The sequence below is a fragment of the Macaca thibetana genome, chromosome 17, assembly GCF_024542745.1.
Source record: "Macaca thibetana thibetana isolate TM-01 chromosome 17, ASM2454274v1, whole genome shotgun sequence".
NCBI lineage: Eukaryota > Metazoa > Chordata > Mammalia > Primates > Cercopithecidae > Macaca > Macaca thibetana.
Window position 1 is genome coordinate 3,017,000 of NC_065594.1, and position 517,601 is coordinate 3,534,600.

Here is a 517,601-nt window from a genome sequence, read left to right on the forward strand (position 1 = left end):
ATACAGTTAAATTTTAATGTATACAATGAAATACTGTATTTATAGTATTATTTCAAACATACCATAGTCTAACAAAATATCAATAATTGTATAAGAGATTTTAGCTATTCTTGCACCCAGCCTCAGATTTTTAAATAAGCACTTTTTAGATTTATAAGTAACACTGAAGGAATGTCTCTAAGAACTTATCAGATTAATATACATGATTTCTGTCACTTCCATGCTCATAAAATTAAGAAACTCTCAAATGTCATTTCTGATTAAATATCAAAAATTACTCATAAAAATACCATAACTTGGAAATTGGGAAGTTACTGAATTTTATAGCAAGAAAGTGTATAACCTCCTCTTTAAAAATAAAAGTGAAATATATTGTACTTATTCCAGGGTATATTTTTTTCTTTTCTTTTTTTTTTTTGAGACAGAGTCTCGCTCTGTCGCCCAGACTGGAGGGCAGTTGCCAGATCTCAGCTCACTGCAAGCTCCGCCTCCCGGGTTTACGTCATTCTCCTGCCTCAGCCTCCCGAGAAGCTGGGACTACAGGTGCCCGCCACCTCGCCCGGCTAGTTTTTTGTATTTTTTAGTAGAGACGGGGTTTCACCGTGTTAGCCAGGATGGTCTCGATCTCCTGACCTCATGATCCGCCCATCTCGGCCTCCCAAAGTGCTGGGATTACAGGCTTGAGCCACTGTGCCCCGCTTATTTTTTTCTTTTCTTTCTTTTTTTTTTTTTTTTTGAGATGGAGTCTTGCTCTGTTGCCCAGGCTGGAGTACAGCAGTGCAATCTCGGCTCACTGCAAGCTCTGCCTCCCGGGTTCATGCCATTCTCCTGCCTCAGCCTCCCAAGTAGCTGGAACTACAGGTGCCCGCCACCATGCCCGGCTAATTTTTTTGTATTTTTAGTAGAAATGGGGTTTCACCATATTAGGCAGGATGGTCTCGAACTCTTGACCTTGTGATCCACCTGCCTTGGCCTTCCAAAGTGCTGGGATTACAGGGGTGAGCCACCGCGCCCAGCCATTCCAGGGTATATTTAAAGAACAATATAATGAAGCAATGTTAAACAATCAAAAACAAGACTTTTTGGATATTATATAGAATTATGTGTTTTTATTATTTTAGCTCATTCAGAATATAGTGGTGTAGGCATTTTCTAGAAGATACATATAATCCAACAATATGTTACTGTTATTTTCTTAGATTAAATGAGATTTGCTATTAGATGAACAATTATGACTTACTTTATATGATGGTTCAAATATAATTTTAGGCCGGGTGCGGTGGCTCATGCCTGTAATCCCAGCACTTTGGGAGGTTGAGGCAGGTGGATCATGAGGTCAGGAGATAGAGACCATCCTGGCCAACATGGTGAAACCCCATCTCTACTTAAAAATACAAAAATTAGCTGGGCATGGTGGTGCACACCTGTAGTCCCAGCTACCCAGGAGGCTGAGGCAGGAAAATTGCTTGAACCCAGGAAGTGGATGTTGCAGTGAGCCAAGATCGTGCCACTGCACTCCAGCCTGGTGACAGAGTGAGATTCCGTCTCAAGAAAAAGGTTAGGCCTGGTGCGGTGGCTCATGCCTGTAATTCCAGCACTTTGCAAGGCTGAGGTGGGTGGATCATGAGGTCAAGAGATTGAGACCATCCTGGTGAACATGGTGAAACCCCGTCTACTAAAAATACAAAAATTAGCTGGGTGTGGTGGCGTGCATCTGTAGTCCCAGCTACTCAGGAGGCTGAGGCAGGAGAATTGCTTGAACCCAGGACGCAGAAATTGCAGTGAGCTGAGATTGTGCCACTGCACTCCAGCCTGGCGACAGATTGAGACTCCAACTAACAAAATAAAAATAAATAAATAAAAATAAATAAAAATAAACAGGTTAAAGAAAGAATACTTTTTTAAAAATTAAAGGAATGAGGAAGTCTGGAGAGAGTAGCACAATCCCCAAAACTCTCGCAATCCAGATGGTCGCTGGGCCAGGGTTAGGTCTTGTGTCCCAGCCCTTCTAGATGTTCAAAAAATCTGCAACACAGACACGAGTTCTAGAGTCCTTGGGGCGGGGCGGGGAGGGGAGGGTGACACAGACGAGGAGGGAGGAGGGGCTCCCTTGAGTGGGTGTGCAGGTCTCAGAGGGCTCCTCAAGCCCTGCAAGGTGGCCTTGGGCCCCTGGCATCCCCAGAGTCCATCCACAGGGCACTGGGGCCTGTGTGCTCCTCTCTGCTGAGCGGGTTGACTGGCACAGAGTGTCTATAAATGTTCTACAGGAGGCACTGAACCCAGGTACGCACAAGGGCACCTTCAGGGGGCTGGATCCTGGATACTGAAACAGATGTAGAGGGACTGGGAAGCTCAAGGATCAACAGGCAGAGTCCCATGGCCCCGGGCCCTGGGAGGAGCAGCTAGTCTGTCGACACATGGCGAGATGGGGACCTGCCCCTCCACCTGGTCCCTCCATGCCATGCAGACAGAGGAGCTGCACGTTAAATGTGTGCAGCTTCCTGGAGCACGTCATTATTATTGTCTAATGAGACTTGACCTTTCCAACATCCCCACCAACCCTGTCTATGCATTTTAATTTTAAAAATCATTATATTTTGGTAAAACACACATTTCTCACTTAAAACATTCCAGCATAAAAGGATTACAGAAAACACTTATGTTTTAAAGAGTAAAAAACAGGATGTGTGTGTGTGTATATATATATAATACACATAAACACACATTCATATATGTGTTAATTTCATATTGGAAAATACATTTAAAACAGCGGCTCTCTGAATCCTACCCCTCAACTCCTCCCGTTAGCCTGGCCCTGACTTGTCTTCAGGGATTTGTTTTGTTGGCATCTGACACAGACACAAAACTATCGATGCCCGAGCCCGTGCTCTCTACACACAGAAGCCTCCAACTTCATCTTGAGAAATGGGGCCATGAGGCCACCTCGGGCCCCCAGGTCTCCAAGGAGGCTGAGGGGTCCCTGGGACTGGGCACATGCCAGCGGATCCTGGATTCTGGCCTTTCCCCTACTTGATGCCAGGACCTACTGAGTGCCCGCAGGGGTGCCATGCTGGGCTGCACAGGTTGTGTGGCAAGAAGCCTGGGGACGCCTCCCTCCCTCTCACACTTTCCCAGGAAGCATGAAATGGGGATTCATGTGTCTCCTCATGATGAACTAGTGATGCTCCCTGTTGCTTCTGGGGGCTGGGAGGGCAGGGCTGGGTCCCCTCAAATGAGCTCAAGTGGCACTGCAGACAAGAACACAGGGCATGGCCCTTGGAATCCTGCACATGGCAGCCTGACCAGCACCTCAATCTTTCCCTCATTAAAGCAGCCTGTGGAGGGCTAGGCCCAGCAGGCCCAGGGCATCTTCACTTGCCTGTAGACTCAGGGGCTGCTATGAAGAGGGTGTCTGTTCCTTGGAGGATGTTCTCCTCCAAGGCATCCTTTACTTGCCTGAAGGGATTTCTAGCATTTAAAAGAAAGTCCACAGCCGGGCGCAGTGGCTCACGCCTGTGATCACAGGACTTTGGGAGGCCGAGGCAGGTGGATCACGAGGTCAGGAGATCGAGACCATCCTGGCTAATCTGGTGAAACCCCATCTCTACTAAAAATACAAAAAATTAGCTGGGTGTGGTGATGGGCGCTTGTAGTCCCAGCTACTCGGGAGGCAGAAGTGGAAGAATGGCGTGAACATGCGAGGTGGAGCTTGCAGTGAGCCGAGATGGTGCCACTGCATTCCAGCCTGAGCGACAGAGTGAGACTCCGTCTCAAAAAAACAAACAACAAAACAAACAAACACACACACACACACACACACACACACACACAAACAAAAGTCACAATAGGTCAGATCAGGCTCTTCAGCATCCTCATCCTCACTGAACTCGCTGGGTTTCCTGACGGGACAAGAGAGTGAGGGCAGCCATGGGAACACGGGCTCTTGTCTGCCTTCCCCAGGTCATGCTGCACCTGCACACTCACATTTCTTCTGCCGTTCAGGCTTTGTCTCTATTGCTTTTTCCGCAGGTGCTGGGAGAGGACTTGTTGGCATCTGGAAGGAAGAAAACAACTGCACAGGTCCACAGACCCCAGGGCAGCAAAAGCCTTTTTTTTTTTTTTTTTTTTTTGGGGGGGGAGGAGCGGTTTGCCCAGAGCAGACCCGGATGTCACTGGGAACCTCTCCAGCAGGATAGGGACAAGCTCTTTTGATCTCAGCCCAGCTCCCTGCCTGGATCCTGCAGTGTTGCTCAACAGGATTCAATGCTACAGCCTGGGGGCCAGGAATCAGGGCAATGCTGGGAGAGCAGGCAGGAGGGCTGCAGAGGGACTTTACAGACACTGAAGACCCGGGACATCGACTGCCACGATGAGACCAGGTGCTTCAGGGGGCTGATGATAAGACGGAAAGAGAGAGGGGGCCAGAGCTAGAGGAGGAGCTCATTAGTCAGAGGGTGAGAGAGAGAAGGAAGCAGATCAGTTACATGCCGATGGTCGTCTGCATGGTGGGACTCCTCCACATCTGCTCCAGAAGCTTCAGGGTGTCCAGAGCGGCAGCGGTGATGGGTCAGCCATGGGAAGGAAAGGGGAGAGTTAGAGTGGAGAAGGCACTTGGATCCTGTTGTCCTGGGGCTATGGAACCCCACAGCCTCTGGTGTGCTCATCTCCAGGGCCTTCTCCACAACCTGGATCACTTCCTCCCTGCAGCTAGGGAGGGGCCTCTGACTTCCCACACTTTCCCAGCCCTCACATTTCATAACTGTGTCCAGACAGGGAAAGCCATGTCATCCGGTTCCTCCACGAGGTGGCTACCCTCCACAGGACGCTGTGCACGACATGCGATTCCCTCCCTCCTCCTCCTCCTTTAGGACATGTTTCTGCTCTTCTGACGAGTGCCATGTCCTTCCTCCCTGTTGATCACCAATTCCACTGCTCTCTGACATAAGAACATAGGAGGGAAGGGCAGGGCTGCACTGCCAGGCCCTCTGTAAGTCCACGGATTGCACCGTAGGTTGGCAGCACCTGCCACAGGCCTGGGGCTGAGTTGGGGTCTGTGGGAGGCGATGACAACCGATGTCACAGGCTAAGTGACTGTTGTATGCCTAGGATGACCTTAGGGACTTGGAAAATACTCAACCCTCACAAGAATCCCACAAGCTTCTGAAAGCTTAGAAGCGCTGTAATGGGACTCTAGGAAAAGCCCCTTGTCCCACTGCCTTAATCCGCAGGTGAGGCCACAGTTGTCAGCACAGGAATGAAGGGGCCCTGCTGGGGCTTGCCTGAGCTGTGGAAGGACTGGGCAGGAGGGCACCTGGCAGGCCTGAAACAGGGAACAAGCTGGGCCTGACTGCAGTGTGTTCAGCAAGACAAACCTGTCAGAGCAGAGAGGAGAGTGTGATGACAAGGGACCCCCGTGCCAGCTGCCCAGCGGCTCCAGCCTGGGCCCAGCCGCTCCAAGAACCAGGTTGTAAGGAGGGTAAGAGCCACCGCCTGCAGCGACACAGAAGTCTCTCCACACACACACCCGGATTCCTGCTGGCCACGGAGGGCCTTGGTGACAGCTGGACACTGAATTCTCAAATGAAAGCCAACTGAGGATCCATTCCTAGCCCAAGGATTTGGGATTGGGCGAGAAGTGAGGCCAGAACCGTGCTTGAGCACGGGATCCCCCCTCGGGTCTCTAGGACGGGGGACACTTAGTAATACCAGAGGAGGATTCTCTACCTCAGGAGACGAAGGGAGTGCCCTGTGACCAGGAGCAGATGGTGAGGGCTGGACAGGAAGGCGCTGCTATAGGTCCCGAGAGTGCAGAGGGAGAGGGTGGACCCCTCCCACCTCCCGGCACATGCATTAAGAACTTTGTCTCCAGGGTCACATAGCGTCTGTGAGGGGCTGTGTCCCACTCCACTCCCCGCACAGCACTCAATGCCATACCTGCATACTCACCTCTTATTCTCCATTCACAAAGGATGCTACCCGCTCCCACCCTCCAAAACCCAGGACTTTGGTGCTTGCTGTGGCACAGGCAGGAGAGATCTGGCCTTCTGGAAAACGTCATCTGTGCACACCAGGGAGAGAATCGTGGGGACCAGCAGAGTACACGTGATGCCCATGGAAACAAAACTCCTACTGCTTTCTCATTAAGATGCACAAAGAACAAACCACACCTCTACACCTATTTCCTTTTATATTTACTGACTTCACAGCTCCCAGCTGAGGCTCCAAAGCCACAGGTGTAACCCAACTGCCCCCAAAAACCCTGTGCCACGGGCCCCACCTGGAGTGTCTCTGCTATTTGAAGAGTTGTTATAATTGGTTTCAGAAAAGCTGTCCTCAGAGCTACAGACACACAAACATCAGAGAAAGGTGACTTCAGAGTGACATCCAGCACTCCTGCTCCATGCACACCACACTGGATGACAGCAGATGCCCTGCTCTATCCTCTGTGATCTCAGACTTTCCCTGGGCCTGAAAGAAACCTGAAAAAATCCCCTTTCACCCATTCACCTTCACTGGCCCATTATGGCTCTCAGCTCCACTCTGAGAACCCCGAGTTTCCAACATAGATGCACACGTGTTGAGTTAGGTGAGTGCAGTGAGCGGAGAACCCCGAGTTTCCAACATAGATGCACACGTGTTGCGTTAGGTGAGTGCAGTGAACGGAGAACCCCGAGTTTCCAATATAGATGCACACGTGTTGCGTTAGGTGAGTGCAGTGAGCGGAGAACCCCGAGTTTCCAACATAGATGCACACGTGTTGCGTTAGGTGAGTGCAGTGAACGGAGAACCCCGAGTTTCCAACACAGATGCACACGTGTTGCGTTAGGTGAGTGCAGTGAACGGAGATCCCTGAGTTTCCAACACAGATGCACACGTGTTGAGTTAGGTGACTGCAGTGAACGGAGAACCCCGAGTTTCCAACACAGATGCACACGTGTTGAGTTAGGTGACTGCAGTGAACGGAGAACCCCGAGTTTCCAACACAGATGCACACGTGTTGAGTTAGGTGACTGCAGTGAACGGAGAACCCCGAGTTTCCAACACAGATGCACACGTGTTGCGTTAGGTGAGTGCAGTGAACGGAGAACCCCGAGTTTCCAACACAGATGCACACGTGTTGCGTTAGGTGAGTGCAGTGAGCGGAACCCAGGCCAGGCTCATGGCAGCTGGCCCGTTCTGGGAGGACGGCAATGCTCGCTGCAGTTGAAGCATTGGGCTACTGGGTAACTCGAAGCATGGCTCTCCAGAGGAAGTTTTGAATTTTTAATATTATTTATCAAAATTAGTTTAAATGTAAATAGGCATAAATGCTCCTGAGACCCACACTGAAATACACAGGTTTAAAGACGAAGATGAGAAAGACTTCACTCCCCTGCCCTGGTGCTTCCTGGCAGAGCAGCTTGCTGCTCTGATCTGGTCATCCACGGATGGGTACTTCCCGGGCACATGCACAAGCAGCAGGCCCCTGTGAGGCCTGGGGATGCTAACACACGGAGGACAGCAGCCCGGTCCAGAGGGCTCCCCAGCAGGGGCTGCCTTGTGACAGAGAAAGAGCGTCCCCTGCAACACTATCCAGACAGGAGCAGAGCAGCAGCAGCAAGGGGAAACCTCACCGTCTTCAGGAGCCCGTCCTAGATGAGAACCCACGCAGGCCTCTGGATCAGCGGGGGCTCAACAGACTGCACAGGTGAGCAGGGAAACTTCACGCTTTGCTAGATCTCAGCACGGGGCTGTACGCATTATAACGTCACTGCGGCTCAGATAAGCTGCCCAGGGCTGATGTGCCTGAGATGAGAAGGAATGAGGAGGACACAGCCCCTGTGCTCATGGTGACCAGCCATGGCCAAGATTCTTCCAGCCAGGAGTGAGAAAACACAGACTTTAGGAATGATGATTTCAAGATGATCTCAGAGAAACTCTCAACCTGATGTCTTGTGGATTATACAAGAGACTTAAATGGTGTCATTGCCATCAACGACAGAAAGAAGAAGACATGGAGGAAAAACAAGTTCCTCTCCCTCAGTGCCCAGGAAGACTGCCAGGCAGTGCTCAGACCAGCCACAAAGTCCAAGCTCTGTTCCCTTTCCCTCAGATGGGGCCTGAACAATCTGGCTGGACCCAGGACATGACATTGAAGTGACTCTCCAGCCCTTGCAAACTTGGCTTCCCCCCATGACTTGGGTGCCCTCATGCCTGCCTTCTGCCCCTTGAAATCATGCTCCTTTTCAGGCCCAGGCCAAGGCTGTGCCTCCCTCTGTTCTCTCTCTCTCTCTCTCTCTGAGACCACTGGGCAGCCGGCCATAAATTCTTAGAATCCCCTCTCCCTCTCCCTACACCACCCCCCTCCTCAGAGCCCACTGGGCAGCCGGCCATAAATTCTTAGAACCTCAATGTTGGTAACACTGATTTGTACCTTTAATCGCACACAGCAGAGGACCCCCTCAGAACCACAGACAAACTGTGACCTAGAAATTAAAGACAACTAGGGGAATTCAGTTATGAGGAGACAGGTTCTGGGGCAAACAAGGGACATTTTAAAATCATGCAGCCTCACCATATTGAGAAGAGGGAAAAATATCATCACCTACAGAGCAATCCAATTCAAATTACATACAATACGCTTCCACCAAGTGCATACTCCACAAGAAACTCAAACCACAATTTGCCTCGTTTTATATACATACGGATTGAAACCAACCACTTTGACATAGTTTTTGCACAGGCTTTCAGAGTCGAACAAGAACCTTTATCAACAGTGGGTTCAACAAGGACATCATGGAACCTCTGCTGTAGAAAAGGCTTGTGAAGAATGGAAGTGGCAACAGTGAGGTGTCATGACCACTTCAATGCCAGGAGGAAATAGGACGGTCTGTTACCAGGTGAGGTTTATTGAACAATGAGGTTTAGAAGGGGATTCCCAATGAAAAAAAATCAATCAGTAGGGATCCTGAGAGAGTTTTGTTCTATTACTACCCAATTAACATGTGCCTGGGTGTTGACAGGATTTCCTTTGGATTAACCGCAGTGTCCTCTGCATGCAATAAACTACACACATCATAAGCTTACATTTTCACTAATAATTACCTATGCCTCTCATCAGGCTGCAAGAGTGATGGCATTTTTAATTCATAATGTGGACACTAATAAGGGGGAGACACACACACACCCCCAGGCACAGTCAGCACCACACTACATGCATGCACACACACACACACACACACACACACACCAGTCCAGTGCACACAACCCCACCCCACATACAAAGAATGCAGCTGCTCTCAGGGACTGCAGAATGTGCCCATTGATTCTTATCTGGAACAACCATTTGTCCCATCACAACCTAGGTCCTCATTCACAACAGGGAGCTCAACTCCAGCTGCCTGCGTACAGGAAAGCCAGTGAGATGGTGCCATATTCCTCATCATCTGCATGATTCATCCACACAGGAGGGATTGCCCCATACAACCATTGTCCTGCACTCCCGGGGCTGCCTGTGATAACAGAAAACCTATTGCTATGAGCACCAGACCATGCCACGTCCTCTGTGTGCAGGTCTTTTCCTAACTTGGTGACATTGGAAAACCAGATGGCAAACAGTGCTCAGGTCAAAGGAACCCAAAAGAACAACAGGACAAACCAGCTCATGCTGAAGACACAAGTTCGTTTTGTAGGATGCTTCCTCTAAGTCCATGTTGCTTGGCAAGTAAGTAATTTGCTTCCAAGAATTAAATCAAGCTGCTAAGGAAAAAGCTCACTGCCACACAGTGTGTGACGGGTGCTGCCGTGTCTGTGGAGCCCAGTGCTGCTGCCATTCACACTGGCTTCAACACATCCTGTCATGGGGGAGCGTGTGGGGGCGCTGACCCTCTCTAACTCAGCTGTTAGAGATATGAGCAGGGAAGATGGGCACCAGGCTAACAGCCAACTTGTTTTTGAGATCACATATCGGGTGCTGTCTCTTGGGTGTGTGTGTTACTAAGCTGGAGTTCTAAGGCTCGTAGTCATGATTTTTGTTTTGGTTTGGTTTTTTGTGACAGGGTCTCACTCTGTTACTCAGATGGAGTGCAGTGGCAAAATCATGGCTCACTGCAGCCTCAAACTGCCAGGCCAAAGCAATCCTCCCACCTCAGCCTCCTGAGGAACTGGGACTACAGGATCACGTCACCACGCATGGCTAATTTTTGTATTTTTTGCAGAGACGTGGTTTTACCATGCTGCTTAGGCTGGTATTAAACTCCTGGGCGCAAGTGATCTTCCTGCCTCAACCTCCCAAAGTGCTGGGATTACAGGCATGAGCCTCTGCATTGGGTCCAATCATATCTTTAAATACAGTAAGACATGTCCCTGATTATTCTCTGCTTTTGAACAGGAGCTGAGAAATGACCCCACCATTGCAGCCAAAAGCCTGTGACTCCCCTATGAGTGTTTCACATTAATGACCACCCCAAGGTCCACTGTATTGCTACCCTGCCTTACACCATCACTGACAACAACTTATAACAATGGGCAGTGTCTGGGATCTCTCTAGGCTGTCATATTCCACATGCACACACAGTTGCTGGAACTCCCTGGTATGGTGACAAGTTTCACCAGGGCTGTCTGATGAATGCAGAGTAGTAGTTCATCACGCCAACCTTTTACCCATTCCTGAGTTCATATTTGCCTTTTCCATTCAGGAAACTGAGAGCTTGGGAAATTCATCTCTCCACTGTCTCCAATCTGAGAACTAGGGATATTCAACTAACCTTCAGGTACAGCTATGGTGAAGGATGAAAGGGTTGACTGATGTCAAGTGTACAATGGGGATGGAATTTTGTTTCTAGAACACCAATCTTTGGGTCATGCTTTGCATAGGGGAACATGCTTTCTAGAGAAAAGGATGCAGACTCCCAAAGACAGTCACAGTCACTCCACATGGACTCTCTCTTCCATACCTCCCCACCCTGATGCACCCCTATGCCTATTTAAATGACATCACTGCCTCTGGGAACTAGAGTGGATGGCCACAGTTGTTGATTAAATTCTTCATTTTTTTTTTTTTTCACCAAACTTCCCAAACCTCATTTCCAGCAGGAAGCTCAAACTAGGAGGGCTGTCAAGCAAAAGCAGGGAGGAAAGTATCAGCTTTCTCAACACTAAGATTTTTCCTTAGCAAAGGGATGATCTCAGAGTACGCACCTCCTGCCTGAATTGCTGAGTCCATCTGCAGAGAGAAAGGAAACACTGTGAGCATCAGACCATGCTGTGTCCTGCGCGCATGGGCCTTTTGTTTACTTGGTGACCTTAGAAAACCGGTTGGAACATGTTGCTTGTGGCAATGGCTCCCAAGAAAGCCTAGAAGGCACTTGTGGAAAGGCACAAGAAAACCTGTTTTGCTAAGATTTTCCAAATGATTTTGGGTGCAAAGTCACCACTATTTTCAAGAAGAATGAGTTTCTCCTGAGGAAAGTGCTCTCTGCCATGCAGATTGTCACTGAAGCTGTCATCTATGAGAGCCATCTGGAACAAGCTCCAAGTTGGTAATGGACTCTCACATACATTTGCCCACCAAGATATTCTGTAACTCATCTATAATGTCCGTGGTAAGATGTGCGTATCTTAATTCAAATCAAAGAGAAAGAAGCCAAAAGAAATAAAATTCCCATCTCAAGACAAAGAAAGAAGACTTTACCGAGTGATCAGTCGGAACCTGTTCTAAGGAAGTCTTGCTGGTCCACTCCCCCACCAGGTTGTCCTGGAAATCTAGGAAACACAAAGTCACTGTCAGCCATGGGAACTGCTGACAGACCTCTGGCAGCCTTGTGTGGAGGACACAGGGCTGACATGTGCGAAGGAGGTGGGGTAAGAATATGGGCTGAACTGCTGCTGGGCTACCCTCCTTGGTGGTGAAGGAAAGCAAAGGAGACCATCAGGATAGCCATGGGAAACAGGGGCTTGGGTCTCAGGCTAAGCCACCCTCATCACTGTGAAGGAGGCAGTGTTCACACAGGCAGCATACAAATGCACACATCACTCCAGGACAGGGTCTCCTCACAAAAAGACGCCTGGTAAATATTCTCCTTTTAAAAAAAGTTACAATGTTTAACTTTCTTGAATCTACATATGCTCCTTCTGCACGTATCATCTATATTACTGGATTTTAAATCATTATTGTGGTAAAAAAAAAATACACAATATATGTAATATTGATTATTAAATGCAAACTTCAGTGGCATTAGTTTCATTCACAATGCTATGTAGAAAAGTAAAAACAGGCCGGGCACAGTGGTTCACGCCTGTAATCCAAGCACTCTGGGGGCGGGTGGATCATTTGAGGTCAAGAGTTTGAGACCAGCCTGACCAACATGGTGAAATCCCATCTCTACTAAAAATACAAAAATTATCCAGGTGTGGCGGCAGGTGCCTGTAATCCCTGGTGGCAGGCGCCTGTAATCCCAGCTTTTTGGGAGGTTGAGGCAGGAGAACTGCTTGAACCCAGGAGGCGGAGGTTGCAGTGAGCTGAGATCATGCTACTACACTGCAGCCTAGGTGACAGAGTGAGATTCTGTCTCAATGAAAAAAAAAAAAAAAAAAAGAAAGAAAGAAAGGAAACTAAAAACAATCTTATTTCGGTTTTCTTACCTTCCATTTTAGGAAACTAGAGAAAAAAGTATAGTGTAATGTAAACCAGACACAAAAATAAAATTAAAAAAACCACCAATATTTGCAGAAATCATTATAATAGAAATAAGAAACAGAACAAAACCAAAAGCTGCTTCATAGGAAAGATAAATAGAATTGATAAACCTCCAGCCATCTAACTGCAAAGAAAAGATAGAAGATACAATTTACAAATAAAATAAATAAAAGAGGAATCATTCCTGCTAATCCCAAACAATTAAGAGGATAATAAAGGAATACTTAGAATAAATCTATGCTCACAAATTTGACAGCTTAGATGAAAACGACAAATTCCTTCAAAGGCAGAAACTATCATAACTACCCAATGGAGACTCAGATAATCTGACTAGGCTTATGTCTATTATATGAAACTGAATCAATAAGAACTTTTTAAAAATGCCCAGGTGATTTTACTGAATTCTACCTAATTCTTACAAAGGAAGACATAGTCTTATTACATAAACAACTGATTAAAATTCTAAACATTTACCCAGTTGCATTTTAAAATTATGCCCATTGCAAAATCTGCACAAGAATGAGGGCAACTGTATTCATAACTGCTGGAACTGGAAGCAGCTGAGATGCTCTGTAGGCAGTGAGTGCACAAACCCATACTGTTACGTGGATTCTACAGAATATGATTCACTGATAAAAATTAGTAGACCATTAAACTACAAAAAGGTATAAAAAATCTTGCACGTATATTGCTAAGAGAAATCAGTCCTAAGTGGCTGCATACTATATGATTCCAATTCTATAGAATTCTGGGAAAGAAAATCTATAGAGACAGTAAAATAAATGATCTATAATAGTCGGGGGTCCTGAGAAAAGAAAGGGATTAAGAGGTGGAGCACCAGTCATGTTTTGGATGTGAAACTCTTCTGTCTGGGTGATTAATGACATTATGAGTTTGTCAAAATCATAATAATTTTGGCTGAACACCACAGGGTGAGCCTTAATGCAAACTCTAGACTTCATTAATAAGATATCACTACTGGATCAGCCACTGCAACAAATGCACCACATTCATGTAAGATGTGATCAAAAGAAAAGATACTGAGCAGGGAGGGTATATGGAAACTTTCTGTTCCCCTTCAATTTTTACGTTCATTTAGAAGTTTCACGTCATGTCCATTTGTTTGAAAATGTGGCAACACGATCTCAGGAAGAGTTCGATTTTAAGAACTTGCACTGTGAGTTGCACTTAAAACTGTGCAGACCGACTGTGTAGGCAAATCCCTGTACTGAGATGAGACAATGTAGAAACGTAGCAGATGGGAGTGACCAAGACCACAGGGCCTGGTGCACAAAGGTCTGGGCTCAAGTCCTTATTGGAAGCTACATGAAACTGAGAAGTTCTATAGACCCTTCTGTTTCTCAGTTCCCTCTTCTGAGTGTGGAAATGTTTATAATGGGCCGTGTTATGTTACAAGAGTAAAAGTAATTAAACAGAGGTAAAGCCTAAAGGAACTGGGTGCTTCCTGAGTGCCATAAAGTGTTCAATCATTTTATGTCTGAAAGATTAAGCCAGGCCCTTGGTAGTGGGTAACATAGAGAAAGTGCTTGGGGAGGATGAAATTTTCTTTCTCCTTCACATGGGCCTGATGCTTTAGAGCTCATGGACAGTTTTTGTTATTTCCTGTGATGCCCACATCATCCTGGTGGGATGGGCAGGGCAGGGGCTGCCACTGATAGTTGACAGCTCAGGGAAGTGAAACGAGAGATTTGAAGTGACCTGACCAGAGTCACAGCACTCAGGAATGATGGATCTGGGACAAGAATGTAGATGGCTTTCTGGGGCAGAGGTCCCTGAACACCCGAGACCTAAATCATGGCCTGGACCCTGAACCAGGAGCTCTTTTCACTCCCTTTCTCAATCCTCCTGCTCCAAGGGATCTTCAGGAAGGTGGATGCCTGGAGGTAGCTAAATCCAGAGAAGAGGTCAAATCATTAAAACAAAACTTATGTCTCTAGATTTTAATTCTTGACCTAAAATATGGCACTTTTCTGCAAACAAAGCCTCTCTGATGAACAAATTCAAATGTCTGGACATCCTCCCCAGCAGCTTCACACTGCCTGGCGGTGAGCAGCCCATGACCAATGACTACCCCAAGGGCCCCCGAGATGGCTCAGATCTCAGAACATTCAAAGCCAACTACCACCTGATGGCTGTGCCAAGAATCGACTTCCCTTCAACTGACCAACCCTGCATGAGCAGTTAACTGAAAATGGGGCCATCAGGGCTGGGGCTTAAGTGACTCAGTGAATTAAACCTGTGACCCTCACTGTCTCACTGACTACTCATCTGAGCAACTATCTGAGCAGGCTCAACTAAGGCCTGCCTGAGAGTGGGTAGTGTCTAAATGAAGTCTACTGAGTAACCTGGAAGTCACACTTGATGAGAAGGTTACTGGAATTTAATGAGACACAGTGTGAGTTCAGACACGAGTGAATATTGTATTATAGCGTAACGTAAACAGAAGAGCTAGTAACTGAAGCAGGGGGATAGCTGGCTCTAAGTAACAGCGTGGGCGGTTTCCTGGTCACCTGAAACAATTGAGATGTATCAAAAAGCCAAGAGTAGAAAATCATGTTACATCTGAGACAAACAATATTTTAGACCTTTAAAAATAACCATTTTAGTATTACAGCAGCAGAATTAGAACCAAGGGGGAGAAGATAAGGGAGCTGATGAAAATTTGAAGGAGCGTTATCATCCAAGCCAAGTATAAAGATGCACCTTTTCCAGGGGAAAAGAAACAAGGCAATGATGTGGGCCCTATATATTACGTGTAAACCGACACAGTAAAAGTTGAACTTCTGAGGTATAAATCTGAGAAGTTTTAAAACAATAGATTTCAGAATGAAAAATTATTACTCTTGTAATTTCATTGAGAGCAAATTAATATCTTAAGAAGAGCTAATTTTTTTAAACCAAAATTTTAATTTGCTATTAGTGTGTTTTTATATTATAGTTAATTTTAATAAGGCCTTATAAACAAATCTATCTAACCCATTTTGATTGCAAAGTAAGATTTTCATAAACCTTTTATAACCTCTAATTTTTTTAAAAGTTTGTAACTTTTTATATCTACTCGATTGTATTTACCTTTTAAAAATGTCTTTAATTCAAAACAATCCCTCAAAACCTCTTAACTAGGCTATGTTTCCCATTAGAAAATTTCAGTTTATTTTCTAAAAATCTCTAGATTTAAACTGTTCCAGTATTTGATTTCAGATTTCCACATCTCTATTCAGGAGACTTTGGCCTGTAATCTGACTTTCATGGACTGTCTCATTCCGTATTTAGTATCAAGATCTCCTGATACGATGAAGGCAGTGGTGTTGTGTTTTTTCTGGATCTATTCTATGAAAGGGTATGTACAAAATTGACCTGGGAAACAGTACATCTTTCTAAACAGAGAAAAACGTTTAAGGCAAAAAGCTTGATAGCATAATCAAAAATGCAATTTGAGTCATAAAACTAAAACAAATTTATAAATCTGTAGAAAAACTGGAGTTTGGGAGATAAAAAAAAAATCAGGATGACATTTTAAGTACCCGTCTCATCCGAAGAAACTGCAATGAAAGATGGAGATAAACGCGCCTTCAGTGCAGCAGCAAAGGCTGCCTCCCATCTTTACCAGGAGTCTCCCAGCTGCCAGTGCAAACACAGTGGCAGTTGGGAGAGAAGTCAGAATACACATCATCACATGACCTCAGTGATAGGTCATCACACAATGCTCCAATGAACACAGGAACACGTGCTATACTCGGGGGTCCAACTGCCGATGTCTAGACCAGAGCACTTTCACAAGGACAAGGGGTCCACTCAGAGTCCATGCTTCATTTCAAAATCTGAATCCCAGATCCACAGTATTATTCTGTGTATGAAAGCAATGTTACATGAGGAAAAAAAAAAAAAAAAAAAAAACAGATCTGCCTTCCAAATACATTTGAGAGTGAAAATTTCAGGGTGAAGAGCGTCAAAACTAACACGTTCAGAATAAAAAAAAGAGGTTCCATCCTTGATTTGAAATACCATTCCCATCCATTTTTACTATTCCTGAGTCATCAGAAATTTGTATATTCAGGAATTTTAAATTTGTTCCAGACTAAAGTTTAAAATGCCTTAGTATAAATCCAATTTTTAAGCGACCTCTAAGAATATAACTCAGTCATTGTTTAAAATCTTCTCTTACCGGCTATCTATATTATCTACTGTTTTTCTCTGTATGCAACCAAGCTTGCATACTTACTAATTTCTGAAACTCTTTGAGTTCACTGAGAGATTTCTCTGAATGTATTCATGAAAGACTGGCAATTCACCCAGAGATGAAGAAAAAAGCAGCATTACATGTTCACCAATGTGCTGTTTGAAAATATATAAAGAATGATTTTCTAAATGGAGAGGTCTGATAACCTCAGACTCCAGGATTAAATGTCTTCTGGCTCATCAATCAACACCCAGTTACACCCATTCTTATTATCTGGTCATGAGAATTAGCACTTGGAAGTCAACTGACAAGCCCCACAAAACATGGAACAACTGAAAATTAAGAGAATAAAAACGAGAGCGTTATCATGTTTAAAACAAAGTAGAGGCCAGGCGCAGGGGCTCACATCTGTAATCCCAGGACTTTGGGAGGGCAAGGCAGGTGGATCACCTGAGGTCAGGAGTTCCAGACGAGCCTGGCCAACATGGCAAAACCGTCTCTACTAAAAATACAAAATATTAGCCAGGTGTGGTGGCGGGCACCTGTAATCCCAGCAACTTGGGAGGCTGAGGCAGGAGACATCACTTAAACCTGGGATGTAGAGGTTGCAGTGAGCCAAGATCGCACCATTGCAACAAGAGCAAAACTCCATCTCAGACAACACCACCAACAAAAAACAAAGCAGATACTCATTAAGATACGAAATGGTTCAGTGCAAATTTCCATCACTGCAGATTGATCACAAGCTTTAAGAATTACTAAATCAAATGGTGCACTGATGAGGTACAAAAACTGCATTAATACAGATGCTGCCATTTTTTTCAGAGGGGAGCAAGGTCCCTGAGGCCCCCAGGATCACACAGCTAGGAGATCAGAGGTCCGTGGAGGCCCAGGGATCATCTGCTCAGAGACATCCACAGGCCTGGGCCTGACCCTAGAGCTCTGGGAGGGGAGACCAAGGCTGGGAGAGAAGGCACGAACCCAGGGGCTGCCAAGTGTCATCGAGCTTGGGTCAGAGCAGGGCCCATCCTCTAAGGTCCCCTGGGAGAAGTGAAGTCTCCCTCAGGGGGCACAGCATCACCTCCCTCAACCCCAAGCCTGGCTGCCTTTCTGAAGGGGGAGCCAAATGGGCTCTGAAAGGCCTGGAACCTTCTCACGCCTCCCAGCACCAAAGGGTGCAGTTCCTGCATCACGGCCCCCAGGGAACCCCGATCTCAACTTCCACTAGTCACACTGACCCGCAGGCTCCTGGGGGCCGAAGACCCCCATCCCATCGAGCACAGAAGATGGCCCTGGCAGGCCCAGGGGAAGACAGGCAGGGAGAGAGGGCCCCACTGCTGTGGTCCGCTGCAGCCACTGCTGGGGCGCACTCCCTGTTTGGCAGCCATCGCTTAGACCCTCGCACCTTGCCACACGTGTGTGGAAGAAATCATGACACAAGGTCTTGACTGAGGCTTCTCCCTGCCATGTGACAGCTCCTGAGGTCCCTGCATCAGTCTTCCCACTGCGTCCCCAGCCCTAGCGCAGCCCGGCAGGAGCTGAGGCTCCCGGAGGAGTCCCCCTGGGCTGCCCACAGCTACTGTTAAAGATTCTCTGATGTCACTCACAGGGAAACCAATGCAGAGAGGAAAGGAAGTGGGGGCCACAGAGAGGGCACACCCGGGGTCAGGGACACAGCACCAGCACCAGAAGTGGCCTCCTTGCACCTGCACAAGGGGGCTGCCGCAGTGGAAACGCAGCCACTTCCACAAGATGGAGGATGTGAGGGCCTGGGCTGCGCTCCACTCCGTCTTTGTTCCCGGCCTTTTCTCCCAGGCTGTGCTAGGGCATGGGAGGAGGACTCTGTCCTGGACAAGGAAACACAGCAGCACTTCTGCCCCCAAAACGGAGCCCCCGACCCTCCCCACTGTCCTCAGCACAGCAGCACCCCTGCCCTGACTCCTAGCTCCTGCACCCTGCCCTTTTGCTAACTTGGGATTAAAATCATCATAAAACTGTTAGCTGGTTTGTATCATTGTTAACTAAAGGCTCCCACAGACAAGATATTGTGCACCTGTTTTGATTTGTCCTTTGACCTGAGGTCAACTTTCCTTAATTGTATTCATCAAATTTTATTTACTTTAGATAAAAGAGAACGTTTAGCTACTACAAATTCTGAGGCAAAACCTAAATCTATTTTATCAAAATCTGGATTTTAAATATTTCCAGCTGATTCACATGCACATTAATGATTGTTAAGTGAAGGAATTCTAGTCTTAAAAGGGGAAAAGATTACACGGGTATACTGATTTGTCAAAAAGATACAGTTAAGATTGTATGTCTCAATGCATACACATCTTACCTCACCAAAAAATTAGTAAAAGGAATAATAAAGTTGGGGGGGGGCAATGGGTTGAAGTATAGATAAAACAAAAATGGCACATGATGATAGTTGTTAAGGCTGGGTGTCAGTTCTACTCCACTATTTTGTATATCTTTCAAACGCTCTGTAATAAAACACACACACACACACACACACACACACACACGCACATTTCTTTCCAGAGTTAAATTTATATTGAAAAATTTTCCTGATGTGGAGGTCCCTACATCCTTCATTTCTACTGCTTTATTAGAAGCAGAATGTTTCATTTCAATGGTAGGCTGAATGGGCTTTGAAACAAAATAATGTATGATGTGTATGTCATACAATATTTAGTTAATAATTCAAGATGAAAATATAGAAGTTATTACCTTCAAATGAAGATATTTCTCAGGAGACTCTAAAAAGCAAATGAGACATATAATAAAATTATATGCAAATATGAAAAAACTAGCCATATACTCATGCAGAATTAGTATTGGGCTAAATCCTCAGAGTTAACTTTGATGACTTTTGGTCTGGAGATGCGCTTTTTGTTATGGCAGCAACATGACAGAAATATACTGAGAAAAAATATAAATTTAGGTTTCATAAAACATGCAGATAACATATCAAAAGGGAGATTAGGTTTCCAACGACTGCAACTAAAATAGAAAAGTGTACATATGTCAACAGGAATCTGATAATTAATAAGAAGAAAAATTATCTTTAACCAGAGGAGCAAATAATGATCCTGAGAAGATTAAATGTCAAAGTTGATAATGGAATGGAATAGCATGCCTTTCATGCAACACATTAGAATAATTTATATCATTATACTACAAGTATTTATTGTATTCTTTAATTTCCCCTGTGATTTAGAAAGGACACAGTTGTAATGACAGTTCAGTTGAATGTATAATTCATCATCAAAGAAAGTGTTCTGAATTGGTCAGCCTGGATATGCATATAGAATAACAGTTAATTTTAAAAGTTCATTTATTTCCATACCCATATGTGCTACTGGTATGCCTATGTTTCTTGTATCCTCCAGTTGAGCCATTTTTAAATTTCTTGATTAACTAATGTAAGAAGGTATATAAAAAAACAACAGAGATATATTTCTCCAGAAAGAAAAAAACTGTTACAAAATTATTAGATATTAATAACCTTTTGAATTTCAAATTCAGTGCAATATTCCTTGAAAATAATAATTTTAATGTTCAAAGGATTAACTCTATAATTTGTGTTTCTAAAATTAGCTTTGTTTGGTATATCATGTTAGTATTTAAAGAATGTTTATGAAACAGCTATCTTATCAAAAAATCACCTAACGGCCAATGTTTCTGTATTTAGATTAATCTCATTTGATTAAGTAACATCAATGCAACATATATTGTTCATTCCTGATAAGTTATGGAGGAAGAGATGAGTCACTATGTTTTACTACAATCTGAGCACTCCCTCTTGCCTTCAGTAATGTATGCAGTAGCAAAAATCTCATTATCTGTTTAAGTGTGAATACACTGAAGCCATTGGAAGTGAGTTTTCTCAAGTTCCCTCTTCATTTACTTCAAAATTACCAGGCTACCTTATTTCTTTCCTCCTTTCTACCACCCTCACAATTCCTCTTCCTTTTCAAAAGTAATCCCTAGATCTGTGGTTATGATTTCTTCCCTTCTATATTCTTTTTATGGACTATTCCCATGACAAGTTTCCTCTTAATTTACTGGTAGGATCTTACATCTATGGTTTCTATTTCTTTATCTCTTTGATTCTTCCCCTCTGAATACAAATACATTCAGAAATAAATGCAAAATAATGCTTTCCATTGATCCTGTTATGTCTTGAACTGCTAGTCAATGCCCCTTCTCCCAAATTTCTCTAAAGGGAAGCTATACCCTTGCTACTCAGTGTGTGGTCCAAGGACCAGCAGCATTGGCATCACCTGAAAACTTAAGAGATGGAGAATCCCAGACCTGCTGAAACAGATTGTGCATTCTTTTTTTTTTTTTTTTTTTTTGAGACGGAGTCTCGCTTTGTCGCCCAGGCTGGAGTGCGGTGGCCGGATCTCAGCTCACTGCAAGCTCCGCCTCCCGGGTTTACGCCATTCTCCTGCCTCAGCCTCCCGAGTAGCTGGGACTACAGGCGCCCACCACCTCGCCCGGCTAGTTTTTTGTATTTTTAGTAGAGACGGGGTTTCACCATATTAGCCAGGATGGTCTCGATCTCCTGACCTCGTGATCCGCCCGTCTCGGCCTCCCAAAGTGCTGGGATTACAGGCTTGAGCCACCGCGCCCGGCCAGATTGTTCATTCTTAACAAGGTCCCCAGCTGACTGATTACAATTTGAGAGAGATGCTCTGGTCTACACTGAATGTGCTTCCACATTCCTTTTACCTTTTTGGATTCTTTTTTTTTTTTTTTTTTTTTTCCCTTTCCTTCTATCTTAACCTTTTATTTATATATTTATTTTTAATTTATTTATTATTATTATACTTTAAGTTCTAGGGTACATGTGCATAACGTGCAGGTTTGTTACATATGTATACTTGTGCCATGTTGGTGTGCTGCACCCATCAACTCATCCTTCCCTAATATGTTCCTTAAGTTGAGACGTTACAAGTCATACAATTGCTAATGGACTCTTTACGTGGCTATAACTTCCTTGAATTCTCCATAACTAACACTATGCTCTTCTTTCCAATTTTCTTCTTTTGGCTTATATGATGGTATCCTATGAAAAAACTTTTTTTTTTTTTGAGACTGTCTTGCTCTGTCACCCAAGGTGGAGTACAGTGGCACAATCTTGGCTCACTGCAACCTCTGTCTCCTGGGTTCAAATGATTCTCGTGCCTCAGCCTTCCAAGTATCTGGGATTACAGGTGCCTGCCACCATGCCCAGCTAATTTTTGTATTTTTAGTAAAAGAGACAGTGTTTCACCATGTTGGCCAGGCTGGTCTCAAACTCCTGACCTCAGGTGATCTGCCTGCTTCAGCCTCCCAAAGTGCTGGGATTACAGGCATGAGCCATCGCGCCCAGCCTAAAAGTAACATTTTATGACATTAAATTATAGACATGTATGGCTGACCATATATGCTTATGTTCATCTATGGTAGATGCAGAGCTCTGCATGATCGGGAACCTGGATCCTTAATACTGCCAAAATGGTGAGGAAGACAGCAAGAGATGAAAATTTTGTGCCCCTTCCTTGACAAGTTTCGGTAGCGAAAACTCACCTTGTATTGTTTCTGCCTTTTTAATACCCCACACTTTCTTGCTCTGAAAAATTATTTCATTTTACCACCCTCTATAATATATATCTGCTTCTTTTCCCTTCATTCTTTTCCCCTTACTCCCTGTACTCTCTGCCTTCCTCATTCAACATTTTCTCTTTTACTCCTTTTCTCTTTCTTCTTTCCTTACTTTCCTTAGTGTTTACAGCTTCTTGAAATGAAACTAATAGTTCAGCTCCTTTATTAGCACTCTCAATTTAATTTGTTGCTGACACCTAATAAGATATATGACTTAACATTTCGCCTCTCTTTTTTCTTACTATGCATTTAATAGGTGATTTTCTTCGGCTATTGGAATATATCAGTGATGATGTTTTAAAACAAATATTCTGTAAATGATTTTTAAGTGAAATACGGTTTTTACCTCTTAGCTGTTCATTTAGTGTAATTTTTCCTTTCTGTTCTGCAGCCCCAGATAATTCACCAAATACTTCTGTGAAAGATTCTCAGAGATACTCTGTTCAAATTAATATCAACAAGGAGTTTCAATTAAAAGATAATACAAGTTCCACAAAAATTTTCTAATAACTTTCTTGAAACAATTGAATTTCCTATTTTAAAAGGCTAAAAAATAAGAGAAGCATATATTGAAAACTCAAACATTTCAATAGAGAACCTCATATATGCTCACAAATCAAGCTTATCTTTTATCTTTATATGGCTACTGACTCTGTAAACCAAGCATGGAAGGCCAAAGGAAACACATTCACAGTCAAATATTAGCTTATGTGCTTATTTCAGCTAAAAAAAAAAAAAAACCTGACTTCAAAATACCTCACTCTACTTTGCATTCCCCACCAAAAATAAGACATTTAAAAAATATAATACACTTACTATAATAGTTACAGCATTAAACATTTAAAATGTTTCTAACTATAGAATTTTTAGTGTTAAAATAAGATACTTAGCATGACAGGAAACTTCAGCATTTGCCATGTTGAGTATAAACAGAAGATTATCGAAGCTGCTTCATTTAGGCACACAAGGAGTTGGAAAAATCTAAATACTTTTTGGTAAAAAATATTTACTGACAGAAAAAGTGCTTGAATAAAATGACAAAGTAGTAGTAAACATTTCCTTAGATTATGTTTAAATAAAAGGAAGCAAATATTAGCAATACTAAGCAACACTTTCCAAAATAAGAAATCACCTCAAAAATATAGTAAGCCTTAATTTTTTTTTTTTTTTTGAGACGGAGTCTCGCTCTGTTGCCCAGTGCTGGACTGCAGTGGTGCAATCTAGGCTCACAGCAAGCTCCACCTCCCAGGTTCACGCCATTCTCCTGCCTCAGACTCCTGAGTAGCTGGGACTACAGGCGCCCGCCACCGCGCCGGCTAATTTTTTGTATTTTTAGTAGAGACGGAGTTTCACCGTGTTAGCCAGGATGGTCTCGATCTCCTGAGTAAGCCTTAATTTTAAGAAAGGAAGAGTAAGAACATTTATTTATGAATCATCAAAAATCCACTAGGCACTTATTTGCATATTTTCTTTCCTAAACATTATAATAAAAATGATTATAATGATGGTTACCCCACTTCCTGGTCATTCAATGATGTAAGAATAAAATAATGAACAGATATGATCCATTTTTCTCTCTGTCCAGATTTCCTTTTCCTAGGCTTTCACATAGCTGGCTCTTTCTCAATTTTTAATTGATAGATTACATTTCACATGCATAAAGATCTTCTCTGACTACAGAATTTCACTCCCACTCCCATCCTAACTATAAACTGCTTCAATAACATCTAACCTAAAATTCTGTTTTCCTTATAGAAAGCATGTACAGTAACTTACAATTGTTAGCTGTTTGCTTGTTTTTCTCTTAGTACTATAGCATGAGCCCTCACCCTGTATATTCTGTGTCTAACTGCCTAGCACATAGTTGGTACTCAGAAACAGAAAGGTATTCAATCTCAAAAGATTTTAAAATCTCTTGGGAAGATCTTAAGTGCTAAATCACTATATTGCTATATAATATCTCTAGCCATAGTCTGCTGAAACTTATAATACCCCGAATTAGAAATCCACTTGCGCCTTCTAACTTTCCATTCTTTCTTGACACTGCTGCCAATTTACTGTCCTTCAGGTTTACACAAAACATCTCCAATATTTATCAAGTCACTGAATGCCACTGGGACCATTTTATCTTACATTTGTATACATACTTACCAGTTAACAAAATGTTTTTCTATTTCTTACCATATTTGCTCATTACACATACCTAAAGGGTACATTCCAGTATTGTTTTTATAAAGGCAGTAACTGATGTTCAAATAGGTTAAATAATTTTTTTACAAGAATCCACTGATACTAAGAAAAAGAACAAAGACAGTAACATGTTTTGACTTCAGCTTGGTGCTGGGTAGCAGCTGCTTCTGTCTAAGAGGTCGAGCCTTTCCCATGTCTTTCCATGGGTGTCACCTTAGAACGTCATCATTTGCCACAAAGATACCCAATGCGTTCTATTTTTTAAAAAGATTTCTACTTATTAAAACAACATTAAACCAAATTGTTATTATTATAGCACGAAGTATTTACTATTCTCCATGCTTTTCTTTCTCCTGAAATATTCCTTGCAGATCTATACTGGATAATCCAAATTCACTAATGCTTTCAAGTCCCAGGAATTACCTCTTCAAGTTCGAAGTTGTGAAAAACTACAGTCCAAACGGTTTTTCTCTGAATCTCATTAGAGATGAGATATACCACACACATCCAGATATACCATACAGTCATACATGTGGCCCTGCATTGACCTGGAATAATTCTTTAGCTTTTACACAAACTTAACTTCATAACCCAAATTGATTCCTTCTGACTTTTAAGCCTTTATTTTTTCACTGTATTACCCTGGCTTTTTAAATGAACCCCGCAAATTAGAAGAATTCTACTATGAGGCGAGAAAGTAAAGTCAAAGCATCCTCTTTTATGATTTAACATCACAGAATGGTTTTATTTTTTTATATAACAACAAAAAAACAACAGCTAATACTTCATAACCCAAAAGTGATTCTATATTGCCCTCTTGTCCTGATCCTGATGAGGACACTGCAGCTGTAAAATGTTATAAGATGTTATTCACAGATACATTCATGAGAGAACATTTATCACTCTGAATTTTAAATACATATGCAATGCTATATCCATTCATAAATATTTCAATAAAATGAAAGAGCAACAAAGAAATTCAGAGGGTTGAAGTAGATTTATGAAAAAGAAGTTGGCACTATGAAGAAAGGCATGAAAAAAATCTAGAAGAAATGGATTTTATATTTGAGTCTACATATTTAAGTAAGTTTTTTAAAATAGCATTTAAGCATTAAAAAATTATCAGAGATATTCAGTAAATTAAATTTAAATTCTTACTATTTGTGTGCTCTCATGGGGTGCGTTCAATAATATCAGTACCATTTTGTCTTTTTCCATTTGCTGGCTTAGCTGCTCCATCCTGTTAAAAACAAAGCAAAAAAAAAAAAAAAAAAAGAAAAGAAAAAAAAGAACTTCAGGGATGTATTCACTCACTCCCCCACTCAGTCAACCAGTTAAGACAATAAACATTCACTGTGTCTATCAAATCATAGGCAATATCCTGGGAAAAGCTGAAAATACATATAAAAGACAGATTCTGCCTTATATTTGAGTGAGAATAAAAATATATAAAAAACAGAAACAAAAGTCTAATTCACTAGTAATAAAAGAGAAGTGAATAAAGTACAGTAAGGGCACAAAAGGGACAACAGTCGGTTCTGCCCGAGAAGCTGAAAAACTGCTGCGAATATAGGCCCTATTTTGAAAGGGAGACAAAGTGCAGAGTGAGGGTAGGAAGGTTCCTAGACAGGGCAGCATGAGCAAAAATAAAAAGCTTCTGCACAGCAAAAAAAACCAATAATAATAATAATCAGCGGAGTAAACAGACAACCTACAGAGTGGGAGAAAATCTTCACAAACTACGAACCCAATGAAGGACTAATATCCAGCATCTACAAGGAACTCAAAGCAGCAAGAAAAAAAATCAAATAATCCCACCAAAAAGTGGGCAAAGGACAGGAATACACATTTCTCCAAAGAAGATACACAAACGGCTGACAAACAAATGAAACAATGCTCAACATCACTAATTATCAGGAAAATGCAAATCAAAACCACAATGCGATGCTACCTTACTCCTGCAAGAGTGGCCATAATCTAAAAATTAAAAAAAAAAAAAAAAAAAAGATGTTGAAGTGAATGTGGTGAAAGGGGAACATCTTTACACTTCTGCTGGGAATGTAAACTAATACAATCGCCATGGAAAATAGCATGGAGATTCCTTAAAGTACTAAAAGTAGATCTACCATTTTATCCAGCAATCCCACTACTAGGTGTCTACCCAGAGAAAAAGAACTCATTATGTTAAAAAGACACTTGCACACACGTTTATAGCAGCACAACTCACAGCTGCAAAAATACAGAACCAACCCAAATGCCCATCAATCAATGAGTAGACAAAGAAAATGTGGCACATATATACCATGGAATAATACTCATCCATAAAAAGGAATGAAATAATGGTATTCCCAGCAACCTGGATGGAGTTGGAGACCATTATTTTAAGTGAAGTAACCCAGAAATGGAAAACCAAACATTGTATGTTCTCACTCAGAAGTGGGAGCTAAGCTATGAGGACTCAAAAGCACAAGAATAATACAATGGACTTTGAAACTCAGGAGAAACCAGAGGGTGACAGATAGAAGACTACATTCTTGGTACAATGTACACTGCTTGGGTGATGGGTACCCCAAAATCTCAGAAATCACCACTAAATAATTAATTCATGTAACCAAACAATACCTGTTCCCCCCAAAATAATCAAAATAAAAACTGAAGGAATCTAGCATAAAAATAAAGCTGTGATTATCCAAGTTGATGATTTAAGAAAATGTGGTACATATACACACCATGAAATACTATGCAGCCATACAAAATTGTGAGATTATGTATGTTCTTTGCAGGAACGTGAATGGAGTTAGAGGACATCATCTTTAGCAAACTAACACAGGAGCAGAAAGCCAAATACCGCATGTTCTTACTTATAAGTCAGAGCTAAATGATGAGAGTAAATGGACACAGAGAGGGGAACAGCCGACACTGGAATGTACTGTGGGTAGGAGGAAGGAAAGGATCACGAAAAATACTAATGATTATTAGGTTTAATACCTGGGTGATAATATGTAAAACAAGCCCTCGTGACACTAGTTTTCCTCTCTATCTAACCTGCACATGTACCCCCTAAACTTAAAATAAAAGTTTCTAAAACAGAACAGTTTTCAAATACATCTATAATTATCAAGCAAGCCCTAAGACAAAATAATCAAGTACAGTATGGTTAATGGAGAAACAGATACACAAAAGAGACTTCTGTCTATAGTGTCACCTAGATAACACTGTTCAGTATTTACAATCAGTGTTTTGTAAATATTGCTGTAATAAAGAGTTTAATTTTACACTCTAAAATGATACATTAGTTAAACATGATCAGCTACCACTACCTGAAAGCTGGAACATTATTACTACAGAGAGAGAAAAATGGAAAAAGAAATGTTCCATCGACTCTCCACTTGGACAAAGAATTAGTAATTGGAATTCTACAGAGTAATGTATGGCTTGAAAAGATCGATTTGCTAGAACATGAGTTGGGGCTCAAGAAAGTTTAAATTTTTTAATCTAAAATTCTAAGCTTAAGAGTTGAAAGATACTAGGAAATACACTGTAACCATCTTTTCTATTGATAGTATATTTCTAATTCACGTCCTTCTTATTTATGACATATTTTTACAGCATAACACATCTGAATTTATACATCCTAAACATTAAAAGGCTATATCAGATTAAGCCATATTTTAGAAATGCAAGAGATTTAATTATTGAGTAAGTTATGCATATTATGTTACCTCTAATACTCCACTACATAAAAATCCATTTGTCCATTTATGTATTTACATTCAAAATATTATAATGCTTGTTACATGCAAGATGTATTCTACGTACTCCAGGATACAAACAAATATGTTTCCTAACCTCCAGTAGTTCATACTAATGCAAGAGTGTTTAAATGATTATTTAAATAGTGAAATACAAAAACTTCTGAAATTTAAAATTTAAGAATACAAGAATTTTGAGTTGATATTTTCACAAACTACAATACAAAAAAACTGAAGTTAAAGTCTTATATATGATTATCAAAGAGTCTGCTTCTAGAATTGTTATTTTGGGCAAAATATGTATTATTCAATTAGATGAAGAATTTTGAGTATATTCTTAATGAAATGACTTAGAAAACACAGTGGAATACCTTTGTAATACAGATTTTGAGAGAGGAAGTTTACATTTCTAAAATTCCACATTTTTTTTAATTAGTAAAAAGGTCTCACTCTGTTAATCAGCCTGGTCTTTAACTCCTGGGTTCAAGAAATTCTCCCACGTCAGCCTCCTCAATAGTTGCAGCTGCAGGCGTGTGCCACAATTCCCAACTAAATTTCCATAATTTCTAATATGATTTTATTCTAATTACAGAACCAAGGATAGAAACAGAAAATAAACTTCTCTTCTAAGAAGTGTATGATACCAAAAAAAGGAGGCAAGCAAAATGGCAGAATAAAAGGCTCCATCAATTATTTCCCAACAAGGACACCAATCTAACAACTACCTACAGAAATAAAACACCTTTGTAAGAACCAAAAATCAGGTGAACACTGAAAGCGCCTGGTTTTAACTTCTGACGACTACAAGAGGCACTGAAGAGGTAGGAAAAACAGTCTTGAATCATCGATGTTAACACTCCCACATCCCCCAGCAGTGGTAGCATGGTACAGAGAGAATCTGAGCACTTGGGAGAGGGTAAAGCAATTGTGAGATGTTGCATTAAACTCAGTGTTGCCCTATTACAGCAAAAAGCAAAACTGGAATAAACTTAGCTGATGCTCACCCACAGGGAGAGCATTTAAACCAGCCCTGGCCAAAGGGGAATCACCCATCCCAGTAACCACAACTTGAGTTCCCACAAGCCTTGTCACCAGCATGCTAAATTGTCCCAGGGCCCTACTTAAAACTTGAAAGGCAGTCTAAGCCACAAGGACTCCAATTCCCAGGTGGGTCCAAGTGCTGAACTGTGCTATAAGCCAGAGGACGATGGGGCGGGGCATGTACAAAAGTGCTGGTGCTACTCCTCCTCCAATCCCAGGCTGAACAGCTTGGGGCACCAAAAGAGACACCTTCCTTCCGCTTGAGGAGTGGAAAGGAAACAGTGAGTAGACTTTGTCTTGTATCTTAAATACCAGCTCAGCTACAACAGAGTAGGATACTGGTCAGAGTCATGAGTCCCCCCTTACAGGCCTTAGTTCTGATATGGTGTTTCTAGATACTCCCTGGGCCACAGGGAACTCCCTGGAGAGGGGAAGAACTCATTTCGTGGCAATATTCATCGCCTACTAACTGAAGAGCCCATGGACCCTGAATAACCAGCAGTGACACACAGGTATTACGTTGAGGTCCTGGGTGAAACACTGACACTAGCCTCAGGTGAGACAGGATATTTCCAGCTGTAATGGCTAGAAGGAAAGACTCCTTCTGCTTGAGAAAGGCAGAGGGAAAAGTAAAGGGGCCTTTGACTTGCATCTTAGGTACCAGCTGGACCACGAAGGCTAGAGCACCAAGCAGGCCCCTGGGGTCCCCAATTCCAGTCCTTGGCTCTTGGACAGCATTTCTGGACCATCCCTGGGCCAAATGGGAGCCCACTCCCCTGAAGGGTGCCAGGCCAGGCAACATTCACCACGAGCTAACTGAAGAGCCCTCAGGCCTTACCAGAACATCAGCAGTAGCCTGGCAGTGCTCCCTAAGAACCTGTGGACATCAGCGGTAGCCTGGCAGTGCTCCCTAAGAACCTGTGGACATCAGCGGTAGCCTGGCAGTGCTCCCTAAGAACCTGTGGTAGCACTGGCCACAGGGCGAGTCTCCTCGGCCATCCGACAGGAGAGGTAAGAGTGGGAAGCACTGCACCTTGCGGTGTGAGGCCCAGCTCAGCCACAGTACAACAGAACACCAAGTAAAATTCTGAGGTTTTTCACTCTAGTCCCTGACTCCCAGATAGCACTTCTGCAAAGATACGGAACCAACCTAAGTGCCCACTAACCAATGAGTGGATAAAGAAAATCTGGTATATAGACACCATGGAATACACTCATACATAAAAATGAAGGAAATAATGTCTTTTGCAGCAACTTGAATGGAGCCGGAGGCCATTATTCTAAGTAAAGTTAACTCAGGAAAACTAAATACTGTATGTTCTGTGGGAGCTAAGCTAGGAGGACACAAAGGCATAAGAATAATATAATGGCCTCTGGGGAGGTGGGGAGGAAGGGTGGGAAGGTGTTGGAAGATAAAAGACTGCACGTTGGGTACAGTGTACACTGCTCAGGTGACGGATGCACTAATTGCGAAATCACCATGTAAGAACTTATCCATGTAACCAAAACCAACCTGTACTCCAAAAACTATTGAAATTTTTTTTTCAAATGTAAGGAAAATGTCATTTGCAATAACAGGATTAAACTAGAGATCATTATGTTAAGTCAAATAAATCAGACACAGAAAGAAAAATATTGCCCACTTATCTATGGGTTCAAAAAATCAAAACAATTCAATATATTGAGATAGGGAGAATAAGGATCATTACCAGAGGATGGGAAGTATAGTTGTAGAGTGTGGGGTTGGCGGACGATTGAAGTGTACCAAAAAACCAGAAGGTATAAGGCCTGGGATTTGCTAGCACAACAGGACGACTACAGTAAAAGACAACTTAATTGTACATTTTAAAATAGCTAAAAGAATATAATTGGATTATGTGAAGCACAAAGGATGAATGCTCAAGGTGATCAATACAGTTTATCCTGATGTGATTATTACATATTGCATGTCTGTATTAAAATAGCTCAAGTAACTCATAAATATATACACTTACTATGTACTCAACAAAAATTAAAATAAAAACATTTTGAAAATGTATGATACCAAAATAATAAGTGTTCAAGAAAAAAAGAATATGCTATCTACTGTTCAGTTTTAGAAATGAAAAGCACCAGAGAGATTCCATGATTACTGTAAGTAACTGTGTCCATTAAAGATTTAGTTAATGGTAAGTTTTATAAGTCATGTTAGCATGATTGATTGATTGATTTTGAGATAGAGTCTCATTCTGATGCCCAGGCTGGAGTGCAGTGGCGCCATCTTGGCTCACTGCAACCTCTGCTTCCTGGATTCAAGTGATTCTCCTGCCTCAGCCTCCCGAGTAGCTGGGATTACAGTTATCCGCCACCACACCTGGTTAATTTTTGTACTTTTAGTAGAGACAGGGTTTCACCATGTTGGTCAGGCTGGTCTCGAACTCCTGACCTCAGGTGATCTGCCTACCTCGGCCTCTCTTAAGTGCAAGGATTACAGGTGTGAGCCACCACACTGGGCCTGTTTGCATGAATTAAAAGTCACAGTAAAAATACTTATCCAAATAAACCTTGGCCACATTTCATATTTCTTCTATGGTAAGAAAGCTTAGCCTACTATAACTGTTGTATCACAATGTATTTAAAAGCCCATTATTTTCATCTCTACCCCCTCTTAGTATTTACCAATCCTTTTACTTAAGAATCCAAACTCATTCCTTGTGACTTCTGAGCTTTGTTTTTGAACTGTACTACACTGGCTTCTTAAATGAATTCTGCAAATTAGCCAAATTGTACTATGCAGTAGCAATATACTCAGTCCATAACTGCTTTATTAGTTAGGGGCTGAAAACGTAAGAAAATAATTCCTTATAAGCACAAACAGCGGTGAGAAAGCAAAGTGAAAGTATCTTCTTTAACGTTTTAACATCACTAATGCTTATATTTTAAAATGGTAACAACAAAAACAATAGACAATACCTCAGAATCCAAAAGTGATTCCATATTTCTGTCTTGTCCGGATCCTGATGTGGCTGTTGTATCTGTAAAACATTATGAACAAAGAGAGTTATGAGAATACTTACCACCCTGAATTTTAAATACATAAACAAGGCTGCACGCATTCACAAATATCTCAATAAAGTAGAACAGCAAAATAGAAATTCAGAGGATTAAAGTAGATTTAGGAAGAAATTGGAATATGAAGAAAGACCGTAAAAATATTTCAAAGAGCTGAATATTGTATTTGAGTCTCACATACTTTAATGTGTTTTAATAATAGCATGTAAGCATTAAAAAATTCTTACAGATATTCACTAACTTACCACTTCTGTTGTTTTTGTCAACAAAAATTAAACTGTCATTATTTGTGTATTCTTGTGGGGCACTTGCAATAACACCAGTATCATTTTGTCTTTGTCCATTTGCTGGCTTAATTGGTCCATCCTATTAAAAAACAACAACAACAACAAACTTCAGGAAACATTGTGTTTATTCACTCTACCACTCAATCATTCAACCAGTAAGACCTCAAACATTCACTGTGTCTATCAAATCATAGGCAATATCCTGCGAGAAGTTGAATATGTATATACAAGATAGATTCTGCCTTATAGTTGATTGAGGGTAGAAATATATGAAAACAAATAAAAACAGAAAAGCATAATTCACTAGTTCTACAACTGAAGTGAACCAAGTACAGTAAGGGCACAAAAGGGCTAACAGTCAGCTCTACCTGAGAAGTTCAGGAAATGCTGCAAAGATAGGGACTATTTTGAAAGAGAGACAAAGTGTAGAGTGAGGACATTAGGGTTCCTATACAGGACAGCATGAGAAAAAAAAGTAAAAAAAAAAAAAAAAAAAAAAAAAAAAAGAGGCATGGCGAATGAGGGCTACCAAAGTAATGATAAAACTGGAACACAGAGTGAATGAGATAAAGAGATAAAATGGGAGAATCAGGCCAAAACACAAAAATATGTATCCTGTGTATCCTGCTACACTGTGAGCTTTCCCCAGGATGTAATAAGGATCCACGCAAAAGCAGATGAGTTAGATCATAATAAAAATATGTTAGAAAGGTCACCTTGGCAGCAATGTACAGTTACACGAACAGAACATGGTGAGGGGGACAAAACTAGACAAGAGTATTTCAAAATTATGGGTCAGAGAGTGAATTACAGTAGTAAGATATAAAAATAGTAAGCTCGTGGAAAATATGGAGCTTGGTGAGTGACTGGACTGGTGATTTGAGGGAGGGCTGAAACCCAAAACTTCTTCCACTTCGACATTTCAGTGCTACTTACTAGGTATTATTTACTAGGATAGAAAAACCAGATGATAGCAGGTCCCAAAAAGTCAAAAGGGTCAAAATCAGTAGAATTACATCATGCAAGCCTATAGAGAACTCTGAAATTTTGAAAATGAAAATAAGTACAAAAAATAAATTATGAGATTCAATTTTGCAATTACATATTTCAACATTTTTTTCAAAAATATAAGATACACTTTTATTAATACATGCAAACATTTATTTCTGGAATATTGTGGTAACATGCACTTCAAATTGAGTCAAAAATTTTAATTTTAAAACATCAATTCAAAATGCTGCCAGAACATTCCTTTTTAAAAATTCTGAAGTTTGAAACTGTAGAAGAGAAATGCTTCTGTGATTACAGAATGATGAGGCATTTTTCAGCACTAGTATAACATAAGAGAGAAATGTAAAGCCCTGTTTTTAAAATTGCATAGCTTTCTTATTCCCCTGTAAACAACATACTAATAATTCTAATCTCCTATTTACACCATATAGAATGGTACCTAAAAATTGGAGAAAGGATCTAGCATAAAAAATTAGGCTAAGATTACCCAAGCTGATGATTTAAGTTTTCAAATACATCTATAATTTTCAAGCAGGAACCAAGGAAATATCATCAAGTACAGGAAGGTTCATGGAAAAATACAGATATATCATAGAGACCTCTGTTCATAGTATATCCCTAACAATACTGATCAGTATTTACTCCAAAATTAGTGTTTCGTAAATATTGCTGTAATAAAGAGTTTAATTTTATACTATAAAACGATATATTAAATTAGTTAAACATGATCAGCTACCACTACCTGAAAGCTGGAACAGTATTACTATAGAGAGAGAAAAATGGAAAAAGAAACGCTCCACTTGGACAAAGAATTAGTAATTGGAATTCTACAGAGTAACGTATGGCTTGAAAAGACAGATTTGCTAGAACATGAGTTGGGGCTCAAGAAAGTTTAAATTTTTTAATCTAAAATTCTAATCTAAGCTTAGAGTTGAAAGATACTAGAAAATATACTGTGATCATCTTTTCTAGTGATAGCATATTTCTAATTCATTTCCTTCTTATTTATGGCATATGTTTACAATATAACACATCTGAATTTATGCATCGTATACATTAAAAGGAAATACAGGCCGGGCATGGTGGCTCATGCCTGTAATCACAGCACATTGGGAGTCGAAGGCGGGTAGATCACTTGAAGTCAGGAATTTGAAACCAGCCTGGACAGCATGGCGGGTGCATGCCTGTAATCCCAGATACTCAGGAGGTGGAAGCAGGAAAATCACTTAAACTAAGGAGGTGGAGGTGCAGTGAGCCAAGATTGTACCACTCCGCACTCCAGCCTGATTGACGCAGTGAGACTCTGTCTCACACACAAAAAAGGGAAATACAAATATAAGCTATATTTTAGAAATGTAATAGATTTATTAGTTATGTATATTATGTTACTTGTAACCCTTCATTGTATAGAAATCCATTTGTCCATGAATTTATTTACATTCCAAAATATTAGAAGCTTGTTACATGCAAGATGTTATTCTAGGTACTCCGGGATACAAACAAATATTTTTCCTAACCTCCAGTAGCTCATACTAATGCAGGAGTTTTTAAATGATTACTTAAGTAGCTAAATACAAAAACTTCTGAAATTTAAAATTTAAGTACATAATACAAGGATTTTGAGTTGATATTTTCACAAACTACAATGCAAAAAAAATGAAATTAAAGTCTTCTATGGTTATTAAGAGTCTCTGCTTCTAGAACTGGCTGTTATATTGGGCAAAATATGTATTCTTCATTTAGATGAAGAGTTTTAAAAGTGTATTCTTAATGAAATGACTTGGAAAACGCAGTGGAATCTCTTTGTAATACAGATTTTGAGAAGAAAATGTACATTTCTAATTTTCCACAATTGTTTTTAATTAGAGAAAAGGTCTTGCTATGTTGGCCAGCCTGGTCTTTAACTCCTGGGCTCAATAAATTCTCCCACCTCAACCTCAACCTCTCTAATAGCTGGGACTGTAGGCATGTGCCACAATACTCAACTAAATTTCCACATTTTTTTTTTTTTTTTTTTTGAGACAGAGTCTCACTCTGTCACCAGTCTGGGGTGCAGGGCTATGATCTCAGCTCACTGCAACCTTCGCCTCCTGGGTTCAAGTGATTCTCCTGCCTCAGCTTCTCGAGTAGCTGGGATTACAGACGTGTACCACCATACCTGGCTAGTTTGTGTATTTTTTGTAGACACAGGGTTTCAACATGTAGGCCAGGCTGGTGTGATCTTGGCTCACCTCCTGGGCTCAAGCTATCCTCCCACCTCAGTCTTCCAAGTAGATGGGACTACAGGTGTGTATGTCACCAAGTGTGGCTATATTTTGCAGGTCTCAAACTCCTGGTCTCAAGTGATCCGCCTGCCTCAGCCTCCCAAAGTGCTGGGATCACAGGCGTGAGCCACTGCGCCTGGCCAAATTTCTGTAATTTCTAATATTATTTTAGTCTAACTACTCAATCAAGGATAGAAACAGAGAAAAAGCTTTCTCTTAACAAGTACATGATACCAAAATAGTAAGTGTCCAAGGAAAAAAAGAAATGATATGCTCTCTTCTGTATAGGTTTGACAATGAAAGGCATCCGGGAGATTCCACGATTACTATAATAAGTAATTGGATCCATTAAAGATTTCATTAGCCATAAGTATCATAAAGGTGTGTATGATTTAAAAGCCACAGTAAGAATACTTATCAAAATAAACCTTGATCATGTGTCAAATTTCCTCTATGGTAAGAAAGCTTAACCTAATTTCCCTGCTACATTGTATTTTCCAGGCCATTCTTGTTTTACCCTCACCCTGTTAGTATTTAACGATCATTTGTTATTTACCAAAGTAAAAAAAAAAAAAAAATTAACTCAACTAGTTGTATTTCTAAAAAAGGCTTTCTCTAACCAACTATTCATTACAAACATAAAACAATAAGTAGACCACTGCTAAATTTTTAAAGTAAATATAGAAACCTAGATTCAGAATGAGAAAATTAATTTCATTAGAGCATTTTTACCTTGATATCAGAATCAATGTCTTCATAATTTGATGTAGGCAATAAATAATCAATAGTTTGTTTGCCAGAAAACCTTTGGAGCAAAAATATACATAAAAATTAGTGCATTCATTTCTTTAAAAATAATTTCCAAGATCATATCTGGATGTCTCCTCAAAAAAAAAAAAAACAAACAGGTGAGAGGTCAGCTATCTGTGTATTAAATAATATTTCTTAATACAATTAAAATTTAACCTGTTACAAGAGATTTTAGTTACCTCCTTCCACCTCTCCCAACATATCAAATATAGTCAATGAAGACACCTTCAGTTCCAGAACAAATCATGACAGCCAGAGCTATTGGCAGAGCCTGAGAATAATAGGTCTTCACAAACTGTATGTCCTGGAGGCTGAACTGAAAATCCAATTAACAGCTTACATAATTTTTGTTACCTGAACTGTAACAAATCTGATAACCTTAAAAAAGGTAGAAAGATACAGTGTCTCAGCCAGGCACAGTAGTTCATGCCTGTAATCCCAGCAATTTGAGAGGCTGAGGTGGGTGGATTGCTTGAGACCAGGAGTTGGAGACCAGCCTGGGCAACATGACGAGAACCCAGCCCTGAAAAAAAATAGCCAGGCATGGTGACACACATACCTGTAGTCACAATTACTTGGGAAGCTGTTGTGAGAGGACAGTTTGAACCCAGGAGGTGGAGGCCGCAGTGAGCCAAGATCACACCACTGTACTCCAGCCTGGGCAACAGAGTGAGACTCTGAGGAAGAAAGAAAGAAAAAAGAAAGGGAGGGAAAAGAAGGAAAAAAAGGAACAGAAAGGGAGGGGAGGGGAAGAAAGGGAAGGGAGGAAGGAAGGAAGGAAAAATGGAGGGAGGGAGGGAACAAAGAAAGAAAAAAAAAGAAGGAAAGAAAAAAGAAAAAACTGTCTTTTCTCCATTATCTATCTCTGGTTCAAAGATTAATCTGTGTCACTTGAAAGTGGCAGTCTCGGTTCTTCGGTGTGAAAATCAATTCAGAAGGCCTTATTGCTTCCCTTTACCCTGAAACAGTACAAGGAATCTAAAAGCTAAATATATAAAAGTCAAAGGACAAATGTATGTTGTTATTAAAAATACTATTCCCAGAAGGATTAAAACAGTAAAAATTATAAAATCCAATTACTTTCCCTGTGTAAGTCCTGCCCTATTCAGGTTCACATAAACTAGCAAGCCCTTTAAAAACTCAGAGGCTCTCAGATAACCGAGGAGAGAGATTGCTGGAAAAACACAGTCCTGGTAGTTGTACCTCTGTTTCCCTAAGGACTATCTATCTTCCTTCCTATGGGCTCCCACCTGTAGATTCCTCTTCTGCAAGGCTCTGTGGCAACCTCCACCTTTAAATATTCAGCCAGTGGAAGTACAAACTCCTAAAGGGGTGGGTTCCAATGACCAAAACCAGGAGTTCTCTATTTCCTGGAAAACAAGCTAAAGGGAATCTGTCATCTGCCCCAGCATAGATGCGGTAACAACGACTCAACTGAAGCTCCATGACTTATTTGCCAGCCAATCCCACCCCTGCCCTAGCCTACATGGGCATGGGAAGGATGTCAGTGGATTAGAAAAAGAGGCAGGTGAGAGGACACCTGTCCTGGGCCACAGATCTATGTAGTTCAGCAACCTCCAGGCCCCTGGTACTGGAGGGGCTCTGAGACACCCTCCGCAAGTTGTGGTGAAACCTTGAAGTGTGTCACTTGCTCCAATTTAACAAACAAAAAGGCAGCAACTTGTCCAGGACTCCTTGAACCTATTTTAATATGCCTTTCTAGATAACTCCCAATGTCCTGTATGCTTCATTCCTGTAACTTATCTTTATCAAATTTGTCATAAACCCTAATATTCTGATCTCTTTTCTATAACCCTTATTCCTACCTAACTCAGTGTTGTTTCTCTTCAAACTAGGCCTTTCTCTGCTAATTTCATACTTATCCTCTACCATTACGTTCACCAGTTAATTCCATCTTTTCTTCTTCCACTGTTTTCCCTATTCCCACTTTCCCTTTCCATTATTAAAAAAACCTACCAACAGGATGATAAAAAAAAGGAAGAACACTGAGCTTTCAAAGGAGTTCAGGAGTTCCACTCTCATTTCTGCTACTTCCTATAAACAAATAAGTAACTTTAACCTCTTTCAGTTTCAGGTTCTCCATCTGAGCAACCAATTGACCAGGGTGTTAAACACAGATTGAAGTACTAGAGGATATTTCAATTTCTCACTAAGATTCCTTAAAATCCTGAAATTCTATGTGCTTTTGATTCTGTCTCTAGAGAAAGGGGGAATACTTAGCTGGAAGAAATGGAAAAAAAATAACAGAAAAAAAAAAACACCAAGAAAAGCAGAGAGGAAGGTTAAAACTCAAGAAAAGATTATAGAAAAATCAGATTTTGAGGAAAAAGTTTCATGGAACTAGGCAGGGCAAACTAAAGAGAAAACTAAACTGGGAAGTCAGTAAGTAGAGAAATCAATTAGAAACAGCCTCTAACTAGATGTGAAATATACTTATCATAACATGGTCTATATGTAGATACCCTTCACTTACAAGAAAATAATTCCTCTTCAGGACTTGCCTGGTCTTGCTTATGTAAAACCCATGGTCCTGTGGCTATAGCTAAATGAGACCTGCCCTGAAACCTTTGAGGGTAAAAATGAGGCACTGGTTACCACCGAAATTGTTCAGTATATTAGGACAAACTCTTGAATTAAACAGGCTTCTAAGGAAAAGTGTGTAAGCCAGAGTTAATATATAACTAGATCTGACTTTCTGAATTCATCTAATTTGTACCTGTACCTTGATCCCAGGGCTGCACGGTATCTATCAGTCTATGCTGAGGGACAGAGAAGGAGCTTGGGAGTCCAGCAAGCTGATGGTCAAATCATAGGTCAGCTGCTTGTTAATTATCGGATCATGGCCAGTTAACTTCTCTGAACCACAGTTGCTTAATTAGTAAAAAGTTGGTTATAATAGCCTGGATAGTTTGCAAAGCTGTTATGATGACTGTATGAGTTAAGCATATAATATGGTTTCTAGCCCAGAGTACAACACTCAACAGATGTTAGTTTCTTTTCTCTGTATTACCTTAGTTAACATATAATTTTTAAAAATCTGTGAATCCTACCTGACAGCAGAGTCTTCAGAACGCCCATCCACTATTTTTAAAAAAAAGTAAAATGCATTTTAATCAACAATAGAAAAACGTAGAATATTGAAAGCCTAAAAGGGCCTGGCGGTACCTGCTTGTAATCTTAGCTACTCAGGAGGCTGAGGCTGAGGCTGAAAGATTGCTTGAGGAGCCCAGGAGTTGGAGACCAAAGTGGATAATATAACAAGACTCTGCCATCTTCATTTTTAAAAGTTATGCACACTTTGATGAATGCTTTAGACCTTGTTTTTTAATGTTTTTTAAAGCATAAGATTAATGCTTTCTTACCAAGTATTCTTTTTCAGATTATACCTGGAGACTATACTAAAATTAATATTAATTACATTATTGACAGCCAATTAATAATTTAAGAATTCTTACTTTCCCTTCTTTGCATCTATCAAATTCAATAGAGAATGGGATTTATAAAAATGTGATACCTACAAGTGAACTGCTGTGTTCAATAATCATAATCCTAACTGAACTCTGTCAAATTGACTGGTATTATTAGCAAAATCTGTATTGTAAGCGAACAGTATCAAACTCAAATAGCAAAAAAAAAATTCACAATAACACAAAGATTAACTCAGAATCAAGCAGAAATTCTGAAATAGAAAAATGCAACTGGCATACTATAGAATGCATCAGAGTCTTTTAGTAAAATAATAAATCAAGCAGAAGAAAAAAATTGTGAGCTTGAAGATGGGCTATTTGAGAATATACAGAGGACACAAAAGTATCAGGATATTTATCATACTAATATGCTTCCCAAGCTCCAAAAAGAGAAACAGTTATCCTAAGCTAATCACAGTAACTCCATTTGCTTTCCCAGTGCCTGGTTAGGAAAGAACATGTGATGTTACTCAGCCCATAAAATGTTGCAGGAAGTCCACTGCATAATTCTGAGATTTCTCTCTATTTCAAAAAAACGTGAAGAAAATCAGCCCTTCTAGCCTTTGGATATTGTATTGTGAGAACACGATTTTTGGAGCTGTTGCTAATTAGCCAGTCTCGAAAGGGGACATGAACAATACACGGACAACAGCATAGCTGAAAGAGGGACAAGTGGAATCTGATGATATCACCAAACCACCAAAACAACTCTAGTCCCTACTGTTTTAGCCACTTTTATTTATCTCATCTAGTATTTGCAGCCCAAAGCATTCTACCTGGTAAATTTCTCATGGTCTACAGGATAAGATCTACTCACCTCTATAGTATAAAAAAGGCAGTCATAAATTTGCCTTAGCTAGGTATTCACTTTATTCCCAACCACTCACATCTCACACTTTTCACATTAGCAAAAGGGAAGTGCTCGTAAACCCTGCAAAGTTTACTTAAGCATATTACCTTTTACACTTGCTGCTCCTTCTGCCACAACGTCATTAGATGTTCCTTCTGCCAAACACACAATCTTGTAAGATGTTCCTTCTGCCAAAAGTGCAATCTCATTAGATGTTAGTTCTGCCATACAGTCTTGTTAGATATTCCTTCTTTAAACACCATTCTCTGCTTCCTGACCTATAAAAGTTCAACTAGCCCTGCCTTCTTACCTTAAGTCCTACCCACTTAAAGCTCTCATTTCTCACCACGTAAAGTGTCTGGCACATATTGAATAATAAATATGTAATAAAGGACAATTATAAGCTTCCAGAGGGCATCTTAGCACACAGTAAGCACTTAATAAAGTAGCAAGTTATTACTTGATTACTTGATAACATTATTAGATGATAATAAGAGGCTCCTGCATGTAGTTTTTGTTTCTGTTTTGAAACAGAGTCTTGCTGGGTCACCCAGGCTGGAGAGCAGTGGCATAATCTCAGCTGATGGCAACCTCTGCCTCCCAGATTCAAACGATTCTTGTGCCTCAGCCTCCCAAGTAGCTGGGATTACAGGCATGGACCACCATGCCCGGCTAATTTTTGTATTTTCAGTAGAGACGGCATTTCACCATGTTGGCCAGGCTGGTCTCAAACTCCTGGCCTCAAGTGATCCACCTGCATCAGCCTCCCAAAGTGCTGGAATTACAGGTGTGAGCCACCATGCCTGGCCCTGACTGTATTTTTAAATGTTTGTATTCTGTGACATTAGAAAAATGCTTAACATCTGAAAGACACTTGACAGTTATTTCTTAAGTGGACAGCTCCATAAATGAATAAAAACACTGTTTTTTGGGAAATTCTGTTGAAAAACACAAATGAAATAGAGACAGCTCTATTCCATTATGAGCACCTTAAACACCAAAACTATGTCTACCCCATCTTTGTCTTCTGCAACATGCAAAATCTAACTTACAGAAGTACCTTGAAAAATATGCAAGAAATTAAAGGTATACTGACACTGTTCAGATTGTATAGTGTATTAGGTGTTACATGCACATAGCAAAGTAGCATTTTTGTTATTGTGAAACATTTTTGTACTTTTGTTATAATTTGTTGAGCCTATAGTTGGGCAATTTGAATACTGATTATGATAATCTTTTGGCTAATGATATCAGTATCTTGTTCAAACAAAATTACTTTTACCATGACAATTGACCAGCAGGTAGAAGAACACATCTTGTTCTAAGAAAGTTAATATATGGCATTCAATTTTAAATTAGGAGTAATGAAGTCAATAATGGTGTGACCTTGTTGCTGGAAGAATATGTAACATGGCCTATGCTTCTTAACGAGGAATTGCTTTTCTGACTTCTGGACTCAGCAGGTATCTTTGAAAAATAATTTCCTATTGGTATTGGTGCACACTGGCTAAGTCTTGCAGTTCTTATTACCATTTGCTTATGGTAACAAAAAGGCATTGTTGGGTTTTCAATTTTAAAGACAGTTACTTTTTTAGTGACAGAAAACACTGTTTTCCACAGTTTCAATAGCTTCTCTATCTAGTGAAGCTAGATATTAGATTGTGAACAGGTTTGAGTCAGGGGCTGAATGGTGAATTGTGGCTGAATAAAAACCCAGTGTGTTGGAGAATGTTTGTAATTTGAACTGCAGGGGTCTACTTATACACAGATTGTCTTCCACTTCTGGCACCTCAGACAGCAAGACCAATACTGCTCTTTCTCCTTTTCCTCAGCTTGACCAACTTGAAAACTATGAGAATAAAGACTTATCATGATCCACTTCCACTTAATGAATAGGACACATTTTCTTCCATATGATTATCCTAATAACAGTTTATCTTCTCTAGTTTACTTTATCTTAAGAATACAGTATATAATATATATAGCATACCGAATATGTCTTAACTAACTATGTTATCAGTAAGGTTTCTGGGCAACAGTAGACTATTAGTAGCTAAGTTTTGGGGAAAATAAAAAATCATACACAAATTTTCAACTTCACAAGGGATTGGCAACCCTAAATCCCACACTGTTCAAGAACCAACTATAATATTCATTTACTAAATGCAAACCACTTATTTTACAAATTAAATCGAATATTTAATTTTATAACAACTTCAATTTATAATATGACTATAAAGAAAATACACAACATCCTAAAAGTATTTTTTTCTTATTTATACAGAGATATTATACAGAATTTTAGGAACCATAATTAAATAATTTTTTTCAGACAATACTGTTTGCCATTATAAATTACCTACAATGAAGTTCTTAAATATTTCTGAAATCTACTGAGGAAAAAATTAAGAATGTGCAATTTACAAAGGAATTTCTCAAACTTCTCTTACTTTTTTATCTGTGGTACAACCACCAAGAGTAATTCACTATCAGAAGTCTTACCTAGATCGCTATTTTGAGAAGTGTTTCTTGGTATATTTTTTTCTTTGTAGTCAGAAAGTTGTTGGCAAATTCTAAGTATAAAAAATAAATAAAATTACTATTAATATTTTAATACCAATATAAAATATTTACCACATATATTAAATTCTTCTAAAAAGTGAGGATTTTGTTGCCTTATTTCGGTAGGTGATTACAGAGACTGAATGAGATTAACATTTTTTAAATTTGAAGCAATAAAATAATCTGTTCTTAAGCTTTATTGCTGAAACTATCTTGGAATTCCAAATAAAACCCAATGTGTGTTTTTTCATAGGTTCTAATATTCTAATATTAGAATATTCTAATATTAATCCTAATTAATACAATATTAGGTTCTAATATTGTAATCTTCAGAAAATGTTTTTAAGTCCTAATTTTACAAAAAAATAAGAGTCCTAATTTTGCTTATTAGTTGTCTTATTCTTTGTGGCTTGTAATTCAGGGATTCTCAATATCACCCTCTGCATAAGAGAGAATTGAGACTTTTTACCACCTGAGAAAAGACATTGTAAGGATAAAAAGGAGCTGCAGGGTACAGATCTGGTAGCAAAGAAAAGAAACTCTGAATGTCAAAACCTGGCTTACACTACTATTCCTTCTCTACAGACTCAAACTCTGAACAAGCAGACCTTTATTACAGTGATGCTTAATCTCCACATTCATTTCCAACTGACATGGAAGACAAAATGTATTTGTAAAGGAGATGTATGTCGACATTTTCTTATTTCTGAGGGACATACTCACAATACATTTCCACACAACATCTCAAGTGTTACTCAGCTTCGTTCTCATCTTATAGATCACCTTACATGAATATTTTTGTAGTGTAAATCACAAAGACTCACACTGTCTCCTCAGGGTTAGCCAGCAAATAGTCAAATGATCTCCCAGTGACTGTGCAAGATATGTAGCACTTTCAAAATTTATGTGTCATCCTTATGCAGGGGCCATGCAAATTTTCTCTGTATTGTTCCAATTTTAGGATATGTGCTGCCAAAGGAAGCACAAAGCCCTATTTTTGTATATGGATAGTGATGAGTCACAGATGAGCCTTGACTCTGATAAATCCAACTAACCTACTGAGATTCCAAGAATTCTACTGAATGGATTCCTATGAGGTAAAATTTGAAAATATTTTTAAAACTTCAGGTAGAGATGTAAGCAGTTTGGGAGATTTTCAATACTGTGGAAAACAACTGTCTTGAGGGGCCCACTGCTCTGCATAAGGGTGATATGAGACTTTTTACCACCCAAGAAAAGACATTATAAGGATAAAAAGGAGCTTCAAGATACAGATCTGGTAGCAAAGAAAAGAAACTCTGATCTCTTTCTACAACATGATTTGAACCTCTCTGACAGTTTAGAACAACCCTAACTAATATTCACACTAAAGAAAAGGTCAACAAGGGCTTCAAAGGATAACATACCATGAAGGTCTTAGCTATGTCTAGGCTAAGATGTGGGCTCCACATAGGTTTTACATGTCGGGGGAAGGGTCATGTGCTGTTTGTGGTTAAAGCTAGAAGGTCCAGCTGCCAGAACAGGGTGCTGGTGCTTTGGGAACAATGGTGTAGGAACAATGGGAACACATAAGCTTAGGTATGTGAACTAAAACAGCTGTAACTTTGAAGTCTATGCATGTATCACCATGAGGACTGAGGGTTCTGAATCCAGTGAAGCCATCCTGGTGGCAAAGGTCAATCATTAATAGACTGCAAGACCAGTTTCAATGGCATCAATGCAGCAACAGGATCGACAAAAAGAACAGACTGACTAGAATGTCCTTTTTCTCTCCTCCTTCTGACTTGTAAAAAGATTTTCTACCTTGTAATTAGGGAACCCCTTCGGTTCTTGAAAAAATCAAAGAGGAGGATATAGGAGATAGCCCACAGAAGACAGTACAAGACTTTCTGCTAAACTGTCCATTTCAAGACCCAAATAACTAATTAGAAAAATAAAAAATGTTACACTATTTGTATCCCTTGTACAAGGGTTACTCTTGGAATAAAATGGACAACATTGAGATTCCTAAAGATAAAGGTTAAAAGTCCTGAGATAAAGAATCCTGCATCAATTGCCACTTCTATCTAGTCTAGCCTTTTGCTTGATTTCTGGCTGATGAAGTAGACTAAATCACTGCCTCTCCTGAACTGAACTAAGAAATATCATACAAGATTTGATAGTTATAAGTATTTTAAACCTTAACATTTTGTGTTAATAGCCTTTTAATGTAAACACTTACTTAATATAATGCCTAGAAACAGCATAGTCTTCTGCTGTTCGTCCATATATATCTTGAGAAAAGACATCAATATTTAGCTGAAGAAGAATGCTGACCATAATTTCTGATCCACAACATACAGCAAGTATGAGGGCTGTTCTAAAATAACAGAGATAAACTTCACTCTTAGGGACTCTAAATTTTAAAAGCTAATTTGGTATGCCTTACCAATTTAATATCTTACCTGTCCATGTAGAATTAAACATTTACATGTGTTAACATACATAAGCATCAGAGGTGCAGAAGCCTTTGTCTTTGTAAATTACCACCAAGGCTAAAACGAAGGGACAAAGAGGAAGCCTCTTGTCCCAGTCAACTATTACATAATAGAAGTTGCTAAATAAAGTCCTTTGATGGGCAAGAAACCATGCTGTGGTCACTTATCTAAAGTAGGCAAAGTTTTAAGTAAAGATTTCTCCACTGCTTTCCTGGACTTACATGTTGTAATTAAAAATAAACTAAGGGACCTATCAGTAAGAGCTGTTTGGAAGGTGAAAGCAGTAACATTAATAATTATGGTAATAATAGTAGTCATAGGATTTTCAGTTAATGATGATGGTAACCTAGCATGTGCTAGGAACCACATTACATGCTATATATATAATCTTTTTTTCTTACACACAGCCACCCATGAAGGATATATTATCCTTCTTTATTATCCTCTTCATACAGGACAACATATTTGGTGATAAGTAATGTTTCCAAGGTGATATGGCTTGGCTGTGTCCCCACCCAAATCTCACCTTGAATTGTAGTAATCCCCACATGTCAAGGGCAGGACCAGGTGGAGATAATTAAATCATGGGGGCACTTTCCCCTATACTTGTCTCATGGTAGACAGTAAGTCTCATGAGATCTGATGGTTTTATAAATGGAAGCTCCCCTGCACAAGCTCTCTTGCCTGCTGCCATGTAAGACTTTGCTCCTCATTCACCTTCCACCATGATTGTGAGGCCTCCCTAGCCATGCAGAATGGTGAGTAAATTAAACCTCTTTCCTTTATAAATTACACAGTCTCAGGTATGTCTTTATTAGCAGCATGCAAACAGCAACGTCACACACCTAGCAAGTGGGAAAGCTAGGAATTAAACCCAGTCTTGTAAGAATCTAAAGCTTAGCTCTATTCTCTTTATCACCCACCTACAATTTTCCTTCATTAAAGGAAAAGTGTATCCACTTAAAACTATCTTCACTCCCTCTGCCCACACAAACTAAAAATAAAAACATCAAAATACACTAGAGATAAAAAAGAAAAAAAAAAGATGAACCCACAGTATCTGGTAATAGCAATTAACCATCATGTAGAAATAACTTGTCATCAATATTCTTCAAAGAATGCAACTTAGCGCAGAGTCCTCCAAAAGGCAAAATGATTTTCCCCTCCTATTTATGGTTAATAGAGAATATTTAATGGAAAAGAATATAAGAAGAAGTTAAAAGCCACTATAAAAGCGTTATGAATCCGTTCAATACTGAGTCAGAAAGTAAAAGTTCGCACTTCAGAAAACTAACAAAACTAATATGAAATCCCTTTAGCTAATATAAGTTCATATGACAAAAACATCACATCACAAATAATAAACATCAGTCAACATAATAAGAGAAGATGAGTCCTATATATGCCCTTCTTCACACTCCCCAGTCCAAATAATTGTCTATTTAACCGATAATTTGTGTTGGTATTTTTTACTATATCCCAATAAGTTAATCTTCTTATTAATTTATTATTTCTGACTTGAGTGACTGTTACTACTCTAGAGCAATACAAGTTTAAAAACAACAACAACAACTAGTTGAGGACTAAGCTCTGATTTTTTTTTTTCTTTCCCAAATTCCTATCTAAGGGGTCTGGTGAGTCATGCCTTACAAACCATAAATTCTCATCAGATGGGCTTTATTGAACCCTATATATCAGGACTTACTTTCCAACCTGACTTTGGCATAACACTATGAGACAAGGGAAAAAATCAAAATATTTTATTCCCAAAAACATTTCTTTGCCATAGCTTGAAACGGCCCTGCAAAGCTGTCCTTTGTGGGGGAAAATTTGCATCTGTAAAGAATCTCTATTAACACAGCAAGATCTTTTTCTTCCAGGCCCTCCCAACGCTAAAGAGATTAACTAATAGTCTACCATCTTTTAAAGATCTGGGCCGGGTGCAGTGTGGCTCACGCCTGTAATTCCAGCACTTTGGGAGGCTGAGATGGGAGGATCATGAGATCAGAAGATCGAGACCATCCTGACTAACACAGTGAAACCCCGCCTCTCCTAAAAATACAAAAAAATTAGCCGGGCGTGGTGGTGGGCGCCGGTAGTCCCAGCTACTTGGGAGGCTGAGGCAGGAGAAGGGCGTGAACCCAGGAGGCGGAGCTCGCAGTGAGCCCAGATCGTGCCACTGCACTCCAGACTGGGCGACAGAGTGAGATTCTGTCTCAAAAAATAAAAATAAAAATAAAAGATCTGAATAGGAAACATTTGTCATCTATTGTCTCTAAGGGCAACCAATATAAGATATCAAAAGAACCTTGGTCTCTACAATCTTTTATCTTAACCTGAACATTTCCCAGGTCTTTAGACAAACTCAACCAATTAACCAACTGTCAACCAGAAAAGTTTAAATTTACCTATACCCTGGAACCCCCTGCCCTTTGAATTGTTCTGCCTTTCTGGATCAAACCAATGTATTTCTTAAACATATTTGATTGATGGCTCATGCCTCCCTAAAATGTATAAAACCAAGCTGTGCTTCCATCACCTTGGGCCCATGTTCTCAGGACCTCCTAAGGGCTATGTCATGGTCACTCACATGTGGCTCAGAATAAATTTCTTCAAATAGTTTACAGTTTGACTCTCTTTGTCAACATAGTGTACCTTTTAAAGTTGTCAACAGCATTTAAATTTGCTTTCTTCTTCACTAAAAATTCTACCATTTGCTGTTTTTGTTCAAGTACGGCAAGTAAAAATGGTGTAAGTCCACCCTGTGAAAAAGCAAAAACAAAAAAGATACTTGTACATTCATGTTTATATCAGCACAATTCACAATTGTAAAAATACGAAACCAGCCCACATGTCCATTAATCAACAAGCAAATATATACACATACACACACCACTGATTGCTACTCAGTCATAAGAAGGAATGAAATAAAGGCATTCATGCTGGATGGAATTTGAGAGCATTATTCTAACTGAAGTAACTCAGGAATGGTAAACCAAACATTACATGTTCTCACTCACAAGTAGGAGCTAAGCTATGATGGCTGCACTAAAATCGCAGAAATCACCACTAAAGAACTTATTCATGTACAAAAATAAATAAGTAAAATAAAAATATCAATATTTAAAGTAAAATCTTAATTATTTCTAAATATTTTTATTCAGGTTTTGCTTCCAAATATGTAAAGCTGACCCTCAACATAGGTCAATGTTAAAAGAAATGCCCATCAATCAATGAGTGGATAAAGAAACTGTGATATATATATATATATACAATGGAATACTACTCAGCCATAAAAGGAATGAATTAATGGCATTTGCCACAACCTGGATGGGATTGCAGACTATTTTCTTAGTGAAGTAACTCAGAACTGGAAAATCATACATCTTATGTTCTCAGTCATAATGGGAGCTAAGCTATGAGAATGCAGAGGCATAAGAATGACACAATGGACTTTGGAGACTCAGCGGGGAAGGCTGGGAAGGGAGTGAGGGATAAAAGACCACAAATTGGGTTCAGTATATACTGCTCGGGAGATGGGTGCACCAAAATCTCACACATCACCACTACTAAGAACTTACTCATGTAACCAAATACCACCTGTTCCCCGAAAATCCATGGAAATTAAAAGTTTAAAAATAAATAAATGCATTTCAAATATTTTGAAAACAAAACTAGTTGATCTATACCTTGTTTTCTGATTCAATATTTGCACCATAAGAAAGTAGTATTTTTGTCATTGATTTATCCTCATTATAGATGGCATAATGTAGAGTAGTGTTGCCATAGACATCTGGGATATTTGGATCAGCGCCATGTTCTAGCAAAATATTTGCACATTCCTCTTTCTGACATTGGACAGCCTGTCAGTATTAGACCAAGAAATATATCGTAAATTCTAGGAAGTGAAAACAAACATTCCACAGGTTTGACCAACTAGTTATACTCAAATGAGATAAATACATTTTTATTCTATATACTGAATTCAAATCCATCTCATGCTGAAATAGTTGGCTAGTATATACCTTTATGAGAGCTGTCCTCTTTTCCCCGTCCAAGACGTGAAGTTGACAGTTTCTGTGCAGCAGGAGTTTTACCACTTCTGGATGGCCATTGGCACAGGCCAAATGTAGAGCCGTCCTGAGAGTGGGAAGACTTTTTAGTCATAGTGCATTATCTAAAAACATACAATGATTCATTGTAAACACTGAATAGCTTGCTATTCCTCTGCCTTCAAAACAAATATTTAATTTTCTTGTGAAAAAAGCACAGTATTTATTAGCTTTTACTACTCACTACATTAATAAAAGAGCAGCCAATTTGAATAGAAAGATTGTGGCCCTCAGATTCCATTCAACTCGGGCTGCAGTCCTACTTTAAATTAAACTCTGTCACTTCCTAGCTATGGCTTAGCTATTTTGTGCCTGAATTTCTTCATCAATAAAATGAGAATGAAAATAGTAGCGCTCTCCATTGAAAACCACTATGATGCCTAAACGAGACTTTATGCAAAACATTAGAACAGTTCCCAGCACAAGTAACAGCTCAATAATTATTAGATATTATAATTTTTGCTATTACTAAGGGAGAAGACCACCCCTCATATTGTCTTATGCCCAATTTCTGCCTCCAAAGAAAGAAGAAGTAAAAACTACAAAGGCAGAAATGAAATCCACAGGCAGACAGCCCAGCGCCGCACCCTGGGCCTAGTAGTTAAAGATCGACCCCTGACCTAACCAGTTATATTATCTATAAATTCCACACATTATATGGAGAAGCACTGTAAAAATCCCTGTCCTGTTCTCTTCTGATCTGATTACCAGTGCATGCAGCCCCCAGTCATGTACCCACTGCTTAATCAATCAATCACGACCCTCTCTCGTGGACCCTCTTAGAGTTGTGAGCCCTTAAAAGGGACAGGAATTGCTCACTCAGGGAGCTCGGCTCTTGAGACAGGAGTCTTACCAATGCTCCCAGCCGAATAAACCCCCTCCTTCTTTAACTCGGTGTCTGAGGAGTTTTGTCTGCGACTCATCCTGCTACATTACTACTACTTAACAAAGACAGTTTAATTAAGTAAAATAATACAATTATACCTACACTTTGAGGTATGTTTTAAAGATTAGAGCTGATACTGTATGTCAATAATTCTAACATGCTCATTTTCTATTTTAACATTTCTCACATTGGTATGCCACTTATAATTCATAACTTATTATAACTATAATTGGCAATACTTAAAAAATTCCCTTATTAATAATACATAAGACTAATGGGGCATCATACAATTCATGGTGCCTCACATTAAGTAGAGTATGATATATACAATAGGTCTAGGACAGTTCTACCAAGATGACTGGCATTTAAATAAATTTTAGTTCTAAAAAGTACTATAGCAAAAGAGGGCTGGAGTTAAAACAACAACAAATTTTTTAAACAAGTAATTCCTATTTTTATTTTCAAAAATATTTAAGCCAACAGAAACTCTGGAGTCAAATGAATAGTTATGGCTTATTTAATTTGGTACTTAGATTTACAGAATGTATGTAAATCAGATATTTCCAATGACTAATACTAGGATTTAAATTTTCAAAATGGCAATTGAAGGTTCTCTTTTACTATTTTCTACCTTCAGAAATGCTTTTGTACGAAAGGAGGGAGGAAAAGCTTCTGCTGGGACGAAGTCCTCATACTGCAATGTTAAGTCTCTTCAGCTTGCTCAGCCTAGGCAGGTACACACAAAGTTTTTAAGGATGGAAGGTCCTGACAGTAGTAGAGCTTATGGTCCACAACCAGGAAAATTAAGGAGCACGGACACAAAGGGTGAGGTTGGGGCAAAAGTTTAATAAGCCAAAGAATAAAGCTCTCTGTAGTGGAGAGGGGTGTCTGAGTGGACTGCCAGATTACAGTTGAATTAAAAAGATTTTATAAAAAACTGCTCTCATTTCTGTAACTGCTTGAGTAACTTTTCTTAACTATAAAACTGTCTTCAGAACTCCCCCTCATCTATGTAGGTGTGGGTATGTCTCTAGACAAGCATAAAGCACTGCTTCTTTTGTTTGTACAACTGTGGGTTTGTTTTAGGTAGGCACCCCGCCTCCCTGTGCAAGTTCCCACCGTGTATATGCCTGAAAAGTGGAGGAAACTTTTTCCTGGGACCTCGCTAATCACACAAAGAACAAAGGGACTTTGCCTGCCTTGTCTGCTTATCTGGGCAGGTGCACTGCAGGCTGTCATTCAACAGGCAGGCAGCTTCTGCAGTCTGAGTTTTTCTCCAAGCTGCTCTATTTTGCAGCTGTGCACTGTAGCTGTGATTTTTCAGGCAGACAGCATTCCTGAGGACCAGCTTTAACTGTTTATCTATTTCTTCCTTTTCCTCTCCCTCAATATGTCTGTATCTATTGGCACCTTCAATGGCTACATATTATTCCATCCTATGCGTGCACTGAAATTTGTTGATAAAATCCACTATATGAGTTCTTCTTAAAACATTGCTATTTTCAGCAGTACTAAGGAAAACAAATTACATGTATCTAATAATTTCCTAAAGATACTTCAGTATCATGGAATTGGTGCACAAAGGGCATATACATTTTTAATGTAGCACTTACCACCAAATTGTCTATTTGAAAAGCCATCAGCAACGCTTTTTACTCAGCCTTATAAGTACCAATGCTCTTCATCCTCACAACTTTGTAGATAAAAAACAGTATTTTATTCTTCTTTTAACTTAAATTTCTTCTCTTACTAGAAACACTAAATATGTGCATAGGTCAATTATAGAGCTGTGTTTTCCTATGTGTGTAGGTCAACTGCAGAGCTGCAGAAAAGTACTTTGCCCAATTTTAAGCTTATTTCCTTGTTGATTTCAAAGAATTCTCTGTAAAATGAAAATACATGGTTCATCTGATATGTGTATATACATGTACGTTGTAAATACATTGCAAATATGTTGCGTTTTATCAATTTTTTTCTTATATATGGGGTGTTTCCATTTCTATTTTGCTAAACCAACCTTCAAAATGCTTGCTTGTGAGTTCCTTAGGAAGGTCTTTGTCAACATAAAAATGTGTCTGTATAAACAGGCCACTTGTGTTTTCTTCTAGTAGTTTTCTTTTTGTATATTAAACATTTTTTAATCTACATTCCATCCAGAACCTATTTTTGTGACATATTTAGCTAGTTTTCGCCAAACAGCAGGCACTCCATTTACAAATAATTCATCTTTTTCTACTAATATGAAATGCCACCATTATCAAGTGCTATATTCTTTTTTATATTTGGGTGTTTCTGGATTTTGTATTCTATTCCATTTATGTACGTCTTCCAGCTGTTAGTAAACCATTTGTAGAAATTAAAAGCACATTTTGATATCTGCGAAGGCAAATTGGTTTTCACTGCATTACAAAAAAATTTTAATGTCATCATAACAATAAAATATAGCATGTGCAATTTTTAAATGTTAAAGCTTTGGTGTTTTTCTTTGGGGTAGGTGACATTGATAAACACAGAAAGAGCTCCCATCTTGAAAGAAATAATTCTTCCTATTCAAGAACACGAACCATCTTCCCACTTTAATGTTTCCTTCTAAGGTTCCTCAGTAAAGTATATATTTACATAGGGGTACATGGCTATAAAATGGATATTGGATTTTATCCAAAGAATTTTTAGCCCAGAAGTTAATATATTATGGGAACTGTTTCTCTCATTACATACACTTTTCTATAATGTGAATAACATGTTTTAAAGTGTGCACTTGAAAAATAAAATATCGGGCCAGGTGCAATGGCTCACGCCTGTAATCCCAGCACTTTGGGAGGCCAAGGGGGAGCGGATCATCTGAAGGTCAGGAGCGCGAGACCAGCCTGGCCAACATGGCAAAACCTCGTCTCTACTAAAAGCAGGAAAAAGTTAGCCAGGCGGGTTGGTGTGCGCCTGTAATCCCAGCACTTTAGGAGGCTGAGGGCGGGGGCCGGGGATCATCTGAAGGCCAGGAGTTCGAGACCAGCCTGGCCAACATGGTGAAAACCCGTCTCTTCTAAAAAGAGGAAAAAATCATGTTGGTGAGCGCCTGTAGTCAAAGGTACTTGGGAGGCTGAGGCAGGAGAATCGCTTGAACCCGGGAGGCCGAAATCAGGCCACTGCACTCCAGCCTGGGTGACAAGAGCCAGATTCCGTCTCAAAAAATAAACAAAAAATAAAATACATAGACTTAATTTTGGAAGTTAAATCACTTTAAAGCTGTCTCTGAAGTGCACTACAGGGAAATCATGGCAGCGTGTGGTTTTCGTTCTGGGGCTCATGAAGAGGCCCGGGCCCTGACTCCTCCAAGGCTCCCACATCCCCGGTGCTGCGGGGCCTGCGGAGGCGAGGAAGCTGGGCCGGTGACAGGAGGGCTCCCTGACCCCGTCCCCAGGGGAGGGCTTCTCCCAGTTCCCCACCCTCCCAGCCCCCGCCCGGCCCGTTACCTCTTCTTCTTGTCTCTCTTGTCCAAGCCAGGGTCCCTGAGCATGAGGATGAGCTCCACTCTGGGGACTGTGCCCCACCAGGCAGCTCTGTGGAGATCGTCGAGATCTTCCGGGCAGACGTCGTACCCAGGCTCCAGGAAGGCGCTGTCACAGTGCTCTACTCCGCCGCCCGCGCCGTCCTGGCTGCAGCTCCCGCAGCAGGGGAAGCAGCGGCAGCACCATCTGCCCACGCCGCTCCCAAAGCCAGAGGTCTTCAAGGCAGACGTTGTCGGCTTCTGAGAAACCTCAGTCCCCATCTGCTTTTCCCAGCCTCGGGAGCCTCCTATCGAATGCATCACCTCAGCCACCACCTCCAAGCCGGAAACGCAGTTTCCACACTGGCCGAAGAGTAGCGCCAAACCCAGCAGTTACAAGCGAGCGGCGCGCGCACCTCTGGGGCCTCACTGCACGTGGCGGCAACTTCCGGTGGGTGGTCAACTGCTCTCGGAGCCGGTCAACGGCAACTGAGCGTGCCCGCGCGAGGCTCTGGCGTCACCCGTGTCAGCGACAGCTTGTCACCGGCCCTGCGTTCTGCCAAAGCTCGTGGGAGCTGGCCCGGCGTTTGGGCCATGGAGAAGGACAGGCGGCCTGTGGGAAAGCTGTCTCGACGCAGGACGGGGCTAGAGCGGCTGGAACCTGAGAATGCCGAGGCCTCCTCTGGAGAAAGCCAGACCCTCTGGCGGTGGCTCTGCGTGCCAGCGAGGCTGCCATTCCCGCGTCCCTGGCGGGCAGGGCTCGCCTCAGCCAGCCTCAGAGTCAGGGGTGCGCAGCCCGCCCGGCCTGAGGGCCCGCTCTTCCTTGGTCCCCGCCCAGACCACAGGGGTCGTGGGCGCTGGGCACTCGGAGGTCACCAAGTCGGGGCTGGGCGGTTGGTTCCCACCTGGTGCCGCTGCCGCGGGGCCAACTACCCGGCTGGGCCACGGCCTGGGCTTCGGCCCGGGGTCTGCGCTTCGTGCGCGCCATAGGGGCGGAGTTGCCGCCCACCCTCTAAGCAGGCCGGCGGTGAGCTCCGAGGAGGAGCACCTGCAGGAGGCGGCAGGAAGAAGGAGCCGGGTGTGGAAGTTCTGGGACCCAGAACTCTGCCAGTGCTGCGAGGCCAGACCCGGCTCCAGGCGCAGGACCCACAGCAGGGCCGCCACCCTCCTGCCACGCAGCCCCGGAGGCTGCTTCACCCGGACTGTGGGCGCTTTGGTCCAAGAGTGGAAAGTGGGGCCGGGCGCAGTGGGTCTCACGCCTGTCTTCTCAACCCTTTGGGAGGCCGAGGCGGGCGGATCATTTGAGGTCCGGAGTTCGAGACCAGCCTGAGCAACATGGTGAAACCCCGTTTCTACTAAAAATACAAAATAGCTGCGTGTGGTAGCGGACGCCTGTAGTCCCCAACTACTCAGGAATCTGAGGCAAGAGAGTCGCTTGAACCCGGGAGGCAGAGGTTGAAGTGAGACGAGACTGAGCCACTGCACTCCAGCCTGTGCGACAGAGCGAGACTCCATCTTATTTTATTTTATTTTTTTGGAGACGCAGTCTCGCTCTGTCTCCTTATCCCCCTATTGATCGCTGCACATCCCTGACCCCAGAAGATCTCCATGGTTTCAGAGGTTGCCAACAGACTAGGTAACAACGGAAAACAATGTGGAGGCCGAGAACTTACTAACATAGCAGAAGCTATACAAACCAATGAGATTCAATAGGAATTATTAAACAAATGGCTCAGGAAAAAATCAACTAAGAAGAAGGCATGACTACACACGTCACAACACATATACCAAAATAAACTCCAAAAGAGATAGTAAAATAGCTGAGCAGGAATGTTTTAGGATGAATATCTAAGGACTCTGGAATTTCACAGCTCTGATTTCTTATGCTATGCTCTCTGGCGCAGGAATATCGGTAAAGTCTCAGTAAAGAGAAAAAATAAAATGAATGTCTGGTCCTAATGCTATATATTAAGCCTTAATATTGTCTATTCTGTCACTGAAAAAATGTATCTGAAAAATGTATAGCATCTGTAACTTAAGCCACAAAAGTCTTGTTTTATAATAGTTTTATAGTCATGGTATTCAGGCCCTATTTCAAATGAACTAAAGTTTGAAGACTGAAATTCTGCAGTGTGTAGAACGAACACCCATAACATGAGTTTACCTACGTAACAAACCTGCACATGTGCCTCTGAACTTAAAACTAAAGTTTAAAAAAATTTTAAAAAATTCTGCAGTGCAGCTCTGTTAACTTCACAAATAAAAAGATTATTGGGGCTAAGCCTCATGGCTAAGAGCACAGCCTGGGACTAAAGGTATATTGACTGAGACCAAAGCCTATTCCACCTCTTAACAGATTTGTAATATTTCTGAATTTCACTGTTTTGGTTTCTCATTTGTAAAACAGTGTTAATATAAACTAACTTCCGGGAAAAAGCACTTTAGACTAACAAAAGTGTTCAGTCTTTTAAATGAAACCATTATACAAATAAACATTTCAGAAGAAAATATAGATTAACATTTATGGATAAGTGGTAGAAGATTCTTCAAAGAAAACAACAGGAATTACAAAAGACAATATTGATATACTGACCTTATTGGAAAACTTATTAACATACATAAATAATAAAACACTTGTGTTTTTACAATAAAAGAACTGATACATGATCAAAGAATATAATCAGTTCACAAAGCAACCATAAGTACCACAAACTTTCTACTCTTATTTGATAAGGACAACACTTCAACTTCACCATCTTGCCTCAAGACATTTGCTCTTCAGTTCTGTGTCATAATTTAAATCACTGGGACCTTCACATTCTCACCACCTTACAGGGCATCAAATTTACCCATTATGTACATGAATTCATGTACTTAGGCACACAGGAAATAGGAGACAGTTTGAAAGTCCTGGTAAAAATTTTTTTTCCCACTGTTTTATGATTCAGGTCAAACTCAGACCAAATCAGTTTTACCTATTTTGATTTAAGATATATTTCCTCAAAGTTAAACAGAAATTCAAAATATTGCATTGGTATCACATGTAACTTCTTAAATATAACGTTAATAATATAATTGATTTTCAGAGTGAACAAAAGTGGATAAAACAAAATTTATGATTAGGGATAGTTAGAAGCATAGCCTAGTAGTAACATCTCACTTTTTAGAAATAAATGTTTTATAAAATCTTTTCAGTAACGACATTCTTTTTGCCTTCTACGTAATCCTCTAACAACTCTGTTTCTTCAAATTTTATGTGAGATAATTTTATGACATCTTAGGACACTAAGAAGCAGCATTTATATAAAAATCTTAAAATCAAACAAGAATGAAAAAGTATATAGAAAGTCTTACATGGAGCAGACTCACCAGCAAAGACATGCCCTCTGCCAACTTCCCAAGCAGGAAAAAAAAAAACCAACTTTTAGTTACATGATATAATAACGAAAGTATATAAATTAGTCATACAAATTTGAAAAAGTCCAGCTTCTTTGTGTGATAACAGTATAAAAGATGTTATTTTTCCTCTAAATTTAAGATAAGCTGGGAACCCCTGCCGTTCAGACACTGGCTGGTGCACTGTCGCAAAGTTGCACTCCAGTCTTCTCACTTCTTGCATGCTAATTTCTTCCCAGGCACTCCTGTTGAGTTTGAGCCTCAACAAGAAACTCAAGGAGGTGACAATTAAAACAACACTGCAACATCTGTGCCTGCCTGATTTGCAAGATTAAAAAGGACTGCTACAATTTACTGTTGGTGAAGGCTACAGGCACTGTCTTGCTACCCACCCCTACACCCAGACTCTGACCCTGACGTCATCCCACGCTTCCCCACAATCCCTTAGGTACGTCCCATTTCTGCTAAATTTTATCTTGCAAACTTCTAACCCTTAATACTCTAAATACTAAACCAACCCATTTTCAATCTCATCCCAATTTAAGACTAAATCACACTAGGACATGACATCACAAGAGCAGAAAAGTATAGATCAATGTCTGGTATAATTATACAATTAATAATGCTCAACAAAATAATTATAATCGATACTAGCACATATTTAAAGAATTACACACCATGATCACTAAATACTTTTCTCAGAAAATCAAGCTCGTTTTGCATACTAAAGCCATCCCTGCAAATAAACACCAAATAAACAGAATGAAGAAACCCACATAATCATCTCCATAGATGCAGGAAGTACTTTCAACAAAGTCAACACCATTTCATCATAAAAACACCTGACAAACTAGGGATAGGAATTTTCTTAACACAGCAATCGGCCTTTGTGCCAAACCCATAGCTAGCACCATCTCCATTGTTAGGGCCCAATGCCTTACTCCTGAGATCAGGAACAGGGCATCAATGTTCATTTTCATCACTGCATTCAACACTGTACTGGAAGTTCCATCCAGAACAAATAGGAGAGAAAAAGAAGTAAAGAGCATTCATACCTGTAAGGAAGCAGTAAAACTGTCCATTCACAGACCACACAATCTATCTTATGTACAGAAAATCATGAGGAACGTCCAAAATATTATTTAAACCAGTGAACAAATTCAGCCAAGTTACAGCACAAAATGTCAACACATGGTAATCTGTTGTATTTCTAGACACTAGCAACAAACATGAGAATGTAATTATGAAAACAATTCCCGGCTGGAGGTGGTGGCTCATGCCTGTAATCCCAGCACTTTGAGAGGCTGAGGTTGGAGGCCTGCTTGAACCCAGGAGTTTGAGGTCAGTCTGGGCAACTCAAGAAAACCCTGTCTGTACAAATAATTTAAAAATTAGCTGAGTGTGGTGGTTCATGTCTGTAGTACTAGTTACTCAGGAGACAGAGGAGGTTAGGATTGCTTGAGCCTGGGAGGTCGAGGCTGCAGTAAGCCGTGTTCACACCACTGCACTCCAACCTGGGCAACAGAGTGAATCCCTGCCTCAAAAAAAAAAAAAAAAAAAAAAAAAAAAGAGGAGAGGAGAGAAAGAAGAAAAAGAAAATCCACTTTTAAAAATCAACAGGCCAGAACACCCATCATCTCAATGCTTTGGGAGGCCAAGAGAGGAGTATCACTTGAGGCCAGGAGTTCGAGGCCAGCCTGGGCAAGATAGCAAGATTCCACCTCTACAAAAAAATAAAAAAATTTGCCACGTGTGGTGGTGCATACCTGTAGTCCCAGCTACTTGGTAGGCTGAAGCAGGAGGATCACTTGAGCCCAGGAGACAGATGCTGCAGTGAGCCATAAACGTGCCACTGTACTCCAGCCTGGGAGACAGAGTGAGTCTCCCTGCCTCAAAAAAAAAAAAAAAATCAGTATGGGTTTATTTCTGGACTCAACATTCGGTTCCATTGATCTATACATGTGTCCTTATGCCAGCGTCATGCTGTTTTTATTGCTGTTGCTTTGTAGTAAGATTTGAAATTTGGAAATGTGCGCCTCTGAGTTGGTCATTTTTCTGACATTATTTTGACTATTCTGGATCCCTTGAAATTTCATATAAATGTTAAGATCAGCTTATGAATTTCTGTCAGAAGGACTTTGGGGTTTTAACAGGAATTACAATAAATTTGTAGGTTGCTTTGTGTAGTACTGTCATCTTAAAAATTAAGTCTTCTAGTTGATGAACATGAGGTGTCTTTCCATTTATTTATGCTTTCTTGAATTTATTTCAGCAATGTTTTGACATTTTCCATGTTCCAGCCTTGTACCTTGGTTAAATTTATTCCTAAGAATATGAGTATTGCTGATTATTTTCTGAGAGAGCCTCACACTGTTGCCCAGGCTGGAATGCAGTGGCACGATACTAGCTCTGCAGCCCTCAATCTCCTGGGCTCCAAAGATCCACCCACCTCAGCCTCCAGAGTAACTGGAACTACACATGCGTGCCACCACGACCAGCTAATTGTTAAAAATATTTTTGTAGGGACAGTGTCTGGCTATGTTGCCCAGATTTCATTATACAATTTTTTTAAATTCTAAAATTTTTGCCATGAATTACTGTGATAGTTAAGTCTAGGTGTCAACATGACTGGATAAAGGATACACAGAGAGCTGTTAAAGCACTATGTCTGGGTATGTCTGTGAGGGTGTTTTCAGAAGAGGTATCATACTGCTGTGACATATCATGACATACTGTCATACTGATATGACACCCATAAGACTGATATGATGCCCACAATACTGATGTGACATCCAAAGACTGATAGAACACCTGCAATACAGATGTGACACCCCAATACAAATGTGACACCTGCAACACAGATGTGACACTCACAAGACATCCGTGACACCAACAAGACTGGCGGGACACCCACAACACTGATGGGACATCCACAATACAGATGACATCCACAGGAGTGCCATGATGCCCGTAAGACGGATGTGATTCCCGCAATACAGAACGACACCCACAAGACTGATATGACACCCACAATACAGATGATACCCGCAGGAGTGCCATGACGCCCGTAAGATGGATGTGATGCCCGCAATACAGATACGACACCCACAAGATTCCTGTGACACTCCTAAGACTCATATCACCCCCATAAGACTGATATGATGCCTGCAATGCTGATGACACGTGTAAGACTGATCTGACACCCGCAATACTGATATGACCCCCACCATACAGATATGACACCCCCAATACTGATATGACACCCGCAATACAGATATGACCCCCGCAATACAGATATGACACCCGCAATACAGATATGACACCCGCAATACTGATATGACCCCCGCAATACAGATATGACACCCGCAATACTGATATGACACTCGCAATACAGATATGACACAGGCAATACTGATATCTACAATACCACTATGACACTTGCGAGACTGCTGTGACACCCTAAGACTCTTATGACACCCATAATACTGACACCTGCAAGACTGACGTGACGCCTGCAATATTAACATGTCAGCTGCAACACTGATACAGCATCCAGACTCTCACCAGGGCGCTTGGTACACAGCTTCCACTGACCTTGACTTGGGTCGGGCTTGGAGTTTGATGAATGAAGTTTGATGTTGTAATGAAGTTTGTAATGAAGTTTGATGTTGTCTCTGCTTTACTGACATGGTATTGATGTGATTGTTTATAATTTACTCTCCGGTCATTTCATACTTCTGGGACTCTTGCACTAGCAGTGCAAAGTATAACTTATCCCTTCTCTCAGATTGCCAGCAGTTACTGCAACTCCATGCAAAATACTCCAGTGTATTTTACCCAAAGCAAGGAAGCTCTCCCAGCTAACCACCACATAACTCCCAAATCAGGAAACACAAGGCTTCTACCTGACAATCTAATCCACAGATTCATTTCAGTTCACCACCTGCCCCAACTGGGAGAAAAATGTCTCTATTTGGATTCAGTTTTCTTTTTTCTGGAATGTTCTTGAGCTGCCCCTCAATTTCACAGCTTTGGCAAATGACTTCCAAACTGGGTCTGCCCCGTGTTTCCTCCAGAGCAGATGCAGATCCTGCATTCCTAGTGGAAACACCCCAGGCTGATGCGGTGCTCGCCTCAGTGCAACCCAGCAGCAGGAGCACAAATCCACCTGCCCACCACTGGTCATCTCAACTTGAGAATGGAAAAATACTCATTTACAAACTGAAGGTTCATCATGTCTCTCTCTGATTTAACTTTTCCAGTGGGATAATGGCACAACTGATTACTGAAATTTAATAAGAATATACTGAGTTGGGTGTGGTGGCTCATGCCTATAATCCCAGCACTTTGAGGGGTCTGAGGCTGGTCTGGGCAACATGGCACAACTTCATCTCTACAAAAAATATGAAAATTAGCCTGTCATGGTTGTGTGTGCTAGCCCCAGCTAGTTAGGAGACTGAGGTGGGAGGATGGCTTGAGCCCAGGAGGTTGCAGTGAGCCAAGATTGTGCCACCGCACTCCAGCCTGGGCAACAGAGCCAAACCTTGTCTAAAACAAACAAACAAACAAACAAACAAACAAAAAAACCACCCACTCTCCTTCTGACTGTCTTCAGGGAGCCAGCCAGAGAATTCTCTCTTGTGCTGCCTCCCTTATGTTTGAACCTAAGGCCCTAAATAAAAGCTTTGTCTAGGAAACTTTCTCCGGACTCATGTCAATTTGTATTACAGGAGGGTCAAGAACCTGGGGTCAGTAACAATAGCACTGAGAGCTGGGTCCTGCAAAAGGTGTTTTATTTGCTTAAATTTATTATATTACTTTATTTGTTTCATTATTAGTATGAGTTCAAGCTGGGAAATTTTTTCCCTTAAATATTTCTATCACTTTTTAAATCTTTACTGCTTGATCGTTTGTCTACTTCAGCGCCTTGCTTTTTATCAAGTCATTTAAAATTCAAGTATGGGCAGAAAATCTTTATCAAATGTAGTGTTATATCTTGATCACATAAGATGAACCTTTTATATATATATATATTTTTATGGAGTAGCATCTGAAATCCTTTTGAGTAAAAAGAATAAAGATTCATTCAAATTACTTCCAGTGATGAAAGCTTCTTTTAAGAATATTCATGCACAGGAGTTTGAGACAAGCCTGGCCAACATGGTGAAACCCTGTCTCTATTAAAAATCAGCCGGGCGTTGTGGTGCAGGCCTGTAATCCCAGCTACTCAGGAGGCCGAGGCAGGAGAATCGCTTGAACCTGGGAGGCAAAGGTTGCAGTGAGTTGATACTGTGCTTGCCTAGGTGACAAGAGTGAAACTCCATCTTAAAAAAAAAAAAAAGGTAAATACATGTAAAGATAGTTCAGGAAACTATGATATATAGTCAGATATTGGAAGGTCATTCTGGAGCCAGGGCAAGTTCACAGCAAAGTGTTCTTGTCACCGTGCCCAGCAGCAGATGTTCACAGATTCCTCTTCTGCCTGGAACTCAACTTCTCCTCTGCCTGGTTTCAGGCGGTGCCTTCTGCCCCCGGCTGCTTTAAGGAGTTGCTAATCACTGGCATCTGCTTCATCAGGGCTCACACTGTCCCATGCCCTCTGTGGTCTTCCTTTTCTCAGAATGTCCTCCAGCTTTCCTCCCACTATCAACGAGTTGACTTCTTCATAAAATTTCCCTTCTCAACCCCAGAACAGGTTCAGCTACTGTCATCACAATTAAAGAAAAAAAAATTAGAAGCCAAACACCAAGTGGGCCCCTGGCCAACCTTTGGATTGCCTGCCCTGGGCTCGGGTGCCCTCCCCTGGAACCAAGAGATGTGAACAAGGTGCCAGGGTGATGAGCAGCAGGCCACGTCGGGCCCGTTGCTCTCCAGGGCCTCTGAGTACGAAAAGTTTAATCATAATGAGGCCGCGGGTTTGCCAGGCGTCGTGAGTATTGTCCCGTATGGTAGAAGCATCAAAAGTCTCATGTTTCACTAATCAATGATAAATATATTTTCCCTCTAGGTGACCAAAGCCATTGTGTATATAGAAGAAATGAGCAGCACGGCAGATGTCACTTTTCCTTCTGCTCCTCAAATTGTGTCCTTGTTGATGTATGACGATGCTTGCAAGCTAGGAATGGGTTTTGTATTTTTAATGTTTGGGGAAAAAAGACAAAACAATAGAAGACTATTTTTGACACATGAAGATGGTATGAAATTCAAATCCATTGCCCAGAATAAAGTTTTATTGCACACAGTTACGTTTATTCCTTCACACAGTAGTGGCTTTCACTCTGAATGCTGAATGGCAGCCCTGAACAGTCAACACAGACCTCAAGACCCACAATCCTAAAATATTTACTATTTGGTCCTTTACAGAACAAATTTTCAGTCCTCAGCTTGTACAATATAGTGGTGATAGTTTTCACCTTTTTTTTTTTTCTTTTGAGGGGGCAGTCTTGCTCTGTTACCCAGGTTGGAGTGCAGTGGTGTGATCTCAGCTCGTTGCAACCTCCACCTCCTACGTTTAAGTGATTATCATGCCTCAGCCTCCCAAGCAGCTGGGATTACAGGTGTGCTCCACCATGCCCAGCTAACTTTTGTATTTTTAGTAGAGACAAGGTTTCATTATGTTGACCAGGCTGGTCTCGAACACCTGACCTCAACTGATCTGCCCACCTCGACCTCCCAAAGTGCTGGGATTACAGGCGTCAGTCACCACGCATGACCAGTTTTCAACTTTTATGGTCCAGGACATCTTAGAAATTATTGAAAATCTCAAAGACATTTTGTTTATGTGGGTGATATCTATAAATATTTACTGGATTTTAAGTTAAAACTGAGGAATTGTTAAATATTCACTTATCTAAAAATAACAAAAATAAATACATTACATATTAACATGAAATACATCTTTTTAAAAAAACTATGATATGAAACAAAAAATAGTAAGAGTGGCACTTTAATATTTTTGAAGGTATTGTTAACGTCTGACTTAACAGAAGATAACTGGATTCTCCGCTTCTGCAGTCAATCAATTCCAATTTATCATATCCTGTAGCCTCTGAGAAACTGCACTTGTGAGAGAATATGGGTGGCAAAGTCAAATAATAACTTAGTATCATTATGAAAATAGCTCTTATGGTTCTCTTGAAAACTTCCTAGGGAATCCCAGGGTTCTTAGGCTCCTTAGCACTTCAATCATCACTGCTGTGCAGTATATTCTATCACACTTGTTTTCTCAAGAGATAAAGGCCTTTTAAAGTGTTCGAAATTCTTAGCTACCTGAATGTAAACAATGATTTCAATTCATCATAGGCATGCTCCCCATGATCTTCACTAGAGAGCTTTCCAACTTTAAGCTCACCCTCAGCCCTGATGGCACAAGACTTGGAAACCACAAGTGCTCCAACCTCCTGGATTATACTGAAGTGAAGACCTGTCATGATTTCTTGACTGATGCCACAAAAAATCCAGAAATAATTGGAGGGAAATATCCTTACCAGTACAGCTCACCTATCAGAAGTTCCCATACTTTATGCTTCTACTGAAACCAGAACATAGAGGCCTGCTTATGGGGCGTTTATCAGCTACTATGACATGTCAGAACTCCTTGCTGACTGTGGTGGCACCACTGGAATGGATGGACAGGTACAGACTTATAATATCTGAGTTTGGCCAGTGGATAAGCCAATTGGTTTGTTTTGTCGCATAGATTTGTACTAAACCCCAACTCCAGTTTTCCATCTTGGTGGTGTAGGTCATTAGTGACAACAGGGGACCAGACAACTGGCATGGATGGTGTGAAAATCTATGTCTATTTCTGGAACAATGGACCAGAATATATACAGTCTTTGACAATGGTTTAGAAACATTATGTCAAAAGGATGCTGTATAATTATTGCCTTAAGCTCCAAATCTACTCTGATATTATAAAAATCCAAATACTGACTTCTATTCAAAGTAAACACTATCATTTTTGTGTGTCTATGTATAGATGCCTGTGACGTTGTATCATGAACCATGTAAAGTGAGGTTTTACAATCCTGGGAGTCAGTCTAATTTTTCTCCGTTTTCTAACTCTCTTCTTCCCTTACCTTTTACAAAACTTCCTCTTGTTCTTGCCCCTTGTTTTGCTCTCCTTCCTTTTCTGTGCTTCTGCTCTTCCCCTCTCTCTGATTCATTTCTCCATCATTAACATAGTCAAAAGTATTTACATTAAAAGCTTATTATTTCCACTCTACAATTACTGATTCTTCTTCACACTACACAGACATTTACCATTTACACATAAAATATATATCCACACACACAATCGTCATCCCCACCCCATCATCAGCAACAAAGTTGTTAAAATGATATGGAAGCAACATCTTCATCAGGGTTATAAAAGAGAATCTAAAACATGTAGGGCATATTTTACTTTTTTTAGTTTGCCTCTCAGAATGTAATCTTGACAATATTTTCATGTTTTCCTTGCTACTCAATCTCTGACACAGAGCAAAGCTGGGAAGGTAATTAATATTTTCAGTGTATAAAATAAAGTACTTTCTGAATAACTATTCTACTATAGTCACTATGCTAAGGCTGAGACCAAATTAGTAAAAATAATAGACATGACTTTGTCCACATAGACCATAGATTATTCTTGGGAAGCTTATGTTTATTCATTTCTTTTGAAAACTGTATTAAAGATACTGAGAAGACATTTCTATTTGAAAAGACTGAATTCTGCATTCTCTTTTAAAATTGGTTATTAACATCAGCATCCATAGGTTCTCGCTGTTTCTTTGAGGGATTTATTCCTGATCTGAGGAGGGATCTTTGGTCTGGATTTGCTTCTAGTCTGAAGACAGATCTTCAATGTTTTCTTTGTTCTAGGTGTTTTTGCCTGGACTAACCTACAATTCTTTTATTCTTCATTGCCCTAGATTTGATGATGATGGACATTTATTAACAGTGAACTCAAAATCCACATATCTTTTTTCCATAAACATGATGCCACCTATGCAAATAAATGTGATTTTGCAGTTGGTGCAAAGTGAAGAGCTTGGGCGGGAAGAAATAGGGTTTCTCAAGGCTACATTCTAGATGAACAAAAGAGACACGTGCTTCAATGCAAGGAGGTACTTTGTCAGTGAATGAACATGTTCTTAAAAATATTAACTCATGATTTTAAGTAAGACAATTTCTAACATATAAGAGAATATTCAATCAAAATTTTTGAAATGTGATCACTATTCTATTGATATGCTGATCTTTATGTATCTTCTTGCCATTGGCTTTGGCTTTGGAAAAGAAAATATTCCTGTACCCATTGAAGTTAAACTAACACATAGTTACCTCTCATCCAGATCTTCCCATTGGATATTTTCCTTCACTTCTCCTACCCAACACATCATCTCCATTTTAATTTTTTTCTTTGTTTAGAGTATATTTTATTTTTAATATTAAAATGTCTAATCAACCTGGAATATTTTTGTACATTGTATGTGGCAGAAATGTTTATTAAATTTTCCAAAAATCCAACTAATTCTTACATCATTTATCGAACATTACATTCTTTTCCTATTAATTTGAAATATTGCCTTCACCTTAATTTTTAAATTTTTATGTGCATAAGATTTTATTATGTTGATCTAGCTTTTTTTCTTTCAAACTTTTGTTCTAGGTTCAGGGGGTACATGTGCAGGTTACACAGGTAAACTACAAGTTGCAGAGGGTTGGTGTACAGACTATTTTGTTACCCAGGTAATGAGTGTAGTACCCAATTGGTAGTTTTTAATCCTCACCCTCCTCCCACCCGCCATCCCCAAGAAGGCCCCAGTGTCTATCGTTTCCTTCTTTGTGCCCATGGATACTCAGTGTTTTGCTACCACTTATACGTGAGAATATGCAATATTTGGTTTTCTGTTCCTGTGTTAAACTAAGTAGCTTCTGCACAGCAAAAGAAACTCTCAACAGTGTAAACAGACAATCTACACATGAGAAAAAATATTTGCAAGCCATGCATCCAACAAAAGTCTAATATCCAGAATCTAAGAAACTTAAATCAATAAGCAAAAAAAAAAAAACCATTTTTTAAAAAGGGCAAAGGACATGAACAGACACTTCTCAAAAGAAGACATACACATGGCCAAGAAGCATATGAAAAAATGTTCAACATCACTCATCATTAGAGAAATGCAAATCAAAACCACAATGAAATACCATCTCACAACAGTCAGAATAGCTATTATTAAAAAGTCAGAAAATAACAGATACCAGCAAGGTTGCAGAGAAAAGGAAACACATATACACTGTTCATGGGAATGTAAGTTAGTTTAGCCACTGTGAAAACCAGTTTGGAGATTTTTCAGAGTACTTAAATAATAGAGCTACCATTTAACCCAGCATTCCTATTACTGGGTATACTCAAAGGAATAGAGATTGTTCTACTGAAAAGACATACACATGTATGATCATTACAGCACTATTCACTATAGCAAAGTCATAGAATCAACCTAGAAGTCCATCAATGGTGGACTGGATAAAGAAAATGTAGTATTAATACATATGCACTGTGGAATAGCATGTAGCCATGAAGAGAACAAAATCATGTCCTTTGCAGCAACATGGACAGAGCTGAAGACAATTATCCTTGGTGAATTTTTTTTATGTTAAAATCTTGAAAATCTGTTCTAATTATTAAGTCTATAACCTGTTTCCACCTAAAGTATTCCTTCATTTAACACCCTTGCCACATCTAAGTGTAATTTTTGAAATACACCTACAAAGTCCTTGGGGCTTTTCAAACATTTTTATCCCCATGTTGCCATTCTAACTATTCATGTTTTTTTTCAATTTGGGAAAGGGAAAATATGCTCAAAAACAAGGAATTACATTCATGTATCATATCAGCAGGAAAGACTCGTCCAAGCTGTATAGGAATGAACACTGGTTATCCAAATTAAAGACTTGGGAATAGAAGAAGTTAGGAATTGAGCACATGGCTTAAGCTTTATTATGCTGGGATTAAGAGCTTTCTGAACAACAGTTTTTCACAGTTTAAATACAGTGAAGAAACTAACCTGTGCTCAAAACTATAACCTAAGATCTTAAAAAAGGGAGAATTCTGTAAACATTGTTTATATTCCTAGTCTTTGAAATGTATTGAAGGCCTCCCAATTAATCTGCTACCTCTGTAGTTGGCATGCTACAAAAGAGAACATCTCCATGCCTACAAACGAGTAGCACAACATGTATTTGCAAGTAACATGAAAAAAATTTTGACTGTGCCCTGTCACTGAATGATGACTCTAGAACTCATATTTAGATAAATGAATGTATGGAATGTAGGTGTGCAAACCATTCATAACTTTTCACTCTCTATGCAAAACCAGAAATACTACACACTAAAGTATTCTTTTGTAGGCCATGATTTGAGAGAATATTTTACTCACAGCTCCATATTGACTCAAACTTTATTAACACAAGAAAGAGAGAGAGAGAGAGAAAGAGAGAGAGAGAAAGAAAGAAAGAAAGAAAGAAAGAAAGAAAGAAAGAAAGAAAGAAAGAAAGAAAGAAGAAAGAAAGAAAGAAAGAAAGAAAGAAAGAAAGAAAGAAAGAAAGAAAGAAAGAAAGACGAAGGAAGGAAGGAAGGAGGGAGGGAGGAAGGAAGGAAAGCTTGTATCAGAAAAGAGAGTGGAAATTCTTATAGTGGCCAATCATTTCGATCAATATAAGCAAATTCACACTAAAGTTCAATTATGTCAATGGTATCCGTGTGGAAAAGCCTTTAGTCAACATTCTAACCTTAGGCAAGAAGAAAGAACTCACTCTGGAGATACATTTCATGAATTCCATTAATGTGGAAAATTCTGTAGTCACACTCTGGCCTTAGAAAGCACAAGATAATTCACACTGCAGTGATATAACATTCATGCCTTCTATGTGAGAAAGCCTTTAGTCATTCTTATTTTAGAGGCCATGAGAGAAATCTCACCAGGGTGAAACCATATGAATGGCACCTATGTGGGAAAGCCTCCAGTCACAGTTCTGTTCTTAGAAACCACACTGAAATTCACACTGGAGAAAACCATATGAATGTCAACAATATGGGAAAGGCTTTAGTCAGTGTGTTGTTATTAGGCAACCTGAGAGAACTCACACAGGAGAGAAACCATACGAACACCTTCCATGTGGGAAAACCTTCATTCAATGTTCTCACCTTACACAACATGAGAAAACTCACACAGGAGAGAAACTATATGAATTAAGCTATGTGGGAAAGGCTTCAGTGAAAGTTGGGTCCTGGAATGACATGAGAGAATTCACACTGGAGAGCAGCCTTGTAGATGTCGTCTATGTGGAAAATCCTCCAGTCACCATTCTTTCCTTAAATGGCATGAGAGAACTCAACACCAAAGAGACAATTAGAAATATCTTCAGAAAATATTCTGAACTTCGATGACATAGCGTTAGAAATGTAATTAGTGTGGATGAAAATTCAGCCATAGTTTTAATAGTTAACCACAGTGGAAAACTACAACATTGAAGAAACACTGTCTACAGTCAGTGTGGAAATTTTTTCAGTTATCCCTACTCCTGAGTTGACATAAACACATTCATTCATACTTAAACTGTGCACCAAAGCCTTTATTAAGTGATGATGTGGTTTGGATCTGTGTCCCCACCAAAATCTCACGTTAAATTGTAATCTCCAATGTTAGAGGAGGGACCTCATGGGAGGTGATTAGATCACAGGGGCAGATTTCCTCCTGTGACAGTGAGTGAGTTCTCATGAGACCTGGCTGTTTAAAAGTGTGCAGCACCTCTCCCACTCTCTCTCTCTCTCTCTCTTCCTCCTTTTCCAGCCATGTAAGACGGGGCTCCTTCATCCTTGCCATCTGCCATGATTGTAAGTTTCATGAGGTCTCCCCAGCCATGCTTCCTATACAGCCTGTGGAACCCAGAGCCAAGCAAAACTTTACTTTTTATAAATTACCCAGTCTCACATGGTTCTTGATAGCAATGTGAGAATAGACTAACACAAGTGGTCTGATCATAAATGACGTGAGAAAATGCAAACTGCTAACGTAATGAATGTAAGTCTTTAACTACAAATCAAAACTGAAAACACACTAGGGAATCAGGAGGGAGAACCTTCAGTTCTATCATCAGTATGACAGTGTCTTTATTTATAATTCATTCTTCAGCAACATGAGAAAAACTCCACTTGGTAGAACATCTAGGTCTAGAATCACTTTAAACAAACATTCAGCCCAGCACCAGCCTTCTCGTGCACAAGAAAACTTATTAAGGAATAACTTGTCAAACAGGAAATGAGAGGAAAGTCTTACTGGGAACCTCTTGATAAATATCAAATATTTCTTAGTTGAAAAGTTATTCAAAACATTATGATAAATCTTTTATTTTTAGAGCAATAGCGATGGCACATGTAAGCCTTCACCCTGGGAAAATCCCTCTCAGTGTCAAGACTGAAGGGAAGTCTTCAGGTATCGTTTACTTTCGAGTCAATGTTAATGTTCTAACACTAAAGAGATACCAGTCATACCGTAACTATGCAGAACCTCCTACTAGATTTCACATCGGAGAACTGACACTAGTGATGAACCACAAACCTGGGAAGGAGGCCGTTATTTTCTCTTGGAAAATAGAGTCAGTGTTTGTGCAGGTGACAGAACTAAAAGGTACCATGAGACCCTGGGTCAGCCATCTGGCCTTGGGCCAGAGGCACTGTGATCTATAGACCAGAACTTTTGGTCTCCAACCCAAGCTGAATAGTGTATGACATCACTAGAAAATACAGCCATATTTCTTCTCTGCTTAAAAGCTCAGAGAGGTTGCAATTAGATAGAATTTGAGTGAAAGGCTACTTGTTGTCACTGGGTCTGTTAGGCTCGGGAGACCTTATTTGTCCCAAAACACCCCCCAAATGTCCCCTGCTTTCTCCTAGAGTTGGGGCTAGACCGCACTGAAACACTGAGAAAACAAATGACTCAGCAGTCAGGATTCCAATGAACTTCTGCGTCCTCACACTAGATCGGTGGGACAAATCTCTTTGGGGTCTCAGAGTTTTAGAACTGCTGCTCTCCAGAAACAGCATAGCACTGTCACTCTGGAGTACTTTACACGTACAGACACAAGTAAAGACATAACTAAAACTATAGCTACACACGTGAACACAGCTGTGTACTTTAAATATGTAAAGGAATACTTTACACATTTACTTACACATCTACAAATAGGTAAAAATGTACTTAAAATATGTATATATGAACTGGCAGTGCTGTTGGCCAGTCTAGAGCAGTTTTATTCAGGCAGGTGAGAAGAAAACATACAGATTGATAGACACACATTAGTGTAGGCATATTATATATATTCAGAAATAAAACATATTATACATATATGATTACATGTATGCATATACATGTAATACCTATAAATAAAATATATATGTAGAAAATACATATAAATACTATCTATAAATAAAAACCACAGACACATTCACACATTGCTGTCTGTCACTATGCAGTGGTTCACATACAGACACAAGTAAAGGCATAGCTGAAAATACACACATGTGACTAAAGCTGCACATATAAAAATACATAAAAAATATATAACATGCAAATTTATACAGAAAGATATTTATGAAAAATATTAAAATTTACATATTAATATACATTAACTTGTAGCATTGTATGCCAGGCTCTGGTAGTCTTTCGCCAGGCATGCAAGAGAAAAAATATACGTGTGTGTATATATATGTGTGTGTGCATGTGTATATATACACACACACAATGTATATACATTGGGTATATTTATATATAAAAAAACTATTATATATTATTAGAAATGCATAGTTAAATAATATATCACATCAATGTGTACACATTGTGTATATTTACACACATCAATGTATACACATTGGATATATTTATAAATAAGTAAATATACATCATTAGAAATACATAGTTAAATAATATTTATGGTAATATCCACAAATAAAAATATATATTCATAACAGGAACTCAAACCCAAAATAACACACAAACACACAGACACATGCACACACACATAGACACAGATGCCCTTACATTTATATCAGGAACCCTTCAGTCCTTTTGCAAGCTTTTTAGTGAAGGGAACCAAATGTTTCACAGAGGTTTTTCCCTGCCTTTTACATGGGACCTTCAGTTGATTGCAAACACCTGGCCAATGACCATTACCCACAGCCAGCTTAAATGCCCTCAGCCACCAGATGATGTTTGATTACTTTTCTTCTCTTGGAAGGAAAAAACAAAAACAAATAAAAACCAATTAGTATATCTAAAGACATTCAAAATGAGGACTGAAACTTGGTATGTTTTCACTGAGGGAAAAAGACAGAAAATTGCCTCCCATTTCATGGTATTCTTCTCAAATGCTGAATATGGCACAATCTACTTACCTAATTATATATGATTTATGACCACTTCCACTGAAGCTACAGAGAGGAAGCTTGTTTGTGAAGACAATATTCAGTTTTATGAAACTCAGCAGGTACCTCATAAGGCTGCTTTTTACTGCAAAAGGCATAATTACTTGTCTAGAAATGAGAGTGTGAGAGAACTGATGGGAAAAAAAATATTAAAGTGAAATACTTTAGAAACTTAGTGATTTACAGATGCTGTTAAGCACATTTATAAATGTGGCCAAGGTGAATAGACTGTGTGTAAACTTCAAACACAGACACTTAAAGAAGAAAGATGAGGACTCCAAATGCCTTTGCCAGTGACTCGTCTTTGAGATGTTGCCAACTAGGGGAGGTCAGCATCTCTGGGCTTCCCTTCTTGCCTGGGTAGCAAATCAAAGCCTCGCTTATTGAGCTGGCATTAATTGTACGGAAATAGCTCTGTAGACTGTCTTTGACCTCACACTTTCTCAGCTGTTTTCTTCATGAAGTAAACACTTTTGTTTTAGGACTCACATCTATTTCCCATTACAATGTTCCCAAGAAACTCTCACATTGAAGAAAGGTTGGTTTGTGCAATTTAGTCATCATGGCCTCTATATTTCACATTTATTTCTCTTAGGCACAAACAATTCACTTGGTCTCACGTTTTTGTACTCCCTTCTGTTAGAAATCCTGTGCTCAGAAGGTTTGCTCAACACAATATAAAATGGGCACTTTAGCTACCGCAGAATATAAGTTTCATTTGCCTCTTAGCTCTTCCTGAAGCATACAATCAGGGGTAAAGTCACAGCATGGTGTAAACAACCAAGTAAGAGCAATAAAGAGAAAAACATCACGTTGTGATTTTGGTACAAATGGTAGAAAAAGAAACTGTGTTACATGTATCTGATTATAAATATGAGAAATCCTTCATTGACTTCCAGCTTTAACTATAAAATTTCCTTGAAAATGAATTTGTACTCTTTTTATACTGTTCACTATCTTCCAAAACATTTTTATTGTATATATTTAAAGTGTACAACATGATGTTTTGATATACCTATACATAGTGAAATGTCAAGCAAATTAACATATCTATCCTCCCCAATACTTGCCTTTTTGTGTGTGTCATAAAAGTACCCAAAATCTACTGTCTTAGCAAATTTCCAGCATACAATACAATATTATTAATGATAGCCTTCATGGTATACATTACGTCCCTGGACCTATTCATCCTTACAGCTGCAACCTTGTACTTTTTCCCATAAATAACAAAACTTTGGCTGAAAACTAATAACACCAAATTTTGAGAAAATAGCAGCAAAATTCCTCAAGTGAAGACAAAGGCTTTTTAAAAACATAGAATAAGTAGTAGTTAAATGCATTTGGGTAGATTTTAGAGCTCTCAGATTTCTAAGATATTTCAGTAAGTCACCTTGGAAAATTATTTTATATATTCGATAACTTGAGTCTAGAGAGGTTGGGGCTTTCACAGGAGAGGGCGGTGGAGTGAAAATTAAAACATAAAAATGTAAACCTCTGGAAACATTTCTTCTCCACAGAAAGACCTTTATCATCAACTGGTTATACGTTGTTTTAATTTCTTCAGAAAAACTCCTATACTATCCTTGTGTCAGTCTGTTCTAATGTTGCTATAAAGAAATATCTGAGGCTGGGTAATTTATAAAGAAAAGAGTTTTAATTGGCCCATCGTTCTGCAGGCTGTAGAGGAAGCATGGCGCCAGCATCTGCTTGGCTTCTGGGGAGGCCTCAGGGAGCTTCGACTCATGGCAGAAGCCTGAGCTTACACATCACATGGCGAGAGCTGAAGCAAGAGAGGGGATGGGAGGTGCACACAATTTTTTTTTTTTTTTTGAGATGGAGTCTTGCTCTGTTGCCCAGGCTGGAGTACAGTGGCTTGATCTTGGCTCACTGCAACCTCCACCTCACAGGTTCAAGCAATTCTCCTGCCTCAGCCCCCTGAGTAGCTTGGATTATAGGTGTGCGCCACCACACCCAGCTAATTTTTTGTATTTTTAACAGAGACGGGATTTCATCATATAGGTCAGACTGGTCTTGAACTCCTGACCTTGTGATCCTCCCGCCTCAGCCTCCCAAAGTGCTGGGATTACAGGTGTGAGCCAACATGCCTGGCCCACACACTTTTAAATAACCACATCTTGCATGAACTCACTCATCACCAAGGGGATGGCACTAAATCATTCATGAGGGGTACACCCCCATGATCTCAACACCTCCCACCAGACCCCATCTCTATAACACTAGGGCCTGGTAGGAGGTGTTTCTCCCACCATTTCAACACGTGATTTGAAGGAGACATCCAAACTCTATCAGTCCATAAAATATATCCCCAGCTTCTGAATTCTTTTTATAGCTTTTTGTACAATAATTTTTTCTGCCTGTTCTATAACATTTATCCATTTATCCTTGCTAATTGTAACCCTCAAAATTATTTATAATAATAAGGAATAATTATATTTGATCTACTCTTTTAAGGTAGAATTACTACTTAAAGGTACAAATAAAGCACAGCAAAAAACAAATACGTTTAAATGGTAGCATCTCCTGTTTTGCATCTAAATTTTAAATTTGCGTTTACTAGTTAATTGTAGCATTTTGTAGCTAATGATGATCCTAACTGGAAAAAACATCACATTACAGTTGTGGTTTGACCATTTCCTACATGGTCCACAATCATCTGGTTCAACCAGCCAGCTCTTCCATTCATTTAGCTAATATTTATTGAGCATTTTCAATTTGTGTCAAGGACACCAACCTATCTATCTGCACCTGTCTATCTACCTATCACTCCCACACACTCTTCATTCTGGAAGAGTTATGATTTGGTTAGAAAATGTTAAGCTTATATTTGAATTATAACATGAATATACAATGGGTCTTAACCCACCCAGGAAGGTATAAAACACAGAGAACCAGAGGGAAAACCAGGCAACACGTTAGCCAGTGACGTGAGTGAACATATAGCAGATACTTTACATGTTTTATTCAGATGCTGCAGCTGAAAAGATCATGAGTGTCTGGATGATGGAATTTTTTTTAAGTTAGAAAAATTGATCAAATGTAAAGAGATGAACTTTAGGAGAAATAAATACATGCATTTGGTTTCAAGAAAGTGCTGCATGAATAGAGGATGATAAAACTGTGGAATCAGAAATAGCAGCGGTGCTAGCTGGCAGTGACTATGATAGCAGTGGCCTTCAAGAATCACCACAGGAAGCATTGACGTGGTATGATCTAATAGACAAGTACCAAGCCTATTGGGGCTGCATCAGAGAAAGAAAAGAAATATTTCAGCCATGACCAGACAAGTGACCAAATTTGTTTACAAATATATATGGACTGCCCTGTGGAGAGACTTGAATAAAGAAAAGTGTGAGGCAATTGCCTGCTCTAATGGTAGATGAGGAAAAAACATACAGGAGGGAGAATTGAGAGAATGTTTATTCAGGAAACAAGATATGAAATGGGGAGAATTGCTATGTGAAAAAGTAGAACTAGACCAATCATAGTAGCAGAATAGAAGTAGATTCCTAGGGTTGCTGAGATTCTCTCGAAGCAAGAAGTTTCTGGGTTTTATCTTTGAGATACTTAAAAAAAAAATTGGGAGGAGGATAGCCCAGGCATCTGAAAACAATACCAATTTCCTTAGGTGACCTTGAGAGTTTGCATAAGCCTGAATTCTGGAACTTTATTATTACATGCTTACATTTCTTTTTACCCTAACATTATCAGCTCTTTGAGGGAAAAAGTAGGTCTCAAAATACGCATGCCAAGATTCTCAAGAGCATCAGCTACCATGTTTTGTGTACCTGCTCCTCATTTATTTTATCTACTCTTCATTGAAACCCTCAAAGTTGAGGTATTGATAAACCTCTTGGAGATGAAGAAAGGGGATGGAAAGGAGTTAAGCACTTGGCCAAAATCACACAGCTAGTATCAGGTCTTCCTAAAACCACAGTCATGCTTTTTTATCTTCGTTTTGCTTTCTGAGCTATGTAACCAGATTACGTAGTTGATAAAATAATTTAAATGTCATAACGTTGTAAAAGGAAGACAAAATTTTGTAAAAGTAGCATTGCAATTTCAATAATTAATCTTAAATGCTAAACAATTGTTAAGTGAAGGTTTTACACAATTTATGTAATTCAACACCATTGTCTTCCCTGGATATTTAGTTAGTTTTTCTATTTAGCATGTTTGCTGTGTGCTTTTAGTTTATTACTCTAACTTACAAACTCTTATTTCAACATTTACTTATTTTCTTTCATATAGTATTGCATTGAAATTTCTTGGTTCTTAAGAAGAAACTCTTATTTGTATTCCTATGACAGGATTAAAGAGGTTTGCTAAACAGAGTTGGTGAAACTAAAAGAGACCAATAACGGGTCAATTGTGACTGCCATTTTTTCAGAGTTTTGAATTAAACTACTCTAAAATTTTGCATTATACCTTGAATAGATATTTTAGAAATGGAAGGCTTCAACTTTTATTTTCCCTCAGAAATGTTTGGGAATACTGACTTCATTCAAAATCCCCCTCTTTCCCCCACAGAATCTGGAGTAACGAATTCCTGTAGAGATGATAAATATCTGTTGCTTTCGGAGGACAATTTGCAGACCTTATCTTATTTCTTATTTCACCTCACTAAAGAAGTAGAGATATTCTTCTTAATCTACTTTTAGCTAATGAGGTAATTGAAGCTTAGGGAGTTGAAGAACTTGCCCAAGATCAATGGCTTTCAGGTGGTGGAGCTGTCGTCCTAATAAAGCTGACTACAAAACCCATATTCATAGCTCCTACAATAGAAAGGCAAGGGACATTGAATATCACAAATGTGTGTGGTGGTCTTAATACAAATTATGGAGCACAGATCAGTGATTGAGGAGTAGAAGACACACATCAACCCAAGACACAAGCTGGTAACTTACAGTATATACATAAGCAAGTGCACACACACATTCGCACACGCAAGTCTTGTCGTTGATGGTGTTGCTATACAAATGGACCCATACACTACACATTGTTCTGTAACGTGCCTATTTTTTGCTCAGGAATCAAAGACCTTTCAAAATCAGCCTATGTAAATCCTATCATTCCTTTGATCTCTGTAAAGTATATCACTGTATATTTTTCAGCATTTCCTCAATTAATGAAACTTTAAATTACATCCAATCAGTTACTCAATATTGCATTTAATTAATTTCCAATTGGTTTTGCAATTTTTTCTGTGTATTTATAGATCTTTTCAATCTTGCAAATATTTCTGTAAGATAAATTCTTACAAGAGGCATTCCTGAGGTATAGGTTTGCACATTTAAAATATTGATGGATACTGACCAATATAATTCTCTCTATGCAGAAGTGGATATAAGTATGTATTTTTACATACTCTTGCCAATCATAATTTTTTCTAATATTCTATTCACAGAATATTTAGTTTTAATTTGCATTTTTTCATTAATGTGGTATAGTACATTCCATTTGTGAATTAAATGTACAAATCTTTTCTCATTTTGGGTTACTTGGTTTATTTTTTATTTTTAGGGTTTTTTTTTATATATAATTTATGTAACCTGTTTTAAAGCCTTGTGTATATTTTTAAAATCTGTCTTTCATCTTTTTTAACATAAAACATCTTTTACTTGTTAGAAAACTTTATATTAGTTTGTGGTTCTATTTCCTATTTTTTCTCTTGGACATTGATTTGATGCCTAGAAAAGATGACTATCCTAAGATTATATGAAATTATTTACTTATATTTGATTTTTAAAATATGGTATTCAGTTCTTTATTAGAAATTCCTCTGTATGGGGAAAAATGGGGATATAATTTGATTTTCTTCTAAATAGATATTCTACATTACCGACATGTGTTAGCAAAACATTTTTATAGTCTTAGCTCAGATTCCCCAGAAGCAGATTCTAAAATAAGGATTTCTATGTAAGTAATTTATTAACACGTTATGCCTAGTAGTAGGAAGTAGAAGAAGCAGGAAAAGGAGGGGACATAAGCCAAACAAGGTAAAGTTCAAGGCTCAGCCTGATCCCACGAGAAGCCTCAGAACATATATTTCACTGTGGAGTTTGGTGCATGTTGAGGCAAAGAAGCTGGGCTTTCATCCCCTTTCAGCAGTCAGCCATTGGAAATGGGCTACCTGGAAGGAAATGGAACTGCCAGACACTTCCGGCTCTTGGTGCAACAGAGGAAGCAACTCCAATAACCTAAAAGTAACCCTTAAAAGAAGTTTGCAAGTCCTTTCGAGAAGTTTGCAAGTTTGCGGCCGGGCATGGTGGCTCACGCCTGTAATCCCAGCACTTTAACAGGCCGAGGCGGGTGGATCAAGAGGCCAGGAGATCCAGACCATCCTGACTAACACGGTGAAACCCCGTTTGTACTAACAACATGCTAATTTGTAATGGCTTAAGAGCCTTGCAAGCATCAGGGAGGAGGCCCTCACCGTAATTGTAATTCTTCATCACTGTCTGACTCCCCCATAGGACCGCGAGCTGCAGGAGGGCAGGAGCAGTGTCTGTGTTGTTGACTGCCATCTCTCCCCCTCAAAAATTGTGCCAGGAAAATAAAACACATAGCAAAAAAAGTGAGAGGTGAGAAGGTGAAGGAAAATGCATTTTAAAAATTAGGTAATTGTGTTTATAAAGAACTAAAGCTAAATGTTTCTGGAAACTTCTTTTGTCTCAGTCCATGTTCTGTTGCTTGTAACAGCTTATAACAGAATACCTGCAACTGGGTAATTTATAAAGAAAGAGAATTTATTTCCTACAGTTATGGAGGAAAATATACATTATATATATACAGGCACTCTCGCATGTGTGGCAGAGCTAGTTTGATCTAAACACCTCCCTGTCTGCTGCCACATACATATATATAGAGAGAATATAATATAAAGGGGAGTTTAAGTATTAATAATATAGTTTATATTATATATATTTTATATAATACATATACTATTAGATCTGTCCCTCTAGAGAACGCTGACTATTACACTATCCCTGTCCGTGCTCCACCAAAGTCATTCCCACGCCAAACCCTCGAGGCTTTTTTCATCTGCATATACATTTTTCTTTGTGTGATTATTTTGAATATTTTCCACTCTGATTTTGTGCTCTCTCATTATATGCGATTAATAATTATGCATATTGATTTTGTCCTGTACTTCATTCGGCATCATTTATGTCATTGTCCTTTGTGCAAAATTCTCTAAGAGGGCCTAGAAGCTTAGGCATTTTGTCCTGAAATTTCTTCTTTGCCTCATGGGTTACTTCGAATTATGTGAAGCGGGTGGTCTTTTTTTTTTTTTCTCATTTTGACCACTTACAATGATTAATGCATGCATTATTAGGGTTGGGTTTAAGCTATTATCTTGCTACATATTTTCTGCTTGCCCTATAGGGTCATTGTCCTTTTCCCCCTTTTTCTTTACCTTCTTAGGGATTTGAATAATATTAATAATTACATTTTATGTTACTAGTTATATTTCTTTGTTACAGATTCCACTTTTATATATATTACAAACCCCCAATATATTATTTTTAATAGCAATGATCGTTTAAAGAGATTCCAAATACAAAGGGAAAAGCCGTATTTACCTACATATTTATCATTTCTAGTACTCTTTTTTGCTTGTTTGTTTGCTTGTTTTTGAGAAAGAGTCTCACTCTGTGACCCAGGCTGTAGTGCAGTGGTGTGATCTCAGCTCACTGCAACCTCCACCTCCCAGGCTCAAGTAATTCTCCTGCCTCAGCCTCCCGAGTAGCTGGGACTACAGGCGCCACCACCACGCCCGGCTAATTTTTTGTATTTTTAGTAGAGACGGGGTTTCACCGTGTTAGCCAGGATGGTCTCGATCTCCTGACCTCGTGATCCGCCCGCCTCGGCCTCCCAGAGTGCTGGGATTACAGGCCTGAGCCACTGCGCCCGGCTGACTTGGTAGTTTTTTACTCAGAGCGTGTTCTTATTTTTATATATGTTCCTGTGTATGTACTTTTTTCCTGGATGTCGTAGGGTTTGTTCAGTTTTCTCCGTGTTTCTTGTGCTTTGTTGGGTATCTTGGATCTGTGGTGTTCTGGGTTTTCATCAAACTTGGAAAAACATGGCTTATGATTTCTTCACATTTTTTTTCTTTCACCTTGTATCCCTCTTTTCTGGACTCCAGTTTTACTAAGCTGTTTGCTGTTGTCTTTGAGTTCACGCACACACTTCATGCTTTTCCAGGCGTTGTCTGCTTCTCACAGTGCATGGCTTCTATTATTATGCATAAAAGTTAATTAATCTTTGCTTCCACAGTGACCTGCCTTTAATTATATCAGCATTTTTTACTTGAGACATTATATTTTTCATCTCTAGAAGTTTGATCTCTGGCTTCATTATATAGTCCAGTTCTTTGATCATCATGTTAACATTTCTTCCACCTTCTTAAACACGAGTATGTTTATAGTAGTTGTTTTAACGTTGTTTTCTGACGGTGACATCACCTGAATTATTTATGTGTCTGCTTCTACTGGGTTAGTTTTTCTCCTGGCTGTAGGTCGTACTTTCCTGCTTCTTTGATTGCTTGGTAATTTTTAATTGGATGTTGGGCACTAGTTTTTTTGTTTTTTGTGTTTTTTGTACTGTGTGGTTGCTAAATTTTTCATATTCTTTTAAATATTGAACTCTTTTTCTGAGCCACGATTAAGTTACTTAGAATCATTTTTGTCTTTTAGGTATGCTACTAAGACTTGTTTGCTTAGAACCAGCAGCCTATAGTATGGGGCTACTTCTGTCGCCCCATTAAAGCAATACCGTTCTGAGATTCTATTCAGTGGCCCATGTGTTAGGAGGTCTGTGCTCTCCATTTCGTGTGAACCTGCATGAATGCATTTGTATGGTCACACTGGTACACACAGTGTAATTACACACAATGTATCACAGACTGTAATTCCACGCACACTGTGAATTGCACACACTGTATCACACACACGGTGTAATTGTACACACTGCATTACAGTGTGATTACACACAATCACGCACTGTAACTGCACACGCTGCATCACACACGGTGTGATTACACACACACTGTACCACACACTGTGTCATTGCACACCCTGTATCTCACACACACAGCATAACTATACACACTGTACCACACTGCAATTGCACACACTGTATCACACAGTGTGACTGCACACATACTGTATCACAATTGCACACACTGTATAACACACATTGTGTAATTGCACATGCTGTATCACACACACGGTGTGAGCTGTGGGGATTGTTTGGCCGCTCCTTTCTGATGGCTCTTTCCAGACTCTTGGTAGATCCCACCCATCCATGCTCATCCAGTGCTAAATCAAAGACCAGAGGAGAGCACTCTACAAATCTCCAGACCTCTTTCCCTCTCCAGCATTTTGTCCTGCAAATTCCAGACACTGCGGCTCCTCTAGTTCTGAACTCAGTTTCCCCAAGTCAGGGAGCTCACTGGACTCTCTTTGGATCCCTCCTGTGCTGCAGACCAGAAACTCTCCAGGAAGCACACGGCACTTCTAAGCCTTGTCTTATTTGCCATCTCTTAGCAATGTTGGCCAACATCTGAAATCTATCGTTTTATGCATTTTGCCCAGTTTTCCACTTGTTCAAGGTAGAAGTTGAAATCTGGTCTCTGTTATTTCATTGCAGCTGGTAATTTTTTTTTTTTCCTAAATTGGTGAGATGTAAGTGGACACAAGTACAACCCATATGTATTTAGACAATAGGCAAAATTAAGCTATTAGAGTGACAAGTGCTTTCATACACTATTTAGGGTATGCGTATTGGTATGGTTCCTGAAACAGCATATATCCTGGAGAGCCATATAAAGAGTTACATTTCTATCCAACCAGTAAGGATGATTCCTGTTGCTTATAAAACAGTGGGGAAGGACTTCATGTCCAAAAAGAACTTGTGTTTAACATTTTTTGATATTTGTTTATAAATTTTGATATTAAAATTAAATAATCCAATGAAAATAATGTGTTAAAACTATGTAATGAGAAGGACCTATGTTTATAATAAACTGTTACAGGAAAACATGAACTTCCAAGACACCCTCTCTTTTCCTCTTTCTTTCTGCATTTGGGAAATACAGTCTTAGTGACTTAGGTGACTGCAGCATTAATTTACAAATTTGAAAAAAAGATTTAATAATTCATGAAGGTTATCTGAAAGGGTAAGATATAATAAACAACAGATCCGCTTCTGAAAGAGCACATGATGCCACTGGACACACCTCTAAAGAATACATTTTATTGCATTAAGCACATTTATGGTGCTTTATTATCTCATTATATAAATATATAATCTTATCAAGGTTCATTTTCTATTTAAGAATAATCCACTTTTTATTAATAAATTGAATACCAATAGGAAACTAATAGCATGGGAAAATCTAATCAATGGGTAACTGAGGCCTAAAACAAAATTAGATTATTTTGCAAGATGTAATCCCAAAGGAAATTAGATTCTGTATCTTGTTTTTATAATTCTCATTTTAAGAAATTAAAAATGTTGTATTAAAATATTAGATACATCCTATGATCATTTTGGGTATCTTATTATATCTGTCAAAAATTCTACTTAAAAATGTATAATAATTCCTCACATGCTAATTTGTAATGTTTACGCTTGTATTTGAGTCTATTAACGAATTTTATATGGCTCTATCAATCATTACAAAAGATATAATCACCAAACCCTAAAAGTAAGTCCCAAAGATAAAAACAAATCAAGAGAACTGTAAAACATATTAATTTTTGGGTCTAAAGAAAGTCAAGCGATAGAATTACAATTCATTCAAAAAACTATTTTCATTTTTACTCTGTTTCCAAGGCTTTGTGAGAATTCCAAGAGGTATCAGACACAATCCTATTTCAAGTACTCAGTAGAAAAAGGGAGTTGGTTTAGAATCAAACAGACTTCGTTTTGAACTTAAATTCATTTTTTGCCTTATTGGCTTTTGACTTTTCAGTTTATTTTCCTGGATTTCCATTTTCTCATCTATAAAATAGGGATTCTGGCTTATCTCATTGCCTAGTACATCATAAGAGCTCAGTAAAGCTGCTAACTTACTGAAGAAAAATATATTTCTAATGTCAGTGCCATGGTGACAACAGCATCATAGTAAACAAAAAGGACTAAAAGCTCAGGTGGTTGGAGGGCTGGTGTAAATGTGCGGTCCATGCTCATCATCACTGCCATCTAGTGGCAATGTGACAAACCGCACTGTGTAAACCCTACTGGGCATATACTGTATGTAAATCATTTCCATTCTCTGCACGATGGTATTAAGAACACTTCCATTACAGAGCATAATTTGTTAGTTTATTTCAGAATTATTTCTCTAAAACAAGGTTAGGATCACAGAAAGGCCACTCATATCTCTTTTCAGTGTTCTATTAAATACAGTGAAATTACAACACTTTACACATAAGAAGGGATCAATGTTTTTTAAGTGACAATATTTCCAGTGTAGAAATTGCAATGGCAGGCCGGGCGCAGTGGCTCAAGCCTGTAATCCCAGCACTTTGGGAGGCCGAGGCGGGGGGATCACGAGGTCAGGAGATCGAGACCATCCTGGCTAACACGGTGAAACCCCGTCTCTACTAAAAATACAAAAAATTAGCCGGGCGTGGTGGCGGCACCTGTAGTCCCAGCTACTCGGGAGGCTGAGGCAGGAGAATGGCGGGAACCCGGGGGGCGGAGCTTGCAGTGAGCCGAGATCGCACCACTGCCCTCCAGCCTGGGCGTCAGAGCGAGACACTGTCTCTAAATAAATAAATAAATAAATAAATAAATAAAATAAAAATAAACTGCAATGAGAAATCCACAGTATAGAATCAAGTGTGAGGCTCAGGGTCCTGAAAAAGAAAACAAAGTTTTATATAAAGACATAGAAACTATCCACAAAATAGAAATTGATGAAGCAGACTTCCAAGAAGTAGTTTTTTAAGATGCCCAGTAGAAGAAAGGAAAATTTATTTCAAGCAGAGGTTATTTTCTGTTTTAAAAACTGATTAAAACCATCATATTTTTCTAATAGAAACAGATGCAGCTGAAGAGAAACACAAACAAAGAAAAAAGACACCACGACTACCACCACCTAGTCCCTAAACGGGCTAAAGACCAAGAATCGTGAGGCCAGGGGTCTGGACAAGATTTGGGGAAAAAAAGAAAGGAGACAACCAGTACCTTGGGAATCGAAGCCACAGGGGTCAGCAGAAACGCTGTACCTTCAAGGGCTTAAGAGCCTTGCAAGCATCAGGGAGGGGGGTTCCCTTTTCACAGCTCTCACTGTAATTATAATTCTTCATTACTGTCTGAATCTCCCATGGGACCGTGAGCTGTAGGAGGGCAGGAGCAGTGCCTGTGTTCTTGACTGCCATCTCTCCCCACAAAAAAATTGTGCCAGGGAAATAAAACACATAATAGAAAAAGTGAGAGAAGGTGAGAAGGTGAAGGAAAATGCATTTTAAAAATTAGGTAATTGTGTTTACAAAGAACTAAATGTTTCTGGAAACTTCTTTTGTCTCAGTCCGTGTTCTGTTGCTTATCACAGAATACCTGCAACTGGGTAATTTATAAAGAAAGAGAATTTATTTCCTACAGTTATGGAGTCTGAGAAGTCCAAGTCAGGCTACCTCTGGTGAGAGCCTTCTTCGTATGCAGAGTCCTGAGGTAGCAGTGGGCACCATCTGGCAAGGGGACCGTGCATGCTCATGTGCTCAGTACTCTCTTCCTCTTCTTATAAAGCCACCAGTCCCATTCCTGTGACAACCCACTAATCCATTAACCCACACATCTATGAATGGATTAATCCCTTCCTGAGGACTCTGCCCTCAGGACCCAATCACCTTTCAAACGCCCCCACCTCTCACTTCTGCCACGTGGAGGAATAAATTTCAAGATGAGTTTTGGAGGCTACAGATAAACAAACCCCAGTAGTTTGGTGATAAGGAGAATTTTAATAATATCGTATAATTTTATGATAAAATATGACTATTTAATTAATGGTGGGCTGCTTAACAAAGGTAAAAATTTCTCTCTAAATGTGATCATCATAGCAAACCGAGGTTTCGCTGACAAAGTAAGTTTCATCTCCTGAGTAACTTCATAAATCAATGGAAATTATCTTTTTTCTGTATCTAGTAGACATACTGACTATTCCTTTGAAGCCAAATAGTGCCAGGACTTTTTCCTGTGAAGTGGTGTGAGAAGTAAATCCTTTCTGTGTAACACTGGCTATGAAAATTATACTACAGTTTTTAGTTTATCCAATTAAAGAAATTCTCTTTAAGAGATTATTTTTACAAAATTTAATGGCATATTGGTAGTACATTCCTTTAAACAGGTCAAAATTTAGTTATTTATTAAGCTGATAATAAGAGTTGTATAATCTTTTCCATATTTTATTAATTTAGGATCTCACTGAACATATTTGTTTTAAACACATTATGTTTTTGGGATGTGTTTAGACATACAAAAGGGATTTATTTTGTTGATTTTCCCTATTCTAATTTTTCCATAGTCTTCCATTAAGGGCTCCTCTTTGAGTGATTATTTTAAAATTTACCTTCCTCCTACATTATTTTCCAAATCAGTCTTTTTCCCTTTCTAAAATAGTACTTTTATTTAGTTAAAATAAATGTCATAGTGGGAATGTTATCAACACAGAATAGTAGTATATAACAGGTTTTGATTTTGTTTGCATGAATCCTGGTCAATATTGCCTCTAAAACTTCAAAAACTAACCAGTTAATAAACATTAGCCATTTTCACCTTAGCAATTTCACATGAATCCATGGAAAACATATGCTCCTGACATATTCATATATCCTCAAACGCTTTTGTGCTATATGTCTATTGACAATTCGTATGGTATCACATTTTGATTATGCAAAATGGCATACAGAGTAATTTATTCCTAGGTTAGAGATAGAAAAGTTACCTAATCCATAAGCCCCAGGGTACTGTTAGCAGTGTCTACTCACAATAATCACAATGAATTTGATGCCTGTGGCCTATTTTCACACTGCAGTATTCTGGGCCGGGAGCTCAGACAAGCTGTTCTGCTCTGAGCCACGCATAACAACTAGCAACAAACATTTGGGGCTTCCTATTGAACATCTGTTGCAAGAGCAGAGAGATATAATTACAACGCAGTGTCCCATTTCTTTGCTCCTAATCCACCAAGAATCATTTTAATAGTTTTTTTCTATCATTTACATGGTTTAAGTAAATTATGCGAGGAGATGTGGATTGTAGAATGGTTCTTTTGTTCCCAACCTGTTTTCCTTGGTTCGTTGTCAGGTGACCTGAGGTCCGATGCCTTTATTCCAGCTCATCAGTGTCCCCCTTTCCTCTCTCTCTTTTTTAGTATTTTGTTACTCTTCCACAGACCTTTTTTCCCTACCTATAAAAGTGACCTCATATTATTACTATTCTCAATATCTTCTAAAACATGAGGTCTTTTCTTTTCATACTTAGCACATTTACACAGGGCTTCCTTTATATAGACTGTGCAAAGCCACTGATTGGTTTTCTCTTTCCACTTCCTTCTTTTTTAAAAAAATTAATCTGGGGGAAGGAATATAAGCTTCCTCCCAGGGACAGTGTATGCAGGAGACGCTGCTACTCACTATCTTCACTTCAACAGCCTCACCAATACTCACACCAACATGCACGCACACACACATGCATGCATAAACAGGAACACACAGCACACACACCACACACATGCACATACACATCACACACCACACACATGCACACGCACATGCACACACACCACACATGCACACACACACGCACACACACACAATCTGTCTTTAGTCCTCACTCATCATCTAAAATTGCTTTCAAAAATGTCACTCAGGGTGTCTTTATGTAAAGTGAAAAATATATATTTTGTACTTATTTAATCTATTTTTTTTTTCTGAAATGCTCTCTTCCCTCCGCTTCTAAAACACCACCTCCTCTTAAGTTTTCTCCTAGCCATTCTGGACACCTTTCTCTCTTAACAGTGATATTCCTCAGGATCTCTTCTTTTCTCATTCTATGCTGTTGAAATTCAACCAGAGATGAACTTGAGAATCACAGATGCCAGATGTCACTACATTCGAACTGAATGTGAACACAGAGGGGCGTGTCCTTGACACAGACATTTAAAGAAAGCCACCCATGCACATTTGTTTCTTTTTTGGTTGTTTGTTTGAGATAGAGTCTCACTCTGCCACCCAGGCTGGAGTGCAGTGGTGCGATCTGGGCTCTCTGCAAATTCCGCCTCCTGGGTTCAAGTGATTCTCATGCCTCAGCCTCCAGAGTAGCTGGGACTACAGGTGTGCACCACCACATCTGGCTACTTTTTGTATTTTTAGTAGATACGGGGTTTCACCATGTTGGCCAGGCTGGTCTCTAACTCCTGACCTCAGGTCATCTGCTCACCTCAGCCTCCCAAAGTACTGGGATTATAGGCATGAGCCACCACACCCAGCCCTCATGCACATTTAAGTTTTCATCTGGGAATATTTTCCTTCTCTGAAAAGAATATGCTTAATGTTTCTCTTAGTGCAGATGTGCTGATAATAATTTGTATCAATTTTTAAAATTTTTTCTCTTTCAAATGAATTTTTAAGCACATTGTTGTTGAAGTAAACATTGAATTCTATGTTGACATTATTTTATTTAAATCTATTATTCCATTGACTTCTGACTTCCATTTATCATGTTAAGAAGAGACATTTCACAACTTATTTCACATCCACTAGAATGACTATATTAAAAAAAAATAGGGAACAACAAGTGTTGCCAGAACCCTCATACACTGATGATGAGAATGTAAAATTGAACCACGACTTTGGAAAACATTTGAGCAGTTTCTCCAAAAGCTAAACATACAGTTATCATGGACCCAGCTATTTTACTTCTTCCGTATTTACCCAAGATACGTGAAAACATATGTTCACCCCCAAATTATAAACAAATATTCACAGCAGCATTATTCATAATAGCCAAAATGTAGAAATAATCCAAATGCCCATCAAATGATGAATGGATAAACAAGATAGAATATCATTCAGTCATACAAAGGATTCAGAACTTCATAGTTCTGATACAATGTAGATGAAACTTAAAACATTTTGCTAAGTGAAAGAAGCCAGAGAACACCACAGATTACATAATTCCACTTATGTGAAATTTCCAAAACAGGAAATGATACAGACAGAAAGTAGATGAGTGGTTACATAGGACTTGGGGACAGAAGGATTAGGGGTGACAGCTGAGGGATATGGGGTATAAATGTTTAGAAGTTGTGTTGATGATTGCAAAACTGTGTAAATATACTAAAAAAATCATTAAGTTACACACTTTAAATAGATAAACTACATGGTATATAAACACATTTCAGTAAAGATGTTACCAAAAAAAGAAGCCAGGTAGATGTCTAAAACCTTGTTACTGTAAAAATGTATATTTTCTTGAGTTTAACATTTTATTTTTGTCTTTGTTTTTCTGGTTTTATTATGGTATGCCTAGATGTGATTTATGTCATATTTATTGTATTTATTGTATGTAGACCTTTTTAAGTCCATGATTGGTTGACTTCCTCCAGTTTTATAAAATTTTCAACCATAATAACTTCAAATATTGCTACCATCCAATTTTTATCTTTCACCTCTTCTGGTTACCTTTTGGACTTTCTCACTATATTCTAGATGTAATTACTGTCTTTGGTACTTCTCTCTGTGTCTCTCTCCCCATCCATCCCTTCTTCTCTATATTTAGATATAGAAAGATACATACATATATATTATATATATACACACAGAGATACTTGCATATTTAGACACATATATAGCCTATTCTTATCTATGTATTAATAAACAGCTGTTAAAACTGTAGACTGAGTTCTTAATTTCAGTTATTTTATGTTTCAGACTTAAAACTTGATCTTGATTATACTTTTTAGAGTTGACAATTCTCTGCTGAGACTCTCAGTCTTGTATTTCACATCTGTGAGCGCAATATTCACAGTTATATTGAAGTCTGTATTGGTTTATATTAAAACTTGAAGTTTTATGGCTCCTTTTGGGTTCTAATGTACACTGTCTTGTCACCTACACCGTTTGATGCAGTCCTATATCTGGTTAATGCTATTTTCCTCCAGAGAGGATTCCTGACTGGGGTCCTAGAGGTGCAGGACCCCACCAGACTGGTCCTGGAAAGTGTGGATGCAGTCGTTGCGAGGACCGTGTTACCCCTGTTACTCTTGTTTGTAAGCTTCAGCTCTCAGCATCTCAACTCAAAAGCCTGGAGGTTTTACCAGGATCCTCTATCATTATATTAATGACCTCTGGCTTCCAATTTCAGTCGCTCACCCAGCCTTGGGAGTTTGTTGGAGATGCTACCCAGCCTTCCATCTGTACATTTCTATAATCCGCAGTCAGCAAACAACCCCCTAGAAACAGGGATCCCTTTTCTGAATTTCTGTGTCTCAAATTTTGGTAGGTAATTTTTCAATGTATTTTTAGCCATTCTGTGCTTTCAAAGAGGTTTTCCCCACCAGCTTTGCTACTTTTCTCAGCAGGGTAAGGGATTCTAAATTACCTAACGCACCAGCACTGAAAGCAGCAGTCTGTCCTCCCAACTTCATTTCAGCTAAAGGGTAAGTTGTACCCTTTAAACAAATCTTTGACATTTTCAGGTGTTTATATAGTATAGTTCTGCGAGATAAGATTTTCTCCTTCCTTCTGTTGCCTAAGTGAACGGTAAAAAGGAAATTTCTTTCAAGTAATTGGAAAGCACTTAAAGTAGATTTTTAGCTATAAGTAATAAATGAAAGTACATACCTTAATGTGGCCTGAAGCCCCGTCCTTCCTGTGGCTGTCCATGCCTGTTTCTCACTGCACTATGCCACTCCTGCTTCATTTCACACGTGGGCACGCTGCATTACTGGACGCTGTTATGTTCTGATTCAAAGGAAAAAGGAAGTGACAAGGAGGCAGAAGTGGGAAAATTATCTGCCTCCAATGTATTATCCACATAAAAAGTGAACTGCAGGATTTTTTGTTGATTCAAATCCCAAGTCTCTAATGGGGGTCGGGGGGTGACACGATTTGGATTTGTGTTCCCACCCAAATCTCATGTCGAATTGTAAACCCCAGTGTTGGAGGAGGGGCCTGGTGGTGGGTGATTAGATCACGGGGGTGATTTCCCTCTTGCTGTTCTTGTGATAGTGACTGAATTCTCACGAGATCTGACTGTGGAAGAGTATGTAGTACCTCCCTCTTGCCCCTCTCCCTCCTGCTCCTGCCATGCAGGACGTATCTGCTTCCCCTTCACCCTCAGCCATGATTTTAAGCTTTCTGAGGCCTCCCAAACCGTGCTTCCTGTACAGCCTGTGGAACCATGAGCCAACGAAACCTCTTTTCTTTAAAAGTTACCCAGTCTCAGGCAGTTCTTTACAGCAATGTGAGAATATAGACTAATACGGCGGGGGATACAGAGCGAGTAGAGAGAAGCCTCTCCTTACTCCTTACCTTGCTGTTTGTGTTGCTGTCTTTCTGCTCTATGACAAGCCAGCCAACTATCAGTCACTTCTGTTTGTTGTAAATGGGTCTAAATGAGTCCATGATTCTTCAAAGAGATTAGAAAGATATCAATTTATATTCCCAATGTTGTTGCAAATCTACATCTCTTGCCTGGTTTCTTGGTGTTTCTGTGGAAAAAGTAAATCTATCCAAGTCAACAAGCTAAAAGCATGACCTGAAAATCAGATCTTTATTAATTATAATTTTTTTCTTCACTCTAACAAAAACGAATGTAGAATAGCAAAGGTTGTTGCAACACAATTAGAATATATAATTGCACACTGGGAAAGCTAAAAGCAATTTGGTATTTTAAACAATGTTTGTGATTGTGCAAGCATGTCTCACGTCTACTATCATTAAATAGTCAAATACACACATCTGTGGCTATCTAAACTCTCTCAATCCAAACTCAGTAACTAAACAAATCTGGATAATGGGAAATACGTGTGTACCTAATCCATGTAGCCATTGTCTTTCTTTTCAGTTGTCCTGCATGTATCAAGTAACAACAGTTCAAAGAATGCCTGCTGAATAAGAGAACAGTTACATTATTTAATTAAACAGCTAACCAATCAAATCAATCTATTTATAGCATTTCCTGAATGTTGATGGCTTTGCAGAAGTTCATTCTAATTAGGTCATTTGGTTACCACTTATAGAGACTACCTAAAAGAAATGAGAAATGGTAAACAGATATGAGGCAAAGCTGAAGGCAGATACAGGTAAATATGTCCATATTTTTGGAAATTCTGGACACACATGGAAGAACTTACCTCATTTCAAAGATCAAAACAAACGCTCATATTAAAATTATGCTGTAGATCTCAAATAAATCAATAAACTACACAGCTCATTAATTTTTCTAAGGTTTTCTAGTACTAGACAAAACAGTGATACGCTACATCCAAATTCTTCATTTTCTTGATCTCTTTTTTTTTTTGAGATGGAGTCTCACTCTGACACCCAGGCTGGAGTGCAGTGCCACAATCTTGGCTCACTGCAACCTCTGTCTCCTAGGTTCAAGCAATTCTCCTGCCTCAGCCTCCCAAGTAACTGGGATCATAGGCGACCGCCACCATGCCTGGCTTATTTTTTGTGGAGAAAGGGTTTCACCATGTTGGCCAGGCTGGTCTCGAAATTCTGACCTCAAGTGATCCATTCGCCTTGGCCTCCCAAAGTGCTGGGATTACAGGCCTGAGCCACCATGCCCAGGCTTCTTCATCTCTTGATATGAGCAAGAGCTGAAAATCCTGGACAGGAATACTTGACAGTAAAATGGACATTGATAAAAATCCATGAACTCTATATTTGCAAAACTGCAACATGCTTTCATTCAAATATTAGATATTATAAGTTGATCAAAACACTAAACTCAATGTCTTTTTAGCTGTTTTTTCTAACAAAATATTCTATTATCTAAACATATCATTTCTGACCAAAAATTCAGTGTGGATAGGACTAAATGTGTGAAGGTTTAGTGCTCCAAATACAAGCTCCAGGATAATTAAAATAGCAAAGAATCATTTGTTTTTAATTTATTATCCTATCGGGGATAATTGGTCTATTTCAAGAATAAAGTCATTTAATATTGCCAGGAGAAAAAGAAGTGGGTTGGGTGCTGGAATGTACCTTCAGGCAAAGATTGCTATCATAGAGTTAACTATAGGACTGTGTTTAATTAAACTGTATTACTTTATTTGCTTTCTATCACATGAAGGGAAATAATTTGCATTAAATTGTTAGTCATTTAAAGATTATCTGTGTTGACCAAACACACATTGTGTATGTAAATGACACCTCCTCCATTCAGCCCTGCCTGGAGTTGTGCAAAGACCTAAAATTAGGCTCAAATTCGAGCAGTTCTGAAACTCTTTGGCTACTAAGGTAAGCTCTGGAAAAATTAAGGGTCAGTGAGGAACGAGACAGAAGTCAGAATTTGAAAACCAGATTAGAACCAGAGAAATATCTCAGTCAAAACATGAGCACAGAGGATGCAATACTCAGTCCAATTTAACCAGGTTCCAGATCACCAGGCTTTCATTCTCATTTAGTCAACCATGCCAATGCTCCGGCCCTAGAAGGACTAAAAGGCACTGCAATAGCTTGAATGTTTGTCCCCTCCAAATCTCATGTTGAAATTTAATCCCCAATGTTGGAGGTGGGACCTAATGGGGAGGATTTTGGTCATGGGGTGAATCCCTATTGAATAGATTATTACGGGGAGGGGGGTGAGTGAGTTCTTGCTCTATTCGTTCCAACAACAGCTGGTTATTAAAAAGAGCCTGGCATCTCCATCCTCTGTCTTGTTTCCTCTGACCAAGTGATCCCCACAGGCTGGCTCCCCTTCACCCCATGCCATGAGTGGAAGCAGACTGCAGCCCTCCCCAGAAGCAGATGCTGGCGCCATGCTTCTTGTGCAGCCTGCAGAACTGTGAGCCAAATAACCCTCTTTTCTTTATAAATTACCCAACCTCAGGTATTCCTTTATGGCAACACAAATGGACTAAGACAGGCACTTAGCGGCTTCTGACAAAGACAAGATTCTAGTGCACGAGGAGAAACCAAGAGAAAATCAGTACTGAAAGGAGAAATCCAAATACATAAGAAAACACTTGCCCTATGAGATGACTTATTAACTATGGTGAAGACCAGAAAAGATGAGCCACAGATTGGAGAAAGATATCTGCAAGGCAAAACCAATACAGGAATATTATACAGGATACATATATGTTTTATTAACCTCATACAAATGGGGGCAAGGAAAAGACAAACTAGTCAATGTTATATCAGCCAATATACTTTCAGAGGATACAGTGGGCATCCACAGAACTTGAAAACTATACTGCCAACAAACAGATTTTTAAAATGTTCAAACTCTCTTATAATCAAATCAAAAAGATAATATTTTACAGTCATCTGATTGAAAGAAACAAGTTTGATAGTACCAAATGTAGATAAGAATGTGTGGGAATAGCAATTGTATTATTCTGGTGAGAATGCCAATTCGTACCTCTACTTTGGAAAATAATTTAGTAATAGCCATGAAATTAAAGATGAGAATATCCAACAATCCAACAATTGCAGGTCTAGAGATGACCACACATTCACATGGAGAACATACTGGGGTGTTCATTACAGAACTTGCTGTGAGGCAGGAAGAAAAGGGAGATTCTATAATTGTCCCTCAGTTGGGAACTGGGCAAGGGCACTGTGGCATTCATACAATGGAGACCAATGAAGTTGCTGAAACAAAAAGTCCAGAGAACAGCCTTTATTTATTTATTTTATTTTATTTTATTGAGATGGAGTCTCTCTGTGTCACCCAGGCTGGACTGCAGTGGCGCGATCTCAGCTCACTGCAACCTCCGCCTCCCGAGTTCAAGAGATTCTCTACCTCAGCCCTCCTAAGAAGCTGAGATTACAGGCACATGCCACCAAGCTCTGCTAATTCTCGTATTTTTAGTAGAAATGGGGTTTCACCATGTTGGCCAGGGTGGTCTCTATCTCTTGACCTCCTAATCCGCCTGCCTCGGCCTCCAAAAGGCTGGGTGTGAGCCACTGTGCCTGGCCAGATCATGGATTTTCAAAAGTGTGAAGAAAGTATACTAAGACTAGTCACAGATATTTAAAAAGCAATTTCTCTTTTGTGTACGTATGTAGACTACATAGTTTTTTAAATATATGGTAGTTTATGTTCATGTCTAGAGTTGTGTGAGCTGGTAACAAGCAACTCTGTGAATAACTGCCTACTAAGGAATGGAAAGAAAGTGATCCAATGGGGCTGGTTGGGGGGGCTAATGCCTGTAATCCCAGCACTTTGGGAGGCCGAGGCCGGTGGATCACTTGAGGTCAGGAGTTCGAGACCAGCCTGGCCAACATGACGAAACCCCATCTCTACTAAAAATACAAAAATTAGCTGGGTGTGGTGGTGTGTGCCTGTAAGATCAGCTACTTGGGAGGCTGAGGTAGAGCATCCCTTGAACTCAGGAAGTGGAGGTTGCAGTGAGCTGAGATTGCACCACTGCACTCCAGCCTGGGCGATAGAGTGAGACTCCATCTCAACAACAACAACAAAAAAAAAAGAAAAAAAGGAAAAGAAAGGGATCTGATGGGAGTGTGGAGTTAAGTTGCATATGTAAATCTTTATTTTCTTAAATTGAAGCAAAATCATTAAAACATCTGTAAAAACTATGATAAATGTTAAACCAGATTTGTCAAATCTGGTTGATGTGACATATGTCTGATATATAATGTTATTTTCATTTGAAATATTTCATATTATACAGTTACAAATTTAAATTATTTAATAAAGAAAAATTACTGCAGTGCTTTATTTCCTCAATAAAAGCCTAAGAGGCAGAAGAGTTAATAATGGTTCATATAACTAAAGGAGGCATTGTATTTAAGGGAGAACTTCTTAAAAGTGAGATTTCCAAAACAGTCATTATTGATGTAGGACAAATGCTATTTTACTAGGTTTATCAAAGATTAGGCTGTCTACAAACTTATGTATCATTCTAATAAATATTTTAATACAGAATATTCTAAATTTTAATAGGAAAATAATACTTAAGTTCCTTCCATGTGCCATGCATAATCTTGTATAAAGTGTAATTTCATTTTTATAACATTTCTGTGCCTTACCTCTTGCTTCCCTCCAATTCACAAATGAAGCAAGTAGTTACACCACCCTTCATTCATGTACAAGGGGAGGGTTTGAATCCAGGTCTCTAGGAACCCAAAAGTCAAGCACCTTCCAAGGCAAAAGAGATTACCATGTTATAACACAAATAAAAACATCATAGAATTAGGAATTGGATAAATATAGAGGGTTGAATAGTGTTCCCCCAAAATTCCTCTCAACACTGAAGCTCAGAATGTGACCTTATTTGGAGATAGGATCTCCAAAGGTAATGCAGATGTGATCAGTTAAGATGAGGTCATACTGGATTAATTTGGGTCCTAAATCTAATGGCTGGTATCCTTTTAAGAAGAAGAGAAAACACAGGACACAGACACAAGGAAGCAGCAAACGTGAAGACAGAGGCTGGGGGTGCAGTGACACAGCTACAAGCCGTGGGGCCACCGGAGGCTGGGAAGGGGAAAGCAGGGACCCTTCCCCAGAGCCTCCAGAGGGAGCAGCTGACACCTGGAATTCGGACTTCCAGCCTCGAGAACAGTGAGAAGATATTTCTGTGGTTTGAAGCCATGCAATCTGTAGTACTCTGTTGTAGCAGCCCTAGGAAACTAATACAGGGATACAGTTGAGACCCCAAATGTACTGAGGTCATATTTAATTTTCACAACATTTTGCTCAGTTCCATCTTGCTTTCCTTCAGCTTGGAGATGAAAAAACATAGTCCCTACCTTCGTGCATGTACAAGGGTGAGGATCTGAATCCGGTTCTCTAGGAATTCCAAATTCCTGCCGGTTCCAAGGCAAAATAGTTCACCGTATTATGACATTTGTGGAAATGCAAAATAACAAAGAATTAGATAAGCAATTTAAAATAGTCATCCTAATAATTCCTAATGAATAATAATGATGATAGCTGTTAGTGAAATCCATAAAAGAAATGTTTTATTTACATGACTTAGATCTGTTCTACAACAATCTTTATTTTCAAGACTTAAGCAATAAAAATTTACTAATTTCATATTTTCTGCCATCACCATAAAACAGAATCAATCTCATGTGATTAAATTTGTGGCATGTAACATATAAATCATGTCCTCATTCTATTAATAAGATGCTATTTGACTTGTAGAAGTTTGTGGATCATTTAAAATTGAATAAATGGTTTGCTTTCAGAACTATGAAGAGTACAAACTGGTATTTGGCAAACTGTTTATTTTTTTCAAAACACAGAAATCTGCTGTTTTAAGTTTTTGTTCGGATTTCAAAATTAACTTCTTATTGGAGAGAACCAGTTTAATTATGTTCTGATTTTCTCTCTTCTCCTTTCAAGAGCCATAGTTTATTATGAATTCAGGAAAGCTTAAGTTTCTATTACCCCTTCAAATGAATTGGAACTAATTGGTCAATAGTCCTTGGCAATAATGAGTTGAAACTAGCATTACTTTCCTAGTGAATTATACAGATGCACTATCCCGACTGTGAAACTCCATTAGAGTTGGGATCAGACTGCACTGGCTTTCACCGATAATGTCTCAATGGCATTTAATTGAGAGGTAGAGAGAAGTCAAGGGCTGCCCTTATTAGAAAACCCTGATTGGCATCAAAAAGGCACAATAGTATATTTGTTAAGTACTTTGGAATTAGCTATACCTGGTACAAATACCAGTACTTTCCCTTATTTTCCGCACTGGTCAGGTCTATGCAAGCCTACTCCCAAAAGTCCAAGGAAGCTGAGAGTTTGAAGGAGGAGGCTGACAAATCTAGTCTCTTAGAAATAAACATTTAGTAAGGACTTACAAAAGGAGGCCATGCCTCTGTCTTGGACAGTCACGGGACAAGATGGTGGATCCCCGCACCGTTACCCTTCAGACCCAGGGCTATTGTACCACAGGGAAAGGGTGTACATACTTCACAAGGGAGGTTTAGGACAATTGAAGTACAGTCACATGAAGGGATTGCACCTTGGGAATTATGGTAAGTAAATTTAGGATTTACGGTAAGTCCCTGCTCATACACAAGAAACACAAGGAATAATAGATAAACTGGAAATCCTAGAGACCCTCCCAGAATGGGTTAATCAGAAGCCAACATGGCACATTAGCCTCCAAGATGAGTTGCTATGGTGTCTACACCTTACAAGCTGTAAGACCTGGGAAAAGGAGGCAACAGCCTCTCTAAGCCTAATTCCCCCTCTGTGTATTGAATTCATAAAAGTACCTACCAACGACTTACCAACGACAAGGAAGGCGGAGTGATCGGCCCAGAATGGAAGGCTAGTTAATTTTTATCACTGACATTGTTTAGAAATGCTGGTATATGCAATAATAACAAGCAGAATAACTGTTGTTGTTGTTTTTAATTTCTCCACGGCCATGTACTCACTTCTTTACTGTTCCCACCACTCCACTCCAGGCTAGCAACTAGGACTCACTTCCCAATGTTACTACAGGGATGAAATGGGCAGTCCTGGTGACACTGTCCTGGAGTCACTGCCAAGGGCAGAGGTAGGACATTGTATTTAACAAGATCCCTGGGAAAAGTGAAATCAGACAGGCAGGACTGTTTTCTCAGGAGCAGGAAACTGGTACCTAGGCAGCACTTCCCAGGGCCTGCTCATGGCCACAGGACATGACGACATGATGTGAGAGAAGCACTGACTTTGGAGCAAGTGAGGTGCGGTCAGCACATGGGTGGAAGCCTGTTTGTGTGACATCTCATAGTATCCGGAAGTTTACATTACATGCGCCACAAAACATTCAGGTCTTGTGGAATATTTTCATAGAAATCAATAAATGGATATAGTCTTCTGACTATGGACAAAGGGCAGGACCAAGAGGGCCGGGAGGGAAAGAGAGGAAAGGAAGCATAAGGAATTAGGCTAGATAATTGGTTTAAATGTTGCTAATGCCAAGATACTCTCTGACAAGGAAGATTAAATAATGTAAACAGTAATAACTTAACATGAAGGCAGATTTAAAATCTAGATATCAACAAAGATAACATGAGTGGGGAGAAGAGCGGATGCTGTTGCGTTCATATTCCTTTTTCCCCACAGGGAATTTCTAGCCCAGCGCTGAGAGAGACAGGCAGAGAGAGAAATATATGTGCGTGCACATAAATAGCTGAAAATCACAAAGAAACTCCGGGAATAAAAACCAGAATGATCAGCTTTCAAATCACCAAGGAAAAGAAATGAGAAAGGAAATGTAGTATGTGAATAAATAGACATAAAAAACAAAGTACAGAACAAGGTGAGAGAAGATTCACAAGGAACAGCCAGTTGTCACGCTAAAGTAATTTCTAAGATAAGACACAATTTAAGAATCATGTCCCTGAGGGGAAAAAGAGTATCAACCTTGTCTATCACTCCATTTCTAGCTTGGGGAACAGAGTGCCCTATGCCAGTGCCCAGTGATTCCCGAATTGGATGTAACTAAAAAGCCAAAGCCTAACGACATTTCCTATAATTTTTATACATAGACATTGAGGCTGGATTTGCTAGTATTTTGTGAAGTTTAGCGCATCTTTGAGAGGAAAGATTGAACGAGAATTTCTCTTTCTTGTTTTACCATTTTCAGCTTTTGGCATCAAGGTTAGTCTTATAAAATAATGTGAGAAAGCACTGCCTCCTTTTCCATTCTCTCAAAAAGTCTGTATAAGAATGTAAGTATTGGGTTGGGCGCAGTGGCTCAGGCCTGTAATCCCAGCACTTTGGGAGGCCAAGGCAGGTGGATCACCTGAGGTCAGGAGATTGAGACAAGCCTGACCAATATGGGGAAACCCCGTCTCTACTAAAAATACAAAAATTAGCCAGGTGTGGTGGCAGGAGCCTGTAATCCCAGCTACTTGGGAGACTGAGGCAGGAGAATCACTTGAACCTGGGAGCTGGAGATTGCAGTGAGCCAACATAGCGCCACTGCACTCCAACCTGGGTGACAGAGGGGGACACCATCTCAAAAAAAAAAAAAAAAAAAAAAATACTTGTTCTTTGAATGATTAGTAGAATTCTCTAGTAAAATAATGGGGGATTATGTTCTTGGTGTGAATCGATTTTTAAGTAAACACTTGGTTTATTTAATTACTATAGATCTTTCTATGTAGGTTTTTCGATTGCCTTTTAAATCAATTTTTTCTGTTATATTTTTCTAGGAAATTGTCTATTTTATCTAACTTGTAAACATATTAGTCATTAATTTATTCATAAGTAGTCTCTCAGAGTTTTATCTCTGCTGTACCTGGTTATGTTTCCTTTTTCATATTCAATATTATTTATTTGTGCTTTTTCTATTTTCTTCCTCTGCAATCTTGCCAAGAGTTCATACTTTTTATCTGGCAAAGAACCAAGTTCTGGTTTTGCTAATTCTCTGTAATTAATTCTTTGAGTTCGTTTCATTCATTTCTGCTTGTACTTGTATTATTTCATTTCTTCTACTTTATTCTTCCCTAATTTCTTAAACTGCACACTTAGCTTCATTGGCAGTTATTTCCTCTTTTATAAGCATTTAAAACTATAAATTTCCCTTGAAATACTCTTCTCCAACATTTGTTTAATAAGGTGGGTAAGGTGTGTGAAAAGACACTTTAGTACAGATTTTCTAATTTCTATTTTTTTGAAGATTACAAGTAGGATTTCGCTGTCTTGTTCTCTCATTTCTAACTTAATAGCACTATTGTAAGAGAGCATGATTAGTTTGACACTACTTCTTAGAAAGGCTTGGAAACTATCTTTTCTCGTGGCTAGGTGTGGTGGCTGACACCTGTAATCCCAGCACTTTGGGAGGCCAAGGCGTGCGGATCACTTGAGGCCAGGAGTTCTAGACCAGCCTAGCCAACATGGAGAAACTCCGTCTCTACTAAAAACAGAAAAATTAGCTGGGTGTGGTGGTGAGCACCTGTGGTCCCAGCTACTCCAGAGGCTGAGCCATGAGAATTGCTTGAACTCCAGGAGGCAGAGGTTGCAGTGAGCTGACATCACACCACTGCACTCCAGCCTGAGTGACAGAGTGAGACCTTGTCTCAAAACAAAAAAACAAGTAAGTGGCTAATTTTCCTAAGCGTTTAATGCACGTTTCAAAAAGGGCATATTTTCTAATCATTAATTGAAAGATTTTATATACTTTTATTAGGTCAATCAAAGCACATTAGTTTTGCTGTTCAAATTTTGTTGGTCTCTTCATAAATTAATTACTTAAAGAGATACATCAATTAATTCAATAGATGTGTTAACATCTCCCACTAGGTATATTTGTAGCTCTTTTCAAGTCTCTCAATTTTCACTTTCTGTATTTAAAGCTATGTAATTGGGTTACAAGTTCAGAATTATTATAACTTTTTCTGAATTATACTTTTGCAAATTATTGACCTTCATACCTAATATTACTTTTTAGTGTCTATTTCATATATTTCTTCTTAAAAATATCTGTCATGTTTTATTTTATAACATAAAATTAATTGACTTACTATTTAAAAATTATCTTAGTAAAAAACTATTTTTGACTTAGAAATGCCTTTGAGAAAAATAAAAATTAAATTCCAACACTCAGAAATTAGACTTTTATGTCTATTATTTCATCTTTTTCTATTCATACATATAATGAATGTATATACATTTATAAAATGTATATATACTACATATAATTTACACATATAAGTTATATATGTATTATATGTAATTTTTTAAACAAAATGAGATTATACCATATGTAGCATTTTACACTGTCTTTTTTCATTTGACAACATCCATCTTTCTCCATTTATGTTCATGATTTTCTTGCTCAAAATCAGCAACTAGTGGCTGGACACAGTGGTTCACACCTGTAATCCCAGGACTTTGGGAGGTTGAAGCAAGCAGAATCACATCACGAGGTCAGCAGTTCAGGACCAGCCTGACCAACATGGTGAAACCCAGTCTCTACCAAAAAATACAAAAATTAGCCGGGTGTGGTGGCGTGCACCTGTAATCCCAGCTACACGGGGGGCCGAGGCAGGAGAATCACTTGAACCCGGGAGGCAGAGGTTGCAGTGAGCTGAGATTGCACCATTGCACTATACAGCCTGGGTGACAGAGCTACGCTCTGTCTCAAATAAATAAATAAATAAATATCAGCAACTAATTCAGGCTCATACATTGTATCTGGTGATATACTTCAGAAGAAAGAAAGAATAAAGCAAATAGTATAATAAATTCTAATATATCCATCAATCCACTTCAGAAGAGTATATCAGAAGAAAATTTTGCAACATGTGACTAGAGTAAGATGAGAACAAATCACAAAATAATATATGAGTTGCCAAACATATTAGATTTTTATGAAAAAAAGTTGTCTAAATTAAGAAAAGCATGTAGAAACGTGGAATCTTATCATGAGCTGAACGTAACTTCCCACAATATCCAATTATATCTCTAATTGGAACCTGGGGGATGATTAGTTCTCTAAGCCCCTATTATTATCCTCAATCAGTCTATCACTCCCCGTAACATTTCTGAAATCTCCCATCAGCCCAAAGTGTATTGTTCAATGGCAGCTTTCACGTTCTTGGTCAATAAGGCGTACCTGAGATAAAGAGGTGTTTGTCCTTACATTCTTGTATATATACTTGGATGTTGCAAAACACTCTACTATTCAGAATTTTTATTTTTGATTTACTTTTTAAGGTGTTCTAAGGTCAGATGTTCTGTTTCTACACTACTGAGATGTACCTAAGACACTGGTACCCAAAATCTCTTTCTTGAAAGATAAGAAGTAAACAGAATCCCAGGAATATATTACCTTTTTTTTTTTTTTTTTTTTTTTTTTTGAGCTGGAGTCTCGCTCTGTTGCCCAGATTGGAGTGCAGTGGTGTGATCTCAGCTCACTGCAAGCTCCGCCTCCTGGGTTCATGCATTCTCCTGCCTCAGCCTCCCGAGTAGCTGGGACTACAGGCGTGTGCCACCATGCCTGGCTAATTTTTTGTATTGTTAGTAAAGACGGGGTTTCACCTTGTTGGCCAGGATGGTCTTGATCTCCTGACCTCGTGATCCACCCACCTCGGCTTCCCAAAGTGCTCGGATTACAGGGGTGAGCCACCACACCTGGCCCGGAATATAACTTTTTAGTGTCTATTTTATATATTTATTTTTTTAAAAAAATCTGTCATGTTTTACTTTATAAATAGAGGAAAATTCTATTATTAACAAATGTCTTTCAGGAAAAATCACTTAAATACTTCAGGAAAACTACACTTTTATTTTTTAAAATCTTATTATATATGATGACTAGTACTATCTTGAGTATGTTTTCCATGATTATTTGCATTACTCAGTGTGCTGGGATGTATATACAGATTGACAGTCAGTAAAAGTGCTGCTGCCGATATTGGTGATTTTTGGAGATTTCAATGAAGACATCTTTTAAGGTCATGAGTTCAAACTGAATGCTCCAAATTAGCACATTATGCTTCTATTTTTATAGCAAGAAGTTTCATTGGTAAGACTTTCTAAGGCGTCGTCACACAAAATTTTCTTAATAATGTTAACAGTGTTTGGGGAAGGATTTAAAGTGAATGATTTTAACTCTTGCAAAGTTATCTTAAAATTTTACCTAAAATTACACAAAATAAATAAAATGTTACAGAGAATAGTGCATTAAATGACATAAAATTAGATGGAGACACACCAAGTATAGTTACCATAAATGACTAATTTCTCCCATTGAAGCATAGTCTTTCAGACAGGTTTTCAAAAAATCGAATATTGACAATCTTAAAATACAGAAAAATTTTAAAGTTAAATGAGAACAGTCATGATTGAAATATTCATCATTAAATTAATGTCAGACTTGCTTTCACACAATGATGTTTCCTCATCCAGAACATGGTAGGTGTCCAATACATGCTTTTTGGCTGACACACTGAATGAATAAATGCATGAAGGAAGGAATGAATGATGAATAAAATAGCACTATGATCTAATAAGGAAGTTTTCCAGGAAGAGTGAGGTCTTGAACTTAGATATCAAGCAATAGAATAACAGGACTTGCTAGAAAGAAGTACGGGGAAGGCGAGGGCCCCTATATCCTGAAAAGCATTAAGTTCAAAAAGCAGATGGCTTGAACCGGAAGGTTGCTTGGTGGAACACAGTTGAGGAGACCATCACAGTGGTTATGGGAGAATATGAGCTGTGTGGAAAAGTCCCTAATGACTGGGCCTAGCAGTGTATAGTTCGTTAAGGAAAATGAGTGAAAGCGATCTAGTAACAGAGAACGCACATCTAACGTAGAGTCAGAATGAAAGCAGTGGTTCACACGACGTGGTCCCCAGATCAGCAGCATCAGCATCTCCTGGGAATTTGTTAGAAATGTGATTCAGGGGCCTCGCTCCAGACATCATGAATCAGACATTTTGAAGCGGACCCAGTAATCCTTTTTAACGAGCCCTCTAAGTAATTCTGATGAACTCAAAAATTGGAGAGCCACTATTTTAAAGTATTTGTCTTTTATCACAGTTTACTCACTGTGTGCCATACAGTGGTGCTCGTAACGCTTGTTGACTAAATGAGCAAATAAAAGAATAATAAGAAATTAGTGTAGAATATGATAAAACATGTATAACAGTTGTATATTTTAAATAGGAAACGCTGTAAGCTTCAATCAAGTAAGAATGCATTAAGCACTTATTCTGGAGGAAAACATGTAGCATGGAAAATATAAGACATGTAAAGCACGTTCCTTACCTGGAAGAAACTTGAATACAGTCAAGAAAAGATACGACATTTCAGGAGATTAGTAGCCCAGTGAGACAGTGTACGATAATGCCACATCAGTGGTATAGAAAATAAGCTTCATTTCTTTGCCCTCTAGACCTGATTGAAAGTTTCAGTTTGAGCAAACTACCTATGGCATAGGTTAAAATGGGAAGGCTTTCAGGGTAAAGGAAGGAAGTGTAAACTGAGGAAGCGTCTGCACCTGTAAGGAAGGAAGACATGTAGGAAGACATGCTAGATGAAGGGAGCAAAGTGTAGAAAATTATGACCAAAAAAAATCTGGGCAGAGGTTGTAAAACCATAAACACGCAAGTTTTGTTAGATTGTGGAAGGCTTGTGTAAAGGAAGAATTATAAAGTGACACATTATATTGAGACCACATTTGAGAGCTCCAAATTAACAGAAAAAGAGCTCCTGCCTGATCCTTCAGGCACATGGTTTGGAAAAAGAAACAAAATAATGAAAATGTAAGTTTTATTGTTTACATCTTAAAATGTTGGAGATGTTTAGCTAAAAGCAGAATAGTTTTAGGTTCCCTATGTATCCTTCCTCTCCTCTCCCACACCCCTCCAGACTTATAATTTTGCAGTCGTAACAAGACTAATCCTTCTGTTGAATTCCATTAGCATTTCAGGGGATACTTTCTTTATTTCAAATTCATCATCAGTTGGTGATCTTCACACTTAGCTCCATTCTTTGTCCTCTAGACTTGATGCCTGGAAATCAATTGTCTGGAAAACACAGAGGTGCTGATGGCAGTTGTATTATGGGAAACTCTAAATTCTGTGAAGTGAAAACTGCTTTAAAGGAGTGAATATTCTTTCTCCTATATTCCTTTTTGTGAGTCCAATTGTTGTATATCAGATTCTTTAAAGTAAGTAATACCAGAAGGAAAGTTAAAAGCAGTCCACACTTCATTCAAACACAGATTGTGATTCACACAAGATTTACAGATGAATTAACTTGTCTTAAATGACTCACTATTCCACTCCCACCAGTGCTCAATTATTTTTTGGTATAACAAATACAGCCCACAATAGAGAATCCAGAAGCACAAATCCACCCTGAGCAGTTGCAGACTCAAAAAAAAAAAAAAAAAAAAAAAAAGTAAAACAGTGACATCTGCAGAATGAAGAAAAATTATATTTAGATGATTCCATTGTTGTAGAAGAAAGCACTACAGGATGACAGACAACTATTTAGAAACCTATTTAATACCTTTCTAAGCCACCAGGCCCAGCTAATTTTTTGTATTTTTAGTAGAGAGGGTTTCACCATGTTAGTCAGGATGGTCTCAATCTCCTGACCTTGTGATCCGCCTGCCTCGGCCTCCCAAAGTGCTGGGATTACGGGTGTGAGCCACTGCGCCCGGCTGAATCTTCTCTTATTCCTTAATCTAAGAAGAAATTTGTCAATTTTGTTGATTCTTTTTAAGAACTGACTTGCTTTTATTAATTTTCTCTACTGTTTTTCTATTCTTAATTTCATTTATCTCTAATTTTTATTATTTCCTTCCTATTCTAGCTTTGGTTTCATTTTTTTCTTCTTTTTAAGTTCCTTAACATATAAAGTTAGACTGTTGTTTTGAGATCATCCTTCTCTTTTAATGTAAGCATTTAAAGCTATAACTTTCCTCTTAGCATTGCTTTGGCTTCATTCCATAAGTTTTGGTATGTTGTTCTCTTGTTTTTGCCTCAAGATATTCTCTAATTTCCCTTGTGATTTCTTGTTTGACCCATTGTTGTTTAGGACTGTGTTGATTAATGTCCACATATTTATGAACTTTCCAGCACTTGGATGAAATATTCATTGCCAAAAAAGTGGCCAACTAAAAGTATTATACACAACAAGACTGTACCTCAAAAATAACGAAAAATTAAGACTTTCCCTGACAAGTCAAAGCTAAGGGAGTTTCTTAACATTAGACCTGCCCAAGAAAAAATGCTAAAGAGATCCCAGCTACTGGTGAGGCTGAGGCGGGATTATTACTTGAGCACAGCCACACCTGTGAATAGCCACTACTGAAGTCTAGCCTGGGCAAGATAGTGAGACCCTGTCTCTAAAAAACATTTTAAAAAGTCAAAAATAAATGTTTAAAAAGATATGATACAAAAAACAATTAACAAAATGGCAGTAGTAAGTCCTTCCCTAGCAGTAATAACTTTATAGATGGATTGCCCTCCCTAATCAAAAGACATAATTTGGTTAAATGGATTTTTAAAATTCAATGATATGCTGTCTATAGGAGATGCACTTTAGAAACAATAACACGCATAAGCTGAAAATGAGAATTTTAAAAATCCTAAACTTCTAGTTTTCTAAAAAAAAAAAAAAAAAAAAAAAGATGGGTCTCACTTTGTTGCCTAGGCTTGAGTGCAATAGCATGATCATAGCTCACTGGTGCCTTGAATTCCTGGGCTCATGGGATCCTCTTGCCTCAACCTCCTGAATAGCAGGGACTATAGGCATGCACTGCCATGCCCAGCTAGTTTTAAAATTTTTTTTATAGAAATGGTATCTCATCATCTTGCCCAGGCTGGTCTGAAACTCTGGGGCTCAAGTGATCCTCCCTCTTTGGCCTACCGTAGTGCTAGGATTACAGGCATGAGCCACCTCTCCCAGCCTCATCTAGTTTTAAGAGATGCTAATGCCTCTAAAGATTATTTGACAACATCATTGTGAAGAAACTAGTAACGTAATTCAAATTAAAACACAAGATGTAATATTCCAAATGAACACTCTAAAGATAGACAGTGAGATAGATAAGATGCTGAACCAACAAAAATGTAGACTTCAATAAGTAAATGAAGATTCTTCAGATTTATTTCAAATGGCAATTCCTATAGCAGATACTTATCATGTATTTATTGGATAAATACTTATGTTTATGTATGACTCTGTATTTTTCCCATATATATTGTCTTTATTTTTCAAGCATTTTAATTGTGTTTTTACATCTTTTCTCTCATTTTATCTTCCTCTCAGCCCTATGAAGAATCAGGATATTTATTATCATCACCATTTAGCCTAGGAAAAATTTATGTATGAGTTGATTATGTTTAACTACTCATATGTCTAGAAATTCATTTAACAAATATTTAATCTGGCATCCATTATTGGTCTGTTATTATTGGATGGAACTTAATCTTATTTATAGTAGCTTTATGGTGAGATTCAAATTTATTTGTCATATGTAGTCCTCATACTCACCTGTATAGTTATCACTGATTAGCAATAATAAGTCTATATGATTAAACCATCCAAGAGACACAGCTGACCCTTGAATCTTGAACAATGCAGGGGTTAGTGGCATTACCTCCCCACACAATAAAAAATAAAACTTTTCATTCCCCCAAAACTTAACATTACTGATAACATAAACAGTCAATGAACACTTCTTTTTATGTTATATGTATTATATACTATGTTGCTACAATAAAGTAAGCTGGAGAAAAGAAAATGTAATCAAGAAAATCATAAGGAGGAGAAAATATATTCACCATTAAGTCAAAGTGAATCACCATAAAGGCCATCATGCTTGTTGTCTGCACTGAGTAGGCTGAGGAGGAGGAGAAAGAGGAGGAGTTGATGTTGCTGTCTCAGGTGTGGAAGAACTGTAAGAAAATTTACATATATGTGGATCTGGGCACTTCAAATCCATGCTATGCATGAGCCAGCTGTATTTCTATAGCCTGGTACCACAATAGGCATGCAGAAAGCAGTGGTAACAAGATAAACACTGGCCTCACCTAATATGAACTTTCAGTATAGTGAAGAACACAATTATCAAACAAGCCTAATAACTGTAATACATACATATACAAATTCATGTATACACACACAGACACATATATATAGTGAAAAGGTATTGCAAGTGTTGTGTGAACCTGTAACACGTCAATTCTAGATATCATAAAGGAACTGAGAGCAAATAATTTTTAGCTGAAACTGGTTAGGTGAATAGAAGCTAGCCAAGGGAAGAGTAAAAAGAAGGATGGCAGGTTGGGGAGCACTCTAGGAAAAGGGAGGTGTATAGTTGGCAGTTCTTTCATTGCTATAAAGAAATACCTGCAACTAGGTAACGTATAAAGAAAAGAAGAGGTTTAATTGGCTCATGGTTCCTCAGGCTGTACCGGAAGGATAGCACTAGCACCTGCTTCTTTGGAGGCCTTAGGAAACTTACAATCATGCAGGAAGATAAAGGGTGAACAGGTGGGAGCCAGAGTAAGAGAGAGCGGGAGGTGCCACACACTTTTAAACAACTAGAACTAGATCTCACATGAGCTCACTCATCACCAAGAGGATGGTGTGAGGCCATTCATGAGAGATCCGCTCCAATGATCCAAACAGCTCCCACCAAGCCCTACCTGCCACAGTGAGGATTACATTTCAATATGGGGCTTGGCAGGGACACAGATCCAAATCATATCAGGAGGGAAAAGTTTGGAATAACTAAACATACAGCATAGCCAGAAGGATAGGATGAGGAGAAGAGTGCATTCAGAAAGGCTGGAGAGGCAGCAGAGGCAGCTCCCAGAAGGGCTTGTGAAGCATGTTAAGAAACATGGATTTCAAGGGAAATGGAAAGCCTTTGAAAGGCAACAGTGAAATCACAGGATCGGGTTTTCATTTTCATGAGCATTTCAGCTCACTGTGGCTGATCAATGGAAAAGAAAGTCAAGAAGACCAGTGCTTAAGCATGTGTGTTTTTAAAGTGGTATGACTTTAGGTTCCAGTTGCTCAACTGCTTCATTTGTTGTTTTCATGATGTTTAGCAGGTCACTTGAACCTTGTTAAGTCCCAGTTTTCTCAGTTACAAATTATGGATGACTGTAATGTTTACCTCAGAAGACATTTCCAAGATCACATGAATTAATACATATAAAGAACTTACTGGCCAGCCGTGGTGGCTCATGCCTGTAATCCCAGCACTTTGGGAGGCTGAGGCGGGTGGATCACGGGGTCAGGAGATTGAGACCATCCTGGCTAACACGGTGAAACCCCGTCTCTACTAAAAATACAAAAAATTAGACAGGCGTGGTGGCGGATGCCTGTAGTCCCAGCTACTCAGGAGGCTGAGGCAGAAGAATGGCGTGAACCCGGGAGGCGGAGCTTGCAGTGAGCTGAGATTGTGCCACTGCACTCCAGCCTGGGTGACAGAGCAAGACTCCGTCTCAAAAAAACAAAACAAAAACAAAAAACAAACAAAAAAAAACTTAGCATCCCAGAACCTGGCAATAAGTAAGAATCCAGTAAATGTTACCTCTTACCATCACATTATTTTTTTTTCTAAATAATTGGCGTGTTAGTCTATTTTTCATTGCTATGAAGGAATACCTGAGGCTGGGTAATTTATAAAAAAAAGAAGTTTATTTGTTTCACAGTTCTGCAGCCTGTAAAGCATAGCACCAGCAACGGCTTGACTTCTGGTGAGACTTCAGAAAGCTTCCAATCATGGTGGAAGGCAAAGGGGGAGCCAGCATGTCACATGCTCAAAAGCAGCAAGAGAAAGTGAGCAAAGATGAGAGGAGGAGGTCCCAGGGTCTTTTAAATGATCAGCTCTCATGTGAACTCATTACTGCACGGCGGACACCAAATCATTCATGGAAGATCCACCCCCATGACTCAAATGCCTCTTGCTAGGCCCCACCTCCAACACTGGGGATCACAGTTCAGCATGAGATTTGCAGAGGACAAAAATACAAATGATATCAATTGGGCATCAAAAATAAATGGTTATTACCCCAAATCCTTATATCATCCAGTGCATTTATAGATTACCTTAGAAATATGTTCATAGGCCGGGCGCGGTGGCTCAAGCCTGTAATCCCAGCACTTTGGGAGGCCGAGATGGGCGGATCACGAGGTCAGGAGATCAAGACCATCCTGGCTAACACGGTGAAACCCCGTCTCTACTAAAAAATACAAAAAACTAGCCGGGCGAGGTAGCAGGCGCCTGTGGTCTCAGCTACTCAGGAGGCTGAGTCAGGAGGATGGCGTAAACCCGGAAGGAGGAGCTTGTAGTGAGCTGAGATCCGGCCACTGCACTCCAGCCTGGGCGACAGAGGGAGACTCCATCTCAAAAAAATATATATATATATATATGTTCATAGAATAAACATATAAATCAATACCAAGAGGAACCTTCAAGCCAAATGAAGACATAGCAACTAAATAACTTGCTCCTGGATGACTTTTGGGTAAACACGAAATTAAGGCAAGAATCAAAAAATTCTTTGAAACAAATGAAAATAGAGACAAAATGATACGGTTTTGAATGTGTGTCCCCTTCAGATCTCATGTTGAAATGTAATCCCCAATGTTGGAGACGGGGCTTAGGGGGAGGTGTTGATCTCAGGGGTGGGTTCCTCATGACTGGCTTAGCACCATCCCTTTGGTGATGAGTGAGTTCTCGTCCAGTTAGTTCGTGCACGAGCTGGTTGTGTAAAGGAGCCGGAAACCTCTCCCTTCTCTTGCTCCTGTTCTCACTATGTGAGACCCTGGCTCCCTTTCGCCTTCCATCAGGACTGAAAGCTTCCTGAGACCTTCATCAGAAGCAGATGCCAGCACTATTCTTCGTGTACAGCCTGTGGAACCATGAGCCTAATAACCTTTTTTCGTTATAAATTACTCAATCTCAGGTATTCCTTTATAGAAGTGCTAAATGGACCAACACATACAGCATACCAAAACCTCTGAGATGTGGCAAAAGCAGTGTTTAAGGGAAAATGTACAATGCTAAATGCCTACATGTATAAGATAGATTAGAATTAACAACCTAAACTTGCACCTAAAGGAACTAAAAAGAAAAGAACTAACTAAAATCAGCAGAATTAAGTGAAATTGTGACCTAAAAAAACCATACAAAGGATCAACATGAAAAGCTGGTTATCTGAAAGGATAAACAAGGTTGACAGACCACTAGCTAGATTAACAAAGAAAAGAGAGAAAGAACCAATAAGCACAACCGGAAATTTAAAAGATGACATCACAACTGATCCCACAGAAATATGAAAATCCCCAGAGATTGCTATAACTATATACCTGCATACAAACTAGAAATTCTAGAGGAAAAGGTTAAATTCCTGGAAACACACAACCTGCGAAGACTGAACAAGGAAAAAACCAAAATCCTGAACAGACCAATAATGAGTAATGAAACTGAATCATTAGTAAAAAGTCTACTATCCACAAAAAGTCCTAGACTAGATACAGCTGAATTCTACCAGATGTACAAAGAAGAGCTACTACCAATCCTACTGAAACTATTCAAAAAATTGAGGAGGTGTGACTCCTCCCTAACTCTGTTTTGTTTTTTTGTTTTTTGTTTTGTTTTGTTCTGAGACAGAGTTTTGCTCTTGTCGCCCAGGCTGGAGTGCAATGGCGCGATCTTGGCTCACTGCAATCTCCGCCTCCTGGGTTCAAGCAATTCTACTGCCTCAGCCTCCCAAGTAGCTGGCATTACAGGTGCCTGCGATCACACCTGGCTAATTTTTGTATTTTTTAGTAGAGACAGGGTTTCACCACGTTGGCCAGGCTGGTCTTGAACCCCTGACCTCAGGTGATCCACCCACCTCGGCCTCCCAAAGTGCTGTGATTACAGGCATGAGCCACCATGCCTGGCCTACTCCTCCCTAACTCTGAATGAAACCAGTATTATCTGCATACCAAAATATGACAAGGACATAACAAAAAAGAAAACTACAAGTCTACATTCCTGATGACCATAGATGTAAAAATCCTCAATAAATTACTAGTGAACCAAATCCAGTAGCACATCAAAAATTTAATTCATCATGCTCAAGTGGTCTTTATTCACAGAATAAAAGGATGGTTCAACATATAGAAATCAATAAATGTGATTCACCACATAAATACAATTAAAAACAAAAACCATATGATCATCTCAATAGATGTAGGAAAAGTATTTGATAAAATCCAACATCCCTTTATGATAAAAATCCTCAAAAACCTAGGCACTGAAGAAACATACCTCAGAATAATAAGAGGTATCTATGACAAACCCACAGCCAACATCATACTGAACAGGCAAAAGTAAGAAGCATTTCCCTTAAGAACTGCAATATGAAAAGATGTCTGCTCTTACCATTCCCATTCAACTTAGTATTGGAAGTCCTAGCAAAAGTAATCAGACAAGACAAAAAAAAAAGGCATCCAATTAGAAAAATGGGAAGCCAAATTATCTCTCTTTGCTGATGATATGATTCGATACATAGGAAACCCTAAAGATTTTGCCAAAAGACTCTTATTACCTGATAAACGACTTCAGCAAAATCTCAGGATACAAAAATCAATAACATTTCTGTACACCAATAATGTCCAAGCTGAGTACCAAATGAAGAATGCAGTCCCCTTTAAAATGCACACCAAAAAATAATAAAATACTTAAGCAGACGTCTAACCAAGGAAGTAAAAGATCTCTATAAGAAGATCCATAAAACACTGCTGAAAGAAATCACAGATGACACCATCAAATGGAAAAGCATTCCATGCTCATGGTTTGGAAGAATCAATATTGTTAAGATGACTATACTTCCTAAAACAATCTACACATTCAACATTATTCCTGTCAAATTACCAACATCATTTTTCACAGAATTAGAAGCATATTTTCTAGAATTAATATGGAACCAAAATAGAGCCCAAATAGCCAAGGCACTCCTAAGCAAAAAGAATAAAGCAAGAGGCAGCATATTATCTAAGTTCAAACTATTCTACAAGGTTACGGTGAGGCAGGAGAATGGCGTAAACCCGGGGGGCGGAGCTTGCAGTGAGCTGAGATCCGGCCACTGCACTCCAGCCCGGGCGACAGAGCCAGACTCCGTCTCAAAAAAAAATAGACACATAGATCAATGGAACAGAATAGAGACTCATGAAATAAAGACACACACCTACAACCGATTATATTCGACAAAGTCAACAAAAATAAGCAATGGAAGAAAAAATACTCTGTCCAAAAAAATGGTGCTTGTAAAACTGGCTAAGTATAAACAGAAGAATGAAACTGGACCCTTACCTCTCACACTATACAAAAAAAATAACCAAGATGGATTAAAGACTTAAATTTGAGACTTCAAACTATAAAATTCCTAAAAGAACACCTAGGAAATACTTTTAGACATTGGCCTAGGCAAAGAATTTACGACTAAGTCCTCAAAAGCAAATGCCACACAAACAAAAACTAACAAACGGGATCTAATTAAAAAGATTCTACACAACAAAAGAAACTATCAACAGAGTAAACAACGTACAGAAAGGGGTTGGAATATTTGCAAACTATGCATCCAACGAATGACTAATATCCAGAATCTATATAGAACTTAAGTAAAAAGATAACCCCAAACAACAAACAAAGTGTTCTACCAAAAAGACACCCATACTCTTATGTTCACTGCAGCACCATTTACAAGAGCAAAGACATGGAATTAACGCAGGTGCCCATCAATGGTGGATTGGATAACAAACATGTAGTACATATACAACATGGACTACTACACATTAAAAAGAAAGAATGAAAAAGTGGGCAAGAGACATGAACAGATGTTTAAAAGAAGACATACAAGCAGCCAACAAACGTATGAGAAAATGCTCAACATCACTAATTTATCAGAGAGATGCAAATCAAAACCACAATGAGATACCATCTCACACCCGTCAGAATGATCATTATTAAAGGTGAGGCTGCAGAAAAAAGGAAATGTTTATACACTGTTAGTGGGAATGCAAATTAGTTCAACCACTGTGCAAAGTCATGTGGAGATTTCTCAAAGAATTAAAAATGGAACTACCATTCAGCTCAGCAACCCCATTACTGGGTATCTGCACAAAGGAAAAGAAATTGTTTCACCAAAAAGACACCTGCACTTATATGTTCATAGCAGCACTATTTACGATGGCAAAGACATGGAATCAACCTACAGAATCAACCTACGTGCCCATCAATGGTGGAATGGCTAAAGAAAATGCAGTAGTACAACATGGACTACAACACAGCCATAAAAAAGAATGAAATCATGTCCTTTGCAGCAACATGGATGCATCTAGAGGCCATTATCCTAAGCAAATCAACACACACAGAAAACCAAATACTACGTGTTCTCGCTTGTAAGTGGGAGCTAAACATTGGATATACACAGACACAAAGATGAAAACAATAGACAGCGGGAATGTCAAAAGGGGAAAAGAAGGGAGGAAGGGAAGGGTTGAAAAACTACCTATGGGGTACTACATTCTCTGCTTGGGTGACAGGATCGTTAGAAGCCCAAACCTCAGCATCACACAATGTATCATATAACAAATCTGCACATATACTTCCTGAATCTAAAGTTTAAAAGCCACTGCTGGGTGCAGTGGCTCATGCCTGTAATCCCAGAACTTTGGGAGGCCAAGGTAGGTGGATCACTTGAGGCCAGGAGTTCAAGACCAGCCTGGCCAACATGGTGAAACCCTGATTTTACTAAAAATGCAAAAATTAGCTGGGCATGGTTGCACGTGCCTGTAATCCCAGCTACTTTGGAGGCTGAGGCACAAGAATCACTTGAACCAGGGAGGCAGAAGTGGCAGTGAGCCCAGATCGCACCATTCCAACCTAGGTGACAGAGAGAGACTCCATCTCAAAAATAAAATACAATTTAAAACAATAATAAAAATTTAAAAATAAATTCATACCTCAGAACTCTTAAATATAATTTAGTCAACTCTAAAATTTATTGACAAATTAACACACCGATCTTAACTTAAATTTTTTAATATGAAAAAATACAACGTTTGCCTGAACTCACAAATTTTGATGTTTAAAAAAATATGTCTAAATAGTCTCGATCTAGTTACAAAGTTGTGACTGAAAACTGAACAGGCAGACATGATCAACTAACCTCTCAGTCATTCCATACTACATAAAAGCAGCAGATTTTCCTAAACTCCTTCCAAAAGATATATTTCACTAGACAAATCCATGAACTATACACAACTTCAAGTATTTTAAAAATAGGCCAGGTGCAGTGGCTCACGCCTGTAATCCCAGCACTTTGGGAGGCCGAGGCAGGCGGATCACAAGGTCAGGAGATCGAGACCATCCTGGCTAACACGGTGAAACCCCGTCTCTACTAAAAATACAAAAATAAATTAGCCGGGCGAGGTGGCGGCACCTGCAGGCCCAGCTACTCGGGAGGCTGAGGCAGGAGAATGGCGGAACCCGGGAGGCGGAGCTTGCAGTGAGCTGAGATCCGGCCACTGCACTCCAGCCTGGGCGACAGAACGAGACTCCGTCTCAAAAAAATAAATAAAAATAAAAATAAAAATCTCACTCTTGATATTGAGATGGAAAATGACATATTTTGTTTGTTTCTTGATTGAACTGATTTTCAACAATGTAGCTTAGGCGCTACTCAAAAACTGGTTATATATCTATATTTTGATCATCTTTTCTTTTTTATTCTGATAGAATCAACTTGATTTCTTTTTTTTTTTTTTTTTTTTCCGAGACGGAGTCTCGCTCTGTGGCCCAGGCTGGAGTGCGGTGGCACGACCTCGGCTCACTGCAAGCTCCGCCTCCCGGGTTCCCGCCATTCTCCTGCCTCAGTCTCCCGAGTAGCTGGGACTACAGGCGCCGCCACCGCGCCCGGCTAATTTTTTGCATTTTTAGTAGAGACGGGGTTTCACCGTGTTAGCCAGGATGGTCTCGATCTCCTGACCTCGTGATCCGCCTGCCTGGGCCTCCCAAAGTGCTGGGATTACAGGCGTGAGCCACCGCGCCCGGCAATCAACTTGATTTCTAATAGCTATGTTAAAATAAGTGGTTAAATATTAATAAGAATAAATATATAAATGAATAAAACTATAGACAGTCATTTACAAATAGCTTCAGTAAATGTCAGTATTCGTCAAACATTATACATGAGTGAGACATGTCAGAGAAAAAAGTGACACCAACTCACGAGCTTACACAACTCATCCTTCCTTCCCCTTGGCTATGCAATTTCTAATCATGCACACAGACTTCATGCACCTGAAGGAGTTATTAAACCTTTTAAGTCAATATGTGGCAGGCCAGGACTCACTAACAACTCTTTCAGTACTGACTAAGTCATTAAGTTAAATATTACAAGCCAGCGCCCTTAGACAAAGGCTGGGAGGTAACAAAAGCCCATCAAGAGTTTTGCCTAGGCCTTTCCTGGGCCTTAAAGCATGACAACATAACAAGGAATTCTTAACAGGACCCATTTAGGATTAAATAAGTTTTATTGTGGGTCTGAAGAAACTCCCCAGGACTCCACAAACAAGTTTACTGGGGGCTACAGAAAAAAAACTCGCTTCCTCCCCAGTTCATCTGCCTCTCATGATTAGGCCAAGAAATAGCAGCCCGACCCTCAGTTTGGTCCAGGAACAATTAGAATGGCAGTTCCAAAACGCAGGAAGAGAAACAAACATAGTGCTTAATACTCCACGTTTCTTTTAGATTAAAATACCTTGAAGAAGTTTCAATCCTGGCTATAACTGAATATAATTGGAAGAGTTTTCTTAGTGACATATAATACAATAGTACCAGGTCATTAAACTCACACAAACACAAAAACAAATGGCGTTTCAGCTGTTTCACTGGTAGTATCTGCTCTTAAGCATGTAGGAGAACTTCTTTAAGCTATACAAATATAGTAATATTAACCACAACTCCTTAGTTCTGATTCTCATGCAAAAAAATGTAATTTTAATATTTATTATATGCATAGCTAATGGATTCACTGATGCAGATTTTGAAACTTTCCTACATTAAAAGAAATATAGAAAATTTCAGGAATAAAATGGAGCTTTTCAACTTAACGAAAAGTAGAGATGATAAGGTGATTTTTCTGATTCTCCTGCTAAACTCTTAGCATCCTACATGCAGTGTCACTAAGGGCTGGAAAAATGTGTGCTGAGTTTGTTAAAGGCCATCAGCGTTGCTTATGAAACACATGGTCACTCTGGTGTCATGCATACACCAGACATCAGAATTCAACCTAATACTATGGCATAGAGGCCAAGTTTAAGCTTCAAGGACACATTTATTTCCAATAACAAGTTTCAGTTTTGATTTTGGTGTTCAATGTGATTAACATGATCAATCTCAACTCTTCATCCTTAGAGCAAAGCCTCTGCCTCAACATCATCTCTTCATCTTAGAAATAAATATAATGATGGTCATATTCCTGCTTCTTCTGTACAAATTAGTGGCAAATACAAAGATATTTACTGGTCATCAATTATTCACAACATCGCATTGCTGACTCACATTAAGTTGTCCCAGAAGAGGCCTTTAACAATTTTTTCCAGAAACAATTCCTTTACCTGAAAACTATGACAAAAATAGTGGGAATTTCAAACACTGTGGCAAGGTAAAAAAGGACGTACTGGTGTGCAGATAATTTGACTAGTTCTTGCAAAACCAACAGACCGCACGACTCACTGTAATTACCTCAGTACGAAGATAATTTTAAGTTTTTTTAACATGTATTTTCAAGTAATAGCAAATCTCATTGTCCGTTGAAGGAAAGTATTTCAGAACTTACAGAGAGAGCAGATCCTGGGCCGTACATCAATGAGGTTCATTTTTCAGCTTTAACTTTCAAATTAGATTTTTGCTTGAGTTGGCAGCAGGGCAATTGAGTTGCAAACCAGGTTTTATGAAAAAAGGAGTTTTAAAATTATTTTACGTATAAAGAATTCATGCCTAGAGGATTTACGTCACAGAGTTTCTTCAGAAAATTTAAAGAAGTTCTTTCTTTCTCCTATGAATATATACTATAAAGTTGTTTCCCAAGGCTAAGTAAAAGACAGCATTTGGGGAAAGAAAAGCTCATAACCTGATGACTTTCTGTCCTAAGGGAGGCGGGAGGAGGAGGAGGAAAGAGATAGAGATAGAGAAGTCAGGCATAGGCATATCAGCCCCACCACCCTCGACATCCAATTCTGTGGTAAGAGGCACGCTTTGTAGGAAGAGCCTAAATATCAGAGTTGGCGGCCTGTTTCCCTTGGCAAACACAGGGGAGGGGCTTAATGCTACAGGGCTGTTTCCTACCTTACAGCAAGAGATGGCTCAGAGGTAGCACACAGAGGAAAGAAGTAAGCGGCAATGATGAGGTAGTGTTGCTGTCCCCAGGTCCTGTGTGCCAAGTTCAGGAGACTCAGAATTCTGCAGTAACTTCAAGGGTGATGCTATCAGGATTGCAGGGACACCATCGGAGGTATGGGTTCAAAGCCAAGAAAGCCAATTTTCAATTTACCTTATAGAACAAAACCCAACTCTATGCTATATATAAGAGACAACCTAAAACAAAGTGATTCAGAAGTGTTACAAACAAAGGAATAGGTAAAGGCATGCCAGGAACATGGAAATAATCAGAAAATAAAAGAAGTAATCCAGATATCAGATAAAGTAGAATTCAAGACAGAAACACTACATGTGATGACAAAGTCACATTTTTTTGTTTTTTGGTTTTTTTGAAATGACATCTCACTCTGTTGCCCAGGCTGGAGTATAGTGGTACGATCTCGGCTCACTGCAACCTCCGCCTCCTGGGTTCAAGCGATTCTCATGCCTCAGCCTCCCAAGTAGCTGGGATTACAGGCGCCTGCCACCAGGCCTGGCTACTTTTTGTATTTTTAGTAGAGAGGGGGTTTCACCACGTTGGCCAGTCTGGTCTCGAACTCCTGACCTCAAGTGATCCACCCACCTCAACCTCCCAAAGTGCTGGGATTACAGGCGTGAGCCACTGAGCCCAGCAAAAGGCGGTTTTTTTTTTTTTTTTTTTTTTTGAGACGAAGTCTTGCCCTGCCGCCCAGGCTGGAGTGCAGTGGCGTAATCTCGGCTCACTGCAAGCTCCCGCGAAAGGCGTATTTTAATGCTAAAAGCCATAATGCACACTCGGAAGATAACTTTTAGGAAAATTAATGAACCAAATAACATCAGCAATCACCTTTATGATGCAAAAACTATGGGAGATTCAAGGAGACAAAGAAACAACACACTCATAACAGGAGACAGCCCGTCTTTGGTTTCACTTCCTTGTTTTTTCTTAAAACAGGCACTGAATATAAAACAATATAAAACAATATAAAACAATATGAGAGGGTCTCTCTCTTCCCTCACTTTCACAGGAAAATTCTACCAAATATTTAAGGCCCAAAGAGTTTCAATACTCTATAGGCTGTTCAAGAACATTTTAAATGAAGAAAGCTTTTCTAATACTTTTTGTGAAACAAGTGTAACATTAATACTTATACTAAATAAGAAGAATAACAAAATTACAAAGCAGTGCAACTGATACTGATGTAAATAAGAAAAAATTAGAGAACAGTACACCATGGCGCAATGGGAATCACAAGAATGCAAGATTGGCTCACTATGAACAAAACCGTTCATGACTTAATAACAGTTCTAAGAAGAAATACATGAGTTATCTTCAACATGTTGGCAAAGCCTTTGAAAAAGTTCAACACACCTTCTTGATGAAAACTCCCGAGGAAATAGGAATTAATAGATGCTTTCTTACTATAAACAAACACACAGGTCTTAGTCGTTGTAAAGGCAGCATTTTACTTGATAGAGAAACACAGGAGGCGTTGACACTAAGATCAAAACAAAGCAAGCAGTTCAGGGTGGATCCCTGCGTGTGGTGAAGAGGCTGCAGCCAGCCTCACTCCAGGTCTGTGCTCATCAGATCTCAGCCGTCTGCCCCTTGGACCCACCAGGCTTCCACCTCAGCTCCTGATCAGGCTGCCAAGTCCTCGCCTTGGACGATATCCTCATTGTCCCAGTGGAGCAGGTCACTTTGCCCTCACTGTGGGGACCCCCTGTCTTCCTCCCTATCAAGTCCAACAGCCTCAGACTCCCTCAGCTATCTGGACCATTTTTGGCCAGGAGCTCTGGAAGTAAATAAGGGAATTTCAGCCTTTACTAGACACCACAGGAGCAGTGGTTAGTGGAGCAGAGTTTATTTCTGGTTTATCTGCTATCTATCTATTTATCTTTTTTTTTTTTTTTTTAAGACAGAGTCTCACTCTGTCGCCCAGGCTGGAGTGCAGTGGTGCGATCTCGGCTCACTGCAACCTCCCCCTTCTCGTGGATTCAAGTGATCCTCCTACCTCAGCCCCCTACCCCTGAGTACCTGGGACGACAGGCGCTTACCACCACTCCCGGATCATTTTTGTGTTTTTGTATAGACGGGGCTTCTCCATGTTGGTCAGGCTGGTCTCAAACTCCTAACCTCGAGTGATCCACCTGCCTCAACCTCCCAAAGTGCTGGGATTACAGGCCTGAGCCACGGTGCCCAGGCTGCCTATCCTTTTTAACCACTCTCCGGCACTATACAGACTGGCAGCGTGCTGACTGAGGAGGATTCACTAGGGGAAGGAGGATTCACTAGGGGACGGTACTTTCCCCAGCCAACGCCCCCAACAGGCAGGAAGCAAAGCTCCTCGCCACCAAACTGTTTTCATCAAACCCTTCTTAGTGGTTTCACTGTGACTCCACTTTTCCTCACCCCAGAGATTTTAGCCTTGAGAAGGTAGTTATCAACGGATTTTTCTCCTTTCTTGTTCTGTGCTCTGGATTCTCGCCACAGCAGTTGAAGGGAGCTTTGCTCTGTCTACGTCTTTCCTATCTCTCCTATTTTCTTTGATACTCTCCACCCCTTGCTGAATAAGAAGCCACATGTTCTAGACTAAAGGTCAACAGGACTGTAGGGAAAGGCTGGGACGGGGAGCTGGGTTACCAAAATTAAGAAATACCATCGAGACCGGGCACGGTGGTTCACGCTGGTAATCCCAACACTTTGGGAGGGTGAGGCGAGCGGATCACCTGTGGTCAGGAGTTCGAGACCAGCCTGGCCAACACGGTGAAACCCCATCAATACAAAAATTAGTCGGGCGTGGTGGTGTGTGCCTGTTAATCCCAGCTAGTCTACTTGGGAGGTTGAGGCAGGAGTATCGCTGGAACCTGGGAAGCAGAGACTGCAGTGAGCCGAGATCGCACCACTGCACTCCAGCCTGGGCGACAGAGCATGACTCCGTCTCTAAAAAAGTAAATAAATAAATAAATAACATTGAAAACACTAAAATATCTCCGTTGTACAAAAGGAAACAGTCTTGGCTTCACACTGTGACATAACTGTGAGGATCTAAAGTCTGGAAAAGGCTGAGATGGAAGAGAGGGCCATGCTGCCTCCAGCTGCAGAGGGGTACAGGTACTCTTCAAGTAATGGCCATGCATAAAAACAGGCAATGTCACTGATTTTTGTCTAGAGTGACTAAATTTGGTGCATGAGAGGGTCATAGGAGAGGCAGTTTCACAACACAGAATATGAATGGCAGAGCTGCCAGAAGAAAACCCAGCCAACACAACTGTGGGAATTGTGGTTGCGGCCCAGAATGTCCATGGTTGGAAGATAAAGTGTGTTATTAACTTTACACTCTTTACTTTGGTTAAATAAAAATTAAAATTTGGGAAAAAGATAAGTAGGGGAATATATAAAAGGGTTGACTATCTTCATGGGTTGGAGCTAATAAACAAAGTTGAAACCTGTAATTAAAAAATAATAAGTTTAATCCTTAATGTTTTGTTTTTCAAAACCTTTTTCTTTCTTTGAAAGGTATCTCACAAGAACCAAAATTTCAGGGCCGGGCGCGGTGGCTCACGCCTGTAATCCCAGCACTTTGGGAGGCCGAGGCGGGTGGGTCACGAGGTCAGGAGATCGAGACCATCCTGGCTAACACGGTGAAACCCTGTCTCTACTAAAAATACAAAAAATTAGCCGGGCGTGGTGGCGGTGCCTGTGGTCCCAGCTACTCGGGAGGCTGAGGCAGGAGAGTGGCCTGAACCCGGGAGACGGAGCTTGCAGTGAGCCGAGATCACGCCAATAGACTCCAGCCTGGGTGACAGAGAGAGACTCCGTCTCAAAAAAAAAAGAGAGAACCAAAATATTTTCACTTAGGTTTTCTTTCTTTTGCATTTGAATAAAAATGAATTTAATACTTTTTAAAATTCAAGGAGTAATATCTTTGTAAATTACTTCTCTCTGTTTCTTTTCTATAACAGAGAGATTGAGCATTTCCAAAATACTGACGATGGCCGGGCGCTGTGGCTCATGCCTATAATCCCAACACTTTGGGAGGCCGAGGAGGGCAGATCACCTAAGGTTGGGAGTTCAAGACCAGCCTGACCAACATGGAGAAACTCCGTCTCTACTGAAAATACAAAATTAGCCGGGCATGGTGGCGCATGCCTGTAATCCCAGCTACTCGGGAGGCTGAGGCAGGAGAATCTCTTGAACCAGCAGGTGGTGGTTGCAATGAGCCAAGATCACGGATTGTGCCATTGCACTCCAGCCTGGGCAACAAGAGTGAAACTCCGTCTCAAAAAAAAAAAAAAAAAAAAAAAAAATACTGATGATAGTTATTTTGGGCTACAGAATTTATAGGATGTTTAAATTTTTTAACTGTTTTTTATTTTTAAATATTTTATAATAAACAATCATTAGTTAGGCCGGGAGCAGTGGCTCAGGCCTGTAATCCCAGCACTTTGGGAGGCTAAGGCAGGCAGATCACCTGAGGTCAGGAGTTCAAGACCAGCAGGCCAACATGGTGAAACCCCTTCTCTACTAAAAATACAAAAATTAGCCAGAATTAGCCAGGTGTGGTGGCAGGCACCTGTGATCCCAGTTGCTCGGGAGGCTGAGGCAGGAGAATCGCTTGAACCCGGGAGGCAGAGGTTGCAGGGAGTCAAGATCGTGCCATTGTGCTCCAGCCTGAGTGACAAAAGCAAGACTTTGTCTCAAAAAAAAAAAAGAAAGAAAGAAAAAAAAAAGAATTAGTTTGACAAAATTTAAAGGATATATTGTAATCAAGTGAAATTTTCTAAAGTTAATAATATTAGTTGCTGTTAAGATAAAATTTAACTGCCCATCATTAGTGTTAAAAAGCTTTGCTCTGCAAAAGACCCTGCAAAGAGGGTAAAAGGACATGCTACAAAGCTGGGAGAAACAAAGAATTCCCTATTACCATGTATATACTGATAAAGGACTTATATCTAGAATATAGAAAGAACTCTCAAAATTCAACAGTTAAAAAAAATCAAATTAAAAAATAAGCAAAATAAAGAAGCATTTCAGATGGCAGATAAGCACATGAAAAGGTGTTTAACATCATTTGCCATTAAGGAAATGCACAAACCAAAATAAGATCTCACTACATACCTATCAGATTGGTTAAGATAAAAAATACCAAACACTGATGAGAATGCAGAGACACTAGATTCATCCAGGGCTGGTGGGAATGTAAAATGGCATAAAGCCACTCAGGAAAACAGTGGGAAGTTTCTTATAAAACTAAACATGCAACCATCACACGACCCAGCAATTACACTCTGGGCATTTATCCCAGTTAAAGGTAGACTTATGTTGATGAAAAAGTCTGTACATGAGTGTCTATAGCCACTTTACTCATAATAGCCAGAAACTAGAAACAATCCAAATGCCCTTTAATGAACGGTTAAACAATGCCCTTTAATGAACGGTACATCACTACTATGGGATACTACTCAGCAATAAAAATGAGAGAAGATTGGTATCTACAACTTGGACGGATCTCAAGGAAATCATACTGAGTGAAAAAAGCCACTCTCAAAAATTCACATAACTTACGCTTCCATTTATATAACATCCTTGTAATAAGAAAATCACAAAAAGAGAGAGTAGACTAGTGGTTGCCAGGAGGCAAGGAAGGAGTGGGGAAGAGGTGGCTCTATGGGGAAGAACAGGGAACCCTGTGATATAGGAACTGTTCTGTGTCTTGACTGTGATGTTTTTACACAAATCTACATATGTGATAAAATTGCACAAAACTGTTCATGCACACAAATAAGTGCACTTAAGTAAAATCAGAATAAGCTCTGTGGGTTGTGCCAATGTCAGTTTCTTCATTTCGATATTGTCTAGGTGAAAGGTACAGGAGACATCCCTGTATATTTTTTTGTTTTCAACTTCCTATGAATTTGTAATTATTTAAAAATAAGTTGTTTAGAACCATACAAATCAGACAAAAATAATCAAGTGAAGCTATACATACATATATATGTATTTAAAAAAATTTTTTTTAAATTAATTTATTTTTTTGAGATGGAGTCTCGCTTTGACGCCCAGGCTGGAGTGTAGTGGCATGATCTCGGCTCACTGTAACCTCTGCCTCCCGGGTTCAAGCGATTCTCCTGCCTCAGCCTCCCGAGTAGCTGGGACTACAGGTGTGAGCCACCAGCCCAGCTAATTTTTTGTATTTTTAGTAGAGATGTGTTAGCCAGGATGGTCTCAATATATCTCCTGACCTCGTGATCTGCCCGCCTCAGTCTCCCAAAGTGCTGGGATTACAGGCGTGAGCCACTGCAATCAGCAATATGGAGAAGATAAAATCAATGATGTAGCTAAAACAATCATCTCTGAAGCATATATAATTATCTCAAATTATGTATTGCAAAACTTGTTAGAAACACTGAAGGCACAGATAAAGCCACAATCACTAAGGAAGACTTGAATGTGTCTAGTGGACAATGACAAATCAAGTATTTTTTAAAGTCAGAATTTAAAGCATTTGCATAATGTAATTCATAAGCTTTAATAGATGTGCATTTTCCATATTGGTATCCTTTTGAATACAGTTCTGAGAAATGTAAATAGTTTCATGGTCAGTGACTTACGGAAAATTCTATATGTTATCTTCCTCCTGTAGATTCAGAATACACTGTTTAAAAGTAAAAAGGATCTTCTAAACAGACACATATATGTCTCGTCTTAACCTAACCTTAGGGTACCAGAATGCTCACTTTCCGTGTGGGATTTGCTAAGACCATTTCTTTAATGTAAAACTGAACAAGTTGGCTAGGATTTGGAGTATTACCAATAGGTGGTTTTTTTTTGGTTTTTTTTTTGTTTGTTTGTTTTTTTGAGACGGAGTCTTGCTCTGTCGCCCGGGCTGGAGTGCAGTGGTGCAATCGCAGCTCACTGCAAGCTCCGCCTCGTGGGTTTACGCCATTCTCCTGCCTCAGCCTCCCGAGTAGCTGGGACTGCAGGTGCCCGCCACCATGCCCAGCTGATTTTTTGTATTTTTAATAGAGATGGGGTTTCATCGTGTTAGCCAGGATGGTCTCGATCTCCTGACCTCATGATCCACCCGCCTCAGCCTCCCAAAGTCCTGGGATTACAGGTGTGAGCCACCATGCCCGGCCACCAATAAGTGTTTTAAAAAATGAAATGCAGAAGGGAAGAAAACAAGACAGATATACAAAGACCAGAAAATAAAAGGTAAGATAGAAAGATGGACAGAGAAATGGAAGTGAAGGAGAAAGAAAAAAATGGAGGGAGGGCGGGGCAAACTGTATGCTACATAGCTCTTCATCATTAGACAACAGCCCATTTGTTTTGTTATAACATGAAGTTCAAAGAAGGATGTGCTGACCAGCTGATCACCCTAATCGGTGGATGTACTTATATACTTATCTCACATTTGGAAAGCCAAGCATTGTTAATGTTACTGTATGCAAATATTCTAAAATATTCCACTGATTATTTTGTTTAATCAGCCTATTGTAAACATTGCTCATCTCTATAGAAATATTTTATTTATTTATTCATTTATTTATTTATTTATGAAAACATATTCTCGTTCTGTTGCCCAGGCTGGAGTGCAGTGGCATGATCTCGGCTCCCTGCACCCTCTGCCTCGTGGGTTCAAGTGATTCTCGTGCTTCAGCCTCCGGAGTTGCTAGGACCATAGGCACGCATACCACACCTGGTTAATTTTTGTATTTTTAGTAGAAACAGGGTTTCGCCGTGTTGGCCAGGATAATCTCAAACTCCTGACTGCAAGTGATCCACCCACCTCAGCCTCCCAAAGTGCTGGGATTACAGACGTGAGCCACCATGCCCGGCCAGAAATGAAATTTTTTAAAAATAAATTTTTGTTTTAAAAATGTATAAAAAGTTTGAATAATTCAAAAGTCTTGCATCATTTTTACAAAAAAGTCAACACATTTATATTTTTGCGAGGGACACCAGTTCCTTCAATTATAGAGTAAATTTAAAAATACTGAAATGAACATCAAACTTTGACTCCTGATAATTGTTGAGATATCTCTAAATATATCAGGCAACGAGGGCCTCGAAGAAGCCACAGCATACCCATTTTATAAAAGACCATGGAAAAATTACTTTCAGCTCTGCTTTCTGTTTGAAAGCACAAGGTTAACAGGTTTTGGTTCATGTCCCGACTTATCATAAATTCATTGCGCAACCTTGAGCAAGTCACTTAACCTGTGCGAACAATTCACCTGCCTTGGTCTTGTTGTAAAGAATAAATGAGAATGAATGTGAATACCCTTTGAGAACTGTAAGAGCACTCAGCACTATTGCTGAGGCCAACATTTATCAAGAACGGCACAAGGAAACAAAGATCCACACTTCCGTATCTGCAACATAGAGTGTGCATCGCAGGGTTTCTTTCTGCACTTAGGCTGAACTCAGCTGCACAAAACAATACACGAAATTGTCTTCTCTTCTACTAGCACTGAACACTGTGAAAAGAATGGCTATGTGATTTAATAAAGACTGCTAACAAACAAATAGTAAAAATAGATAATAGATTATAAAACGATTATCTGTAATTATGTTTATTTTCTTAACAAATACCTCTTCATTGCTATTCTTTTTAGCTTTGGTGCTAGTTTCAGGGAATAATTTTCAGCCTAGAAGGGCAGCCTAATACATTTGTAGACATAATTATAACCACAAGCGAATTTCAATTGGTAAATCTGCAATTTTAAAAAATCAGAGTATCTTGGAGAAGCTTCAAAAGGTAAAGTGGTGGCAAAACTGTAAATAGTAAGTTACAAATTAGAAAAGTGTGTCCTTTTTTTCAATGGTAAGATTTTTTTAAGCTATGATTTTTGCTTTTTAACCATGAATAAATTAAAAATAAAAAACTTTAAGTTTTCTCAGGCATTGTGTACAATACTTAAAAGTTCTTCTTCAATATATTGATAGTCCAGCTAAGTGAACAACTCAGCTCCATATGTCTTTTGATATGTTTGTTATTTTTTGCCAGATTCTCATGGAACTGTTTTCTGAAGGAGAAATTATAGGTGCTATGTGCTAACATTTTTTCTATAACTCAATGTTAAGATTCTCTCCTTCTGTATGTTGATTTTAAAATAATTTGGAAAAGTTTATTTCAAATATCAATTACAGAATTTTTATAGAATACACAAAAGAAAACTAATGCATTTTATATGAATTATACTATTTTTAGAAAAGAAGTAAAAATTTGACATTATCATGCTTTTGTTTATATGGTCTATTCTCTCGAATCATTACATTAATACTTAAAGACAAAAATAGCTTGTGGTCATTCTTTCAAAGAGAATCTGTGGATGGTCTGCTTTGCCCTTAATTTCATTTTTGGTTTTTTTTTTTTTTTTTTTTTTTTTTAGACAGAGTCCCGCTCTGCCACCCAAGCTGGAGTGCAGTGGTGTGATCTCATCTCACTGCAACCTCTGCCTCCCAGGTTCAAGCAATTCCCCTGCCTCAGCCTCCTGAGTAGCTGGGACTACAGGTGCACACCAACATGCCCAGCTAATTTTTTTTTTTTTTTTTTTTTTTTTTTTTCAGTAGAGGCAGGGGTTTCACCATATTGACCAGGCTGGTCTCAAACTCCTGACCTCAGATGATCCGCCCACTTCGGCCTCCCAACATACTGGGATTATAAGCATGAGCCACCGTGCCTGGCCTGCCCTTCATTTCTCTCACCACCTCCGTGGAACTCTGCATCCCTGCCTTTTGCTTCAGAACTTTAGAAAGCTCTCAGGGCCTAAATAAATTGGTTCCTTTAAGATTTTTTCTGAAACTTGCTAAGCATGACAGAATTTCAGGTCTTCTCAAGGCATCTAACCTACTGATTGCAAAAGAGAAGCACCAAGTTAGGGCACAAATTTCCCATGTAAATTACCTACATAATGCCAGCTCATCCTTTGACCAGCCTTATAACCTTAGAGAAACTATTCTCTGAGCGTCAGTTTCCTCAGGGTGAAATAGAGTTAATAATGCCATCTAATTCTGAGTTGCATTAGTTAATAAGAATACTAAATTCCCTTAACTAATACTTAACTACATCACAATTAACTAATACCCTTCATTAAAAATACCCTTAATTAAGTGCATTCAAAGCCCTTATTGTACTTGGCATGTTGTAAGTTCTCAATAAATGCCAGACGGAGTTGCCAGGGTGAAGCTGGCAGCATTTCCTCAGGACAGAAGGCCATCATTATCACCTCACTTATTATTTGAGTTCCAGTTTTCCTTACAGATTACCAATACATCAGAAAATTCACCCTCTGTGCCAAAATGTCACTTTATAAATATTTTCTAAAATTCCGTAATTTCGTCTTCTACACCGAAAAACAACTGTTCAAGTTTGTAAATGTAGAAGACAAAATTATAGAATTTAAGAACTGAAACAGACCATTTTTATTATCTTCCCACAATTCTGTGCTGCCTCTATCTACACTTTCATTCAGCTCAATTAAACATCTATTAAGGATACACAATGTGGAGACCCTAAATCAATCCATGAATTGATACTGTGAATAATCAACTTATCCTGGCACTGCCAACTGAGGGGAAAAAGATAGTATGGGGGCTCAAGCATTAGGTCATAGAAGTCCCTGATCTATAAAAACAGTAAAACAGCAGACTTAAATTTGAGCTAAACTCAAGTCTAATTTTTCACATTCTTCACTCTCCACGGCTACATGAACACAAGAAGAGGACATTCTGCAGATTCTGCAGACACCAAATTAAAAATTCTCTCTATTTCTCCCAGCCTTGGTCTCTCACTTAATACACACATGCGTTGTTAGCTTGTTCCCACCACCCATCCCCTAGTCATTATTATTTTGCCATGTACATGAAACCCAAGGAGTACCTGCTGTCTAGAGTCACTCCCCGGCACTATGCCTCAAGCCTGTAGTGCTTGCTTGTCCATAGACGACTAAGAACATGACTGTTTCTGTGTGCTCCGATGGAGGCTGCTGGAGGCACATTGCTACCAGTCTGCCCAGCCATGGTCGCAAGCCCTAACACTCTCTAGGGGTGTCTAGGGGCGGTCACCAGTGTGCCTGCTCTTTCCTGACACGTGCGTGGCTATGTTTTCAGTATACAAAACTGAAGGAAATGTGACAATAGCTGCCAAGACCGAGCAAATAATTGTATTTATTTGTTTAACAAATGATACCCATAACTCACCAGGCACTTGGGATGCCGCCGTGGTAAACCAGACGTGTCTGTTGCCATAGAGCGTACGTTCCAGCAGGGAGTAAATAAATACATATTTAATATGTCAGGTGGTGTCAGAGTGTGAGGAAATCAACACAGTGCAAGAGCCAGAGATGCAGGGAGACTGTGTTTGAATAAGATTGTCAGGGAAGAAGGCACTGGAGCAAAGACATGGATAAAGAGAGACCAAGCCCTGCTGATACGGGGCAGGGAACATGTGCCGGGAAAAGGGAGACCAAGCGTGACATCTCTGGAGGCTGCAGCCGACTTTAGTTGTTTAAAGAAGATCAGAGGGAGCAAGATGACCCAGAGCAAGGGATGCAAGGAGCAGGTGGGAGATGATAGCTACATCATGGTGGGTGCTATCGGCCAAGGTAAGAGCTTTAGATTTTACTGGGAGTGAGATAGAAGGTCCCTAGGAAGCAAGGCTAGAGCAGAGAAGCAACATGATCGGTCTTGAGTTTTAGGAGAATCTTTCTGGCTGTTGGTCTGGAAAAGAGACTGTTAGGGACTAAGGGTAGAAGCAAGGAGACCTGACTCATTACATTCACATCACCCGTGGCCTTTGATGTTAGGTCTCTATGAAATTATTACTCTACTTACACGTGGCTCATTTATGTTTACAATGCTTTGTGCCAGGCATCATGTTACACACCAGGGCCAAGAAGGAGATCCAGGCACACTTCCTGCTGTCTAAGGACTTACAATGTAATGGAAGACACTGATAAAATAATAATAACAACACTCAGTATAGGTGCTATAATAGAGTGTTGTACCAAACATTATCAGAGGAATAATACTTTCTACTAGTTCTTTCTATTCTAATAATTTCTATTACTACTACTTTGAATAAAGGAGAAAAGGGAAACTAGAACTGTGAACTCTGACTTGCCAACCAGGTACAGAAAGAAAGTGAAGATTTCAGCAGGTTCCCAAGTGCACAAAGAATGCAGCCATGCAGACTTCCTCTGAATATATCTGTCCATATTTGAAAGTTATGACTTATTAAAACATAACATAGGCATGATGGAAAAAGTACTCGAAAATAAGAGAAAGAAAGCACCATGCTGAAGGCCTTGAAGTAGAACAGATCTATGCCCCTCCTTCCCTGCAGGAGCCAGAGAAAGAGTTCAGAAAGTGATTTGTGTACTCAAGGGTTCTGGAAGACCACCACGCAAGAAGAACCCCACTGAAAATACAAGCTGAGATGAACAGAACACAGGGACATGTCTTAAATTATATTCTACCAGCTTGAAAGAGCAAATGCTTCTTCTCAAAACTTCATTGACCTCCAGTCACTGTGGATCAGTGATGGGCCCCACAGAGACTGGAAAGGATGACTCAAGATGGGGAACACGGTGGTGCTCATTAGCAGACGTAGTTGTGGCACGAAGAGTGGAAAATGAAGAGGTGGAAAGAGGCATGTCAGGCAACTGCTATAAAAATGAAAATTGGCTTGGAAAAATGTACATAGAACAAAATTGAATACAAGGTCAAAGTATTTACTATGATGAGGACCAATGCCTTATCTTGATGACAATGCACTTTGTCAGGAAGTCAACAAAATTAAAGACTAAACGACGTAGCACTGAAATATATAAAGCAAACGTTTTCAAAAATACAAAGAGAAACTGGCAAAACCAGAGCCAAGGAGGAGGAAAACAACTAGCTCCCAGAAAATGGAAAATCAGATAGAAAAAAACAACATAAAGAATTGAATATCACAAATATCCAGTTTGATGTGATACATACAAACACAGACACACACATGCACACACACACACATATATATATATATAGTTATGTACACCATGGATCATTTACAACAGTTAGCCAAGTGTTAGGTTACCAAAAAATTCTAAATGAAGTTCCCAAAGCAGTAGCCAAGTTCTGATTACAATATCATGAAACCAGAAAGTATACAACCAAAGGCTAGCCCAAAAGAAACTTTCCACTTAGAAATGTCAAATTACTCTTCTAAATAACTTGTGGATAAAGAAAACCTCAAAACCAACATTACAAACTATTCAGAAATGAGTGAGAATAAAAGTACTATATATTGAAACAGAATTTGGACAAAGCAGTAATCAAGGAAAATTTGACTATAAAGGCATGGATTAGAAACCGAGAAAGATAGATAATAACTGAGCAAAAGAGTCAATTCAATAGAGTAGAAATAGAATAGTCTAAACCCAAAGCAAGGCATGTTAGCCAAAGGTAAAGTGAGTGAGCTCAGGAACCAGATTATCTAGGATAGAAACCTGACTCCACCGCTTTCCATCTTGGTCTTCGGTAAAATTATTTGACCTGTCAGTGCCTCAATTTTCTCATCAGCAAATTGTGGACTCTCATCGTCTTGTTAAATGGATTAAATGAGATTGTACTGGTAAGGTACTTAGGAGAGTGCATGGCACACAGTAAGCATCAAATAAATATAAGCTTATTTTAAGAAGAAGAAAATAATATAATTCAATTAGTCAAGGATTCGTTTTCTAATAGCAGAGGTAGGACAAGAGAAGTTTCTATTTTCTGTAAATAAATGCCTTTTGCCACAATCTTAGATCCTCCATGCATGCCCAGGTAGAGAGTATGTTGATGTTGAAGCAATCTGGATGGCTTCAGCAGTGAAATCTACCAAACATTTAGAGAGAAATTAATACTAAATTTTCTTTTTGTTTCTAGAGTAAATCCAATTCTAGAATAAACCTACAAAACATAGGCAAAATTTATACACAGAAAGTTTAAAATACTAAAAGAATTTTTTTAAATGATGTAGAAGAAATAGAGGGATATACTATGTTCATAGATTGGAGGAGGCAATACTGTAGAGATCTTAATTCTTATTTTTATAGTCCACAATAATGTCATTCAAAATTCAAATGGATTCCTTTGTGAATTTTTTTTTTTTTTTTTTGAGACCGAGTCTCGCTCTGTCACCCAGGTTGGAGTGCAGTGGCACAATCTCGGCTCACTGCACCCTCCGCCTCCCGGGTTCAAATGATTCTCCTGCCTCAGCCTCCAGAGTAGCTGGGACTACAGGCTTGTGCCACCATGCCTGGCTAATTTTTTGTATTTTTAGTAGAGATGGGGTTTCACCGTGTTAGCCAGGATGGTCTCAATCTCCTGACCTCATGATCCATCCGCCTTGGCCTTCCAAAGTGCAGGGATTACAGGCGTGAGCCACCATGCCCGGCCGTGAAATGTATTTCACAAAGGAATAGGAAATCTATTTCACAAAGGCAGCTGGTTCTAAAATTTATATGGGACATGAAGGACCAAGATTAGCTAAGAGTCTCTTTGAAAAGAACGAGGTGGAGGGACTTGTTCTAACAAATATCAAGGTGTATTTTAAAGCCACAGTAATTAAGTAGTATGGTATTGGGCGTAGAGATTGGCAGACCAAAAGGCAGAAGTGAGAGCCCTTATATGAACCCACATACATGGACACTTAATCTGTAACAAAGATGGCATTGTAAAGCACAGCATATGGTCTCTGAAATAAATAGGGCTGGTAAATTTTGTATATGAATATCAAAAAAACATGAAACAATCTCTAATTCATACCAGATTATTAGATCTAATGATATATAAGTTGTTCATGACTTTATCACAATCAGTATCCTCAGATTGATAAGGGCTAAAATCTGATCAGCATGGATTCAAGCGAGAATGCGGAGGAAGAAATTGTGACAGAAAATACAGACAACTCCTTCCAGAAGTTTTGCTGTAAATGAGAGTTTTAAAAACTAGGTTGACAAAAATGGAATCAAGAGATCCCATTTTTGCTTTTTTAATTTTGGTTTTTTGCTTTTTTGCATTTGCTTTTTTAACTTTGTTTTTTTTGTTTTTTTTTTTTTTGCTTTTTTAGTGAGAGGGATGACAGCATATTTGTAAGTGAATGGGCCTGATCCAAAACAGAAAGAAAAGCAGCTGAAAGCTAAAGAGGGGAATTAGGAAATAGGCAGGTTTAGAGAGAGTGAGGCAGGAGTTAAATCCTAGAAGAATGACCCGAGTTAGTGACAATGGGTAACAATGGATGATACAATCTGATAATATGAGATTCAAACCAGTGTTTTAGGAAGAAATGAAAGAAACTGCTTTGTAATTAACAAAATTAATTCCTAATTAACAACAGGAACTACAGGACTTTTATCCCATCTTTAGGCCCAATGATTCAAGGGCTATGGAAGAAAAAGAGTCACCCTTGACAGGGTGTTCTTATGGGAGAAGTGGCTTCTTGTTAGATCAAAAAATAACAGAAGGGCTTAGAAAATGGGTTGAGGTTACTAACGATATTGCTGATAATGAACCATGAATTCCAGAGAGCAGAGTTGACAAGAAATCCCAGGATATTTATGACAACCAGGGTAAAAGACACAATAAATGTGGTCCCAGTGAATTAAAGGCAGATGATCTACCAAAGAAGAAAATGTTCTATCTAGATATTGCATCTAGCACAAAGTACAGAATTCCTGAATGATAAAGAGTCCTCTCCACCACGTATGAATATGGCTCCTTGCAGTACAGGAACCTATGAACTAAAAAGGCCAATTATCTGCTCACTCCAACAGAGACATTCAATACACAACAAAAGAACAAGGGCATGAGTACTTCTATTTGAGGAAAGAGAAGAGTGGGAAACACTCAGCAGCCACTGGTCCATAGTAATTACTAAATCCTGCAATAGGCACATGATCTGCCTTCAACTTCATGGCAAACAACAATTTTACAAGTGTTTTACGTCTGTAAAACTTGGGCTTCTATCTTCCTAGCCTTCCATATCATGGGCTTACTAACTTTGGGCCAACCACGAAGACAATGCCACATAGTTTAGGTTTTGTTACAGCAGTAAGTACCCCACTTCAGGATACCCACTTCTACACCTATTCAATAAATACTAGCTTCCATAATAAACTACAAAATCTCAGTGGGCTAACCTTTTGATTTTTTTTTTTCTTGCTCAGGTAACAGACGCATATTTCGCTGGTTGGGAGGATCTTTAAGCAAAATCATAGACACACACCCATTTCAGGGAGTGGCTCTGCCACTCTTAACAGGGGCCCAGAAGATCATGCTTAGAGTTGTCTTCATTTTTCTTCACAAGGCAAGAAAATGGATGAATGAGCAAATATGGGTGATTTTATGGATTATGCCTGGAAGTGAAGTACGTTACTTGTACTTGTAATCAGCCGATAGAACTCAGTCTTATGGCCACACCAAACCACAAGAGAGGCTACACAAAGATAGTCTAGTATATCAAGGGAGAAGAGGAGAAGGGTTTGGTCACCAAATACCAGTTTCTATCACACTATCATAAATATTTCTGGAAAGTAAGAACTATGAGTGGAACTTGCCCGTCCACTTAAAGATAATTAAACCCAGGAGACTTGGGTGATGAGATAAATCTATAGACAGGAAGGTCACTTAACTTTTGTGCAAACTGGAACATGTTCAAGAGTGAAAAGCTGTCTTAAAAATTCAAATTATTGGCCAGGTGCAGGGCCTGTCATCCCAGCACTTTGGGAGGCCGAGGCGGGTGGATCACAAGGTCAGGAGATCGAGACCATCCCGGCTAACATGGTGAAACCCCGTCTCTACTAAAAATACAAAAAATTAGCCAAGCGTGGTGGCAGGTGCCTGTAGTCCCAGCTACTTGGGAGGCTGAGGCAGGAGAATGGCGTGAACCAGGAATGCGGACCTTGCAGTGAGCCAAGATCGCACCATTGCACTCCAGCCTGGGCGACAGAGCAAGACTCCATCTCAAAAAAAAAAAAAAAGAATATCAAACAAATTCAATTAGAAAATTAGCTCTATTTGTTTAACTAAGTTATATTCTAAAGATAAGGAAATTGAGGGAAAAACAAATGACATAAATTTCCCAGCAATGAGCAGCCAGTTACAGACAGGGCAAAGTCTTAAACACAGTCCTCTTCGTTCTAAATCCTGAAAACTGGTAAACAAAGCACCGTGTATCAGCATGATCCAGATCTTCAGGGATAAACTTCTAACAAGAGTTGTTTGTTTTTGTTTTATTTTGTTTTTACCTAACACGTATTAATAATTCACTACAATGAAAGTTAACATCACTTTTTCTCTTCACTACTAACAAAATAATATCTTCCTTGTTTCAGTTTGATTTGCAGTTTCTTAGCCCAAATTCCTTTCCCTTCTCTATTATGTTGTAATATATTACTCCAAGCCATCTTTGCATAAACACATCAAAAGCCAATTTGGCTGGTGTGGGGAATTCTTAGGCAGATAGGAGCAGAAACACCTGCTGCAGTCCTCTCTAATGGGCTCTAAATTAAGATTGTCAGAAACTTGCCTCAAGTAAAATCAGACAGGAGAAATGTTCCAAATCCATCTGGGATGACTGTCAGCTGGTAACAGGTGCGTCTTAGTGCATTTGGGCTGCTATAATACCCTTAACTGCGTGGCTTATAAACAACAGAAATTGATTTCTCACAGTTCTGGAGGCTGAGAAGTGCGAGAGCAAGGTGCCAGCAGATTCAGTGCCTGGTGAAGGCTCACTTTCTTTTTCATGGATGGTGCCTTCTCACTGTTTCATCACATGGTGAAAGGGGGGAGAGATCTCGCTTCATCTTTTATGAGGGCACTAATCCCATCCATGAGGGCTCCACTCCCATGACCTAATCACCTCCCAAAGGTCCTACCTCCTAATGCCATCACCTTCGGGGTTAAGATTTCAACATACTTATTTTGCAGGAAACACAAACATTCAGACCAGAGCAAATGGAAAACCATACCTTACAGCTGGAGGAATTGGACGTCTGGATGAAGTACCACTGGTACTTTTAGAAACGTGCTGTGACAGTATCATAGTGCGCCTTAAAAAGTGTCATTGACATTCTATAGCTTCATGAACCTATGGAGAATGTAGTGAATAATGTAGAAGTTTTATCAAGGAATAATTCAACTTTATTTCAGATTTAGAGTATTTGAAAGTTTAAGCAAAACAAATCAGTACTTTGTACAAGCACATTTATTCTAGTCTCATGATTTTAAAAATGAGAATTTCCAATTTAAAGGAAATAAGCAGGTGACAAATTATTTAGCACTAACTAAGAATTTTGTTTCATGAAGCTTTTTTTTTTTTTCTTTCTTTTCCTGAGATGGAGTTTCACTCAGTCGCCCAGGCTGGACTGCAGTGGTGCGATCTCAGCTCACTGCAACCTTCACCTCCCAAGTTCAAACAATTCTCCTATCTCAGCCTCCCGAGTAGCTGGGATTACAGGTGCCCGCCATCAAGCCTGGCTAATTTTTTTTGTTTTTTTGTATTTTTAATAGAGATGGGGTTATACATGTTGGCCAGGCTGGTCCCAAGAAGCTTTAACACACAAATGCACCCCTTCAGTATGTTATGTCTATAGATTTTAATCCAAGAAACACAAAAATTCTTCTTAAATCTATTCAACTAAGTAATTGCCCAGCAATTTAATATTTAAGATGATTTTGAAAACAAAGGAACATCTCTGGGCAAGGACTGATTGAGACATTACATTCTTCTTCTTTTAAAAATGTATTAATGTAATTTTAAAGGATTTCTGAAATTCAAGAAATATGGCTTTACAGTTGCTTAAAGGATCATAATCCTAGAACCTTTTCAGGAAAGGCACTTTGTACCTCAGCACAAAGATGGAAAGCAGACCAGTAGCCAGGTCAGTAGCAGCAACCAAGTGACTTAGCTCATCTGGAAAGGGACAGGGAGGCAAATGTACAGTGAGAAATCCATACTGAGATAAGAACATGGAGTCAAAATTTAAATCCAAGCAGTATCTTTTTCCCACTAGCATAATAGTTCTGCATAATAACTTTATTTTTGTCTTCAGCTCATGCTGCTGACTCCACACATAATATGCAATCTGTTCGTAATGTAATAAATCAATTATTATCTTGCTAAGTATTAGGGACAATTAACCAAAACCTTTTATTTAAATTTTTAAAAGATTTTTTTTTCACTTTTGTTGGAGCTGTATGGGAAAATGGTAAAGCAGTACTCATTTGTATTTCTCCCCTTCCTGAACAAACTGCCAAAATGCACAAAAAGCAGTCAAAAGTAGGGAAGAAAAGTTTATCTATACTGAAAAAAGGGTATGTCACAGCTCCACAGTGCAAAATCAGAGAATATTTGCCAAATTCTGCCACTTTGGGTGAGATAGAAAGAGGGAGCTTAAAATCAACATATGCTCTCTTTACGTGTAAGCACAAAGGTACAGAGAGGCGAAAGTTCTAGATAAAAGAATGAAGCTTCTTTTGTCTCTTCTAGCCATTTACGCTTTCTTTTGCTGAACAAACTTTATGACTATGACTTATATAACATGAATGGACCCACTGTAACTGAATAGCTTGATGCGATATGACAAATTCATGCACCTATGTGAATACCAAGACATCAAGATACGGCCATTTTTATCACCCACAAAACTCCCATGGACTAATTTGCATTATCCCTGGTCCGTTTTCTGTGACGTGAATGAGTTTTATGTTTTTGTTTTTGTTTTTTTTGAGACTCGGTTTCACTCTTGATCCCCAGGCTGGAGTGCAATGGTATGCTCTCAAATCACCGCAACCTCTGCATCCCGGGTTCAAGCAATTCTCCTGCTTCAGCCTCCCAAGTAGCTGGGATTACAGGCACCTGCCACCACACCTAATTTTTGTATTTTTAGTAATGACGGGGTTTCACCATGTTGGCCAGGCTGGTCTTGAACTCCTGACCTCAAGTGATCCACCCACCTCGGCCTCCTAAAGTGCTGGGATTATAGGCGTGAGCCACCGCGCCCAGCCGGAAAAGATAAGTTTTTAATTTTGACAAAGACCAATGTATCATTTTTTTCTTTTATGGCTTGTGCTTTAGGGTTATATAAATCTTTGCCTCCAAGATTACAGCTATATACATTTCCCTCTCAACTGTGTTTCTTCATTATCATTCAGTTCAAAACATTTTATCATTTCCCATTTGATATCTTATTTGACCCATGGATTACTTAGAATTGTGCTGCTGAATTTTCAAACATTTGGAGATGTTAAAAAATTTTTTATTTTTAAATTTCTAATATAATCCTATTATGGTCAGAGAAAATACTCTGTAATTTCAATAGTTTTAAGTTATCAAGTCTTGTTTGATAGTACAGCATATAGGGTCTATATTTGGTGAAAATTTAAGGTGCATTTGTGAAGAGGGTGTATTGTGCTTCTCTTGAATAGCATGATCCACAAAAGTCAATTTGATTAGGTTGATTGATAGTGTTATTCCATTAATTTATATATTAATTATCTGTGTCCTTATTCTATTAATTTCTGAGAAGTGTTTATTTCTCTTTCGGCATGTATGTTTTTTCTTCATGTATATTTATGCTTTATTATAGATATACGCACATTTAATATACTTATACATTCTTGCTGAATTGACCTCTGTGTCTTTTTCAAGTGTCCCTCTTTATGCATGACAGTATTCCTTTCTGAATTCTACTTTTTTCATATTAATATAGTCACCCTAGTTTTCTTGTGATTTGCATTAGCATGATATAACTTAATATTGTTAGTTTAATCCATCCACTTATTTATAAAATTAGATTTCAAGAACCCTGTAGTTTTTAAACTCCTTACACAGAAATATGTGTATATATATAAATTCAACTCAGTTTCCCCATGTATTAACTTTGCACAATAGACTGTTAAAGACCTTTTGCTTTTGTTTCTTGTACTTTATAAAACCTACAAAGAACTTGTTTCTCCTATTTCTTATTCCACTCTTTGAATCATTCTGAAAGGAGTTGTGATAACTGAGGTTTATTCATTTATTTTTATTTACTATGAATTGAAATGCATAGACAAGATCACATGAATGGATTCAGAAGGGTTTGTGTCCTTCCTGGATTATGAAAAAACTCAATTTAGTCCCTAAAAGGGAGGTGGAAATGATAGACAGCAAACCAGACTGCATGATTTTTTTTTGCAACTACAGATGTATTGCTTTCACGTAAACTCATAATAGGCCAAACAGTGAATAAAAATAAATTTACACAAAGAAAACTATCTTTTGGGTTGGGCGCGGTGGCTCACGCCTGTAATCCCAGCACTTTGGGAGGCCGACTTGGGCGGATCACGAGGTCAGCAGATCGAAACCATCCTGGCTAACACGGTGAAACCCTGTTTCTACTAAAAAATACAAAAAAATGAGCTGGATGCAGTAGCAGCGCCTGTAATCCCAGCTGCTGGGGAGGCTGAGGCAGCAAAATGGTGTGAACCTGGGAGGCGGACCTTGCAGTGAGCCGAGATCGCGCCACTGCCCTCCAGCCAGGGCGAAAGTACGAGATTCCGTCTCAAAAACAAAAAACAAAAAACAAAAACAAAAACAAACTATCTTTCACTTGGTATATAGGAAACATTTGTGCACAACACAGAAAGTGCCTCCACACAAAATGGAGATTTTGAATACACATTATGGATGTGTACACATTAGAGATGCTACTGAAAACACATTAGGGATGCTTTTGAATACACATTATGGAGTGGTTCATGTATTTCTTCAAAAATTGAAAATGAATACAATTACACAGACTGGAGAATGCTTACCTAGCAAGGCACGCCCCATCTTCTAGGACAAGATAATCATAAAATAGGCCAGGCACGGTGGCTCACGCCTGTAATCCCAGAATTTTGGGAGACCGAGGCAGGTGGATCACCTGAGGTCAGGAGTTTGAGACCAGCCTGGCCAACATGGTGAAACTCTGTCTCTACCAAAAATACAAAAATTAGCTGGGCATGGTGGCAGGCGCCTGTAATCCCAGCTACTTGGGAGACAGACAGGAGAATTGCTTGAACCTGGAAGGCGGAGATTGCAGTGAGCCGAGATGGTGCCACTGCACTCCAGCCTGGATAACAAGAGCAAAACTCCATCTCAAAAAAAGAAAAGAAAAAAAGATAATCATAAAATACTGTTGATAATTCTGTATGGTCAACCTTTTCCCTGACCCTCCTCATTCCAGGGCTAGAGACCTTGCACGGGCAAAAGCTCCAGTGACAGGACCTCTGCATCTGTCTTTTCTATTTTATAGTGAGTCCACGCCGCCGTTTATTCTGCATCATTCCTACCAGCATCGCCTCCTCCTGTGCAGGGAGTGAAAAGCAGGCGTTGTCTTCCGACGACACGAAGCAGTGTAAGCACCAGCGTGGCCTCTTCCTCACCCTGTAGCCAGGGCACCTGGAACACAGCAGACCCTTGTCACATGCTGAATTATGGCCAACTCGTGGTCTGAGGAATTGGGACTCGCTAATGTCGGCCTCAGACACAGTATCTAAGGTCATGCAGCGCGGATGAATCATGTCGAGCATGGTGCTCTTTCATAGTTTGGCATTGATTTTCCTAACAAATCTGGTTAAACACATTCAGCGCTCTTCTTGAGCAAATCAGGGACAGAGAAAAAAAGCTAACGGAAGGAGATGCTGAGGCTAATTAGCAGCCTGGGATTTTGCTGTTATCTCTCCTCTGAAGGTTCCGTAACTGTTTTGACCTCTGGCCCTAGAAGGCCCATATCTCTTGGCTCTAGTTTTTAAATCTCACCACTATTTTAATGCGTATAATTTCCAGTCCCTTAGCCTTAAAGTCCTAAAACCCCGGCCATCTCAGCTCTCCATCCCCTAAGCCCCGACGTGCTCTGCTCTGTGGGTGTGTTCTGGTCCCTGCTAATGATCCCTTTCCCCTCTCTGAAACACGTGCATCGGGGGCTGTGGGTCCTCATCCCACACCAGCTGGAGCTGAAGTGAGACACTGCAGCCCTCTCCCAAAGTCTTGAAAAGCAGGTGTTTGTTGCAGGCTTTCCTAGAGGGACGACAGATCAAGAGTGTAACCGTGCCTCCAACAGCAATGCTGGCTTAAAATAACCCTCCCTAGGAGAGCCAGTTTCACACTCTCAGCAGCATCTCCCACTCTTCCCCCAGGCAGGCTTCTCACCTCTCTGGTGCTCCCTTCTTCCTCCTCCTCAGGCAAATGTGCCCACGTTGTCGCCTCTAAAGCCGGCTCCTGAGCCCCCGTCGTTCTCCAGGGGAAGCAGGAAAGCACTCCTCCGTTGACCGCCTTCTTAGGGACGAACTCCCTGGGGGTCTGGAGAGCACCCTGCCTTCCTGCACTCTCTGTGCTGTTGTGTAAAGCTGCCTCTACAAAAGCCCTAAGTCTCCTCCAATCACTCCGGAATCCTCACAAAGCCAGGGCCACTGTTTTTACTCTATTCTTTTTTTTTTTTTGAGACAGAGTCTTGCTCTGTCGCCCAGGCTGGGGTGCAGTGGCCGGATCTCAGCTCACTGCAAGCTCCGCCTCCCGGGTTTAGACCATTCTCCTGCCTCAGCCTCCCGAGTAGCTGGGACTACAGGCGCCCGCCACCTCGCCCGGCTAGTTTTTTGTATTTTTTAGTAGAGACGGGGTTTCACCGTGTTAGCCAGGATGGTCTCGATCTCCTGACCTCGTGATCCGCCCGTCTCGGCCTCCCAAAGTGCTGGGATTACAGGCTTGAGCCACCGCGCCCGGCCTACTCTATTCTTTAAACTGTCACATGACGTAAAAACCGGTATACAGATATGAAAGGGTTTTAATTTTTAAATTTATTTATACTTTAACTCACAAAGTTTTATATCAACACATAACAGTCTTTTAAATTCCTTTTCTTGATTCTTTAGACTTTCTTCCTTCACCTACATGGGGTTTGCCCAACACAATAAACAAGGTAAGGCCCTCCTGAGGGTCTTCCCAGGTTTATCTGTGCTTGCAGAATCCCTACACACATGGACAAAAACCAATGCACTGCGACAGCTGCTCTTTGTTTTAGAAAATTGGCGTCCTACTATACATACTTTTCTGCATGTTGGTTTTCTAATTCAACAGTACCTTGTGAAAAACATTTTCAAGACACCAGATATAGTTTTAAGTTATACTTTATTTTTTATTTTTTCTTTTTATTTTTTGAGATGGAGTCTTGCTCTGTCACCCAGGCTGGAGTGCAGTGATACAATCTTGGCTCACTACAACCTCTGCCTCCCGGGTTCAAGCAATTCTCCTGCCTCAGCCCTCCAAGTAGCTAGGATTACTGGTGCCCACCACCATGCCTGGCTAATTTTTGTATGTTTAGTAGAGATGGGTTTTCACCATGTTGGCCAGGCTGGCCTTGAACTCCTGACCTCAGGTGATCCACCAACCTTGGCCTCCCAAAGTGCTGGGATTATAGGCATGAGCCACCGTGCCGGGCCTACATTTTTTAATGACTATTTTATTCATGCTGCACATCAGGACTTTGTAACATGAGCACTATGATTTTAGGCTGGAAACCACTGTGGTGGGGGCTGCCCTGTGCACTGGGGGTGTTTAGCAGTACCCCTGACCTCCATCCTCTAGACGCTAGGAGCACCACTGCCCCCTTCCAACTGTGACAACCAAAAATGTCTCCAGACATTGCTAAATCTCCCCTGGAGGTTAAAATCACCCAGGCTGAGAAACACCGGTGTATCTATAATGGATTCATCCATTCCTTTACGGAAAGGCAACCCACTTTTTGGCCACCACAATGAAATGCAGTAATAGATATATTTGTACATATTTTTGATAAAAATTATCTTATCAAATAGTTTTAAACATACCTTGTGTCAAAACCTTGGATCTGGAAATAAGCTTTCTAAACTAATGGAAAGTATTCACCGTGTTCGCCATGTAAGCTAGTTAGCAAAGCCAATCTTCATTGTCAAACCAATTAAACAAATAAGTCTTCTAAATAAAGTTTCAAAATGTAAGTAAGCATGTTTAACACGTGAGAGGAATATCTCGAACTGAGAAAATCGAATTCTTACTGCAAGATGGACTACTAAAAGCAGTCAGGAATAACTTTATTTTATTTCAGTCTAATTCATCTATGCATTTTATAAGTTATAAAGTTAAAAGCATAAATCTATATACTGTCTTAGATACATAATTCTAAGCAATACAATATAATGTGTACAAAAATAACACTACTTACAAAGCTAAAAATGTAATTCAAAGCACGATATTCAGCGAATATAAGTGTACATGGGCATGAATTCTGGTAACTGGCTTTGGGAATAAAAAGAAAAAATCTATCAAACACTTTAGATTTGTGATACATTTTAACAAAGATTTTTGTATGTATGTTTAATGAAGGAGAAAGGAATATACTATAAAAATCTGAGTCGAGCTGTTAGCACATTTCACACGGCACATTGCAAAAACAAAAGAAGACACAAAAAGGGAGGAGGGAAAGAAGGTCTCAAACAAGACTGGGGAGAGGGGCAGGGGCCAGATCATGAAGGAGCTTCTGGGCTGCATAAAGGATTTGGGCCTCTATCAGGGAAGCAATGTGAACGTATTGAAGAGCCTTAATTAAGTAGAGGAGTGGCATCTTATATGTGCATACTTTAAAAGTTGACTGTTATTAATCATAGAGAATCAATCAGAGGGTGACATGAGAAGATGCCAGAGAACAGTCCTGAGATTACTTTAAACCAGAAATGGTGAAAACTTGGGTTAAGGTGGCGAATGCAGAGCTGACAGAAATGAGGGTTTGATTATTTAGTGCAGGGACTGTCCTCAGAACATAGTGGTGAGTACAGCCATACAGCAAGGATGGTTAAAGCCCTAAGAAAAGATGGAACCACTTGGACTGCATAGCAGGTGGGGCCCAGGACCAAGCTGTGGGGAGCTCCAGCATTCAGGGGCCAAGAGCGGACCCAGCGAGTGGAACACACGGAGGCGGTATGGCAGAGACCAGGCAGGAAACCTGGCGAGTGCAGCGTCCTGCGGGCTGAGGGAAGGGCACTTCAAGAGTGTCAGGAGTAAGTGTTGGGGCTCAGAGAACAATACCCTAAATGAAGGCTTCAGAACCAGCTGTCTCTGACCTTCTCCCACCCTCCTGTCCCTGGCTCCTCTTTCTCACCTGGGGCTAGCCCCAGAAACTAGAATCCCTCTTCACCAAGGCAGGGTCATAGAAACCAGAACCTCTCTTCCCCCCCGACCATACACAACACCTAAAGACAGTGCTCTGACTTTCCCGCTGCCTTTCTGTGTAAAATCTGGTCATAAATAAATTCTCTGACCTACCTTGTTTGACAGTAGGTTACAAGACCCCCATTCCAGGCCGGGCGCGGTGGCTCACGCCTGTAATCCCAGCACTTTGGGAGGCCGAGGCGGGTGGATCACGAGGTCAGGAGATCGAGACCATCCTGGCTAACATGGTGAAACCCCGTCTCTACTAAAAATATTAAAAAAAAAAAAAAAAAAAAAAAAAAAAAAAAAAGACAGACGTGGTGGCAGCACCTGTAGTCCCAGCTACTCGGGAGGCTGAGGCAGGAGAATGGCGGGAACCCGGGAGGCGGAGCTTGCAGTGAGCCAAGATGGCGCCGCTCACTCCAGCCTGGGCGACAGAGAGAGACTCCGCCTCAAAAAAAAAAAAAAAAATAAAAAGGCCCCCATTCCAGAAAGGGTTCTGCCCCACACCCAGAAAGGTACTCAGAGAGGCCAGGAAGAATCCAGATGGACAAGCCTCACTGGGTTTCCCCACTCAGTCTATTAGCATTAGGTCATGCCTTTTTTTTTTTTTTTTTTTTGAGACGGAGTCTCGCTCTGTCGCCCAGGCTGGAGTGAGCGGCGCCATCTTGGTTCACTGCAAGCTCCGCCTCCCGGGTTCCCGCCATTCTCCTGCCTCAGCCTCCCGAGTAGCTGGGACCACAGGCGCCGCCACCGCGCCCGGCTAATTTTTTTGTTTTTTGTAGAGATGGGGTTTCACCGTGTTAGCCAGGATGGTCTTGATCTGACCTCGAGATCTGCCAGCCTCGGCCTCCCAAAGTGCTGGGATTCCAGGCGTGACCCACTGTGTCCAGCCGGTCATACCCTTTTTGTCCAGTCAAATTTCTACATGGCTGTCCATATTTTGTTGAACTTCAATACAAAAATGGACAATTTCCCCTTTATCTTTGAGTCTTCATTCTGAAGGCTCCCATTTGAAATAAAGATACAATAAGCTTGCATGCCTTTTCACCTATTGAGCTGCCTTTTGTCCAGCTGGTTTTCAGAGACCCTTCAGAGGAAGAAGGGAACATGTTCTCTCGGCCCTTACATAAGAATGCTACTAATACAGTGGTAAGAAAAAATGAAGCCAAATTCTCCTTTGTTTCATTTGTCCTGTTAAAGAGTGAAAACAGTCAAAGACATACCTTTTCATTAGAGTCTTGTTTTTGCTATGTCTTTTAAGTTTTTATATGCAGTGTTCTCATTAATTATCTAAATCATCAACAATTGCAGCTATTTCCTCTCTACCAAACAGTTATTTTAGAGAATGTTTTTTAATTTTCAAGTGATTGCATTTTTAATTTAAATAGTCATCAGTCTACAGAGAAAGGATTTTTTTAGGATTCTTTTGAAGTTCCTTGATTAAGAGAGGTGTTTTTCCCTCCTGTAAGGTTGGAATTAAGTTGACTTTTCTTCCACAATGATCTCATTTAGACCTTCATTTAAAGAAATTCAACAAAATTCTAATGCCAACTCCCTTTCCCTAGTTTCTAGCACTAGCTAATTAGAGCTTTTTCCTATTTTGATGAAAATCTGGAAATAATTAGGTGTGCATTCAGGTCACTCTCTTGTTCAGCAGCCAGTTGCAAGTAACAGTTTAGCTGCCTGATGCTACAGCTCTCTTCTCTAATGTAAACCATTGTGTTTTTTGCCTCTTTGTTCTTTCCAGCACAGTGTTCTGTGATCATGGCAATTACCAGAAGCATTTTAAATTCCTTTTGAAGAAAAAGACACTCTGCTTAGAATTTAAGCTGGAAACCAACAGCAAACCTCCTTGTTGCTGTGCCATGTTTTTTTCCTACATCGTGTGATCGCAGAAGCCTACCAGCAACAATAACTCAGGAGTAACCTGAGGAAACATCTGTTTAATTGCTTCACGCCCAGTGTCAGATAGACAGTAATAGCAGCAGCACAAAGGACCTGAGAGATCATTCAATTAGTACAAGCCCCCTGTTTTGTAGATGAGGAAAATGAGTCATTGCTAAGACTTTCACACGGTTATTTAGCGGAAAATTTGCATTCATATTTACACAAAGAGCAATGCCTTACATAATAGAAAACTAACGACTTACTATGATTTATGGAAATTTAATTTTTGAAAGAGCTACCCATAAGCTCAGGTTCTTCAGAAACCAGGAAGAATAGAAATGGCTTTGTCAGCCTTTAAAAATAGCTATTAATTTGCTATTCCAAATGTCAGCAGGTAAGTTACTCCAGAGAGTACGGCATGAAAAGCACCCAAAAGACATGGAGAAGATTTACACTTGAGTTCTTGTATTTCAAACTCATTGTATTTTCTTGATGATGAAGACAAATGATTTTTGTAAAACATACGTTTGTAATTTAAAGACAGATAGATGCTGACTCATTACGTGGATTAAAATACTCTCCACATAAAGAGTAGTCATCTGCCATAGCACCACCTGCCTCTACTCCACTTTCAACCTCTTTTTTCCTTGTTTTCCTTCCAACATTTAGACATGAGATTTCACTCTTGGGCTTAAAGTCGGCCCCCAGTAATAATGCTAATACTATTCTGATGGCCTTTTCATTCTAACTCTGATTTTAATTCTAATTCTAATACTAGCTAAAGTTTATTGAGTGCGCTTACTTGATACTCTAAATGCTTTACATGAACTATCTAATTTAACAGAAATAGCAACCTACTACAATCTCTCTCCATTTTACAGATTAAGAAACTGAGGCACAGACAGGTTGTATCTGTAGGAAGTGGCAGAATGAGCCATCTACCCAGGCAGTCAGGGTCTCGATAGAATCTGCAGTCTGTTTGAACCACTGAGCTCTACAACCCCACCCAGTGGCCCCACTCAGTGGGAAGGGGCCATGGAACCAGTTTTTCTTATAAAAAGAAGTTCACTTCCCCAAACTTGACCATGCATGCCACAGCGATGACAGTGCTATACATGATTTTTCATGAGCAGAGAGAAATGTACTGCATAAATCTTAACCTCCAGTTGTTCAATTTGAGAAGGAATTAAAAGATCCAGAAGGAAAAGTAGATCCCATTCAGACAGTTTATAAACATTTAACCAGTGCTCACAGCCCCATGCAAAAGGACAGGAAACTCACATCAGACCTACACAGGGTTTTGTCAGATGGTGGCTTTTCAGGGTAAAATAGTGGACCTTATTTGGAAATACTTTCTCCTTTATCTCATAACCTTTGGTCAACTTTAAGAGGGTATTCTTAATGGTTATTCCCATTGGTGTCAGATGAAGACTGAAAACATCCATTGAATTTCACAGATAGGAGGTTGTTAATGGAGATAATTTCAGTGGATCGGTGAAGGCCACAGCAGGTATCAGATTTAGAACTGAATGGAAATTATAAAGAGAACAGTCTTTTAGACTGTCTTGTTTTTCGGACATGGAGAAAGAACTTTGGGCTTCCTTGGATAGCTAAAGAGAAAATAGAGGCAAAGTGGCAGATATTTTAAGATTCTTGAGCATAATTAAAGTGACAAAGGTGATAGGGAAAGGACAAAATAATCAATGCCACAGACTCTAAAGGAACTGAGGGCACAGGCACAGGACAGGGAGAGACAAACCTGTGGATGTTGACGGAAAGTCCCCTTAACAGATCAGGGCAGGGAATGAGAAAGGCAAGAGGCTGAGATCATCTCCTCCATATTTGTTTATTTCCTGGTGAAGTCCACATGGCTTGGGCAATATTCACTGATTTCAATGGCATTGATTGGTAGTTGGAATTCTTTTAAATTTGTAATGAGTATTCTGAAATAAATATTAGGGTAAATAGTACAAAATTGGTCAAGGTTTTGTCAGCTACAGGGAAGGGCAGAAAGGCAGAACCGAGATAGCAGTAAAATGGTGCCAATTAAGGTCTTATATATTTTATTTTATAATTTTTTTTTTTTTTTTGAGACAGAGTCTCACTCTGTTGCTCAGGCTGGAGTGCAGTGGCATGACCTTGGCTCACTGCAACCTCCACCTCCTAGATTCAACCAATTCTCCCTGCCTCACTCTCCCGAGTAGCTGGGATCACGGTGTGTGCCACCACACTGGTCTAATTTTTGTATTTTTAGTCAAGATGGAGTGTCACCATATTGGCCAGGCTGGTCTTGAACTCCTGACCTCAAGTGATCCACCCGTCTCAGCCTCTGAAAGTGCTAGGATTATAGGCATGAGCCACCATGCCTGGCCGGATATTTTATATTGAATGTTTGATTAACAGAAGCATAGTTTGGACATCCTAGTGCATAAATGGTAAACAGCTTTGCATGGCCTGCAGATCTCATGCAGCCTGTCACATCACTATCACCATCCACAATTTCTTTATGTGTGTGATCTTTTATTCTTTGATTAACTTGAACGAAAAAAAAAAATTTCAGTTTCCTAAGTCCTGCAGTCGGGTGATCTATGTTCAAAGTCATGTCTCAAAACATCTCCAAAAACAGTGAAATAGAAAAGCAGTTTCTTGTCAGAGTAACACAAAAGTGTATCAGTATTATTTGAAATACCTCCTTGTAGTATTTAGGACTTTTGACATCTGTTTGAAAAATGAAAAGTGACTTTTTAAGTGGCCAGGTATATTTTTCTTCAAACATGAAAAGCAGCTTAGTTTAATGGTGAAGTGTGTCCCGGCTTAGGCTATAAGATAGTACCCATTCTCGACTTTCATGCTAAGCATGTATACAAAGCAGGAGTGGCTGCTTTCACTAGAATATTTTCAAGAAGCTTAGCTTTTCAGGATCTGGGGGGCAGATACATCTTAATCATGTAGAAAAATTGTAACCACAGTTCTGACGTTTTCGTTTCATACTGCTGGCAGTGAAGCCCTTTTCTGTGAAAAACATTATATAAATCTTCTCTTGACTCAAATGAATTCTGGTCTCTCACACACTCTCATTTCACTGAGTAACTTTCCAAATTACAAGTTTGTTTTCTGATAAGCAAATTCAACAAAATCCAACATGCACGAACAAGTCTGAATTCTGAATTTTTTTTTTTTTGAGACGGAGTCTTGCTCTGTCGCCCAGGCTGGAGTGCAGCGGCGCGATCTCCACTCACTGCAACCTCCGCCTCCCGGGTTCAAGCGACTCTCCTTCCTCAGCCTCTCGAGTAGCTGGAATTACAGGTACCCACCACGATGCCCAGCTAATTTTTTTGTATTTTTAATAGAGACGTGGTTTCACCATGTTGGCCAGGCTGGTCTTGAACTCCTGACCTCAGGTGATCCGCCCACCATGCCCTCCCTAAGTGCTGGGATTACAGGCATGAGACACCCCGCCTGGCCAAATATTTTACAATTTTAATAGGTGTCAACTAATAACAAAGAAATGCTAAGTCTCTCTACAGTGGTTTACTGCAAGTTATTTGCATTTTTATTCACACACTATTCCAAGAGTTCCTGACATTTGTCTGTCCCATCAACCCTAATACCAGATTTGTTTGACAAATACAATTTCCACCAAACCTTCCCATTTGTTTTCCCTCTACCATAAACACCAACACTCATCCTGCTTCTCGCCTCTCCTATAGATTGAAGTATGGAAATACAAAGTTTCCTTCTCGTTAATGGTGAGAGTGAGAATGTCTATTTGTAAGACAAAAAAAAAAAAAAATCACCAGAATTTACTGAATTTTTTTTTTGAGACGGAGTACAAATAGACATTATTTGATTGACTGTATGTGAAAAACTGAGCTAATTTTTTTTTTTTTTTTTTTTTTTTTTTTGAGAAGGAGTCTCGCTGTGGTGCTCAAGCTGTAGTGCAGTGGAGCAATCTTGGCTCACTCCAACCTCCATCTCCTGGGTTCAAGCGATTCTCCCTGCCTCAGCCTCCTGAATAGCTGGGATTACAGGCACACACCACCATGCCAGGCTAATTTTTGTATTTTTAGTAGAGACATGGTTTCACCATGTTGGCCAGGCTGGTCTTGAACTCCTGACCTCAGGTGATCCACCTGCCTCAACCTCCCAACATGCTGGGATTACAGGTGTGTGCCACCGCGTCTGGCCTAAATTTTTTTACACAGATGAAGAATTCTCTTTACAAACAGGATTAGTATTCCCACTTTACAGATTAGGTCATTGAGGCTCAGGGAAGTCATGTGCTTCCCAAGAAACACTCAGGCAGGCATGCCCCCTCCCATACCTGGGGACCTCCCTTTTCCCTCACTGAGAAAAGTGATATCAGCCAACTGCTAAACTTTACCTCATTCCCCCCTTCATCTGTCCTTACATGTTCTGTCCCCTCTCCTGATACAGATAAAAACGTTTCCTGAGCCTATCAAAACTGAACCTTTCCATTTCAGCCCTGGGTCCCAGCCCCTCTCCCTTTCTGGAGAACTGTATCCAGTCTATAGTTAACGTTTCAAATTCCCCACCATTCATTCTCTCTTTACCACACTCCAGCCTGGCTTCTGCCCTTGCCACTCCTCAGAGTGGGCTCTCGTGGAGGTCTATAATCACCATGCAGCCAAATGCAGCAGGTGTTTCCTGCCTCACTTTCCCTGAGCTCCGTACCTGAGGGAGAACTACACCAACAGCAGGATTATGGAGGACCCTATGTCCCCAACAGAGTTTTCTGATATGGTTTGGCTGTGTCCCCACCCAAATCTCACCTAGAATTGTAATCTCCATAATCCCCACATGTCAAGGGTGGGACCGGGTGGAGGTAATTGGATCACGGGGCTGGTTTCCTCCACGCTGTTCTCATGATAGCGAGTGAGTCTCCTGAGAGCTGCAGGTTTTATGAGCATCTGGCATTTCCCCTGCTTGCACTCATTCCATCCTGCCACCCTGTGAAGAAGATGCCTGCTTCTCCTTTGCTTTCTGCCATGATTTTAAGTTTCCTGAGGCCTCCCCGGCCATGCTTAACAGAGTCAATTAAGCCTCTTTCCTTTATAAATTACCCAGTCTTGGGTATTTCTTCATAGCAGCATGACAATGCACTAATGTACTTTTTATCATGTCTAGTGCCATGAACATAATGAAATCTTCCACATCAGTGTTACTGTACTGTGAAAAACAGTCCTGCAGGAAGACTCATACAACATGAGAAATGACACTCAGGCGTCTAAAGAAGTCCCACACTTTCAAAGTGGTACCAGCTTTGGATGTATACATGCAGTATGGCTGTAAGGGTTGTAATTTCAGAAGAAATTGATTTTGTAATAGAAAGCATATGATAAAAAATAGAAGATTATGGGAAATAGAAAAATAAATTATCCCTGAAGGTGAGGCTACACTCACCTATCAGAACCTCAAATGCTAAATGCACATGCCCGTCAAGAGATCTTGGCCTGTAGAACATGAATATCACTACCAGAGAAACTGAGTACTCCTTGAGTGGCCGAAAAACTTAGGGAGTGAAAATTAGATACTATTACAATGTTCATAACCTCAAAAGGACAAATAGGATCCAAACCAAATCATGCATACAGAGCAAATTCCAAGGTCACATTCTACCCAAGACGGAGTTTGAATGATGGGCTCATGATGCCAGTGCTGGGGCCACTCTCAGACAAGCCCAAGCACCATTTGTGGAAACAACAGGATGGTCTGGACTCAGATGAACTGCTAACAAAATAAGGGAGGAAATTCAGCTGCTGGTATGGAAAGGTGGAAATGGCTTCCATGGGCATCCAGCATTCCTGATGTTACTGAGGCAGCCTCTGAAGCAGTGGCTCTTTGGAATAAGTTAGCAACCCCAATCATCAATTAAAGTTGTATCCCAGTTAACTACTGCATGAATTTTGACAACAAAAATAGACCATAAATACAAAACTCCTGGAACAAAACAAAGGAAATTCAGGACCTTCAGGAAGAACACAGGAAAATTTCAGTCAGGACCAAGGGTTGTTAGTGAGGATTTTATTACGAGGAAGTGGTAGCACCCTTCAGCTCTCTGGAGAGCAAAAACTCAAGAGAAAAGAGTGTCCTTATGAGTTTTTCATCATTCATTTTTCTTTCCCAGACCCAAATCTTAAATAACCTCACACCTAAACTCTACAGCAATCTCCCTGGTAGGATTATCTGGGCATCAGTAACTCCTCCCACCCTTACCTTTAAACTAGTCTGTACTTAAATTTTTTGCATATCAGCAAGATATTTTTATTTACTCTTGACACAAAATGGATTCATTGAGCCCTCAGAGCTTAATTCTCTCCCTATCCTTTTTTCTCTTTTGAGACAGAGTCTTCACTCTGTCACCCAGGTTGGAGTGCAGTGGCGCAATCTTGGCTCACTGCAAGCTCTGCCTTCCGGGTTCACGCCATTCTCCTGCCTCAGCCTCCTGAGTAGCTGGGACTACAGGCGCCCGCCACCACGCCCAGCTAATTTTTTGTATTTTTTAGTAGAGACAGGGTTTCACCATGCTAACCAGCCAGGATGGTCTTGATCTCCTGACCTCATGATCTGCCCGCCTTAGCCTCCCAAAGTGCTGGGATTACAGGCATGAGCCACCGTGCCCAGCCAATTCTCTCCCTATCCTTCTTTGTCTTCTGAGGATGTGGATAGTACAAGTATCAACCATATCCAGTCTTTCACCCATGAAGATTGTCTTTGAGTATTATTCCATAATTTCTAATTTCTATTACGTGTCTCTTTCCCAACTAGGTCATGACATTTTTTGAAAATCGTGTATTATTTACTTCAGGATAGGATATATTTAAAATCCCTTTCTAAGCATGAATTCCCGATTTTATCTGCCTTTTTAAAATCCTCAATCCAAAACCCGCTGTTCCAAGAACCTATGCACTGAAAGATTCTTGCTTCTGTCTGTCTCTAAGACAATCAACATATTGGATGCAGTCAATCTGATCAGAAAACTACACTCATGTTAAACTCTGACAATCTCCTTCTCCTAAAGGCCATGTTTTTATACCTGGAGACAGAGGAGGGTATACACCCTGCAATCTTATCTCCTTTGGGAAAAGGAACTATGCTTTTCTCCAGGAGATATGAACACCCTTATTTCACCTATTTAAAAGCAAGGAAACGACCAGGCGCTGTGGCTCATGCCTTTAATTGTAGCACTATTGGGAGGCCGAGCTGGGCGGATCACGAAGTCAGGAGATCGAGACCATCCTGGCTAACACAGTGAAACCCCGTCTCTACTAAAAAATACAAAAAATTGGCCAGGCGTGGTGGCTGGTGCCTGTAGTCCCAGCTACTCAGGAGGCTGAGGCAGGAGAATGGCACGAACCCGGGAGGCAGACCTTGCAGTGAGCCAAGATCGTGCCACTGCACTCCAGCCTGGGTGACAGAGCAAGATTCCATCTCAAAATAAATAAATTAATTAAATAAAAGCAAGGAAACTTTACGATTTGGGTCAAGATCTCCATGCCATAAATGCACTAGGATTGCCTTCTATTCTGATTGCCCCGATATCAGCTTTTGCTTTTCCGTACATCCGACCCTGCCAGCCACTCCTATTTGCTTCTATATTACAGTCTCTAGAATACTTGGCCCTGACACTTAGAGTCTTTTGTGATTCTCTCCATAGAAATTCTTAGAAGGGACGTACTGTATGTCCAGTTACTCTATATTTGCTCACTACATCAATGTGATAACATAGGCTGTCTACAAACAAGGTTACTTTCCCTCCAGTCAATGAGAAGTACGAACAAAACATAAAGCAAATATAGGTTTACCTTGAGATGGTCACATAGAACACGTTTCTGCTGTAAGTTGACCTTCTGTACTTCTTCCCAGAAGAATTAGAGGACAGTTTTTCTGTCTCCTGAAGATGCTAACTTAGGATGATGTGTGGAGGGAACAGACTTAGTTTTTAATGTTTGTCTCCTCAAAAACTCATGTTGAAATTTAATTGCCAGTGTAACAGTATTAAGAGGTAGAGCCTTTAAGAGGTGCTTGGGCTATGAGGGCCTCACCCTCATGGGTGGATTTAATTCCTTTAAGAAAGGGTTTTCAGGAGTAGGTCGTATCTCTCTGCTCTTCTTCTCTCCTGCCATAGGAGGAATGGTGTTCCTTTCATCAGAGGATGCAGCCCTCAAGGTACCATCTTGGGAGCAGAACCAGGCCCTTACCAGACACCAAGCCTGCCAGCACATTGATCTTGGACTGGCCAGCTCCCAGAACTATAAGAAATAAATTTCTGGCCGGGCGCGGTGGCTCAAGCCTGTAATCCCAGCACTTTGGGAGGCCGAGACGGGCGGATCACGAGGTCAGGAGATCGAGACCATCCTGGCTAACACGGTGAAACCCCGTCTCTACTAAAAAATACAAAAAAAAACTAGCCAGGCGAGGTGGCGGACGCCTGTAGTCCCAGCTACTCGGGAGGCTGAGGCAGGAGAATGGCGTAAACCTGGGAGGCGGAGCTTGCAGTGAGCTGAGATCCGGCCACTGCACTCCAACCTGGGCGACAGAGCGAGACTCCGTCTCAAAAAAAATAAAATAAAATAAAAAATAAATAAATAAATAAATTTCTTTTCTTCAGAATTATCCAGTCTGTGTTACTGTTACAGCAGCACGAGAGAGGCTATGACAAAGTTGAATCCTGCGAGAAGATACATTTCCTAACATATCACGGAAACACAGATAAAATCACTGCCCTCTTGGAGCTTCTAGGGAAGTTTCTAGTGAACCACAAACTAAAAACAGGTAAATACAGAAGTCTTAGATAGTAATAAGTGATAAATAAGAAACAACAAGCAGGAAGCAGGATAAGAGAAGTTAGGTGGGAGAGGCATTGAAATTTGGCAGTGTTGCTGGGCAAGCTTCACTGAGAAGGTGAACTGAAGCAGAGTCCTTGGCTAAGTGAGGTATGCGTTATATGGATATTGAGGATAGAGTGTTGCAGGCAGAAGGAAAGCGGCAAGTGCATAGGCCATGGGGAGGAACTGAGACTGGCATGGTCAGGAAACTGCATGTGGGCCAGCGTGGCTGCAGCTGAGCAAACACAGGGAAGCAAGGTGGGGCATGAAGTCATATGGCACAGGTTCATGTGGGGCCTCTCTGTCCTATTCAAAATGCTGGCAGGGCCTGGCACAGTGGCTGGTGCCTGTGATTCCAGCATTTTAGGAGGCCAAGGCAGGAGGATCACTTGAGTCCAGGAATTCAAGACCAGCCTGGGCAACAGGGCAAGACCCTGTCTCTACAAAAAGAAGAATTTTAAAAATTAAATTAACTGGGCATTGCGGTGCACACCTGTAGTCCTAGCTACTCAGGAGGCTAGATGGAAACATCACTTGAGCCCAGGAGTTAGAGGCTGCTGTGAGTTGTGATCCCACTACTGCACTCCAGCCTGGGGGACAGGGTAAGACTCTGTCTCTAAAAAATTTAAAAAAAAACATGAAATAAAAATAAAAATGTTAGCTTTAACTCTGAATATGATGGAAAGCTATTGGCATGATCTGAGTTACAGGAATGACCTGATTTGAATGAAGTTTTTAGTAGATCACACAGCCTGCCTCATTGTAAGTAGACCAAAGGGAGACAAGGACAGAACAGACCCGTTAGGAAGCAGTTTTAATAACCCTAGTAAAGGAGAGCAGGGAACCCAGGGATAGCAGGAAAGATGAAGACAGAGTGCTGGGGTACATGGTGAAGGGTGAAACAGTAGGATTTGCTGATGGACTGGTTGTGGGGTATGAGAAAAAGTGAAGGCTCATAAATAACCCCAGGCTTCTGATGTGGGCAATGGCGGTGTCTTTGTTTGTCTTCTTGCTTATTTGTTTTGTTTGAGTGGCAAGAAGAAAAAGTTATCATGGATTGAGATGGGAAAGTATTCAGAGGGATAAATAAATCGCAGAATGTGTTGGCGTAGTCTTATTCCGTCTTATTAATTCAATTGCTAAACTTTTTTTTGAGTGGAGATTTCATGTGATGATCTGTCTTAGATGTCAACGATATAGAAAGGAGTTTAATACTGTTCTTCCTGTCAGGGAATTAACAGCCTAGTGGAAGAGATAGATGTGTAAGATGGTATTTCAAACAATTTACTCCTCTATCAAAAGGAGGAAATTTGTTACCACGGAAGAGAATTTATTATCCCACAGCATATGACTAAACAAAATCACTCCCCATCCCCAATTTACTGTAACGTTAAGTGAAAAGTTGAACATGTCCTCATCCTGAGCAGGTCCTAACTGCTAAACCCTAAACTTAAGTCACTGTGACCACCCACCCACACCCTGCTCTAAGCAGGTAACAGATGACTTTATATGAAGAGAGACAGGTTGAGAGAATAGCTCTATTTTCCTATTTTCAAAAATTCCCCTATATTTAAACATCAACTGTGAGAACCCAGGAGAACAGAAGATGTAGGATTAAATCAATTTAAAATAAACTCATGATATCCTTCTGAATACAACATTTTGGCAAACTGCAGGAAAAGTGCCGGCCGTAAAACTCAAATAGCTTATTACCATTCTGGATGCATTGCTGGTTCACGAATCTTTCCTCAAGGTGTTAAGATTTTGGACTCAGGGAGAAATGATTGCATGTTTTATTTTGAATCACTTATTTATGGCATCATTCTTTAAAGTTAGATACAGTAGACAGTCTAAGTTTTACCCCCCAGCTTTTAGAAGCATATACACTTTTCCTTGCAGTATATAGAGAGACTGAGCTTCAGCTACATAGGCAACTTACAATCCATCTGAGTTGAGAAACACTTTGCGTCTTCTGTTTCCTCCTGTAGCTAAATTGAGTTATTACAAAATGTGGTGCTATCTCAACAGAAACATTAAGGAGGATAAAATCAAAGTAAGTGTGTAAACTTCCTTCACAAAATGGTTTAATAGGTGGAAAGTGATGGAACTGACCAATTGAAGGATTTTTAACTCATGCAATCTTTCCTCATTGGAACAAACTAGCATTTACCAAGTCCTTCTTGCCTACACTGACAGAACGAAGTTTGAGAGGGGAAAACGTTTGAGGAGACTGGAACGGCTGCACTGAATGGAAGGCACCACATGGTAGGCGGGAGAATCAGGCACATCAGTTTGATATGAATTGTCATCTATTTGCATCATCCATTAGCAAAGTAAACGGGAAAATTCCTTTACCTTCCTGAGTCTTGGATTATAGATTATTAAGTGGAACACTCTAAGTATTAGAGTTAATGTTTATAAAGGACCTATAATTAGAGATATTCCAAATGGTAGTTACTGTTAATACTTCTGTATAAATGTTGGAACATTCATTGTAGTCTCTGGCCAAAAAGTTTCAAGTACAGGGTATGTTTCTTTGGGGTTAAACTATTCCCATTGTAGGTTGGTAATTCCAAAGGAATTAGAGACATTTTATTGTTAGTCAAGGCCTCTGCCTTCTCTTTGCATTCCCCCAAATTCAAGTGTCCTTTAAATGCAAACACAGAAGAGGATGGTGATTCACTAATTACTCTCATCTACCAGATAATATTTATTGCACATACAAATATGGGTAGAATACTAAGCCTATGTCCTACATGACACAGGGTAAACAAGGTGGATTAGTGGCTGCCTACATTACTCTATACTGAAGTCAACAGTAGGGTGTCCCCGTCTGGAGGCCACCATATTCATACTCACTCCACTGCCTCACCAGAGAGTCTGAAATTCCACTTGCTATCCAAAAGGCATTGCTATGAGCTAAAATCCAAACTCACTTGATCCCTTCTCCCCATTTAGTTTTCTTCCTGGCATCTATGACTATCAAAAACTATTGCATCACTTGTTTAGTTATCTATATCCACCCACCAGCATGTAATTCCAGGAGAGCAAAGACTTTACCATCTTGACCACCAAAGTATTTCGAGAGCGGGAGTTAATGCAAGGTAGGTATCACACCATTCACACACTAGTGCCATCCTCCACCGCGTGAGACCGCCAGACAGCTCTTTCCGTGTAGAGACCAGAATACCATAGTCAACACAGACACTATCTGACCTGAAGAAATTGGGATATGTTATTGATTCATGAGGGACATCCACATCATGAGAGCTGGGTAAGGTGATATGAAGCTCTGCTCACAGCATTAGCACAGGTCAAGCCTCTATCCTACTGAAATAACATTCACAATGCCCTCTCATGTTTCTCTGTTGCATCACTAGAGGACCTCACATCCCATAACAATCCTGGGAGCTCTTTACTGAGAGAGAAGGAAAAATGGGCTTTCTTATTTGTCTCACTGAGGGGGGTCTCCTCTCTTGATCTGGAAGATTCCTGCTGAGCGAAGTGTATAAGATCAGAAAGTTGACTTCTCAAATCCTGCACACACCAGGGTTACTTCTCAGATTCTCAGCACTAGCAATTCTTAGGTCTTACATGAATCAGTGGAGAAGGTAAAGAATCCTGGTCGGGCATGGTGGCTCATGCCCGTAATCCCAGCACTTTGGGAGGCCGAGGCAGATGGATCACGAGGTCAGAGTTCGAGACCAGCCTGGCCAATATGGTGAAACCCCATCTCTAAAAATACAAAAATTAGCCGGGCATGGTGGCAGACGCATGTAGTCCCAGCTACTCAGGAGGCTGAGGCAGAAGAATCACTTGAACCCAGGAGGCAGAGGTTGCAGTGAGCGAAGATTGCGCCACTGCACTCCAGCCTGGGTGAACGAGACTCTGTCTCAAAAAAAAAAAAAGAATCCCACTCTGTGTCTTTCCTGATTGCTCCCAACCTAAGTAGAGGCTGAATTATACTGGCTCTAGCACATCTGCTCTCACAGGGATTTCAAATGCTGCCGGATCCTGCCCCTTCCCTCACCCCCAACTGTGAGTATTTCTGGAAATCACTGGAAACTGTTCTTCCTTCTCTCAGAACTAAGCTCATTTCAAAACTATCTTCTGCCATTCTCAGGGCTGCATGGCTGTTTCCGCTCCATGGGGCTATGAAGCACAGTCCCCAGCATGGTGGGTGCTGTCACCACTGTGGCTGCAGCTGCAACCTGCTCTCCATTGCCATTATCTGGCCCCGTGGACTCTGATGTTCCTTGCTAGAGGGCTCCATAGCTCTGTGCCTGCCACGTGCCTATGCCACTAAAAGATGCACAGCAAATGGCATGGATGTCTCCCGGTGGCCCAACTCGTAATTTGCCACAGGATTTTGTGGCTTTTTCTGAGCTGAGATGCTGCTGCTGCTGATGGGACTGAAATAAGTCACAACTAAGTCTCTAGTTGAGATGTACTCAAAGATTCTCTTTCCTCTGGGTTTGCATTTCTGCCTTAATGCAAACATCGTAACTGTTACAGACCAAGGCATTGAGTGGACTGTGTGTGCTCGTGAGAGGTCTGCCGTAATTCTGCCAGTAACACTTTTCCCTTCTGGAAAGCCAGGAGGCAGGTCCCCCGTTTCTCTCCCGCAAGCAAAGATGAAAGGTCCTGGACAATCTCTGTGTGCTCCCGCCAACATGGGGAGTTACCCTGCTGTGCCCCAGCACGGCCAGCCAATATAGGAACGGGAGCATGGCTGCTGCTCATACTGTCCCAACAAGCCCAGGCTGCCCCCGGAGCTGCCATGGCACCCAGGCTGTGGGATGGTGAGTGCAGGGTGGCAGGACCTCGGCTGCCCCACCCAGCCACGGCTCCCAAGTCTAAGGCTGGACGTGCTGTGCCTCGGGGGCTCCAGAGGTCAGTGCTCCAGCTTCTTACACTTTCCCAACATACTTCTCTGTCCCTGAATCCCACAAGCTGGCCTGGTGGCGAATCTGAGTAACTGCCACCATTCTAAGATTTCTTGTCCCTTTACCTGTAGTGCACTAAGTCACATCACAAGCCTGCATCATTCTTGGATGCATTCTGTCCCGGAAGACCCCACAACCGTACCCACTGGCAGCTCGACTCACCCATAGCAACAGGCATGGCCTCAATTCTTTCCAACAGGCTCTTCCGCGGTTCCACAACACTCTGCTCCCAGGAAAGACTCTCCTACCATCTTGAAAAAAACGCTCAGGAATTCCTGAAATCTAGTGTAGAAGGGTAAGAAGCTGAGCTGCAGTCTGGGACCCCAGGGAGGGAGGTGAGAGGAACTCACAACTGGAAAGGAGCATGCGGGAGCCGTTTGCCACACGACCGAGCAGCCAGCTTCCACACCTGGAGCAGCTTTCCACACTTCTAGACTGCCGGCCTCCACACCTGGATCAGTGTCCACACTACCCTCCCGCCGGCCTCCACACCTGGATCAGTGTCCACACTACCCTCCCGCCGGCCTCCACACCTGGATCAGTTTCCACACTACTCTCCCGCCAACCTCCACACCTGAATCAGTGTCCACACTACCCTACCGCCGACCTCCACACCTGAATCGGTGTCCACACTACCCCACCGCCCTCCACACCTGAATCAGTGTCCACACTACCCTCCCGCCGGCCTCCACACCTGAATCGGTTTCCACACTACCCTCCCGCCAACCTCCACACCTGAATCAGTGTCCACACTACCCCACCGCCGGCCTCCACACCTGAATCAGTTTCCACACTACCCCACCGCCGGCCTCCACACCTGAATCAGTTTCCACACTTCTATACTGCCAGCCTCCACACCTGGATCGGTTTCCACACTACCCTCCCGCCGGCCTCCACACCTGGATCAGTTTCCACACTACCCTCCCGCCGGCCTCCACACCTGGATCAGTTTCCACACTACCCTCCCGCCGGCCTCCACACCTGAATCGGTTTCCACACTACCCTCCCGCCGGCCTCCACACCTGAATCGGTTTCCACACTACCCTCCCGCCAACCTCCACACCTGAATCGGTTTCCACACTACCCCACCGCCGGCCTCCACACCTGGATCGGTTTCCACACTACCCTACCGCCGACCTCCACACCTGAATCAGTTTCCACACTACCCCACCGCCGACCTCCACACCTCTGACATATTTGAGTATTTGTTTATGAAAGGCCACCAGCTAACTGCATCCTGATGGAAAATAATTTGTAAGTTACCAGGCACTGAGAGGATAATGGCCTTCAGGAGAGGAATGCTGGGGTGGGATCCAGCCAAAGGACAGCAGAAGGAAGGGTAAGGGGACAGGGCAGGATACAGAGTAGGAAGGGTTTCCAGGGCAAAGACAACATGCCACATGTTCCCACAGGATGAGAATGAAAGTGGCATGGCCTTAAATTTCAAATAACTTTGGTAAATCAGAGATTAGAGACTGGAGGCCATAGTTATACTGTACTAACTATTGTAGATTATAAACTATGACATATAGTATTGAATTATCATTCTACTGTACTTTGAAAAAGAGCCTCAGTTGTTTAACGTATACAGTAGCCATCTTGAGCCAGCTTTCCCAAGGCCTCCCTGGGTTTAGCTGATCATATTCCATTTCCAGGGTTACAAATTCTAGAACTGAACCTATGGTAAGAGCAAATTTACAAGTTAATAACCCATTTCCACAGCACTTCCTTTTATGCTAACATTTCCTTTGTGCTCTTGAAAAATGAGTGTAGCTATATGTCTATGAAATGATTTTAAATGAGCACATAAAGAGACATACAGTGAACATGGAAGAATCTGTGAAACACTATAAATTCTCTAGTCTCCGGCAAACTTTATGTTTGAACCTGACTGTGCTGAAAGTAAAAAACATAGTTCTTATCCTGGGCAAAACCTTCAAGCAAAGATGTGTTTCCTTCTCTTAAAACTATTCTAAACCTAGAACTTATTCTCTGTTCTAAACTGACACGTTCAGAGGATAAGAACCATAATTACTTATTTTTGTGTTCTAGTATCTAATACACAGTAGGTGGCTGATAAATGTTTACAAACGAATAAAGAAATTAACTGCATCATTCTTTTCTTTTCTTTTTTTTGTTTTTTTGATATGGAGTCTTGCTCTGTCACCAGGTTGGAGTGCAGTGGTGTGTTCTTGGCTCACTGCAACCTCCGCTTCCCGAGTTCAAGCGATTCTCCTGCCTTAGCCTCCTGAGTGGCTGTGATGACTACAGGCGCATGCTACCACGCCAAGCTAATTTTTGTATTTTTAGTAGAGACAGGGTTTCACCATGTTGGCCAGCATGATCTCTATCTCCTGACCTTGTGATCTGCCAGCCTCAGCCTCCCAAAGGGGGCCGAGGGATTACAGGCTGGGATTACAGGCATGAGTCACCCTAAGGGCGTGATCTTGGCTTGCTGCAATCTCTGCCTCCCGGGTTCAAGCAATTCTCCTGCCTCAGCCTCCAGAGTAGCTGGAATTACAGGCACCTGCCACCACACCCAGATAATTTTTGTATTTTAAGTAGAAATGGGTCTTTATCATGTTGGCCAGGCTGGTCTTGAACTCCTGACCTCAGGTGAGCCACCCACCTTGGCCTCCCAAAGTGCTGGGATTACAGGTGTTAGCCACCACGCCAGTCCCAGCCTTTTTTTTTTTTTCTGAGACAGAGTCTTGCTCTGTTGCCCAGGATGGATTGCAGTAGTGTGATCTTAGTTCACTGCAAACTCCGCCTCCTGGGTTCAAGCAATTCTCATGTCTCAGCCTCCCAAGTAGCTGGGATTGCAGGCGTATGCCACCACAGTCAGCAAATTTTTGTATTTTTAGCAGAGACAGGGTTTCAGCATGTTGGCCAGGCTGGTCTCGAACTCCTGGCCTCAAGTGATCCACCTGCCTCAGCCTCCCACAGTGCTGGGATTACAGGTGTGAGCCACTGTGCCCGGCCTGCATCATTATTTTCAATTTGATAATTGAATGATCTATAGCCGAAAAGTATTTTCACACAAGTTGAAAACTGACAACCAAATGTATAAATTAGGCAAAAGTGATCTAAGGTGTAATAATATTGGCTAGAAAAGACTTACTTTGGTTGATAATTCCTACGAATATTACACACACAGACACACACACACCCCTCAGAAACAATTGGGTGAAATTAAAATTATTTGGTTATGAAGCGAAATATTTTGAGATACCATTTAAAAGATATTTGCAAAAGTACCTATGATTATAAAACGGGAAGAATGGTATTGGAAAAAGCATTAGGACCTCATTAATGTAGTGTTTTGAGAATTAAGTGATAAGACACGTGTAAAGCCTTAGTGCTCTGTGTATGGGTGATGGTAAAGGAAGTGTTACCACTTAAATTTGTAAAACCTTAAAAATATCAATTTGAAATTGTAATTAGTTAACAAAACATTTACCAATCACCTAGGATATGCCAATTCTGTAGAAAGTACTGGAGATCAAGAGATAAATAAGACTTGGTTCCTACCCCCAGTATGCCGTGGAGAGACCACCATAAATAACTAAAATGTAGCATATGTGGTGTGATGATGAAATGTACTCCACGCTCTGTGGGGACACAGTAAGGTAAGAAACTCACCCTGCTTAGATCACCCTGCTTAGAAGAGAACATGAAGGCTTCATAGCAAAGTGACCTTGGAATTGGATCACAGAGATTCATATGACAGAGGAAGAAAAGTTTTCCAAGCAAGGAAAACAGATCTTGGAAAACCTGGAAGCAGGATACATGCAGGGCACCCATTTTCCTTAAAGTATGGACAACAGGAGCAGAGGCAGGTGACACTCTGGGAAGACAAATGACTTCTGGCTGTCAAGAGCCCTATGGATATAGAATTTTTCTTGTAGACAAGGTAAAATCACTCAATTTTTGCAAATGTAACTTATTTTAAAATAGCATTTTATCAAATACTTTGGAGACCTTATGAGAACTGAGCCACTGAAAAAGCAGAGAATGATGTCGACGTCTGATACTGTTTTAGAAGATAGACTCTAGCTTTGCTGTCATTCCCGGGGAGGCACTGAGAGCAGCTGCAATGTTATCAGCTGCAGTTGCACTCCAGTGAACTTCAAGAACTTAATTTCGTATCAGGGATTAATTAAGGCATCGGGAAGAATCTGGCTCGTTGCCCCTGACCAAGGTTGTTAAACAATGCTCTTTCTGCATATGTTACACACAAAACTAAGACGAATCCTGATTTCCTCAGATTTCAGTGTTTCCTCTTATCATTGCACATGCAGAGGCATGAGAAAAATCAAGCTAACTCCAAGACAATTAACTATAAATATGAAGGATTCTCATTATGTATTTATTTAACTACTGTTTGGAAACTCTATATTGACAAGTGTGTGATGGTCTTTATATATGAATCCTTCTCTTTAGAAATGAAAGTACGTACTAAAAATTTGAAAGTACTGACTATTATGAATATAAATGGGATTTCAAATACTATGGGCTTCAAAATGTTCTATCCTATGTGATAAGAAATGAAAGTCTCTCAGTCCAAAAGTTAGGTTTTGAAAGTGAGCATTTTACACTTTCTATATCCACTGTGGCATTTTATTATGGGAAGAAATCTTCTTGGAATAATGTGACTATTTCTTACATTTAGTAGAGAACTGTTTGTAGGTAGGGATATGGAGTTATTTCAATAGACCTTTATTATTATAAATTCTCATGACAACTACTTAGAGTTCATTCCCGATTCTATTACATTTAAATTTGGCGACCTGGATGGTCACAGCACTAAATATGTCCTTCTTTTCTTTCAGGGAGATTTGTACATGTTTTGATGGACCCTTCGTGTCATGATGAAAAACACATTGTCTCTATTTTTCCTTTCCAATGTCAGTAATTTCATATGATTATATCCCGTCTGAAATTGCTGTTGTTCTATTGTGTTTTCAAGGTCCACTTAAGTACTCAAATCTACTCACAGTTATATCCCTGGGTGGCAGTTTAAAAAATGTAAAATATTACATCGCAAAACAAAGCCTCTCTTGAAAGAAAGACAGCATTTTTATCTCCATTTAAAGGAAAGTTATAGCGCCTTTACGCATTTCATAAGCCCAGAAAGGTTAAATAACTACCCAAGGTCACATAACTTGTAAATGTCAGATCTGCCCGACTCCAAACTTCTCAGCCTCCCACTGACATCCCAGGGCCTCAGTTCATATCAGCGTGAAGCAACTGATGCTTCAACATGGGTATCCCTGGATGCCTGGCCTCAGGCAGATGAGGAGCTGAAATGCCGTCTTTTTCTACACTTATTCATTCAAAAAACATTTTTCAAGTACCAGATGCAGGGGCCTGTGTTTGCAACAATAAATCCTGTTCTTGGCCCGAGAAATGCTTTGTCAAATGAGGGATGGAATCTCATGAATTAAAAAAAGAAGAAAGAAAAAGCATGATTACACATCGAGTGCTGTATAAAGGAACGTGGAAGAATAGAGAAGGGACGGCGTCTTCTACTGTGATAGGGTGTGGGGTAGGATGATGAGACGGGCATGGGGCCTGCCTGTCCCTGGAAGCTGTGTGCAAAAGAGAAGGGTAGACAGAGGTAAGTGTCCACCACAACCAGGAATTAGATAAAATCCAAACTCCTTTTTATTTTTAAAACTTAAATCCTCAAGATTGCTCAAACCCCTGATTTTTATTTGCACTTTTATATCCAATACACTACCTACTCCTGCTTCTATGTCTCAAATCGAGCTCTCCTTTCAATACCCATTTTCACCATCTTATCCTAAGATACCACTTCCCTAATAACATGTTACAAGGATGAATTATTACCTTAAAAAGGTTTAACTTCCAGTCTTCAACCCTTCTAATCTGCCCTACTTACTGCCCTCAGATCTATCTTCTTGGAATGCATACTTGACCACGTTATTTTTATTCTCAAAACTTTTTAATGGCTTCTTGGGACCAAAGTAATTGGTTGCAAGCTATGTTTGCAATCCACTCCACTTTTGCAAGTAAAATCTTAGACACAGAACTCCAATGACTAAAGTGCATTAAAATGTAATTTATTTGCAGAAGAATTGTTTCCAGGCCTGTGGGACTTGGGGATTTGGAAAACATAGTTTTAAAACACAAAGGATCAAGAAGCACTCGTTGGTGCAGCATTAATAGGCACCAATACTACGAATTACAATTCAGAGCCTTGCCACTGGCCAGCGCTGGGGTCTGTCAGGAGCATGCCAGCGAGGCCGACCCTCAGTTCCACTGAGGCCGGAGTCATAAGCAGCACTTTAAAGATCCCTGGGTGATGTGGATGCTTTTTAAGTTGTGAGCTGCACAGATTTAAGGTACTTTAGCATTCTGCAGCTTTCACTTATTGATTGTATGATTCCCACCGTCTGACCCCAGCAGTCTTCACCAAGGTGAATACCCACTAGAGGCATGTGTTACCACATTTCATGTTGACAGGTGAGGCCAGCTGGACTTCCTTGGCCAAGTGGGGACTTGGGAAACTTTCCTGTCTTACAAGAGGATTATAAAACACACCAATCAGCACTCAGTAAAACACACCAATCAGGACTCTGTAAAATGCACCAATCAGCAGGATTCTAAAAGTAACCAGTCGTGGGGAGGATTGAACAACGGGCACTCTGATAGGACAGAAACGAACATGGGCGTGGACAATAACGAAATAAAAGCTGGTCCCCCCCTCTCCCCCCGCCCGCCACCCACCCCAGACCAGCCAGCCAGCAGCAGCAACATGCTTTGATTGGTTTGCAAGTTATGGAAGCTTTGTCATTTGGTTCTTCACAGTAAACCTTGCTACCCCTCACTGTTTGGGTCCCTGCCATCTTTAAGAGCTGTAACACTCACCTGCCATCTTTAAGGGCTGTAACACTCACCTGCTATCTTAAAGACCTGTAACACTCACTGGGAAGGTTAGCATCTCCATTCTTTGAAGTCAGACCACAGCAGGAACCAATTCCGGACACAATGTCTCTTGTGCTCCAGGTGGACTGCGCCCCTTCCTCTCAGGCCACGTCGTGCATGGTTTTCATTTTTGCTTCACCATCTGAGTTTACCTGCCCACCCTATTCCCTACCCTGAACCTCTGCCAATAGGAAAACAATCTATACTTTAAAACGCAGCTCCAAGATTCCCACCGCCCGCTGGGCTGTGGCTCCTTCTCAATCTCTCAAACAGGTGGGATCTATTTTCTTGAGACTTCATAGCACTCAGCACCGTGTTTAGAGAATTGGTGTGTTAGATTTTCGAGGTTTTAGCTATTTGGTTTTCATTTTACCTCCTCCCAGATTGAAAGCTTTCAGGGATCGGGAACTTTGGGTGCTTAGCATGATATTTCAAGTATTTATGAAATATTTGTGGAATGGAACTGAGAGTTACTGAAAAGAGAACTCAACAGAAGGGGAGTAAGCTGAAGTCAAATAACCAAGGCTCTAATTCTACCCCTGCCAAAAACCAAGGTACCTCAGTCAAGCCCCCTAAGGCCTGTAATTCAACTTCTGTGAAATGAGGAGTCCTTTCAAACTCTAGGATTATATTATTTGTGGGTGGAAGTGTTCATGTGTGAAACATCTGCCAAGACTATAAATTTCCAATCATATTCATGGTGTTAGAAAACTGAAATCCATCCTACACATTTACTCTCAAAAATACTCATAAAAGTATGAAAAATGAAAGCAACACTCTGAAACCAAATTCCATGGAGTTAGTAGGTTTCCAATTATGTGTCATTTTTTAAAAAAGAAATCTTGAAATCAAGGTTTAAATTATTTATTTATCTAAAAAACCTGACTTCAAAAGCCTTTCAATAAAGCTTATAAGATGCTTATAATGAAAGGTTTATAATATCACAAAATGAACTAAAGAAAAATAAGAGTGGGAAAATAGGACAAAACAGAGTGAAGCCCAAAGGCGAAGCAAAATTTTATTAAGACAATTATTTGCAGCTTTTCTAATGTACAAGTAGACAATGGAGATCCTGAAGTTATTCTGCACAAAGCTTCAGCATCCAGCCTAGAAAGGAAACCTTTCCCAGATAAACAACTCGTGTAACTCGTAAACTTCACAAGATAAATACAAACCAGCCGCAGAAAATACAGCTGTTTCTGAGTCCTTCATAAAAATAACGTGATTGTATAAGAACTGTGCTCTCCGAGACATTATAATGGACAAAATGATGGGTTTTCATAGGGCATTTATTCTGACAATCCTCGTGGTCTGATGGCATCAAATTGATTTTGATTTCAGTAAATTTAATTCTACAAGAGCCAACACAGAACAGATAACCACAAGCTCTCTAATGATCTGACATGGTTCAAGAGCTATTTTAGAATATTGTGCACATACGACAAGGTCTGTCATTTTTACAATCAAGAGTTAATGAATATTGGAGACAAAAAAACAACATCCAGTAATTATTTGGAAGGTATACATTGTGTTGACAGTTGAATGAAGACTTGTGAATGAAGACACTGGAGCTGGATTGGGGTTGGCTGTCCGTAGGAAAGCCAAGAAGCTTGTGGAGACATAGTTACCTGCCCAAAGATAATGCCACATTTCAATAGGAAAATAGCTTTGAATATTTTCCAATGCGCAAATGGACAACGGAACCCCCGAAGTTATTGCCTGTGTGATCCAGTGATTTTAACCTTCAAAAATTTAAGGCAGGTATAGATAGAGAACCATGGAGTGTGAAGGGAAATAGAAATGTTTCAATACACACAGGGAACAAAGGAGTTTTACTGTACCTGGGTTTAACTTTACCAAGTGATTTTTTGCTTTCTCCAGAATGACACTGGTCATTTGCAAGATGGAATGCTCACTGGGAATTGGTTTTTCTTTTTATTATTATTTCAATAGGTTTTTGGGAAACAGATGTTGTTTGGTTACATGAATAAGTTCTTTAATGGTGATTTCTGAGATTTTGGTGCACCATCACCCAAGCAGTGTACACTACCTAATGTGTAATCTTTTATCCCTCACCCCAATCCCACCCTTCCAGTCCTCAAGTCCAGTGTATCATTCTTATGCCTTTGCAAGCTCATAATGTAGTTCTCACTTATAAGTGAGAATATACGATGTTTGGTTTCCATTCCTGAGTTACTTCATTTAGAATAATGATCTCTAACTCCATCCAGGTTGCTGTGAACGCTCTTATTTCATTCCTTCTTACAGCTGAGTAGTTGAACAGGAAATTTTAATAAAGATCATTTTAAAGGCATAGAAAAAAAGGTGCAAAAGTACATTAAAATGTTACAGGTACTGGGATTACAATTTATTTTATACTTTATTTTCAAAATTTATACAATGTCTACAATGTATGTGAATTATAAACGTGAATACAATAAATATTAAATAATGATAAAGATACAAAGAAAAAGACATCATTCCATTGCAAGGTGAATGAAGACTGCTGTCAAAAGAGCTACTGTTTATTCTACAGAAGACAGGGAGTCTGAATTTTGGCCATTTTCTGCGGGGGGGGGAAGTCACAAATTAATAAAGATGAATTGCCTAGAGATAAATTTTAATGAAAGTGAACATACAACAGTGGCATACGTATTACCTTGAATTCTTGATTTAATAGAGGCACATCTGGTAGCACAATACATAATGTTTAAACTATTTGAGCACATCTGGTCGTATCCTATTAAATCATTTAAATCCAGGTACAATTGGGGACCTCCTCACATCCATGGGAATCATGACAGAAAACTTTCCAAACAGCAAAACACATGCAAGAAGACACAGTAATACCTACAGAAAAACCTTACTAGTATTCAAGTTAAATTAGGTATTTGTTGAACCCTGGGATAAATCTGGAAATTGACAAGCATAATTAAAGACTTACTTTGGCCGGGTGCAGTGACTCAGGCCTGTAATCCCAGCACTTTGGGAGGCCGAGACGGGCAGATCACGAGGTCAGGAGATGGAGACCATCCTGGCTAACACAGTGAAACCCCCATCTCTGCTAAAAAATACAAAAAATAGCCAGGCGTGGTGGTGGGCACCTGTAGTCCCAGCTACTCGGGAGGCTGAGGCAGGAGAATTGCTTGAACCTGGGAGGCAGAGGTTGTGGTGAGCCGAGATTGTGCCATTGCACTCCAGCCTGGGCAACAAGAGCGAAACTCCATCTTAAAAAAGAAAAGAAAAGAAAATATAGGGCATACAGTTGATGTTCCAAAATTCAGAGATATGGTTGTTATTGATTGGTTGGTGCCAGAAGTGCTAAGCATAAAAACAGCTCATAACAGAACTATGTAGGGAAAGTATCTTACTATTTTAAAGAAGGCCCAAACCAGAGAGATTAGAGAATGAGTAACGTAATTTTAGAACTTGCCTACAGCTGAATTGTTAATAATCCATAACGCAGAAACCATGAGTAACATTGTGAACTCTCCCTGACACTACCAATTAACAAAGGGTTGTTTTTCAACCTTTGAAAACCTTTAATTCATTTATTGAATGAATTTGCTGACACTGGGGACTTCGCCTTCTCCATCATGTGCATCATTCCATCTGGCCCACAGTAGCATTCAATAACTGTCGAGTGAATGAACAAACTGACTGTCGAGGGAATGAACAAACTGACTGTCGAGGGAATGAACAAACTGACTGTCGAGTGAATGAATGAACTGACTGTCGAGGGAATGAACAAACTGACTGTCGAGGGAATGAACAAACTGTCGAGTGAATGAACAAACTGCCTGTCGAGCGAAATGAACGCACTGCCTGTCGAGGGAATGAACGACCTGACTGTCGAGGGAATGAACAAACTGTCGAGTGAATGAACAAACTGCCTGTCGAGCGAAATGAACGAACTGCCTGTCGAGCGAATGAACGAACTGACTGTCGAGTGAATGAACGAACTGACTGTCGAGTGAATGAACAAACTGCTCAGCAAGGAAGTGCTTATTTGGAACCTCAGTGTTACTTATTACCTTTCTTGAAGAGATTCACAACAGAATTCTCGTATGTCTGGAAAAACACATATGGAGAGAAATAGCGAAACTATAACAAATGTCTTAAATTTGGAAATGGCCTTAAAATGTTGAGGAAATTTGAGAATCATGAAAAATTTAATTAAATAATTTTAATTATTGAAATTACCACTCTTGGCCAGGTGCCAGTGGCTCACGCCTGTAATCCCAGCACTCTGGGAGGCCGAGGTGGGTGGATCATAAAGTCAAGAGATCGAGACGATCCTGGCCAACACTGTGAAACCCCGTCTCTACTAAAAATAGAAAAATTAGCTGGGCCTGGTGGCGTGCACCTGTAGTCCCAGCTATTTGGGAGGGTGAGGCAGGAGAATCGCTTGAATCTGGGAGGTGGAGGTTGCAGTGAGCCAAGATCGTGCCACTGCACTCCAGCCTGGGAGACTGTGTGAGACTCGGTCTCAAAAAAAAAAGAAGAAAGAAAAAAAAAATTACTACTCTTGTACAAATCACAGGGAAGGCTGACTCAGATACCATTCCACCAGATACCACTCTATCTTGATGCCTCATGTTTGAATCTGTGTGCTATTTCTCAGAATAGAATAGTACTCTAATTACTAGAATGTTTTGTTGACATTTGTTCAGAAAAAAATTTCCACTTCCTATGTGTGATTTATTTTATAAAGCAACAGGAAAAATATTTCAGTAAAACACATCTATAATATCAACATGATAATCATTTCTCTTTAAAAGATTATTTTTAGAAGTGTTGAAACAAATTATTTCTTAAAGCAAAGATTTAGCTGCATAATTTTAGAGATCATGTACAATATATTTTCTGTTTCACATAAGCCAATTACCTAACCAAAGCTTTAACCATGTATTGTCTCAATACAGTTAAGAATACAAAATAAAGTTAAGACATGATCACTATTCTCAGGGAATTCAAACCCAGCTAGATGTACACACCAAAAGAAGCAAGTACTATACTAAAAGTGATTAAAGAATTTGTTAAATATATAATGGCATGTGACAATGAAATCACATGATGCAAATAATCAATGAATGGCTTAGAGAAAATACCCTCAGTAAGAACTAGAGGAATCAAAAATGACCTCATAGAGGATGGGGAGCTGAGAAGAGCTTGACAAAGAGAGAGTTTTACCGGGAGCACAGATGTGGAAAGGCCTTCGAGCCAGGAGAATCTTAAAAGTCAATGTAGTATAGTAGATGGAAACCCCCGAGGAAGCTGCCTATTGCCAGCTCTAGCTCCATCTAATCAACATTGAAGTTGAAAAACATACTCTACCCCAAACTGCAATTAATTCTGGAGAGACCTATAATACACACACATATGAATATATATTGATATATATTAATACATATCACAGGAATATATACAATATGTAGCAGAAGATTATATATATATCTCATATCTGAGAGGTTTATATGTGTACGTATCATATCAATGGGACTCCAATTCTATCTATGAACACAGATGCTCCAAGACATAAATTCCTCACCCTTGAAGCTTACTCTTCCCGAAAAGCCCCTCAGAGAAAATGGCATCTTTCTTCAGATCCATAAAATTCACTCTCAGTGGCTAAAATCATTCCACAGTCAGCCAATCAAGAAAGCTCGAGGAAGCCGTTTCTCCCCCTGTGGGTGAGTCTGGGCCCCTGGTCTGGGGTTCCTCTTCCTGTCTGTTGTGAGGCGACTCTTTAGTTCTCTGGGTGGTGCCTTCCGGTCAGGAGCGCCAAGGTGCTGCCTCCACTGTCCTGCTTAGAAGCGCTCCTTAGCCAAAACCCACTTTTTCCTATCATTTCCTAGTACGACCTTCCAGATGACTTCTGCTGGGTTCCTGCCGTGGCTCAGTTCTCTGCTGGCAATGTGCTGTGGGGCCAGAAACCACTTCATTCAAGCCCTCTCTCTTACTAATGATTTTCAACTAATACTGAGCTTACCTTCCGCTAGTGAATGACCAAAGCATCCCCCTAAAACCTGCTGTTTCTATTTTTATCTCATTTAGAAAGAGGCACTCATAAAAGCAAACGGCATTTATGGAGCACTTACTATGTGCTGGAGACTAGGTATCTACATGCATTCTCGAATTCAGTGCTCACAACAGCCATTTTACAAAGAAGGAAAATTTAGGGGTAAAGAGATTAACAAATTACTTAAGGCTAAAAGAGGCAGAGTCTCAACTTCAGCCAGGCCTGCCTAATTCTGATGATTAGTAACCAATTTCCAGCCTCTCACCATCGAGTGTTTGTGAATTCTCTGAATTTTGAGTTCAGTCTTCCATCTTCTAAAGACATTTCTCATCAACTGATACATGTGCCTTAGTCTTTTGTTGTTGTTATTTTTTGCTGGATTTATAGCTAAAATAATCCATTATTGTTCTTATCTTAAAATTATTCTTGAGTCTTTTCCTTTTCTTCCTGTCACCTCATTTATCCAGTGTCATTTACAGCAAATTTCTTTGAAAAAATTATTGATATGCATTATCTCTCATTCTTCTCATTTTATTTTCTCTTGAAATTATTCTAATTGGACATTTGCCTTCACCACTCCACTAATCTGCAATGACTTCCATGAAGCTAAATCCAGTGGCCAATTCCAGGCTATAATCCCACTGACTTTTCAGCCTAACTCACTCCGGTTGATGACTCCCTGATCCAAAAGACACCATGTTCATGTAGCTCTAGGATACGGCCCCGAGTACTCTCTCCTAATTTTCCTTCCATTTCACTAGCTATTTCTTTCACAGCACTTGCGTCTCTCTCCTCATGTCCCCAAACTCTAAATATTGGTGTTCACCAGTGGCCTCTGGCTTAGACTTTCAGCCTCTTCTCTCTCTAACTTCTGTCCATCTCTTATTGATCCAATCCAGTGTCATGGCTTAAAAGGTCCATCTTTATATCTCCAGCCTCTCCTTTCAATTCCTGACTTATCTATCTAACTACTTACTTGACACTTCTGTGTTGACTCAAATTTAGCATGTCTAAAAACCAAACTCCTCATCTGTCCCCTTAAACTTGCTTTTCCAGACATCCATTTGTTTGGGGGCCAAAATTTGCAATTCTCCTTAGCTCTGCTGTTTTTCTCTTACCCTACGTCCAACCCATCACCAGACTGCACCAACTGTAAAAAGTAGCCTTAACTGCTGACTCCTCCACAGTGACTACCGCTTCTGCTCAAGCCACTGTTCCCTCCCACCTGGACCGTTGCAATAAACTTCTGCCACCTTACTCCTATCATTGCACTCTTTTCCCTACAAGGCAGTCGGAGTGCCATTTTTAAAAATTAAGCTAGATTACACCAGCTTCTCGGTATCTGTATACATCAGCTAGAACTGCCATAACAAAATAGCACAGCCTGGGTGGCTTAAACAAGTAAAACATTACCTCACAGTTCTGAAGGCTGAAAGTCCAATGTCGAGGTGCCAGCAGGTTCGGTTTTTCTCGAGGCCTGTCTCCTTGGCTTGCAAGTGGCCACCTTCTCCCTGTGTCCTCACATGGTCTCCTCTGAGCACGTGAATCCCTGCGGTCTCTCACATGTCTCAATCTCTTTTAATAAGCGCTCCAGTAGCATTGGATTAGGGCTCAAATCGTAGGACCTCATGTAACTTTAATTCTCTCTCCAAAGGCTTGACCTCCAAATGCATTCACTCTGGGGGCTAGAGCTTCCACATACAAATTTGGAAGGAAGGCAGTCCAGTCCATGAGGTATCATTCCATGGTTTTTCATCTCACTCAGAAACAAGCCCATGTCTTTTCAGTGGCTAGCAAAGCGGTGCATGATTGAGACGTCCACCTCTCCACTCACTTTGTGGAAACTGCAGTCAAGCAAACTGACCTCTTGCTGTTCCCGGAACTAACAGGAATTCTTCTGTATTTGTTATTGTCTCTCCTCAGAAATTGTCTTTCTCTCACTCTCACCCACCCCTCAGGTCTTTACTCAAATGCCACTTCTCCACGGAACCTTCCTACCTAATTTTCCGATGTAACTCCTGGCACCATCCTCACACCATAACACCTTTTCCTGTTTTATTTTCCAGCAAGACACCTGTCACCCTCTCTCTCAATAGTGACATGACATATATTTTACCTATGTGTGTGTTTATTGTCTGTCACTGAGCTTCATGGTGGCTGAGGTTTTTGTTTTGTTCAGAGCTGTTCTCCATCATCTGAAACAGGAACAAATATTCTATCAAGGTGACAGAAATTCATGACTGTTTTCAAGGGTATACTGCTGATAGAAATCATCCACTATCTCTGAACCTTATTTGGTCTTGGCCAATAAGTGACCTCCACTTTCCCCTACTTATTAATAAACTTTTACTTGTTCTTAGACATCTTTCTGGCTGCTGATTTTGCACAGCTACTCAAAACCATTATTATTTCTTGTTTCTTTGCTTGTATACTTAGAACATGCTGAAATCAGCACATACAAATTCATAAATTCAGACCTCAAGGGCTTTTCTATGAAAGTCCATGGGTTATTGAGGTGTTAACGTAGACAAAAGTACTGTAAACAGAAAATTTAAAGACGAGAATGTTTATCAAATGCCTACCATGCACCAGGCAATTGATAAATAAACAATTTCTTTGAATCTCTACAACAAGCCAATATATTATTAAGGTTGTTAGTATTAAGTCTATTGTCTCTTCTTACACTCAAGAGTCTGTTATTCCTTTAATTTAATAAAATTACATTTTTTCAGAGTGTGCAATGTTAATTTACAACCCTTAAGAATTTTATATAACAAGCCGTTTATCGTCCCAAGTAAGCTACCATTCTCTTGTCTGTACACGTATCGGCCTTTTCTCACATATGTACCCTAGGAATCAATCTTGGTCTGAGAGACTGTGTATTAACAGGAGGCCAGGAAGGCAAGAACAGGGGTGTGCCCTCATCTAGCCACCTCTGGAGCAGAGCTTTGCAAAGAGCGTTCCTCAGGAAGATTCCTCAGAGGTCCTCTCAATTCTCCAAAACCAGCATAATGTAATTAGTAAGAATATGGATTCCTGAAGTCATATCCCAGCTCTCTCACTCACTTCTCTGTAAAATGAGGACAAAGATGATGATAATGACGATGATTAGTATTCCTAGAGGTATGAGGAGGATAAAATAAAATAATACATGAAAACAACTTTGAATTGCACCCAGCATCTGTAAAAGCATTCAATAAAAGGAAGTGATTATTCTACATGTCACTTTTTTATTCGTATAAAAGCATCACAAATGTGTTTTATCCACATGATAAACATTTAGTTCATTTCCAATTTTTCACTTTAATAAACAATGTCAAGCTAAACATTCTCATGCATGTTTCCATTACTCCAGGGCATATGCAAAGAACAGGAATTGCTGAGTGTGAACAAATGTTCATCTTCATTTTGTCTGGATATTCCAGACTTGTTCTCTAATGTGTCTGGACCAAGTTCTGTTTCCCTCAGCAGTGTATGACACCATCACCATCATTTCGTATTGTCAGACTTTATAAATGTACCTGTCCAACATGTGTGTGAAATGACATCATTCGGTATTCCATCTTCATTTTTCTGATTATTGTGAGGTTGAGCATATTTTCATCTTATTGGCCTTTTTTTATTTCCTTTTCTGCCAATTGCTTATTCACTATCATTACTGATGGTGTATTTTATTGGTTAAGGCAATGCATAAAGCCAGCCTAGGTTCAAGGGGAAAAAAATAGGGCCCATATCTCAGTGAGTGGAGCAGCAGGCACATGAAGAGGAAAGGCGGGAATTGATGGTGGCCACCCTCGGAGACAACCTACCATAATCTATTGTGTCCATTTGTCAGTTGTACTGTTTGCCTTTTTGTAGTTACTTTGGCTAATTTTAGAGGCATTATCCACATCTTCCAGATAATAATTATTTGTAATTTATGTATTAATTACAATAATGCATAGCATTATTTACATTTTGTGGTATCTTTTGACTCATAGAAATGTTCATCGTAAATGTAGTCAAATTCATTGCCATTGTCTTCTATGAATTGTAATTTTATGTCTCATTTAAGGAAACATTTGCTATCACAAAGTCATCAAGCTTATTCGGCTGTTTTCCTCAAAATACTTTAAATTTTTGTATCTACATTTGGATCACAGACCATTTGGTATTTATTTTAGTACAGAATTTGAGGTAAGAATAGAATCTATTTTAACTTGTTTTCGTGTAACAAGTCAGCTGCCTCAGCACAATCTGTTGCAGAGTCTAGATTTCTTCACTGCTGTGTTATGTTCTTCCATCATATATTTTCATATACTTTTAGATCTATTTATGGTCTCCTTAGCTATAACACAATACTATTGTTAAAACAAGTGTTAATATTTGATTGATGAACCTCATTTTTTCTTCTTCAATTTGTCTTGGTTTTCCATGGTTCTTTACATTTGAAGTACAATCAGTTTGTCAAGTTCCACTTATTGGTGCCTTTATTGCTATTGTAATGAATTTTAAATCTTAATTATATTGTATGCAATCCAAATAAGAATCTTGCCTGGCATTTTTCATTTTTGTAGGGAAATTCACAAACTGATGCTAAAAGTACTATAAAACCATCTAGAATGTAGAAATCTAGTATATTCAAAACAATCTTTAAAAAGAAAAATAAAGTGGGCAGACTTGTACTATTTGGTTCCAAGCCTTGTAATACAGCTATAGGAATCAAGATATTAGGTGATACGGGCAGAGGATTGACAAGTAGATCAGTGGAACAGAAAAGAGAGCCCAGAAACAAACCCATGTCTCTACTGACTTTTGATTTCTAAGAAAGTCACCCAAGCAATGAAATAGAAGAAAATCTTTACAACAAGCAGAGCTGCAAAAACTGAATGTCCATAGGGAGAAAAAAATGAGCCATGACACCTACCTCAAACCAAACAGAAACAAACTCAAAATGGACTATAGACTGAAAAATAAAGCTAAAACAGTATAGCTTCTAAAACAAAACATAATAGGATGTCTTCCTGACATGGGGCAGGCGAAGCATTCTTTAGTAGAAGACCAAAATTAAAAACCACAAAATACTTTCTCAAAATGAAAAAAAAAATCTGCTCAAAAATAGAAACTTTAAGAACTTGAATAAGAAAGCTACAGATTGGGAGGAAATGTTCCTTTGTCTAACAAAGATGAGCTACATAAAGAGTTTCTTCAATTCAGTAATAAAAAGATAAACAGCCTAAAAAATGTGGAAAAGACTTGAATAGACACTTCACAAAGCATCATATATAAATGACCAATAAGCACATGAAAAATTCTTGGGCATCATTAGTCATCAGAGAAATGCAAATGAAACCATAATAAGATATATCAATTAGACTGCTTAAAATTAAAAAAGACTGACAACCCTAAATATTGGTGAGGATGAGAAGAATCAGAACTCTCATGCATTGTAAGCAGGAATGTAAAATAGTAAAACCCTCTGGAAAAAAATATAGGGTAGTTTCTTATAAAATTAAACACATATCCCATGGCTTAGCAATTCTCATAGAATCGTGTTATATTAATTCAATGAAATATTATTCAATAAAAAAGGACAAGCTTCTAACATACAAACAGCATGAAGGAATCTCAGATGCCTTATGCTGAGAGACAGAAGGCTTAGTCAAAACAACGGACACTGTATAGATTCCATTTATATAAACCGCTAAAATAAGAAAACTAATCCTTAATAGAAAAACTCAGAACAGTGGTTGCCTACGAGGGGTAGGCACACAAGGGAGTTTTCTGGGGGTGGTGGTAATATTCCACATCTGAACAGGGATTTGAATATTATCCAAATGTCAGAACTCATAGAATTGTACATTGAAGGCCAAGCTATCCCCTACTCACTCCCTAGTTCAAAGCGATTGATGTATAACAGACTTTGCTTTTACTGGAAAAATTATCTTCCTGAGACTGGTCTTTCTTTTGTTGGGGAAATTTCCCCTAGGGGGAAATGTGGACACAGAGAACTATATAATGCACAGGGAATGAATGCAGCAAAGGAAGATCACAAGCTTTGATATGAAACAAAGCTGGACCCAGCCACGCATTAACTGTATGACTCAAGGCAAGGTCACTGACCTTGCTGAAACTAATCTTATTCAAAATGAAGGATAATAATGCTGAAATGAGCATTTCCTGGGAGAAGAATTAGTATAAATTTTTATTAAGTTTTCAAGTCCCTTTTTTACAGCTAGTGTAACCCTCTGAGGCATCTAGTTTTCTGCAGGGGTTCAAGTCCAACTCCCAATTTGGTGCAAGATGAACATGATGAGTTCCAAGCAATAAAATAAATACAATCTCCACCATTAAATATAATGTCACAAAATGCATAACACTAAAGACAAAAATAAAGTTCAAAATGCAGTAAGAAAACACAGATTATCTATAAATAGATTATAACTTGTAATTATATTCCTCATTAATAGTAGATGTCAAAAAGGAGGAAAATAATTTTCAAAATGCTTAGGGAAGACAAGAGCCAACTTAGCATCATTAAACTCAGGTGATAATTATCCAACTGTGAAACTAAGTGAAGACATTTTCAGATAAATCAAATACAAAGAGAATTTATCACTCACAGAAATTCCCAGAAAGAAATACCAAAGGTTGTTCTTCAATAGGAAGTGAATGAAACCCAAAAGAAAGGCTTGGAATGCAAAGCTGCTGATTGATCTGTTTATGAGTTTAAATAATCACTGACTATCAATAACAATAACTACAGGGTATTTTTTAAAGTGAATATAGAATAATTGAGAAAAGGGTATTGGCAGGAGTGATTGTGACCTAAAATACTTTAAGTTCTTGTTTTTTGCAAAAGAAGGGTAGATATTTTGATTAGATTTAGACTCTATTTAGTAAGCATTTTGAAAATTGAAAGGTAAGTGCTAACATAATGGAAACATATGTTATACGCAAAGGAAACACAATTATTCCAACATAAAATAAATCAATGTAAGTGGAAAACACAAAACAAAATAGTGAAAATAAATTTAAGTATATTAATAATCAGTGTATAGAAATAGATTCAATTTCCCAGTAAAAGTCAGGTTTTTGTTTTTCTTTCTGAAGATCGCCCAGGCTGGAGTGCAGTGGCATGATCTCGGCTCACTGCAAGCTCTGCCTCCAGGATTCATGCCATTCTCCTGCCTCAGCCTCCCGAGTAGCTGGGACTACAGGTGCCCGCCACCAGGCCCGGCTAATTTTTTGTATTTTTAGTAGTGATGGCATTTCACCGTTTTAGCCAGGATGGTCTTGATCTCCTGACCTCGTGATCCGCCTGCCTCGGCCTCCCAAAGTGCTGGGATTGCTGGTGTGAGCCACCATGCCCGGCCAGGTTTGTTTGTTTTTTAAAAATCTGTTAATGATGTTTACAATGGTGACCTGAAACACTGAGAGAGAAAGATAAGGGGCCAATAAAAGTTGAAAATATTCAACAAGCCAATACCATCACCAACAAAACCATTGTATCAATGTTAATTTAAAATAACATAAAACTTGAGATGAAAATATTGTTAGCTATAAGGAGATTTATAACAGGAAAATTTTACCAAAAAGATACAGCAATCCTGACCCTACCAAAACCTACCAATAAAGAAAAAAACTGAACAAATGTAATTCAATACAACTTCAGTGAAAATGAACTTAACAAGCAAAAGTGAACACTGCTAAGGATATAGATTTGAATGATGCAATTATATTTTTAACATGATAGTCTTATATAGAGAGCCCTGAAACCACACTTTCTTTTTTTTTCTTTTTTTTCTTTTTTAAGACAGAGTCTCGCTCTGTTGCCCAGGCTGGAGTGCAGTGGTGCAATCTCGGCTCACTGCAAGCTCCATCCCCCGGGTTCACGCCATTCTCTTGCCTCAGACTCCCAAGTAGCTAGGACTACAGGCGCCCGCCATGACGCCTGGCTAATTTTGTTTTTTTTTTCTTTTTTTTGTATTTTAGTAGAGACATGTTAGCCAGGATGGTCTCTATCTCCTGACCTCGGAAACCACAATTTCTAAGGAAACATAAAAGTCACAAAGATTGACTAAGAACTAGCCACAAAATAATTCCCCACAAATATTGAGCACTTATTATACAGACCTCAGTACCTAACCCAAAAGTAGTAAAATTAAAGTTCCAATAACCAATCAAATTATAAAAATATTATAGATTTAGGAACTTTTAATTCTTTTTCAAATAATTAATAATATACTTCCAAAAATCAATAAGTTCCTGAAAATATTATGATTAAAATGGAAAAAATATTAGGACCTGCATGCCCAAGATTTTAAAAAGTTAATAAACTCAAATATCAAATCCTAGGCAATGGTAGTAAATCAACTTAAATAAAAAATTTTAAGATGCAAAAATTGAAAATTCGTGAGCTAACTTTTCAAATCAAGTAGATAAACAAAAATAAAGGCAAAGAAAATAGAATCAGTAACAACAAGGCTCCTAAATCCAAATGTTACTTTATTGTTTAGCCTGAGCAGAAGGCACCACCACATAAAAACAAAAACAAAAACAAAAACAAAAAAAGACACTTTCTTACACTTCTGGATTGGTTTTTTTTGTTGTTGTTTTTTTGTTTGTTGTTGTTGTTTTTGAGACAGAGCCTTGCTCTGTGGCCCAGGCTGGAGTGCAGTGGTGCAATCTCGGCTCACTGCAATCTCCACCTCCCAGGTTTCAAGTGATTCTCTGCCTCAGCCTCCCATGTAGCTGGGACTACAGGCGCCTGCCACCACGCCCGGCTAATTTTTTATTTTTAGTAGAGACGGGGTTTCACCATGTTGGCCAGGATAGTCTGGATCTCCTGACCTCGTGATCCACCCTCCTCGGCCTCCCAAAGTGCTGGGATTACGGGCGTGAGCCACCGCGCCCGGCCCAACTATATTCTTTTAAAAACTTCTCATTGGAAATCTGATACTACCTTTCATTTGCTTATTCTCCAAAGTGAGTGGTTAAACTCAGCTTTGAGAAATTTCCCACATAGAATGTTTTTGTTTTTTCTCTTCTGACCGGCACATTTTTACAACATGTAGCAGTAGGTGCCACTTGACTGTCTGCTTAATTGTATTTAATTGACAATAAATATAAAATCGAGGTTAAAATGCTTTCAAAGTATGTGAAGTAGATTTTTTGTTTTGTTTTGCTTTTGTTTTAATAGAGATAGGGGTCTCACTTTGTTGCCCAGGCTGGTCTGAAACTCCTGGCCTCAAGTGATCCTCCTGCCTCAGCCTCCTAAAGTGCTGGGATTACAGGTGTGAGCCACATGCCTGAGCAATTTGCTTTAAATCACTCAAATTGAAACCAATAAAGTGAACAGTAAAACTATATTACACCTATTTTTTCCCACCTAAAAAAAGAATTATTTTGTTATGGATTATTTTAAAGCATTTTAAATTTTTTTCAAAAACAACAAGAGTACTGAGTAAACTTTATAACATAAATTAAGAAATTGAAAAAGGTCAGTTGATTTCATCATTAAGGTAATAAAACTTTATAGTTTCAATATAAAATTATGTTAGTTTTGAAAACTATTCATGACAATTCATGGTGAAGAAATTTTAGGTTCACTGAATTGGGCCAGGTGCAGTGGCTCATGCCTGTAATCCCAGCACTTTGGGAGGCCAAGGCAGGCAGATAACAAGGTCAGGAGTTCAAGACCAGCCTGATCAACATGGCGAAACCCTGTCTCTACTAAAAATACAAAAATTAGCCGGGTGTGGTGGTGTGCACCTGCAATCCCAGCTACTCAGGAGGCCGAGGCAGGAGAATCACTTGAACCCAGGAGATAGAGGTTGCAGTGAGCCAAGATCACGCCACTGCACTCTAGCCTGGGTGACAGAGCGAGACTCTGTTTCCAAAAAAAAAAAAAAAAAAGTTTTAGGTGAACTGAATATACATGTTATATATTGCAGAAAGTCATAGCTTAAAACCCCATAACCAAGAGACTCTGTGACTTCTAATTCAAGTTATTTCATGTTATGAATTTATATGTATGTAAAAGTGATTCTTACCTGTAGACTGAAATAACAACGGACAGCTATTTGTCTCCTACCATATTTACTGCCAGATTCTCAGTATATTTAATAACATTTTGTATACATTCATAAAATATTTTTAATATTTTTGAATGTCTATATGTTCTAGTATGCTAAGCCATATGACCTCCCAAATTTCCAGCCCAGTTAAAAGGCTTCAAAGCCTTTAATACACTTTTCAGAAGTGACTGTTACAATGCAAAGATATCTGAAAAAGAATCTGACAGAGTGAATATGAAGTTACTTTAAAATAAAGGAATTTTTTGGCCGGGTGCAGTGGCTCACACCTGTAATCCCAGCACTTTGGGAGGCTGAGGCAGGTGGATCATGAGATCAGGAAATCAAGACCTTCCTGGCTAACAAGGTGAAACCCCGTCTCTACTACAAATACAAAAAAATTAGCCTGGCATAGTGTCGGGCGCCTATAGTCCCAGCTGCTCAGGAGGCTGAGTTAGGAGAATGGCGTGAACCTGGGAGGCGGAGCTTGCAGTGAGCAGAGATTGCACCACTGCACTCCAGCCTGGGCGACAGAGCGAGACTCTGTCTCAAAAAAAAAAAAAAAGAATTTTTTAAAGAATCTTATGAAGGTTACAGACCCTGTCCAGATAATGCAGACTTTCACAAAATTTTCTTTATAAGTTTAAAAATCTCAAAGACTACTGAAGTCTAGTCTTTAGAACCTTATTCTAGTTCAATTCTCTTATTGGGTACCATAGTTCAGAGAAATGCAGGACTCAACATTTTAGTGGCAGAGCTAGGCTGAAAAAAATTAGGCTTTTTCCTCTGAGTTCAATACATTCTTTGCCCTGTACTTCACTTAAACTCAAAAGTACCCAGAAACATTAAATACTTATCACAATTCAAAGTTCTTATTAGATATAAAATAAACTCTAAACAGGATAGAAATTATAGGTGTAATAACAATCTTACATTTAGTAGGAATAAATACTTCCTCTCCTGAGGAGGAGGTGGCTTACTTAGAGCCTTCCTTTTCTAGGTAAAGAGGGGAAGCCGTGTGGATTCTTTAGTGTGTTCTGACAGCCATGTGTCACTACACACTTGTTCTTTGTGTCTTCATATCTCCTCCTGTTGCATTTCAAAGCATTTTCATAGTATGTGGTTTTGCCTAATACAGCATTCTCATAGCAGAAAAAAAAAAAAAAAAGGAAGTGATAGCTTATGCACAAGTGACAAAAATAAATCCCATGTGCTTACCTTAAGTTGTCAATACAAGATGATTGTTTAAAGGAAGGAGAAGGAGTGGGGGTATTCTCCAGCACATAAGAAGTATTAATCTACAAAGCCATACTTCTGTTAAGGTTTTCACTGCTTAAGCTATATCGTTAAGTGAAAATGTAAAGATGATAAAAAAAGTCTATTATAATTATAAAAGGAACAAGTATTACCATAACTTTCTAAAACCATCAGTGAGATGCATCATGCTAAGATGAAGGCTTTTGCTCAGAGGAGAAGATTCATGTGTCTGTAGAGGAAAATGCCAGGGTAGAAGTTACGTTCCTTCCTAGCTCAGAGTCTGGATGCTGCCTGGAGCTGAAGTTTCAGGAGAAAAAGGAAGGCATTCTATGCAAGAGAGGAAGAATTATTTGAAACTCTAAGTAGAGAGAAATTTGGGAGAGGGGAGGACCGAGAGGGAAAAAGGAGATAGAGCATAGAGTACTAGAGAGGTGGCAGAGGGGTGGTGCTTCCCGAAGTTCTCCCTTCCTCAGAGCCCCCAAATCTTGAAATGATTCTAAATTTCATGGAATGTTTGATGCGACTGGCTGCTTTTGGAACCACTGAATGGGCTAAGTATTTTCTTTAGGGTCCATACTGCAGTTATCAAAATCTGCTAAATATCGTCTTCAGTATCTTTTAAACTGTGTTTTTTTTTTTTATGATTCTACGATTTGCTTTCTAAAAGAACCTTCATGTTTTGAAATATTAAACACCATTAGAAATAAGAATTTCTGGTGCCAAATTTAAATATATCTGTGAAATTCACTCATGCGCATGGATTTCATTAAGTTCAGTGAAGCGAATAAAATCTGTTGTTATGGAAGGGACCTTTGACAGCTCATAATTACATAAAAATAAATGCATCAGTTGAGGAGTAGAACAAAATTAAGATGTCAGCATTGATGGATTTCATAACTAAAATTTTTAAGAAGCACTTTAAAACTCAATAACTTTTGCTGTTTGGTGTAGTTACATTAAAATGGTAATGATTCATTTTGCAGCAACTTGACAGTAATTATTTGATTCTTAACACATCATGAAAGTTAATTTTTAGAAACGATAGATTAAAATATATTATATTAAAATCTGCTTAGTTAATTAAGCTGTGAAAGACTAAGATGGCAATTGTAATAAGAATTCAATTTGATTCAAAACCTGGACTAATTTTATAGATTATAAGTAAATGATTAGCTCTAACACTTATAATTAAGGATTGCAATATTAAAACAAAAAGTGCTTTTATGTAAGTTAAAAGTTTGTCCAAAAGTTGGAAATTGAAGTCTTCTAACTAGATTTGCAAATGGGGAAATTCAGTTTGAGGTGGAAAAATTTATAGAAAAAGAACTTGAAGACTTGAATTCAAGTCCTACCACCAAAGAGTGATATAGGAAAGTAGAAGTAGAGGGGATGCTTGAGGTTGATTTAAATGCTCTTCTAGTTTTAGACTGTGTTTGTTGACACTGAGCTCTGATTACTAAACTAAAAGCCCTCAATTTGAAAGTAAAATCCAAATTTAGAATCAGAAGTCCCTGGTCTGCTCCCTCAACCACCCAACCCAGGCCATCCTTTCTCCCCACGCCTTTTCCACTTCTTCTACCTGGATAGCATCGCTGTTCAGAATATCCTCTTCCCTGCTTCTGTGGGTAATTTGTTTGCTCCTGTCAATCAGCTGTCAGGAGGACTGATTGGGCAGCAAATTAATTTCTCATCTAGCAATAATTCTACCAAAACCCAGCACATAACCCCTCTCTTCCCTCCAACTGTGTCTCAGAATGTCACAGACACAGCCTGATGATGTTTGATCTTAACCTCTGGGGAAAGAGTGATCTGAAAAACAATACAATTTCATGAAATGAATTTTGCTGAGGACCAATAAAAATGTGACTCATGTAATATTTCTATATTTTTATCTTTAAAAAGCCCACTATCATAAGATGGTTCCTAGTAAGCAGAACTTTCAGTAATAAGAGTTTAATAAACATCAATTAATTACGTTTTGCTAACATGTCCTTAAAGATGACTGGGATTAGATTAGATTACCTTAGATTAGATGATTAGATTAGATGATCTGTGCCGAGGGATTCAAGATGCATATTTTACTATTAAAACATTCAGGCCGGGCGAGGTGGCTCATGCCTGTAATCCCAGCACTTTGGGAAGCCGAGGTGGGTGGATCACCTGAGGTTGGGAGTTCAAGACCAACCTGACCAACATGGAGAAACCCCGTTTGTATTAAAAAAATACAAAATTAGCCAGGGGTGGTGGTGCATGCCTGTAATCCCAGCTGCTCAGGTGGCTGAGGCAGGAGAATCACTTGAACCCATGAGGCGGAGGTTGTGGTGAGCCAAGATCATGCCATTGCACTCCAGCCTGGGCGACAAGAGTGAAACTCCGTCTCAAAATAAATAAATAAAACATTCAGTGACATTAACACCATGCTTTTCATTAAAATAATTGATTAGGGTTCTTTTTGTCATTTTTACAAGTCTCCATTTACAACATATTTATTGAGTGGTTTGAATGATGAGTAGGAATTTCCCAGATAAAGTGGTTCATGAAGGCATTCCAGGCAGTGATAGCAGCAAGATTTCTTTTTGGTAACTATTGGTAGCCAACAGAAAGGCAAGTGAGTGTTACAGGCTTCACTTAAAAGCTAGTCTTGGCTGGGTGCGGTGGCTCACACCTTTAATCCCAGCATTTTGGGAGGCTGAGGCAGGTGGATCACCTGAGGTCAGGAGTTCAAGACCACCCTGACCAACATAGTGAAACTCCATCACTACTAAATGCAAAAAATTAGCAGGGTGTGGTGGTGGGCACCTGTAATCCCATCTACTCAGAAGGCTGAGGCAGGAGAATCGCTTCAACCCAGGAGGTGGAAGTTGCAGTGAGCCGAGATCATGACATTGCACTCCAGCCTGGGCGACAAGAGCAAGACTCCGTCTCAGGATTAAAAAAAAAAAAAAAAAAAAGCTAGTCTCAGATGAAAATCTGCCCACACATACAGACTCATTACAAAATGGGCATAAAATAGTCTTAATTCAGTTCTGCAAATTGTATGAGGTCCACAGTACCTTCCCCAAAACATTCACCTGAGGCTAACTGTGACAATATCCTAATTGTGGAACTCTGTTAACCCAAGTTTCACATTCAGACGCCAATAATCCTCCAAATCAGTGGCCGAACATTGGACCACTTACAGATCCAATTCACAGCTCCACTCCAAGGCTACTTGGCTCTCAGTATTTTTCTACTGTATTCATATACTTATGCAAATATCTTGAAAATATATCTAGCTAATCCATATACTTTGAACACCATGAATTTCAGCAGTAAACACCATTTCTAAAACCCATTTTAGAAATAGAAGCCCATTTCTGACCTCCATCATGCTAATTTGTTGACTGAATACATAGAGTAGAAGCACTTGTGGGAGCTACCTTTGGAGTGTGATGCTTCAGAGGAAGGAAGGAACACAGTGAAGGTGACAGGGGCAAAAGCTAGACTTTTCTGTTTGTGCCTTGAGTTATAAATTTGATATGGGAATCATAAAATTGATTTACATAATTAGTAAACAAAATCTAAAGAATAAACTGTCAAGGAATTTTAACATGTGCTGTAGGCTGAATGTTTGTGTCCTTCCAAAATGGAGCCATCGTGAATGGGATTGGTGTCAGGACATGAGAGAGCTGGCTTCCCTCTTGCCGCTCTCTGCCCTGAAAATCCCTTCGGGGAGAAGACAGCCATTGGCAAACCAGGAAGGGGGCCCTCACAGGAGCCTTATCATGCTGACAACTTGATCTCTGACTTCCAGCCTCCAGAACTTCGAAAAACAAATTTCTGTTGTTTGTTAGCCACCAGGTCTACGGTATTTTGTTATAGCAGCCCAAATGGACTAAGACAACCTGTTTTCAGTAACCACACTGTTAGTAAAACAATTGGTACTGGAATCCTGAAACCAACATTATCCAGTCTGAGCCAACAATTACACTCCTAGGTATACACACAACAGAAAGGCTTGTGCAGGTGTACCAAAACACACATACAAGATTGTTCACTCAGCCAGAAACTGAAAACAAATCAAATGCCCATCAACGATAAAACAAAATGGGTTCTAACTCTCCAATGTAATACATAGCAACAATATAAATGAAGTTTATAAGCAGTATTGTGTAAAACAAGTCAGACGCAAATCTATCTTGTATCTATTTGTCTACCATCAATCTATCAAGGGATTTTTATTTATTTAAAGTTCCAACACAGGTAAAGCTGGAACACACATAGCGTTAGAAATCAAAATAGTGGTTCCCTTTGAGTAAGAAAGGGGGAGTCATGTCTGGGAGGGAGCACAGGTGGATTTCCCCAAATACTTGGAACGTTTCTATTTTCTGGCATGGATGTTACATATGTGGACATTCACAATGTGATAACCCATTGAATTGTGTATTTGTACTTGGTGCTCTTTTCTGTATTTTGTTTTATTTTGTTGTAAAATAAAATGCTACTTAATTTCCAAATCCACCTTCCTACAGGTTTTTCAATCAAGATAAAATAACCTTACAACAAAATATTGCTATAATAGAGATGAAATAAGTTTATTTTGCCTATGTAAATGTATTATTTACATTTTAATTGCTAATATCATTAGTATTTAAAATGTAGTTTTTAATTTTAGCAATTTTATAAAATTCTTAAAGTGGTTAAAAGTGGAAGGTAAAATCTAAGTAAATTTAATCATTGTTTTCAGAAGTAAAAACTATGAAAGAAACTCTCCATATGTGTTTACATGGATTTATATCAATTTATAAAAAAGCCAATATGATGATGATCTATAGTGTTATTTAATATGAGCATTTCTAATAAAGAGGTAAATACATGTAATCATAAGTGAACTTCTAAATGCAAGAGAAGACCACAGGAAAAGCTTTCATATTCATTACTAACGCTTCCAGTTGAAAACCAGAAAGGCATAAAATATACCCTTAAGAACCAGCTGAGTCCTGTAATTGGGACCCCGAGCCAGCTATTTTTCCAAGAAGGCCCTCCCAGCCGTCACTCCTCCACCTGCCCCTTAGAGGAGGGAAGATGAGCGAGTCGCGCTCCAAGTCCAGCCAGCCCTTGGCTTCCAAGCAGGAAAAGGACGTCACTGAGAAGCGGGGCCAGGGCAGGCCGCACAAGCAGCCTCCGAAGGAGCCCAGCGAAGTGCCAACACCTTAGAGACCTCTGGGCGACCAAAGGGAAGCAAAAACAAGGACGCTGCCAAGACCTAGAAACCACCACAACTCCAGGAAGGAAACCAAGGGGCAGACCCACAAAACTGGAGGGGGAGGAAGAGGAGGGCATCTTGCAGGAGTCCTCGGAGGAGCAGTGACCCGTGCGTGCCGCCTGCCCCTGCCTGGAGGAGCAGCTTCCTTCTGACACTGGACAGCTTTGCTCCGCCCCCACTGCCCCCGCCCCAGGCCCACCATCACCACCGCCTCTGGCCGCCACCCCCATCTTCCACCTGTGCCCTCTCACCACACTACACAGCACACCGGCCGCTGCAGGGCGCCCATGGGCTGAGTGGGGAGCAGTTTTTACCCGGCCTCAGTTCCCAGCTTCCCCCGCCCACCCACATACACACATGCCCTCCTGGACAAGGCTAATGTCCCACTTAGCCACACCCCGCACCTGCTGCATCCCCACTCTCTTGGTGGGGGGAATATTGCTCTCTGGGCTTTTGGTTTGGGGGCACCCTCTCTGCTCCTTCACTGTTCCCTCTGGCTTCCCATAGTGGGGCCTGGGAGGCTGCTCCTGGCCTGAAAAGGGGCCAGAGCCCCATCTCATCCTGGCACACCCTACCCTACTGCCCTGACAGCAGCCGGTGTGGTCAGTGGAGGGGGTGCTGGCCCCCAGGATTCCCCCGGCCACACTGTCACCACGTGGGGTTCACACCTTTCATCTTGCCCCACCTTCCCTAGTCCCTGCACTAGGTTGGACAGCCCGCTTCGGCTACAGGAAGGCAGGAGGGGTGAGTCTGCTACTCCCTCTTCACCGGGGCCACAGCCCCCTTGCCCTCTGCCTGGGATCTGAGTACATATTGTGGTGATGGAGATACAGTCACTTACTGTCCAGGTGAGGCCCATGAGCCCTGTGGCTGCCACCTGAGGTGGGCTGGGGCTGCTCCCCTAACCTACTTCTGCCACTGGCCATTTCCCCCTCCTCATGTGGGGCACCAATAACAAGGAGCTCACCCTGCCCGCTCCCAACCTCCCTGCCCCGCAAGGTTCTGGTTCCATTTTTCCTCTGTTCACAAACTACCTCTGGACAGTTGTGTTGTTTTTTGTTCAGTGTTGCATTCTTCAACATCCGTCATTGCTGCTGCTACCAGTGCCAACTGTTCATCCTCATTGCCTCCTGTTCTGCTCGCGATCTCCTCCCCCAAGATACTCTTCCTGGGGAAGAGGAGCTGGAGGATGGCAGGCTGGGTGACCAACTACCCCAGTGCCAGGGAAGGTGGTGCCCTGCCTGTAGGATGTTGCAGCAGAGTGAGCAAGGGGGCACAAATCGACCATAAAGGGTGTAGGGGCCACCATCCCCCCTGTTCTGTTGGGGAGGGGTAGCCATGACTTGTCGCAGCCTGGAGCTCCCCCTCTGGTTTCCTATTTGCAGTTACTTGAATTAAAAAAAAAAAAAAAAAATCCTTTTCTGAAAAAAAAAGAAAGAAAGAAAAAGAACCAGCTGAATTGATTTACATACTGAAAATGTTCAAGTTTGGTTCAAATTTTCACTTAAAAGAGCTTTTTAGATTTACAAAATGTCACAAATTATTTCAGAATTTAAAATAGAACCAGAATCTGGGCAGTATTATCAGTACATAATCTCATCAGATGTAACTCTGAGAGTTCTATGAAGACACTTAAAAATATTTCATTACCTAAGAAGGGATACATTATATAATCATTGTCCCAGCTTCACAGTGCAGTCTGTTACACTTCTTGTCCTGGATGGTAATTTAATTTAATAATTTAATAATAACTATAATGTGCAAATTTTGCTATAGCTTATAGCTGATGTGGAATAGAAAAATGAAAGAGATACTTTAAAATGAAATAAGAAGAATGAACACCGGCCAAGTTTACTGACTCAAAAGTAACATGAAACTCTGGTTCATTTCAGAGCATATTTTACTCTGGATCTGAAAGTCACAGACATATCTTGGCAATTTACCTTTCACTCCTACAAAAATAAATGAATAGATTACTGAGAATCCTGAGCAAAAGCTGTGGTGAAAGGTACTTTCAAATTGTCATTAAATGGAGCAAAGATATTGCTGAGAAACACTGAAGCACTGGGTCTCCTCTTTTTTCTTGGTGAAATGTCATCTTGCTGACTCTAAATTTGGTTCAAGAAACAAAGTAGCCTGACCTTTGTTCCTATACCCAGAAAGGTAAACATCAAGTAGAGCGAGGTGCAAGATCATTCTGTAGACTGTGGAAAGCTCAAGTCAAGGCTGGGCCTCCTCTGAAGGCTGGGCTCATGACACAGCTCAAAATGGAGCTTCTCCATTCTAGCAAGCCCCACCATGTTCACACATTCATTTCCAGGAATCTGTGTCCCCATCTCCATCCTAAACATCCTAAACACTCCAGCTAAGACACTGGCATTGGAGGTCAAGAGTAAACATGGCTGACATGTTGCATCTGCTTGCCTTAAGTTTACTTTTGTTAAGTGTCAATGTCATGAATCTTGCAGTGCATGTGTGGGTAGGTGTGACTTCTTCCCGTCCAGCTCAGCAAGCACCCATGACAAACTAGAACTTCAACAGAACCCAGACAGCGAGTGTGTGCCTTTGCAAGGATTCGTCTTGCTGTTGCTTTAAATTGTTGATGGAGACAACAAAACATAATTTTTACCCAGATGTTTATGACCTGGTTGAATGTCCATTATTTTTTATATGGACTCTTGTAGCTCTTCTTCCATAATAAGTATGTCATGGCTTCCACTCACAATGCAAATTACCCAGGGAACCCAGACTTAGGGAGTGTGGTCAAGGATTTGTCAGCTCCAATTCTGGACCACAAAACACACAGCAGCTCATATTCAGAAAACAGTGTGCACATCAGCAGTTTTCTCTCTTCTTTGGCCCGTTAACAAATGCTATGGATGAGATCTTCTAAAATTGAGATCTAGTTATGGCACTTGCAATAAAAGGTGAAAAATGAGATAATTGCCTAAATCTTACTGATCCATTTTTCCCCTGGTTGTTTTCAAGGCTAGTGTGATTGCATTCTGGTATGAATGGTGGCATAGTACAGTCAGCAAAGGAGCAGGTGAAGGCCCACTCTGCCATTACTATAGTGTTATTCAGTGTGGAAAGAAGAGAAGGACATTTTCCTCCTTTAAGTTATTCTCAACAGTTGGAAAAATGATATTCTTCTTTTTTTTGAGAAGGAGTCTTGCTCTGTCACCCAGGCTAGAGTGCAGTGGTGCACTCTCGGCTCACTGCAACCTCTGCCTCCCGGGTTCAAGTGATTCTTCTACCTCAGCCTCCTGAGTAGCTGGGATTAGAGGTGCCCACCACCGTGCCCAGCTAATTTTTGTGTTTTTAGTAGAGACAGGGTTTCACCATCTTGACCAGGCTGGTCTCACACTCTTGCCCTCGTGATCCACCTGCCTCAGCCTCCCAAAGTGCTGGGATTACAGGCATGAGCCACTGTGCCCAGCCGGAAAAATGATATTATTAATAGCTATGTATACTAATACTAAAACTAGGAAACTAGAATGATACTCCAAAAACTCTAGCAGTGCTTGAATTAGGTTAATCAATATTGCAATTTGCTTTCATATCTCTAATATACTCTGTAATAAGATCAAGTTATATGATTTATAAAATAAGTATGCTAATATATATATTACATATGAAAATTACGTTCTCAAAGTAATGGAATCAAAATTCCATATTCATCCATATGTATATACCCATATATATACACATATATATTTAGTTAGCTAGTTAGTATGTTAAGATTTTCTTACCAGAATAGTAGAAATGCATGCAACATCTTCAATATTAACAAACAGAATAAATACCCTAATTTTAATGCTATCATTGATATTGTCATTTTAACTTTTGTTTCAGTTATTTACATGTATGTAATTGCTTCACAAATCCTTTTTTTTTTTTTTTTTTTTCAAGATGAAGTCTCACTCTGCTGCCCAGGATGGAGTGCAGTGCCAAGATCTCGGCTCACTGCAGCCTCTGCCTCTCGCGTTCAAGCGATTCTCCTGCCTCATCCTCCTGAGTAGCTGGGATTACAGGTGCGCACCACCATACCTGGTTAATTTTTGTATTTTTAGTAGAGACGAGGTTTCACCATGTTGGTCAGGCTGGTCTGGAACTCCTGACCTCAGGTGATCCGCCCACACCGGCCTCCCAAAGTGCTGGGATTACAAGCATGAGCCACCCCACCCAGCCCACAAATCCATTTTTAAAGGTTATTTTCTAACTATGTTGATGCTTTATGTCATGCCTAGTGAATTTAATTGAATTTAGTTGATTTTTTCTATTTTATACATATTTTAAATATGTGGTATATTTATATTTATTTCTCAGTAATGTTTATGTAGAATTCTGAAAATCCAAAATATACCTAACACAATGATCTCACAATTAGGAACTTATTGGTCAGAAATTTTCTTTTTCTTTTTTTTTTTTAAGACTGAGTCTCGCTCTGTCGCCCAGACTGGAGTGCAGTGGTGCTATCTTGGCTCACTGCAAGCTCTGCCTCCCAGGTTCACACCATTCTCCTGCCTCAGCCTCCCGAGTAGCCGGGACTACAGGCACCCACCACCACGCCTGGCTAATTTTTTGTATGTTTTAGTAGAGACAGAGTTTCACCGTGCTAGCCAGGATGGTCGCGATCTCCTGACCTCGTGATCTGCCTCAGCCTCCCAAAGTGCTGGGATTATAGGAGTGAGCCACTGCACCCGGCCAGAAATTTTCATTTTTAAAAGTATTGAAAATGGATTTTCCCCCTTATTTAACATTCAGAAAACAAAGTGAAAAAAAGAAATAAAAGAAAATGTCTGGCTTCACTTGCCTAAGATAACGTTTAGTTGTATATTCTTCAAACCTTCTGCGCTCATAAAGAAAAATGTATTTTTAAAGTAAGTTGTTCTATAAGGCTATTCTATATTTGTCTTTTTTATCAATACATCATAAACACCTCTTCAAGTCACATAAACTTACCTCATCATTTTATTGACTGATATTCCACTGTACAGCTATACAATAGTTCATTTAATCAATGCCTTATTGATTAGACATTTCAGTTGTTTACAAATTTACATTACAATTAATAATGCTACGACAATCTCAAAGTTTATCTTTGCAACGTTGTCAAAATATTATATTAAGAAAAATCCCTGGTAGTATTAATGGAATCACTGTTCCAAAACATATTTTTAGAAGTTTTTGATGGATTTGTCTTCCAACTAATTTGTCTTCCAGAAGCATTGTTTCACTTTTAAAAACTCGTACTGGCTGGGCGCAGTGGCTCACGCCTGTAATCTCAGCACTTTGGAAGGCTGAGGCAGGCAGATCACGAGGTCAGGAGATCGCGACCATCCTGGCTGACACGGTGAAACCCTGTCTCCACTAAAAATACAAAAAATTAGCCGGGCATGGTGGTGGGCGCCTGTAGTCCCAGCAACTTGGGAAGCTGAGGCAGGAGAATGGCGTGAACCCCGGAGGCAGAGCTTGCAGTGAACCAAGATAGCGCCACTGCACTCCAGTCTGGGCGACAGAGCGAAACTCTGTCTCAAAAAGCAAAACAAAACAAAACAAAAAACAAACGAAAAAAACCCCACCTATTAATAGCTTATGAAACTGTCGTTTGTCCAAAACCTTTATAACACTAAATATCATCATGTTTTTCAATATTTGCTAAAAGAAAAAGTAAGACAGGCAGAATGAAGACTTGCGCCCTCTCAAAGCATCCCTGACATCAGAAGGCAGCAGGGATTTTAGTGTGCTGTGACAGCAATCATAAATTATTAAAGGACAAAGAGAAAGATCAAGTAATTTTCAAGTGAAAACATCAAGTAGATACGAATTCCAAGAATGATATTAGATAAATAAATGGGGATGAAAAATGAATGATGGACCAAAGTAAAGGAAGAAAAGCTGGAAGAAAGAGAAAGTGGGGGAAATGACACAAAACACAAAAGACTAGAAAAGAAGAAAAGAAAATTGAAATTGTCTATCGATATAAAAAGGAGAAGCAGGAAAGAAAAGAGAGTTGAGAAAGAAGGGGGCAGTGACAGAGCGTATGGCACTAGCATGTCTTCAGAAATTAACTTTGTTAAAATGATTTTTTAATTATACAAAAATTGATAGAGTTAAGATTTAGTAAAATTAAGTAGTTGGCACGAGATCATGGCAATAATTGTAACTATTCTAAATTAAGATTATGAAATTTGATAAAAAGATAGGGATTTCTCCTATGAAAAAACCCACAAAATTCCTCAGTAAAAAGGCAGAAATGTAAAAACCTTACAGGAAAATAACTATAGACATATTAATACTGTTTTATTGGATAAATACTTGTCTAGAAATAATACAGTTTGTTAAATTGCAATAATTACTTTTAGACACTAGGCTACACTTAATATACTGAAAAAGTAAAACACAAATGGTATTAGAGCTATAAAAAGTCCATTTTGTTTTAGAACATGTCTGACTTCTCCCAATATGTTTACGTACTTAAAGAACCTGGGCTATTAGCTTTTATTATCACATAATCAGATTAAATTAAATAAAATGAAGAAAATGGAATAGGTCTATAGAAAGGTAAAAACATTATAATATTTCAATGAAACATCAAAATCTGTTGCTTTACAACAAATCATTTAGCAGATCACCTTGCACTGCTACTAAGAAGTTAGAGTGAAAAATTAATGTGAAACCTTTAAAAATTAAAATGTTATGTAAAGCCAAAAGTTACTATGGCCATGGAATAAATTTCAAAGACAAATGAGCAAAGTTTGTTACACAAAATAACTGAGCTGAACAAAATAGAAAAGGAAGTGGCTACATAGTCATTGCATGAAAACATTGATTATTATTATGATGATGATTATTATTTTTGAGACAGAGTTTCGCTCTTGTGGCCCAGGTTGGAGTGCAATGGTGTGATCTTGGCTCACTGTAACCTCTGCCTCCCGGATTCAAGCAATTCTCCTGCCTCAGCCTCCCGAGTAGCTGGGATTATTACAGGTGCCCACCACCACGTCCAGCTAATTTTTTGTATTTTTAGTAGAGATGGGGTTTCACCATGTTGGCCAGGCTGGTAGCGAACTCCTGATCTCAGGCGATCCATCCACCTTGGCCTCCCAAAGTACTGGGATTACAGGCATGAACCACCGTGCCCGGCCAAAAACACTGATAATTAATGGTGGCCTTTTGGAACTCTAAAATAAATTTTCACTGCATTGCTCATTAGTTTCATTATAGCAAAGAGAAATGCTTTGAAATAATTCAAGTTTAGCTATAAAAATTAAGACTCTGAAGACCATCTGAAACATCTATCATATTTGATAGCTGCAGGAATATTTTGAAGCATTCTTATCTATTATCTAATATATTTGTTACACTATTAAAATACCACAGAAATAGTATTTAACTTGAAACACGGTCCTATCGCCATGAATGATGATTTATAATATCATAGGTAGAGTTAACAAGAAAATCGTGCAGAATCTGTACATAAATGGCACTGAATCAGTTAGAGAACTGCTATTTCTGAGTCAGTACCAAGTGACCCATAAATTTAAGGAGGCCTGTCCCAGCTGAAAAACCAGTGTCCTAGCAAAAACAAGAATGTGTAACTGTTCGAAACAGAAGCGTCATGCTACATGAGTTGAGATCATTCAATGACAAAACACATAAAGCTTTTTGTTGTGAAATAATGTAAAACTGGCTGATTTCTGAAGATAGAAAATAAAAGCAAGGAAAATCGCAGAATACAATCTGGCATACTGACCTGTGTGGTAGATTGCATTATTGTTCTGAACTGGTCATTCTCTCTTACTTTTAGTTTCTAAATAATTTGGAAGATTATATAAGCCCGTCTGCAGACAAGTGATTTACAGTGTCCTGTGAAGGATAAGCATATACATCCAGGCTCTGTTGACACCAGGTCTGGGTAGGTGACTTGCCTTGGTGTAGGAGTATACTTACTTGTGTTAACGTATGCCAGGTGGAACAGAATCTGTAAGATCCACTGTGTGTTTTCACCAGCTCCCTTGATTTTTCCCAAATAAATCCAAATTTGTGATGCTTGGCACATCTCAAATAAGAGGTTCTCCTTTAACCTGGGTCCTGGAATGAGAAAAGCTGTGAAACAGAGCAGCAGAGAAGCCAAACTGCAATGGTTGACATATAACATGAGAGAAAACTGAGTATTTTGGAACTCACTGCCTTACAAAACGTAAGCATGGGCTATTAAAACTCACTGCTAATACTTTCCGGTTGTGTCTTGTCACCCTCACCAGCCTCTTTTTCTTTCTTCCCCCCCTCTTTTATTTATTTATTTTTTTTTTAGATAGAGTCTCACTCTGTCGCCCAGGCTGGAGTGCAGTGGCGCGATCTCAGCTCACTGCAAGCTCCACCTCCGGGGTTCACGCCATTCTCCTGCCTCAGCCTCCCGAGTAGCTGGGACTACAGGTGCCCGCCACCTCGCCCGGCTAGTTTTTTGTAGTTTTAGTACAGACGGAGTTTCACCATGTTAGCCAGGATGGTCTCGATCTCCTGACCTTGTGATCTGCCCGCCTCGGCCTCCCAAAGTGCTGGGATTACAGGCGTGAGCCACCGCAACCTGCCCACGAGCCACTTTTTCAAACCATGCGTATGACAATTATCCTGAAATGAAAGTCTGCTTTTTATGTAACTCAAACTTCTGCTTTTGAGATTTTAATGTATACGCATAGGTTTCAGTCAGAGATATGAGTCATGAACACTCAGATCCAAATATATACAGCTCAAAAATAGACTGGCTACAACTTGTAAGGAGATTAAAATCTCCCTTTCTCTTGCACTAACTGTCAACAGCTATTTCTTGGACAGCCTTCAAGGCTGCACACTCGTACTTCTAAAGAAAACCGTCTGTTGCAGTCACTGTCATGCGTCTACCCATCCCTCTCAGTCTGCTGTTCAAAATGTCACAGACCTGCCTCTGATTCTCCCACAACGTCTGACCCCAAGTGGTGGGGAGCTACTCCCCGACTTTGTGTCACTTAGTTACCCAGGCCCAGAAACAGTTCTCCTTGAGTTTAAAGGCTCATAAAGTTTCTATTGAAGAGTTTAATCAGCTTTGGCCTTGAGAAACTTTTTACACTGAAATGGAAAAGTTCCCTTGTCCTCCTCACATGGCCTGTGGTAGGGTGTGATTTGCTTCTTCAGTGCCTGGTCGCTCAAACCTCTAGGGGAGCACACAGACGGGCAGGCTGTGGGGCTCCCACCCCGAGACAGTGTCTAGGGGTGAATGTTTACAGCTCCTGAAGCCCCAGGGGGCATGCTACAGGGTGCTCTTTTAGTTTAGCCGCCTGTAGGCAGCTTGTGTTGGTCAGCTCAAGGAGATCCCTGCCTTATCACAAGGACAAAGGTATTCCTGTATCCCAGGTTCTTGCCTTGGTGTACCACAATCAGATCACACGTGGGCTTGGAGAATGAGCATAAGGTTTCATTGAGTAGAAGTAGCTCTCAGCAGATAGGGGAGCCAGAAAGAGGATGATTTTCCCCTGGAGTTGGGCCACTCCGCATCCTGGGTTCTCCTCTGGCTGCCCCAGCCAAACTCTGCATGGTTCTGCTTCTGTCCATCAGCAACCTGCAGGCTTCATTCTGCTTCTGCCCGTTGGTGGTCGGTGGCCTGCTGACGTGCCAGTACCTGTCTCTCCACATCCCCTGTGTTACTCTTCTGATGTTCCTCTCCTGCCGTCCAGCCACCTATGTGTCTGACTGCTAGGGTCTCACGAATTTTTAGGCACAGGACGGGGGCGTGGCAGGTCAGGGTGGTCTCATCTGTCCTCACCTAGGTCCGTGGGGGTGGAGCCCTAGCCAGGGACTACACCCTCCTCTACCCAGCACTTTCCTTCTCCCTTCAGTATCATTTAAAGGGACCACGTTCTTCCCTTCCCGCACTTCCATAATCCCTTCCCGCACTTCCATAATCCCTTCCCAGCACTTCCATATCGACACTACATGTTTAAATGAGAAAAAAAAAATCAAGGGGAAACATTAATTTTTCTAATAAAGTAAAACATTAAAGGAATTTTTTTGAAATTAATTAGCTACATACCTTGCTTTAATATTAACTTTCCTTTGGAGGAACCAGTGAAAAGTGGCCCATACTAGCAAGTGTAATTTGAAAAAAAGAAAACATATTGGCATTTCTAAAAAATAATAATAACTTACTAAATTCTAAGTATTGTGTTCTATATTTTGCATACCTTAACTCATTTATTTCTTAAAACATTCCTATCATTTACATCTTAATTTTTACCCTCATGTTTTAGACCGGGAAAAAGAAGTATAAATAATTTACAGTCCGGGCATGGTGGCTCACGCCTGTAATCCCAGCACTTTGGGAGGCTGTCTGAGGCGGGCGGATCACCTGAGGTGGAGAGTTGGAGACCAGCCTGACCAACATTGAGAAACCCCGTCCATACTAAAAATACAAAATTAGCTGGGCATGGTGGTGCATGACTGTAATCCCAGCTACTTGGGAGACTGAGGCAGGAGAATCACTTGAACCCAGGAGGCGGAGGCTGTGGTAAGCCGAGCCATTGTACTCCAGCCTGGGCAACAAGAACGAAAACTGTCTCAAAAAAAGAAAAAGAATTTACACAGCTTACCAAAGGTCATAAGATCATACAATGACCAAACAGAAAGAGATCAGAGCCCACAGTTTCTAGACCCAGAAGGCCCCTTAATGTTATACTATGTGGTCTTTACATAATCAGAAGGTTATTAATATTCAGAATCGTTGACATTTAGAACTATAGTAATTTCAGGTGCAGTGAGCCCACATGTTGTACAGTTAAGAAACACAGGACCATTCAGACCTTTAGCAGTTCTTGTAACACATTCCTGAATACTAAAAAAGCTGAGAAGAAAAAAATAGAGACAGGAAATTTTTAAACATCAATTAAAAAAAAATAAATGTTAGGGATTTTTTTTTTTTAAACAAGCATTTCAGTCACTGATGAGAAGCCCCAGGCCCATAAAGGTAGCTGTTACCATAGAAAAGATTGTTCGATCTAAGAATAGAATTTGGATTAACCAGGACCTCTAGCATAAAGTTCAATGTTCTTTCATCACAGCATGGTGTTCAACTGAATTTTAAAGTCACAAATTTAAAGTTATAGTTTAACACATCACCTGTACCAATTTACATACAAATGGAGGCACAAGAAGAACCCTTGGCTTGCAGACAGTCTTATAAAACATAGAGCTGAAGGGGGAAAAAAAAAGGAACCTTGAACATCATCAAAGAAATAAACAAATAAGAAAGGGGATGGATGTTGTGGAAATGACCTGAGAGCTCTTACTTAGTTTTAACTACAGAAGGAAAGAGTGCACGGGTAAAAGCAGAACTGATGGCTTCCTCATCCTCTTTCTGACTTCTGCATCTCACTGGAGCATGAGAGAAAAACAAAAGCTAGTTTTTTATGCATATGCATTTTTCACAGCCTTATTAAAATATAATTCACATGCCACACAAAATTCACCCATTTAAGGTACAGAATGAAAAAGGCTTTACTATATTCACAGTTATGCAGCAGTCACCAAAATCTCAACTTAGAACATTTTTATTAACCCTTAAATATCTATTTTTCATATTATGTCTATGAATTATGCTATCTGATCTTTTGTCATTGACTCCTTTCACCTAATGTTTTCAAAGTTCATCCATATTGTATTAGGTGTCAATAATTCATTCCTTTTATGACTGAATAATATTCCATTGTATGGATATATCATGTTTTATTTATTCCTTCATCAGTTGATGTATATTTGGATTGTTTCCCCATTTTTGCTGTTATGAATACTGCTACTGTGCACATTTGTATACAAGTTTTTGTGTGGATATGTTTTTATTTTTCTTGAATAGATAAATAGAAGAAAATTTCTGGGTCATCTGATAAGGCTATGTTTAATGTTTTGAAGCACGCCCAAATTGTTTTCCAAAATGGTTGCAACATTTTACATTCCCTCCAGCAATACATGAGTGTTCCAATTTTTTCACACCCTCACAAATTTGTGATTGTCTTTTTTACTATAGCATTTCTAGAGGCTGTGAAGTGGTGTCTTGTTGTGGTTTTGATTTGTGTTTTCTTAATGGCTAATGCTTTTGAGTATCATTTCCTATGCTTACTGGCTATTTGTATATCTTTTTTGGAGAAATGTTCATTTTCAGTTAGTTCATCCTTTTATTATTGAGCTCCTTATCAAATATAGAATTTGCAAATCTTTTGTACCATTTTTATGTTTTCTTTGGCTTTCTTGATGGTATAATTTGCTGCAGAAACATTCTGAATTTTGATGAGGCCTAATTTGTTTTTTCTTCTGTTACTACTGATTTTGATGTGTGTAACAAGCTTTTGCTAGGCCCAAGTTCATAAAAATTTATCTTCTTTTCTGAAAGTTTTTAGTTTTAGCTCTTACATTGAGGTATATAATACATTTTCAGTTAAATTTTGTGTGTGGTAGGAAGAAGGAGCCCAACCTTATTCTTTTGTGTGTGAATATTCGGTTGTTTTATAAACATTTATTGACAAAATAATTCTTTTCCCATTGAATGTTCAATTAACTGCAAATGTGAGAGTTTATTTCTGAACTCAATTCTGTTCCATTGATGTATATGTTGTACGCTAGTACCATATAGGTTTGTAGTAAGTTTCTAAATCAGAAATCATGAGGCCCCAACATTGTTCTTCTTTTTCCATATTACTTTCTCTGTTTTGGTACTCTTGCATTCCTATATGACTTTTGATACTAGCTTGTCAATTTTTTTTTGAAGCTAATGAACTTCATTTTTTATTGACATATAATAATTATACATATGTATGGGGTACAGTGTGATGCTTCCATACATGTATACATTGTATAAGTAAATCATGTTCATTAGCATACTCATCACCTTAAATATTTATCATTGCTTTGTCATGAGAACATTCACGACAAAATCCTCTTTTAGATATGTGAAATATACAATGCATTACTTTTAGCTATAGTCACTCTACTGTGCAAAAGAGCAGCAGTACTTATTTCTCCTGTCTAACTGTAAATTTCAACTGTTGACCACCTTCTCCCCTTCTCCCCATTCTTGTTATTCTCCTCAGTCTCTGGTAACCACTGTTGTACTCTCAACTTGTATCAGTCAATTTGTTTAGATTCCACATATGGGTGATATGTTGTAGTACACGTCTTTCTGTGCTTGGCTTATTTCACTTTACTAAATGTCCTCCAGGCTCATCCATATTGTCACAAATGACAGGGTTTCATCCTTTTCTGTGGGTGAACACTATTTCATTGCATATAATATTCTCTTTATCCATTCATCTGATGATGAGCATTTGGCTTGATTCCATAATTTGGCTACTGTGAATACTAATGCAACAAACATGACAGTGCAGATGTCCCTCTTCGACATATTGATTTCATTTCTTTTAGACATAAATCCAGTAGTGGGATTGCTAGATCATATGTGTATTAGTTCATTCTCATGCTGCTAATAAAGACATACCAGAGACCGGGTAATCTATAAAGAAAAGAAGTTTAATTGACTCACAGTTCAGCATGGCTGGCGAGGCCTCAGTAAACTTACAATCATGGTGGAAGAAGCAGCAAACACGTCCTTCACATGGCAGCAGCAAGGCGAAGTGCCAAGTAAAGGGGGAAAAGCCCTTTATAAAACCATCAGGTCTAATGAGGACTCGCTAGCACAAGAACAGCAGCATGGGCGTAACCGCCTCCAAGATTCAATTACCTCCCATTGGGTCCCTCACAAGACACGTGGAGATTATGGGAACAATTCAAGATGAGATTTGGGTGGGCACACAATCAAACTATGTCAATATAATTTACCTTTCTTGGATGTTTAGTTAGGTTGAGCATTTTTTCATATGCTTCTTGGTCGTACGTTGATTTTTCTGTCTATATGATCGGTCTTTTGCTGAAATTAGGGTGTTGAAGTACCCTACTATTATTTTATAGCTCTCTATCACTCCCTTTGGATCTACTAATATTTGCTTCTTTGGGGGAAAAAAGGTCTTTCACCATTAAGTATGATGTTAGCTATAGGTTTTTTATAAATGCCCTTTATTGGATTGAGGAAACTCCTTTCTATTTCTAGTTTGTTGGACATTTTTATTAGAAAAGGATGTTTCATTTTGACAAATGATTTTTCTGTATCTATTAAGACGATAATTTGTTTTTTGTCTTAAACTTTTTTATTTTTTATTTTTTAAGGTTAGTCAAGTAAAGCAGTGGGAGTGGAGAAGGAACAAAGAAATCTGTAACTGGTTGTCATCAATTATTTGTGTCACTACTGCACTTGGACCAGCCAATCATGGTGTATAATGCCTTTTATATGCCCCTAGATTATGTTGGCTAGTAATTTTTATTTGTAATATTTGCAGCATTTTTATTTCTATATTTGCAAGAGATATTGACCTGTAGTTTTATTTTACTGTGAGGATTTTGTGTGGTTTGATTTCAGGGTAATACTCACCTCACAGAATAAATTGTTAAGTGTTCCTCCTCTTTTATCTTTTGTAAGAGTTTGTAAAAAAATTATATTGATTCTCCCTTAAATGTTTGGTATAATTCACCAGTGAATCTATACAGGCGTGGACCATTCTAGGAAGTTTCTATGAGGAACCAAAACTGATCAGCAAGAAAACAATAATCCCATGTAAAAGTGGGAAAATGACATGAATAGACATTTCTCAAAAGAAGAATGTACAAATGGCCAAAAACATGAAAAAATGCTCAACATCACTAATCATCAGGGAATTCCAAATTACAACCACAATGAAATACCACCTTACCACAGCCAGTGTAGGCATTACTAAAACATCAAAAAGCAACAGATGTTGGTGTGGATGTGGTGAAAAGGGAATGCTTATACACTGCTGATGGGAATGTAAATTATTACAACCTCTTTGGAAAACAGTATGGTGATTTATCAAAGAACTAAAAGTAGACCTACCATTCAATCCAGCAATCCCACTACTAGGTATCTACCCCAAAGGAAAAGAAGTCACCATATCAAAGAGACACTTGCACACATATGCTTATTGCAGCACAGTTCACAATTGCAAAGATATGGAACTAACATAATTACCCATCAACTAATGAGTGGATAAAGAAAATGTGGCATATATACACCATGGACTACTACTCATCCATAAAAAAGAACAAAATAATGTCTTTTGCAGGAACTTGGATGGAGCTGGAGGCCATTATTTTAAGTGAAATCACTCAGGAATGAAAAAGCAAATACCATATGTTCTCACTCATAAGTGGTAGCTAAGCTATGGGTGCACCAAGGCATACAGAGTGGTAGAATGGACATTGGAGACTCAGAAGCCAGAAAAGGGGTGCAGGATAAAAAACTACATATTGTGTACAATGTATATGGCTTGGTGATGGGTGCACTAAAACCTCAGACTTCACCACTCTACAATTCATCCACATAACTATTGAAATTAAAAAATTACATCATCAGAATTTAAAAAAATAAAGTTCATTACAGCTAAAAATAAATTTCAAAATAACAATAAGAAGTTTTATCAGGTAGAGTTGTATCACTGGGGAGAGGATCTGCAGAGATCTGCATGTCTCCATTCCAGTGCTTTTCTTTGATTTTTTTCCCCCCTGAGATGGAGACCCCCTCCATTGCCCAAGCTGGAGTGCAGTTGCACAATCTTGGCTCACTGCAATCTCCACCTCCCGGGTTCAAGCGATTCTACTGTCTCAGCCGCCTTGCTTTTCTTATTTGTATGTACTTTCATATATCCTTCTAAAATTTATATTTCTCTCTGTTTTACAATGTAAACAATATATTGGTATTCACATAAAATATACAATAAATTCATAAATGCATATAACTTATAAATAAACATACATGTATTGAGTTGCTCAAAATTATTTTTACTGGTAAGATGTTCAGTCTAGTCTGGAGACTGTGTCTCTTGTCCACACCCCTGTTTGTTTTCATACACCACTTCAGATATGTTTAGCTTTCCATCACAGGACTCATAAGTTCTCTAGATCCCCACTGCGATCATCATCCCCAGCACAAACTGTTACCAATAATTTATTTCTAAGCCAACAAAGGAGAAGTTCTGGCTGTGAGATCATGTTAGTTTTGGCAATTAAAACACATTAATAACTTTTGGATTCTTTGGCAGAAATATTAAATTGCAACCTTTACTGATTAGTATGGACATTTTTAGAGTAACAATTCACAATATCTGTCATTTGCTGCCTGTGGTATATGTAGGAAATTATTAATATACCTGTAATAATATATCTCTATATCCATCTTGTTTATCCTTTGCTCCTTGGGGGAAATATTTTTAGAAAATTATTATCACTGTATCATCTATAAGAGAGCAATAATTAGAGAAATATTGCACTGGACACTTCTGGAAAACTGGCTTTTCTCGTTTCATTTTCTACCTTTGCAAAAGTTTGCTTTTTAAAAGTGTAATCTAGAAGTTATAAATATTTCTGCCTTGCAGTTATCCGTTCTGTTTCACTGAAAACATTTTAAAACGGTCCAACATCTTTATGTTTCTACTTGGTTCCAAATATGGTACCAGATTTTTACTGTAAAAAATCATGAAATACACTGGCATGATCCTTTTGGGAATATATTTTAAAGTTTACCTCCTTAGCACACTCACCAAACATCTTCGGGTACCCATAGCATTCACACAAAACTGCTAAATCAAGATGCTCCCCTGTGATGCACGTGTAGGCGAGAATGTCAATGAATAAATAAGTGATTGAAATACATAAGCACTAATTAGAAAACTGTATGAGACAGCACACCAACATGGCACAAGTATACATATGTAACAAAATGTAACAAAATGTAACAAACCTGCACGTTATGCACATGTACCCTAGAATTTAAAGTATAATAAAAAAAAAAAAAAGAAAACTGTATGAGAGATGAGGCCAGCTGGACTTCCGGGATGGAGTGGGGACTCAGGGAACTTTCTCCAGTTACAAGAGGATTGTAAAACACACCAATCAGTGCTCTGCAAAACGCACCAATCAGCACTCTGTAAAACGCACCAATCAGCGCTCTGTAAAACGCACCAATCAGCAGGATTCTAAAAGTAGCCAATCACGGGGAGGATTGAAAAAAGGGCACTCTGACAGGACAGAAAGGGAAGATGGGCAGGGGACAATAAGGAAATAAAAGCTGCCCCCACCCCCACCCCTCACGCCCGCACCCCCCCACCCCCACCCCTCACCCCCCCCCCCAGCCCCACCCCTCCACCAGCAGAGATCCCGCTGGAGTCCCCTTTCCCGGTATGAGAGGTTTGTTCTTTAGTTCTTCACAGTAAACCTTGCTACCGCCAACACTTCGGTCTGTACCATCTAAAAGAGCTGAAACACTCACTGCAAAGGTCCGGAGCTTCCTTCCTGGGACCACGAACCCACCGGCAGGAGCCAACTCAGGACACGGTATGTGTTCCGGAGAACTTCTTCAGGCCTTGGAAATAGAACATAGTAAAGAGGTTTCTTTGTCATGGGTCAGCAGTCACTATTTCCCAGCTCGCCTCCGAGAGCTGACTGAAGTGCAGCCTGAACCGCACGCAGCGTTGTTTTCACCACAGCGAGTTCCTGCAAACCCTCGGGAGCGCCTCCTAGCGGCGGAGCGAGAACGAGCCATGGGCGGGCTTCTAGGAGTAAACTGCTAAACCCAAGGGGTTTGCGAGGGACGGGCTGGGTGGCAAGACTTGTACAGCCTCGCAAATGGAACCGTTCCCCCTAGAGGGACTCCCTAAATCGCCACAGGTGCTGACTCTTTCTGACAGTAAAGGACCAGGCCCAGGAGTGTAAAGATTGTGGTCAGGTGCTCCAAGCCCAAGCAAGATCCATTCAGCAGCAGTTGGGTTAGAAAGATGAAGGCGCCCAGCGTCTGCAGCGGAGTCGGGGGGGGAGCGAAACATGTCCCTGCCCAGCGCCCCGCGCGCTGGATCGCCGGGGCGAGCCTGAGGCGGGAGAGGCCGCGGGGTGGAGGTGCAACGAGGAGGCGCGCAGGGGTGCGTGGCTGGGTGCGGGAGGAGTGCAGGATATGGAGGGAGGGGAATGTTGGGGTGGCGCGAAGGAGGAGCGCTTGGAAGGGCGCGGCGTTTTGACCCAGAGGGGCTCGGAGTGAGAGTGCCGGCGTGCGGGGAGGGAGTGGAGGGAGTGGAGGGACGAGGGAGTGGAGTGGAGGGGTGGGGACGTGCTGGAGGGGCGCGCCTGGATAGCGTTGGAGAGACAGGAAGAGTGGAGGGGCGGGGCAGTCGCTGGAGCGACGCGGGGAACATCTGAAAGGGTTGGAACTGAGGGGAGGGGGGATGCTGGAGAGGCACACGGTGACCGACATGGAGGGACACGAGAGGTGTGGAGTGGAGGGGCGGGGCAGTCGCTGGAGGAACTTCTGGAGGGACGCGGGAAACAGCTGAAGGGGTGCTGTGTTGGATCTTGGAGGGGAGGGGGATGCTGGAGAGGCACGCGGTGATGGACGTGGAGGGACACGGGAGGCGTGGAGCGAGCAGGACACAGAGGGGCATCAGCTGCCCTGGAGAGGTGCTTTCGGACATCTGGAGGGGCGCACGGTACTGGGACTTGGCGGCATCTGGGGCGCAGTGGGAGGTGACTGGCGTCCAGCCGGCGGCGCCCAGGGCTCGGCGAGGCGCAGGACGGCCCTGGCAGCGGTGCAGCAGCTCAGGCTAGTTCCTGGGGAATCCCTGGCCCCCACCTCCCCGCGCGCCCTGGCCGGTATTGCCCAGAGTCCGGGGGGGAAGTGGGCGCCCGCGGCTCGGAAAGCTGCTCCCCCGCCCTGGAGCAGAGTCGTCGCTGCGGTCGCTGAGGAAGGACGCAGCGGAGGCCCGCGCTGTCCGGGGAGAAGACGGTGGTGTCATCCCGTCTGGAATGAAGGGAAATGCAGTGGTTGTTTGCGTTCCGGGACTCCAAGAAGTACAGCAGGTAAAGAGAATAGCCACTGCCCGCCACTTCGCCTTCAGTTCCCCAGATTCCTGGGTCCCTTCCTTCTCCTCCAACCTCCTAAACTAACCCCTCTGTTGTTAGACGTCGCTATGCCAGTTCCAGCCTTCCCCCTAGGACTCCATAACCACCCGTGTCCTCTTTCTTCTCGCCTTCTCTGCCCTAGACAGCAGTATCCTTCCTTTGCCCCGTTGTGGGGGCTCAGGGACAAGAGTAAAATGTAATTTAGACAGTTGGCCTTTCTTTGCCCAAAGACTTCAGTAACTGATCCTTCTGCAGTGAGACTTGATAACTTGTTGTGTGCTTGTGTCTGGTGTGAGAGAATGAGAGTGAATTGGTTTAATGCAAATGATTTTGCCAAAAACATTGCCCTGGGTTGCTTACTGGGGAGTCTGGAACACAGTAAGCCGAGCGTCTGCACCAAGTGCAAAGTTGCATAGGATTTGCTTGGGGGTTTTAGAGGGGAACTGAAGCGCAGCGGGGCTCTGTCATCTTCAGTGGGATTACATAATTTCTTGATGATCCTCACCACCCTTATACTCATTACCACCATTAAGTACCACTAATTAGTATTTACATATATGCATGCTGTCACTTGGTTACATCAAAGTCAGCAAGCTGCTTATTCTTACATCATTACTGAGTATTCTGATGTTTCTGAATGTTAGCACAGTACCAGACAGTTGATCTGTGAAACATCCACTCATCCAGTGATGATATTGTACAGGCGGATTTTATAATGCTGGCACTCCCTGTGTATCCATAGTATTCATGTACTAATACTCCTGGCTGTTCCTTAACGCAGGTAAATTGGTGCTAGTAAAGCAATGGAATAGTATTTACATGTTTCAATGCAAATATTTTGAATACGGGTCTTCCTATGCTTTTCTTCCTTTGATGTGAACAGGCTATAAAGCAACTGTAAAGAAAAGATTACACAATTCTAGTCCAAAATTACACATAAGCTGAAATCTTCGTTTTTGTTGATGGATTCTTTTGCTAACCGGTTCAGTGTCTCTGGTATGAAAATTTCTCTTCATGACAGTATGCTTCCAAATTGACTAGCAAGCAGGCATCCATCCACATGTGTTAAAATATCTTACAGTAAACTTTTAAAGTTATACAGCAGTTATGTTTTCAAATATTGTACTTAAGTCCTCTATTCTTTTCACCTTTAATGTTTTTTGCTGAATATGACAGATGCAATATTTAGTGTATGTTACATGTAAATAATTAACGTGTATGGTACACTTACACCGTGGCCTCACATGTGCAGAGAAGGTGTCCTGTGTCATGACTGTAATCTGTCAGGCAGCCTTTCTTAAATCACGGAAAAAAGGTAGTGATAAATAGCTCATTTAATAAATTTAATAAATTCAAATGATCAGAACTACATAGCCTAGCTAGTCTATATAACAGACTATAAAATCAATAAGCAAACTTTCACACTGTACAAATAACTTATTTACATTTTAAAACTACTGAAACACCTTTCAGAGATAACCAGGGTAATAACCCCATTTTAAAAGTAGCATTTTATAAATTGTGGGTTGGTAATATTTAAAATCATTTTTATTTAAATATGTATACACATATATACACACACTATTACATTTTAATCAGCATCATTATGTTATCTTAGGAATGATTTTTTCTTATTTGTCAGACTCTCACTTGATGTTTACTACTTAAGACTGTGTCCTGGGCGGGCACGGTGGCTCATGCCTGTAATCCCAGCACTTTGGGAGGCCGAGGCGGGCCCATCACGAGGTCAGGAGATCGAGACCATCCTGGCTCCTGACTAATACAGTGACACCCCGTCTCTACTAAAAATATTTCTAAAAAATTAGCCAGACATGGTGGCAGACACCTGTAGTCCCAGCTACTCCAGAGGTTGAGGCAGGAGAATGGCGTGAATCCAGGAGGCAGAGCTTGCAGTGAGCCGAGATCAGGCCACTGCACTCCAGCCTGGGCAACAGAACTTGACTCTGTCTGTTACAAAAAAAAAACAAAACAAAAGGCTGTGTCCTCTTGTAATCCCAGCACTTTGGGAGGCCAAGGCTGGCAGATCACCTGAGGTCAGGAGTTCAAAACCAGCCTGGGCAACATGGTGAAACCCGATCTCTACTAAAAATGCAAAAATTATGTGGGTGCCATGGCACACGCCAGTAGTCCCAGCTTCTCAGGAGGCTGAGAATCGCTTGAACTTGGGTGGCAGAGGTTGCAGTGAGCTGAGGTTGTGCCAATGCACTCCAGCCTGGGTGATAGAGCAAGACTCAGTCTCAAATATATATAAATAAATAATAAATAAATAATTTAGAAAAATAAGACTGTGTCCTACAGGATACCTTATTGTACTGTGGGTAAAATACATAAGTATCTAGGGACATGGTTATAGTTAACTAAAAAAGATAAAGATAATTTTATTTCTTATTCTAAAATTATAAGAAAATTATTTATAGGGACATAATAGTGGTACAATAATTCATACTTAAGTGATGGTGCCTTGTAGTTTCTGAATGCCAATTTTCTTAGGTTTTCTGTAGTTAAACATGTGAAGTAAAAAAATTAGTTGTGTGTTGACAGTGGTAACAATACAATGTTTTCTATACAGGAATCCCCGGTTAAAGTAAATTAGCATATACATTTCTGAATATGACATCTTCAAAATTAGGAAATAAAATAACTACCTTAGCAACATGCATTTTCACATTTCATTTTGTTACATATGAGGGAAATATTTGTGCTGGAATAGGAAACAGCAGGAAAAGTAAGAAGAGGGTAAAATGATGCTTTCCAAGGTAATTTAATCTGGTAGTAGTTACAGATCTGCTGTCTAGAAAAATGTCTGGACCTAATACCTAATTCAGACTCAATTTCAATTAGGTTAATGCCTCATTCAGGCTTGGTTTGAAGAGGGGACCCAGTTCTGAACCCCTGAGTGAGATCACCTAAATTAAATTCCAGCATGGATGTGGGCTTGGTTGCTTTAGGTACAAAACCCTGAGTCATTCCATTATATCAAAGTATACCTACGTTAGTAATTAAATAATGAAAGCTGAACTGGAAAAGTAACATGAACCAGGTATTAATGTGTAAAAATGCACTATTTTTGTCTAGTAGGCTTTACTCAATATTTGTTGCTAAACTCTTTTTCAAAACTAAGATATAGTAAGTTACCTGAATCAGAAAAGGGAACATTTTTAAATATGAAAAATTTAACTAAAATCATAATGAATTGAAGACAATTGATACAGGCATGCCATGTGAGATAATCACATCACAGAGAATGCAGTCTTCATCCATCAGGCATTTGTGCCTGTGTTACAAACAATCCAATTATTATACTCTTTTTATTTTAAAGTGTAAAATTAAATTATTATTGATTGTAGTCATCCTGTTGTGCTATCCAACACTAGGTCTTATTCTTTCTGTTTTTTAACCCATTATCCAAACACCCACCCCCACTTTCACTACCCTTCCCAGCCTTTGGTAACCATCCTTCTACTCTGTGTCTCCATGAGTTCAATTGTTTTGACTTTTAGATGCCACAAATAAGTGAGAACATACAGTGTTTGTCTTTCTGTGCCTGGCTTATTTCACTTAACATAATGTTCTCCTGTTCCGGGGCCGGGCGCGGTGGCTCAAGCCTGTAATCCCAGCACTTTGGGAGGCCGAGACGGGCGGATCACGAGGTCAGGAGATCGAGACCATCCTGGCTAATATGGTGAAACCCCGTCTCTACTAAAAATACAAAAAACTAGCTGGGCGAGGTGGTGGGCGCCTGTAGTCCCAGCTACTCGGGAGGCTGAGGCAGGAGAATGGCGTAAACCCGGGAGGCGGAGCTTGCAGTGAGCAGAGATCCGGCCACTGCACTCCAGCCTGGGCGACAGAGCGAGACTCCGTCTCAAAAAAAAAAAAAAAAAAAAAAAAAAAAAATGTTCTCCTGTTCCATCCATGTTGTTGCAGATGACAAGATCTCATTCTTTTTATGGCTGAATAGTACTCCATTGTGTACATGTGCCACATTTGCTTTATGGCACATTTCCATTAATCTGTTGATGGATATAGGTTGCTTCCAAATTGTGGCTCTTGTGAACAGTGCTACAACAAACATGGGAGTGCAGATATCTCTTCAATAGACGGATTTCCTTTCTTAGAGGTATACACCCAGCAGTGGGATTGCTGGGTCATGTAGTAGCTCTATTTTCAGTCTTTGTCTCCAAAGTGTTCTCCATAGTAGTTGTACTAATTTACATTCCCACCAACAGTGTACAAGGGTTCTTCTTTCTCCACGTCCTCACCAGCATTTGTTATTGCCTGTCTTTTGGATATAAGCCATTTTTAGCTGGGGTGAGACAGTATCTCGTAGTTTTTATTTGCATTCCTCTGATGATCAATGATGTTGAGCACCTTTCATATGCTGTTTGCTATTTGTATGTCTTCTTTTGAGAAATATGTATTCCAATCTTTTGCCGTTTTTTGTTTTTTGTTTTTTTTTGAGACGGAGTCTTGTTCTGGTACCCAGGCTGGAGTGCAATGGCGCCATCTCAGCTCACTGCAACCTCCGCCTCCCGGGTTCAAGCGATTCTCCTGCTTCAGCCTTCTGAGTAGCTGGGATTACAGGCACGTGCCACCACTCCCAACTAATTTTTTGTATTTTTAGTTAGAGATGAGGTTTCACCATGTTGACCAGGCTGGTCTTGAACTCCTGACCTCAGGTGATCCGCCTGCCTCAGCCTCCCAAAGTGCTGAAATTACAGGCATGAGTCACCGAGCCTGGCCTCTTGCCCATTTTTTTTATTGGATTATTATATTTTTTCCTATAGAGTTGTTTGAGCTCCTTAGATATTCTGGTTATTAATCCCTCGTCAGATGGGTAGTCTGCAAATATTTTCTCCCATTCCGTGGCTTGTTTTTTCATTTCATTGATTGTTTCCTTTGCTGTACAGAAGCTTTTTAGCTTCATGTGCCAGAAAAACCTTCTTTACCATTGTATTTAAAATATTCTCCTAGTGATTCTATTTATTCTCTTGTTACTATAGAAAATTGTCTTGTGTTTCATATTTAAATATGAGAAATTTTCGTACATACTGGCTGTTTCCCTTCAGCTAGAATATAAGCTCTAAGAAGTCTCTACAACAAGAGGCCTCTTTTGTCCCGTTCACGATGGTGTCCTCAGCCCTGGAACAGTGTTTGGCACCTAGTTGGTGCCTGTTGGACCAAAGACAGCAGTAGTAGCCCCAGCAGGGTACTGGTGCCTTTGCCATACAGCTAACTCATGTAATACAAAATAACACAGCTTCTCAGTACAGTCTTGAGGACAGCTGGTAATTAATTGCGTTATTGTAATCTCTGTATATAATAATGGACATTTCCATGCAGTTACCTAAAAATCCATTACTTCTCTGTCTTAAACAAGAACTACATTTGTCATCTATTCTAGCGGACAAACATTTTTTAAAATCAGCAAAAGCTTGCTCACATACCTGACAGAGATAATCATTGATAACAATTATCTATATAAGGCATGATTGACAGGCATCTGCTATTAATATGCACTCTATTGTGTTATTATCATATTTCACCGAATCTAAGATGCCCATTTTTGTCACATTTAATAGCTCTGAAATTGGGAGGCATATTACATTCAGTAATATGGTTTAATTCGCATTGGAATTTCCTTTCTTAATGGCACAGAAGTAATGGTGTTCTTATAATCGTCATTCTTAGATTTGATGAGATACAGTATATGAGAAAGTCAAGAACTCATCCATGAGGTTTAGTGAATAATTTATATATATATTATAAATTATTATATATAATATTTACTGAATAATTTATTTTATATATATATAAAACTTAGAGCTGTCATATTAAATTTTCCCACTAGTTCTCTCTTGCAAAACCTAGTAATCTTTCTCTACCCTCATCTTTGACCCCCTTCCTACCCAGAGCACAGGAGAACACTGAACAGTCCTCCTCATTCATGTGAGCCAACACTGATGATGTGGATTTCCACAACCTGTAAGTTCTGTTTGCTTGACTAATGGCAGGGAGTCATTCAAATTTGTGTCCATCTTCTCTCTTCATTTTTAAATACTCCTTTCTACTTGTGGTTGCATTCCCCCTCATTCTTCCATTTGTCAGGAGCTACCACCACCATCACCCTGCAGGGAAAAAAAAAAAGAAAAAGCAGTCCGCGCAATGGCTCACGCACATAATCCCAGCACTTTGGGAGGCCGAGGTGGGTGGATCATGAGGTCAAGAGATCGAGACCGTCTTGGCCAACATGGTGAAATCCCGTCTCTACTAAGAATACAAAAATTAGCTGGGCATGGTGGTATATGCTTGTAGTTCCAGCTACTCAGGAGGCTGAGGCAGGAGAATCCCTTGAACCAGGGAGGCGGAGGTTGCAGCAAGCCGAGATCTCGCCACTGCACTCCAGCCCGGCAACAGAGTGAGACTCAGTCTCTCTCTGTCTCTCTCTCTCTCTCACACACACACACACACACACACACACACACACACAAGCTACTTCTGTAGATTATTGCATTGGTTTGCCTCAAACTTGTATTAGATTCTTCATGTTGCAAATGATCAAACACCAACTATACAGTTTTGAGCAACAAAGGCAATTTATTGACTGACCTAACTGAGAAACACAAGATAGGGGCTGGCTTGGGCATGCCTTGATCCATGGCCTAAGCATGGCCATCAGTTTTTCTCTGTCCCTCATCTCTGTTCTCTGCTGCATTGGCTGGCTTGTGTGGCTGCTGACAAATCCAGGCTTCCGGCACTATCCAATTCAGGGCAAGCAGAGAAGAAAGTGTGTCTTCCTGGTGGCAGAAATAAAAGTAGTGGAATTTGCTCTGATTAAGTCTAATTGGCTTGGATTGAATCCTTCTAAAATAATCTCTATGAACAAGAGAATGTCTGATTGGCCTGTCCTGTCCTAAGTCACATGAAATCCCATAGAATCTAATGCTTGATATCAAACTGCTTTCTTTCTTTCATGTTAAGGAACTGGGCTGGGTGATATATTTAATGTACTTGGGGCCAAACCCTTCATTTCTTCCTTTAATTGGAATCCTCCTTTCCTGTGAAAACAAATGGACTTTGTGATCATTAGCTTATTGAGGGTAGTATACACACATTGATTGAAATGATTTAAATTAAATGATGTAAGATGTCTGCTGGAGCCAAGTGGCACATATGGCAGAGAATCAATGCAAAGAAAGTTTGAGTAGAAGGAAGGATGATAAAGACATGAGCTTGTCTATGTGTCCATGAAATGTCCCTGCCTTTGAGTCTTCAAACACGAGGAGCTAAAGCCACCTGAATTGCTGCTTCTCTTCCTGTTATCACCTTCTTCTTCTGGTGTCTTTTCCCCCAGCCACAGCGTAATTGTCTTGCCACCACCCTTGTGACCTCACGACACAGCATGTCTATTGTCACGGGGCCTTTGGTATCCAGGCACACATTTTCAGAGGACAAAGATTTCTTGAGGGAACAGGATGGTAAAGAGTTCTCAGTAGCTGGCATGAGGATGAGAGGTGAGGAGCTCAGGGACCCTCAGAAGTAACCTGAGAGAGGTAGTATCAGGAGCAAGACAAGTGCAGCTGCATGAGTGTCCAGCTTCTCTGCCTTTCAGCCCATGGCCGTGCCCCTGTGTGTGGTCAAGCCTAATGACCTGTATGCATCATAACAGAGGAACTTGTTGACCCATGATGTTGATTTGAAAGCTAAACTATAAAGAAAATAATATAATTCGGCTTTATTGTGCTATAAAAGTGCTATGCTATGGTCTGCCTATGAGAGTTAATTACTAATTGGGCACATAAATGATAACATATACCATTAAGTCAAAATGTCTTTAGCATGTCAGGCATTTCAGTAGGTAAACCAAGACACTTTTATCCTAAAGGCCACATGTATCATAATCTGTAAGTCACGTATCTTATTTCTTTTTGATAAATTCACTCTCAGCATTAAGGAATAATTATAATAGCTAACCATTTAACATGTATTTTACTACACGTCAAACACCTTTTGTACATTATCTCATTTAATTATGTCATTAACCTTAAATGGGAGATAGTATTATTCCCAACATTAATAGGAGAACATTGACCATTGAAGAAGATAACTGACTGACTTAACATTACACTGCTGTTAAGTGAAGAAAGTAAAGTTGAAGCTCAACTGACTTCAAAGCCTGAGATTTTTGTTATCTCTAAGGAAAAATAGAGAACAGAAGATTTTGAAACTAACGCCATGTAATGTTAATCAGAATCAGAGTACAGGATATCAGCCAAGCTGTCAAACCAAGGAGGCTATAAGGAATCTGCATCTGACTTTTTGGGATCTAAGGCAGCAGTCCCCAACCTTTTTGGCACCAGAGTCCGATTTCGTGGAAGACAGTTGTTCCATAGATGGAGGGCATAGGGGATAGTTTCAGCATGTAACTGTTCCAGATAAGATCATCAGGCATTAGAGTCTCATAAGATGCATGCCGCCTAGATCCCTCTCATGAGTAGTTCACAACATGGTTCGCACTCTTGTGAGAATCTCATGCCTCCACTGATCTGACAGGAAGCAGAGCTTGGCATTAATTTAATGTTCACTCACCAGCCACTCGTCTCCTGCTGTGCAGCCCGGTTCCTAACAGGCCATGGACCAGTACCGGTTCATGGCCTGGGCTTGGGAACCCCGATCTAAGAGGCTGAGCCAAAGTCATCAACACTGAGGATACGATTCAAAATTAGGGAGGCCAGGGTTGAAGCCCATACCATATAATTGAAAGGAATCAGGTTTCCTGTACAGGGAAGATTGCCTTTGGACTTGAATATCTGATCACAAGTCATCTCCACTACCTCTTACTCACGGATTAACCTCTCCTTATCTGTACTTTTATTCCCTGGGGCATTTGCAATGTTGCAATTGCAATATTGCATGATTTCATGTCTGTATTCCAGGGAACCTTTGAGGGAGATGTCCAATAAGCTCTAAGAATATGTGGTTTTCTCTTTTCTCTTTTTCTCTCTTCTTTTCAAAGAAGAAAGTTGGTTTAAGATTTAGGTTGGTGGCTGGGCGCGGTGGCTCAAGCCTGTAATCCCAGCACTTTGGGAGGCCGAGGCAGGTGGATCACGAGGTCAGGAGATCGAGACTATCCTGGCTAACATGGTGAAACCCCGTCTCTACTAAAAATACAAAAAACTAGCCGGGCGTGGTGGCGGGCGCCTGTAGTCTCAGCTACTTGGGAGGCTGAGGCCGGAGAATGGCGTGAACCCGGGAGGCGGAGCTTGCAGTGAGCCGAGATCACGCCACTGTACTCCAGCCTGGGAGACACAGCGAGACTCCGTCTCAAAAAAAAAAAAAAAAAAAAAAAAAAAAAAAAAAAAAGATTTAGGTTGGTGATCTCCAAGTTTGTTTATGAATTAATAAAAAACATAACACTTAGGAAAGTGACTGATACATATCTCAGTATGTGTTGACTTCTATACATTTATAAATTACATTCATATATTACTATATTATGCATATTTAAAATATATAAAAATATTAGAACATTTAAAAGAATTAATAATAATGATCTGTGCTGTTGGAGAATCAACAGGTCTCTTCCAAATACATTAAAGTTTTCCTTTATTTGCTTCCACAGCCCTTAGTTCATGTCTAAATTGTAATGCTAACCATATTATCGAGTATGTAGCTGTCTGCCTCCTCAGTGGGAAAGAAAGCTACTTAAGCACAGAAAGTTTATGGTTTAAAGTTAGTGGTTTACTGATCTATTCATTAATTTAGCAAATAATTAATGAGTATCTAGAGACTAAGGAAATGTAGGTATCAAGACTGAGTCTCTGCCATCAAACTTAGTATCAAGTGATGGATGAACAGGTTATAGACAAGCAACAGTCACAGATTAGTCTATGCTGAAGGCCAGGAGTAGGATGAAGGTGCTTAGGGGGACACCAGTCCTGCAAGAAAGGAGGAAGTGGGAGAGAAGGGTTAAAGAAGGACACATGTTGATACAGAATAGCCCCTACTATGTAGTAGATTCTCAACAAATATATGTGGTTGTTAAATGCTGATGTTAATGTTTTTTGAGTTTGAGAAGATTGAGAAAAATCATATCTCTATTTACCGCCCACTTTCTGAACCAACTGAAAAACAGACAAAAGAATGAGGCCAGTGAAGCTCTGTCATTTTTTGTTTGTTTGTTTGTTTGACAAATGAAGCTGTGAGAGAATATATGCTAGATGTGCAGCAGTGGTGGACTCCTGATGTTACATTCTGGACAAGGGTCTACCCACTCACCCACCAGGCAGCGCTGGGAAATCATGGGTTTCCAAAGGGAAGATTGCATCTTAAACTCTCAGCATGAAGGACCCAGGCAAAAATTGTCCTCTCTGCAGACATGGAGCCAGGTCCCTAAAGAGGGAGGAGGAATCACACATGCAGGCCCACTTTCTGGCTCCAGCTCACAGATGAGGCGCATAAATCCACTTTTCCTGGGAAGAAATGAGTAAAAATTGAAGAGAGAGCCCAGGAATGTCACTATAATGGAAGGAACCATCTCGGAGAAGGAGTGTTTCTTATATAAATGAAGATTTCCACAAATTTTCAATGGCCAACATACTTTCAAGGTTCCTGGGCACAGATCAGTCTATTCCTCTATATCCAGACTTCTGCTCTTTTCTGTTCAATTCTGCTATTTTCCTCCAAATTTACCTTATGTCATCTATTATTCTTTTCGTAATTCCTACCATCATCCACTTTCTAACCCTTCATCAGAAATTTCTGATCAAGGTAAAGAAATTTAAGAACATTCATGGAATATAACTTTAGTATTCTTGATAATAACTAGTTTGCAATAAGAATGAATACACTTAAATTTCCTAACTGCATGCTGTCTTCTCTTTGATCACATCAGATATATAAAATGTCAGATGAATGTAAAAGGAAATAAATTGGGAAGAATATTAATTTGACCAAAAGATAGGCACAGATGCCTTTAAACAGTAATATATCTTACTCAGTGTAAACTAGAAATGAAAATTGGGACAGAATTACATGTCTCTGCAGGAACTCTTAATGATAGATGTCAGTGCAGCAAGGACTTCAAAGTTCAGTAGGAACTATTTCAATCCAGAATTCTATGCTAAATGAAATGAATTATTAACCAATTTGAGAGCAGAATAGATAAATTTTCAGACACCAAAAGTCTCAGACAATCTGCTTCCCAACCCTCCTTTCTGAATAATTATTGAGGGTGCACTCCATCAAAGCAAGGGAGTAAATGAAAGAACATGAGTGAAGGTCCAGAGAACAATTAGCCCAGCTCAAGAGAGCACTGACACCTACTCAAGGCCACAGCTGTGGGAGCCTCAGCCAGCAGATGGGGACAGGAAGAGGTAGAGCCCGCATCACACCAATACCACAGAAAAAGGAGATTGTGTATGATGGTCATGATTACTACAAGTTTGGCAGAAGCTTGAGGATGTGATAGAGGTAAACAATACAAGAAATGAAAAGGAATATAGTTACAAAACAAGGGAGGTGGAGGTTAGTCACACAAGAAAGTCATGATCCAACCATGACAGAAACTGTTTATGTTAAAAAACGAAGGCAAGTACATTTCAAGGAGAAAAAATGGAATCGATTCCATATAGTAGATTAAAAATTAATAAAAGTCAGGAGACAAGTAAGATAGAATGTCAGAGACATATTTCACACAATTTCTTCTTGTAACAAAGAGATAAAAAAGGAATTCAGAAATTCCAGCAATAAAAACTGTGTGGGAAAGCCATAATGTCAGTATAAAGTAATTAAAATATTTGGAGGGATATTTTTCAAAGTAGATTCCATTTGGAACTCGTAATAGAAACACTGAGTGGCACAGAGGTTATAAAATCAGTATTTGTCTATGAAAGGAAACATAGCTATAAAAATGTGAACACTTTCTGTTGCTTTTTTTTTTTTAATCAAGCTGGTCAAATCACAGGAGATGCCGTTATGGTTTTCAAATGGAATGGAATGGAATGGAATCAGCTTTGATCATGTAAAAGTGCAGGTAAACTGAAAGAGGGCTGGAGACAGGAGTGGTGTGCACCACGGTCACAGGTGGAGGATGGAGCGGCTGCAGCACCGTGTACTCAGTAAAAGAGCATGAGGGTCAAGTATACTCTCCATGATTTTGAAACAGGAGATAAATATTTAAGTAGACTGTGTGAAATTGCCAAGTTGACCACAGAAGGAGCTGAAAGGGGTGACAGAACTACATAGGAGAAAGGAGGAGAGTGCTGCAGGATGAAAACCTGCATGAAAAAACTGGATAGATCATGCCTAGAGTTAATACACTGAGACATAGCAATAGGAGGCCAATTAAAGGTAAGAGCTAAGTATGAAAAGGAAGATCTAAGTAGTGACCTCAGACACGTGGAGGTAGTGATGTGGTGGGGAAAAGAAGGAGACAGCAGGAGATTTTATTCTAAGCCTTTCTGATTGACTTCCTTTTTACCATGCATAGATTCTATTTTGATAATTATTCTTAATGTATTTCCTGTGATTCTGATATGCACATGTCACACTTACATTTTCTGCCCAAATAATCACTGCCCAAGAAGTCTATTCTTGATGGAGTTGCAATATCTGTTTCTTACAAATTATTCAAAGTCATGTGTTCATGGGAAAATACTTTTAGAATATCATAACCCAATTCAGTAATTGCCAGTGTATAACATGACATTGAAATTTTAGATAGTACTCTTATTTTCTCTTCTGAAGAGTTTTCTTTTTCTTTTAGCCTTTCTTATACCTAATTTCTCCTGCATCTCAATGATTTCTTATTTATTACATGTGAATTTTTTCCCCTCTATCTTCTCTTAGAACACTGAGTTCAATTTTTGTAAGTATTGACTTCCAGTTCCCCAAAGGTACCATGAAAACAATACATTTAGTAGTCTAATATACGAATATTTAATTGATATAACAATTTTACAGGGAATATTAATTATATTTGTTAAAATGTGTTCACTGGGTGATTCATATTGATAAATAATCAGAGAATCTGAGCGAGAATCATCCAAGTAATTACAATCCAGATGAAAACTCTTAGTTTTCAGTTGAGTATAAAATCATTTGATTACTCATTTTGTTTATGTGAAAGGTCTATGGCCATCTATTTTGAGGATTGTACCTTTAATTAAAGAGGAAAATAATTGACATAGTATTTTTGAAAGCTTTTAAAGTTTATTACTTGCAAAATAATTTAATTTGCATTCACATTTAATTTGCTCCCAAAACCATACTTTTATTACTGTTATACTGACCTCTTCTGGATACTTCCTATAATGTCATCCAGATACTGTGATAGCTCAAGTTTTTTAAGGTTACTGTATGGAATTAATATCACTTTTTTAAAAAAACTAATAAGGCTGGCGTAACTATTCAGTTTAGTTCATTGAAGGCTCACTATATGTATACATTGAACAAAGAGTTTATGGTCTAGTAGAGAGGACAGCATAAACAAGTAATGACAACAAAAATACAAGTAACTACAGTTAAGTTTAAAAGTACATATAGATCTAACATTTGCTTTATATATTTGTGTGCTTTACTGTTGGGTGCGTATATATTTATAATTGCTATATTTTCTTGCTGAAAATGTTCATTTATCATTATATAATGACCATCTTTGTCTTTTTTTATAGTTTCTGACTTAAAAGTTTATTTTTTCTGATACAAGTATAACTACCCTCCTTACTTATGGTTTCCATTTGCAGGGAATATCTTTTTCCATCTCTTTGCTTGTAGTCTGTGTGTGTCCTCATAGGTGCAATACGTCTCTTGTGGGCAGCATACAGCTGGGTCTTTTAATCCCTTCAGCCACACTATACCTTTTAGTTGGGGAATTTAACCTATTTACATGGAAGTTTATTGTTGATAGGTAAGGACTTATTCCTGCTATTTTATTAATTGCTTGCTGGCTGATTTGTAGATTCTTTGTTCCTTCCTTCCTCTCTTGTTGTTTACCTTTGTGGTTTAGAGGTTTTCTGTGGTGCCACTACTGGGTATATATCCAAAGGAAATGAAATCTGTATGTCAAAGAAACATCCGCATTCCCATGTTTATTTTAGAACTATTGACAGTAGCCAAGATATAGAATCAACCTATGTGTCTAACAGTAGATGAATACATAAAGAAAATACTGTATATATGCATGGTGTAATACTGTTCAGCCTTTAAAAAGAAGGAAATCCTGTCATTTTGAGAACATGGATGAACCTGGAGGACATCCTGTTAAGTAAAATAAGCCAAGCATGAAAAGACAAATACTGTATGTTCTCACTCATATGCAAAACCTTAGAAGTTGATTTCCTAGAAGTTAAGAGTAGAACAATGATTACCAGAGAATGGGGAGGGGAAGGGTAAGAAAGGGATGAGCTTGATCAGCGGGTAAAAAGTTAGAATTAGAGAAGTTTGGTGTCCTGTTGCACAGTAGGGTGACTATAGTCAACAAAAAGGTATTGTGTATCTCAAAATAGCTAGGAGAGGGGATTTTGTGTGTTCCCACCATAAAGAAATTATAATGTTTGAGGTGATGGATATGCTAGTCAGGATAAATCAGGATAAAAAATTATCCTGATTAGATCATTACCTAATGTATATGTGTATTGAAATATCACTTTGTACCCAGTAAATATATACAATTAGTATGTGTCCCTTTTTTTTTTAAGTATAGAAAACTGATAGTGGCATGTAAGCAGATTTTTTTTTTTTTGAGAGACGGAGTCTTGCTCTGTCACCCAGGCTGGAGTGCAGTGGCACGATCTCGGCTCACTGCAACCTCCACCTCCCAGGTTCAATCTATTCTTCTGCCTCAGCCTCCCAAGTAGCTGGGATTATAGGCATCTGCCACCATGTCCGGCTATTTTTTTTTTTCTGTATTTTTAGTAGAGATGCGGTTTCACCATGTTGGCCTGGATGGTTTTGAACTCCTGACCTGAAGTGATTCGCTCGCTTTGGCCTCCCAAAGTGCTAGGATTGCAGGCATGAGCCACCGTGCCCGGCCTGTGAGCAGACTTTTAAAGGTTAAATTATAGTTCACCAGTAGAAAAAGATGGGAGGTAACCCTATTCAAAGATAGCCAGGCACCCAAGGACATTGTCACTTTTGTGATTCTGAACTCCCCGGTACAAGGCACAGAAGAGATGAACAGGGCCCATCCCTGAAGGCATGTGTCAAGACCTTGGTCCTGCATCCCGGAGGCTCGCTGAAGGGCTTTAGGCCAAGGAGTAATACAGACAGAATTACCTGTTCTCGTCATTCCTCTGGCAGTCCCCAGGTGTATAGGATGGGGGCTGGCAGTTCCTGGAATCATAGGAAGTAGGTACTTGGCTATGGCAACGGGCGATGCCAGAGAAGGTGAGGCCCTAAGTCAGGCAGGGATAAGGAGGGAGGGCAGGCAGAGCAGGAGGTCCTGCGAGGGAATCCACTGAAGTTAGTGACTGGCAGACTGGTGAGTGAGGGAGAGCCCTAAGTCTGCTGTCTTCTGTGAGCTTCTGGGGGATGGCATCGTCAACTGAGGAAGGAAAGACGGACGAAAGAGCAATGGGTGTTGTATTGGAGGAACTGTGGAGAGACAAGGTGTGTTGTGTTGGAGGAAAGCCTGAGCAGTTTTGAGGGATTTAGTCACAGTAATCCATGACTGCAGTTAGCTTACAAAGTGATGAGAACTGTTAAAATGAGACTGCTATCCATATATTTGTCAACTTCACTTGGACCTTGGACATGGCCTAATATGTTTCACTAGTCAATTGACAACCCAAATCATTAAAATGCTCTGTTATTTTCAAATGCTGAACTTTCTCATTCCCTCATTTCCACATTCTCCGTCTACAGATAGCCTCCTCTCTTACTTCATCTCAAAGTAGAAATGATTTCTCCAAAACCGACCACATCACTACTGAAATTCCCTGTTTTCACCGGTTCTGAAAGTGATCCCCCCCAACCCAGCCGCTTCAGCCAGCAACAGGGTTATCCACGCCCAAACTGAAGGAAGAGCTTGATGAGAGGACGTCAGGAAGAAAGGTCAGCGCTAACTGATGACCGTAGTAGTCAAGAATGGAAGCACAGGGCGAATGAGGGGGAAGCCAGGAAAGGTCCCCATAGGCTCCTAGGACCATGGTTGGAAGCACGTTTGTCGTGGAGTCCCCAAGTACCAAATGGGTACGTTAGGCCTAAGGACTTTTGAAGTCACTTCCACCCATAGGCTTACCAGCTTTGTAATCTGGAACCAATTTTACACCTAAATGAGAGTTAGACTAGATTTCGTTAAGGTCTCTTGGAGCTTTAAAATGTTATGATTCCTTTGAGAACATTTCAAAATGTGTGTGTGTGTGTGAGCGTTACAATCTTAAGCTGCCTACATTACAAACTGAAGGTCTTGCTTTAATAATTTCAACTAACTGATAAAATAAAAGGCTTCTTTATGTCATTCTTCTGCCCTACTAAACATAGGTGTGGATAGTATTAAATGAATCTGTAAATATGAGTGGGGATCAAACACATCGCCTGGCTAATATTTGTACAAAGCAGTTCCCAAAGCATTGAAAAGTTCATTGCAGCAAAACCAATTTACGATTGATGAAAAGGTCTCTCAGTTGTAACCTTTAAATGCATGACATTTCAATCAGAATATCGAGTTAGCAGTTTCAGACTTTGACTTTTCAGACATACACTGATACAAAAATACATTTCATATCATTATTGTTTAATATATTATTTTTGTTTGAAATTGATAGTTGTCCTACAATTTTATGTCTAGCTGAATTCCCAAAGTAGAAGTACTAATGTGCAGAGAATTCATGAAAGGTTTTCAAATGTCTTACAAATGTAAGATCATTTGAAGCTGTATCGGCTTGTAATTTAAGGCCTGCAGCTGTTGGTATGATAGAAGCATCAAATTTCAAAAGAAGTTGTGGTAGAGTGTAAATAAGCAGAATGAAGAGAAAAGTCTCCTGAGAAGAAAATAAAATGAAAATGTAGCATATGCATTGTTACAGCATTGCTCCTTTTTTTCTTCATTTTTTATTTCAGGTTCAAGGGGTACATGTGCAGGTTTGTTACATAGATGAATTGCATATCACCAGGATTTGATGTACAAATAATTTCATCACCCAGGTAGTAAGCCTAGTACCCAACAGTTTTCTGATCCCCACCTTTCTCCCTCCCTCCTTCCTCAAGTAGGCCCCAGTATCTGTTGTTCCCAACTCTGTGTGCGTGTATACTAAGGCACTGTTTCTTACATTCAAGGTTTAGTACTAAAATGCAAATATGAAGTATATAATTTAGTAAGTTTTAATTCATGCTGCACACCAGGCCACATAAAAATAAGGCAAAATAAAATATTAAAATTATTCAGAAGTTGGATATTTATTCTATTGCCTTTACACCTTATAAAATGGAATGGCCTAATTACTCTTAAATGAAGATAAAGACAATTTAAGATTACGTTGTAACATTCACATCATTTGTTAAACATAATAGAAATGTGAGTTTCCTAGAAAAGAACGGTCATAATTTTAACATGCAGAGTTTGTTTACCTTCTATTATGGTGATCTTTGTTTAGGATTTTCTCCTCAGATATTAACGTTTTTCACTTAAAGAGGCTCAGGGAAAGTGATTTTTAAAGAGTCACTGTTACATGGTAATATGCATTTGGATGAGACTAGTATATGTGTAATATATATAGTCACAAGTTCTAACTTGCATATTAATTTGAAGAGATTTTTCATAAAATTTTATCAATATTAGTTTCTAATGGAAATTAGTCTTAGAAGTTTTTTGTTATTTGTTTGAGGTAAAGGTTTTTTTAGGAAGTTATAATTATGTTAGACTATCATGCTTTAGGGTTTAAATGTTGAAATGTTGGTTTTGTAACAAGAAGAGTTTGGTTTCTTGTTTGTGTGTTTTGGTTTGTTTTTGGCACGTAAAGAGCTGTGTCCTGGAATTGGTGCCCAAACAATTTTAAGTGTGGTATGAACTGTTTATGTCATTGAGTAAAATTAGACACGCCTGTTGCTAATGTGAGAGGATGAAACATGAGACAGGGCTAAACTCATGAGAGCGCTTTCTCCAGGGACAGTTGCTGAAGTTTCATCCTTTGCTCTTTTTCTGTAAGTCATGGAAAAGTTTGAAACATTCTGTCTTCGGTAGAGCTCAGGCCAACAGTAGTTCATTCGCCAGTGCACTTTTCTTAATAGCTAAGGTAAGCGCTCAGTTTTAACTTGGATTTTATATCAATACAAAGTACAACCTAAAAACCAAACACTTATGAGATTTCTTAATATTCTTTCTTCTTTGGTGGCATAATAGTTAATAAATTTAAAACAATGTTGAATAAATTTGTGTATCAGAACATAATGATATATCAAATATCAATAACATTCTCATTTCAACTAAGTTATTCTGACTACTAATATGCTCTGTAGTTTTAGCATAATCCTGTATTTCTAATATTTTTAATTTGTAGAATGCCAAAGGTAGCATTTCTGTATTATTGGGCATTGAAGTGTATCCTGTAGTTAATCTAGACAAAGTATCATCTTTAAGATCACCTGCTTGTAATTCTGCTCTTAAACTTTAGTGGTAGAATTACATTTGCTTTAGATTTTCTTGATAGTTTTGTTGTAGACACTAAGAAATAAACTAAAATGAGTGACAACAAAAGTCCAGTGGTTTTATAAGTTGGAGATAAACAAAACAAGAGCAAAATAGCAACCTGACTCCTTCGCTATTTTTGGAGTGAAAAAGGGAAGAATGTTTCTTTCCCCAAATCTGGAAAATATAAAATGCTGCTCAAAATATGTATGAAAAAATAAACATAAGTAGGGTAAAAGTACACATGTGCTAATGCTTCAGCTTACTGAAGTTATGAGTTCTTTCTCTGAGTTTTCTAAATTAATATATGACAAGTAGCAAACACAACTTTTTTAAAGGAAGGCTTAGAAAAACATAATAAGGGAAAATATAACTCAGCTGACTGAAAGATTTGCCAGCAGGATGGAGTAACTACCAGCACAAAATGAACCACAGAATACACTGTTTATTTTTTGCTTATTTTCTTGCAAACATTTTGTAGGTACAAAGACGTACCTTTGCAGAATTTAAAAAGTAGTGCTACAAGTTGGGGTTCGTTTTCTAGGTTCTAGGATTCATTTCAGATTGTCTTTCAGAGACAAATGAAAAGTAGCATTTCAATGTAGTTAGATATAGCATTCCAAGGACGAACAAATTCAGGTGTCCGAAAGATATCAGCTAAGCTTGCAGTTAAAATGCCGAAAATGAAATTATGCCATATTGTCCTTTAAAAAATGTACTTGCTAGTCATTAAACTAAGTTGTTATTAAATTGCATTAAAAATTAAATAATAAATTATAGTGGGTGCCCAGTGTGTTCAGTTTTGCATAATTTATAGGACCTGAGGATCTCCCTCCACTCCCTCATCACAGCCCTTGCGTCTTCTCAGCTGAGGCACCAGGGCTGTGGTTTCCTAGTGGGAAGGGAGAAACTACAGCATCCTGAGGATGACTCTGCTATTGTCCTGCTCCTTCAGAACCCGCCTTGACCCTCATGATACCTTCCTTTCTCTCCCTCCCTTCTTCCCTCCTCTTCTCTCAGCCTCTGTAGCATCTGTCTGGCTTTATTCTTCTCCAGACCTACTGCAGGGCCAGATAGCTCTACAACGTTCTCATGAGGATTGCAGGATCCATCGCTTGCTACTTTGGCCATTTCGGATTCCAGCTTCATTTTTAATTGTTTATGTTATGCTGTAGATAGTTTTACAGGAACATTGGTACAGGAGTATTTAGTAATGTGTGGATTGGTAAAGGTCTCAAGACTTTTCTCAGAATCTGTGAAAATCTCAGTGCCTACTCAACTTCAGTATGACTGGTGTGTAGGACCACTGTGGAATGGGACAAAGGAGGGCTCGCTGTGCCCAAAGGCGTTTGTGCTTCATCCTAAGCACCGGTGTGACCTTTGAACCTCTAGAAAAGGAGAACAGCGCAGTCACGTGGGTGCTTTGATAGGATCACTGCAGTTGACATGGAGAATGGATTAGGGACAGTGGAGGCGGCAGTGAAGGGCACCTTAAAACCCAGCTTCACCTTCGTGACTTGTTTAACTCTGTTTTTAAAATGCTCAATTGATTTTACTTGAGAAACATCTCTGGAAAGTCTAACATCAATGAAGAGGCTATGATTAAAAGTTTAGGCTATGGAGCCAGACTGCCATTTGACCTTGTATGAATTACTTCATTTCTATATGTCTCAGTTTCTTCATTTGTAAGGTGAGAGGAGTTGCATTGTAGCAGCTACCATTTTAACAAGTATCAAATCTAGCTTATATAAGACAATTAGAAAGTTTCTGACTTCTTAGTAAATAGTAGCTTCCATCGTCACCAGAAGGTTTCTGACTTCTTAGTAAATAGTAGCTTCCACAGTCATCACCATTCAATGCACCCTCTTATCCTGACCCCACGCAGCGGGGAAGTCAGGAAGACGGGAAAATAACGGTAACTGGTCAGGATCTTGAACCTGCTCCTCACAGTCCCCTAAGAAGAAAGGAGCCCTAAGCAGGCAGGAGACTCCAGGCTGAGGCTATTTCTGCTGTTTCTGTGGAGGAAGTTCTCTACACGCAGCCATGGCTGCTCAGAAGGGGCGTGTGCATTCCAGGATGCAAATAACCCTCCTGGCATTCCCGGTGGCCGCCTGCCTATCCCTAATGGTAAGGTCTATGAAGGAAAGAAAGGCAAGTGACTGTTTTCCTTTCCCATGAAAATCTTCCTTTCGTTCAACAGTTTAGCTTGTAACAAAAACTTTATATAAAATATTCTCTCTTTATTTTTATTTATTTATTTTTTTGGAGGACAGGGTCTGTCTCTTTCGCCCAGGCTGGAGTGCAGTGGCACGATCCCGGCTCACTGCAACCTCACCTTCCAGGTTCAAGCGATTCTCCTGCCTCAGCCTCCTAAGTAGCTGGGATTATAGGTGCCCGCCACCATGCCCAGCTAATTTTTGTATTTTTAGTAGAGATGGGGTTTCACCGTGTTGGCCAGGCTGGTCTCGAATTCCCGACCTCAAGTGATCCACCCACCTCGGCCTCCCAAAGTGCTGGGATTACAGGCATGAGCCACCATGCCCAGCTGATACAAAATACTCTAAAATGTTAACCTTGGTGAAACAATACAAGTGTGTTGTCTCCATACTGGAATGCATTTGAATGTGTGTATTTTGGCAACATTTGAAAGTCACCTTAAATCATCCCATTCATATCCCAAAGCAAAGGTGCTAATAAGGGTGGAAGTGAATAATGGCCCTGAGGCCATCTGAAACTTTTTAAATGAACTGTCAGGCCATAGGAAAAATACATATATACCACGTTTAATAAGAAACTTAATTAAGTGTACCTCAAGAATTTCTTTTTGCATTTAGTCTTGTAACTAAAAAGAAGCACAGCATAATTGATACATTGAAATAACTTCCTTTTCCCAAAATTTTCACTTAATATTGTGTGAATGTTTTTCAGAGTTAGAATTTAGTTATACGCAATTTTTAGGGACTAGGCAAATTGAAGGTTTTTTTTTTTTTCTTGAGGGGGGCAGTGATAGTTGATTTGCTTAAAAATTTTAGGCTTAGTATAAAAATCAAAATATTTATAAAATAGATTACAGGCTACTTTATTTGCTGTTTGGTTAAACACAGCGTTCGTGTGTAATTTTAAGAATATTCTAAACTCCCTTCTCCTTTGTAAATAACATCAAATTTAAGAGTCATGTCTACACAGGATAAATGGTACTGCAGTGTAGGCTGGTCCCCCTCACAGGGCTAGTATGTAATGAACTGGTTTCTGGATGACCAGTAAGGGGGTCTTTTTAATTCTCTCTCTCTCTCTGTTTCTCTCTGTCTCTGACTTCTCTAAGAAGTGTCCTTGGCCTCAGCCCACACCTTGCCCAGCTTCCTCTCGTAACCTAGCCGGCTTCCCTCATTGCCTGGTGCCTTCCTCTTGAGAGCATTCCCTTAATACAATACCTGAACAAGAATCCGCATCTCAAGCTGCTTCCAGGGAACCTGATGTGAGATAGTGTCAACCTAAATAACAAGCAAGCTCCCAAAGAAAAGATGTTCATTTGTGAATAGAGCATTGCGGTGGGAATATGAGGATTACACAGTTGTTCTGAAATTAATCGGTATGATTATGAAATCTGTATGAGATTGCAGGCAGATGTCCTCGCGGAAGTATTTAAGGTTGTGGTTTTTGCAATCTTTTGTGATAATTTATGTTATCAGCATATAAGCATAAAAAATTTCTCTTTATGATCTTCCCTGGTTCTATTTGTCAGAGTTTTCTTAACATTAGTGACACCATTTTGATCCTGACAACTTTCACATAGATAAAGTTGAATAGTGTTCTGAGAAATCTATCAGTGTACCTGATCACTGTTTTGTTTTGTTATTTTTCTGAAACGGAGTCTCGCTCTGTCACCCAGGCTAGAGTGCAATGGCGCAATCTTGGCTCACTGCACCCTCTGCCTTCTGGGTTCAAGCAGTTCTCCTGCCTCAGTCTCCAGAGTAGCTGGGACGACAGACACCCGCCACCATGCCCCAGCTTATTTTTGTATTTTTAGTAGAGACGGGGTTTCACCATGTTGGCCAGGCTGGTCTCGATCTCCTGACCTCGTGATCTGCTCGCTTTGGCCTCCTAAAGTGCTGGGATTACAGGCAGGAGCCACTGCGCCCGGCCCCTGATCACTTTTAAATTCCAATTTTTCCAACAGCAATTGCTTAGACAGGTTCCCTGGGAAAGAGACTCCAAGCTGGAGACATGCGTGCCATGTATTGGAACCCATCTTGAAAAAAAATCCCTGTAGGACAGCAAAGGTGGCAAAGTGGGCAGAAGGAGATGTAGGATAACACTGTAGCTGCCACGGAACTGGAGTCATGCAGGGCTGTTCCCTGCAGGGGAGGGGGCCGGGCTTTCATCCAGTGCACTGATAAAACGCTGGAGTGTGCCTCTCGTGGGGAAACACAGCCACGGGCGAGGCAGCTTAGTGCAGTCTGAAGTCATTCTCGTCATCAGCCATCACTCCCACAACTGAAGGAAGGAGTGTCTTGGTTCTGAAGGGTGACAGGGGTGACACAGCACCAGAGTCCACCCCTCGCATCACTCAGATCCTCTTGCTTTGTTTACCTAATTTGGGAACAGCTCCTCCGAGGGTTTGATTGATCTCTTTTCCTGGGGGAAGGCTGAGGGAATATTAATGACAGGATCTAGCGTCTCCCCTCATGCACATGGTCTCATGACTGCAGCTGATACATACCCATCCTTTTTCCCTCCCACCGCCTTCACCTACCCATTCAGCATTCTCTTCTTTCTTGTCTAACACCCTGGCTGGTCTGAGTAGCCTTGGGGTGACCCAGACATTCAACTCTGAGGGGTCTTAGCCTTGGTCACCAACCCCTAACCAGTCCCAATGCACTTGTGGTTCACACATGGCTGAGCATTTGCTCTCAAAATGGCCAGAGGAATACCAGCAAATGCCTTGCTGGTCTGCCCAGGTGACAAACATATTCTTCCCAGACAATTCTTGTCAGAATGGTGCGTCGTGTCCTCACCAGTGGTATCCGGTATGAGGAGGTGAAGTGATTGCAGCAGCTTGAAGATGACTGGGACTCACGTTGTATCCTCTGATAGAAGCACTCCCTGCTGACTTCGAGTGGCTGCTTGGTCTTATTGAGGGATGCTGCTGTTTCTATTGAAGTTGGTAGGGTCTTTATTATTTTATTTTATTTATTTTGTTTTGTTTTATTTTATTTTTGAGACGGAGTCTCGGAGTCTCGCTCTTGTTGCTCAGGCTAGAGTGCAATGGTGCGATCTCGGCTCACTGCCACCTCCACCTCCGGAGTTTAAATGATTCCCCTGCCTCAGCCTCCCAAGTAGCTGGGATTACAGGTGCCTGCCACCACGCCCAGCTAATTTTTTGTATTTTTAGTAGAGGCGGGGTTTCACTCTGTTGGCCAGGCTGGTCTCGAACTCCTGACCTCAGGTGATCCGCCCACCTCGGCCTCCCAAAGTGCTGGGATTACAGGCGTGAGCCACGGTGCCCGGCTGTTAGGGTCTTTATTAAAGAACAGTTATGAGAGATGTATGAAGTATGAGTAAAGATAGAATAATTTAGGTTTTTAATTGTAATGCTATATCCTAAACGTGGAAGTCTATTTGATCAATACAGTAGATGAGAATATACTTTATTCTGCCTGCCTTTAACAAATATGTATAACGGAGCCATTACTATGTGCCAGACCCCACTTTAGGTGCCAGTTATATAATAAACAAACAGACACCCTTCCCGTCCTCCTGGAGGTGAGCCTAATGAGGACCAGGCAATAAAAAGTAAAACAAATAAATGCATCATTATGTTCTAAAAGGAACTTTGAAGGAAACGAACAGGACACAGTTGCAGATTGTACAGGATAAAAGGGACAAGAGCAGGTGTTTATGGAAAGCTGAGGTCGGGAGGACAGAGTGGTGGCCAGGTGGTATGGACCAGTTTTCCCAGTAGTGGGTACAATGTGTGCAAAGACTGTAAGATAGGAGAAAGCTTATTCCGTTTGAGGGATGGAAAGGCTGGTGCTCCTGAGAAGGGCAGAGTGAGGTGAGATGGAGCTGGAGAGGCTGGCTGGTCCAGATGGAGTGAAGCTTCATCAGACGTGCAGTGGGAAGCCACGAGTGACTTTAAACAGGGCAGCAATGGTCCTCTTGTTGGGTGCCGTGTGGAGGCTGGATAAAGAGAGGCAGAGTGGGTGGAGGAGACCCCGAAGAGGCCGCACCACCAGTGCTGGAGTGAAGCAGGGGCAGTGCAGATGGGGAGGCCAGGATGAGCACAGCTGTCCTCAGGATGTGGCAGGCAGGGCTTGCTGATGAAGTAGACGTGAGGTGGCAGAGAGAGGGATTGTGATGGCACTCAGGCTTCTGAGATGATCAGCTGGGCATGGCTGGTGCCATGGACTGAGATGGGAATAGAAAAGGGAAGGGGGGAAATTCAGGAGGTGAGGGGAGAGTTGTTGAAAATTAAATTACCTTTTAACAAGTTCAGTTCGAAATACCAAGTGGAGATGTCAAACAGGCAATTATCAGATTAGAGAGTTCAGAGATGTTTTAGGTTGAGATAAAAATTTGGGAACCGTCAGCCTATAAATAATATTTAACTACATGATAATGAATAGGATCACCTTGAAAGATTGATGGAAGAGAAGAGATGGTCCTAGACCAGTTCAGGCAAAACCCACCATTTAGAGGCCGGAGTGAAAGAGAAGATTATGAAAGGGCCTGAGAAAGTCCAGAAAGGTAGAGGATAAAACTAGGAGAATACTGATTTTAAGAAAAAAAGTGTTTTCAAGGAGGAAATAGCCAACCATTTCAAATAAAATGAAGAGTGAAATGAATTTTATTTTATTTTTTATTTTTATTTATTTATTTATTTTATGAGACAGAGTCTCGCGCTGTCACCCAGCCTGGAGTGCAGTGGCCGGATCTCAGCTCACTGCAAGCTCCGCCTCCCGGGTTCCCGCCATTCTCCTGCCTCAGCCTCCCGAGTAGCTGGGACCACAGGCGCCGCCACCACGCCCGGCTAATTTTTTGTATTTTTAGTAGAGACGGGGTTTCACTGTGTTAGCCAGGATGGTCTCGATCTTCTGACCTCGTGATCCGCCCGTCTCGGCCTCCCAAAGTGCCGGGATTACAGGCTTGAGCCACCGCGCCCGGCCGTGAAATGAATTTTAAAAAGTGAGAGAAATAAAATAGGAAGTGAATATTGGATTTGGAAACAAGGAGGTTGTGTGATCCCTCTGACTGATATTAGCCAAAGCTAAATATGGCAAAATAACTTCTGGAAACACATCCTTCTATCTAAAGACTTGTGTGTTCTTTAGAAGGACCTGTTTGGTGCGGAAGGAAAATAGGTCAAAAATAGTTGCAAGCATTACTCATCATGTTGGTCGAAGGTGTTCTTACTCCGTGGTTTACCATCATAAGCCGTCCTGCCTTTGCACCTCTTGCTATGTGTATTAACCAGGACTGTTTCAGATGCAAGTGACAGAAGCCCAAGTCAAAGAAGTTCAGGTGAAGATGAAACTTAGTGCTGAATTTAGGATCTCAAATGATGTTGTTAGGATTTCACCCCTACTCGCACCCTCTCTCCCTCTTTTCTCATTCTTCCTGATTTCTTCTCTGGCAGTCTCTCTCCAAGTGGCTAAGGGATGAATGTTGGCACTGCAGTGTTAGGTCCATTAACTTCTGATAGCAGAGGCCAGCTTCTCTCTTGGAGCATTCATATTAATTATGAGACAACCGACACTGGCTTGCTTGTGTCCCATGACTTCCTAATGGTATTCACCATGTCTGGACTGTCGATATACCCTGATTGGTCAGTATGTGCCACATACACACCTGTGTTACTGGAGATGTGCCCACATGACCGATACCTGGACCACAACCACGTGGAGCTGAGGAGTGTTCTAGGGATGGACGAGAAAACAGTAGGTGCCCACTATAACAGAGTACACAAGGAAAAAGTAGACATCGACTGTAATAGGACACAGAAGAAAACAGTAGGTGCCCACTGTAATAGGATACAGAAGAAAACAGTAGGCGTCCACTGTAATAGGATACTGAAGCAGACACAGGGTTACAGCTGAGCATCCAACAGTTCCTCCATATAGTTCTTTGTTAACATTAACTCAGCTCTCATTGCAGCCAACTACTAACTTAACCATTAGCTATTTGGGCACTAAGTCAGAGACTGATGGTAGGTATAAATTATGCCAAGAGCTGGAGGAGATTTGGTACCAAATAATAACTGGTCTTGGTTAAGAGGCTAGGTGTCCGTAAGTGCTGGTCTTGCTCAGTTGCCATTCTGCGTCTTGTTTCTGCTAACTTTTTAATGTTTCTGGATGTTGGTATTATTCCTTAGTCAAGTACTCCCTAATGACACCACAAAAGCTTTAGATTTCTGATTTCTGAGAGCACCTGATAAAAACCAGGACAGAGCAATGAGAAAAGTTTGTCTGAATTGCCTACTTGTGTAAATATAAAACTGTGTTTTAAAATGAGCCTATAGCTGAAGTAAAAATCAAAACAAGACCAGTTTTGTAAGCTAACATTTGTATGCCTGTGGGTTTGAGCTTGTTTTATTTATTTATTTTTATTTTTTTCCCTTTTAGTCACTTGCCCGTTTGAATAAAGGTGTTTTCTTTTTTCAGTTCTGTTAGATTTTAAAGGGCATTTGTTCTGTTGGTTTGGTGTATTTTGTAGGGAACTTTTTAAAATGGCAGAGTTTGCCATTTTATTTTAAAAGTCAATCCTATTGTAAAGAAGAGAATGATTTGTTGACCTTTTAATCTAGATGTGTGTGTGTGTGTGTGTGTATGATAAGGGTATGTGTGAATTTGAGAATTATGCTGATTATAACTTTTGATGAAAGTGATAATTATGATCCATCTATTTAGCTATATTTTGTGTGCTGTGCTGAGCAATTTGACTAAAGGATAAAGGAGAACTATTCTTGAAATTATTTGGTCATCTAAATATAGTAATGAAGTTGGGATGAGTATGGTAAATTTATTGAATTTACTATTATAAAAGAAATATATATATATCAATTCTATAAATCTGAAAAAATACAAAAGAAATTTGGGAAATACTATTTTGAATGAAAAAAGGTGTACTCTAGGAGGAAATTATTAATAATTTTTTAGTTTCCTTGCAGTATTTTTCCTATGGGTATATATTTTAATATGTATGTATTCTAACTTTTCATTTAACATTATATCACTAGAATTTCCCTAAGTTATTATATGTTTTTCAAACATACGTCACATACCCAAAATACTGGTTTTGTAATACTGCAATAATTTGATGAATTAATTACTCTAATTTTAATCCTTCTTCATTTAATGTCCAGTTTTGCCCCCGTACAGATAATGGTAAATTCAATATCTTTAGGCACAAATTGTAGTTTTCATTTCTAGGTGTTTCCTTTGGGTAGGTTACTAGAATTGGAAGTACTATTGTTTGTTTGATGTTCTTGATACTTAGTGCCCAGTGTCTTTTGAGGGATTTATGTTAACTTTCACTTTTTTCATCAGAGGAGCAGCATGTCTCTTTTTCAATCACCTGGCCAATATTACCTATTATCAGTTTTTAAATTTCCCTTAATCTTTGAAAACTGCTGCAGTGATGGTGTTTATTTGCATTTCTTTAATTCAGGGTGAAGCTGAACATTTTCGGTATGTTTATTCGTCATGTGTGTTTCTTTGATGTATAGACATATTCATTGTTTGAGTTTTACTGGATTTTTTTCTATTTTTGCTGAGTTGAGATCATTTATATTTTAAGGATATTAACCTTGTCCTATCTTTAAGGCAAATACTTTTCCCAATTTATCTGCCATGGTGTTCTTTGTGCCACACATCTCCTAGGGCAGGCACCTCCCCTCTCCTCCTCCTTTCCGAAATGTTGGAGCTCATTCAGAACGATGTAAGTTATGATGCAAACAGTGAGGCAGAAAACACACTGAGAATTACTGCCATTAATTAGCACGAGATGAGATGTTTCTTGGAAGTTTGAAGGAAAATAGAGGTAAAACTCATGCAGTCATTCTCGATACTAGCATAACATAGGCAGCCTGAATTTAACCAGCACAGTAGCTTGCTCCTTCCCTGCCAGCTTGCCTTCTGGAAGAGCAACTTGTATAGATGGGATGTCCCTTAGTTCTCACTTTTCATTGCCTTATTACGATCTGTGTGTATGGGCTTGTTTCTAGACTCTCCATTTTCTTTCACTTGTCAATTATTTGTCACTAGCTCATTTTTTTTGTTGTTGTTACTGTAGCACAAAGCTGTATCATCACAACCTGTAGGGTAAGTCCCACTCCCTATGCATTCATGTGTTCAACAAGCACTTACTGACTGCCTATTATGTGCACATAACTGATACTGGTCACGGTTACCTAGTCACATTGTTGTAATTGTCTTCTCACATGGGTGACCTTGTCATTCAGAGGGATGATGCACCATGATGGTGCTTGTTACCTAGTAAGAAATTACCTATCTGGATATTAGAGCTAGGTGACATGGCTTATGAAAGACGGTTTTTGAAACTGTGGAAAGTAATTTTTCAGGAGTTTTCAGATTGACATCATAAGTGCTATCAGAGGTTTGCTAAGCCCCAAGTCAGCAAGCCCTGTGGCCAGAAAGGACGTTACCCAAGGCAGGTAGAATGCCATCCCTAACACTCAGGTGAATCTCCCATGAAGACTGGAAAGATGGCTTACTCTGTATCTGACAGATTGCATACAGCTGCAAAGAGAATTAGTCTATTGGAAGATAGATCTTAGAAAACAGCAGAGTGATAAAGCTGTGGAAATATAAAGCTAAGTTTAAAAAACATGACTGGTGAATGAGGAGGTCTAAATATATCTTACTGAAGCCCCAATGGAAGTAACTAGAGAAAATGTAGGGAAGACAATGGTTAAAGAAGCAATTGCCAAGAGTTTTCTAATTGAACTGAAGACAAGTTCAATTGAAAACAGACACTGACTCATGAACAGAATAAATTAATTCAAATTTATGAAAATCATTCTGAATCTGGAAAACAGTAAAAGTAAAAAAACTTTTAAAAATCCCAATGGAAAAAAAAAAAAGGCGTAACACTAACAGAAAGCTTTGTAGATACTTGTTCAATGAACTGTTGAAAGCAAAGTGGTGGAAATTTGTACTAGAAAAATATTGAAACCCAAAGTGGTATACCAAAGTCAGTATCAGACAGATAACTTTAAACTATTATAACTCATTCTTTGAGTTCTTAGAATTAAATTTGATTTCTAAAAGATCTGTTTTGTTCTTTCTCAAACTCACCTTTTCAAAAATTATACGATATTAACTCCTTTTGGGCATTATCCTTGCATTTATAATCTTTCTATCTTAGACTCTTGATAATGACCTACCCAAACTAGGCATGACAATAAATATTGGTTGAAATGAAGAATGTCATTTAGCGACATTTACCTAGTAGACACTATGTTCGATTCACTATATTATATGCTATGACAAGAATCAAATAATGTAGAAGACAGATTATCTGTCCTTAAGATCATTTTGTTTTAAATAACAAACCTGGGATCATGAATTCAGAAGCATATAAAAGCAGATATTTATACCAAAACAAGTATAGTGCTTCACATCTGGAGCCCTATCCATTAAAGGATTGAAAACTATACCTGAGAGATGCATTGAAAAGCAATCAAAATTAAGTATAGCATGGCCGAGTGCGGTGGCTTATACCTATAATCCCAGCACTCTGGGAGGCCGAGGCAGGTGGATCATGAGGTCAGGAGATCAAGACCATCCTGGCTAACAGGGTGAAACCCCGTTTCTACTAAAAATACAAAAAATTAGCTGGGCGTGGTGGCGGCGCCTGTAATCCCAGCTACTCGGGAGGCTGAGACAGGATAATTGCTTTAACCCGGGAGGTGCAGGTTGCAGTGAGCCGTGATCATGCCACTTCTCTCTAGCCTGGGCAACAGAGCGAGACTCCGTCTCAAAATAAAAATAAAAAAATTAAGTATAGCACCAACATACTTTGAAGGATGGTTAGCAGGAGAAATAATGTAATTTTCAATGACAAAATTTGTTTTAATAAACGAGTCTATGAAAATAAATTTAGTTCATGATACATTAAAAATTAGAATTCTTTATCTTGGAATATAGACTTTAAGTTCTAATACACTTATTTCACTAATTATGTTTTGTAAAGGGTTTGTAAGTAGATCACAAAGTGCTGTGCGTTATTCCAGTGCAGTTTCTTGCCAACGTGAATACCACTAATGCAGTTGCCTGACCCCCAAGTGCTGAAGCACTGATACTCTTCTCAAGCCTAATTTGAGTAAATACCTAAAGGAAGCTGGTTGAACCAGATAGCCTCTGAAAGTCTCTCCTGGCAAAAATGTAATATAGTGTCTAATAAAAATGAAAGCCACTTGTGAGTTGTGAGAAATATAAACAACAAAATCAAGTTTTTAGAGAAATATTTAAATTGAATGTTTCACCTAGTGATTTAACTCAGGCTTGTCGAGAGTAAAAGGACTTTTTTACACAATGCAGTGAACACTGGTAGATGGCACTTTAAAAACGTTAAAGAAGCCTATCACAAAACACGATATAAAAAGAATTACAGCTGGCAAGCTTTTTAAAAACAAAAAAGATTGGTAAATACAGCTCAAATATGAGAAGACTAGAAAGCAGGTCGCCAGCTTCCAAAAACCAGTGTGTGGTCAGGACTTTCTTCCAGGGATGTAGGGTCCAGCTTCTTACTCAAGCTGTCAGCAGGGCAGGTGGGCAGATGTAGGGGGACTCAAGAGCCAAAGACAGCACATTCCCCAGGCTCCCCTCTTTTGGGAGAACCTCACCAGACTGAAGGAGATCTTGCTGAGTCTTCTGAGTCCTAAACAACTAATCACACTAAACATACCCTGTTTATGCACAAGCTTCAAATTAACTCATTATAAAAAGTTAGGGAAATTCTGAAGTAACTCTCAACCTATTTTATTGCTTGTTGTATGCTTGAATAAAAATGTCTGGGTTGGCCGGGCACAGTGGCACACGCCTGTAATCCCAGCACTTTGGGAGGCCGAGGCGGGTGGATTACCTGAGGTCAGGAGTTCGAGACCAGCCTGGCCAACATGGTGAAACCCTGTTTCTACTAAAAATACAAAAACTAGCTGGGTGTGGTGGCGTGTGCTTGTAATCCCAGCTGCTTGAGAGGCTGAGGCAGGAGAATCACTTGAACCCGGGAGGCGGAGTTTGCAGTGAGCTGAGATCATGCCACTGCACTCCAGCCTGGCAACAGAGCAAGACTCTGTCTCAAAAAAAAAAAAAAAAAAAAGTCTGGGAATTTTTCCTTTCAACATGTGTATGTAATTAATTCAGCAAATATTTATTAAGCACATACTACATGTCGGCTGCTGTTCTAGGGGCCTCCGAGGGTAAAACAAAATAACAAAATAGTTGCAAACCTCAGCCTCTCAGGGCTTATATGTGGGGGGTGAGCATTTACAATCAAATAGGTAGGTAAAATACGTAGTATGCCTGGGGAGTTAAGTGCTGCAGGAGAAAAAATGTCAGAGGAGCCCGGGGAGCTCTGTGGTAGTGTTGGTGGGGTCTGTTGTTTCAATAGGATGATCAGGGAGGTCATTGACAAGAGATCTTGGAACAGAGAGTTGAGAGGAGCCATGCAGGCATCAGGGAGACCTTCCAGGTAGAGGGAATTCTAACTGTGGAGTCCTTGAGGTGGGGTCACACTTGGGGGACTCCTGGTCGAGTAAGACCACTGTTCCTGGGGCAGGAGGAGTCAGGGCGAGAGGGACTGGATGAAGGCAGGGAACCATGTCCGGGAGTGAGGAGTTTGGTTTTTGCTGTCAGTGAAATGGGAAGCCACAGGAAGGTTTGTTGCAGAGGTGGGGCATGAACCGACGCATGCTTTGAAAGGACCACTCCAGCCTCTACGTTAGAAATCGACTGTAGGAGATTTAGAGGCACAGGCAGGGGGACGGTCAGGTGGCTGTTGCAGTGACCCAGGTGAAAGACCATGGCAGAGGTGCTGATTTCGGGGATCTAAGAGCTGTCCGCATCACAGGATTGCTGTCAGCTCTCCAGCAAACCACGACAAAATTGTTTTAAATGGATACTGAAGTTTTCTCAATGTTATGTAGGGGTGAACAAAACCATTATCTAGTAGACAGAATAATGGCCCCCAGAGACATTCGTGTTCTAATAACCCCTGGAGCCTGTGAAGAGGTCACCTTACATGGAAGAGGAAGAGGCTCTGCAGGTGTGGTTATGCTCAGGCTCTCGAGACGGAAAGGCCATCCTGGGTTATCCAGGCAGACCCGGCGCTATCACAGGGGTCCCTATGAGGGGCAGACAGAGGCATCGGAGCCAGAGGAGGAGGTGTGATGGAAACAGAGGCTCAAGCAAGGAATGTGGGCAGCTTCTAGAAGCTGGAAAAGGCAAGCAATGTCTCCCCTCCACCCTCCAGAAAAGCACAGCCTTGCCCACGCTTTCATTTTAGACTCGTAAGACCTATTTTTTGACCTCCACAACTAAAAGATAAAATTGTGTTAAGCCACTAGGTTTCTGATAATTTGCTACAGCAATAATAGGAAACTATATATATAGGACTAGGAATATGTAGAAATAGAAATATACTCACATGTGTTCTTAGAAAACTTTGCTGGTTGTGTCCATCTGTAGCAATATTGTAAGTACTGTGCTTGCTTTTGGTTCAGACTCCCTGGCCACCCTTCCCCATCCAATTGCGCTCTCCTAGTCTGTCCTTTATAGAAATTCTGGAGCCATTATTTCAGATGATAAGCACTTTGAAATAAATATAATAGAGGGAAGTGGTTGAGAGTGACTGCGTGTCCAGAGAAGGAGGCTTCTTTGAGGAGATGACACGTGTGCTGCTACTGAAAGATGAGCAGGACCAGCAGGGGAAGACCAAGTCCAGGACAAAGGTCCTAGGGTGAGAATTAACCTGGTCTGTTGAATAGTACCGACTCTTCGCTTCAGTCTTGTGAGCAAAGGACACAATGGTGGTAGATAAAGCCAAAGACATCAGCAAAGTCCGGCTTATATAGGGTCTTTTAGGTGATAGAGGCATTTGGACATTGTCACTGTGGTGAAAAGCCATCAGAAGGTTTGGAAAAATAGAGTGACTGGAGCTTTCTTACATTTTACACATTGGCTGCTGGGTAGGGAATGGTTTTCAAGAAGGGAAAGAATGAAAGTGGATTTTTCAGCAGTGTAGTTGAGAGCAGTCAGAGTAACCTGAACTAGTGCGGTAGCAGTGGAAATGTAGCGAGGTAGACAGATTTTGGATATATATGAAAGTTAGAATTGATAGGACTTGCTGATGTGGGGCTTGAGGGAAAAGAGAACCATCAGGGATACATCTGGTACTTTGGCTTGAGCTGCTGGCTGTGATCTAAGGAAGACTGGAGGAGTTCAAAGAAATGAGTCAATGAATAATGCCCTTATGAAATCATTAAACATTTAGGGGTTGAATAATGCTGGCTGTCAGTCCTGGATATTTGAAAATACTATGTGATGAATAGCCTAATTTTAGATAATCAGAATATGTGAAAATGCCTGTCGTTAAATTGGAAGGAGATTTAAAGATTTGTTTTAGACCGTAACTTATTTTTAACAAGGACAACTCCAAATCACCCCTAAAAATAAATGTGTGACTTTTGCACAAAAGAAATCCCAGAGAAGAGTATTTATATTCTGATTCATCTTTTTACTACATTTACCATCAGGAAAGTCTTCATAATCTCCCATTTTAACTTTGTAGCTAAGAAGTACTTCTGTTCTTTGTATAAAGGGAAAAATGAATACTTTTTTTAATTTTCTTTTTTTTCTTTTTCTTTTTTTTTTTTTGAAATGGAGTCTCACTCTGTCATCCAGGCTGGAGTGCAATGGCATGATCTCAGCTCACTGCAACCTCCACCTCCTGGGTTCAAGCAATTCTCCTGCCTCAGCCTCCCAAGTAGCTGGGACTACAGGCGCCTGCCACCACGCCCAGCTAATTTTTTGTATTTTTAGTAGAGACGGGGTTTCACCGTGTTAGCCAGGATGGTCTCGATCTCCTGACCTCGTGAGACGCCTCAGCCTCCCAAAGTGCTGGAATTACAGACGTGTGCCACCGCCCTGGCCACGGATTCCTTTTTAAAGATACTAGCTTGATTTTCCTCCCAATTAACCTTCGTAGAACTTGGTAACTTGATTATTTTAGGTTAATGCTTCAATTCCAAGTTTAACCCTGAAGAACTTTGATAGATACAGAGAATTTATTAACATCCGAAGTTATTAACATCTGAAAATATGGTCACTAGATTTCAAATGTTTATCATACATAAAATATTCTAAATGACAGATTAAATATCTCCCTGTGATTGAAACACAGTGACATGTTTCAGAATAATATTTAATTATCTTTTTAAAAAATCATTAATTTTGGAAATTTATGACTGGGATGAAAAATATGTTTTCAGGCTCATAGTAAATCAGTATTAACAAACAAGTTGACTCCCTCATTCCCTCTCTGTCTCTTTCTCTCTCCTCTCATGAACACACCCGTGGCAGATGGTGCGTGAGCAGTACACTACAGCCACAGAAGGCACCCACATAGAGAGGCCAGAGAATCCGTATGTCTACAAAATTGGCATTTATGGCTGGAGAAAGCGCTGCCTCTACTTGTTTGTTCTTCTTTTACTCATCATCCTCGTTGTGAATTTAGCTCTTACAATTTGGATTCTTAAAGTGATGTGGTTTTCTCCAGTAAGTATCATTGTTTTCTGGTAAGCATGTTCTTGTTTTGTTCACTGTATCACTTCGTCTATATTATATTGATAGGAGTTTCCTTTTATGTGATTAACATTCATTTCTTTGCTATCTGGATCAGAATTTCAGGAGCAAAATATGTATGTAGCATTTACATTTTTCCCTTTTCCTTAAACCTCATTGTGAACTATAGTGTGTTGGTTTTGTGTGTTTTTGCTGTAATTTTTTTCATTAGTCATCTCTATATAGTGGGAATATTGTAATAGTCTTTAGTTTGTGGTTGATTGAGTCAAGATTACTTACTGATTATTTAATTCATCAGTTTGTAAAACTGTATAAATCATTTTTTAAATTTTCATTAATTCATAAATATTTACTTTAAATGGCACTCTCTTTTAAATTTTTTTTTTATTTACAGGTAATCAAGTTACACTTTCATTTTTTAAAGACCCTTTACTAAGAGACAGTAAATTCATGTACACACTTCAGCATTCAGCAACAGATTTAGTAACTAAAATGTCAATCCTAAGGAATTCATATTCTATTTTAAACATTCTTATGTTTTAAAGATAGCTACATAATTTTGTATTCTTTGATAATATTTTGTGTACTCTTGAAAAAATGCTTAATGTAGAATGTCTTAATTTTACAAGATAGCCACAGTGAGACAAAAATATTGCAGAGAACATCGCAGGCAGGTCAGTCTGTTGCTTACATGCATCTGAAGGTGTGATATATGCACAGGCCCCTCCGTCCCTCCTTCCCTCCCTCCCTCCCTCCCTCCCTCCCTCCCTCTCTCCCTCCCTCTCTCCTTCCCTCCCTCCCTCCCTTCCTTCCTTCCTTCCTTCCTTTTTGACGGAGTCTTGCTGTGTTGCCCAGGCTGGAGTGCAGTGGTGCAATCTTGTCTCACTGCAACCTTCACCTCTGCACAGGCTCTTTCTGAGAACAATGCTTGAAGTCATTCACTCGGAAACACCTTCTATTCTTCTTCTTCACTTTCTATGCAAGTATTTCTGTCCCACTATAGTTCTAGCCAGTAGATACATTATTTATTTTATTGACATAATATTTATGTTTTTATATATGCAAAGAGGTAAAATACCAATCAAATCAAAATATAGTTTGAAACTGTGTTAGTATATTTGATATATTAATATGAATGCAGTCAATATAAATATATAATATAAGCTGTTATAAATTATAATTATAAATATATATGAACAATTATGTAAATATATTCAAATTAATCCAATTTAAATTGTGATTTCTTGGTTAAAATTTATAAAATCACTATTTCTACAGCATCACAATAGTACTTAGTCCCATTGGACAATGTTACTTCATGAAAGTGGCACAACTAACAAGATGCATGTTTTTGCACATCATATAAATTTTAATATCTAAATGTAAAATAGTTTAATATTTTCTGGAGACTGAAGCAGTGTTAAAGTCCTCAAATTATAAAATATGGGATTTGCCAGAGACAACTCTGAATAGAGAGCCCTGCATCAGTCTGCTGTAGGACTGCCAGTTATGCAGAAGGTTAAGAGAGGCAGTGTCCTGGGTAGGAGGCCCATGGAAGGGCCCAGGAGTGAGGAGAAGCCACCCACTGCCCAGCACGTGCTGAGCAAGGACAGACTTTATCTGGAATGAATGATGTGCATTATTTATGAAATAAGAGTGAATTAATTTTGTAAACTATTTGACTGTAAAGTGACAATATGTCTACTTTATAATCTTGTCATGTGGCACCTAAAACAACTTTGAGGTATTATAAATGTGGATTAAATTAAGTTGTGCCAGCAGCTGTGTCCATTTCACTGATGGAGAAGGGCTCCCCACAGACATCAGCACAGACGTTCCTGCCGTCACCGCAGCTGCCCATCCCATGCCCTTTCTAGTGAGATATGGTCGAGTGTGGTATTTTCTTCAGTTAGGAACCTGTTGCTAATTGGTAGTGAGTATTCAGGATTCTTTAGTGCTGTCTTTAACAAAATAAGAAAAACTACTACTAACATTTATGGAATCAAAAGGCAAGATACCCAAAGGCACTAACCTACAGAAAATGCCAGGCCTTAATTGGAAGATGCTGGTTAGACTTTGCATCATTATTCTCAAAGTGGAATGACATAAATGATGTAATTCTCATAGGTGCATGAGTTTGATTTCTTACTTTTGTAATTATCCCATATGTTTTGAAACAGTAAATTGTAAATTAACATATGTTTTAATTCTTACTGATTTGAAAGATTTTAAAATATAAGATTTCATGTTCTATTTATTGTAAATTTTATTTCAAGAACAAAATTAACACAAGATCTACCCTCTTAACAGATTTTAATTGTACAATATGATATCATTAACAATAGGTACAATGTTGTACAGCAGATGTCTAGAACTTACTCATCCTGCTTGATTGAAATGTGAAGTCCATTGATTAATAGCACCCATTCTCACTTCCTCAGCCCCTGGTAACCACCATTCCACTCTTTGTTCAATGAATTTGCCTACTGTAGATACCTCATATAAGTGGAAGCATGTAATATTTGTCCTTTTGTGCTTATTTCACTTTGCATAATGTCCTCAAGGTTTATCCATGTTGTCTCACATTGCAGAACTTTTTTCTTTTTTAAGATGAATAATATTCTACTGTATGGACATACATTTTCTTTATTCATTTGTTATCTGTAGACTTTTAGGTGTTTTCCACATCTTGATTGACTAGTATAAATAGTGCCACAGTGAACATGAAAGAGCAGATACCTGTTCCAGTTTCTGATTTCCATTCTTTTGGATAAACAACAAACTATTGGAAAAGGAAATTAGAAAAACAATCCCATTTTCAATAACATCAAAAAGAATGCAATATCTAGAAATAAACTTAACTAAGAAGATGAAAGACTTACATAATGACAACTATAAAATACTGATGAAAAAATTAAAGACACAAATGAGAAGATATCCCATGTTCATTGATTGGAAGACTTGGTATTAATAAAATGTACATTCTACCACAAGTGATCTATAGATTCAGTGCAATTCCCATCAAAATCCTAATGTTATGGTTTTTTACAGAAATAGAAAACACAATCCAAAAATTCATGTGGAATTACAAAAGACCTGAAACAGCCAAATCAGTTTTGAGAAAGAAGAACAAAGCTAGAGGCATCATGCTTCCTGATTTTGAAATATATTACAAAGCTATCATAATTTAAACAGTATGGTACTGGCATAAAGAAAGGCATATAGACCACTGGAATAGATATTCTAGAAAAAAATCCATGCATGTGTGATCAACTGGTGCCCAAGAATATCAAATGAGGAAAAGATAGTCTGTTCAACAGTGCTGGGAAAACTGGATTTTCACATGCAAAAGAAGAATTTGGACCCTTATCTGAAACCATGCATAAAAATTAATGCAAAATGGATTAAAGATTTAAACATAAGGCCTAAAAGTGTAAAACTTCTGGAAGTAGATATTTGGAGAAAAGCTTCGTGACATTGGTCTTGGAAATGATTTCTTGAATATCAAAAGTACAGGCAACCAAAGCAAAAATAGACAGGTGGGACTACACTATACTAAAAAGCCTCTGTGCAGCAAAGAAAATAATCAGCAGAGTGAAAAGGCAACCCATGAAATGGGAGAAGATATTTGCAAACTATATATCTGATAAGGGGTTAATTTCCAAAATATATAAGGAACTCCTATAACTCAAGAGCAAAAAGACAAATAACCCGATTAAAAATGGACAAAACATCTGAATAGACATTTCTCCAAAGAAGACACAGAATGGCCTAAGTGTTCGGCATCACTAATCATCAGGGACATGCAAATCAAAACCATTATGAGCTACTATCTCACACCTATCAGGATGGCTATTATCAAAAAACAAAACACAGCAAATACTGGCAAGGATGTGGAGAAATTGGAATCCTCGTGCACTGTCGGTGAGAATGCAAAATGGTGCAGCCACTATGGAAAACAGTATGGAAATTCCTTTAAAAATTAAAAATCAAACTTCCTTATGATCCAATAATTCCACGTTCAGATATTTATCCAAAAGAATGGAAACCAATTTCTTTTTTATTTTCATATATAAACCAATGTATTTTCTTGAACATTAACATCCCAAAGAAGTATGTCTGTAAGAGAACTTTTAATATGTCTACAAAAGAACTCTTTTGAGCACTTTGACACTGAAATGGTAAAGTTAAATAGGGCTTTGAGCATTTGCAGAGATCTGCGTAGTTTTGAGCTTGTAACAACTACCATATAATTATTTACCCAGACTCGGTGTAATTGCTTATCTATCACCCATCCAGTTGTTAGAATATAGGGAAACCCATAATTTTTCAAATTAACAAAGTTTAGCATGGCTTTCTCTGCTCAGATCCTCAACAGTGTAGCAATGGCACCTTTATTAGTTTACATGTACTGTCATTTCAACACCTCATCATGCTTTAATGTTTCACTGTAGAAAACGGTAAAACTAACTACAAATGATGTATTCAACAATGCCAAGTTAACATTAGGAGAGAAAGCCAGTAAAACATCACAAAATGAATGCATAAGGACACCAAAGAATATTAAAAGTTTAAAAAAAAGGGAGGGAGAAGACCAGAGCAAAATGTTGATAGGAGTATTAATCTGAATTCAAATAAGGCTGAGCCTGGTTTTATCTGCCCAGCTGGGGTTAGAAAGAACCCAAATTAGTAGTATCTCACAAATCCAATTCTACTCTTAGAAATAAAACTTGATGTAAGAGAAATTTTCACAATTTCCAGAAAAGACATCTGTTGAATATAAAGTGATATTTAGGACATTGTAACAACTGATGCTGAGCATAAAGATTCTAAAATATTCCCTGTTAGCCATTATAATAGTTAAATCAGTTAGTCAGGAATGCAGTTATTAAAAGAAATCAGTGTAGTAGAGTACCTTATTATGCTTTGTCCTTATTATATTTTCGTTCTATAAAAATAATATGCAATATTAGTTACAGTGTTCACGAGTGTAGAATAATATACATGGGTCATATCTGCATGTTAAAATAAGACATCTTTAATTTTGAATGAAATTGATTTTTTAGAAGACTTTTAGAGTTATCAACCTTTGTTTGCCTATAAAATATTTTAATGCATTTTAGTGAATGTAACTTTAGGTTATCATCAAGGTAAGATGAATGATTCTAAGCTAATTATATTAACTCTGGTAATTAAATCTTGGAGGCAATCTTATTTGGGAAAAAAGATATAAGTGATCAAGGAAGAATAGTAATATTAAATGTTATCATTAAGCTTATAATTCTATAAAATACTCTGTGGTTAAGTATTGTTTGTTTTCATTTATTATGGTAATAAGTAACATTGCCCTTTTTAGGAGTTCAGGATACCCTGGTAGATTTCTCCTTAACAAGGATTTAAAATTAATTCATTTTGGAAAGTAGCAATTAAGAATTCCCCATTAAGGACTTTCCCCATTAAGAACCTTTCATTTAGCAAGAAAGTAAACCCTTGCTACACAGCCTTTGTGGATATTTCCTTAGATACATGTTTTGTCATTAAGCCATTAGTGATCATTCATAGGAAGCTGGGAAAATGTTATTAGATGGCATCTTAATGACATTTATTTCAGCCTTATAATTATATTAATATAATCATTTGAAAAGGATTTTTAAAACTTAGAAAAGAATGCAGATATGCAAGTGACCAGAGGCTGGCTGTGAATGCACAATGGTCATGGAAGGTTGTTAAAATATCACCCTTGGAGGGGTATTTTCTGAAATCCCATTTGCATTTTATAAACTCTCAACACTATACTGTACGCTTTGTGTTAGATGATTTTGCCCAACTGTAGGCTGATGTAAGGGTTCTGAGCATATTTAAGGTGGGCTAAACCAAGCTATGCTGTTAGGTGGGTGAGGTGTATTAAATGCATTTTCAACTCTTCATAAATCAAACAGCATCTATATTGTTTAAACTATTAGCTTTGTGTTTGTCATTAAGCAGTTAGTGATGATTCATGGGAAATTTGTTACACAGCAATAGAAAACTAGTACAATGTTACTACACCATGTGAAGTGTTTAATTTCTCTTTTGCTGGGTATTGACAAAAACAAAGCAGAACAAAGAGAAAAACTCTAAAATTACCTAAATAAACTTACCTGATGACCCTTACTCTTGACCATTTATTAACAGAGAAATGGTTAGCTTTTAATCTTTTATTACTGGATATTGATATATATTTTAAATAACTAGCAATAAGATAATGTTTAGCCTAATCTAATCATGTATGTTTTAACCACTTCTTACTGGGAAATTACTTGTTTATGAATTACATTATTCTTTTTAAAAATATTTTGAAATGAAAAATAATTTCATTTTAATAACAAAAATGTTCTTTGATGCATTAATATGAGTGATCATTTTAGCTCATCATAATTGAGGAAATCAGTGTATATATTGATGTAGTATTTATTATGAAAAAAGTTTATTTTTAAAAGACTCTTGTCTTTTTTATTTTCATGACTCATCATTTAGCATATAATAGATTTCACAATCCATTCATGCCTACTAACTCAATTTATCCTCATCATCATCCCATGAGTTTGAGATTGACAGACTTCAACTTTACGTATTGTTATTTCAGTGATTTCAAAGCTAAGTGTATCTTAGCAGATAACAGGATCCATGAAGATCAGGAAAACCGACTCAGAAGGTGGCACCATGAAGGCAGCACACAGACTTATCCTTGAACCATGTCCAAAAAAAGCCCTTTAGGGGTTTTATGGGACCCAATAAATACAAATTTTTCCCCATCCAAATTCAAACCCAACTGAAAGGAACAAAAAAAAAATCTGGTAGAGATAGCTTAAAATACCATCTGTGTTACTGATAAAAAGCTGATTGGAGGGTGCTGGCTTGGATTTGGCCAAATGTCTTGCACCCCAGAATTAGAAAGATGACCCATCAAGTCACAGGCAGCATGGAGAATTCCTGACGCCTGCTGCGAGGCAAGGACTTGATACTGAGACATGCTTCCTGGTGGGATTTCCTGTACCCACATCAGACCCGAAATCTGTGGGCAAGTAGATCCCTGGGGAAGGAGGAGAGGAGCCAGAAGCCTGCACTTCTCCTAACTCTCCAGCCACACACATCACTCTCCTGCCCTGGGCTGCAGAGAAGGGCAGAGTGTTTCTCTCACGAAAGATCCCTCCTACATCCCCCACTTAAGTGATCTCATGTTGATTTTTCAGGCTGCCAGAGTGAGGATCTAAGTCAGAAACTAGGGAGGGGGGCAGAAAAGTGGAGAGGAAAGCTTGATCCCCCTTTCACCATAGAGACCAAGTGATTAATCATTATTCCCACTTACCTGCACATCACCTCTGGCTATTTCAAAGTTCTGCCTGTGAGAATCAGGGACAGGAAATGCCCTCACTGTATTTATCTGATTTTACCTTATTATTGAAAATCCATGAGTGGATCCATTCCTGTTGCATTGAAAAACCACAGAAACACACCAGCCTCTGACCGCAGGCTGGGCACAGTTTCCTCTGCCGTCTCACTCTAAACTGCTCGCCTGTTGCACATTGGTATCCAATTCTGCAGACAGTTCTCTCTTGCTTCAGTGTTTTAGTATATGCTCTTCTCTCTATCTAGAGCATCCGCTCCAACCCAGACACACACACACAGTCACATCATTATGGTTTGGATCTGTGTCCCCACCCAGTCTCATGTTGAACTGTAACCCCCAGTGTTGAGGTGCAGCCTGGTGGGAAGTGGTTGGATCATGGGGGTGGGTCCTTCATGAATGGTTTAGCACCACCCCCTTGGTGCTGTTGTCCTGACAGTTATCATGAGATCTGGTTGTTGAAGAGTGTGTAGCATCTCCCCTCTCTCTCTTGCTCCTGCTCCTGCCATGTAAGACATGATTGCTAGGACTTTGCCTTCCACTGTAATTATAAGTTTCCTAAGGCCTCCCCAGAAGCCAAACAGAAACCACTATGCTTCCTGTACAGCGTGTAGAACCATGAGCCAGTTAAACCTCTGTTCTTTATAATTTGCCCAGTCTTTGGTATTTCATTGTAGCAATGCGAGAATGGACTAATGCAGGGTCTCAGCTCAAAATGATACTTTCTTGATGAGGTTACCTGGATCACCTCCGGTCTAAGACAGGATCCTCCTATTATTCTCTTCTGTAGGACTCGGACTTATTTTTCCATAGCATAGCACACCACAATTTTTGTTCATATAAAAAAAAAACAACTTTGTTGTTAAATGTCTGCTAACCCTGTAGGATCATGTCAGTTGAGCCTGGTAGACTCAGGCTCTAGCAGAAAACTGATGCTCTGTAAGTATTTCTTGAGTTGATAAGAGATTGAATGACCAAGGGATGTATTCTTTTTATTTACTTTAATATAGTTGTTGTTTTATGATTTTAGCAAATGAGTATAGAAAGAGGCAAAGTAACCTAGAGAAAGCACAGATGCTTAAAAATTAGTAGAAGAATAACTGAATCTCTCAAAGGCAAATTAGAGAGGATGTGAAAGCATGGGCATGATATGAGAGAGCGAGAAGAGAGGCTCCAGTTACTTGGGAAGGCTCTTAGAAATGGATACTGCTAAGCTGCTTCCCAGGAGAGGCTGGTGGATTGGGTCTGAGGAGGGGCCCCAGCTAAGTCCTGTGTCACAGAGCAGGTTTGGTTTGCAGACACTGCAAACTTCAGGGTCACCTAAAGTTTAAATTACACTCAGGGAATACAGCATGAGTAGCAGGAGTCCTCGACTCGGCTATCACATTCTTTCCCATGTTATCTCCTTCGTAATGTTTTATGCTGACAGTGCTGATGTGATATAGATAGAGGCATTCCATTTCTTAAGTGGTGAAAGGGAAGTAAAAGAAGGAGTATGCCTGAATGAAATCATGCAAACAGCACAAGGAAACTTTCTGTAAGGAGCTGTCAGTTTTACTACCCACATCTCTGCAATGGTCTCACTGGCAAAGTACCCATATCTCTGCAGTGGTTTCATTGGCAAATAATTAGGATTGCAATTTATAGGATTAATTAATTTAAGAAAAGACAACTGGTGGGGCATGGTGACTCATGCCTGTAATACCAGCTCTTTGGGAGGACAAGGCAGGCAGATCACTTGAGGCCAGGAATTCAGACCAGCCTGGCCTACATGGTGAAACCCTGTCTCTACTAAAAATATAAAAATTAGCTGGGCGTGGTGGCACGTGCCTGTAATCTCAGCTACTTGGGTGGCTGAGGCAGAAGAATCACTTGAACCCAGGAAGTGGGGGTTGTAGTGAGCCCAGATGGTGCCACAGCACTCCAGGCTGGGTGACAGAGTGAGACTCCGTTTCAAAAATAAATAAGAAAAGATGACAATGCAAACTACTAAAATTATATTATATCTGTCCTTGATCATTTACTGAACCTAAAGAGATCAAATTTATCTAAAACTAAAATGACTTATACTGAAATGCTTTCTGGGAGCATGTTCAGTATTTTACAAATATGAACACACTTTGCAAATATATTTTATAAATAACATTTTATCAGATTGGACAGAGATTTAAAAAAAAAAACTTACTGTGATAGTTATATGAACAAACAGAATGTCTACCATATTTTTAGTGGCTAGTGCTATAGTGTATCTTAAGATACCTTTGTTCATCATCACACTTTGCTTGCCTTCATCATTGAAAGGCTGGCAGGTGCCCCTAAGGCAGCTACATGCGGCCACCTGCAGGTGACCATGGCTCAGCCTGGGGGTGGTTTTGCTCTGCTCCCTGGGGCTGGCTCCTGTGTGCTCCCTAAGGAAGGGCAGTGTGGCCTCAGCTGCAGGGAGGCCTCTAACAAACTTGGCCATGAAAGGAACTCTCTGAAACTGACCCAGTTGTTCCACAAACAGTTTTTTGGATAAACAGAAATTGACCCTTCTGGTCTTAAAGCTTGAAATTTGCATTTGTTTTATCTGAGTTCCTTTCTCAGGAAAGGGCCTTCAGACCTGTCAAAAAAAGTATCAAGGAACTGAAACTTAACAGGTCACCACATCCAGACAATAAAATGCCTGACCCCACATTCATCATGATTGCTTCCTTGTCCCACCCTAGTTCCTGTTTTCCTACACATTGTTAAATTTCTTCCCTGCTGTAAAAACCCCTAGTTTTAGTTGATCAGAGATTAATTTGAGACTGAGCTCCCATCTCCTGGGCTGCAGCACCCAGTTAAAGCCTTCTTCCTTGTCACTTCAGTCATTGGCTTTCTGTGCAGCAAACAGCAGGACCTAGACCAAACCCCTGCTGTTTCAGTTGTAGCAGGATGAGCCGCAGACAAAACTCCTCAGACACCGGATTAAAGAAGGAAGAGGTTTTGTATTCGGCCAGGAGCGTCAGCAGACTCGTGTCTTAAGAGTCAAGCTCCCCAAAAAAGAAATTCTTGGCCTTTTTAAAGGCTTACAACTTTAAGGGGTCCATGTGAAAGAGTCGTGATAAATTGAGCAAGCGTGGGAAACATGACTGGAGGCTACATGCATCAGCTAACAGAACAAAAAGTTTTACAATGCTTTTTTCATACAGTGTCTGGAATTTACAGATAACACAGGTAGTTTAGGTCAGGGGTTGATGTTATTATTATTGCTTTTTTTAACTTCTAGGGCCAAGTGGTGGTGCCAAGGTTGTCTAGCTATTTATCTTACTTTTGTTTTTTCCAACTTTTTGCTTTCTCTCTTTCTTCTTGTCTTGTGAACTAGGCAAGGTTGGGGGAGGAGGGCAGCGGGAGTAGTAGTGGTCTCCTCCCTTACAGTAACATCTCCCCAGGGAAAGCAACGTGCAGGAAGGAAGAGCAATGGAATATTATCTGGCACAGAAACCAAGGAAGAGACGTCAACTTCTTTGCTGTGCCTATCTGACATTCTTGGTGGCTCCATTTAGAAACATTGGACCACTGGTCTTCCAACTGCCTTTGTCTACACTGTGCTGGTGGAAGATAGGTGTCTGGTGCCCAGACCAACCCTATGCCCTGCTGTTCTCCTCCATTCCTGCCTTAATGATGCCCAGCTCACACTGTCATTTGATTTTCAGCAGTGTGATATTGATGCCTTAAACCACCTGCATCTCCATCCCATTTGTTTTTCAAATGAATGGAACTGTGATTAAAAGAAAAATATGACACTGTAGCATTTTTAACCAGTACCTGGCATTTTCTCAAATTATTTATGTCTTTCTAAAAGGTATTATATCATATCAGTGCTTTCCAGTCCAAAAACCAAAGTGAAATGTTTGATTTATATGCTACTTGTAATAGAGTAGGGTTGAAGCAGAGGTCACAGACAGTAGGAACATGTACTAACTTAATGGCATTTTCTTTCTTAGAAGACAAGATATTATCAAGACTGAGTTTGGAGGAGGAAGACAAACCTAGAGCTATTCCACGTACAGAGGAATTTCATTATCATGGATATCAGTGATACAAATCCCATCATTACCAGTGTCTAAAGATACAAATAGCACTATAGTTTTAATTTTTATCCCAGGGATATGCCTTCAATTTTCTCTTTTATTATAATTTTTATGAGTGATTTAACCATATTACAGCAATTGGGAAATAAAGAAGGCAACAGCACACCTGGTCTCCTAAGCTATAGGCTCTTGCTGCAAGGAGGGACGTCCATCAGCCCGAACTGGAACTAGGCCTCACTTTCCTGTCTCAGGGAATATTATTATAACAAAACTAATGGGCTCCAGATGCAGATCTATTCACTTTCCTCCCGTTTCTACCAATAATAGGAAACTGTTAATGTCTTCTGGTAACATAGTTTTTTCTCACAAATGCTAACAAAGATAGTATCTTGAAATTATAAACCAACTAATCTTATGTACTTGATTAGGTTTTATTTAGAAAAACCTACTTTGAGACACTGTAAAAACAGTGAAAAGAATATTAGCTTAGGATTCAGACTGGGTAAGAGTCTTGGTTTTAATTAGGATTATGTTCAATCTGTGATTCTTTGATAGCACACACACACCCACAGAACAAGGACCATTAGTGATTACTTATGTTAATTAAATGCTCAGTTTAAGCCTGGCACAAAATTATGAAATCCTTTGACGAAAGTTATTCTTTATTTTATTCTATTTTTAGTATAACATGAAAAAGTACCTGCTATCCTGTTAAACTTCTCATTATAAAAATAATGTGAAAAGTTGCACTCAGACAAAAACCACCACCCCACTGGTACAATATGGAAATATGGATCCCAGCATGGATGATTTAGTAGGTGTTAACAGAGTAAGCTGAGAGTTAAAAAAAAAAAAAAAAAAAAAAACCAAAGACATATTTTGTGGATAGTCACCATCATCTTATAGCAATAAGATGTAGGCTATACATAATGGCCAAATGTGGAAGTCAGACCAATTTCAGATGTTCAGTAACTTACAAGACTATGTGCACAAAATGTGAAATAACAATTTCAAAGAAGACAGTACTCAAAAAATGAGATAGTAAAAGAGGATAATTATCTACCTTTTCTTAGCAATGAAGCATATTAGAATCTTGAACATGTTATTCCAGAGTAATCTCTCCATGACAGAATTATCATGGACATTCTACTAAATATCTAAAACTCTTTCAAGATGCACCCTTCCAGCTTGACCCAGTGCAAATCTCACGTCTTCTGAGAGGCATTCCCCAAATTCTCCAGTACTCTTTGTTCAAGTCCCATTCAGAACCCCTGAATTTGTCTATACTAGGGGTGTATCTGTTTGTGTCAGAGAAATTCAGGGGCCAATAGAACACTATACTCTTGAATCCTCAGCCATATCACAGTGCCATACATATAATTTGGTACCCAATAAATATTTTATGATTCAAAAAATGTGTAAATATGAAATATAACTTTCAAAAATGTTTGTGTATATGAAGTTAGCAATGACCAAGAAGGAATGACACAAATTTATTACTAGATTTATAACAAAAAATTACTGAAGGGTTTACAGACAGGTTGACGGATCTAACATTACTATGAAAATTTACTAGGACAATGAATCTTTTCAGTTTTTCTTTTTATCTTCACAGTGCATTGTTTTTCTACCTGCTGTCTTATTTTTAGAATAATTTAGAAAAAGAAAATGAAGGCTCTTTTTCCTGATTTTGGCATGAATCCCCCTTGTTTCAAATGAAGATGGCATCATGAGGCAGCTGAAAGAGGAGAGCTTAGGTAATGCACAATGTGTTGGCTGCCTGTCCACGTCCGTCATGCACTGATGTGGTAGGCAAGCAATCTTTTTGTTAAAATCATGTTTGTGACCATAATCATTTGAATGAATTCTTTTACAGAAATTAAAATCCCAGAAAGAAAAAAAATTCATTATACACCTATTAAGAATGGGAAAAAAAAAACAACCTGGCAGTACCAAACGCTGACAAGAATGTGGAACAACTATAACTCTCCTCTATTGTTTATGGGAATGCAAAAAAATGGGACTGCACTTTTGATTTGGCTCTCAGCTTAGGGGTGCTGTTAATGTACAGGGATGCTACTGATTTTTGTACATTGGTTTTGTATCGCAAAACTTAGCTGAAATTGCCTATCATCTCAAGGAGCTTTTGGGCAGAGACTACGGGGTTTTCTCAATGTAGAATCATGTCATCTGCATACAGGATTAGTTTGACTTTCTCTCCTCCTATTTGGATACCTTTTCTTTCTTTCTCTTGCCTGCTCTGACCAGGACCTCCAATACTATGTTGAATAGGAGTGGTAAGAGAGGGCCTCCTTCCTTGTCTTGTGCCGGTTTTCAAGGGGAATGCTTCCAGCTTTTAACCATTCAGTATGATATTGGCTGTGGGTTTGTCATAGACGTCTCCTTATTTTAAAGTATGTTCCTTCAATACCTAGTTGATTGAGAGTTTCAACACAAAAGGGTGTTGAATTTTATGGAAAGCTTTTTCTACATCTATTGAGATAATCATGTGCTTTTTGTCTTTAGTTCTGTTTGCGTAATGAATCGTATTTATTGATGTGCATATGTTAAAGCAACCTTGAATTGCAGGGATAAAGCCTACTTGATCATGGTGGGTTAGCTTTTTGATGTTCTGCTGGAGTCGGTTTGCTAGTATTTTGTTGAAGATTTTTGCATCTGTGTTCATCAAGGATATAGAACTGAAGTTTTCTTTTTTGTTGTGTCTCTGCCAGGTTTGGGTATCAGGATGATGCTGCCTCTTATGATGAGCTGGGAATGAGTCCCTCCTTCTATTTTGTTTTATTTTATTTTATTTTATTTTATTTTTTTGAGTAGCTTCAGTATTTTCCTGCATGTTTTTCAAGTAAAGAAAGTAACAGCCAGAGAAAGAAATGACAATGAACAGTCAGCTTTGGTAAGCTGACTATGGAAATTAGCGACCACAGAGGCTAGGATTAACATTAGGGTTTTTTTGGTGATATAACAAGTACAGTCCAGAAAACTGCCGCCATATGTTTACTTGAACCCAAAAATTCAGCAGCAAATTTTCAGAACAGAATTTGTAATCTTGAAATTCTGCTTTGTTTAACTCTAGGCCATAAAATCTTTAATGAAAATGTTTGCTTTAAAAATTGGCTGATTATGCATACATGATCGATTTTTATAATTTTCTAATGTTGGTTTAAGTTTATAAACTATATTATAAATGCTTGGCTGGATCCCATGAGAAAATCCCAAACAGTAGTTGTCAGCCTCTTTAGACTCTGAGCCCTTTCTTCAAACAAAACCTCCCAGTGCATCACATGGATAAAAGAGCTCAGAAGGCCAGGCATGGTGGCTCACACCTGTAACCCAGCACTTTGGGAGGCTGAGGTGGGCAGATCATCTGAGGTCAGGAGTTCGAGACCAGCCTGGCCAACATGACAGCATCCCATCTTTACTCAAAATACAAAAATGAGGCGGGCATGGTGGTACACACCTGTAATCCCAGCTACTCTGGAGGCTGAGGCGGGAGAATCACTTGAGCCCTGGAGGTGGAGGTTGCAGTGAGCCAAGATTGCACTACTGCACTCCAGCCTGGGAGACAGAGTGAGATTCCATAAAGAAAAAAAAATACAGCTCAGAAGTGCTCATCTACCTAGTGTGGGAGGTAGCTGCACCCAGCAGTGTGTGGGGCTTCCACATGCACACTGCTAATGCCACCACTCCCAAATGTCAGTTCGAATTGTAGTTTATGGATTGAACCACATGGCATAACCACACATTTAATTTGGTTCTTGTTAATGGAGCTTTCAACTGATAATGTCTTTGAAAGTAGAAGTCTATTGCCTGGCAGGTAAGATTCAGGTCAGGGTAACATATCTCTATCCTAGAAATTCACCTGTCACAACGTAAAATGTCCCTTATTGCTTTGTTTCATCCTTTGGACTGTCCTGCTTTCCTTTTTTAAATAATGCTTTCTATTTGGGGAAGAGCGGAAAGATCAAAGCTCAGCTGGTTGAATTCAGATGCTTTTAAGACAGTCAGAAGGGGATGACAGGTAGGCAATCAGATATATGGGTATGAAGCTCAGAACAGACTATTTACAGGTAAAAACGGATTCTTCCATGTGGATGGCTACTATCAAACAGAAAATACCAAGTGTTAGGGAGGATGTGGAGAAATTGGAATTCTTGTGCACTGTTAGAATATAAAATTGAATAGCTACCATGGGAAACAGTATGGCAGTTCTCAAAAAATTAACAATAGAATTCCCATATGATCGATCAATTCTGCTTTTGGCTATATACTGAAAGAATTGAAAACAGGGAATCAAAGAGATATTTGCACACCCATGTTCATAGCATTATTTACAATGGCTAAAATATGGAAGCAACCCAAGAATCCATCAGTGGATGAGTGGATGAGCAAAATATGGCTTGTACACACAGTAGAATATTATTCAACCTTAAAAAAACAGAAATGTCATAATATGCTATAACATGAATGATCCTAGAGGACATTATGCTAAGTGAAATAAGCCAGCCACAAAAAGATAATACGATATGATTCCACTTACATGAGGTACTTAAAATAATCAAATTCATAGAGACAGAAATGCTATAAGATTTGACCTTATCACTGTATACATATATTTCAAATTGTACCCCAAAATGTGTACAAGTACAATGCCTCAATTACATATTAAAACTTTAAAACAAGAAGGTAGAATGGTAGTTGCCAGGGGGTTGGGTGGAGGGGAGAAGGGGGAGTTAATTGTTTAATGGGTACAGTGTTTAATTGTGCAAGATGAAAGCAGTTCTAGAGATGGTTGGTGGTGATGGTCACACAACATCATGAATATACTTAATAGCATGGATCTGTACTCTTATAAGTGGTTAAGATGGTAAAATGTATATGACATTTTACTACAATTTTTAAAATTTGGAAAAAAACGGATAAGCCTCCACACTGAAATAGTAAATGGAAGTCAATTCATAGCATGAACGCAGTAAAGGGCCTAAGACCGAACTTGAGGGAGCCAGTAGTCAAGGGCTGGGTAGGGAGGACAAGCCTGTTAGGAGATGGAGAATGTGGTTCTGGAGGTGGGAGGAGCCCAGACAAGCACAGCATCGTGGAAACCAAAGGACGATAGTGTTTCAAGGAGGAAAGGGTCCAGTGCCAAATGCCCCTGAGAATGCAAAGGGCATGAAGTTGGAAATGCCCACAAGTTTTAACAGCACAGCGGTCATTGGTGACCTCCAGAATCGTGTCTGCCACCCAGTCTGGTAACGCTTCATGACTGTAAACTGCTTGAGAGCAGGCACCTTGAACAGACCTCTACATCCTCCTGTTTTGCTTTTCACTTAAGAAGTGCTCAGTGAATATTTACTACATAGTGAACTCAGATGATGGTATTTATGGTATTTTCGGGCAGGTGATGGAACTATATTATATTCTGATTGTGTTGATGATTACACAAATCTATATATGTGTTAAAACTCATAGACCTGTATACCTCAAAACAATTAATTTTATTGTAACTTAATTTAAATTTTTTAAAAATAGTAATAGATTCTTTTTCTTACATGGTGATGGGCTCTTGAGTGTTTATTATACAATGACTCTTGAAATTTTATATGTGTTTTCTAAACAGCTCTTTGTATTTATACAAGATTTAATAATATTGAATATTGAATTAAAAGATGTGAAGTTTTAAATACAGTATTTAGGAGAAATACAGAAAAGGTGGTAGGCAATATATGGAAATACATGTGTGATTTAAGTCAATAGCAAGAGGAATGAAAAAGCAAGCAATAAAAAAATATGCGTTGTCTCTTTTTTTCTTTTAACAGGCAGGAATGGGCCACTTACGTGTAACAAAAGATGGACTGCGCTTGGAAGGGGAATCAGAATTTTTATTCCCATTGTATGCCAAAGAAATACACTCCAGAGTGGTAAGAAAATGTTGAAAGACAAATAATTTGTGCTTTATGAAAAATAAATCATGTTTAAGCACAAAAATTCAATATAGTTTAGAGAAGATTTTTAAAGCGCATACACGTGCACATATTCATGATATGCGCTTTATAAAAATCTTGACTATTGGGTTGTAGAATTTATCTCTGATACTGCCTTCTAAAAATATTTCATTTTAATGTGCTTCAGATCTGAATTCAGTGGCCTCAGTAGTTTAGACCACAATAAACTAAAGGTTTTAGAAATGAAAAATTTTACCAAGAACAATTTAAACTTCCTTATGTTAGATCAACTAACTTAAATATATTTATCTTAGGGTATTCAAAATTATCTAAGAAGCTTAGAAAGAAATTTGTTTCGGCCAGGTGCGATGGCTCACGCCTATAATCCCAACACTTTGGGAGGCCGAGGTGGGCGGATCACCTGAGGTCGCGCCAGCTTGACCAACGTGGAGAAACCCTGTCTCTACTAAAAATATGAAATTAGCCAGGCGTGGTGGCGCATGCCTTTAATTCCAGCTACTCGGGAGGCTGAGGTAGGAGAATCGCTTGAACCTGAGAAGCGGAGGTTGTGGTGAGCCCAGCTAGCACCATTGCATTCCAGCCCGGGCAGCAAGAGCGAAACTCTGTCACACACACACACACACAAAAATCGTTTCATTGTATTATGTTCTGCATTTATTATACTAATTATAGATTATAATCCTGTAAGATTCTAAACAAGTAGATTCAGCATTGTCATTAAATAATTATGTGACTTTAAAAGTAAATCAAGATTTTCTTCATTTACCTCCATGGAGCTTATAAGAAGGACAGCCAAGAATAAAGTGCAAATACGTTCAAACAGTGTTTGCAATATGTTCTATTTCTACTTAAGTAATGCTATGACCATTATAGTAGGCATGAACATTTTGCCAGATTATTGATAAATGGCATTACCTCCCCGACCCACAAAAAGTGAAAACTTCACCCAGCTATAACTTTCTGGTTATTTGAAGAGCAGAGTCTTCATTTTCCTTTCATATTTCTGAATATGAAAGGGTATTTCAGTATCTCCTAACTGCGGAGGCTGTACCAGCTACTATAGGAGAATTAGAAAGGAAACAAAAGACTTACTAAGAAACATGAGGTCTTGTTAGAGAGATAAAACACACTCCTGAACCAGACATTCACCAGGCTCTATTACCAATTGCAAAATGGCATGGCATATGACTAACACGTAAATATCACAAAGACAGATCCCAGTGAGTGAAAAGTACGTAAGTAGTTTTAGGTGCTGTTATGTTACTTCTGGGGCTATCTTATTGGCAGTGGGAGCCAGATGATGACCTGCAGTATAATAGGCAGGTAAGAGCCTGATTCTGTGAGGCTTACCCTTACCTTATGTCATATACTTACCTTAATTGTGATGGCATTTCAGTGTGTGAAATAATCCTGTCCTACAGGATTTCCCTTTTGTAAAAAGGGAAGTCAGACATGAATGAAGCGTTCAAGTGTTAGAACTTGGCCTTCTTTTTTCCCCGGAGTTGCGTTGGCTGATCTTCTGCTATATTTTGGGAAGAATCAGACTGGTAGAAGAGTCCAGTGACTGAAATCAGGTGACTAGATCATAGCAAATTTAATATTCTGGAATTAATAATAACTCTCAGTTATATTTTATCAGGCCATTTCATCTCCAGTATGCTTTTAAAAACAGAAAGCAAAATTATAAAGAATATCTCAGATAATCACATATTAAAGTCTTAGAATGTCGCATTAATGAGTATGTCAATCAATACATAGAATTCAGTAACAATTTGAATAATATTATGCGATAACAGAGCTGTACAGTGTTTTATAACTAATATGGCTTTCCAATAAGAGCCATCCCAGAACAAAACTATGCTTCCTAACTTCTGTATGGATTGATATATTAGTTATAAATTTCCTTTTCAAAGATGAGTCTAGGAAGCAATTTTCCATAAAATTAGAGAAAAGAAATTACTTTATGAATTTGCAAAATTTGACACATAACTCATTTATGTGTACTGATGGGCTGAGATAATTTCTTCATTATAAATATAATTCAACATGCTACTCTGGCCTCTAACATCTTATTACCCAGTAGTCCCTCAAAAGTAATACATGAGGGCCTGTATTGAGTTCTTACTTTGAATTCATGGCTTAAACCCATCCACCATGCCCATTAGTTCAAACACATAACAATTATTTCCTTTAAACAAAAGGGTTTTTAAAAAATACAGAGCCATGATCAAAAACTAAATGAAACAAATACGTGGTAATAAAGCTTACTTGAAATGATCATCTGTGAAGTTCCCAGCCCTGAAAAGAAGCTTTAGCTCACAGCCAGAGCCCACAGTGTGACGGGAACCAAATGGTCACCTCATTGGGACTCCAGGCAAGCCCATTGCATAAGACAGTGCTGAAGACAGAAAACAACTACAACTATTTGAATAAAACAGCATATTAAAAAATAGCTACAACTGTTTGAATAAAACAGCATATTAAAAAATAGCTACAACTGTTTGAATAAAACAGCATATTAAAAAATAGCTACAACTGTTTGAATAAAACAGCATATTAAAAAATAGCTACAACTGTTTGAATAAAACAGCATATTAAAAAATAGCTACAACTGTTTGAATAAAGCAGCATATCTGAGGGGAGGAGACTACAAAGATGCCCGTCCAGAACTTGAATATCACTGAGGACAGAAGCCCTAAGTCACCATTGAAGGACTGGGAGGCCTGTGGACCAAGTGAAAATAACAGGACAGACTTTAGACAGGCTGGCAAGAGCCGAAAGGTAGACGCATCCACACAGTGGAACATAAAAATTGAAATTTCGTATGATGAAATCTTCATCTAAAAAAAAAAGCCCAAAAAACTTTACATAAAGGAAGATCAATATCCAACTAAATAAAAATAGTCAATCTGAAAATGACTAGAAAAACATACTTAAGATTCTCAAAGAGATAAAGCTATTTTTAAAGGAGTTTTCCTTAAAATAACAAGAAATTATAAAATCAGAAGAGAAATTACAGGGCAGAAATAACTAAAAAATGAAAAAAATACATGAAACAGTGGTTTTCAAATATTGGACAATGGACAGCTCAGGAGACAGTTATCCCTGCAAGAAGAAAAACAAAAGAGTGACTCCTCAGATTGCCTTAACTCACTGCATGAAGAGAGTTTCCAGGCTGCAATGAGGGAGGGGAGCCAATGCAGATGCAGGTGGTCTCCCTGAGTTGAAGGGACAGGGTTGGAAGGTCAAGGAGACCAAGGCAGCCGCAGTTTGCAAGGCAGAGTACTGCAGAGAGGGGCTTGCTGCACATGGATGGCACTCCGGAGACGGCAGACTTCACCCCATCCCACCCCCACCAAGTCCAAGTCCATGGATAAGTATTTACCAGTGCGTGTGTGTGAGGAAGCTACCTTGAGACTAGTGAAATACCCACTCAAAGGGAGCAGAAGGAACCATGTCTGGAGGTCACACAGAGTGGGGAACAGTTCATATTCTCACCAGTCAGAGTGGAAAACTTCATAAATTATGGGCATCAGGTAGAACACAGAAGGGTGTGGCTCAGAAGTGGTACAAGATCAACACTAGGAAAAAATCCTGCTCTAGTCCATTCTAACAAAGCTTACAGGAATCCTTGACAGCATCCTGCTTTTTCCAAGTGATTTGTTCCATCCCAGAACAAAGTTCTAAAAAACTACATTTCATCTGTGTACAAAAGTCGAGGAAAGCATAATCATGTTAAGGAGAGACATAAAATATAGAAAGACAGAAAAAACACAAACAAATCTTTTAGAGATGAGAAGTATAACATCTGAAATTTTTAAAAAGCCAATGGTGGGACTAACAGATTACTAACAGACTGGACATCACAGAAGAAAAGATCAGTAAAGTTGAAGGTATAGCTCTAGATACTCTCCAAAATGGAGCCCAGAGAAAAATGACTAGAAAAAGAAAGCAACAGAGTATCAGTAACTACAGGGACAATACCAAGGGGCCTTATGTGTGTGTGACTGGCATCTCCAAAGAAGAAGAAAGAAGAGAGGACAAATATTATTTTAAAAGAATAATTTGTAATTTTTTTTCCAAGCATGATAAAAACTTTTAAGTCCACAGATAAAATATGTTCAGTGAACCTCAAACAAAAGAAACAAGGAAGACTACAAGGTACATTGTAATTAAATTGCTTAAAAACAAAAGAGAAAAATCTTAAAGAGAAAACCTTAGAAGTAGCTAGAAAAAAAGGATATATAACATACAAAGGAGTGAAAAAAATATGACATCAGCCTTCTAGTCAGTAACATTTCGTGCCAGAAGACACTGAAGTGCTGACTTTAAAGTACTAAAAGAAAAACAGGCCAACCTAGAATTCTATACCTAGCAAAAGTATCTTTAAAAGACAAAGTCAAAGGCCGGGCGCGGTGGCTCAAGCCTGTAATCCCAGCACTTTGGGAGGCCGAGACGGGTGGATCATGAGGTCAGGAGATCGAGACCATCCTGGCTAACACGGTGAAACCCCGTCTCTACTAAAAAATACAAAAAAAAACTAGCTGGGCGAGATGGCGGGCGCCTGTAGTCCCAGCTACTCGGGAGGCTGAGGCAGGAGAATGGCGTAAACCCCAGAGGCGGAGCTTGCAGTGAGCTGAGATCCGGCCACTGCACTCCAGCCCGGGTGACACAGCGAGACTCCGTCTCAAAAAAAAAAAAAAAAAAAAAAAAAAGACAAAGTCAAAATAAAGACTGTTTTGGACTTAACTAAAGCTGAAAACAAGTTACTTCAGCAGATCTGCACCACAAGAAATATTAGAGGAAGCCTTTCTGGCAAAGAGAATATGATGGTAGAAGAAAAATCTAGATGTTCACCAGAAAAATTTTTAAATACCAGAAATCGTAAATATGTGGGTATACAAAAAATAATTTTAAAAAATGTTAGAAGACACTTTGCTCAAAGCCAAAAGAATAACAATGTATTTGGGATGTTGTAACAGGATAGAAATAAAGTGTATGAGAATAATGAAACAAATACCATAACAGGAAAAGATAGAAGTATTGCTATAATGTTCTCACATTATACATGAAGTGGCAAAAAATTATTGAGGATGGACCATAATAAGTTAAAGATGCTTAGTATATCTAAAGTAAACTCATAAAAAGTGTAGCTAATACATTAACTAAGGAGATAAAAATGAAATGATAAATACTCAGTTAATTCAAAAGGAGGTAAAGGAAACAAAAAGAAAATTAGTTGAATATGAAAACAAATAGCAATTTGGTATATTTGAACCAACTCATATAAATAATCACATTAAAATAATCACATTAAATATAAATGGTCAAAACATCCCAACTGAAAGACTGTGAAATTGAACACAGAAGCAAGATCCAACTATATGCCGTCTACAAGAAACCTACCTTAATTATAAAAACACAAATATATTAAAAGTAAAAGGTTATACTATACTGTACTATACTATGCTATACTATACTAACACTAATGAAAAGAAAATTGGAGTGACTATATTAAAACAGACAGTAGATTTCAGAACAAAGAGATAAATATTTTAGAGGTACAGAGGGTCATTTAAGATGACATAGAAGTAAATTCTTCAATATATATGTTGCTAAACACATGAATCCACTATCAGAGCATCAATATACATGAAGCAAAAACTGATAGAATGTAAGAAAAAAAAACAGAAATATTCACATTTAGACTCAGGGATTTCAGCACCCCTCTCTCAATAACTGATAGGAGAAATGGATATAGAAACAGTAAGCATATAGACTTGAGCAATGCTATCAATCAACTTGACATAATTAAATTTTCAGAGCATGCTGCTCAATGATAGCAGACAAAGAGTTCTTTTCAAGTGCACAGGGAAAACATTTATCAAGATAGATCACATTTTGAACCATAAAACATTTTCAATAAATCTAAAAACATTCAAGTGTTCCAACATGTTATCTCACCACAGTGGATTTAATAAGATAACCATAACACAAATATGTCTGAAAACTTTTTGAATAAGTGGAAATTATATAAAAATTTGCAAATAAACCATGGGTCAAAGAAGAAATCCAAAGGGAAATAGTATTTTGAACTGAATGACAGTTAAGAAAACAATAACATCAAATTTGGGGGGATATAGCTGAAGCAGTGCTTATAGGGAAATTTATGGCATTAAATGCGTATATTAAGAAAGAAGAAAATTGGCCAGGTGCAGTGGCTCATGCCTGTAATCCCAGCACTTTTGGAGGCCGAGGTGGGCAGATCACGAGGTCAGGAGATAGAGACAATCCTGGCTAACACGGTGAAACCCCGTCTCTACTAAAAATACAAAAAATTAACCAGGCATGGTGGTGGGTGCCTGTAGTCCCAGCTACTCTGGAGGCTGAGGCAGGAGAACAGCATGAACCCAGGAGTCAGAGCTTGCAGTGAGCCAAGATCACACCACTGCACTCAAGTCTGGGCGACAGAGCGAGACTCCGTCTCAGAAAAAAAAAGAAAAAAAAAAGAAGAAAATCAGTGACCTCAGTTTCATCCTTAAGAAACTAGAAAAAGAATACATTAGACCAAAAATCAAAGACAGAAGATCCAAACAAATAAAATCATAAATGAAAAAGGAGACATCACAATGGATACCACAGAAATACAAAACATCATTAGAGGCTACCATGAACAAGTATATGTCAATAAATTTGAAAGCCTAGGGAAAATGGATAAATATCTGGATACATACAACCTTCCTATATTGAAACAAGAAGAAACAGGAAATCTAAACAGACCAATATTGAGTAACAATATTGAATTAGTAATAAAAAGTCTCCCAACAAAGGAAAGTCCAGGACCAGAGGGCTTCACTGCTGAATTCTACCAAACCTTTAAAGAAGAATTAATACCAGTCCTTCTCAAACTTTTTCAAAAACTTGAAGCAGAGGAAATTCTTTGTAACTCGTTACATGAGGCCGGCATAGCCATGATACCAAAACCAAACAAGAACACAACAAAAAAAATAACTACAGACCAATATTTCTGATGAACATAAATGTAAAAATCCTCAACAAAATATTAGCAAACCAAATAAATACAACACATTTATCCCAAGAATGCCAGGATGATTCAACATATGCAAAACAATAAATACCATACATCACATCAATAGAATGAAGGACAAAAACCATTTGGTCATCTCGATAGATGCAGAAAAAGCATTTGATAAAATTCAGCATCCCTTCATGATAAACCAAAAGTCAGAGAAGAAAAGAAAGACGAGAGAAGAAATCAACAAAACAGAAAACATAAAACAATAGAGGAAATTAATGAAACCCAAAACGGATTCCTTTAGAAGATCAATAAAAATTGATAAACCTTGAACCAGACTGAATATTTTAAAAAGAGAGGGCACAAATGATCAATATCAGCTGTGCTAGAAGGGGCACCACTATGAATCCCACAGACATTCAAAGAATGGGAAGGAAATATTACGAATAACTTTATGCCAATAAACGTAATTTTCCCATGTACTCTTTGATAGAATTCTTAACATAGGTTGCTGCTTTAATGATTAAATTAGTTTCTGCCATTCCCATATTAGGTTCAAGTTTGAAGTAGTTAATTATGTATGTAAATGAAGTGGTGAATTATACTTGCCCTCTAATCTACATTTTTAAAAAGTATCTTAAAACTTTCAACCTCATCAACCTCATAGGGTATTGATAACTCCTATAGCAGTTTTGATTTATCTTTGGGTCATACCAGTTACCCCTTATATTGTTAACCGTCTTTTTATACACCTCTTTCGTAGCTGCTTCTATGTGTCACGCACTGTTGAGAAAGGTAATAAAAAGTTCTATGTTCTGTGACTCTTTCACTATTCCCTAAGGTGTAGTGTTGACACAATATCTATATTCAAACAGGTACATTCAGAGTTCAACTGATATGAATAGAAAAATAAAATGTTCTCCTTTTACCTTGCTGTCACTCTCTAAATGGCGTAAAATTTTTCTAAAAGGTGTCATTAGCTAATGATAAAAACTGAAAATCCCTTATGTAAAATTTTAGAAATGATAGTAGTGGTAGTTGTACAATACTGTGAATATACCTAATGTCAATCTATGATACACTTAAAAATGGTTAAAATGGTAAATTTTATGCTATGTATAACTTATATGCATAGCATATATATTTTTAATACAATAAAAATTGTTTTAAAAAATCAAAAAACAAAAACCTGAAAATTGTATTCACAATCTATAGACTTCAGTTTTCTTACCTAGAACATGGAAATAAAGTCTCTGGACTTCACAATGAACATCAGTTTTATTAAAAATGTACATGTTGATTGTTTTAAGGTACTTCTTAAAAATGTAGATTAAAGAGCAAGTACAATTCAATATTAGGGATTGCATTATTGTAGCAGCTATGAATACAGTTTTGTTGGTAATATAGACACAGAGCCACTTCTGCTCTGTCACTGCATCAGTTAAAAGATCTTTACCCTGTGAACACAGAATGCCCAGCTAGCCATGGAGTAAACTAATAGGCGCTTTTAGTCTCACGTAACAGGAAGCTGGAGGGGGCAGCTGCAGCTTCGGTTCAGCACTAAACCATGTTAGGGCCAGAGTATCTGCCAGCCACCGGCCTGCCCCTCGTAATCACTCGACAGTTGTGAGGCCACGTCCAAGACACATAGCCAGGAAATGTGCAGTGCTGGTGCATGTGCCTCTTCCACAAGGAATGCAAAAGCTTGCCTAGAAACAAATATATTAAAAGGAAAAGGTTATACTATACTGTACTATACTATGCTATACTGGATATACAAAATTTGACTCAGGAAAATTGATCTTGGTAGAAATGTGGTCATCAAAGAAAACTCAGATTTTCAAAAGCCACTATGGACAGCATTCATATAGACAAAAATTAGTGAACCAAATGTTTTTAGTAAATTTTATTGTAGAAAAAAATCTATTGAAAATTTATCTTAGTAGGAAAATATGGTAATACTTTACCTGCGTGGAAAAGTTGTTCAAGGAATTAAAGTAGCTTGTAGTGGGGAAAAAAGAAAGAAGTAAAAATTTAAAACACACACACACACACACACACACACACACACACAAAGAGGGAGTGAAATAGCCCATAATGCTACTCACCAAGAGACAATCGCTAACATTTGGAGTAGCTCTTTGGCAGTTTTCTCTAATATTTCCGTAGTTATTGGCCAATTCCAGCATTGTACTTAAGTCAGTTTTGCTAATTAATACTATTCCCTTCATAGTTAGCATAGCTATACATTTTACTTCCTCTGAATTTTTGATTTAAATACATTGTTTTCTCTATTTTTTAAGTTTAATTCTGTTTGTTTTAAATAACCAACTCAGACTGCATGTGCTTTTTCAAAACTATTGTTTACTGATACATAAAACTGTGCTTTGAAATTTATTTTTCTTTCTATTCTCTGATGTCTGTTTTATTGTGTATTTTCTAACGTCTTAAGCTAAATGCTTAGTTTATTTTTAACTTGGCGAGCAAGAACAAAGCGGTCAATACCACAAATGTGTCTGTAATTGTAACTCTGCTGTATACATCAATTTTTTTATTTTGATAAAGTTTACTTTATACACTATAAAAATACAAATGTATTACAAAACTATGGAAATCGAGTGTAGCAGGAAAAAGTATATGTCATTTCTATTAGCTAGAACTCCACCGTTGTTGGTGTCTTTCCTTGACATAGTTGTGACCATATAGCTCTGTTAAATTGCATATTTTTCTAAATAATTCATATTTTTTCTGTCCCTATCTTGCATTTGGGGCTCATTTTATGATTGTTACTCTTTTATCTTTCAATAAGTACTCAAAGTGTTAAAAAATATATATATATGATTCAGGACTTTTTAATTGTCTTAGCTACAAATTTATAGAATTTCCAGGATCTGTGACAATGGGTAAATAACTTTATATAAATCCTAAATTGACATAGAATTATAAAGATGTAATCATTTTAAACAGTACGTATTTTGCAAATTTTATAAATCCCTTTCTAGGACTCATCTCTGCTTCTACAATCAACCCAGAATGTGACTGTAAATGCGCGCAACTCAGAAGGGGAGGTCACAGGCAGGTTGAAAGTCGGTGAGTCCAGCTTCATCATGGTATTTTGCATGCATGTGGTCCATGAATAGTGCTAAATGGATGCATTGTTTTTTCTTCTAAAGAAATCAAAACTACTTATGAACAAAGTATGAATTTTCTAAATATCGTGCTGTGTTGACCACAGAATAGCACCACAGAGTGGGGTGGGGGGTGAGGGGACAGCCTGAAGTGCTTTGATTAGAGTTATTTTTGTTCCAAGAAACAGAGGACAATTAAAGCTAGTACAAGAAACAAATGTTTATTGTAGGTTACCAAAGACTCTTGCAGCAACCAAAGGAAAGGAACCCAAGTAGCTGGCCTCAAAGAGCACAGAGACCTGTGGCTGAGAGCCAAGAATAGATTCAGTTCCCTCCCTGTTCTTTCTTCTCTTCTCTCTGCTTCTCCCCATGTGTTCCATTCTCCTCCTTTCCAGTTTATCTTTGCCACCATTTTCACTTGGCTGTATCACTTCTCACTGTACAGAACCTACAGGGCCTCCCTGATTCTTATCCGCTCGGCTGTAGTTATCAACATCACACAGTTTAGTCTTCGATTACGCAAATTCTAAGTCCACAAAGTACTCTAATTAGCCCAGTTCATCTGTCCCACCACATTCCATCAGGTCAGTCAGCTACGTACACCCATCCAGTCAACTAAGACGGGAGAATAAGGTCACATGGGAGCGAGGTCACATGGAATCCTATAAACGGAGAAGATCAGCAAGAAGAAATATAGATGAAAGCAATATCGGAAGTGCAAACCAGCTGGTAAGAAGGTGGTAAGAAGGTGGTAAGAAAGAATGCAGGCCAGGCCTGGTGGCTCATGCCTGTAATCCCTGCACTTTGGGAGGCCAAGATGGAAGGATTGCTTGAGCCTAGGTGATTGAGATCAGCCTGGGCAACATCTCTAAAAAAATAATTTTAAAAATTAGCCAGGTGTGGTGGTGAATGTCTGTAGTCACAGCTACTGGGGAGGCTGAGGCAGGGAGGATCACTAGGAATTTGATTCTGTGGTGGAGGAGAACCTTTGTCTGAAAAAAAGAGAATAAGAATGAGAAAGGTATGGCCGGGTGTGGCGGCTCAAGCCTGTAATCCCAGCACTTTGGGAGGCCAAGACGGGCGGATCTACCCAAATAAGAAGGAACCAGAGAAATAATTCTGGCCGTATGAAAAAACAGGGTTTTATAAAACTTTCAAAAGCTCACATTGAGTCTCCAGCAGTGGATCCAAACCAATGAAATCTTTGAAATACCAGATAAATAATTCAAAGTGTTTATTATTAAGTTACTCAAGGAACTACAAGAAAAAAGTGAAAACTAACATGAAAACTTTTTTTATTATTATTATGCTTTAAGTTCTAGGGTACATGTGCAAAACATGCAGGTTTGTTACATATGTATACATGTGCCATGTTGGTGTGCTGCACCGATTAGTCATTTACATTAGGTATATCTCCTAATGCTATCCCTTGCCCATCCCCCCACCCCACAACAGGCCCTGGTGTGTGATGTTCCCCTTCCTGTGTCCAAGTGTTCTCATTGTTCAATTCCCACCTAGGAGTGAGAATATGCTGTGTTTGGTTTTCTGTCCTTGCGATAGTTTGCTCAGAATGATGGTTTCTAGCTTCATCCATGTCCCTACAAAGGACATGAACTCATCCTTTTTTATGGCTGCACAGTATTCCATGGTGTATATGTGCCATATTTTCTTAATCCAGTCATATCATTGATGGACATTTGGGTTGGTTCCAAGTCTTTGCTATTGTGAATAGTGCTGCAATAAACATACGTGTGCATGTGTCTTTATAGCAGCATGATTTATAATCCTTTGGGTATATACCCAGTAATGGGATTGCTGGGTCAAATGAAATTTCTAGTTCTAGATCCTTGAGGAATTGCCACACTGTCTTCCACAATGGTTGAACTAGTTTACACTCCTACCAACAGTGTAAAAGTGTTCCTATTTCTCCAAATACTCTCTAGCACCTGTTGTTTCCTGACTTTTTAATGATCACCATTCTAACTGGTGTGAGATAGTATCTCTTTGTGTTTTGATTTGCATTTCTCTGATGACCAGTGATGAGCATTTTTTCATGTGTCTGTTGACTGCATAAATGTCTTCTTCTGAGAAGTGTCTGTTCACATCCTTTGCCCATGTTTTGATGGGGTTGTTTGATTTTTTTCTTAAAAATTTGTTTAAGTTCTTTGTAGATTCTGGATATTAGCCCTTTGTCAGATGGGTAGATTGCAGAAATTTTCTCCCATTCTGTAGGTTGCCTGTTCACTCTGATGGTAATTTCTTTTGCTGTGCAGAAGCTCTTTAGTTTAATTAGATCCCATTTGTCAATTTTGGCTTTGGTTGCCATTGCTTTTGGTGTTTTAGTCATGAAGTCCTTGCCCATGCCTATGTCCTGAATGGTATTGCCTAGGTTTTCTTCTAGGGTTTTTATGGTTTAGGTCTAACATTTAAGTCTTTAATCCTTCTTGAATTAATTTTTGTATAAGGTGGAAGGAAGAGATCCAGTTTCAGCTTTCTACATATGGCTAGCCAGTTTTCCTAGCACCATTTTTTAAATAGGGAATCCTCTCCCCATTGCTTGTTTTTGTCAGCTTTGTCAAAGATCAGATGGCTGTAGATGTGTGGCATTATTTCTGAGGCCTCTGTTCTGTTCCATTGGTCTATGTATCTGTTTTGGTACCAGTACCATGCTGTTTTGGTTACTGTAGCCTTGTAGTATAGTTTGAAGTCAGGTAGTGTGATGCCTCCAACTTTGTTCTTTTGGCTTAGGATTGTCTTAGCAATGCCGGCTCTTTTTTGGTTCTGTATGAATTTTAAAGTAGTTTTTTCCAATTCTGTGAAGAAAGTCATTGGTGGTTTGATGGGGATGGCACTGAATGTATAAATTACCTTGGGCAGTACAGCCATTTTCACAATATTGATTCTTCCTATCCATGAGCATGGAATGTTCTTCTATTTGTTTCTGTCCTCTTTTATTTCATTGAGCAGTGGTTTGTAGTTCTCCTTGAAGAGGTCCTTCACCTCCCTTGTAAGTTGTATTCCTAGGTATTTTATTCTGTTTGTAGCAATTGTGAATGGGAGTTCACTCATTATTTGGCTCTCTGTTATTGGTATATAGGAATGCTTGTGATTTTTGCACATTGAGTTTGTATCCTGAGACTTTGCTGAAGTTGCTTATCAGCTTAAGGAGATTTTGGGCTGAGACGATGGGGTTTTCTAAATATACAATCATGTCATCTGCAAACAGGGGCAATTTGACTTCCTCTTTTCCTAATTGAATACCCTTTATTTCCTTCTCTTGCCTGATTGCCCTGGCCAGAACTTCCAACACTATGTTGAATAGGAGTGGTGAGACAGGGCATCCCTGTCTTGTGCCAGTTTTCAAAAGGAATGCTTCCAGTTTTTGCCCATTCAGTATGATATTGGCTGTGGGTTTGTCATAAATAGCTCTTATTATTTTGAGATGCGCCCCATCAATGCCTAGTTTATAGAGAGTTTTTAGCATGAATGGCTGTTGAATTTTCTCAGAGGCCTTTTCTGCATCTGTTGAGATAATCATGTGGTTTTTGTCTTTGGTTCTGTTTATGTAATGGATTACATTTATTGATTTGCATATGTTGAACCAGCCTTGCATCCCAGGGATGAAGCCAACTAGATCATGGTGGATAAGCTTTTTGATGTGCTGCTGGATTCGGTTTGCCAGTATTTTATTGAGGATTTTCGCATTGATGTTCATCAGGGATATTGGTCTAAAATTCTCTTTTTTTGTTGTGTCTCTGCCAGGCTTTGGTATCAGGATGATGCTGGCCTCATAAAATGAGTTAGAGAGGATTCCCTCTTTTTCTGTTGATTGAGATAGTTTCAGAGGGAATGGTACCAGCTCCTCTTTGTACCTCTGGTAGAATTTGACTATGAATCCATCTGGTCCTGGACTTTTTTTGGTTGGTAGGCTATTAATTATTGTTTAATTTCAGAGCCTGTTATTGGTCTATTCAGGGATTCAACTTCTTCCTGAGAGGGTATATGTGGCCAGGAAATATCCATTTCTTCTAGATTTTCTAGTTTATTTGCGTAGAGGTTGTTTATAGTATTTGTAGTATTTATAGTATTCTCTGATGATAGTTTGTATTTCTGTGGGATCGGTGGTGATACCCCCTTTATCAGTTTTTATTGTGTCTATTTGATTCTTCTCTCTTCTTCTTTATTAGTGTTGCTAGTGGACTATCAATTTTGTTGATCTTTTCAAAAAAGCAGCTCCTAGATTCATTGAATTTTTGACGGATTTTTTGTGTCTCTATCTCCTTCAGTTCTGCTCTGATTTAGTTATTTCTTGTCTTCTGCTACCTTTTGACTTTGTTTGCTCTTGCTTCTCTAGTTCTTTTAATTGTGATGTTAGGGTGTCAGTTTTAGATCTTTCCTGCTTTCTCTTGTGGGCATTTAGTGCTATAAATTTCCCACTACACACTGCTTTAAATGTGTCCCAGAGATTCTGGTACATTGTATCTTTGTTCTCATTGGTTTCAAATAACTTATTTATTTCTGCCTTCATTTCATTATTTACCCAGTAGTCATTCAGGAGCAGGTTGTTCAGTTTCCATGTAGTTGTGCAGTTTTGAGTGAGTTTCTTAGTCCTAAGTTCTAATTTGATTGCACTGTGGTCTGAGAGACAGTTTGTTGTGATTTCCATTCTTTTACATTTGCTGAGGAGTGCTTTACTTCCAACTATGTAGTCAATTTTGGAATAAGTGCGATGTGGTGCTGAGAAGAATGTATATTCTGTTGATTTGGGGTGGAGAGTTCTGTAGTTGTCTATTAGGTCAGCTTGCTGCAGAGCTGAGTTCAAGTCCCGGATATCTTTGTTAACTTTCTGTCTCATTGATCTGTCTAATATTGACAGTGGGGTGTTAAAGTCTCCCATTATTATTGTGTGGGTGTCTAAGTCTCTTTGTATGTCTCTAAGGACTTGCTTTATGAATCTGGGTGCTCCTGTATTGGGTCCTCACATCTTTTATTTTTGTTTCATGCAGGTTGTTTCTGTGATATTTGGGAGATAGATATTTGTAAATACTTTGTTTTGTGGGTTATAATTTTAGCATTAAATTTTTTTTTGTCATATTTAACGCTTTTGACTTGAATTCCACCTTGTCTGATATCAGGATTTTTATCCCAGCTCATTAGTATTCATTTCCTGCATTACTTTTGTCCATTCCTTAAGTGGCTTCTCTCTAAGTCTCCTCATCCGTCCTTCCCATGGCTTTTGCTTACCATAACGCCTGTGATGGAGCAGGCGTGTGAGAAGTTGTAGTCCTGGCACTTGTTAATTTTTCTCCCTCAACTCACAGTTCTGCCTTTAAGTAATGCAAGGGTTTGGTTTGTGTGTGTGTGTGTGTGTGTTTGTTTTGTTTTTATTTATTTATTTATTTATTTTATTTTATTTTATTTATTTATTTATTTTTTTTGAGACGGAGTCTCGCTCTGTCGCCCAGGCTGGAGTGCAGTGGTGAGATCTTGGCTCACTGCAAGCTCCACCTCCCGGGTTCCCGCCATTCTCCTGCCTCAGCCTCCTGAGTAGCTGGGACTACAGGTGCCACCACCACGCCCGGCTAATTTTTTGTATTTTTAGTAGAGATGGGGTTTCACTGTGTTAACCAGGATGGTCTCGATCTCCTGACCTCATGATCCGCCCGCCTCAGCCTCCCAAAGTGCTGCGATTATAGGCGTGAGCCACCACGCCTGGTTTGTGTGGAATTTTTATAGCTGTGAAGCTACTCCTTAGAGTTTGGGGATGACCTTTTGGGAAACTGATTACTATATAGCCAGCGTGGTCATCAGCCACCCAGAAGTCCATCCTTTTCCAATTTAATCTATGAAATTTTTAAAAATCATAGCATTATTTTCATGGCTATGTAATATTTCAAGGAATATATGTAAAATAATTTGATTCACTAATTGGAATTAGATTTTTTTCAATTCAGTTAATGCCACAATTCATAATTCAGGCTACCCTTTTACATGTAATAGGTTATACAATAAATATTTGTTAAATAAGTGAAGGGAGGAATGAATAAAAGATTGTGTAGGATGGGATGGGCTGATAAACCAGTTGGCAGGTAGGATAGTGTTCTAATGGTTGGATTTTATATATATATTTATATGTATATAATTTATTATATATAGATATATTTATATATAATTATATAAATATATATATTATTTATATATATTCACTATATATATACACACACACACACACACACACACATATATATATAGTGAAATGAGGAGGTTAACCTTTACAATGATTATTACAGTCAGGGTTTCCAGATGGCAGAAGATTGGTTAAAAGTGATCATCTGGCCGGGCGCAGTGGCTCATGCCTGTAATCCCAGCACTTCGGGAGGCAGAGGCGGGCGGATCATTTGAGGCCAGGAGTTCAAGACTAGCCTGGGCAACATAGCAAAATCCCATCTCTACTGAAAATACAAAAGTCAACCAGGTGCCTGTAATCCCAGCTATTCGGGAGGCTAAGGCAGGAGAATCGCTTGAACCCGGCAGGCAGAGGTTGCAGTGAGCTGAGATCGCACCACTGCACTCCAGCTTGGGCAACAGACTGAGACCCTGTCTTTAAAAAAAAAAAAAAAAAAAAAAAAAGATCATTTTACAGCATTTTTGGAAAGCTACGTCAGTTTTGCTTATAATTATCAGGGACATTTACTAGAAATAACCTAAGTTTCACTGGCATAGCATAACTAGCTTTGTTTGCTCAGGGACTTCTCAAGCCTCGTCTCTTATTTTATCTCATTTTATTTTATTTAACACAAGTAAAGGTCATTAGTGCCAGGCATATGAAGTGGAACTGTATAATACAAGATTATGCCACAAAAGTAGTAGCGCTAACAAGCACAGCTTTGTGCTTCCAGCCCAGTCCTTTCTCTGTGATACCATATTTGCACCAGCAGAATATATGTTTCCTTTTTTTAAAGGACTTTGTGATATTTGTTTCTAAATTATTTTATTTTAAATTAAAGATATCCTAAGGAACAAAAGAAGGTTGCTGATGAGACACATTATATGTAAGGGAGAATTTGATGGTATTTTCACCAGAAAAACCCTTAAGCTAATTTCCCAAACTTAATTAATCAGATCACAAAACCATTAACTTTTTCTCTTTGTACCAAAGCCTTTCATTAAAAATGGGACTGTACAGATAGCTCTTTTCTTATCAACAAGGTAGAATTTAAATTTTATTTCTTAAAGACCTCTACTGCAAAAGACAATTACATCCTCAGCTTTAATCAGTGTCCAACTAGGTTAAAGAAACTGCTAGAATATTAATAAAAGTTAGAAAATTAATTACAAACTCCATAACTATTGAAGAACAGTACAGTTTTCTCTGAAGTGGAAAGCGTATTTAAATTTAAACATGCAGTGTCTATTTTTAATAAAATGGAGATGGGATTTTATTCACCGCTATGCCTTTGCTCAAATAGTTTCCTTTACCTGGAGATCCCTGTTCTTCCTTCAACAGGGAAGCATGAACTCTTCCTTTTTTGTTTTTTGAGACAGTGTCTCGCTCTGTCACCCAGACTGGAGTGCAGTGGCCCGATCTCAGCTCATTGCAACCTTCACCTCCCGGGTTCAAGCAATTCTCCTGCCTCAGCCTCCCCAGTAGCTGGGACTACAGGCACACGCCGCCACGCCCAGCTAATTTTTATATTTTCAGTAGAAACAGGGTTTCACTGTGTTGCCCAGGTTGGTCGCGAACTCCTGAGCTCAGGCAATCTGCCCGCCTTGGCTTCCCAAAGTGCTGAGATTACAGGGGTGAGCCACTGCGCCCAGCAGGAAGCATGAACTCCTTCTTCCAAGTCAGTTCAGGCATCGCGTCTCTGGACGCTACTCTTAGCCTGGATGGATGGACCATGAATTCCTAGTCAAGACTCTGTCATGCTTGCATCCTAATACTTAGCAAGTTGTCCTGAAACCAGGCTTACATGCTTTTCTTTTTAGTGAACCACAGAATCCTCTGCGCTGGGAGCTATATCTCACTCATTTGCACATTGTCAATGCTTAGCACAGAACCTTGTACATAAAAAGCATGCAATAGATTTGTACTGAATGGAACCATTCACTTTCCTGCATTTTATTTGATTTGAGTAACAATTTATGTGTATTTGCTGCACAGACTTACTATGAAACTAAACTTATTCATTGAATATTTTATCGATGTAATAACTACAGAAAAAAAAATTGTCACTTAGTTCAACCCCTTATACTTAATAAGGCCTCTTAGAATTGTAAGATGAACCTCTAGTGAGCAAAACAATGAACTCTTACTGGATTAATTATTCCAATTATTTCTCAATTTTAAAGTCAGGTAACTTGGTAGTCACCATTAAATGCAAATCGGTGTTTATATAATAAATACACAGGCATATCAGTGACCCAGAAGAGATAAACAGGAACTCTGAGTCTCAGATTGGGGAAAATAACATACAAATACCAAAAAATAAAGTGAAATTTTTGTTTTTTTAAAAAAAGGAGATATAACGTAGAGAAAAAAGTCAACTTTATAACCGGCACTCTTGCCAAAAATATTTATTTATTTAAATAAAGACTCACTGGAGGGTTTTAAATACAAATTAATAAAATTAAGAACACTTGGATGAGCATGTCCAAAACTGATCAATGCATTAATAGAAAGGCTTTACTTAATTTCTACCAGGTATCCAAAAATTTTTTTGAGAACTGTTAGGGTCAGAGGAACACACACAAAAAAATTATAAGATATGACTTATTTTCTCAACTTCTTTTTTTTTTTTTTTTTTTTTTTTTTTTGAGAGGTAGTCTTGCTCTGTCGCCCAGGCTGGACTGCAGTGGTGCGATCTCAGCTCACTTCAGCCTCCACCTTCCGGATTCCAGCAATTTTTCTGCCTCAGCCTCCTTAGGTAGCTGGGATTACAGGCACGCACCACCATGCCCATCTACTTTTTGTATTTTTAGTAGAGATGAGGTTTCTCCATGTTGGCCAGGTTGGTCTCAAACTCCTGACCTCAGGTGATCTGCTCGCCTTGGCCTGGCAAACTGCTTGGACTACTGGTGTGAGCCACTGTGTCCAGCCTCAACTTAGAGATAAGAATATAGGCTGGATGTGGTGGTTCACACCTGTGATCCTAGCACTTTGGGAGGCCGAGGTGGGCGGATCACCTGAGGTCAGGAGTTTGACACCAACCTTGCCAACATGGTAAAATCCCATTTCTACTAAAAATACAAAATTAGCCGGGTGTGGTGGCACATGCCTGTAATCCCAGCTACTCTGGAGGCTGAGGCAGGAGAATCACTTGAACTTGGGAAGCGGACGTTGCAGCCAGCAGAGATCGTGCCATTGTACTCCAGCCTGGGTGACATGAGCGAAACTCTGCCTCAAAAAAAAAAAAAAAAAAAAAAAAAAATGTAAAGCTAACATAAACAAATTGAGGAACTCATAGTTTCTTAAGTAGACGATGAAGGCTGTACTCTAGGGAGATTAATCCATGAGGCCTGGGTTAGAAAGTTTGGAAGCATCAAAGAGGAATTGGGGAACACATGATGAGTGCCTGGGGTTGGTGTGTAGCTGAGTGAGTGGGAGGTGTGACCTCACCCTCATGTCTGGATGGCACAGGGTGAGTGAGCACCCACAGAACACCTGCTGAATAGATGAAAGAGCTGGAAGGCAGTGGGTCTAGAGCTCAGGTGAAGGGCATAAGCTTGGATACAAAAGTGAAACAGAAGGCATGGCAAAGTCAAAAATTTTTTAGGGGAAGGGCAAAAACAGGAAGGTGTTCTTCCACAGTGATGCTTGTTTTTCCCGTGGAGTAGAGGGTGAGCAGCTCTTCTGAGAATAATGGTAGAGAAAAAATTCAGGATACAACTCATCTTCTAGATTAACTTTGACCATTAAAGTGAGCCATTTGTAAGATGGTCTTTCACAAATCTCACATTTCGGAATGTGAGATTCTTAGGTGGTTAATAACCAAAAGAATACAAGTTTAACCACGAATAGGAGAACCATATTATTTTGGGCAAGTATTTAAAAATCTTAAAGAAGAAACTCTTAAATAATGTATTTATACATATATTGATATAGGTTAACATATGTTTGACATAAATTAATTTTAATAATATGATAAATTTAGACTTAAAAGTTGCAAAGTTTAATTACAGAATCAATCAGTACCACTAATGCTAACAAATACCAAATCTTTAGGTACTTGGTCTTGTTGGGTTGACATGGCATGTGTAAAAATAGAGGTTTTGACGCTGCTTGTAGTGAACAGTTTATAATAAACTGTTTTAATTAATTCTTCAGGTCCCAAAATGGTAGAAGTCCAGAGTCAACAGTTTCAGATCAACTCCAACGACGGCAAGCCACTATTTACTGTAGATGAGAAGGAAGTTGTGGTTGGTACAGATAAACTTCGAGTAACTGGTATGTACTAATTCGAGAAAAACACAACATTCCATGGAGTACACATCTGCAAAAACACATTGTACTATTGACAAGCTTATGTGGAATCTTTCAAGCAGATAAGAGAGCTTGAATGTATTGCATTTTCTCCATTGCAACTCTCTTGATGCTCTCCTAGAAGAACAAAATCCTTCCTGCAGATCTTGGCCCACCCTTCTTCCACCACAGTTTTACTCTTCGTCTCTTTCTTTCTTTCGTTCTTTCTTTCATTCTTCCTTTCTTTCTTTCCGTCGTTCTCTCTTTCTTTCTTTCTCTCTTTCTTTCTTTTTCTTTTTTTTTTTTTTTTTTGTTTAGACAGAGTCTCGCTCTGTTGCCCAGGCTGGAATGCAGTAGCCCAATCTTGGCTCACTGCAACCTCCGCCTCCCGGGTTCAAGCGATTTTCCTGCCTCAGCCTCCTGAGTAGCTGGGACTACAGGCACCCACCACCATGCCTGGCTAATTTTTGTATTTTTAGTAGAGGCAGGGTTTCTCCATGCTGGCCAGGCTGGTCTCAAACTCCTGACCTCAAATGATTCACCCACCTCGGCCTCCCAAAATGCTGGGATTAGAGGTGTGAGCCACAGCGCCCTGCCACCCTTTGTCTTTTTCTAACTAGAGTAACCCACAGACTTATCAAATGTCACTGTTATCTGTGCAGTTCAAGTATCTGTTTCCCAGGTTTCTTTTATTCTCATCATATCATGTACTTGAATTCCTCATATTTCTACAAAAAAGTTCTCTTTTTGAACTAAAAGTTGAATACCGGTCTCATAGGACTCATTTTTAAGACTGAGAAGAGACCATTTTATGAAAAAAATTTTTCGGAACATACTCTAAATTCACTTGCTAAAGACAAGAAGACATAAGTAGACACTTGTTAAATCTATCGCAGTGCCTTTCTGTACTACTGTGAAAACCAATAGCGATGTTATTGTCTCACACAATCCTATCAATACTCCCAAATGAAAAACAAATAATATTTCCTGGCCAAGGAAGTAGACTCCACCCTATTACCGGCCCTAACAAATCATAACCTAATGTTGCATACTCTAAGACAGTAATGTATCTGGTTTTGTTACTAAAATGAAAGACACTAGGGCATTTAGTTAAAGGAAATTGGTCATTGTCCAACAAAGCACCTTGAGCATCAGAAATGCACTGTTGCGTACGATAAAGAATATGGGCTGGGTAGACCAGGATTCAGTTCCTACCTCTGCAATTACTAGCTGCATAATTTCAAGTAAGTTAATTTTTGTTTTCTGTTTCCTGACTTCTAAAAGTGAGTTGATAATGTCAACTGTACTATCATTGCTGAGTTAAGTGGATCAAGTATGCAAAGGACAGCAGAGTTCTTGGTAGAGTATCATTGCACTGCAGGGCAGTACAATCTGCAGGGAAAACAGTCTAACAGCTTAGATCGCTTCAAACCAAAGCCTTCCTACACAGAGAATCAGCAAAATGAACTTTTCCTTAGCCCAGGACTCCTTCTGGGCCATGACATCAATTAGAGGAACAGATGAGAAAAATTGATAAGCAACTGTATTGTTTATTACCTGTATGCATGCGTCAGAACCATCCAGAGGGTTTGTTTAAAATATACTGCCGGGGGCCAGGCACAATGGTTCACACCTGTAATCCAAGCACTTTGGGAGGCTGAGGTAGGTGGATCGCTTGAGCCCAGGAGTTTAAGACCAGCCTGAACAACATGGTGAAACCCCATCTCTACAAAAGAAAAAATAGAAAAATTAGCCAGGCACAGTGATGTGTGCCTGTGGTCCCAGCTACTCAGGAGGCTGAGGTGGGAGGATCACCTGAGCCTGGAAGGCAGAGGTTGCAGTGAGCTGAGATTGAGCCACTGCACTCCAGCCTGGGCGACAGAGTGAGACCATATCTCAATAACAATAATAATAATAATAGTGCTGGCCCTCATCCCCAGAGCTTCTGATTCAGCAGGTCTGGAATGTGACTTGAGAATCTGTGTTTCTAGGAAGTCCCCAGGTGCTGCTGCTGCCACAGCTCTGGGGACCACACTTTGAGAACCACTGCCCTGGACTAACGTGAACCAGCAGGAGAAACAGCAGGTCAGCAATATGTCAATGCTCTCTGTAGAACAGCAGTTCCCCAACCATTTTGGCACCAGGGACTGGTTTCATGGAAGAAAATGTTTTCACAGTGTGGGAGATGGTTTTGGGATGAAACGACTCCACCTCAGATCATCAGGTATTAGATTCTCATCAGGAGCACGCAACCTAGATCCCTCACATGCACAGTTCACAGCAGGGTATGCCCTCCTGTGAGAATCTAATGCCTCCACTGATCTGATAGGAGGCGGAGCTCAGGCGGTAATGCTCGCTGGCCCGCTGCTCACCTCCTGCTGTGAGGTCCAGTTCCTAACAGGCCACAGACCAGGACCCGTCTATGGCCCAGGGATCTAGAGTCCCTGCTCTAGAACATGCATTCAAGTTGTCCTTTCAAAAGACAAGTTATAATCTTCTATTTCATAATTGTTTTTGCCTGAGGCACAGTTTTCTCCCAAACTCCTCCTCTGCAGTGCAGCTAAGCAAAATATACCCCACCTCTAATGACTCTACGCTTTCCTTGTTATTTTGGTGTTGCAAACATTTCTAGTTCTTATTGCCAGAGACACCATGAACTGAGAGTGTACAAACGGTACAATTTTGAGCAAACCATAATTCTTCTCAATTTTCCAATATGTTATTGGCTTCCTTACATTTTGTAGTGAAAGAAACTAAGAGATTCCACAGTTTTGATGTTTCCCTTCTTGTTTTGTCTCTATCCAAGGTCTGACTCTCTAACCATTGTCTACGGCAGGCTTTGTCGATCTTAACACTTTTTTTTTTTTTTTTTTAAACTTTAAGTTCACGGGTACAAGTGTAGGTTTATTACATAGGTAACTTGTGTCATGGGGGTTTGTTGTACAGATTATTTCATCACCCACGTATTAACCCAGGTTATTAGTTATTTTTGCTGTTCCTCTCCCTCCTCCCATCCTCCACCCTCCAATAGGCCTCAGTGTCTGTTGTTCTCCTCTATGTGTCCACATGTTCTCATCATTTAGCTCCCACTTATAGGTGAGAACATGCAGAATTTGGTTTTCTGTTCCTGTCTTAGTTTGCTAAGGATAATAGTCTCCAGCTCCATCCATGTCCCTAGAAGGGCGTGCATGATCACATTCTTTTTAATGTCTGCATAGTATTCCACATTTTCTTTATCCAGTCTGTCACTGATGGGCATTTAGGGTGATTCTATGTCTTTGCTATTGAACCTTAGCATTGTTAACATTTTGGGCTGGATAATGTTTTTGATGGAGATTGGGGGAGACTGTCCTGTGCGTTGCGGGATGTTTAGCGGCATCCTTAGCCATTTAGTGGCATCCTTAGCCTCACTAGGTGCTAGTAGCATTCCCACCCCACCAGTTGTGACAACCAAAAATCTCTCCCAACATGGCCAAAGTTCCCCATTATTGGGGGAGGGGGAGTAAAATCTCCCCCAATTTAGAAGCACTTAAATTTATACTGTTTCTCTGGAATTAGCATTTACATAGCATTTGCTGTGTGTCAGTGACTAACCTAAAAGCCTCCAGTACAAAATAATTCAGACATGCTTCCTTTTACATGATGCTTATACTTTGGCTGGGGAGGTGGAAACACAAATTAATTTGTTGGATACAATCAGTTAAGGACACTAAAAGATGTTTGAGCAAAAGCCTACAGGAGCAGCCCAGAGAAAAGGATTCATTCTGCCGGGTATGATGCGTGGAAAGAGAGGCAGAATAGGTCACCAGTGATTTCTCCAGGAAAGAGACATTTGAGCTGGTCCTAGAAAGATGGGTAGGAGTTTATCAGGAAGAAAACATAAGGATTAGCATTCTACACAGACTGTACTCATGAACAGATATTAATGGACAATTGCTGAAAATAACAATGGGTAACTTTTTTTTATACTTTAAGTTCTGGGATATTTGTGCAGAACGTGCAGGTTTGTTACATAGGTATACACATGCCATGGTGGTTTGCAGCACCCATCAACCCGTAATCTACATTAGGTATTTCTCCTAATGCTGTCCCTTTCCTAGCCCCCCGCTCCCCAACAGGCCCCAGTGTGTGATGTTCCCCTCCCTGTGTCCATGTGTTCTCATTGCTCAACTCCCACTAATGAGTGAGAACATGCAGTGTTTGGTTTTCTGTTCCTTTGTTAGTTTGCTGAGAATGGTGGTTTCCAGCTTCATCCATGTCCCTGCGAAGGACATGAACTCATCTTTTTTATGGCTGTATAGTATTCCATGGTATATATGTGTCACATTTTCTTTATCCAATCTATCATTGATGGGCATTCGGGTTGATTCCAAGACTTTGCTATTGTGAATAGTGCCACAATAAACATACGTGTGCATGGGTCTTTATAGTAGAATGATTTATAATCCTTTGGGATTATAAATCAGTGATGGGATTGCTGGGTCAAATGGTATTTCTGGTTCTAGGTCCCTGAGGAATTGCCACACTGTCTTCCACAATGGTTGAACTAATTTACACTCCCACCAACAGTGTAAAAGTGTTCCTATTTCTCCACATGCTCTCCAGCATCTGTTGTTTCCTGACTTTTTAATAATTGCCGTTCTAATTGGTGTGAGATGGTATCTCATTGTGGTTTTGATTTGCATTTCTCTAATGACCAGTGATGATGAGTTTTTTTTTGTCATATGTTTGTTGTCTGCATAAATGTCTTCTTTTGAGAAGTGTCTGTTCATATCCTTTGCCCACTTTTTGATGGGGTGGTTGTTTTCTTGTAAATTTGTTTAAGTTCCTTGTAGATTCTGGATATGACCTCTTTGTCATAAATCTACTTGGATTGACTCCAAGTAGCCTTTGGAGTTTCTCAGGTCAGCAAAAGCAACAGCAATTGACAGCCAAGGAAAGAGCAGTGGTAGGAAAAGAGACAGCGGCCTCACTCTGAGGACTGGAAAGAAAACCCAATTCTTTGCTTCTTTTCTCCGCTCTCGTCACTTGCACAGCAGCCCATAGCTCTGATGAAAGGGGAAAGTAAAGTCGCACTCTCCTTAAGACGGTGCACTGGAAACTCCTGGCTGCACCAAGTCCCAATCCTGACTCGAATTGCCATTCTTTGAGTAATTAAGACAATTGCTATTGCTGTTGTTTTAATGACTCAAATAAGCTAAAACCTCTCTTTAATTCTTAAATAGCTTCCATTTAGACTTTAGTCAACTAGGCTACTGAATAATAGTTTTTAAGTGAAATTTATGGAAGCGATTACACAATTTCATCAGTTCAGTCTGAAATGGATTTAGGCCTTTGAGCAGGCGCATCTTCCTCCCCCACAAAATTAGCCACCAAGTGGCCAAAGTTAACGTTTCTTTTATTAACCCAAATTACAGAACATACCATTGGAATAACATCACAACGTTGTCTTCAAAAAACTATTCTACACCATTGCCAGAACTGACTTCTGCTAGATGACAAATTGTTAGTTTGGCCACTGTAAGTGTATTTTAGCTCCCTGGCAACAATTTGCTAGGCTTGGTCCGTTTCCCAATATTATCTTTAAAAACAGAGTTCTTTAATAGGATCCATTTCCCACCACTAATGAGAAAAAGTAAGATCTAGCAACAATCCCAATTCTTCATGCCTTCTGTGCAGCTAAGCAAGATCACATAAAGTCAAAAGTGATAGTGTAGAAATGCTAGAGTCACCCATAATTATAGCCAGTGACAAAAATGGACCTGGAGAACGTGTTCAGCCATTGAAGAAGTGAAAATAAACAGGATGTTAAGTCGAAAAAGACGTGAAGACCGATATCTGGAAGGTGCTTTTAGGAGCACCATATCCTTCAAACACATACCCAAGGGCACGGAACACTGTCTGATGCAGCATGCACACGGCGGTCAGTGCTGTGCTGCAGTCAATGGTATTTCAGCTGAAAGGAACAAGAGTCCCAATTAAAACAGGCTTAAACTGCAAATCTCACATAGGAAGGCTGGGGAAAGGGTAACCCCAGGTTGTTGATTAATTTAGTAGCCAAGTAATATTTCTCTACCTTTTCTTCTCTGCAAGTATGTTGATATTTCCCTTTTTGGTTGCAAAATGATTCCATCAATTGCGACATCACTTGCTGCTGCAAAGACTTCTCTCAACATCTGTCTCTAAGAGGACCTCAGTGATTTGGCATCTCAAGTGACTCTCCCAGCTGAAATTTTTCTCATATTAAATTATTTGAATTTCTTTTGTATGTGGCATTTGGCTGGATTTATTTTTTGTAACATAATTTATTTTGATATTTAATGTGGAATTTAAAACATTCACATTCATTGTGATAACTGCTGTGTTTGGCTTATCTATGCCATATTATTTCATGATTTTTATTTTTAATCTTACCAAGTTTGAGTCTGAAAAAAGCCTGGTGTAAAGGGAGATAGAGTGGGACCAGATTATGCAGGGATTTGCTGGCCATTATAAGAAGTTAGGATTTGTTTTAATTCAATGGGGAGGCATGGAATTGTTTTGAACAGCGTACTCCTGGATTCATTATACATCTTAAGATCAATCCAACCATTACAAGGGAGGTTGGAGGAAAGAATGGAAGCAGTAAGACCAGTTAGGAGGATGTCAATTGTAGTACAGGTACTCAGTGAATGTGACCTGGATTGGGTGGCAGCAATGGTCAGAGAGGGAAGTGAATTACTCCAATTTAAGATCTGACAGCTACAGCCTTGCCCATGAATCGCATGTACGGCAGGCATCCAAGAGGACACTCAATGATAATATTTGCTTTGGGTGACGGCATTACTCTCTGGGTAATGGAGAGGCTTGAGGAGGAGGAGAATTCATTTGCAGGGCAGACAGCATCAACAGTTAATATTTTAGACACGTAAACTGAAGATCATCTGGGAAAACTGCCAAGTGCATATGTCATGTCAGCTATTGGGCGTGTGAGTTAGCTACTGCTCAGAGCAGAAGTCCAGACTAGAGATAAATGTGGGCGTCATCAACCAACTGAGCTCCGAAAAATGCCAACGGTAGAGGCCAAATAAAGGCAGAGCAGCCACCAAAGGAGAATAAGGGACAGGCAATGCGGTGGGAGGGATATTACAATAATCATTTTTCTGGTGTCAAGAGAGACTATTTTCTCAGAATTTGGACCCAGGAGAGATGACAGAAATTGTCACTGGATTTATTATTATGGAAGCCGTTGCAATCTTAAGGAGAGCATTTTTCACTGGAGTAATAAAAGCAAAAGGCAGGTTGAAGTGATTACAAAGTGAATAGGATGGGAGGCAGTAGAGGCATTATGTGGGGACATTAAGCGGAAGTTTGCCTGAAGAAGAGAAATGGAATTTTTTTGACATCACTTGAAAAGCCCATATCAGTCCATAAATGCTCGATGAATGCGTAGAATAAATCTTAACAAATAGTTATCAGTGTTGATACAAAAATGAATGCATACTGAGACACATAACGTATTACTGTTTGAACAGAAGTATTAATATTGAATTCTATGTATTTCTATAACTGAAGGAACCTAGAAACTCAAAGAATGTAGCAACTTAGAGTAATTTGCCATTCAGTTGCTGAGCTCTGTCCAAGAGTGTCATGATTGCTGGGCTCTGTACCGTGAACTTTCCAACTGCCTTCATGACCATCTCAGTCCATCTTGCACCACAGTCTTACTACGGATCTTCATGTGAGCATCATTCATCATACAATGCTCTAGAATCCAGAAGGGAAGAATGATGTTCAGTACTACTGCTTCACAGTAGAAACGGACATGTCTGATCTCAATGACATGTCCATGTCTAATCTCAATGACATATTCTAAAAATAAAAAAGTTAACATTATTAGACTAGGCTTTCCTTTATTTTCCTTTTTATTTGTACTTTCCTATATAAATAATGCATATTATACAGGGTCATTTTAATGCATGATTTATATAATGATATTTTATAGTAGAACTTTTTTCCTGTCTAAAATTTTAGATTATAGGACTTCAAATAATATGTTTTATTTTCCACAAAGAAGAGGTATTACACCAATTATATTTCTTATATCATCTTGGTTGTGAATATTTAAATGAATGCAAACGTAAAGAAAATGCAATTAAATTGAAGATCAACAACCATTTCCTGAGAATCATTTTATGAAACCATTTAGGAAAATTCATTTTATTATATGCAAATAGGTTCCGAGGAGTATTTAACTTTGAGGCTGAATAGTAATGATATAATCAAGAGCATATAATTTGGGCATTTATCATTTCAATGTAGAGAAACTGCTGCTCTTATTTAAAGATAATACATATCAGTTTATAGATTTTCTATCTCCCTATAAGTACATTACCATAATCATATGTCGATATAATATCACTAATTATAGTTACATTAGAAGGTAAGTAATTGGCACGCATTTAAAAACTAATTACCGAGTTTTACTGCCCTGTAAAATAGTGCCACTGAAACTCTTTGAATAAATTCAGCTATTGGGAAAGAGAATTGAAGCTGCTGTGAAAGTTGATTATATGAATTGGGTCATGTTGTCATACCCAAGCAAATCGAGGGGCTGGGGGAAAAGCACTCAGGGCATGTAGCACCTTTTTCAAGAACTGAATTTTTCTCAAGCCCAGCAGCTGAAATGGCCTGCTGTCACCCTAAGACCGGCGTTACCTAGTAAATGCTGAAACGACCTGCCGTGACACCAACAAGTGTTCTACCTGCTGCCCTCACTCACCAATCAGAGCTCGCCAGCTCCCAGAAGCTTCTCTAGTGCCAATGAGCCTTCTTTCAAAACAATATATAACATTTCCTTCCTTTTTTTTTTTTTTTTTGAGATGGAGTCTCACTTTCTTGCCCAGGCTAGAGTGCAATGGTACGATCTTGGCTCACCGCAACCTATGCCTCCCAGGTTCAAATGATTCTCATGCCTCAACCTCCCGAATAGCTGGGATTACAAGAGTGAGCCACCACACCTGGCTAATTTTTTTATTTTTAGTAGAGACGGGGTTTGATCATGTTGGCCAGGCTGGTTTCAAATTCCTGGCCTCAAGTGATCCACCCGCCTTGGCGTCCCAAAGTGCTGGGATTACTGGCGTGAGCCACTGCACCCGCCCACGTTTCTCTTTCTAATAAAACTCCCAACTTTTTCTTTGTTCTTTGGAGATATGCCCCAAATTGCAGTTCTGTGATTCCCCCAAAAATCATTTAGAGATTTATCTCTATATTTATTTTGACCCAACACTGTGCTCAAATAAAAATTGCCCATGAAAGTGGAATAGATTGCAGTCTTTAGTTTTGTTTTACAAGGGTATGTGTTATAGAAAGTAAAATGTGTTGACTTTTTTCTCATTCATAATATCATCTTGTTTATATAAAAATGGAGAAAATAATTACAGAAAATTTTATGCCCACATTCCTTTTGTTTCTATATCTTAGTTATGGAAAGAAATCATTATTTTTTGATGATTCATAAAGCTCATTCTAGGTTCGTGATAACAAAGCATTACTTAGGTTTCAAACAATGCTACATAAATCACACTAAATATACTTATATAAAACTAAGCATAGCTCTGCTTGTCTTCTTGAGAATTGACTTGAGGTGTATTAAAATTTACATTTTCTTTTATATTTTGCAAATCAGAAGAAGGAGGAAAGAAAAGGATAAAATGAATACATATTATTATACAGATTACTATGTTAAATTATTTTCCTCTGTATGCCAAGCAGGAAATGTTGTCAATACATCAACAAACCAGATATTGTGCTCTAAAATTTGACTGCACCATTTATTGTGGAAACGCCAGTGCTTGGTATAGCCTAACTTTACATAATGATCTCCATTATCATTTAGGTTTGCTTAAGTGGTATTTTAAGAAAATGTGACTTGTTACAGCATGTATGAGGATCTATTTCTCATCTGAGTTGAATTTACATAAATTATAATTTTCATGAAACATTAACCTTCACTTATGTGTGTTCCTTTATTTCAGTTGATTATAGTTTTTATGTAAATCATCCTACTAAATCCGTTTGTAATTTTAAAATTTCGCTTTGTTCTGATTTAAGTGTGTTTTGCTTTTGTGCCACAAGCTATTATTTCTTGGATAAGGGCTTTTTTCCAGTGTGGATTTTTATCATATCTTCATATTTAAATAAAATTACTAAGGAAGTAGTAATTACAATAACAAAGCTAATATAGCCAGTAATACTGTGGAGAAAATGTGAAGGTACTGTGAACTGTAGGACTGGCTGGGCGCGGTGGCTCACGCCTATAATCCCAGCACTTTAGGAAGGCTGAGGCGGACAGATCACCGGAGGTCAGGTGTTTGAGACCAGACTGGCCAACATGGTGAAACCCTGTCTCTATTAAAAATACAAAATATTAGCCGGGTGTGGTGGTGGACACGCATTGTCCCAGCTACTCAGGAGTCTGAGGCAGGAGAATTGCTTGAGCCTGGGAGGCGGAGATTGCAGTGAGTGGAGATCATGCCACTGCACTTCAGCCTAGGTGACAGAGTGAGACTCCGTCTTAAAAAAAAAAAATTAAAAAAAAAATTAGTAAGGGCTGCTCAAAAGATCTTTTGCCCAGGATGAGGATTTCTCAACACAGAGGCTGGGAAACCTTTACCCAGACAATTTTTCTTCAGTGTCCAATATTGAAACTAGTAAAAGAGTTGATTTAAAAATAAACATTTTAGTTGTTTCATTATAGAAGCTCCTCAACTTGCAGTGGCTTGCCTGCTACAAAGCCGTGGCAAGTCGGGGACCCTCTGTATTTCCTAAAGAGGAAAGTTCACAGCATGAGGATGACTCCTGAGATTCCTGTGGAACCACAAGGGAGAGAAAAACGCTTTGCAAGCGGCAGCCACGGGCTCTTAAGCCAAGGCTAGGGCCTGAGCCGGGGTGGGACCCTAGGCAGGGCAGGGCCCAAGATAGGCACGAGCAACCTGGGGAAGTCATGATGAGCATATGTACACAATGTGGTGCTTGGTGCTGCTTATATCTGTGAATATGCCCATGAAATTCAAGAGGATATAGATTTAAATATAATGTGAAAGATACGTTTGTATTCCATGTAGAATTCGTTGCTTCCAGTGAATTGGACTATTTGTTTATTCCTGGACACTCAGCACATTTTCCTGCCCCTGGACTGCTGCTCTTTTCGAAATTCTTGCTCGCAATCTCCGTATGTTCATAAAAGTTTATTTATTTTAAAGTTCAGACCCACTTCACTTTCTTATATAGTCGTCCCTGATGCCTTAAAGTAATTCTTCCCCATTGATGACCCTCCAGATAATTTTGTTGCACTTCCCTACTGGCACATTACTTTCTATCACATATTGTTATTTATGTATGAAAACCCCTATAGTATATAGATTAAACATGTGGGCTCTGAATTCAAATTACAGCCTTGCCACTTCTCACCTGTGGAACCCTAGGCAAGTTAATTAACCTTTCTCTTCCTCAGCTTCCTCATGGGTACAATGGGAAAATATTACCTGCATTGTAGAGGTCTGAGTATTAAACAAGTTAGGATACATCAAAGAGCATGTCACTTTCACCTGTGTTTTTCTGCACCCCAGCTGACACAGGGCCTTGCATATAATTAGGTTCTCAGTCTCATGAAACAACTGGGAACATACTGATTCCTAGGGATTAGAAGGTTCATTTTAAATATTTAAAGCTTGTAATTTTTCTGTAAATATCCTGAGTGCCTTAGAAACGAGTAACACAAGATACAAGTTTTACACATAAAATCTAGAGAATTAGTTAAATTACTATTACCTAAAATATATGGATGTATGCAACTTTCAGAAGGACTTTTTTTTCTTTTTTGATTTGAAGACTAATATTGCTTTCTAGTTTTAAAATAAGCCTGCTAATTTGTAATTGCTTTGAAAAACATATTTTGTTTATGGGAACATAATGAAATTGTGATAGCCTCAGAAAAGTAGGGAAGCAGTTGGGCCTATTTTTCCACCCGTAACTCAAACATCTGCAAAAATTCTGCAACAAAGAACAAAGTCCGTATATTATTTAATATCTAGGCTAAATGTTTATTTTGTCTGGTGCCACTTGTTTTACTTCTGCTCCTGATACATCTTTGTTTTCTGTTTAGGGCCTGAAGGGGCTCTTTTCGAACATTCGGTGGAGACGCCCCTTGTCAGAGCCGACCCATTTCAAGACCTTAGGTAAGAATTTTTGTTCAAATATGAACAACCTCTCCTGTAGAAGACAAGGGGGTATGGGCTGGAATAATATGTCAGCAGTGACTACGACCTGACTGTTTCTTATTTCATCCGTTGCCTTTATTTTCAAGATTTTCTGCTTATAACTAGATAGTGTTTATTAAAATCCAAAGGAGGTCAAAAAGTCCCACTGACTCCACACTTGGTGCCTCTTCACAGCCTCCTCCTTCCTCCTGCTTCCTCCTCTCCAATCTGCCTCTCACGCTGGTATCAAAATGAGTTTGCTAAATGCAAGCTGGTTTAAATGCTTCTTTCCTCTCACATCACATCAGCCATAGGAAAATCCTAAGTGCTCCACTGGGCACTCCCAGCCCTTCATAGTCTGGGCTGTGACCGGCGGGACCTCCTCCCCTACCCTGCCACTCAGACACGAGTGACTGCCATATCCTCACCGACTCGTCCCACACCATTTCCTCTGGAAATATTTCTACCCCAGGGTAATACATCATAATCGATTCAGAATGAATGAGCATGTCTTTCCTTATGAAGTGGGAGAAGGAGATTGTTAAGAAGGATCTGGGACGGGGAACCCCTGCAGGCTCACAGCAGGGCAGTCTGGCAACAGTCCTCTTCTGCCCCGATGAAGTCACTGGGACTGGATGCACCATCTCTGGTAACCAGAAGAACACTTGACAAATCTATGAAACAACCACTTTCAGACACTGGATAACAGGAAGTGCAAAACAAGATAGAAACTAATGAGGTGAGCCCTACACTTGCCCGAGCTCTCTGCCCACAGGCATGTTCAGAATCAGGGCACAGGGAGGGGGAATCCAGTCAGTGCACGGGAATCTCTGGGAGTGGAGGAGAAAGAGATCCGAGAGTGGGGAGTCTGTGGGGCAGAGGACCAGAGAAGAGGGCATGTGCCGGGAAACAGCCCCAGAAATCGCATACAGCTTCCCAGGTGTGCACGTATCAGAGGTTTTTCAACTGCTCCGCTATATGTAAGCACCTGATTTATTTACAGTTCGCTTGTGCAGGTATATTTTCATATTGTTGGAGATATAACTTCATGATAAATTCCTGGAAGAGGAATCCGTGGGTGAAAAACATAAATGCCTATATTGTTTACTCAGATAATGCCAAATTCCCTTCCAGTGACTTCCCCCTCCATTGAGGTGTGCCAGTTTGCACACTAGCATTGATACGATAAAACCTATTTTCCTTTCCCGATAGCTGCCAACACAATGTGTTTTAAGATATTTTAAATTTTGCCAATCTGATAGATTAGAAATTATATCTCAAAATGGTTTACATTTCTCTTAATATGAGTGAGGTGGAGCAACTTTTCATATGTTTAAAGGCCATTTTTATATTCCTTTCTGTGAATTATTTATCTTTTTCTACTTTTTAAAAAAATATTTTTCCTCTCAATTTTTAAGACTTCTTTAAATATTGGGGATATTAGCCCTTCATCCCTGATATATGTTTTAAATAATTTTTCCCAGCTTCAGTTGGTTTTTGATTTATTGTACTTTATGCTGTGCAGACTTTTTAATGCTTACATACTCATGTTTACTAATCTTTTTTATTGTATCTGGATTTTAAGTTTGAATTTAATATGTTTCTTGCATGGCTTTATCTTTTACAATTAGACCTCTGATCCACTCAGAGTTTATTATTGTGTGAGGTATGATGTATAAGGTGTGAGGTCTGATTCTAATTTTATCTTTTCCAATTGACCAACCAGACATGCTAGCAACTAGATTATTTATTTAAAACTCTACTTTTCCCCTATGATTTGAAATACAACCTTTACCACTAAATGTCTCTGTAGACTTGGGGCTGTTCCTGCACTTGTTATTCTATTGCACCAGTTTCTCTATTCATGAGTCAGTACTGACTTTGTTAACTAAACAGGCTTTTTTTTTTTTTTTTTGAGATGGAGTCTTGCTCTGTTGTTCAGGCTGGAGTGCAGTGGTGTGTTCTCAGCTCACTGCAGCCTCTGCCTCCCCGGTTCAAGAGATGCTCCTGCCTCAGCCTCCTAAGTAACTGGGATTACGGGAGCCTGCCACCATGCATAGCTAATTTTTTTTTTTTTTTTTTTCTGGGTAGAGACCAGGTTTCACCATGTTGGCCAGGCTGGTCTCGATCTCCTGGCCTCAGGTGATCCACCTGCCTCGGCCTGCCAAAGTGCTGGGATTACAGAGAAGGTATTTTAATGTCTGGTAGGACTAGTTATGCACATACGACTTTGTACATCATTGAATATTAGTCTGCCTATTCTTATGTATTTTTGCATATGAACTTGAGTATTAACTTGTCTGCTTCCAGAAAACTTATTTTTATTAGGATTATATTAAGTTGATAAGTTATCTGAGGGAAAACTGACAAATGACTGTGCTGAGTGATCTGCCCAAGAGCAGGGCTGTCTTTCCGTTTGTTCAAAGCTACTTCTGTACTTCTCAGGAGCATTGAAAAGTTTGCTTCATACATGTTTTCCACGTTTATTCGTTGCTATTATAAAGGAGGTTTATCATATCATCATTATTCCCTGTTATTGTTTTAGATATGAAGGCTATTGATTCCTGTGTGCTAATTTTATTTCCTTACTAAACCTCACTAAACCTTGTATTGTTCACATCCATTTGATGATTGATTCACTGGGATTTTCCAGGTATACCATCAGATCATTTGCAAATAGATGTAGTTTTACACCTTATTTTGCAAGTGTAATATCTAATCCATTTCTCTTGGCTAATTGGATTTCCTAATGTCCTCAATGCAATGTGAGAAAGAAATGGAGATAGTAAGCATCCCTGTCTTTTTCCAGTCAAAGTGGAAATGCCTCTGGTATTTCTCCATTAAGCAAAATGATGTGAATGTGTATTTTATAAAGAAAGCACATATCGATTTCTAGTTTGTGTTGAATAGGTATTGAAGTAATTACAGAGGGTCTTTAGTAATTACAGAGATAGTCATGTATGTCTCTTAGATATATTAATATGGAGTATTACATTAATGGATTTTCTAATACTGAACCAATCTTGTATTCTGGGAATAAATCCTACTTTGGCCACGAAATATTATACACATAACTTGGATGCTGAGCAGCTTAAAAGTGTTTCAAATGATCACATTATGCCATCTGGTGGAAATTCAGCCTTTTCCAGGCAGAGGCAAGTAAGAGAATTCCTCCGGCTGTTATATTTTTGGTTCTCTTTCTGTACTTGGCTTAACCACAAGGAGAGTCTGATTAATTGTACAAAACCAAAGTCAGCTGAGGCCAACTTCCCTCCTTTCAGTTCTATCAGTTCAGTAATTTTTCCAAAAGAAATCTTTCCATTTGCCCTGTAATCTTTCTAAAAAAGACCAAACTTATATTCTGTCTCATGAATGTGGAAAACGCATGTGTTATCCTTACATCTATCTTTTTTTCCTAAATAAATTGGCATTTTAACTAAAAAAACAAGCCTGCCACAGCTACTTGAGAGGCCAAGGCAGGAGGACCTCTTGAGCCCAGGAATTTGAGGCTGCAATGCACCATGATCACAACTGTGAAGAGCCACTGCACTCTAGCCTGGGCGACATAGCAAAAATAATTTTGTGTAGTTCTTCATAAATGGCATTTTCTTCTGAAATAGTATGCCAGAGTACTTAACTACGCCATTGGAAACTGCTGCTTGGGATTAGGACTGCCTCATGTTTTTATTGGCTTTTAGAGGATACTAATCTCATAGGCTTTCATTGATAGAAAGTTTCTTTCATACTTCACATTATTTCTGGATTTATCAACGAATAATGCACAGTATGTTACCATTTGAGAATGACTTGAAGACTTATGTATCTTACTAGTTATCTTTTCCATGCTAAGTTGAGGGAGTGCTGGAGTGGCTTTTAATACTTTTTTTTTTTTTTTGCTTCTTTTCCTCACCTCAGGTTAGAATCCCCTACTCGGAGACTAAGCATGGACGCCCCAAGGGGTGTGCATCTTCAAGCTCACGCTGGGAAAATCGAGGTGCTTTCTCAAATGGATATTCTTTTTCATAGCAGTGACGGAATGGTGAGTTCACAGATCAGCCTCCTACTGTATGTCCTAATGATATTCCTGAGTATCATGTCTGGAAAGCTATCAGTATTAAATTTCTAGTAGTTTGTAGGAAAACATGAAGGTCATAGAGTAGCAAATGTACAAGGAAAGCAAAAGACAATTTAGCATTGAAAGAAGGGCCAAGAAAGTCTAAAATTATTCTGTATTAGATCCGGACAGGTTTCTTTGGCATTTTTGCTATCAAATGACTTAGTGACTTGCTATTTTCTTTTTTTATTTTTTTGAGACGGAGTCTCGCTCTGTCCCCCAGGCTGGAGTGCGGTGGCGCGATCTCAGCTCACTGCAAGCTCCGCCTCCCGGGTTCACGCCATTCTCCTGCCTCAGCCTCCCGAGTACCTGGGACTACAGGCGCCACCACCACGCCCGGCTAGTTTTTTGTATTTTTAGTAGAGACAGGGTTTCACTGAGTTAACCAGGATGGTCTCGATCTCCTGACCTCGTGATCCGCCCGCCTCAGCCTCCCAAAGTGCTGGGATTACAGGCATGAGCCATCGCACCCGGCCCGTGACTTATTTTCAAGTTGGAAAAAAAAACCCACTACAGACATTCCCATTTACAGAGAATGTCCATTTTGCCATTTCCTAGGGATCCAGCTTCTCTGGGGATGGTTGTCACTAGGAGTCACCCACCGACAACCACTGTCACCTTCCACTGCCCAGAGTGCTGCGCTTAAGCTGCATTTCCAGTTTAAACGAAAATGAAAGATGAAAACTAAGAGTGTTTTTTCAAAGTCAACTACAATAAAGATATAACCTGGGACTTCAAGTCTAGAAATACAGTTGTCTCCCTTTATTGACAGGGGACATGTTCCAAGACCCCTAGTGGAGGCCTAAAACCACAGAGAGTACTGAACCCTTAAACACTCTTTGTTTTCCTGTGCATACATACCTATGCTAAAGGTTAACTTATAAATAAGGCTCAGTGAGAGATTAAGAACAATAACAACTCACAGTAAAATGAAGTGATTATAACAATATGCCAGCATCACCGCTCTCGTGCTTTGGAGACATTATTAAGTAAAATTAACGGCCACTTGAACACAAGCACCGCAGTAACTTAACAGTGGATCTCACCACGGAGATGGCGCCTCAGTGACTCACAGGCTGGGAGCGTAGACAGCTGGAGATGCTGGGCACAGGGATGATTCGTGTCCTGGGCTGAACGGCTTGAGATTCCATCACGCTAGTCAGAAATGTGTGCCATTTAAAATGTATAAATTATTTCTGGAATTTTCCATTTAATGTTATCCAGACTCAGGTTGACAGCAGATAACTAAAATCAAAACTAAAACCAAGGAAAGCAAAACAGCAGACAGCAGGGGAGGAGCTACTAAAACCTCACGGACACAAGCCAAAGTCACAACGAGGCTTAGAGCACACACTGCTCACTACTGATATTGGAACCCTGTTTGTTAGAAAAAAAAAAAAGGAAAAAGCTCGATTTCAGCCAACCAGAAACTCAGACATGTTAGGGATGTTCCTAAATGGTCTAGAAGAAAATCAAGAATTTGGTTTATAAGCTCATTCCAATTACATGATGCCATATTTAAAGATTTGTACAAACAACTGATCTCATCTTCTTGGCCTAAGCCCAGATATTTTCATACGTACGAATGTGCTCAAAATAAGCCTCTGCTGCATGGATTGTCTTGTACATAGCTCTGTCTTACCAACAGTGAGTGCAGTGAGTGACGTGCATCGCGTTCATTCATGCCACCGTTGCCTGGCTGTCATGCCAGACCCTGTGGAATCCAATAGGGATGGCACCATGTCCAAAACGCCAAAGAGGAGACCCACAGCCATGGAACAGGACGTAGGGTTTATTGAGGACTTACCAACAGGGCAGTCCAGTAGCAGCGAGCTGGACTGGAAAACGGCTCCCGTTTGTAAAAAGCATGCAGGTTATACAGCATTTTCACTTAGCAACAACTTCCATTTAACCCAAAACAAAGGGCCTCGATCCCCCATATGGCCTATGTTCCAAGGGATGGGCCAGGCGCTCCGACGTCCTTCACAGATGTGGACTGAATCTCTGGGTTGGCCACTCCCAGACTCCTTAGCTCAGAACTCTGAACACACATTCTTCTTGGGTCCTAGAGTCATTCTCAGGGAGTGCCTGCGTTATTGCAGTCAGGTGCATCTCCATACACCAGGTGAATGTGCTGGGATAAATGTCCATGGACGCTGTTAGTACAATGAGAGGGCACATGGGTTTCCAAGCTCCTCCCCAGCTCTGGCCCTATCATCGCACCTGTGGCAATGCACAGACCCCCCCCCCCACACGTGAAATGTGGTGCGGCAGGCAGAGGATTCAGCTGGCAGTCAGGAAGCCTAAGTCCGAGTGCTAGATCAAATTCCCTCATTACCTGTTTGAATTCGGGAATCTTATCCGGCCCTCTCTGGGCCTGTCTCCTCAAATAGGGATATAATATTTGCTCAATTATGTCATAGGGTTTTGAGGCACTACTTAGGAATATGGGTGCCAACATTTTGAAACTACATTACTGTGATATTAGTAGGAAGGTGTAGTAAAGGTGTAGGTGGATATGGTGCCATCATCGAGCGGGCCGTGAGAACAGCCCCAGAGTGTGGGCAGGACCCATCAGATGACAGCCTGCTAGTGGAACACAGTTCTTCAGGGGAAGCCACTGCAAGTCATAACCTATGAAGTTATGATGTCAGGAGCAGATAAATGCAGAAATAAAAATCAAGAATGTTGGAATTTCATTGTGAAATCATAATGTCACTACACACTTAAAAATGTATTACCAGCCTGGTGTAGTGGCTCACGCCTGTAATCCCAGAACTTTGGGAGGCTGAGGTGGGCAGATCACGAGGTCAGGAGATCAAGACCATCCTGGCTAACATGGTGAAACCCCGTCTCTACTAAAAATACAAAAAAACAAAATTAGCCAGGCGTGGTGGCGGCGCCTATAGTCCCAGCTGCTCGGGAGGCTGAGGCAGGAGAATGGCGTGAACCCGGGAGGTGGAGCTTGCAGTGAGCCGAGATCGCACCACTGCACTGCAGCCTGGGCAACAGAGCAAGACTCCGTCTCAAAAAAAAAAAAAAAATTACCTTCACAAATGTAAACTTACCTTAATTTTGAAATGATTAGTTATTGACATGAAGTAGGAGTCACTTTTACAAGCAGCACACAGCCAGACCCATAATTCGAGTGGGTCTTCCTTATTATGAGGAGCTACTTCAAAGGGATGAGAGAGATTCCAACCTCTCACCAAACATAGTCCCATAAAGGCAAAAAAAAAAAAAAAAAAAAAGATGCTTGGGTGGCAGTGTGTGGACTATTCCAGCGGCTGGAGTTTGCTGGAAGAGTAGGGTCAAAAATGACAACTAGAAAAAAATTGACCAATTAACCACAAGAAAGGGGACAGGAGAAGCCAACAAGTTGAAAGTGTGTTAGTGAAAAGCAAACGCCTACAGAACCTGAGGCGCTGGGTAATAACTAAAGAGATTCTACTTGAAAAGCATATTGACACCTATTTGACTTCTTTGACCCTGACTGCACCAGACCACGCAGGGCGCAGAGCTGCCTGCGAGGCTGTGGGGTCGTGTGATCAAGCCTCACCGGGCAGGTCCACACCGGGAAATGCGTGCAGCCAACAGCAGGTTGTTAATTGACTGGAAGGCAAGGATAAGAGCCACACAAAATAAAGGAAGGAGCTCTCCTTGTTGGCAAGGACAGAATTATGCCTACCCACATTCTGTTTAATTCCTTGTAACAAGTGAGTGCCCTGGAGTAGGCAACGTTTGGCTGCTGGATGTGACAATTTTTATTTCTTTATCAAAAAGATTTCCGAGCCTCAATCTTCGGCTCTTTGTTTGCATTTCAGTTTAAATTATCATATGACCAGAAAATCCAGTAGTTTTCATTTCATTTTAATTGGCTGAGTCTGTGTGTCTGCAGGTTTTCGGCTAATAGGAGGCCGTGCCATTTCAAATAACATTTAAAAGTTAGGGAAATGGTTGCCAGCTAATAGGATGAATTTAATTGCCTCTCATAGGAAAACAAAATCAGGAACAAAATCAGGAACAATTTCATTATTCATGGATAGAAATTATTAAGATGAATCTATTTCGATGGATTGTACTTTATCCTAATGGGGAGGAGAGGATTTACGTAAAGTCAAAGTGAGTCACAAGATAAACGTGAAGCGGCAGAATTCTAGTATGTTTGACAAACAATTTTGAAAAGCGTTTTTAGAAGTGTAGCGTCACAAAACTGAAAAGCAACCCAGTTTACTGCAACAAAAACAAACTGTAAAGGTGAAACACGTCTTCACAATGGGGTCACATTTCTAAGCTGGACTCAAACAATGACAAAAAGGAGAAGTGCCTCCCTCCAGTGCGGAAGGAATTATGACGTCCCAGCCTGCATGTAAAGTAGAACTAGGCTTTAAAAGAGTCGGATAATTACGAAATGACTCACATAAAGTCAGGTGCCTATTTCGTTTTCCATGAGGAGAAGAAACTAATTGGAAACCTTGTGAGAATGGGGATTTGCTGCTGACCAGGGTGGCCCTTCCTTAACACCTCGTCTCTCGTCTTCTTCCAACCAGCTTGTGCTCGATGCTGAAACCGTGTGCTTACCCAAACTGGCGCAGGGGACGTGGGGTCCCTCTGGCAGCTCACAGAGCCTCTACGAAATCTGTGCGTGTCCGGATGGGAAGCTGTACCTGTCTGTGGCCGGCGTGGGCACCACGTGCCAGGAGCACAGCCACATCTGCCTCTGAGCTGCCTGCGTCCTCTCAGTGAGGTGAGCTGTGCAGTGCCGGCCCCAGATCCTCACACCTAGGGAGCAGCTGCACATCGTGAAAGACCGAGGAAGCGTGGATGGGAAGTAAACGCTTCCAGAGGAACTCAGAAAAAAAAATGTGCCAGTGAAAAAGCGTTTGGACAAAACTACATGATCTCCAAATGCACGTGGATGTGAGACACAAAAGTTGAAGAAATGGAAAAGCAATGTGTTTTTCCACTGGATTAATTTTCACCAGAACAATTGTGAATTCTGCCTCGCCTCCCCCATCTTGTCCCTGTGGGCACACACTCGGTGTGGAGTTAACATGTGACGCTCCACTGTGGCTATCTAATGTCGTGTTGAGAGTAGCCTTGCTCAATACTAAAATGCCCCAAAGTTCTATACAGCATTTCCTTCACAGCATTCAAACTTCACATCCTCCCTTCAGTTCAATGCAAGTATGTCAGGTTTCACAAGAAAAATTTCAAGTTTTGAAGGGTATTTGAGGTTGATCTGGTTTTCAAGATGTAGTCAAAGGAATAAATCACACAAAATTAAACTTTCTGTATATAGTCAATAAAGAATAAAAATCAACCTCATTTTTCAGATTTCACAGTTTAAGGGTGTCCTACTTTTTTAATGCTTACAAATCTTTGAGGTAGGTATTATTTTTCCCCAAGTTACTGGTGGCAAAGGCTCAGGCAGAACAAGTCACAAGATCACATGGTAACTACTGAAATTAAACCAAAATATAACCCTCAATTTGCATAGCTCTTTACACTTTGAAAAAGTTTCACGTGCTGTGTCCGAAATACCCGTCTATGTGATAATTGTACAGAACTTATCTGACAAATAATGAAACTGAAGCCCAAAGAGGTTTTGTCTCTACCAAGATCAAAGGGCTAGTCTGTGGTACTTGCCTCCACACGATAGACAAAAGTCTGGATTTAACTTCATAGAAACAAGACACTCAGAGCTTGTGAAAATGTTTAGTGCCAATTGGCTATATAAGTTGCTATAGAAATCAAATAGGACACACTGAACCTCTGAAGACAGGTTCGTTTTGTGTAGGCCATCCGCTCACTTTGTAAAATGCCTTCTATCACAAAAAGTGGTGGGATTTGTTTTTGTTTTACTTATGATAAGAAGAATCTCCAAACAGGTGTAGGGAGACCAACAGCACTGCCACTTTCTAATGATACGACATATTAATAACTATAAATACAAGTTCAAATTCATTTTCCATAGTCTCAGAATCAAGAGAAAGTACAAAAGTGAACTCTTTATTCCTAATGCTTAGTAAGATGTTCATTTAACAGCATAGCCTGCTTATAACAACTCCCTGATGTTTAAATGGCCAGAATGCATAAACACTTGAAATTGCAAAATAAAAACACAGTGCTTTCCAAGCAGTTAAGAGCAAACTCAACTCAGTGTAATGCTCCTCACATTTCACAGGCGGTTGGGTGCTTTTACTTATAAATTGGTATTTACCTTTTTCCATTTGGTTGAGTCCTGAGTAAAAACTGCTTTCTTACTGTGACATTCCTATTGTCAAAGTAAATGGTTCCTGGTATTTTGTTCCCTGTTTGTGCGAAATATGCCTTCAAGCCCAGCTGATAGAACACGGAATCACTAAACATTTATAAACTAGCTTGGTTCTCATAGCGTATGTCCAAAAATTTGTGCTTAGATGATAAAGTGAGGTAAATAAAAATAGTCAAGTAGAAAGTGTGGAGAACAGAACCTTTTGAATAAAAGGTTTAAATTCTATTTTTTTGATCCTTAGCGATATGGAATAATGTTGAAAGAAGTTGTTATGGATAAATGCATTCTCCACAGTCAGGAATTTATTATCCTTCATTAGAATCAAAGCTTTTAGATGAGCTGTATTCTAAAATGCATTACATAAATCTGTCTTCTTAAACATATAATTTAAATTTTCACTGAAGGCATATGGTCTTGATTATAAACATATATCACAGGGTATATAGACTGATACTGCTATTATACTACGTGATTATAGACTATTGAGTGTTGCTACATTAGGGATCTAAAAATAGCACTCATTTCTTTCTCAATTTATGAACTGAGAAGTACATACAGTCAAAAAGATGAAGATCAAAATTTACTACTATTATGCTTTAATAATAAAGATAGTGGTCCTGGCGCGGTGGCTCACGCCTGTAATCCCAGCACTTTGGGAGGCCAGGGCGGGCGGATCACAAGCTCAGCAGATCCAGACCATCCTGGCTAACACGGTGAAAGCCCGCCTCTACTAAAAATACAAAAACTTACCTGGGCTTGGTGGCACACACCTGTTTTCCCAGCTACTCAGGAGGCTGAGGCAGGAGATTCACTTGAACCCGGGAGGTGGAGGTTGTAATGAGCTGAGATTGTGCCACTGCACTCTAGCCTGGGCAATGGAGTGAGACTCTGGCTCAAAAAAATAAATAAAATAAAAAAAAATAATAAAGATAGCTGGTTTGCAGCAAAATGGACTTCCTAATAACTTCACAGCTGAATAAAATACAAACCACTCTGGTCACAGGCAGCACTAAAGTCTCCCAACTTCTACAATCACTACGTGAGGAGGATGGACAGATGCCTTCTCTGAAAGCAGCCAAATTCACATTAAAAGAGTCAAGCCATGTGTGTTGGGTTCCCCCCACCAACCCCCACCAGGTCATCCAGCAAGTTAAGTCTGTGCTCCTATGGGAAACAGGGAATGAGGGTAGGAGCTCTTCTGAAAGGACAGAATTTTGTGCACGATAGTTTTCAGATTGTGTCTGCTTCTGTAGCTTTGTGTCCCCTTCTTTTATTCCTTGGAAACATCGCCTCTTACTGGGCTTTAGCAGTCTTTTTCACATAGTAAATTCCACTTCAAATATGCTTCTATATGCTATTTTCTACCAGCACTATAAATGTCATCCTTGAGATCTACAAAACATTTAAACTACCAAAAATGTCATCTGGCACTAATGAAACAAGTACATCCCACTCATCCCAAAATCAGACCTGTGAACAACTCAGACCTGTGAACAACTCCTCTTCATTCTGTTAAATACTATTTTAAGATTTTACCCAAATCATTTTTGGGCTCTCGGCACTGCCTGCTCCGTTAACTAACTGTATGGTGCTTTTCACTCGTGTCCTCACGGAGACTATGAACCACTGGGCCATCCTGCCGGGGACGCCCTGTCCCTGGAGCCTCTGCAGCAGAGACCCTGCTCACGAGTGCAGCTGCTGCTCCATCCCTTTCCTGGGGGAGCAGCCGATCCACGACAGACAGCACACAGCTTCCTTTGTCTTTTTAAAAGAAGCAAACCATGGAAAAGGGTGGGGGAAGCGCAAAATAAGAAAACAGTCAGTGACAGATTGGATTAAGAAAATGTGGCACATATACACCATGGAATACTATGCAGCCATAAAAAAGGATGAGTTTGAGTCCTTTGTAGGGACTTGGATGCAGCTGGAATCCATCATTCTTAGCAAACTATCACAAGAACAGAAAACCAAACACCGCATGTTCTCACTCATAGGTGGGAACTGAACAATGAGATCACTCGGACTCAGGAAGGGGAACATCACACACCGGGGCCTATCATGGGGAGGGGGGAGGGGGGAGGGATTGCATTGGGAGTTATACCTGATGTAAATGACGAGTTGATGGGTGCAGCACAGCAACATGGCACAAGTATACATATGTAACAAACCTGCACGTTATGCACATGTACCCTACAACTTAAAGTATAATAATAATAAATAAATTTAAAAAAAAATAAAATAAAATAAAATAAAAGTTAATTGATATTAAAGGTTGAAAAAAAAAAAAAAAAAAAAAAAAAAAAAAAAACAGAGTCAGGTCCAAAATTCCTTATCCTCAATTTCAGTATCTAAAAAGCTTCAAAAAGTGAAAATTTTCAAATAAGTCTGCTGTAAACTATTGGTGGCAAAAGTTGACTCAAATTACATAAGGCTATTTATCAGGTCTGTGTATTCAATTTAGCGTGAACCCTCATAGACTTCATTGCAGAAATACACTAATGCATTTGATTACAGGTACAGCCTGACCCTGGTGGGAGTGCTTCATTAAAAAGTTATATATAATTGTATTAATTTTCTAAAATCAAATTATCAGGTTTTTTGTGGTTTCTTTTGCCTGGAAAAACACAAAACTCCAACTAGATCAGCTATCATCAAGGCCAAATGAGGTTTTCTATGTAAATTTTAATATTCAAAAGCAATAAAATCTAAGTGCTGAATTGGAGCTTCGGAGTAGCAAGTACTTTACATAAAGCTGAAGACGCACGATTCAGGTAGCTCCAGAACAGAGAGCGCTCTTAGCCCTCATCCGCCTAACTCTGAAGACTTGTACCTCAGCTACAAAGATGAAGAACTCATATCTGTCAGTAATAAAGTATGAATTAGTCCCAGACATGCAGCTGTCCCTGAGGCAAGGGAAATACCAATTCAGTTCTACCTAGAGGAAAAAAATATTTAATGTATCTGTTTCCAAACACATATATACCATATATGTCAACTAATCTGATTCCCTAAAAAGGTGACATAAACTCAACTAAATCAATGAGGACCTAAACCTAGTATATAATAAGTACTTTATATTCTATTAATCCTAAAAAAGAAATCTGTAATTCCAGCATGAAAATATACAGGAAAATATTTTCCTAATATTTCCAATAAACACACACCTAGACACACATCAAAATTCAATATTAAGATGTTAAGTTTGATTTCCAATGAACTATTTCCCAGGAAATACCCATTACGATGATTTCATATGTACATTTTGCTTTATTAAAAGTATGGCACCTTATATAACAGCAGAAATAATTACATGGTTTCGCATCCAGAAGCAATACAGGGTGGAGGTGCAAACATTCCTTATTACCGATAAAAGTAAAAAAGTTTTAACATGTTCTGTAAGCCCTTAATTGCATAAAATATATTTAGCATCATTTACAGCCAGTACACTTATATAAACTAATTATCATTACCTTTCTTTTACATTCTGCGACAGAACTATGTTACAGAAGTATGGTGAGACAAATGTGAATTAAATGTCAGTTCTGACCATGGAGAAATATAAGCTGATCATTATAAGCTACTAGATAACACAATGATTTTAACAATTGTTAGTTTTTAAAGTTAAAAAAAAAAACTCCACTAAGTGCCATATTGAAAGAAAAGGTTTTTTTTTTTTTTTGAACTGCAGCACCTTTAGACAACAAAAGATTGCATCCTGTTCAACCACACTATATAAATTATAACATTTGTGGAAAATATATACACACAAACATAAAGCAAGTGTTCTAACAGTTAATAAATGTTGTCTTGGCAAGCAGTTTCCAGAAACAATACTAACATCTCATCTGGTAATAAGAACTGCCACCATTTTTAGTTTTCCATTGCTATCTTCATGAAACAGGAAGCCTGTAAACAAAAGATGTCAAAAAAATTTAAATAAAGATGTAAAGTGCACTCAGTGCACTCTAAAAAGTACTACCTTCACACTCTTAGTCAAGTAACAGGATTAAAATACTGTACCATTTCTTAAATGCACTGAGTACGACATAAAATTGCAACAAATTCATAATCAGAGCCAGCTGATAAGAAAATAATGCATCCAAGAAGATCCACTTAAAAAAATGACAAACTACAAAGACTTAATTCCCCTTATGTTTAAATCAATGATATGTCCAGTGTTTCATTAGCTCCTTCAAAAATACCATGTTAAAAACATAAAATTCACTTCCTCTTAACCAGAGACATACATAGACTCTTATCTAACAAACTGCTAAGCTTTGGTTATAGAAAGTGCAGCTCAATAATGTACCATCCCAATCATTCAAATCCATCCACCTGTTTTGCAGCTCACCACCATCTCAAAATACTTTTCTTCTAGATTCAGTTAAGGTTTTCCGTTGGTATTCATGCACATAACAACTCCAGAATTCTCCCAGAGCAATCTGCAATGTGCTTCACAATTCCTAGCTAACTGGCAATGAAGCTTAATGAAGTACAGCAATTTATATTTGTGCTACAACACATTCAAGATCTACCTCTTTTTTTTCCCCTTAAATGCCTTCACACTTTTTGTTGTATAAAATTTTCAAGTTTTATTATGATACAGGCAGTACATTCCATCACCCTCATAGCAACCTCAGAAGTGAACCTGTCATTTGGGATCTGAGGAAAGGGAAGCAAATCAGGATATCTTGTTTTTAAACTGTCTACACCATAAGCTTCCAATGTGTGAACATCGTTTGTCAGTCCTTCAAGTTGCTGACTATATTCCTCTATTTTCTGAGCAAGTGCAGTTGGTTTTACATCTTTATCAGACTTTCCCCTCACAGCATAGTCAGCTGCAACCAAAGCTAACTTGGTAGAAAGGTAACATTTAAAGCACACCCACTCATTGGCATTTTTATGAAGGTCATTCCTGGCAGCTGAGAAGTTTGCTCTGGCTTGTCTTAGCCATCTGCGTGCTTCCACTGGATTGCCCACCGACTTGAAAGTGGGAGGAACAAAGAACCTTTGAGAGTAAGTCTGTCCAGCTGAAGGGGGGCATTTTTCTTTGTTCTGTTGCTGTCTTTCAGATTTATGGCTCGTTGCCTCTTGATTCCATGAAGTATAGAATCTCTGAAATGAGTACTTGTCTGACTGAAATCGGGATGCTGAGGTTGAAAACGTTCGTCTGGAAGCCCTGTCTGCATTTTGATCTAGAAAAGCCTGTTTTTCTAATCTGTTGATTTCATTCTGCAAATGTTTAAAAACTTCATTGGCAATGTCATGGTTCTCTGGATTTTTGTCAGGATGCCATTTCAAATACAACCGCCTAATAATCTTTTTTCGTTCCGATTCTGGAAGCTTCCATGCTTGCTCCACCACAGATGTCACTTCTTTTAAGATTTCTGGTAAAGAATTAACCTTAAGCTTTTTGGGGGACTGATGTTTTGAAGAAGTCTTGTGGCTCTCTCTACCAGAGAAAAGAGGAGGAATGCTTCTCAGGCCAGGGGCAAGGAACTCAGTAGGGCTGGTTGGCGTAGAAGGAGCACTGTCTCTGCTTTGAGAGCTTTCGTCAGGTCTTGAAAACTTATACAGATCAAGAGAGCTAACTATTTTATATTCACTATAACCAATATCTATCTGATATATCTTTCCTAGAAAGCTAGAATTGTCAGCATCTTCTCTTTCAACTTCTTGTACAATAATTGCATATGTGTATGTTGGCTGGTATGATCCATAGATATCACCACCTTCAGCATCAACAAGGTACCCAACATATTCTCCCGGGTAAAAAACATTCATTGGGTCCATAAGCAGAGTGTAATGAATTTCGGCAGGAATTGGTGTGCCGGGCATTGGAAGTTCCAGTTTTGATGGCTCTGAAGAGTCATATTTCACTCCCAAACTGTCAAGTTTCTCCCCGATCCTGTAAATATCATTGCATCCTAGCATAGCAATTAAATATGAAGTGTCAGAAATCAAATTGTCAGTTGCTGACTTAAGAGTCATTGCCAATGCTAAGAGGAAGTTAATGTCTTTACTGTCTGAATGTTGAATGTACAGCAGGATGACTGCATTACCAAATCTCTTCAAAAAAGCAAAAGTTTCACTTCTGCTGTGGGGAATAGGATTAAAACCTTTAACTCGTAACGTTGTTTGAAGCTTTTCAAAACAGGACACTTTCAGTCCTTCTCTTAGGGCTTTGCAAAGTCTTATGGCTTTTTCTTCATTGGCCAGAAAAGCATTATCATTTTCATGCTTCATAATTCTAATTAGTCCTGTAATGAACTGTTCAGAAGACAAGAGTAACTGCAATCTTCCTTGAAGAGAACACAACGCTCCAAACTGACAAACTTTGGGAGTCTCTTCATCTAACTGTTCTTCAAGTATACTGCTCAATAATCGAGGTCTAAGTTTCTGAGGAAAGAGCATTATCAACTTAGTATGAAATCCATGGTCTTTCCCTAAGTAGCACTGGCTGAGATCAACCAACATTTGCACACCAATATTCCCCTGGATTCTACTTTTATAATGTGGGGCATCATCAAACACTAAGATGCTTGACTTCACCAATCTACCATCCTGGCTTGGGAGGTAAAGTGCAAGGTCTCGTACATTCTCGAGATCATTCCTCACCTTGACTGAATCATTCTGTAGACTCTTGAACAGACCGGAAACTACTCTCTTAACTGTACGCATTTCATTGGGATCTAATTGTTTGCCCTCAGAATTTTTAAATATGCGGCTTAACACTTCAACGTATTGCTTAGTTGAAATAATATCTTCAGTACCTAAATGTTTGAACAACTGGTGAAATGTGCCAAGTTCTAAAGGTAGCTTGTACAAGTAAGGTTTAAAATCAGATTCATATTCTAGGTTTATGACTACCTCCTCAGGCTTCAGAAGCTTCCAACCATCTTCTACCATCACAAAAGCAACCCCTCGCAACTGAAAACGAAATTCCCTTTTTTCTGCACTGAGGAATTCATATATGCTCCTTAAGACTTTTGCTCTAGTTTTTACCATTTCTTCATCCAAAGTTGTTATGTTGCATATGTTTCTGCAGTTATTGATTACTTTATCAAGAGGAGGATCCAGGTTAACATTAAGCATATTTAAAACTTGTTCAAGCTGTTCTTGTGGACCAAGGTCACTACCTTCTTGTTCTTTAATGCTTAAGGGTGTAGCTTTCTCTGGAAGAATAGGGCAGGATGTCCATAACAGCTGGAGTACATCACATTGCTTGAATTTTGGATTTACCTGTGCTCCATTGAACTTTATAAGAGGAAGTGTTCCATTTACCTCTTGATATTGAGGATGAAATCTAATGAATTCCGCGGGGGCCCGCTCAGGACATAAGAATGGTATTAAAGATAGCTCTTTCAGAAAATTACCAGATAACAAATCCATTCGTTCTTGGAATATATGATGCAGAAGGATATCAACTGTATTTTGCAATGTTTCTTTGGACCAGTTTTCTGTATTAGCCCTCACACTGATTTCCTTAGCAAATTGTAACAACTGCTGCTGAGAAAGTATGTATTTTAGTCCAATATTTCTTAAGAATTCCACCCAGGATGTCATAAATGTAACATGATTTTTGGGTTTTATAAGTTGTTCCAATTTCTTAAAGAAATCATTAGGAATAAACAATTTTTCAGGAAGCATAACTTCAAAAACTCTCACAGTTCTATCATAGAAATGCTTTGCTTGCTTTAGTCTACTGTTAGCATCGTGGATTATCAATAAACTTTCCAGTTTTTCAAAAAGTTGTTCCTTAATCTCTGATAATTCCTCAGCACTTGATAATCTATTCTTAAGGTAAATTAAGTGCTCTAATTTTGCATCATAAGAGAGATTTTCAATTTTTGGTAAGAGGTGTTTTAAATATACCTCAAGATCATCTACAGGTACACAACCAATCACCTCATACAGTTCTTTTAAGTGTATTTTTTCTTCAAGAAATGCAGATGATGATGATTGTGTCCATTTTTCCACTTCAGCTGGAGGGATACTTTTTGTAAGTACATAGCATGTTCCAAATTTTGCAATACTCACATAGCGGCCACTGATGGATTTATAGCACGGAAGTGACTTTAAAATTTTTATATCATCTTGGGACATCAAATGATTCAAATTGCAGTTGAAATACATCAAAAGTGCTTCAAAATCATTTTCTACTAATTTTTCTGTTCTAAATGTTGAAGTTTGGACCATATAATGTAGAGCCTTCAAGATGCTTGTGGGGCTCTCTATATTTGCCGTGTGACATGACAACAGAGGAACAAATGCACTGTCTTTGGAACAGATTTTGTTCAAAGCAAGCTGAATACAGCCAGCTTTCATTAGAGCATGAAAAACTTTATCACTCTGGGCATTTGGAAAAACTGCAATGTGCATAAGGCTGAGAGGAAGCAGAACATCTCCTTCAGGAACCACAAGCTGGTTGGCTGAAACAGTAAACTTTGTTCCTGGAAGCAATGCCCAGTCTTTTAGAGTATCAACAACAACGTCAAATGTTGGTTTTGTTTCTTCCTGATCTTCTTTCAGACTTACAGATTCGCTGATAAAATGCCATGCATTCTTAAGCCAAGACTCACTTGCAAAATTGTCTTTCCACTTCGTGCAACTTTTGGTCTTATATTCTCGAGGCAACACAGAGGATAACAAATCAGCAAAGCTAGAAATGTCAAACACTTTTGCAACTTTACAGTTCAATAAAATATTACTATATTTCAAATATAACGTATTCATAAACAAGTCTTTGCGGGATGGAATCAATTCATGATATGTTGTTAGAAACTTGGGTCGTTTTGCATCAAAAGTTTGCAAAACACTGTCCAGTGTAATGAGAAGGGGCAGTCCCTCAACTTCAATCTCATTTTCTTCTGCATCTTTAAAACAATAATCAACTAAAAGTTTTAAACTATGAAAAAGTTTTAGATTAGTCTGCTGCAGACGACAAGGCAGCTTCCCAATATGGCAATTAGTGTCAGGAGAGGAAAATGTCATTAAAAAAGATCTGATATCAGCAGGGGTCACATAACTAACAGGAATATCTGCATCTATAAGACAGTGGTAAAGATTAGCAGTTTCATCACAGTTATAAACCAAGTTGAAACCAATTTCTAAAAGGAGATGTTTCAGCCTATAGACATTCTCTGCTACTGTTTTGCGTGTGGTGATATTATAATCTGCATTTTTAAGGTGTTGTAATTCATCCTGTAGTAAATTGTCAAAAAATGGTCTAGTTTTATTTGAAGTAGACATATTGATCCAAGTAATTATAACTGCAGAGTGCAAGTCAGAGCCATCAATATTTGGAGCCCGCACAACAGGTAAAAGACGTTTCATGTCTTCGTGAATGCAACTGTAAAGTGCTTTCACTAGACAATATAAATCTGGCTGTAGATCAAGACGGTTAACTGGGAAAAATGATAAAAACTTCTTTAAAGTGTCCTTTACAACATGAATAGGGGTGTTCTGTAACACTGATAATGTTGGATCAGAACCAGGGAAATACCGTTTTTTTAACTGTATTAGCAATTCAACATATGCAGGAGCTATTAATGCTGTCATTAAACTGTTATTCCAGTCACTTCGAACACCAACTCCATTATCATCACGCCACAGGTTCCTTCTGGCTGAATCCAGTGCAAAGTGGCCATTCACATGAAATGGCAGCCCAGTCTCCAAAGAGAGAGGCAAAAAGCAGAAGGCCCTATGGGGTTTTTTATAGTTGTGAGTAATGCAGGCAGCTACTCCACCACGTGGGAAAAGAGTAATATCTTGGTTCTTGTGAGCTGATATGACACTCTTAGATACTTTCTCCATACTTGAAAAGCCTGATCTATTACAAACTAGCCACGTAGTAAGATTTCCTTCAGAGTCCTCAGTATCCATAGTATAGGTTATCTGTTGAACTGGTATGTCTTTGAGCTGCCTCTTTTTAGTAACACTATCAATTACAGATGCATGAAACTGTTTCCTTTTCAATCTGTCTCCATCTGTGATTTTGCCCTTTACTGAATACAGCACATTTAGAGCTCCAGTACTTTTATCTATTTCACAAATAGAAATTTTTTCCATGTGATTAAGAAACATTAGAAGTTCTGCCCCATCTGAGCGCAGTTTGTCCAAAAGATTCTGGACCATTCTGTCTGATGCTGGAACGGACGAAATTTCCGAAACTTTTGCCATTTCTGCATTACGAAGAGGAAATCTGAACATTGTGCAATTATCCAGTTTAAAGTGGGTTCCCAGATAAAGATCCAGAACATCTGAGAACTGTGTCCTAAAATCTGCATCCAAATCTCTAAACATGCGTCCAGGACTAATGGATGTGGCCCCTGGTGCGTATCGGGCATGAGGATCAAAAATACACAGGATGTCATTGCCAGAAATAAAAGATGGGCAGTCTGTGATATGATATACAGAATTGAATCCTATTCCATATTGTCCAGTTTTATAAGGATTTCCTTCTTTCGTGCCTTTTCCAAGATTCTGAATTCCTCTAACATCATCTTCTGTAAATGGCTGGTTGTTGTACACACAAAGTGCTGGCCCTTGCAATGGGGCCCACTTATCATCAAATATTCTATCAACTGGATGCTGTCTAGGGTCAAACACAAAACAGATTTCTGTCGCCTTTGCATCATCAGCATTTTGAAGAAGCTCTTTCAACATTTCCTTTTCAGAAGGATATGCATTAAGGATGCTCTTAATTCTGCTGGTCAATTTTTCTTTCTGTCCAAATTCTGTGCCAAGTGTTGTAAAACAGACATTAGATGCATATCTTTCTAAGGCTTTGTGTCGCTTTGGGACTGCTCCTAGTTTTACTGCTACTTCCCTGGGTATGTCAGCATGACAATATTTTACAGTGGTATCCTTTACTTTTATCCAAGGGCAATCATTGTAGCATAACGATTTAGCAGGGAGAAGCATAAGATTAGTATCCGGCAATAATATCTTGCCGTAATTTTTCTCACAAAATTCTTGTTTCTTTTCTCTAATGAGACTCCATATTCCTTCACTGATTATTCGCCGGCAAAGCTGAAAATTCTCTTCTGTTATTTGCTTTGTTCCTCTTTCTTGATCAATAGATTCCAAAACAAGAGCAAAATCTTCAACAGTGAATGACTGCCTCACACCCACACTTTCAAAAAGTTCACGGAAATTATTTTTATATTTATTAGGCAACTGATAAAGGTATGGTGCTGCCTCAAAATTTAAATGAAAAGAAACCTTTTCTGAGTCAACATATGCATTCTCAACGAGAATGAAGCTAAAGGGCTTTAACTTATCAATAATTGATATCTTAGTGATGTCATTTTGCATCAAGGCTTCATGAAGGTATTTGTAGCAAGCATTGGTGATATTCTCCTGGTACAGTGTAATTCCATCATCAACTGATTTTGCAACTTCTTTCAATTGGTTTATAACCAGATCAACTGTTGGCTTCTTGAGTAATCCCAAAAACTCTTTAACAGCCAATGACACTGAACCACAACCTCTAAAGGAATGAGAATTTTCATTTAGAATTGGTTGCAAAAGACAAATTATATCTTGATGTTCAGCTGTATAAAGGTCAGTTGCTGCAAACATGGTTTCAGGTTTAAAACTGTTACCTTTCCAGTCCAAAGAAAAACCTGCTGGTTTTGTCAAAAATGGAAGGAAGGGGATTGTTTGATATTTCGCAGCAAAATCCTTTGCTCTAGGATCCCTTATTTTTAGTTTCTCATCAATAAGACTCAATAAGATACTACTTCTTAGGCATGCAGCAACATGATCACTTTTATTAATTTCAGCTACTGACTCTGCACGTTCTAGCATGTCATCCCATAAAATATCATCTTTTGCCATACCTAACTGAACTAGTTTAATCAAAATAATAGGATTGAGATAATCCTGAGTAGAACCATAAGGGAATCTTCCATCTTTAATGTCAAATAACTTTGCAACTCGTCCTTCAGGGTGGATCAATCTTGATGGCAAAACCAAAGGATGCCCCTCCAAGGAACAAGGAATGCATGGAGTAACACGAAGAATTCCCGAGAACTCATCAACTTTTTCATTTAGAACAAAAATCATTAAAGGATCTCTAAGTTCTGCTTCAATTTCTTGAATATTTGGAAAAAATACTTCAGAAAAAAACTGTTTCTCTGAAAATGTGTTTTCAAGTAGTATCTGTTTGCAGCCAGCTTCTTCAAATCCTAATTTTACTGAAGAAGGAAGTTCAACAGCACAAAGGTTTTTGGACCCAGTCTTCTTGAGGTATTTCAAAAATATCTTGAAGGCTGCTGAACCAACATCTCTTCTTTTAAGTATACAGTCATCTAGAAATCTTACATTCTTCATGGAAACCCAAGTAGATCCATCAGAGAAGACTTTGGTCAATTCTTTCCCTTTTCCATGAGCTACATCTTCATAAAATCCTTGGCAAATTACAGAAAAATCATCATGAACTAAATCAGGATCGGGCCACACTGCATAGTAAGTATAATCTACTAGCTCCCCACTAGTGGCCAGGTCCCGTAAGACACTCAGTGCCTGTAAGTAAGCTTTCACAATAACATGTCTCATGAACGTGGTATTCCATCGTCCTTTTGTATCTGTTTTCCAGATTTCTTTCCTATTTGATGTAACAGCAAAGCACCCATTGATGTGAACTGGCAAGCCTGTTTTTATTCGTAAAGGTAAATAGCAAAACACCTCTCCAATGTGTGGTTTCACAGTCCACTTCTGGTCCTGGATTTCTGACAGCAGAACTCCTACTGCCCCACATGGAACCAGTCCTAGTCGTCTTCCACTCTCACTCAGGGAAAACTTCAGAGCCTCTCCTGTGTCCATGCAAGTACACAAAAGCCACGTGGTACACTCTACTGTTTTTTGTGACAACTCATCTGATGGCTTTTTTGATTGGCCAGACTTAGCCATTTCAAAGAAAGCAGCTGGGTCATCATCTGGACCTCTAAAAAGTGGCGACTGTAAATCAGCAATCCTTCTGAAGACATGGTGAAATTCTTCCACTGTGATCTGAAGAATGCAAGATGACTTTGGTTCATCACTGGGAAGCTTTTTATTACTGCTGCTGCAAGTCTTCATGAGCTTAGCAGCCTCTTTTAAAACACTTAAGACAGGTGTGTTCAATGCTTTGGAAGAGCAGGATTTTTTTTTAATTATTACTGTATCTTGTGCTAAGCTGGGGTTGGTTTCCTCAATTTTCAAGTACTTCAAATACATTGACTTTACACTCTGAGTGAAAATGATAAGCCTGTGTCCACAGAGACTAAATTCATCCACAAGAGAATAAATATCTGCTGTATTATAGCAAGTACTACTAACTTCACTCACTTTTGCTTCCTGTTGAGTTCTAAAGGACAGTCGGAAAAGAGTTCCATTATAGCTGTAAGGTGCTTCTACAGTCAAAGGTAACTGACAGCCAAATACATCTATAAATGGTTTGAACTGATTAGGAAATTTTCTAAGTCTTTTCTGTTGTTTACTCCAATTAATTTTGATCCCAGGATTGGATTTGTCTTTAATGTGTTTACTGATATGGTTTATGTTTGGATCGAACATTATCATGAATTCCCGACTCATAATGATGGGAATGTCAGTGATATGGTACACAGAATTAAATCCAAGACCAAATTTTCCAACTTTGTCAACTTCTGCCCTTTTTAAAGATTCTCCTAACCTAGTTATGTTCACAAAATCTGAATCTGAGAATTGAGAATTGTTGAATGACCACAAAGCAGGTCCATGACAAGCTGCCATCCCTGGGTCTAGGAGATTCTCTCTTATGTCCATATTTCTTCTCATATCAATCAAGAAACTGCATTCTGTTGCATTTGCATCATCAGCATTTTGAAGTAGTTCTTTAAAAATATCTGACACTGAAGGGTATTCTTCCAGAATATTTTTAATTCTTACAGTAAGTGGTTCTCTTTGTCCTGACTGCTCAAATCCCATGTTTTCAGGATTTATCAGTCTTGTACTAAGGCATGGAACTTTGAGCCATTCTGCAGTTTTCATGGGTATGTCCTCATGCACCAAAATGATTGGTTCCACAGAATCTTCAAGTAAGTCATTAAGGTCATCAACTTTAATGTCACAATAACAGCATTCGTGAATTGGCTTCATGATAAGTTTAGAAGGATTTTTGCTATGATGTATAGGAACTGGTGTGTTGGGGCTTGCTGGAATCTGATTGCTATATAGCCATCTGATAATATTCAACATAAGATGAAGATTTTGTTTGCTTTCTTGTTCACTGAGATCTTGGTCACTTTTGAGATATATCTTCTGAATAACCATGGAAATATGATCTGATGTCAACTCCTCTATTGAACCACAGACCTTAAATAGTTGGTGGAATTTCGCCATGGTTTTAGGTACGTTATGCAAATAAGGCTGAAGGTCAAGATCATGGATTGGTTTAATCACAGCTTGGGCAAGTGGACAAAACTTCTTGCCAGTCCAAACCCAGGGAAATTTTAAGGCTCTAAAAGAATCTTTCCCTTCATTTAGATGATCATGCATGAATCCATAAATTTCAAGCAAAATATGCTGGAATTGATAGTAGTCTTCATCACTAAAGGTTTTTGAAGTATACCAATCAACGACAATTTTAAAGTGTTTTAAGACAGCACTAATGCTAGGTTTTGTGAAGATCCCTAATGCTTTTTCCAGGTTTACATGGATACTTTCAACAAGAGGAAGTGAGGAGCCAATGAGAATTGCATGGCCTACATCACACATATCTGGTGGTGCACAGAGATTACAGAGATCTCCTTTCCAGACTAAAGAGCCTGGGTAATTTGGAGGCCTTTCCTTGCAGGCTGGAACCCATTTTATTTTCTTCAATGTCATCTTTCCTTCAGATGATTGTAACAGTGTGTGATTCTTATTTAAAACCAGTAAGAGGGTTTTGGCTTTCTTCAGAAGAACATCCTGATCTGGACAAGCACTGCCCTGTAAGGCTTCAATTTTTTTTGCCACTTGCACAACATCTTTCTCTTTGAGACTGGCTTCATTTTTTAAACCAATCTGTCTTAAGGAGTGAAGAATATCTGGTGAGGTAAAAACTGAGGGTGGGAAATAGGTTCCTTCTTCATTACAAAAGAGATCCTTTAGTACTTCTATATCAGGGTCAAAGAGTTCGCCAGCTGATACCATCTGTTCCTGTGATATCTGGATGAATTTTAATGGTGTTAACCATTCAAGCACATTTGGATTCTCATTTTTAAGAGAAGACAGATTCTCAAGGACCCATAACATAAGCTGTGTTACCTCTTCATGTGAATAAAATGCATTTTCAATATCTTTTAAAACAAGCTTTAAGCAGCTAGTGGTCTTTAACTGTTCTATTTTCAACATGTTTGCCAGACGAATAGTAGCTTCATCACTACTGTCTATTACTGAAATAGAAAGTCGCAGATCTGCTGGGAGCTTGGCAGTATGGTGTAAGACTTTACAACCTTTCAATTTTGTATAAGCGGAAATTCCCTGACCAGAAGAATGGTTAATGCGCTTGAATATTGCCAATTCTTGAATAATTCTTTTCTCTTTCTCACTGCTATCAGTTAAACTAGCCAAGAACTTCCTCAGGGCATCTTTGTGTGTTGGAAGTAGCGAAGTTATTTGATTACACAATTTTTGCAATGGCATCTTCTCCATTATCTGCAAAACAGCACTTGGTAATGGTGAATGAATATATTTTTTAATAAGTGGATGTTGTATAGATGCATCTAATTTTTTAAGGACAAATCCTCCAAGTTTTTGTACAATGTCTGCTAAAAATTCTGGAAGCTGTGCTTCAGATTCATCATCTAAAATGACTAATGATGGAATCCTGAGTCTAATGAGTTCCACACATGCCTGACCTTCCTCTAGTATAGTTCTGGGGATAAGTGGCATCTCATCAAATAAAGTCAAATCCTCTGAAAAATGTATATAAAGATTTTTCCAAACCATCTTAAGCCATGAAACAGATGGGTGATTTCTGTTTTCATCAAATGGATACCATTGAACGATCAATTCTCTGCCAGGCCAGAATGTATTCATTACTTCCTTGATAAGACGTGCAAATCGTTCTGGATTTAGAAGCTGCAGCTGAGTGCATGGTCTTCCTGTAAATCATACACAGAAATGTCATAAATACATATAATTCTACTACAGTAGATTTCTATTCTCACAAATAAGACAGTACTGGAAAGTTCGTTTCGTTGTTTTTTTTTTTTTTTTTTTTTTTAAGACGGAGTCTCGCTCTATCATCCAGGCTGGAGTGCAGTGGCGCAATCTCCACTTACTGCAAGCTCCACCTCCCGGGTTCACGCCATTCTCCTGCCTCAGCTTCCCAAGTAGCTGTGACTACAGGGGCCCGCCACCACACCTGGCTAATGTTTTTTGTATTTTTAGTAGAGACGGGGTTTCACCATGTTAGCCAGGATGGTCTCAATCTCCTGACCTCATGACCCACCTGCCCTGGCCTCCCAAAGTGCTGGGATTACAGGCATGAGCCACCGTGCCTGGCCAGTACTGGAAAGTTTTCTAAGAGCTGGAAGTACATGTAAAAATTCGGCAAAACTGGGCTAAAATAATTTTTAAATAATAATAGTGATAGAAACTCTATATATAAATCCGTATTTACAATAACCTGTGAGAGAAATCATTCTGCCTGGAAAATGCTTATTTTAAATAAATATACAAAATGTATTTAAATATGTTTTTTAAAGTATCCTATAATGTTCTGCAAATGAAATCAATACGGAAAACAATGTTTAGCACTTATTTGCCCACAAAAACACCAAGAAAAAATGCAGATAAAATTTATACAAGAATCTTTTTTATTTAAAGGTAAAAATTGATACGCGACCCCAATAAAGGCTGACTATGCCTCATCTGAATGCTTGTGACCAGAAGTGTTTCGGATTTCGGATTCGTTTGGACTTTGGAATATTTACATTGTATTTACCAGCTGAGCATTCCAAATCCAAAAATCTGAAATCCAAAATGCTCCAATGAGCATTTCTTTTGAGTGTCATGTAGATACTTGTTGCAGATTTTGAAACATTGGGGGTTTCAGATTTTTGGGTTAGGGACACCCAACCTGTATGAAGGATGTTTTGTGTTAACTTCAAGTTTCCAGGAGCCACGCAGCTGCATGACCTACAGAGAAGGGCATGAAGTCAGTGCACAGAGGCTGGAGTCTCAGTTGCAGCTGACCAGTGCTTTCTGCAGCTGAGGCAGCAATGAGACTTACGTGGTTTCCTTTCAACAACTAAACAGATGTCTAATTTAAGTGCCATTTCATTTTTCTGGGACTTGAATTCTCTCATTTGGAAAAATAATGGGGATGAGATTCTAGATCTAAAGACTGCTCTATATTTATGCCCAAATACAGAACATACTTACAACTTTTCCAAAGTACCCTGTATCTAGCTACTTATTATTAAAGTGTGCTGTTCAGAGCCCTGAGATTTTTGCAGAAATACTTTGGAGGCAACAAAGGGAGCACGTGGGGCCGTGCTGTGAAGGCAGCAGAGCAGCTCCGCTTTTGGATGTCTGATAAACTAGAACACTAGGAAGATACTTGCTTGGGTTAAGGGGGGGCAGTTTTTACTGGTTTTAACCACTGGCCTTAGAAATGAACATTTTCTAAGTGAATTTAGTATTTCAGAGTATAACATTTATAATATCAGTAGGAAAAAAATGAAAAAAATAACACCATTCATCTATAGGTATATTTTTCCCAGAGAAATAAAAAAATCTCAAATTCGATCTGGTATAGATACTAACATTCAATATTCTCCCTACGTACATACGACTTCTAGACTCTTAAAAGAGTGGCAAGGCACAGTGGCTCACATCTGTAATCCCACCACTGTGGGATGCTAAGGCGGGTGGATCACGAGGTCAGCAGTTCAAGACCAGCCTGGCCAAGATGATGAAACCTCATCTCTACTAAAAATACAAAAATTAGCCGGGCATGGTGGCGGGCTCCTGTAGTGCCAGCTACTCAGGAGGCTGGGGCAGAGAACTGCTTGAACTCAGGAGGCGGAGGTTGCAGTAAGCCGAGATTACGCCACTGCACTCCAGCCTGGGCGACACAGTGCGGGTCCGTCTCAAAAAAAACAAAAACAAGTTTGGAAAATATTGTAAGAGGAATCCCGCCTCAGGCTCTGGAAACTTTTACATATTGTTACTTTTTTGTCCAAGAAAGCATACCCTTATTTCAGAGGCTTACGTACAAAAAAGATGACTTTATCTTCTACCAAGAAATTGCCTTTCATGTAACAACAAGATATTTTTAAATTACTGCCATAGAAATTTAAGCAAGGGCACACTTTTGCAACTTTAGGAAGGTGTCAATACCCAAATTCAGAATATTTTTCAGTTTTTACGTTGTGTGATTTACAATAATTCAAGCACTAATATTTGAGAAATGACAAAATCTTGTCAGCAGCTTGACTAGTATAGTCTGTTTGATCTGTAAGTCCTATTAAAATGTGATTTTCCAACATTTTTCTTTAAAAAATGCTCACTGAGTCAGATTTAACTATAATGGAATATCCAAATCATAAGGCAAGGATATAATACTACAGATACAAAAAAAGAGTTAGAAATTAAAATTCAAAACACTCAGAAAATAAAAAATTAAATATGCACCACTTTGTGCTCTATGTTAATAATTGCCACGACATGCATTCCATAGATAATCTTACCCAATATCCTTTCATGAAATTTGGCAATTTATAAAACATATACCTACCTTCAGGAAAATGATCTCATTTAATGTATACATTAAATGCCAACAAAACACACACACACACCACATATAGCATGCAACTAACACATTGGTCATGCTCAACTGAAAAAAACATGAAAGAAAATAAAGGAGAGAGAAAATGTAATAAGACACCAGTATATGTACATTAAGTCAGTTCAATCTGAAGTCCTGAATTCTATCCATTGTATTTAAGACATTCAGCTTTTTAGTTATAAATGTTAACACAGAAACAAGTCTCCATGTCCTGGGTTAGAAAGTCATAGAAATTGTAAAGCACCTCTAACAGGATCTGCAAAATAATTTTTGTAGCAGTTTAATAAATGAAACGGTTTTTGTAACCTTAAAAATTATCAGCACTGTCTACAGAGGTTAGCTACAGTACTGAAATTATTCCAAGAGGCAGAAAGGTTTAAACAATGACCACATTTAACTTAGAAGGAACTCTTCCAAGAGTAGCTTTTGCTTCACTATTGTCAGTTCAATCCTTCACTGGTTCAAAATAATAACATCGACATAATGAATCAGTACTCAAAGACTGCACTGCTTTTTATTGTTTATGTTTATGTTCAGTGCTAACCTTCAGATGAATTTCAGCACAGACAGAAATATTATATATAGTCTACTTAAAAATTTACTTAACCAAGAAATCTCAGTCCTGAATGCTTTAATTAACTGAGAATTTACTACATTCAACCAGATTCGTCCAGTCTCCAGCTGGCTACAATAACAATCCATCCAAAGCTCTAAGCACAGTGACAGTTTTTGATACTTTTCTCCTGTACAGAAAGTGGCAGCGGCAGCCTGGGTAGCCGATGAGTTCTAACAATGCCCCACTGAGCATAGAGATGCAAATCTCTTTGTAAATGTACAGTCAGGGTTCAATTAAATGGTGTACTGTAGATCAGTCAATCTTCAAAGAAATGAAGACAGAATAGAAAAAAAGAAATGAAACAACCAAACTAAAAAAGGAAGGAAAGAAAGGGCAGCCTTCCTGCCAGGTCAGACTCCCTCCATCTCCAGCCTAGCGGTGGCACTGCAGACCCCAGGGCCCAGCAGAAAAGTCCAGCAAGCCAGGGTGGTTCAACATTAGTCCCAGTGACCACATTTCTTCCTCAAAAATCACCACTGACACTCTGTCACCAACTTCTTAGCTTTCGTCTTAGAGAATCGCTGATGTAACCAGACAGTACCAGGGCAAATGTTAATTATGCAGTCTACTTATATCAAGATTTTCTTTTCCTCTTTGATTTGATGCCACCTTAAAACATGTAAGATACATTGACAAAGCTTTAAGAAAAATACAGTAATAAGAACTGTGAATGATAAACCATTTTTAATATAAGCTAGGAACTCAAAAATATACGAATTATCACTATAATAATGACTTGGTTTCTAAACTATTTTTAGTGTATCACCTGCTTCAAATAATAATATTTATCATAAAAATGATTTCTGTAAGCAAATCTTATATCCTATAAATTTCCAAGTGAAACATGAAGTTGGGGAAAATAATACCACTAGTTGAGTCAAAAAATTTTTATTAAAAAAAAAGGCAGTAAAATGACATGAGGCAGTCAGCAAAATGACACATGAGGCACTGTAAGAACAATCGGCCGACTGTCCCCAGTGAGACCTAGGCTGGCCACCTTCCCTTCCTCAGCACACCGAGGACAGGGGGTCCCTGCTGTCACCAACCACAGCACACTGAGCCAGACTCCAAAACAGAAAGGCTGTGGTCTCCTGACTTCACAGTCACAGGTCCCAGAATCTACGTCCCTCTCTGTTTTTTTGTTTTTGTTTTTTGAGACAGAGTCTCGCTCCGTTGCCCAGGGTGGAGTGCAGTGGCGCGATCTCAGTTCACTGCAACCTCTGTCGCCCCGGTTCAAGCAATTTTCTGCCTCAGCCTCCCAAGTAGCTGGGATTAAAGGCGCCCGCCATCACGCCTGGCTAATTTTTTGTATTTTTAGTAGAGACGAGGTTTTACCATCTTGGCCAAGCTGGTCTTGAACTCCTGACCTCATGACCCACCCGCCTCTGCCTCCCAAAATGCTGGGATTACAGGCATGAGCCACCGAGCCTGGCCCCTTCTATGCTTTTTAATCGGAATATTTGTGTGTATCACATAATAGGGATGCATTCACTATCACACTTCCCATTAAATACCACAGCTTAAAATACAGATTCCCACACCATTCTTTGATTAGAGACTAAATGTTCTATGAAGTGAATGTTTCCAAGTCATTTGAATATGGTTTTACTGTGGTATTTGTAATAACAAAAATCTGTATTAGTACGGTTTCCTCTCTCCTTTAATATTATAGTTATTACCACCAGAAAAAAAAATTGTTGACATAACTTCTAGCTACTTACGTAAATGCAAAAACAGAATTCAAAGAACCAAATGAACAAAAACATCAGGCTTCAAATGAACACGACATTCAGTTATCCTACCTGAATATCCCCAGAGAAGTTGTTGTGCTAGAATACAATTAAATCCATTCTTAGAAGTCAAAATTGTCACAATTTTCACATAATGGCTACAAAAATTATTCTGTATCTTAAGATAATGCTGTCTGTAGAATCTCTACACATCCTCATGTAAAAGAAAAACCAGAAACAAAACTCCAAACATAGCAGAATACACATCTAAGATTTAAAGCTATATTTCAGTGCAAACTAAATCAAAGTACGTAAGAGTCGGGAGTGTTGGTTCAGAAAGAAAGCAAAGAAAGAACTATGGAATTCGTATGCACAAATTACATTATACCTGCATAACATCATTTGGTAACCTACCAGTGAGCTTTTTGCACAGGCTATCATGTTCAGAGATTCTAGACTAAAAAACCTGATTTTTAAAATTTTTAATTTTTAAAAAGTTTTGGAATATCTATACAAAGTGTACAATTCTAACTTTATAATAAAGAAAAAGAGATTTTATTATCTATTTCCACTGCTTGCCCATGGTAACCAACAATTATAAACTTCTAAGAATTGTTTCATGAACATCTATCCCTCCTCTGCTTGAATGAAGCAAGAAACTTTTAATCAAGTGGACTGCTACAGCTCTGTGAGATTTCTGTGTATTTGGGTCCCTTAGGCTAACTAAACTAGTAGCTAAGATAGAGAGCAAAGGTGTAACCAAAGAAACTGAACTGTTCTCATCTTAACAGCATTCTGATCACCTTAGCAACAGGCACCTTGTTAGTTCGGCAATACTGATTAAGTGCTAGAGATATAGAAATGGACAACTAGACATAGTCCCAGACCTGGCCCTACAGTCTAATGGGGCAGGCAAGTATCAGATAAATTATTACAAACACTTAAACAGGTACTGGTGTGTGAGTGCCGTGGAGACCAGAGCATGGAAGCACACAAGGGTTGCACAAAAGATGAGCAGAGCTAGTGAGATGGAGGAGTTGGCAAGGAAGTCACATGTATCACAGCTGAGGGAGGGACAGAACATGCTGTCCTCCAAACAGAAAAAAGCATGGAACTAAGGGAAGGAGATGAAAAATAGCAAACATCAATAGAACCTTCCATGTACCAGGCATCTTCATGACACCCAGAAAATGGAGCCAGCTAATGAACTGCCTCATAGGAAAAGTTACGGATTTTGGTCTCATCTAATAAATAAGTATGAAAATTTTAAAAATTATAAATAAGATCCTGGCACCAACTATAAGGCATCTGTACCACTAAACTGTTCTTGTTTCTTTTTCCTTCATCCAAAACCCATTTACCTGCTCTTCTAACTATTCTCCAGTTTCTGATATCCATCCATTTACTTAAGCAACTTCACAGAGAAATAATTCAGACCTGGAAATTAAAAAAACAAAAATCGTAGCTTCAACTCTGCAACTCAAGCAAGTCATTTAAATCCCTCAATTTCTTTGAGCTTCAATGTCTCCATCTCTCAAATGGAGACACAGGCTCTATTATCTCATGGTTGTAAAGAATAAACAAGACTACAGAAGACACTGATTTGAAAAGGAACTATTAACTCACGGACACAAGAACGAGATTTGCCTTTTGGCCTCTGTGCCGCATCTCCTCCATGCGGTCCCCACCCAGCCCAGCAGTTGAAGCATCAACTTGTCCAGTCAAACTTGGCAAGCAGGCTCTCGGCCAGACCTTGGAAATATAAAAATAAAGATTGCCCCTGCTCTCAAGGATGTTGCAGTCTAGCACAGTAAAATCATGATTCTAATAAAGCAAAGAGGATCAAATGGACTGTGAACTGGGTTCCAAGAGCAAAAGAGAGGCATCCACCTCAGACTGCAGGGCAGGGGTGAGGCACAGGGCAAGATGTCAAAGAAAGCTTCCTGGAGGTGACACATGAGCTCAGTACTGAACGATGAATAAACATTAGCTGGGCAAAGTAGAGGATGGAAAGAAAGTATTCTAAGCAAAAGGAACCCCACGTACAAAACTGCAGCGATGAGAAAACTTTCATGCAGGGAAAAAAGTACTGAGAACCTACACTGAAGTAGGCACTGTGCTAGATGGTGGTGACCGATCTGACAGGTCTCTCTGCTTGCATGAAATTTAGGGAGGATTCACGTTCATCAACCTACAAGTGCTTGTATAATTAGAACAGAAGAGGGCGCCTGCATGCACCAAGGCCAGTGTGACAGCACTCCACAATCATGGAAGTTCACAATCATGGACAGTCCCCTAGTTCCTGCTAGCAGGGCTAGATTTCTCCTGATAGATTCAGTGTCCACTGGAAAACCTGCAGCAGGAGGGTGACATAATCAGATGAAGCCCAAGCGCTGTAGGGAGGGACATCAACTGCAAGAATCCAGTAACAACAAGAAATTAGAGGACCTGTAATAGGCAGTGGAGTAAGACCACAGGGCTGGCACAGAAAATTTAGTCAACAGATCCTGGAGATTGTGGGGAACAAAGAAGAAAATTTAAGGATTCCTTCTTGGGCAATCTTGTGAACAGTGGTGTTATTTTCAATGGCATCACTCAAAATGAGAAACAGATTTGGGGAGAGGATGAAGACTAAAGTTTCGCAATGTTGATTTTGAAATACTTATGGGATTCCAAGTGCAAAATGCTAACAATAGCTACCATTTGTCAGTATTAAGTGCCGGATATTGTGTTAAATGATATGTATTATATATTCATCATTCGATCTTCAGCATAATTCCTGCTGTGAGTACGATATTACAATAAAGCTTTTAATAACCTGATCTGCTGCAGTAACACAAACTTGGATACAACTCAACCGGCAAGTTGTGATGCTCCCATCCTCCACTCAATCCTTATTTCATTATCCTTGCAGTGAAGCAATCCTGAATTTTATGTAATCAAATCCTGGGGACCTTCAGGTATACCCTTAGAAGGATATTACTGTATTACCATGTTACTGATGAGGAAACAGGGGCTCAGAGAGGATAGAAAATGTGTTCAAAGTCACACAATAGAGGAGTGAAGTTTAAGCCCAGATTTGTGTAACTACAAAATCCAGGTTTTTAATCTCTGCTACACCACCTCTCTGAAGACTAGGGTGGTGACCAAGGATATGGTGGTCACTAACGCTTTCATGGGAGTGGATGAATGTATTCAAAGAAAGGAACAAAGTAAAAGAGCTGAGGAAGGAGCCCCCACACTAACCCATATTTAGGGAGTAAAGTGAGGAACAGAGGTTCACAAATAATTCTGAGAAGGAAGCAAAATCCGTGGATGCCAAGAAGGAATTGGTATCATCACGGCTGAGGGCTTCAAGGAGGAACACCAAGCTTCCGGGAGATCAGGTAAAAGAAACAGAAAAGCCCACTGAGCTGAGTAACAGAAAAATCATTAGTGACGTCAGTCAGACTATTTTAGTGGAATGACAGTGGAAGCAAAAGTCTGTTTGGAGTGATAATAAATAATGAGGAAGGACAGACAATAAGACAACTCCTTCCGGAAGCTGGACTATGATAGAACACAAGAAAGAAAATCAAGATCGGGGTCTGTTTTGTTTTTCCTGAAATGGAATATAGTGAAACATGTTTAACTGCTAATGAAAGGGGCTGTAGAAGTAAACACTAAAAATACAAGCAGTAGCTCAATATTTAGCTAAGGATTTTAAATGTAATACAAGGAAAAGGTACAATTATTAAATAATGTGACAGATTTTGTTTGAGCTACAGAATTAGAGGAAAAGTTTCCGTTGCAGAACAAACATATGTTTCCATTTTATGCAGGAGTACTTCCCAGACTGGCCAATCAGTGTTTACCGATCACTCAGTAAACAGAGGTCCATAGTGCTCTGTGTCAGCAAAGCAATGGAGTAATCATTACGTACAGCAAAAAATATCAGGTGTTGTTACATGTCTGTGATGTTCCCTACCATTTATGAAGGGGGCTCCATAAACATAAGACTCTGCCTTTCTTCTCCTGTACTCACTAATTCCCCCAACACGCCCCGTACCAGGAAGCAAGATGACTTACATGCTTGGTAAGCTGAGAAAAAGCATCTGCACATGCTCAGTGGGACTCAAGGCACACATGTTTAGTAGGGGCAGGACCTCTGGGAGGAAGTCTGTGGCTTTCCAGGGCTACCTGTGACTAGACTGGTGAGCTAATCCATTTCATTCTGGGAGTCAACAGAAGTCCAATGCCTGTCACAGCTATAATCTCCAATATCACAATAATCAGTGACAGAGGTGGTTTCTGACATCCATCTGCTGAATTCCTCTGCTATGTTTTCACTGACTCAGAACTCAGGAAAGGAAAGCAAGGTGTCACTTACTGGCTCCCCCTAAGTCCCTGTATCATCATGCTCTCAAAACATTAAAACCATTAATGGCAATAAAGTTGTATCAAAAACAAATTTTTGTCTGGAACACAGAGATAAAAATAATTGGGAAGATACCCATGTGACTGGTTTAAAAAAGTTTAAAGGCTGGTGATACGGTTTGGCTGTGTCCCCACCCAAATCTCATCTTGACTTGTAACTCCCATAATTCCCATGTGTTGTGGGAAGGACCCAGTGGGAGATAATTGAATCATGGGGGTGGTGTTCTCACGGTAGTGCATACTGTTCTCGTGGTAGTGACTAAGTCTCAAGAGAGCTGATGGTTTTATAAGGGGAAACTCCTTTCTCTTGGCTTTCATTCTCTTTTTGCCTGTCGCCATGTAAGATGTGCCTTTAGCCTTCTGCCATGATTGAGGCCTCCCCAGCCACGTGGAACTGTGGGTCCACTAAACTTCTTTTTATTTATAAATTACCTAGTCTCAAGTATGTCTTTATCAGCAGCATGAAAACACACTAATACAGCTAGTTATCAGGGTTATTAAATAGTCATGAAAATAGGAGCCTAACTCTTAAATCTAGATAAAGAAAAGTGATCATCAGGACAATCTCTGGGAGTGACCCACACATGATGTGTGATGAACAAAACACCAGATGAACATCTGGTGTAACAATGCCAAGAAAATTAACCAAGACCAGAAACAAAACATAGTGCTTCATTATGACACCAAAATAACAAACTTGAATCCATAATAGAGAAAAAGAAGAAAATAAAAGTGGAAAAATGCAACTTCGAAAGATGTCAAGTTTTCTACATTAATTTATACATTTGTCTCATCCCTAAAAATACAACAGGTTTTCCCCATTCACCCAGGGCTAGAGAAGCAAATGGTAGCCACACTCTGTGCCACAAGATATTTGGAAAATGCTGAGTGAAAGCAGAATGCTCTGCTGACCTTCCACGCTTCTCGCCTGATGTGGCCCTGAATTAACTTTTGGCCATTTCCAAATCCACATCCACCTCAGAAAGGATCTGCCACCAACAAAAATATTTTCTTTAAAATAAAGTAATAGACCACACAGTAAAATACCATAACAATGAGAAAGAATTGTTAACAGTTCCATGCAACAACCTGGATGAATCTCACCAGCATCACGGCAAATAAAAGCCAGACGCAGAATATATGCCACGTGGCTCCTTCTATACAAAGCATGATTAATAGCAAAGTGAATCTATGCTGTTAAAGCCAGTGTCGTGGCTACCCTGGAGTGGTCAGATTGAAAAAGGCAAGAGAGGGGTTTTGGGGGCTGGTAATCTGTGTAATCTTCTGGTAATCGTCTGTGTTCTGATCTAGGTTTACATGGGTATGCTCAGGTGGTAAAATTTCACTAAGCCTACATTTATGAAATGTGCACTGTTCTATGTGTATCTTATATTTCAACACAAAATTTTAACAAAAATATAACACATCATTAATAAAAAAGAAAAAAAAGGGCCAGGCACGGTGGCTCACGTCTGTAATCCCAGCACTTTGGGAGGCAGAGGTGGGTGGATCACAAGGTCAAAAGATTGAGACCATCCTGGCTAACATGGTGAAACCCCATCTCTACTAAAAATACAAAAAATAAGCCGAGCGTGTACTAAAAATACAAAAAACTAGCCGGGTGTGGTGGCGGCGCCTGTAGTCCCAGCTACTCGGGAGGCTGAGGCAGCAGAATGGTGTGAACCCAGGAGGCAGAGCTTGCAGCGAGCCAAGATAGTCCAGCCTGGGTGACAGAGCAAGACTCTGTCTCAAAAAAAGAAAAAAAAAAAAAAAAAAAAAAAAAGGAGCTCCAAAACATTAGAGCAAAGATTGGCAGGGTTATAGGAATCCGGGCTTAGACATCCAGAAAGGCTGTTTTGAAGATGACAATTACAATTAAATGAGTAATTTAGATGTTTGAAAAGTCAGTCTCACAGCTACCAACTCATAGATACAGGTCCCTGATGGGAAACAACATTTACATGCTCATTTTCTTTTAGTCTCACTTTAACTCCGACCTAACTTGCCTCTCCCATTCCAACTCATCTCACTTATATTTTAATGAATAAAGGTGTACAATGATTAGCAACTTTCCCTAAGTCATTATCTTGGACAAGAAAAAAGTACATTCCACAAAAGACACATCAGGGAGTGTGCTTGACAATGTGAACAGCAGGACAAATCCAGAACTTCTCAGGACAACATCTCACTTAGGAAAAGCTCAGGTAACAGTTTCACAAGGAAAAGGATGCTTGCAGAAGTTGAAAGATAGTATTAAAATTAGAACCATGTTGACTGTTTTCCCTAAATTACTGTCGTTCCCTAAAAGACAGGACACCTATCAGACACCCATCACTTTAAGACCCCCACAACACCCCTTTCCTGCCCCTTCACAGAGTTAACTGGATTCGTCCACACTTCCCAGGAGCTGATCAAGCCTAATGCAAACCCAGCATCATAACTACATAAAACCACAGAGGGGCAGTGGTGTCAGAAACAGAGCAAGGACAGGGCAAGTGGAAGACCTGAGCTCCCTGCACGTGGCTGGCGGCCTTGATCTTAACCTTTCTCTCCTCGTCTGTGAAATTTAATAATCACTGTCATTACCAAATGAGCTACAAGTTATGAGGGAGGCTCAAATGAAAAAAGAAATGGGAAAGCATGGAAAAACTGTAAAGCACCATGCAGGTATAAGATGTTGACTACACCATCACACCATGACAGGACAGATTTTTAAATACACTTATCACCTTTGGATTCTTTTAGATGGCATCTCTTAGATGCCATTCTGGTAACTGAAACATCTTAAAACACAAAAAGTATATGAGGTTGAACCATAAGAAATTGTTGATTTATAGGTCTAAAATGAATAACAGAAAACTTTTTTAAAACTTCTATTTTTATAAAGAAGTTTATTTAAAAGAATACTAAACTATAATACCTCGGGTTTGGGCAGCTTCCTTTAAAGCAGCTAGAAGGTGAGGTTTCAAGTTATCCAAAATAAATCTTCCTTCAAGACTTGGGAAAAGGGACCTGAAAAGGGAAAGGAACAGCAATTATCAGAATCTTCCGACGATTCCAAGATTTTAAAAAATCAATCACATATTTTCAAGTCAGTTAAGCTATTTTATTTTACATAAATTATAATGCACACGTAAAATCAAATTACAATATTTTTGATCAAATATTATCTAGACTTTGCTTTAAAATGTGAGGGCATCACGTACCTTACTCAAATTCAGAAATATTCTTAATATCTTACAGTAAAATTAATTTTATTTCCTGAAATGTCAGTACATACCCTCGTTTATAAAGAATTAATATACTATTTTTCATTAATTTAAATGTCATCAAAATAATTCATTAGTGACTAATCTGGCCTTGTCATTATTTGCACCTTATAAACATTGTTTTCAGTGTACTGTTATTGAAATTTCCAAGAAAAACAACTGCTTAGATAACTTTTTAACTGATAAACATTTGAATACTTTTTCACTTTAGAATATAAAAGGTATCCGTTGGTATTTCAACAATGTATTGCTGCAAAAGTCTTCCTAACTATAAAACAACATAGAAAACCATTGAATTTCACAAGTGAGCAGGAGCAGGGGAACCCTAAGAGTGAGCAGGAACATTAGAAGGGGAACCCCTACCTTGGATATTCTGCTGAGGTAATATAAATGACATCTTGGTCTGATACAGATGAGGAGAAGGGGACAAAATTGCCATTTTGTAAAGGGAGCAACTCCAGCCCAAGCAGCTCACTGTAGGCTTGGTCGGAAAGCACAAATTCTAGAAGGTGAAGCTTTTCTTCAGCACTGCCCAGGTGTGCACACTTCCGCAGCACCTGCCGCACCCACGCGGGCGTCACCTTCCTCACAGGTGTTGTGCCAGAGGCAGCCGTGAGCTGAACAGCGGCATCCACATTCCCTGGTACCTTGGCAATCTGCTTCCCTGAGCTCTGGAGGTAGTTGAGCACAGTTTTTGTGTATTCTAAATTTTCATCAAGTTCTGAGAAGTACACCTGCTCCAACCTGACCCAGTCACAGCTAATTGAATAAATCACTGCATTCTGCAGCAGCTCGCTGAATAGAGGCTCTAACACCGGCTGCCAGTGCACCTTGACTTTGCTCGCCTCGGGCCAAAGCTTATAGATAACATCAACTGACAAGGGGAAATCAGAGCTCTTTTCCGTCTCCAGACGTTTTATTGAATCTAAGATCAGAGTAGCATAAGCTTTGGGGACAACATTCATGACCAGAAACTCATTCCATAAGGCTGCCGGGTCTCTCCACTGGTCCAGCTCTCTCCATTTTATGCTCCTGCGGTTATCAGTGAGGCCAAAGAACCCACTGATGTGAACTGGGAGTCCTGTGCTGCTTTCCTCACCAGGCGGTAAAGGAAGAAAACAAAATGCTTTTCCTGAGAAATCAGACGTTGCTCCTTGTGCTTCATCCTCTCTGCTTGATAAAGGCATGGCTATTCCAATGACTGGGACAAATTTCAGTTCATCAGCTAAAGAGTCAAGCTTACTACTGATCCCTCGCCCACCCACACTGTTACACACCAACCAAGATGTTCTCTGTGCATCCTTAGTACTCTCCTCTTCTAAAACAATATTTACATGGTATGTTACACAGGTGATGTTATTGCTTGGAGTCTCCTTACAATAGTTACTTATAGCAGTTCCCAGAGTCTTTACAGAATTCAGCCGCTCCTGTTTCAGTGCCTCACTCTCACTCGAAGTCACTCTAAACACCAGTTTCTCTGTGCCGTCAGCCTCTCGGACATATAAGGAAACATCCTGCACACTTTTCAGAAAGAGCAGCACTGTGTCTGCATCTGCCCTGAAAGACTCAAACAACTCAAGAACCTTCTGCTTATTGTAGAGGTTACTACTAAGTTGTGAGGGTTGTAGGCGAAGAGGGAAACGGAAAAATGTTCCTGGAAAATTGCCGTTTATAAACGTTTCCTTGGTGCTTCCAAAAATGCCAATAAATGGTGCAAATTGGTCTGAAAGTTCACTAATTTCTTTGCTGTCATCTTTGAGATTCCAACATTGGCCTGATTCGTGTGGGCCAAAAAGTGTTTGATGAGGATCTAGCATCCCGATCTGGTCACCACTAAAGATACAAGGAACATCTGTAAAGAAAAAGTTAAGTCATGATCAACTCTGAAATTTTAGGGACAATTACGATTACAATTACAATAAATACTTATATGAAAAAGCATGAGTCATTAAAAGGCTAAAACAGATTTATCTAAACACGAACAATTTACCTTCAGAAATGTAATTCTCTGAATATGAAAAATGATTTCTCTTTTGATTCAATCCAGTAACAAATGCCAGGCATAGAAACTTTGCATGATTATTGTGAAAACCTAGGAGACCTCTTCAGAAACTCACTACACAAAAGATGGGCAGAGTATTTGGATATCTACACTTAGCTCCCACCACCATGTGAGGCCAATTCAGCAGAACAGGGCTGCATCCTACGCTCAACTTTACAGATTCCGCAGACTCTGTGAGAAGGGAGAGAGAGCAGTACAACACGGGTGGCTCTGCCCACTGTGTTGCTCAGTGAGCGCCTGCTCTGAAGCTCACAAGGTACATTCCCGCAAGTGTCTTAACCTCTCTGCCTCTGGAGCGGAAGCACTTCTCATGCTGGGAGCATCTCACCACATGGAGCCTAATTACAGTAAAAAGATACCCATCTTTTGTATAACATGGCTCTAAACTGATACCAACTGTTTCACCTGTTCCTCAACCAAAGACAGAGTAGTATTCAAAAACTGGCAGAAAAACCAGATGTGTGAGACCCACTGTGGTGAGAGAAACTCCTCCCCAGCGTGCTTTGGTGAGGATCTCCCAAGGGTGATGTGATGCATGTTTGCCTCACATGCTTACTTAGCACCTCGGCTTCCTGCAAGATGCAACTCCAGTGAAGTCAATCTTTAACATCTATGGTTGTCAAGCACAGCTTCAGCTGTCACAATCACCAACTCCTAAGCTTGTGGGTATTTTAAGTTAGCAAATGTTATGTCCACCAACCACGTGGCTTAAATCCATCGATAGTGGGGTCTAGGGAAGGCTCACCCCTGCTCCCAAGGCACAGAGTCGCACCCTCATGAATGAAATCAGGCCAGTGGCTCCTGACAAGATAAAAGCATGACCTATGACCTATGACCTATGATCTTCTCAGATCCTCGGACTGGAGAACAGTCCTCCAGTTAATGTTCCACACAAATGTGCTTATTCTCAATGAGCAATCAAAACCACACTGAGATGCAGGTGCTGGGCAATGAGCTGGGCCGTCACGCCACAGTTCATTCCTGCTTAAGCCTCCAGGCTTCTGCTACTCCCATCTGTGTCCCACAACATTTACAAACCACTGCATGGCACTGACTCGACGGATAACTTGCAAAGAGGTGGACACATGAGTATTAATATTCATAGATAATAGTCATATTTTAATATATAAATTTTTATTATATGATTTGTAATTTAGTCAATAGTATTTAATCGAATATATACGTATGAATGTAAATGCAACAGGCTTACTAAAATTTGGCTGCAGTTGGGATGACCCTACTTCCCACGTGCCCAGGGCAGTCCCAATTCAGGCCAGTTGTCTGAGAAGAGTACCACCCTCCTTCACTCTCACAGCTGTCCCAGTATGAATAGTAAAGAATACGGTCATCTTGGCTACAGTGATGGCCCTGCCTGTGCAATCTTTCCTTCTCCTGCCAGACACAGTTTGAAACTAAAAGGACCAATTCCATTACACAATTTCTTATCACAATAAGTACTAAGAGCTTTGATTCTACAAGAGCCATATACTCCTAGAGATGTCTACACTAAGAGTTAAGTATTTCCTATTGTAACTAGGAACCAGAAACCTCATATTCTTTCTAGATTAAAAATATGATTTCAAAGTAATCTTTAGAATGCTTGTAAGTCTAAAAAGAGTAGAATGAGAGAGGAAAATAAGAGATACCAAAACCACCTCAAAGATTTTCACTTTCTCAGTTATTCAGTACCATTAGATATACCTTCCTGTTTAACCTTCTGATATTTAGAACATGTACAAGAAGATCTGTGATACTCAGTTTGACTCTTGAAGAGTTGCAGTTTTGAAATTTTTCATAGTAAAAATTTTGTGTTCAAAAGCTGTATTTCAAATTTCACATCAAATGGCTTAATACACTGATTCCACTGGATCATGATGATGTTACCTTTTGGCATCACATGATGAAGTAAAACTTTGGTATTGTTACTGTGGTAATTTCAGAAAATTCAATATGCACTGATTATTTCATTGACATACCTCCGGCTACTGACAGAAGAATTTGGGTAAGATGGCTTTTAAACAGTATCACCTCTGAAGTTAAACAAATACATTACAGAATGTAAGATAAAATATTTTCTAATACCAAGACTGAAAAGCCTAATACTCTACCTGTTATATGATAGACAGAATTAAACCCAATTCCAAATCTTCCAACCTTCAGAGGATCATCCTTTTTCCTACTTCTTGCTATTTCTTGAATGCCGTGCCAGTCCTCTGGGGTGAAAACCGCGTTGTTGTACACATAGAGAGCAGGCCCTAGGTGTGAAAATGCGCAGGCAGGTATTCAGAAAAAGATGCCAGGGTGTTCTGTTCTATCTCAAGAAATCCTCTACACAAAATCTCTTATTTGAAGGGAAAATAGAGAGAAGTGAATAGAGTGAATTCCATACCATAATTTAACTGTTTTTACAATGAAAATAAAGACACACACTGAAGTAAAAACTAGCAGCAGAAGAAACATAGCATTGTTGGCCAAAAATCCATAAAGGAAAAATTAAAGGTTACTCGGATACCCAAAAACATAAGGCAAACAAGAAAATCAATCTGTTACTACTCTATGTGAAATTTGTTCTAAATAGTATATTTAAATCTTTTTTTGATCAATGGAAAATATTTACCAAATAAATACAAAATATTTCATATATTTCATAAAACATACGAAAATATGGGCACAGTGGCTCATGCTTGTAATCCCAGCATCCTAGCACTTTGGGAGGCCAAGGCGTGTAGATCACCTGAGGCCAGGAGTTCGAGACCAGCCTGGCCAACATGGCAAAACCCCATCTCTACTAAAAAATACAAAAAATTAGCTGGGCATGGTGGTGCGTGCCTGTAATCCCAGCTACTTGGGAGGCTGAGACAGGAGAATTGCTTGAACCCAAGAGGCGGAGGCTTTAGTGAGCCAAGACTGCACCACTGCACTCTAGCCTGGGCAACAGAGCAAGACTCTGTCTCAATTAAAAAAAAAAAAAAAAAAAAAGAAAGAAAGAAATTTATTATGGAGATTTGCTATCTAAAGAAACTATGTGAGATGATATGTTAATTTGTTTCAATATATACACAACCATTTTACTATATACACACACATATATCTTATGCTGCTGTATGCCTTAAATATGCACAATTGAAATCTTATTTCATAAGGTGAAAAATAATCCTTTAGTAAGATTAATAATCACCTTGTAAGTGTTTGAAGTTCTTTTTTTCATCAGCCTCTAGATTGTTCTATACGAGGCATTACCTGTTTGATTTTAAAACCCATTAATGTGACAACTGTTTAAATAATGCTGCAATTATACCACCTATGTAAAATAATACCACCTATCTCCAAAGTAGTTCCTTCAAAAAGTAATATTTATAACATATTTCTGCACAAAATATTTTTGGAAATCCATTTTGTGAGACGTACCTTGAGAATCTCTAACATTCTTTGAATATATTCAACTATGTTCACTCATCATACTTTAAAGATGATTAATATTTTTCATTCAAAAAGGTACTGAAGTATAAGATATACACAATAAAGTATGATGGTCTTAAGGCTGCAGCTTGATGAATTCCTACAAAGCAGATGAACCTGTGTCATCTCCATCCACTTGAGGTATGTAGGGCACTCCCAGGACCCCCAGAAGCCTCTCCTCATGCTCCCATCAATTCAAGGACAGACATGGGATGTGACCCAGTTTGTTTTACAAAAATGGCATTTTACTACTATTTTTAAAACAGTTGAAGTTGGAATATGCAGACAGTCGAGGCTGCAAAGGCTTTCTGGAAAGGACAATCACACAGTGGAGTGGGGACTCTGCAGTCAGGATGTCAGGCCCAGCTCTCCAGTTACAGCCACAGCACTTCCAGAAACTAAAGCCATCAAGGCTCCATTTCCTCATCTGCACAATACGGATAAGAAGGGCTGTCCGCCGCCAACGTGCTGGGGACCCAATGAGACGGCACAAATACGGGGCTCAGCACAGAACCAGCAGAGCAGACCCCTAAAAACATCAGCTATCACTACTGTTACTACAATCAGTATGAGTATATGATACTGTCAGTCTTCATGTAGTATATACTTTTACATATTAAGTATTACAGGAATAGTAATAAAATATCTTGTTCCTACCCAACAGCTAACTTAAAATGGCTTCTAGCAAGCAGTGTCTGGTTCCAAATGTCCATTAAAAGTATCTACAAAGACAAAAAAGAAAAAAAAGGACCACAAAAAGTCACAACACCGAACACCAGGCTCAAGCATGAAACTCTTGCCAGAATCTAGAAAGAACTAGACTACACAAGGTCCGTGGAAGGAAATTAAAAATTTCAGCAGGGGACACACCCACATGACATTACCAGGAACACAGTCCGCCTTGCCTGAAGGAACACCCACCTTCCTTCCCACTGTCAACTGGAAAAGTGGACAGCTGACTGCTGACTCCTTACTGCCTGCTTATAGGAAGCCATTTGTTAAATTCCAAAACCATAGCCCTTGTCTTAAAAAATGCAAATGACTGTTTTACATGAAAAAAAATTCCCCTCAGATCCCCACTCTCCAAGATATTTTTTTTTTTGAGACAGTGTTTCACTTTTGTTGCCCAGGCTGGAGTGCGGTGATGCTATCTCAGCTTACTGTAAACAACCTCCACCTCCCGGGTTCAAGCAATTCTCCTGTCTCAGCCTCCCAAGTAGCTGGGACCACAGTCACACGCCACCACACCTGGCTAATTTTTGTATTTTTAGTACAGATGGGGTTTCACCATATTGGTCAGGCTGGTCTTGAACCCCTGACCTCAGGTGATCCACCTGCCTCAGCCTCCCAAAGTGCTGGGATTACAGGCATGAGTCCCCACTCTCCAAGATTTTCTGACTGTCAGAACTGCTGTGTCTCATCCTACACCATCAGTGCAACTCCTGGGAAGAGGAAACATGGTGAAAATTACCCCTATGAGTGCAACTGTCCTGGGCTCTGGGACCTGGAGCTTTCCTTACACCCTGGCTGCTCAGTGGCAGAACCAGGAAGTGCACACAGACAGCTCTCCTCAGTCAAGAGAACGAGAAGTCGGGGACAGGAAGAATCTAGTTATCATTTAATGTTTTTAATCAAGGTATAATTCTGATTATATTCATCCTGGAATGAGGAGAGAAGCAGTATTTTGCCTTTGCTATGATCAACTCAGTCTCATCGGTTCACTCTCTGCTTCTATTGCCAAGATCAATTTCAAAATAGCCTGTATCTACTCTGATCAAAACAATGTGTTCTTGGTTCTAAAAGTAAGACAAGAAAGGAACAAACACCCTGGCTGGGCACGGTGGCTCACGCCCGTAATCCCAGCACTTTGGGAGGCCGAGGTGGGCAGATCACCTGAGGTCAGGAATTCGAGACCAGCCTGGCCAACATGGTGAAACCCCGCCTCTGCTAAAAATAAAAAAATTAGCCGGGCGTGGTGGCAGGAGTCTATAATCCAAGCTACTCAGGAGGCTAAGGCAGGAGAATCCCTTGAACCCAGGAGGCAGAGGCTACAGAGAGCCAAGATCACGCCACTTCACTCCAGAAGCACATACACAGTGTTTACTAAGAAGAGTCCTGAGCTACTGGACAATTTACAGAGGTTGCTTATTGGAAATAAGCTTGGAAATTTATCTATTTAAGTGGCATAATCCCCTTGAAAATGTCACAAGTTATATTGATTGTCAGAGAAAATCATGTACATGTTTTATGACTAAAATAGCTCCCTTTGGGTAAGTGCTGGTCTGTGTGCATCACTCAGAAACCAGCTCTGTGAGATCCAGGCCAAGGTGTGTCCTAGTGCAGCACAAAGGGACTCTCCATGCTTTCTCCACCTGTGTCTTCTAATCAGCTGTATCCCTGAAATCCACAGTAAAGTGTGCTACACTGGCTGTGTCTTCTAATCAGCTGTATCCCTGAAATCCACAGTAAAGTGTGCTACACTGGCTGAGAGCTCTCATTCTTACGAATGTGATTCACAATCCGAGCCTTTTATTATCTCATTATATAAAAATGAACAACAATAAGTCAACCTTAAGAGCTTTTGGCTGTGAAACAAAGGGCCAATAAAGGGGAAAAGCCATGATACAAGATGACTGCTCACATCTGACTGCAAGAGAAAGATATTCTCAAATACCCAAGAGCCTGGAGGGCTCTCAATAAATGTTTGTTAAATAAAGAGATCAGAGATCACTGCCACCTGCTTTTATATAATACATCCTTTTCTGTTGTTTGTTTGTTTTTGAGATGGAGTCTCGCTCTGTCGCCCAGGCTGGAGTACAGTGGCGAGATCTCGGCTCACTGCAATCTCCGCCTCCCGGGTTCAAGTGATTCTCCTGCCTCAGCCTCCCAAGGAGCTGGGATTACAGATATGCATCACCACGGCTAATTTTTGTATTTTTAGAAGAAACAGGGTTTCACCATGATGGCCAGGCTGGTTTCGAACTCCTAACCTCAGGTGATCCACCTGCCTCGGCCTCTCCAAGTGCTGGGATTACAGGCATGAGCCACTGCACCCAGCCCACATTTATTTTATTTTTTACTTATTTATGTATTTATTTTTGAGACAGAGTTTCGCCCTTGTTGCCCAGGCTAGACTGCAATGTCGCAGTCCTGGCTCACTGCAACCTCTGCCTCCCGGGTTCAAGGGTTCTCCTGCCTCAGCCTCCCACGTAGCTGGGATTACAGGTGCTCACCACCATGCCTCGCTAATTTTTGTATTTTTATTAGACATGGGGTTTCACCATGTTGGCCAGGCTGGTCTCGAATTCCTGACCTCAGGTGATCTGCCCACCTCAGCCTCCCAAAGTGCTGGGATTACAGGCATGAGCCACTGCACCTGGCCTACAATTATTTTATTTTTTACTTACTTACTTATTTATTTTTGAGACAGAGTTTCGCTCTTGTTGCCCAGGCTGGACTGCAATAGCAGGGTCTCGGCTCACTGCAACCTCTGCCTCCTGGGTTCAAGCGATTCTCCCATCTCAGCCTCCCAAGTAGCTGTGATTACAGGTGCCCGCCACCATGCCTGGCTAATTTTTGTATTTTTAGTAGAGATGGGGTTTCACCATATTGGCCAGGTTGGTCTCGAATTCCTGACCTCAGATGATCTGCCCACCTTGGCCTCCCAAAGTGCTGGGATTACAGGTGTGAGCCACCGTGCCCAGCCCACATTTATTCTAAATTGGCCACTTTTAGGGAGCCTGTCTCTAAATATACTTATGCATAAACTCAGCCAAATAATCTAGTTTCAAATGTTTTTTAAAACAACGTGAAGTCAAGGTTAGAAGCAAAAAAATCATAGGATCTCCTTACACTCTTACCTTTGCAGTTCCACAGTACATACCATCATCAATCATCAGTATGACACCAGGCATAAAACATTATCACATATATGATCTCACATAATCCTCCAAATATGTGGGAGAAAGATTTTCTCATACCACTTGCAGGCAAGCAGTACGTCAGTATAAGGGTCACAGCTGCCACCAAGTGCACCAGTGCCTGGAGGGGTAGCACTGTATAGGATTAGGACTTAACCTGAAGTCCCTTGAATCCAATGTTACATTAAGTCACAGGCTCCTAGAGACAAGATACCTTGCAGGCTAATCCTCTTACTATAAAAATGATCTGACCGCTACGATGACTGGCCCAAGTCACTAAGGTAGCAGCAGCCAGGCCTAGAACGCACACCTGATGCTGTATCCCACGCACCTCTTTTTATAGAGTATAGAAAGTACAACTTCCAAATGACAAATGTAAGCTAAGAATGACTACATGAGACATAACAAATGCTAGATTTTTAACTAATAATGTTAACTGGCCTCCTAAATCATAAAACATCTTTTTAAAAATACATGACTTAAATCTCTTTAAAAATCTGTCTCAGAAAGTCTGAAGTGACCCACTTTTTCTCAGTAACTTTCTGTCACATACAGTCATTCACAATGACTTCAGAGGTATACTTAATTGAAGTGACGTGATCTCGTCTCACTACAACCTCCACCTCCCGAGTTCGAGTGATTCTCCAGCCCAGCCTCAGCCTCCTGAGTGGCTGGGATTACAGGCGTCCGCCACCATGCCCAGCTAATTTTTGTATTTTTAGTGGAGACAGGGTTTCACCATGTTGCCCAGGCTGGTCTCGAACTCCTGACCTCAGGTGATCCACCCACCTTGGCCTCCGAAAGTGTTAGGATTACGGGCGGGAGCCACCACGCCCAACCAGAGGTGCACTACAATTTATGAACATTCTTTTTGACACAAAGCTCCCCAGAGTAGAAGTGAGATATTAGGAGTCTACTGCTTAGGGTTCTCTTATTGGATCAATAATCTATTAGTTTATGGCTTTCTTATCATGTTTCCTTTCATTTTCCTTCTCACCTCTCCTTCAATCTTTCTTCCCACCCAACTTCCAAACAATGTCAAAGGTACTCCTAAAGCAGAAAATACACAAAAGCATGGCCTTTCACAACATCTTTCCAAATGCAGGAAAGTGTTACTATACATAAATGGTGTCCCTTTATCCTACTGATAATATAAAATACAAGTTGTTTGACTAGAATAAGAAGCTTTGGTCATTACAATGCTTGTCATTTTGTTTTGAGTTTTCAGATTTTATTCTTTGTTCTCTAAAAATACCAACTGGTGGAGACACCTTCCCACCCAAAGCAGAGAAAACCATCTGAAGAAGTGGACATAAACATGCCAAAAAGTACAAATGATAATTAGACTGTTCATTAAACAAAGCACTATTAATCATTAAAAACTGCCTGTTAGTGCATACAATAAAACTTATTCCTAATTATTGATTCTTACCCTGATATGGTGCCATATCTTTTGACCAAAGAGACTCTGTTCCGTACTGAGTTTCATCATATAGAAATTTAACTTCTGTTGCCCCAGCATCTTCTGCATTCTGAATTAATTCCTAACCAAAAAATATACCAAAAAATAGTAATTAATAACAGAGTAATTCTACTGTCCATCTTTGTATTTATCTACAATATTTAAAAAGTTAATATACCTAAATAAAGGAAATCCACTATTTGCAACATTACCTTTAAGATCTAGTGAGGCTACTACTGAAAGTAATTGTTACATACATATGACAGTATGGTTGAAAAGTCCTTCTCCAATTATTTGAACTTAAATTTTGCCTTTTAATTTGCTATCACTTAGCAAATTAATCCTGGGCCCTATTTATAACTGTCTCATATTTACAATCTACCCAAAGCTTTTGTTCAAAGGAAATTATTCTATTTCCAAAAGCTGTATATATTGTCCTGTGTGGCAGGCAACTTAAGCTTGAGTGGCTGCCAAAAATAGATCTTTTATTTTATCATTTGCTTACCAAACTTACCTTTTCATAGAAAAACAATAAAGCCAAATAGTAGCAATCTATATGTACCCTTCAACTGGCTGCTTTCTTGAGAGCCTGAGATATGAACATGTCTTTGTCCTGCACTAAGCTGAAAGCTTCCGGATGGTCACGACTGACTCATTCCTCTCATGAAGAAGAAAGCACTATAATTTGTTTGGTGAATGGTGGGTGACTGGAAGGGTGACCAGTTCCCTGGAATGTAAAAAGGAAAGGGCAAACTGCAAGACTTGCCTCAACAAAATTTCCAATCCTAACACCACCAATCACTTCTGCACACCTACCAAAATCACGCTGGGCTCTGGTCAGTTTGAAGGGAGCTCCAGAATCTGAAACGAGAATCAGCTCCTAGATCCAACCCCATGATCATCAAAGGAGCTTTTTCACTTCCCCAGAGCCTTGGGATCACTAAATTGGAAGTACAGATGGGCAAAAACTGAAGAGAGCTTTAACTGATACTACAGCAACGTCAACAGTGATGCCTACATCAGAGTAGAGAGGTGATACGATGTCCACATGAAACAAAATAACTACAAGGAGAGTGAGGGAGCAGAAGTGAAAAGTCTGTTTTGAGATTGTGTTCAGTTCACCTAATGCATTCCAAAGGGCTGGAGTGTGGTACCCACCAGCTGTTCCACCCCAAACATGAACAGCTAAGCCATGCCTCTGACAGCCTCATTAACAGTTACTGATTCCTCCTTGTTACATAACTCACTATTTCTCATGGGATTTTAATTTTTTAGGCCTCATTCAATCCCAGAGAATCCCTAAAAATTAGCAATCTTATTTACATTAGGATATTATCATAACATGAAGGATGGAAATAAGAATTAAATAGGTAGTGAAACACAATGTTAACTTACAAAATGATAGCACTTTAGATGTTCGACCTTGTTTTCATTCAGGTATCTATTTGTTATTTATGTGTACTTTAGGGAGCAGAGAGGTAGAAAACTAAAGATAAAATCCAAGTCCCAGGTTCCACTCATTCTCAAATTGAACAAAAAATAGGATGGGAAGCTTTTCCCCTAAATGGTAATCCTGACATTATTTGTAAACTAACTCTGAGATACACCAATAACACATTTTGTACTTGCTATTGGGCAAGTCACTAAGATCTCTGGACCTGTTTCACCAAACACAAACACCACAGAAGGTGGTGGCGTAGGTCTTGGTGATTTCTAAGACTCCTATTAAATCTAAAACAGTCTAATTCTACTACAACATCCAAGGAACAAAGATTACATTGAACTGGCTCCAATACAAATATATCTATAAGAAGCAAAGTGGAAGGTATAGCCCTCAGCTGTTTGCCATAGACCTTTCTCACTTCTCAGCAAGGATCACACTCGCTCACTTCTGAACAGATGACAACCTACTCCTGTTACCACTACACCTTTATTTTAACTTTATTCTATTCACTTCTTTCTACCCCAAAACCACCTCACAGCAATACTCATTCCACCCTCACTTTCCTAATAAGTCAATAAAAAACTGTTTTTGAATTCGCTTTCTGTGACCCACTGGTGCCTATGCTGAAAGATGGACTAATCCAACGGCCCAGTCTTACCACGATCACTGAAGACACAACAGTCCTCAGTGAGTGCCTACCTGAGCATGACTCTCCTAAGTTAAAGAGACCCAGTCCTGATTCCCTAACAGTTTACCACCTAAACTAGAAAATATAACCAGGGCCAAGATACTGAAGGTAATAAACACTAAGCAAGCTAATGAGAAGGAAAATGTGTAACAACTGATCTACTTTGACAACTGAGGAAGTTTCTTATTAAACACAAAATCTAATTTTTGCAGTTATCTCCCATTATTGCTTTCTTTGATGATTACTGGTTTTTCTTTTTCTGTTGTTTTATTCTTTGTTTTTTGAGATGGAGTCTGGCTCTTGTCACCCAGGCTGGAGTGCAGTGGTGCAGTCTTGGCTCGCTGCAACCTCCGCCTCCGTGCTCAAGCGATTCTCCTGCCTCAGCCTCCTGAGTAGCTAGGATTACAGGCAGCCGCCACCATGCCTGGCTAATTTTTGTACTTTTAATAGAGACAGGGTTTCGCCAAGTTGGCCAGGCTGGTCTCGAACTCCTGACCTCAGGTGATCCACCTGCCTCCCAAAGTGCTGGGATTACAGGCATGAGCCACTGCACCCAGCCTGTTTTTTAAAGAATATAATCAAACTAAAAACCATTACAAAAAGAAATAATAAAATAATTATCCTATTAAATAAACCCTCCCAAAAAAGCAAACCTCTAAAATCAGGAGTCCGATAGGCATGCATTCAAGCCTCTAATTGCAGAATGTATTTGGCTGGCTAGTTGGTTGGTTGGCTGGCTGGCTGGTTGGTTGGTTGGTTGACGTGTAATGCCCTGCACAATGATCTACACAGAACATTCCTGGAGCGACACTGCTGATTACAGCACCCAGTAGCTTAATGCATTTCTTTGCCCCAGAAAACCTCACATATTTATATCAACTCCATTCTCAAATGGAGCTATACACTGCTATACACACTGCTATACACTGCAGCCACAGAAATATAATACAGCCATCTGAATCGAGACAACATTTTAAAAATTTAAACGCTAACAGGACTTCCAAGTAAATTTACTTCATCTCATTTTTATCAAAGTAAATAACACATGAACACGACATGTGCCCCACCTTAAGAATCTGTCCTCCTTCTGGGTATCTTCTCAAAATGTCCTTGAGAAAATCAACAAGTGGTGGAGTTGTCTGACCAAATCGACCTAAAATACAGAACACATTTTAAGTGAGTTAGAAAAAAATCCCATGACCTGTCACCAACATGTAACTTGAATCCGAGACATAGTATAACTATACAAGTTACGGTTGCATATCTCACCGCAGCACCCTGGTACAGCAATCTACCTGACGAAGCAATTCAGCAGAAAGTAAAGCAGATTCAATTTTATCAAATCTCAAGTTTTTTTTGTTTTGTTTTGTTTTGTTTTGAGACGGAGTCTCGCTCTGTCGCCCAGGCTGGAGTACAGTGGTGTGATCTCGGCTCACTGCAAGCTCCGCCTCCCGGGTTCATGCCATTCTCCTGCCTCAGCTTCCCGAGTAGCTGGGATTACAGGCGCCCACCACCACACCCAGCAAATTTCTTTGTATTTTTAGCAGAGATGGGGTTTCACCATGTTAGCCAGGATGATCTTGATCTCCTGACCTTGTGATCCGCCCGCCTCAGCCTCTCAAAGTGCTGGGATTACAAGCATGAGTCACCGTGCCTGGCCTCAAGATTTTTTAACTGAACTACAAATAAGGTCTCAAAAAATGTTCAAAACTATAATAACTATTAATTCAAAATCAAGGAGCACGGTGCAGTAGGGAGGAGTGTTGCTATTTTCCAAAGCAAATAAAATAAATGATGTTATTTTGTGGCTGCTTTACCATTAAATAAGCAGCCAGAGATAGGGGTGCCTATTATCACATTCTTAATAGTCTCAAATGCAACCACTGTTCTGATTGTTCTGAAATTCAGCAGTCACAGTCTCAATGGCTGTGCACTACAAGCACCTTCAGGCCTTGCCTAAACTAGATATTCTTAGATCAACTGACCAGGTCCCCTTCAGACAGGTGACTAGAGGCTGTAGGAAGAATACGAAAACGGGAAGTAATGCCTCAGATACACAGCATTTCAAAAATCCATTTATCAGTAGAAAGAAGTGTCTGCTTAAAAAAGCAAAATTGTCACTATAAATTTATTTGCATCATTTTGGTACAACCACATATTGAGACCAAGTTCAAATAAGACTCTGTTTCCACCGACTTCTGTCCCACCCATTCTTTTTTCTTTTTTTTGAGATGGAGTCCGGCTCTGCCGCCCAGGCTGGAGTGCAGCTGCGCAACCTCAGCTCACTGCAAGCTCCTCCTCCCAGGTTGACGCCATTCTCCTGCCTCAGCCTCCCGAGTAGCCGGGACTATACAGGCGCCCGCCACCATCCCCGGCTAATTTTTTGTATTTTTTAGTAGAGACAGGGTTTTACGTGTTAGCCAGGATACTGTTGATCCCCCGACCTTGTGATCCACCCTCCTTGGCCTCCTAAAGTGCTGGGATTACAGGTGTGAGCCACCGTACGGCCTATCCCACTCTTTTTTTTTTTTTTTTTTTTTTTTTTGAGATGGAGTTTCACACTGTCTCCTGGGCTGGAGTGCAATGGCCCGATCTCAGCTCAGTGCAACCTCTGCCTTCTGGGTTCAAGCGATTCTTCTGCCTCAGCTTCCCAAGTAGCTGGGATTACAAGTGCGTGCCACTACACCCGGCTAATTTTTTGTATTTTTAGTAAAGACGGGGTTTCACCATGTTAGCCAGGATGGTCTGGATCTCCTGACCTTGTGATCTGCCCACGTTGGCCTCCCAAAGTGCTGGGATTACAAACGTGAGCCACCACGCCCGGCCCCCACGCATTCTTATAACTCAACTAGCTCCATCCACGATTGTCTTCCTCTGGCCCTGATGTCCCTTCACTGTATCCCAATGGGATAGGATTTCTTTCATTTTTAAACCATAATCTTTAAAACAGCTTTATTGAGTACGACTGACATACAAAGCGCTGTAAATATTTATTTTGCAACTTGATGCATTTGGAGATAAGTATATAGCATGAAACCATCAAACTATCATTGTCAGTGCCATAAACTTATCCATCATCTCCAAGTTTCCTCCCATCTCCTCTGTTGTGCTTTTTTAAACTTTTATGGTAAGAGTAATTAATATCAGATCTACCCTACCCACTTAGTAAGTGTTTAAGAATACAACACAGTATTGTTACTCATGCGCCCTGTATAGTATAGTAGATCTCCAGATCTTCTTTATTCGTATAGCAAACTTTGTACCTTTGGCCAACGCCTCCCCATTTCTCCCTGGCAACCACCCTCTGGCAACCACCATTCTACTCCCTGCTTCTTTGTTAAAATTCAACCTTGGCCAGGCGCGGTGGCTCACGCCTGTAATCCCAATGCTTTGGGAGACCAAAGAGGGGGGATCACTTGAGGTCAGGAATTCAAGACCAGCTGCTTTGGCCAACATGGTAAAACCCCACCTGTAGTAAAATACAAAAATTAGCCGGGCATGGTGGCAGGCACCTGTTATCCCAGCTACTTGGGAGGCTCACGAGAATCACTTGAACGGAGGCTGAGGCACAAGAATCTCTTGAACCCGGGAGGCAGAGGCTATGGTGAGCAAAGATTGCGCCATTGCACTCCAGCCTGGGCAATAGGGCGAGACTCAGTTTCAAAAACCAACCAACCAAACAAACAAACTCAATCTTTATGCAACCCAACATGGCACATACTTCTGGTAAAGTCAATATTATACCTCCCCCTTTTAAGCCTTTTGATTGAAGGTTTACAAAAAGATGACAATTTTTGGAAGCCAGATCTCCAATCTTGATCCAGTCAGATAACTGAAAGAAAAAAAAACAAAAGAAAATGTAAGAAAAGCAATATAGTCTCTAATACTGTAAATTCAAAACATTATCTTTCACTTAAGTAATGCTTGTTAAATCTTCTTATCATGAAGGAAGTTGTCTGGAGAAGTGAATATTCCACAGAACAGAGATTTAGTCAAAAACTTTATTTAAAAATTTAAGGGACTGGCCGGGCGCGGTGGCTCAAGCCTGTAATCCCAGCACTTTGGGAGGCCGAGACGGGCGGACCACGAGGTCAGGAGATCGAGACCATCCTGGCTAACACAGTGAAACCCCGTCTCTACTAAAAAATACAAAAAACTAGCCGGGCGAGGTGGCGGGCGCCTGTAGTCCCAGCTACTCGGGAGGCTGAGGCAGGAGAATGGCGTGAACCCGGGAGGCGGAGCTTGCAGTGAGCTGAGATCCAGCCACTGCACTCCAGCCTGGGCGACAGAGCGAGACTCCGTCTCCAAAAAAAATAAATAAATAAATAAATAAATAAATAATTTAAGGGATTAAAAGATTTTTCTTTAATTACAAATAGATAAAAATACATATATTTCTCCATTAATATAATTTAAATTTTAAATGATGAATTGGGATCATTAACATAAACAAAATCATTCTTCTGACCAACATTTCCGAAGTGCACTGCTCATAACAAAGCTCCGTGAGACCTCAACACTTATTAGAGGACCAAAAAAAAATTCTGTTTTTAAATTAGTTGGAATAAGTTGGTTTTCAGGAAACTTAACAGATTCATATGCATGGTAACTTTCTTAGAAACAACTATACTAAATAGTATTTCCCAAATTTTAGCAGCATTTTCTTTATTATGAAAGAACACCCTATGGGAAAGTACTAGACATACTTTGGAAAACACTGCTAAAGATGCTGCTACCAAAAACAAAAAAGTTGTGATGCGGAAAGAGGGGACTAATGAGGCTTCCTACCCTTGAGCTGCTTTGGTCTATAACTTCCTTGAAACTGACTTTCCTAAAAAATGCCTTGATGTTTGCTTTCTTTTTGGCAATTTTTCTGTTTCTCATAAAAGCAGGGTGCAACATGTGTTACTGTAACCCACGGGAGCAGGGTAACAGAGTGCCTTTTTGGAAAAATAACATAAATAATCTGAGGCCAGATCAACCTTCTCCCCATCAGGGTCCCTCGTGACCTCTCACAGGTCAACAATCTGCAGAACATGATTCAAAAGCTCACTGGAAAGATGACCTTCCTCGCTGACCCTTCCCTGGCAGGGTGTGCAGGCCGTCCCTCACTATTCCAAAACTCAGTACTTCCGTCTCTCCACCACCTTCTCACACCGACGCCCTCCATGGCTCTAAAGCTCAACCTGTCGAAAGGTGAACTCACACTCGCTTTCCTTCCAACGTGTATCTCCCGTCTCTATTCTATATCTCAGTTAATAGTGTCACCATCTACCTAGTCATTTCAGCTGGAAAGGACAGGGAAAATGTGTCTCTTCCTCCAAACCACAAGTCCAATGAATAATCTCTGGATCCCAGCATGTCCATCCTCCAGTCTCTCTCAAATCTAACTTGCTCTTCACAACGTCCCAATGTACAGACTCTTAACATCTCTTGGATTTTTATAACGATCCCCCATCTGGTCTCCTTACTTTCTGTACATCATCTTCATTCTAGTCTCCATCTCTAAAACACAAAGCTGAGTATGCTGTTACAGGTTCCAGATTATAAAGCACTTTCATGCACGTATTCCCATTAAACCTTAAAGCAAGCCTACAAAAACTAGTTCACTCTTTGCGCAGGTACTTCAGCAGGAAGACCATTCTTTGCAACAAAAATTTAGAAACAACCCAAATTCTGTGACATATTAATGACTATTATACACCAATTAAAAATGAATTAACTAAACTGCACACAAACTTAGATGAATAATAATATGATTGCATAAAATAAGCTGGCTGTAAGTTGCTAACTACAGAATGTTTCTTATAAAGTTTAAAAACAACTGAATGTAAACAGCATATTATTTAGGTTACATATTCAGGCTACACACACAAACATATATGCACATATATGCACATGTCCAAACATACATAAGTATACACACACACACACACATATAGTACCAAAAAGGCAAGAGAATAATCAGCACAAACGGGTAAGGGCAGACAGACAGGAATACAGGCTGGGGAGAAGATGCCCAGAAGTAAGTACTGACATTGTTCTTGTTCTCTGGTTGAATGACATCATCACAGATGATCATTCTATTGTTAAACAATTATTATAAGAAAGCCCCAGCCTGGGCAACACAGTGAGATGCTGTCTCTATTTTTTAATTAGCTGGGTGCAGTACTCCCAGCTACTCAGGAGGCTGAGGCAGGAGGACTGCTTGAGCCCAGGAGCTCCAGGCTGCAGTGAGCTAACATCATGCCCTGCACTCTACCCTGGGCAACAGCGGATGCACCTATATACAGCCTTCCTGGAACAATCCAGGGTGAGCGCAGGTTCACAGGGGAACACTCCCCAATTTCAGGCCTGCAGGAGAGGCAGAGTCACAACTCATCCCTACTTGCAACATCAGCATTCCTACCGATGAAAACAGGTGCCTATCTGATCTGAATAACTGGAACACTGGGACAGGAATGAGGCTGTGAGGTGGACAGCTTTCCTGCTGGACTGGCAGGGAAACAGGTGGCTTCTACTCTTCACCCTGATAAAACCTCAGCACATCTAAATGAGGGCTCCCCCAGCCACCTTCTTCGAGCCTGGCACCTCTGCCGACCATTGGGTGTTACATCTACCCACCTGCCTTGGCCACAACCAGTGACTACCCAGGGATACCTCCCCTATCGGCCTGAAGCCTGAATCATCAACTAAGAAAATAAAATGCTGGGGGAAATTAAATAAATAAAGTGTATGCCATGAGAAAACGAGACAAGCTTCAAGGGATCCCTGCCATTCCAACCCCAAAGGAGATGGTGAATTTGCCCATATCCCAAGTACATAACTACTACAACCAGCATCTGGGAAAGCCAGAGCACAAAGACTCTCTGTAACTAAGAAACTCGTGTAGAGTCTCCACCCCTAAAAGCACCAAGAATCAAATTAGGCTAAAATCAAATATAAACATTAAAGTCCAATCCTTAAGAGGGAAAAAAAAAGAAATTTAAAAAAAAACATTAACGTTGTGGCTGTGCAGTAGTGGCACGGCACACCTATCCAGGATAAATCCCTCATGCACAGAACAGTATCTGTAACACAGCGGCTCAATACACGATAGGCATATTCTCCACACATGTTACCCAAACACAGAAGGAGCACTGCGCCCAGCATCAGTTACTACCTCCAGCCTGACCTCTCTCGAGTTTCAGTTCCAGATTTGCAGCTGCCTACTGAATATCACTATCTAGCAGGGACTTTATAATTGGTTAGAATTAGCTTTATCCCATTCATACCAGAAATAGGAAATCAGGCCCCAACACATGAATTAATTTGGCACCTGTTACATATACACAGGCAGGACAGGAAGTAGGACCTAAAGCACCCACCTCTCCATTTCCTAGTTTCCTACATGCTTCTTTATGTCTCACCAACAGCTGAACTACATATAAAAGCAAACTGGTCACCATACTTCCCCCCTCTGTATGTGCTTATCTCTGATGATTAAACCCTTATTTTCTTGGTCTGACTCAAAGCTTGCCAACGTCCTTGGCAAGACCTACCAACTTGGCCGGGCGCGGTGGCTCAAGCCTGTAATCCCAGCACTTTGGGAGGCCAAGACGGGCGGATCACGAGGTCAGGAGATCGAGACCATCCTGGCTAACACGGTGAAACCCCGTCTCTACTAAAAATACAAGAAAATTAGCTGGGCGAGGTGGCGGGCGCCTGTAGTCCCAGCTACTCGGGAGGCTGAGGCAGGAGAATGGCGTAAACCCGGGAGGCGGAGCTTGCAGTGAGCTGAGATCCGGCCACTGCACTCCAGCCTGGGGCACAGAGCAAGACTCCGTCTCAAAAAAAAAAAAAAAAGACCTACCAACTTATTCTACACCCATCCCCCACTTCCACATCCATTTGGTACCAAACTGTGGCAATTTTGCATTTTACGAAGTCTCTCGTATATCCTTTCTTTCGGTTTCACCTTTACAGCCACAGTCCAGAACCTCATTACCTCGTACCAGGACAAAAGGGTCCTACTTAGACCCCTGTCTACCCACACCCCCAATCCCAGTCAACACACCCTGTCACTTTCACCATCCCATATCCATGCTTTGCAGAGACACCTGCAAAAACACTTCTAAATGGCAAGGCTAGCCACAACGGAGCCTTTCAGTGTGACTACATCTAGGGGCCAAGATGACCAAGTAGAACCAGAGGAGGAACCAAAGAAGTGGGTATAGACCCAGGAGAGGAAGGTTAAGAGATGTGGGCAGGCATAGAGAAAGGAGTAAGAATGACAAACTGCTCTTTCACAAGTCTGCCTAAAGTCCTCAATCAGCCTCTCCAACTGCCACCAAGAGGCCCATTCCTTCCAAAGAAGCAAAGGCTATGCTGGGGTGAGGCCATCACTTCATCCAGCAACTAGCACCCGGTCCAGCAGCATAAGCCCAGCACTCAAATGCCGCTGTCTCAGCGCTTGGAGACTTCACTGGGCCCTCATCCTACACTACAATGAGATGTCCATCATAGAGGTTAAGATAAATGCCCTCATTAAAGCAGTCGGGGGACCGGGCACCGTGGCTCACGCCTGTAATCCCAGCACTTCGGGAGACCGAGGCAGGTGGATCACTAGGTCAAGAGATGGAGACCATCCTGGCCAACACGTTGAACATCCCCTTGCCCCCCATCTCTACTAAAAATACAAAACTAGCTGGGCGTGGTGGCACGTGCCTGTAGTCCCAACTACTCGGGAGGCCGGGGCAGGAGAATCGCTTGAACCCAGGAAGTGGAGGTTGGAGATCGCACCACTGCACTCCAGCCTGGCAGCAGAGCGAGACTCCGTCTCAAAAAAAAAGGAAGGGAGGGAGGAAGGGAGGGAGGGAGGGAGGGAGGGAGGGAGGGAGGGAGGGAGGGAGGGAGGGAGGGAGGGAGGGAGGAAGGGAGGAAGGGAGGAAGGAAGGAGGAAGGGAGGAAGGGAGGAAGGGAGGAAGGAAGGAAGGAAGGAAGGAAGGAAGGAAGGAAGGAAGGAAGGAAGGAAGGAAGGAAGGAAGGAAGGGCAGGCGGAAGGGCGGGCACTTGGGGGATATGCTGAACATTTTTGGCCTGGCTTGTCTGCAGAGGCCCTGGCCAATGTCAACATCAGGAGCCTCCTCTGCCATGTAGGGGCTGGAGGACCTGGTCCAGCGACCAGTGCTTCATCCACAGGCCGTCATGCCCCTCGCTGTTGCTCCAGCTAAGCAGAAGGAAGGGGATGCAAAGAATCTCAGGACTCTCGTGACAAGATGGCTTTGGACTTTTTGACCCAACCTCTTTTACAGCATGTTCAGTAGAAAGCTGAACTCTTTAAAAAAGTAAAAATAAATAATAAAGCCTTCAATCAAGTCAACGTCTGCATGCCAACGAACAGGTTGCGGAACTGATCAGAAGGACTGATCAATCCCCCAAGGAGCATGAAAACAGATAATAAATGTGTGTCAAGGAGGGCAAAGGACTAGAAAACTGACTCAAGTACACAGAAGGTCAGGATTACACTGAAGCAGGAAAAATCACAGATGCCAACTACTTCACCAATATTTGTATCGAGTAGTAAGGAAAGCCAACACTTGAAATGTCATCCTATATGCTCAAGTATTCCTTGTATTATCTGTTCAACTCTTTGTGACTCTTTTAAATGCTGGAAATGATGTTATCACATGAAGATGTTTATTAGAATAAAAGAATTGTTTTAAAAGAGTAAGTTAACTGTCAGTAAAATGTCTTCAACTGAACTCCCCCTTTAAGAAAGCTATAGAATTTTAACCAATCTTAAAGAATACATGACAATATGAAATATTCTTGTTTTCCAAAATTTGCTGACCTATCAAGTCAACCCATCACTTGCACTTTAGAAGTTGTAGTATGCTTACTCCCCAAGATAATAGGTTCTATATTAAATAAATTATGTCTGAAGATTCTTTCAGTGCTAAATTTCCGTATCAAAAATGGAGAAAAAACTTGCAAGATATCAAAGGTGAAGATATTTACCAATATTCTACTTAAACTTACCACATAAATAGAAATAAATGAGTAATGATTAAGTCACTTCACTGATGATGTCTAAAAAAAACTTCTGACTCCAACGCCCACCAAGAAAATTATCTGAATTTCAGAAAGTGAAGATTCAGACGAAATGGTGGGGTTCGGGGGCTGGGGATGCAGATGGAAACAGCAAGTGATGAACAGCCACAACTCAGGACAGGCGCAGGCGGCCACGCTGCCGGAGCCACTCGCGCCGCCCGCGGAAACCTGCGCCGCCCACCCCGGGCCCCCGACGCCCGCCGTTCCTCCGCGCGGCGGAGCCCAGCCCAGCCCAGCGCCCCCGGCCGCCGCCTACCTCGCGGCCGCCGCGCCACAGCTGCTGCTCCGACACCGGGAAGCCAGTCTCGGCGAAGATACGTTCCTTCACGTCGCGCACGCTCCAGGACGCCGGCGCCGCCACGGTCCTGCAGCCCACGCAGCCGGGGAGCACGGTCACCCGGACCCACCTGTGGAAAGCAGAGGGACGCTCAGCCGGGCCGCGGCCGCCACCCGCCCGCCCAGCGCCCGCGCGGCCTCGGCCCGCGTTACCTCTCCCCCATCGCGGCGCCTCGGGCGCTACTCGCGCCCGCCCCTGACGCCGGCGCCCGATCACGGCCGGCCGCGCCGCGCCCACAGGCCCCGCGCGGGCCGGGAGGGCGGGATCCGCATGGCGCAGCCGGGTACGCAGCAGCCCGCGCCAAGAGGGAAACGCTAGAGGAAGCCGCGGCGGCCGAGGAGCGGGCGGGGGCGGGGGCGGCGCGCTCCCGGCCCACCAGGGGCCCTGCAGGCGCCGCCCGCGGGCACGCGCCCACTCGCCGGGACCGTTAGCTGGGGAGTCGCCCCGCCCCTACCGCCAGGCCCCGCCCAGTCAAGTTCCGTCTTGCCCAATCCAGACAGTCAGCAAAGGAGCCGCCCCGCCCCACTCGCCCACCAGGCTCCGCCCGCCAGGCCCCGCCCCGCCTGCAGAGGCGGCTCTGCCAGAAGGCAAACCCACCAAGGGTATCTCTAGAGCGGACATCTAGAGGACAGGTGCGTTGTGCCTTTTAGAGCTCAACGGTGCATTGAAATGCAGAACGAGACATTTCTAGGGCCTATGTGTCCTTGAACTCTAATGACTTTCATTCCATAGAAGCATCTCCAGTAAGATCTATAGTGGCCTCCGAGAAGGGAACGTGCTGGTTACAGAACACAAGTGTCTTCCGCGGTTTCGTTCTGTGCTCGGTTTTTGAGGCACAGAAGTAGGATCAGTGGCTCAGTTTGCTGGAAGAAGGACAGCCAGCAGCAAAGTAAGATCAGAATGCACACAAACAGATCCTATGACATGTTAAAAATATTTGTAACTTATTTTGGCAATATTATCTTGTATAGTTGAAGCCTGAATGTCTTCCCATCACAACCGCAAGCTCCTTGAAAGCAGGAACACGAGTCTTAGAGTTGAAGAAATCGCCGCACGGTAAGTCAAGTTGTCTTGTGATTTGAAAGTGTGTGGGGCTTAGAGGCTTGGGGGAACCTCAGGCTGTTGCTTTGGCTTACTTCTCATAGGTATAGATGATAAACATTGCAAAAAAAAAAAGTGACATCTATTAAGGCAATTCAAAGGCTACATCGTAAACAAGTAAACTTGTGTGCTTCTTATTTTAAATACCTTGAATAGAACAGAATTAAATTTTAGAGTTGCCCCAAAAAATAGATAATAATTAAATTGCCACTTCTCCCTTCCCCCCCCAAAAAATTATTACTCAGAACTCATCATCAGTAGTAAATAGAGAGAATGTTCTACAGCTGTTCCATCTCTCTTACCATAGTTAAAAAGGGAATGATAGAAGTCATGCCTCTTCCTACTTGGAAGAGAGAAGTAAGTATGCTCCATCAACTGGAGGAGAATATGGTGATTCAGTATAAAGACAAGGTCAGAAAACCCTAAGGGCCAAATATGTACTTCTTGACTGGGTGCAGTGGCTCACGTCTGTAATCCCAGCGCTTTGGGAGGCCAAGGCAGGTGGATTACTTGAGATCAGGAGTTCGAGACAAGCCTGGCCAACACGGTGAAACCCTGTCTCTACTAAAAATACAAAAATTAGCTGGGTGTGGTGGCACACACCTGTAATCCCAGCTACTCTTGGAGGCTGAGGCAGGAAAATCGCTTGAACCCAGGAGGTGAAAGGTGCAGTGAACCAAGATCCCACCACTTCACTCCAGCCTGGGCAACAGAGCGAGACTGGCTCAAAAAAAAAACAAAAAAAAAGTACTTCTGTAATCGAACAAGACTGGACAACCAAACACATAAGAATATCAACAAATGGAAAGGGTGTGAGCTCTCTTCTGTCAAGTAACCTCTCTCTCTGGGCCATGCAGCAGTCCCCAAGTCCTGGAAACCAGCTCCTGCCATAGCTTCAAAGCACACCCAGGACAAATCCTTCACCCCTAAATCCTTCAATTAAAAGACTTCACAGTAAACCCCTGGTTCTACAGTTTCCTTGGGAGCCAGGCAAACAGGATGTAGTGACAATGGAACCTAGGGTTGGGGCTGAAGATTTGAGAGACAGTGAGTGACTTCAGCAAGAGGCATTCACTAGAAGTGGAGCAGATGCTGCTGGGGAAGGAGGCTGGTGGGAAGAAGCTTTGAACATCTGGAATTCAAAGTGTCCTCAGGATGCATTTGAAAGGTTTAGTTGGCATGGGAAAAACAGAATGGCAAGAATACAACAATGAATGAAACAAAGTCCCTAAGTAGTTGTTTAATAAGGACAGAGTTTCAGTTTTACAAGATGGAAGACTTCTAGAGATGGATGATGGTATTGATGGTTGCACAATATTATGAATTTATTTTAAATCACTGAACTGTATACTTTGAAATGGTCAATATGGTCAATTTTATGTGTATTTTACAAGAAAAAATAATATTTTTTTAATGGTAGCTCAGAAACACTAAAAAAAATTGATGAGAAGCAAAGATGAACTTGGGCAACCAGTAGTTGAACAAAACCAAAGTGACAAAATCTTGCTAACAAGGCATTCATCATCAATATTAGGGAGAGAGCTCCCACATTCTTGGGTTTTGTTTTCTAGTTTCTAAGCACACAATGATGGTTTCTAGTGTATGTTATCCAAATACATGACAGGATCATTTTCACAAAAACCACCACTAAATATATGAGTTCCCCCCAAAAAAGAAGTAGGAATCCAACTTTAGTGAGGACCTTAACGGTCAGAGGGGTGAAATGATCTACCCAAAGACACAGCTGGGAAGTGGCAGAGCAGGACTGTCAGCAGGCCTGACTCCAGCTGCAGGCTTTCTGTTATCCCGTCAGGGCCTGGACTCACAGTAGTTACTACATCAATACTATCTTTTTTTTTTTTTTTTTTTTTTTTTTTTGGAAGCAAGGTCTTGCTCTTGACCAGGCTGAAGTGCAAAGGCATATCACAGCTCACTGTGCCCTCTACCTCCTGGGCTCAAGTGATCCTCCCGCCTTAGCCTCCAGAGTCGCTGTGACTACAGGTGCACCCCACTACACCCAACTAATTATTTTATTTTTTCTAGGGACGGGGTCTCCCTATGTTGCCCAAGCTACAATCAATAATACCTTTTATTAAAGGCAAAAATAACCAAAGCCCCTAATCTGCTGCTTGCATTCTGGGAAAAGGAGACAAATGATAAACATACAGACAAATAATATATAAATCCCGCCTCTGATGTCAGGTCAGGATCAGTACTATTTAAGGGGACAGGGCAAGATAACAGAGCAAAGAAGACAGGTGGTTAGAGAGTTCCTTTGAGCAGAGGTCTCCATAAAATGCAGGAAGCTAATGTTACCCAGAAAAGCCTGTGTGAGAAGCAAGGGGCCCCAAACAACTAGTGTGGTTCACACTTGCATTATCTTTGCCCCGCATCAGCGTAACTGCCTCCTACCTGGGCTGCTTCCTCTCCAGTTCATTTCCCGGGAGAGGAGGAGTTTCCTCTTTTCCAATTCACTTCCCAGACTGCCACCAAGCCGGGTTTGGAACTGGTGCCTATTTCGTTTACTAATGCTTTCCCACAACCTAAAAGAGGTCTCAACACAGATAGGCGCTCTGAGTCATACTGAGCTGTTATCACTGGTGGACACTGGCCGCGGGACTTCCACTGTCTGTGCCCAGAGGGGCTCTGCGCAGGATGAATGAGGAGAAGCCTCCATATTTCCACGGGGCTCCTGTCATATCTGAAATGCCCCATGCAGGTATGGCAGGACACACAGAACAATCGGGAGAGGGATGGCAGGCGGCATTCCAGACCCATGACGGCAGAGCAGAATAGAATGTCACATGGCGTCATTCATAACTTTTGCCTCAGGTGGCAGAAAGTCACGTCTCCCTACACTTATCTGAAAGAGACTCTTAGTCCTGTGCTACTAACCTCGCTGCATTTGATAAACGCTCTGCATTATGGCTTCCCTCCCATCAGATTCCCTCCACCTTGAAAGAACAGACTAGTGATTTTCCCAAGTCAGTTTTACTGGTTCTCCGCTGGTTTTCTCTTTATGCTTCCCTGGGGCACTCCCACACCTCCCCCGCCCCTAGCCTGCTCCCCACACAGCCTCCCCCTACCCCTGGGCAGCTCCTTTCTCCTGTTCTTAGGTTTCTATGGGAACGTATATTCAACTGCAAATACTGCTTAGACAATTTTGAGTTCAGTACATGATGGTATCTGAAATGAATTGGTGATCCAGTGTTCCCATAAGAGCAAGAAAGAAGACTGCGGGTCGCAGCCGGGGTCTTGAGGAAGGTGTGGCTAGACAGAACTAGAGCAAAATCACTGTGGGTGGCGAGCCGAAGATGAAAATTCCTACACCTGGAGTTTCCGTGTCACTCAGAGTGAGAGGCAGAGACCTCAGCTTACGAGGCCTTAGTGGCCAGTCCCCTCTCTTCCAGGCCTCATCCCCCACACCCCCGGTTCACTCCACCACAGACACACTTGGCACCCTTCGGTTCTTGAACACCGAAGCCCGCACTCTGGCCCAGGTCTGTGCACTTGCTATTCCCCCTACTTTGCCCAGTCTTCTTCCAGAGGGCATTTCTCACTCCCTCAGCTCCTTCATGTCTGCACCCAGGTGTCATTTTTCCTGGAGGGCTTCCTGACCACCGTATGAAAACCACGACATTCCCAAAGCCATTCCAGTACTTCTCATCCCCTTTTCTCACCTGATGTCTCTCCACAGTATGCACCACCTGATATATTCAGTTATCTCTCTATGCAAAATGTCTATCTCAACCCACTATGTTGTATGCTCCATAAGAGCAAAGTCAGCCGGGCGCAGTGGCTCATGCCTATAATCCCAGCACTTTGGAAGGCCGAGGCGGGCAGATTACAAGGTCAGGAGTTCAAGACCAGCCTGGCCAACATAGTGAAACCCCCATCTCTACTAAAAATATAAAAATTAGCCGAGCGTGGTGGCGCATGCCTGTAGTCCCAGCTACTCAGGAGGCTGAGGCAGGAGAATTGCTTGAACCCGGGAGGCAGAGGTTGCAGTGAGCCGAGACTGCACCACTGCACTTCACCCTGGGCAACAGAGTGAGAGTCTGTCTCACAAAAAAAAAAAAAAAAAGAGCAAAGCCACTGTGTAATTCACCACTCCACTCTTTCTCTAGCACCTAGAATAGGGCCCGGCATGCGTAATGTCTTAGTCTGCTCAGGATGCCATAACAAAATACCATCAACTGAGTGTCTTACACAACAGAAATTTATTTCTTACAGTTCCGGAGGCTGTGAGTCCAATATCAAGGTCCACACAAGGTATATTTTATTCTGATGCCTCTTCTGCTGACTTTGCTCACATGACCTCTTCTTTGTATGAGTGTGGGGAGAGAGAGGAAGCAAGCGCTCTGGTATCTCTTCTTATAGGGGCACTACTCCCATTATGGAGGCCCCACCCTCATGACCTCATCTAACCCTAATCATCTCCCAAATGCCCACCTCCCAATACCATCCCATCAAAGGTTAGGGCTTCCACATATCAGTGGTGGAGGGACACAAACATTCAGTCCGTAGCACCAAAGCTACTCAATAAATGTTGCTGAATTTGTGAATGAATGAATGTTCGCTCCTGCCTGCACCCTGAACTTCCAGGCCTGACACTCTGGGTATCTGTGCCTCTGTGCCATTGCATTGTCTTAGTTTTCTTGTTGGAAAACTATAAACTCATCGTAGAATTTGATGGAGTAGCGAATCATGCTATAATATGGGTGACCCCTACAGACATTCTGCTAAGTGAAAGAAGCCAGTCACTGAAGACCACATATTGTATGATTCCATTTATATGACACGTCCAGAATTGGCAGACCTATAGACAGAAAGTAGATCAGTGGGGCTGTGGGGGCAGGGAACGAGGAGGCAGTGCTAATGGGTGTGGGGTTTCTTTGGGGGATGGTGGAAATGTTCTGGAATTAGTGGTGCAATGTGCACAATTTTTTGAACATCCTTAAAACCAGCTGAATTGTACCCTTTAAAATGGCGAATGTTATGGTGTGTGAATTATACCTGAAAAAAATTCACAATGAAGCTGGTGTGAATGCAAAGGCTTTTCCTGGACCACCTCTGAGAACAAAACCATTTAAATGAAAACACGGAACGAAAAACCTTGGTTTTTCCGTGGAGCCTGGTGGTTGGTTTGTTCATTTTACTCTCTTCCTACAATGTTTTCAGTCCACTACCAGAGTGGTCAGAACAGACGTATTTGCTCCCAAATAGATACATCAGCAGGATAAAATAAAATCTTCTTATCCTGTCCACGCTCTCTATCCAGTGCCCTCCACTTGACTTTCCTACCCACCACATTCCCAGCCAGGCTCCAGCACACCACATTCTCTCTCGGAGCTCTCCTGTGTGGCCTGTGCATATGTGTTCCTTCCTTCCCCGGTGCCCACTCCTCCTTCAGATTCAACCTCAGCCCCAGCGTCTGTGGTGGGGGTGCCAGATGCTTCAGGAGGCACCAGCGCTGCGAGCCTCTCGTCCAACGCCTGGCCCACTCCTCCTGGCCTTGTCTCCTGAGCCAGGAGTGAACCAAGCACTGGGCGCCTGGATTCTGGCTCCAACATCCCTGCCTGGCACAGAGTAGTCCCAAGAATAGATCCTCCGTGGGATATCCCAGTGGTTCAGATGGAATTTATTGGACAGGCCACATTCAATCACCATATGCCAGAAAAATGACAAAACTTTTTTTCTCTTTGTGCTCAGGTAGACACAATTGCTTTGCTTTTATTTTTAGTGACATTAAACATGCTTTGGGAAATGAAGTCATGTTTCTGACTTAGCATTCCTGCCTTTTCTCCTTCCGAAGAGGGCATTATGAATTCCCTAGAGTACTGTACAAATCAGGAGAAAACAGGATTGTACAGATTTTACATGATGCTTTTGAGTCTACTGGTCATTTTAATGAGAGTTTGTTGTTTGGTTGCCAGAAATCCTGGGTTATTCAAAGACAGCTTTGCCAAAGAAAATTAACCAGTGAGGGCTGGAAATACAGTCATGCTTACATAAGTCAGTGAGTAATGCGAGAGGACTTAGCATTAGGAAGGAAAAACGTGACTCAGGCCCCCGGATAGTGTAGGGACACATCTTGAGCTGCACCCGCCATTTCAAGGAATATTAAAACCACATGAGGTTTTCCAGTTCCTCTTACATCGATGACCACCTTTGATCAAACATCCTCTCTTGCAACAATTTTTTTTTTTTTTGAGGCAGAGTCTCGCTGTGTCGCCCAGGATAGAGTGCAGTGGCACAGTCTTGGCTCACTGCAACGTCTGCATCCTGGGTTCAAGCAATTCTCATGCCTCAGCCTCCTGAGTAGCTGGGATTACAGGTGCGCACTACCATGCCCAGCTAATTTTTTGTATTTTTAGTAGAGACAGGGTTTCGCCATGTTGGCCAGGCTGGTCTCGAGCTCCTGACCTCAGATGATCTGCCCACCTCGGCCTCCCAATGTGCTGGAATTACAGAGGTGAGCCACCACGCCCGGCACTTCCAACATTTTATAGAAAATATGGAAAGAGTGAGCTGGCTGTAGCAGCATGTAGATTAAACTGAACACATGCTAATAATTAGCATATTTTAATAGAAGCTCAGCTCTAGATACAATAATAGGAAACTTGTGACATAAACTTGTGAAACACTCCATCATAAAAGTGATTACACTGAAAGAAGGAAATAATATAAAAAGGGAATAGAGCAAAAAATGCCAAAATACACTCTGATGCACTTGTTCCTTTTTTCTGTCTTCCAACTCTTGCTACTCTTGCAATCAGTTAATATCCCTTCTGCTTTTCCTTTACTTGTCTGAGTTGTTCTTGGTGTTCTGCCCCTCACCCTCATCTACCAGGCTTCGTGGTAGCGAACTGAGGGTGTGACCCCAGCTCTCGCGCCTGCTGCTGGGAGAGCGTGGACAGGTCATGGCTCTAAACTCTCTCACCTGTACAGCTGGACATGGTGCCACCTTCCTCCCAGGCTTATTGTGAGGTGGCAGCAGGCACTGAGCTGGGAGGTGCTCAGTTCCTCTCCTGTTCATTCATGTCAGAAAATGTGAAAATGTGAAGCACCCACTCAGTGCTGGGCACTGGTGTCCCGACAGAGAAGCCTGCTTCCTGTGCTCGGGGACTGCTAACCTCATGGCACAGCAGCCAGGCAGGAATTACACGACGGGGGGCTCCTCACGCTCCCCTCACTCTGGGCCTCTTCCTCTCCCTCTCCTTCTGCATCTGAACACTCAAGGCCAGTGCTGGAAAACACGGGGAGCAGGCAAAGGGAGTCTTGAGCGCCTCAAATCTCTTCACCTCAACCTCACCTCCCTCTCCCATGTGCCCTACTCTTTTCTCCACCCTGTCCCCAGCTCCGTGGTGTTCAGGAAACATTAACCGTGCACCTTGCTTGTGAGGCAGCCCCTCTGCGGGGTGCTGAGAAATTGAAGATAATGGGAATAACAGCAACACCTCTGCTTGTAAGAAGATTAAAGAATAGGATGATACGCAAACATAATAAATACAATTTCAATATAAAAGCAAGAGTCCTAAAGTCAAGGAAACCTATCTAAGTCATTAGTTGCTGCCAACTGCCCAGATATTGTCTTCTATGAACGGGGCTTCGCTGGGTTACCACCATGGCTTTACGCCCCAGGCGGGACAGGCACTGCCCTCCTGCTTGGTCTTATGCCTGGAATGAAATCTCTTTTTTTTCTTTTCTTCCGTCATTGTTTTTATCCCCAAGCACATTCCAGAGCTCAGCTCCCAGCCAGATCGACCTGTCACATGGCATTGTTGGTTCTTCCCATTTGGGCCATACTGTTTCCTCAACATCCTTCTTCCCACTCTTGAGGAAGGTACTGGGATTCCCTCGTGTGTGTGTGTGCGTGCGTGTGTGCGTGCGTGTGTGTGCACGCGCATGCGTGTGCGTGTGTGTGCGTGCGTGTGTACGTGCGTGCGTGTGTGTGCGCGTGTGTGCGCATGTGGGTGTGTGCGTGCGTGTGTGCATGCGTGTGTCTCCACGCGCGCGTGCGTGTGCGTGCGTGTGTTTGCGTGCGTGTGGGTGCGTGTGTGCGCGCGTGTGCGTGTGTGTGTGCGCGTGTGTGTGCGCGTGCGTGTGCATGCGTGTGTATGCGCGTGTGCGTGCGTGTGTGTGCGCGCGTGTGCGTGTGTGCGTGCGTGTGGGTGTGTGCATGCGTGTGTGCGTGCGTATGCGTGTGTGCGTGCGTATGCGTGTGTGCGTGCACGTGTGTGTGAGACAGAAAGAGACAGAGACAGAGAGAGTGTTTACAAAGAGAACTGACTTTCCCCCACCTCTTTAGAAAGGATGATGCCGACTGGGCAGCTGTCAGCAGCACTTACCATTCTCACCGGCCTTGGTAGTGCCCTCTGAGCACTGCTGGCCTCTTCACACAGGAAGAAAACCAAAGGGCTTTCTTCACAACCAATACCTAACTCCTCTCCCAAGTTTACCTGTATTTTAACAAAGGATTTTAATTTCTGTATGGGGCGCTGGGTTCATATTTTGGAAAAATCAGTCCTGCGACTGTCTCTGAAGTCATAGCCACAAAGTCATTTTAAGCTCCAATTGGGATGGTGAGAAACTCAAAACCAAGCCTAATAATAATAACAGCAATAATAATAATCATAAAGCTGTCACTAGTTGAGCACTTAGTAGGCATCAAACACTTCTTAATTTTAAAAGCTTTACAAACACTATCTTATTTAATCTTCACTAAAACCCTATGAGGCATTATTGTTTCTACTTTACACGTGATGAAAGAGAGAGTCAGGAACGTTATAATTGCCCAAGACCACACACAGGGCCAAGACCTAACTGTGTTCTGGACATGCTCAAAGCCTTTAATCACCGCACAGATCCCCATATGGGGCAGTTATTGATGTAATAGAGATATTTACCCTGAAGAAAAGATGACCTCAGGGGACATGCTATACTCTTCAAATAGAAGAGTGGCTTTCATCTGTACAAGTTTCTGTGGCTCCAGAGATGGACAAATTTAGGGTTCATTATTTTAAAAATTCAATAATTGGAACAGTACTCATTTTAATTCATTTATCACCAAATAAGTGTAGAGCCCGTCACATCCACACTATTACAGCCAATTCCCAGATAAACCTGAAAATGAGACATTATCATCCACCGTCGTAAAGCAGGACACAGGACCCAAAGAGGGTATGTACTTTGTCTAAAGTTCTTTGCAAATGCAAGTGTCAGGCATGGAACCCAGGGCTCCACTTGATTTTCCCTAAGCTGTGCTGCCCGCAACTTTGGAGTAAAGGGACTGAAATCAACCCTTTGCTTGAGATTCTAAAGACCATGCTCGGTGCTCATCAGGGCCCCGTGTCCTGAGGTCTCTCTTCGGGCTTCTCACTGTTTTATGCTCTCCAGTGCATGGCATTCTCACAGCCTGGCTGGACGTGGGCAGCACGAAGCCCTCACACACACACTTGGGCAAACACTCCTACTAGCCTGCACAGGATCAATACACACAGCATGAATTACAGAATAGAGATATATACATTCAGCAAAAAGGGTGTCATCTTACACTTATCTACTTCTTTTCAGTTAATGACAGTCACCTGAGTTCTGCCCTTTATTTTGTTTTGAGGTGCTGTCTCAGATAGAATCCCTCGACGTTAATTTGATTAAACTAACATCCTCTGGTCAGAAGTAATTGAGAAACATGAGTTTATTTATAAAAACTAAATGGGAACTATTTATTTTTATCATATTGTATTTTTACTATTTCTTGCTTATATTCATTAAAGGTTTTTAAAAATAAAAACAAGTTTTTAAATCCCATTTCTAAATATTTGGACTTAGGGTGATATTGTCAACGAACAGTTCAATGGGTTATCATTACTTTATTGCTGTGCAGAGCCTTTGCCACAGTAACTTGGAAAAATGAATCATAGAAACCCCAACCACAAAATTACAGATTTTTGCATTTGTGAAGAATAACACCCAATTTATTTTCTTTGCCTATTATTAAAAGAGGAGCATGCTACAGTCTTCTTCATACCGAAAAGATTATAAACGGCTGCACACATTTGCTGTTCTGTAGAACAATTATAGTAGTTGGCAGGCATCCACCACTGGAGGGGTCACAAAGAAAACGCCAGTTAGAATTAGGTCAGCGGAGGTTTTTTTTTGTTTTCTTGTTTTTTTGAGATGGAGTCTCGCTTTGTTGCCCAGGCTGGAGTGCAGTGGTACGATCTCCGCTCACTGCGACCTCTGCCTCCCAGGCTCAAGCAGTTCTCCTGCCCCAGCCTCCGAGGTGGTTGGGATTACAGGTGCCCGCCACCACGCCCGGCTAATTTTTTGTAGGTCACAGGAGATTTTGAAGGAAAATTAGGAATGGATCCATAAAAAGCAAAATGGATTTCATGTGATTACAATTGAATTGAAGCTTCATCTGTTAAAATCTTACATTTTGCTCATTTCCCAAACCATTTCAAATGTTCCCTTGATAGAGATGCACTGGATATATTAGATTGTTATAAAACGAAAAAAAAATATTTATTTACTCCTCAATTCTAAAAATGGATTTTTTGATTCACCAAAAATGAATTTTTTAATCGGGGATGCAAATAATAATATTCAAATGTATATTTCATTCAGGACTCAATGAATCCTAAATCTAAACAAATCGTGATTGTTCACATTTCTACAATCTTTAGAAATATAATTGCTAAGTTATTTACATAAGGAACTCAAAAATTTGAAAACCACTTAAGGCAGAGAATATGGCTCAGTAGACATATTCTTTTTTTTTTTTTTGAGGTAAGAGTCTAGCTCTGCTGCCAGGCTGGAGTGCAGTGGTGTGATCATGGCTCACTGCAGCCTCGAACTCCTGGACTGAAGCAATCTTCCCACCTCAGTCTCCTGGGTAACTGGGACTACAGGACTACAGGCATGTTCCACCATGCCCGGCTAATTTTTTTTTTTAAGAGATGAAGTCTCGTCATGTTGCCCAGGCTGGATAGGAAACATATTTTTAAATTCATTGGTAATTAAAACTGTGATATGTATGTCTGGCTTTTAAGCCTTTGTCACTTTTCCAGTTTTCTGAATATTTCCCAATCTTGGTTTAAATAATCTGAAAATATTATAGCTACAAAATTCATATGGAAAGTAATAAAAGGTGGTCATTCTCAGAAAACCCTCTACTGACACATCCAATCCGTCACCAGGTCGAAGTGTTTGACCACGTTTGGCTCCATTGCCATCTCCTGTTGGTACTGGCACAGCTCTCTCCTGTCCCTTACTCAGGCCACCACTTGGGGCCCCAGCTGTTCTCACTGCCCCACAGCCTTTCTCCTCCAATCAACCCTTCATACTACCATCAAGTTATTGTACAATCGAGTGTAACTAAATCCCTCCCCAGCATCAAGATATTTTTAGTAGTTCAAGTTACCTGCACCATAATGTCCCAATGTTTCCCAGCCTTGTCTCCATCCCTCCTTCCTGAACAGCCCCAGAGCTCTGCAGGCCTGTTCATGCCTTTGTACTTCTTTTTGTGCAGCTTTCTCAGTCCATTCTGTTTCCTCCTGCAGCATCTGGTTCCTCCTTCCATGTTCAATTTTGATGGCCCACCCTTGATAGCCCCACTCAAATGTCACTTCAAAATTGTCTCTCTCCCCCCGACACTGTTTAAGGAAAAACGGCAGTAAGTCCAGGACAAATGACGTTTATGTCTCCTTTCTTACTCTCTCTGAATAATTTGTATATCCAACCATCCCAGCTCTTTCTATATTACACAAACCACATATTTGCTTGCTATGCCCCTCTCTGGAGACATTCAAGCGCAGAAAACATGCCTCTGTATCCCTTGTTCACACCATCACCCTCTCCCCAACCCCAGTGCCTGGCACAGAACCCAGCAAATGTGTATGCAGATGAGGATGGTGATCAGTAAGAAGGGTCATTGCAAGATCTTTCTGTGGAGGGTTGGTAAAAAGCTAGAACTTCGGCCTTAAATCATGCAATGGAAGAATTCCAATCTCATACATAAGTGGTTAAGTGCATGAATGGGGTGTTGGAAACACTCCTTCACATTTCAGGAGGTAGCAATAAAAGACATCAGAGATGGGAAGACTCAAATAACATTCCTGACTTTCCACCCGTCAATCAGTGCTCAGCCGGAAGAACGGAGGCTTTCTCCAGCCAAGCCAATGCAAGGTGACTTCCGCCCGTCAATCAGTGCTCAGCCGGAAGAGCGGAGGATTTCTCCAGCCAAGCCAATGCAAGGTGACTTCCGCCTTCGTAGACCTCTTCAGCATTTAACTTCCACTCATCAGCGGCTACATAGGAATGAAATGCATTTACTCAAACTATGGGAAGTCCCTCTTGATCACAGCCTCTTGTATGTCACTCTGTGTTCCACATCATTCAATGCCAAATAAGCGAATGCAGTGATGTTCACATGTGTGGCTTCTCATGACCACTCCCTATAACCACTTACCATCTCTGTACAAATTTAAATTAGGGGAAGAAAAGGGAGTCCTTCTTAACTTTTCTGTTTTGGGTTCATTTCTTTAATAATACTCTTATTGGACAGATATTAATAAACTGGTTATTAGAGAAAGTTGTGAGTTGATTTATCCTTTCACAGCAAACTCCAAAACAATTTTTCAAAGCCTAGGGAAGAGATGCACCCGTTCACTTTATATTAGTTTGGGAGGGGTAATGGTGAAAAAAACAGGGCCTAAGAGGAGTTGGGATTCAGACTGTGGAAGACCAGAGAATGAAGAAATCATTGGCATTCATTGTATTGTAAAATACAATAATTTTTTTTGGTATTTTTAGTAGAGACAGGGTTTCACCGTGTTAGCCAGGATGGTCTCCATCTCCTGACCTCTTGATGCGCCTGTCTCGGCCTCCCAAAGTGCTGGGATTACAGGCTTGAGCCACCGCGCCCGGCCGACATTTGTTTTTAACACATCGAAGGTTTGTGGCAATCCTGCATCCAGCAAGTCTGTTGGCATCATTTTCCCAACAGCAAGTGCTCCGTTAGCATGTCTCCGCGTCACCTTTTAGAAGTTCTCATAATATTTTAAACATTTTCATTGTTACTTTATCTGCTTTGGTGATCTGTGATTACTCATCTATGGTGTCACTATTGTAATTGTTTTGGGGTGCCATGAACCGTGCCTAAATAAGACAGTAAACTTAATCGATAAATGGTATGTTCTCTGACTGCTCTACTCTACCAACAGGCTGTTCTTGCCTCTCTCCCTCTCCTCCAGCCTCCCTTTTCCCTAAGACACAACAGTATTGAAATTAGGCCAGTTAGTAACCCTATAGTGGCCTCTGACTGTTCAAGCGAAGGGAAGAGTTGCACATCTCTCACCTGAAATCGAAAGCTAGAAACGACTAAGCTTAGTGAGGAAGGCATGTTGAAAGCCAAGACAGGATGAAAGCAGGTCTCTTATGACAAACAGCCAAGCTGTGAATGCAAATGAAGTGTTTTTGAAGGAAATTAAATAGTGCTATTCTAGTGAACATAGAAACTATAAGAAAGCAAAACAGCCTTATTACTGATTAGGAATCAATTTGAGTGGTCTGGATAGAAGATCAAACCAGCCACAACATCCCCTTAAGCCAAAGCCTAACCCAAACAAAGACCTAACTCTCTTCAAATCTATGAAGGCGCAGTGGCGGGCGCCTGTGGTCCCAGCTACTTGGAAGCCTGAGGCAGGAGAATGGCGTGAATCCGGGAGGCGGAGCTTGCAGTGAGCTGAGATCGTGCCACTGCATTCCAGCCTGGGGGACAGAGCCAGACTCCGTCTCAAAAAAGAAAAAGTCTGTGAATGAAATGAGGTATTCCTGGACTTGCCATTCTAAGGGCTTCACTACGAAGCTAGAAGACCCGTTAGAGATTAGATGGTCCTCTGGTCACCCTGACCATTTCTTTTTGGTCCTCATAGATGGCTGGTTTTTAAACCATTTATCTGGGAAGATGCCATTTGCCTGTGTAGGGTGGTGGTTTGAGTTCAGGTGATGCAGCTTATATGATCTCGGGAGTTTACCCAATGGACAGCATGGTGCAGATAATTCAGCTCCTTAGCGGGAACTTGCAATTTAATCTGTCCCTTAAGCTTCAAATACACCTAAGTGACTTTGTAATTGTGATAAATAACATCTATAAAAACTAATATGAGACAACCGACATGAAAGATTATAAGTTGGAAAATATTGGTTACTCCATTTTAAAGACCTTTGAATTAAAATAAACCACCATCAACTAAGCATGGTTTAAATAGCCAACTGATTGGACACAGAGGATTAAGGTAACTTAATCCATGAAGAACCCATTTTTCGAATTAAAACAATGGGCTAAAGAGCCCTAACCTAACCCCTGTCCAGTGTTCACTAAATGAATAAGTCAGGTATCATTAGCGGGATTTACCTTAAAAATGCATAGTAACAATTTCCTGTTCCAAAATAGGAAGTAAAGGTTATTAATAATCTCTTATTACAACATGATCTATGGATCCAGAGAATATGACGGTGAGGTACTGTTAAGTAATAATGTGTGTAATCATCAGAGAAATGCATACTAAAACCACAATGAGACACCACTGTACCCCAGCCAGAAAGGCCATTATTAAAATGTCAAAAAACAATAGATGTTGGCATGGATGTGGTGAAAAGGAACAGTTACACACTGCTGATGAGAGTGTAAATTAGTACAACCTCTATGGAAAACAGTATGGAGATTTCTTAAAGAACTAAAAGTAGATCTGCCATTCAATCCAGCAATCCTGCTACTGGGTATCCACCCAAAAGAAGAGAAGTCATTATATCAAAAAGACACCTGCACACATATGTTTACCACAGCACAATTCACAGTTGCAAAGATATGGGCTGGGCGCGGTGGCTCATGCCTGTAATCCCAGCACTTTGGGAGACTGAGGCAGGAGAATGGCGTGAACCTGGGAGGCAGAGTTTGCAGTGAGCCGAGATCGCGCCACTGTACTCCAGCCTGGGTGACAGGGTGAGACTTCGTTTCAAGGAAAAAAAAAAAAGATATGGAACCAATCGAAGTCCCCATCAACCAATGAGTGGATAAAAAAAGATGGTGTGTGTATACATATATATATATATACACACACACACATAAAATATATATAAAATATAAAAATATGGTGTGTGTGTATATATACACATACATACATACCACAGGCTACTACTCAGCCATTTAAAAAAACAAAACAAAATAATATCTTTTGCAGCATTTGGATGGAATTGGAGGTCATTATTCAAAGCGAAGTAACTCAGGAGTGGAAAACCAAATATACCATGTTCTCACTTGTAAGTAGGAGCTAAGCTATGGGTACACAAAAGCATACAAAGTGGTACAATGGACACTGGAGACTCAGAAGCAGGGAGGATGGGGGGGGGCTGAGGGATAAAAAACTACATATTGGGTGTAACGTGCACTACTCAGGTGATAAGTGCACTAAAATTTCATACTTCACCACTACACGGTTTATCCAAGTAACCAAAAACCACTTGTATCCCTAAAACTATTAAAACTAAATAAATTTAATATAGTATTTCAGGATGATAAAATACCAAAGAATCAGAAACCAAAAGAAAGTATCATTTGCAAATATCAAATTTTAATCCATGTATTCAAAAAATACATAACATGAGTTTTCTGTGGACAAGGCATGGAGCTGAATGCCTTATATTCTTTACATACTTATTAATAAGATTTTAAACAGAAACTTGTATCAATTACCAAAGACCCATCCATCTGTTAATTACTCCTTAGTACCCTTTACCATTTATCTAAAATACATATGTGTATATGTATATATATGTACGTGTGTATACATATATATATCTTGTGTCTTATATACATATAAATTGCCCAATATATGTCTTATATATATATATGTTGCCCAGTACTTATTAATGCAATTTTAGAGTTGGTTTTGTAAGTAGGAACTAAATGTCTACTAATCAGTATGACTGCAAAATAAAACTCAGAATTGTAAAAAAAAAATATATATATATATATATATATATTTAGTAACATGTGGATTTAGTAACGTGGATATAAAAACAATTTATTTCTGCCCACTGACCAGGGTCACTGGAAAAGGCAAACACTTAGAAAGTCGTCTTTATACCCACACGTTACTAATTTTACTTAATATGATATCTACAAAGAACATGTGCTCTACTTGCCAAACTTCATCCTCTGAATTTAGAAAGATCTGATTCTGTATCTCAGCGGAAAGTTTGAGCTAAGCCTTCTCTAATTAAAGAAAAAGGACGGAATGTGTGTACGAAAGATACGTAGTACATGATTCTCTTTGAAGGACACATTTGCTTCCATCCTCTATGCAGATAAAAGAACAAATTACAATGTCTAAAATCTGTTCTTTTTGTACTCTGCATTTAGCCATCCTCTTCTTCTACTATGAGAAGGATCAATTCTACTCTTTCTGTTTTTTGCTTCTTTTTGCAGGGAGTTGGGGGATGGACAAGGGAGCATTTTAATTTTACATCAAAATATCAAGTTATTTGGCTGCATCTACATATACCAGAAGTCACAATAATATGTGACCACTTTTATACAGCTTTTCTGATATTTATATTTTCTGCAAGTATAGAGTTTTATATTTTCTACAACTTTTCAAGGGATTTGTTTTTTTTCTATTCACTCTACAAGCGTTTAAAAGTTATTCTTTCTACAGGGTATAGAATTTATTCTTTCTATAGAACCTATTTTACTTGGTCTAGGAGCTTCTGTAGGCTTCAAACTGTGTTTGGCTCTGAAAAGAATGACTGCTTTATTTCTGCATCATTTTTCTTCTTACTACTGTTCCAAATCACAACATACTAGAAATAAGAGTAACTTATAGTAAAGGTTCACACATAGATCATTTTTCCTAATTTAAAAAAAAAAATCTTCAGTCTGTTTGCCTCCAAGTTTCCATTTCTACATGGGATTCCACCCCCAGGAGATTTAGCAAATGAGATAATTTAAAATCCTGGCTGGACACAATGGCTCACACTTGTAATCCCAGCACTTTGGGAAGCTGAGGTGGGCACATTGCTTGAGCTCAGGAGTCCTAGATCAGCCTGGGCAAGATGGCAAAACCTCGTCTCTACAAAAAATATAATAATTAGCTGGGGGACTAATTTTATATTTAGTGTGGGGGGGCACACACCTACAGTCTCAGCTACTCAAAAAGCTGAGCTGGGAGGTCAAGGCTGCAATGAGCCGTGATCATCCCACCACACTCCAGCCTGGATGACACAGTGAGACCTTGTCTCAAACAAATAAATAATAAGCAAATAAAATCCTAATGTGTTATGCTGGGTCATACATTTGTGTTGTGTTATTCTCATGAAGAAGCTATCCATTTGTTTTTCAGTGAAGGCAACCATCCCACATCGGGTCTGAAGAGTACTGAGTGCAGCGCCCGCAGATGTTAGGCAGCAAGCGTGTTCGTGTGGTTGTCATGCCCCTCATTCAGGTGTTATGCTGCACACAGGAGTCCCTCCTTCTCCCGCCCAAACCTTCCCTGGGCCACCCTGGGCTCCTCCAGGTGACCACCATGCTGTCTGAGAAGCGCCACCACACGCCTGCACCCCTCAGTGCAGACGCCACCACGGGCCGTGCCTGGGGACCTGGGAATTGCTTTAAAATACCAACACAAGGCAAAGGGTCAATATAAACACAGGTGGCAGAATTTCAATCACTGTGGAATCTGCATACTGAGTTTGTGAATGCTCCCGGTGAGATTTTTCTATACCTCTGTACACGCCTGAAATTTTTCATGATGAAATTCTTAAAAAGAGGTCAAGAGGCACCAAGGTCAGGCAAGGATTACTGTCAGTTCTGGGTGAAGGAGGTGAACATCTAAGCATCTTTCCACAGACTCCAAATGTCTTCCCTTTGCCCCTGAGGCCCTGCCCACCCAGCTCTCCGGCTCAGGTTGGCCTCTTTGGGCAACAGGGCTGTGGTCACTTTGGCTGCAGGTGGAGTTGGCCCATAAGGAGCCCCCACAGGAGCTGGGAGGAAGGAACAGAGTACGGTCAGGGGATTCATTCCCCCTGCAGCGTCACCAGGGCCTGGTTGTGTCCTTCAGCCCAAGGTCACTGTCCTTTTTTTTTTTTTTTTTTTTTTTTTTGAGACGGAGTCTCGGCTCTGTCACCCAGGCTGGAGTGCAGTGGCCGGATCTCAGCTCACTGCAAGCTCCGCCTCCCGGGTTTACGCCATTCTCCTGCCTCAGCCTCCCAAATAGCTAGGACTACAGGCGCCCGCCACCTCGCCTGGCTAGTTTTTTGTATTTTTTGGTAGAGACGGGGTTTCACCGTGTTAGCCAGGATGGTCTCAATCTCCTGACCTTGTGATCCGCCCCTCTCGGCCTCCCAAAGTGCTGGGATTATAGGCGTGAGCCACTGCGCCCGGCCGGTCACTGTCCTTCTCAGGGAGCCTGCTCTACATCGGGACTCTGCCCTTCAAGATTCAAGTAATTGCTCCTCCCTCAGTCCCTCGGGTCTCGAGGGTCATGATGCCATGGCTACTACTTTCCCTAAGTCTCAGGTTGGCTTCTCACGGTTCCGTTTCACCCTTTGCATATAAACCCATGATTGATCCTAACTGGACTGTGGGGTGCCTGTCTGGTAGAATCCTCCACACAGTTTGATCGCCTATTCCATCCAGGAGGGAGAAGGGGAGTCAAACCGACTGTGACAGGTACAGCGTACCAGACTGGCAGAAAAGTACTGCAAAGCGCCCATCAGTGTGGGCTCCCTCCTTTCCTTCCCGAGTTCCTTCACGTGCACATGGAACATAGATCGCTTACCCTTCAGAAGCTGAAAGAGTCAACAATGAGTCACCTTTTGCAGACCAGATGCAGACTGCAAATACTCCAAGGAAGGGCTCAGAATCTCACATGCAGACTGACTTTCCTGTCTCCCAGGATGCAGTAAAATGGAGCCCAGAGCTGGGAGCTGCAGGAAAGCCAAGTCCACCAAGTCCCCCCAACTTGACGAGGACCTCGGATGGTCAGGAGGCATCCTGTTGCCTTTCGACGATTCTTTTCCTAAAGATATTGTGTGGTGCTCATCGGGACTCTAACTGGGCCCTCTCTTTCCATCTTACATTTCCTATGTAATGGCCAAAGACACTAGATAAGCCTCTCCCCAAAACAGACTATGGCATACTTGGACACACGGAGGGATGACAGTGGCAAAAGAAAATCCCTGAAATCAACAAAGTGGGATTAGACAGCCAGGTTTGCAACTAACTGCTTATTAGGCTAAGACAGTGGTGAGCAGCACCTTTCCTAGAACACCTGTGAAATGAGAGGCACTTTGGGGCGCGAGAGTGATTCACACACTTAGAAAATACAGTGCCTCCCATGACTAGGCTTTGTGCTGTTTCTGGAGAAGGGAGACATGATAACAATGGTTGCCTTTTCTCGAGCACTCACTCTGTGTCAGATACGATGTTAAGTGTTTTACATGCATAATCCCTAACAATATTTCCTCATCATATGAAAAAAGTAACTGATTCAAGGCCACACGACTGGCAAATGGCAAAGCTGAGAGTCAAACCAAGGATGTCTGGCTCAAAAGTTTATGCTCTTTCCATTACACAACTTGTTTTCTCCTAAAGGAGGTGGAAGGATATTTGTTGAGAGTTTTGTTTCATTCGGATGCAGAGGTATCTAAGAAAAAGAGGAAAGAGGGAGAAGCCATACAAGACAGGCCCTTCTCTCCCCTCTCCTGGCCACATGTGAAGGACTGGTTTTGAGGCTCTGACAACATAAGATGAAGCCACAGTGTTCATGAAATACTGGGCAGGACTGAGTCCACACAGGGCCACCTCCCTCCCAGAAAGCACAATAAGCACAAGCATCAGGAGAAGCCATTCACCAACCCTCACCAGCCCATCCACAGGTTGCAGTCACCCTGGGCTCACGGGGACATTGGGTGCAGGGGAGAAACGTCTTTCAGAGGGCACCAGCTGCAAAGGCCACGGCAGGGCTCCTGGACCAACAGGCTCAAATGGAAAGAACATGAACAAACTTGTTCCCAAGCCCACGTGAGATGTCACCTCTCCAAGGACACCCAGAAATAGCTGGGGAAGAATTTAAGCAGATGAGAGAAGCATGGAGGTTAAGGTCTTGTCAAGCAAGTTTGGAGTTTGGAGCCATGGAGATATGTGTGTAAATATTCATTGACTATTTATCCTCATGAACTCCTGAAACCTAGGACAGGTGGAATATGGCTAATCCACTTGTTCCTTCTTTGGGTCATGACTCTATTTCTGGGTTACTGGCACTAGGTCATGGCCCCAAGCCCAGTCCACCCGTCCCTCATCACCTGTGTTCGCTGCTCATTTCCTTAGCCCTCTACTGCCCATCTGCTCATCCCTGGCTGCGCTGGTCTGCAGCTACGTGGACCCCATTGATCTGCCTGCTCTCCTGAACACTGGACGCTTCTCTACCATCTCCATTTTTAGTGCTCCCATTGTGATTCCATCAAAAACGTGTATTTCTTCTTTGTCTCTGACTTCTGGCACAGAGCACCTAAAACTCTATGAATTTTCTGAGTGATAGGAGTGTCTTTTGTTATTAATAAAGAACCCTTTTTGGCCTTACCTCAGTGTTCTTGGTATTCTTTTTTTTATTTTTTATTTTTTTATTTTTTTTGAGACAGAGTCTCACACTGTCATCCAGGCTGGAGTGCAGTGGCGTGATCTCGGCTCACTGCAAGTTCTGCTTCTCGGGTTCACGCCATTCTGCCTCAGCCTCCCAAGTAGCTGGGACTACAGGTGCCTGCCACCAAGCCCGGCTAATTGTTTGTATTTTTGGTAGAGACGTGGTTTCACCGTGTTAACCAGGGTGGTCTCGATCTCCTGACCTCGTGATCCACCCGCCTTGGCCTCCCAAAGTGCTGGGATTACTGGTGTGAGCCACGGACCCGGCCTTCTTGGTATTCTTTAGGTAGTTTCCAGATGGGGGCTGGTGGCCAGGGGAACCAACCACGTGATTAACACGCTGGAACTTTCGGTCTCACTCCCGATCTCCAGGGAGGGGAGATGTGCTGGAGATTGAGTTCCATCACCAATGGCCCTCTTTTCCACTACACCTCGTCCTGGGGCCGTGTCTTTGGCCCAGCTATTCAGTTGTAGCAAGAATGCTGCTAAGTTAGTTTAGCGAGACTCCCCTACCTTTAATATCTGATCAGCTTGGCCTGCCATCAGCAAGAATCCCCTACCCTTGACGTCTCTCCTTGGGAATTTCCATGCATTGACCCCTCTGCTCCTTGACTAGAAATCCCCAGCTCTCTTTGCCATATTGGGAGTTGAGCCCAATCTCACCCCTATTGTGTAGTCATGACATCTATTGCAATAGCCCTAAACAAAGTCGTCCTCACCATTTAAACAAATGTCAGAATAATTTGTTCTTTAACACTTACAGTGTCATGACTTGCATAGGATCAGATTCATCATCAGGGCTGGGCACAATGGCTCACACGTGTAATCCCAGCACTTTGGGAGGCTGAGGCGGGTGGATCACCTGAGGTCAGAAGTTTGAGACCAGCTTGGCCAAGATGGTGAAATCCCATCTCTGCTAAAAATACCAAAAAAATTAGCCAGGTGTGGTGACGCACACCTGTAGTCCCAGCTACTCGGGAGGCTGAGGCAGAAGGGTCACCTGAACCCGGGAGACAGAGGCTGTCGTGAGCCGGGATCGTGTCACTGCACTCCGGACTGGGTGACAGAGCAAGAATCCCTCTCAAAAACAAACAAAAATTTCATCATTGGACTCCTGGACCTCTCATCTTATCACTGGATCCTGGGACCTCTCCTACCCAGACACACACCTTTGAAGCCTTTTTCTTCAGTTCTGACTGATAGATTAGGGATCCGTTCATCAGTCCAACTCCTAAGCCAGTGCTCCAGGTAAAGACAGACTTTGATTTTTAAGATTCTGAGTATACTGTAGAAGCTGGGTTAGAGGAGTCCCAGGCTTCTCTGTTCATTCGACAGAAAGGCTGGGTCAGAGTCCCGGGCTTCTCTGTTTATTAGATATAGAGGCTGGGTCAGAGTCCTAGGCTTCATTGCTTGCAAAGTATCATTAGTTAAGAGTATGGGAGCTTCTCGGTCACTGAAACCCCCTTCCCAAGCCCTTGATGGCTGTATGCTCCACCACTAGGACCACTAGGGCAGGCACTCTGTCCACTTCATTCCTTATGGCATAATTTTGCTAAGGATAATTTGGAACTTTGATGGCTTCCCCAGACAGGCTCCTTTGAGACCTCCCCCTTCCTATCGCCTCTGTCCCTCTTTCCTCCTTCTACCACCTTTGATCTTCCCTTCAGTTCCTTTGAATCCTTTAATACGTTGCCTTTGAAACCCCTACTTCTCCACCATCCATCTATCCACTTCCACCAGAACTTTCCCTTCCCACTCCAGCCCCCCACCTCCCTACAATCACTGGAATCTTAGACCTCCTACCCACATCAGGAGCTCTCAAAGGACCCCCAAAAGCAATCAGATATATAAGCAAATGAAAATCTTACAAGTCTCCTCCACAAATATTGGTGGAAAGCATTAGCCCTCGTACTGAGCAGGTAACCTTACCTTATTCCATCTGTCAGAAACACAATGCAGATAAAAATAGGAAGCAGGGCAAAGATGAAAGCCAAGTATTTTATATAAACCTGTGAATTTTGTTTTACTCTTTTTACCTGACATGTGGCTAAAATATTAGAATGAAAGCTACAAGGTCTCTATTGCACCTGTATGTAAGTTTATATACGTATGAATGTATGTATGCATGCATGTTATGTATGTATGGTATTTTTCTACTTCTGCATGGGATTGCCAAGTTAATTTATAAAATCCCTTAAAGGATTTCTATTCACATTGGCTTAGAGATAAATCAGAACTCATATAAATTCAGGCCGGGAACAGTGGTTCATGCCTGTAATCCCAGCACTTTGGGAGACCGAGGCGGACAGATTATTTGAAGTCAGGAGCTCGCGACCAGTCTGGCCAACATGATGAAACCCTGTCTCTACTAAAAACACAAAATTAGCCAGGTATGGTGGCGGGTGCCAGTAATCCCAGCTACTTGGGAGGCTGAGGCAGGAGAATTGCTTGAACCCAGGAGGCAGAGGTTGCAGTGAGCCAAGAGTGTGCCACTGCACTCCAGCCTGGGCGACAGAGCCAGATTCTGTCTCAAACCAAAAAAAAAAAACTTATATAAATTCAATATCCTAAAACTCCCAGAAATCCAGATGCTAACCCAAATGTTTTTCAAGTTCACATGATTTGAGTAAATGTTTAATAACTAAGACTAGTTTGGAAGTACTGGTTTAATAAAAATGAATGATCAGCATTAAATATAAGCATTATTCTTGGATTTACAGCCAATTAAGGTAAAATTATAACCACTAGATGTTTAAGATTATTCTTTAAATTATAAATTTAACCTAAGAACAAGTGTGTAAGTGAAGATGCAGTAAAAATGAATTGCTTGATATACATTATTTCATGTATATCAAGCAGTAAAACAAATAGAAACCCACATATTTAAATCTTTTCACTTTTTTTTTAAATTTTGTGATACATGCCTAACATATGTATGTTAACTGAAAATAGTTAACAGGGAAAAAACTTAAGATGATGGCTAGCTTTGTATAATGTTATAATATGTTTGCTAAAAACAGTTTCTAAAATCTTTTTGGCAACCAGCAGCCTTAGAGTTATACTAAGTAATAGACATTCATTAGCAATTTCTAAGCAATCTCAAGTACTGAAACATTAATTACAAAGCCTAAGTTTAAGATTACATAATTTTGGCTTCTTATTCTTATATGGTCTAGGAGGCCTATGTATTTAGGCTTGTTAATAAATATGAAAAATTATGCTATAAGACAGCATAATCCTATAATAATTGTGAGATTGTAGATTCATAAAACTTGCTAGCCTTCTACAGAACGCTGGTACACAACAGACAATTGACAGTTGTCTACTTCCTTGTTCTTTCTGTTAAAGGTGCTAATGGTTAAAAATTATAATCCATATTTGTAAAGGAAACTACTGCAGTTAATAAGGGTGAGGTGAAACAACTTTGTTTGCAAAGTATATTTTCATTAAGGGAAAAGAGAGTAATTTTATTCTAAAGTAAAATGACTGGTTGTTCCAGAATGAGAAAGAAACAAATATAGGACAAAACTTGAATAACTATAAAAAGTTGTAGAACGTTTGTGAGAAATATTGCAAAAGGAATCTTATCTCACGTGGCCAAAACTAAGATTGGATGAATTTATTTATAAGATTTCTTTTTTTTTAATGCATTTCAGTCTCTGTAAAATGACAAAGTTTTCTTGGATTATTGATATGCTCTTAATAACATATTGTAAAAAGGTTTTCTTTATCTTTTGAGTAATCCACCTGGGAAACCAAGATTCTATGTCTTCTGAGAATAATTTCCTGTCCTAACCTTTACCATGTCCTTGGCAATTTAAAAGGACCAAGTCTTCTCACATTTAAGAGCTAAGGTTTTTTACAATTATGTTACCACCTCTATTTACTTTTGAATACTGTTATTGTCATACCAAAGAAAAGAGTCAAACTCTGTTCCCAGTCAAACTTCTGTTCCCAGAAGGAAATAAGCAAAGAAATCTCCAAAGGACCAAAAACCCCCAGGTTATCAGTTATGTCCCCTTCAAGCTTTAGGGGGAGGGGAATTTGGCCCAACCCGGTACATGTCCCCTTCTCCCTGTCTGATTTAAAGCAGATCAAGCTTCCTGGGGAAGTTTTCAGATGATCCTGATAGGTACATAGATGTCCTACAGGGTCTAGGGCAAACCTTCGACCTCACGTGGAGAGATGTCATGCTACTGTTAGATCAAACCCTGGCCTTTAATGAAAAGACTGCAGCTTTAGCTGCAGCCCGAGAGTTTGGAGATACTTGGTATCTTAGTCCAGTAAATGATAGAATGACAGCAGAAGAAAGGGACAAACTCCCTAGCGGTCAGCAAGCCATCCCCAGTATGGATCCCCACTGGGACCTTGACTCAGATCATGGGGACTGGAGTCGTAAACATCCACTGACCTGTGTTCTAGAAGGACTAAGGAGAATTAGGAAAAAGCCCATGAGTTATTCAATGATGTCCACCATAACTCAGGGAAAGGAAGAAAATCCTGCCTTTCTCTAGCGACTACGGGAGGCCTTAAGAAAATATACTCCCCTGTCACCCGAATCACTCAAGGGTCAAGTGATTCTAAAAGATGAGTTTATTACCCTATCAGTCACAGATATCAGGAGAAAGCTCCAAAAGCAAGCCCTGGGCCCTGAAAAAAATTTGGAGGCATTATTAAACCGGGCAACATCGGTGTTCTATAATAGGGACCAAGAGGAACAGGCCCAAAAGGAAAAGCAAGATCAGAGAAAGGCCACAGCCTTAGTCATGGCCCTCAGTCAAACAAACCTTGGTGGTTCAGAGAGGACAGAAAACAGAGCAGGCCAATCACCTAGTAGGGCTTTGTTATCAGTGTGGTTTACTAAGACACTTTAAAAAAGATTGTCCAATGAGAAACAAGCTGCCCCCTCACCCATGTCCACTATGCCGAGGCAATCACGGGAAGGCGCACTGCCCCAGAGGATGAAGGTTCTCTGAGTCAGAAGCCCCCAACCAGATGATCCAACAACAGGACTTAGGGTGCCCAGGGCAAGTGCCAGCTCATGTCATCACCCTCAGTGAGCCCTGGGTATGTTTAACCATTGAGGGCCAGGAAATTGACTTCCTCCTGGACACTGGCACGACCTTCTCAGTGTTAATCTCCTGTCCTGGATGACTGTCCTCAAGGTCTGTTACTATCGAGGAATCCTGGGACAGCCTGTAACCAGGTATTTCTCTCACCTCCTCAGTTGTAATTCGGAGACTTTGGTCTTTTCATATGCCTTTCTTGTGATGCCTGAAAGTCCTACACCCTTATTAGGGAGGGATATATTAGCCAAGACTGGAGCTATTATCTACATGAATATGGGGAACAAGTTACCCATTTGTTGTCCCCTACTTGAGGAGGGAGTCAACCCTGAAGTCTGGGCATTGGAAGGACAATTTGGAAGGGCAAAAAATGCCCACCCAGTCCAAATCAGGCTAAAAGATCCTACCACTTTTCCTTATCAGAGGCAATATCGCTTAAGGCCTGAAGCTCATAAAGGATTACAGAATATTGTTAAACATTTAAAAGCTCAAGGCTCAGTAAGGAAATGCAGCAGTCCCTGCAACACCCCAATTCTAGGAGTACAAAAACCAAATGGTCAGTGGAGACTAGTGCAAGATCTTAGACTCACCAATGAGGCAGTAATTCCTCTATATCCAGTTGTACCCAACCCCGATACCCTGCTCTTTCAAATACCAGAGGAAGCAGAATGGTTCACTGTTCTGGACCTCAAGGGTGCCTTCTGTATTCCCCTGCACTCTGACTCCCAGTTTCTCTTTGTCTTTGAGGATCCCACAGACCACACGTCCCAACTTATGTGGGCGGTCTTGCCCCAAGGGTTTAGGGATAGCCCTCATCTGTTTGGTCAGGCACTGGCCCAAGATCTAGGCCACTTCTCAAGTCCAGGCACTCTGGTCCTTCAGTATGTGGATGATTTGCTTTTGACTACCAGTTCAGAAGCCTCATGCCAGCAGGCTACTCTAGATCTCTTGAACTTTCTAGCTAATCAAGGGTACAAGGGGTCTAGGTTGAAGGCCCAGCTTTGCCTACAGCAGGTCAAATATCTAGGCCTAATCTTAGCCAGAGGGACCAGGGCCCTCAGCAGGGAACGAATACAGCCTGTACTGGCTTATCCTCACCCTAAGACATTAAAATAGTTGCGGGGGTTCCCTGGAATTACTAGCTTTTGCCGACTATGGATCCCTGGATACAGCGAGATAGCCAGGCCCCTCTATACTCTAACCAAGGAAACCCAGAGGGCAAAATACTCATCTAGTAGAATGGGAACCAGAGGCAGAAACAACCTTCAAAACTTTAAGGCAGGCCCTAGTACAAGCTCCAGCTTTAAGCCTGCCCACAGGACAAAACTTCTCTTTATATGTCACAGAGAGAGCAGGTATAGCTCTTGGAGTCCTTACTTAGACTCGTGAGAGAACCCCACAACCAGTGGCATACTTAAGTAAGGAAACTGATGTAGTAGCAAAAGGCTGGCCTCATTGTTTATGGGGAGTTGCGGCAGTGGCTGTCTTAGTGTCAGAGGATATCAAGATAATATAAGGAAAGGATCTCGCTGTCTGGACTACTCGTGATGTAAATGGCATATTAGGTGCCAAAGGAAGTTTATGGCTATCAGACAACCGCCTACTTAGATACCAGGCGCTACTCCTTGAGGGACCAGTGCTTCCAATACGTATGTGTGTGGTCCTCAACCCTGCCACTTTTCTCCCAGAGAATAGGGAACCAATCGAGCATGACTGCCACCAAATTATAGTCCAGACTTATGCCACCCGAGATGATCTCTTAGAAGTCCCCTTAGCTAATCCTGACCTTAACCTATATACTAATAGAAGTTCATTTGTGGAGAATGGGATACGAAGGGCAGATTATGCCATAGTTAGTGATGTAACTGTACTTGAAAGTAAGCCTCTTCCTCCAGGGACCAGCGCCCAGTTAGCAGAACTAGTGGCACTTACCCGAGCCTTAGAACTGGGAAAGCGAAAAAGAATAAATGTGTATACAGATAGCAAGTACGCTTATCTAATCCTACATGCCCATGCTGCAATATGAAAGAAAAGGGAGTTCCTAACCTCTGGGAACCCCCATTAAATACAACAAGTAAATCATGGAGTTACTGCACGCAGTGCAAAAACCCAAGGAGGTGGCAGTCTTATGCTGCCGAAGCCATCAAAAAGGGGAAGGAGAAGGGAGAACAGCAGTATAAGCAGCAGACAGAGGCAGGGAAAGACCAGCAGAAAGGAAAGAGAAAGAGACAGAAAGTCAGAGAGAGAGAGAGAGGAAGAAACAGAGAGACAAAAAGGAGGAGTCAAAGAAAGAGGAAGAGAGAGACAAAGAGGGAATCAGAAAGAGAGATGAAGTCAGAGAGAAAGTGAAAGATAGAAGTAGTAAAGAAAAAACAGTGTACCCTATTCCTTTAAAAGCCCCCAGGGTAAATTTCTAAATGTCTACCTAGCCAAGGCATATTCTTCCTATGTGGAGCATCGACCTGTATCTGCCTCCCCACTAACTGGACAGGCGCCTGCGCCTTGGTCTTTCTGAGTCCCAACATTAATATTGCCCCAGGAAATCAGACCTTATCAGTACCCCTCAAAGCTCAAGTCTGTCAGCACAGAGCCATGCAACTGATACCCCTACTTATAGTGTTACTAGGCTACTGCTACAGGAACCAGAATAGCCGGTTTATCTACTTCATTATCCTACTACCACACACTCTCAAAGGATTTCTCAGACAGTTTGCAAGAAATAACGAACTCTATCCTTACTTTACAATCCCAAATAGACTCTTTAGCAGTAGTGACTCTCCAAAACTGCTGAGGCCTAGACCTCCTCACGGCTGAGAAAGGAGGACTCTGCACCTTCTTAGGGGAAGAGTGTTGTTTTTACACTAACCAGTCAGGGATAGTACAAGATGCCACCTGGCATTTACAGGAAAAGGCTTCTGAAATCAGACGATGCCTTTCAAACTCTTATATCAACCTCTGGAGTTGGGCAACATGGCTTCTCCCCTTTCTAGGTCCTGTGGCAGCCATCTTGCTGTTACTCGCCTTTGGGCCCTGTATTTTTAAACTTCTTGTCAAATTTGTTTCCTCTAGAATCAAGGCCATCAAGCCTCAGACGGTCTTACAAATGGAACCCCAAATAAGTCCAACTAACAACTTCTACCAAGGACCCCTGGACCGACCCACTGGCACTTTCACTGGCCTAGAGAGCTCCCCTCTGGAGGACACTACAACTGCAGGGTCCCTTCATCGCCCCTATCCATCAGGAAGTAGCTAGAGCAGTCATCGGCCAAATTCCCAACAGCAGTTGGGGTGTCCTGTTTAGAGGGGGGATTGAGAGGTGAAAACATGCTAGCAGCCCTCACTCTCGGCACCTCCTCAGGCTCAGCTTCCATTCTGGTGGTGCTTGAGGAGCCCTTCAGCCCACCATGGCACTGTGGGAGCCCCTCTCTGGGCTGGCCGAGGCCACAGTCAGCTCCCTCTGCTTGCAGGGAGGTGTGGAGGGAGAGGCACAGGCGGGAGCTGGGGCTGTGCATGGCGCTCGAGGGCCAGTGCGAGTTCCGGGTAGGGGTGGCCTTGGCAGGCCCTGCACTCAGAGCGGCCAGCCAGCACCGCTGGCCCCCAGCAGTGAGGGGCTTAGCACCCACGCCAGCAGCTGCAGAGGATATGCCGGGTCCTCCAGCAGTGCCAGCCTACCAGTGCTACACTCGAATTCTCACCAGGCCTCAGCTGCCTCCCTGCGGGGCAGGGCTCGGGATCTGCAGCTCACCATGCCCGAGTCTCCCCCTCCCCACCCCATGGGCTCCTATGCAGCCCGAGCCTCCCCAACGAGCGCCGCCTCCTGCGCCCATCGACTGCCCAAGGGCTGAGGAGTGCAGGCGCATGGCGCGGGACTGGCAGATAGCTCCGCCTGTAGCCCTGGTGCAGGATCCACTAGGTGAAGCCAGCTGGGCTCCTGAGTCTAGTAGGTACTTAGAGAACCTTTATGTCTAGCTAAGGGATTGTAAATACACCAGTCAGCACCCTGGGTCTAGCTCAAGGTTTGTAAATACACCAATCAGTACTCTGTATCTAGCTAACCTAGTGGGGACTTGGAGAACTTTTCTATCTAGCACTCTGTGTCTAGCTAAAAGACTGTAAATGCACCCATCAGCACTCTGTGTCTAGCCCAAGGTTTGTAAACACACCAATCAGCACTCTGTGTCTAGATCAAGGTTTGTAAATGCACCAATCAGTGCTCTGTGTCTAGCTAATATCTAGTGGGGACTTGGAGAACCTTTATCTCTAGCTAAGGGATTGTAAATACACCAATCAGCACCCTGGACCTAGCTCAAGGTTTGTAAATACACCAATCAGTACTCTGTATCTAGCTAACCTAGTGGGGACTTGGAGAACTTTTCTGTCTAGTACTCTGTGTCTAGATAAAGGATTATAAATGCACCAATCAGCACTCTGTGTCTAGCTCAGGGATTACAAACACATCAATCAGCACTCTGTCAAAATGGACCAATCAGCTCTCTGTAAAATGGACCAATCAGCTCTCTGTAAAAGAGACCAATCAGCAGGATGTGGGTGGGGTCAGATAAGGGAATAAAAGCAGGCTGCCTAAGGCAGCAGTGGCAACCTGCTCAGGTCCCCTTCTACACTGTGGAAGCTTTGTTCTTTTGCTCTTTGCAAAAAATCTTGCTGCTGCTCACTCTTTGGGTCCACGCTGCCTTTATGAGCTGTAACACTCACCGCGAAGGTCTGCAGCTTCACTCCTGAGGCCACTGAGACCATGAACCCACCAGGAGGAATAACCAACTCCGGACAGGAGGATCAAACAACTCCAGACACGCCGCCTTAAGAGCTGTAACACTCACTGCGAAGGTCTGAAGCTTCACTCCTGAAGCCAGTGAGACCACAAACCCACCAGAAGGAAGAAACTCCAAACACGTCCAAACATCAGAAGGAACAAACTCCAGACACACCATCTTTAAGAACTGTAACACTCACCACAAGGGTCCGTGGCTTCATTCTTGAAGTCAGTGAGACCAAGAACCCACTAATTCTGGACACACTGACATGCCCAAACATGTCTTGTACTGTAATGGACAGCCTCTCCCCACCTAATTAGCCATATTCAATTTTAAACAGTAGCCAATCAGGTCAGTTTAGATAGTACACTCCTACTCCAGTCAATGGGGACAGGACACAGAAGCACGGACTAACCATGTTAGGGAAAAAACCCCCTTCCCTCCTTTGTTTGGTGGGTTCTCACAGTGGCCAAAAGTGTGAGCGGCACCCTTCTGCAGAAGTAAATTTGCCTTGCTGAGAAATCCTTTGAGTGCTCGTTTTCCTTGTGACTGTGAGCTCTTGTTTCTAACATCCCCCATCAGAGACATGCTAGCCCCTAGATAAGCCCCCTCCAGCCAGGAAGATGCCAGCCTCAAGGTAACCTCCCCTCCTATGAGAGAGCTTCCAACCCTGCCATAAACTTCTCCACACACAAACATTCCAAGCTTGTTATAAGCCCCCTCACCCTAAAACCAATATATACTCTTAGCCTGTAAGAGAAAGTGCTCCTGACTGCAATCAGTCAGGGGTGCCTCTCAGGTTTTAACTACAGAAAACCTGTCTTTGACTGCCAAGCCACGTTTCATGCTTCTTTCCTCTTTCTTTAACTCTCACAATTATCTCCTGGATCTGGGAAGGAAGGAAGGAAAACAAACGGGGGAAGGGGATTCTCTGTGGAATGTGGATTTTTCCTGCAAGAGATTTAGCACAGCAATTTCAAGGTATGGCAAGGAAATATATTTTGGGGTTAAATCTTTTTCCCTTGTCTCATAATGTTATGCCAGAGTGAGACTGAATTGTAAGTCACAATATAGGGTCAAATATAACCCATCTGATGAGAATTTATGGTTTATAGGGCATGAATCCCTAGACCCCTTAGATAGGAATTTGGGTAAGATAAAAATCAGAGCTTAGTCCTCAGTCACTTTGGTAAAATAGGTAGCTAAGCATTGTTTCACACCAACCTAACATCCTATTTAGTCAAATGTTCAAACCTCTTGACATTTTTGACAATTTTGCCTTCCCCAAATCAAATCCTAAACAAAACCTTGATCTACAATTGACCTTGAGTTTTCCCATACGGCCCTTGGAAAATCCTCCCAAATTTGTTCTTTCACCTTGTAAATAGAGTGATGTTAAAAATTATTAAGTTTATTTGATATGTTGAACTGAACGATAAACATTATCAAATAAAAAAAGATACCTAACTTTTACTAGGTTACATTCAAATGGGTAAATATTATTAATAGAAATATTTTGGAAATTATAAGAAGTTCCTAGAAAATGTGTCAATACCTGCATTGTCCATGACATGTCCTGGTATAATATTTTTAATCGTAATTCTAGTTACTGTTTTAAAATGTTACACATATAAAAGAAAAAGATTTTGGGCCCCCAAAATCGCTAAGGAAAAGTCAAGCTTGGAACTGCTTAGGGCCAGCCTGCCTCCCATTCTGTTCAAAGTCACTCCTCTGCTCACTGAGATAGATGCATGTCTGATTTGCCTCCTCCGGCTTAATCAGAAACTCAAAAGAATGTAACCACTTGTGTATCACCTATGACCTGGAAGCTCCCTCCCCACTTCCAGTCTTCCTGCCTTTGCTTAAAGTTGTCCCACCTTTCCAGACCAAACCAATGTATTTCTTACATATATTGATGGATGTCTCATGTCTCCCTTAATGTATAAAACCAACCTGTGCCCTGACCTCCTTGGGCACACGTCATCAGGACTTCCTGAGAGGCTGTGTCATGGACACAGCCTTGGCAAAATTAACTTTGGCAAATCAACCTTGGCAAAATTAACTTTCTAAATTAACTAAGACCTATCTCAAATTTGGGGGGTTCACGTGTGCCACAGAAATAACAAAATTTCCTTGCCAAATAAACTTTCATTAGTTTTTTAACCATCTTAAGGCTTTTGCATCATTTTTGTTTTACTTTCTACTGTGATGCTTTTCCAGAAGCATCTGTAATCAACTACAGGCCGAAGTGCTTGTCCTCAACAAACAGGGACTGCCTCAGAGACCCATGGAAAGAACTAAGCCAGGTACTCTGGGAACAGACTCCTAATGGCATTCCTTATTAACTTTGAAGCCACACTACTAGACTAAGAGTTTCCAGAGGCCAGGCATGGTGGCTCCCACCTCTAATCCAGCACTTTGGGGGGCCAAGGCAGGCGGATCACGAGGTCAGGAGATGGAGACCATCCTGGCTAACATGGTGAAACCCCATCTCTACAAAAAATACAAAAAATTAACCGGGTGTTGTGGTGGGCGCCTGTAGTCCCAGCTACTTGGGAGGCTGAGGCAGGAGAATGGCGTGAACGCAGGAGGCGGAGCTTGCAGTGAGCTGAGATCAAGCCACTGCATTCCAGCCTGGCGACAGAGCGAGACTCCGTCTCAAAAAAAAAAAAAAAGGAAGTTTCCAGAGATCTAGTAGAGAAGCTATAGATTCCTAAAATTGCTAACCTCAGATCAAGCAGAACAAGAATTAATTACATGGGACTGAATGAACTAACAAATGATTGTAATGGCTTTTGTTTGGAATATTGCGGTTGGATTTAAGAAATTTCTTTCCTTTTCTGTTAAGCTATCTGTAACTGTTAAGCTACCTATAATTCACAATCTATACCATGCAATTTAGTGATTATGCCTTTGTAAACAAAAATAAAGCATTTGTCTTTGCCTTCCCACCTAATCCCTCCAGAATTCAGAAACTCATCTTCATGGTTATATAGTTATTTGCATAAGTTCAATAGGAATCTGTTCCCCTTGTAGCAAGACATAATTGGAAACTTTGGCCATATGACAAAGGCTTTGACTGGAATGTCATATTTGAGAATGATATGCACAGAATCAGATATAAGCAGACAGTTCTAAGGAATGAAGGTTGACTTTATGGAGAGAATGCTTACAAAGCCCTCTCGGGAAACCTGCCTGGTACCTTGCTTATGGAGTTCCCAGCCTTTCAGAAGAGTAAAGAAGGTCATTATCTGGCAGGCCCAGGAACCTTAGCACCTAGAAAAGAGAGGAATTCACACAAATATATAGGTATTGTAGATAAAGTCTGAGAGCAAGTTCTTAGCATGGCTTCCTAACCTGCAGTTGCTTTCCAAAAGTTTAATCTGGGCTGGACTTGATGGCTCATGCCTATAACCCCAGCACTTTAGGAGGCTGAGGTGGGCAGATCATGAGGTCAGGAGTTCGAGACCAGCCTGGCCAACATGGTGAAACTCGTCTTTACTAAAAATACAAAAAAAATTAGCTGGGCATGGTGGCAGATGCCTGTAATCCCAGCTACTTGGGAGGCTGAGGCAGGAAAATCGCTTGAACCCAGAAGGCGGAGGTTTCAGTGAGCTGAGACCGCACCACTGCACTCTAGCCTGGGCAACAGAGCGACAGAGTGAGATTCCATCTGAAAAAAAAAAAAAAAGTTTAATCTGAAATTCCTTGTCACAAGTTTCAGCAAAGCAAACTTTAAAAAACTCACATCTTTGTTGTTTGGAATAGTTTCAAAAGCAATGGTACCAGCTCCTCTTTGTACCTCTGGTAAAATTCAGCTGGTCCTGGGCTTTTTTTTGGTTGGTAGGCTATTAGTTTCTGCCTCAATGTCAGAACTGGTTTTTGGTCTATTCAGGGATTCGAATTATTCCTGGTTTAGTCTTGGGAGGGTGTATATGTCCAGATATTTATCCATCTTCTCTAGATTTTCTAGTTTATTTGGGTAGAGGTGTTTATACTATTCTCTGATGGTAGTATGTATTTCTGTGGGATCAGTGGTGATATTCCCTTTATCATTTTTTTATTATGTCTATTTGATTCCCCTCTCTTTTCTTCTTTATTAGTCTGGCTAGTGGTCTATTTTGTTAATCTTTTCAAAAAAACAGCTCCTGGATTCATTGACATTTTGGAGGGTTTTTCATGTCTCTATCTCCTTCAGTTCTACTCTGATCTTTATTATTTCTTGTCTTCTGCTAGCTTTTGAATTTGTTTGGTCTTGCTTCTCTAGTTCTTTTAATCTTAATGTTAGGGTGTGAATTTCAGATCTTTCCCGCTTTCTCCTGTGGGCATTTAGTGCTATACATTTCCCTCTAAACGCTGCTTTAGCAGCATCCCAGAGATTCCGGTACATTGTGTCTTTGTTCTCATTGGTTTCAACGAACTTATTCATTTCTGCCTTAAGTTTGTTATTTACCCAGTAGTCATTCAGGAGCAGATTGTTTAGTTTCCATTTAGTTGTGCAGTTTTGGGTGAGTTTCTTAATCCTGAGTTCTAATCCGATTGCACTGTGGTCTGAAAGGCTGTTATGATTTAGGTTCTTTTGCATTTGCTGAGGAGTGTTTCACTTCCAATTATGTGGTCAATTTTTAGTGCGATATGGTGCTGAGAAGAATGTATATTCTGTTGCTTTGGGGTGGAGAGTTCTGTAGATGTTGGATGCAAGGTTGGTTCAACATATACAAATCAATAAACGTAATCTATCACATAAAGAGAACCAATGACAAAAAAACACATGATTATCTCAATAGATGCAGAAAAGGCCTTTGATAAAATTCAACACCCCTTCATACTAAAAATTCTCAATAAACTAGGCATTGATGGAACGTATCTCAAAATAATAACAGCTATTTATAACAGACCCACAGCCGATATCATACTGAATGGGCAAAAGCTGGAAGCATTCCTTTTGAAACCCAGCATAAGACAAGGATGCCCTCTCTCACCACTCTTATTCAAAATAGTATTGGAAGTTCTGGCCAGGGCAATCAGGCAAGAGAAAGAAACAAAGGGTATTCAAATAGGAAGAGAGGAAGTCAAATTGTCCCTGTTTGCAGATGACTTGATTGCATATTTGGAAAACCCCATCGTCTCAGCCCAAAATCTACTTAAGCTGATAAGCAACTTCAGCAAAGTCTCAGGACACAAAATCAATATGAAAAAATCACAAGCATTTCTATAGACCAATAATAGAGAGCCAAATCATGAGTGAACTCTCATTCACAATTGCTACAAAAAGAATAAAATACCTAGGAATACAACTTACAAGGGATGTGAAGGAGCTCTTCAAGGAGAACTACAAACCACTGCTCAAGGAAATATGAGAGGACACGAACAAATGGAAAAACATTCCATGCTCATGGATAGGAAGAATCAATATTGTGAAAATAGCCATACTGCCCAAAGTAATTTATAGATTCAATGCTATCCTCATCAAGCTACCATTGATTTTCTTCAAAGAATTAGAAAAAACTACTTGAAATTTCATATGAAACCAAAAAAGAGCCCATATAGCCAAGACGATCCTAAGCAAAAATAACAAAGCTGGAGGCATCACACTACCAGACTTCAAACTATACTACAAGTCTACAGTAGCCAAAACAGCATGGTACTGGTACCAAAACAGATATATAAACCAATGGAACAGAACAGAGGCCTCAGAAATAATGCCACACGTCTACAACCATCTGATCTTTGACAAACCTGACAAAAACAAGCAGTGGGGAAAGGATTCCCTATTTAATAAATTGTATTGGGAAAACTGACAAGCCATTTGCAGAAAACTGAAACTGGACCCCTTCCCTATACCTTATACAAACATTAACTCAAGATGGATTAAAGACTTAAATGTAAGACCTAAAACCATAAAAATCCTAGAATACCTAGGCAATACCATTTAGTACATAGGCATGGGCAAAGACTTCATGACTACAACACCAAAAGCAATGGCAACAAAAGCCAAAATAGACAAATGGAGTCTAATTAAACTAAAGAGCTTTTGCACAACAAAAGAAACTATCATCAGAGTGAACAGGCAACCTTATAGAATGGGAGAAAACTTTTGCAGTCTATCCATCTGACAAAGGGCTGCTCTCCTGAATCTACAAGGAACTTAAACAAATTTACAAGAAAAAAAACAACCTCATCCAAAAGTGGACAAAGGATATAAACAGACACTTCTCAAAAGAAGATATATAAGTGGCCAACAAGCATATGAAAAAAAGCTCATCACTGGCCATTACAGAAATGCAAATCAAAACCACAATGAGATACCATCTCACGCCAGTTAGAATGGTAATCATCAAAAAGTCAGGAAACAACAGATGCTGGAGAGGATATGGAGAAATAGGAACACTTTTACACTGTTGGTGGGAGTGTAAATTAGTTCAACCATTGTGGAAGACAGTGTGGTGATTCCTCAAGGATCTAAAGCCAGAAATATAATTTGACCCAGCAATCCCATTACTGGGTATATACCCAAAGGATTATAAATCATTCTACTATAAAGACACATGCACATGTATGTTTATTGCAGCTCTGTTCACAATAGCAAAGATTGGAACCAACCCAAATGCCCATCAATGATAGACTGGATAAAGGAAATATGGCACATATACCCAACGGAATACTATGCAGCCATAAAAAAGGATGAGTTCCTGTCCTTTGCAGGGACATGGATGAAGCTGGAAACCATCATTCTCAGCAAGCTAACACAGGAACAGAAAATCAAACACCACATGCTCTCACTCATAAGTGGGAGCTGAACAATGAAAACACATGGACACAGGGAGGTGAACATCCCACACCAGGTCCTGTCAGGGGCTGGGGGTTAGGGGAGGGATAGCATTAGGAGAAATACCTAATGTAGATGACGCGTTGATGGGTGCAGCAAACCACCATGGCACATGTATACCTATGTAACAAACCCGCACGTTCTGCACATGTATCCCAAAATTTAAAGTATAATAAAAAAAAACCATGTTCTAATATTAAGTATTATTTCTCCTAATATCAACTAAATAACTGCCAATTCCACAGAAAACACTTCTCTTACCACAAATTCGTATCATGAATTTTAGTATTTTCAAATCACAATAAATTTACAAAAAGGGTGAATTTTATTTTATGTAAATTGTATCCTGTTAAACCTGACTTTAAAAAATTAATGGGCCAAAAAAAAAAAAGCCTCACGTCATCAATTATCATTTTTTGCATTTATGTAAATAATCAAGCCAAATCTAATAAAACTAGACATTTTACAAATGAGAACAATCTTACTTTGGTTATCTTGAATGAAAAAGGGGGCAGCACTGTAGAGAGGTATTTTATGCTTCAATAGATAACTACAGCACACCCTTATGGGTTATCAGTCTCTAGATGTGTTCATTGTCTTTGAGCTATTTTTCACCTCCTTGCAAATTAAAGTCAGCCATTTGGCACATTGTATCTTCCACACTCTGCTCCAGGACACTGGAGTCTATGACATCACCAAGGACATTCAAACTGAAAGCCAGGAAAGCCACTGGAGGGTCACTGCCATCCTCATTCTGCCACCCGAAGATACTGCAAGCCGGACATCTAGACTCAGAAACCGAGTTTACAGTCTGTTCTACCCATGCATCTTTGTTTTTCTTTTCATTTTTCAAAAATGTCTGACTTATTGAACCATCCAGCAAATATTCTCTATTCAGCTGGTCCTTAATGAACAAAAGACAACCAACAAGAAATGGACTTAGATTGTTCAGACAGAAGAATCGCTCTTCTTTCATGAACAACAAGGGGAACTGAAATAGTCTTTCTCTTTAACCAAACATTAGACAGGCTCCCCTACGCCCTCTTTTTGACAAGGCATTGTCTTCCGGTCCTGCCTTTGACCTGCCTAGCTCAGTTGGTGCATGCATCCCGCCAAGTCAGTTCAGACAGAATTCCCTGACTCTGGCTATCTGATCACCTCCATATCCCATCGGATTCCTCAACCCCACCTTGAGAGCCGATCATCGTTTCAAGTCAGTTCAGCAAAAGTCCCTGACTTTTGACATTCCCCCTTCGTAATTTTCCACGCAGTGACCCCTCACACTGCTCATTGGCTGTGAATCCTCAGCTGTCTTTGCTGTATTAGAAGTTGAGCCCCCATCCCTCTGCCCTGTTGCAGTGGTCTTGATGCCTATCAAAGCAGTCCTGAGTAAAGTCTTCTTTACTATTTTAATAGGGTCAGAATATGATTTTGAGCAAGTCATGTGACTTCAGTTGTCACATTCATCAAATGAAGCCCCCGCCCCCCAACATAAGAGAGGATTCCTAGACATTTCCACTAGCCTGAATTAAGCCCAAGTGAGTCCTGCTCCTAAGCACACTGTAACTAGAGCTGTTTCCTCAGAACCCTTGGGGCAGTTTCCCCAAATCTGGCCTGCCCCTGGAATCTGCCTTTTGCACTAACATATACTGATGCTCCCACATCTTCCTGAAAGCAATGGAGAAGGAGCCAGTCCCACAGCAGCTTTCAACAAATGACATTCGTTATGTTGCAACTTTTAGCTTAAAATTTCAGATGAATATATTTAATCATATATCTGCTTTCATTTCATTGTGTACATCACGTTTTACATGCCTTATTAGATAGATAATTTAACTTCTTTTCCCACAATATTTCCATAAAGCCAGGGCCTGGGAAGGCCCTGTGTGTTAATGCTGGGACTCTGAGCATGCCCCCACCACCCTCACACACAACTGTGGACCCCAGAGCTCCAGAAGCCTAGAGTGGATCCTCTTTAAGAATTTTCTTTTCCCAGGAATAACAAGATTAGGCATATTTATGGTTTTAATAAAACAGGTTTTACATATCTTTTTTTGTTTGTTTGTTTTGAGATGTAATCTCGCTGTGCTGCCCAGGCTGGGAGTGCAGTGGCATGATCTCGGCTCACTGCAAGCTCCACCTCCCGGGTTCACGCCATTTTCCTGCCTCAGCCTCCGGAGTAGCTAGGACTACTGCCATCACGCCCGGCTAATTTTTTTTTTTTTTTGTATTTTTAGTAGAGATGGGGCTTCCCCATGTTAACCAAGATGGTCTCCATCTCCTGACCTTGTGATCCGCCTGCCTCAGCCTCCCAAAGTGCTGGGATTACAGGCGTGAGCCACCGCACTCGGACTTTTTTGTTTTTTTTTTTAACGTGGAGTTTCACTGTTGTTGTCCAGGCTGGAGTGCAATGATGTGATCTCGGCTCACTGCAACCTCTGCCTCCTGGGTTCAAGTGATTCTACTGCCTCAGCCTTCCGAATAGCTGGGATTGCGCCACCATGCCCAGCTAATTTTGTGTTTTTAGTAAACACGGGGTTTCACCATGTTGGTCAGGCTAGTCTTGAACTCCTGACCTTAGCCTCCCAAAGTGCTGGGATTACAGCTGTGAGCCACCGCCCCCAGCTGGTTTTATATAAACCAGCCTGGTTTGATAAAAGTGTATTTATTTTTTTAAAAAGACTGATGTTTTGACTCTCAAAACATCTACGCTATGTGTTCATAAATGTGGCTATATCTAGTCGCTAACATTTTAGCTTTAAGTAATTTGGTACGTAAAGCCTATATAATGTAAATCTCTGCAAAAGTACATGCAAAGTTAATTCATATTTTTTCTAGCTATAAATGGAATGTATTGCATAGGGAATACAAAGACAGCATAACTTTTAGATGCATCGAATCAATCCTAATTATCAAACATTTATAGTTCGTGTCAGCGTCAATGATTCTGCGTAGGCACTGCTCTTTAAAATGGATGTATAAACGAAATTACCAATACAAAGAAGTCAGCTGGTAAGTCAAAGGAAAATGAGTTCACCTTTGATTTGAAAAAAAAAATCTGGTTCCAAAACTAGGAGGGAATGCACTAATATGGAAACATTTTAGAAGGTTTAAAAAAATTCACAGAAATACTGCAAGATAATATGTATGATGATGGATAAGTAGACTTCGCTCATGTTTAAATAATTTAGCATCAGCAATGGTGTGGAAATTAATCTCACATGACTTCTCATAATACTAGAAATATGGAAATCAATCAAATATTTCAATCATTTAATAAAAGTCAAACCCATAAAGTCATCTCAATACTCTTGTCCATTCACACACTGAAATAACAATCAGTTATGAAATGAATCCTGAAGCTAAGAGGCAAGCACTACTGAAAAAGTATCACTTTGTTCCACTGTCTAATGGGTAACAATTTTCAAAAGGTAAAGAGCAATACAGTGAGTTTTCTTCGATGTTTCGCTTTGGAAAGCCAAATATGAAGACATTTTATTTGTTGATAACTTTAGGTTACAAGATGTGAAGCCTTCCCTGATCTCTATGGCACTAAAATTTCAATTATTGAATGTAATATCGAAATACAGCATTCAAAATTAATGGAAGAGTATTTTGTTATGCTTAAGAAAAAAAGCACATACAGAAATTTAAGGAATAATTATATAAATATACATACATTTTATTTTTTGCACAAGTCCTCAAGCTTGTAAAACAAACATATGTTCTTATAGCAACTAAATTTGAGAAAAAGAGCAAGCATTATATTTTATTGTCATAATTCATAAAGGGAAAAGTAGAGTTCTCTTTCTCTCTCACTCTCTCCCCTCTCCCCTCTCCCTCTCTCCTCAGGTTATTTGATACAATATTTTCCAAACAATCGTATGGCAGTCAGGGGCACTCATAGATACATTTTATGAAGGAGAAAATGGGCTACATCTAGTCAACTCTCCATTACAATAGCCTCACCAGTATAAAGAAAATGCAAAACTATCTGGGCAAAGGCAAAGAAATTATTTTCAACCCTTGGCTTGAAAACTGACATATACAATTTCAGTTAAAACTGAGGTATGGAAAGTTGGTTCACTTTTACCTCTCGAGTGCTTTCATTGGTTTTTGCTGATCTATGTTTCATTTGGGAAAATCCAGCAAGCCTTGAACTCCCAATGCAAATTATCGTCATTTAAAACATTAACTCATTTACCTGTTCTCCTTGGTCTCCATGATCACTTCTGGGATATCTGTTTGTGAAAACCATGAAAGTGTGCTGCTTTCCTCTGTTTACGTCTTCCCTCTGTGCTTCCTTTCAATGTGTACTCCAAGTTCAGCTCTTCCTGCCAGGTGGAAAAAAAAGCCTGTTTTTCCTTCAGCGTCCATTCATCATCTGATGTCAGGAAACATTGTCGTGTTTTGCATCTGTGTTCCTTAAAATATGACTCTCCAGGCTGATAACGGTAGCCTTCTGTTCCAGCGACCCACGGAAGTTCTCAGGGTAAAACTGTGAATTCGCTACAAGTTTCTGGCTTTCCCCCAAAGCAAAATCAATTTATTTTCATCTGAGAATTTTCTGTACTTCTTTTTGAAGGTTCTTGGGGAAAATGGTGCAGAAATTCTTGGATGTTGAAGTTTCTCACCCTCATCTCAGCAGATGTAAAATATTCTTTGGTAGGAGCCTTTCTTCTGGCTCCGGTGACATGGGCATCTTGGCCTCACTTCTGTGATCCTGGAAGAAAAATCAAGGAAGGGTAAAGAAAGGGTTAAGGAAAAGCACTTGAAGTCAATGCACTGAAAATGCAATTCCTCATTGAAGAGGGCCGTGGTGCTCAGCTCCAGCGACTTTCTAATTATACTCTGCTGGTGGCACGACAGCTCTGCCAAAGAGCATGGCATCCGTTTCAGGCCCCACAAGACAGGCAACCAACAAACGCACATGTGCAGCCATAGAAATTAAAAGTACACCGGCCGGGCGCGGTGGCTCACGCCTGGAATCCCAGCACTTTGGGAGGCCGAGGCGGATCACGGTCAGGAGATCGAGACCATCCTGGCGAACACGGTGAAACCCCGTCTCTACTAAAAACACAAAAAATTAGCCGGGTGTGGTGGCGGCGCCTGCGGTCCCAGCTACTCGGGAGGCTGAGGCAGGAGAAATGGCGGGAACCCGGGGGGCGGAGCTTGCAGTGAACCAAGATGGCGCCGCTCACTCCAGCCTGGGCCACAGAGCGAGACTCCGCCTCAAAAAAAAAAAAAAAATTAAAAGTACATCTACTTAACCACTTAGTTTCAGGTTCCCTCTATTTCCCTGGCTTCTTCCAAGTGGCAGTATGTGCTTCACTCGCACGTGATGTGCCTTTTTTCAGGAACAACATCCTTTAAATCCAAACCCGTTTGTTTTTTTGTTTTGCTTTGTTTTCTTTTTGAGACAGAGCCTCCCTCTATTGTCCAGGCTGGAGTGCAGTGGCATGACCTTGGCTCACTGCAACATCTACCTCCCGGGTTCAAGTGATTCTTCTGCTTCAGCCTCCTGAGTAGCTGGGATTACAGGCGCCTGCCCCCACACTCAGCTGATTTTTGTATTATTCGGGGAGATGGGGTTTTGCCCTGTTGGCCAGGCTGGTCTCGAATTCTGGACCTGAAGTGATCTCCCTGCCTCTGGGCCTCCCAAACTGCTGGGATTACAGGTGTGAGCCACTGCACTCGACCCAAACCTACAACTTTATGTGTACAATAATAACTCGTTTGAAAGCAAAATATTTACCTTAGAAAAGGAAATGTGTCCTCAGAAAGACTTAATTTTACTAGTAATATTCCTTATAACTATTGGTGCCTGTAATAGTCTAACATTTTAAGAAACAAATAGAAGAAAAAATGACAAACTTTCTAATTTTTATTTTTTAGGGTGTTGGGCACAATCTGGGCTAACCCAAGGAAGCCTCAGTGAAAAATGACAAACTTTTTTTTTTTTTTTTTTGAGAAGGAGTTTCGCTCTTTTCGCCTAGGCTGGAGCGCAATGGCACGATCTCAGCTAACTGCAACCTCTGTTTCCCGGGTTCAAGTGATCCTCCTGCCTCAGCCTCCTGAGTAGCTGGGATTACAGGCATGCTCCACCACGCCCAGCTAATTTTGTATTTTTAGTAGAGACGGGGTTTCTCCACTTTGGTCAGGCTGGTCTCAAACTCCCGACCTCAGGTGACACGCCCACCTTAGCCTCCCAAAGTGCAGGGATTACAGGCATCAGCTACTGCACCTGGCCGGCAAACTTTATAAACAATGGTAAGTGGAGGGACACATGAGACTGCATTTTCTGCCCATTCATTGTTCTAAAATACTTCATAATTGTCAACATGCTCTCTTAGACAGTATCATACTAAATGGTTATTTCAAGTAGACAGAACAAGAAAGGTAGAGATGCTGATACGTTAAAATTGAGGCACAGGAAGATCAGTAACTTGTTTCAGCCCATCCAAGCAGGAAGGGATCCACTGGAAACGGGAAGAGGAGCTCCGGACTTCTTATTCTGCATTTGCTATGCAACAATGTTTCATTGTGGGGGAAAAAAAGGAATGTAGGAATAACAACCTAAGCTATACTGATTACATTATCAATTCTTGGATGTTCGTGAAAACCCAGGAAAAGAACTCCATATTCACTGTAAATGCTTTTCTGAAAACACTTTCCCAGTAACTTGCTATAATTAAAAAACATTACTAGGCATCATGAGTGAGATTAATTCAAACATACCAATGCAAAATCTTATTATTCTTTCATGAATAATTCACGAAAGTTTGATTGCCATGCCAAGAATTAGAAAAACTATATATGTAAATTTAGGATTTAAGAATTAAAATTAAATTAAGGAACTATATTAGCAAGAGGATGGAAACCTTTTTTATGATAATAGACTTAAAACTGGACTCCAGTTTGAAATGATTAAAATTAAAAGAGGTCATGTATGATAGAGTGAAGGATTAGGATCAATTTCTTTATCTGTAAAATATAGGAATTGGGGCTGGGCGTGGTGGCTCACACCTGTAATCCCAGCGCTTCGGGAGGCCGAGGTGGACAGATCACGAGGTCAGGAGATCCAGACCATCCTGGCTAACACAATTAAACCCCGTCTTTACTAAAAATACAAAGAATTAGCCTGGCATGGTGGTGGGCACCTGTAGTCCCAGCTACTCGGGAGGCTGAGGCAAGAGAATGATGTGAACCAGGGAGGCAGAGCTTGCAGTGAGCCGAGATCATGCCACTGCACTCCAGCCTGGGCAACAGAGCGAGACTCCGTCTCAAAAAGAAAAAAATATGAATATAAACATGTTTATATGAATGTAAGACAAGCAGGTTTTATACCATAGATAAGAGCTCAAGGGAAGTCTGGAATTAGTTACACTGGAAGCAAGACCTCCAGGCCATCTGCCGCTGACACTCGGCCTCTGCAGGAACCTCAGAAGGGAATGGGAGCAGTGTTGATCTCAGTGGAACACTGCGCTTTCATGCTTGTCAGCCTCACTAAATCTCTAATTCCAGTTTGTTGATATCTTTAAGAATACATGTTCTGTGATCTAGAATATTACTTAACTTCATATCAACAGGCATGTTCGATAAAACTGCTAAACAGCATAGAGTTCCGTGGCAAATTATTAAATTTTACTCCCCATGGACAATGATACGTTCGTTACAAAAACTGATCTTTGGATAATATTTCCTCAGTAACTCTCTTAGCCATTGTAAATATACTGTTATCAATCACATTTATTCCTGTCCTTTCTAACAGAATGGGATGATTCTGCCCAATGGATTACTAATCCAAGCTTCAGTCTTCCTTCTGACTTACACTGCCCGGCCAGTCTGATAGTCTCATCTAATAATAAGGGGGAAGTGGGTTAAATATGACATGACTTGTCCTTGATACACACATGCTAGGTCTCAGAGATCACTGTGTCCTTGTCTCACACCTCCTGAACGCAATCTCTTTCAAATAATCCAGTCTTTAATTTCATTTTTATTTTTATTTTCTTATTTTTATTTATTTTTATTTTTTGAGATGGAGTCTCACTCTGTTGCCTAGACTGGAGTGCAGTGGCATGATCTTGGCTCACTACAACCTCTGCCTCCCAGGTTCAAGCAATTCTTCTGCCTCAGCCTCCCAAGTAGCTGGGACTACAGGCATACACCACCTTGCCTGGCTAATTTTTGTATTTTTAGTATAGACAGGGTTTCACTATGTTGGCCAGGCTGCTCTTGAACTCCTGACCTCAGGTGATCCACCCACCTCGGCCTCCCAAAGTGCTGGGATTACAGGTGTGAGCCACTGCACCCAGCCCAGTCTTTAATTTTAATACTACTTCTGCCATTAACAACCAGCTCACAGTTTAGAATTCCAAACACTATTATTCCTTTCCTGGACACTTAGAACGTTTGCACATGTTCATCTCCCTGGAACTTGCCATACTCTCCATAGTTGTCAGAAATTACTCATCACGATGGAATCATTATGTGTGCTGTGAGCCAGCACATGTGAAGGTGATAAGGTAGCGGTTGCCCAGATCATTCTTTTCTCAAAATATAGCCCCCGATGAATCACTCTCATAATCTGTTTTTCATTTTTGAGCTACGACATACAACTTTGGTGATCTTTGGCCTACTTGTGTACCACCTATTTATTCTTCACTTAATATTTATTTTTCCCAAAATGATATTTTAATTAAATAAATGTATTATGAAAAGAAACTCTCCATCTACTATAAATGGAAACCCAGTACCACAAATAGAAAATAACTTTAAAGATGAATAAAATGAATACAAATGACTCATTAAATGCTGATCGAAGTGCCTACTGAAAACACTAAGTCTTTAACCTACTCTTTGTTATTAAAAATGGAGATCAGTAAATTTAAGAGAAAATGTATAGCCTTTAATGATTTCATCCAGAAGGAAGAAAAGCTAAAAATTAGTGAATTAAGTATCCATTTAAGAATTTAGGAAAAAGGCAGGGCGTGGTGGCTCATGCCTGTAATCCCAGCACTTTGGGAGGCCAAGGCGGGTGGATCACCTGAGATCAGGAGTTCGTAACCAGCCTGGCCAACATGGTAAAACCCCGTCTCTACTAAAAAATACAAAAAATTACCCAGGCGTGGTGGTGTGTCCCTGTAATCCCAGCTACTCAGGAGGCTGAGGCAGAAGAATCACTTGAACCCGCCGCTAGGCGGAGGTTGCAGTGAGCCGAGATCACACCACTTCACTTCAGCCTGCAGGACAGAGCGAGACTCCATCTCAAAAAAAAAAAAAAAAAAAAAAAAGAATGTAGGAAAAAATGTCTTGGGGATAAACCTAAAGAAAATAGGAAATAAAGATGAGAGCAGAATTAATGAAAGAGAAATACAAGTTAATTCTTTAAAAACACTACTAAAATTGGCAAACTTCTGGAAGACTGACCAAGGTAAAAGAAAAAAAGTCAACCGGGCACCATGGCTCATGCCTGTAATCCTAGGACTTTGGGAGGCCACGGAGGCCAGATCACTTAGGCCCAGGAGTTCGAGACTAGCCTGACCAACATGGTAGAACCCTGTCTCTATTAAAAATACAAAAGTAGCTGGGCGTGGTGGCGCATGCCTGTAGTCCCAGCTACTCCGGAGGCTGAGGCAGGAGAATTGCTTGAACCTGGGAGGCAGAGGTTGCAGTGAGCCAAGATCGCGCCATTGTACTCCGGCCTGGGCAACAGGAAACTCAGTCTTAAAAAAAAAAAAAAAAAAAGATAGAAGGGAACTTTTTTAAGGGGCAAATTAAAAGGCAAGTCTGGTGCTTAGCAGTGATAAGGATATTTCTTGATCTCTATTTCTACTTAGCAGGTATTGGAGGGGGCAGCCAGAACAAGACAGAAAAAAACAAAGAGGAACAGGGAGGAGGGGAAGGGAGAACAAAACCATCACTATTCACTGATAAGAGTGTTCAAAAAAATTCAGACAAACTGACAATGTTAGTAACAGATTTTTTCAAGATTACTGATATAAGTTAAATTGCATTTCTACATACCAGCAAGAGTTTAAGAGAAAAGTATTTGTTAGTGACAGACATTTATCATAGCAAGAAAAAAATGTTACCTTGGAATAATTATAATGAAAGAACTTGTATAGGAATTTTAGGAAGAAAATCTATAAACTTTAATGAAAGACATTAAAAAGACCCTTTAAAAATGGAGATATGTACATGATGAACCAGAAGGTTAAATATTATTGAAATGTCAACTCTCCTCAAATTGTTCTTTTAATTCAAAGCAATTTGAATCAAAACCCCAACAACCTTGTAAAATAAAAACACAATAACCAAAGACACTACTTAAGAAGAAGAGGGACGACTTCCTCTAGAAGATACTAAGCTTTAACAAGAAACCATAATAATCATGTGGCATTCACACGGGAACAATCAAAGAGAGTAAAAGGCTTTGAAGCAGATCCTTGTATTAATGGGAACCTGATACATGAGAGAGGTATCAGAGGAGTTTAGTGGGGGAAAGCTGGGCCATTCCAAAAATGTTACTGGGGCAAGTGGCTCACTATATGGACACAAGCACGAAAATGTATCTGAACCCCATACTGTGCACAAGTATCAGTTCCAGGTGATTAAGCACATAAGTGAGAAAATCAAACCTTAATGAGACTATTACACCTATACAGATTTTCAGCCCTAATAATGAAAAACAAGCTATGTGAAGAGAAACTTTCTGATGTGCTGTTTTATATAAATGAATGGAACCTGTGTTTCCATGAAACAAGTTCCAAACACATGTTTTGTAGAATTTCAGATATGACATTTCAGGGGCTATCCGGCTAATATATCAACATATGAACATTCAGTTCTAATAACGAAAACCAAGCTATGTGCAAAGAAGCTTTGGGATGTGCTGTTTTAAATCACTGAATGGAACCTGAGTTTCCATTAAACAAGTCCAAACACACGTTTTGTAGAAACTAAATAATTACATTTCTGAGGTTATTAGGCCTATATATGAACCTATGATTATCCAGCCCAATTAATTATTATGAAGATATGGGTGAAGGAGCTTTGCGATGTGCTTTATTATATCACTGAATGGAACCTGTTGTTTCATTGTGTCCAGTGGTGGCCTGGGCATGAGCCTGGTACCTGGTGTATACCTCAAGTCCAGTGTCTGCCTGGGGTCTGATGTCCATCTGGGTACTGGTGTCCACTTGGGGCCTGATGTCCACCTCAAGCTGGATGGCCCCCCTGGGGTCGGGGTCTCCACCTGGGGCTTGATGTTCACCAGGGGCCTCCTGTTCACCTTGGTCCTGGTATTTACCTGGGGACTGGACATCCACTTGGGGCCTGATGTTCATCTCGGGCCTGGTGTTCAACTGGGGCCTATGTGTCCAGCTGGGACCTGACATACAGTTGCCTGATGTCCATCTGGGGCCTGGTTTCCACCCGGGGCCTCAATGTACCTGGAGCCTTGTGTCCACGCGGGGCCTGGTATTAACCTGGGCATCCACCAGGGGCCTGATGTTCAGCTGGGGCCTAGGTGCCAAACTGGGACCTGATGTTTACACAGGGACTGGAGTCCACTTGGCTAGGGCCTGGCATCAACCTGGTGTCTGATGTCTAGTGTCCACCTAGAGTCCTGTGTCACTTGGGGCCTGATGTTGTGCTGGGGCCTTGGTGTCCACTGAGGCCTTATGTCCGTGGTGGTGGGGAAGAGGGGAGGGGAATCCTTGTCCCCATGGGCCCCGCCCATCCCCATGGGCCCTGCCCTCTTCCTGGGGAGAGCGGGTAGGGAGTTTCTGTGCCCCCGCCCCTCAACATCCAGGAATTCACCCTCCTGCACACGCGGTAGGGAAGGCGCCATTTTTGCCCACTTGGTGCCCCGTTAAGTTGCCCCTACTGCTCTCCTCAGGGTGTGAAGATCTCAGGTGGGTGCTGGACTTGGGGCCCTGGAGCTGCACCCCGCCTGACTCCCTGCAAGAGTGGGCTCGTGCCTGTGAGCTAGAGCGTGGCCGCCGGGGCTCCGTGTGACATGGGAAAGAATACTAGTATATACAAAACTTTTATACAATTGAAATGTTGTCGATAGTGAAATTAAAATGCAGTACAATAAGATTGCCTTGTAGGGGCATGGTATTTTAGATTTGTTAAAGCGATTTCATAGGGATGATCTTATTTCAGTCTCTAAGTCTAGTGATTTGGCAGGGAATTGTGAATTTCGTTATACAGAGAAGGAAACTGGTGTCCAGAAGAGTCCAGCAACAGCCTATACTTTGTTTAAATCCTGGTGACTCCCAGCTCTTACTTCTTCCCCACGACTGAGTGCCTGACACAATTATAAGCCTTCTGTGAGCCCAGAAAATCTGAGACAGGTCTCAGTTAATCTATGAAGTTTATTTTGCCAAGGTTGAGGATGTGCCCCTTACACAGCCTCAGGAAGTCCTGATGACATTTGCCCAAGGTGGTCAGAGCACAGCTTGGTTTTATACATTTAGGGACACATGAGACATCAATTAGTATATGTCAGAAGTACAGGCCAGGCGGGGTGGCCCACGCCTGTAATCCCAGCACTTCAGGAAGCCGAGGTGGGCAGATCACCTGAGGTCAGGAGTTCAAGACCAGCCTGGCCAACATGGTGAAACCCCGTCTCTACAAAAATACAAAAATTAGCCGGGCATGATGGCGGGTGCCTGTAGTCCCAGCTACTCGGGAGGCTGAGGTGGAAGAATTGCTTGAACCTGGGAGGTGGAGATTGCAGTGAGCCGAGATCGTGCCATTGCACTCCAGCCTGGGTGACAGAGTGAGACTCCAAGTCTCAAAAAAAAAAAGATTTGGTTTGGTCTGGAAAGGGGGGACCACTTGAAGCAAAGGCAGGAAGACTGGAAGTGAGGAGAGGGCTTCCCGGTCACAGATAGGTGATACACAAGTCGTTGCATTCTTGCATGTGTCTGATTAGCTTTTCCAAAGGAGGTAAATCAGATACGCCTCCATCTCAGTGAGCGGAGGAGTGACTTTGAGTAGAATGGGAGGCAGGTTTGCCTTAAGCAGTTCCCAGGTTGAGTTTTCCTTCGTGATTTTGGGGGCCCGGGATATTTTCCTTTCACACCCTCAAACCTCATTTCCTTCTTCCTCCTTCTCTTTCTGAAAGGGAGGAACTCTGCTTCTACCCTACCATTTGGGGAGAAGCATCACCTGATGGAAGAGAACATTCGGTCTTCTCTTCACCATGGCTTGAGAATCACATAATCTCGTTGTGCCCAACTTTCCTCTTCCCTAAACAGGGCCAGCTTGCCTTATCCATGAACCGTATCACTGCAACACCAAACTGAGCTGTGTCCTAACAGCATTTAGTCAACTGCAGACGGTTTTTGCGAATATTAGATGCTACTACTTTTGCTGAGGTAGTATTTTTTAACACATGAAGTGTCATGAAATGTGTTCATGATGTTCTCTGCCCAGTGATTCATGACCTCCTCTCATGCTCCAGGCCTCAAAACAATCAATGCTGTCCAACAGCTATTAGGTACCAGGGCTCCCCTCCCCCCAGCTTGGAACCTGAAGCCACTGCCCACAGCTAACAAGCACGTGTGCCACTCAGTGACCTCTTGGCCTTCCCAGCAAAACTACCCTATTTTGGCATCTGGGCTTGACCCACAGTAGGAAAACTTGGCACTACAGTACATATGATCTCATTTAAGAAGGAGGAAGATAAACATGCCATCTGCACTTACTCACCAACGGGAAAAGTTCTGTGAGTTACACAGTTTGAAACAGGAACAACCAGGAGACTGGGGACTTAAATCACAGCTATTGTATAAATAAAGGGAGCTGTTCCCTGAGCTAAACGCCGCCCTTTGGCAGAGGGAGGCAGGAGAAGAGTGCGGAAAGTGAAGAAGTTCCTGAGGCGGCAAAGTGAATTGCACCAGAGAGAAGGGGAGATAAAGCAAGCTTCCCAGAAACTAGCACAGGAAGCCCTGGCTGTCCCCAGAGGACAGGACAAGAAAGGCCTCTCCTGCAGGAATGAGATTAAAATACAATCAGGAGCCACATGAACACTCCATCTCCTTTAATATGCTGTCTTGTCTGTTTGTTTAAAGGTGCCTTTGGGGCTAGTAAAGCCCCTCTTCCCTGCAGGATTCCTTCCCTTTTCATGGTTTCAGTGCTGCTGTGTTCACACACGCCTCTGCAGCTGCACCTGGCAAAATAGCTTGAGTTTCCCTAGAAATGCTCTTTGAGAAAGGAATAGAGGCAGAATTGCCTTTAGTGATCTCCTAAGAATGGGGTCCGTGTTCATCTGAAGATGGGAATGAAAAATTCATCCTTTTGGTCCAACCAAATTCATACGTGGCTAAATCCTCTGGGATACGGTGAAAGCTGACCCTTGAAAGCCCCTAACATTACAGAAACAAGGAGCCAAATGCAGAGACTTCAGGCCCACAGAACGCCTTCATGGGAATTATCAGCAAAGTAATCATCTCACTCTCCTAACTTCGGGAGAAAGTATGAGTCAGCAAAGACTAAATTGATTTAAAAATAGAATCTTTGCAAAATGGAAAAGTCGGATGAATTCACGCTATAAATCAATAGACCTGAAAATGTAGGCACAGCAAGCATTTTGGATGACATTAATGAAAAACCTGTGTTGGCATAGTGTGCTGCAGGAAAGGTCAGGGGTCACCACAGTCACTCCCCGACCTTAAATTGAATATGTACGTGAAAGAGTTTCTAGAGCACAAAAGGTGAAGCTAAAGGTGAGTGCTACTGATCTTTTATGTGTGTGTAATTAAAGATTTTGGGCGGATCACGAGGTCAGGAGATTGAGACCATCCTGGCTAACACGGAGAAACCCTGTCTCTACTAAAAAATACAAAAAACTAGCCGGGTGAGGTGGCGGCGCCTGTAGTCCCAGCTACTCGGGAGGCTGAGGCAGGAGAATGGCGTGAACCCGGGAGGCGGAGCTTGCAGTGAGCTGAGATCCGGCCACTGCACTCCAGCCTGGGCGACAAAGCGAGACTCCGTCTCAAAAAAAAAAAAAAAAAAAGATTTCGATGTAAAATGTACAACAGAAAAGACACTGTATTTCAATTAAAAAAAATAAATTATTCCTTCTGTGTCGTACAAATCTTTCTCGTCTGCTTTGCTGAAAGTTCCTCAAGAATATCTTATTCACCTTTGACTCTCCTACTTAGGTTTATGCACACAGAAAGTATTCAATAAAGAGTGAATAATTTAGTCACTTTGGCCAATTTACAGATAATAAAACTACACATATTTTGTACGTAGTTTAGCCTCAGATTCTAGCTTGTCAACAGGCCGAGCTGATTGTGGGAGGCAGGAGGCTAGGGGGCTGGCACTGAAATAGAAGCTCCCAGAGTCGGCCGGGCGCGGTGGCTCAAGCCTGTAATCCCAGCACTTTGGGAGGCCGAGACGGGTGGATCACGAGGTTAGGAGATCGAGACCATCCTGGCTAACACGGTGAAACCCCATCTCTACTAAAAAATACAAAAAACTAGCCGGGCGAGGTGGTGGGCGCCTGTAGTCCCAGGTACTCAGGAGGCTGAGGCAGGAGAATGGCGTAAACCCGGGAGGTGGAGCTTGCAGTGAGCTGAGATCCGGCCACTGCACCCCAGCCTGGGCGACAGAGCAAGACTCCGTCTCAAAAAAAAAAAAAAAAAAAAAAAAAAAAAGCTCCCAGAGTCTTAGGTTTGCCTTCAAAAGCTCAATTTATCCTCAAAGATAAAATTTTACATAAAAATAACATCACATATGAGTGAATTGTATGGTACGTGAATATCTCAATAAAGCTGTTAAATGAAATTTTAAAAATAGATTATATGACTCAAATATATTTTAAGTGTCATTTCAATACACGATAATATCTTAATTGATATTATCTAATAATATATGACTTTTTGAAGGGAAAAATAATATTCAATTATTTCTTTAAAAAGTAACTCTTTGGGGAGGATCGGCCATGTACAACCATGGCAGAGGCTCACTAAACTGTTATTCAGTCATTGAGGTAGGGATTTTTTTTTTTTTTTTTTTTTTTTTTTTTTGAGACAGAGTCTCACTCTGTCACCCAGGCTGGAGTGCAGTGGCACAATCTCGGCTCACTGCAAGCTCCGCCTCCTGGGTTCACGCCATTCTCCTGCCTCAGCCTCCTGAGTACCTGGGACTACAGGCGTCCGCCACCACACCTGGCTAATCTTTTTGTATTTTTAGTAGAGATGAGGTTTTACCGTGTTAGCCAGGATGGTCTCGATCTCCTGACTTCATGATCTGCTGGCCTCGGCCTCCCAAAGCGCTGGGATTACAGGTGCGAACCACCGCGCTTGGCCCGGCCCGAGGTAGGGATTTTTAACCTATCATGAGTCCCTTTAAAGGAGGAGGAAGCTGAGGCTGCAAGAGGTTAAGTGTCAGCACTAGTATGATGTGGATCCAGATTCCAAAACCCAGTATATCTTACTCCAAATACATTAAAATCTTGGGTACTTTTTATTATTATTCTTAGCAGGGACTCTCAGGAATATGACGGTAAATTGAACATAGATCTGTTCTTCATAATCAGGATTGTCTCTGGATGGTCACTTAGCATAAACATTTAATAAATAATATTGGCTGGGCTCAGGCCCGTAATCCCAGCACTTTGTGAGGCTGAGGTGGGCAGATCACTGGAGATCAGGAGTTCAAGACCAGCCTGGGCAACATGGTGAAATCCTGTCTCTTCTAAAAATACAAAAATTAGCCGGGCATGGTAGCAGGCACTTGTAATCCCAGCCACTCGGGAGGCTGAGGCAGGAGAATCACGAACCGGGGAAGTGGAGGTTGCAGTGAGCTGAGAGGTTGCAGTGAGCTGAGATTGCACCACTGTACTCCAGCCTGGGTGACAGAGTTAGACAACATCTCAAAATAAATAAATAAATAAATAAATAAACAAACAAACAAACTAAAGGGATATTTGGTATAATTGACAGAAAACTCATAAAGATTGGTTGTAATTTATGTTTGAAGCTTAAAGACCTAACAAACTAATCTCCTTAGGCTCTAAGTAACTATCATTGATCAAAGCTCTGTTTATTTCATGTTGCCAAATTTAGCAAATAAAAACTATAAATATAAGCATATATACTTTAAGTTTGAGTTTCAGATAAACCGTGAATTATTTTTTAGTATGTCTATGTCTTATGCAATATTTAGTGTATTTTATCTTGTAATCCTATTAGGGTTTTTTAAATCGTTAAATTTATCATTGCATTAAAAACAAGGAAAAAGGCTAAACTATTACTATGGGAAAACGTGCACAAATTCTAGATACGTATAAAATTCAAATATTCCTTTCTAGCACTTAGTACTTTAACGAGGTAAGGAGGTTTATAAAATTTAAATGATCATCAATAATTATATTAGGGTGGCTTTGATTTATTTTTAAGTGTCATTTCAGAACACATTAAAAGGCTATGTGGACTGTAGAGCCCTCATTTTCTGCCCTAGATGACAGACTCCTGGTGTAATCTCGAGCAGAACATTTAAAACAAATATATGTCTGGATGTAAGGTTATTATAACTGGACCATAGATCTCTCCTGACAAAACCCTGAACCAGCGTGGCACCTTGGGTTTCACATCATCATCAACTCGAAGTGCCCTGAGGGGGACACCATGGTAGGAACAGAGCTCAGAGTTCAGTCTGAGAACTCGCTGATGCTCACCGAGAGAATCCAGTCTTACCATCTAGTCAGTCTCTCCTTTTACTACTAAGAAATACTTGGGGTTCTACTCTCTCTTAAGGTTACATTTTGTACCCTGCAAAATGGGGCTACCTGTTTCATAAGGTTATTGTAAGAATCAATGAGGCAAAAGCATTTAATTTGATCAAATAATTGTTATAAACTGAGGCTACCCCAAAGAGAGCAATCTGAATCATGTAGCCAGAACCTGAAGGAAATCGAAAGATTATTCTATGTCTCTTACTTTAGAGGCTTTCTAATTAGCACAAAGAGAAGCCAAAGCAGGGCTAGAGCCACACCTTTGGTCCCCAATCCAGTGCTTTTCCCAGCTTCGCTATGTTCCCCCTTAGGTAGAGGTGAAACGGCCCCATCCTAGACGTTAAAATCTGACACATCCTGGCTAACATGGTGAAACCCCGTCTCTACTAAAAATACAATAAATTAGCCGGGTGCGGTGGCGGGTGCCTGTGGTCCCAGCTACTCGGGAGGCTGAGGCAGGAGAATGGCGTGGGCCCGGAAGGCGGAGCTTGCAGTGAGCCGAGATCACGTCACTGCACTCCAGCCTGGGTGACAGAGCGAGATTCCGTCTCAAAAAAAAAAATTCTGACACATATCCTAAGTGTAGAGTTTAAGGAAAGGAAAGACGGCAGGAGAAAGACACATAAAGTGGAAATTAAAATAGTAACAGGATTGGCAGTGCAAAGAGCAAATTGCCACCTAGGCTGTCCAAGATCAGAATAGCAATGGGAATTGTCCTGACTTCCAATTTGGCATCCTTCGCATCAATCACATTTAACAGTCCTCATGTAGGCTCATGGTGGGAGCGGTCAATATCATCATCACTGGTGCTGTCATACAGGATTTAGGAAGAGTTGTACAAAGGGAATTGCCCTTCCCTCTTCCAAAGAATACTCCTATTGCAACATGGAAACATCAGCATTCCTTTTATAGATGAGATGGCTTAGTGTTTCATGTATAGCAAGAACTGAATATGTATTTTGTACTGATCAGAACTCATTCAGATGCACTCAGCCAAAAGTTCATTTCAAAATGTATTCCTTTAGGGAAATGGCACATGAATCTCTTTAGCTTCACCATGGATGGGTGGTTAGGTAGATGGTGGACCAAGTGAGAAAATGACAAAACTCTTACTAAATAGTGATACTGTGTGAAGAACCCCGCTAGCGCCTTCACACACATCACCTGGTTTCAACCCTGTGACCGTTAAGTGAATAATTGCATCACAGGAGGGAACTGAGGTTCGCAGAAGTCATATGGATTGTCAGGGGCTGCAGGGAGGACGTGGTAGAGCTGAGATTGGAACCCAGGGCTTCTGGGGGCAAATCCAGCTTAAAGCAATGGTTCATGAGATGCTTTGGATGTAAGTAAACCTTGGTCTTCAAGTTCTACAATTGGACTTTTCTTCCTATTATGTGAAGAATAGAAAATACTTAATCATGGAAAAGTTCAAGTAAGATAGAAGGAAAATAGGGTATGTGGAAAATCCGGCTTGCTTTGTTTGAAAGAGACTGAAGGAGTCTTTAAGATCCAAGGAGAAAAGAAAGAAAAAATTGCCCGGACAGCCCAGGAAGGTGAAGAAAGGATGAAAGGGACGGCTAAGGAGGAAAGAGGAAAGGAAACAGGGATCATTGTCACAGCCCAAAGTGAGGCTTCAGGGCAAGATTAGGGAAGGCAGTTTGGATGGTCCTGAGTAAAACTATTGGGCCATGATGACCCTGCATTAACCTAGAATGAATCTGGTTATCAATGGGCAGCTTAAGAAAAACAATATGGCAAATCTACTTGTCATGTGACAAATAAAATGGGATTAAGTGTCAGTTTTTATTATTATTATTTTAATCCATGACCTGTGAATCAATTACTTTTATCTGCACTGATGGAGAAATGAAGAGTTCCCCTTCAACATAACTTCAGGGCAGCTTGTGCTTGGGAAACACATGGATTCAACCTGCCTTCTGCCTTTTACTTAAGCGGAATGGGCTTTTATCCATCTTCAGAGGCAGAGAGAATAAAGTTAAAGCCAAAACAATTGATACGTTACAATAGAAACAAATCCAGTCCTCTTCTCTGAGGTACTGACCTTGTTTTAAGGAATAAAAAAAGGCAGTGAGAGAGAGGTTTTGTTGCTAAAGCTGGAATACTCTGTCAAAGAATCGAATGATCACTTACTAGAATAAAATTAAATATGTGAAATATTTTTAACTAAAAGCAGGATTTTCAAATATTATATAAGATAACCATAACATATGGCATTGTTTGAAGGCGTGCTGTTTAAAGTGAGAGCGATTTTACAAATTAATTGTAAGCTACTTGGAGAATCCCATCTTATTGTTCAGCAAGACTCTGGACCCCACACTGCGTTACTGCAACAGCTCCATTGTGGCCGTGCCTGGCAACCCGGGTGGAAATTAAAATGACAAAGCGGCTAGTCCAGCATCTTGACCGCGGCAGATTTCTCTAGTCACCCTGCAGCCGCTCCTCACCCACAAATTCGCAAGCAGTCAACCCAAACTGTACATTTTCAGAAGAGCTCATTACTCACAGCTGCAAAGCATGCTGAAGGCCCTCTCGTCTCTGTCCTCTCCGAAGGCAGGTTTGTTAAAGAAAGTGGCCTCTTACCTCCCCCAGCAGCTGCAGTGGCCGAGCCCTGGTTTCCGAAGACTCAGAGGACCCATGGCCACCCACACCATGGAGCCCGCCCATCCCCACGCTGCTCCTGCAGCTGCCCTTCTCGCTGGCCACCCAGCTGGAATCTCGGACTTACTGGGGGCTGTGGGCATCAGGGTCTCTCGGTCTTTGTTTTCCTCCAGTGCCATCAGCAGGTCCCAGCGTGACTGTCCTGCAGCCGCACTGGGTCCAGGCGGCTCCTGCCGCAGTCAGTTGCTCCCCCTACCCAGCGGCCTTTTTTTTCTTCTTAAAGAGACAGGACTCTCATCAACCTTAGGTGTCAATAATGCTGCAAGTGCAGCATGGTCGTTCAGTGTGAGGGTGACAACCAACCACACATTTTTGTTCTCTTTGCTTGCAAAGGCTAATTTTTAGCAGCAGGTATGGCTAACAGAAGACTGGCTCTGTTAAACACCAGCTGTGTGACCTTAGACAAGTCACACGTGGGTCTCGAGTACCTCACGGGAAATGAAGACCTGTGACCTCGTAATGTTGCAGCTCACAATCTGCTCTTTGTATGTTATTTGAAGTGGCATGTGAGGTTCCAATGGTTAAAAAAAAAAAAAAAAAAAGCATTCACTCAAAATGTGTTGTAAACTGTGAAATGCTATACAATTGATCCTGTTCTAAGTTGAAATTGCTAGTCTCACTTTAATAATAAAAAATATTGTAACTGTTATTTTCTGGCTTCCTCTGGTGGGGGATGTGAAATACCACCAGCATTTATTTCATTTCGGCACACAGCTATCCTGCCACTGGCCTGGGTACATCATGTTCCTCATGATAGTCTGCTAGTAGGACTGCCTACTTTATCCATATAAATCTAGAATTTGGGCTTATTTGGAAATACTGGAGCTTGGAAGCTTCTTATTGCTTCGCTTCTGCGGAAAATTCCTCTTAAGTCAGTTCAAACAACTCCAGACCTGAAAAGGCTCAAATGATCTCTCCTGGGAGAAGACCAAAGCAAGCCCCAAATGTCAGCACCAACGTGGGAAGGAGAGCCCCTGCTTCTTGTACCTGGCCCTGCACTGGTCTGACCCAGAAGATGCCACGTCTAATGGTGTCTCCTTCACATCCTAGACTCACAGATTTGTGTACGTATTATTTCCTGGGAGATAGGAGGGAAACCTCCTGTTCTAACAAAAGGACCGAATAATCACAAACAAAGCAAGTTTCTGTTGGGGAGAAGTGGTGTCTTGTGGGGCCTCTTCATTGAGCTCTCACTGTAGTGCCGTGTGGACCAACAGGCCCTCACTGACTTGCGCCCGTGGAGTGAGCCTGCCTCTCTGAGGCTGAACTAATGTGGTTCAGTTGTCACCAGTTTAATTCAGCACACAAATGTGGAGCACTTGCTGTGTTCCTGGCATCAGCTAGACACTGCGGACTAAACGGCGAATACCCAGAGGGTGTTGCTCCCCTAGCAGGCTCTTCTACTCACAGCTGTAAACCATTACACCCCCAATGGGAAAAGTTATAAGTAACTACATATACAAAAACTATATATATACGTGTGTGTGTGTGTGTATATATATATACATATATAGTTAGTTTTCAGAAAGGTTAGACCGTTTCGCCTACCTACTCACACTAAATAAAGGTATCCTGTGAAATATTGGTTATTCAGAAATAGCGTCGCTGAGCCAGGTATGGTGGAACATGCCTGTAGTCCTAGCAACTCAGGAGGCTGAGGAAGGAGGATTGCTTGAGGCCGGGAGTTTGAGACCAGCCTGAGCAACATAGCAAGACCTCAGGCTGGGCGCAGTGGCTCACGCCTGCAATTCCAACACTTTGGGAGGCCGAGGTGGGTGGATCACTTGAGGCCAGGAGTTCAAGACCAGCCTGGCCAACATGGCGAACCCCTGTCTCTACTAAAAATACAAAAATTAGCTGGGTGTGGTGGTGTGCACCTGTAATCTCAGATACTTGGGAGGCTAAGGCAGGAGAATTGCTTGCACCTGGGAGGCAGAGGTTGCAGTGAGCTGAGATCGCGCCACTGCTCTCCAACCTGAACAACAGAGTGAGCCCCTGTCTCAAAAAAACAAAAACAAATGTAGCAAGACTTAATCTCTACAAAAATTAAAAAATTAAGCAGGCATTGGTGGTGCATGCCTGCAGTCCTAGCTACTCGGGAGACTGAGGTGGGAGGATCACTTGAGCCCAGGAGTTTAAGGTGACAGTGAGCTATGACTACACCACTGCACTCCAGCCTGGGTGACAGAGTGAGACCCCATCTCTAAAATTAAAAAAAAAAAAAGACAAAAAAATAGTGTTGCAATGTAGAAGTCAAAGCTTAAATACCCTTGTGAGCACTGCCTATGATACACCTAGTTACTGTCACAACAAATTGCAGGTGTTTATATGTGGCTTTCTACACACTTGGAAGGTGATTTCACGTGCATTGCAAGCCCTTCACTCTGCCACTGTCCAGATATGATGGCACATGCGATAAACCTTATGAGTTCAGTTACACTCATGGTACCATTTATGCTACTGAAATGTTGTCAAAAGATTTAGACTTTGTCCTAAAAATTTAAGAAAGCAAAGATTTCTGGATAATTCGTGAACCACAGATCTTCCACATTCTGGGCAAAGATGGACCATTAGTATACCGAGGTCAGAGGTCAATCTGTCTGTGATGGTTAATTTTAGGCGTCAACTTGACTGGGCTAAGGAATGCCCAGATAGCTGGTAAAGCATCCTCTCTGGGTGTGTCTGTGAGGGTGTCTGCCAAAGAGACTAGCGTTTGGATTACTAGACTGGGTAAGGATCAGACAGACATCATCCCACATGAGGGCCCAGATAGAACCAAAAGTCAGAGGAAGGACAGATTCTCTCCCTGTCTCTCCTTGAGCTTGTACATCCCATCTTCTCCTACCTTGGACATCAGAGTTCCTGGTTCTAAGAGCTTCGGACTCCAGGAGTTACACCAGCACCCCACCTCATTCTCAGGCCTTTGGCCTTGTACTAGGATTTACACCACCATCAGCTTGCCTGGTTCTCAGGCCATCAGGCTCAGACTGAATCACACCAACAGCTTTCCTCGTTCTCCAGCTTGCAGATGGCAGATCAGGGGACTTATTGGCTTCCACAAGCACATGAGTCAATTTCCACAATAAATCCCTTCTTACATATCTATAAATATTTTTGATTCTCTTTCTCTGGAGAACCCTAAGACAATGTCTCCACCTTACCCTAAGCTGAGCCTAGAACATGAGAAAGCATGACCTGGTGCCATGGCCGTCCAGAATCACAGAAGTGCAGCCAGAGGATGAGTCTCTGCCACTTGTCCAGAGGTTTCAAAGAGCTGCTGCAACATGCTGGCTCCCTCTGGATCCTCCCAGCTGCTGCTCCCACCATGCCAGTCTTTCATTCCAGGCACATCACGTGGCCAAAGCTGTTCACATGTGGCCTGGAGACCACATGGCTTTCTTAGCCTCTTCCTGAAAGCTGTATGAGGGTCAGGTTTTATCAACTCAGAAGGGTTAGCAGCTCAACCTGGATGATACAAGCTAAGTCTCAGCATCCAGTCACAGTTTTGGAGTCTTAGCTTCTGTTTCTGTGATGGTTGATATTGAGTGTCAACTTGATTGGATTGAAGGCTGCAAGGTATTGTTCCTGGGTGTGTGTGTGTGAGGGTGTTGCCAAAGGAGATTAACATTTGAGTCAGTGGCAAAGGCAGACCCACCCTCAATCTGGGAGGGCACAGTCTAATTAGCTGCCAGCGGAGCTAGGATAAAAGCAGGCAGAGGAATGTGGAAGGATTAGACTGCTTCGTCTTCTAGCCTACATCTTTCTCCTATGCTGAATGCTTCCTACCCATGAATATTGGACCCCAAGTTCTTCAGCTTTGGGACTCTTGGACCTTTGGTCACAGACTAGCTTCCTTGCTCCTCAGCTTGCAAATGGCCTGGGTTTTTTGTTTGTTTGTTTGTTTTTTGTTTTTTTTTTTTTTTGAGACAGAGTCTCGCTCTGTTGCCCAGGCTGGAGTGCAGTGACTCAATCTCGGCTCACTGCTAGCTCCGCCTCCCAAGTTCACGCCATTCTCCTGCCTCAGCCTCCGGAGTAGCTGGGACTACAGGCGCCGCCGCCATGCCCGGTTAATTATTTTGTATTTTTAGTAGAGACGGGGTTTCACCATATTAGCCAGGATGGTCTGGATCTCCTGATGTCGTGATCCACCCGCCTTGGCCTCCCAACGTGCTGGGATTACAGGCATGAGCCACCGCGCCCAGCCGCAAACGGCCTATTGTGGGACCTCACTTTGTGATCATGTGAGTCAATACTCCTTAATAAGTTCCCTTTTATATATACATCCATCCTATTAATTCTGTCCCTCTAGAGAACCCTGACTAATATCACCGCTTTTACTAACTCACTGGTACATCATGCCACCATGCTCAATCATAACGATTGCTCTTGTCAGGGATGATAGAGATTAAATCTCTACAAACCAGGAACTCTCTGGGAAGGTCACATGATTTTTTACCTTCAGTTTCCTTATCTGTGAAATGGGAATAGAAGCAAACCTCATTCTATTGCATTTCACTTTATTGCACAATGCAGATTCTATGTTTTGTATAAATTGAAGGTTCATGGCAACCCTGCCTCGAGTAAAACTATTGGAGCCATTTTTCCAACAGCACGTGCTTACTTTGTGTTTCTGTGTCACATTTTGGTAATTCTCACAATATTTCAAGCTCTGATTATTATCGTATCTGTTATGGTAATCTGTGATCAGTGATCTTTGATGTTGCTGTCGTAATTGTCTTGGGGCTCCACAAGTGGCACCCATATAAGACAGTGAATTTAATTGACAAATGTTGTGTGTTCTGACTGTTCCAATGACTGGCTGTTCCCTGTTTCTCTCTCTCTCTCTCTCTCTCTCTCTCTCTCTCTGTCTCTCTCTCTCCCCTTCTTCTCTCTCTCTCTCTCTCCCCCTCTCTCTCTCACCTCTCTCTCTCACTCTCACTTCCTGGCTTCCCTATTCCCTAAGACACAACAATATTGAAATTATGCCTATGAATAACACTACATTGGCCTCTAAGTGTTCAAGTGAAAGAAATAATCACATATCTCTCACTTTAAATCAAAAGCTAAAAATGAATGAAAAGTATTCATCTTCAGTAATCATCAGAGAAATGCAAATCAAAACCACAATGAGACAGCATCTTGCACAATCAGAATGGCTATTATTAAAAAGCCAAAAAATAATAGATGTTGGGGAGGCTGCAGTGAAAAGGGAACACTTATATACTGTTGGTGGGAATGTAAATTAGTTCAGCAATTGTGGAAAGCAGTTAGAGATTTCTCAAAGAACGAAAAACAGAATTACCATTCAATTCAGCAATCCTATTACTGCGTATATACATGCAAAGGAAAATAAATTGTCCTACCAAAAAGACTCATACACTTGTATGGTCATCACAGCAGTATTCGCAGTATCAAAGACATAGAATCAACTTAGATGCCCATCAATAGGTGATTGGATGAAAAAAAAGTGGTACACATACCATGGAATAATACACAGCCATAAAGAAGAATGAAATGGAAGCAACTGGAGGCCGCTATCCCAAGTGAATTAATGCAGGAACAAAAAACCAAATACTACATGTTCTCACTTATAAGTGGGGGCTAAGCATTGATACGTACCATGGACATAAAGATGGGGGGATGAAGACACTGGAAACTGCTAGATGAAAGACTAGGGGAGGGGGCCAAGGGCTGAAAAACTACCTATTGGGTACTATGCTCACTACCTGGATGATGGGATCATTTGTACCCCAAACCTCAGCATCATGCAATGTACCTATGTAACAAACCTTCACATGTACCTCCGGAGTCTATAATCAAAGTTAAAATCATCTTTTAAAAAGCTAGAAATGGTTAAGCTTAACGTGCATGGCATGTCAAATACTAGATGGGTCGAAAGCTAGGCCTTTTAACTCCAAACAGATAGCCAAATAATGAATGCAAAGGAAAAGTTCTTGAAGGAAATTAAGTGTTACTCCAGTGAACACATGAATCATAAGAAAGTGAAACAGCCTTTCAATTTATATGAAGAAAGTTGTAGTGGTCTGAACAGAAGATCAAACCAGCTACAACATTCCCTTAAGCCAAAGCCCAATACAGAAAAAGGCCCCGATTCTCCTGAATTCTGTGAAGGCTGAGAAAGGTGAAGACGTTGCAGAACAGTTTGAAGCTACCAGCGGTTGGTTCATGAGGTTTGAAGAAAGAACATACAAGTGCAAGGTGAAGCAGCACGTGCTAATGGAGAAACTTCAACAGGTTCTCCAGAAGCTCTAGCTAACATCACGGATGAAGGTGACTACACTAAGCAACAGTCTCAATGCATGTGAATAATATGGTTTGTCTGTCTCTCCACCCAAATCTTATCTTGAATTGTCGTTCCCATAATCCCCGCGTGTCATGGGAGGGACCCGATGGGAGGTAATTGAATCATGAGGGCAGTTACCCCCATGCTGCTGTTCTCATGATAGCGAGTTCTCACTAGATCTGATGGTTTATAAAAATAAAATAAAAATAGAAACTAGGACCAGCTACATAATTTTCAGGTTGCACTGCCAAATAAAAATACTGGGTGCTTTGTTGAAAATTCCTAAGAATGTTGAGATGTTGACAGTGGAGCATTAAACCAGGCATTGTTTAATCCCTTCTGGGCATGGGGTCCTCTGTGACTTCATAAAGCCGGACCTGATAGAAACATAAAGAGTATTTATATGTTAACTGGGGAATAGAATGCATGAAGTAAATGCGCTGTGGTTATGATTATGTAGTATATATGTGCATGTGCAAAGAACCTGGGAATTAACTCCAAGTCACCAAAATAGCTACTTTAAGATGGTAAGATTATGGAGTAGCAAAATCTTTCATGGTCTTTATATTATTTTTGTGGAAAAAAAGTTATTTAAAACAAAAACTTTTTGACCGGGCACAGTGGCTTACGCCTGTAATCCCAGCACTTTGAGAGGCCAAGGCAGGCGGATCATCTGAGGTCAGGAGTCGGAGACTCGCCTGGCCAACATGGTGAAACTCCGTCTCTACTAAAAATACAAAAATTAGGGCCGGGTGCGGTGGCTCATGCCTGTAATCCCAGCACTTTGGAAGGCCCAGGCGGGCGGATCACCTGAGGTCAGGAGTTTGAGACCACCCTGACCAACATGGAGAAACCCCATCTGTACCAAAAATATAAAATTAGCCAGGTATTGTGGCACATGCCTGTAATCCCAGCTACTCGGGAGACTGAGACAGGAGTATCGCTTGAACCCAGGAGGTGGAAGTTGCAGTGAGTCAAAATCTCACCATTGCACTCTAGCCTGCACAGCAAGAGCGAAACTCCTTCTCAAAAAAAAAAAAAAAAAAAAAAAGCCGGACGTGGTGGTGAGCAGACATGTAATCCCAGCTACTTGGGAGGCTGAGGCAGGAGACTTGCTTGAACCTGGAGGTGAGGTTGCAGTGAGCCGAGGTCGCTCCATTGCACTCTAGCCTGGGCAACAGAGCAAGACTGTGTCTCAGAAACAAAACAAAAACAAACAAACAAAAAAACTTTTAAAAATCGGGTGCCTTCACTCTGGACAAAGCCTGGGTGTGGAGCTGCTGCCATGCACCAGATGAGAACTGAGTCTGACGGCCAGTCAGGCCTCTTACCCTAGGATAAGGAAAGCCAAGGAGAAAACAACACACAAATAGTCTGTTGGTAAGGAGGAAAGACAATACCAAATGCAGTATGAAGTGGTGAAGATGCCTATGTTTGCCAAGTACCAAGGCTGGTAGCCTGGGTTCACTGAAAGAGCCTTAGGTTCAGAGTGGGTGGGGAGTTTCAGGCCAGGCCGGCCTGCCTGGAGCGCTCCGCAGGGCTGCCTTCTCAGGTTCTGGCCTCGGTCCTTTCAGGAAGAGTCTCAGAGCACAGAAACTGCTAATTGCTACCTAGTTGGAGCCTTATTTGGGCTTTGGAGGTGCTTCCATTCTTACCACATGAGACTTCACGAGGTGAAACCAGCGTCACCCACCGTGCAGACCCAGCTCCACTGCTCCCTCACAGCTGATGGGGTGCCCCCTGCTCTGCTCAGTCAGGAATGGTCACAAATATTCCAGGGTGCACAGAGTGACTGGCAGAGCCAGAGCCCTGGTCCCAGTCTGTGCACACCGCATCCAGCAAAATGAGCCACTATCACTGCCTCCTGGAGATTCGAACGCTGTGGCATTTCCCAGCGCACGGCCTCACGCTCTTCTCTAGTGGGTGCTTTGGGATATCCCTGTTTCTTTCCCCATCCTGGGGACCTTCCTGCCCCCTGCTTTAAGTTGGATGTTCAAGCTCTGGCTGAGGGCTCTACCGCTCAGCATGACACAGCCAGCGTGACAGGAGCCGAGTCACAGCCAGCTGAAGGGTGGCACAGTCAGAGGGCTCACTCCAAGCCTCTCGCCCAGCTGATAGAAGTCCCTCATCACACTGGTTGGCTGCTCATGGAGCCGCTTCCAGATTTAAGCACCATATAATAATAAACATTTTTTACTCAATTCTTAGCTAGGTCTGAAGTCACACAAGTTGGATTTTTCAATATTGTATTTTTAGTAGAGACGGGGTTTCACCATATTGGCCAGGCTGGTCTCCAACTCCTGACCTCAAGTGATCCTCCTACCTAGGCCTCCCCAAGTGCTGGAATGACATGCATGAGCCACCGCACCTGGCCACCCTTGGTTTATTTCTAACTCTATAGGAAAACTTATGTTTTCTCTCCTGTTTTCTTGATTGCCAACTACAGGTTTATCTGTGTTGTTTTTCAGAGAACTAGTTACTGGATTTGTCGATTCCTTTTTCTGTTTTGTAATTTATTTCTGCAGTTAACTTTGTTCCTTCTGTTCCGTTTGACATCTTTTGTTTTTCTTTCCCTAACGTTTTGAGCTGAATGTTTTATCCATTCATTTTTATTTATTTATTTTTAAATAAATATGTGACAAAGGTCGTGCGCGCTCCTCTGAGCACCCCTTTAACCAATTATTCTACTTTAATATGCAGTGTTCTTATTATCATTTTTATTTAGATATACATTAACTTGGGTTTTGATTTTTTTCTCTGAGCCATCATGGTTTAAAAAGAATTTTGTCATTTCCAAGTGGTTAATATTCACTTTGATTCTATTTATGTTGAAAATATGTGGTCTGACATTATAGGTTATATTTTTTCAATTTTTGTTAACTTATGATTTTCTTTGTGTCCTTAATGATATATTATGGTACCATGGGTCTAATTAAGAGGTTGTGCATTCTCTATTATAATGAAGTTCAGTGTATAACTCTTACACAACCTTATTAATTATATTATTCAGATCCTCCATGCTCTTAATTTTAGCCTATTTGCTCTGTCATGGTTGACAGTGGTCAATTAAATTTTCCTACTACTGGCCGGGCGCGGTGGCTTAAGCCTGTAATCCCAGCACTTTGGGAGGCCGAGACGGGCGGATCACGAGGTCAGGAGATCGAGACCATCCTGGCTGACACGGTGAAACCCCATCTCTACTAAAAAATACAAAAAACTAGCCGGGCGAGGTGGCGGGCGCCTGTAGTCCCAGCTACTCAGGAGGCTGAGGCAGGAGAATGGTGTGAACCCGGGAGGCAGAGCTTGCAGTGAGCTGAGATCTGGCCACTGCACTCCAGCCTGGGCGGCAGAGCGAGACTCCGTCTCAAAAAAAAAAAAAAAAAAAAAAAAAAAAAAAAATTTCCTACTACTATTATTTGTGTCCCTCTTTTTCTCAATTAACAGCTCCTGCCTTAAATTCAACCTTGTTTGATATTAATATTATCTCGATTTTTTTCCTATCATTTACTTGACCATTCTAAGATAATTTATTTAGCTTTGTATCTTATATAATACTCTGCAGTTTGGATTTGGCATTTTAATTTTTATTTTAATATTTATTTTCTTGTAGTAAGTGAGTTTATCCCACTGACACAACATATTTTTGGTATAAATTATCTGAACCTATTTTAGTTTTGGGGGTGGTTGATAATAGATATACATAAATAATAAATAAATGATTCCAGTCATTGTAACTTCCATCCAGAGACTGAAACAGGTTATGATAGTGTCTGGGGTGGGGGAGTTCTTTAGCTAGGATGCTCAGAGAGGTTTCTCCAAGGAGATGATACTTTAGCTTATTCAATAAATTCAACAAGTACTTTTTGATTGTCTATATATGGCAAACTTTTACTGGGTACTGGGAATATGGCAGTGAACATTTCTGCCCTTGGAGAGTTTACATAATAATGAGACCTGGACCATGAGATGTTAGTGCTGAGATAGAGGCAACTGGGTAAATCTCTGCCAAAAAAGAACTTTCCAAAGGAGAAGAAATATCACGTGCAAAGGCCCTGAGATGGGAAAGAACAGAGTGTTCAAGGAACATAAGGTTATGACTCGAGCCTAGCGAGGAGAGAAGTGAGTGGAGGGAGGTGAGTGATGGAGGCAGGCAGGAGCCAGATTACAGAGGCATTTGGCACGGGAAATGACAGCTCTTTATTACAATTATCCTGGAAAGCACTGGATCTGATTTACATTTAAGAAAGATCACTTTGGCTTCTCTTTGAGTAGGGCGAGAGTAAAGAGAGGAAGTCCAGCCAGATGGCATTGGAATAATTTCAGGTGAGAAATAATAGTGATTTCAACTAGAGTTGTAGACATGAGGATGGTGAGAAGCAGACAGCTTTGGTGTATATTTTGATAAATTGTACTGATAGATTGAATAAGGTAAGGAGAGGAATCAAGGATGACCAAGGGTCCCTGAAGCCTACAGCTGAGCGAATGAGCACTGACGATACTGAATTGTAATAGGGGGCAGCTGCAGGGGCTTCAGCATGCAAGCAGTGGAAGGGGAGCCAGCAGCTCTGCGAGGGGCGAGCTGGGCATTTTGTTGTCTTTTTGTGGTTGCTTTCCACTTCAAGTTCTGTCTTTTCCAATACACTCCTCTTTTTTCTTCCCCCAAGCATTTTTTACTTGGGAAGTTTACATTCTTCTTTCCATTATTTAAGCTGTTCTCTTTAGAACATTCAGTGACGTGCCTAAATGTTTGTTTCTCAATATATCAGGTTCAAAATAGAAGTAGAAGCTATAGACCATCCACTGCAAGAAATGGAGAAATTAGATCTCTTTCCTTTCTTTGCCTCCAGTTTTCAAAGGAAAATAGCATCCCTGCTGTGGAGAGAATGGGGCATCAGGGAGATCGATGGTTGCTTTGGAGTGTTTGCTAGAGGAAGGGTACCCAGACAGCTAGAGGAAGGGTACCCAGACAGCTGGGAAAACATTATCTATTCTCAAGGTGTCAGTAGGCACTGCACACATCCCTCTGCTGCTGAAAGGGAAATCCAGGTGGTTTGGTACTCGATGAGGATGATTGGGCTGTCCCAGCTGTGCCTGTGAGGGTGTTTCCGGAGGAAGATGGCGTGGCCCTCGATGTGGTGAGTACCTTCCAATTGGCTGAAGACCCAGATGGAACACAGAGGCAGAGGAAGGGCGGATGCTTGCTCTCTCTTCTACAGTGAGGACGCCATTCTTCTCCGGCCCTTGGATATCAGAACTCCAGGTTTTCCAGCCGTTAGACTGCAGAACTCACACCAGCGGGCCCCCGAGCACTCAGGCCTGTGGCCTCCCTGATTCTGAGGCCTTCAGACTCAGACTGAGCCACCCTACCAGCTTCCCTGGGTCTCCAGCCTGCAGCCAGCCTAGCATGGGACTTCTCAGCCTCCATAATCAAGTGAGCCCATTCCTTCTAATAAATTCCTTTTCATCTATCTCTCGATATATTTCTTACCAGTTCTGTCCCTCTGGAAAACCCTAACTAAAACAGGACCTAATGATACCTAAAGTCACCATCTCCTCTTGTGTTGCAAGGCAGTAAAGACTAATGAAAGACCCCATACCCTATACATGCAGGCTCAGATCTCTCAAAAGTGAAGGTCTGAGTAACCCAATGGAGTAAAGGACCCCAATTGTTGAGGTGCTGGCTAAAAACAAGGAGACCTGGTATGGTTTGGCTGTACACTCACCCAAATCTCATCTTGAAGTGTATCTCCCAAAATTCCCATGTGTTGTGAGAGGGACCCAGTGGGAGGTAATTGAATCATGGGGGCTGGTCTTTCCTGTGCAATTCTCATGGTAGTGAATAACTCTCATGAGATCTGATGGTTTTAAAAAGGGGAGTTTCCCTGCACAAGCTCTCTCTCTTTGCTTGGTGCTGTCGTGTAAGATGCAGCTTGCTCCTCCTTGCCTACCACCATGATTATGAGGCCTCCCCAGCCATGTGGAACTGTAAGTCCATTAAACCTCTTTTTCTTCCCAGTCTCAGGTATGTCTTTATCAGCAATGTGAAAACAGACTAATACAGGAAGCCAGAATGAGTGGTGAAGAAGGAAACTCTTAATAGTTTTGTAACCTGTTGCAGAAACGGGGCCTACTACATCCACCCATATTTCAAATTAATATGTGGGATATTGGTTGGTGGTAATGAACTTTACAATTTAATCCACAAGTTGCAGATCACAAAATGAGTTTAAAAGAAGTTAAGGAAGAAAGTATAGCACCCTGAGATATGGGGCCTGGGTCTGTGTGAATATATGAGAGACTTTGGTTTGTCTACCTTTACAAAAGGTATGAGTGTCAGTTTGGTTGTATGACCAATTGTTGCAGTATATAAAAGAAAGCATTTCTTTTTCTTTTTTTTTTTTAGCTGTAAATGTTAAAAGAAGAGGGTGTATATTAGTTATCTCTTGCTCTTTACAAATTATCCCCAAACTTAGAGGTTTGAAACAACAAACAGTATCTTACAATTTCTGAAACTCAGGAATCCGGGAGCAGCTTCTATAGATGGTTGTGATTCAGTGTTTTTTCTTAGGTTAAAGTCAGGATGTTGGCTGAAGCTGCCATCATCTGAAGGCTTGACTGGAGCTGGAGGCTCCTCTTCTGAGATGGTGCCTTCCCATGCTGCTGGCTGGATACCTCAGTTCCCACCCTGCAGACCTCTGCATAAGGCCTCTTGGGTATCCTCACAACATAGCAGCTGGCTTCCCCCACAGCAGGCAAGTCAGAGAGAGAACAAGGAGGAAACCTTGATGCCTTTTACATTTTAGTCTCAGAATCAATGCACCTTCACTTCCATGGTATCCTGATCATTAGAAGCAAGTCACCAAACACAGCCCACACTTAAGGGGAGTGGCTCCACCTCTGAAGGGAGGCGTGTTGATGAGTTGAGGATTCTGAATCCCCACAGGGCATATGACCTGGGCAGTCTGGGTACATTTGCATTCTTTTTAACCACTTAGCATCAGAGCAACATGCCTATTTGAGGGGACGCACCCATTGTGGGGAATACCCCGTCCTTGTTTTCTTTTTAACCACTTAGCATCAGAGCAACATGCCTATTTGAGGGGACGCACCCATTGTGGGGAATACCCCGTTCTTGTTTCTGGCAGCTAGGACTCAGCCCATTACCTAAGCACAGGCTCAAATAAATCCATGCGTTAGGCATTGAACCTTCAGGGAATGCTTCGTAAGTGTGGGGCTGGGTGAGGACGAAGTCATGGCAGTGGTAACAGTAGCTCCACCCACACTCCTGGGCGTCATCGGGGGCTTGAGGAAACGATGCTCCCGCACCCGCCTATTGACCATTCCCATGCAGGCATTGGCTCTACCCTCTGCCCAGCCTTTCCTGGCTTCTGCCTGTTTTCCCAGCCTTCCTGACAACACAATGAGCTCACCAATATCCTTCCAATTATTTTCTTTTCTGCCTGTTCGCCAGGGTCCGTGAGTGATGGGCAAAGAGAACTTTGCGGCAGGTTTCCTGTCAGATGCACTGACAAGAAACTGCACTAGAAAACCTACGCTAATATTTTACATTATTCTTCCCGGTGTTTGAAATTAGATTTGAATTTAATTTAAATGCATCAGCAAGTGTTAATGACCCTCAAGGCAGTCCAGATATATCTGGAGTGTGTTAGCTTACTAACAATTTTTTTTTTTTTTTTTTTGAGATGGAGTGAGCCGAGATCGCATCACTGCACTCCAGCCTGGGCGACAGAGCGAGACTCCATCTCAAAAAGCAAACAAACAAACAAACAAAAAAACAAACAAAAAAACACTAATGCTCAGGGTGGAATGAAAGACTGCCGTGGGCTGCCATGGAGTTATATTATATATTCTGTTTTAATTAACACCAAATACAACTCAATTTGTAGGGAAGAAAAAATATATTGTGATTTATATGTATGTTCATGTTTACTTGTATGTATTCATACTTCTGTACTTTTAAGTGTTTTCAAAATTATTTGTAATCCTAAAACTAATGACTCATGCAAAAAACAAAAAAAGCTTGTTGATTAGGTCATAGAGGATCAGATTCAATTCTTCGTATTCTTCAATTACAGACCCACTAGGAAATTTTCCCAAACTGTAAACTGCACGCAGCAGATGGAAGCTCTCATTGTCTCTCAAATTATTGAGTAAAATGATCTGCGTGAGTCAGGGTTCAACCAGACCAGCGGGAGATATGTATGAGGAGCTTTGTTGGAAGGAATTGGCTTAGTCTATTGTGGGCCAGGCTGGGCAAGTCTGAAATTTGAGGGCTAGGCCAGCATTCTTGTCACAGGCTGATCTGCCGACCACAAGTAGACTTTCTTCTTCAAGGAAGCCTCAGCGCTGCTTTTTAGGGCCTTTCACCTGTTTGAATCGAGCCCACCCAGATTATCTAGGATCATCTCCCTTACTTAACGTCAACTGCTCTTGGACTTTAATCATATCTACACAGTATCTTCACAGCAACTCCTAGATTACTGTGGAATTGAATAACTGGACGGTAGACTCGCCAAGCTGAATGTCAGAAAACCACTGCGCTCTTCCTCAGCTCTGAACTCCAGAGGGCCACTTTAAGGCAGCCGTGCTAGAAGTCTGTGCCTTCAAGTTCTGTCCTGGCTGGCTTGCTTCTTTCGATCTTTCTTTCTTTCTTTCTTTCTTTCTTTCTTTCTTTCTTTCTTTCTTTCTTTCTTTCTTTCTTTCTTTCTTTCTTTCTTTCTTTCTTTCTTTCTTCTTTCTTTTCTTTCTTTCTTTCTTTCCTTCCTTTCTTTTCTTTCTCTCTCTTTCTTTCTTTTTCTTTCCTCTTTTTTTTCTTTTCTTTCCTTTCTTTCTTTCCTTTCTTTTATTTCTTTCTCTCTCTCTTTCCTTCCTTCTTCTCTTCCCTTCCTTCTTCCCTTCTCTTCCCATTCCCTGCCCTGCCCTTCCCTGCCCTGCCCTCCTTCCTTTCTTTCTTTCTTTTTTGAGATGGAGTCTCGCTCCGTCACCCAGGCTGGAGTGCAGTGGCGCGATCTCTGCTCACTGCAACCTCCACCTCACAGGCTCACGCCATTTTCCTGCCTCAGCCTCCCGAGTAGCTGGGACTACAGGCACCCACCACCATGTCCGACTAATTTTTTTTTTTTTTAGTAGAGACGGGGTTTCACTGTGTTAGCCAGGATGGTCTCGATCTCCTGACCTCGTGGTCCACCCACCTTGGCCTCCCAAAGTGCTGGGATTACAGGCATGAGCCACCGCGCCCGGTCAAATTCTGTCCTGGCTTTCTAATTCAGGAGTTACTGTTCCTGCCAAAAGCTCTGACCATAACCTTGTAACTCAGTGTCCTCATAGGAGCACAAGACGTAGAATCCAATACAGACTTGGTTATGAGGAGAGAGAATACATCCAGAAAAACCCCGCAAAGCTGTGGATTAACAAGGGAATGTAGAAATAATTCTCTAAGGCCGGGTGCAGTGGCTCATGCCTGTAATCCCAGCACTTTGGGAGGCCGAGGCAGGTGGATCACTTGAGGTCAGGAGATCGAGACCATCCTGGCCAACATGGCGAAACCCCACCTCTACTAAAATTACAAAAATTAGCCAGGTGCGTTGGTGGGTGCATGTAATCCCAGCTACTCAGGAGGCTGAGGCAGGAGAATTGCTTGAATCCAGTGGAGGTTATAGTGAGCTGAGATCGTGCCATTGCACTCTGGCCTGGGCGACAGAGTGAGACTCCGTCAAGAAAGAAAGAGAGGAGAGAGAGAGAGAGAGAATCCTCTGATTCTTTTCATCTGCCCACTCACTGCAGTCAATTTTTCAACTGAAGAATGAAAAGATTCTTTTCTATCCCTTTCCTCTTCTCCCAGGGAGGATGGCTTCGTGTAACTGACACACTGACACCTGAGGTCCATGGACAACAGTGTACTTCTTTTGCAAGTCTAAAAACAAAGAGTTGTTGCCCAGAGGGAAGGGGAAAAACAGAGTCAACTCCTACTAGAGTTTTCTGTGTAAAATTTGAACAAAAGTTGCAAGTTGGCAGCGATTAGCATGGAGGCAAGAGCAAACACACAAAAGAAGGTTAGGAAGAAAGATGGGGAGAGCTGGAGAGGAAATGGCATCACCAAATGGCCAAATGGTATCGTTTGAACAGTCAAACTAAAGCCAACCGCTGCTGGCCCCTGGACCCCCACTTCTGTAAGAGGAAGACTGAGATTTCACTGGGGAAAGCCAGTTTTCATAGTTTTTCTGTTATTTTAAGAATAAGAAATGTGGCTGCTCAGACAAAGCAGTACCTACCACGACGTCTGTCCCGCCTGCCTCAGCAGACTGCTATGTGAATTAAATGTGGTAATGGACACCTATAACCAAGGTTCCAAAATAAGGAGTTTTAAGGTAGTGCCCAGCACAGTGCCTTGCATGGCAAAGCTGTACGGGAAACGTGTGCTTAATTGTACTTAATTATTAATACACCACAACATGCCTTAAGCAAACAGTTTCTTTACAAATTTTTGTCTTTTCCTCACATAAGAGCAAACAAATATTTGAAATATTTGTTTTTTATTCATGAAAACTGATAAATTTGATTTTTTTCTTTAAAAGAACACTATTGTTTGTAAATTCACCATTTTCATTGAAATATGTATTTCCACTTACGGAAAGATTTTAAAAAATGGATTAAGCAAGTTATAGCTGTATTTGTAGCACTATGCTAGTCCATCAAACTTGAAAAATGCAGACGTTACTTTGAACAATCAACTTACTGGCTCACTTTGCTTAAACAAGGAGGAAACTGTGGATCCACAAAACTGGAAAAAATTATGTTATGCCCCAAGTGAACCTTGCAAGGTCATCAAAGACCATCTCTCTGCTTCAGGGCAGCGTAAATTGAAACCACCCATGAGAGATGAGTGTCGGCCTCGCCTGTCATGCCACCTGCTCCTCATTAATCAGAAATGACATCTGGAGGCAAACGTGCCCTCGCCAATTCTGGAAGGCATTCTGGTGCATGATGACAGCATTTTTCCTTTGATTACGAAAGTGAATTGTACTTATTCAAGTTTTGCAAGAGCGGAGTATGACTTCATGTGAACTATGGAAAACTGCTTCCTATTCTCTTTTATGCCATTAAATAAGCCTTACTTGTTTGTAAAGAATTGTTTGCCATAATAACTGAACTATTACACTTTACCACTTTTAGAAAGATTAACATTAATCTGGAGGCAGCTGTCACAGTGATTAAGCAGAGAGACAATTCCTTGATTGAATGCCCAGCTTCATCCCTTAGCTGGGTGACCTCGTGCAAAGTAACTGCCCTCTCTGTGTCAGGATTCGCTCATCTGTCAAGGGAAGTGTATTAATCACGTTTTTTATTTTCTGTATTTTATAATGCTTTGACATGTTGGGGGCCTTGCTGGCCGGGGAGAGACAGCCCCTCCCATGGCTAATTCCTAGAGAGAGCTAACGACTTGACCCTGTGCATGCCTTTCACATGCAAACTAATCAGTCCAAAGTCCATGTCTCCAACCACCTCCTTTACCACATTTGCACACACCAAGCCCATATTTCTCCTATCCTAAATCACCCCGGGATCAGGCCCCAGACACCTAGAGACCTCCCCCATTGCCCCAAGCACACTGAAATCATTCAACACGTGCCATCCCAAATGTGCTCCAACTTGCCTCCCCCGCCTCACCTATTTCTTCCCTCAAAAACTACAAGGGCTCTGGACATGTTTTCTTCTTCCCTCCTGCTGCCTCCTGCTGGACCCTAGCACTTCCCGGGTGGCCCTGCACAGCTTGGCAGCTGTCAGTCATGAAACCCATGAAGCCAACAGTGGTGTTGGCCTCTTGTATGGATCACTCAGTCCTCTTCATAAATTAAATTCTGGGTGCAGGTGAAATGGGGATATATTGGTGGTTCCCACCTCCCGGTCTGGGATGAGGATGAAGCAGTTTCACGTGTGTGAAGCTTGCAGCACAGCCCCACATGGCTCCACTCAAGGGTCTAGAATAAGGCCTGTCTGCACTGCACTGGCTTAGGCCCTTCTCATTTGTCACCCAACAGCCTCCCTGACTCCCTATTTTGCCAGTTCTGTCCTCCTTACAATACTCATTTTCTTTCTCTCTGATTTGCATACTCCTCCCTCCCAAGAGTCTGTCACTGGTAGACCATGACCAAGGGCATCGATTTCTCCCAGAGGCCCTGAGGCTCGCCCATGCGCTCATCTCCTCCTTGCTCTGCACTCACACCTGCCCAATGATGATTTGTTGGAAAGCACATAGCCGGCTGACCGTAGCATTATCTTTAAATGCAAGCAAGACATCCCTTTTTTTTTTTTGAGACAGTTTCACTCTTGTTGCCCAGGCTGGAATGCAACAGCGTGATCTCTGCTCACTGCAGCTTCCACCTCCCAGGTTCAAGCGATTCTCCTACCTTAGCCTTTCGAGTGGCTGGGATTGCAGACGCCTGCCAATATGCCCAGCTAATTTTTGTTATTTTTTTGTAAAGATGGGGTTTCGCCATGTTGACCAGGCTGGTCTCGAACTCCTGACCTCAGGTGATCCACCCACCTTGGCCTCCCAAAGTGCTAGGATTACAGGCATGAGCCACCACGCCAGGCCCTTTTTTTTTTTTTTTTTTTTGTGGAGACAGGGTCTTGCTCTGTGGCCCAGACTGGAGGGCAGTGGCGCCATCTTGGCTCACTGCAACTTCTGCCTTCTGGGTTCAAGTGATTTTCCTGCCTCAAACTCCCAAGTAGCTGAGACTACAGTCATGTGCCACCACACCCGGCTAATTTTTGTATTTTTTAGTAGAGACAGGATTTCACCATGTTGGCCAGGCTGGTCTTGAAATCTCAACCTCAAATGGTCCACCCACCTTGGCCTCCAAAAGTGCTGGGATTACGGGTGTGAGCCACCGTGCCCAGTACAACTTTTTTTTTTTTTGAGACAGAGTCTCGCTCTGTCGCCCAGGCTGGAGTGCAGTGGCTCAATCTCGGCTCACTGCAAGCTCCGCCTCCCGGGTTCAGGCCATTCTCCTGCCTCAGCCTCCCGAGTATCTGGGACTACAGGTGCCCGCCACCATGCCCGGCTAATTTTTTTGTGTTTTTAGTAGAGATGGGGTTTCACCGTGTTAGCCAGGATGGTCTCGGTCTCCTGACCTCGTGATCCGCCCGCCTCGGCCTCCCAAAGTCAAACAACACACTCTTAATAACACTTACTACAAAAAATCCTGCAACAGCAGCATTCACCAGATGCTCAAGTGGTCCTTTCATATGTCAGGAGCTGTACGAGGTCTTGGGTTTACTGAGAAAAGAAGAGCATTGTTGCACCCCAGGAAGTACAGTCCAGTGAGGGAGACAGGCATGTAAGTTACTCTCTGTGGTGATAAGGAAATGGTAGAGGGGCCCTTGGGTGCGTTGGGCATGTAGGTGGGCACCTAGTCCCGGGTGAGAATCTTCCCCAGGAAAGTTTGCCTGCTAATAGATCTATGGACTCTTTAGGGATGGACAGAACATTTTTCACTCAAGTCACAACCCTGTGCTTATCCAACGTGCTCTGACCCCATGCACTTCCCCAGCCTCTCCTCTAAGCACCCTTTGCTCTCCCACCCAAGAACGCCCCTGTGGGCTCTCTCAAGTTCCTTCTCTCACACTTACCCTCTTCATGACTCTCCTTTTCTCTCTCACCTGCAGGCTTTCACCAATGTCGCTCCCTCTGGCCCACACGAGTCCCCGGACCTCCCGCTGAAACAAATGGGTCTCTGGAGACCCTTGGTCTCCATCTGCACCAAGATCGTGCCAGCGCCCTCTCTCAGGCTTCCTTAGCATCCCCACTGACCCGTGTTCTCCCCTCCACCACAACAGTGACAGTGCCATGGCTTCAGGGAACATGACGCTGATGCCCAGGAGTGGTTCATTTCAGATGCCTGACAAATAGGGATAAATGTAGCTTTTTGATTAGTAATATCACAATTCTGTGTTTCCACTTGAACAACAGTACAAACAGAATGACAAGTCCCTTGTACTCCGTAATTCGTCATCTATCTAAGGTGCAATTTGCTAGGGATTTAGGTTTATTCACCATCTGAAAATCAGAAAACTATTATAGGCTAAACCTTCCCAAGTCCCCAAGCACAGCAGGATTTCTGGAGGAGTCAACTTTGGTGTATTCAAGAGGACAATGGGGCTTTTTATGTCTCTAAAACTCACTGTACCATGCTTGGTATAACATATGTACAATATATTTAGACATTAACCAACCTTTTTGTATGGCAGGTCTATTAGTCAGACTTTTCCAGAGAAACGGAATCAATGGGAGATAGGTAGATAGAAATATAGACAGATTTATTATGGGAATTGGCTCGTGTGACTGTGGAGGCTGAGAAGTTCCACCATCTGCCATCTGAAAGCTGGAGACCAGGAAAGCCGGTGGTGTGATCAGTCCATATCCAAAGGTCTGGCAACCAGGGGAGCTGACAGTGGACTTCCCAGGTCAAAGCCAAAGGTAGGAGAACCTGGGGGCTACTGGCATCAGTCCTGGAATCCAAAGGCCTAAGAACCGGAAGATCTGCTATCCGAGGACAGGAGACAGATGTCTGCACTCAAACAGAAAAAGAATTCACCCTTCCTCAGCCTTATTATTCTAAGCGGGCCCTCCATGAATGTGACGATGCCCACCCATGTTGGTGGGGGTGGATCTTCTTTACTCAAAGTCTGCTGGTCCCCATGCTAATCTCTCCAGATGTGCCCTCACAGACACACCCAGAGATGATGCTTTTCCGGCTACCTGGGCATCCCTTAGCCCAGTCAGACTGACACTTAAAATTGACTACCACAGCAGCAACAACAATAACGAAGCGAAATTGAGTGTGCTGGTCAACTGTGAGTCAGTCTACGCATGAGCACATGCCTACAGAGGGACCATGGGCACCCTAAATCTGGCCAGGCTCAGGACTCCTCATTTGTCCCCATCTCTCTGGCTTATTCGAGACAAGTGTCCTTCCTTCTCCCCAGACCTATCCTAAGCTAGCTGAACACCCTGCCACAAGCAAGAAAAAAGAATGCCTCCAAATTGAACAGCAAGTGGCAATTAATACAGACATCCCCACGTATCCCCAACTTAGTGATTCCCCCTCCCTGATGGGCTAGAACCTGTTCCTGACATCATGGTGGGGAGTCACCAAGGTCACCACTATCATCAAGTGCCAGAGCCCGGAGAAGTGGGGAGCACTGCACCCGACGAGGCATGGCTCCAGAGCTGACAGCCTGGGTTTGATTCTAGTCTCTGGCACTCCCAGCTGTGTGAACTGGGACACGTTAACTAGCTTAGTGGGTCCTGATTCTTTATCTGAAGATGTTTGATAATGAGGAAACTTTTTTAGTAAGATTTATTTAGGTGAGCCAACGATGATTAAGTACTGAGAAGAGTGCCGAGCACCCAGCGAAACTCATCACCCAGCTATGATTATGACCACCACCATCACTCAATTAGCAAGTTCTCTTAGTTTCAAGGAAACTAACTCAAACCAGTGTAGGCAAAATGGGGGGAAAAATTGGTGTCAGGAATTACTAAAAGCAGAGCTCAAAATGCTTTTTTTGAGGTTCCCCCGCCACCAGTGCCACACCTCGCACTGAGTTCTAGAAATAGAAAGCAGAGGAGTGCAAGGTGTCATGAGAAAGGGAAGCTCACAAACTGACTTGGTGATTGTGGCCTGTGTGCACCTGACGCACTGCCAAGTGCTGGGGGAACAGAGAGGGGAAATCTGCTCTGCCTGTGGGGCTTGGGTGTCAATGAAAAGTTATGGGATATTCCCAAGAATGGCTTTTGTGCACCAAAATATTACTCAAAGGTTGTTTTTTTATTAATATTCATTTTACTTAAAATACGAATTTTTAAATCTCATCTTTCCTTTAGCATTTAATTGAACTTACAAGCTTACTATTTCATAAATAGTACGACTCTAGCAAATTTTAGCCATCTCTGCTAAGAAAACATTTACAACTTAATTGGATTGCCATAAATAGCTCAAACCTACCTGTAAAATACTCAACTTTCAAGGGCTATAATTTGATAACAAAAATCTTAAGTACTTAAAAAACTCCTACAAATCTAATAAACTTATAAATATAAGGATTTTTAAGTATCTTAAATGCATATCGCTTTAATAAGACTTCAATATAAAACAAGTCAATGTGAGTTATTTAATAACATATTTGTAATAGAATCATAATGATAATCTGTTACTCCAATGTGCCAATTTCTTTAAACACTGTGAATTCTTAAAACACCAGATATGCACAGCTTATTTCTCAGCACCAACTATCATTACCGGAAGGTTGATGGGTTTCATCTCCTTAAATATTTCTATATTTAATCCACAACCTTCTTATAGTTAAGAAATGCATACCCACTAAGAAGACAGTTATGTAATCCCAATAATTTTGGAATAACTTTTCAGCTTGATGAGGTGCCCAACAAGCAGAGCTATGGGCTGGGACCTGAGCCCAGAGGCTGGACACACCCAGACCCGTTGTTCCATGTCCCCATCTAGCAGGCTGAGCCACATAGAGATGGACTCGACCCTTGTAGGAAGAGACATTCATGGAGCTCACATTCTTAGACCTGGGGTTCCCTCATCCCCTTATCTGATCCTTTTAATCACTCATGAGCATCTACAACTGCCTATCAGGATGCTATATCACCTAATGACATTTTGTGTGTGATATCCAAATCAGGTAAGGACACCCCTTCTGTGATCCCATAGAACAAAAGAACAGACACTGAGAAGGCCTCGGGGAGACGGAGGAATTGGGGCTGTGTTTCTCCTCACACCAATACTTTAATGCCCGGGTCTTCCTGCTTTCTACTAGCTGTTCAGGGTCCCACTGGGCTGGACCCAGTGGTATGCTGGAACTGGCTGTGCACATTTCTATCCAATCCTGCTTTCAGTGACATCACATTGGCAGCCTGAAATCAGCCATGGCTGGGAAGCATTTATAGGAAGAGGCAGATGCTACAAACACGGGCTTTAGGAGACTTAGTTGTCCAGCACTTACCACTGATGGTGCCCCAGTCAGACGTGCAATCTCTTTGGTCAGGCTTGGGATTCTCGACTAAACTCTGTATTCTAGGCCAGTCAGCTGATTATTCTCTCCTTCCAGTTGAATTTGGTCTATGCCAAAACAGAGTGTTGTAGTGCTCTGCACTACTGTTTCTGGTGGGAAAACTAAGCTAATAATGGATAAATTGGAATCACATTAAGACATTAGTGACAAATATTTACAGGCAAGCTGAGAGAAGTCTCTTCCATAGAATAGGGGGAAAATAATTACAAGTTTTTAAAAAGTGTCACTCTTTGGCTGGGCACGATGGCTCACACCTGTAATCCTAGCACTTCGGGAGGCCAAGGTGGGTGGATCACCTGAGGTCAGGAGTTTGAAACCAGCCTGGCCAACATGGCGAAACCCTGTGTCTACTAAAAACACAAAAATTAGCTGGGCGTGGTGGCACACGCCTGTAATCCCAGCTACTCAGAAGGCTGAGGAAGGAGAATCGCTTGAACCCAGGAGATGGAGGTTGCGGTGAGCCAAGATTGTGCCAGTGCACTCCAGCCTGCATGACAGGAGCGAGACTCCATCTCAAGAAAAAAAAAAAAAGTCACTTTTTGAGGAACTTCTCTAGTTGTCTTGATATCTAGCTTCCATGGTGCATTCTCCAGTGTCTTTTTGGTTGTTATTGTTGTTGCTCATAATCCTCAAAAACCGACGAGTAAAACTATTGCCTTAAAAAAGGGCACTTTCCAAGCATGTACCCAGGGGTTTGGCCATTCTCCGTCTACACTCCTCATTGAGCCTCTGCCTCTGATTTGTTTTATTTGGCATTTACATTTCTGTCCAACCTGGTATTTAATAAATAAACATTTAATGAATGTTGTCAAGGTTTAAAAGTTGGAGGATTTCCCTTATGATCTAGGTTTCCGGCTTCCCTTGACAACTGGAAGGTCTAAGAATACATGACCATATTTTCACATGGTCAATGGTCAATGGTCAATGGTCAGCAGCTAGCCAGGGCTGGGATGCGATTGCTCCTCTTTAAGCGGGTGCCAGTGGTTTCATTCACACAGTATCCACCCAGTCTGCTTCTCTCACTTACTCCCTGGAATGGATCGTGGAGATAAAGGTAACATTTCAGGAAGAATGGCAGCTCGAGGGATGCGATTCTGACCTCCCTAAGGGAGGCGTTCTTAAGATAGGAGGAGGATTGACGCTGTCTAACAGCACCAAAGGTTGTCAGGATGATCAAATTGCAGTCCCTTCTCAAACTATTTACTCCAGTGTCCTGAATCTCCCCATTCCAGACAGCAGATTGAAACTGACCTTTGTGAGAACTGAGGACACACACCTTGTTTGAAACCTCTCCACAACATCCTTTCCAGAGATTCCCAGTGTTCTCCAATCAACTTAGATGGTCTCATTACCTCCTAAGGCAGCCACCCTGACTCTTCAGACCATTTTCTTACATCGGACAGGAATCTGATGCCCATGTTACCATACTGAAATTATATACCACTTTATAATTTGCGAAGTACAGTCACACACATGGCGATGGTTAATTTTATGTGTCACCTTGACTGGGCTAAGAATGCTCAGTCAAATATTTCTGTGTGTGTGTGTGTCTGTGAGTGTGTTTCTGGAAAAGATTAGCATTTGAATCAGTAAACTGGGTAAAGAATATCTGCTCTCACTAAGGTATCATCCAATCTGTTGAGAACCCCGATACAACAGAAAGGCCAAAGAAGTAAGAAGTGAGAATCTTCCTCACTCTCTCTCTCTCTCTCGTTCTCTCTCTGCCCCCCTCCGTCTCTCTTCCTCCCTCCCTCTTCCTCCCTTTCTGTCTCTCTTTCTCTCTTTCTCCCACCCTCCCTTTCTCTCTTTCTCTCTCTCAGTTTCCCCTCTCCACCCTTGAACTGGGACGTCCATCTTCTCCTGCCCTTGGACATCAGAGGTCCTGGCTCTTGAGCCTTTGGACCCTGGGACGTACACTAGCAGAGCCCCCACCCCCGCCCCGTTCCCAGGCCTTCACCTTCAGACTGAGAGTTACATCATTGACTCCCCCGGCTCTCAGGCTATCAGGCACAGACTGATTCACACCAGTTTTCCTGGTTCGCCAGCTTGCACATGACAGATGATGGGCCTTTTTGGCCTCCATAATTACATGAGCCAAATCGCCTCTTTTACATATATATACATGTATATATAGGCATACATATATATGCATATATACACACACATACATATATACATATATGCACACACATACACATGCACACACACATATATCCTATCATTTCTGTTTTTCTGGAGAACCCTGGATAATACGAACACAGTCTCATTTAATCCTCACAGCAAGACTGAGTTGTTTACATTATCGCTTCTTTCCAAATGAGGAAATGGAGGCTCAGAGAAGTTGCATGGCTTAGCCAGTCACACAGCTGGTAAGTGGAAATAAGATAAAATTTTTCTGATTCAGATTTCAGTATTCTTTTTCTAGAACCATTGGTCTAAGGTCTATCCTGTGCATTAATACCAAGCATGTCTAATTCCTCTTTTCTGTAACAGACTTTCATATATTTGACCACAGATGTCAAGCGTCCCATAAGCATTTCCTATTTCTCACTAAATATGCTGTGTTCCTTGCATCAAGAGTCATTTGACAAAGTTTCTACACTCCACACTACTCTCACCTCTCTTCTAAACAGAGCAGGTAGTTTGAAAGCTCGAATATAAAGACAATACTTTAGGTATGGCCAGCCCAGCACTAAGGAGAGCACAACTGTCTTCTTCATCCTCTAGTGTTATACACCCAGTAATTCAGCCTGAGCACATGACGTTCACGGCAATATGTTAAGCTAAACATTAGGTGATCATGGATCTCGCTTTGCCCAGGACAGTCTCCAATATGCTTGTTGTCCTGGCTGAATTGTTACTGATGCTCTTGTTTTACTCTTGAATGTCCTAGTTCGGATGACAATTGCATGGTCCCCTTACCTATTAGGAAACAGAGCGTCAACCACTTCTTTCCTACGGTTGCTGTTGCTCAGGCTTGTCTTCTTGGGATAAAATTTGAACCCAAGCAAAAAAAAAAAAAAAAAAAAAAAAATCTTAAATGTATCCATCTGCTTGAATCCAGCCTATATTATACTGCACAAATGGTCCCAATTCTTCCATGCACTCTGTCCTGCGTAGCTTTGCCGGGCCCTCACTCTGCAGGGTGGTGTCATTCTCCAGCCTTCACCACGGCCATGTGACTTGCTTTGGCCAATGGAAAGTTAAGAGCTACGAGACCAAACAGCCCTGAAAAGCGTTTCCATGGCTGGACTTGTATGCATATGCTTCCGCCGTCACCATGAGCAGGCTGTGTCTGGGGTGGCCGCTGTGCCCTGAGAGGAGGCTGAGGGACACATGGAGCGCAGGTGCCCCAGCTCAAGTGCCCCAGCCTAGAGCTGAGATCAGCTGACAATAATGAGTGCTAGTTTAAGCCACTGAATTGGTGGTGGATTTTTTAAAGGCATCTATACACAGTCTAGCTGCATACTACTCCAGATTCCCAGGCTTTGGGTACCTGACCCTACCATCCAAGCTACCATCATCCTAAATGTAATGAGTATGTATGCCATACACATACTCAAGTCCCTTTTAAGCTATTGAATAGGATAGGGCTATATTGTAACCCTCAGGGAACAGCATTCCAAATTAATAATTCAATCAGCAGTCTAACCAGACCAGTTAGTTATAATAAACTAATAATTGTTGACTCTGAGCACTTACTATTTTCAGCATGTGGTATGAACTATCTCGTTTAATCCTCTTCACTCTATGAGTCAGATGATATAATCCCTATTTTATGATGAGCACAATGGTGAACACATGGCTTGAGGAACATACCCAAGTCACACAGCTGTGAATGCAGCTGGGGTCCTCCCTGACGGCAGCACCTTCACTCCTGGGCACCTCATTCCCACCCATCAAGTGATCGAGTGCTGACCACATTCCAGGAGAGCCTGGCACATGGCTTTGGGGGGGTTGAGAAACACAATCTCAATTCTTAGTGGGATATCACTCACCAAAAAGTAGTCAGCATGATGTAAATAAAAAGAATATGAGATTTGGAGATAGCCAGACAAATGTGGGTTCACATCTGGGCTCCAGCACTGACCTAGGGTCGTCTCCTTAATCTCTCTGAACCACACTTTTGTTGTCACAAAATGAAGGTAAAAATGCTAACTTCACATGGTCATTTAGAGCGTATAAAGCTCCTAGCTCGGCCAATAACTCAGTTTCAAGAGATACTTACTCACCTCCGTGTCTTAGGTAAAAATAGGCTTGGTTCGACATCTTGCCCAGTGGTGTGTGGATGTGCTAAAGACTGCACTCAGACCCTCCCTTCCTTGCTGGCCAGGCCATGTTTTGTGTTTATGGAACTAATTCTTTCACTGACTTGCACTTGTTGCTACTGACTCTTACATTGCGTATTCAGGTCATTCCATATTCCAAAAAAAGAATTCAGTCCTGTCCTCGAGCCAGCTGAGTGAAATGCAAAGACAAGGCATTACTTCCTCTGAAAAACGAAATTTGGGAAATTGAAAAACAAAACAAAGAAAGCATTTTAAAAATTCTATTTAGAAGAGGGAATGGAAACTCATTTTCCAATTTTGGAAACCACTTCGTCATTTTGACACTAAATTTAGAGATGAACTCAACTTTGGAGCATGTCGGACCTCAGATCTCTAGCATTGCAGGTCCTGTGTAGCTGCATTGTACCCAGATAGCAATATAGGTAACAATTACAATCACAGGCTTTAGACCCAGAGACTCCAAGGAGGCTTATTAGCTGCAGGACCCTGGACAGGTTGCTTAACAGGTTTATACTTCTGTTTACTCACTTGTAACACAGAAATTACAGTAATGCCACCTCATCCAATTGTAGTCGGAATGAAAAGAACTGATACTTAGAGAAACCTTAGCCCATAGTAAACTCTCAAAAAAAATCTGCTGAATTATCATTACTAATGAGATTTTGTTCAGTTAAATTTCTCTTTTAGAGCACATTTTCTTGATTTACATAAGCATTACTGTAGCCATCCTAGGCAAAGCTACAAGCAAAACAAGGAACTGAAAATAGAAGTTATTGGTTTTGCCTTTTAAACATTCCCAGTTAAGTACCTTAAAATGCTATCTTAACTTTTTTTTTAAACTTTATTCTTTCCACCTTTTTTTCTCTTTCCACTTTTCCTTCCCCTCTCTTAGCTGAAAAAGCCTAACTGGATGCTAAGGATACCTGTAAAGGTTTGACAAAAGAACAGGATACTGACATGCTATTAAATCTCTCCACCCAAACACTAATCAAATGCAGAGTCCAAGATGGTGACTTTATCATGGAGGAACTGGCAGACACCAGCTTGGTCAATTGAAAAATGTTGGCACCTGCTCCTGAAAAGAACACAGCATAATTTCTGAGGTAGTCCTGCCAAGATGTGTGGACTGAGTCTAGTCATGAGATAACATCGGAGGGATCCAGGTATGTATCATTTTACACTCTGAAGGGCGTGTACCTTTTAGGACTCTCAAGAACACTGTTATGGGCTGAATCATGTCCCCCTCAAAATTTATATGTTGAAGTTTAACCCTCAGTACCTCAAAATATGACCATAATTCAGAGATAATTTCTTTAAAGGGGCCATTAAGTTAAAATTTTAAAAAATTAAAATCAAGCCATTGATGTGGTCCTCGTCTGATATAACCGGTGATTTTCTAAGACGAGGAGATGAGGAAACAGACACACGCAGAGGGAAGATCACCTGAAGACACATGGAGAGGATGGCCGTCTGCAAGCCCAGGAGAGAGGCCTCAGAGGAAAGCAACTCTGCCGATACCTAGAACTTGGATTTCCGGTCTTCAGAACTGTGAGATAATACATTTCTGTTCTTTAAGTCACCCAGGCTGTGGTGCTTTGCTATGGCAGCCAGAACAAACCAATACAGATATGAAAGAGAGAGAAAGACTGAGAAACTGTTCCATGTGGAAGGAAACTGATGAGATGTGACAGCTCAGTGCAAAACATGATTCTGATCTTGGACCAAAAAGGAAAAAAAGGAAATACATTTTTGGGACAGTTAGTGAAATGTGAATGGGGTCTGAGGCCCAGATGATGCTGAATTGATGTCAACGCCCTGGTTGGGAGGGTTGTGTGGTGGTTACACAGGAGAGCGCCCTCGCTTTGGGGAGGTCCACACAAAAGTATTTAGGGATGATGGGCATCATAGCCAAAAACGAATATGTCTGTAAATAAAGACAAAAGTTGATGGAGCAAATGTGGTAAAATGCTAACAAATGGGGAATACGGGTGTTCTTTGTACTCTTTGTGAAGCTTTTCTGTAAATTTGAAACCGCTTTTTTTTTTTTAAGGTTGAAAATGATGTCTTGGGAACCCTTGTGTACTGTTGGCAGGAATGCAAAAGTGTACAGCCAGTAGGGAAAACAGTGTGGTGGTTCCTCAAAAAAATAAACATAGAATTCCCATAGGGTCTTCTGGATATCTACCCAGAACAACTGAAAGCAGACACTCCAACAAATACTGAAAATGTTTGCTTTCACACTCATGTTCGCTGCGGCATTATTCACAACAGCCAAAATGTGGAGGCAACGCGAGTGTCCATCGATATATGAAAGGATACACAAATGTGCTATAAACACACAATGGAATATTATTCTGCCTTAAAAAGAAAGGAACTTCTGACACGTGCTACAACATGAGTGAACCTCGAAGACGTTATGGTAAGTTAAATGAGCCAGACAGAAAAGGATGAATACTATAGGATCCCACTTACATGAGGTACCTAAAATAGTCTTAATTCATGGAGACAAAGTACAGACCATTTCTAACGTAAGATGGCTTGACTTACGGTTTTGCGACTTTACAATGGTGAAAAATCGGTATGCATTCAGTAGTAACTGTACTTTGAGTATCCATATGAAATGGTTTGGCTGTGTCCCCACGAAATCTCACCTTGAATTGTAATAATCCCCACATGTCAAGCATGGAGATAACTGAATCATGGGGGCAGTTTCCACCATACTGTTCTCGTGGTAGTAAGTCTCATGGTATCTAATGGTTTTATAAATGGGAGTTCCCCTGCATAAGCTCTGTCTTGCCTGCCTGCCGCCATCTAAGATGTGACTTCACTCCTCCTTTGCCTTCTGTCATGATTGTGAGGCCTCCTCAGCCATGTGCAACTGTGAGTCAATTAAACCTCTTTCCTTTATAAAGTACCCAGTCTCCCATACGTCTGTATTAGCAGTGTGAGAACAGACTAATACACCATAGAACCATTCTGAGCATTTACTGAGTACTTACTATTACAGCTTTTCCCTTTTAGTACAGTATTTAATACATTACACAGGATGTTTTGTACTTTATTGGAAAATAAGCTTTATGTTAGGTGATTTTGCCCAATGTAATGTAAGTGGTTAATGTAAGTGTTCTGAGCACGTTTAAGGTAGGCTGGGCTAAGCTATGATGTTCAGTAGGTTAGGGGCATGGAATGCATTCTCAGCTTTCGATGATGGGTTCATCTGGACCTAACCCCATCATAAGTCAAGGAGCATCTGTAGAATGGTGGTTTTTCAGGGGCTAGGGGAAGGGGAACGGGAAAATGTTGTTTAATGAGTGTGGAGTTTCAGCTTTACAAGATGAAAAGTGTTCTGGAATGTGGCTGCACAATGGTGTGGATGTTCTTAACACTGCTGAACGGGACACATACAGATGATTAAGATGGTAAATGTTGTTATGTGTATTTTTACCCCAACTACTTTTCAAAAAATATCTTGCCTATTATTTATCTCCTTATGTATGTGTCTTTTTTCCTTTGCTGGCATATAAATCTCTTGGAGGCAGAAAACATGTCTGAACTCTACAGCATGTTTCAGAACCGAAAGCCAAGGCGCAGTGGCTGACCAGTACCGAGTCCCTGCAGGAGGGGACCCTTCCAGTGGATGTAGACCTGGAAAATGAGATTGCCTTATTTATTCCTCTGAATATTCCCCAGCATCGATCACAGTGCTCCCTCTTTTTTTTTTTTTTTTTTTTTTTTTGAGACGGAGTCTCGCTCTGTCACCCAGGCTGGAGTGTAGTGGCCGGATCTCAGCTCACTGCAAGCTCCGCCTCCCGGGTTCACGCCATTCTCCTGCCTCAGCCTCCCGAGTAGCTGGGACTACAGGCGCCCGCCACCTCGCCCGGCTAGTTTTTTTTTTTTTTTTTTTTTTGTATTTTTTAGTAGAGGCGGGGTTTCACCGTGTTAGCCAGGATGGTCTCGATCTCCTGACCTCGTGATCCGCCCGCCTCGGCCTCCCAAAGTGCTGGGATTACAGGCGTGAGCCACCGCGCCCAGCCCACAGTGCTCTTTATAAAGTAAGTGCTCGGGAAACGTTCATTCGGGGTGATGCTAAGGACCGGAAGGGTCTTTAACCTTTTCTCTCCCTCTCTCCCTCCTAGCTCAGCCCTCAGGGAACCCTAAGAGCTGGCTAAGGGGCCATTCTCCTCGCTACCTGGGCCTGCATCTGCCGAATCGCTTCCTGAGGAAGTTATCTAGACATTGACTAGAAACCAAAGGTCCCATTTTTCATCTGCCATTTATTTATCATTGTGTAACTTAGGTAAGTCCTTCCGCCTTCACTGTCAGTTCACTCATTGTTTTGCCTGCAAGGAGTCCGGAAATCAGCGTGAACACCCTGCACGTGAGGCGGGTCCTGCAATTCACGAGGGGCTGGGGCTTTGCGTTTATTCCTCCAGTTCGGCCTGCGCAAACCTGACGATCCAGTCGGGCCCGCGGGGGAGCGAGCGGGAAGCGGGCGGGAAGCGGGAAGCGGGAAGCGGGAAGCGGGAAGCGGGAAGCGGGAAGCGGGAAGCGGGAAGCGGGAAGCGGGAAGCGGGAAGCGGGAAGCGGGAAGCGGGCTGCGTGCGCTGCCGTCCCGCGACCCACCCCGCTGGGGGCGCAGCTGCGTCTGCGCGCGGGGGGCCGGAGCGGCCGCGGGCTTCCTCTGGGCGCGGGCTGACGGCTGCCGCCTGTCGGCGCCCCGGCCCTGCAGCCGAGCCGGAGGGGCGGACCGGCGGGTGTCGGGAGCAGGCAGCAGCGGCCAGGCCTCTGCGGCTTCTCTCCCGCTGGAGAGGGAAGAGCCGCGGCCGCGAGGATTCCCAGCAGCGGCCGCGTGTCGAGAGCCTGCAAGTGGCCCCGAAGCCGTCCCTTTCCCGATAGCCAAGCAGAAGTAGGACTCGAAGCACCGGGGCTGGGATGCCCATGCTGGTGACGCCTTGGGACTCGCAGTTATACTTGGCGACCGGTCTACACGGCGATTCGGTGTTTTCCGGAATAGCAGATTCACCTATCTTTAGACCCACCTTGGTCCTTTGGGGTGTAGCCCGGCCTGCGCTTTCCTGCGAGCCCTGCTGTCACCTAAACAGCCTGGTGACTTCACGCTCAGCCACTGGAGGGCACAGCCACATCATTTTTTAAAAATTCGTTTCCCCACTTAAAGCTGACATGGTTTGGGGGGAAATAACATTTTAAAAATGTAAAAAGATATATATACGTATCTCTGATTATTCTGATATAAACTCAGGTGGGATACTTCTAAACAGGAGGCTGCTGCAGTCCCTTCATTTTACAGCTGAGAAAACGAAGGCCTTGGAGCTTGAGAACTCCAGTTGCCCGAGGCGCACAGGTGGTGGGTAAGGACGCTGATCATTTCCCCAAAGAATCCTTCCCTGACCCAGGAGGATCCGGTGGGAGAGCGGGGCCGTCCACAGCTCAACCAGGACACAAGAAGGCCCAGGGTGGCAGGAGCCCCACTGTGTGCTGTGGAGGATGGCAGAAGAAAAGTCAGCATTGTCCCTAAACTGCAGGATCATGTGATGTGATGGGAAAAAATTTTGAATACAAGACACAGGAAGCGCAGGTCACGGAAGCACATGGTGCCCAGAAGGGCTTAACTAGTTGCAGCTGTGCAGGGCGATGCGCAGAGTGCCCCAAGGGTGTCCTGAGTGAGGGTGGACGTCCGCTGCCCTCTGGCTTCGTGAAGGCTCCGTGAAGCCTGCCGGGTCACCCTTGTTTTCATGGATAGCTTCTTCAGGACACTCCCTCCACCAGTAATTGACAAAGTGCTTCCGTTGAGTGTCTGATAAAGGATTCAGTTTACATGATTGTTAAGACAGGATCATGAAAGAAGACAGAAGACGGATGTGAGTGGCTCTCAGAAAAAAAGTATCAAGGGAAACTGAGGAGTCTGTGTTCCGAGTTATAACATCAGCCCTGTGTGTAAGTGCTGAGTTTCAGCGTCTGTCCCAGGCTAGGAGTTGCCTAGTCGACTTCAACTGTAAGCTCCTAAGGGATAGTGCTGACCCTTGAGATGACTGGGCAGCCATCAGCTTCATGCTAGAGGCTTTAAAGCAAACCCAAGGTGCAGTCTCAGTACTGATTACTTGGGCTAGTGCCTTTCTTAACATTTCACGGATATATTCCCTTATTTATTTTATTTTATTTTATTATAGTTTTGCTCTATTGAGTCATGGCCATTCTAACTTAGCTGCTGTTGTCTTTGTAAGTTTATTTAATATATTTTAAATATTAAAAGATTAAATAGATTATTTTATAATAAATTCTTTTAATCTTATAATATTAATTTTAGATAAGAACCGTGTTTACTTTCAAGATTAATGTAGTAAATAAAGAAGACTAAAAAGAGACTGAAAGCTGCTGAGAATGCATAAGAGAAACCTGGTTATCAAACGCAATTCTGATCTTTTATCAGGCATCTGTATCAATGTGGATTATATAACCGTGGTTAACTTCATGAAGAAGCAAGATATTTGATTCTCATCTGTTTAAAGAAACAGTCTATTTCTTCTAAAAGTATATACTGTAAAACAAACCACTTAGCAGGGAAATAAAAGATAGTTATGCTTTATCATTTATATAAGCCTGGCCTTTCTCCAAAATGATTTTGATATAGCTTACAACAAAAAATGTGTTAGGCTTAATAAAAGAAGAATGGAAATGGAAACTAAGGATCAACAGAAAAGAGTATCACAAATATGGTAATACTAGCATGTAATGTTATTTCTGTAATTGAGTGTAAAATGTGGCTCTGAGCTTCCTGGAGGCCGAGGCAAAAATAGAGACAAGAGCAACGTGCATAATATCATTAGCAGACAGAAAGATCATGTGACTTTTTAATTTTTTCCCAGAAACTGAATTTAAAAAGAATCGCTCTATATAAAGACCATATATATGACTTTAAGTGAAAAAATGATGAACACTATCCTCCATGAGAGTTTTTGCGCAAATTGAAGGAGATAAGAACTGATATTGAAGCACAACTCAGTGAAGTTGATCCTGTCAGGCTAGGCTCACACAAGCAAACTTCTGATGAAATCCTAGGATTCCGGCAAATGCAGGCATGTAATGAGCGATTCCTATTCCATCTGCCTCATTGTGCCTGGGGCCAGGCCTGAGTGTTGAAGACAGCTTGTTTCAATATAAGATCAAATGAGATTGTTCATAACAGGAGTCTGCAAGAATAGAGCACCTCTGATTTGAAATGATGGATGATTTTCATCAGCCATGTATCTGCTCCCTTGGCAGCACCCCAAGCACAGACCCCAGGCTGTTTCAGCGTGTCATCTGGCAGGCCCAGTGCACAAACAGAGGATGTCTCAACTGTACATATGTAACACAGCTTTAATTCATAATTTCATCTCTGGATGGGATTTTGAGCAGATGGGCATTGCTGTCTTTTTAAAGGTAAAAAAATCAATGAAAGACACTGTGGTTTTGAAATTAAATGAGCACTTGAAAAATACCAGCTTTGTTTGGCTTTGTGTTTTCTTTTTTCCTCTCCTCTAAAGTTCTTTACAGCAAAATACTCAATTGAAAACTCAACATGCCCACTGCCTCCCCATTCCATTTAAAAAAAAAAAAAATTCTGTGGAAAGTCTCCACTAACAGGAAGAGAGAAGTTCTTCACAGTTTGCTTTTATTTTTAAATGATAGTCATTACCTCATTTTAAAAGGATTTGTAATAAATTAAGTAACACTTGTGTACCAGTTTCTAATCAGTTTCTAATGTTCCTGGAACTTGCTGGGCTACAAAAAAAAGGATCATCTGGTTTTTTTCCTACACCCAAAGATATCCCAATCTTATCGGAGAAGGGAAACTGAGGCATGTGTTACAGTTAGAGGACTAGGAAGCACTAATCTGTGTCAGACTACAAAGTGCAAATTCAAAGGAGAGATCATCATGGGAGGGAGTGATCCGAAAGAATTCATAGCCCTTACCTGTCCCAGTCATGCTTCTTGCCAAAGAAAAAGAGAAATCTCCAAGTATCTTAATGCTTTCAGCACTTCTCCAATCTGACAAATATTTATTCAGATTCAAACTGACTGCCCAAGTTTCACTGCAGCTCCTTGTTTCCTGTTAGATCTTTTAAAAAATCTTTGCTTAAAACATTAGAGGCTGAATGAAGAGCAAGAAAATCTTGCCTATGAATAAGACACTGGAAACTGCACAGAATCAACATCAGCTCACAAGCTCATCATCTCACGCACGGATTCCTGAGCACATTCTCGCATTCTTGCTCTTAATCCTCCCTTGGCGACCTTCTACTCAGACATCATCTTTTATGCAGAGAAGCAGGCACATTTCTCATCATTAATTCTGTTCTCAGCCAGGTGTGTAGTCACAGAGCATACAGACCACAGGATGAAGTGAGCACCCCAGGATGTAAATTTGTGTGGAGAAATTACAGCTCAGGTTTCTTACACAGCTTTAGCCCATCAGGACGTGAAGCTGTCTTGCAAATTGTGGGTGTGTCTAAGCTCTTAAGCACATGTGAACTTTAACGCACGTGCATTCCCTACTCACGTACACAATACAAGCATGCCACACACTCACAATCCAATTGGCTAACTAAGGTTATTAACAGGAAAGAACAATTATAGTCCTTATGGTCATAATTTTGTTTGAATTTTCGCCTCATCAAAAATGTAACAGCCAATTAAAGCAGGCTTTCCTCCTTTTTTCCTAGTGAAAGCATATTGACTTTCCTGACTTCTTATGACCACATTTGAGGAAAGGAGTAAGCACTGGAATCACCAAAACAGCACGCTTACAGGAGGGCGGTCACCAGCTTCATCATCCTCCCAATTCCACGGAGCCCCTTGAAAATCCAGGGGCGCAGACTGGCAACAGTAGAGATTTAATAGGTAAGACCTTGGGTTCAGTGGACAGATCTCTTACAGTTCCTGATGTCAGCCCCTATCAGAAATTATCTTTTACTTTGTGTATTTCACATATTTCAAATAGAAGGGGTCAAGACTAATGGTGACCAGTGTTCATTCATTTGATAAACCTTTATTAAACACAAGTGTGGCTTTGTTCTAGGCAGCATGAATAGAATGATTTACAAACTGTCGCTGCTCTTCGGGCAGTCACTGTTTCATAGGGGAACTCGAGAAGCAGTCAGGAAGGAAGGTCTCAGAGGAGATGGCCCTGAAACTGAATCAGACTTTAAAAGATAAGTTGGTCAACAGGGTTGGAGGGAGGGAAAAGAAGGTTTTGAAAGATGGATCTTTCAGAAAAAGCAAATAACTTGGGCACAGGCATGGGCACAAAAAGGAAAAGCAAAGCCAGAGCATTCAGAGAATTGCAGAACATTTTGCATGACTGAGTATAGGAAGCAAGAGAGGCCTTTTGAGAAATACAACTGGAGAGGTGATGAGGGGCCCGATCTTGTGTTACACAAAGAACCTCTTATGCCACACAAAGGAATTTGGATTTTTTTTTTTTCCTTTAGGCATAAGGAAGCCATTGAAGGGTTTTAAACAGGAACAATGTAATCAGATTTACTCTTTGGAAATAAGATCTCCTGGTTAGTTAATGAACTCGTGTTTCTTTTTTTCTATGTTAACCATTGTTTTATTGTTTGGTCTTTAGACTCTATTATTGATTGAAATGCCAAAGTGATGGGAGTCAAGAGGCTTTGCCACTTAACCTTCCACAGTTTATTTTATTTGCTTTTAAAATAGTTATTATATTACGTGCTTTACCTTATTAGTTTGGTGTACAATTAAAGTAAGATAAAGGCAGAGAAACTAGGTTGTAGTTCTATTGCTATGGACACCATTAGTTGATGTCAGAAAGCTTACAGATGAATCAATATTTACTACTGGACCAGTTACAGACAAAACCAGAAGATATTAGATCTAGCACAAACTTTATCAACTATTGAGCCTTTCATTTTATTTTGCATTTAAAAATCCTTACATCAGAGATTCTGAATTCCTTCATCAGGCGTGTGGCCCGTGCATTGAGATTTTTTAAGCTCTCCAGGTGATTTTAATATGCAGTTAGATTTGAGAACCATGATTTTAGTCTTAAGTGGCTTTACAAGTAAATGCCTTTAAATTCTGTGGTAATACATCATTCATAGGCTATTCAGGCTGTAGTAAAACATAGAGAAAAAACAAACAATTATTGAGTTCGTTTTATGAAGCAAGAATAATCTTAATAACAAAAGATAAAAACCTTTAAAAAGATGTGAAGCTATAATCTTTTCACGAATATAGATATAAAATCATAAAATATTATAAAAATATTTTAACCGTATATTTAAAGGGTAGGCTAAACAGAATTTACTTTAGGAATTGAAGAACGGTTTAATATTGGGAAATTTATTATTGTAATACCTGGGATACAGAGTGAGACTCCGTCTCAAGAAAAATAAAAAGAAAAGAAAAAAGAAAATGCGAAGTTTAGTCTCAAGCTGAGACTAAATATTTGCAAGTCATGTGTCTGAAAAAAGACTTGCATCAGAATAGAGAACTCTTACCACTCTATTAAAAAAAGACAATTCAAAATGTTCAGCAAAAGATATGAACAGATAATTCACCAAAGAATATATTATGATAGCAAATAAGCATATGAAAAGTTGCTCAACATTTTCAGTGCTTAGAGAAATGCGAACTAAAACCATACTGAGATACTATGACACATACACTAAAATGTCTCTAATCGGAAAAACTGAAAATATCAAATTCTGGTAAAGATTTAGAGGAACTGGAATCCTCACACATTGCTGGCGAGAATGTAAAAAAGATACAGTCACTTCGGAAAACAATTTGTCAGATACTCAGTAAGTTAAACACAACCACTTCTAAATATCTACACAGAGAAATGAAAATGTATGCTCAGACAAAAAAACATTCAGCATTATTATTTTCCGTAACCAAAACCTGGCTATTGTAGTTCAGGATGACATACTGAACATATGTGTTCACCTCGTGTCCCTCCTGAGACCCCAGTGAAATGACCATGTAGAAATACAAAGAGGAATAAACTCACGCAACAAAAGCCTGGAAGGGTATCACTAAACAAGAAGTTTCAACAAATTTCCAGAGGACAGAAAGCTGATGCACAGGCCGGGCGCAGTGGCTCACGCCTGTAATCCCAGCACTTTGGGAGGCCAAGGTGGGTTGATCGCCTAAGGTCAGGAGTTTGAGACCAGCCTGACCAATGTGGTAAAACCCCATCTCTACTAAAAATACAAAAATTAGCCAGGCACGATGGAGTGTGACTGTAGTCCCAGCTACTCGGGGGCCTGAAGCAGAAGAATTGCTTGAACACAGGAGGCAGAGGTTGCGGTGAGCCAAGATCGCACCACTGCACTCCAGCCTGGGTGACAGAGCAACACTCTGTCTCAAAAAAAAAAAAAAAAAAAAAGAAAAGTAAGAAAGCTAATGTGCAGGCAAGAGAAGGATGCTGAAGCCCAGAATATAATCGTTGTTGGAGGCTCTGTAAGAAGGAGCCAGCCTCCTCTATGGAGACCTAAAAGAGAAGGAGAGAAACAGGGGGAATGATAGAATATGTACGCCACTATGTCACAGCCCTGCCAGTCACCCCTGCCCTTCCCACTCTTCCAGAACATCTGGAAGGCCAACATTGCCACTGTTACAAAAGATAAAGAATGAAGAAATTTCACACATTTACCTAGGAAGATGTAAATTTTCTGTTGTAGATAATTTATTACAGAGTACTCCATCCCAGGGGCCCCGTACAAGTGCTTCTCAAAGCATCTGTAGTGAAGGACCAGCTCTTGTGTTAAAATTTCGAATCCATTGCAGAAGGTTACTTTTTAAAATATAATAAAAATAAATTACTAGAAAAATAAAATTTAAAAAGCAAAGACACACAAAAAATACAAGTGCAAATGTTTTATTACCAGACTCAAGAGACAAAAGATTATATTTCTTTTCTTTTTTTTTTTTTTCTGAGACAGAGTCCTGCTCTGTCACCCAGACTGGAGTGCAGTGGCCCTATCTCAGCTCGCTGCAAGCTCCGCCTCCCAGGTTCACGCCATTCTCCTGCCTCAGCCTCCCGAGTAGCTGGGACTGCAGGCGCCGCCACCACGCCTGGCTAATTTTTTGTATTTTTAGTAGAGACGGGGTTTCACCATGTTAGCCAGGATGGTCTCAATCTCCTAATCTCCTGACCTCATGATCTGCCCGCCTCGGCCTCCCAAAGTGCTGGGATTACAGGCGTGAGCCACCGTGCCCAGCCCCTACACAAAAGATTATATTTCAATCAGTGTTATCAGCACAAATTTAAAATAGAAAAAAGGCAAGAATTACAAAAATGGTCCATACTTACTGAAAGTGTGTGTATAGGCAATTGAAGTAGACAGTCATTGTTACGTTAAAATATTCGTGTCATCCTACCATTGAAACTAAAGGTTATGAAGGGAATTATAATTCCCATATAGAAAACCTATAAGTTTTGAATAAACAGCATGTATAAAAATATCAAAAGTTTTTATTGTAAAAAATGAGCCTGATTCTTGTTTCTTAATTAATTTAATCTATGTTGGATTGTTGACAATGCCATTCACAGAACATAATGCATGTCTAAACTGTTTCTATGTATTTTTTCCCTTGTTTTTAAAGAAACAATTCACGTACCATAAAATTATCATTTTAAAGTGTACAATTGGCCGGGCGCAGTGGCTCATGCCTGTAATCCTAGCACTTTGGGAGACCGAGGCGGGTGGATCACTTGAAGTCAGGAATTCGAGACTAGGCTGGCCAACATGGTGAAACCCCATCTCTACTAAAATTACAAAATTAGCCGGGCAGGTGGCGCATGCCTGTAATCTCAGCTACTTGAGAGGCTGAGGCAGGAGAATCGCTTGAACCCGGGAGGCGGAGGTTGCAGTGACCCAAAATTGTGCCACTGCACTTCAGTCTGGGCAACAAGAGAGAAACTCCATCCTCCCGCCAAAAAATTAAAGTGTACAATTCAGTGGTTCTCAGTATATCATATTCACAAGGTGTACAACCAAAAGCACTAATTCCAGGACGTTTTCATCACCCCAGATGGAGATCCCATACTCGTGGGCAGCCATTGCCCAGTCTCCCTGCCCAGCCCTGAACGCTTCCTAATCTGTTTTGTTTCTTTATAGTTTTGCCCATTCTGAACATTTCATATAAATGGAGTAAAAGGCTACAACATGTAGCCTTTTTTGTCTGACTTTTTTTACTCAGCATAGTGTTTTCAAGGTTCATCCACATGGTAGAATGTGTTAGTAATTCATTCCTTTTTCTGGCTGAATAGCATTTTTTTGTGTAGATAGATCACAATTTATTCATTCATCTGTTAGTGGACAATTGAGTTGTTTCCACTTTTTAGCTATTATGAATAATGCTGCTGTGAACATTAAAATGTAAGCTTTTGTGTGAACATACATTTTCATTTTCTTGGCTATATCCCTAGGAATTGAATTGCTGGGTTATATGAGAACTATATGTTTAACTTTCTTAGGAACTAGCTAACTGTTTTCCACAATGGTTGTGCCATTTTATATACCCACTGGCAATTTATTAGAGTTCCAATTTTTCCACATCCTTGCCAATATTTATTTCCCTTTTAAAAATTATTATTATAGTCATTCTAGTGTGTCTGAAATGATATCTCATTGTAGTTTTGATTTGCATTTCTCTGATGATCAATGATGTTGAGCACCTTTTCAAATACCTGGTTGCCATTTGTATGTCTTCTTTGGAGAAATGTCTGTTCAAATCATTTGCTCATTTTTTAATGGGGTTTTTTTTTTTACTGTTGTTAGAGATCTTCATTAATATATTTTAGATACTAGATGCTTATGAGATGCATGGTTTGCAAATATTTTATTTCATTCTGTGGGTTTTCTTTTCTTTAGGACAGTCTCTTGATAGTGTCCTTTAATGCACAAGAGTCTGTGATGCTGATGTAATCCGATTTGTCTATTTTTGTCTTTGTTTACTTAGGCATTACTGAGATCATATCTAGGAAACCAATGCCTAAATGATGAAGATTTACACACATTTTCACTTAAGAGTCTTATACTTTGGGCTCTTTTTAAATTTAGTAGTTTTTTTTTTTATGTGTGTTTTGTTGTTTCTTTCAAGATACAGGGTCTCGCTCTGTTGCCCAGGCTGGAGTATAGCAGTGCAATTATAGCTCACTGCAACCTCAAACTGTAATTGTGCTATCTCGGCTCACTGCAATCTCTGCCTGTCAATTTCTGCAAAAAAAAATCAGTAGAGATTTTGATAGTGATTGCATTGAAACTGTACACCAACTTGGTGAGTATTCCCATCTTAACAATATTAAGTATTTTGATCCATGAACATGGATGTCCTTACATTTATTTACACCTTCTGTAATTTAACAATATTTTATAGTTTTCAATGAATAAATCTTATACTTCTTTTGTTAAAATTATACCTTAAGTATTTTATTACTTTTGATTTTATTATAAATAGAATTATTTTCTCAATTTCATTTTTGGGCAGTTCATTGCTAATGCATAATACAATTGATTTGTAAATTTTGATATTATATCCTACATATTTGCTGAACTCACTCATTAGCTGTAATATGGATTCTTTAGGTTTTCTATATGTAAGTTATATCATCTGCAAATACAGATAGTTTAGATTTTCCTTTCCACTGTGGATGCCTTTTATTTCCTTGTCTAATTGCCCTGGGTATAATTTCTAGTACAGTGTTTTGTTTCAGTCTTTCACCATTAAGTATGATGTCAACTGTGGATTTTTCACAGATGCCCTTTATCAGGATGAAAACATTCCTTTCAATCCTCAGTTTGTTGAGTATTTTTCATCATGAAAGGGTGTGATTTTCTCAAATGCTTCTCCTGAGTCAATTGAGGTGATCATATGGGTTCTTTTTCTTCATTATATTAATGTGGTATGTAGCATTGATTGATTGTGTTTGTTGAAGCACCATTGCATTCCTGAGATAAATCCTATCTGGTCGTAATGTATAATGCATTTATATACTGCTTGGTTTGGTTTGCTACTATTTTGTTAAAGATTTTCACATCTGTACTCATAAAAGATACTAGTCTACTGTTTTCTTTTCTTGTGTTATGTTTCCCTAGTTTGGATATCAAGATAATACTGGCCTCATAGAATGAGTTAAAAAGTATTTCCTCCTGTCCTATTTTTAATTCTTCTTTAAACATTTGGTAGACTTCACTAGTGAACTCATCTGGGCCTCAGATTTTCTTTGGGAAGTTTTCCAATTACTTATTTAATTCTTTTAGTTATTTTAGGTCTACTCTGATTTTCTGTTTCTTATTGAGTCAGTCTTTGTAGTTTGTGTATTTCTAGGAATTTGTTTCTTCTAGAGTATCTAAATTTTTTAGCATACAATTATTCATACTATTGCCTTATAATCCCTTTTATTTATGTAAGGTTCATAGGAATGTCCCCTCATTCATTTCCAATTTTAGTAATTTGAGTCTTCTCTCTTTTTTCTTGGTGAATCTAGATAAACTTTGTCAATTTTGTTCCTCTTTTCAAAGAACCAACTTTTTATTCTGTTAAACTTCTCTATTGTATTTCTCTTTTGTCTTTTGCTAATTTCTGCTCTTATCTTTATTATTTCATTTCTTCTGCTTGCTTTGGTTTAGTTTACTTTTCTTTTCCCCATGTCTTAAGGTTGAATGTTAAGCTATTGATTTAAGTTCTTTTTCTTTCTTTCCTTTCTTTTCTATGGAGTTTTGCTCTTGTTGCCCAGGCTGGAGTGCAATGGCACGATCTTGGCTCACCACAACCTTCGCTTCCCTGGTTCAAGCAATTCTCCTGCCTCAGCCTCCCAAGTAGCTGGGATTACAGGCATATGCCACCATACCCAGCTAATTTTGTATTTTTTGTAGAGACGGGGTTTCTCCATTTGGTCAGGCTGGTGTTGAACTCCCGACCTCAGGTGATCCACTCGCCTTGGCTTCCCAAAGTGTTGGGATTACAGGCATGAGCCACCGTGCCTGGCCCTCTTTTTATTTATTATTTTTATTATTATTATTATTTTTATTTTTTTTTTTTTTTTGAGACAGAGTCTCGCTCTGTCACCCAGGCTGGAGTGCAGTGGTGCGATCTCAGCTCACTGCAAGCTCCGCCTCCCAGGTTCACGCCTTTCTCCTGCCTCAGCCTCCCGAGTAGCTGGGACCACAGGCGCCCGCCACCACTCCCGGCTAATTTTTTGTATTTTTAGTAGAGATGGGGTTTCACCGTGTTAGCTAGGATGGTGTGGATCTCCTGACCTCGTGATCCACCTGCTTTGGCCTCCCAAAGTGCTGGGATTACAGGCCTGAGCCTCCGTGCCTGGCCCATCCTCTTTTTTTTAAATGTACACATTTACAACTGTGCATTTCCCTTCTATGTACTGCTTTAACTGCATGCCATACGTTTTCGTACATTGTGTTTTTATTTTCATTCATCCCAAATTATGCTTTAATTTCTTTTGATTTATTGTTTTACTTACTATTTAAAGTGTGTTGACATATATGTGAATTTTCCAAATTTCTTTCAGTTATGATTTTTTGTTTCATTCCATTTTGGTCAGAGAACATATACTTTATGTTTTCAACCCTTTTAGTTTTACTGAGACTTGTTTTATGTTGTAAAATATCATCTATACTGGAGACTGTTCCAAAGTACTTAAGAAGAGTTTGTATTCTTCTGTTGTCAGGTAGTGATATAGATATCTATGGGGTTTAGTTTACTTATAGTGTTTTTCAAGTTTTCTGTTTCCTTGCTGATATACTGCCTACTTGTTCTATCAACTATAGAAAGTAAGGTATTGATATATCCAACTATTATTATTACCTAAGAGAAGAGCTCCAAAATACATGAAATAGTTCTCTCTTCAAGTCTGTCAGTTTCTGTTCATGTATTTGGGAGCTGCTCTTTTAGGTACATGTATGCATATAATTATTATATATTCTTGTTGAATAACGTTGTTTCATTATAAAATGCCCTTCTTTGTCTTTAGTCATAATTTTTGTTTTAAAATCTATCTAACCACATATCAGTTATAGTAACTCCATCTCTGTTTTTATTATTGTTTGCGTAGTGTATCTTCTTCTGTTCTTGATCATTCAATCTATTTATGTCCTTGAATCTAAAGTGTGTCTTTTGTAGACAGTGTATAGTTGGGTCATTAAAAAAAATCTTTCTAGCTTGTGGACAGATGCTTTATTAAAAAAAAAAAAAGAAGGAAAAAAATTTAAATAAAAATATCTTTTTTCCAATCTCTGCTTTTTTATTAGAATATGTAGTTACTTTATATTTAATGTAATTAATAATAAATTAGGATTAACATCTGCCATTTTACTATTTGTTTTCTACCTTTTTATGTCTTTTGTTTCTACATTTCTCCATTACTGGCTTCCTTTGTGTTACATAGATATTTTCTGATATAGTGTTTTAATTCTCTCATTTCTTTTGCTACATTTTTGTGTTTTCTTTCTTAGTGGTTACCCTGGGAATTACTACTAATAACTTACTTAATAACAATCTTATCTAAATCAAATGATACCATTTAACTCCAGTAGTCTACAGAACTTTGTTCCTGTATAGCTTTTTTTTTACCCTTCCTGTATGCCGTTATCATCACAAATTACATCTTTATACATTATGTGCTTGTCAACAAGGATTTATAATTATTGCTTTATGCAGCTGTCTCTTAAAACAGATAGGAGAAGGAAATGAATTACAAGCAAAAAATACACTTATACTATTTATTTTTAATATTCATCTGTATGTTGTTTACCTTTATTATTTCTTTTATTTCTTCATGTAGACCTAAGTTACTGCTTACTCTCCTTTAAGTCCAGCCTAAAGGGCTCCTTTTAGTATTTCGTGTAGGATAGGTATCCTAGTGACAAGTCCTCTAAGCTTTTGTTATTTAGAAATGTCTTAATTTCTGTTTCATTTTTGAAAGATGGTTTTGTGGATATAGAATTCTTGGTTGGCAGCTATTTTCTTTCAGTGCTTTGAATATGCCATACCACTGCCTTCTGGCCTCCATGCTTTCTAATAAGAAACTGTTAATCTTATTGAGGATCCATTATACAGGTCAAGTCCCTTCTCTCTCACTGCTTTTAAGATTCTCTCTTTGTCTTTGGCTTTCAACAGTTTGATTATAATGTGACTCAGTGTGGATCTCTCTCAGTTTATCATACTTTGAGTTTACTGATCTTTTTAAATGTATATATTAGTGTTTTTCATCAAGTTTAGGGAGCTTTGGCCATTATTTCATCAAGTAATCTTTCTGAAACTTTCTCTCACCTCTCCTTATGGGATTCCATTATGCATATGTTGATATATTTCATGGTGTCCCACAAGTCTCTAATCATTTTCCTGCCTGTTTCTTCTTTCTGTTCCTCAGACCAGATAATCTCAATTGATCTATCTTCAAGTTTGTTGATTGTTTTTATCCTCCTGATCAAATGTGCTATTAGGTGCCTATGGTTTATTTTTCAGTTCACTTATTCTAGCTTTCAACTCCAGAATTACTATTTTTTAAATAATTTTGACCCATTTTTATTCTTTATTTGGTAAAACACGGTTATCATTTGATATGGTTTGACTCTGTGTCACGACCCAAATCACATCTCAAATTGTAATCTCCATGTGTCAAGGGAGGGACCTGGTGGGAGGTGATTGGATTATGGGGGCGGTTCCCCCATGCTATTTGCATGATAGTGAGAAAGTCCTCATGAGATCTGATGGTTTTATAAGTGTGTGACGGTTCCTCCGTTGCTGTGTCTCTCGCTCACTCTCCTGCTGGCCTGTGAAGAAGGTGCCTGCTTCCCCTTCTGCCATAATTCTAAGTTACCTGAGGCCTCCTCAGCCATGTGGAACTGTGAGTCAATAAAATCTCCTTTGTTTGTAAATTACCCAGTCTCAGGTAGTATCTTTAGAGCACTGTGAAAATGGACAAATACGTCATTCTTTGCTTCAGCTCTTCAGACATAGTTTCCTTTAACTCTTTGAACATATGTTTAAATAGCTAATTTTACTCTCTGTCTAGTAAGCACAACATTGGGGCCTCTTAGGGCCAGCTTCTATCAATTACCTTCTGTTTGTGTGTGTATGGGACATATCTTTGCATGTCTCACAATTTTATGTTGAAAATTTGACATTTAAAATAATATAATATTGCAAGTCTGAAAATCATATTCTTCCCTGCCCAATTTTGTTATTTCTGCTTGCTGTTAAATGTTGTTTTTATTTATTTCATGACTTTTCTGAACTAATTATATAAAGTATGTATTGTTTTTATATGTGGTCATGGGAGTATCAGTTAGCTTCGTGATTGGGCATCTAATGATTGAACAGAGATTTCCTTAAATGCTGGAACCAATAAACCTCTAAATCTTTGCCATGACTTACTACATATATGTTGGGTCATACCTTTAACACTCCACCAAGCAGTTCAGTTCACAATGCTGTTTTAGCCTTTACTTTCTGCTTGTGCAGAACCTCAAGGTCACCAAGAAGTGAGAGCTTAGGCCTTCTCAGCTCTTTCTTCAGAATGCCCACAGGTCTATGTATGCCCGTGACCTTCCAAATTCTCAGGAGTATGTCAGAGCATTTCAAAGCTCTGACAGACATCTTATGCCTCAGCTTTTCCCTTTAATCTTCTTAGTCTATTATTTGCCCTATCATTCATCTCATGCAGCCTCATAGTTAAAAGACTTGCCTAAAATTATTTTCAATAAATACCACTTAACCCCTGGGAGAGACTTTTACACTTGGCAAGTTCAAGCCACATCAAGTAAAAATGTGCCTTTTCAGTGGAGACTTCTAAGGATGGATCAAACAGTGTCAGTTCTTTGGGACTGAGGCTTTGAAAGAGCTCCAGCTCTGTTCCAATCTTCAGTACTGGAATGCAGTTGTTATTTTTCTAGGCTATTTCTGTGCTGAAGAGTGGGAGATGGGCCTAAGGTAAGTTTAAAATGTCATAAAGATTACAGTTCTTACCAAGATTCAGATATTTTTCTTGAATAAATGCTCCCTGGATGGCTGAAAGTCTTTGGTTAATGCCAAGATAGTTGAACAAATGGATTCTGCTTTTCTTTGCCAGTCTTTTCATTAGTCTTAGGAAGGAACAAAATGTTGGATGTTCTTCATCTGCCATTTTTACTCATGTCACCTGTTTTAATGTTTTGTTTTTATAACCTACATTGTACAAAACTAGCCTCACAGAATTATGTTGATAAGGTGGAAGAAGAGATTTTTAAACATGTTATTCAGCTCAGAATATTCATTTTTAAACTTTCATTCAAAGTAATGTAAATGATACTGTATTTCTAAATTCATCTTCAACTATTCATTAGTAGTCAAATTCAATAATTTATCTGTTAAATTATAGTTAAGTTTAAATTAGCTTTTGATGAAAGAAATGGATTCTGGATCCATGACAATTTCCGATAAGTTGTCTTCTCCTGATAGAAAACAAAAATTCACAATCTTTTATCAAATGTAAAGATGTTTGGTGATAAATTTTGACAGTGCAATATCAATATCATCACCAACTCTGTTGTCAATAAATTATGGAGCATGTCACAATAACTTATAGAAAGACTGTTCTTTCAAGCGTCCAAGTTTCATTTTGTGCTTTAATTTCATGTGGCATTAGAAAACATTTGCCTTCCTTCCTTGCATAGGAGTGTGAATCTCGAAAATTTGAGACTGGTCTCAGTTAATTTAGCAAGTTTATTTTGCCAAGGTTGAGGATGTGCCCATGACATAGCCTCAGGAAGTCCTGATGATATTTTCCCGAGGTGGTTGGGGCACAGCTTGGTTTTGTACATTTTAGGGAGACATGAACCATCAATTGATATGTAAGAAGTACATTGTTCTGTCCAGAAAGGCGGAGACAGCTCAAAGCAAGGTTTCCTGCCCCAACCCTCCCCAGGGGCTTCCAGGTCACAAATAGGTAAGAGACAGATACGGTTGCATTCTTTAGAGTTTCTGATAAGTCTTTTCAAAGAAGGCAGTCAGAATATGCATCTATCTCTGTGAGCTAAGGGATGACTTGAATAGAATGAGAATGGGAGGCCGATTTGCCCTGGGCGGTTCCCAGCTTGAAAGAGCCCAAGGTATTTTCCTTTCACATTTCCCCCTTTTCTTTACAAAGTCTTTTGGAGAAAGCATTTTACAAGAAAATGAATCTCTGGTCTCAGGTTTCATCAGATCTCTCAGGGCTGAGATGGTTTATTCCTAGATGGGTAGGTCTGGAAAGCTCATTTTTAGCAGGTTTCGAAGTCTTGAGTCCTGTGAAGAGCAAATAGAGGGGAGGAAGGGGAAAAAAAAACACACAAAATAACAATCCAGGCCACGAGTGGTGGCTCATGCCCGTAATCCCAGCACTTTGGGAGGCCAAGGCGGGTGGATCACTTGAGGTCAGGAGTTTGAGACCAGCCTGGGCAACATGATGTAACCCTGTCTCTACTAAAACTACAAAATTAGCTGGGTGTGGTGGCATGTGCCTGTAATCCCAGTTACTCGGGAGACTGAGGAAGGAGAATCGCTTGAACCCATGAGGTGGAGGTTTCAGTGAGCCAAGATCACGCCACTACACTCCAGCCTGGGTGACAGAGTGATACCCTGTCTCAAAAAATAATAATAATAATAATTGATATGGGCCACATTACTCTGAAGTCCATACATTAGTAGGCAGGTGTGAAAGGGTCTTATGTATGTAAACAGGTTACTGTTATTTTCTTCCAGAGTTTCAGTTGTCTGTCTTCGGCTTGCAGGGTTTTAAAGAAGCACGACTTAGTTTTCAGTGACTTCAAATTAGGAAAAATGAAAAAGAGATGGAAAAAAAAAATTGAAAACATTATTTTGAAGACTTGTAGCCAAGAAAAATTAGAATTTGGTCCAAACCGTAGAAAATAATAAAAATTGGAAAAAACATTAGGCAGGACTGGAATCTAATAACAGATATACAATTATTTTGAAATAATTTTTTTCTCTCTCCAGTTCCCCATTTTACTAAAGACAAATCATGGTAGGGTTGGTTTGCTTATTATACTTGGCCTAAATATTTGTATGCAGTGCAGCAAGAATAATTATTATTTTTACATAGGCTTTTAAATTGGCTTTGATGGAACTTTGTTCCATAAGGGGAATCTCAGATAGGATTTCTTAAAGCCCAGCCCAGCCATGGATTGTGCCATCAAATACCCATGAGTTGGGTGAAATTTTCTCTTCTCCAGGTTTCAAGATAAACCTGAGACTTCTGTGCCTGTCAGTAAGTGACATTCTTTACTTACCATGGGTCAGAAACCCTACACAGGGACTGTGTACACAAAATATGATGCTAGTTTTTCCAAGGTCTTATTGGCTCTATAAGTCAAGTTTGATTCCTTAAAGGAAAGCACATCATTCCAGTCAAAGCCTTGGTAAAACAACCAATTTCTCCAATTGCATCCTGTTACAAATGAAAACAGATTCTTACTGCACTTATGCAAATAACTGTGTTGTCCTAAGTTAAGAATACTCACAAGTAGTTTACAGTTCTGGGGAAATCAGGTAGAGAGAAACAAATGTGCTCCAAATTTTGTTCACAGGAGTGTACTAAATTGTTAAAGCTGTCAATAGCTCAAAAGAAAAGTTTTTAAGACCTTGAAAAACAAAACAAAGGATCAGCAATCAAATTAACAAATTCAGAAAAAAGTCAGGTGGAGTGTAGTGGCTCACTTCTGTAATCCCAGCACTTTGGGAGGCCAAGGCAGGTGGATCACCTGAGGTCAGGAGTTCGAGACCAGCCTGACCAACATGGCAAAACCAAATCTCTACTGAAAATACAAAAATTAGCCAGGCGTGGTGACGCATGCCTGTAATCCCAGCTACTCAGGAGGCTGAGGCAGGAGAATCGCTTGAACCCAGGAGGGTGGAGGTTGCAGTGAGCCAAGATTGTGCCACTGCACTCCAGCCTGTGTGACGGGAGTGAGACTCCATCTCAAAAAAAAAAAAAAAAAAAAAGAAAAAAGAAAGTAAACAGAGCAAGTGACCTTGAAGAGAAGAAGAAGAAGAAAAAAAAAACAGACAAAAATATTCCGATAACAGAAGAGACTTTTTTTTTTTTTGGAGACATAGTCTTGGTCTCATGTCAAGGCTGGAGTGCAATGGTGTGATTTCTGCTCGCTGAAATCTCCACCTCCCAGGTTGAAGTGATTCTCATACCTTAGCCTCCCTAGTAGCTGAGATTACAGGTGCCTGCCACCATGCCCAGCTAATTTTTATATTTTTAGTAGAGATGGGATTTTGCCATGTTGGCCAAGCTGGTCTCAAACTCCTGACCTCAGGTGATCTGCCCACCATGGCTTCCCAAAGTTCTGGGATTACAGGTGTGAGCCACCTCCCCAGCCCCCCAGAAAAGAATTTTTTAAAAGAAAATTGAACTGAGTCATTAGAGATGACAAAGAAGAATTTAAATAATTTATCTGATTCAAGTAATTTTTCATTTAAAACCTAAAAACCAGGACAGAATGTCTTGAAACAAGATCAGAGAACAGAAAAGTTTTTTGGAAATGAAAAATATGATTGCTTCCCCCCAAAAAAATCTTTCAAAGAAATTATTTTCAAGTTGATAAAAATAACTTAAACAAGGTGAAAAAGTAAAGACTGAGTGAGATAGGAAAATATTTTTTAAAAACTACAAGAAAGAAGTAATCCAGGATATCTAATATTAGACCAGCAGGAGTTTTTAAAAGGGAGCAGAGAAATGAAGAAAGGGAAATCATTTGTGTGTCTGTGTGTGATTTTTGTAAAATCATTTTTAAAAAACTTTTCTCAGAACTAAAAATGTTATGTCTTGGTATTGAATTCCAAGCAGGATAAAATAAAGAGGACTGAAATGGATCTTTGTGAAATTTCAGAACAGTAACTAACAATAAATGGAAGATCATAAAAATCTTCCAAAGGTAATAAACAGCCCAGCAGCTAAGGAATAGGAGCTAGACTGCAGCAGAGTTTTCTTATCAGCAGCAAAAAATGTTAGAAAACATTGAAGCAATACCCTCCAACTCAGAGTGAAAATCACAGGACACAGAGGGAAAGAAATGGCATCCTGGCATGGCCCTGGCTCTACATTGAGCAATGTAGACAAAAATCATAAAGACTGCTCTTTGTTTTCTACTTTTAGAATCAACTTACAGACATGTAAGACTTAATTGTAGTTGTAGAATAAAAGATAAAATATTATTGGCTTTCATAACAATAAAGTCCTAGCAGTGATTCACAGTTTTTCTGTGAAAAAGGGTAGGGGAAAAGAGGGAGGATTGTAAGGCATTTTATATGGAGCAAGGGAGGCAAAAGACGTTGATAGAAGCCTATGGAACAACATACACACATAAATAGAAAGAATATATTGCTTTAAATGACAAAAATAGCCAACATAGGCCGGGTGTGGTGGCTCACACCTGTAATCACAGCACTTTGGGAGGCCAAAGTGGGTGGATCACTTGAGGCCAGGAGTTTGAGACCAGCCTGGCCAACATGGCAAAACGCCGTCTCTACTAAAAATACAAAAATTAACTGGGTGCAGTGGTGTGTGTCTGTAGTTCCAGCTACTCAGGAGGCTGAGGCAGGAGAATCACTTGAACCCAGGAAGTAGAGGTTGCAATGAGCTGGGATCACACCACTGCATCCTAACCTGGGTGACGGAGCAAGACTCCATCTAAAAAGAAAAAAAAAAGCTGACATAGCAATTTTAAAAATAATATATAATTACCAAAAATTGGGGAAAATGGAGACAGGGAAAGGCAGTTCTATAAGCAAGATAAACCTTTATGTTTTGTATCAGAAGGTCAATAAATATTGTCTGAATTTGACTGGTTATTCCATTTTTATGAAATGTCTACAACAGGCAAATCTATAGAACCAGCAGAGAAATTACCAATTGCCTGTGGCTGGGACTGAAGAGTGAAATCACTGCAAGTGGCCAAGAGGGATCTTCTGAAGTGATAGGTATGCTCTAAAATTGGGCTGTGGGGATGCTTGTACAACTCTGTAACTTTACTAAAATTCATTACACACTTAAATAAGTGAGTTTTATGATATGTACATTATCCATCAAAAAAGCTGTGTTTAAAAAAAAAAAAAAAGGCTGAATATTTTAGGCCAGGCGTGGGGGCTCACACCTGTAATCCCAGCACTTTGGGAGGCCAAGGCAGGCAGATAAGGAGGTCAGGAGATCAAGACGATCCTGGCTAACACAGTGAAACCCCATCTCTACTAAAAGTACAAAAAATTAGCTGGGTGTGGTGGTGGTGCCTGTAGTCCCAGCTACTCGGGAGGCTAAGGCAGGAGAATGGTGTGAACCTGGGAGGCGGAGCTTGCAGTGGTGACCCCAGATCGCACCACTGCTCTCCAGCCTGGGCGACAGAGTGAGACTCCATCTCAAAAAAAAAAAAAAAAAAAAAAAAAAAATTATTCTAATTTGCCTGCATGGATGTGTTTGGCTAAATTTTTGATAAGAGTTTCTTTGCCACTATGTTCACAACATGTGTTGGTGAACAGTTTTCTTGGCTCATCATGTCTTCTGGATTTGGTGTCTGGGTAATACTTTAATCATAAAATGAGTTGAGAAGTGTTCACTACTCCTCTATTTTCTGTAAGATCAATGGGAAAATTTGTGTAGAATGTACCAGTCCAAAACTATGTGAGTCTAGAATTTTGTTTATCAAGAGAGATTAAATCACAGTGTAAAATATTTAATAGGCTGGGCACAGTGGCTTATGCCTGTAATCCAAGCACTTTGGGAGGCCAAGGTGGGCGAATCACGAGGTCAGGAGATTGAGACCATCCTGGCTAACACGGTGAAACCCCGCCTCTACTAAAAGTACCAAAAAAAAAAAAAAAAAAAAATTAGCCAGGCATGGTGGCAGGCGCCTGTAGTCCCAGCTACTTGGGAGGCCGAGGCAGGAGAATGGCGTGAACCCAGGAGGCGGAGCTTGCAGTGAGCTGAGATGGCTCCACTGCTGTCCGGTGTGGGTGACAGAGTGAGACTCCATCTCAAAAAAAAAAAGGGGGGGAGCCGATTTTTAAAAAGGTCAAAGAAGAGATGTGAAAATATATTATTTAGAGTTCTGTAGGCAACCAACAGGAATAAAAATAGAAATGTTTTCTAAGATGATCTAGGAGCTGTTAAGGTGAGGAAGTGTGAAATGGAGGCAGCTATTTATCAGTTATGTTTTATCAGTTTATCAGTTATGTTTTTCTATACTATTTCAATTTTATCAATGCATGTATTACCTCAGTTCATTATTAGAGATTTTTAAAACTTTAGATTTCTTAGTGCAGAAAGAAAATGTTTCTTGTTTTTAATCTTTTAAAATTTAAATATGAATAATGATGGCATGTGGGTAAGTGAGGAGAATTTTTTTCTCCTAAAGACCAAGGCCAAGGGGCAAACTCTCTTACAAGCCGCCGCTCATAACTTGATGTGGGCAAGAGCTCAACTGGGCGTCGCCAAAAATCCATGCCACTCCCAAAATAGAATGCAGGCAAGGAGACTAAGCAACCGGTCTTTCTGGGAACGACATTTGGTGCAGCTGTGTTAAGCGGTTGCCATGGACTAATACAGCAAACATAAATAATCTCAGGGAAGCAAGCGCCCGAGAAAAACGAGATGACACAGGAAGTCACTAATGTTATCAGCTGTCTTCTTCTGTTTATATAAGAACACTGCCAATGTAACCATCTATGTGTCCTGGTTTTAAGCTGCATGACACAACCTTTTTACCCTGAAGAGACAGTGCTATGATGGCCAATGAGAGGCCATCACTGTGGAAAACACATGTTAAGACTTTTTGAGATATGAAGTAATGGGGTAGATCGTGAGGACTTCAGGCTACAAGCTGACAACCTTGCAGTTGGTTCAAAGAGCTTGGGGACTTTTCAGTTTAATTTTGCTGGGTGACTAACCTGAAGCATTCACACCTGCATTCCCTTTCCTTTTTTCTTATGTATTTATTTATTTATTTATGAGACGGAGTGTTGCTCTGTTGCCCAGGCTGGAGTGCAGCGGCACAATCTCGGCTCACAGCAACCTCCACCTCCTGAGTTCAAGCAATTCTCCTGCCTCAGCCTCCCAGTAGCTGGGATTACAGGCTCCCGCCACCATGCCTGGCTAATTTATTATTATTATTATTATTTGTAGTAAGAGACGGGGTTTCCGCATGTTGGCCAGACTGGTCTTGAACTCTTGACCTCAGGTGATCCGCCTGCCTCGGCCTCCCAAAGTGCTGGGATTACAGGCATGAGCCACTGCGCCCAGCATTCCCTTTCAAAGAAAATGCTGCGTGAATAGTGGTAATAAACCAGTCAGAGCAATTCCATGCAACCCAACAGATACGTGGTTTGTGCATTTTTTCTATGCATGAGGGAATGAGAAACTCTATTCCTACCTTTCCGTCAATTCCATTCAACCAAATATTTCCCATGTTCACGTGAAACCAGACCTCTCCCGGGTTAGCGTGTCGTTGGAGTGACTGCACTCACTTACTCCACTTGCTCCGCAGTTCCTCTCACTACCTGAATGTGCACACAGGGCCCAGCAGGCACTGAGGACAAGGTTTAGTGGCACTTGTCATCTGCATGCCTCCCAGGTGGGTCCTGCTCAGGGAGGAGTGTCCAATAACCGTGGTGACAGCCACAGCCTGGCAGGATTCATGCTGCAGACAACGTGGTGCCCGAATCCTTTCCCCAGGCCTGGGGTTAGTAGACAAAGCTGGTGAAGCTGATAAGAGAAGCAACATGTAAAAGGGGAGAGCACCACATTGTCCCCTAAGACAAGAATGGAAGTGGTTTAATGAGTTTGTTACTCACTATCTACATGATGTTAAAACCAATCAAAGCAGGACAAAATAGGTCAGATCCTTTTCACGAAGCCAGTACTTCGTGTAGTGGGATTTTAAAGACATTACCCTGTCAGTGAGAGAGAGAGAGAGCTACAGTTAGACAAACATTATAAGACAAAGAGCTAAATACAAAATAAAAAATGCAGATGTAAAATCATATTTCCAAGTCTTTCTTTTGCTGTCAGTAGTTAGTAGTTGGTTGTAGCCCCCCAGATGGGAGTCAGATATACGCAACTGTAAGTACCACTTACAATTTCAGTGGCTAAAGAATCCTGCCAGAAAGAATTTTTTAAGTCAAAATTCCTAAACATTTCTCATTGTGTCAAAATGTACATATTTGCTTATATCAAAATAAAAATGAGAATTTCCTTCACTTCTGGTGCTGTGAAGAGTTCCTGATAGATATCTCACGGAGACCAGGTTCCACGAGCATTTCCTGTGGCCTCACCGCAGACAGCAGGTCATTGCAGCCTCCACTCAGGTGAATGCTTCGTGGCTGAGAGTGTGCACACTCTGGCTCAAGTATACCGAGGGTGGGTACTACACTCACCAGTTACTAGCTATGGGATGTTACTCGAGGCCTTTAACCTTTTGTCAGAAACTCAAGCCTTCAAGCTTTCATCTCTTCCATCTCTGCACCTCACGGGACTACCATGAGCTTAAATAAGAGCACACACGTATACAGCACAGCCCAGTGCCAAAATATGGTAAGAAACGGGTATGATTACTTTTCCTATTTTATAACTGAAGGGACTGAGGCCAAGAGAAGTGAAGTGGCTCCAAGTCACAAAGCCTGGGGTCACGAAGCTGGAATCTGAAGGCAGGCTGTCAATAGTAAGGTTGTTATACACAGTAAATGAGTTAATTCATGGAAAGCTCTTAGGAAAGCCTTGGTTATGAGAAAGCTCTCAATAGAGATTAGCTCTTTTATTATGACTCCATTCGCTTTCATGCTATTTAAGCTTTTTCCTTTATTTCACTTCAAGAATGAGGGCTTGGTGGGGCCGGGCGCGGTGGCTCATGCCTGTAATCCCAGCACTTTGGGAGGCCAAGGCGGGCGGATCATGAGGTCAGGAGATCGAGACCATCCTGGCTAACACGGTGAAACCCCGTCTGTACTAAAAATACGAAAAATTAGCTGGGCGTGGTGGTGGGTGCCTGTAGTCCCAGCTACTCGGGAGGCTGAGGCAGGAGAATGGCGTGAACCCAGGAGGCGGAGTTTGCAGTGAGTGGAGATCGCGCCACTGCACTCCAGCCTGGGCGACAGAGCAAGACAACGTCTCAAAAATAAAAAAAACTGGTAAGCGACAACAGAGACTAGCATATCAGTGTTACACGGTGAGTGTGTGTGTGTGTGCATGTGCTGCACACTACGGACATGTGGATGTTGGGTTTTGTTCAGTTTCACTTTAGTGTCGGTGGTGTGAACCCATCAGCATGTGTGTGAGTGTGTATGTGTGTCTGAGAGGATGCCGATGATGGTGAACATCGGCGAATATCCCGTTCAAAAATTGGGAAAAACGAAGGCTAAGTGACGGGCGTTGCTCTCTTCTCACTCATTGATTCTCCTTTCTCCAGCCCTGTCTGCTGGCAGCTGTCTTCCTGTTAAGCCTCAGCTCAAGGTGATTATTGAATTCAAAGATTTAACAAGCTCACCACGGTCAATACCAAAAGGGTTTCACTCCGTGACCACTCACCCAGTCTCCCACTATCCAAGTTCCCTGCTGGAACACATCACTCACTTGTAAAGCCCCAAAGGTAGATGAAGAAGATGGTCTTATGTCCTTGCACATCCACTCCTCACTATCCCCAGCAGGAAGTTGTAGGAAGATACTCAAAATCCCTCTTCTCTTTTATTCCAGTCCAATTACTTTATTCACAAGGAATGGAGAAGAACTGGATGAATTATTATGATTCTCCCTGCACCCTGTGTTCCTTTGTTGACTTTCATTGGAGTTTTGTTTTCTGTCCTACTAATTCTTTTTCCTGGGATCTCTAAACAGCCAGAGTAAAGAAGGCATCCAAGAAGTTTTTTCATTTCCCCTTTCCTTTAAAAGTCAAACATTTGGGCTGGACGTGGTGGCTCACACCTGTAATCCCAGCACTTTTGGAGGCCGAGGTGGGTGGATTACCTGAGGTCAGGAGTTCAAGACCAGCCTGGCCAACATGGTGAAAGCCCAGGTCTACTAAAAATACAAAAATTAGCTGGGAGTGGTGGCGCACGCCTATAAACCCAGCTACTCGGGAGGCTGAGGCAGGAGAACCAGGGAGATTGAGGTTGCAGTGAGCTGAGATTACACCATTGCACTCCAGCCTGGGCAGCAGACCGAGGCTCTGTCTCAAAAATAAATAAATAAAATAAAATAAAATAAAAGTTAAACATTGGAGTTCCACAAAAAGTCAACAGACAAAATGAGAGATGGGGCTCCTCAAAGAAATAATGTAACAAAATCTCTCAGAACGAAGAGTCATGAGATTCCGGATGGAAAGAGCCAGCCAAGTACCCACACAATTTAAGAGCACGGTCATATCAGAGCACTTTATCCAAAATGTTCGGAATTCCAGGACAAAGAGAAGATGTTTAAAACTTCTAGAGGTAAAAAAAAAATTCCATATATCTTCAGAGATCTCAACAGTAATAGTGGAAGCCAGAAGGCAATGGAATAATGCCTTTTAAATTTTTTAAGGAAAGTGGTTTCCATCTTAAAATTACATAAGCCCAACTATAAATCAAGCATGAGGACATATAATGGCATTTTTAAATGTACAAGTTCTCAAAAAACTTTTTTTTTTGGCTCTTATAGCCTCTTGCAGAAAGCTAACAAAAGATGAGTTCCGCCAAAAGAAGCAGTTTATTCCAATAAAGAGGAAGACATGGGGTAAAAAGGAAGGAGAAATCAGCACAGGAAGAGGCAAAGCATGGGTGATGAGAAATCCCAAGACCAGCTGTGTGCCCCGTACAGACAAGCAGTCCAGCGTAGAGAAAATTAGAAGAGATGGCTCTAGAAAAATGAGATTAATAGATCACCTGATGTATCTGAAAGCCTTGAGGGAAAACTTAGACAAGTTGGGAAATTTTTGAGTGGAATTAATAAAAAGACCAAAAAAAAAAAATCAAGAGAAAAAGATTATTAGCTCCAAGAAAAACAAAACTTTATTCAGAGACAAAAAATGATCGTAATTTACTACATGTATGGCACTGTGACTAGCATTTACATGTAAATGGTGAATATTGAGCTAATTATTCTACAACAGAACTGTTTTGGGAGTTGGGAGAATAGGAAGAATCTGTGTGGTGGTGGAGGTGGCGGGGGCAACGGTCAAACGATCAGCTTTTGCAGGGGAAAGATCACCTACAACTGAAAAGGTGGAAAGTAGAAAGACAAGTAACCCTTCAGAGAAATGGAGGTAAAACTTCCTTACTCGCTAAAAGTAGGAAAAGTGGTGTCTCTGGGAGGAGAAAATAAGGGGAAAGGAGGGTAGAGCCTTTTGTTGTTTACAACCAGCTTGTTCGCTTAAACTCTGCTTATGTATAACTTTGATAAACACTAAAACTTAGGCAAGCATACACAAAAATAACAGAGGAAATAGCTTTGAGAGCATTTGCTCCCGATACCGTAAAACCTGGAGTTTCCAATGACAAAATTACTATCCAAACTGGCTTCAATTAGGAAAAAACCAAAAATTTAGACATATACTTAAAGTCATGGCAGTTAGAAATTACTGGAGTTTTCTGGAACTACAAATATTCTGGAGGTAATAAAAATTCCAGAATTCCAATATCTTAAGAAAGATATTGGAAGCAAAAAGTAGAGTGGCTAATATTATGAGCTTTAAAGAGCTGAAATTATTTTATGAAAATATGAATTGTAATTTTGGGTTGGCTGATAGCTTCAGTGTCTAAACCCAAGTGCTTTCACATAAGACAAACCATGTGATAGGTTATTTCTCTCCACAGTAAAGGATGACCTTGGGCCCACATAAGGGGTGATGTTGAGACTTGGGCTATATTTGACCATTCTTCAATTTACTTCTAATTTGTGATTAGAAATGGTCTAAACTCCAGATGTGCCCAGGAGTTCTAGATCTCAGTTTTCAAGAAAGAAAATTCAGGCTGGAGGGAGTTACAAATGACAGAGGTGGCTCAAGAAGGAATCGTCAGGGACATGCAACCCTCTGGGTGGCTGAGAAGAAAAACAGTCACTAAGAACCAGGAATCAAAGACCAGTTAGTCACTGTCTTATTATGAAGTAGTAAGAGCAAGAAACTCATCACACAGACGATTGTCTGGCCCTACAGTGACTGACGGTGCACTCTGCTCCCATCTCTTGGGGTTTTAGTGAATTGTACTTTGCCAGCAAAGTTGGGATGATTCATAAAAACAATCTCATCCCATCTTGGGTGGGCAGGACAATCAAAAAGAAAATATAATAAACCAATTCTTGGGAATGGTGGGGGCGCATCCTGTAAGGTTCAAAGCCAGCACACAAGAGCCAGGATGTCAGTTGTATAACATCAATAAACTAATGCTGGATTCCAAAACAGCAACCCTATTTTTCCTTCTCCAAAACATTCCAACCCAGAAGGCTCTGGAAATAGCTTCCTGGGCCAGTTTCCTAATCCCAAGAACTCTTCAGCAGGCTATCCAGAGATAATGTCATTAGAAATGCTAGACTACCTTCTTGGTTGATTTAAAGTCTGATATGAAGTCAACTGCAGCTCTAAAACTGGACAATAAATCCTAATTCTGTCCCCTGAAGACCAAGAGAAAGAAAAAAAGCATTCTTCAGGTCAGAATGGATTTCTTCGTGTTTCACGAATTATAATAGTTAAATAGTAAGTCTCACTCTTCGCCCAATCCCAGAAGCCCTGCAGCTCTTTGTTGTTAGACGAGGCAAGGCTAACTCCTTGTGCATCAGTCAGGGCCACAACAGGAAACAAAAGTTCACTCAAAGGCCTGCTTTATAAGATGTATTTTTTTCTTCTTGTTTTGAGATGAGTCTCGCTCTGTCCCCCAGGCTGGAGTGCAGTGACGCGATCTCAGCTCACTGCAAACTCTGCCTCCCGGGTTCACCCCATTCTCCTGCCTCAGCCTCCCGAGCAGCTGGGACTACAGGCGCCGCCACCTCGCCTGGCTGGTTTTTTGTATTTTTAGTAGGACGGGGTTTCACCGTGTTAGCCAGGATGGTCTCAATATCTTGACCTTGTGATCCGCCAGCCTCGGCTTCCCGAAGCCCTGGGATTACAGGCGTGAGCCACCACGCCCGGCCCAATGCAAGGACTCTTTACAGAGCTGTAGACCGCATTAAATGTAGGCAACATGAAAGATGCTGAGACACTCAGAGATTAGCAAGATTGGGAAACCACTGTGGTTTCGTCTTGAAGGAGCAAGGAGAGAAAAGAGTGTGATCAGAGTTCAGTAGCTGTAATTTTGGAGGGACACAGTTATTGTCTCAACGGGGTACTAACATGGGGAGGGAAAGGGGAAGAAAGATCCTAACCTCTGTCTCCTCCTGCTGCTATCCATCCTGTCTCGTGCCTTGAAGTTAGCCCATAGGAAGCTGAAAAGCCAAGTTCAGAAGGGTCAGTTTCCCAGCACTCAGACAGAAGAGTGGGGAATGGGGTGGGGTGGGCAGGAAGAAGAAACCACACACCTTGGACTTGATTTGGAGCATGCCTGAAATTGATTTTTCAGAAGCTGAAAAAGTATGTATATGTGCGTGTGTGTGGGGATGTGGGTATATAATAGAGATTAATGGGTACACCATGCACACATACACATACACACTAGTACTCTTAGTATCTTTAAAGTGATCTCAGTTTGTGTATAGTCACAAAACATAAACACTGTAGGTTATAAAATTATGGATGTCATAGCATGCCCCCTATATGCTCCAACATTTCCATTCCGTCTGGAATGAGGGGCCCGAGTATTTATATTTTCTTTCTTTTTTTCTTCTTCTTCTTTTTTTTTTTTTTTTTGAGATGGAATCTTGCTCTGTCACCAGGTTGGAGTGCAGTGGCGTGATCTTGGCTCACTGCAACCTCAACCTCCCGGATTCAAGTGATTCTCCTGCCTCAGCCTCCTGAGTAGCTGGGATTACAGGTGCCAGCCACCACATCTGGCTAATTTTTGTATTTTTAGTAGAGACAGGGTTTCACCATGTTGGCCAGGATGGTCTCGATCTCTTGACCTTGTGGTCTGCCCACCTCGGCCTCCCAGAGTGCTGGGATTATAGGTGTGAGCCACCGCGCCTGGCCAAAGTATATTTTCAACAGCTCATGATTGATTCACCGCACATAGGATTTTTAGAGCCATTTCATTACACTAATATCAGTCATTCACCTCTAAGAAAAATGTAGTTAAGCAGATTATTTTCCCTCTGATCATTAGGTCAGACTCTCATGACCTAGAAGGAGAAAGAAAGGGAAAGAGGGGAAAGGTATCTAAGAAGAAATATAAGGCAGAGAGAAGAATTCAAGAGAGAAAAGACAGTTTCTGAAAGAAACAGAAGAAGAAAGGATGGGGAGAAGTGACAATAAATCAGAATCAGAAATGTGAATGTGTATGCTTAATATTATATTAGAAGTCTTATGTAAGTTCAGTTTAAAACCTTTTAAAATTCTAAACATTCATGAGATTATGACTATCTGCTGAGAAGGCTTAGAAGGTCTAAGGACAATGACATCCCAGCAGCCGGAGTCCAGATCTTGGTTTCTACATACCATTCTGCACTAACAGGAACCAGGGTTTTATGGAGAAACATCTGATTCTAGGGCTAGCGCAGGGAATCTGCAGAATGTATCTGGTGCATCTTGTATGCCAGATTATGAGAAAGTGCCCAAACGACAACAACAAAATGGGAGCGTGTCAAAGGGACATAGGATCCGTCCTGGAAATGCTACCAATGCCAGAGCTGGGACAATCGGAGCAACAGAATAAATAATGAAGTACTGGATATAGCCCACAGTATAAAATAAAACTATGCAAGTTCTGAGTTATATAAAGAGTGATTGAATACATAATGAGGGAGAACAGACAAATCTTTCTTATAGAAGAATTCCATACAACATGTATAGAGAGTCCCCTCTGTAGTAGGTGGAGCTCAATTGCCCTCCCTTGAGAATGGTCTGGGCTTAGTGATTCCCTTCCAAAGAACAGAAAATGAAAGGAGAAAAATAATAACTTTCCAGGGGAGAAAGCTGCCAATTACTACCTGAACCAAGAGATGAAGGTCAGCGTCACCAGTGATGTCTTGTAGATATCATGTACTCCCAATACGATATATGAGAAGAGCTCTTCTTCTTTGTGATGTTCTTTCTAGAAACTCACAATCCCAATCAATTATGAGAACATCATATCAACCCAAATTAAGAGATATTCTGCAAGATGCCTGACCCATGACTTCTAAAACCTGCCAAGGTTATGAAAAATGGAAAAGACTGAGAAACTGTCACAGACCAGAAGCAGCAAGGAGACAAGACCATGAAATGTAACGTGATGTCCAGGATGGGGCCTTGGAACAGAAAAAGGACATTAATGGAAAAAAATGTTGAAATTGGAATTAAGGTCTGGAGTCTAGTTAACAGTAACATAGCAATATTAATTTATGGAATTTCAAAATTATAATACCTTCTTAAAATGTCAAATATCCCTTAGAACTATTGAAACTTCCCATGTTAATTATCTAAAGCAAAGCTTTTAAGACATTGGCTTGAGCCCTAACTTAATTGAATTACAAACAGTTTTTTAAAAACTTATACTGCAAACAACTATGTTAGCCTTTGTGCTTCTCATGTACAGCAAACATCAAACATATTTCCATTTACTTCACTGAATTAAAACCAGCTCATCCTCCAGGAAGCAAAAAGTAACTACCATATGAGTTCACTGGCAAAAAGTCGCATAAATAAAAGCTCACATAAAATGTCTGAAATTTTCTTTGAACTAAAAATAAGCAAAATGAGTGATTGATGACTAGATCACTGATGAATTCACCCCAGGACATATTCCAGAAGCTCTGGAGATAATCATCAGCTTCCACGATAAATTTCAGACCGTGGCCCCGCGGGAAATTTGACTCTCTGAAATGATAAAAGGGTTTGACTAGTGCAAAGAATTCTCTTTAAAAATTCAAATAGTAATTATTTGGATGATTTGAGTTACTATATAAAAATTAGGTACTGAAATGGACAATGAATATGTGTGTTGGTGCATGGTAACTGTGTGCTCAGACACATTCATGGTGCCTTTTTCGTGATGAATCTCAAAGTACTTAACACATAGTAGTGACAATAAACTGTACACTTCTATAGGCACCTCCTGCTGGAAAGAATTAACTGATTCAGGATGGTTATAGCCGGAGATCATTCATCCAAAACGTTTTCAGTTATAAGTCTCTTCCTTCCTAGAATAGTGAATCTGAATGATTCTCTGCTATGCCAATTTAAAGGAAATTTGTTCAACATAATATTTTCTGAGTGTTTCTCATGGATTGGTAAATGGTTTGTGAGGAGGGAACACACTTCTCTTTCCCTGGGCATCGCTTGAGCACACGAATTTGAGACCAGGCTGGGCAACATAGCAAGACCCCTTCTCTACAAAAACTATTTTTAAAAATTACCCTGACATGGTGGCACACACCTGTGGTCCCAGCTACTCAGGAGGCTGAGGTGGGAGGATTGCTTGAGGTGGGGGAGGATTCCAGGAGCTTGAGGCTGCAGTGAGCCAGGTTCACACCACTGCAGCCCAGCCTGGGCAACAGAGCAAGACCCTGTCTCAAAAAAAGAAAAGTAAAAAAAAAGGTTATCTTTTAAAAGGAATTCATAAGCACCCTACATTACAATTATTTAGGCTACTAGGCTTAGATTTTTGCCCTAGCTAACAAGTTAAGAACCAAATTCCGTTTTTAAGCACTATCGTCTGTCCATAACTCTACTAGCCTTCATAGCAAGAATATTCCCTTTTATGATTTTGGTCTATTAAACTTATTAATTAGTTTTAGTTTAAGCTGCCTCAGATTTGCAAAGGTATCAGTCAGTAAATAAGTGACAACTTAAAAGGCCCAGGTTACTTTGGTTCATACTGGTTTTCTTCAGTATGAAGCCATAAGCCGCTTCATCATAGACCAGAGCTCAAAAACCTTTGCATCTTTGCCTCATTTTACTAAATAGTCATTTAGAAAGTGTGTTTAACACAGAAAATACAAAGTCCTTGTTTTTAATTCACTTTCTTTAATTTTTTTTTTTTTTTTTTTAGACGAAGTTTTGCTCTCGTTGCCCAGGGTGGAGTGCAATGGCACGATCTTGGCTCACTGTGGCCTCCGCCTCCCGGATTCAAGTGATTCTCCTGCCTCAGCCTCCTGAGTAGCTGAGATGACAGGCCTGCGCCACCACGCCCCACTAATTTTGTATTTTTAGTAGAGATGGGGTTTCTCCATGTTGGTCAGGCTGGTCTCGAACTCCTGACCTCAGGTGATCCGCCCCCCTTTGACCTCCCAAAGTGCTGGGATTACAGGCATGAGCCACCATGCTCAGATAATTTTGTATTTTTAGGAGAGATGGGGTTTCACTATGTTGGTTAGGCTGGTCTTGAACTCCTGACCTCAAGTGATCCACCCACCTCAGCCTCCCAAAGTGCTGGGATTACAGGCATAAGCCACCACACTCAGCCCACTTTCTTTAAATTTAATAGAATGAAAATACAAATCAAACCAATCCAATTTCTGGAGAATAAATTTTGAACTTGTAACACCATTTCAATATAAAAATGACACGTTGTTGCCTTTAGGTGTGTCTCCTAATATTTTGCATGCTGGACCTCACGGGTCAGGAGAACAGCTCAGACAGAGGTAAATAGTAGTTAGGCCAGGAAGCCAGGAAATCCACAGACCTCCTCTGTCTGGCTGTCGTGTGGGGTTAAGTCAATCTCTTAGGAGCTGAGTAACTCAGGCTTGGGTTTGTTGGTGCTTTGATACTTTCAGTGCACGGACTTCAATGCCCCCATCTGTGGGCTGCTGTTTCCTGTGTGCAGAGTGGGTCTGGCATGTTGGAGGGGCTTTCTCAGTGTTCTTGCTCCACTCCCAACTTCCAGCAAATTCGGAGGAGAGAGTAACTCTCCACGTTCCTGCCCGTGCCCCAGGGGTTGACACTGGGTCTTGGTACTTGGTGGAGAACTGAGTTGGGGCAGGAGAGCTCTGTGTTCTCTCCACCCAGGCTTAGTCTCAGGCCCTCCACTGGGCTTAAGGAATGAGTGGGTTTTCTCACAGTCCCTCCCTCCCGCCCCATGGCGTGGAATTCAGCCTAGGAGCTAGGTCAGGTGAGAGTGTGTCTGCCCCTCCCCCTGCGATAGCTGACTTCTGCATTGCGTAGATTAATCCTGGCTTCGAGAAGGTGTCTCATCCCTCCTCCAGGCGCAAGGAAACGTGTTTCTTCCTCTCCCAGAGAAGCCAAGATGCGTGGCTTATGTCCCGGGGCAGGAGAGCTTTCCATTCCTTCTCCAAGCCAGTGGGTTTTGCTTTCACCCCTCCAGTGGCAAAGGGTTCACTTTAGTCAGCTCGGGCAGCTATAACAAATGACCACAGACTGGACAGTGATACTATTTATTTATTTTTTAGAGACATGGTCTTGCTCCATCACTCAGGCTGGAGTGCAGTGGTGCAATCAGAGCTCCCTGCCGCCTCACCCTCCTGGGTTCAAGCAAAATCCTCCCATCTCAGCCTCCCGAGTAGCTGGGACCACAGGTGCACACCACCATGCCTGGCTAATTTTTTACATTTTTTGTAGAGGAGGGGGCCTCGCTATGTTGTCCAGGATGATCTTGAAATTCTGGCCTCAAATGATCATCCTGCTTTGGCCTCCCAAAGTGCTGGGACTACAGATGTGAGCCACTGTGCCTGGCAGATCCCTCTTTAGAATTCTCTTGACTTGGTGGCCTTGTGACTTCAGCTCTCTAATGGGCTCCTGCAAAGTTATGATCTTGCAGCGTATTCGGCTTCTTGTTCCCATTAGGGTGGGAATGATGTTCCTTTGTCATTTTCTACCTTCTAAGGGGAAGCACTCCCCAAAGGTGACATTTTGACTATGAGCAGGGTGCATATGTTGATCATTTTGCTGATGCAATTTTAGCTATAGTTCCCATTCCCTCGCTTGCCCTGCTGGTATCCCACAACACACACTGGAAGCCACTGCCTGGGGCCAAGCTCTGATCTGTGGCCAGCGTTCATGCACCAATCAAACTCATAACCTGGGTTTCATCAGTACCATGCTGCACTACTTGGGTAACCAGCCACCGTGGTGAGTAATCAGATTACATGATGGGGTAGAGAATCTGAGCCTCCCACATGGCTATCACGTTTCACATCAGGGCTGTGTTTTGGCAAGATCTCATAAATTCTCACAACAGAGAAAAGCGAAGTGTGAGGCCTGTGCGGTATAAAAAGAAATAGAGATGAATCGGTCTAGTAATTAACATTTAGTAACTTGACCATCATGGCCAATCCGAATGATTTAAGTCTGTCTATTAGCTGTCTAAACCTACCCTGTGTCTGGTTTTGTGCCTCAACTCCTAACAAACTTATATTTTTTCTTGAGATTTATCAATTCAGGAAAATATCTAATGCAGCCCACATGGAAAATGGAGGCATGGTATTTTCCTGAAAGTTATCTGATTTTTTTAAACTCTAGAGGCCATTGTAAAAATACCTTTACTAATAATCAGCTTTTGTAATGTTTTTAAGGTTAGCTTGTCCTCGTGTCATGTACGTTTCTGGTTGGTGTTACATCAGACCTGGGATAAACAAGCAGTGTCCATTTCAGCTATCATACTTTGCCAATGAAATTAATGCCAGTTTTCATTAAGTTGCTTGAAGATTGCACCAAAAAAAATTTATTGTTTACATTTCTGAAGCAAGTTGTCTTAAGTTTAAATAACTGCAGAGAACTGTTTTCTCCTAACTAAGGAGTAATGTAGTTACTGTGCTATAAGGGCCACATGCTGCTATGGTTTCCGAGGCAATTTTTGTAGTTTAAATTATAAACACCAGAATTGAAATGTTTATCATCAAAGTCTTAAATTCTAGTATCACAAATCCTAGAATGCCAGCCAGGGAGCACATACCTTTCTAATTGAGTAATCGGCTAAGAGGAGCTGTGCGGAGCTAAAGTCAGACACCTCAAATCGCTGGGGCACAGGGAGAGCGGCCAGATGTCCTGCAGGCAGAACCCCAGGGGAACCATTCCCAGGGGTGAAACCGTGCCCACTCAGAGGTAGTGTGCCTCTTGGAAGCAGTGGCACCGTCTGTGGTATACGCCTCACTTCTTCATTTACGCTCCACATTCGTGGGAGAGAGCAAAGCTCTGTCTGGCTGTCTCATGGGCCCAGCTTTACGAATTTTCTTTTTGCAGAACAACAAGGCAGGAATGTGTTTTGAGGAGCCAACTAATCCAAACCCCTCTACAGACAAGAAATGAATGACAGTTTTATGTCTAAAATGAAAAGAGCTACCAATCATTTGTCAGATTAAAAAAAAAACTTATAGAAGGAACAACAAATGCTGGATGATAGTTATTTTACCTAAACCAAACTGTATCCCAAAATATAACTTTTGTACACATATATTAGCTTTCCTTAAGCATTGATAACAGATCACAAAATCTCATAATCTCATTTTTTATGCTAATGGACCCTTATCAATTGGCTGACTGTATGTTTGTTCTTTAGTGGTAACAGTTATTCAGACAGTAAATATTTTGGAAAAAAGTAAAATTTTCTTATATGTCTTCTCTCAGTTTTTCCCTTCATTTGAAAGTAGTTAAGAAACACTTGATCAAAGAATTTCGAATTGACTAGAAAAATAAAATATTAGTTTTTTTAGAGAACATACGTTCACTGTAATTATCTAAGTCCTAGGTTAGAAAACTATTGAGATTTTTGGTTGGGTGCGGTGGCTCACACCTGTAATCCCAGCACTTTGGGAGGCCGAGACAGGAGGATCATGAGGTCAAGAGATCAAGACCATCCTGGCTAACACGGTGAAACCCCGTCTCTACTAAAAATACAAAAAATTAGCCGGGCGTGGTGGCGGGTGCCTGTAGTCCCAGCGACTTGGGAGGCTGAGGCAGGAGAATGGCGTGAACCCGGGAGGTGGAGCTTGCAGTGAGCTGAGATCGCGCCACTGCACTCCAGCCTGGGCGACGAGCAAGACTCCCTCTCGAAAAAAAATGAATGAAGAAAAGTAAAGAAAACTATTGAGATTTTTCAATCATGTTGCATTGCTCAGATTTGTATAAGCTATTTCAAAATACTGTCACATCTCTATCAGGACCTTTGTTTTAAGAGGTACTAAGTGTCAGTTCATTTACTCATGGCAGAATTGCAATTGATCTAACCACTAGCTAGGGTGACAGCTCCAAAGGAGGCCGTTTGTGCTTTTTATGTGGCTGGTTGGCTTTACGTTGGCAGCTCTTCAATATGCTTTAGGCACATCTGTTTCATGGCTTTATTTGGAAAATGAAAGGGTTATGGGAGCCTGGAAGACATTGATGTTGTCACCAAATATGAATTCAATTTCTCAGTCTTTGAAACAGCCTCCCGAGACACAGTCTATGCATTTGATTCCATGTGGAACAGCTTAGGCAATTGACGAGGACTTCCATATTAGATCAGAACTGTTTTTCCAGATGCCACTTAAAAATAACACACAGAGGCTTGGAGATTGCTTCCCAGGGGAGGCAGCGTTTAGAGCAAGGCTTATCATTAAGAGCTCCAGCTTCTGCTGATGAAAAACGTTAATCTGTTCTTTGCAAAAGGCTACTGGGATATTTTGTCCCTGTCAAAAGAGAGGTTAACAGAATGTGTTGATGCACAGCCTCCTTTATCCCTCTGCTGAGGAGCCGTGCCTGGCTTCAGGAGAGGAAAGCCAGGGACACGAACAGAGAGAAAGAATTTAAATTCGAGTCTGGAGGAAATGATTTCATTGGGGAAAAAAACAGATGAAAGCAAGTCTGGTTCAAAGGATGAGGATCCAAGGTATGGATTTCCTTTTCAGGATTTTTGCTTGGTTCTGTTTCTAGGCCCTTCTCTGATTCACTCGGCCAAAGTCATCTGCATCTCCTCCACATTCCCATGGCATTTGATTGAAGTGCTTCTCTGAGGAGAATGATGTCACTGTGCAGTCATGCAGTCTGGGATGAGGTTTCGGTCAATGCCGGACCGTGCATATGGCAGTGGTCCCATAAGCTTAAAATGGAGCTGAAAAATTCCTACCACCTAGTGACATGGTAGCTGCCGCAGCATTGTATGTTGCTCACGTGTTTCTCGTGATGCTGGCGTAAAACAACCTACTGTGTTGCCAGTCATAAAAATGCAGTGGTCCCCCACCCCAGGGGGTTAGGAAGCAGGCCACACACAGCAGGAGGTGAGCGGTGGGCGAGGGAGCCTCACCACCTGCGCTCCACCTCCTGTCAGATCAGCAGCACCTTTTGATTCTCAAAGGAGCGCGAAGCCTGTTGTGAACAGTGCATGCAATATTTGTCACATGCGATTATGTATAGTACATAATTGATAGAAAATAAACAACTGTATTACTGGCTTATGTATTACTATACTTTATATCGTTAAGGTGTACACGTTCTACTTACAAAAAAAAAGTTAACTGTGAAACAGCCTCAGGCAGGTCCTTCAGGAGGGATTCCAGGGGAAGGCACTGTTATCACAGGGGATGGCAGCTCCATGCCTGTTGCTTCGCTGAAGACCTTCCAGTGGGACAAGTTGTGGAGACGGAAAACAGTGACATGGATGGTCCTGACCTGTGTAGCCCTAGGCTAATGTGTGTGTTTGTGTCTTACTTTTTTTTTTTTTTTTTTTTTTTTGAGATGGAGTCTCGCTCTGTCGCCCAGGCTGGAGTGCAGTGGCGCAATCTCAGCTCACTGCAAACTCTGCCTCCCAGGTTCACGCCATTCTCCTGCCTCAGCATCCCGAAGAACTGGGACTACAGGCGCCGCCACCACGCCTGGCTAATATTTTTCTATTTTTTAGTAGAGATGGGGTTTCACCGTGTTAGCCAGGATGGTCTCCATCTCCTGACCTCGTGATCTGCCCGCCTCAGCCTCTCAAAGTGCTGGGATTACAGGTGTGAGCCAACACACCAGGCCAGGTGTGCCATTTTTTATCTTTTATACCATATTTTTACTATACCTTTTCTGTGTTTAGACATGTTTAGATGCACACATACTTACCACTGTGTTACAGCTGCCTACAGTACTCGGTAGGGTCACATGCCGTGCAGGTTTGTAGCCTGAGAGTAACAGGCCATACCACACAGCCTAGATGTGTAGTAAGCTCTACCAACTAGGTCTGTGTAAGTGCACACTGTGATGTTTACACAACAATGAAATCGCCTAACGACACATTTCTCCGCCTGCATCCCTGTCGTTAAGCAACACGTGATTGTGCGAAGGAGATTTGGCTACATGGCTCTTACCCAAAGTACTGGCCAGTCTCTTTGAAGGTATGAACCCCATCTTCATTTTTGTGTCTCCTCTAATGTCTTTCAAGTACAGACCCTTTACAGTGTAACTCTTCAACAAATGTTGAGTGAAGTGAAATGGAATGGGATAGAGAGGCAGCAACGCATGAAAGAGATTCGAGACTAAGGATGGAAGGGGGATTGCCGGCAAAAATCAAAAGAAACTCACAAAAAAAAAGAGTCAGAGAATCAAGAAATTTGTTCTAATCACGCATTGCATCAAATTAGAAAATGGGATGCCTCTTCTTAAGAATAGTATTTGAATTCCATCATATTTACTCAGAAACCACTACTCCCTTATGCAAGATAAAGTTTTTGTGGGAAAGGAAGAAAAAGAATATTCCAGTTCTGAACTCCAGGTGCACCACCTGCAGCTTGATAGATTCTCACTCCTCAGTCCAGGTTTCCTGCCATAGAGTATCAAAGAACAGTGGTAGAGATGGGGTGAATCTGAAATAGTTGTGGGTGAAGTCTTCAGTCTGTTTGACTTCCTATGAAATGAGTTCAGATTATTTATCCCTTCAGAAAAAAGGAAAAGCCAACTTCCTTCTGAGCAGTAAAATGAGCACAATAAAAATGTCTCAACGTGTTCTCCAGAAATCTCACCCAGAAAGCCGCTTCACACTCTCAAGGTAGAACATGAAACTCCTAGATTGTTCCAGAAGCCTTGCTCAATCAGGAACATCTAAATGGTTCCTTGGCAATAAGCAAACAAACAAACGCATAAATGATGTTGCTTCAGCATTTTAAAATAAGAGTAGCCTAGAAATGCTTTCCAAAAAAAGATTAGTCTGTATGTTAGAAATGAGTGCTAGCCTGTCTCTCTTAATCACTGAAAATAATATTCTCTTCCCCACTGACCTAATCCAGAATAATCTTCTCATATTGTTATGACACTTTCAGAAAGAAACCACCTGTGTGTATCACCTGGCACAATTTAAAACGTGTTAACAAGGTGGTGACAAGGAATGGGATGCCAGGCAGCAGTGGCAGCTACATGTTCCCACCAAAGTCAGTTTTGATCTCCCTGTGCCTTGCTCACCAGCAGTTTAAGTGTGGGACTTTTCTTCAATGAGCAGCAAGATCACTGTTCTTTGCCAGCAGGTGGTGCAAAAATCATTTTGCAAAAGTACTATTCACAGAAAAGCATAGGTCACCTCAAAGTGGGGACTCATGGAACACATGGCCATTGATTCTGGAAGAAGCAAGGACTAGGCTCTTTATTTAATCTCAGTTTATGCTACTTCCAGAATGAACCACCCCTTCCCCATCCCAACCACCCTGCCACAATGGGTCCAAGACACTGGGTTGTAAAGAGTTGACTTGTGTTAACCATTTTGACAATCCCAAATGTCCTATTTCTGAGCTCTCACCTCGTTCCCTCTGCTTCCCCTAGATGCTTAAAGTTGACTGCAGCCCTGCAGTAGACCATCAGCCATTCCTCAGAGAGGCAGGCTATCTGTAACTTGACTCCATGAGCCCCACCCTCTTCCTCTCACTCTGTCCGGTAGGATTAAAGTGGGGGCCTGACGGACCCTGTTTGCTGGTCTTCTAAATCCCATTCTCCACCTTAGTCTCTGCATCCTAGAGATGGGATCCAGTGCAACCAAAATTGGTCAAAGGCAATTCACTGTTGTTATTATTTAGCAACGGAAATATTGTACTGTGAGACGTATGGTAGAGAACAAACTAAAAATGTTAGCCACTTTGTAAATAAAAATGATCAGAGAAATTCTGAACAGTTGAAGATCCACTTGATTATCTCCTATATAATCTCAGTCAAATTTCTTAACTCTTCTGTGCCTTGATTTATGTCTTTATTTACTGGGCATAATCTATTTTTGCCACCTGACAAGAGAGAATGTGGGGAAGTCTAATACAATGTAAGCACCAGAGAAGATACCGAAGACACCCACATTCAATCCTCGAAGACACCCACATTCAAGCCTCGAAGACACCCACATTCAATCCTCGAAGACACCCACATTCAAGCCTCGAAGACACCCACATTCAAGCCTCGAAGACACCCACATTCAAGCCTCGAAGACACCCACATTCAAGCCTCGAAGACACCCACATTCAAGCCTCGAAGACACCCACATTCAAGCCTCGAAGATACCCACATTCAATCCTTATTCTCTGTGCCAGGCACTGTGCCAAGGACTTTTACAAACTTTGGTAAAACAGCTACAAAGAGGTAGTGCGAGGATTCAAATCCAAGTCTTCTGTCTCCCAATGCTTCCCCCACCTCCTATGCCGATTCATAAACCCTCAATCAATCCCAGATCACAGGCTCCAGTATTCAGATTCTAGAGAACCCATAGGTTGAAGATGACCTTCAATGCCATGGTCTTCCTTTGCTGCAGAGAACACCACTGTCACAGCCTGCTGACCGGGAAAGACCACCCCCAACCTGCCACCGACATACGCACACAACTTGCTTTAAAATCACTCTGACTTTACAAACAAAAAAAATGATCCTGGAAGGACTGGACATTCTGCTGACCATCACAGAGACAGCTGGCTGCGATCTTCCCTTCAACTTAGAACATCGGAGGTCTAGTTCTCAGACTCCAGTAGGAGAAGAGACAAATTGTCCCTCACTCCTCACCCTTCTGTGATGGTCAAATATATCTTTGGGTACACTGGACAGTCCTTCAGTGATCTCTTTGCCCTGGGACCACTTCCAGGATCTTCCCCTTCAGCTTCGAAGCCTACACTTGAGTCTCCATGCCCGCCCCCACAGCTCCCTTCTGTTGTCTGCGTCGGTAGTCCAGCCTAGCCCAACCCGCCCTCTGCCTTTCCTCTGTGCTCACCATTGAGGCTGTGCAGGAGCCACACTGCGAACCTGAACAGTCTTCCTGCCCCAGCCCCTCAGGCTCCTAGGCTCTGAGACTAACCCCCACGTTATTTAGTTATGGTTGGAACACTCCTTTGCATTTCTATCACTTACCTTTCACAGAGGAGGGAAGGCAGCTCAGATTCATCCCCAAAAGTTACTTTCTCCAACCTAATTCTGACCAAACACACAATCTATATGCTCCGTTAGTGCAGTTCCTAAATTTACCTACAGGGTGAATATAGATTTCATATGTAATCCTGTAAACTTGTATTAGAGAGCGTCTTTTATATTGACACATATCATGCAATTCATTCTCATCACATTTGTGGATGACACACTTTAGGAAGTATTTAGGACGTATTTCCTTCCTAATATATTTTAATATCGTATTTAAGAATATAAATGTTTTACAAAAAGTTTGTAAAAATTAGCTTGGCATGGTGGTGTAGACATGATGTCTTAGCTACCCACGTGCCTGAGGTGGGAGGATCTCTTGAGCTCAGGAGGAGGCTGCAGTGAGCTATGATTGCACCAATGCACTCCAGCCTGGGTCTCACACACACACACGCACACACACACACACACACACACAAAACCAGAATATAAATGTGTGATATAATATCTATTTTATCCTTTTCCTTACTAATTCTATTGGTGCCTAATTTTTCTACTCAACTTTTGCATTAAGTTTATCAAACGAATGATCCAGGTGATATCAAAACCACATATCATTTTTTCATATTATCCATGTTATTCAGTAAATGTTTAAGTATAAATTAAATATATTCACTGAACTTAGCTGCAGGAAGAAAAGAGTGAACAAGCAATGCTCTTAGCCCTGGGGGAGTTTATTATCTAGAAAGGGAAAAAATTAAGAGCACAGCCACTGTTCCACTAAAATGCAGAATGAGGTAAGACTGTCTCGGAGGCATAAAGAAAGCTGTCTGGAAACACAGAGGAGGGAGAGATTGTTCTGGCTGACTGTAGGGCTAGAGATTAGAAATATCAGAAAAGAGGATGAGATCGGTGGCATGTGAGGGTGAGGGCATTTATGTCAGTCAAAATGGATGAAGAGGAGATTCCAGTCCAGCATGGCCAGTCAGAGGAGAGGGGAGGCCCCAGCATGTGGGGAAGCTGCAGTTAACTTTTTCCCAAAGTCTACCACTGGTGAGGGAGAACTGAGAGAAATAATACTAAAAGCCACCCAACTGAAAAGCAAGGTGTGGATTCAAGAGACACTGAAAGAAGTGCTTCAGAATGTGACACGGGCTGGGTGTGAGAAGGAAAGCCGACAGTGCCCTTTCTAAGCACTAAGCACCGTATACTACGTGTCTGATGCGATAACGCTAAATCCTCAGGATAAACTCTACAAGAAAAACAAGAAACCAAGACATACATGAAAGAGCTGGCTGAGGGCCAAGTTATTAGAACCTTCAAGGCTCCAACAAATTGAGATGGTGTTTGGAGGCAGAGGGGAGTTGCACTGAGTTTTGAGCAAGAACATGGCCTGGAAACATAGGCTGGTGAGTAAGCAGGTGGCCTCCAGGGTCAGACTTTCCAGGCCTGTACCCACTGGATGTGTAGACTTGGACCAGTTCTGGGAGGATAATAACAGTCCTGCCTATTATCCTGAAGTACTGTGAGAATTAAATAAGTGAATACATGTAAAGCATTTAGAGCAAAGGGTCAGCGTTTTCAGAGCCAGCTCCAGGCAGGCTGCACGGCAGGTGTGCAGAAGGGGAGACACCCTGAACAGGTCAGGCACTCACAGGACCACCTGCTGACGCTGTCCACTGGACATGACATGCTGATGATCTAAACTTGCAAGGATGTGGATTTAAAAGACATTTAGGTCTGTAATTCCAGCACTTTACTGACACTGTCCACTGGACACGACGTGCTGATGATCTAAACTTGCAAGGATGTGGATTTAAAAGACATTTAGGTCTGTAATCCCAGCACTTTGGGAGGCCGAAGCAGGTGGATCACCTGAGGTCAGGAGTTCAAGACCAGCCTGGCCAACATAGTGAAACCCCGTTTCTACTAAAAATACAAAAATTAGCCGGTCGTGGTTGGTGGTGGGTGTCTGTAGTCCCAGCTACTTGGGAGGCTGAGGCAGGAGAATTGCTTGAACCCAGAAGACGGAGGCTGCAGTGAGCTGAGATCGCACCACTGCACTCCAGCCTGGACAACAGAGTAAGACACTGTCTCAAAAAAAAAAAAAAAGACATTTAAAAGAAGAATCTCAGAATTTGACCACTGGTTGAGTATCAGAGAGAAAGATCAAGGATATCTCTCAGGCTAGATTACTGGGAGAATAGGGGTGCCAGTAGCTGACAAGAAAGTCCAAGAAAACAACTGGCGTTCGGAGTGGGAATGTTGTGGGGTGGTTAAGAAGATAGAGGCTCAGATTTAGGTGTGTTTAATTTTATCACCAGTGGAATGTCCAGGTAAAGATGTCTGACAGCAGGCAGTGTGAAATGCTTCCTAAAACATAGGAGAAACTAAATTCTATGAGGGTTGTCATTATTCCCATGGTGAATTTCTACTCGGTCTTCAAAACACAACTCAAAGGCTGCCCTTTGTGTGGAGTCAATTGTGTTGTGCCACTATCCCTAGCATTTATCAAATTGCACTGTATTTGTTTACCCATCTGTATCCCTGAGCTCCTTAAGGAAAGAAATGATGTCTTGCTTTCATCCTTGCATTCATGCTCAGTGATATTTGGTTGAATTGACAAATGGATATAGACATCATTTCAAGAGCATTGTGAATTTAAATCGTGAAGATACATGATATTCCAAGGGAGAGTGGAGAGAAGGAAGAGAAGATCAAGGATAGGTTTCCCCTTCGGAGGACTCCTGCATTTAAAGGATGGCGGGAAGAGGAAAATGTCATTGCTGGAGGGCACAGAAAGATAGAGAATAGTGAGGTCACTAGAGAGTGGAGCCCCTACGTCAGACAAGCCAAAGGAGGTTTCCACAAGGAGAGGGCATTGGTGTCTTGTGCTGCGGGGGCAGAGATGGAAAACACAGGTACACCTGTGGGCGGGGGCATGCCTGGGGCCGAGGGCTGGCGGGGCGAGATTTCACAGGGGAAGGAAGGATGCTGGCTACATCGGAGAGGTCAGCCAGGACTCGGTGCTGAGCCAATGTTGGCCTGGTATCCCCAAAGCTTCTGAGTTTTCAGGGAAAGCCAGAATGCAGATATATATATAAATATTAAACCTTAGCAACTAACTCAAGTCTTAAAAAATAAAAATAGGATGCCCAAGGCTACATGGGTCTAACAGATCCTACCTGACCTGGAGGCAGCCAGTTTATGACCTCCAGTGAGGAAGGAGGAGATTGAGAGAGCAGACATCTGAAATGGTGTTAAGTGCGGAGGGATCTAGCAATGAGTTGGATGTTGAGGAAACAGAGGCACAACACATGGAAATGAAATTCTCTTGCCAGGTCTTCTTGACTTCCTGGACTGTGATGAACGGTCATCTTGGGAAGACCCCCTACAGCAAATGCGCTTATTGGAATCTCCTCACTCAGAACAGCATGGGTTAGTTCCACTTCCTGGTTTGAGAAAGCTCAACCGGCAGAGGAAAAATAAAAGCTGCTGTCCCTAAAAGCCTCACTGTAACACCTGTGGGGTATTATATAGCTGTGACTGGATTTAATCAGTTAAGGTCATACTCATTAGCATCCATTAGTGTCTTTTGAAGTCCTATGGAGGTCCCGGGAGATTCAGATCCTGAAGTGATTTTGTTTTGGCTGCTGCCTGCTAGGAAACCAAGATAAGAGCCTCCAGAGACTGAAAATACAACAGAGATTCACAGTGGAAGGACTCTTGGCTGAATCTATTCAGTATTAGTCTTGCCTTCCAGAGAGCCTTTGACTGGTAAGGACGTCTGAGTGTCAGTCCTCCACTGAGCTCTTACTGCGTACCTCGGGCAAGTTGTTCACCCTTTTAGACTTGGTTTTCTCATCAATAAAATTGATATAATGATAGCAAGGCTAAGACTTTGTGGAGGAGGTTTTATGTATTTATCACAGTGCAACATGAAAGTGAGCGCTTCATTGTGTGTGTGTCTGGAGAGTATGCATCGTAAGTGAAAAAACATCTAAAAACTGAGATACATTTGTCTTTTCTTTTAGTCCATTATCTCCAAATGACGGACTAGACTGACATCACAGACACACATTCAATGAGCTGTTTGCAATCACAGTCTTCATCTCTTGAAAACATTCATACTGGTTTCATTTCAAAGGCAGAGCTGTTTGAAGGCTATGAAGTATCTTATTGGAAAGCTCCAGTAAACAGTATCTTATTTCACTGAGAATTTCTGGAAAGTTACTTCAGAATTTTTGAAGAGATAGTACAGGACAATCCTGCTCTACTCAAAAGAAGCAAAGGGTAATTTAGTAGCTGTGGTTGAAATTAAATCATGTTGCCAAAACAGTGTGAAGAATCTCGCTGAGGACTTTAATGGTATCATTCTCAATTTCATGAAAGCTAAGTACAACTTAGGGTTTCTGATGCACTCTCTTACCGCACAGTTCTTTCATTTAATGTTTAATCTTTACCGCCGCTTTGATGTATGGATTTTGTAATTATTTTGTTTAAAGACACTCTATGATTATTTCACTGTTGTGCCCATTCTTGCAGTCCATGGGATTTAAAAAAATCTGCCTATCGCAGGTAATCTCTAGGGCCATTCTGCCAAAAGAAAATAGTGGGATTAAAATCCCACACACATGCAAGAAGCAGCTAGGAATGCACTGGAGTCCATTTAAATATATACTAAATACAGGATAAATGCATCTAGTAGAATGCAGATGTGATTTCATTCTAATTCCAGGCTTGTGCATTTTAAGCACCTCTTCCCTCCAGCCAGTGCTGCTAGTGGCAAAGAGCTAGTCTTGGGTGGCCCGGGAGACACCCCTCTGCTTTTGGATAATTCTGCCCCAGAGCAAGGACCTGGGTGAGAGCTGTGGACAGGAACACTGCTTTGGCCCACCACATACAGAGATATATTCTTGCAGGCTTAAAAAAATTGACCTGACATGTTTCCTTAGCGCAAAACTCTTCTGCCCTTAGGACACCATTTCTCACCCAAATGCACCAGTTCCTTGGTTGCAAAGCAAGAGATTGCCCAGGGCTCCTGTGAGGGGCAGGTATTGGGTACCAAGGCATACAGGGAGGCTAGCAAAGGCAGTTCCTGAAACTGATGGTCCTTGGAAATTATATACGTTTCTCATGTTGCCATTTTCACATTAAAATCCTAAAAGTAGAGAGAAATTCACTCAGGTTTCTTATAATCATGAGTTTTCATAATCAAAATTATGATATAAGTTAACTTAGTGTGTAGGTACTTTTGAAATAAAAGGGAAAGTGACCTGTATGTTATCATTATGTTGTTATTATGAAACAGAGTTTGTATAGTTCTTAGAAGAATGCAAAACACTTTCCTACACTTGAACTCATTCAAGTCTACCAACGAGATAGCAAAGACAAGGATGATAATTATAGTGATGATGGTGATGACAATGCTTATCTTAGAAAAAGATACTGAGATCCAGAGACGTTTACGATTGGTAAATGTCAGTGTTACCACTATTGTGACTTTTAAGACCATTCTTCCCAACTTCACGCCATTGCCCTATACCAATATTTTATAGAACAGTTCCTATTGTGGAGTTCTGTGGGCAGGCTAAGCTTCTTGTCCACTTAAATAGTAACGCTAAAGCTGAGTCCGTTGCACTGGAAGCCTGGATGTAATAGGATCCTTTAACATGTGAATGGCATTCAGTATACCTGAAGGTACCAGAAATAAAGGACTTGTTATAATTCAGCGCGGCCACATAACAACCTGACAACACCAGCTCTGGGGACAGAGTTAGGGAAACCCCTGCAGTTTTCTCTGGCTACAGCAGCTGAGTTCTCTACAAGCCTTCTTGCCCCAGTATTTAGCATTGCACCCAGGAAAAGTCAGTGCACAGTGCAATTTTTAATTGAATGCTTATAGAAACATGTCATTTACTCTTCCTAAACATGATTAATGTTGATTCATTTAAAATATTGATCAATGGCCGGGCGCGGTGGCTCAAGCCTGTAATCCCAGCACTTTGGGAGGCCGAGACGGGCGGATCACGAGGTCAGGAGATCGAGACCATCCTGGCTAACACGGTGAAACCCCGTCTCTACTAAAAAAATATAAAAAATTAGCTGGGCGAGGTGGCGGCGCCTGTAGTCCCAGCTACTCGGGAGGCTGAGGCAGGAGAATGGCGTGAACCCGGGAGGCGGAGCTTGCAGTGAGCTGAGATCCAGCCACTGCACTCCAGGCTGGGCGACAGAGCCAGACTCCGTCTCAAAAAAAAAAAAAAAAAAAATATTGATCAATAGACATACATCATTGAACACACAAACATGTCTCTCCTGTTAATAAACAAAATGTGCACAAACTGAATATATTTGCCCTCTTTCTACTGATTTGCCTTCCTGTTCCGGACATAAATCCTCTCTAATAAGTTGCACACACAATTTTGAAGCCTGGTGTGTACCTGAAATCTCTCATAACTGTCTTTCTTCCTTCTCATTTCGTTGCCTTAGTTCAATCACCTCACAATACCTTTAATTTGATTCTTTACTAAGCTGCTTCTAGACAAGCAAACTGCCCCAATTTACTCACAGTAAAACAAAAACTAGTAAATGGAGTTACTGGGTTAGTGTAGACTAATCAAATGCTCACGGCTTCAATGAATGTTTAGCGAGTTTCTGAAAGCACATGGCTACACAGTTACCTAATTATAATGCTGTTGTTTTTAGTGGTACTAAGAACAATAATCCTTCTTCTATAAATCTTTATTTTCCTTTTCGAACAGTTTTGATTCATTATTGCATTATTTTCTATCCATTAAATATGTTGAATATCAAATATATTATTTCATGAGCCTCATCTGAAGTACGGGGAATTTAGAGTGCAGGGTTTCATACAGTCCTTCCAAATCTGAAGACTGGGGCCCAGAGGTAAGTGAAGGTACTTACGATTAGATAGAAAAAACAAAATCAAAAGGATTACTTAATAATTATTTCCAAAGCCTGTAAAGCTTGATCTTATCCTTAGTGGCAATGATTTAAGAGAGAGCGGATACGTTGATTTAAATCAATGGTTCTCACAGTTCAGGATGCTTTTCTCCCCAGGGGATGTCTACAATGTCTGGAGACATTTTTTATTGTCATGGCTGGAGTTTGGGAACAGCTGTTACTTTTGCCAAGTGGGTCCAGGCCACAGGCGTTGCCAGACATCCTACAGCACATAGGACGGTCCCCCCACAATGAAGAATTATTGTCCCAAAATGTCAGGAGTGAGAGATTGGCAAGCCCTGGTCTAGACTGGACCTGAAGGTTAGTTTCCTGACACCACATATCAGACTCTGAATTACACAGCTAGGGGAATTTATCCAATTTTTTGAAATAGGAAAACAACAACAACAATAACAACAAAGGGACACATTGGTGATGATTATTTCCATTTTTTCATCACCAGCAGTTGATGCTGTGAAACAATTACAAGCTATCAGGGACATTTTAAATTCATGATTGCACCTACATGAACCTCTTCATAGGTTGCTCTTCCCTTTGACAAGATTTTAGGACCAGCAGGCTTGTAGAGGGGGTACTGAACATTAGGCATTCTGATCTGGATTTGTTTTTCCTCTTCATTTCCTGAACTGACTTGGCTATGGATTAATGTTATCTTTACTCTCGCTTTAAGGCCTTAAAGTGTTGATAGCCGCATATAGTATATTGTGTGCCATTTCCATTAGGAACCACAGTCATCATTAGATCTGAGATGAGTTCTACGTGCCCATTGTGCCTTAGATTTTAGACTCCATAATAATGAAATTTAACTTGGAAAGGTTTTTCCTGTTGTATTTATATAACAATTTTTGACCTGCCCAACCCAGCAGGAAGCGAGAACAGAAAACCGTAAATAGATTTTGGAAGCATTCAAGTGCAGTGCAAACAATAATCCACATTCAAGGTTCAACCTTGACATTCAAGAAAGGTTAGAAGGGCTTTATAAGGTTTACCGACTCATTATGTTCACATCTACTGTTTTTCAGTATCTAACCTAACTGTTTTGAAAGTCAATTATCACAATGACTGGTTTTTTGTTTTTTTTTAACCAAGATTTGCCGATATATATATATATATATATATATATATATATATATATATATATATAGTTTATTTCACTAACTGTCAAATATTTTCTGCCTTTGGGGGTAGTATCTTTAAAAAGATATTAGACGACTGGGCGTGGTCACTCATGCCTGTAATCCCAGCACTTTGGGAGGCCGAGGTGGGTGGATCACCTGAAGTCAGGAGTTCGAGACCAGCCTGACCAACATGGTGAAACCCCACCTCTACTAAAAAATACAAAAATTAACCGGGCATGGTGGCAGGCGCCTGTAACCCCAGCTACTGGGGAAGCTGAGGTGGGAGAATTGCTTGAACCTGGGAGGCAGAGATTGCAGTGAGCTGAGATCGTACCATTGCACTCCAGCCTGGACAACTGAGCAAGATTCCATCTCAAAAAATAAATTTCATTATTATGGAAACTATTCAGGGTAACACTCTCCCAACGCTATTTATATTTTAAAACTTATCTATTTCAGTTGAGATATGAGGCTGGCTCCAGTAAAGCAACTCAGAAGAGGGTGAAGACAAATTCGTCATCCAAAGAAAATAACGGAGGGCCCTTTCTGTTACCCACAAGCATCCCAAGCTTCATTATTGATAGGAACACATTTTATTATTGCCATCCCACATTTTATTATGATAGGAACTTGAAGGGCTACTTATTTAACTGTAAGTTTGAAATAACTGTAGTTATAGTCAAAAAGAAAGTCTTGAGTTGGGTCAGAGATTCCAGGATTTACATCACGGAACAGTAAAAAAATGTTCTCTCTGCAATCTGCTTCTCCAAAGACTCCAGTTGGAATGCTCAGAGCAATATTTGTTAACAGAAATAAGCTGATATAATTGAGAGGATCCAGAACAAGGCACTAAAATGATCAAAGGAGTGACTTGTGCATTCAGATCAAAAGACCTGGCAGTGCAGGTCAAGCATTGGTGGAGAGGGGATACCTGGTACTTGATAAGGGTCTACAAATATTTAAAAGGTATTAACAGGGAGGAAGGCAAGCCCGATTTTGCCTGCTTGGAGGTGACATAATGTGAAACAGTAAAGGTAACACCAAAGAATGAGCAATGTAGCCAGAAGATCAGGATCTATTTCCAGCAAAGAACTACAACGTGAAGCAAAATTACACAATGTGAAGCATTAAATCCACTGTACCCCTAGCAGAAAGTAACCTTGAACAATTTCTATTTGCAGACCACTGTGTCTTATGTCTGTCTTGCCTCTATTAGCTCATCATTCAGTACTTAACAACTCACCTCCTACCTGTTACCCAAATCCATCAATGGCAGTGTGCCTATTTTTGGAAAAATATGATTTATGTAGCCAAGCTAAGAGAGAAATTTGCAAACAGAAGCCAGGCGCGGTGGCTCACGCCTGTAATCTCAGCACTTTGGGAGGCCGAGGCAGGCAGATCACGAGGTCAGGAGATGGAGACCATCCTGGCTAACACGGTGAAACCCCGTCTCTACTAAAAATACAAAAAATTAGCCGAGTGTGGTGGCGGCGCCTGTGGTCCCAGCTACTCGGGAGGCTGAGGCAGGAGAATGGCGGGAACCCGGGGGTCGGAGCTTGCAGTGAGCCAAGATGGCGCCGCTCACTCCAGCCAGGGGGACAGAGCGAGACTCCATCTCAAAAAAAAAAAAAAAAAAAAAGAAAGAAAGAAATTTGCAAACAGAAAAGTATTTGAACAGCTGTTTTCATTTTATGTGTTCCATATGCAGCACTTTTGTTAATTCAGGAGTACAGAGTTTAGAATCACGAATTTTAAGAAACAGAAGCAAGCTTGAGGTGATCCACTGTCATCGGAGAGGTTAGGTGACTTCTATAAAACGCATGAGCCAGAGAATTCTGCAAAACGCGCAAAACAGAGCAGAGACTAAAACCCAGGTCCTCACCGAAGTGGGGTGTGATTATTGTCAGGTAGCGTTACCTTTTTTTTCTTTTAGAGACAGTGTCTCGCTCAGTTGCCCAGGCTGAAGTGCAGTGGTGCAATCATAGTTCATTGCAGCCTAAAACTCCTGGGCTCAAGTGATCCTCCTACCTCAGCCTACAGAGTAATCCTTTTTCATTTTTTAAAAAATGCAATAGTTTCCATTTCTCTTTTTTTCCTAAAAGCTATGACAAACAAATTTTAGGACTTTTTTTTTTTTTCCTTTGCTGGATTTCCAGTCTCACACTTTTATTATTGCTTAGGATGGATTTACTTAAAATTCTAAACTAGGTTTGTTAATGGTAAAGCACTTATCCTAGGGGAACAAGGCCTTGCAGCAAGGCCTGAGCAAAAGTCAACCCATCCATTGCCTTTCACACAGTGAGATGCTTGGGCTGAGAGGAGGCTGCTCCCCTACACATGAATGAAGAACTCTGCTCAATACAACTTCTCCACTTAGATCGAGCCTCCAACGGGGCACACCTGAGTCTGAAACAGGAAGCTGTTGAGCTGTCAAGAACCATGCTAAACAGAGCTTGGAGACATTCTTACTAAACAAAACATTTTACTGAAAATTAAGCTATGGTTATTTCTTCTGTACCTACGTAAACCAAAAAGTGACTGAGACAGGTCTCCATTAATTTAGACGTTTACTTTGCCAAGATTGAACACATGCCCAGGAAAAAGAGACACAAGTTACAGTAGGATCTGTGGCCTGTGCTTTTTTCCAAAGACGGTTGTGAGGACTTCACTATTTAAAGGGGAAAGAGTGGGTAGGAGGGGAAGGAGGAAAGGAAAAAAAGGTAATGAGGCAAATAGTTACATTCTTGTGGGGCTTTGATGGGGCTCACTGAATCCACATTTTACATGTGGAAAGACGGAGTAGAGGAACTGTCAATAATGCATTCATCCCAAGCTAGGTAAATCTGCACTTTACATAGGATAAAGTAAACACAGAGTAGAGGAAGAAGTCAAATATGCTTTTGGCGGGCGGGGGGGGTGATTTCTAGTCTTGCCTTTGTCCCGTACTTATGAAGATGAGTGTTAATTTACACTGTCGGGATGAGATTCAACAGAACTCTGTTTGGGGCTGGTTCATGAGAGGGACATGTATTCTGAAAGATTTGGGAGCCCACAGGGAATTCTTGTGAGCAATCTGTGAGGGAGTCCACCCGAGGAGAGAGGTGGCCTTCTATGATTGCTGCTCTCAGTTTAGGAACAAAAGGAAGGCAGTTTTATATGACTCAGTTGCCAAACTTCACTTTTCCCTTTGGCATAGTGAGTTTGGGGTCCTGAGATTTTATTTTCCTTTCACACCTCAACATTTCCTAGCGACAAGATGATTGTGGTGCGTGAGCTGCCATCTTACAGTAATGAACTGTGTATCTCACCTCCTGGACTCATGCTCTGGTCACTCCCTATTTGGTCCTCAGCACTGAGCTAGATAGGAGTGATATGAAGATGAATAGGACGTGGCTCCTGCCTTCAAAGAGCTCAGGGTCTAATGTGCAAAGTCGCAACGCAAACCAATTTATAGGGCTGTGCTGTCGCTGCGGTGGTGGAGCGAGGCTCAGTGTATGAAAGAGCCTTCAAAAAACTGAGGAAAGCGGCATCTTACACTGGTAAGGTTATGGAGAGCTTCCAGAGCAGTCTTACTTTTTTTCGGTTGTTAAGCGTCCTTCTGTCCTACTTCTCTCCATATATACAAAAATGTATAATAAATATTCCTATAGAGTTTTTACGGGGTTTATATCATACTTGTCATGCAACTGGCCTTTTTAAAAGGCTCAAAAAAAAGACACATCCTTCCTACGTAACCAGTTCATTTTTTAAAATAGCTATACAGTATGTATTTCTGCAATTTAACTGTTGCTCGGCTTTTAGACAATTAGGTTGTTTCTAATTTTTTAAATTGGTAATGTAATCTGGAGGACAGCCTCTCCTCTCATTTTGGTCCCAGTGGGGCTATGTGCCTGTCCCCCAGGGAACATGGGGATGGGTCTTTGAGGTCATCCTTTCAGCCGCTGGGGTCTGGGATCCTCCACTGGCCAGCACTCTCTTCACCTGGTGCTCTACAGCAGGCTGCCTGGTGCTTTTCAGAAAACCATGGAGGAGGGCCCATGCTGTTTCCAAAAAAAAAAAAAAAAAAAGAGTATGATCCTAAGACCTTCTTCAGATCAAATACACATTCGCCTCCAGAGTCCCTGAGTAATACTTCCCCTGAAAGACTAAGGAGGCATTTTAAGTACCCTAAAGTGTTTCAGCATTAAAGGCAAGAAAGGGGAGGAAATGGAGGGGTGTGGTGGTCAAGAGTTGTTCGTGGCTGGGCACGGTGGCTGATGCCTGTAATCCCAGTACTTTGGGAGGCCAAGGTGGGTGGATCACCTGAGGTCAGGAGTTTGAGACCAGTCTGACCAACATGGAGAAACCCCGTCTCTACTAAAAATACAAAATTAACCGGGCGTGGTGGCACGTGCCTGTAATCCCAGCTACTCAGGAGGCTGAGGCAGGAGAATCGCTTGAACCCGGGAGACAGAGGTTGCAGTGAGCCAAAATTGTACCACTGCACTCCAGCCTGGGCAACAAGAGTGCAACTCCATCTCAAACAAAAAAAAAAGAGTTGTGTGTGTTCCCTCTGTTGTTCCACACAGGAGGGTCCGTGTCTCTCTGTTTGGTCCTTCGGAGGACATGCTGGGTAGGTCTCCCCGACACCTCCTCGCCTCCCTAGTCCTCTCTTCCCCTGTCCACACCTTTCTCAGTAGCATCAGCTCCACCCTGGAGGACTTAGAGCATGACTCAGTGCAGACTCCCTCTCTGTGTCATGCTGGCGTCTCTGGAAAATGCACAAGCTCTTGTGCCAAGGAAGGGGGAGGGACATAAACGGGCATGGCTTGTCTGTCCACCAGTGAAGCTGAGGCTGATTAATAACCCAAGTACCTAAAGAAAACACAACTTACCATTAATCTACATGAGGAATTTGTTATCAAGCCCATGTCTTCTGTCACTTTGACCCCGACTGTACTCCATACAAAACAATGACCTTGGCTGAACTGAGTCAAAGGTGCACCAGGCTCTCTTCTGGCCGAATTTCCGTGATGAAGTCCTCATGTTAGTTAGCTGAGAACTCCTCTGCATGGGCCATCAGGGCAAATGGCACCATTAGCAATAATTTTTTCTCTAATCTCCAAGTTGCTCTTCTGAGAGCAGAGGTGAACGCGCACATAATGTAGAAATGGATGGCTGGGCATGGTGGTTCATTCCTGTAGTCCAGCTCATTGGAAGGCAGAGGTTGGTGGATTGCTTGAGCCCTGGAGTTTGAGACCAGCCTGGGCAACACAGCAAGACCCTTACACTAAAATAAAAAGTTATCCAGGTGTGGTGGCTCACACCTGTAGCCCTAGCTACTCCAGAAGCTGAGGTAGGAGGATTGCTTGAGGTCAAGGCTGCAGTGAGCCATAATTGCACTACTGCACTCCAGTCTGGGCAACAGAGCAAGACCCTGTCTCAGGAAAAAAAAAAAAAAAAAAAGACACTCTTGTTAATTACCCTTGCACATGTAGGTTGCATTCCCAAGACTAGAATGGAAAAGTACAGCCACATTGTCCTGTACCAATTTATAATCTTGCTGTCAATGTATGATAAATACGCATTCCCCTGTGCATCACCAGCTCCAGCTCCTCATAGGTGGAGGACTTGACGGATGGGACAGAATTGGGCAGGAAGGAGAGCAAGGAGACATGGGGGACAGGAAGTGTTGGATGAAGCACTGCCAGGAAGGCACAGAGGAGAGGCCAGCACACAGGGAACTAAATGCTTGCATCCACACTCGCTTGTTTATTCATTCAACAAACGCTCTTTCGGTGCCTAGTACGTGCCAGCCCTAGGTATCCCCTGTATTGGGCACCATGCTAGGCATTGGGCGTACATTGAGAAACAAGACAGGTTTTGTGGAATACAAAGCTCAGAGTTGCAAAGGAACCAGGCTGGAGGCTCAGTGGAGGGGAGACGACATGCGCTCGTGTAAGCAAGTGTGTGCTCCACCCTACAGGCAAAAGGGGAATGACAGGATGTTGTGGGAGGTTTTAGATGATTCATAATGGTGACCATAAGGAAAATGGATTCAAAGGGGCTGAGACTTTGGGGCATGGTGAAGGAAATGCTTGTTTGCCATCTTAGGAAAGGCGATGAGCTGGTACACTTCTGAATTAAATTAGAGAGTTTGTCTCAAGGTGAGAGCTCGGGCTGCACTGTCACGGGTAAAGAAATCATTTATCCCTTAGCAACAGTCATCTAAAAATATTGACATCACGCGACATGCAAACACTGAAAACCCTCCAGCACAAAGGCTAAGTACTCTGAAGGTGACTTGATGGCTTGATTTTGCTGTTAGAAACAAGGAGACACTAGTGTGAGTTTGTGTAGCATGTGTGTGGTGTGTTTGTGTGTGAGGTGGGTGTGTTACGTGTCTGCATGGTGTGTGTGTATATAGGTGAGGTGTGTGAGTTTGTGTGTGGCATGTGTGGTCTGCATGTGTCTGTGTGTGGTTTGTGTGTATGTGTGTGAGGTGTGTGTGTATATGTGTGAGATATGTATGTGGTGTATTTGTGTGTGTGATGTGTGAGGTGTTTGTGGTGTGTGAGGTGTGTATAGTGTGTGAGGTGTGTGTGGTGTGTGTATGTGAGGTCTGTGTAAGGTGTATTTGTGGTGTGTGTGTGAGGCGTGTTCGCATATATGTGTGTGATATGGGAGGTATGTGTGTGGTGTGTGAGGTGTCTGTGTGATGTGCGTGGTGTGTGAAGTGTGTGGTGTGTGAAGTATGTGTATGTGTGTGTGGTGTGTGTGTATGTGTGTGAGGTGTGTATATGTGTGAAATATGTATGTGGTGTGTTTGTGTGTGTTTGAGGTGTGTGTATGTGTGTGAGTTGTGTGTGAGGGGTGAGATGTGTGAGGTGTGTGTGGTGTGTGAAGTATGTATATGTGTGTGGGGTGTGTGTATGTGTGTGAGGTGTGTATGTCTGTGAAATATGTATGTGGTGTGTTTGTATGTGTATGTGTTTGAGGGGTGTGTGTGAGGGGTGAGGTGTGTGAGGTGTGTGTGTGGTGTGTGTATGTGTGTGAGGTGTGTGGGGGGGTTGAGGTGTCAGATGTGTGAGGTGTGTGGTGTTTGAGGTGTATGGTGTGTGTGAGGTGTCTATGTGTGTGAAGTGTGTGTATGTGTTGGACGTATTTGCGTGTGTATGCGTGTGAATGTGTGTATGTGTGTGAAATGTTTATGTGGTGTGTTTGTATGTGTGTGAGGTGTGTGAGGTGTGTGAGGTATGTGTGTGGTGTGTGTGAGGTGTGTATATGTGTGAAATGTGTGTATGGTGTGTGTGGTGTGTGTGTGAGGTGTATGTGTGTGAGGTGCATATGTGTGTGAAATGTGTATATGGTGTATTTGTATGTGTATGTGAGGTGTGTGTGGTGTATGTGAGGTGTGTGTGGTGTATGTGAGGTGTGTGTGGTGTGTGTGAAATGTGTATATGACATATTTGTAACTGTATATATGTGAGTAGTGTGTGTGGTGTGTGGTGTGTGTGAGGTGTATGTGAGGTGTGTATGTGTGTGAAATGTGTATATGGTGTGTGTGTGTGTGAGGTGTGTGAGGTATATGTGTAGTGTGTGTGAGATGTGTATGTGTGTGAAATGTGTATATGGCGTATTTGTATGTGTATGTGTGTGAGTGGTGTGTGTGGTGTGTAGTGTGTGTGAGATGTATGTGAGGTATGTGTGTGAAATGTGTATATGGTGTGTATGTGTGTGAGGTGTGTGAGATGTGTGTGGTGTGTGTGAGGTGTGTATGTGTGTGAAATGTGTATATGACGTATTTGTAACTGTATGTGTGTGAGTGGTGTGTGTGGTGTGTGGTGTGTGTGAGGTGTATGTGAGGTGTGTATGTGTGTGAAATGTGTATATGGTGTGTGTGTGTGAGGTGTGTGAGGTATATGTGTAGTGTGTGTGAGGTGTGTATGTGTGTGAAATGTGTATATGGCGTATTTGTATGTGTGTGTGTGTGAGTGGTGTGTGTGGTGTGTGGTGTGTGTGAGGTGTATGTGGGGTATGTGTGTGAAATGCGTATATGGTGTGTTTGCATGTGTGGTGCGTGTGAGGGGTGTGCACACATCAGCACAGATACACTGAGATGTCCCCTCTCGGGTCAGCGGCGTGGACGTGTGCCCTGGGACTGGAACAGGCGGGAGGAGGAAGGCGCTCGCCTTCTCTGTGCGCACGTCCTTTGACTTTTTATTACAGACTCCTGCTCTGATGTGCTGATCTCTGAGTCATGTTTCTCTTTTCATGCTAGACCTTTAGAGAGGAAATGGTGCAATTTCTATCCTAGTTCCAACACAAGAGACCTTTTTTCTTAGGAACCTCATTTGACGACAGTGTCTTATTTTGCAATTTCTCCCCCAGTGTCAAGAGACATTTCCAACAAAGTGGGTGATTGTCAGAGGCATTTGTTTCATAAAGCTTTGCACGTAGATACAATTGTGAGATAAAGCAGCAGAAACGCATTTCGTGTATTAAATATCACAGTGAAGTAGCACTTAAGATACCAGCGAGAAGGTTAAACAAGTAAGAGAGGAAGAACATCCTTGGCAGAAAGCACAGCACGTCAGCTACGCCCTCGCTCCAGTATTTGCCAGTAAGGAAGAGCTGCTGCGGCAGGAGTTGCTGAGCTACGCTCGTGTTCTCAAATCCAAAGAATATCTGTCTGGAAGTGTGTGCAACAGCTGATGACAGGGGTTACGGTGCAAAATAAGGCTTTTGCTTCTTGCTGTCACTATTTAAATTTACATAATATTTTTTAAAGAAGAAAACTAGAATTCTGGGTGAGATTGGTAATTTTTTTACTTTGTTTTTTCCATAATTGTTCAGTTTTCTATAATAAAATATGCTGTTTTGTAATCACAAAAAAGAAAAAAATGCTTGAAATTAAACCTTTTTTTTTTTTTTTTTTTGGATATATCTTGCTCTGTTGCCTGGGCTGGAGTGTTTTTTTTTTTTTTTTTTCATAGCTATATCTTGGTCTGTTGCCTGGGCTGGAGTGCAGTGGTACAATCTTAGCTCACTGCCGCCTCAATGTCTTGGGCTCCAGAGATCCTCCCGCCTCAACCTCCCGAGTAGCTGGGACCACAAACACTCACCATGCACTACAGGCCCTCACCACTTTTTTTTGGGTAGAGTTCGGGGTCTCAAACTCCTGGCCTCAAGCAATCTTCCTGCCTCAGCTTTCGAAATGAAAGATTTTTAAAAGGGGGAGTCCATAAGCCTCCTGTAGCAGATTTCTGTGGCCCAAGAAGCCCAGGGCGATTTCCAGAGGTCATTAACACTTCAGTGGCAGAGCTCGTGCTTGTGAAAACTAAAACACCCTTTTAGAAAGATATTTGATTAATTAACAGAAGACAATAGTGAAATAGTATGATCTACAGTCATACAGGCCTCAGGTCAGTTTCGGCCACAGGACCTTGGAAAGTGACGTGGACTTTCTGATCCCTGGTATCCCGGCCTGTGAGCTGGGGGAGTTGATTAAGAGCCTGCAGAGCACCCGGCTGAAGGCAGCTAGACAAGCAGGATGCATGTGGAAACTGAGAGTTCCCCAGTGTCCTCAGCCTCTTAGAGACCCTAAATGAGCTGTCAGATCATCAAGACGTTCAAGGGAGGGCTGGACACCTTCCCGCCTCTGCCCACACAGCCTCTCCTGCCAGCGTCCCATCTATTGTCAGCCCTGGGGCTCTTCCCCTTTCATCACTCTCCTGCCTTCACCAGCTAGACTTCCACCATCTTTTGCTGGTTGGTATTTACCATTCTCCTGTTTCACATCCGGCCCTTCGCGATGACCCCCTTAGACATAGCGCAAGACGTCCTGTGTCTCCCCAGCTCCTCAGGTCTCTGCTGTGTCTTTAGGAAGGCCGCACCACTCCCGGAGAGCAGAATCACAAAATGTTGCCCAACACTGTCCCCGCCCCACCACACAAAGACCACCTCTCCCGTGTTCCCAGGTGTTCCTCCCGTCTCCGTGGAGATGCCTGCCTCTGCCACACTCCTGGCTCATGTACTCTTGAAGGACCACACACCAAACATCCTTCTCTCTTTTGGGGCTCCCTGCCCCTCGGATAGTGGAAGACTCGCTTACTGTCTAGCTGTACCTGTGTAAGAAGGTCCCTGTCAATCACTGAACTTTCTACTCTCTCTCTTTTTATTTATTTTGAGAGAATCTCATTTGCAATATCATACCTTCATCTAAAGAATGGTGTATATGTAACAATCAATTTTAACATGAACAAAATATTCCCTCTGAAAAACGTCCTAACACACTTTGGATTTCTCATATGTATAGAGAATAAAGCTTTTGTTTCTTGCTTTAACTATTTAATTTTACATACTCTTTTTTAAAGAAGAAAAAATTGGTACTGTAATACCACAGTACCAATTTTTAAAGACACAATAGCAAAGACTTGGAATCAACCCAAACGTCCATCAGTGACAGACTGGATTAAGAAAATGTGGCACATATACACCATGGAATACTATGCAGCCATAAAAAAGGATGAGTTCATGTCCTTTGTAGGGACATGGATGCAGCTGGAAACCATCATTCTCAGCAAACTATCGCAAGAACAGGAAACCAAACACCGCATGTTCTCACTCATAGGTGGGAAATGAACAATGAGATCACTTGGACTCGGGAAGGGGAACATCACACACCGGGGCCTATTATGGGGAGGGGGGAGGGGGGAGGGATTGCATTGGGAGTTATACCTGATGTAAATGACGAGTTGATGGGTGCTGATGAGTTGATAGGTGCAGCACACCAACATGGCACAGGTATACATATGGAACAAACCTGCACGTTATGCACATGTACCCTAGAACTTAAAGTATAATAAAAATAAATAAATAAATAAAATTTTAAAAAATCAAATTTTTGATTTGAAAGTGAAATTCCACTTTCAAATGCTCTAAAACATGTTGTTTGCCAAAATGCAAAATATCCTTTTTGTTTCAACATGAGAAATGCTTAGAAAAAGCAGAATTACAGAGACTTTCTCTTCCAACAGGAAACAATTTTTTCTCACCTGCTACAATCAAAGATGACAAGACTATTTTTTTAGCAACACTTTAAATAGCTGAGAGTTAAAGTGTGTTCCATGCTTACTGCATGCCAGTACTATTCTGATGGTCACAAGAACCCTAGGTGTAGGTAGTCTTATCATCCCCGTTTCAGAAACAAGAAAGCTGAAGTTTCAAGTAACTTACTCATACTCAGAAGTTCACACATAAGTACTGGACTTCAAGCCAAGGCCACCCCATATGAGAGGCCATCTACCTACCTACCTAAGACACTAGAGGGCAAAAAGTTGACTAAAACAGTTTCCTCTCATAAAATTCCTTATATCTACATCCAATAACATATGTATCTCTTATTTGCTTTTCAATTATCTATAAAGCTGGAAAATAAATAGAACCTAAACTCTGAGATTCATACAGCAGATGGGAAGTAACCTTAATAAACTTAAGAATGTTCCCTAATTAGTCCATTTCTGCTGATGAGACATAGCGACTGTGCCACAGTATACGCTTTATAACAATGTGATACCTGAGGAAGACATAATACCATCTATAACTGGAAGGAATGCAAAATGGTGCAGCCACTTTGGAAACCAGCTCAGAAGATTCTCATAAAACAACCTATATCTTTCACATATATGACTTAGCAATCTGACACAGGGAGACCAAAACAACAGGGAGAGAAAGCAGAGCAGTGGTTGCCAGAGGTTAGAAAGGCGGTGGGGAGGAGGCAAAGTGCGGTGGCCCACGTTTGTAATTCCAGCACTTTAGGAGGCTGAGGTGGGTGGATCATGAGGTCAGGAGCTCGAGACCAGCTTGGCCAACACGGTGAAACCCCATCTCTACTAAAAATACAAAAATTAGCCAGGTGTTGTGGCAGGCATTTGTAATCCCAGCTACTCAGGAGGCTAAGGCAGGAGAATCGCTTGAACCCAGGAGTCAAAAGTTGCAGTGAACCGAGATCATGCCACTGTGCTCCAGCCTGGGCAACAGAGTGAGACTCCATCTCCAAACAAACAAACAAACAAACGTGGGGAGGAGTTGAATATAAAGAGACAGAATGAGGAGATTTGGGGGTGATGGAACCATGGTGGTGGACATGTGACTGTGCATTTGTCAAAACCCATAGAATGGTTCACTGTGGAGTAAATCTTCTGAATAAATTCTGTAGTTTAATTGACAGTATTGTATATATATACCAAGATTAATATTTTAATTTTGACAATTGTTCTATGATTATGTAAGCTGTTCACATACAAAGAAGTTGGGTGGAGGATATATGAGAACTTCCTCTACTACTTTTGCGATTCCTCTTTAAAATTATCTCAAAACAAAAAATTTTTACAAAGCAATTTTATGATGAGTATGTGGTGCCAGATAGGATTTCTTCCACAGTTAAAACCGCCTTTATTTTCTATCATGTGTATTGGAGGAGAAGAAAATCTAATTTGGCCTTAGGAATTTTGTTTTCAAAATATACTATAAGCTGTATTTGTAAACATTCTCTTAACTTATTTCTCATTCTCTGAAATTGAAGGATTCTCCATCTGTATTACCTCCTGACACTACAGTTCAGTTTCATTTAGCAGGACCACTGTATTTTCCCTTTTTCCCCCAAAATAGATTTTGTATGTTCCTAATTTTCATCGGTTATTCTAACTATTCTGTGTATTTGGCTCCAACTATGTGCTGGGTGCTCCTTCCGTTGGACGGGTGGTTGCGTTACTGAATGCTTTGACTGTATTTAGATCGGCATTTCTTGAATCCATTTTTAAGGGCATGCCTGTCTTGATCTAACATACTTCCTGATGAAGCACAGATCTGTTTTTGGTAGTGGTAGTATTATTCTGAAGATATTTCTTAGTGCCTCCCTTGGCATTTTCCTGCTGTTTCACCAACAGTTTTTGTTAGCATTGTCAAACTCTACTGAGAACCGACATTCGTAATTAGCCTGGTATATTAATCAGGATCAATGCTGAGGAGGCAGAAAAGGAAATGGGAAACATTTGATTAATTATAAGATCTGAGTTGGATGGCTTCTCTGAAAGCTAGCCTGGGCTCAGCAAAGTATTTAGAGTGCAATATGGCAGGTAAGAGTGACTTGGAGTCTCTTATGCAAAGTTGGAGAGCAGAAGGCAGCTGGGTGCAGTTGGATGGTCTGCGGCAGTTTCCAGCACAAAGCACCCTTTCCATCACAGATGCAGGGTGCGCATGTGTGGATCTGCTGAATTAACTTGTCCTTGTTGCTGCTGTTGTCAATATCAGAACCACCACATAACAGATAGTTTTGCCTGGTTCACAGTTTGCTACTTTGGCACCTTCTGGATTTGACAGATTATTTAAATCACTAGTTGCTCTATTGGCTAGCAATTTGGATAAGTATTTCTAATTTCCAATTTTGCCTGAGGTACCTTTAAGAATTGAAGCTAACAGTGCTGAGGGACTAGAAAGACAAGGCACAGACTGGGAGAAAGTATTTATAGAACACATATCTGATATGGAACTTGTATCCAAAATGTACAAAGAACTCTTAAAACTCAATAATAAGAAAACATACTACCCAGTTTTAAAATGTGCAAGAGATCTGAACAGGCTCCTCATCAAAGAAGATATACGATGATAAATAAGCATATGAAAATAATGCCCAACACCATACATCATTACGGAATTACAAATTAAAACAGATACCACCACACACCTATTAGTGTGGCTAAAATTAACAACATCATCAATGACAACTGATAACCCGAAATGCTGACAAGGCTGCAGGGCAACAGGAAGTGTCATTCATTGCTGGTGGAAACACAAAATGTTGTTACCACTGTGGAAGACAGTTTGGCAGTTTCTTTAAAAGTTAACTGCAGTCTTACCACATGATCCAGCAACCATGCTCCTAGGGAAAACTTATATTCTCACAAAAACCTACACATGAATGTTTATAGAAGCTTTATTCATAATCACAAAACTGGAGGCAACCAAGATGTCCTTCAATAGGTGAATGAAAAACTACATCCAGACAATGGAATATTTAACAATAAAAAGAAATGAGCTAGCAAGTCATGGAAGAAAGTTAAATGCATATTGCTAAGAAAGAAGTCAATCAGAAAAGACTACATACCATATAATTCTACCTACATAACATTCGGGAAAAGGCAAAACTATGGAGACTTTAGAAACATCAGTGGTTGCCAGGGGCTCTAGGGGAAGGAGGGATGAATAGGTGGAGCACAGGGGATTTTTAGAGCAGCGAAACTGCTCTGTACAAAACTGTAATGGTGAATATATATTATTATATTTTAGGCAAAATCCATAGAAGTCTGGCTAGGTGCGGTGGCTCACATCAGCACTTTGGGAGGCCAAGGCAGGCAGATCACTTGAGGTCAGGAGTTCAAGACCAGCCTGGCCAACATGGCAAAACCCCATCTCTACTAAAAATACAAAAATTAGCCAAGAGTGGTGGCTCACACCTGTAATCCCAGCTACTCAGGAGGCTGAGGCAGGAGAATCATTTGAACCTGGGAGGTAGAGGTTGCAGTGAGCCAAGATCACACCATTACACTCCAGCCTGGGTGATAGAGCAAGACTGTAGCTTAAAAAAAAAAAAAAAAAATCCATAGAAGTCTATGCACAAAGAATGAATTTTAGTGTAAATTATGAACTTTAGTTAATAATGCACCTATATTGATTCATTAATTATTACAAATATATCACAGTGATGCAAGATGCAAATAATAGAGGAAGCTGAGTGGGGTACAGGGAATGTATGGGCAATCTCTGTAGTCGCTGCTCAATCTTTTTGTCAATCTAAAACTGTTCTAAAAAGTAAAGTCTCTCTCTATATATAAATTGAGTGCTAGCATCAACAAAATGCAAATTTAAACTATCGTAAGCTACTACTAGACCACATTTAAATAGCTGAAATGACAAGAATTGACAATATCACGTGTTGCCAAGGAAGTCGAGCAAATGGAAATCTCCTATATTGCCAACAGGAATGTAAATAGGAACAAACACTTTAGACAACAATTTGGCAGTTTCTTTTGAAGTTAAACATACATATACCATATCATCCAGAAATTCTACTCCTATGTATTACTTAACAAAAATGAAAATATATATCCACACTAAGACTTGTACACAAGTTTTATCAGCAAATCCACTGAAAAGGATCTTCCTTTAAAAAGAGAAAGATTTTATTCCTGTAAGCAGTTTGCAAACCAGGGAGACCCAGCCTTCCTTCAGTACAAAACGAAGAGACTCTCCCTGAGAACAGAGAGATGGGTTATCTTTTACAGAAAAAGCTCCCGCCCAGATTCCCACTCTGGTCTGCTCTGCAAGTGAGGGATGCAAGTGTGTTTGGTTCTGATTGGTCAATGCAGGTCACAAGTCTATTTGTTAGATCCAGGAGTCAAGATGAGACTTCCCAGCACCCATCAAATCAGGAGGCATAAACAGGAGCAGACAACCGTGAAAGTCCCCAAATCACGCGAGCCTGTGGTTTCTCAGAGAATGCAGAAGACGTTTGTGACCTGGATCCATTCTGCATTTAGACCCAGTTAGCCGCTCAGGATCCATTTGGAAGGACTGGCTCTTTCAGGTTCAGGAAGTGTTCATGGCAGCTTTATTTACAGTAGCCAGAAACTGGGTTCTATCCCAGTTACCTTTAGTGACTTTCAGTCATACTCAGCTTCACTGAACAGTACTCCCTGAACTGGCCCTTTAAGAAAAGGAAGGAGCTTTCTGCCCACGAGGTAGGAAGCAGTCCAGCAGGGCAGGGGGTGTCCACCGGAGCTGGGGGCGCTTTGTAGGAGGCAGATGCTGATGAGGAGAATGTAAGGCTTCGGAACATTAGGAAAATGGGAGTTGCACCTCTTTGTAGTTTGTTGGATGGTGGCTTTGTATTAGTTTCTTGAGGCTGTGATAACAAAGTACCACAGACTTCAACGGCAGCAGTGTGTCATCTCACACTTCCAGGGGCTGGAAGTCAGAGATGAAGGTATCAGCAGGGTTGGTTTCTTCTGAGGCTGTGAGGGACAGGTCTGTTCCCGGCCTCTCACCGTGGCTTGTAGATGGTCATCCTCATGTCCACACAGCATTCTACCTGTGTGAGTGGCTGCCTCTTTATCTAAATCTCCCTTTTTATAGGGACATCAGTCATTCCGGATTGAGGCCCACCCTAATGACCACATTTGAACTTGAGTACCCCTGTAAAGACCCTATCTCCAGATAAGCTCATGTTTTGAGGTGCTGGGAGTCAGGGTGTCAACATGGGAATTTCGGGGGATACAATCCAACCCGTAACAGGCTTGAGCCGTTTTCTTTTTATGATTATGTGGGCCACAGTCCCAGACAGCAACCACTGGTCCCAGATCAGGTACAAGCGGTCCCAGCATCGTGAAGGACCTGAGGATGTCTGGGTTACCTTGGCTTTGAATAACCAGCCGAGGAGCTGTGGGAGAGCCTGTCCTGCCCCTTTAGAATACTGAAGTTTGAGTTGGAGCCCCCAGCTAAAATGTTGGCATTTTCCTATGGTTCTCTAATAGTTACAGAGAAAAGAGAGGAACCTTAGCTCTTCTGTTGAGGGTTTATTCCGCCGGATGCTCTCCAACTAAGTTTGTTATTTTGGCAACACTGATGAGGTAGGTGTTATCCCCTTCCTGCAGCTTAGGAAACAAAAACCTCAGTGGGACTAGGTAGCCTTCGTCCACACTGCCTAAGCTGTTATTCAAGTACAGGTAGTAAGAGGGATTTGAACACAGGCCTTCCTGACCCCAGCGTCCATGTTCTTTTCATAACCATGAGCTATTTCATTTTCTAAAAAGTGTTCAGTTGAAACAAATGCAGAAATGATTCCTCTTAATGTATGCAATAGAGCTGTGCTTGTCTGATATAATCCAGGATGTATCCTCTGAACAGAAAAGTTAGAAAAGATGGCATCAGAAAAGACATGCAGACAACTGTAAAAACTGTGAAACTTGATGGGGAAAATGTGTTATCACCTGACCTATATCTTAAAATGGTAAGAATTTACGCTATCCACCTGTCAAGATAAAGGAGCAAAGGAACCATGCTCCAAGTGTTGGGAAGAAAATAGCACACAGTGGCAACTGGGGGTGACATGAGACCACACCACCCATCAGGAATCTCACGCAGCCCCTCCATTCTTGAATATGAACAATTGAAGTTTTCTCAATCATTTATTTTATTTTATTTTTTAACTGATTAATAATAACTATACATATTCATTGGCACCTAGTGACATTTCTATACCTCTGAGGTGTAGTGATCAGATCAGGGTAACCGGCATGCCCGTCATCTCAAACACTGACCACTTCGTGCAGCCTGGAGCTCCCCACTGTGGATCCAATGGCTGCCACAACCATGTTGCAGAGCCAGGTCGCAGAAAGGCAGCTTGGCAAAAAGACTAAGATGAGCCAAGTGTACTGTGACATGGCATAGGAATCATTGATCAAATGCTGTAACTTGGTGTCATTACAACAGACAATGATGTTGAGTGGAGTGCTGGACCTCTTATCACCACAGTATCACACTGATGTAATCACACTAATCTAAGCTTCTTGGTGGGGAAAGAGAAAAGCTTTGCAGTAGCTCCCCTTCCTGGTGCTGTTCAGAAACAACAATGGTCCAGGCCACATCTCACAATGAAGGGGGCTGGGCTGGCTGGGCACAGTGCTAAATGAGCCGCAGGTCAA

The 517,601-nt window shown here is 40.8% G+C and overlaps 3 protein-coding genes, 4 long non-coding RNA genes, 1 other non-coding gene and 1 pseudogene across 18 annotated transcripts; 5 read left to right on the plus strand and 4 right to left on the minus strand.

The window, feature by feature from the left end:
• Positions 1-792: 792 nt before the first annotated feature.
• LOC126940869 (putative ankyrin repeat domain-containing protein 26-like protein) lies at positions 793-55,207 on the minus strand. 6 transcript variants are annotated; one of them, XR_007720948.1, is made up of 16 exons: positions 54,784-55,207; positions 50,341-50,455; positions 50,005-50,178; positions 48,971-49,077; positions 46,060-46,197; positions 43,779-43,849; positions 41,384-41,464; positions 40,010-40,040; positions 36,861-36,933; positions 32,812-32,932; positions 32,468-32,529; positions 25,881-25,962; positions 22,879-22,971; positions 19,611-19,639; positions 11,672-11,742; positions 6,869-11,203 (listed from the first exon to the last, which is right to left on the minus strand). XR_007720948.1 is itself a non-coding variant. In XM_050767093.1 (14 exons), exons 1-12 carry the CDS (start codon positions 55,116-55,118, stop codon positions 25,894-25,896), a joined length of 1,377 nt encoding a protein of 458 aa, XP_050623050.1. In that variant the 5' UTR covers positions 55,119-55,207; the 3' UTR covers positions 6,869-11,742; positions 19,611-19,639; positions 25,881-25,893. The 6 variants fall into 6 exon arrangements, 4 of the variants coding, with proteins under 4 accessions (XP_050623050.1, XP_050623051.1, XP_050623049.1 ...); XR_007720947.1 differs by having other exon boundaries at positions 793-11,742; XM_050767093.1 differs by lacking the exon at positions 22,879-22,971 and having other exon boundaries at positions 6,869-11,742.
• On the minus strand, positions 44,717-44,823 carry LOC126940938 (U6 spliceosomal RNA). Its single transcript, XR_007720996.1, has one exon. It is a non-coding gene; the product is annotated as a U6 spliceosomal RNA (small nuclear RNA).
• Positions 55,208-171,335: 116,128 nt separating the features above from the next.
• LOC126940877 (uncharacterized) lies at positions 171,336-208,867 on the minus strand. The gene is made up of 4 exons (XR_007720952.1): positions 208,669-208,867; positions 199,206-199,346; positions 176,106-176,887; positions 171,336-171,897 (listed from the first exon to the last, which is right to left on the minus strand). It is a non-coding gene; the product is annotated as an uncharacterized LOC126940877 (long non-coding RNA).
• On the plus strand, positions 191,069-191,354 carry LOC126940873 (high mobility group protein HMG-I/HMG-Y-like; annotated as a pseudogene).
• A 1,238-nt stretch (positions 208,868-210,105) lies between the features above and the next one.
• SGCG (sarcoglycan gamma) lies at positions 210,106-305,489 on the plus strand. 2 transcript variants are annotated; one of them, XM_050767106.1, is made up of 8 exons: positions 210,106-210,245; positions 245,532-245,726; positions 263,030-263,131; positions 273,215-273,302; positions 283,665-283,784; positions 295,945-296,017; positions 299,954-300,077; positions 304,703-305,489. In XM_050767106.1, the coding sequence occupies exons 1-8, from the start codon at positions 210,192-210,194 to the stop codon at positions 304,874-304,876; spliced, it is 930 nt and encodes a 309-aa protein (XP_050623063.1). In that variant the 5' UTR covers positions 210,106-210,191; the 3' UTR covers positions 304,877-305,489. The 2 variants fall into 2 exon arrangements, with proteins under 2 accessions (XP_050623063.1, XP_050623064.1); XM_050767107.1 differs by lacking the exon at positions 210,106-210,245 and adding an exon at positions 228,352-228,538.
• LOC126940881 (uncharacterized) lies at positions 210,967-226,446 on the plus strand. The gene is made up of 3 exons (XR_007720956.1): positions 210,967-211,068; positions 216,219-216,290; positions 226,170-226,446. It is a non-coding gene; the product is annotated as an uncharacterized LOC126940881 (long non-coding RNA).
• On the plus strand, positions 263,138-269,693 carry LOC126940880 (uncharacterized). Its single transcript, XR_007720955.1, has 2 exons — positions 263,138-267,574; positions 267,899-269,693. It is a non-coding gene; the product is annotated as an uncharacterized LOC126940880 (long non-coding RNA).
• Positions 305,490-309,676: 4,187 nt separating the features above from the next.
• Positions 309,677-417,842, minus strand: SACS (sacsin molecular chaperone). 4 transcript variants are annotated; one of them, XM_050767075.1, is made up of 11 exons: positions 417,715-417,842; positions 401,412-401,930; positions 358,652-358,802; positions 352,048-352,135; positions 349,371-349,456; positions 346,142-346,253; positions 339,439-339,585; positions 335,632-337,120; positions 334,920-335,011; positions 327,656-327,682; positions 309,677-322,544 (listed from the first exon to the last, which is right to left on the minus strand). In XM_050767075.1, exons 2-11 carry the CDS (start codon positions 401,429-401,431, stop codon positions 310,990-310,992), a joined length of 13,767 nt encoding a protein of 4,588 aa, XP_050623032.1. In that variant the 5' UTR covers positions 401,432-401,930; positions 417,715-417,842; the 3' UTR covers positions 309,677-310,989. The 4 variants fall into 4 exon arrangements, with proteins under 4 accessions (XP_050623032.1, XP_050623034.1, XP_050623035.1 ...); XM_050767077.1 differs by lacking the exon at positions 327,656-327,682; XM_050767078.1 differs by lacking the exons at positions 349,371-349,456; positions 352,048-352,135; positions 358,652-358,802; positions 401,412-401,930; positions 417,715-417,842 and adding an exon at positions 346,734-348,773.
• On the plus strand, positions 359,309-440,112 carry LOC126940875 (uncharacterized). 2 transcript variants are annotated; one of them, XR_007720949.1, is made up of 3 exons: positions 359,309-359,621; positions 359,704-359,788; positions 437,641-440,112. It is a non-coding gene; the product is annotated as an uncharacterized LOC126940875 (long non-coding RNA). The 2 variants fall into 2 exon arrangements; XR_007720950.1 differs by lacking the exon at positions 437,641-440,112 and adding an exon at positions 377,242-380,619.
• The last annotated feature ends 77,489 nt before the right edge of the window (positions 440,113-517,601 follow it).

What these genes read in the sequence shown, in the direction of transcription:
- SGCG (XM_050767106.1), top strand. Translation starts at nt 210,192, where the DNA reads ATGAAGGGAAATGCAGTGGTTGTTTGCGTTCCGGGACTCCAAGAAGTA. An exon ending in GACTCCAAGAAGTACAGCAG is followed by an intron (nt 210,246 to 245,531) that starts GTAAAGAGAATA and finishes CACCCGTGGCAG; the next exon opens with ATGGTGCGTGAGCAGTACAC. An exon ending in AAGTGATGTGGTTTTCTCCA is followed by an intron (nt 245,727 to 263,029) that starts GTAAGTATCATT and finishes TTCTTTTAACAG; the next exon opens with GCAGGAATGGGCCACTTACG.
- LOC126940869 (XM_050767093.1), bottom strand. Translation starts at nt 55,118, where the DNA reads ATGCATTCGATAGGAGGCTCCCGAGGCTGGGAAAAGCAGATGGGGACT. An exon ending in AGAGGACAGCTCTCATAAAG is followed by an intron (nt 50,179 to 50,340) that starts GTATATACTAGC and finishes TAATACTGACAG; the next exon opens with GCTGTCCAATGTCAGAAAGA. An exon ending in GTTTCTAGGCATTATATTAA is followed by an intron (nt 43,850 to 46,059) that starts GTAAGTGTTTAC and finishes TTTTATACTTAG; the next exon opens with AATTTGCCAACAACTTTCTG.
- SACS (XM_050767075.1), bottom strand. Translation starts at nt 401,431, where the DNA reads ATGGAGACCAAGGAGAACAG. An exon ending in TGTGGCGCGGCGGCCGCGAG is followed by an intron (nt 352,136 to 358,651) that starts GTAGGCGGCGGC and finishes TTTTTCTTTCAG; the next exon opens with TTATCTGACTGGATCAAGAT. An exon ending in AAGGAGGACAGATTCTTAAG is followed by an intron (nt 346,254 to 349,370) that starts GTGGGGCACATG and finishes TTTTTTGGTTAG; the next exon opens with GAATTAATTCAGAATGCAGA.